Source organism: Elephas maximus, chromosome 1, assembly GCF_024166365.1.
Source record: "Elephas maximus indicus isolate mEleMax1 chromosome 1, mEleMax1 primary haplotype, whole genome shotgun sequence".
NCBI lineage: Eukaryota > Metazoa > Chordata > Mammalia > Proboscidea > Elephantidae > Elephas > Elephas maximus.
Genome location: NC_064819.1, coordinates 165386081 through 165962796, shown reverse-complemented (window position 1 = coordinate 165962796; position 576716 = coordinate 165386081). Strand labels below are relative to the sequence as shown.

Here is a 576716-nt window from a genome sequence, read left to right as displayed (position 1 = left end):
ATAGCTTCTACATGGGGTGATTAAATAGGTATGTCTGTCAAATAAGGACTATGCCATAAAACTTATTGCTCTGAAGAACGATGCAACTACTAAAGAAGGAAAGTGGGAGATTTTAAAAGATTTACTTCTCATTTATCCTGTATTGTGAACATTATTTGAATGAATTACAACAGACTTAATTAATTTTTCATACATAATTGTTACGTTTATTACATTTAATCTAGGTTATTAAATCTAACATTTAAATTAAAAAACCCAGTTACCCTAAATTAAATATCTGCCAATTTTATAGATATAAGCACATGCTAATCTTCATGCTAGAAGATGAGCCATGCAGATTGCAAGAAACTGAGCTATATTTAGCAGTACATTATTAGGGCTGGGTATTTAAATTTGAGCTGTGATAGATCTTGTAGGAAGTTCTTTTCATTTTGTAAAAAGTATGTTCAACAGTTCTTCTAATTGTGTAATTTAACTAGTGAGAAGCCTAGGTGACATTACCTATTTTTATGCAGACAATAGCAATGTTACATTTGTGGCTACTGACACACAAAATCGGCACTCAGGTTTTTCTGAATACATTTCCAGCTCTATGTGGCATGTCTGGTAATATCTGCTGTGCTTCCCAAGCAGCTCCCTGAGCTATTGATGACCAAGAGAGAAACAAATGGAAATGCATTCTAATTATTCTTCTCTCTGGTTTGAAAAGGATAGTACCATACATACATGTGAACACCTACTATATGCCAAGTGGTAGGCTGAGAACTTTATTTATACGCTTTATGCTCATTTTATCTTCATAATAACTTCACGAAATGGGCACTAGTAATACCCTCCTTTTACAGAGAGTTTACAGAACAGCTTATGTAACTTGTACGTGGCTAATGAGGTCATGTAGTTAGTAATGTCTGGAAACTCCACTGACACCTGTCCACCATGCGTGATATTGCTGGTATTTCAAATACCAGTGGCATAGCTTCCAGCATCACAACAACATGAGAGTCTTCACAGTATGACAAACTGATAAATGAGTAAGTACAACAAAAGAAGACAGACTAGGAATAACTTGATGATCTACTTCTGAAAAAATTGGCCAGCGAAAACCTTATGAAGAGCAGTAGAACTTTGATACAGTGTTAGAGATGAGCCCCTCAGCCCAGAAGGCATTCAAAGTGTGACTAGGGAAGAGCTGCCTCTTCAGAGTAGTTGACCTTAATAATGTGGATGGAGTTGAGCTTTCAGAACCTTCGTTTGCTGATGTGGCATGACTCAAAATGAGAACAAACAGCTACAAACATTCATTAATAATTGGAACATGGAATTATGAAATATGAATCTATGAAAATTGGAGGTTGTCAAAAATGAAATGGAACACTTGAAGATAGATGTGATGGTTAAGATTGTGTGTCAACTTGCCTGGGCCATGATTCTCAGTGGTTTGACAGTCATATGATGTTGTGATCACCCCCATGATGGGATCTGCTATGAGTGGCCAGTCAGTTGAAGGGGAGTTTCCTTGAGCGTGTGGCCTGCATCAAATATAGGTAGACATTCTGGCAAGGCTCGTGGTTTTGCTCACTGTGGCTCCAGTTCATGTGACCTCCGGTTCTTGAGACTTAAGCTAGCAGTTTACCTGTAGTCTTGCCTGCCAATCTTGAGATTCATTGATGTTCGTAGCCTGTGAGCAGCAGCCCTGGTCTCTGAACTGCCCGTTTTGGGTTCACCAGTCCCTGCGGCTACATGAATCAGGAGAAGCCTCCAGCCTGACCCACGGACTTAGGACCTTCCAGTCTCTACAGCTGTGGGAACCATTTCCTTAATATAAATATATTTATATGCTTTACTGGTTTCGCTTCTCTAGAGAACCCAGCCTAAGACAATAGATATCCTAGGCACTAATGAACTGAAATGAACTGGTACTAGCCATTTTGAATTAGACAATCACATTTTCTACTATGTTGGGAATGACAGATTAGAAAGGAATAGCATTGCATTCATTGTCAAAAAAACATTTCAAGATCTATCCGGAAGTATAACACTGTCAGTGATAGAATGACATCCATCTGCCTACAAGACACACCAGTTAGTATTATTATTCAAATTTATGCACCAGCCACTAATGCCAAAGATGAAGAAATTGAAGATTTTTACCAACTTCTGCAGTCTGAAATTGACCAAACATACAATCAAGATGCATTGATAATTACTGGTGATTTGAATGCAGAAGTTGGAAACAAAGAAAAGGGATCAGCAGTTGGGAAAAATGGTCTTGATGATAGAAACGACTTGAGAGATCATATGATAGAATTTTGCAAGACCAATGAATGACCCATTCATCGGAAATATCATTTTTTCACAACATAAATAGTGACATACTGATGGACCTTGCCATATGGAATATAGGAATCAAATTGACTACACATGTGGAAAGAGACAATGGAGAAGGCCAGTATCATCAGTCAGACCACTAATTCCTTACCTGCAAGTTCAAATTGAAGCTGAAAAAAATGAAAACAACTCCACAATAGCCGAAGTACCACTTCGAGTATATCCCACCTGAATTTAGAGATCATCTCAAGAATAGATCTGATGCATTGAACACCACTGAACAAAGACCAGACAAGTCATAGAATGACATCAAGGACATCTTAAATGAAGAAAGCAAAAGGCCATTAAAAAAAAAAAAAAAGACCAAAATGGATGTCAGAAGAGACTCTGAAACTAATAAAGCGAATGGAAAAAATGATGAGATAAAAGCTGAACAGAAGATTTCAAAGGGTAACTTGAGAAGACAAAGTAAAGTATTATAATGAAATGCACAAAGACCTGGAGTCAGAAAACGAAAAAGGAAAAACATACTCTGCATTGCTCAAGCTGAAAAAGCTGAAGAAAAATTCAAGCCTTGTGTTTCAATATTGAATGATTCTATAGACAAAATATTGAAAGATGCAGAAAGCATCAAAAGATGAAGGGAATCCACAGTCACTGTACCAAAAAGAATTGGTTAACGTTCAACCGTTCCAGGAGGTAGCATATGATCCAGAACAGATGCTATTTTTTCGTTTTTAATTACCCAGTTAAATTTTACTTGGTTATTCAGCTTTTTTTTTTTAATTGTGCTTCAGATGAAGGTTTACAGAGCAAATTATTTTCTCATTAAACAATTAATACAATACACATATTGCTTTGTGACATTGGTTGCCAATCCCACAACGTGTCAACACTTCCCACTTCTTGACCTTGGGTTCCCCATGACCAGTTTTCCTGCCCCCTCCTGCCTTCTAGTCCTTGCCCCTGGGCAGGCATACCCCTTTAGTCTCTTTTTGTTTTATGGGCCTGTCTCATCTGTTTTTTTTTTTTTTTTTAGCATTTTGCTAAATGTATTCATTCGTTCATTCTCTTTCTTTTTCCTCTCTCTCTCTGTGTTTAATCTAGGCAAAGGATATATAAACCCAAACCAAACCAAACCCACTGCCGTTGAGTCGATTTTGACTCATAGTGACCCTATTGAGACCCACAGGACAGAGTAGAACTGCCCGATAGAGTTTCCAAGGCTGTAATCTTTATGGAAACAGACTGCCACATTTTTCTTCTGAAGAGCAAATGGTGGATTCAAACCGCTGACCTTTTGGTTAGCAGCCGAGAGCTTAACCACTCCACCACCAGGGCTCCTTAAAGAATATATAGATGTTCATTAAACTTTTTTTTGTGTGTGTGTTTTAAGTGAAAGTTTACAGCTCAAGCTAGTTTCTCGTACAAAAATTTATACACACGTTGTTATGTGACCCTGGTTGCTAACCCTATAATGTGACAGCACACCCCTCCTTTCCACCCCAGATTCCCCACGTCCATTCAACCACCTCCTTTCAGCATTCTCATCTCACCTCCAGACAGGAGCTGCCCATTTAGTCTAGTGTATCTACTTGAACTAAGAAGAACACTCTTCATGAGTATCATTTTATGTCTTATAATCCGGTCTAATCTTTGTCTGAAGAGTTGGCTAAGGGAATGGTTTTAGTTCTGGGTTAACAGAGTGTCTGGGGCCATGCCATCTGGGGTTCCTCCAGTCTCAGTCAGGCCGTTAAATCTGGTCTTTTTACCAGAATTTGAGTTCTGCATCCCACATTTCTCATGCTCCGTCAAGAACTCTCTGTTGTGTTCCTGGTCAGGGCTGTCATTGGTGGTACCCAGGCATCATCTAGTTCTGGTGTCAGGCTGATGGAATCTCTGGTTTATGTGGCCCTTTTTGTCTCTTGGGCTCATATTTTCCTTGTATGTTTGGTGTTCATTCTCCTTTGCTCCAGGTGGGTTGGGGCCAATTGATGCATCTTGGGTGGCCACTGGCTAGCTTTTAGGACCCCAGACGCCACTCACCAAAGTGGGATGCAGAACATTTTCTTAACAAACTTTATTACGCCAATTGACCTAAATGTTCCCTGAAACCATGGTCAGCAGACCCCTGCCCCTGCTACTCTGTCCTTTGAGGTGTTTCGTTTTGTTCAGGAAACATCTTAGCTTTTGGTTTAGTGCAGTGGTGCTGACTTCTCCTGTATTGTGTGTTGTCCTTCACTTCACCTAAGATAATTTTTGTCTACTATCTGGTTTAGTGAATTCCCCTCTCCTTCCCTCCCTACCCTCATAACCATCAAAGAATGTTTTCTTCTGTGTTTAAACCTTTTCTTGAGTTCTTATAATAATGGTTTCATACTTGCACTTTTGCAACTAATTTCACTCAGCATAATGCCCTCCAGATTCATTCATGTTATGAGATATTTCATGGATTCATCATTGTTCTTTATCGTTGCATAGTATTCCATTGTGTGAATATACCATAATTTATTCATTCAATCTTCCTTTGATGGGCACCTAGGTTGTGTCCATATTTGTGCTATTATAAACAGTGTTGCAATGAACGTGGTGTGCATATATCTATTCGTGTAAGGGCTCTTATTTCTCTAGGATATATGCCAAGGAGTGAGATTCCTAGATCATATGGTAGTTCTATTTCTAGCATTTTAAGGAAGCACCAAATTGATTTCCAAAGGGGTTGTACCATTTTACATTCCCCCCAGCAGTGTTTAAGTGTTCCAGTCTCTCCACAAACCTCTCCAACATTTATTATTTTGTGTTTTTTTTTTTTTTTTTTTTGATTAATACTAGCCTTGGTGGGGTGAGATGGTACCTCATTGTTGTTTTGATAGGAATTTCTCTAATGGCTAATGATCGTAAGCATTTCCTCATGTATCTGTTAGCTGCCTGAATGTCTTCTTTGGTGACGTATCCGTTCATATTCTTTGCCCATTTTTTAATTGGGTTATTTGCCTTTTTGTTGTGGAAGTTTTGCAGTATCTTGTAGATTTTAGAGATTAGACCCTGATCAGATATATCGTAGCAAAAAATTTTTTCCAAGTCTGTAGGTTGTCTTTTTACTCTTTTGGTGAAGTCTTTGGATGAGCATAAGTGTTTGATTTTTAGGAGATCCCAGTTACCTAGTTTTTTTTCTGGTGTTTGTACATTGTTATTTATGTTTTGTATTCCGCTTGTGCTTTTATGTATTAGGGTTCCTCGGAAACTCTATGGGGCAGTTCTACTCTGTCCTATGGGGTCGCTATGAGTCGGAATTGACTCGATGGCACTGGGTTGGGTCTATTAGCATTGTCCCTATTTTTATTCCATGATCTTTATTGTTTTGGATTTTTTATTTCGGTCTTTGATCCACTTTGAGTTAGTTTTTGTGCATGGTGTGAAGTATGGGTCTTGTTTCATTTTTTTGCAAATGGATATTCAGTTATGCCAGCACCATTTGTTAAAGAGACTGTCATTTCCCCGTTTAACAGACTTTGTGCCTTTGTCAAATATCACCTGCTCATAGGTGGATGAATATACTACTGGATTCTCAATTGTGTTTCATTGGTCTATGTATCTGTTGTTGTAGCAGTACCACAGTGTTTTGACTATCGTGGTGGTATAATAGGTTTTAAAGTCAGGTAGTGTGAGGCCTCCCACTTTGTTCTTCTTCTTCTGTAAAGCTTTATTTATCTGGGCCTCTTCCCTTTCCATACCAAGTTGGTGATTTGTTTCTCCATCTCATTAGAAAATGTTATTGGAATTTGGATGGGAATTGCATTGTTTCTGTAGATTGTTTTGGGTAGAAGTAACATTTTCACAATGTTGAGTCTTCCTATCCATGAGCAAAGGTATGTTTTTCCACTTATGTAGGTCTCTTTTGGTTTCTTGCTGTAGTGTCTTATAGTTTTCTTTGTATAGGTCTTTTACATCTCTGGTTAGATTTATTACTAAGTATTTTATTTTCTTGGGGACTATTATAAATGGTATTGATTTGGTGATTTCCTCTTCGAAGTTCTCTTTTTTGGTGTAGAGGAATCCAACTGATTTTTTTATGTTTATCTTGTATCCTGATAGTCTGCTGAACTCTTCTATTAGTTCCAGTAGTTTTCTTGTGGATTCTTTGGGGTTTTCTGGGTATAAGATCATATCATCTGCAAATAGGAATACTTTTACTTCTTTCTTACTAATTTGGATGTCCTTTATTTCTTTTTCTAGTCTAATTTCTCTGGAGAGGACCTCCAGCACAATAGTGAATAAGAGTGGTGATAAAAGGCATCCTTGTCTGGTGCCTGTTCTCAAGGGGTATGCTTTCAGACTCTCTCCATTTAGGATGATGTTGGCTGTTGGCTTTGTATAAATGCCCTTTATTATGTTTGAGGAATTTTCCTTCTATTCCTATTTTCCTGAGAGTTTTTATCATGAATGGTGTTGGACTTTGTCAAATGCCTTTTCTTCATCAATTGATAAGATCATGTGGTTCTTGTCTTTTACTTTATTTATGTGATGGATTACATTGATTGTTTTTCTAATGTTGAACCACCCCACTTGGTCATGGTGAATCAATTTTTAATATGTTGTTGAATTCTATTGGCTAGAATTTTGTTGAGGATTTCTGTGTCTGTGTTCATGAGGGATATTGCTCTGTAATTTTCTTTTTTTGCATTGTGTTTACCTGGTTTCTGTATCAGGGTTATGCTGGCTTCATAGAATGAGTTTGGGAGTATTCCATCTTTATCTATACTCTAATACCTTTAGTAGTAGTGGTGGTAATTCCTTTCTGAAAGTTTGGTAGAATTCTCCAGTGAAGCCGTCAGGGCCAGGGCTTTTCTTTGTTGGGAGTTTTTAACTTACTCTTTCAATCTCTTTTGTTATAGGTTTATTTAGTTGTTCTAACTCTGTTTGTGTTAGTTTAATTAGGTAATGTATTTTAGAAACTTGTCCATTTCCTCTAGGTTTTCAAATTTGTTGGGGTACAGTTTTTTACAGTATTCTCTTACGATTCTTTTAATTTCATTTGGGTCTGCTGTGATATCACCCATCTCCTCTCTTATCTGGGTTATTTGCTTCCTCTCCTATTTTTCTTTTGTCAGTTTGGCCAAAGGTTTATTGATTTTGTTGATCTTGTCAAAGAACCAGCTTTTGGTCTTGTTAACCCTTTTAATTGTTTTTCTGTTCTCTATTTCATTTAATTGCTCTAATTTTTATTATTTGCTTTCTTCTGGTGCCTAAAGGATTCTTTTGCTGCTCTCTTTCTATTTGTTCCAGTTGTAGGGTTAATGTTTCGATTTTGGCCCTTTCTTCTTTTTGGATGTGTGCATTTGTTACAATAATTGACCTCTGAGCACTGCTTTTGCAGTGTCTGAAAGGTTCTGGTAGGAGGTGTTTTCATTTTCTTTTGATTCTGTGAATATCTTTATTCTGTCCTTAATTTCTTCTATAACACAGTCATTTTTGAGCAAGGTGGTGTTCAGTTTCCACGTATATGATCTTTTTTCCTTGCTTTTTCTGTTATTGATTTGTACTTTTATGGGTTTATGGTTAGAAAAGATGCTTTGTAATATTTCGATGCTTTGGGTTCGTGGCCTAACACGTGGTCTATTTGAGGAGAATGTTCCATGTGCACTGGAAAAGAAAGTATACTTGGCTGCTGTTGGGTGGAGTGTTCTGTATATGGCTATGAGATCAAGTTGTTCGATTGTGGCATTTAGATCTTCTGTGTCTTTATTGAGCTTCTTTCTGGATGTTCTGTCCTTCACTGAAAATGGTGTGTTAAAGCCTCCTACTGTTAATGTGGAACTGTATATCTCTCTTTTCAATGCTTGTTAGAATTTATTTTATGTATTTTGGAGCCCTGTCATTGGGTGCATAAATATTTATAATGGTTATGTCTTCCTGGTGTATTGACCCTTTAATCATTATTTAGTGTCCTTCCTTATCCTTTGTGGTGGATTTTGCTTTAGTCTATTTTTTCAGAAATTAATATTACCACTTCTGTTCTTTCTTGAGTGTTGTATGATTGATATATATTTTTTCCATCCTTTGAGTGCTAGTTTGTTTGTGTCTTTAAGTCTAAGGTGTGTCTCTTGTAGGCAGCATATAGTGGATGGTGTATATGAGGTATGTGAGCCCAGGAGTCCATTCACTTGTAGATGGGCACGTAGGTTGTTTCCATCTTTTTGCTATTGTGAATAATGCTACAATGAACATGGGTGTGAATATTCTATTCAAGTGCATGAGAGTTCCAATCTCCCCGCAGCCTCTCCAACATGTGTTATTTTCTGTTTCTTTTGAGTCATGCCAGTAATGTCAGAATGAAGTGGTATCTCATTGTGGTTTTGATCTGAATTTCTCTAATGGCTAGTGACAACAAGCATTTTCTTATGTGTCGTTAGTAACCTGAATGTCTTTTTTGGTGAAGTGTCTGTTCATATCCTTTGCCCGTTTTTTAAATGGATTATTTGTCTTTTTGTTGTAGAGATGTTAAACTCTCCTATAGATTTTAGAGATTACACCTTTGTTGGATTTGTCATAGCCAATTTTTTTTTTTCTCAGACTATAGGTTATTTTTTTTATACTTTTGGTGAAGGCTTTTGATGAGTATAATTGTTTAACTTTTAGGCGATCCCACTTACCTAACTTATCTTCTGGTGTTTTTGTATTGTTAGCTATGGTTCATATCCAATTTATGCCACGTTTAGGACTTCATTGACTCTATTTTTTCTTCCATGATCTTTATAGTTTTTGGTTTTATATTTAGGTCTTTGATCCATTTTGCATTAGTTTCTGTGTATGGCATGAGCTATGGGTCCTGTTTCATTTTTTTACAGGTAGACATGCAGTTTTGCCAGCATCATTTGTTAAAAAGACTGTCTTTACCCATTTAATGGACTTTAGGCCTTGGTCGAAGATCAGGTGGCCGTAGGTGGAAGGATTTACATCTGGGTTCTCAATTCTATTCTTTTGGTCAATGTGTCTGTCATTTTACCAGTACTAGGTTGTTTTGATTACCATAGTTGTAAAGCAGGTTGACGTCAAGTACTATGAGTTGTCCAATTTTATTCTTCTTCTTCAATAGTACTTTATTTCTCTGGGGCCTCTTTCCTTTCCATATAAAATTAATGGTTATTTTTTCCATCTCTTTAAAGAATGCTTTTGATATTTGGATTGGGATTGCATTGTGTTCATAGATGGCTTTGGATAGAATTGACATTTTCACAATGATGAGTCTACCTACCCATGAGCGTGGTATGTTTTCCATTTATGTGGTCTGGTTTGTTTCCTTGCAGTAGTGTTTTGTAGTTTTCTTTGTATAGGTCTTTTATATTCCTGGTTAGATTTATTCCTAAGTATTTTATTTTTTTAGGGGTTATTATAAATGATATTGCTTTTCTGATTTCCTTTTCAACATTCTATTTATTGGTGTATAGAAATCCAACTGGTTTTTGTACATTTATTTTGTTTGTATCCTGCTACTCTGCTGAATCTTTCTGTTAGTTCCAGTAGTTTTTTTGTGGAGTCCTTTTGGTTCTCTCTATATAATATCATATCATCCACAAATAGGGATAATTTTACTTCTTCTTTACCCTTTTGGACACTCTTTATTTCCTTTTCTTGCCTTATTGCTCTAGCTAAGACGTCCAACACAATATTAAATAGGAGTGGTGATAAAAGGCATACTTGTCTTTTCCTGTTCTCAGGGGAAATGTTTTCAGCTGCTCTCCATTAAAAATGATGTTGGCCATTGGTTTTGTATTGATGCCCTTTATTATGTTGGGGAATTTCCCTTCTATACCTATTTTGGTGAGGGTTTTTATTAGGAATGTGTGTTGGGCTTTATTGAACGCTATTTCTGCATCAGTCGAGATGACCGTGTTGTTCTTCTGTTTTATTTATGTGGTAGATTACTTTGATAGGTTTTCTAATGTTGAACCATCCTTGCGTACATGGTTTGGATCCTGCTTGGTCTTGGTGTATTTTTTTTTAATATGATGCGGAATTCTATTGGCTAGAATTTTATTGAGAATTTTTGCATCTATATTCATGAGAGATATTGGTTCTTAATTTTTTTGTGTGTGTGTGTGGTGTCTTTGCCTGGTTTTGTTATCATGGTTATCCTGGCTTCATAGAATGAATGCAGAAATATCCCTTCTTTTTCTGTGTTCTGAAATAGTGTGAGTAGTGCTGGTGCAAGCTCTTCTCAGAATATTTGATAGAATTCTCCAGTGAAGCCATCTGGGCCAGGGCTTTTTTGGTTGTTGGGAGATTTTTTTTTTTTTTTAATTACCTTTTCAATCTCTTCTCTTGTTATGGATATGTTCAGATTTTCAACTTCAGTTTGTGTTAGGTTAGGTAGATAGTGTGTTTCTAGAAATTTGTCCATTTCCTCTAGGTTTTCAAATTTGTTGGGGTATAGTTTTTCATAGTACTCTGTTATGATTCTTTTTATTTCAGTTGGGTCTGTTGTAATGTCCCCCATTTCATTTCTTATTTCGGTAATTGCATCTCTGTTTTTCTTTTGTCAGTTCGGCCAATAGCTTGTCAATTTTGTTGATCATTCAAGGAACCAACTTTTGGTTTTGTTGATTCTTTGTTTTTCTAGTCTCTATTTCATTTATTGCTACTGTGATCTTTATTATTTCCTTTCTTCTGGTGACTGTGGGCTTCTTCTGCTATTATCTTTCAACTTGTTTGAGTTGTATAGCTAATGTTTTGATTGTGCCCTTTCTTCTTCTTTGATGTGTGCATCTATTGCTATAAATTGACTTCTGAACACTGCCTTTTCTGTGTCCCAAATGTTTTGATATGATATGTTTTCATTCTCATTTGATTCTAGGGATTTGTTGATTCCATCTTTGATTTCTTCTATTACCCAGTGTTTTTTGAACAAAGTGTTATTCAGTTTTCATGTGTTTGATTTTTTTCCTTGCTCTTCCTGTTATTAATTTCTACTTTGATGGCATTGTCATCAGAGAAGATGCTTCATATTATCTCAGTGTTTTGAATGTTTTTAAGGGTTGTCTCATGGCCTAAGATGTGGTCTGTTCTGGAGAATGTTCCATGTGTATTGGGAAAGAATGTATACTTTGCTGCTGTTTAGTGTAGTGTTCTGTATGTGTCTATGAGGTCATGTTGGCTGATTTTGGTCTTCAGATCTTCTGTATCTTTGCTGAGTTTCTTCTAGATGTTTTGTCATTTACTGAGAGTGGGATGTTGAAGTCTCCTACTATTATTGTGGAACTGTCAATTTCTCTTGTCAGTGCTGTTAGGGTTTGTTTTATGTATTTGGGAGCTGTGTTATTTGGTGCATAGATATTTATTATGGCTATGCCATCATGGCTATGCCATCACGGCTATGCCATCACTCTCTGTCTCTATGGGTGCATTTAAGCCATTTATGCTTAGCGTGATTATTGATAGGTGTGAATTTACTGCTTTCATTCTGTAGTGCCTTTTTTTTTTTTTTTTTTGCCATGCTGATATTTTCTTTGTTCCTCTTACTCTCCTGTGCTGAATTCCTTTTTTTGGGATTTTTTAAAAATTTCTTTCGTTTTTTGGAGATTTTGTGTTTACTGAGACTTTACGGTTTTCTTCTTTATTTTGATGAGTAGGTTTGTTAACTTTGTGATTACCGTGAACTTTTCTCCTACCTTCCTAAGTTTAAACCAGTCTTTTATTACTTGATATCGCCATGGCTTCCTCTCCATTTGGAAATTCTATACCTACACCATTTATTCCCTCTTTTATTGTTATGACATTGTCATTTACAGATTGACATTTCTGGTTCCCTGTTGTAAATCTTTTAGTTTTGTTTTATCCTTGATAGTTCATTACCTAGGTTGCTATATGGCTGATGCTGTTCTGTGTTCCAGATTCAGGTCTTTGTCTGATATTTTTAGTTCTCTAACCAAAGAACTCATTTTAATAATTCTTGTAAGTTTGGTTTGGTTTTTACATATTCTCTTAATTTCCATTTATCTGGAAATATCCTAATTTAGCCATCATGTTTGAGAGAGAGTTTTGCAGGTTGTATTATTCTTGGTTAGCAATATTTTTCTTTCACTGTTTTATATATGTCATTCCATTGCCTTCTTGCCTGCATGTTTTATGCCAAGTAATCAGAGTTTAGCCTCGTTGTTTCTCCTCTGAATATGACTTTTCATTTTTCTCTAGCCACTCTTGGAATTCTTTCCTTGTCTTTGGTTTTAGTGAGTGTGATTAGGATAAGTCTTGGTGATTTTCTTTTGGGATCAATCCTATATGAGTTCATTGAGCTTCTTGGGTGATCGGTTTTTTGTCTTTCATGATATTAAGGAATTTTTCTGTCAGCAAATATTCAGTGATCCTCTCTGGGTTTTCCATTCTTTCCCCCTATTCTGGAACTCCAATCACAGACAAATTTTTACTTTTGACTGCATCTCATTTTTCTCAGGGCTTCTTCATTTTTCTTCATTCTTTTCTCTGATTTTTCCTCAAAGCAGTATCTAAGCATGTATCTTCAATTTTGCTGATTGTGTCTTCCATTGTTTCAAATTTGCTCTAAAACCTATTGCACTGGCCATTTCTGAAATCTTGTTGCTTATCTTTTGGATTTCTAATTCCCGTTTTTGTATGATGTCTAGTTGTTTGGGTATTTTGGCATTTTGTTCCTGTATTACTTTCCTGAATTCTTTCATTACATTGTCTGTGTTTTCCCTGATTTTGTTGTATTTTCCATGATTTTGTCTATTTTTTCCTTGTTTTTGTCTGTTTTTTCCTTCATCTCTTGGAGAGCCCTGAATATTAGAGTTCTGAATTTCCTATAAGGTTGTTCCAGTGTCTTTTCTTCTATTGGCCAGTCATCTGATGTTTTATTTTAATCATTTTCTAGAGCCATCTTTTCTATGTGTGTATATATATATATATATATATATATATATATATATATATAGTAGTTAAGTGCTACAGCTGCTAACCAAAGGGTTGGCAGTTCAAATCTGCCAGGTGCTCCTTGGAAACTCTATAGGGCAGTTCTTCTTTGTCCTATAGGGTCACTATGAGTCGGAATTGACTCGATGGCAATGAGTTTGGTTTTGGTTTATATATATATATATATATATATATATATATATATATATATATATATATTTATATTTATATTCTGTACAACCAGAATGCTCCTTAGAAGCAAGGATGGCAAGACTACATCTTATATACTTTGGACATGTTATCAGGAGGGATCAGTCCCTGGAGAAGGACATCATGCTTGGTAAAGTACAGGGTCAGCGAAGAAGAGGAAGACCTCAACAAGATGGATTGACACAGTGTCTGCAACAATTGGCTCAAGCATATCAACGATTGTGAGCATGGCACAGGACTGGGCAGTGTTTCCTTCTGTAGTACATAGGGTCACTATGAGTCGGAACCAACTCAACAGCATCTAACAGTAGCTAATTACAAAAACAACAATGTTTTGATATTGTTTCCTGTCCTCAGAACATTCAAGAATTATTTTCTTAATTTAGTGATGGTAGATTTGTTTGTTTTGTCTTGCTTTTTTGTTTTATTTGGTCATGTCTAGGCAGGTGGGATGGGCATGCTCTGTTGCTTGCTTCACTGTTAGCACAATACTTCTCACCACCTTGTCCAGGAGGGCAGGGCCAGTCGCTCAGCTATAGTACAGCAGGGCAGGTCTGGTGGGGGGGGGAGAAAGAGGGATGGGTCATTTGTACCACATACTGGGGCCAACGGGCTGGAGGTGGAGAGCAGTGGAGGGCAGAGTCTGGTGGTCCACACTGGTGCCACTCGGGTGTGCTGTGCTTGGTGCTCAATATAGATAGGCAGGAGGGAAAGGAGAGAATATAATGTGTGGAGCTATTATGTGAGAGGAAGAAGAGGGAGAAACAAAAGCACAAAAAGAAAAAATTAGAAAACAAAGAAGAAAAAAAGTAAATACAATAGCTGTGTAGTAGGATTCGGAGGGTGGGGTGGGGCAGACCCAGCAAGGCCATGGTTCTTTAGCTGAGCAGTACAGCTTGGCCTGTCAAGAAGGGGAGTGGATGGTACATGGGGATAGGAAGGCAGAAGAAAGGAAAGAAGGAAAAAGAGAGAAGAAAGAAACAAAAAAAAAGTAAAAACAACAACAACAAAATAAATAAATAAATATGGAGCTGGGGGAGCTGGCCATTGGGGGTAGGGCGGAATTGGGGTAGAAGCAAGCTGACGTCTCTCTCACCAGCCAGTGCGGCATGGTGCATTAGGAAGGGACAGAGGCAAGGCAGGGCCTAGGAGACAGGGAGAAGGACAAGTTAGAAGTGGAAAGATAAATAAAAATAAAAAATATGGCACAGAGGGAGCCAGTCTGTGGGGGTGGCACAGATCCTGGGAGGCCATGTGCCAGAGACTCTTTAGCTGAGCCGTGCAGCACAACCTGTTGGGGGGGGGGTAGTATACTGAGCTAGGTAGTGGGAGAAAGGAAAGGAATAAAGGAAGTGAGAGAGAAGAAACAAGAAAAAATAAACAGAAGACAAAAAAATGGTGCTGAGGGAGCCTGCCGGTGAGGGCAGCGAGGACCCAGGGAGGCCGTGTGCCACTGGCTCTCTAGCCAAGTGGTATGGCACAGCCCATCAAGAAGGGTCAGGATGGCACATGTAGCTGGCTTGGCAGGAGAAAGGAAAGAAAGGGAGGGACAGAGAGAGAAGAAACTGAAAAAAAAAATGGTGCTGAAGGAACCTGTCAGTGGAGGCAGCATGGACCTGCGAAGGCCATGTGCCATGGCTCTTTAGCTGAGCAGTGTGGCACAGCTTGTCAGGAAGGGGTAGAGACAGCACATGGGGCTTGGCGAGCAGGAGAAAAGAAAGGAAGGAAGGGAGAGACAGAAGAAAAGAAAAAAGAAAAAAATGGCACTGAGGGAGCCTTTGGTGGGGCTGCAGAAACAGGAGAAGTTGTGGACCAGTGGCTCTCTAGCAGAGCAGTGTGGCCCAGTCCATCAAGAAGAGGTAGGGATGGCACATGGGCCTAGCTGGGCCAGAGAAAGGAAAGGAAGGGAGAAACAAAGAAAAAACAAAAAAGAGCCCCCCCCCCCAAAAAAAACCCACACTGAAGGAGCTGGCCAGTGGGAGTGGGGTGGATCCAGGTTGCAGTGAGCTGGTGTCTCAAGAGCTGAGTGACCATGGCCCATTGGAAAGTGGCAGAGACTGTGTAGAGGGAAGAAAGGTGGGACATGGGAAAGCATGTATCCCTGACTTCTGGGTGCTTTGTCTCCTATTGCAAGCTCCGTAAAACTGCCTCCCCATAGTCCCTTTCTGTTATTCTTGTTGGCTGAGGTCCAAGATGGCAAATTCATGCTGTATTAGCTAGTAGGGGACCTCCACTTTGTAGCTGTCCTCGTTCTTTGTTCTCTGTCAGTTTCTTATGCCATTTGGTGCTTGATGGAGTTCTTTACCCCTTCATTTAACCCTTAGGGTTCCGGGATTGATGTTTGTATCTGTTTTACTTGGTTTTGGGTCTTTGCTATAGAGGGATGGCATGGTGCTTCTGTCTATAGTGACCCATTGGCTCTGCCTACACGAACTGATGGTATTGAAGGAAAAAGGCCAAGCTGCACTGAGGGCATTGGTGAAAAACAAGTCTCCAGGAATTAACAAAATATCAATTGAGATTTTTATACAAATGGATGCAATGTTGAAAGTGCTCACTAGTCTATGCCAAGAAATCTGGAAGACAGCCACCTAGACAACCAACTGGAAGAGAATCATATTCGTGCCTAATCCAAAGAAAGATGATCAACAGATCTCAGAATCATAAAACAATGCCATTAATTATCACATGTGAGTTAAATCTGCAGATTATTCAAAAGCAATTGCAGCAGTACATCTACAGGGAACTGCCAGTAATTCAAGCTGGATTCAGTAGGGGATGTGGAATGAGGGATATCATTGTTTAGGTCAGACAGATCTTGGCTGAAAGCAGAGAATACTGGAAAGGTGTTTACTTTTGTTGTATTGGCTATGCAAAGACATTCGACTGTGTGGATCATAACAAAATATAGATAACATTGCCAAGAAAGGGAATTCCAGAACACTTAATTGTGCTCATGAGGAATCTGTACATAGACCAAGAGGCAGTCATTCAAACAGAACAAGGTGATCCTGCATTGTTTAAAATCAGGAATGATGTGTGTTATGATTGTATCCTTTCATCACACTTATTCAATCTATATGCTGGGGAAATAATCTGAGAAGCTGGACTTTATGAAGAATGGAGCATCAGGATTGGATGAAGACTCATTAACCTGTGATATGCAGAAGACAACCTTGCTTTCTGAAAGTGATGAGTCTTGAAGCACTGATGAAGATCAATGATTACAGCCTTCAGTATTGATAACACCTCAACATAAAGAAAGCAAAATTATCACAACTGGATCAATAACCAACATCATGATAAACGGAGAAAAAGACTGAAGTTGTCAAGGATTTCATTTCATTTGCATCCACAATCAACATTCATAGAAGCAGTAGTCAAGAAATAAATCACATATTGCATTGGGTAAATCTGATGCAAAAGACCTCCTTAAGAGTGTTAAAAACCAAAGATGTCACTTTGAGGGCTAAGGTACACCTGACCCAAGCCATGGTATTTTCAATCACCTCATATGCATGAGAAGTTTGAACAATGAATAAGGAAGACTGAAGAAGAATTAATGACCTTGAATTATGGTGTTGGTGAGGAATATTGAATATTTCATTGACTGCCAGAAGAATGAACAAATTTATCTTGGACGAAGTACGGCCAGAATGGTTCGTCTCACATAGTTTGGACATGTTATCAGGAGGGATCAATCCCTGGAGAAGGACATCATGCTTGGTTAAGTAGCAGGTCAGCAAAAAAGAGGAAGACCTTCAACGAGATGGATTGACACAGTGGCTGCAACAATGGGCTCAAACATAGCCATGATTGTGAGGATGCTGTAGAACCAAGCAGTTTTTTGTTCAGTTGTACATAGGGTTGCTAATAGTTGGATAATTTCTTTGATGTCCTTGTTGCTGTTGTTAGGTGTCGTTGAGTCAGTTCCGACTCATAGTGCCCAGGCATGCACCATCTTCACAATCTTTGCTGTCTTAGAGCTCATTGCTGTGCCCACTGTTTCAATACTTCTCATTGAGGGTCTTCCTTTTTTTCACTGACCCTCTACCTTACTAAGCATGATGTCATTCTCCAGTAATTGATCCCTCCCACTGTCCTTAAATAGTAGTAAATGTACATTGTAGTAATAGACAGCACCAAAAACAACAAACTAGTAATGAGCTAATGAGAATTAAAAACCAGACAGCATAACTTGACAGCCAGTGTTCGGAACCTCTATGCTATACTACCTCCCAAGGGTTGAAGATTTTAGTCTTCTAAAATTGCTACACAAGGTACAGAGAAATTAATAAATGTTCCCTCAGGTCTTTAAAACCAACATGACTGGAGGTAATAGATTCATAAACTTCTATAAAATGCTGCCTATAAATATGCACCCAAGTATAGTTTAATATGAAGAATTTGAAGATCCCAAGACTTCTTTTCCTCTTATATGACGTGCAATTTATTGAGCCATAGATGAAATTTTTATCATCAAACTTTGATTTCCCAAATGGAACAATGACCATTGAATTATTTTCTACTTTAAAATTAAAAAGGTGACTACCAGAGCAACTGTCTAAAGATGGGAAATTATTTTTATTCTTTTTTTTTTTCCTTAAATGTCAGTTACTTTTGAAAAATAAGGTGGAAATTGTTTAATAGCCCATATATTCATGCCTGATGAGTGCTCTGTAGTAATGTCACAGTGATGCTGCTGAGACCTCTGGGTCCTATTCTCCCAAACTCACTAGCCAGTTTTCCTTTCCCTCACTCAGACAGGATTCATGATAGACTTTCAGGGCAATCATTTATGGAGACAAAATAATAGAAAACCACTACCATGTGCATTTACTATTATTTGTCAAAGAAATTATCCTCTTGAAGATTTGTTCTTATTTCAGGAGAACAAAATGTCCTAAAGAATTAAAACACTACCAAATGGTGATTGATAGCTCAAAAGCCTTGGCTCACTTACTCTAAAAGAGGAATTTTAAGCAAAATCTTTAGATTGCCTGTGTAAATTTTGTAGGAGATAGTAGGCCAGATGAGGTTAAGGACTAAACCACTCAAATACATCATGGATTAATTTTACCAAACAAAATACATAGAAATTTAGCATTATAAACTTCCAATCCATATCCTGTATAGTATTGGGAAACCACCATTAAACTCAACTGACCCTTCTTCCTTTCAAAGGACCCTAACATTCTTGGATTGAAGGCGTTGTTCCACAGCTGGAGATGATCACTCCTATTCCATCATGCCATTTAGTTCAACCCATGCTGGGCTCTTAAAACTTCCCACAAAGTACAAAATTGTTTGTTTCCTCTGTCCCTTTACAACTGATATGTTTTACTCAGTATTGATAAATGTTGGAGTTTAGTATTAACATGCTATCACAAATAAGAATAAAACCACTGGTGTTTTTATTTCTAATTTGTCAAGCAATTCATTTACATATTTCTTGGCTACCTAGTGCTGCCATAAACACACACACTCACAGACACACATACATATAAGTGAATGGCTTTAAAAAACAGAAACATAAATTTTCTCACCGCTCTAGAGGCTAGAAGTCTGAATTCAGGGCGTGGCTTTAGGGAGAGATCCTTCTTTGTCCATAGTCCTGGGAGTTCCTTGGATTTTATTGTCATTCTTTGGCATCTGTCTTCCCTTGTATATTTGTCACTGTGTCTATTCTGCTCTTTTTATGACTCAGAAGTGATTAGGTTTAAGATGAACACTACACTGGTGTGGCATCATTAACAAAACAGAAGAAAAACTCTATTTCCAAACAGAATCACATCCACAGGTACAATGGCCAAGATTTCAAAGCACATTTTGGAGGGACAAGGTTCAATACATGTGGTTGTTGTTATAGGGTCTCTATGGGTCAGAATCACTCGATGGCAGTAGGTTTGGTTTTGGGTTAGTTGTTGTTAGATGCCATTGAGTCATTTCCAACTCATAGTGACCATATGTGCAACAGAATGAAATGCAGCCTGTTCCTGTGCCATCCTCACAATCCTTGCTATACTTGAGCCCATTGCTGCAACTACTGTTTTAATCCATCTCATTTTCCCTCACACTTTGCTTTACCAAGCATGATGCCCTTCTCCAGGGACTGATCCCTCCTGATAACATCTCCAAAGTATGTGAGATGAAGTCTCCCCATACTCACTTGTAAGGAATATTCTGGCTGTATTTCTTCCAAAACAGATTTGTTTGTTGTTCTGGAAGTCCATGGTATATTCTTTTCTACCAACACCATAATTCAAAGGCATCAGCACTTCTGTCTTCCTTATTCATTATCCAGCTTTCACAAGTACATGAGGCCACTGAAACAATTATACTGCAGCAATACGTCGACAGGGAGCTGCCAGAAATTCAAGCCAGATTCAGATGAGGATGTGGAACAAACGATATCATTTTGGCTCTCATGTACTTGTTTTAACTTTCTTCAGATTCACTTTGAACTTGCATATGAGCAATTGATGGTCTGTTCTGCAGTTGGCACCTGGCCTTGTTCTGACTGAGGATATTGAGATTTTTATCGTCTCTTTCCACAAATGTAGTTGATTTGATTCCTGTGTTTTCCATCCAGCAAGGTTGAAAAGGTATTTGCAATGAATAACTCATTGGCCTTGTCAAATTCTATCATGTGACCTCAGGCATCATTTCTATCACCAAGGCCATATCTTCCATCTAGGGATCCTTCTTCTTTGTTTCCAACTTTCGCATTCCAATCACCGGTAATTATCGATGCATCTTGAGTGCATATTTGATCAGTTTCAGACTGCAGAAGTTGATAAAAATCTCCAATTTCCTTATCTTTGGCATTAGTGGTTAGTGCATAAATTTGAATAATTGTCATATTAGCTTGTCTTCCTTGTAGGGATATGGATATTATCCTATCACTGGTGGAATAGTACTTCAGGACATATCTTGAAATGCTCTTTTGGAATATGAATGCAACACCATTCCTCTTTAATTTGTTATTGCCTGCATAGTAGACCATACGATTGTGTGATTAAAATGGCCAATACCAGTCCATTTCAGCTCACTAATGCCTAGGATAGCGATGTTCATGTGTTCTATTTCATTTTTGATGACTTCCATTTTTCCTAGATTCATAGTTCATACATTCCACATTCTTATTATTAATGAATGTTTGCAGTTGTTTCTTCTCATTTGGAGTCACGCCACATCAGCAAATGAAGGTCTAGAAAGCTTGACTCCATCCACGTCATTAAGGCTGACTCTATTTTGAGGAGGCAGCTCTTCCCCAGTTGTATTTTGAGTGCCTTCCAACTTTAGGGACTCATCTGGCACTGTATCACACAATGTTCCACTGCTATTCATGAGGTTTCCACTGGCCAACTTTTTTCTGAGGGAGACTGCCAAGTCCTTCTTCCTAGTCTTAGTCTGGAAGCTCCACTGAAACCTGTCCACTGAGGGTGACCCTGGTGGTATATCCTGGCTGATACCGGTGGCAAAGCTTCCAGTATCACAGGAACACCTCAGCCGCCACAGTATGACAAATCGACAGACATAAGGGGGGCTTGCTTTAATGAGGTCTTTTGCAGCAGCTTTGCCCAATGCAATACGTTGTTTGCTTTCTTGTCTGCTGCTTCCATGGGTGTTGATGGTGAATCCAAGTAAAATGAAATCATTGTCAACTTCAATATTTTCTCTGATTATCATGATAAACATAACACATTAATACAAAACACATATTAAAAATAAAAAACTATTGAACAAGGTATGATTTTTTTTTTTTTTTAATGGAAAACAATAGGTGTTGGCAAGGACGTGGAGAAAATGGAACCCTCAAACATTGCTTGTGGGAAAGTAAAATGTACCACCTGTGTGGAAAACAATTTGGTGGTTCCTCAAAAAGTTGATAACAGAACTACCATATGGCCCAGCAATACCAATCCTAAGTATACACCCAGAAGAAGTGAATGCAGGAATGCAAACAGAAACCCATACGCTAATGTTCCTGGCAGCACTGTTCATAATAGCCAAAAGATAGAAACAACCAAAATGTTCATCATCAGATGAATGGATGAACAACATGTGGTATTATACATGCAATGGAGTATAATTCAGCCATAACAAAAAATTAAGTCATGACGTATGCCACAATATGAATTAATCTTGAAAACATTTGGTTGACTGAAATAAATCAATCACAAAAGGACAAATACTGTATGATCTAACATATGAAATAGAAACCAAAGACTATTACTTGCTATAAGGAACGGGAGAAGAGGAGTGAGGGGAGCACTGAGTTTATGTTAATGATGGTGGAATAATTTGAAAAAGTGATAATGTTGTACAACATGAAAAATGTGATCAATGTCACTGAATTATACGTGTAAAAATTGTTGGATTAGCAAATGTTTTGCTATGTACATTTTTGTTGCAATAAAAACAGGTAATAGGAAAAAAGGATTAATAAGACAGAGAAGTACGTTACTTTTAAACCTCTTAGTGAGTTAAACGCTTATTATGAGTGATCTGCAGTACCATAGAAAACCATATTATATACATAATTTGTGCAAATCCCTTTTATAGGTTCTACTAAGGGAGACCCATTGCCAAAAAAAAAAAATTAACAACCTACATTATGCAGATGAGACAACCTTGCTTGCTGAAAATGAAAAAGATTTGAAGCACTTACTGATGAAGAGCAAAGATCACAGCCTTCAGTGTAGATTACAAATCAAATTAAAGAAAACAAAAATCCTCACAAATGGACCAATAAGCAACATCATGACAAACGGGGAAAAGATTGATGTTGTCAAGGAGTTCATTTTGCTTGGATCCACAATCAACAGCCATGGAAGCAGCAGTCAAGAAATCAAAAGACGCATTGCATTGGGCAAATCTCCTGCAAAGGACCTCTCTAAAGTGTTGAAAAGCAAACGTCACCTTGAAGACTAAGATGTGCCTGACCCAAGCTACAGTATTTTCAATCACATCATATGCATGCGAAAGCTGGACAATGAATAGGGAAGACAGAAGAAGAATTGATGCCTTTGAATTGTGGTGTTGGTGAAGAATATTGAATATACCACGGAGTGCCAGAAGAATGAACAAATCTGTCTTGGAAGAAGTACAACCAGGATGTTCTTTAGAAGCAAGAATGGTGAGGCTATATCTTACATACTTTGGACATGTTGTCAAGAGGGATCAGTCCCTTGAGAAGGACACCGTGCTTGGTAAAGTACAGGGTCAGCAGAAAAGAGGATGACAGTCAACAAGATGGACTGAAACAGTGGCTGCAACAATGAGCTCAAGCATAACAATGATTTGTGAGCATGGCACAGGATTAGGCAATGTTTCATTCTGTGGTACATGGGGTCGCTATGAGTTGGAACCAACTGGAGGGCACCTAACAATAACAACTAAGGGAGACAATGAGTATAAGATTATATCTCATCTTTTGAAGACATTATAACCTACAGGTAAATCATTACTACCTTAGTTTCATAATAGTTACGTAGAAGAAAATTCTCTTTAAATGAAGCAGATAAGTTGTTTTGTTTAATTACTAACAATATTTTTTCTTTAGAATAGCTATTAATTTAAAATATAAATTCAAAAATAATATACTCTAATATAGTTAAATGACAAGGAAACATATATTAAGTTTTAAATCATAAAGTTATGCCTGTAATATGATAACACATTTTATTTTGAAGTAAAGTAAAAGTCTTTTTTTTCTGTAAAATATAATTTATGGATTGTTTTCCCATTCGGCTTAATATTTATACATTAAATGCAATTCTGGTATCTTTACTATTTACTGTTATATTAATCCTTATACAATCATTTTGCTGAACATACCTATATCATGAAGAAGTCTTACTTCTTCTGGTTCAATCGCCCACCCAGAAACCTAGGAAACAGCCCAGCAGGCAAGCCCAAGTCAGAATATAGCAAAATAAGAAAAAAAGAAAGTTTAACTACTAAAAAGTAAATGCAACAGATATTAAATGTTCCTTACTAAGCAGATAACTCAGGGATATGGAAGGTATAGTGTTTGTGAATTTGGCAATAGATGATAAGCCTGTGTTTGAAAAGAGCTCTTATTAACTTAGTAACCCATGAGCCTAACCTCTTTCCCATAAATGGAGCTAATACAATAACTCATTGTTTTGTTGTGAAATAATGCATGTCATACAGTGAATGGAAACAATTACATTTTTTGAAACAGTAACTGAAATAGTAGAGCTATTATTTGTTGAGCATCTGTATGTGAGACACTGTGTGAAATGTTTTCGTACATTAATATTATTCATTACAATGACCAAAGAAATTAAATACTATCTCCCTACTTCATAGATAAAGATACTGAGGTTCAGAGAAGTTAAAGAATTTGCTGAAGGATGCAGAGCCAGAGCATGGTAAAGCTAAATTTGAACGCGGGTCTGACTTCTCATTTATACCAGACTAATTACCAACCATATTCTACAATTCTCAAAGTCCCCCAAGGGATGGGGTGTGTATGTGTGTTTAGATTTTTTCTTGTCATTTATAGTCCCTGAAGGGAAAAATATTTTTCCATGTAAATAGATTCAGTTGGTAGAACCAAACTTCACTGATATGATTTGTCCACCAAATGGTTGATGTGTGGATGTGGTCATTTTGCTGCTATGTTGTCTGCTGGCTTAGTCTACTCACATGCTAATTGTATGGTCAACTCTGGAGCCCAAAACCTGCTTACTGATCTTATATCTGGTCCCAGGAAGCGTCGTCTGATCATTCAAGGGTCCTACCGGCCCTTCTGAGTACCTAGATATTACACTGGAAACCTAGGAAGATCTGATCTGACCAGTGATCAGAGCCCCTCCAGCTGCACAGGCAGTGCTGGCAATCATTGCCTTCTTATTGACACTTCTACATCCTATTTTAGAGTTTAACAACTTCTGCCTAAGAGTTAACCAGAAAAAGAATTTTCTGTTTTTCTTTCTGAGAGGCAAATACTTATCACCTTTGAGTTTTTTATCACTAAAAATTGTTCACTCACATTTCTACTCCCAGGGATTACTTGTCATTACCAAAGTGGCATACTCCTGCCCTGGTAGTTTATCTTTATTTATCCTGTTCTCCACAGCAGCATCACTGACTTACTATTGGGCCAGTCAGTTGACCTATGCCTCACCCAGCCCAGCCTAGAAAATGTTGGGGCATCTTTCCTGCAAATGGCCAAACCTATCTTTCCAGGCACCGCCAAACCAACTCAGCTCGTTCTTAGATCACTACTGTGAGTTACTGAGATTCATTATGTAACGGCTATCATAAAAATTTTTTTTTTATCATGTGCATGCATATATTCATGTTAGACTTCTTCTCATATTAAGGGGACACTATGTCTACAATGAAATAGCATGCTTTTTGTTATCTATGAGTATACTTTGTGTTATGAATGGATTAAATTGTGTCCCCAAAAATTTATGTTGAAGTCTTAACCCCTGGTACCTATGAATGTCACCTTGTTTGGAAATAGGGTCTTTGAATATGTTATTAGTTAAATTAATACGTAGTCATACCAGAGTAGGGCAAATCCTACTTTGGTGTCCTATAAAAGAGAAGAGACACAGAGAAGGGAGAGGGGACCATGTGTGTCCCAAGGTACGCTGCAGCTGCAAGCCAATGAACGCCTGGAGCTACCAGATGCCAGGAGAGACAAGAAAGGATCTTCCCCTAGAGGCTTTGGAAAGAACACAGTCCTGCTGACATGCTGAATTCACACTACTAATCTCCAGAACTAAGAGTCAATAAATTTGTTCCTATAAGTCATCCAACTTGTAGTACTTTGTTACAGCAGCCTTAGGAAACTAATTCACCTTGTTAGTCAGAAATGTGAAATTAAAAATTCCAGTGTTACAGCATTTATAAAAATAGGAAAAATAAAACAGCATCTGAGGTCCATGGGCTCCCTCAATAGTAGTTTCAGTCAGTATAGATCTTCATGGAGAGGCAGGAAAAAGAAAACTTAAGTACTCAGACAATAGGGTCTGGTGGGACTAATTTTGTGTCTTGTTTCTGCCACCCTCTAATTCTGTGACCTTGAGTAACTTATTTACCCTCTATAACCTCAAGTGTAAAAATAACCCCTAACACAAAGGCTTATGTTCATGTAAAGCTGTACTTCCCAAACTTTCACAGTGATAAAATGACCTGGAATCCTTATTAAAAGTATAGATTCCAAGACCCCTCCTCTGAAAAATCAGATTCAGAAGACCTAGGAATTGGGCTCACAGATCAATATTTTTAGTAAGGCTCCTAAATGATCATTATCATCAGGCAAGTTTAGGAGACCTTTTTTTTATGTATTACTCAGTGCCTGTCCCATAGTAAATATTCAGTAAATGTTAGTGTTATTTCCATTTTGTCCAGTTATTAAAATTCATTTTCCTAGAGACCCTGGGGATCCCTGGTGGCACAGTGGTTAAGAGCTCAGCGGCTAACCAAAAGGTTGGCAGTTTGAATCCACCAGCAGCTCCTTGGAAACCCTATGGGGCAATTCTGCTCTGTCCTACAGGGTCACCATGAGTCAGAATTGACTTGATAGCAATAGGTTTGGGTTTTTTCAGTTTGGAAAGATCCCACAGGTGGTGAGATGCTCACAAAGCCAGTTTCCCCTTAATACGGACACATTTAAACTACAATTCTCAGGCCTCTTTGCTTCATGATGAACCATGAGACCAGCTGTGTCAGTAGAAACAGTCTATCTTCTCCCTCTCTCTCCGGTCTAATGGCTGACAAAACCCTAAAGTGACCTTGAAGCCACAAATTAAAGACGGCAAAGCCATCTATTGTGCTAAGCCACTAATTTTTGGAATTGTTTCTGCAACTAGCACCACATATACTAACACATCCATATTACAACATCTGGGATTACTGAACCTGACCACCTCACTTCCTTCGCTCAGTCTTCCCATTTCCAGTCCAGCTCGCATACCACTACCTGACACTAATTTTCTCGAAGCCAAATTTTTATCACCTCACTTTCCTATACAAACATGTATTAATGACTTCTTTTACTTACCATATCAGGTCAAAATTCATCATTTTGGTTTTAAAAACCCTTGGTAATTCCACCCTAACTATGTAAACTTTATTTCCAGAGGGTGGAAAAAGAAAATACCAAAGAGAAGTATAAAGAAGTAAGAAGATATAAAGAACATCATTGTTTCTTCCTTGAAATTTTTTTTCCCTTGGGTCAGAGCCTCACAATATAGCACGCAATTGTTCTGTTATTTTTTTATTGGTTAGTTCTATCTCCTCCCTGGGATAGTAAGATGCCATTGAATGTGGGGATGCGTATTTCACACTACTTTTTATCAAGCACAGTTCCTGGCACCATGCTAAGTACACTGGAGGAGTTCAATAAAAGCTTTCTACTTGATTGTTGAGGCTGACTTCATAAGGATTGCATCTTCTTAATTATGAAATTGTTTATTTCTGAAATTTAGCATCTTACACAAAGTGCTGGGATACTGTTAAATGGGAACAACTAGAGAAAGTATCCTTCCGTCTAACGAGAGGTGACAGAGTGACTAAAAGCTGTGTAATGTTTCCTCAGTCTTACAAACATGTTGAGGGTGAGTATGCACGAGACACATTTCAGTTCTATGTGTTCTGGTAAGTAATTATTTGTTCTTAGTTCCTAGAAAAAGTTTTGATACAAGTAGAGACGTTACTGTAATGCTTAGATTTTTATAAACGTGTAATGTTTGGGAAGAAAAGAAGCATAAAGATTATCTAGTGTATCCCCTTCATTTTATAGATTGTAGAAACTGGTGTTGTATAAAAATGACTTGACCAAGAGTCAGGTGTACCATGTTCTGTGCTACATGTATGGTTTGTGCAAGCCACTCAGATTCCCTGGCCTTTAGTTCTCCATCGATCAATTAAAGGAGCAGGGTGATATTTAAGACCCCTTCAAGGTCTGGAATTCTAATAATTCTACGTGATTATTAAGTACTGTTTTTCAAATAAAGTTAACATTCATTTATTAACCCAATTAAATAACTATGATGTCTCTATTTACACAAGTCTGAAGAATTCATATGGCATACTGAGTTAATACGAGTACTATGATATCCTTTCTACTTAGCAACAATATTGCCAAGACTAAATTAATGAACTTTTACTCTAAATCAATATAAATAAATTATACCAAAACTAAAATTATGGACTGTTTTTTGGAGTCTCTTGTAACAGATTTGCCTGTGCTGCTTTTTTTTTTTTTTTAGTTCTACTTTTTAACATAAAATGAATGAGCTTTCCCCAGTGCCTAGGTTATGACATGGATATAAATTAGGCACATAAAGAAAATGAACTTTTGCAGCCATCACATTACTATTTAATGTACATATAAGTTTTCAAAAAATAATGCAGCTTTCCATAGTGACTTATTCCAATTGTGCTGCTGACAAATTATTTAGTTCTTTTTTTTAAATTATTTTTATTGTGCTTTAAGTGAAAGTTTACAAATCAAGTCAGTCTGTCACATAAAAGCTTATATATACCTTACTCCATACTCCCATTTAGTCTCCCCTCATGAGTCAGCCTGCTCCCTCCTTCCAGTCTCTCCTTTCGTGACCGTTTTGCCAGTTTCTAATCCTCTCTACCCTTCAATCTCCCCTCCAGACAGGAGATGCCAACACAGTCTCAAGTGTCCACCTGATACAAGTAGCTCACTCCTCATCAGCATCTCTCTCCAACCCGTTGTCCAGTCCTTTCCATGTCTGATGAGTTGTCTTTCTGAATGGTTCCTGTCCTGAGCCAACAGAAGGTTTGGGGACCATGACCGCTGGGATTCTTCTAGTCTCAGTCAGACCATTAAGTCTGGTCTTTTTATGAGACTTTGGGGCCTGCATCCCTCTGTTCTCCTGCTCCCTCAGGGGTTCTCTGCTGTGCTCCCTGTCAGGGCAGTCATCGGTTGTGGCCTGGCACCATCTAGTTCTTCTGGTCTCAGGATGATATGTCTCTAGTTCATGTGGCCCTTTCTGTCTCTTGGGCTCATAATTATCATGTGACCTTGGTGTTCTTCATTCTCCTTTGATCCAGGTGGGTTGAGACCAATTGATGCATCTTAGATGGCCGCTTGTTAGCATTTAAGACCCCAGACGCCACACTTCAAAGTGGGATGCAGAATGTTTTCATAACAGAATTTATTTTGCCAATTGACTTAGATGTCCCCTTAAGCCATAGTCCCCAAACCCCTGCCCTTGTTCCGCTGACCTTCGAAGCATTCAGTTTATCCTGGAAACTTCTTTACTTTTGGTCCAGTCCAGTTGAGCTGACCTTCCCGTATTGAGTATTGTCCTTCCCTTCACCTAAAGTAGTTCTTATCTACTAACCAATCAGTAAATAACCCTCCCCCACCCTCCCTCACCCCCCATAACCACAAAAGAATGTGTTCTTCTCAGTTTATACTATTTCTCAAGATATTATAATAGTGGTCTTATACAATATTTGTCCTTTTGCATCTGACTAATTTCACTCAGCATAATGCCTTTTAGGTTCCTCCATGTTATGAAATGTTTCACAGATTCGTCACTGTTCCTTATCGATGTGTAGTATTCCATTCTGTGAATATACCATAATTTATTTAACCATTCATCCGTTGATGGACACCGTGGTTGCTTCCAGCTTTCTGCTATTGTAAACAGTGCTGCAATAAACATGGGTGTGCATATATCTGTTCGTATAAAGGCTCTTATTTCTCTAGGGAATATTCCGAGGAGTGGGATTTCTGGGTTGTATGGTAGTTCTATTTCTAACTTTTTAAGAAAACGCCAGATAGATTTCCAAAGTGGTTGTACCATTTTACATTCCCACCAGCAATGTAAAAGAGTTCCAATCTCTCCGCAGCCTCTCCAACATTTATTATTTTGTGTTTTTTTTGGATTAATGCCAGCCTTGTTGGAATGAGATGGAATCTCATCGTAGTTTTAATTTGCAAATGATGGAGAGCATTTTCTCATGTATCTCTTAGCTGCCTGAATATCTTCTTTAGTGAAGTGCATGTTCATATCCTTTGTCCACTTTTTGATTGGGTTGTTTGTCTTTTTGTGGTTGAGTTTTAACAGAATTATATAGATTTTAGGGATCAGGCGCTGGTCAGAGATGTCATAGCTGAAAATTTTTTTCCGATCTGTAGGTGGTCTTTTTACTCTTTTGGTGAAGTCTTTAGATGAGCATAGGTGTTTGATTTTTAGGAGCTCCCAGTTATCTGGTTTCTCTTTCTCATTTTTAGGAATTTTTGTATTCTGTTTATGCCTCGTATTAGGGCTCCTAAGGTTGTCCCTATTTTTTCTTCCATGATGTTTATCGTTTTAGTCTTTATGTTTAGGTCTTTGATCCACTTGGAGTTAGTTTTTGTGCATGGTGTGAGGTATGGGTCCTGTTTCATTTTTTTGCAAATGGATATCCAGTTATGCCAGCACCATTTGTTAAAAAGACTGTCTTTTCATCAATTAACTGACACTGGGCCTTTGTCAAATATCAGCTGCTCAAATGTGGACGGATTTATATCTGGGTTTCAATTCTGTTCCATTCGTCTATGTGCCTATTGTACCAGTACCACACTGTTTTGACTGCTGTGGCTGTATAATATGTTCAAAAATCAGGTAGAGTGAGGCCTCCCACTTTCTTCTTTTTCAGTAATGCTTTACTTGTCCGGGGCTTCTTTCCCTTACATATGAAGTTGGTGATTTGTTTCTCCATCACATTAAAAAATGTCGTTGGAATTTGGATTGGAAGTGCATTGTATGTAAAGATGGTTTTTGGTAGAATAGACATTTTTACTATGTTAAGTCTTCCTATCCATGAGCAAGGTATGTTTTTCCACTTATGTAGGTCCCTTTTATTTTCTTGCACTAGTACTTTGTAGTTTTCTTTGTATAGGTCTTTTACATCTTTGGTAAGATTTATTCCTAAGTATTTAACCTTCTTGGGGGCTACTGTGAATGGTATTGATTTGGTGATTTCCACTTTGATATTCTTTTTGTTGATGTAGAGGAATCCAAGTGATTTTTGTATGTTTATCTTATAACCTGAGACTCTGCCAAACTCTTCTATTAGTTTCAGTAGTTTTCTGGAGGATTCCTTAGGGTTTTCTGTCATGTCATCTGCAAATAGAGATAATTTTACTTCTTCCTTGCCAATCCCAATGCCCTGTATTTCTTTGTCTGGCCTAATTGTTCTGGCTAGGACCTCCAGCACAATTTTGAATAAGAGTGGTGATAAAGGGCATCCTTGTCTGGTTCCCGTTGTCAAGGGAAATACTTTCAGGCTCTCTCCCTTTAGAATGATGTTGGGATGCCCTTTATTATGTTGAGGAATTACCCTTCAATTCCTATTTTGCTGAGAGTTTTTATCATGAATGGGTGTTGGACTTTGTCAAATGCCTTTTCTGCATCAATTGATAAGATCATGTGGTTTTTGTCTTTTGTTTTATTTATATGGTGGAGTACATTAATGGTTTTTCTAATATTAAACCAACCTTGCATACCTGGTATAAATCCCACTTGGTCATGGTGGATTATTTTTTTGATATGTTGTTGAACTCTATTGGCTAGAATTTTGTTGAGGATTTTTGCATCTATGTTCATGAGGGATATAGGTCTGTAATTTTCTTTTTTTGTGGTATCTTTACCTGGTTTTGGTATCAGGGATATGGCGGCTTCATAGAATGAGTTAGGTAGTATTCCATCATTTTCTATGCTTTGAAATACCTTTAGTAGTAGTGGTGTTAACTCTTCTCTGAAAGTTTGGTAGAACTCTGCAGTGAAGCCGTCCGGGCCAGGGCTTTTTTTTATTGGGAGTTTTTTGATTTCCTTTTCAATCTCTTTTTTTGTTATGGGTCTATTTAGTTGTTCTACTTCTGATTGTGTTAGCCTAGGTAGGTAGGGTTCTTCTAGGAATTCATCTATTTCTTCTAGGTTTGCAAATTTGTTAGAGTACAATTTTTTGTAATAATCTGATATGATTCTTTTAATTTCAGTTGGGTCTGTTGTGATATGGCCCATCTCATTTCATATTCAGGTTATCTGTTTCCTTTCCTGTATTTCTTTAGTCATTCTGGCCAATGGTTTATCAATTTTGTTAATTTTTTCAAAGAACCAGCTTTTGGCTTTGTTAATTCTTTCAATTGTTTTTCTGTTCTCAATTTTTTTTAATTCATTTAGTTCAGCTCTAATTTTTATTATTTGTTTTCTTCTGGTGCCTGATGGATTCTTTTGTTGCTTGCTTTTTATTTGTTCAAGTAGTAGGGACAGTTCTCTGATTTTGGCTCTTTCTTCTTTATGTATGTGTGCATTTATCGATATAAATTGACCTCTGAGCACTGCTTTTGCTGTGTCCCAGAGGTTTTGATAGGAAGTGTTTTCATTCTCATTGCATTCTATGAATTTCTTTATTCCCTCCTTAATGTCTTCTCTATCCCAGTCTTTTTTGAGCAAGGTATTGTTCAGTTTCCAAGTATTTGATTTCTTTTCTCTGATTTTTCTGTTATTGATTTCCACTTTTATGGCCTTGTGGTCTGAGAAGATGCTTTGTAATATTTCAGTGTTTTGGATTCTGCAAAGGTTTGTTTTATGACCTAATATGTGATCTATGCCAGAGAATGCTCCATGTGCACTGGAAAAAAAAAGTATACTTTGCAGCTGTTGGGTGGAGTGACCTGTATAAGTCTATGAGGTCAAGTTGGTTGATTGTAGCAATTAGGTCTTCCGTGTCTCTCTTGAACTTCTTACTGGAAGTCCTATCCTTCTCCGAAAGTGGTGTGTTGAAGACTCCTACTATATTGTGGAGCTATCTATCTCACTTTTCAGTTCTGTTAAAGTTTGTTTTATGTATCTTGCAGCCCTGTCATTGGGTGCATAAATATTTTAATATGATTATATTTTCCTGGTCAATTGTCCCTTTAATCATTATGTAGTGTCCTTCTTTATCCTTTGTGGTGGATTTAACTTTAAAGTCTATTTTGTCAGAAATTAATATTGGTATTCCTGCTCTTTTTTGCTTGTTGTTTGCTTGGTATATTTTTTTCCATCCTTTGAGTTTTAGTTTGTTTGTGTCTCTAAGTCTAAGGTGTGTCTCTTGTAGGCAGCATATAGACAGATCGTGTTTCTTTATCCAGCCTGAGACTCTCTGTCTCTTTATTGGTGCATTTAGTCCATTTACATTCAGTGTAATTATAGATAAGTATGTGTTTAGTGCTCTCATTTTAATGCCTTTTTATGTGTGTTGTTGACAATTTCATTTTTCCACTTGCTTTTTTGTGCTGAGACGTTTTTCTTTGTAAATTCTGTGTTCCTCATTTTCACTGGAGTCAAATTTATGTTTGCTGAGTCATTATGTTTTTCTTGGTTTTTATTTTGAGTTATGGAATTGTTTGACCTCTTTGTGGTCACCTTAATATTTACCCCAATTTTTCTAAGTAAAAAGCTAACTTGTATCATCCTATATCGCCTTGTTTTCTTCTCCATATGGCAGTTCTATGCCTCCTGTATTTAGTCCCTTTTTTTGATTATTGTGATCTTTTACATAATGACCTCAATGATTCCCTGTTTTGAGCATTTTTTTCTTTTTAAAATTAATCTTAATTTGTTTTTGTGATTTCCCTATTTGAGTTGATATCAGGATGTTCTGTTCTGTGACCTTGTGTTGTGTTGGTATCTGATATTATTGATTTTCTGACCAAACTATTTCCTTTAGTATTTCTTGTAGCTTTGGTTTGTTTTTTGCAAATTCTCTAAGCTTGTGTTTATCTGTAAATGTTTTAATTTCGCCTTCATATTTGAGAGAGAGTTTTGCTGGATATATGATCATTGGCTGGCAGTTTTTCTCCTTCAGTGCTCTATATATGTCATCCCATTTTCTTCTTGACTGCATGGTTTCTGCTGAGTAGTCTGAACGTATTCTTATTGATTCTCCTTTGTAGGAGACCTTTCTTTTATCCCTGGCTGGTTTTAAAATTTTCTCTTTATCTTTGGTTTTGGCAAGTCTGATGATAATATGTCTTGGTGATTTCCTTTTTGGATCAATCTTATATGAGGTTCGATGAGCATCTTGGACAGATTTCCTTTCATCTTTCATGATGTCAGGGAAGTGTTCTGCCAACAGATCTTCAACTATTCTCTCTGTATTTTCTGTTATCCCTCCCTGTTCTGGAGCTCCAGTCACATGCAGGTTATTCTTCTTGATAGAGTCCCACATGATTCTTACGGTTTCTTCATTTTTTTAAATTCTTTTATCTGATTTTTCTTCATCTATATTGGTGTCAGGTGCCTTATCCTCCATCTCCCCTACTCCGCATTCCAATTGCTCGATTCTGCTCCTCTGACTTCCTATTGAGTTGTCTAATTCTGTAATTTTACTGTTAATCTTTTGGATTTCTGAATGCTGTCTCTATGGATTCTCGCAGCTTATTAATTTTTCCACTATGTTCTTGAATAATCTTTTTGATTTCTTCAACTGCTTTAACAGTATGTTCCTTGGCTTTTTCTGTAGATTGCCTTATTTCATTTCTGAGGTCATCCCTGATGTCTTCAAGCATTCAGTAAATTAGTTTTTTATATTCTGCATCTGGCAATTTCAGGATTGTATCTTCATTTGGGGAAGATTTTGATTCTTTAATTTGGGGAGCTGTAGAAGCAATCATGGTCTGCTTCTTTATGTGGTTTGATATCTACTGCTGTCTCTGAGCCTTCTATAAGATATTGTAATGATTTATTTTATATTTGCTCACTGAGTCTTATCTTGTTTTGTTTTCTTTCAATATACGTAGATGGGCTACTAGATTGTGCTGTCTTGATTGTTGTAGCCTCTGAATCACTTATGTCCTATTACCAGCTGGTTTGGGCTGTTACCAGATAAATAAGCCGAAGAGTCCATTCACTATTCTTGAGTAGAATCTGATTTTGGGTCACCAAGTGTGTTGTGTAGACTTTTACTTATTCACTTAGAGAGTAGTGGTGATAGTTGTGTGCACCAGATTCTAGTAGCAGCAGGGGGCCACACTCTGGGGGGGTCAGAATGGTTACAGGCTTCCCCCAAGTGCCAGTGAGGTAGGTGTGTCTCTATTCCTAAAGCACTTTGGTGGGTGGGCTCTGCAGCTCTACCTTAGGCACCCAATGCATGTACTTCTACACATTGGTAGGTGTCACTATCCTCAGACCGCTATGGCAGGAGGCTAGGTGGTTTGGGTGGAGCTTCAGCCCTCAGTTCCCTGTTGTGGGTCAGTTAGGCCTCTGTTTAAGAGGTAGAGATATCAGACCTGGGAAACTTGTCTTTCCAGTAATCTGCTAAAACAATTACAGTCAGATCCCTATCAGAATTGCCTTTGCATTATAACAGCCACCTTGTTCCCTGTAGGGATGAAAGCCCAAGACTGTGGATCTCATATGCTTGGCTGGAGCTGGTTCTGTACTTTAAGACCAATTTCAGGAAGTCAGGGAAGGATTTTTGGTCCCTGGGTTTTCTGTAGCTGTATCTCTCAGGCCAGGAGAATGGGTTGGGAAAAGACAGGAAAAAAAAAAAAAAAAACGCAGAGGACTTCACTCTCTGGCCCAGGAAATTCCAATGTTAATGAAGCCACCTGGGAAGGGGAGGGGAGGGATCAGATAGATATGAGACAGTAGCACCCAGGAATATAGACAAAGTTACTTATCTTGCTTGGTGATGACTGTTTTATCTGAGATTCCCGAAGGGTGTTTACCCTGTGTGCATTGGCTGGGTCAAGACTGCCCCCAAGGGTCAGGCCCACGTCCTGTGCTTGTGCTGTCTCAGAAGCTGTGGTCAGTTCCTCCACTCCCAGTCCAAAGCCCAGTGCCAAGGTTCCCCGGCTGGGACGCCGTAAAGGTCAGGCTCCAAAACCAGTCGCTACCTCCCGGTGACTTCTCCTTCTGTTGCTGCGCCGCCTGCGTGCACTGGCTGGGCTTCCCCCAAGGTCACTTCTGGGGGCTAGGACTGTGTCCCGTGTTTGTGCCTTCTCAGGAAGCCATGCTCAGCTCCCCTGCACCCAGTCCAAAGCCCGGCGCCAAGGTTTTCTGACTGGAATGCTGGCTCCAGGCTCCGAAAACAGTCACTGCTTCCCCGTGTTTGCTCGTTCTCTCATTAGCCGCGTCAGTGCACAGCCTGCTTGCACTGGCTGAGTCTCTGTCACTCAGGTCAACTCTTTAGATTTGTGTTTGATGGTCAGGGTTCATAGATTGTCACATATGTGATCGATTCACTTGTTTTTCCGAGTCTTTGTTGCAAGAGGGATCTGAGGTAGCTTCTACCTGGTCAGCCATCTTGGCCCCCTCGCCTTATTTAGTTCTTATTAACTATGAACTATGTGTAACTATGTGTAACCCTGGTGGCATAGTGGTTTAGGCTATGGCTGCTACCGAAAGGGTCGGCAGTTCAAATCCGCCAAGCGCTCCTTGGAAACTCTATGGGGCAGTTCTACTCTGTCCTATAGGGTCACTATGAGTCGGAATCAACTCGATGGCACTGGGTTTTTTTTTTTTTTTTTATGTGTAACTTAGATGTCAACAGGAAATCCTCCACCCCTTGAGCTCTAAGTAAAATTGTTGCCACAATGCCCTCCCAATTATACAGCCTGTGTAAGCTTAAGGCCCTCTTTAGGTTTTCTCTGAGTTCATGCCTTCCTTTTATTCTCATAGGTGGTCTCTGTTTTGCTTCTTAGCAAACAAACTGTGACTTTCAACAGTCACTATTTCCACAAAAGCCACACCAAAACATTCATGAGAATATAACACCTTACTGAAGATCAGGGCTCATGAAAAAGAATTACACAGCAATTTTAAGATCCTTACTAAACATTTCTATTTCCAGGGGTCCTCAACCGCCACTGTTGCCAAGGAGTTCCTCTCTTGGCATTTCTACCGTGCAGCACTCTTCTATTGCCTTTCTTCTTACACCAGAGTGGCAAGAATGAACCCACATGTCTTCTCTTCTTGTGGAGAGCTGCTCTGCCTTCTTTTCTAGTACTTTCGTGCCAGTCAACACCCAAGACCTTGGGGTTTCACCTTCTGTCTCTAGGGCATATAAGGATAGTTTTTCAGTGTTTTCTCCCCAAAATGTCACAGTTTCTTTTCTTTCTTTCTTTCTTTTTTTTTTTTTTTTTTTTTGAGCAAGGGCCAGAAAGCAACAAACTAACTTCAGCAACAAAGGAAGATTTATTGGCTCATGTAACTGGGAAGTTTGGAGTGGATCCTAGGATTTCAACAGAGTCATCAACACTCTTTCACTGACTCTTGTGCCTCTCTCTGCGTATTGGCTCCTTTCTCTCAGACTAGCCCATGTTGTGGGGAACGTTGCAATTATCAGCTTTGGGATCATATTATTAGAGCTTACAATTCAAGTGAAATTAATACCTGTTTGGGACATTCTGTAGAAGCGTGATGAATCTCCATCTAAAATTTGGATTAGATTGCAAGCCTGATGACACCACACAGACACAAAAATTGTACGAAAAGTCTTATTACTTACATAATGAGGATTTCTGGGGAGAGCAGAGCAGGCTTCCCAAGCTGGTCAGAAGATGACTTGAGAGAGCAAGAAAAGGAGACTGGCTCGAGGTTTTTATTGTGGTTAGGGAGTGGAGCCAGGGTGAAGCTTCTCATGCACAGGCAGAGGCTTGGGTTTGAACTTCTTAATGGACTAAAGGAGAAAGCACCTGGACCTCTTTATCAGTTTTCCTAGATGTGGAGCAGCAGGAAAGGGAGAAGGGTGAAACTTAAAAGCTCTCAACAGTCAAATAGAATCAGAATCTTTACTACAATACCTCAGCTTAACCCATATATCCAACTCTCAGAATCACCATTGCTTCTAGGAGAATGTGACTTTATGATAGATTTTGTGCTCACTTCTGTGGACATGGGGTCAAGAGGCTAACACTTGCAGCCCAACAGATCAAATGTAATGCGTGGTGAGGACAGAGTAGATCCTCGAAGAAAAGAGGCTTTAATTGTTTTTTTTTGCCAGAATAAGGAGAGAAAGTATTCTGAGCAGAACAAAACGGACAAAAAAGATTAATACCATATGGCAATAAAGAGATTATGGAGTCAGTTGATATGATAAAAATGTCTCCACCTTGTTATCTGTGGTTGGAAGGATAGGTAATCAGCAGAGATGCATATAAGAAAAACCCTGAGATTTGGATTCAGAAAGAAATAGGTAGGAATAGAGGACCTTTCACTACTTGTACAGACTCAGGTAAAAGTAAGAGAATAAAAGGAAAAAGGAGAAAATGAAGATTTTTAGAGAGCACAGCCAGTTTCCTCTTACTAGGAAACGTCAAAACTGAACTAATTTTAACTGTTGTTAAAATTAATATTTGACCATACACAAATACCACTGTGGAATAAATTTCTGTGATGTAAGAATATACCTGAATTATTATTATAAAAGTTTAAAATTTTCTTGTGTGCTGTTTTACTAAGTGCCGACCAGCATGCTAAAAATCTTTACATGGGTTAACCCATTCAATCTCTCGTAATAACCCTATGATTTGATGCTGTTATAACCCCCACTTCATACATATGGAAACTCAAGTTTTCACAAGTTAAAATCTCCCAAATCTTACAGCTAGGAAGTTGTGGAGCCTGAATTCAACTCAAGTTCAAAGCCTACATGCTTTACCACCGTGACTTAACTTCTTTAACCCTCAGTTAACTAACCACTCTAACCACTGTAAACTAAAGATAATATTTACTTTATAGGTTTTTTGTGAAGAAATAAAGCATTCCATATAGCATCTGGTTCATTGTGAATACCCAGCAGCCATTAAGAAATTTCTCTCCTCCATCTCCAAATAAGGAGCCCTGGTGTTGCAACAGTTAAACTCTTAACTGCTAACTGCAAGGTTGGTGGTTCAAACACACCCAGTGGCTCCATGGGAGAAAAGACCTGGCAACCTTTTTGCATAAAGATTACAGCCTAGGAAACCCCACGGAGCTTTTCTACTTTGTCACATGGGGTCGCCCTACTCAACAGCACTTAACAACATCTCCAAATATATGTATATTTACATATTATCAAGATGAATTTTAACTAACTTTTTTAAAAATTTGCAGGTACAAATGGAAGTTATGGTTGAGAGACGCAGTATTTGCTAAGGTAAAGGTAAACTGGATTTATATTATGACTGGATGCTAAATAATCTCTTGTTAAAATTAATATTGGGCCAAAAACAAATACTACCATCATAGAATAAGTTTCTGTGATATGAGTATACCTGAAATATTATTATAAATTTTTAATTGTTACAAGTTTACTATTAAAAAATATAGCAGCCAAAATTTAAAACTTTGATATTTTGATATTCAAACAATAGTTGATTTCCAGATTGCTCCAGGGGTTACTATGCTATTATTTGTGATACTAACTTACGTTGGTGGAGGATAAATATATTTTGGGGATGCCTCGTTTTTCCTCTGAAACTTTCTTCTTTCCTTCATACTCATATTTTATATCTAAATAAAAAAATGATTATATTAATTAGTATAGGCTAGTTTATGCTACAGTAACGAATTAGCTCTGACATCTCTACTCTTCAACCAGTCCTCTCAACTACAACTCTGAATTCCTTTTTCCTATATTATGTAAAATGGATTCCGTGCCTTCTTCATCCTTACTGCCACCTTCAGTCTTGTTCTCAAAAAGTTCACCTTCATGCCCAAACACTAATCAAAGTATTTTTCAGAATAAGGTAGTTCTTTGAGTGGAATTTTTATACTTTATTAAGGTAATATAATTTTTCTTTCTCATAAAAAAATGCTCAAAAAAAAATAATGAGGTCATTACTGTCTCAGATCTGTACAGTGGGTTTATATCTTACTAGAAGGTCAAGGAAAAATTAGTTAAAGTCAAAACTGCCATTGAAAACCCATGAAAGCCCCCACCTGAGACCAACATACTGTCATTTAATAAGTACAACATAGCCAGATCTTTTTCCAGCACTGGGGAATACCACTCCTTTTGATGGAGACCCTTGGAATATTTGGCTGTGTTTAAGAAGTCAAGCATCAAAAAACATCTTTTTAAACACTAACATTTTATTTAACACAGCAAGACACACTATGAGAAATGTGAAGAAATTAGGTTCAGCTGTGATAACAGCAGATTCAAGGTGCCTTACAATAAACATGAAAAAGATATGATTATATTGGTATTTCATTCTTATTTCAATATGGAGAACAACTGAGAGAAAAGAGACAAGCAAGAAAATTGTTGTAGGAACCAAATTTAAAAATTACTGTGGTCCAGACTTAGGTAGTCACAGTGAAGGTGGAGGACAGGAACTTACTCAACTGTTCTTAAGGAGGTAGACTCAATACCAAACCCATTGCTGTCAAGTTGATTCCGACTCACAGCAACCTTATAAGACAGAGTAGAGCTGCCCCGTATGGTTTCCAAGGAGCACCTAGTGGATTTGAACTGCTGACCTTTTGGTTAGCAGCCATAGCTGTTAACTACTATGCCACCAGGGTTTGCAGACTCATAGAACTTAGTATTTAATTGGATGTAGAGGTTGAAGAAAAGAGTAAACGACAAAGACTGAATATTAAGATGATTTATGAATGATTCTACCAGCACAAAAAACAGTGAAACAATGACTTTTTATCACGTGGGTTACTGCCTTTCCATCAAAGCAGCATAAGATGATTCTCTTTCAATATATTAATCTTTTGACCAACTAAATCCCTCAGATATTTTTTACACAAACGTCTGCCAAGCTAATGTTTCTCGATTCTGTATTTTGTAGTAAAATTTTAACTCTCCATTTCAATTCGTGGCAATATTCCATTTTTATGCTTTCATTTGAAAATTTGTGAATTATGACTAAACATGAAATGCATGAATTTAAATATATGAGTAAATTTTAAAAATTTAGTTTTTTTTCTCTCTTTTACTATCTATAAATCCTTCTGTCATGTGGAAGAGGGAATAGAAATTACTATGTTACTCCAGAGAATATAAAGAAGATAACAGCAATTAACTACAGGAAGATAAATTTTAGTTCTGTATACAGAAAGCCTTGCTAGCATTTTCAGTTATACAAAAACAGAATGAGATAGTAAATGTCTTGTCTCTGATGATGTTTAAGAGGATTCAGGCATTACTGGAAGAATTTGTTCAGATGATCTTTAAGATATTTCAACAATAAAATAATAAACAATATTATAAACTAAACTTGCTGCTGAGTCGATTCCAATTCATAACGACCCTATAGGACAGAGTAGAACTGCCCCATAGGGTTTCCAAGAAGCAGCTGGTACATTCAAACTACCAATTTTTTGGTTCCCAGCCAAATACTTAACCACTGTGCCACCAGATATGCTATCATTCAGACATGTAAAACAGAAAAAGTCTTCATTCAATGTAATTGATCTTATCTTGCTCTAGAGCTCAGATTCCTACTGATAGCAATGGAGAACACAGTTTCTAACAGTTTACTAGAAATATCTTTTAGTTAGAATTCTCTGTCAGGTTCTTTATTCTTTTTCAAAAGGATTCACAATCTTCTTCACTCTCCCAAGGTGGTGTCTGGGGATATAGTTCAACATAAGAATACTCGGGGCAACAGGAGTAAGGTGTTTTTCTCTGTGCTGTCCTCACAATTGTCACTAGACTATACTAGGATGTCCCTAATGCTGTCTGGTCACCAAATATCCACAATAGCCATCTGCTGATGTGTGGGAAACCACATGGTTTGTGGGGCCATTGTTCTGAAATGTATGGCTGAAATCTGTGGTCCCTGTCGTATTTTCCTGTACTCTGTGATCTCTTTATTTTTGCCCCAATTCTCAAAACTTCTTATCTACTCTGGAACATACGGAAACTCTGAATCCTCCACATGTCACATACAAAGTGAGAACAACTTTAAGAGCAATCACAGGCCCATTTATCTGGCACCTCCTTCCACTAATGCTATACTGCTATTCCTGCACCGTGTGGATGCTGTACTACAGCAAGCAGATGACTTCTCTGGAAGGCTTGAAATCTTCCCAGGGTACACATGAGAATGTGAGGCACTGGTCTGAATAATTTTAAATTAACACAAATATACCTGGTGTTTCTACCTGCCTTTTCCCTCACCTCCTCCCCACCCCCGCAACCATTTCTCTCCTGAAGAAAAACATGGCCAAGACCTTCCTTCTTATTTCTTTCTCTTCTCTGTCATTCTCCTTGACTCTTTTTTTATGTTATCTATTGCCACGCTAATGCTGTGTAACAAGTCATTTCCAACATTACGTAGTTTAAAAGAACCATCGTTTATTCTCACTCATATATCTTCAGGCTGGGGGTTGGGAACTGGTGAACCGAGGCAGGCTTGACTGGCTTAGCTTTGAACTGACGGCTAGATACAAGTCAGCTTTTCCCGTTTCTCATCCTCCTTGGTCCATTGCTAGCCAGGACATGTTTTTCTCACGGTCATGGCAGAGTTGCAAGAAGCCAACAAACACATGATCATGTTTCAAGGTTGTGTATGTCACACCTGTTAGCCTCGCATTGACCAAAGTGCTTTCTACCTACGTTGAAGACAAAATCAAATTACATGACCAAATTCAGGGCGAATGAGGCAGTGATATATACTCCACCCACAGAGGTGAGGAAGAAACAGATGGACATATATGAACAATAGTCTAACAGACCATACTCCTTCTCCCAGCACAAGAAGGGTTCTTTATTTCCTTTCTGTCTGACAGTAAACTCTTTGCTTACTTTTTCTGTATATCTCTCCTAAATTCAAAATACCCCTTTCATGTCAATGCCAGGCATTGTTCTATGCTCTGGAATACAAAGGTGAACAAGAAAGACAAGATTTCTGCTTTGCAGAGCTTGTATTTTAGAAAAGAAATGTAGATAATGAACAATAAACAAATGAAAGATAGTTATATAATGGTGATAGTTGCTGTAAATTATGTAATGATGGCTGAGAAGAGAGTGGAGACTATAGATCGGGTATAAAGGAAAATCTTTCTATGGATAAATATCGATCAAGACAGCCAATATTCTGCTTTGGTAACAAACGAACCCCAAATCTCAGCAGGGTTGTCTGTGCCAAGTCAGAACAACTCTCCTGGATAGCCTATTTGTATGGTGACTCAGAAGCACATGCTGTTTGAGATATTACCCTTCCTTCAACTTCACCACCTGAAAGAGGCTTACTCCTCATCTGATGTGGCAAGGAAAGAAAAACTGGGAAGTAACACAATGGCTTTTCACGGTCACCCTCCTGCCTAAGCCAGTCACACCAGCTTGACCAACAGCAACCATTCATTCATTGGTTCTCTATGCACACTTTAACTTGGTACTAAAGGAGCACCTTGTCATGTTTGCTTCCCTGTTCATTTCCCCAACTCCTTCCCCTCTCAAAGTAAAATGAGTTGTGTTTATCTAGGTGTTTCTCTAGGTTAACCCCTACTTGTCTTTCATAATTCAAGGTACTTGTCATCTCCTCTGAGGAACGTTCTATGATTCTGCTAAGCTGGGTTAGTGTCCTCTTCTGTGTTCCCATACTACTCTACGTTGATTTCTGTACTTGCTGGTCTATTACTCATTTCTCTACCAGGCTCTCCGCTAGATTGCAATGTTCTGGAGAGCATAACTGTTTTTCTCATTATTGTAGCCCAACATAGTTTCGTAAAACTTGGGAGATAGTTGTCAAATATTTGTTGAAAGAAAAAAAATAGAAAGAAGAAGATAAACTAGGAGAAGGATGTTGGACATTTTCAATGTAGTTGCCTAATATTATGGTATCATTTACAAAAAAGAGGGAAATCATGAGGACAGGCTGGCGTGATGTAAAAAGAAATAACTGCCTATCATGTGTCAAGTCCTGAGCTAAAGTATTACCAGATATTCAATTCAGTTTGGGACATAATGAATTTGAGGTACTATGGAATAATCATATAAATATATCCAAAAGATAGCTGGAAATATTAGACTAAAGTTTAGTTGTCGTGGAAGAAGACACACAGATTTGAGATTCATCAACTCAGGTGATAAACAGCCCCTTACACTGGTTCCCTCCATCTTAAACTCTGCACAATACTTAATAGAAATTGAGTCAGGGGCAAGGCCAATTCAGCAGCCAGCAGCAGACAGTAGGTGACAGCAAAGGAAAAGCGTGTCTGACATCCTGAAACAAGACATATAGTAGGGAATTCTAAATGGCATTCTCTATGGAAAATATGAGCTAATGGAAAGAGAGGCTCAAACTAATTGCATTACCGTTTTTATTGGCATTGAGCTTGATTTTTGCTATTCTGACTACATCATTTTTACATGCCCTTCCCTCCGGCCCAATTCCATGATGCATTAAAGGTACCATTATTTTTGACAAATTAGAGTCAAAAAGATCTTTATGGTAAAGAAGGAAACAGCCATGAAGATTGAGAGAGAGAAGGGAGGATTAAAACAGAAGGAAGTAGAGGGCAGGAATGAAGACTGAGAATAGAATCTTAAGGGATAAATACATTCCAAAGCAAGAGAAAAATAGCTGAAAACCTAGAGAAGGAACAGTTACACAGATGTGAAGTATAATCATGGAGTATTTCTAGTTATTATTTCCAAATTCAATAAATATAGGAAGGAGCCAGAGGAATAGCAAGAAGAGAGAGGGAAAGCCAATAGGAATAAATGTAAATTGGTTATTACTTATGTAATGATGAAACAATTTACAATTAGCCACTGGGAATTCTCTGAAAATTGTTTTATTTACCAGCTGAAATGCTATTTCCATCTGCTTTTACTTCTCATGGAAACCCTGATGGCATAGTGGTTAAGTGCTATGGCTGCTAACCAAAAAGGTCAGCAGTTCGAATCCACCAGGTGCTCCTTGGAAGCTCTGTGGGGCAGTTCTACTCTGTCCTATAGGATCACTATAGGGTCACTATGAGTTGGAATCGACTCGACAGCACTGGGTTTGGTTTTGGCTTGGTTTACTTCTCGTGTCAGTCTTTTTTTGATGCAAGGACTAGTTAACTGTCAATACGAATCTATCAAATGCAAAATATTTGCTGGGCCCAACTGACTGCAAAAGAATCATTAGTGACTAAAGCAGTCAATTCCATGTATACTGCTTTAACTCATGACGACAGCCCCTTGTGATCATAAAACCTCCCTGTTTTATGCCATTTGTGGAACTATAAAGATTGCTGTACTAACCTGGAGGCAGATATCTTTTGTTTACATCAGCTGAATTCCAGTCAGGTAAGTATTGCTAGGAAACCCTGGTGGCATAGCAGTTAAGCGCTACGGCTGCTAACCAAACAGGTCAGCAGTTCGAATCCACCAGGCGCTCCTTGGAAACTCTATGGGCCAGTTCTACTCTGTCCTATAAGGTCACTGTGAGTCAGAACTGACTCAATGGCAGTGGGTTTGGGTTTTGGGGTTTAAGTATTGCTAGAATGAAGTTGCCCTTCAAGCCCCTTTGATTTTGATTTGACTCATCCAGAATTTGCGATACTCATTATGAAATGAAGTTTCTTTTTCCTAAAACCTGAAATCTCTCTGAGTTTCAGCTTCTAGAATGAATCTAACCAAATGACTTTTGAAGTGTATTCTACAGAACAAATATTGTCCGGGTTTTTAAAAAAGTGTTAAATTTAGGAATAAGCAAAGTCAAACTGTTTTATTTACTGTGGAATTTCTAAGATTTTTCAAATCGGTGAATGCACATTGTGATTCTCCCAAAAGAAGATATGCTATGAAATGTTTCTAAAATTTACTTGACCTTGGAACCCCTTTTTTATGCAGTGCATTTTGGGAAATGTTAATCTAGCTTAAAGCATGCCAGTGGAGATTATATTTATTTTGGGAGCATTTACTAAGTGAATGGCATTGTACTAGCATACTCTGGTGAAGCAGACTGAATTCCTTTCTGCATAAAACAGGTTAAATTATAATTAATCTAATAATTCCATGTGTGCAAATCACTGTGAAAGAAAAACACAGGGGAATCTAACATAGCCTTAGAGATGAAGGAAGGTTTCTCTGAAAAATGATGTTTAAGCTAAGACCTACAAGATGGTGTGATTTTTGTAGGTTAAAACAGGTACTTTAAGAGCATTCCCGGTAGAGGAAACAACAAATGCAAAGGCTCTGACGCAGAAAAAGCACGGCCAACCTGAATAATTGATAAAAATCCAATAGAGCTAAAGAACAGGAGAGCAGCCCTCGTGGAACATACTTTCTAGTTAGTGAGGAAGACAATTCTGTATTCTTAATTATAGAGCATGGGGAATCTCCTTTTCCAACTAATAATGATCTAGCTGTTCCAGGCTGATATACTCATAGAGAATAACCTGAAAAGCAGGAGTAAATATAAAAAATCATCTGTTTGAAGACATTGGAAAAATACCAAACCAATGATGACCTAAGGGAACACAATTCCAGGACAAAAAGTGAAGCCCAAAGAGGCAGGGAAAATATAGAGTGCCTCTTTTACTCTGGAGGCATGAGAAAGTTTGAAACTTCAGCTGAGAGGCTGAGAAGCTTAGCAGTACACTGAGCAGTTTCAAAGAATTTTACGACAAAAATTGATTTCCAGGGCCTGCTAAAGAGGAAGGATATAGGTTAAAATACTGAAGACCTTCAGCTGGGAAACCCAAAGCACTACAACCTATGAATAAATTGAGCACCCGAAAAAGGCTAAATCTTAGCTTCAAATCAGCTCAATCTATGGTTAGATTAAGTTGGGATGGGCTCAATGGCAACAACAAAAACACCCTGCCCTAACAGGTTAAAGAGATCTCCACTACCCTACCTGCACACAAAAGTAAATTCTCTCAGGAGGAGGAAATAATCAGAAGTCTGAGATTTCCTCTACAAATTGTAATTTACAAAGGAAGGCACTACGAGTCAGAAGAAAATATCCAAATTAAAGAACAGAAAAGAAAAAAGATGAAAAATACTAAAACATTGAAACTTGGTGACATATCTAACATAAAATAATGTGTAAAATGTCTCAGCATAAGAGGAGAGAGGAATGGAAAAAAAGCGACATTTTCAGAGCTAATAACAACAACAAACCCATTGTCCTCAAGTAGACTCTTACCCATAACAACGCTATAGGACAGAACAGAACTACCCCATAGGGATTCCAAGGCTGTAAATATTTACGGAAATAGACTGCCACATCTTTCTCCCATGGAACGGCTGGTGCACTGCCCTGTCCTGTGCCACCAACACAAGTGTTGCTATGTTTCAGCCCGCTGTTGCAGACATTGCGTCAATCCATCTTATTGAGGGTCTCCCTCTTTTTCACTGGCCCTCTACCTTAAAAAGCATGTTGTCCTTCTCCAAGGATTGGTCCCTCCTGATAACAAGTCCAAAGTACATGAGAGAAGTTTTGCCATCCTCAGTTCTAAGAAGCATTTTGGCTATACTTGTTTCAAAACAGATTCATTCCTTCCTCTGGCAGTCCATGGTATATCCAATACTCTTCGCCAACACCGTAATTCAAAAGCATCCTTTCTTCTTTAGTCTTCCTTATTCATTTTCCAGCTTTCACATGCATATGAAGAAACTGAAAAAACCATGGCTTGGGTCAGACACATCTTAGTCCTCAAAGTGCTTTTTAGCACTTTAAAGAGGTCTTTGCGGCAGATTTGCCCAATGCAATACGTCACTTGATTTCTTGACTGCTGCTTCCAAAGTCTTTAATTTTGGATTTAAGTAAAATGAAATCCTTCACTTCAATCTTTTCTCCGTTTAATATGATGTTGCTTATTGGTCCAGTTATGAGGATTTTTGCTTTCTTTATGTTGAGGCATAATCCATACTAAAAGGCTGTAGACTATGATCTTCATCAGTAAGTGCTTCAAGTCCTCTTCATTTTCAGCAAGCAAAGTTGTGTAACATGCATATCCCAAGCTGTGAAAGAGTCTCCCCTCAATTCTGATGCTCCATTCTTCTTCACATAGTCCAACTTCTTGGATTATTTGCTAGCATACAGATTGAGTAAGTATGGTGAAAGGATACAACCCTGACACACACCTTTCCTGATTTTAAACCACACGGTATCATCTTGTTCTGTTTGAAAACTGCCTCTTGTTCAGGAGCACATTAAGTGTTCTGGAATTCCTATTCTCCACAATGATATCCATAACTTATTATGATGCACACAGTCGAATGCGTTGGCATGGTCAATAAAACACAGGTAAATATCTTTCCAATATTCTTTACTTTCAGCCAGGATCCATCTGACATTAGCAATGATATTCCTGGTCCCCGGTCCTCTCCTGAATTTGGTTTGAATTTCTGGCAGTTCCCTGTCAATGTACTGCTGCAACCGTTTTTTAATTATTTTCAGCAAAATTTTACTTGTGTGCGATATAAATGATATCATTTTATAATTTACACATTGTGTTAGGGTACGTTTCTTTGGACTAGGCACTAATATGGATCTCTTTCAGCCAGTTGGCTAGGTAGCTATCTTCCAAATTTCCCAGCTTAGATGAGTGAGTGCTTTCAGCATGGCATCCATTTGATGAAACATCTTAACCGGTATTCCATTAATTCCTGAAGCCTTGTTTTTCACCAATACCTTGGGTGTAGCTTGGGCTTTTTCCTTCAGTACCATCTATTCTTGATTTTATTCTACCTCCTGAGTGGTTGACTGTTGACCAATTCTTTTCGGTACAGTGACTCTGTGCATTCCTTCCATCTCCTTTTGATGTTTCCTGCATCCTTCAAATTTTTGCCTATTGAACCCTTCAGTATTTCAACTCAAGGCTTGAATTTTTTCTTTAATTCTTTCATGTTGAGAAATAATGACTGTTTTCTCCCTTTTTGTTTTCTAAGTCCAGAACTTTGCACATTTCATTACAATGCTTTACATAGTCTTCTCCATGTGCCCTTTGAAATCTTCTGTTCAGCTCTTTTAATTCATTCTTTCTTTTGCTTTAGCTACTCTCCTTTCTAGAGCAAATTTCAGAGTTTCTTCAGACATCCATTTTGCTCCTTTCTTTTTTTCCAGTCTTTTTAATAACCTTTTATTTTCTCCATGTATGATGCCATCCCACAATTCGTCTGGTCTTTGGTCATTAGTGTTTAATGCGCCAAATTAATTTTTGTAATGGTTTCCAAATTCTGGTTCCTGTGTGGAGAAGCTCCTAGTCTCGGGGAAGATTGATGAGAAGGCCGACAGAGAGAGAAAGCCTTCCCCTGGAGCCGATGCCCTGAATTTGGACTTTTAGCCTACTTTACCGTGAAGAAATAAATTTCTCTTTGTTAAAACCATCCACTTGTGGTATTTCTGTTATAGCAGCACTAGGTGATTAAGACATGCATCAAATTAATTTTTGTGATGGTTTCCAAATTCTGGTGGGATATACCTAAGGTCATACTTTGGCTCTCGTGGACTTGTTTTACTTTTCTTCATCTTCAACTTGAACTTGCATACAAGCAATTGATAATCTGTTCCAAAGTCGGCCCCTGGCCTTGTTCTAACTGATGATATTGAGCTTTTTCATCGTCTCTTTACACAAATGTACTCAATTTGATTCCTGTGTTTTCCATCAAGTGAGGTACACTTGTATGTTGTTGTTATTATTAGGTGCCATCAAGTCAGTTGTGACTCATAGAGACCCCTTGTACAACAGAACAAAATGCTGCCCCGTCCTGCACCATCCTCACAATCCTTATTATGCTTGAGCCCATTGTTGCTGCCACTGTGTCAATCCATCTCATCAAGGGACTCTCTACTTTACCAAGCATGATGTCCTTCTCCAGGGACTGATCGTTCCTGATAACTTGTCAAAAGTATGTGAGACATAGTCTCACCCTTCTGGTTTTTAAGAAGCATTCTGGTTGTACTTATTCCAAGACAGATTTGTTCCTTGTTTTGGCAACCCATGGCATATTCAATATTCTTCACCAAAACCATAATTCAAAGGTGTCAATTCTTCTTCAGTCTTCTTTATTCATCATCTAGCTTTCACATGCATGTGAGGTGATTGAAAACACCATGGCTTGGGTCAGGTGTGCACACACACACACATACACATGCACACACCCACACATGCACACACACACATATACATATATAAATAGAAGGAGAGAGATTTATAACAAGGAAATGGCTCACATGATTGTTGAGGCTGGAAGTCCCAAGTCTGTGGGTCATGCATCAGGTTGGAGGCTTCTCCTAACTCATGTAGCTGCAGGAGCTGATGAACTGCAGTGGCCGACAAATTCAAGATCAGCAGTTAAGACAGCAGGCTGCTAGCTCAAGTCCCAAGAACTGGATGTTAGATGATGATGAGTGCAATGCAGGATCCAGCACAGAGAAAAAGTTAGAGAGCTTTGCCAGAAAGTCTATATATATTGGATATAGGCCACACCACCAAGGAAACTTTCTTTCAATTGATTGTGGGCTCATAGCAGATCTCATCATGGAAGTGATTATATTATATCAGATCTCATCAGGGAGGTGATTACATCATTACTTAACTGCCAAACTACGTAACTGCAAAACCACTGAGTATCATGGCCCAGCCAAGTTGACACACGACCATAACCATCACAGTCCACCCCTTATCAACTTGGCACATATACACATCTCCCTCCTTAAACCACATATAATCTTAAATGAAGATAATTATAAAGTCATACTTGCACCTATCATGATACAACTAATATGCATACAACTGAAAACGCACTAAGCCTATTTACATCTTATATTTTATAAGTGAAGAAAACAACAATATTTGAAGCACACATACAAGGAAGAAATACTCATAACAATTACAGTCCTCATTTCTGCAACTGGTCACATTGTCACAGCTGGTATTTAGAACTACCTTCATCCGTTGCCCAATCTGTATTCCCTTTACTCTTAGCAAGCACCTCAGCTTGCATTAGCCAAGGGTGACACAAACCTTCATTCCTGGAGGGTCTGGGCCATTAGTAGTCATGTTGGAATTGGGTTGCTGTAGTTTTCTATTGTCTTTAATCACAGGGCATGGTAGTACTAAGAGATGCCCTAAGGGATTTCCTGCATTCCAAACATACTCTTCTTTACCTCCATTATATAATATCAATCTTATTTCCTCTTAGTAATCAGGATCAATCACACCAGCTGATAAAATAACTCCTTTCTTTGCCTGGTAATCCAGAGGAGTAAGGAACTGAAGTGGCCAGGTGGCATTCTTAACTTCCAGTTCAATGGAATCAGTGATGTGTCTTCAGGTGGGAGCATTCTTTGGAATTAAGAACTCTAGACCTACAGAGCACAGAGTCGCGGGGACAGGAAGCAAAAATTTTGCAAGTGGATCACTATGGGTAATAGTGAGTGGTGCCACTCCCATTTTCACCCCTTGATTCCTGAACCCATGAATCATGGCTATGGGAGAAAACACCATACATTGAATGCTGGTTTAGAGCATATACAGCCTCTGAAGAACATTGCCCCAACCCTGCAAGGTATTGCCACCTATCTGGCACCATAATTGTGCCTTAGAAGGCTATTCATTGTTTTATCAAGCCAACTGCTTCAGGATGATGGGAGACATGGTAAGACCACTGAATTCCATGAGCACGGGCCCATTGCCAAACTTCATCTGTTGTGAAGTGAGTCCCTTGATCCGAGGCAATGCTGTGTGGGATATCATAATGATACATAAAGCATTCCGTAAGTCCACAGATGGTAGTTTTGGCAGAAGGACTGCATGCAGGGAAGGTAAATCCATATCCAGATTATGTGTCCATTCCAGTAAGAACAAAACTCTGCCCTTTCCATGATGGAAGCAGTCCAATGTAATCAACCTGCTACCAGGTTGCTGGCTGATCACCTTGAGAAATGATGCTATATTGGGGACCCAGTGTTGGTCTCTGCTGCTGGTAGATTGGGCATTCAACAGTGGCATTAGCCAAGTTGATCTTGATGAGTGGAAGTTCATGTCACTGAGCCCATGCATAACCTCCATCCCTGCCACCATGGCCACCTTTGTTCATCAGCCCATCGGGCAATGAAGGAAGTGGCTGGGGAAAGAGGACGACTGTTTCTACACCAAGGGTCATGCTATCCACTTGATTGTTAAAATCCTCCTCTGCCAAGGTCACCCTTTGGTGAGAATTCATGTGAGACACAAATATCTTCACTTCTTTGGCCCATTCAGAATGGTCTATCCACATACATCTTCCCCATATTTCCTTCCCTCTAATTTTCCAATCATGTTCCCTCCATGTCCCTGACCACCCAGCCAAACCATTGGCCACATTTCATGAATCAGTATATAACCACACATCTGGCCATTTCTCCTTCCAAGTAAAGTGAGCAAACAGGGTCCCTGCCCGAAGTTCTGCCCACTGGGGGGATTTCCCTTCACCACTGTCATTCAAGAAGGTCCCAGAAAGGGGCTGTAGCGCTGCTCCTGTCCACATTTGAATGATAGCTGCATATCGTGCAGAACCAACTGCAAACGAAGCATGTGTTTTCTCTTCCTCAGGCAACTAATCAGAAGGAATTCCCATGAGCCAATAGGTGCAGAGTGGAAAAGGGCAGGTAATGTGGCAGTAATAGAGACCCTGTGTATTTGGGCACTTCCTCATGCAAATTACTTGTGCCTGGAGATCTTGCTCAGGCCCAGTCTCACATATACCACTTCCATTTAATGATGAAGTACTGCTTTGCTTGTCTGACTTTATAGTTCTGTAGGTCAGACAACACCCAGTTCATGATGGGCAGCTCATGCCACATGGTGACTTGGTGGCCCATGATTAAATGTTCAGTGTCTACCAAGGCCCAGTAATAAGCCAAAAGCTGTTTCTCAAAAGGAGAGTAGTTACCTGCAGAGGCAGGGCTTTGCTCCAAACCCTGAGGGTCTGTGCTGTGATTTACTAACAGGGGCCTGCCAAAGGATCCAAACAGCATCTCTATCTGCCACCGATACTTCAAGCACCATTGGATCAGCTGGATTATGTGGCCCAAGTGACAAAGCCGCTTGCACAGCAGCCTAAACCTGTTGCAGAGCCTTTTCTTGTTCTTGGCCCCACCCAAAACTAGCAGCTTTTCGAGTCACTTGATAAATAGGCTGGAGAAGCACACCCAGATGAAGTATATATTGCCTCCAAAATCCAAAGAGGCCAACTCTGTGTTGTACCTCCTTTTTAGTTGTGGGACGGGTCCAATGCAGTAACTTATCCTTCACTTTATTTATTTAGTGTGCTTTAGGTGAAAGTTTACAGGTTAAGTTAATTTCTCATTCAAAAATTTACACACATATTGTTTTGTGACATTGGTTGCAATTCCCACAATGTGACAGCATACTCTCCATTTCCACCTCAGATTCCCAATGTCCATTCAACCAGTTCTTGCCCCTTCCTGCCTCCTCATCCTGCCTCTGGACAGGAACTGCCCATTTGGTGTCGTATATCTGCTTGAACAAAGAAACACATTTCTCACGTGTATTACTTTTTGTTCTGCAGTCCTGTCTAATCTGTCTGAAGAGTGGGCTTTGGGAGGGTTTCAGTTCTAGGATAACAGTGCATCTGGGGACCACAGTTTCAGCAGTTCCCCCAGTCTCTTTCAGACCTTTAAGTCTGGTCTTTTTACATGAATTTGAGTTCTGTTCTACGTTTTTCTCCTGCTCTGTCTGGGACTCTCTGTGTGTTCCCTGTTAGGGTGGTCACTGATGGTAGGTGGGCACCATTTAGTTCTTCTGGTCTCAGGCTGGTGGAGTCTCTGGTTCATTTGGTCCTTTAGCCCTTTGGGCTAGTTTTTTCCTTCTGTTTTTGGTTTTCTTCATTCTGCTTTGCTCTGGGTGGGATGGAACAAATTGATGTATCTTAGATGGCTGCTCACAAGCTCTTAAGACCCCAGATATCACTCACCAAAGTGGGATGTGGAATATTTTCTTAATAAACTATGTTATGCCTAGATGTCCCCCAAAACTATGGTTCCAAGGGCCCAGGCCCAGCTACTCTGTCCCTGAAAGTGTTTGGATGTGTCCAGGAAACTTCTTTGCTTTTGCTTTGGTCCAGTTATGCTGACTTCCCCTATACTGTGTGTTGTCCTTCTCTTCAAGAAGTTGATCCTTGTCTACTATCTAGTTAGAAATTTCCCTTCTCGCTCCCTTCCCACACTAATAATCATCAAAGAATGCTTTTTCTCTATGTTTAAATCTTTTCTTTTGTTCTTAGAATAGTGGTCTCATAAAATATTCATCCTTATATGGTTGACTTATTTCACACAGCATAATGCCTTCCAGATTCATCCATGTTGTGAGATGTTTGGAGGATTCTTCTTTGTTCTTTAACCTTGCATAGTATTCTGTTGTGTATATGTACCATAATTTTTTTTATCCATTCATCTGTTAATGGGCACTTACGTTATTTCTATCTTTTTGCTATTGTGAATAAAGCTTCAATGAACATGGATAAGCATATGTCTATTTGTGTGATGTTTCTTATTTCACTCGAGTGTATTCCTAGGAGTGGGATTGCTGGATCGTATGGTATTTCTATCTTTAACTTTTTTAGGAAGCAGCATATTGTTTTCCAAAGTGGTTGTACTATTTTACATCCCCACAAGCAGTGCATAAGAATTCCAGTCTCTTATGATCTGTCCAACATTTGTTATTTTGTGTTTTTTGGATTAGTGCCAGCCTTGTTGGGATAAGATGGTATCTCATTGTAGTTTTGACTTATATTTCTCTAATGGCTAGTGATCATGAGCATTTCTTCATGTGTCTCCTAGATGCCTGAATGTCTTCTTTGGTGAGGTGTTTGTTGATATCCTTTGCCCATTTTTGAATTGGATTATTTTTTTTTTGTTGTAGAGGTGTTGCAGTATCTTGTAGATTTTAAAAATTAGGCCCTTATTGGATATGTTTTAGCAAAAAAATTTTCCCGGTCTGTAGGTTGTCATTTTACTCTTTTGGTGAAGTCTTTTGATGAGTGTAAGTGTCTGATTTTGAGGAGCGCCCAGTTATCTAGTTTTTCTTCTGGTGCTTGTGCATTGTTAGTTGTGGTTTATATACTATTTATGCCATGTATTGGGACCCCTAGCATTGTCCCTATTTTTTCTTCCATATCTTTATCATTTTAGATTTTATATTTAGGTCTTTGATACATTGAGGGTTAGTTTTTGTGTATGGTGTGAGATATGGGTCCCAATTCATTTTTTTTGCAGATGGATATCCAACTACACCAAAACTGTTTGTTAAAGAGATTGTCTTTTCTGCATTTAATGGACTTGGGGCCTTCGTTAAATATCAGGTCCTCAGAGGTTGATGGATTTACGTCTGGTTTCTCAATTTTGTTCCATTGGACTATGTGTCTGTTCTTGTACCAGTACCAGGCTGTTTTGACTACCATGGTGGTATAATAGGTTCTAAAATCAGGTAGTATGGGACCTCCCACTTTGCTCTTCTTCAGTAATGCTTTACATATCCAGGGCTGCTTCCCTTTCTATATAAAATTGGTGATTTTTTTCTCCATCTCTTTAAAAATACCATTGGCACTGGCCAAATTGACAAAAGAAGAACAGGAGATGATGCAAATAACCCAAATAAGAAATGAAATGGAGGACATTACAACAGACCCAACTGAAATAAAAAGGATCATAACAGAGTATTATGAAAAACTATACTCCAACAAATTAAAAAACTTAGAGGAAATGGACAAATTTCTAGAAACACACTACTTACCCAAACTAACACAAACCTAAGTTGAAAATTTGAATAGACCCATAACAAGAGAAGAGACTGAAAAGGTTAACGCCCTCCCCCCACCCCCCCAAAAAACCCCGACCCATATGGCTTTACTGGAGAATTCTACCAAACATTCAGAGAAAAGCTTACACCAGTGCTACTCAAACTATTTCAGAACATAGAAAAGGAAGCGATACTTCTGAATTCATTCTATGAAGCCAGCATAACCAGGCAAAGACATCACACAAAAAAAGAAAACTACAGACCAATACCTCTCATGAATATAGGTGCAAAAATTCTCAACAAAATTCTACCCAATAGAATTCAGCATCACATCAAAAAAATAATACACATACCAGGCATGCAAGCATAGTTCAACATTAGAAAATAAATCAATGTAATCCACCACATAAATAAAAGGAAACAAAAGAATCACATGATCATCTCAATTGACACAGAAAAGGTATTTGACAAAGTCCAACATCCATTCCTGATAAAGGCTCTCAATAAAATAGAAGGGAAAGTTCTCAACATAATAAAGGACAACTGTGTAAAACCAACAGCCAACATCATTCTTAAGAGAGAGAGACCGAGAACATTCCCCCTGAGAACAGGAACAAGACAAGGATGCCCTTTACCACCACTCCTATTAAACATTGTAATGGAAGTCCTTAATAGAGCAATAAGGCAAGAAAAAGAAATAAAGTGTATCAGAATTGGTAGCTGTCTTATTCATCTAGTGCTGTTATAACAGAAATACCACAAGTGGATGGCTTTAACAAAGAGAAATTTATTTTCTCACAGTCTAGTAGGTTTCAAGTCCAGATTCTCCAGGGGAAAACTCTCTCTCTGTTGGCTCTAGAGGAATGCCTTTGTCCTCAATCTTCCCCTGGTCAAGGAGCTTCTCAGATGCAGGGACCCTGGTTCCAAAGGACGCACTCTTCTCTTGGTGCTGCTATCTTGGTGGTATGAGGTCCCCAACGCTCTGCTTGCTTCCCTTTCCTTCTATCTCTTGTAAGATAAAAGGTGGTGCAGGCCACAACCCAGGAAAACTCCCTTTACATTGGATCAGGGAGGTGACCTGAGCAAGAGTGTTACATCCCACTCTAATCCTTTGAACCACAGGCAGAGGTTGTGATTTATAACACATAGGAAAATCACAAGATGGAGGACAACCACACAAGGCCTAACCAAGTTAATACACACATTTTTGGGGGGACATAATTCAATCCATGATAGTAATAAAGAAGTTAAATTGTCCCTATTTGCAGATAATATGACACTATACACAGAAAACCCAAAAGACTTCATGAGAAAACTACTGGAACTAATAGATTCAACAGAGTAAAAGCATAAAAGATAAACATACAAAAATCAGTTGGATTCCTATACACCAATAAAGAGAATGATGAAAAGGAAATCAGAAAAACAATACCATTTATAATAGCCCCCCCAAAAATAAAATACTTGGGAATAAATCTAACCAAGAATGTCAAAGACCTATACAAAGAAAACTGCAAAACACTACTGCAAGACACCAAAAGAGATCCACGTAAAAGGAAAAACATACCATGCTCATGGATAGGTAGACGTAACATTGTGAAAACGACAATTCTACCCAAAGCGATTTAGAAATATAATGCAATGCTGATCCAAATACCAACAACATTCTTTAAAGAGTTGGAAAAACTTATCATTAACTTTATATGGAAAGGGAAGAAGCCCTAGATAAGTAAAACACTATTGAAGAAGAAGAAGAAAAGTAGGAGGACTCTCACTACCCAACCTCAGAACCTACTATACAGCTAAGGTAGTCAAAACAGCCTGGTACTGGTACAACCAACAACACACAAACTCCACAAGATAAGCTAGATAACTGGGATCCTCTAAAAATTAAACACTTATGCTTATTAAAAACTTAACCAAAAGAGTAAAAAGAGAACCTACAGACTGGGAAAATTTTTTCAGCTATTACAAATCAGACAAAGGTCTAATCTCTAAAATCTACAGGAAAATCTAACACCTCTACAACAAAAGACAAATAATCCAATTAAAACATGGTCAAAGGAAACGAACAGACACTTCACCAAAGAAGGTATTCAAGTGGCCAACAGACACATGAGGAAATGCTCGCTCCTACTAGTCATTAAAAAAAATGCAAATCAAAACCACAGTGAGATACCGTCTCACCCAGGTATTACTGGGACGAAACATACACACACACAAAAATGGAAATGACAAATGTTGGAGAGGCTGTGGGGAGATCAGAACTCTTATGCACTGCTGGTCGTAATGCAAAACGATACAACCATTTTGGAAAATGATACGGCACTTCTTTAGAAAGCTAGAAATAGAAATACCATATGATCCAGCAATTCTACTCCTGGGAATGTATCCTAGAGAAATAAGTGTCATCACATGAATAGACATATGCATACCCATGTTCATTGCAGCTTTGTTCACAATAGCAAAAAGATGGAAACAACCTATATGCAAGGCATGTTTTTCCACTTACGTACGTCTCTTTTGGTTTCTTGCAGTAGTGTTTTGTAGTTTTCTTTGTACAGGTCTTTTATGTCTCTGGTTAGATTCATTCCTAAGTAGTTTATCTTCTCTGGGGCTACTGTAAATGGTATCGATGTGGGGATTTCCTCTTCAAAGTTCTCTTTGTTGGTGTAGAGGAATCCAACTGATTTTTGTATGCTTATCTTGTATCCTGATACTTTGCTGAAATCTACTAGCTTCAGTAGTTTTCTTGTGGATTCTTTGGGGTTTTCTGTGTATAAGATCATATTATCCGCAAATAGGGATACTTCTACTTCTTCCTTACCAATTTGGATGCCCTTTATATCTTTTTCTTGCCTCATTGCTCTGGCTAGGACCTGCAACACAGTGTTGAATAAGAGTGGTGATAACTGAGAGCTCATTCTCATTTTCAAGGGGAATGCTTTTGGTCTCCCTCCATTTAGAAAGATGTTGGCTTGTTGGTTTTTTATAAATGCCCTTTATTATGTTAAGAATTTCCCTTCTATTCCTATTTTGCTGAGAGTTTTTATCAGGAATGGGGGTTGGAACTTGTCAAATGCCTTTTCTGCATTGATCGATAAGACCATGCAGTTCTTGTCTTTTGTTTTATTTATGTGATAGATTACATTGATCGATTTTCTAATGTTCACTGGTATGAATCCCTCTTGGTCATGATGAATTATTTTTTTGATATCCTGCTGAATTCTGGTTGCTAGAATTTTGCTGAGGATTTTTGTGTCTATGTTCATGAGGTATATTAGTCTGTAATTTTCTTTTTTTGCAGTATCTTTGTCTGGTTTTGACATCAGGGTTATGCTGGCTTCATAGAATGAGTTTGGGAGTATTCCGTCCTTTTCTATGCTCTGAAACGTCTTTAGTAGTACTGGTGTTAACTCTTCTTTGAAAGTTTGGTAGAATTTTCTAATGAAGCCATCAGAACCAGCGCTTTTTTTGTTGAGAGTTTTTTTTTTTTTTTTTTAATTACCTTTTCACTCTCATTTTTTGTTATAGATTTTTTTTGGTTTTTCTAATTTGGTTGGTGCTAGTTTAGGTTGGTAGTGTGTTTCTAGAAATCTGTCCATTTTCAAATTTGTTAGAATACAATTTTTCACAGTATTCAGTTGGGTCTGTTGTGATATCATCTATCTCGTTTTTATTCAGATTATTTGCTTCCTCACCTGTTTTTCTTTCTCTTTTTATTAGTTTTGCCATTGGTTTGTCAATTTTGTTGATCTTTTCAAAGGACCAACTTTTGGTCTTATTGACTCTTTCAGTTGTTTTTCTATTCTCTATTTCATTTATTTCTGCTCTAATCTTTATTATTTCCTTTCTTCTGGTGGCTGAGGGCTCCTTTGCTGCTCTCTTTCTTCTTGTTTGAGTTGTAGGTTAATGATTTGATTTTGACCCTTTCTTCTTTCTGGATGTATGCATCTATTGCTATAAATTGACCTTTAAGCACTGCTGTTGCTGTTTCCCCAAAAGTTTGGTAAAATGTGTTTTCATTCTCATTTGATCTTGTGAATTTCTTTATTCATCCTTGATTTCTTCTATAACCCACTAGTTTTTGAGAAAAGTGTTGTTCGGTTTCCATGTATTTGATTTTTTTTTCCTTGCTGTTTCTGTTATTGATTTCTACTTTTATGGCATTATAATCAGAAAAGATGCTTTGTAATATTTTGGTGTTTTGGATTCTGTTAAGGTTTGCTTTGTGGCCTAGAATGTGGTCTACTCTAGAGAATGTTCCATGTGCATTTCAAAAATGTATACATTGCTGTTGTTGGGTAGAGTGTTGTATATGTCTATGAGGTCAAGTTAATTGATTGTGGCATTTAGATCTTCCATATACTTATTGAGTTTCTTTCTAGATGTGCTATCCTTCACCTAAAGTGGTGTGTTAAAGTTTCCTACTGTTATTGTGGAGCTGTCTATATCTTTTTTTCAATGCTGTCAGAGTTTGTTTTGTATATTTTGGAGTCCTGTCATTGGGTACACATATATTTATTATGGTTATGTCCTCCTGGTGTACTGACACTTTATTCATTATATCATGTCCTTCCTTATCCTTTGAGGTGGATTTTGCTTTAATTTCTATTTTGTCAGAGATTAATATTGCCACTTCTACTCTTTTTTGGTTGCTGTTTGCTTAATATATCTTTTTTTCCATCTTTTGAGTTTTAATTTGTTTGTATCTTTGTATCTAAGGTGTGTGTTTTGTAGGTAGCATATAGATAGATCATGTTTTGGTATCCATCTTGCCACTTTCTGTCTCTTTATTGGTCCATTTAGGCCACTTAAATTCAGTGTAATTATTGATAGGTATGAGTTTACTGCTGATATTTTGATTTTTTTTTTTTGTGGTGTTGCCAATTTCTTTGTTCCACTTAATTTTCTGTGCTAAGTCCTGTTTCTTTATGTATTTTCTTTTCTTTTTTTTTTCATTATTGTTGATTTTGTGTTTGCTGAGTTTTTATGCTTTTCTTTTTTATTTTGATGGGTAGGTTTGTTAGATTCCTTTGTTGTTACCTTAAAATTTACCTTTATTTTTCTAAGTTTAAACCAATCCTTTATTTCTTGATATAGCCTTAATTTCCTCCCCAACTGGAAGTTCTGTAACTACATTGTTTATTCCCCATTTTTTGTTTTGATGTTGTCATCATTTACATATTGATACCTCTGGTTCCCTATTTTCAGTCTTTTGGCTTTGATTTGTTTTTACAAATTCCCTATCTGGGTTGATAACTGGTAGATCGGTCCTATGTTTTAGTCTTGGGTCACTGTCTGATATTGTTGATTCTCTAACCATAGGACTCCCTTTAATATTCCTTGTATTTTTGGTTTGGTTTTTACAAATTCCCTCAACTTCTGTTTGTCTGGAAATGACTTAATTTCATCTTTGTATTTGAGAGACAGTTTTGCTGGATATACAATTCTTGGTTCGCAATTTTTTTTTCCTCCAAGGTTTTATATATGTCATCCCATTGCCTTCTTGCCTACGTGGTTTCTGCTGAGTAGTCAGAGTTTTATCTCATTGATTCTCCTTTGTACGTGACTATTTTTTGTTTGTTTATCCCTAGCTCCTCTCAAGATTCTATATTTGTCTTTGGTTTTGGCAAGTCGATTATGATATGTCTTGGTGAATTTCTTTTGGGGTCTATCCTGTATGGGGTTTGTTGAGCTTCTTGGATAGATAGCTTCTCATCTTTCAGGGCATCAGGGAAGTTTTTTGCCAGCAAATCTTCAACAATTCTCTCTGTTTTTTCTGCCATTCCCCCTGTTCTGGTACTCTGATCACTCGTAGGTTTTTCCTCTTGATAGTGTCAACATAATTGTTAGGCGTTCTTCATTTTTTTAAATTCTTTCACCTGATTTTTCCTCAAATAAATTGGTGTCAAGTGCTCTACCTTCAGTCTCACTAATTCTGACTCCCATTACCTCAATTCTTCCCCTTATGACTTTCTATTGAGCTGTCTAATTCTGAAATTTTATTGTTAATCTTTTTAATTTGTAGTTGTTGTCTCTGTGTGGTTTCCATCAGCCTGCTAATTTTGTCATTTTGTTCCTGTATTGTTTTCCTGAATTCCTTTATTGCTATTTCTGTGTGTTCCTTGGCCCGGTCTGAGTTTTGCCTGATCTCCTTCCTGATCTCTTACAGAGCTCTATATATTAGTCTTTTGAATTCTTTCTCAGGTAGTTCAATTCCCTTAACTTCCTCTGGAAGGTTTTCTGGAGCCATCTTGACCTACTTTTTTATGTGATTTGATATTGACTGTTGTCTTTAAGGCATCGATGTTATATTTATTTTTTGTCTGTTTATTGTGCTCTTTTTGTTCTGTTTTGATATGCAAATAGGCTGGGCATGTGAGTTAGTTCATCGTTGGTGTCTTCGAAGCTCTCACGTCCTGTCTCCAGGTGGTCAGAACAGCTACTAAGTGTGTGAGCCTGGAAGTCTGTTCACTTTCCTTGTGCAGCTGCGGCACAGGTGTCTGGTCAAGAGCATGTGGTGCAGACTCTCACCTGCACTTCTGGATGGGCAGAGCTGTGTAGGGATGTTCAGAGCAGGCACAGGTATCTGTTTACAGTAGAGGGCTAGGTATGGAGCAAGGCAGGTTGGGTGGTGTGTCCCTATTCTTTAGAGTGTGTAGTGGGGGGTATTGCAGCTGGTCCTTGGGCAACCATTGCTATTGGCGGGTGGGACTGGGGGGCACCACTTATTCTCAGACCCCTGTCATGGGTGACTAGATGGAATGGATGGTACTGCCAGCCCTCAGGCCCCTGGTGTGGTGAGTGAGGCCCCTGCTTAGGTGGCAGGGTGGTGTCAGATATCACAAATCTGCAGCTCCCCCTTGGCTGTTGCAGTTGGACATGGGCTTCAGGTGTATGCACTGCTGTTTTATGCCAATGACAACATGCGATATTGAATTGGCCCACACAGGTCCAGGCAGGGGTGAAAGGCACTGCAAGTTCATGGATCCCTTATGCCAGTGGCTGGGCAAAATATCTGTGAGACTTGTGTGGGAGTAAGCCAAAACCAAACCCACTGCCATTGAGTCAATTCCGACTCATAGCGACCCTATAGGATAGAGTAGACCTGCCCCATAGAGTTTCCGAGAAGCGCATGGCGGATTTGAACTGCTGACCTCTTGGTTAGCAGCCATAGCACTTAACCACTATGCCACCAGGGTTTCCCTAAATTTCCGACTTAGGGGGCATGGCATTTTTTAATACTTCAGGGCTGGTGTCAGAGTGGAGCAGGGTGGGTGTTGGGTGAATGGGAGGAAGCACTTCTCTACTGTGAAACTCTGGGAGAGGGAGGGATTATTTTGCCCCCGTGCATTAGGTTAGAACCTTGCACTTAAGTCTTGCAGGTCTGGCACTCTTCTGCCCAGTTCTGGAGGTGTGTGCAGACTCACCACCACTTGGCCACACCCGATGTGGTGAGGCTTGTCCCCAAAGGCTACTACTCACCTCAGCCCACATGCACTGCACAGACCCAGCCAGCAGTGCATCAGCAACCTCTCAACTGGTAATTCTCTGTTGCTTTTGAATTGTCTCTCCTTCCCCCTGCGGCTCAGTCTGATTCTTCAGCTTTGTCTTTTGTGATTAGAGTTCCTAGATTGTCATATATAATTGATTCACTTGTTTTTGGGGTCTTTGTTGTAAGAGGGACAAGAGGAAGTGTCTGACTATTCCACTATCTTGGTCCCACCCTTATCCTTCACTTTAGAAGGAATATTTCAACGTGCCCCATACCACTGAGCCCCTAGAAGTTTCAGTGAGGTGGAAAGTGCCTGAGTTTTTGTTAGAATGATTTTCCAACCTCTAGCATGCAAACGTTTTACCAATAAGTCTAGAGTTATTGACATTTCTTCCTTACTAGGTACAATTTTAGGTACAATCAGCATAATGTCATCAATGTAGCAGACAAGTGTGATGTCTTGTAGAAGGGAAAGGCAATCAAGATCCTTGTGAACTAAATTATGACATAGAGCTGAACAGTGGAAATTTCCTAAGGCAGGATGGTGAAGGTGTATGCTGGCCTTGCCAGCTGAAGGCAGACCGCTTCTCGTGGTCCTTCAAAACAGGTATAGAGAAAAAGACATTTGACAGATCAACAGCAGCATACCAGGCACCTGGAAATGTATTAATTTGCTCGAGCAATGAAGCTACATCTGGAACAGCAGCTGCAATTGGAGTTACCACCTAGTTAAGTTTTCGATAATCCATTGTCATTCTCCAAGATCCATCTGTTTTTTGCACAGGCCCAATAAGAGAGTTGAATGAGGATGCTGTGGGACTTACCACCTCTGTGTTCCTCAAGTCCTTGATGGTGGCAGTAATTTCTAAAATCTCCTCAGGAATGTGGTATTGCTTTTGGTTTACTATTTTCCTAGCTAGGAGCAGTTTTAATGGCTTCCACTTGGCTTTTCCTACCATAATAGCCCTTACTCCACTTGTCAGTGATCAAACATGGACATTCTGCCAATTGCTGAGTATATCTATTCCAATTATACACTCTGGAACTAGGGAAATAGGATGGGTTCAGGGATCCACTGGACCCACTGTGAGACAAACTTGAACTAAGACTCCGTTAATAACCTAATCTCCATATACCCCCATTCTGACTGCTGGGCCACAGTGACACTTTGAGTCTTCTGGAATTAGTGTCATTTCAGAGCCAGTATCCAGTAATCCCTGAAAAGTGGGATTATTTCCTTTTCCCCAATGAATAGTCACTCTAGTAAAAGGCCATAGATCCCTTTGGGGAAGACTGGGAACAAGATTAACAGTATAAATTTTGGCAGTGTAGTGGGACCTTCCTTAAGAAGACTCAGCTTCCCCATCATTTAAGGGGTTGTGGGTCTATAAACTCGGTCAAATCTGGGAATTGATTGAGGGGCAGTGACTCTCTATTCCAGCAATTCGAGTTAGACCGAAGTTATTTGACCTAGGATTATTCCACTTGTACAGATCAAGTAAATATTCAGATTTTCCATCTATTTCATACCCTGAGAACCATGACTAGGTACCCAACACCATAAGGCATATGAATCAGACTATTCTGATAACTACTTTGACTCCACTGTCCATTAAAGTAACCATGCCCACCTTGTCTTTGTCGATTGAGTGCCACCACTTGGACCCTACAACTATGGAATCAAATCAGGCCCACTGTAGTTAAATGTCTTAATTCAGTTGGGGCAGTTCCCACTGTCCAATTTGACTTACAAAAAATAGCAATCACAGCAGTCTTCAAGGATCCTGGGTCTCCCTTCACAAATTTGTTCCTCGCCATTGTGCATTACCCAGGAAGTGATAAAATCATAAATTTATGCTAAACTTTAGAATTCAAGGATTCATGTTGTAAAATGTATGGCAACTGCTAAAAAAAAAGAAAGAAAAGAATTGCTAACTAACAATTTACAAGAAAATACTGAATTAAGTTTTAAAATTCTGAATGAAACATTTGCTTCTACCATGATAGATTTGGTAATGGACTTGTTCTTCTTCCATAAAGAACTGAAAAACTGGACAAATTATATCAAAGAATTGTTTCCTATATTGTACTAAAGTCAGCACAGGACTTTAGAAAAGGAAAATGAGGTAGGACAATTGCCCCAGTTTTCCATTTAGAGTCATTTTCAAGACTACACTACACAACAGATTTAACCAAACAGAGCATAAATGTCTTTCTGAATTGAGCAATTAGAAATCAGAGTTGAGGAAACCTAGGCAGCTGAAATTTGTGGGACAGAATACAATGAAGAAGGGCACTGTACAGAAAAGAGATCCAGAAATCTGCATAGGAATCTCTCGAGCCTGCTGCTAAACAGCAAGCTGTGAATTAATAGGGTAAAACTCCACAAGGATACTCAAAAAGCTGCCAATTTCCAGCTGAATGATTCTCAAAGCTAATGCAGGGCTGGAAGATAACCTAGTTCCAACCAGTGGAGAAGCTTATTTGAACACCCATGGCATTCAGTAAGATTCCAGAAGGACTATGCCTTAGGAGTACAAATAAACTAGCCCCAGAATAAAGGCTATTTTAGATCTTCTTTTTATAAAACAAAACAAAAAGATGAAAATAACAAATCTTGAAATAATCAACCTGACCCACAAAAGTGAAAGCATTAAAAAAAAAAAGACAATCAAATGCGGACATTTTACAATGCAACTTTTGTAATGTTCAGCATCCAAACAAAAATTACTAGAAATGTTAGTAAGTAAGAAAATATAGCACATAACCAGGAAAAAAATCAGTTAATAGACACAGATCCACTTGAGAGAGACAATAGAATTAGCAGACAAGGACTTTAAAATAGTTACAAACTTTTTCCAAAATATTAAAAGAAAAACAAATAATGTGGAGATGCATGGGAGATATATAAAAGAAGAAATGAGAAGTACAATGTCTAAAATTAAAAAAATATATAATGCTGAACTTAACAGTAAATTAGATACTGTAGGGGAAAAAAAAAAAACTAAACTGGAAACTGTAGCAAGAGAAACTATCCAAGCTCATCCACAGAAAGAAAAATAAAAAGGTTTAAAAAAAAAAAAAAAAAAGAACATAGCATCAGAAACTTATGTTTCAGTATCAAGCAGTCTAACATATGTGTAAGTGGAATCCCAAAAAGAGAGAGGAGCAGAAAATATATTTTCTGAGTTTGACTGCAACCCCTTGTGATCTTCCAGTGTTATTTTTTTTGGGCAATCCTGCTTGTCATACCATAGAATGATAATGTTAATTCCCAAAGTGTTTAATTAGTGTGTCTGTCTCCTGTTGTTAAAATAATGTAGCTCTTCCAAGGGCTTAATTAGACTATAAAATTACAAGGAGCGACTCACTGAGGAATGTTTCATCTTTCAGAGTCATTGACCTCCAGATGTCACAAAGGGAATCATACACAAACAGATACATATTATTTCCCTAAAGGATCAATCATATTTGATAAAGGCATGTTATTTATTGGAAAATAATCTATTATTCTACTATGTTGATAGTTGCTGTTGAGTCAGCTCCAACTCATGGAACCCTTATGTATGATAACTAAATGTTGCCTGGTTCTTTGCCATTTTCTACTATACCAAAAACCAAACCCACTGCCGTCAAGTCAATTCCGACTCATAGCGACTGTACAGGACAGAGTGGAACTGCCTCGTAGAGATTCCAAGGAGAGCCTGGCAGATTTGAACTGCTGACCTTTTGGTTAGAAGCCATAGCACTTAACCACTATGCCACCAGGGTTTACATTTTCTTCTATAGACAGTAGTAGAATAGTAATCTATCTAAGAACTGTAAATAGACAATAGAAGACCTAGCTCCTAGATGTGAAACTGCTTGTTGTGAAAATCCACTTGTTCCAAAGCAGAAGTTGACATATACATCTAGCTCTTATATACGTAGATATCATGTCACTTGTTTATGGTTCTAGATTTTTCATATGACATAAACTAGTATTCCCAGATATTCCACACAATGTCAAAACATTGTAATTCATGAATCTTAGTCACAGACAGGAGATAAATCTCCTCTGGTCTCTTAAATAGTAATTGGCCAAGTTTCAACTAAAAGCCACAAAACCTGGAACACTTAGAAGGCTTGTTTGAGATAACTAAGTACAAGGTGGATTTTTCCTAACTCAGGGATTATATAGATCCAGAAAGCCACATATAGCTAAGTCTCACCCAGTAAATGTGCTTATTGAGCCTCTGCATTTCTCCTTTCAATTTTGCATTCAGGCCCTCCTTAGTAATTTTCAGACTCCTTAAAATGCTTCCTCTATTTTAGGAGTGTGCAACAAAAACAACACAATTCTTTTAAATTGACATGTAAAACCTCTTCAGTGACTCTCACAGGACTCTTGCCAGCAACCAGGATTCTCAACTGAAATCTGTGGCAAATTCTCCTTTCTAAATGACCTTCCTACTGGAAAATTCATGCCTTTGAAAACTTGAGTACACATCTAGCATACCCCTAAATCAAACTGTGGAACTTTGAACTTTGGGGCTTGATAGCTGCACAACAATTTGTCTTGGCCACAGCAGACATTTACTACATCCTTTTAGACTAAATCTATTTAGGGAATTTTTGCAAGATTATTAATAACAATGGCAACAACAATAATAACAATGTTGGTATCCAATATGTACTGGGTGCTTATTATATGCAAAGCATTGAGCTTAGCATGTCACATGGTTTCCTAATCCAATTTATATAACAACTTTTAGGGAAGCGACCCTAATTTTTCTTTGACAGGATACCAGGAGAAAAACTTAGTTTGTCCAAACTTACCCAGGTAGTAATGATGGAACTGGAGTTTCAACCCAGGTGGTCTAATATCAGGTGGCATGCTGCTTCTTGCTATACATACTGACTTTCACTTGTAAAGGAGCTAACTTCCACTTATTCTTCAAGATCAATTCAGACTCCTCCAACAACCATCTCTGTACCCCATTCCAGACTCAAAAGTTTGCTAAGAGTCCTTCTTCTTAGCTCCCAGAGTAAATTTGAATACCTCATTCACCCTCCTTTTTTTTTTAATTTAAATTATCTGTTTATTCCTCAGATTTCAAGTTGCTTTGAGGTACTGGTTTTCAACTAGGGGTGATTTTGTGTTCCAACAGAGATATGGAGACACTTACAGTTGTTGCAACTGGAAGAGGGGTGCTACTGGCACCTAATGGGCAGAGGCCTATGATGCTGCTAAATGTTCTACAATGCACAGGACAGCCTTCCGCTAGAAAGAAATACCTGTCTCAAAATGTCAACTATGCTGAGGTTGAGAAACCCATATTTTTCATCTTTGTATTCAGCACCCAGTACAACAACAACAACAAAAAAATCTACTACAAAATAAGTACTCAATAGATGCTTGCTGAACAGGACTAAACTGATATTGTTGGTTAGAAATCATGCTCCATTTTCTATTCATTCTTAAGTGCCTTCTGTAAATTTCCCGTGTTGACTCCTCCATTCTCTGTAAGCTATCTTTCCCTTAAGTTGAAGCTAAAGACAAACTCTGCATTTACATGCCTGTTAGATAGCGACCTCCTATCTACCTTATGTATCATTGCACTTCAGTCCCTGCCTAAAAAGCTGTTTTTAAAGATAACTAAAAAAAAAAAACAAAAAAAACCTACATAAATACTTCTCATTATTAGATGGTTGGCATCTATCTCTTTGGGAATGAATGTACGGCTTCCCTTAGTAACAAATCCCATAGGGAACGTGAAGGCTAGCCCTGATGTACATTACTTTTTATCTATTATGTAAGCCTGTGTTTTTCCATTGCATATAAACTTTAACAGCTGGCTCCGATCAAATTTCTCTCAAATTTATATTGTTCCCATTTGAGGTTGTGATTTTATTTTTATCTGTCCCTCACGGGTCTAAAAAGCATGTCGCCAATGCTGGTGTCAAGACACTCCACAGTGGAGACTTTCCTGCTTTTGTTGCAGAGATTTAAGCAAACATTCTTCCAAGAACTTGCTACAGAAAAAGCTGTGATTTTTCTTGTTGAAATGGGGTAAAATAGGATCGGGGACCATAAATGGCAGCTCGTGTTTACTGTAGTGCAAGAAAATGAAAGTCTTTGTCAAAAAAAGTCATAGTAAAAAGTGTCTGTTAAATTTTATTGGGTCATTAACAACCTACTCTACTTCTTTTCATCCATGTTTATGCTTGACAGCAGCCTAAAATTCTAGCATTGGTATAATGGTAACCCTCATGGCCCTTCCTTAGTTTAATACCTTGGTCTTTCTTAGTCTGTCCAATACTTTTTCTTCATTTAAGAGTTAACTAAGTTGTTCCTCTGATGTTTTTTAAGCACTAGATTAATGACCATTAGTAATTAGATCATTTTTTATGTAGATTAGAAGAAAATGGTGTTACAACTTCCATTTTTAGCTATGGCAATGTACCTGTGAGCAGATCAAAACTTACACCAAGAACAACTAGAAAAACTGGAAAAAATTTTAAAAATCATTTTGAACTTATTGGAGACCTTCAAAAAAGCCAGGTCTTAAGGGACCAAGATCCTTGTTATGGATTGAATTGTGTTCTCCAAAAAGCTATGTTGAAGTCCTAAGCCCTGGTACCTGATTTTGTTTGGAAATATTGTTTTTTAAAGATATTATCAGCTAGGCTAACATGAGGTCATACTGGAGTAGGCAGAGTCCTAATCCTATATTACTGATGTCCTTATAAAAGAGAAGATACGAAGACAGGGAGACAGAAGAAGGACCACTTGTGACACTGAAGCTGCAGGCCAAGAACACCCGGGGCTACCGGAAACTAGGAGAGAGGTATGGACAAGATTCTCCTTCAAATTCTCAGAAAAGATCAACATGGCCAATAACCTGATTTGCATTTCTAGCCTCTAGAAAGGTGAGAGAATAAATTTCTGTTCTTTAAAGCCACACAGACTGTATTTTGTTAGACAGTCCTAGGAAGCTAGTACAATCCCAAAGGGAAGAGAAGCTTGTTAGAGTGAGCCTGACATCCTGTGTGCCAATTTTCTCCTTCAAGACATTTGCCAAATCTTTAGGCCTTTGGGGCAAGAATCCGACAGGCTAGTCAGTAAAACAAGCAAAAATCAGTAGGTTAGTAATGCTTTCAGTGGTCTCAAGGACCTGAGGAAATAAAACTTTGAGTTCAGGCCTGACCAGGACTTGAGGGAGCAAGAACCTAGAAAGAAGAGATACTCAAAGAAATGAGCTCAACATGCTACACTGTTCCTTTCTTCAAGATATTTGTCAAATCTTAAACTTTGCGAGGTGAGAGTCTAAAAATCTAAGCAGACACTTACGGAAAAGCAAAACAAAGCTTTTTGTAGGATGTGCCAAAAGAGAAGGACCAGCAAACATCACAGGCTTCAGTTGGAGGCCTCTGGAGGGCTATGTCGCAGAAGCCTACACAAACCAGAGATAGACAGAGTCTTACAAAGGCTGAAATCCATCTCAAGACACCCTGTTCACTTATTGGATTGAGGTGATTGGCTTATAACTATCTGCCTTCCAGAGGACAAGTTAAATCCTGTATGGAAGAGGAGAATATCACCCAAAACCTTCATAATTTTTCATGCTCGAAACCTATGAAACAATAAGACAAATCAAAAACAGGAACAAGAGAGAGGGTGAAGAATAGGGAAAAAAAAAAAAAAAAAGCTAGTAGAAAGAGATTCACGTGAGATTCAGATTTTGGAGTTACCAGAAATGGAATTTAAAATACTGTGATTTATATGCTCAAGAATATCAAGCATAAAGGTAGAATTTTGACAGAGAACAGGTGAAAATAACAAAAAACAAGAGAGTAGACATAAGCCAAAATGTATCAGTAGTTACATTAAATGTAAAAAGACTAAATAATTCAATTAAAAGATAAAAATAAATTAAAATAATACCCAACTCCATACTTCCTACAGAACCTGACAAGAATATCACAAAAAAGGCAAATTATAGTCTTATTACTTTCACGAATATAGGTGCAAAATTATTAACAAAATACTAGCAATTCTAATCCAGATTTTATACATATATATATATTTTAATATATATATATATATTAAAAGAAATTGGATTTATTCTCAGATTGCAAGTTTGGTTTAACACTGAAAATTCAATGTAATTCCCCACATTAAGAGGGATAAAAGAGAAAATTATATATAACTATCTCAGTAGATACTGTAAAAGCATTTGGTAAAATTCAAAACTCATGCATAATTTTTCAAAAAATTTTTCACAAGTCTGGTTATGTTTTTCTAATGAAACCTACAGAAAACATCATGCTCCACAATGAAATATTAAAAGCTATGAACATTTATATTCAGAATTGTTCTAGAGAGCCAAGTATGTTCAATAAGACAAGTAAAAAGGAAAAAAAAGAGAGAAATAGAATTATATTCACAGACGGCCTGATTATATACGTAAAAAATTAACTATATTTCATAGACTATTAAACCCATTGCCATCGAGTCAATCCCAACTCATAACAACCCTGTAAGACAGTAGAACTGTCCCATAGAGTTTCCAAGGAGCGCCTGGTGGATCCCAACTACAAAGACCTCAAAAGCATTTGGGGTCCCTGGGTGGTATAAACAGTTAACATGCTCGGCTGCTAACTGGCACATTGAAAGTTGAAGTCCACCCAGAGGTGCCTTGTAAAAATGGCCTGGCCATCTACTTCCAAAATATCAGCTATTGAAATCCCTTATGGAGCACAGTTCTATTCTGATGTACATGGGATTGTCGAGTTGACTCAACGGCAACTGGTTAATTAGTTCAAAAGCACTAACAGTATTTTTCAAAAGATACCTTTAAGAGAGTGAAAAGGTAGTCCACAAAGTAAGAGAAGACATTTTTCAATTTATTTATCCAACGAAGGACTTGGGGCCAGAACAAACCTGTAAGAAAAAGGATAGACAACCCAATAGAAAAAGGAATGAAAGGCTTGTACAAGCACTTCATAAAGGTAATATCCAAATGGTTAACAAACATTAATATGTGCCTATGATCATTACTCATCATGGAAATGCAAAGTAAAACTGCAATGACATGACATCAAGAAAGGCTAAAGTTAAAAAAAAAATGATAACGCAAAGTGTTTATGAGAATATGGAGCCTTTCAAACTCTCATATACTGTTTATGGAAGTGGTTGGTACCACCACTGTTTGGCAGTATCTACTAAAATTAAGTATATGCATAACCTATTACCAATAGTGTATATTCCTATTTATATATACTGCAGAAGTGAAAAATACTCTAATAAAAGACAATAAAAATATTTATTGCAACACTATTCATAATGGCTAAAAATTGGAAACAACACTTTTTAATGTCCATCAATGGTAGAATGAATCAATATAGTATATTGATACAATAGAAAATTAAACAGCAATAAGAATAAAATACTATCATATACAACAATATTGATAATCTCAATGAAGGAAAGAAGGCAGACACGTTATACCATTTCTCTTATTTAAAGTTCAAAAACAGAACTGATTGGTGGTAAAGAAGACAGCCTAGTAGTTGCCTTTGCGGAGGGGATTTTAGCGGCTGAAAAGGGCATGAGGGTAGATTCTGGGGTGCTAGTAATATTTTGTTGCTTGATCTAAATAGTGGTTATATTAGTGTGTACACTAGTGAAAAAAATCACTGAGCTGTAAAATTATGATTTGTGCACTCTTCCTATTTATGTTACATTTCAAAATAAAGTTCATGTTCTAAAAATTCCATCATAAATCATATGAGAAAACAATGTTCATGTCTTAGAAATAGCCCATAGACGTGTATTTGGTGGTCTTTCCAAGCTCAATATTTTGATTATAATATTCTTTTCTTTTTCCTATTACATGTTTTAGCCACTGGAGATTGCATTTTACACTTACGTACTTGTTTATTGCCTGTCTTCCCAAGTATTTATTTACTGCCTGTCTCCCTAACATGTTAACTATATGAAGGCAAAGTGTTTGTCTATTTTATTCACTGCTGTATACTAAGCACTTAAAACAGCGCCAGGTGCGCAGATAGCCCTTAATAAATATTGAATGAATGAAGCTAACTATGGCCATCAGTGGTCCTGGGTACATTTATTTAAATTCTGTTTGAATTCCACATACCTTGAACTTCAATAATTCCAAGTCTTCAGTAACCTGAATGAGATGGGCAATAAGTAACTATATATTAAAAAGTCCTTCTGTAATGTTGTTGTTATTAGGTGCCGTCGAGTCGGTTCCAACTTATATCGACCCTATGTACAACAGAATAAAACACTGCCCTGCCCTGTGCCATCCTCATGATCATTGTTATGTTTAAGCCCATTACTGCAGCCACCGTGTCAGTCCATTTTGTCAAGGATCTTTGTCTTTTCCCTGATCATTTACTTTACCAAGCATGGCATCCTTCTCCAGGGACTGATCCCTGAAAATGACAACATGTTCAAAGCACCTGAGACAAATTCTTGCCATCCTCACTTCTAAGAAGCATTCTGGCTGTACTTCTTCGAAGACGGATTTGTTCATTCTTCTGGCAGTCTATGGTATATTAAATATTCTTTGTCAACCATAACTTCTATAATATAACCACTTAATCCTGCTTCATAGTTGCAATCACAGTCACTATAGGGAGAAGACCAGAAAACATTATAAAGTGATCCTTTTGTTCTAGGGAGTTACTTGCCTATTAAATACTTCTCTATAAAATGTTTCATTTCCTGAGGAGAGAAAATAGTTCTTCCTGTAATTCAAAGAAGAAAAGGGAGGAAAATAAGGCTCTATCACCATAAGGCATTGTCAGTGACTAGGGAAGTTTCTAGACTGACAGTGACTATCTGTTGATTGGTTGCATCCCTACCTAAACCACAGGGGAGAGATGAGTTCTTACACCGTAGATAATTCAAATAAGAAAATGTTCTTTATGAAACAGGTGACGTGAGCCCTACCTTTAGGGACAAATAGCCCGGAGAATGTGAATTTCAGACGGCGATGAGCCAGAGAGCTCAGGGAAGGTCTGTGCAGCATGACAGATTGAAGGTGAGCCTGTGAAAACGGCCCTTGAAAGCACGAGCACAGAGAGAAGGAGTGGCAGGAGCCACAGCATTACAGGGGAACAGTGAGTTGTTTAATGCAAAAATGAATGAATACATGAATGAGAGAAAAATAGAAACAGAAAAGAGCAAGTTAACAATTAGAATGATTACAGGAGAAAGAGGAAATAAACACATGTCCATCTGTATCCAGGGAAGTAAAGCCCAGTGACATAACTGAGCATTGAGTAAAGACTGAGCTACTTCACATAAAAAGATGGTGGGAAGAGGAAGAGGAAAGGGAAGAACCAGCCATGAAGGGAACAGAATGAATGCTGAGGCTGCCACCCTCAACTAGGGAGCAAGCATCAGTCACTGGATAAAGGAAGATTGGTTATCAATGATAAATGTATGTTTGTACATTTATATTTATATTGTCATTAATTTAACTAATAAATTCAGTTAGTATTTTATATCCAAAGCTAATTAAAAAAAAAATTAGTAAAAGTCCCAGAAAAAAATCCTAAAAGACCATTAGGTTATTTATATATATATATATATATATATATATATATATATATATATATATATATTAATTATCAAATTCAGGAGGACTAGCAAAACTGTTCATGAAAGAGACAACCTGTATCCTCTCTATCCAACAGAGAGGAAATGTGAGTGGTACATGGCAAATACGCTAAATAAGGGTGATGAGAGGAGTGTCCGTGATCAACACATTATTTGAATGATATTCCTTCACAATAGAAGCAGAGTAAAGTTCAGTATATGAATCTGCTTCCTTTGCACTCGAGTCCATGCAGTTAGGGTTTGGCCTTTCTGTATAACATAAATATGGTTCAAACTAAGTACTGAAAATCTCAGTGGGTCAGTAGACACTACTAAGAACTCAAAATGAAAACTAATATTAGGATTCGTTAGAAGCTATTCTGTAAACAACAAAAAAAGGGGAGGCTCGCAGAAAACATACCCTAGATAGTTTATTAAAGGTCTAAACTAAAATAATTCTTTTTCCCATAGAAGTTAAAATGTTAATGAAATGTCATTACCGGGGGCAAGGGAAAGGAAGGGATTAAACAAACTACTGTTGTGTAACTCTAACTTAAGAGACAATATACATGGTGAACCTATTATCTCTTTTTCCAGGCAAGATATTTACTGAATCCACTCTTTAAACCAGCCAAAATTGCAAAATGCAATTCATTCTTAAAATAATTGGAAATCAGTGTTGTGAACAGATTTCGATTGCTAGAAAAGTGTTAGCTTTTTCTTATTAGCAAAGTGCAGCTGAAAATGAAGAAAGAAGACAAATAAAATATGGACTCTGGAAAAATAGATGAGGTTTTCTTAATTTATCATTGTCTATGGAATGAACTTTTACATCACAATGAAAAAGACAGCTCTGTCACAGCTCTGAAAAATAGGCAGGGAACACATAGAAATGGATATTGAATTTGGTCAGGTTTTTTCACCTAGAATTTTTTTAAAAGCCTTCTAAAAATACAAGACTAAATATTAACCACTTATTCAGATTTACTTTTTCTTATATTTGTTGAAGTCTTAAATATCCAGAAAATAGATAGGCTTATTGACTCCAAAGAGATGAACTTTCAATGTACGTAATTTGGTGGAAAGAGGAGTCTTAAATCTGGAAATAAATCAACCAGCATGGCTCTGCTCCAGAAGAGCCTTTAACTGTATGTACAGACTGAATCAGTCCCTTCTGAAAATTCATTTCCTCATTTGTAAAGTAGACTAAATAATACCTATCTCCCTTAGTTTCCTTGGGCTGCCATAACAAAACACCACAAAGTGGGTGCTTTAAAAAACAGAAATTTATTGTCTGGAGTCATGGAGGCTAGAAGTTCAAACCAGGATATCAGCCATGTCTATTCCTTCTGAGGGGTCTGAGAGAGGAACTGTCTATCCCATGCCCCTCTTATAGCTTCTAGTGGCTGGTGGCAATCCTTGGTGTATCTTTGCTGTTTGTAATTGTTATCTTCACGTGGCACTTTCTCCCAGTGTGTTACTCTGTTTTTGTATATGTTCTCCCCTTTTGCAAGACTCTAGTCAGAAGTGATTAGAATTAGGATCTACCTAGACTGGTAGGAGCTGTGGTGGTACAGTGGCTAAGAGCTTGCCTGCTAACCAAAAGGTCCACAGTTCAAATCCACCAGCTGCTCCTTGGAAATCCTGTGGGACAGTTCTACTCTGTCCTATAGGGTTGCTATGAGTTGAAATCGACTTGATGGCAATGGGTTTGGGTTTTGCTCTGGTATGACTTTGTTTAATTGGTAACAACAAAAAAACGTATTTCCAAACCACTAACCAATTGCCATCAAGTTGATTTTGATTCATGGCAAGAACCATGTGTGTCAGCATAGAATTGTGCTCTATAGGGTTTTCAGTGGCTAATTTTTCAAAAGTAGATCACCAGGACATTCTTTTGAGGCACCTATGGGTGGACTCAAACTTCTAACCTTTTAGTTAGCTGATAAATGCATTGACTGCACCAACAGGGGACCCTATTATTTCTGAACAAGGTCATATTCACAGGTATAGAGGTTTGGGCTTCAACATATCTTTTGGGGGGACATAATTCAATTACACCATCCAACAGATGTCAAGACTCATTGTGAAAATTAGATAACAGATGTTACAAGTTGTTGAAAATGGCTTTTCATTTTTCTCAGAATTTGGCTAAATTCCTCAAACCAAGAATATATAGAACAGATACAAAGGATCCAAACATGCCTTCTGAGCAGCAAAACAGTCCAGAGACTCATCCTCACCACCTCCAATCAATTTATAAATATGGAATTCTAGAAATTCCATAGAAACACAAAGATGGTCTCATCCCCACAAGGGAGTCAAAGGGATTGTTTACACCCACCAAAACCAAGTTGGGGAACACCTACAGAAACACTCAGGGATATGGGGAGACTGAAAGAAGGGGAGACCAGCATCTCATTCTCTGGCTGACACTCATTGAGCTACAGATGCTCAGAGGCCCACTATGGGCATGCCATTGTGCAGAGTGATGAGGCAATTATTGAAAAAACTTGGCAAGTGGTCCCCCCCAAAACTGAGACATCATTGAGAAAAGAGATCGGTGCTTGCTTCCTGCCCAGAGTACTGTGAATTCGAAAGGCTAACTGAGTACCCATAAAGTCCAGGCAAGGAGAGAAGCTGCAGTGGGCAGCTTCCCCTAAACCAAATGGATACCACAGAGGTGACCAGACTCAGCAGTAAAATGCTGTGAGTACTACCAAACGCAAGAGCTTGGGGGTGAAAAAAAAGCCACTTCACAAGTCAATGAGGGAGATCAGCATCAGCATCTGAATGCAAATGTGCCTTCGGACAACTACCAAAGAGTACAGAAAATGGGCAATATGAAAGTGCTCACATCTGAAGGCTTGCCACACAAAGGCCATCAAAGATCTGATTACAACAGAACAATGATTTAACAATTTTGATTCTTTTCCACTAACCTGCTCTCCTCTGAACCCAACCTGGGGGAGCAAAAGACGGAGGGAAAGGTGTTATGGATTAAATTGTGTGTCCCAAAATGTGTATCACCTTGGCTAGGCCATGATTCCTAGTATTGTGTGGTTGTCCACCATTTTGTGATTTGATATGATCAATCTATGTGTTGTAAATCCTAACCTCTATGATGTTAGTGAGGCAGAATTAGAGGCAGTTATGTTAATGAGGTAGGACTCAATCCACAGGATTAGGTTGTATCTCAAGTCAATCTCTTTTGAGATATAAAAGAGAGAAGTGGGCAGAGAGGAGACGGACCTCATACCAACTGCGTATTCCATCTGGTGAGGTCCATGTGTGTAGTTGCTGTTTAGGCTGTTGGAAGAAGGCATTTGCAATGAAGAAGTCCTTGGTCTTGCAAGATTCTATCATTTGAGCTCCAGTGTCGTTTCTATCACCAATGCCATATTTTTCAGCTACCAATCCTTGTTCTTTGTTTCCAACTTTCATATTCTAATTATCAGTATTATCAATGCATCTTGATTGTATATTTGATCAACTTCAGACTGCAGAAGTTGGTAAAAATCTTCAATTTCTTCATCTTTGGCATTCATGGTTGGTGCCTAAATTTGAATAATAGTCATATGAACTGGTCTTCCTTGTAGGCATATGGATATTATCCTATCACTGACACCATTGTACTTCAGGATAGATCCTGAGATGTTCTTTTTGACAATGAACAGACACCATTCCTCTTCAATTTGTTATTCCTTGCATAGTAGACCCTATGATTGATTCAAAACGGCTAATACCATTCCTTTTCAGCTTACTAATGCCTAGGATATCGATCTTTATGCATTCCATTTTTGCCAACTTCCCATTTTCCTAGATTCATACTTCATACATTCCATGTTCCAATTATTAATGGGTGTTGGCTGCTGTTTCTTCTCATTTTGAGTCAAGCCACACCAGTAAATGAAGGTCCCGAAAGCTTAACTCCATCCGTGTCATTAAGGTCAACTCTACTTTGAGAAGGCAGCTCTTTCCCAATCATTATTTTCAGTGTCTTCCAACCTTAGGGGCTCATCTTCAGACACTGTATCAGACAGTGTTCGCTGCTATTCATAAGGTTTTCACTAGCAATTTTTTCAGAAGTAGACTGCCAGGTCCTTCTTTCTAGTCTTTTCTAGTCTGGAAGCTCAGCTGAAATCTGTCCACCAAGGGTGATCCCGCTGGTATTTGAAATGCCGATGACAAAGCTTCCAGTATCATAGCAACACACAAGTCACCACAGTACCACAAACTTACAGACATGCGGTAGAAGGTCATAATAGTGATGATAAGAGCAGAGTCTTGAATTTGAGTAAAAACCTTTGTCATCGCAATCTGTAATCAGTGAAAAGGTATGTCATTCAAGCTTTAAAAATAAACTAATAGGCTGGGGCCTTAAAAGCTTGCAAGTGACCCTCTAAGATACAACTATTGGTCTCTTCCTGCCCGAAGCAAAGCACATTGAAGAAAACCAGACTCAGGGGAGCAATTAGTCCAAAGGACTAATGGACCACAAGAACCACAGCCTACATAACCCCAAGACCAGAAGAACTAATGGTGCCTGACTACAACTACCAACCACTCCAACTGGGACCACAACACAGGGTCCAGGACAGAGTGGGAGAAAAATGTAGAGCAAAAAATCAAATTTGCAAAAAACACCAGACTTACTGGTCTGACAGAGACTGGAAGAACTCTTGAGACTATGGCCCTAAGACACCTTCTGACCTGGAACTGAAGCCATTCCCAGAGACCACTGTCCAACCGAACAATTAGCAAGCCCATAAAATAAACAATAACACCCGAGAGGAACATACTCCTTAGAAAAATCAATTATACAAGAGCAAAAGAACCACATTTACCTAAAAGCAAAGATAAGAAGGCAGGAAGGGGTAGAAAATCTGGACAAAAGGAAACAGGGAACTGAGGGTGGAAATGCAGGAGTGCTGACACATTGTGGGGAATGCAACCAATGTCATGGAACACATAATGTACAAACTATCCAATGGGAAAGTAATTTCCTTTGTAAACTTTCACCTAAAGAACAATATAAATTAAAAATAAATAAACTGATTAGTTATTGCTTATTTGATATTCTGTTTTTTATTCTTACGTCGCTTTTGTTAAATTTTCAAGTGCATCTTCAAAACATATCTAACAAGTACTTTCTAGTCAATTTCTCTACCGTCTCATTCCTGTTCTAAGGAATGTGGGCCTCAAGCCCCTACTGAGAGGGAGTGTCATCAGATTCCTCCCTAGCCCAGCTAATTGGATTAAGGTGATTACTTTTACCTAAACTAGACAAATTAAATTTTCTCTCAAAAATCAGTTACAATAGCACAGGGCCTCTACTCAATCTCTGCTGGGCACTTGACTTGTTAGAGGATACAACACCAAGGTGGAAGAAGCTAGGTCAGGCTTACATGCAATGGAGCAAAAGAAGTCTATCTGTAAAAAAAGAGAATCATGAAGCCGACACACAGAGAGATGCTTAGTGAACAGCACTTGCAGTCTATGAAAGAGAGAGAGAGACGCATGCTGCCCTGATTCTGCGGCTTTCCAGCTCCCGCTTCCAGCCCTAATGATCAATAGTTGCATTTGTTCCTTTGGGCCTAAAAAGATACCCTTGCATACCTATAATAAGTTAGACATTTTACTTGAGTTAGCTTAAGTAACATATAACTAAGATCAATATTATTTCAATAAAGAACAAATAGGTTTTTCCACCTCTAATTTCTATATTTTTTTATCCATAAGGTTTCATTGGCTAATTTTTGGAAGTAGATCACCAGGCCTTTCTTCCTCGTCTGTCTTAGTCTGGAAGTTCTGCTGAAATCTGTCCACCATAAATGACCTTGCTGGTATTTGAAATACCAGTGGCATAGTTTCTGGCATTATAACATGCAAGCCACCATAGTACGACAAACTGGCAGACGGGTAGTGGGATCATTGAAGATGTCTCTTTGATGACTTTGATGATGAAGGTACACCTGATCCAAGCCATGGTATTTTGAATCGCCTCATATGCATGAAAAATCTGGACAATAAAAAAAGAAGACAGAAGAAGAATTTATGCATTTGAGTTTTGTTGGTGGCAAAAAATATTGAATAAGCCATGGATGCCAGAAGAATGGACAAACAGGTATTAGAAGAACAACAACAGAAATGCTACTTAGAATAGAGGATGGAGAGACTTCATCTTAATACAACCAATTGCTAGAAAAAGACATCATGTTTGGAAAGGTAGAGGGTTAGTGAAAACTAGGAAAACCCTCAAATAAGATAAATTGACACAATAGCCTGACAATGGGCTCAAACATATCAAATATGGATACAGGACAGGACCAGACTACACAAAGAATCACCATGAGTTGGAGCCAATGCCACTGCAACTAACAAGAACAAAAACAACAACTTCTGCAATTCTTTGATATTTTGAATGCAACCCACATGTAGACATGAAGTCAGGCCAAATTTTTACCCTCATACAAATCCTATGACACGGGTTTTGTTGTTATCATCCTTTTACAGATGAGAAAACTGAGGCACAGAGAATTTAGTAATTTGCCCAAAGCCTTCAAGTAGAATTCAAGACTATTCAGTTAGGATTCAAACACAAGCTGTGTGGCTTCAGGATTCACACTTTTAAGAACTATAATTTACAGCCCAGCACCCAGTGCCGTCGATTCCGACTCATAGCGACCCTATGGGACGGAGTAGAACTGCCCCATAGAGTTTCCAGTGAGCGCCTGACGGATTCGAACTGCCGACCGTTTGGTTAGCAGCTGTAGCACTTAACCACTACTCCACCAGGGTTTCCTAATTTACAGCATATCAATCATTTTCCTATGATTCAAAATAATCATATTTTAAAAAGGACTTATGGTAATTCATTTATTTAGAACTTACATTAATCAGAGTAAACAAAACAACACAGCCATTAACAAGGAGCACGACAAAACCATATGGAATTATGATTTATATTTTGTTGTGTGCCATTGAGTTCATTCCAACTCATAGCAACCCTATAGGGGAGAGTAGAACTGCCCTATACGGTTTCCAAGGAACGGCTGGTGGATTCAAACTGCCGAGTTTTTGGTTAGCCGCCTGAGCGCTTAACCTCTTTACCAGCTGGGCTCCATGATCTATATAGTGATTTTAAATCATAAAACCTTTAATCTTCTACTATCGAGTACCTCATTGCCCACACTTTCTCAGGGAAGTTGCAAAGAAGATTGACATATGATAAAATCATAATAAAAATTAGGGGATTTATTTAAATTTTCCAGTGAATAAGCAAACATCAACTAGAGAGTAATAATACTAAATATTTATTAATCACTCAAGAGAGCTTCAGTGATAGCTCTTGCATGGCTGAGAATTTCTTTCCAGGTTAAAATAATTTCTGTATGTAGCCTACATTCTACCATAACACATATTTACTTAGCATAAGACATAAGAAATTAAGACTAGAATATTGTATTTGAAATAAAAACCTTAAGGTTTTTCCTTTTTTTTTTTTTACTGAAATGAATACGATTTTAAGATTAAGCCAAGTATAATCTCTAAAAGTAAGTTTTAAAATGTTAATGACCAAGAACTCAACAATAATAAACAATGTTGTACTTTGGATCACTAAAAATTAAATAATAACATATTGTTTGTACTCTGAGCCCAACTCTGTGAGGCACAGGAGAAATAAAGAGCAAAACCTATGTCTCAAATAGTGTATAATCTGATTTGAAAGACAAAAGGAACCCACATGAAACAAGTGCAGAGAATACATAAGGGTGTGTTTCTGTGATGATCTATTTTATGTATCAGCTTGACTAAGCTATTGTACCCAGTTTTTCAGTCAAACACTAGTCTAGATGCTGCAGTGAAGTTTATTTACATGTGATTAACATTTACAATCAGTTAACTTTAAGCAGCTTAACTTCCTTAATGTGAGTGGGCCTCATCCATTCATCCAATGAAGGCCTTAAGAGCAAAACTCAAGGTTTTCCCAAGGGAGAAGAATTCTGCCTTAAGACTGTAATACAGATATCTTGCCAGAGTTTCCAGTCTGCTTGGCCTATGGACTTTGGACTTGCCAATCCTGACAACTGTGTGAGCCAATTTCTTTAAAAATATCTCTGTGTGTGTGTATATAACAAAATGGTATTAGTTAGAATTCTGTGTGTGAGTATGAGTGTGTTGGTTCTATTTCTCTGGAGAATTCTAATTCATTCTCCCATTAAAAAAGATCTCAACTTTAAGTTAACTTTAAATAGCAGAATATAATCTAGCTGTACATCGTGTGGTATAAAAATAAAAGTCTAACAGAGAAGGGAGCAAATGGGGTTGCAACAGCCAAGGAAACATTCTCATAGTAAGATGAGTCTTGACCTTATCCTTAAAAATTAAGAAGTATTTAAATAAGCAGAATAACACAGGGGTCAATATTTAAGCTCAAAAAACAGCTAAATACAAGGTTGGAAGCAGGCAGAAGCATATTGTGATTTTCCTCCCAACATCCATTTCTGCAACCATGTGGCTTAGGAGAGAATGGCTTCAGCTCCTGGAATGAGCTCTGCCGAACGAATGAACAAATCTGTCTTGGAAGATGTACAGCCAGAATGCCCCTTAGAAGCAAGGATGGCAAGGCTACATCTCACATACTTTGGACATGTTATCAGGAGGGATCAGTTCCTAGAGAAGGACATTGTTTAGTAGAGTGTTAGCAAAAAAGAGGAAGACCCTCAACGAGATGGATTGATACACTGGCTGTAACAATAGGCTCAAACAACGATTGAGGTGCAGGACCGGGCAGTGAGTGTTGTACATTATGTTGTACATAGGGTTCATATGAGTCAGAACTAACTCAGTGGCACCTAACAACAACAACAGGCACCAGACAATCAGGGTAATTCCATCCTTCTTGTTCCAGTGACTGGGCCAGTTTATCGAGGTCTAAACCAGTCAGCACATGGTGTTCTCCAGTCTCAGTTGCTAAAGGGTGGACTTTTGTTTTTGGTTGTGAAAAGGGATGTTTTCTTTCATAGTGATAGTAAATAAAGCAATATGTGGCCCTAATAGGGACTGGCAGCCATCGTATGGGTCTACTGGGTGGTAGAGAGAAAAAACAGTTGAAAAAAAGAAAGAAAAATCCTGGGTCTCTGATTATCAAGGGTGTGCTTAAGTACTGAAACATAAAATTATGATTCTTCATAACCAGGAGAAATAGAGATACTTTCTACTGAAGGAATATTTTCATCATATAACACCACTGATTTGTGATTCTGTTCGCAGTTTTTAAAATGTGGCATTGACAAAGAGGAGTTTTGTATTCTGGTTACATAATGCTCTCATTGGTAACATATATTAACAATGAAGAAATAGGTGGGATTTAGAACATATTTCTACTGTGTATAATGCTGTAAAATCTACTTGACGTCAATGATTATCACTTCATTAAAAGTGAAGCACAATGTTTTATCCTTCTATCTCACAGAGATATTTTGACAGTTTATAAAAAGCGTTTGTTCTGATGATGCACAATAAGCTTTTAGGAGGAATATAAAATGTAGGCATAATTGCACTAAAATAAAACTCATTGCTAAACCGGCTAATGACCAAATTTATATTACTTTTCAAGAAGTAAGTTTTATTAATGTGTTCGAGGTGCTAAAATTCACAGAATACTAGTCATAAAACTTTTTAAATTAAACCAGAATTCCCCTGAATTGTTTTCTTTTCCAGTGTAGTTGAAACATTTGAAATGACATGAAATAGACACAACCAAAATAAGAGTCACTTCATATAACGCCTGTTTCAACTAAGGATAAATGCAATCCAACTAATCCATATTTCCTTGTATTAAGGCCAGTTACAATATCACTTAGAATACTTAATTTCTTATTTTTCCCCTTGAAAGCTAAACAGTGCTTCCATTACTTCCAGTCAGTGGTTTTTAACTGAAATTTAGGTCACCCAACTATCCTCTTTTTTCTCCTATCCTACCTTCCAAATCTCTGAGTTTCATCATTTCACTTTCAGTCAGCACGATATATAAATACACAAAATCAATATTCAATTTGATAGATATAAGACTAATTTTTAGTGGCTTTTATCTCAATGAAACCTTATTCCAAATGTTATCTCTACTTTAAAAGTCCCGTATTGCTCAGTGTTTTAAAGTTCTTTTCATTTCACTCTCTACACATCTCACTCTTCACATTGTCAACAATAGCTTGTCCATACTTTAATTTTGGTTTGTATATCTTTTGTCATGGAATAAGCAACAGCAGTTGATTCTCTTTTCACTTTAATTAAAAGAAATTTTAAGGTATGGAAATAACTCCATGCCTATTGCAAAAGTTGCTAAGTAACCCCCACAGGCCAAGGTTCCAGTTTATAAGAATTCCATAATATGCTTGGTTTTTGAGAAAATCTTAAAAAGGAAAAACTAAAACAGTCAATAATAATTTATCTCAATCACAAAAAATAATATTGTTCTAAATACCTAAAGTAAACCCCTCAACAAAAATTTATGAAATTTATAAATTTTACAAGAAACATAAATTCTGTTGTTTTCAAAATGTATTTGTACAACCTTTTATTGAGCTCCTCAAAATATCACCTGACAATCAGTTAGTAAAACAAAACCAGGTTTATTTGGATCATTGCACTAATGAAAACACCATCCTGACAGAGTCTTAGCAGTGACTCAGGAAAGGTATGTCAGAAGTGAGATATCTTTATAGGACTTTGGAGTCTGAGCTCAAGTGGGTTAAGGTGGGTCTTTCAAAGCAGAGAACTGATTAAAATTGGATAAAATGTGTGATATAAATAGTCTAGGATTGGTACACACAGCAAAGTGAGAGTCTCGGAAACAAATCTTGAGAAGTAAACTGATAAGCGAGCAATTTTCCCAGGTGAACAGATTATTGTCTCTAATAAATTGATCTATAAGAATTTCCTGAAGTAAGCAGTGAAGTTATTAGTCTACAGTCTTATCTCTCAGGCAAAATTTTCTTGGAACAAACAATGAAGTCTAGTTGACTTTGTGGTCTAAAACTCTGTTGACACAGATGGCCTCCTTTCTCAGTCCTCCCTTATGGTCATTCTCCAGCCTGAGCTGGAGGACTGATGGTTATAATACAGGTGAATGATTACATAGCTTTTGTAGAGTCATCATTACATATCAAGTTCCCATCGCCAGTCACTGAAACCATTAAATGCATCAGGTTTTCCTTTTCTTTTTTTTTGGATTACCACTTGCTGGATGATTTGATAGAACAGTGGCTATGAAAGGCATTTAAATTTAAAAGTCTAGATATTACACATTTGAACACACTCAAATCCTAAGAATACTATGAATAGATTTTATAGTCCACATCTAAGCCAAGAGTGCCCAAATTAAACCAAGAAAACAGATTGAATCCCTAATCCAAAAAGCATAGTCAGTTCTTTAACTGAAGATAAACAATAATGTGGTTTCCTTTCTTTGGTAATGAAAGATTAGCAGGACTTAAAATATTACAATGATGAATAAAATGTGATGAAATAATAGTAAAATTTCACAGGCGGTAAGTCTGCTTTTTGAGAAATGCCATGTATTTTCAGTAAGTAATAATGATTACACACTGTGAGGAACCATCAAGTTTAAGGAAGATCTTAAAACCAAGTTAGTAGAAGCCTCTACCTGTTCAACTACTACTGATTAGAAAAGGAGGGTATGGGTCTAGAGAAAGGTTGAAATAAGCCATTGGACTCTGATGATGGCCATGGGTTTGCATCTGAACATGAAGGGATTATCCAGAACATTCATGTACAAATAAGTAGAAAGGTTTATAATAATTAAGAAGGCTCAGAGCATGAAGAGGTAATTTTAAATTACAGAATGCCTGTTTATATTTTGATTCCCAGTATAAAGTTTCAGTTACCAAGAATTTAGTAAATAAAGTAGAGATGTAACAATTTCAAAAATTTGGGAGCCCACTGCTTGCAGATGCCAGTTAAAACCCCCTCTCCCCCCAAAAAACTCTTAATTGTGTCTTAGTAATCTGTCTAGGAACGTTTTAAATGGCTTGTAAACTACCAAGGATCAATTTATCCCTCTTGACAAAATTGAAAGTTTTCTTTGGAATTAATATAACATTTCTGAATTAAAACAGTAAGTAAAAAAGCCCGTCTTCAAGCTCTTCAAGCTTACCTTACCTTTAGATAAGAAAAATTATTTAAATAAGAAAAATTCAAAGTCCTGGTTAAGAACCTCTGAAAAATAGGAGAGTGCCTCAGTAAACCCCCAAGGCATAATTGCCAAGGTAAATTATTGCCCTTCCCAGGAAAAAAAAAAAAAAGGAATTCATGGTTTTTATCTAAAGAAACCAGAACACAGGTTTATGACGGCATCATTGAAGACAAAGTAGTACTAGAATTTAGTATCACCGGGAAGCAGGAGATGATTCTTAATTATGGGATTAGGATCCTGAACAAATCTATAGCCTCACTCATTGATTTCCTTGACTAGGAGAATTGGAGTGTTATAAGGACAGTATATGAAGAAAACAAGAGGTCATTGAAAAGACAGGAAAGAAAGAAAAGACCAAGATGGATGTCAGAGGAGTCTCTAAAGCAAAAGGAAGAATTGATAAAGTAAAAGAACTGAACAGAAGCTTTCGAAGGACATCTCGAGAAGAGAAAGTAAAGTATTATAATGACATGTGCAAACAGCTGGAGATGGAAAACCAAAACAGAAGAACACGCTTGGCATTTCTCAAGCTGAAGGAACTGGAGAAAAAAATCAAGCCTCAAGTTGCAATAGTGAAGAATTCCATGGGGAAAATATTAAATGACCCAGGAACCATCAAAAGAAGATGGAAGGAATACACAGAGTCATTATACCAAAAAGAATTAGTCGATGTTCAACAATTTCAAGAGATGGCATATGATCAGGAACCGATGGTACTGAAGGAAGAAGTCCAAGCTGCTCTGAAGGTATTGGCAAAAAACAAGGCTCCAGGAATTGATGGAATATTAATTGAGATGTTTCAACAAACAGATGAGGCATCGGAGGTGCTCACTCGTCTATGCCAAGAAATATGGAAGACAGCTTCCTGGCCAACTGAGTGGAAGAGATCCATATTTATGCCTATTCCTAAGAAAGGTAATCCAACTGAAGGTAGAAATTATAGAACAATATCATTAAAATCACATGCAAGCAAAGTTTTGCTGAAGATCATTCAAAAATGGCTGCTGCAGTACATTGACAGGGAACTGCCAGAAATTCAGGGTGGTTTCAGAAGAGGACATGGAACCAGGGATATCATTGCCGATGTTAGATGGATCCTGGCTGAAAGCAGAGAATACCAGAAGGATGTTTACCTGTATTTTATGGACTATGCAAAGGCATTCGACTGTGTGGATCATAACAAATTATGGAAAACATTGTGAAGAATGGAAATTCAAGAACACTTAATTGTGCTCATGAGGAACCTTTACATAGATCAAGAGGCAGTTGTTTGGACAGAACAAGGGGATACTGATTGGTTTAAAGTCAGGAAAGGTGTGTGTCAGGGTTGTATTTTTTCACCATACCTATTTAATCGGTATGTTGAGCAAATAATCCGAGAAGCTGGACTATATGAAGAAGAATGGGGCATCAGGATTGGAGGAAGACTCATTAACAATCTGCGTTATGTAGATGACACAACCTTGCTTGCTGAAAGTGAAGAGGACTTGAAGCACTTACTAATGAAGATCAAAGACCATAGCCTTCAGTATGGGTTGCACCTCAACATAAAGAAAACAAAAATCCTCACAACTGGACCAATGAACAACATCATGATAAACAGAGAAAAGATTGAAGTTGTCAAGGATTTCATCTTACTTGGATCCACAATCAACAGACATGGAAGCAGCAGTAAAGAAATCAAAAGATGCATTGCATTGGGTAAATCTGCTGCAAAGGACCTCTTCAAAGTGTTGAAGAGCAAAGATGTCACCTTAAAGACTAAGGTGCTCCTGACCCAAGCCATGGTATTTTCAATCACATGATATGCTTTTGAAAGCCGGAAAATGAATGAATAAGGAAGATTGAAGAAGAATTGATGCCTTTGAATTGTGGTGTTGGTGAAGAATATTGAATATATCATGGACTGCCAAAAGAACGAACAAATCTGTCTTAGGAGAGGTACAACCAGAATGCTCCTTAGAAGCAAAGATGGTGAGACTGTGTCTTACATACTTTGGACTTGTTATCTGGAGGGATCAGTCCCTGGAGAAGGACATCATGCTTGGCAGAGTACAGGGTCAGTGGAAAAGAGGAAGACCCTCAACGAGGTGGATTGACATAGTGGCTGCAACAATGAGCTCAAGCATAATAATGACTGTAAAGATGGCTTAGGACTGGGCAGTGTTTCGTTCTGTTGTGCACGGGGTCTCTATGAGTCGGAACCGACTCAACGGCACCTAACAACAACAACAATAAGAACTGGTATAAGGTATGACTATTTTTCTTTTCCTATTTGTCTTTCAGTATTGACTTTATTTTAGCTTTCAGTTTTAGAGGATACTGTGAAAACATACATAAAGGTTTAGATGGATCTATCTAAAGCCTGATGAGCTTAGCCCCCAATAATTCTGCCAATATCAATTGAATTTTTTTTTTGTGTCCACTAAAAAAACTGGCACCTTGTGGTGATCTTCAATTTGGGCTTTATTTAGACACAAAAATGCTAGAGAATCAAAGCCCAATTTAGCTAGGAAGCTATAGTTTGAGTTCCTTGACCATAGGAAGATTGATGACTAGGCGCTTCCTCCACAGCCTGCAGAGAAAGAAAGCCTTCCCCTAGAGCTGATGCTCTGAGTTTGGACTTCTACCCTTCTAAACTGTGACAGAATAAATTTCTGTTTGTTAAAGTCATCCATAAGAAGCAGAAGTACCATAAATAGATAACTAATATAATCACCAAACAACTTGATGATAAAGAAAAATTTGGATTATTTGGCTCATTATAATAGAGAGAACAGCACCTTCACAAGATCTCAGCCGTGTCAAAAAAGGGAAGTCAGAAGTGATTTTGGGATTTAGTGGTTTAAGGCAAGTATTTTGAAGTACAGACTATTTTGAATTGAGCAAAGTTTGCGGTATGATGGTTCAGAATTTGTAGATCAGGTAAAATGAAGGTCTTGAAATGAGTCTTGGTACGTCATAAGCAAAATTGTTTTTCCAGGTGAGCAAACTGTTGCAGTATAATGAATTACTTAATATGGCCCTTATAGCCATTGTGACTTACACACAATGATTAAGTGGGACTATGCAAATAGGCTATATGGAATCTGTGATGGTTGGGGTTAGGTGTTGAGTTGGCTGGGCCATGATTCCCGGTACTGTGTGGTTGTCCTCCATTTTATGTGTTGTGGATCCTGACCTCTACATGTTGATAAGGCAGGATTGGTATAAGGTGCATCTTGGGTCAAAGCCTTGGAAAAGGGTATGACTGAAGCCCCATTCTTACTAAAGTTACACCTTTCCTTGGGGTGTGACCTGCATCTAAGATGTACATGTGTGTCTTGACCAAAGAGGAAAAAATAATAATAATAAAAGTATAAGATAATATTCTACCCAATAATATGTTATACATTGAAAATGTTAAATAAGTAATTATCTAGGAAGACTATAACTGTTGACACAAAATCAAGAATAATTAGAAAACTAAGAAGAAATTAAAAAATGTTATCAAATGTGTTTACCAGTAATGATTTTAAATTTTTTGAGGAATAACAAAAAGCCAGTTGTGAAGTTACTTTTTTCACATTTAGGCTATTTAAATCCTTCTTGGAATATTCTGCTGCAATACTATTAATATAATGTGAAATTCACATGAGAACAGACTGAAAGTTCTATAAAACAGTAGATAGAGAGAAACCCAGAATACAGAAAAATTTAGTGCATGGAAAAGAAGGATCACAAATGAATAAGGTCAGTGACATTATTCAATAGTCGGTACTAGAGAAAATGTCTGTTAAAAAAATAATTACATTACTCTGTTAACCATATATCAAACCTTTCCAGATAGATAAATGAGTTAAATATGAAAAATTAACGCATAAACTAGCAAGTGACTATGTGCTTAATCTTTAGATAGAAAAAAAATTTTTTTTTTTAAAAAAAAGATAGAAAAGGGTTTTCTAAATATGAAATTTGTGGTAAAAGTCACAAATCAAAAAATCATTACATTTTTCTACATAAAATTTAAATATCTGTATATCTAGTAGCAACGTAAATAGAATTAAAGGGAAAACAACAAATATAATAGGCTAAACTTAATATTTTTAAAATACATACAAAGTGCTTACACAGTTTGGTAAGAAAACCACTAAGACCTCAAAAGAAAAACTTTCAGCAAAGAACATGAACAGATAATTCATCAAGAAGAAAATAGTTAATAAACATATGAAAACTATAACCAAAAAATACAGAATACAAGTATAACTAAATAATAGTTTTCTGCATCAACAGGACAAATTACCTTTTGAAAGGATAGTGTTCGTTCCCAGCGAGAAAATGTGAGGGCAAGAACTCACACCCTTGTAGGAATGTAAAAGGGTAAAATTTTTCTGAAAGGAAATTTTGGCACTAACCATTCTAGAGCCTTAAATATGTTCAGACTTTTTGACCCATTGATTCCCTTTTGTGTATCTAAATGAAGGAGTCACACATGTAGCCAAAGACATATATTTGAAAACATTTTTACACCATTTTTATGACAGTAGAAAATGAAAATAAAGTAAAGGTTCAACATTAGAGAAATAGTTGTATAAAATACGGTACAGGGATACAATAGATACTTAGCAGTCGCCAAGAAAACTGTCTAACATAAGAAAATACTTAAGTTGTAATATTAATTGAAAAGAATATATGTTGGTACGTGTGTGTGTTTTAAGAGTATTATACAATCAATCTGTCACAGAATAGGACACCATCAAAATTGAAATGAAGAAAATGTTACCTCTTTTTATTACTAAAACATGGGATTCTGGGTAGTTCTTTTAGATTGTGGACACTTTTTATCTTTTTTGTACTTTATTTTGCAATGTTTTCTACAGTGAATATACATTTCTTTTATGTGGAAAAATATATTTGTTTTGTTCTGTTTATTTTAGGTAATAAAGCAATCATTTCAGTTGGTGTGTTTCAGGTACTGATTCATTGCAGTGTACAATGAGGTTTAAATGTAGACCCATCTTTGTATTAATCTTTTTAGAATACAGATTAAGAATAATACACTCAATCATCATAGTCTTCCAGAAAACTAAATCAAGTGATTCAATTTCCAAAGTTTTATGTGAACTCATTTCTAAATTAAGTTTGGCAATGGAGGGCAGGCAGGCAAAGTGAATCAATGATCTTTCCTTTGACATTCCAGGATGGATAGAAAACAAGTATGAGTAATGTGTAGTCTAATACATTTTTTTCATAAGAAATAAGCTTAGAGACATTATGACCCCATCTTTGCATTTTATAACTGGAGCATCTAAGACTTTATGACTATCCCAAAGTTTAAAAAATCTGTTCATTCCAGCTAATTAATATTTTCTTTCCCTAAATTGAAAACATCTACCACTACTCAGAATTTCATTGCGGCTTGGGACACCTAATAGGTTTCCTATTTGTTGTGGTGAAAAGGACAAATAGGGAAGTAAATGTAACCTTCAAGAAAATTAATGATGATCATAAATGTATCCCGAAATGTATTAGAACAAGCCTCTACTGGTTTCATTGCTGGAAACCAGCTACCTTTTAAATCATGCCTGAGTGATTTCTGATAACGTCCCAGGGTACTAACACCAATTTTCTCTCATGTTCTATCATTCAGACCAACACTACTGCCTTTGAGGCTGATGACCCTCCTAAGATTGTCTTACAGTTGATTATAATTGTCCTCATCCAGTGGCTCTCTCTGCTACCATTTGGCCTTGGTAGAAGGAATTCTGCCTCTCTGTTATCTGTTGTTGTTGTTGTTAGCTACCGTCTATTTGGCCCTGACTCATGGTGACCCCATGTAAAACTGAATGAAATACTGCCCAGTCCTGCCCTATCACCACAGTTGGTTACAGATCAGACTGTTATTATCCATAGGGTTTTTATTGGCTGAGTTTTGGTAGTAGATCCCAGTCCTTCCTTCCTAGTCTGCCTTAGTCTGGAAGCTCCACTGAAACCTGTTCAGCTTCATAGCAACACTTAAACCTCTACCAACAGACAGGTGGTAGCTGTGCATGAGGTGCACTGGCTGGGTGGGGATCGAACCTGGCATCCCACATGGAAGGTGGGAATTCTACCTTATCTACTTTATCCTAAATGTTGAAAGATATTTCTTTTTAATTCCCCATAGCACACCATCAACCCCATAGTTACATGGGAGACTGAAGTTTGTAACATGTCTTGACTGAAGGGTCAGGGATAACAGAAAGGAAACATAAGGGAACGTACAACCATTCATAACCATCATTTGAGCCTATCATACAAAGTAAAACCACTGGATTTTCACCATACACACAAAAAATCTGTTAATCATACAACTCTATTTCCCCTACACCAGTATACACTCTAATAAGCAAATAAGCCATGCTCTCTCCAAATGTTTAGACTTACTTTCTCCTGGATGCCTGTGTTCTTCTCAATAACTGATCTAAATCTTGCAACACTTTAGACTTCACTAAGGCTTACTATCTTGGCTCACCTTGCCATTTGCTTTTCTGAACTGTTAGAATATTTATACTTGCAACCCTGGAGTATAGGCATTATATTACAATTTCTTATCTTGTATTTGTTTCATTTGTCTAAGACCAATATCCACAGCTATATGGCTAACATCCCAAGGACAAGAACTACTACTTCTTTTTCTTTCCTTGTAATACTTTGCACTGTACTGGACACAAAGTTTAAATGAATTTGACTTATGGCACTAGGATAACTTGAGATTTGAGATATAAAGGTAATGATCTTCAAATGTTTATTTGGTGATTTAATCTAAATTCCTTGGCCCTACATACAACAGCAAAAATAAATCATTGTAAACACTATCAGGAAACAGTAAGATGAGAGAGGACATTTCATATATGTGCGATGTAGCTATTTGAATTTTCCAATCCTGTGCTATTTTTCTGCCTTTCTGTAACTTACTTAAGCTTTTTAATAACAAAAATAGTCTTTGAAAAATTCATTCTATTTTAATATCAGTCCAAGAAAACGCATGGATCAGTAGTATTCTAAGCACATTAGTCTACTGACTAGGGACTATCTTAAAAAACAACAATCTAACATTCATTCACTGGACCAAGGACAAATAAAATAGAAAAACTGTTTACCACCAGACTCAGGCAATTAGTTTTAAGTATGTCTAGATAAGTACTGCTACAAGAAATAAATGCACTGAATAGTAACTATGAAAAAAGATAAATTGAAAAGGGAGCCAAGGTAAAAGTAAATAACCTAATAGAAGGTACTTGAAAATAAGTCCCAGCTACTATGGTGAGAAGGTTTAAAATATAAAGATCTATTAAAGTTTACTTTTGAACTTCTATAACTGTCCCCATGGTAACAGTCCAGGACAATTCAGATGGAAAATTTAAACTAAGTTCCATAAGTGAGACAAAAAAGAGCAAATATCTACAAATCCCTCATCTAACTGAGCAGATGAATCTGGCATTCAATTTTTTAAAACAGTAATAAACCTTCTGTCATGATCAGGAGAAACAAATAATCTGAAGATCATCAGATAACATTTTTTTTAAGAATGTGAAAATGGAAATATAATATTACAAGTATTCTGATAATGTTGCCCTTTTTTCAGGATGGTGGATGCTTATTTCTAAATTTAAAAATCCCTTTATTTTATTCTTATCATAAGAGTAATAAATGCCCACAGGCACAAAAATTCAAAAAGTACAGAAGGGTTTAAAATAAATAGCAAGCTCCCACTCCCAGTTTCACTCCCTACAGACAATCCTTTTTTTTTTTTTTGCCATTTCTGGTTTTAGTTTTCCTGGAGGTTATCTTTATAATAATAAAGAATATGCCTAAATCTTTACACTTCTATTTCTTTTATCAGTTGTTCTCTCTACCAGAAAAGATGACAGATTAGCCGACTCCCTCTAACACCCTCTCCTCTCTATTTTCCAATTTTTTTTCACATTACGATTTTAGTTTATTTCCTTTATAACTGTAGTAACATGTTTATCTGTTTCTTTAACATTAACTAGTATTTCCTGACTTTTCACTTAATTATGAAGAAATTAGTATTTTTGTACCTCATTCGAGGAGCCCTGATAGCACAGTGGTTAAGACCTCAGCTGCTAACCAAAAGGTCGACAGTTCAAATCCAACAGCTGCTCCTTGGGAACCCTGTGGAACAGTTCTACTCTGTTTTATAGAGTTTCTATAAGTCAGAATTGACTCAACAGCAATGGATTTGGTTTGTTTTTTTGGTGCCTCATTCTACCTCTCCTTCCTCCTTTACCTCCCAACCACAGTCAGATATGCCATTATTTTACTGTCAAGGCTTATAGAATTTGCATTTAATTCTCTAACAATTATTTGTTCTTTCATTCACTGTCCATATGTTGATTCTGAAAACTGAAAGCCAATAGAAAGCACTTATATTATTATTCAATGCAGAATCATGTTGTATAATTGAATTTGGAGAGAAAAAAATAATCCTTTCAGATTGAACCTATTCTAACAGTATGGATCAAATAGATTCTCGCTGTTTACTTGGTCACTTCTCATTGCCTCAGAATAGAAGGAAATATTAGAAGAAATAATGGATATATTTTTCCAGAATTTTTTTAAAGAAGTAAAAGACTTCAGATTGAAAAAGGACCATAAAGTGCCAAAGAGGAGAAATACGGAAAACTCCACACTGAGAAATATTAGAGTGACATCTATGAATATGAAAGACAAAGAAAACATTTTTCGAAGCTTACAAAGAGAAAGAGAAGATCATACACAAAGGAATAAGAATTAGACTGATTTCATATTTTTCAATAGTAACACTGGGTACAAGAAGACAATGGGGAAAAGTCTCCAAAATATTAAAGAACAAAAACTTAGAATCTAGAATTTTCTATGTAACTATTAAAATGTGAAGGCATGATAAAATATCTTCAGATTTATAAAACCTCAGAATGTAAGCTCTGTGAGGTCAGGATTTCTCTTGAATCCTCAATTCTTAGCACAATGATTGCCACCAGGTTGCTGTTATTGTTGTTGTTAGTTGCCACAGAGTCAACTCCAATTCATGGCAGCCCCATATACAAGAGAACAAAACACTGTCCAGTCCTGTTCCATCTTCATGATCATTACTATGCTCAAGTCCATTGTTGCAGCCACTGTGTATTTTGATATCCTCCCAACCCTAGGATCTCATCTTCCAGCACTGTATCAGATAATATTCTGTTATAATCCATAGGGTTTTCATTAGCTAATTTTTGGAAGTAGATTACCAGGCCTTTCTTCCTAGGCTGGCTTAGTCTGGAAAGTCCACTTCGTATAAGCTCCTTTGTATAGTGGTAAATCATGCAGGAGACTAGGGCTCAATTCTCTGACAGGGAGCCAGAAGAGAGGCACTCAATAAATACATAAAAAAGAATGACAGAAGAGTTGAAGGAAGGAAGAAAGAAAATCCTAATCTCAGTAATGAGTTTCATGAAAACATAGAAACACAGTTTGATGTGTGGTTGAATAGTATTGCTGATAAAGATTGACATTAAAAACAATTTTGAATACTTAAACAGGAAAACAGACAAGTCCAAAAGGTATTTCAAGAGATATATGAAGTAAACAAATTTGGTAAAGTTTATTGCTGTCTTTTAAAAAATAGCTGAAATAGAGCCTTTGTCTGCAGTTACCTAGCAACATAGAATATCTGCCTTTCGAGTCCTTCTTAGGGAACATGCAGTAAAAAAAAAAACAAATTCCCACTACTTTTTCTCCTTTCTTTCAGTATTGTTTCCCCTTCTTCTATATTTTGAATTCTGTCACCAGGGGCCTAAATTAAGCCAATGAGACTGTCTTTCTTATATATATATATATTTCAACAGACCAAAAAAAAAAAAAATCATTGGTGTGGTGGTACACTGTGGAGGACGTCCATGAGCAGCTGATATTCTGGGGGCGCTTTAGGTATCTGGTGCTGCTATAACAGAAATACCACCAATGGATGGCTTTAACAAAGAGAAATTTATTCTCTCACAGTCTAGGAGGCTAGAACTCTGAATTCAAGGTGCCAGCTCCTGGGAAAAACTTTCTCTCTCTGTAGGTTCTGGAGTAAGGTCCTTGTCATCAATCTTCCCCTGGTCTAGGAGCTTCTCAGTGCAGGGACCCCAGGTCCAGAGGACATGCTCTGCTCCCAGTGCTTTTTTCTTGGTAGTATGATGTCCCTCTCCTCTCTGCTCACTTCTCTTTTTTATATCTCAAAAGAGATTGACTGGAGATACAACCTAATCCTGTAGACTGAATCCTGCCTCATTAACATAACTGCCTCTAATCCTGCCTCATTAACATCATAGAAGTTAGAATTTACAACACATAGGATTATCACATTAGATCATAAAATGGAAGACAACCACTTAATACAGGGAACAATGGCCTAGCCAAGTTGACACACATTTTTGGGGGGACACAATTATATCTGTAACAGGAGGGAAGCACAAAATATCTATCTGTCTATCATCTATCTACCTACCTATCTATCTATGTATCTATCATCTATCTAATCTATCTATCTATCTATCTATCTATCTATCTATCTATCTATCTATCTATCTATCTATCTATCTATCTATCTATCTATCTATCTATCATCTATCTGTCTATCTATCTACCTACCCTTGTGTCTACCTATTTATCTATTAAATAAAACAAGAAATTGTTGCTGTTGAATCAATTCCAACTTATAGCGACCCTATAGGACAGAGTAGAACTACCCTACAGGGTATCCAAGGCTGTAAGTCTTTATGGAAGCAGGCTGCCACATCTTTCTCCTGCTGAGTGGCTAGAGTGTTCCAATTATTGACCTTCAGTTAGCAGCCAAGCACTTTACCACTGTGCCACCATGCCCCTTTTCCTATTTATATTAAATTCAATGCCAAGAAGTAGTCAGTTCTATGGTGAGAACTAAATGAGGGCAAGGGAATACAGAGATGGAAGATGAAGGCCTATTCTAGGGAAGAAGATATTGAAATTTTGTTCATTGAATGTTTTTCTACAAAGACCCAAAGGAAAAAAATTCTAGTACCAGGAAAAATTTTATGCACTTTTATGAGCAATTGGTTCATTTTCACCATATTAAAACCATAGAAGTATTTAAGCATTAATCTTATAAAGCCTGTTTTATCTGATTATATGAGTAAAATATCATCATCACTATATACAGTACTAACCTATCATCAGAAGGATATGAATATTGAGGGTTTTTTTTTTTTTTTTTTTAAAAACAGAGGTGGAACACTAATACTACTCTACATTGCTTTCTTACTTGATTTTCCTTTTGCCTCTCCCATAACCCAATTGCAAGATGACTGTGTATGATTAAGTGTTTAAACTCAGCCATGGAATATTTTGACCCACAAAAAAGTCTGATTCATGACCTTGGCCTCATTAAAACAGTTTCACTAATCATCATTATCCAAATTTACTTTAAAAAAATTTCAATAGCAATTATTGTCTGCAGATTTCTTTTGGCAATTAATCATGCACTGCCTTGTGACAATCCTATTGTTCTCTTGAACTGTTACTTAACTATTTTTTATTTTTATGCTGCAGTCCATATTTCATATTATCACAAAATTATTTTTCTAAAGCACAGATATTATGCTCATGTCATTGCTGTGCTCAAAAATTATGAAAGACATATTCTAATAATCACTTCTGACTTCAAGTCCCTTGCTTCCACTGAATTAGTACATGTTAGAGATCACACTGTCCCATCTGCACTCTCTGCTCTTCCCCAAAAGGATCCTGTGGTAGACAGAATAATGCCCTCCCAGAGATGTCTGCAGCAGTTAGGAGCTTGGCTGCTAATCAAACTGTTGGCACTTCAAATCCACCTGCTGCTCCTTGGAAACCCTATGGGGCAGTTCTACTCTGTCCTGTAGGGTTGCTATCAGTTGGAATCGACTCAAGGGCAACAGGTTTGGTCGTTTTTTGTTTGTTTGTTTTTAGAGATATCCAAAGGAGCAGTGGTGGTGCAGTGGTTAAGGCACTCGACTAAAAACTGAAAATTACAGTTCAAAACCACCAGTGGCTCCGTGGGAGAAACATGTGGCAGTCTGCTTCCATAGAGATTTACAGCCTTAAAAATCCTAAGAGGTCACTATGAGTCAGAATCAACTCAATGACAGTGGATAGCAAAGATGTCCATGAACTAATCCTCAGAACCTGTGAATATATTGCCTTAGGTGCCAAAAGGGACTTGGCAGATGTGACAAAGGGTCTTGAGGCAGGAGATTATTCTGGATTATCCTTGTGAGTCCAGTGTAATCACAAGGGTCCTTAAAAGGGAATGAGGGAGGCAGGAGAGGTAGAGTCAGCGAAGGTGATGTGACATCAGAAGCAGAAGTCAGAGAATGATTTGAAGATATTACACTCTTGATTTTGAAGATGGAGAAAGGGACCACAAGCCAAGGGATGTGGGCAGCTGCTAGAAGCTGGAAAAGGCAAGAAATTCTCCTCTAGTGCCTCCAGAAGGAACCAGCCCTGCTGACACCTTCTTAGCCCTGTGAAACTCATTTTCAGACTCCTAACCTCCAAAACTATAATAAATTTTGTTGTTTTAAGATCTAAATTTATGATAATTTGTTTTACAGCAGCAATAGTAAACAAATATAAACCCATTTGTGGAAATCTGTTTCTTCCTTTAACTTCTCAAATAGGATTCCCAACACTTTACTAAGAATTTGAAGAGGTGGAGCAACAAATATACATTTCAGAAAAATGAGCATTAGACATCCCTACTTTTAAATAATACCCATCTATACTTCTCCCTCTCTTTGTTGTACTCTCTCCCCTCCCTCAAATTCTTGTTTATTTGCAATTAATAGAAGTTAAATTATTTCTTTTGTTTTTTTTTGACCCTAGGAAATCCATGCCCTTAGCAGCTCACTTTCTGTCGTAGGTGATTTTATCAAATCAAATCAAATCAAAGGAACTCTGATTCCAGGTGTTAACAGTTTTTTATACCTCACTGTGTAAAGTCCATGAAAACAGGTATCTTATCACATATATATATATATATTTTTTTCCTCTGCAGTTTCTCTCTCATGGTTCAGTATATATTTCTTTAAATTTACTTGATCTTGAAATGCTATTATGTGAATTCAGTATGTAAGCTTTAGCCATATATGTGGTTCTGTAACTTTTAAATTCTGCTTGTGTTGAAAGTTCCTGAGATTGCCTTTGAATTTCCTGTCAGAAAGAGGCTAATGGATCTAAATTTACTAGGGCATTACTTTGATTCGTAACATCACCAAATACTCTCTGTGACTGATGGTGTACATTTTCAAAATGTTTGCCCATATTTTTTTCCTCTATTTTCTTTGTTTTCCCTCACAACTTGGAATAAACAGAGGTCTCTGAATTAAAATTATTACCATAGTCTAGATTTTTAGAAGAAAGAGATATACCAGAGGCCAACAGATGGTACCAACCAATGGATCTGGAGATGTAAACAGCTCACAAGCCAGCAACGTGGAGAAAATCACAGCTAAGGTCCAGGGTAAAAAAGCCAAAGCAGGTGATCAAGTACCAAGCAGTAATATTGGCAAAGAAGTACAAGGAATACTCAAGGATACTATTACTAAATCAATTGTCTTAAGCTGGGTTCTCTAGAGTGGCAAAACCAGTTAAGGATATAGATATATATATATTAGAGAGAGAGAGAGAGAGATTTATCTCAAGGAAATGGCTCACACTGTTGTGGAAGCTGCCAAGTTCCAAAGTCAGTGGCTCAGGCATCAGCTGGAGGCTTCTCCTGATGCACATGGCTGCAGGGACCGATGAACCAAGAAATGGCAGGTCAGATGGCAGGTTGCTGGCTCACAGGACTGTGAAAGCTAATGAATCCCAGAGTCAGCAGATCAGGTGACAGGTTGCTGGCTTATGTCCCAAGAACTGGAGATCAGATGATGATGAACCAGAAACAGGATCCAGAGCAAGCAAGGGAGCTTTGCCAGAACATCCATATACATACAGGGTGCAGGCCACACCCCTGGGAAAACTACCTGTACAACTGATTGGCTGATTATATCAAATCACATCGTGGAGATGATTACATTATATCACAAAATGAAGGATAATTACATCAGATCACAAAATGGAGAATAATTATATAATACTGAGAATCATAGCCTAGCCAAGCTGACACACAACATTAAATATCACACCAACTTTGTGATCTTTTTTCCAAGCTTCTTAAAAAGCTAATAAGAAGATCATTTAATGTGATCTATCAGGTCTTTTTATCAGTCTATGGGACACTGCCTGGATTTTCTCTTTCCTTTTGTAATTAGAAGAAATATGGGGACTTGGCTTGACAGGAAAGAACCAAAAATGTGACATCAACTTCCCTATAAAGAAATTGATTTCATAAAAATCATGCTTCAACTCAAGGTAGGGAAGCTATGGCACATAAGCTAAAATCTGCATTTAATTTCATATTATCTAGTGGGAACACTCTATATTCATAGAAAAATATTTTCTGAAATTTGATGCTAGCATACCCCATTCAAACAAAATTTTATTTTTAAGATTTTAAAAGTTAGAAATATTGAAGCATGATTAATAGTGATTAATTAGCTAATCAAAATTTCAAAACACAGAGATAATATTTGATCATTTACTGAAAATCCCATTGGTTGTTGTTGTTATGCGCCACCATCTGGTCCTGCACCATTTTCAGAATCATTATGCTTGAGCCCATCATTGCAGCCACTGTACCAATCCATCTCATTTAGGATCTTCCTCTCTTTCACTGACCCTCTACTTTGCCAAGCATAATGTACTTCTCCAGGCACTGGTCTCTTCTGATAACATGATCAAGGTATATGAGATGAAATCTCACCATTCCCCCTTTTAAGGAGCATTCTGGCTGTACTTCTTCCAAGACAAATTTGTTCATTCTTCTAGCAGTCCATAGCTTAATAGCAGACTGTGACAAAAAGAAATTATTTACTCCCAACTCACTCCCACCACAGAGGGCTCAAATTACTTATAAAGGGCATCACTTTTTAAAGTCCTAAAAAACTGACAAAACTTCTCAATTCTAAAGCCTGGGAAATAGAGTGTCACCAGTGCCCCATATACAAGTTCAATGGGCATGATACAAAAACACGAGATTTTGTTTCTTTTTTAACTTTCCGTTTACTTCTCCCTGTAGCCCCTGGTAACCACTAATCTACTTTTTTCTCTGTTTATTTGCCTGTTCTAGATATTTCATATTGGTGGGATCACATAATATTTGTCCTTTTGCATCTGGCTATATATCACTTAGTATAATATTTTCAAGATTCATCCATGTATCAGCACTTTATTTATCTTTATGGCTGAATAATATATATTGTAAGTCAGGGACTACAGATATACATGTCAACCCGAAAACATACCCGTTGCCTGGGACTACATACATACACATACATACATACATACATACATACATACATATATGCATATATATATATGATACCCAAATCAAACCCATTGCTATCGAGTCAATTCTGACTCACAGCAACCCTATAGGACAGAGTAGAAATGCCCCATAGGGTTTCCAAGGAGCAGCTGCTGGATTCAAACTGCCACCCTTTTCATTAGCAGTCTAGCTCTTAACCACTATGCCACCAAACCCCCCTTCCCCCCCCAAAAAAAACCCAAACCTATTGCTATCGTGTTGATTCCTACTCACAGTGACCCTACAGGACAGAGCAGAACTGCCCCATATGGTTTCCAAGGAGCACCTGGTGGATTTGAACTACCGATGTTTTGGTTAGCAGCCAAACTCATAATCGCTATACCACCAGGGCTCCATATATATATGGAGATACTGATAATAAAAGGCAATAATAATGAAAAAAAAAAAAGAGGTATTTGACGTATGTCAGAATGAATTTATGAAGGAGTCATCAGAATGAAATCCCATTTGAAATGAGGGACTACCTGTACATAGTACTGATGATAAGATGGAGAAAAAACAAAACACAAGACAAAAACAGATGTTGTAGGGAAAGTTTGTCATAACCTGAATATGTCATAAGTTAGGTACAATATACATAGTCTGTTTTTGTTTTGCTTTCTCTTTTGTCCATCTTATCATTAGTACTATATACATGACCTCCACGTGTCTGTCAGTTTGTAGTACTGTGGTGGTTTGCATGTTGCTGCGATGCTGGAAGGTATGCCACTGGTATTCAGATACCAGCAGTGTCACCCATGGTGGACAGGTTTCAGCTGAGCTTCTAGACTAAGACAGACTAGGAAGAAGAACCAGGTGGTCTAATTCTGAAAAGCATCAGCCAGTGAAAACCTTATGAATAGCAGCAGAACACTGTCTGATAAAGTGCTGGAAGATGAGCCCCCCAGGTTGGAGAGAACTCAAAAGCTGCCTCCTCAAAGTAGAGTCGACCTTAATGATGTGGATGGAGTAAAGCTTTTGGGACCTTCATTTGCTGATACTGCACAACTCAAAATGAGAAGAAACAGCTGCAAACATCCACTAATAATTGGTACATAGTACGTACAAAGTATGAATCTGGGAAAATTGGAAATCATCAAAAATGAAATGGAATGCATAAACATCGATATCCTAGGCATTAGTGAGCTAAAATGGGCTGGTATTGGCTATTGTGAATCAGACAATCATATGGTCTACCATGCCAGGAATAACAACTTGAAGAGGAATGGCTTTGCGTTCATCATCAGAAAGAACATTTCAAGATCTATCCTGAAATACAATGCTGCCAGTGATAGGATAATATCCGTACGCCTACAAGGAACGCCAGTTAATATTACTATTATTCAAATTTATGCACCAATCACTAAGGCCAAAAATGAAGAAATTGAAGATTTTTACCAGCCTCTACAGTCTGAAATTGATAGAACATGCAATCAGGATGCATTGATAATTACTGGTGATTGGAATGCGAAAATTGGAAACAAAGAAGAAGGATCGGTAGCTGGAAAATATGGCCTTGGTGATAGAAACAATGTGGGAGATCACATGATAGAATGTTGCAAGACAACGACTTCTTCATTGCAAATATCTTTTTTCACCAACATAAACAGCGACTCTACACTTTTTTTTTTTTTATACACATGGACCTTGCCAGATGGAATCTACAGGAATCAAATCGACTGTATCTGTGGAAAGAAGCAATGGAAAAGCTCAATATCATCAGTCAGAAAAAGACCAGGGGCTGACTGTGGAACAGACCATCAATTGCTCATATGTAAGTTCAAGTTGAAAGTCTATGAAAGCCAAAGTACAACCTTGACTATATCCCACCTGAATCTCAAGAATAGGTTTGATTCATTGAACACCAATGACGGAAGACCAGACGAGTTGTGGAATGACATCAAGGACATCATACGTGAAGAAAGAGGTTGTTAAAAAGTCAGAAAAGAAAGAGAAGACCAAAATGGATGTCAGAAGAGACTCTGAAATTTGCTCTTGAACATCAAGCAGCTAAAGCAAAAGGAAGAAATGATGAAGTAAAAGACCTGAACAGAATATTTCAAAGGGCAGCTCAAGAAGATAAAGTATTATAATGACATGTGCAAAGAGCTGGAGAGAGAAAACCAAAAGGAAAGAACATGCTCAGCATTTCTCAAGCTGAAAGAACTGAAGAAAAAATTCAAGCCTCGAGTTGCAATAGTGAAGGATTCTATGGGGAAAATATTAACAATGCAGGAAGCATCAAAAGAAGATGGAAGGAATACACAGAGTCATTATAACAAAAAGAATTGGTTGACATTCAACCATTTCAAGAGGTAGCATATGATCAGGAACCAATGATACTGAAGGAAGAAATCCAAGGTGCACTGGCAGCATTAGTGAAAAATAAGGCTCTGAGAATTATTAGAATATCAATTGAGATGCTTCAGCAAATAGAAGCAGTGCTACAAGTGCTTACTCATCTATACCAAGAAATTTGGAAGACAGCTACCTGGTCAACAGACTGGAAGAGATCCATATTTATGTCTATTCCTAAGAAAGGTGATCCAACTGAATGCAGAAATTATCAAACAATATCATTAATATCACACGCAAGCAAAATTTTGCTGAAGACCAATCAAAAGCAGCTGCAGCAGTATAGCGAGAGAACTTCCAGAAATTCAGGCCAGATTCAGAAGAGGACGTGGAATCAGGGATATCATTCCTGATGTCAGATGCATCCTGGCTGAAAACAGAGAATACCAGAAAGGATGTTTACCTGTGTTTTATTGACTATGCAAGGCATTCCATAATTTGTTATGATCTACTGTGTGGGCCATAATAAATTATGGATAGCATTGTGAAGAATGGGAATTCCAGAACACTTAACTGTCCTCATGAGGAACATGTGCAGAGATCAAGAAGAGGCAGTTGTTTGGACAGAACAAGGGGCTACTATGTCGTTTAAAGCCAGGAAAGGTGTGCGCCAGGGTTGTATCCTTTCACCATACCTATTCAATCTGTATGCTGAGTAAATAATCCAAGAAGCAGACTATAAGAAGAAGAAGGGGGCATCAGGATTGGAGGAAGACTCATTAACAACCTGAGATATGTAGATGACAAAACCTTGCTTGCTGAAAATGAAGAGAACTTGAAGCTCTTGCTGGTGAAGATCAAACAGTACAGCCTTTGTATGGATTACACCTCAACATAAAGAAAGTAAAAATTCTCAAGACTGCACCAACAAGCAACATCATGATAAATGGAGAAAAGGTTGAAATTGTCAAGGATTTCATTTTACTTGAATCCACAATCAACACACATGGAAGCAGCAGTCAAGATGTCAAAAGACACTGCCCTGGGCAAATCTGCTGCAAAGGACCTCTTTAAAGCACTGAAAAGCAAAGATAACACCTTGAAGACTAAGGTGCACCTGACCCAAGCCATGGTATTTTCAATCAAATCATATGCATGCAAAAGCTGGACAATGAATAAGGAAGACCAAAGAAGAATTGATGCCTTTGAATTGCGACGTTGGCAAAGAACACTGACTACACCATGGACCGCCAAAAGAATGAACAAATCTGTCTTGGAAGAAGTACAACTAGAATGCTCCTTAGAAGCAAGGATAGTGAGACTGCGTCTTACATACTTTGGACATATTGTCAGGAGGGATCAGTTTCTGGAGAAGGACATCGTGCTTGGTAAAGTAGAGGGTCAGCGGAAAAGAGGAAGACCCTTGATAAGATGGATTGACACAGTGGCTGCAATGATGGGTTCAAGGTAACAATGATTGTAAGCGTGGTGCAGGATGGGGCAGTGTTTTATTGTGTTGTACATTGGGTTGCTATGAGTTGGAACTGACTCGACAGCACCTAACAACAACAACAACAAGAATAACATGTACATGTAGTCCCTGACTTACAATGGGATTTCATTGTGATGACTCCACCATAAATTGGTTGAAATCTTTTTTTTATTATTGCCATTTATTATCAGTATGTTTATAAATCTGATCTTTACTTTTTTTTGGGAGTTTGAAATATGACATACAAACTTACAGATATATTTTAATACACAATACATACATTAAAAAAATACACAAATCATAAAAATTTATTCTGAAAGACATTGGCATTTTGTCAGTTGCGGTTAATAACTCCACTTGGGGAAGTTCTGGATCATCTGGATTATCCCTGGGAATGGGGATGGTATTTCTAGTCAGAAAATTAGTGAGAGTTTTCCGTATGGTCCTTTTCTTTTTATCTTCATAGATTTTCATAGTAACATCTCACTGCTTCCAAAATCTGCCTATCGACTTTAGCAAGGCTCAGAGACTTTACTTTTCTGCTCTAGCCACTTCTGAAAAAGATACAATGCTGCACCAACAGGTATCCACAGTTCACAATAGCAACAGCACAAAAAATAAAATGTATGTCTAAGAATACCTTAACAAATATCAAGAAAATCCCTAAAGAAGAAAATTAAAGCTTTTATTTAAAAATATAACATATATTGGAATAACCATGTTCCTGAATTGGAAGACTGAATCTGGTAAAAATGCCACTTATCCAAAATCAATTTAGCAGTTTAAAACAATCCAGAAAATTTTACAATGGCGCTATTTTTTTTAAAAGTTCTATTGTGGGATAATGGACATGTAATAAACTTCACACATGTGATAGTCAAGGTGGTATGTAAACTTGGCTGGGCCATGATTTTCAGTGGTTTGGCAGTTTTGATATAGTTTGGCAGTCCTATGATGGTGTGATCACCTCCATGATGGGGTCTGCTATAAGTAGTCAATCAGCTGAAAAGGAGTTTCCTTGGGGGTGTGGCCTGCATCAAATATAAGTGGCCATTCTGGCAAGGTTTATGGGCTTTTGCTCACTCTGCATCCTGCAGGTTCTGACCTTGGGTTCTTGGGACTTGGCTTAGCAGCTTTCCTGTGGTCTTGCTTGCCGATCTTAGAATTCATCCATCTTCACAGCCTGTGAGCAAGAGCCCTGCTTTCTGACCTGATCTTGTGTTCACCAACCCCTGTGGCTACATGAATCAGGAGAAGCTTCCAGCCTGACCCACGGATTTGGGATGTTCCAGCCATTTCCTTTATACAAATCTCTATCTATAGATATTGAATGCTTTACTGGTTTTGCTTCTCTAAGAACCCAGCCTAACACAACATAAGTAAAGTGCACAGTGTGCTAAGTTTTAAAACATAAACATACATCCATGAAGCCATCACCACAATCAAGATAATGAATATATCCTTTACTCCCAAAAGCACCTTCATGCCCAGTCATAATCCTTCCCTCCTGCCTCAACTGCCCACATCTCTAGGCAATGACTGACCTGCTTTTTGTCAGCTTTTACTACTTTACATTTCCCAGAATTTTACATAATGTATAAATAGTATTACTTATTTTTGTCTGGCTTTTTTCACTAAGCGTAATTATTCTAAGATTAATTTATGTTGTAACATCCATCAATTGTTACTTTTTTTTATTGCAGAGAAATATTCAAGATTCAGCCACGTTGTGGCATGCCAAAGGCCATGTGAGTGAGCCATCCTGGAAGTGGAAACTTCAACCCCAGTCAAGTGTTCAGATGACTGTAACCCGGCTGACATCTTTCTCTTAACTGCAACTTCATGAAAGACCATGAGCTAGAATCACACAACTAAGCCAATCTTGAATTTATGACACACAGAAACTGAATGAAACAATAAATGTTTATTGTTTTAGGACACCAACTTTGTAGAAATTTGTTACATAGCAAGAGATAACTAATACAATGGTGTGCATTGCTTCCACTCATATTTCATTGGTGATAATTTAGTTACTTTGATTACATATGACTGAGAGTCTGAGAAATATAGTCCAGCCATTTATCCAGGAAGAAAAGGAGAATAGCTTTTTGGTAGACAGCTGGTATTCTCTGCAAAACACATTCTAATATCTGGACATTATCTGACATATGTCTGAGTTTCTCCAACTATATTATGCAAAGGGAAAACCAATTTTGGTGACAATTAGTCATTTATGCCACATCTGGCTTGTACTGAATGCCCACACTTGAACCAAAGAATTGAGGTCAGGACACGGTATGATGGCCATCATGATACACGTAGTTCTCAGAAGGTATGTGTAGGGGGTACTAGTCAGACAATTCCAGAAATGTTCACCACATGGCTCAATAAATATCTGTAAAATGAATAAATACATAAATTGGAATTCCTAACAAAAGAAATTCTACAATATGAACCTATTAATGGGCATGAGATAAATCTATATGTTATGGCATGAAAAGAATTCTGTCTTGTACTGTCAAGTGATAAAAGCAAATTATAAAATGGGCTGTATAAGATGACCTCACTTATAAAACAAGTGAATATTAATAAATATATATGCATAAAAGTCTTCAAAATAATGTACCCCAAATTGTTTCAACAATGGTTGTTTAAAGACATTCACTTAGTCTTTATACATTTTTGTATAAATGTATGAATCAATTTTTAACTGCCTATCTTATACACACTGTATTATTTAAATTGTTTATAATAAATATCTATTACTTTTATAGGGGTATGTAGTAATAAAAATAAATATATTCTTTGAGGGAAAAAAATCAAAACCTCTCTCTAAAACTCTTCACAAAGCTGTCTCTTTCCAATGCCACGCTACTTCCTTCTTTCAGTTCTTTGTCATTTACCACCTAGATCAGGATTCAGCAGTTTTCCTGTTAAGGGCTAGGTAGTAAATACTTTAGGCTTTCAGGCCATACGGCTTCTGTCGCAACAACTCAACTCAATAACTCAAAAGCAACTATAGACAGTACCTAAACTAATGGGCATGCCTATGTTCCAATAAAACTTTATTTACCAAAACAGACAGTAGGCCAGCCCATAGGCTGTAGCTTGCTGATCTCTCACTTAAACAAAAAAGTCCACTAAATTATCTCTCTGTGTCCAATTCCTTTCCCCTCCAATCTACTCTCCAAAATGCTACCAGATTATTTCTTTATAGAATAAAATGTGATTATGTTGCTTACTTAGTTTATAATTATTTCCCAGTGCCTAGAAGACAAAGTCCAGATTTTGTAAGGTCCTTTACAAACCTGACTCATATCACATTTCCAACCTTATTTCCTTTTACCCCCAGCTCTTCTTACCCTCTGTTGCTATTGTTGTTAGGTGCCTTGGAGTCTATTTCGACTCATAGTGACAGAGTAGAACTGCCCCATAGGGTTTTCTTGGCTTTAATCTTTACAGATGCAAATTGCCAGGTATTTCTCCCATGGAGCAACTGGGTGGGTTCAAACTGCCAACCTTCTGGTTAGCAGCTGAGTGCTTAACCATCCATGGTTTGCTACCAGAAAAAAAAAAAAAGGTTTGCTAGAAGAACAAAAAAATCTGTCCTGGAAGAAGTATAGCCAAAACACTCCTTAGAAGCAAGGATGGCAAGACCTCCTCTCACTTACTTTGGACACATCATCAGGAGAAACCACTCACTGGAGAAGGAAATCATGCTTGGTAGAGGGTCATCAAAAAGACAGAGACCCTCAATGAGATGGACTGATACAGTGGCTACAACAATGGGCTCACACCAGGGTGGATTATCCAACAGGCAAGGTAAGCACAGTGCTTACCTTGCTTACCAGATCATCTGTAATGAACAATTTCACATTTTTCACCACATCAAAGTTTCTTCTTATAGGTATGGTTGGCATCTGTTTCTCTCTCAACCCCACAGCACCTTCCTACAGAATCGAGGCCTTTTTTCAAATCTAAAATTCCTGACAGGAGTGGATGACCCAGCAAGCAAGGTAAGCACAGGCTTGCTTGTGCTTACTTACTAATCTAGTGAACAAGTTCATGTGTTTTTCACCATATCAAAGATTCAGCAATAGATGGGATCTCCAGTAGACTGTAGAGAACCAAAATCAAAATCAAATCTTACAGCGTTTACAGTTGACTTTCTGCTAAATCAAAGATGTAGTGAAACCCATGTGAAATTATTCACTACAGATTAGTAAGCACAAGTAAGCTCGTGCTTACCTTGTTTACTGGGTAATCTACCCCAGGCTCACACAGCAATGATTGTGAGGATAGTGCAGACCCAGGCACCATTTTGTTTTGTTATATATAAGGTCACTATGAGTCAGAGCTGATTCCACGGCACCAACAATAACTTACTCCTGTATCTTACACTGTTTCTACATATGCCACATAATTTCTTCACACACTATGTTTTTGCTTATGTTTCATCTGCCTGAAAAACCCTTAGATTTCTGGTGAGGTCATGATTGTTTTTCAAGACCCAGGATAAATATCATTTTCTTTGGGAAGGCTTAATGATTCCAATAAATAAAACTGACAGATCTCTCTTCGATGCTTCCACAGTCTTTGTATACATCTCAATTAGCACCCTGTATTGTAATTATTTCCACATATCCCTCACAATTAAATGCAGTATGCTGCAATGGCTGATACTATCCTTTTGAATTCCTGAAAACTAACACAAGACTGAGCAGAGAGTAGGCATTCAGAAATGTTTACTGAATGAATAAACAGAGAGATATATCCCTTTGGCCTCTTAGGCTTTCAAATTAGGTACAAGAAAAATCACTCTTCCCAGGAGTTCTATTTTACCCTTCATGATCAGAATAGTCAATAACTGGCAGCTTGGATCTTTCTTTCTTCCTTCCTTTTCATATTGCTTCATGATTTAAAACCCACATAAAATAAGATCACATAGCTAACATCAACTTTTTGAATCTCATTTGCCATCTGATCCAAAATAATACTCTATGCATTTACAAGTAACATTACTCAGGGGATGGCTCATCCTTGCTCTCAGTCCTATTTATAAGGATTTTTGCCCAACCCAAGTTCACTAGATGTGAACCACTTGACTATAGGGAGTAAATTTTTGAAAGGCTAAAAAATAATTAGTGCAAAAATAAATGCGTTCCTAGGGCTTGAATGTGCCCCAGATACGTTTGTGACTCTGCCACAGGGCTTGTACATAAGAGAAAGCTTATATACAACAAACTATCAAAAACCAGTTATTATGCATCCACTATATGTCTGATACCTTTCTTATATATTATATCATTTATTTAATCTTCCTTTGGCCCTTTTAGATGGTTATTATCACCAATTTGCTGTTGAGGAAACTGAGGCTCAGGGATGTTAAGTATTTTGTCCAGTGTCATGATGGACAAGAAAATAAGCTAGGTCTCAAACTTAATTCTTCAGATTGAAATCTGTGTTCTTCTCTCATATGAGGCTAAACTCATCTTCCCTGGGTTCTTACCATTTATATGAAAGGGATTTGCATATCATTTGCATTTTATTATTGAACTACCCTATCAAATCTTGGAGCTTTTGCAGTTAATTTTCTGCTTAATAAAATGGTTAATTATACAAATCATTGTTAAAAGGGTTCAAAAAGCTTGCCTGTTGAACATTTTATAAATACTTAGGACAATTAAAACTGTTTTAAGCACAATTATATACTTTGCTGAGTAATCCCTGGGTTTTGACTAGCGGTGAAATAGGCCAGACTATAGAGGATCTGTATCTGAAGACTGAATAAACATCCATCCATTGACAAGAAAGGTGAGTAGGCTAGACCTGAGCAACCCATATATTATCAGGGAAGGATAATGTCATTTATAATGTCAGGAAAATTCAACAACCGATGGGATCTCCAGTAGTCTGTAGAGGACCAAAACCCAAACCAAACCTGCTGCCATTGAGTCGATTCCAACTAATGGCAACCACATGTGTAACCGAGTAGAACTGCTCCACAGGGTTTTCTTGGCTATAATCCTTATGAAAGCAGATCACCTAAGATTACAACCAAGAAAACCTATGAAGCAGTTCTACTCAGTAACACATGGGGTCGCCGTGAGTCGAAATCGACTTAACATCAACGGGTTTGGCTTTTTGGTTAATCTTCACAGAAGCAGATTGCCAGTCCTTTCTTCCATGACATCACTTGATGGATTCAAACCAACAACCTTTCAGGTTAGTAGTTGAGTACAAACCATTTGCACCATCCAGAGGCCTTAGATAGACAGAATGTGATAACAAAAGAATCAAAGGTCTACTCAGCACGCAAATGGTCCTGGAGCTGATAATAGAAGTTCACTCATTGGGGCAGGACTGAAGTCTGTGAAAGAAACAAGAAAGACGCTCAGCTCTGTAGGAGGCAGCACAGCCTATCTCAGAAATGAGGCAGGGATTCAGCCAAAGGAGGGTGAGACAATACATCAGGAAGAAGAACTGGAGAGCAAGTTTCAAGTGACAGCAGCTGACTTGATGACTTAGGGCCTCTCACATTCCCTGTGTCCAAGGGCAGAAATGTTCCAAGGGATCATACAGGACTAAATCTATAGGTGATGGACATAATCCTCCAGTTGTGAAGAGAGGAAAAGCAAGCAGAGATTACAATACCCTTCTGTATCAATGTCTCTCTTCCAGCGTGCCTATTTCTTTTTATATTCATCTGTTTCCACTCTTCTCCTGACTGCCTCTCTTTCTACATTGTTCCTGGCTGTTTAAAGGCTTTAATACATAATCAAAGTAAAGTTTGGGAGTGTTTTTCTAAATTATTGAATAATGTTTATTTTTCTTGTTCTGAATTTTCATATTACACTATAAAATAATGTAATATTCAATTGATTTTCTTTCCCTTTGAATTAGTAGCACTCTGTAGAATTCCTAACCTTGTTTTAACAAACTCTTTCTACTCTTTTTTTTTTTCTACTCACTGGGCTGAATATTAAAAAGCCAGTTGCCATGGAGTTGACAACAACTCATGGTGGCCTCATGTGTGTCAAGAGTAGAACTGTGCTCCATAGGGTTTTCAATGGGTGATTTTTTGGAAGTAGATTGCCAGGCCTCTTTTCCAAGGCATCTCTGAGTGGATAGAACCTCCAACTTTTCCATTAGCAGCCAAGAGCATTAACTGTTTGCACCATCCAGGGACTCTGAACTGAATATGAAATACAATTAATCCAAACTGCATAGATTAGATTGATATTTGTAAAAATCCCTACACTACAAAAAGGTTAAGAGTATGCATGCTTCTTAAATATTCGCAAATGACAAAATGGTTAATTATTGTGCATTCACTTGATGCAATATGCACTGATTACAATGATATTTTAAAATGCTAAAAAGTCAGGTATACAAATGTATATGTTTAAAAAAAAACTCAGAATTCATGACTACAACTAGGTACATTTTTAATAATTATCCAGGCAAAAATGCCAAGGAAATATGGAAAAACAACAACAAAAATATAGTTCACAGAGAGGCAGAAAGAATGGTGAATGGTGAATTTTATTTTGGGGGGATTATAATGTTACTTGAGCAATTAATCACATTTCTTAAAATTAAACATATATCCCATATATACCTTATTTTACATATATATTTAGCTTTTAATTAACTGAGATGAGTATACAAGCTCACATAACATATACCGAATTTCAGTCACAATCTTAAAAATGCTCAGCTATTCTGCTGTGATACTTTTAAAGTTGTTTAAAAGAATCATTGGGAGAGGATGCTGTAACTCCATGTATCTTTTTTTTTTTTTTTTTAAAAAGCCCCTCTATGATAGACATGACAAAGAAAGGAGTACCACAAAATAGGTTGGAACAGAGTGAGTCCTGCGTCAATCTCTATGCTCTCTTAATCACCCTTATCTCCCTGCTCCACCCTTCCCCATCCTCCTGCAATAGCATTTGGGGTTTGAAATTTGCCTCTAGTTCTCAGGATTCCTACAGAGAACACCAGAAGACTAACTTTTTGCCCTTCCTCTGCTTTCTGATATGTCGTCTTTTGGTTTCTAATTTAAATGCATTTAAATCCTGCACAAAAGTGAATTCTGATTGTGCATTTACCTTTTATTCTCTAAAAGTAGTTTTCCTTCCCAAGTTTATAGTAGTAGGCTGATAAAGGCCCACTTACATGCACAATTTTATTAAATTAATACACATTCAATGGAAACAGTCAGATATAATTGTTACTATTCATAATATATAATTTGTTTCCTTTGAGAAAACGTTTATTCTTCCAACAAATACCTTCAATAAACTACAATAGCATAAGATAGAATACATGGATAGGCTCTTTTCATTATGAGGAAATATAAACCTTATTAAAAATATGGACTTCTCCCATAAGAACTTCTTAAACATCGTATCTAAAGAGATGCTGTAAAAGGCATTTTTATAATAGTATTAAAATTTGTGGCAGCTTAAACTAAAGTAAGATTCTGCTATGAAAGTGGCTAATTTTTATTGTTTACATGTTCAGATTCATTGCCAGTATATTGTTTGGGCTGCTAGCTATGACCCAGTTTTTATTTGTTTTTATGTTCTATTGTTTTTTGCTTTTTATCTAGTGGCAAAGTACAAAATGCTAAGAGTTTATTTTAAATAACATCAAAGATTTTTATATAAACCATACTAGAAAAACATTAGCTTTAATAAATTTGGAATGGTGACTTTGAGGCAGGATCATGCTTGCTGTTTTCAACAATAGCTGGGAGACAGTACAGCTGGAGCCACTTGAGTGAGGAAAGGGTCAAATATAGGGATTAAGGTCAGAGAGATAACCAGTGGCAAGATGTGGGACCGAAGAGGTCTTTGCGTTTTATTATACATGCACTGGGAAGCTGCTGGCGGTTTTGAGCAGGGAGTGACATTCTTATTTTTGTTTTTAAAGGCTTCACCCTGGCTGCTGTGTGACAAACAGAATGTAAAGTGGGCAAGAGTGGAGGCAGAGTAATAATAATGGTGGCCTGAGGTAGATTGTTTTGCACTGGGTGGTAAAGCGTAGTCAGATTCTAGAGATAAAGATACCTCCAGACATAGTCTTTGCCCAGGTGTACCTATTATTTCTATTAGCCCCCTTTGCTTTATCATTTTCTTCTTTCTCTTTGTGTATGTATATATACTTTTCTTCCTTCTGAACCATCTGAGGGTAAATTACATATAGCATACATCATGGCCCTTTACTTCTAAATTCTTCAGTGTGTGTTTCCTAAGAAGAGGAATTATCTCTTACATAACCACAGTAAAATTATGAACTTTAGTAAATTTAACTCTAATACAATACTTTCACCTAATTATTTATTCCAATCTTGTCAGTTGGTTCAATACTGTCCTTCATAGCATTGTTCCCCTCTAGTACAGGATGGAGTATCACTTAGTCGTTACATCTCTTTAGACTCCTTTCTACAACCTTTCTTTGTCTTTCATGAATATATTTTAAGATAGAGCCAAATGGTAGGATCAACCATTTATATAGATGGATTTGATGTAGACTTTGAGGGAGTCAAGGATGACTCCAAGATTTTTGACCTGAGAAACTGAATGGATATCATTTATTGTGATAACTAATACAGCAAAAGTGAGGGACAGGTTGGAGGGATAGAAACGGGACTTCTCATGCTCACCCATATCTGTTTCTCCTCTACTCGATGCACTGGAGAATTACATTTCCCCTCTACCTTACACCTACATGGAGCTACGTGATCAGCTCTGGCTAATGGATTGTGAGCTGACATGATGGTGTCACTTCCCATGTCAAGCATTCTCTTCTGCTGAGTCACTGACGAGGGAGGCTACAAGTTTTAGGTGGAGCAACTATAAGATGGCGGAGGCTATACCAGCCTGGATTGCAGAGTTTCTATATAAAGAACAGTTGTACTGGATAATTGTCCAGAACCACTACAAACTTTGTGTGAGCAAATAAATGCTTGTGTGTTAATCTACTACTAGCCTATCCTAAATCACCATTACCCATACAAGTGGAAAGGGTAAGTAAACATTTGGCTATAAGATCCTGTAGTACAATTTATCTTTTTTTTTTATCACTTGTATTTTATTGCCATATCTGAGAAATCACAAAGATTTTCCCCTATGTTTTCTTCTAAGAATTATATCATTTTTAGCTATTACATTTAGATCTGTGATCCATTTTCAGTTAATTTTTTATATGGTGTAAAAATCCAAAATCATCTTTTGCTTATGGATATTCAATTATCTTAGTACCATTTATTGGAAAGAATTTTTTTTTTTTTTGCCATTGACTTTTCTTCTCACCTTGGTAGAGAAAACTGAGTGACTTTATAAAAGCATTTGACACTGTCTGACAAGAAGTCCCTGAGCTATAAAAAAAAAGAGCAAACCATTGTGGGAAAAAAAAGGATGAGGTTAAAACAACGATAACAAGAAGAGTATAAGATGAAATGGGTAAAATAAGAAAGAAATGTAAGGGAATATAATAATGCAACAGAAATATTAACATGCACAGTGAAGAGCCAAGGAAGAGCAGGAGAAATACTGAATATCGAGGAGCCTATTCCAGGAATACATTGTTGTTGTTGTTAGATGTCATCAGGTAGGTTCCAACTCATAGCAACCTTATGCATAACAGAACAAAATGTTGCCTGATCCTGTGCCATCTTCATGATTGTTGGTATGTTTAAGTCCATTGTTTTGGCTATTATGCCAATCCATCTCATTGAGGGTTTCTCTTGTTTTCACTGATTCTCTACCAATCGTAAGTTCTTTTCTAGTGATTGGTCTTTCCTGATGACATGTTCAAAGTAAGTGAGCTGAAGTCTTGCCATCTGTCTTAGTTATAACAGAAATACCACAAGTGGATGGCTTTAACAAAGAGAAATTTATTCTCTCACAGTCTAGTAGGCTGCAAGTCCAAATTCAGGGCATCAGCTCCAAGAGAGGGCTTTCTCTTTCTGTTGGCTCTGGAAGAAGGTCCTTGTCATCAATCTTCCCCTGGACTAGAAGCTTCTCAGCACAGGGACCCTGGGTCCAGAGGACGTGCTCTTCTTCTGGTGCTACTTTCCTGATGGTATGAGGCCCCCTACTCTCTGCTCATTTCCCTTTCCTTTTATCTCTTGTAAGATAAAAGGTGATGCAGGCCACATCCCAGGGAAACTCCCTTTACACTGGATCAGGGATATAACCTGAGTAAGGGTGTTACATTCCACCCTAATCCGCTTTAACATAATCTAATCTTGCCTCATTAGCCACAGGCAGAGATTAGAATTTACAATATGCAGGAAAATTACATTAATCACAAAATGGAGCACAACCACACAATACTGGGAATCACGGCGTAACCAAATTTACACATATTTTGGGGGGACAAAATTCAGTCCATGACACCATCCTCACTTCTAAGGAGCATTCTAATTATATTTCTTCTAGGAATTATTTGTTTGTTCTTCTGGCAGTCTAGGCTTTATTCAATATTCTTTGCCAACACAATTTGAATGCATCAATTCTTCTGTCTTCCTTTTTCATTGTCCTGTTTTCGAATGTATATGAGGTGATTGAAAAGGCCATGGCTTAAGTCAGGTGCACCTTAATTATCCAAGTGACATCTTTGTTTTTAAAACTTTAAAGAGATCTTTTGCAGCAGATTTGCCCAATGCAATAAACAGTTTCCTTTCTTGATGGCTGCTTCCCACGGACATTGATTGTAGAATGAAACTGTTGACTTCAATTTCTTCTTCATTTATCATGATATTATTTAGTGTTCCAGCTGTGAAGATTTTTGTTTTCTTCATGTTGAGGCGTAATCCATACTGAAGGCTGTAGTCTTCGATCTTCATTAGTAAGTGTATCAAGTTGTCATTTCTTCTGTTTGCTTTAGCCACTCTGTGATTAAGAACAAGTTTCAGAGTGTCTTATGACATTTATTTTGGTCTTTTCCTTCTTTCCTGTCTGTTTAATGATTTTATGTTTTCTTCATGTGTGGGGTCTTTGATGTCCTCCCACAACTCCTTTGGTCTTTGGTCATAGTGTTCAGTGTATCAAATCTATTCTTGAGATGGTCTTTAAATCCAGATGGGATATATTTAAGGCGATACTTTGGCTCTCGTGAACTAGCTTTGATTATTTGCAGCTTAAACCTGAAACTGCACATGAGCAATTGACGGTCTGTTCTGCAATTAGCCCCTGGCTTTATCGTGACTGATGATATTGAGCTTCTCCTTCATTTCTTTACATAGACGTAGTCAATTTGATTCCTGTGTAATCCGACTGGTGAGATCCGTGTGTATAGGTGTCGATTTTGTCATTGGAAAAAAGTATTTCCAATGAATAAGTCATTGGTCTTGCAGAACTCCATCATATGATCTCTGGAGTTTTTTCTATCACCAAGGCCATATTTTCCACCTACTGGTCTTTGCTTCCAACTTTTGCTTTTCAAACACCAATAATGACCAATGTATCATGACTGCATGTTCAATTTTCAGACTAAAGTCATAAAAATCTTCATTCTATTCATCTGTGGCACTAGTTGGTGCATTTAAATAAAAGTCCTGTTACCTGGTTTTCCTCACAGGTATATGGATGTTAACCTATTACTGATCACACTGTACTTTAGGGTAGATCTTGAATGTTCTTTTTGATGATGAATGAAATGTTGTTCCTCTTCAGTTAGCTGTTCTCAGCATAGTAGATGTGATTGTTGGGTTCAAATTGGCCAATACCAGTCTGTTCCAGCTCACTGACACCTAGGATTGATCTTCAAGCATTCAATTCCATTTTTAATGATTTCCAATTTTCCTTGAATCCCTGGTGGCACAGTGCTTAAGAGATAGCGCTGCCAACTAAAAGGTTGGCAGTTGGAATCCACCAGCTGCTCCTTGGAAATCCTATGGGGCAGTTTTACTCTGTCCTATAGGGTCGCTATGAGTTGGAATCAACTTGTTGATTCATATTTCCACGTTCTGTTACAAAAGGATGTTTGCAGCTGTTACTTCTCATTTTGAGCCACGGCATGACTCAGCTATACACACACACACACATTTGTTGTCTGCCGCTGAGTTGATTTTTGACTCCTAGCGATATATTCTGACAGAGTAGAACTGCCCCATAGGGTTTGTTAAGCTGTACTCTTTACAGGAGTAAATCTCCAGATCTTTTTCCCAATGAGCCACTGGGTGGGTGTGAACCAGCAACATTTCGGCTAACAGTTGAGTGCTTAAATGTTGAGCCACTGTAAGGTAGAGATGCAATATAAGAATTTTAAATGCTTTTCAATAAGAAATTAGAATAATTTGACAAATAACTGATCAGACATAACTGAAAAAAATCATTAAGTAAGGAAAAGATCTGAGTAGATAAACGAGAAATGCTTAGAGCTTTCCCTGGCAAAATCAAAAGAAATTTATACACAGACTTACCATGGAAAAATGTATAAAGGAAAATTCCTATAGAAACATCAGGTGGAGAAAAATGCTTCCCATCAAAGGAATAATTAGACCACTTCAGACTTCTCTACTGAATAATAAATGTCAGTAGATGGTAGGAAAATCCAGAGTTTTAAAGAAATAACAGGTTTTGTTTACCAAAGGCTTTGAAACATGGGAAAGCTATTTTTAATTGGAAAGCTACAGAGAAAATCTTAGAAATACAAGGGTTCAGAAAATACACCACCCATGTACCCTGTCGGGAAAATTTACTTAGAGATTGAGTTCTAGCACTAAAAATGATGAAACAAAATGGTATATCATTGTATGGTGAGTCTTCCCATGTTCATTCTTAACACTAAACTAATAATAATAGATGATATGTTTTCAAGGTAGATTTTGCTCTTTTAGGGGAAGGGTTGTGGGAGTGTTAAGAGCTAGAACCTATTTGTGATGCTTCACTTAGCTTTGTTACTTCAGGTCCTTTCCCAAAGAAATACGTTGTATTTTGTGAGTTATGATCTGTATTCTAAAACTTAGAGGCCCCACACTGTCAATTTATTGCCAATTTTTCTCCTAGGGAGGTAGTAATTACTGAAAACTGTTGTTTCCTTATCCAGAGCCTATGGCCATAGATTTTCAGTACATCTATCTCCTATGAGTCGGAATTGATTCCACAGCAACAAGTTTGGTTTAATCCCTTTGAGGGTAATTTGCTAAAGGGAACAAATATGGGAAGAGAGGATGAATGGCCTTTGGATAGTTTCATTTGGATTTAGGGTCATTTAATAGACAAGTAGCACAGAGGTCTAAACTCTGAGGTTGACTAAAGATTCACTTAGATTTAATACAAATAACCTGTAAGTTTTCTGTTTTCTTTTATGATTCCTTCTAAATCTTACAAGTAAAACCACTTAATCTTCACTTAGATGTCTGCTCCTCACCTCAGATGCTAGAAGCAGTCCTCACTAAGAACTCCTAGGAAGAGTCCGAAGCCAATTTGGTTTAACTCAACAAACTTATTTTTCATACTTGGCAGTGTACAAGTCACTGATGACAACATAAACATTCACAAAGATAAACCACAGGCTTTACTCATGAAATGATTGTAGTCTAATGCAGTGGTACTTTAATGCAAATACATTTAACAATTACCAGGGTGGTTATTAAACATGTAAGACCTAGCCCCACTCACAAAGGTTCTGATCCATTCATTCTATTACGTGATCTTGAATGAGAGGTCTCTTTTTGGAAATAGTCATCTTGGAGCCAAGCACAGAACAGATATATTAATATAACATCAAAGTGCTGTGTTTGAATAATGGTTAAAATCACCCTCTGGCACCAGAAGACATAGATTTGAATCTACTACTACTGCTTACTACTTGTGTGGCATTGGATATGTTGTTTAATCTCTCTGTATCTCAATTTTATCAACAATAAAATCCTACCTCATATGATTGTTGTGATATTTAAAATAAGTGAGATAATTTAAAGTCTAAAGGAATGAACTAAAGCTCATTGTTTGACTAATTCTGTTTTAATAAGTAGGTATGGTACCAGAATGCCGCAATACGGTACCAGCCCATTACAATAAAAGGACTTAAGAACCAGTGTGGGAAAAGGGAAGGGTGGACAGAAGATCTAGAGCCTGCCTAGATGGAGAAAGAGATGTTGAAAGAGAGGAACAGATTTTTCTGCTGAAGAAGCTTACTTAAAATGTGCTCTGTTGTGTGCAAGGTAAGCTTCCTCAAGAAAACTTCATACTATTTATATTACTAACCAATATTTTGAAGTTGGACTTGCTTTTCCAGAGAATGCCGGGCAAAGTGTTGAGTCTATCTTCAAAGTGGGCTGGTTGCAAGAGAGGAGGCTACTCCAGGGTATAATCACATTTTTATTACATGAGTAAAAGGCTGGCACAGACACACACGGCACAGAAGCCCCCCAATAAAGAAGAGCTTTTGTTCTCATACCGTGGGCCCTAAAAAAGAGGTATGTAGTGGGCTAAATGGTGGCCTTCAAAAAGCTATGGCCACATCCTAATCCCCAGAACCTCTGACTATCGTTAAGACAAAAGAGGCGACTAAATTAAGGATCTTGAGAAGAGTGTCTTACCCTAAGTTATCTGGCTGGGCCCTAAATGCAATAGCATGGATTCTTACAAGACAGAGGCCAAGAGAGTTTTGAGACAGAATAGGAGGAGGCAATGTGACCAGAGAGGCAGAGACTGGAGTGATGCAGCCACAGGCCAGGGAACCCCTCCAGCCTCCAGAAGAACAGATTCTTCCTTAAAGCTTCCAGATGGCGCGCTGCCCTGCCAACACCTTGATTTCAGACTTCTGACCTCCATAACTGTGAGAAAATAAATTTCTGTTGTTTTAAATCACCCTATTTGTGGCCATTTATTCCAGCAGCCATATTGTTTGTACAAAAATACTTAGCCCACTTTGGGAATTTAGGGATTACTTTCTGGAGCTGAAGTAACCTTAAAGGGGGAGGAGAGACCCTAGTTACTGCTATATATAACATTTCAATTAAAAAAACAAATAAATAGAAAAGGACACCAGACATGAAACAGTGTGATTTGTCCTGTGAACTCCAATATGGTGTTACCAACATATAAACTGTAGATGTGCGGAAAGGTAAGAGATGAAATCAGAGATGTAGGCAAGTTCAAGTAGGTCTTTGAATGCCACACAGCTAAGGAGCCAAAACTGTTCCCTAAACCTTTGGTACTCAAAGTGTGATTCATGGAGCAGCATATCACCTCAGAAGTTTTTAGAAATGTAGAAATTCAGCCATATTTCAAAGCTACTGAATTAGAATCTGCATTTTTAAAAGATCCCTAGGTCATCTGTACGCACTTAAAAGTTTGAGAAATACTCCTGTAGGGCAAGGCTACCTTGAGATTTTCAAAGATTCAAAGCAGAGAAATGACAAGGTAATATTTGCATTTTAGATCAGTCCATCTGGTGGTATTACAGAGAACAGATTTAACTTGGGTAAAACCCAAATCAGAGACAAGTGACTATAATAATACTGGTTATGAAATTTTGAATAAATATGGTGGTTACAGAAATGGGAAAAAATGACTCAAATTTAAGAAACACTTAGACCCTGGTCTGAAATGTACTGATGCTTCTCACACATAGGTTCTACAATGTGTCTGTTTATTTGTGCTTCCATTTCTAATAGGATCTTAGAATGGGATTCTTCCTGTTTTAGTTTCTATTGACTCAACAGGAAATTGTAGGATACCAAAGTGAGTATGAGATGTAGTCTTCTCTCCATATACAGGTTTACAAAAGAAACAAATCCAAGAAGCTGTTACTTCATTCTTAAAGTGTTCAACCAAACCAAGGATATAGAAAAGTGTCAGAGGAAGAAGAGAAGTTTCTTTAGGGGATTACAACTGTGCTGTGAGTATCCCTCTAGGGAAAAGGTGTGGGTGGGTATTACCCTCTAACTTCAAGTCTAACAAGGGGAATTCCAAGGGAACCATAGGAAAGCTCTGAAATGAGCTGCAGCTGGAAGACCCAAATAATTAGTGTTAGACTGATGCCCCAGAAAGGCTTAAGTGAACTGTAAGTGGAGTCTGATTCCACCTAAGGAATTTAAAGGTTGAAAGAAGGACTGGCTGCTTGGTGGTGGAGCCAGGAGAGTGCTGTAGCTTTAAGACTGGCCTAGTACATCCCTAAATATTATCAGGACAAAAGATGTAAGCCAGCAGAAGACAGCTAGAGTGGGTCATCTTAGGTTCTGTTCAATAAAGCCATATGAAGGAGTCCTTCTCAGAAGATGTAGGTGCACAGTGGTCCTCCCAAGGCTGAAGCAGGAAAGATGTATAAGCCAGGGAATTGCAGGAGTTAGGAAGGTCTAGTTAGGAATCTTCAATGAGTGCTAAAAGTGTCCCCCAAGACAATCATCTTTAATCATTTACCACGAACTTCCAGGGGCCCCACCTTTAGACCCAGACAGGGAATCACTGGGCCTTGCAGACAAGTAAGAATTTCCCTTATCTCCTGAACTTCCCTCTATCCTTCACTTTCCAAGTGGGGATTGTGGCCTTGGAAATGATAGAGTGTGGTGGGTGGATGCTGTGATATGGAGAAAGTAGACAGCAGAAGACCTACCCCACTTCCTCAGTTCAGGCTTTCAGCCCCAAGTAGGCTTAAGCTTGAGTTAGGGAGAAGAATTAATATTAAATCTGGTTTTGTATTTTCATTATTACACTGTACCGAATAGTCTAATTACTCAATTGAGATAGTGTTTGTGACCTAAAATGGTTATGAGAAGTTATATTACTTAAAAGTAAACAATAGCAACAACAACCCCCCCCCCCCAAAAAAAAAGGCTAAAGATTACAGCAGAGTTCTCATCCAGGGGCAAGGAATCTCCACCAATCTACCACCCAATAAAATTTAAAGGAACTGTGAGAGAAAAAAATTTGGTTATATCAAAAGCTGTGCTTGCTCAATGTGCAGATTAAATTTAAAATTTTAGTAGATCTTGCTCTTTAACATGCAACCCTTTGAGCCTGTAATCATTGGGAAGTTTAGTTGGCTCATTTCTTTTCGGTCAGAAGATAGCTAAACAGAAAAGAAATGGAATTTTACGAGTGATGTCAATTGTGGGCATTAGTATTCCATATTCATGCCTAGGGGGAGGCAATCTCAACAAACAAGCTTGCTATTGCCAGGACATAGTTGTCTACATCCAGTTTCAGACTATGAGAGGATATTATACTCTTTCTGCTTTCATAAAAGGACACACTATAATTAGAGCTACATACATAATAACAAATTATTGCTTAATCTCGCTTTGCTTATATATGTACTTATAACTTCTGTGTTTTTGTGAGAGCTTAAAAGGAGAAATTCTCCCACAGAACACACATTTATTCTGTAAAAATTTATGTTAGTGGTTGTTAAATAACCAGGTGTGTTCATAGTTGTATAAATCTGAGACTTTATGTTCAGGAAAGAACAATATTTTCTCTTTGTTCATTAATTGTAACCAGGTTTTAAATTTTAACATAAGAACTTGGTGGAATGAACATTACATTCTTAAGGGAGAACTTATTTTTATGCAATTTGCATATGTTTTAAATACTAATATACTAAATTTTTTTTTTTTTGCTTTTTTTTTATACTTAAATTAGCTGTCCCCATTTTTCTTTCTCCTGAGCTGTGATAAAACAGATCATCTTTTCTACTGGTACAGAAAATACTAGGATCCTAGAGGACAAAGTTTGTCATCTGTCCAGAGGTCAAGTCCTTCTTTGTGAAACTCCACATGTGGCAAAAAGATGGCACCCTTGTATCCAGCACAGAAGCTGAAAGTGATGGAGAATGCAAATCTGTTGCCACTGAGTCAATTCTGACTCATAAGGATTTTTCCCCCCAGACCATAGGAATTCTGTCCATCACATATGGCAAGGGCCTTTTGCTAGCCAGAAAGTTCAGCCAAGAGGGTGGGCCAACTGTCCCTGAGACATTCTCTTCCAGCCAGATGGTCAACTTCTCAGGGACTCAATTTCCTTATCTGTGAAATCTAGATAATAAAAGTAAGAATAAAAAAGTCTCTAGAGTTCCTGGAAGAAGTGCTTGGCACAATTCCTGTCAAATAGCAGGTACCTGAGTAATGAATGCTAGCCATCAAGGCAAGTACAGCGTATCTTGGCTGCTACCGTTTCTGCTGACTCATAGTAAACCCCCCCCCCCAAAAAAAAAACCTGTTGCCATTGAGTTGACTGTGACTCATAGAGACCCTACAGGACAGAGAACTGCCCTATAGGGTTTCAATGGAGCAGCTGGTGGGTTCAAATAGCCAACCTTTTGATTAGCAGCCAAGTTCTCACAGTAGGTGATCAATATATTATCAATTGAAAGAACTGAATGAACATTCAAATCAACCTACAGAGGTTAAGTATAGCTTTCGGTCTGAGCCTCTTGAGACTGTGAAATCAAAATCTCCTGCCTGACTTGAACCTTGCCCTTTCTGCCCAAGTATTCTATAATAGCTGCCTGCTCTGACCTGTGATGTGCTTGACTTCAGCTGCCTGGGTCCTGCTAGGCTGGCACTTCAGTTCCAGCCTGGTTCATCGGACTTAAGTCCTGTATCTCTACTATGCATTAACAACAAGAAAACTGCAAACTACATCTAAACTGGGAAGAGTGCTAAACCTATCAAAATAAAAAAAAATAGTAAATGAAAATTATATATATATATACACACACACATATATATATATATCACCCACCACCCTGTTGCCATCTAGTCAATTCTGACTTACAGCGCCTTTATAGGACAGAGTAGAACTGCCCCATAGAGTTTCCAAGGAGCACCTGGTGGAATTGAACTGCTGACCTTTTGGTTAGCAGCCTTAGTTCTTAACCACTATGCCACCAGGTGCTGTTGAATCGATTCCTATTTACAGCAACTCTGCAGGACAGAGTAGAATTGCCCCATAGGGTTTCCAAGGAGCGGCTGGAGAATTCAAACTGCCAACCTTTTGCTCTTAACCACTGCACCACCTAGATTCCATAGAAAACAAAGTTGACATTAATAAGTGGCATCTTAACCTTTACATCTTTTAATTCATTTTAATTTATAATAGTATTAGTTCTTCAGTGACTGCTTCTCCTCAACAACTTAAAGAATTTTCAAAATTTAGGGGTACTTTTTGACAATTTTACTGTTCTTTGTGGAGATCTTTGAGATTTTACGAAGTCTTCTAATAGAGTCTTGTACACTTGCCCAATCCCCAAGCCTCAAAAATCCCTGAAATGTTGCTACTTAGCCTTTCTTTTCATTCATCCTTGGCTCTGGCATTACTGTCTACTGGGAAACTTTAAATATTATTTTGTAACTGTGGCCCTACTTTAAAAAGGACGCCATTGTGGGTCAGTTAACTTGGTAGAGTCTTATACTTGTTAAGCAATGAGGGGGAAATACGTTAGTACACCCAATCCAATTTTAATTTTCTGGTCAAATAAGGGGAGATGCTTCATAATCATTCAGGATTTTTTAAAATAAAAATTCTAATGAAATTAATTATTGAGAAAAAAAAAAAGTTTGAAGAAACAATTTAATTGCTGGGTTTGGAAGAAAAGAATTCTCCAGATAGGGAAGGGAAAATTTAGGGGGTTTCCCAGTTTGAGTCTCAGTAAACTAACTTTACTATAATTTTATAAGTATCAAGCTATACTATAGTGGGGCAAGATGGAGGTATGCTAACTTTGAGTACCCATGTAGTAATTACCACCTGTCTTTGAAGTTTAAAGATCAATGACATTTTAAAAGTGTATTATTATATAATAAAAATACTTTCCACATTTAACATGAAATTTTCCCATAGGAAAAGACTTTTAAAATAAAAAAAAAGTGGAAAATATCTCCTTCAAGTGTCAACAGGCCTCATAAATTAAGTCCAGGGTAGAAACAAATGACAATGTTGAGTGACATACAATATAATTTCATTTATATTAAGTTCAAAACCAGCAATACTAATCTATGCTGACAGAAGTCAGAACAGTGGCTACTTTGGGATGCCCGGCATGAGGATGAGGGGGATTTGGATAGTGACTGGAAGGGGCTGTAAGGGAGTCCTATGGAGTGTTAGAAATGTTCTGTATCCTGATTTGGGTGCTGGTTACATGAGATGGTATACAACACCGTACACTTAATATTTGTGTACTCTGGTGCACCTCTATTTTTTACAAAAGTTACACATTAATTACAAAAAAAGTTCTGGGTCACATAAAAAAAAAAAACACTAAGTGTAAAAAGGAAATTGTATTTATTCAGTATTTACTTCGTATCTACTATGTGTCAGGCATTCTGCTAGTACTTCAGAGTATGTTGTTGCTGTTAGCTGCAGTCAGATTTGGCCTCCAACTCATGGTGACCCCTGACTGTTGTGCCACTGGGTCCATAGGGTTTTCACTGGCTGATTTTTTGGAAGCAGATCACCAGGCCTTTCTTCCTTGTCTGCTTGTCTAGAAGCTCCACTGAACCTGTACACCATCACAGTAACATGAAGGCCTCCACTGATAGATGGGCTCTGACTGAGCATCAGTGCATTGGCCAGGAATCAAATCTGGGTCTCCCACATGAAAGATGAGAATTCTACCATGAACCACTACTGCACATAGAGCAAAAAACAGAAACAACTGTTCATAGACTACAAACTTTTTCATCCATTTTTAGCCATTAAGCTACCATGAGCAACAGCTTAGAATTTAAAAATGCAACATGTGTTTATTCTCTAGAGTCAATACTACAAATAAAGCTTTTGTGACTTTGCAGAGGAAAAGTTTTATAAATAAATTTTACCTATTTTCACATGCTCAATTTCCACAAAGGCTTCTAGTCTCCTGCAGCCAACAGTGACCTATCTTTAATTGGATTCTTTTTATAATCATTAAAAAAAAAAAAATTATCACACAATCCAGGACGTCATTGTTCTCCAATAGTCTTGTGAATATTAAATTTGTTCCCTATCCAAACTTTAAGTTCCTCTAATTTCCTAATGAGAATGGAGATCATATTTTCTTTGGAAAGTGTCAAAATGCTTAGCAAAACGTAGGCTGATACGTGCTTAATTATTATTTGTGGGTAGAGTGAATAAAGACTTGACTTGAACCATATTAAGCATGGTAAGAATAGTTTAAACTTTAGGAAAAAGCAATTCTTAAAATAATTGGTATCCAGCATTTTCTTTTGCTATTTTCCACTAACTCACTTTTGATGTATTTGAAAAATACAAAAGCTATTTTTGCCATTTTATTCTGTTGCAGTTTTGATGAGAAGTGAAGAGAGACTTTCCTTATCTGTTTAATGCTAGTATATTTGCTTTAACTGAGAAAGAGCACAATGGATGTAACATTTGTCTACAACTGTCTCTTTATCCCTCATGGTAATAGAATCTCTGCTTTTTAACTCAGTTTATAGTTACTCTCAGGGTCCTTGGGTGGTGAAAACAGTCTTGTGCTGGACTACTAACCCAAAACTTGGTGGTTCAAACCCACCCAGAGGCACTGCAAAGGAAAAGGGCTGACAATCTGCATCCATAAAGATCACAGCCAAGGTAGCCTCATGAAGCAGTTTTACTCTGTAACACATGGAGTTGCCATTGAGTTGGAGCTACTTGACAGTAATGAGTTTGGCATATACCTATTTCCGCTGAGCCAATTCTGACTCAGCTACTCTTAGACAGGAAGATAAAATAAATACTGCATTTTCAATTTTCCCTTACAACTAGGTGTGGCCATGTGACTGAAGTCTAATAAATAGAATGTGACTGGAAGTGACAGGTGAACTTTCACCTGATATTCTCTTTTCCTTTGGATTGTTACTTAGCACATGGCCGTGACTGTGACTCAGCTTGGATTATCGGATTAATACACCACCATAGAAATGGCACAGTGATAAGAGAGAAGCTGCTTGGGTGCCTGGATGACTAATTTGAAAAAGCAACTACACCATTCCAGGACCATTAAACATAAGCCTGTTATATCAGAGGGAAACTATTGTTTAAGACACTGTACTTTTGGGTCCTTTTACATGAAGCCTAATCAATATTTTAACTTAGCCATTGGGGAAATTATAGAATGGCAACAATTAACAAGGAATAATTCTTCCCTCCCTACACATAGATTTAAAGAATAAATGTATTTCAGCTTCAAACTTTGGGTAAATTACTGCTTGTGTAAGAAAATCAAACCTAGCTTCTGATGCCAAAAGGGTTCCAGTCATTAGTTTTGAAGCTAACTATATCCCCCATCTTCTTTCCTCCAAGAGCCATTCACACACACAAACACATATTCACATGCATTACCACCCCCTCACCCCCCAACGGAGTCTCATCTGGCATGTGAGCAACTAATTGGATACCAAGTTAAACTAGGCAATGAAAACTGTGTGACTTATAAGTTTCATTATTATCTTTCAAATGTTTGAGTGGTGTTGTTTTTTAACTCTAATGTGTCTCTGCATCCTTGAAAATAGGATTTTGTCTATATTTTGTAGTATTTTATGAAAATCTAATGTATTTTACTATCTTGCATCCACCACTTGTCTGTCATTCATCTGCAGGCACTGGTGAAATGCAAGGCTCCAGGAATTGACAGAATACTAATAGAAATGTTTCAAAAAAGGGATGCATTACTGGAGGTGCTCACTCATCTATGCCAAGAAATTCGGAAGACAGTTACCTGGCCAATCCACTGGAAAAGATCTACATTTATGCCTATTCCAAAGAAAAGTGATCCAACAGAACGTAGAAATTATTGAACAATATCATTAATATAACACGTGAGTAAAATTTTGCTGAAGATAATTCAAAAATGGTTGCAGCAGTTTATCGACAGGGGGCTGCCAGACATTCAAGCCAGATTCAGAACAGGATACATGTAGCATGAGGGATAATATTGCTGATATCAGGGGAATCTGGACTGAAAGCAGAGAATACCAGAAAGATGTTTACCTGTGTTTTATTAACTATGCAGAGGCATTCGACTGTGTGGATCATAACAAATTATGGATAACATTGCGAAGAATGGGAATTCCAGAACAGTTAATTATGCTCATGAGGAACCTGTACATAGACCAAGAGGCAGTCGTTCAAACAGAACAAGTGGATACTATATGGTTAAAAATCAGAGAAGGTGTGTGTCAGGGTTGTATCCTTTCATCATACTTATTCAATCTGTATGCTGACGGATAATCCGAGTAGCTGGCCTACATGAAGAAGAATGGGACATCAAGATTGGAGGAAGGCTCATTAACAACCTATAATATGCACATAACACAACCTTGCCTGCTGAAAGGGAAAGAGACTTGAAGCACTTGCTGATGAAGATCAAAGACCACAGCCTTCAGTATGGACTATACCTCAACATAAACCAAAACCAAATCCAGTGCCCTCGAGTCGATTCCGACTCACGGTGACCCTACAGGACAGAGTAGAACTGCCCCACAGAGTTTCCAAGAAGCGCCTGGCAGATTCGAACTGCCGACCCTTTGGTTAGCAGCCATAACACTTAACCGCTACGCCACCAGGGTTTCCTCAACATACAGACAACAAAAATCCTCACAACTGAACCAATATGCAACATCATGATAAATGGAGAAAAAAATGAAGTTCACAAGAATTTCATTTTACTTGGGTTCAAAATGAACACACATGGAAACAGCAGCCAAGAAATCAAAAGCTGTATTTCACTGGGCAAATCTGCCACAAAAGACGTCTTTTAAGTATTAAAAAGCAAAGATGTCGTTTTGAGGACTAAGGTGTGCACGACCGAAGCTGTGGCATTTTCAATCCCTTCACCTGCGTGGGAAAGTTGGATGATGAATAAAGAAGACCAAAGAAGAATTGACACCTTTGACTTATGGTGTTGGTGAAGAATATCGTATATACCATTCAATCTCTCTCAGAAAAATGAACAAGTCTGTCTTGGAAGAAGTACAGCCAGAGTGGTCCTTAGGAGCACGGATTGTGAAACTTCCTCTTAAGTACTTTGAACATGTTTTATTCAGGAGGGACCAGTTTCTGTAGAAAGATATCATCCTTGGTAAAGTAGATGATCTTCGAAAAAGAGGAAGACTGTCAAAAACATGGACTGACACAGTGGCTGCAATGATGGGCTCAAACATTGTAATGATTGTGAGCATAGCGCAGGACCAGGCAGCATTTTTTTCTGTTGTACATGATGTTGCTTTGAGTCCGAACCTGCTTGAGGGTACCTAACAACAAAGAGAACAAAGTGACAGCAAACTGCACCACCCAGCAACCTGTTCCTACAGCACTAAATTCCTTCAATTCAAAACTGAGGCTCCTTAGATGAGTTTTTTTTTTTTTTTACAATTTAAAACTTATTGTCGTTACCTTCCACTAAGTTACTCATATCATATCTGCAGTCATGTTTTCGTCATATATTCTCTTTCTGAATAGTCCGCCTCTTCTCATTAAAAAAAACAAAAATTAGGAGTCTTTATTTTATTCTCTTTCTAGGAACATTTGGGAAAGCTCCCAGGACTACTAAGAGGACTAAATTCAGTGAAGTATATTTTATTCTAGGCCAGGATTGTCTAAAAGAGATATAATGCAATCCACGTAGGTAATTTTAGATTTTCTTGTAGCCCCTTTAACAAACAGGTGAAATTGATTTTAATATTTTATGACTCAAGATATCCCAAATATTATTTCAAGAGGCAATCACCATAAGAATTAAGATATTTTACATTTGCTTTTTTATACTAAGTCTTTGAAATCTTGTATGTATTTTGTACATATTGTACACCTCAATTTGGATTAGCCACATTTTAACTGTCAATAGCCACATTTCACTAGTGGCGGACCTACTGGACATGACATTTCTAGGCACAGTATATTTTCAAGTTCTTCCTTCTCTCTTTAGCCTCCAGAATTGTGATCTGAACAATCTGTTTCACTTACTGTTAGCACCCCTCATCATGTGGCCTCCTGTATTATTTTTTGAGGCACCTGTCTCAAGCTAACTTGTAAACTCTTTGAAGGCAGGTACTAAGGACTCATTGAATCATAGGGTTGGAAATGGCTTTAACAAAATCATCAACTAATTCTTCTCTGGATGCATGACTTTTATGCACCAAGTGTCTTTTAAGTGATCTTTCAGAGTCTAAGACGCTAGTTTCTGTTGAGTCAGTTCCAGCTCATGGCAACTCCATGTGTTTCATAGAACTGTGCATTGGGTTTTCAATGGCTATGATCTTTTGGAGGTAGATCACCAAGCCTTTCTTCCAAGGCACCTTTGGGTGGATTTCAACTGCCATCCTTTCAGTTAGTAGCAGCATGGACTCTATTCAGAGTCTACCTGAAGTCAAATCCAGTGCTTGAAGTATCCACACATCATCATCATGTGGCAAACTTCTTGGCTAGTGCTAGAATGGAATTCTTCTTAGGATCTGAAAGCTGTCTCCCTGAAATTTCAATCTTTTGGGCCACATGGAATGAATCTACTTTACATGATGGCTCTTTATATATTTCAAGACAGCCCCAGTAGCTTTCTCTCTTCTAGGCTAATCCTTGCAAGGTCTATCAATACCTCACTAGTCATGGTTATGTATGATCTTCATCATTTTGCTCTTCTCTGAAATAATTCCAACTTGTACGAGGTCTTCTTAAAGTGACTGATCTAGAACTAAACACAGCACTTCAGATGTGGTCTGGCCAATGAACAGTATAACTGGCCCACTACTGGCTGCCTCTCTATAAAAAGACAGTTAAAAAAAAAAAAATTTTTTTTTTTTTTTTTTTTACTAGGCCTCAGGCTACATTACCTTAGGTGGAAGGAGAAAGGAAGAGGAGAGCCACAACACGTATTAAGCCTTTCCATCTTTGCATGCCTGGCTTTTAGTTCAGAGCTCTATGCCGCACAGCCCTTCAGGTGGGTTAAATTTTCCTAATGTCATCTCCATGTCTTGTCAGCTGCCAGGGAATCTTCAGGCTCTTTGTGTTTAAGTGGGGGTCCTTTGACCATGGGGCCAACTGGTAGAAATGCCTTTAGGAGAACTGTATTGAGAATACAGAAAGGTCAAGGGACAAGGGGCTTAAGACCAGACAACCCTGTAACGTGTACAGGAGCCGAAGGGCTCTACTGGTGATAAAATGGCGATCACCTGGTTTTTCCTAGGGTACCTTCACTGATACTCACTATTCTGCTCTCCTTTACCTTTGATAGGAATTATTTCCTCAGTGTCTTCACCTCTAGAAGAAGGGTTGGAAAAAGAAGCAGGTGGCTCAGGTAACCGCAGGGAAGGACTTCTGCATAACGAGCGGGAGGCGGAACGCTTAGTCCAGTGACTGCCTCCATCACACCACTAACGCCTCGGGAGTGCGCGCACGCGCGCTTGCGCTCTCCCGCTCGTCCTGGGCAGGCGGGAGGCACAGCAGCGGCGCGTGCGCACCGGCCAGGGACGGAGGGAGGAAGCCGACGTATCGACGTTAGCGCCGCCGGCCGGCGTCGTGCAGTCCCGCTCCCGCCCCGCCCCGCCCCGCCCGGTCCTATTTCTCCCAGCCGGGGCTGTGGGTCTGTCCGGGGGTCGGGTGGTGTTTTCGGGTGGTTCGCTGCGACTGGAAGCGATCTGCGCAGGCCTCGCGCGGGTAAGACGAGGGCGCTTGGGTGCGGCTGCCTACTGGCATCTTCGGCCTTACCCTCCGCTCTCCACTGAGCGTGAAAAGCAAAAATAAAACCGAAAGGGAGGGTGGCGCGGAGGCTGGAGCGGACGGAGTGATGGAAGTGCGTGAGCTGGGACCGAGAGGTGAAGAGGTGGAGGTGGGAAGAGGAGGAAGGGATCCCGAGGCCCCCGGGAAGCGGGCGGGAGCTGCGGGGCCGGCTCCGGGGCCCGGGGAGCCCCTCCGGCGATTTTTGTTCAGCCATAGAGGCAGAGCCCCGAGCTGTCATCACTCTCGGGGCCCGAGGACGTGTCCGGGGTCTCTCACTAGTCCCGTCCCACTAGAGGATTTCGTAGGTGGGGGTGGGGAGAAAAAAGTGAACACGAGTCACATATTGCCCAGGTGTTAGGCCACAACGTGACCAGATGGGTGATTTTTTTTTTTTTTTTTTTTGCAGGTGCGTGGGTAATTTGTTTTCATTAGTTTGTTTCGCTGCAAAGGCATGGTAACTTTTTCTTCACGTAAATTTTGGGAGCGAAATCTGCTTCCTTGTATTGCCCCCCCCCCCCCCCCCCGCACACTGTAAAGTAAATAGACTGAGTAGGGAGTTGACTGCAGTGGATTGTGGGTGAATTTAGCAGTCGAGGAATCTGTAACGTCATTTTGAAATAAATGTATGTGTGTGTGCTAGGGAGATGGTGAGGGAATGTGGAAAGCTGTTTTTGATTTATCATAAACTTTTAATTTATCAAAAATTAACTTACTCATGGAATGCAATGTGTTCGTGTATTTTACCACTTTTCATCTTAAATGAAGCACAATCTCAGTGGCAGTTAAAAGTTTGATATGAATGGTATCATACGTGTAATTCAAACTAGTAATCATATCTTCTATGTTTCCTTCCCAAAGGTTAGATTGAATAGTTGATATTTCCATCACTAGATTTCATGTTTCATAGAGTGAAATCATTTTTCTGACTTTCAAAGTGTTGTCAGAAGTTGAGACTTCAGGTTTTGATTTTATTCTGGTTCGTCCTTCTGTTCGGGTTGTAGCTTTTATTTCTAATGATAGTTATAATTGTCTTGCATGAGAAAAATGCCTTTTTTGTGCCTATTTATTACGTAAGTGTAGGCTTAAACCAAAACCAAACCCAGTGCTGTCGAGTTGATTCCGACTCATAGCGACCCTATAGGACGGAGTAGAACTGTCGCATAGAGTTTCCAAGGAGTGCCTGGTGGATTCGAACTGCCAGCCTTTTGGTTAGCAGCTGTAGCACTTAACCACTGGGCCACCAGCGTTTCCAAGTGTAGGCTACATAACCGTATTTGTGTGAGTAAATTAATTTTTTATGATTTAGCCTTCCTGTACCCTGTGAACTGTTTTCTTTTGTCATCCATCCATCCATCCATCTATCCCTTCCTTCATACCTGCCAGGCACTGTTCTGGGCATAGGGAATCATGAGAGATACAGTCCCAGTCTTCACTGAACTTTCTATATACAGTCCAGTGGTACCTTTTAAGAGAATTTTGGTTAGGATTTCTCTTCATGCTGTAGTTCTCTCTAGTTGACCAAAACAAGGCATTTTACCAGATCATTTCCTATGTTTATATGTAACTGGCATTGAAGGAGGAGCAGCTCATCTTATTTGAACAGCATGAAATGATTTTGCCTTTGATAAAAAGATAGTATCATGCCAGTGGTTTGCCAGTTAAGAAGAGTAAGTTTTCTTTTTGCAAAATTGGTTAAATATAATTTCACAATTGGAAATCATTTTTACCTCAAAAGGGGCTTTATTTTTCCAGTCATATACATTCGCCTGGTTGATCACTTAGGTGTTAATGACTTGTAACTCTTAAGAATGCTATTCACAGAGCATATTCATCAAGAACATGTATGATACTTTTTGACTGAAGTAAATACATTACCCCATAATACCTTAGGACCTTTCAGTTAGCGTAAGCCCTTTCAGTACAAAAATGTCTTGATATAAGGTGACACAGTTTTCAACTTTGATAATATCTACCTGAAATTGATATTTTAGCAAATGCAGACATTTATGGTAAAAAAAAAAAAAAAAGCACATAATTACCAAGGGGAAGAGAGTGAAGTAATATATACTTAGCAACAATCAGGAAGCAGGCATTATGTGTCTTATCTCCTACTTATATTGTAAAGTTATTGAAAGTAGGCACTAGACCTGATTTAACTCTAGCCTAGCATAATATCCAGCACATAGAAGACAGGCGCAAGTCAGGCTCTTTCTAAATTCAACATGTACCGTCTTATATTAGTCCTCTATTTTGCATGTAGATGAAAAAATGAGTATGAGGAATCTACTGTTTGTTCAGTTTCATTTTTCTGCTTTTTGCAGTGATAATCTGTTTTACAACTCTTGGTAATTTGTTTCAGTTTATTTCCCTCTGTCTCTAACCCCGTGATTCAGAGTTTATGCTGTTTAATTCATGTTTCCAGTACCTGATTTAATCATATTTTTGAATCTGAAAGGGGCATTAGGAATAATTTTATAAAACCTTTTCATTTTATTGATGAGAAAACTGATACTCAAAGAAGTTAGCTGATATTTTACCATCAAACACATGAACTCAGTTCTTTCTCTTCCCTACTCTTTCTACTGCTATATTTTTCTGCCTCTTGCTATTTTTATTTGAATAGAATGCATTAACTCTTGGTATCATTTTTATATCAAGGTAGGTTTCCATTGATTTTCCTGGTTTAGGTAAGTGTTGGACAGTCTTCCTCCACTTCTGTTTTTCAGTATTCATAGTAATTGCATTCACTGCCAAAGGTTTGTGCTGATGTGCAAGATTAGAGTGAAATTTGGAGAAAAGTATAATTTAAAAACCTAGTAATATGTAAGAAATTTATAATTAATAGTAAACATTTTAAGGATATACGTTAACAAGATAATTGCCAAGAAATATTTATATTTGAGGAAGAGATAGTTCACTTCTGGTTATTTAATGATTAAACCAAAGGTTGTTAAACTGCTGAAGCAGAGTGTCTGGTAGTAATGTCTGGAAATGTGTATTTTAAAGAAGTTCCCAAATTGATTCCAATGCAATCAATTCATATTGTTGAGGAACCTCTACTTTTAACCATATGAATTAAAGATTATCTTAATTTTGGGTAATATCTGCTCTGTTAAACCAAACGTTCAAAAGAAGGAAAGTAATTTATCTCAGGATTATTGAGTAGTCTGGGAAGTGGGTGATAATGTTCTCTAGCATTTCCAAAGACTTCTAGGTCATTTTGAAATCTTCAGGTATTATTGTTAGTATTAAGCGAATGACTAAGAGAGTGAAGAAATATTTGCAAATATATTAACACTGCTTGGATTCTTGGTGGCGTAGTGGTTAAGTGCTACAGCTGCTAACCAAAAGGCTGGCAGTTCAAGTCCACCAGGCACTCCTTGGAAACTGTATGGGGCAGTTCTACTCTGTCCTATAGGATTGCTATGAGTCGGAATCGACTCGACGGCAATGGGTTTTTTTTCGGAGGCGGGGAGGGCTTGAATTCTGGTGCCCTGGTGGCGAAGTGATTGAGAGCTGTGCTGCTAAGCAAAACGGTCAGCAATATAAATCCACCAGCCACTTCTTGGAAACCTTATGGGGCAGTTCTGCCCTGTCCTATAGGGTCACTATGAGTTGGAATCAACTTGATGGCAATGGGTTTACTTGGGCTCTCGAAATTCAGGTGGTAAGTAATAGCCTAAAATCATTTCTGAGCAGCTTAACAGATTTATGCTCTGAGTGCACATCATTGAACAAATATTTTTTGAACTCCTTGACACAGGCCCAAAACCATGCCAGGTGCTGGGGAAAAACAAGGCATAAACTACTCTGTACCCTTGGATGGTGTAGTTGAGATGTTGGCTTCGTCAGAGCATTCAGAGTATCAACTTTAGGCAAGGAAAAATAATGCCTGGCCAGTGAATGTTTCCCTGGTCAGCCTGAATTTAGCAAAGTAGAGGTTTTGTCACTGATTAAAAAAAGTAAAAATGTTAGTATCCGAAGTCACTGATTTTGACCTTTTTTTTTCAGCTTGGATAAAAATGAATTATTAGGAAGTTTGAAGAGTGGCTTTTTTGTGTGTTTATTAAAAGCAAAACACAGGAAGAACATTGCTAAAATGCTAAATCTAATGGATATTTTACCACACTGTCTCAACTTGACTGCACTGGGTTGGTTTTTTGGGTGGGTCTTGATTACTATAGCTTTTTGTAATAAGTCTTGAAGTTGGGTCATGTCAGTCCTCCAACTTTGTTTTTCTCTTTCAATATTGTATTGGCTATTCTTGGTCTTTTGCCTTTCCATATAAACTTCAGAATCAGTTTTTCAATATCCATGAGATAACTTGTTTGGATTTTGATTGGGATTGTATTGAATCTGTAGGTCAATTTGGGAAAAACTGACATCTTAACAGTGTTGAGCCTTCCTATCTGTGGACATGAAATATCTCTCCATTTATTTAGATCTTTTTTGATTTCTTTCATCAGAGTTTTGTAGTTTTTCTCATAGAGATACTGCACATGTTTGTTAGATTTATGCCTAAGTTTTTCTTCCTTTTTTGGTATTAATGTAAATGATGTTGCATTTTTAATTTCAAATTCCAGTTGTTCACTGCTGGTATACAGAAAAGCAATTGACTTTTATGCATTAGCCTGGTATCCTGGGGCCTTGCTATAATCACTTTCTATTTTTTTTATTTCCCTGAGGGGTTTTTTTTTTTGGTCAAAACGTTGAGATTTTCAACATAAGACAATCATGTCATCTACGTGCAAAGTCAATTTTATTTCTTTTTTTCCAGTATTTATACCTTTTATTTCCTTTTCCCATCTTATTGCATTAGCTAGTATTTCTAGTATGATGTGGAATAGGAGTGGTAAGAGAGGGAACATCCTTGCCTTGTTCCTGATCTTAGGGGAAAGCATCTAGTTTCTCACCATTAAGCGTGATGTTAGCTCTAGGTTTATTTTGGTACATGTTCTTTATTAAGTTGAGGAAATTCCCCTCTATTCGTAGTTTGTCGAGAGTTTTTATCATGAATGAGCGTTGGATTTTGTCAAATACTTTTTTGGTATCTATTGATGATGATTATGCGATTTTTATTCCTTAGTCTGTTGTTGTGATGAATTACATTAATTGATTTTCATATGTTGAACCAGACTTGTGTACTTAAGATAAAACCCATTTGGTTTTGTGTCTAATTCTTATATATTGTTGCATTCGATTTGCTAACATTTGTTGAGGATTTTTTCATCTATATTCATGAGAGATAGTGGTCTATAGTTTTTCTTGTAATGTCTTTGCCACGTTTTGGTATTACAGTAATGCTGGCTTCCTAGAATGAGTTAGTGTTCTCTCTGGTTCTGTTTTCTGAAAGACATTGTAGAGAATCGGTATTGTTTCTTCTTAAGTGTTTGGTGCAATTTACCAGTGAAACCATCTGAACCTGGTGCTTCTGACTCAACCTCTTTAATAGCTATAGTTCTATTCAAGTTATCTATTTCTCCTTGTGTAAATTTTGGTAGATTGTGTCTTTCAAGGAAGTGGTTGATTTTATCCAAATTATCAAATTTGTAAGCGTAGAGTTGTTCATAATATTCTTTTATTATCCTTTAATGTACATGGGATCAGTAGTGATGGCTTCTATTTTACTTCTGTTGTTAGTGATTTGTCTTCTCTCTTTTTTTTTTTTTTTTCCCTTGATTAGCCTGGCTAGAGGTTTATCGATTTTATTAATCTATTCAAAGAACAAAGTTTTGGTTGATTCTCTCTTTTTTTTCCAATTTCATTGATTCCTACTCTAGTATTTGCTTGATTGCTGTTTAGCAATCTAATCTGTCAGTCTTTTGATTGCCAAATTTAATTCATTTACATTTATTGTAATTATCGATATATTTGGACTTGTTCTTATTTGCCCTGCTTAATCAATACTTTGTCTGTCTTTGATAATATACTGAGTTATTCTTTAGATCTCTTCCAGGTTGCTGCATCTCTCTTTAGCTGTGTCTAATCTTTTGTTAAATCTACCCATTGATTGTTATTAAATTCAATAGTTTAATATTTTTATTTCTAAAAGTTATATTTTCAAATTTGCCTGGTCCTGCTTTATTTCTTTTTTTCGTTTTTCATTATTTTTTAATTGTATTTTTTGCTAAACATTTCACACAGTTATTTCATGTCTAATTATTCTAATGTGTGAATCAGAGATTTTTCTAAGTATTAAACTTTACAATTTCAAAGATACAAGCAACCAACATGACGAGCAGTAGTAGCAGGGAGGGGCCTGGGATATTCCTTATGGCCCCCTAGTTCTTTCCTTCCTGCATCACACACATACTCTTTGGCCAAAATAATCAGTGAGGTCTCTTGATTAAGATGAGTTGTTTAACATTGTGAGAAGTCTAGGTTGTAAAATGTCTGTGTTTTATACTTTAGAGTGGGTTTTTTTAATCTTGGCACTGTTAACATTTTGAGTTGGATATTTCTTTGTCATGGGAGACTGTCCTGTGCATTGTAAGATGTATAGCAGCATCCCTGCTATCTACTCCCACATGCCAGTAGCCCACTCCTCCTCTGAGACGTGACAACCACAATACCTCCAGGTTTTACCCAGTGGCCCCTTGGGGCAAAATCATCCCTAGGTGAGAACCACTGCTGTAAAGACTTGTATAGTTTATGTAACATTGTCTACAAACCACATTTTTTAAACCTGTATAGACTATAACCAAAAAAAAAAAAAAAAGGTTAAGTTGATTCTGACTCATAGCGATCATATAGGATGGAGTAGAACTGCCCCATAGAGTTTCCAGGGAGCGCCTGGTGGATTCAAACTGCCAACCTTTTGGTTAGCAGTTATAGCTCTTAACCGCAATGCCACCAGGGTTTCTGTTATAGACTGTAGATTTGTTTTAATAAGCAATCTTCAACTAAGAGCAACACTTTATGAGTATTTCATAGATAAGGATGCTCCTCATAGTAAATATTATTAATCTGTTTGCTTGGAGGCTAGTCGTTTAGCTGTTAGCACATTAACAAGAAGATTAGATAGGTCACCTACTTTCTCTCCCCTTCCCCCAGTTCCTTTAATTCTTTCCTTGCCTGTTGCACAGTTTCCCTGTTACCGTTATCTCCTTTTCTCCATTTTTCTTCCTTTTATTTATTTAACAAATAATTATTGAGTATCTAAGATAATCTCAGTGCTGATCTGTTTGCTAGGGGAGAGCAATGAATACAGGTCTTTTTTAATCATGAAGCTGACTTTTTGTGGGGTAAAACAACACATAAAAACTAAACAAGAAAATGTTAAATTTTAGTTAGTCCTATAAACAAAATTAACGTTTTGTGGTTTGATTGGCAGTGACTGTGAAGCTACCCTGTCTTAGATTAGGTGGTCAGGAAAGGTCTCTCTCAGGAGGTGTCTTTTAAGCTCAGACCTACATGTCAAGGAGCCAGTTATCTGAACATCATGGGGAAGAGCATTACAAATAGGGGGAACCACTACTGCAGATGCATTTAGGTGGAAATGTATGGCGCTTCAAGAAAAGAGTTATGACTCTGATAACAGTGGGGAAAGTTGTATGAGGTGAGATCTGTAAGCATAAAACAAAAATGGAGCAAAGATTGGCAAATGCTTTCACCTTTCCATGTTTTCTACAGTAATAGTATAGTATTTGAGGCCTGTACTTGGGAATCTATAGAATTCATTTTGAGGGAATGTTATAGTAATACTCTAGAAACAAATGGTTTATGTTTGTTTCTTTTTTTTTCTATAACCAGATGCATTATAAAAAAAAAAAAAATACAACAAAAACAAAAATTCTTCAGAGGTAATGAATGTGTCAGGAAAATTTTTCAACATTGGTAGCCATTTTTAACTAATTGGATTTTTTTTCTCTTGTATAGGTCAATTGTTTAATTACTTTGCTTTTTCCTCCCTCCCCCGCAACAGCTAAATATCATCTTGTTTTGTTTTATTTTCAGGTTTCTCATTGTATGGATCACTGATTGAATAATATATGGCTTTACCTCGTCTTACAGGAGCCTTGCGCTCCTTTTCAAATGTCACCAAACAAGATAATTACAGGGGAGAAGTGGCTGACATAAAGGTAAGTTTTTTCAGATGAAGACCAGTATAAGCACAGAGTATTAACAAATATTTGACATTATTTTTCTCAGTTCTGTGCACTTAAAATGGAAGCTTTATGTAATTTGCTATTAGAATAAGAAGGGGAGTAGGTGTCCTGATGCTTCTTAGAAGAATGCTTACCTTTAGCATCTATGACTCTATTGTTCAAGGCAGTAAGCAAAGCTATGGTAATGAATTGTAGATTATTCATTTTTTGTAGTTTTTGCTGAGGTCCCCGCTGTATTTAATTTTGTAATTGGATCTAATAATTTACCTCTGGATCCTGTGAGCAAGTTTTAGGTCTCTGGTGATTTTCTTATCAAATGAGTAGAAGCAGTGTCTAATATAACATGGAAAATAGTAGTATGAATGTTAATCTCTTAGATTTATGTGGTCTCATAATTGGCTTCTGTCCTGCCCTTATTATTGGTAAGAAGGCATTTAAGTTTTAAATACTGGTCCTTTAAATAGTCACTTTATGACTAAAATTTCAGAAACAGGTTTTAGTGAAAAAGAAAAGTGCATAAACTTTAGACTCTCTTGGCTTTTATATAAAAACTGACTCCTACTTTAGTATTAATTAAGGTGTAGAAAAGGTTTCTGCGCATGAGCCAATTTTAATAATAAATAATACTAATATGACGCCTACAAACGTAGTTGGATCCTACTAGGTCAAAATGATGATCATTTTGAAATAAGAGAATTTGCCTTTTGAAGGAGTATCTTTAGTCTGTTTCCTGCATAAGCTCAATGACTGTATTTTTTGAACCACAAATTAGGACGTATGATTTGATAAGGAGCTCTGATAGGTATATTTATCTATATAAATCTTACAAAGCTAGAAAATAATATTTAGTTATATCTTAACACCATTATAGAAGAAATAATATTATATGATATCAAGATTTCAGAAAATTCTGGATATGTGGTTATAGCATATTTAGAGGACAGATCCTTAGGAATATCTTAGATACATGGATTCTGATCATTTGGTAAATGTGAGAATGTTTTCATTTCTATGATGAACTTTTTTTTTTTATCTTTAAGATACTGTAGCTTATTCTTGAGTGCAGTTTTACAGTTTGTACAGCTACTAATTCAAAAGGCAGAAGAGACAAAAGAAAAACAGGTGCCATTCATATCATTTTTAAGTATTTTTGATAATTTTGAGATTATCTTTAAATTGCCGTAATTTCTAAAAATAAATTGAAACTTAAATAGCAGAATTCATGTTATAGAGACATTTAAAGACAGACAGTTACTTGACATTTCATAAGGAAGGTGTAAACATTTTAGACGCCCAGCCATAATGTTGTGAACTTTATAGGCTTGAAGTTATATGAATTGTACATGTGAAGCAGTTGCCCAGATGCTCTTTGAAAACAAAACAAAAAATATGCATTTAATTGTAGGCTCCTTATTTCACTCTTGTAGAATTATAACATCATTTCCCAGTAGGTTGGAGTTTTATTGAATAAAGTTCTTATATGCAGTTTTAAAATCAAATAACTTCACTTAAAGATTGACACTAGGAAGAAAAGATTTGTAACAGTCTTTAGATGAGAAAAAATTTCCTCCCAGAAGTGATACACAATTCTGTTAGACAAGAGACACAGTTAACCTTCTTTACAATGGCAGCTATTTTTCATTTTTCACAGCAATTAAAATAAGAATATATTCTGTATAGTTAAATAATATTGCCGTCTTAAACTTGAACCGTTTCCACATCCGCAAAGGTCCATTGCAAGTTATTTCGTGTTAAGGATACTACAGGATATGTTACGTTTTGAAAGTGTATAAAGGTTACATGCATATCCTGTGTAGTTTCACTTATTCTTGTAGACTTTTAAGCATTTTTTCTAGGGAAGGAAAGTGGCAAATATAATTAGCCTCATTTTATTTTAACTTTTTATCTTGGAAAATGTCCAACATACACAAGAAGGAAAAGTAAGATGAAATGTTATATGCCTTTTACCCCATTGTAACACTTTAACAACTCATGGCCCATCTTATTTCATCTCTACCTTTTCCCATTCTCCTCCTGTACCCAGATTAATTAGCCCTGTTTTAAGTTAGAAAACTGAGGCAGCGAAGTAATGGTGAATTACGCAATGTCATTAGTACAACCAGGGATAAAATTAGTTTTCTACTTGATCTATGGAAGTCTCATGGATCTTTTTTGAGACTCGAGCATGGAAAGATTTATAGAAAGGAGTGTTCATAGTTGTTAAAAATTTCCTGTGTGGCTAATTTGTTCTAGAATCATTCGTGTGAAAGTAATATATTGAATATATTGAACCCGTCATGGGAATCTAATTTTCTTTAAATGCCTGTTTAAAAAAAAAAAAAACTTGATACAAAGCTTGAAAGTTTAATATAATCTGAGCTATGTTAAAAACAAGCAGTTAGAAAAATGGAAATGGGCATGCGGGATGTTATGTTGCTGTTAACTGGATGTTGGACTTTTTGCTTTTTATTTTGCTGTGTGAAAATTTCATAATGAGTATATGTTGTGATCAAAACTTTAAAAAAAAAAGAGAACCTTTTATTAAACACTTTTTTAAACAAATGATATTCTGTTAAATCACATTTAAATAAAATACTACTGGGAGCCATACATTTGGGTGTGAATAGATAGACTTTTGAATTCTTATGGGTAATGCCAACTTGTATACCATAATGCAAAAAATACATGTGTTAAATGGTGGATTTGAGAAAAACTTTAACCTGTAATTCTCTATATTATGTAATCTTTTTCAGATGAAACGATCCAAACTTCATGAAAAAAATTTAGATTTGGGCCTGACATGGACGAAGATAGTAAAATTTTTGAATGAAAATCTGGATAAGAATGAAGTACAAAGTGTAAATGAAGACTTAAAAGATATATTACAGGCTGCAAAACAAATAGGTATAGTTTTTTTTGTTTTGTTTTTTAAAGAACTACTAAGGTTCAAAAATAGACCCTTTTAAGTTATATAATAAAAGACTAAAATTTTCGGCAAGTATGCATAATTACGAAAAACAGTCTTATCTATCAAGGAGCTTCTGATAGAGTAGGAGAGCCAGAAGTAAACTATTATAATACATCAACATAAGGGGTTCACAGGAATTATCTGGGGTTTGAAAACCACCGTCATGATTGAAATAAATATGGGGTAAATTAAACATGGAATGTAGCTTGAAGGAACCTTAAAAACCTGTATTTCTGTCTCTTCTTATCATAGATGCCCACCTAGTATACAGTGAGTGGCAGCAACTGAAACTGAACTTTGACTTCTGCACTTCTCATACCACACTAACATTCTCACTGATTGATTACATTTGAAGAAAATTATAATTTGAGGATTTAATACTGCGTACTTAACTAAGATTACCTTCCCAAGGTTATAAACAAAAGAAAACAAGTGATTCTTTGGTAACAAACACCTGAGTTTGTGCCTTGGAATTTTTCGTATCATTCCAGACACTGATGGCTAAAAAGCATATTTAAAGCTACTATATATCTATAGTGTCCAGTTTGAGCAGGTTTGTGCTCAGAAAAAGTCTAAACTCGTACTCTGGCCCTGTGTGATCTGGCATCCACCTTTCTCTCTGACCTTGTATCATTTTTGTCCTCATCACCTATCTTTCGGACACAATGGCCTGTCAATTTCTAAAACCCACCAAACGGCTTTTTGGGGGATCTTTACACATGTTCCTTCCTTTGTTGGGAATTCTTCATTCTTAATCTTAGCATAATAGGTCGTTTCTTGTCGTTGTGAACTCAGCTCAAAAATTATTTCCTCAGGGAAGCTTTCACTGACCATCCAAACTCAAGTTGACATGTAGCCACTCTTTATCTTATAATCCTCCATAGCATTTTTTATCATCTGATATTTTGCTTGTTTATTGATTACCTGTGTTTTGTTATTAGAATGTAAATTTCGTGAGGATAGGGATCTTATTTTTCTTTTTCGACATACCATTCCCAGTACTTAGAATAGTACCTAACATATTTTAGGATCTTAATGAAGATTCGCTGGATAAATAAAAAGGTGTTCTCAGTTAATTACTTGGTAGAGAGAAAATTTAGATCCCTATTTCATCACATCATCTGTTAATTGACAGTTTCGTTCCCTGTGCCAACTTGGAAGGGTGTTTCTGTTATATCCCATAGACTTGAAGACTTCTTATTTATAATGGTCAAATATTTAAATTTTTTCTTCAGATATTTTGACTTTTTTGGATATTTTATTTAACTGTCTTGGTCTGTAATTTGGAAACCCTGGTGGCTTAGTGGTTAAGTGCTATGGCTGCTAACCAAAAGGTCTGCAGTTTGAGTCCATCAGGTGCTCCTTGGAAACTCTATGGGGCAGTTCTACTTTGTCCTATAGGGTTGCTATGAGATGGAATCGACTTGCTAGCAATGGGTTTGGTTTTTGGTTTGGTCTGTAATCTAATATGATATTGAACTTAATGTCCTCATAGTTTTGTTTTAAGTTGTGAAAGTACAAAATAAATGTCATACTTGTTTTTACGGTGAGATTATCTTCTGAAATTCAAGGACTTTAGTCAGAAATTGAGTATGCTTAAACCAAAGGGAAATACAGCACACTGGATGAGATTTATGATAACATTTGGCATGAAATCACACCAAATATTTTAAGAATATAGAAGCAATAAGGTTCATTGGAAAATGATAAAAATGCGAAGACTGTGGTCCACCTATGTCACCTTGACTATGACCTTAACCTTTGTGGACCTCAGTGTCTGGCTGTGATGAATACTTTTCAAACACTGTACAGTCTATCCTTCCTCTTCCTCAGTTCCATTATAAAAATGCCCCAGATGATTTAGTGAAAACAGTACTAAAATACCAAGCCTTTTCAGTATCATAACTAGATTATAAGTAATGGTAGAGATTAAGAATTTTTAAAAAGTTACCTTTTAGATTACATTCCCGAATATCTCTGGCCACAAATCAAGAACCATTTCTTTAAGTACCAGCCATTAAATGTAATCTTATGGGTTTTGCCTGTTGGGAAAACATCTGATTCATACTCAAGGACTGATGTGCTCTCAGGCATTGCTTGTTTTTAGATGCAATATCTCAAAAGAGTATTTCCAGTGACAGGTAAAGTCTTTGTGTTGGATTTAGGCAAATGATCTGTTACACCTGCTTTTTAATGCTGTGCTAAACTTGGATATCTCTTAGCTCTGAGTGAAACTAATAGCTGAATTGAAGTTAGCTCCTCTTTACAAATGAAAATTCTGCCGGCACTGGAAATGTAGTTATAACCAGCAGCTTTGAAAAGATTAGTTTCATGAGAACAATGTCTTTGTGATTTCTCTTACATCTCTTTTAGAACAGGTAATGTTGGTGTAATTATGTTAAAAAGGTAGCATGAGAAGATTAAGGAAAATAGCAATAACTTATATTTAATTGTTTTTAGTATAATAAAATAGTATGAAACACTTGTTTAAGACTCTCTGTATTGATTAACCAGAGTTTTAGATGCTTTAAGCTGGAGGGGACATCAGAGAACATCTTGCCCAATTCCTTCATTTTGTATATAAAGAAATAGGGCCAATGAAGGTTAAGTGCATCCCATGGAGGTTAAGTGAATCCCATGATTCATAGTGAAGGGAGGCTTAGAATCAAAGTTCTAAGAGATAGAAATAGAAGCATGATAAAAATCCTAGATACTTAAACCTTTTGTTTTCTTATATTGAAGGGTCATGTTCTCTATACTTCTCAACTATTCTTAAATTTACTCGCATTACATGTTTAACATTGCCCTAATTCAGGCTTTTACTATCTCATGCCTGAACTACTACAATAAACTACTGTTTCAGCCTTCCTTTCTACTGTAACTTCCACACTCACTAGACTGATCTTTGTTAAAGGCCAAGCAGATTGTTATTCCCAACTTATTTTTTGTACCAGATTCCTTAGGATGGTACATGGGAAAGGCTCTTTTAAGAATTGGCACAGTTTACCTTTTCATCTCATCTGCCATCCTCCACATGCAGCCTTTACTCCAGTATATGCAAACTTTGCTGTTAATTTTCTGAATAGCACATACTGTTTTTTCTCTTTATCTTTCATGTGTTAAAATAACTTTCTCCATTGGGTTCACCTGGGGAAAAGCTCATCTCTGAAGAAATGGCTTAGGTTCCATTTATGTCATCATGAGTCCTCTCTGATCTTCAGTAGACGATATTCCATTAGTCTAGCACCTATCCTGTACATTTTTAAAGTGCTTTTCTCATTGTTTGTTGTTTACCTCTGTCTCCTCCGTGATGGACCATGAACCCCTTCACAGTACGGGGACTTCAGTCTCTGTACTCTAGTGCCCAGTACTGTGCAGGGGATACAGTAGATGTTTTATATATAAATGAAGTATTGAGAATTTAACTAACAGCTTTTTATGTCTTCACTGCCTGTGATGCTGATGATGCCTTAAAAATTGTAACTTTTCTCTCTTTTGTTATTTTTAAGTATTTTCCCCCTCACATTTACATGTAACACATTCTTGTACCTTTTTACAATTTGATTGTTCCCTCAAGATTATTTTAACAATAATACTTAGCTTTTTTTTTTAGGGAGAAAATATTATAAGCTACTTTAAAAGTAGTTTGCTTGGTCCTTAATCTTCATGTATCCCAATATTCATTGCAGGCATAGCCATCTTCTTTTTTATCTATACATTTTGGGGGGTAAGCACCATCATATTAACCTATGTCCTCTTGGTAGTGAAACATTGTCAATATATTTTACATGCTCAAAGTAAAAAGTTTTTGAAAATAAAGACGTTAAGTTTAAGAGTTGCAGTCAACGAAATGCATTGTGTCTTAGCCATGTATATTTATTACTTGGAATTTTAAATCATCATTTCATGAGACTCGTAAGACATGTACAGTTAGAGCAGAAACGGATAAGGATGTTGAATGGTAGATAGGTCAGTAGAAAGACCCCGCAGTTGCCCCATCAGCTTTGTAACTGAATATCTCTTCCAGATCCAGAACAGAATCTTTGAATTTACTCCTCAATGCACTGATCTAGTGATTTTACTTTAGATGCGATATAAACCAAGACCCAGCCAAAACTGAACTAGTTTCTTTCAGTAATCAAATTATTTTGTGACACAAAAATTACATTGTCTCTATAACTCCTGATTTATTTAGGTTCTGACATTGTTTTGCACCTTACCTTCAATATCTTTGTCTTTAAGAAAGTATGAATCAAAAGGTAGGTTGCATGTCTGTACAGAAGTATTTTACAAGGTGTGGTTTAGGAATTTTGGAACTCCATTATGGTTCTTGAGTTGTCAAGGAAAGATAATTTTTACTATTAAAAAGTGAGGAACCTGAACCTAGGGTGGAGAGCAGTTTATAAAGTAATGATTAGAAAAGACAGTATAAAAAGATACTAGCAGGATCAGGCAATTCTGTCTGTGGAAATAAGGATAGACATTTAAAATAATAAAGACCCGTTGTTTATGGGATGTGGCAGGAGGTTATTCAGGAATATTTGTGAAAAATAGCTATTTTGAAAATCACAGATTCCAAAAACTATTCAAAGACTTTCACTTCCCATGAAATGGCAGATAAGGTAATTTGGAACAACCGTCTGCTGAGAATAACTAGAAAAACTCTAAAGTATAAAATTTGTTTGGAGGTATTAGAGAGCTCCCAAAGCAATGAATAATTGTGGGGCCAAAATCTGGAAGCAGAAGTAAACCCAGAAATATTTTTCTGGCATTTGGGCCACTTTCCCCTAGAGATGAGTGCCTATTCCAGAAGAGAAGGCTAGGGGACAAGAAGTTGAGCAGAACTCTTGGCAGATCAAAGGACTAGGAGGACAAAAATAGCTAATATGAACAAAGAGAGAAAACAAAAAATTAGAAAATCTGAATAGCATTTAGCTATTAAAGAAATTAGATCCATCATTAAAAATCTTCACACCAAGAAATCTATATGCCTTGATGGCTTTAGGAACTTGGGAATGTGATATAATGCCATTAAAAACAGTATGCGGATACTATTGTAGATGAAAAGAGATTAAAGGCATACAATATCAAATGTACTGTATTACTCTTGGTTGAATCCTGAATCAGAAAAAATAAAATTATAAAAGATACAATTTTTAGAGGATATATGGGTGGTCATTTTTCTTTCACTTTTCCTTTGGAACTTTTCAAAATAAATAGGGAAAAATAGTGTGATTCATGGCAAAGCAATAAAGGTTTGAAAGTCACATGATTATTCAGTAAAAGAAGACAAAGCATTTTTTAGAAACCTAACACCCAGTTTTGATGAAAGTTCTTAGCAAACCAGGAATAGAAGATGACTTTTTTAATCTGATAAAGGGTATCCATATAAAACCTGGAGCAAACTTCACATGTAATGGTTCAATGTTGAAACCTTCTACTCTGGTGGAATTAGAAAGGAATACTTGCTATCACCACTTCTGTTTCTCACTTTACTGAAGAAGACCTTTATTAATGTAATAAGACCAAAAAAAAAAAAAAAAGAAGGAAAAGGTATAAGATTAAGGGGGGGAAACTTGCCACTATTCGTGTGACTTTATTTGTAGAAAGTAAATTTAATAAGGTGAGTATGAAAATTTTATTTCTACTTAGCAGCAAATTAAAAAAAATACCATTTACAAAAGTGTGAAAAAACATCAAATAACAGGAGTAAATTTAACAGAAGCTAAGGAAGACTTCCTCAGCTTGAGGAAATTATTCTTGAGAGAAATTAAAGAAAATCTTAAAAAAAAAGGATATACCAAGAACTGGAAGACTCACTATTATAAAGAAATCATTTTCACCCATATTTATCTGTAGATTCAATGTGATCCAAATCAAAATCTCAGCAGATTTGTGTTTGAGGGTATGTACTTGTGTATGTGGAAATTGACTTTAAAAGTTACCTGGAAATTCAAAGACAAAGAACTGCCAAACAACCTTGAAAATTAAAGTCAGAGAACTTACTCTACCAGATATTAAGACTTTCTTTAAAGCTCATTAATTTTGACAGTGTGGCTTTAGTACAAGGATAAACACACAAACCAGTGAGAATGGAATGGAGTCCAGAGACTCACCCACATATCGTAGGACACGTGATTTATTACAAAGACCATTGAGTAGTGAGATAGGACGGCTTTTTGGGTCAACTGGATATACATATGAAAAAAATCTGCCTATAAAAATAATTCCAAGTGCCTTATGGAACTAAACATGAAGCTTAAAACAATAAATCTCCTAAAAGATAATATAGAAGAACATCTTCATGATCTTGTTATATGGAAAAAGTTACTAAACAGAAAAACAGCGCTTCTTAATTGGTAAGTTGAACTACGATTTTATAATTTTTATTCATCAAGAGTAAATAGGCAAGCCATGTAGTGTGGGAAGTATAGTTGTCACATATATAGCCAAAAAGAGAGCTTGTATTCCAGATTACATCAGAACTCATACAAATTGGTAAGAAAAGGACGTATCATCCTGTTTAAAAATGAGCAAGAGCCTTGAACAAGCACTTCACAGAAGGTAATCTGAATGGTCAATAAGTGGTACTCCACCTCACTGGTAATCAGAGAAATGAGATGTCACTATATGTCCATTAGAATGGTTAACACTGAAAAGACTGACATACAATTTTTGATCAGGCTCAAGGATGTGAAACAACAGGAATTCTCATCCACTATCGGTAGAGTTTAACTGTTTTGTAGCATCTGCTGTGATTGGGTAAATGAAATTCTAAATCTTGGTACATAAATATCCAATAAAAATGCCTGTGCATATATGTGTGTCCATGGTAATGTTTTTGTAGTAGCCTTGAACTGGAAACAACCTGATTCACTGAAGTAGTGGCATAGGTAAATAAATTGTGGTGTATAGACTATTACATAACAATAATGAATTACAGCTATATGTAACATTGTGAATGAAAATCTCATAATGTTGAGTGAAAGAAGCCAGACACAAAAAGAATACCTATGGCTCCATCTACATAAAATTGAAAACTGGGTATGACTAATCTATGGTTATCAGAAGTGAGGATAGAGTTTACTTTTGGGGAAAGAGATAATGACTGGGAGTGGGTGTAAGAGAGCTGATAATCTGTTTCTGGAAGAATTACTCAGATTATAGAGGTATGTTCATTTTGTGATAATTCTTTGAGTTGTATATGTACTGTATATGTTGTTATTTTCAATAAAAAGTAAAAATGAGTCTAAAGTTATACTTTTTCATATCAAAGTTTTTAATGAAATATTTTAGATAATAAGATTTTTAAAAAATATAACAAATACTTGTGTATTCACCATTCAGCTTAACACTTGTTTGTGTTCAGATTTTCTTTTTTAAGAAATAAAATCTTACCAATATGGTCAGGATTCCTGTGCATCCTGCTCAGTCCTTGGTAACCAGTATCATAAATGTAATAAATAAATTGGTATTTATCATCTTCATGCCTATTTTATGTTTTATTAGGCTTTTACATATCCATAGACTATGTACATGAGGAATGTATTCAGCTCAAATATAACCTACTGCAGTGACAAAGAGACCGAGAGTGTTTGTTTTATCCATCACAAACTCCCTAGATTCAGCAGCCTGATAATATTAGCGTCCAAGTCTCTGCTAATCACATGGCTTTTTCTTCACATTTGTTGTCTTTTCTTTATCAGATGTGTGCTTCAGTTCCAGGAATCATATCTCTGTACTTAGAAATTTCTCCTTTAATTTTTTTGAGAGTAGATTATATTGCTAGATTTCCTGATAATTGAACTACCTTTGTATTTCTGGAATGAACTCTTATTTCCTTATAGTCTATTTTAGGTATATTGGTGGATTCAGTAAGCTAATGCTTTGTTTAAAATACCACAACTATATCTTTGGTACCATCATTACTGGTTTTTGGTTTTAAGTTTTCGTGAAGTTAGTTTCCAATGGCCTGCAACAATTTCAACAATGCTAGAATTATTTGGTCTTTAAAGATTAAAATAAAACTCAACTCTGCATCCACCTGGCCCTAATACTTTTTGCAGTGACATTTGTTTACTGTCTTTATATATTGTGATTGATTGCTTTAAGCTATTCTATTTTTCTTCAGTTAATTTTTAAATTTTCCTTGCTAGAAAGTGGTTGATTTTATTTTTGGTTTTCAAATTGTCACAGAGTTGGTTCTAGTAGTCTCTTAAAATTCTTTAAATTTCCCGTTTTTCTTGCCTACTTTTAACTTAATCAGACTTCCAGGATTTATTATTTCTCTATCTTGTGAAAGTACTAGCTTTTAGATTTGTCCTGTCTACTTTGATGATCTTTCATTGTTATTTTTTCTCATTTCCACACTCCTTCCTCATTTTTTGTTTCTTTTGTCATTCCATGCCTACTCTATACAAGACCAGTGGAGAAGGAATAAGACATTCTACTTGCCCTCAAGAGACTTATACAGCTAGTTGGAGAGATATTTCAAGTTTCAGTTAATATATGTATGTACAAATTCAGTTCTGTCATTTATTAGTGGGTAACTACTAACTAGTATCACTAACCCTGGTTTCTCATCTATAATGTAATGATGGTAATTCTTACCTTGTATAGTTGTTGTGAGGTGAAGCAATACTACAAAGTGCCCCGAGTAGCACCTAGTAAATATGGCTGTCAGTGAATAATTTTATTATACCCTAGATGCACCACGGAAACCAAGTGGTACAATGGTTAAGAGCTTGGCTGCTAACCAAAAGGTGGGCAGTTCGAATCCACAGCCACTCCTTGGAAACCCAGTGGAGCAGTTCTGCTCTGTCTTATTGGATTGCTATCAGTTGGAATCGACTTGATGGCAAGTTTGGTTTTGGTTTTTTAGATGTACCACTACTAGCCATCGGTAAACAGTTTTTGTACATGGATGAAATGTTACGGTAGATGTATGTGCCCAGTGAGGTCATGGCACAAAGGGCAGTGAACCCTCTTTGGTTAAGTCAGGAGACCATTTATAGAACAATGCTTTGGATGGAATTAGATTGTGTTTTGAATTTTGTTATATCTGTTTCATAAGAGAAATTATAAAACAGCTGAATAACTTAATGAAAACTAGATGACTGCAGATGTATCAGATTACTTGGGGTTATAGCAAAACAGTTATAAATTGAATTGATATTGTGTCATTTACAGAGTAGGACATAGGATCAAGGTTTTCTGACAGTTTGCTTTAGTTTATGTACATTTACAGAGTTGAACATAGGATGGTTTTCCGACAGTTTGCTTTCATTTATTCAATAGATTATATGCACATTAATTATGATTCCTTAAGCATAAGAAAATTTACAGTACATTCTTTTGTACAGTTTTAAGTTTGCATTTAATTTTTTTAATAGTATTATCTAGTGTTACTAAACATCTGCTATATGAATACAGCACTGATGAAGCATGTACTTTAAATCATCTTCTTTTTCATGTTTTTCCTGGCACTTTAAAAAAACTAAAATGGCAGTTAAATCTCAGTGAGCTTTGTCATTTGTTTAATGTGTATTTGTTTCCTTAGTGATGCTTAAAATAAGGGGTTTATTATAGAAAGCTTTTATGTATAAATCTAATTGAGACTTTTATGTTAGCCATTTGGTTTCTTGGGAAGACAAGTTGTAATTTGATGCAGAATTTTATAGTACTAGAAATGGTAATATAGTGGCTGGTTGCTGACTTAAACATTTACACTGTAAGATAAGTATTCACATATTACAATGAATATACATAAAATTAAATGGCTGGCTTTAAAATATAGAGAGGTGTCTTGGACTATTTTAAATCCCTGTTTCTCTTTTTGTTTTCTTTTAATTATTTGCTCAGCCTGAATCCAATAATTTCTTTGTAAGTGTAGGAATAACCTTAACATTTAAGCAGCTCCTTCAGATAATTACATTGAATATTTCTTGAGCACTTTTCTTACATAATACTGTTGGAGGTGCTTTGATGCACAGTGAGAGTAATACTTTAAAATAAATGTGGCTCATTAAATTGTATGACTTAGGAAATTTTAAATTTCTATCACAAATTGTTTAAAAAGCCAGATGGTAAATGCTTATTATTAAATAAGTTTTTGTGATAATTTGTTACCATATGCAAGATGGTGATCATTTGAAAGACAATATAATGCAAAAAAGAAAAAAAAGAACCTGGTTTTTGTAGGCTCAAGTTTGTTATTTAATCTCTCTATATAAATTTCTCTGTAAAAAGGAAAATATTTGGAAGATTCTTACAGGAATTTTAGATACCATACCATAAACCAAAAAAACCAAACACGTTGCTGTCGAGTTGATTCCGACTCATAGCAACCCTGTAGGACATAGTATAACTGCCTTATAGAGTTTCCAAGGAGTGCCTGGTAGACTTGAACTAGTGACCTTTTGGTTAGCAGCCATAGCACTTAACCACTACACCACCAGGTTTCCGATACCGTAAAGGTAGGTGTTAACAACAACAACAACTAAAAAAACAGGTACTGGAGGAGAAAATATAGAGGGAAAAAAATGGTATAGTATATAATTTAAGTTGAATCATTATTTTTGTACTTTAATACTGTTCTAGGAAAACTGTTAGTACAGATATTTTGTATAAAGTAAAACCTGCAAAAGCCAGAACCTGTGTAAGGCAAAAACCTGTCAAGAGTAGGAAAATTCAGATATTTATTTCCCACTAATCTTTTCCCTGTCTCTATGGCTTTTCCATCATAGTTATTCAACTTTCAGTTACAATTTCCTATTCATCTTTTTTTAGTAATTTCCTCAATTAGTAAGGTAGGCTATTAAAAAGTTACTGCTTACAACTATTACTATTTTGCAGGCAAAGGAAGATACAGAAATAAATTGTGCTGAGGCTGATTTAAGATTGTAGCCATCATTTATAACTCTGATTAAAAAATTTCATAATAATCTTACAGTAATAACTCATAAATAACTAATTGTATCTCTTTGTATGTTAAGGCTCTAAGGATTAGTTTTGTAAAGGTTTTGAGATGACTGATATAATGAAAGAGCACCAGGCAGCTAGCCAGATGGGTTCTACTCCTTGCACTGATGCTTGAAAATGTGATTTTTGGCAAGTCTTTTTCACTTTTGATTCACTTCACTTATGATTCCTTAAGCATAAGAAAATTTACAGTATATTTTGCAGAAACAGTTTGAAGTTTGCAGTTAATTTTCTTTATAGTATTATGAAGTATTACTAAGCATCTGCTATATGAATGCGGCACTGATGAAGTACATACTTTAAATCATTTTTTTAATGTTTTTCTGAGCATTCAGAAAAATGCTTTACAGTTTACCGTGCATTTCACTACATCTTTTTTGCTCCATAACTGTGAAGTAGAGAAAGTATAATTAATTAAAAAAAAAGTATTCTAGTGACCTTTTAAGTTATTTAAGTATGTGGCAGTTGATGTGCCAGGTGTGTAGAGCCATATTTTTGGTTTACAGCCTGTCTTGTTGAGTATTTTATGGATAAAAAATTAGATACCCAGATGGTTAGGTATCTAGGCTAGCATCCTTAAAGATTTGGTGTTCTGAAGTTTAATTCAAACTTAAATCAATTATTAAGCATATGTTTTATTCTTTACTAAGACTCTATCTTGAGGACAAAATAAGTCTTTTAAAATCCCTGTTCCTTTCACAGAGAGTAGCACAGTCAGTGATGTGAAGGCAATAGAAAAAGCTTGAAGAATTGAGAGTAAATGTTAACTGACCAAAGCACTTCAGCCTAATAAATCATTAAAAGATTAGGCCGTACTTAATTTTATGTAAAATATAAAGGGAAATGTATAAAAAAGGTTATCTGGGAACAAGATTTGCACAGTTAATTAAGCATTCAATTTTGGATGTGGTTAAGAGCAGGACTGCTTATTACAAATTCCTTCTGTAGAAGCATGCTGCATTATTCCGAGGCTGCACGGATTCTTCCAATGTTGACAGTTATTTGTGAGGTGGTTCGGCAGCTGATAGAGAAGCACGCCTAAGTTTCCCTTATAATTCTACCTATGTTGAGGGGAGATAGAGCTTGCCAAAGCTTTGATAAGTTAGACAACTGATAGCATGTATTCATTCTCCGGGTATTTTCTGTAGTTTTACAAACACTTTCAATGCATTTGGCTTCGTAGGTGGGCTGTATTAATAAATTGGAGTGATTCCTTTGTAGCTACCCGGCCTGAGGCCAAAGTTCTGTTGCAGTCCCGCCGTTTTAGAAACTGACGTGTCAGTAGGACGTGCTGCTGATAGCCAGTCCCCTGCAATGACCTACGTCATCACATGCGGACCGAGCGCTGCAACGCAGGTCTCAGCCGCCGGCGACGTAGACACGCTTAGCGTGTGGCTCAGCCGCCGGCGACGTAGACACGCTTAGCGTGTGGCTCAGCCGCCGGCGACGTAGACACGCTTAGCGTGTGGCTCAGCCGCCGGCGACGTAGACACGCTTAGCGTGTGGCTCAGCCGCCGGCGACGTAGACACGCTTAGCGTGTGGCTCAGCCGCCGGCGACGTAGACACGCTTAGCGTGTGGCTCAGCCGCCGGCGACCTAGACACGCTTAGCGTGTGGCTCAGCCGCCGGCGACCTAGACACGCTTAGCGTGTGGCTCAGCCGCCGGCGACCTAGACACGCTTAGCGTGTGGCTCAGCCGCCGGCGACCTAGACACGCTTAGCGTGTGGCTCAGCCGCCGGCGACCTAGACACGCTTAGCGTGTGGCTCAGCCGCCGGCGACCTAGACACGCTTAGCGTGTGGCTCAGCCGCCGGCGACCTAGACACGCTTAGCGTGTGGCTCAGCCGCCGGCGACCTAGACACGCTTAGCGTGTGGCTCAGCCGCCGGCGACCTAGACACGCTTAGCGTGTGGCTCAGCCGCCGGCGACCTAGACACGCTTAGCGTGTGGCTCAGCCGCCGGCGACCTAGACACGCTTAGCGTGTGGCTCAGCCGCCGGCGACCTAGACACGCTTAGCGTGTGGCTCAGCCGCCGGCGACCTAGACACGCTTAGCGTGTGGCTCAGCCGCCGGCGACCTAGACACGCTTAGCGTGTGGCTCAGCCGCCGGCGACCTAGACAAACGCCTAGCGTGTGTGGTTGGGGGAAGGGCGGCGTGGTTGAGAGTCGTCATCTCGTGATGAGAGTCATCTCGTGTTACAAATTCCCGAAAAAGTTAATTTGTTTTCAGAGTGCAGGAGTTGGTTCTCTTTGCTTGTTGGATAGCCAAGCGAGGTGACCAACTGTGTTTCCTAGTTCTCAAAAACGGAACTCCTAGACCCTGAGAGTAGCACTGTAGATAGAGATTAGCTTTTGAGAAACTTGATGTACATGGCGTGAACACATGTTCATACTTACAAGCCCAACTCAAAGAAACAGTGAATTAGGCGTCTATTCTTGTAAGCTCAATTCAAAGAAACAGTGAAGTAGGCTGTGTAGGAGAGTTAAGGAATTGGGTTAAGGGTTTTTCTGAAAAATCAACCATTGAAAACCCCGTGCGCAGCAGCGTTCTACTCTGACACAAACGAAATTGCAATGAACTGTAGTTTTTTTTTTTTTTTAATTGACATTTATAAAGAAGCATCACTGCTCAACTAAGTTTAAAATCTTTTAAGTATTTGTTACTTTTGAAAAATTACAGACAAGTTAATACTCATAAATTTTTTTTTAACTTTTATTGAGCTTCAAGTAAACGTTTACAAATCAAGTCAGTCTGTCACATATGAGTTTATATACACCTTACCCCATACTCCCACTTGCTCTCCCCCTAATGAGTCAGCCCTTCCAGTCTCTGCTTTCGTGACAATTTTGCCAGCTTCCAACTCTCTCTATTCTCCCATCCCCCCTCCAGACAGGAGATGCCAACACAGTCTCAAGTGTCCGCCTGATACAAATAGCTCACTCTTCATCAGCATCTCTCTCCTACCCACTGTCCAGTCCCTTCCATGTCTGATGAGTTGTCTTCGGGAATGGTTCTTGTCCTGGGCCAACAGAAGGTTTGGGGACCCTGACCGCCAGGATTCCTCTAGTCTCAGACCATTAAGTATGGTCTTTTTGTGAGAATTTGGGGTCTGCATCCCACTGATCTACTGCTCCCTCAGGGGTTCTCTGTTTTGCTCCCGTCAGGGCAGTCATCGGTTGTGGCCGAGCACCAACTAGTTCTTCTGGTCTCAGGATGATGTAGGTCTCTGGTTCATGTGGCCCTTTCTGTCTCTTGGGCTCTTAGTTATCGTGTGACCTTGGTGTTCTTCATCTCCTTTGATCCAGGTGGGCTGAGACCAATTGATGCATCTTAGATGGCCGTTTGTTAGCATTTAAGACCCCAGACGCCACATTTCAAAGTGGGATGCAGAATGTTTTCATAATGGAATTATTTTGCCAATTGACATAGAAGTCCCCTTAAACCAATATACTCATAAAATTTTGAAGCTCCAAAGTTTTTATCTTCGTAGATGTTTGAGTCTACAATTGTTTTCTCCTTATTAAAGAATAGACTCATAACTTACTTTTCTCCTGTTTAATATGTCATAGATGTTATTTTATGGCAAGATATATGGGTCCACTGGGTCGCTATGAGTCGGAATCGACTCGACGGCAGTGGGTTAGTGGGGTATTATAGTTAATGAGTGCATTATATGGACTAGCATAATTTAATAATGTATTGGTGGGTATATGTTTATTTCACTTGTAGTAATATAACTAAAAATATCCTATTTATTGCTTTACTTCCTATGATGATTCATTTTTTTTAAGTAAACAAGTATTAGAGGTAAATATATTTTCTAGGAATTTATAGCAAATCAGTATGGTGTAGTGGAAAGAAGTTTGTTTAGGAGTTAGAAGACTAACGTGAATCATCATTAATCCTTTGATAGCTGTTTGATCTCTCCCATGTTGTTTAAACTCAACTCTCCATTTTATCAACTATAAACTGGAAGTAATAGTTTTGTTAAGACCAAGTGAGATAATGTGAGAATACTTAGTCAATTGTTTTAAAAGAAAATTCCAAGATGCAAGATGATGGTAATACAGTTTTTAACAAAAGAGTACATGTTAGATATAGAATGAGTTTGTAAATGTAAACCCTATTTTTCTTTAGAATTTTATCAGTGGTTCCAACCCTGAGTTATCTATAAAATTATCACAATATGTTACCCAAAACTAATTTCCCCAAGCATTATGTGTAGGCTGAATAAAGATATACACAAGTGTTATTTAATTAATTAAATCAAAAGCATTTAACTTATAGAAGCATTTTTCACATGTTTTCCCTAATACTGAAAGAATAATTATATATCAGATGGTGTTCTATAAATTCTTTATACAGTGAAACCTGTGAAAGCTGGAAACTGTAAAGAGGAAACCTGTCAGAGAAGGAAAACAAATATTTTCCACTAACAGAAGAGTAGCAAGAGTGCCCCCTCTCAAAGATGGAAAACTTGTGAGACGTGGAAAAACAAGGCAGTGCTTTTGAGTTCTGGCTCTTACAGGTTTCATGGTAATAGTAAAAGTAGACTTCATACTTGAAGAAATTGAGGAATAGATAAACATTGTAAAATTCTTATTACCACTCATATAAAATGTTAGTCTTCTGCACACATATGTAAACATCAAAGATAATAAAAAGTTACTGAAGCTATGTAGTGTAGTGAAAAAGCAGTCTGATGGCAGGGAGGCCATGGTTCAGTTTAATTGAATAAATTTCTGCTGAGTCACCAGTTTTGGGGGCAGATATGGTGAGAGAATGGAACAGTGGACACCACATTGTACTCGCTTTGGAAAAGGAGTTGAACTGGATTCTGAAACATGGGTGGGATTTGAACAATCAGATGTGTGGAGGAAGGATAAACAGAAGCATGAAATAGGGATAAAATAGGTCAGGACCTGTTTTTTTTTTTTTTAGGGGGAATATTAAATCCTTGTTGGCTGGAGCAGGAAATGTATAGCCCACTGCCATTGAGTCAATTCTGACTTATAGTGACCCCATAGGACAGAGTAGAACTGCCCCATAGAATGTAAATCTTTACGAAAGCAGACTGCCATATCTTTCTCGCATGGAGCGGCTGGTGGGTTTAAACCACTGACCCTTGGGTTAGCAACCAAGCATTTTAACCACTGTACCACTAGGGCTTCTCTAGAAAATGTACACTAACGGAATAAAACAAGGGAAAAGCGTGAGACTGACTCCCAGAGTTCCTTGAAAATGAAGTGTAGAAGGTTCAATTTCATTCCTGGGTTATAGTAAGCTATTCAAGAGTTACGATTAATGATATGATTGGAGCTGTGCTTTCAGGAAGATACTAAAAAAAAAAACAAAACAAACAAAAACCCACTGCTGTGGAGTCGATTCCAACTCAGTGATCCTAGGAGACAGAGATTTCCACGGCTGTAAGTCCTTACCAAAGCAGACTGCCATCTCTTTCTCCCATGGTGCGGCTGGTAGATTTGAACTGCCAACCTTATAGTTAGCAGCCAAGTGTTTTAACCACCATGTCACCAGGGGTCCTGTAGCAAGATACTAGTGTTACATTTTTAACTTTAGCAGTATTACTTTAGGTAGATCACATTGACTTTGGGGGGCCTTGAAGATTTAAATACTTTTTTTGTGCTCTAAGAATGTTCTTTGAAGTCTATGGCACAAATGCAGGTTCTTCTTTTATTTGAGAAAATTATATGTGAGAAATTAATGACTCAAATGAATAAATTAGGGACTTATCCTAAACCTCATCTTATTTTGGTAAAGATTACTTCTGGCTTCTTGTAAACAGCAAAATTATGTTCTGTAATATGGCGAAGTTTTTTTTGAAAGATTCTATTTATATGCAGCTTTGATGGTACTAATTTTTTTTTTAATGAGAACTATATAAATCAATTTCTTGCCATCTCAGGTTTATAGAGCAAATTGGAAAGTTATAGATCTCTGAAGTTTCCTTCCAGTTCTAAATTTTACATATATATATATTTTTTTAATGAACTTTTTTTGTTTTAATTAACTAGTTCCTCAAATGAAATTTTACAAATTTGGTTTTAAATAAGTTTTTGGTAATGTTTCATGTTTTTTTTAGAAAGGTAAAGTGTTGTTATTATATAGTTTCTGTACTTAGAGATAGAATAATTACTGAAAGTGATTTATTTAATTTTTTGAATTTGGGAATGAATGTAAAGTGATATTTACTGATCCTAAACGGTTGCCTTTATTAGTATGTTTTGACTGTAATATTCCCTAAGAAAAATATTTGTAGTAGTCTTTTGAATATATTTGAACATGGTAACCTGAATCATGATTCAATTGAGCTAATACTATTTGTATTGTCTTTGAATAGTTGGAATGGATAATGGACAAGAAGCAATTGAAAGTGGGGCCGCATTTCTCTTCAAGACATTTTGCTTGAAGAACTTCCTTGGTGACAACGAGATAAAGGAAATCAAACTGATGTTTGGTCCCTTTCCATTATCATCTGCCACTGCAGCTTGTAAAGCCACTGGTCGAATTACTGCTCATTTTAGTGAAGACCGTCTTACTGCTCTCGTCCAGAAGACAGAAAAGGAAAATGAGGAAAGAGTTATATTTGGTAAAAATATAGCATTTTCATTTGATATGCATGATTTGGACCACTTGGATGAACTGCCAGTCAATGGTGATGATCAGAAAACAATAAGCCTAGATTACCAGAAGTTTCTGAATGAACGTTTTCAGGAGACGTGTACCCCAAAAGTCAAGTCCGTGGAAAAAACAGATGGTTCCTTTTTGTGGTGTGAAGTTGAGAAGTACTTAAATGCAACTTTAAGAGGAACGACTGAAACACCAAGAATAGAAGATCTTTGCTGCACTTTATATCATATGCTTGCTTCTGTTAAAAGTAGTGATGAACTTCAGAATGAGGTATAGTTGAAGATGAAGTTTTATATTAATGTGAATAGTCTTAATGAAATAATCTTTATAATGTGGGTGGTTAGCAAAGTACTCTTAATATTGTTCTACAGTAGTCATATATGGTTTTATAGTAGCTAAATGGTTTTACATAAGCAGGCATGATTGTACTTTTACTCTGGGTAATTATAAGAGGACCGTGAGTGTAATGAGTAGAAAAGTAGGAGGAAATTGAGTGTCTGTGTGTCTTGGTTTACTGGAATAGTCTTGGTTTAAATCTACGCTTTTGTAATAATTAATAGTACTCCTTCTACTCTTAAGAAAAACTGTCCTGGCTTGAATGGTAAGTTATATAATCACCCTTGTAGTAACTATTAACATCTGTAAAGCATTTTGTATTTCTAAGAGTTCTTTGATGAAAATATAATAAACTCCAAAATATTAGAAAATTCGTTTTACTTGTGAATATATATGCATTTAAATATATTTAGAAAAATAACTTATTTGTATTTGAAATAATAAGCACTGAAAAACAGATTGACCTAGAGATAATTGAACTACTTGGTATTTTAGATCACTTGTTCAATAAAGAAAAACATTATTTTTATTATTTTCTATGGCAGCATTTAGTTATATGGCTACTCAAAGTGATGAAATTAAGTTCACTGCCACCCGAAAAGTTTATCTTGAGGGTTTTAGTTTTGCCTTCAATCTGGCATCGTATTCCTTTCCTAATAGACATTTAAAATGATGTCAACCCAATTTAATACTGGACAGAGTTGTTGAGTAACGTATTTAATGAAGGATTAAGAGAGGTGGCATACTGTGTGGAAAGAACAGAGATATTGAAATGAGAGCATCTTTTCCTTGTCCCTTACTGGAGTGTGACTTTAAATAAGTGAATCACCCAGATGCTCAGTTTTCTTTATGGGAATATCTCAAGGAGCTATAAATACGAAGACCATAGAATTGATATAAGCATTTAATGAGATATCATGTGTGAAATAGTAAATAGCACAGGATGAACAATCACTGCATTGGTAGCTGTAAATATTTTTGTTACTCTTATTATTGTAGGAATTAAGAATTTTTAAATCACACAGAATATAAGGAATAAAAAAAGTTAGGTTTTTAAAAAAATTTTTTAGAAAGACATTAGGGAACGGGTTAAATAGGTATTGTAAGACTAAATCATGGTAAAAACCCATTGCCGTCGAGTTGATTCTGACTCATAGCAACCCTACAGGACAGAGTAGAACTGCCCCATAGGGTTTCCAAGGAGTGGCTGGTGGATTCAAACTGCCGACCTTTTGATTAGCAGCCATAGCTCTTAACCACTGTGCCACGAGGGCTCATGGTAGTGACAGCTATTATACTGATTAGTTTGGAATTAAGGTACCATCTTGTTCTATGATCAGTCTCATTTACCTTGAGTGTTTTATACTTGTTTTAATGTATATCAGAACTGCTATATTCTTAAATGGGTTTCTCTAACATTATGAAAATAATATTATTTAAAAATTTGTGATTATAAAGAAAATCTTACTGATACTTGCTTATAGTTGAGTGCATAGCATTTACCTATTTTGATTATAGTAAACTGAGACTTATAAATATTGAATTAATGGAAATTTTATTTTCTGAATGAGCCATAAAACTATTCTTTTTACTTTTGAACATTTTGGAGGGAAGTTTGCATTTCTTAGTTCTTCACCACGTTCTTTAAGTGTGTAACTGAATCTGATTGTTGGAGGAAGAGTGTTTTCTAGTTCTCATGATTTTTTCATAGTCTGTTTCATTGCAAGGTCATACTGACTTAATGCGTTGGTCCATTTATCAAATATTTATTATATACTTACTATATACTAGGTGTTGGACATAAAATGATGAATAAGATAAACTTGTACCTAGGGGATTAATTGTTTATTAGCAGGAAGTCATGTCAACAAGTAACTGTACCCAAATACCATATGTATTATGATACTATGTAGAGTGAATACGGAGGCGTAAAAGCAAATCATAGATTCTGTAGAGGAGTTAATATGTAGGAAAAGTATTCATAGAGGAGGTTTACCTCGAGTCACATCTTGAAATATGACTAGATTTAACTTCTTTAAGAAAGGTATACCACGTGCTTGTTGCTGTCAAGTTGATTCAGACTCATACTGACCCTATAAGGTTTCCGAGGCTGTATCTTTAGGGAAGCAGACTGCTGCATCTTTCACAGAGGCGCAGGTGGGTTCGAACTACCAACCTTTGAGTTAGCAGCCAAGAGCTTAACTACTGTGTCACCAGAGCTTCAAGAAAGGTGGGGAGAAAATTTCAGTCATGAGAAAGAGCATGTATATTAGAGAGAGCTGCATTTACGTACAGGAAGTGTTCAGTGTGCAAAGAGGTATGATGAGGGAAAACGATGGCCACCTAGGCAAGGGCCAAATCATGCCAGGCCTTGTACATGTAAATCCACTCTGCAGCCTGTAGATAGACCCTGTGTGGTCTGGCTCAATGGTGTTTCAATAAGGGTTTATTGGACGGTTTAACACATGTAAGGTGAATGTTTCACATTCTGCAAGTGGCTTGAATAGTAGAGTTTTAAATGGTTCATCACCTTTATGTTTTTTGGTTTTCTTATTTGTGAATGAAAATGAATAATCGTTATGACAAGTTTTTGGTCTACAGTATAGGTTATTCATGTTTTATATATTAGACCTGCTTCTGTGCAATTATATTGTGTTAAAACAAATTTTCTGTGTAATTTTGGAGTACTGAAATATATGAATATAATGGACTGTATAAATTCATGTGGACTAATAATCAGCATCAGAGCCCTGGTGGTGCAGTGGTTAAGAGCTTGGCTGCTAACCAAAAGGTCAGCAGTTCAAATCCACCAGCCTCTCCTTGGAAACCCTATGGGGCAGTTCTACTCTGTCCTGTAGGGTTGCTATGAGTCAGAACCAACTTGATGGCACATAATGACAACAACAATAATCAGCATCAGTACAAAGCTGGCTCCTATGAGGTGGAGATCAAGTATATCTCTGCCTTCCCACTTCATTATTTCTGACAGCATCCACTCCCCCCACAGCACTCTCTACTTCTCTGCAGGGTTCGATAATTAATTGCAATGACCACGCAGAACTCACAGACCATACTTATAATGATGAGGTTTATTATGGAAATAACAGGCTGTAACTCGAGATCAGGACTGGGAAACACATGAGCAAGGTCTGGAAGGATCCCTGAAGTGGAGACCACATTGCTTTCTTCTTCAGTACAGGGCAGCTTCCAACCAGGGCAATTCTTAGAGCAAAAAGGCCCAAGGAACAGATGAGCTCTCCACTGAAACAGCTCTAAAATTGTTCTGCATGGTGGCTGCCTTCTCTTCCAGAAGGGTGCCCTGACACAGCGTCACTGCCAGACAACTGCCTTCTCTGCTGGGCTGGCCTCTCCACCATTGGGCTCTGCAGTTGGCCTCTCTGCTGTAGCAGCTTTCAACTGCTGCTCTCTGAGCAGCAGCACTCAGCTGCTGGGCTTCACCTGTTGTCAGCCCTCTCTGCCATCTAGCTATGTGCTGTCTGCTCATCTCCATTGTGTTCTGCCACTAACTGGCCCATCTCATAGCCAGTGAAGCAGCTCGCTTAGCTATCTCAGCTGCTGCTCCCCTAGCAGCAGCTTGCCATCATCAGGCCTCTCTGCTGTTGGGCTTCTCCAGCACCAGGCTCTCTGCCATCAACTAATTGACCCAGTTCATTGCCAGTGTAGCAGCTTTGGGACCACTCTGCTCCCACATGGCCAGCTTCTCTGCCAATCCAGCTCTCTCTGCCAATCCAGCTCTCTCTACTACAGCTTTTTCAGCTAACTGGCCCAGCTCTTAGCCAGCACCTCTCTCAGCTGTAGTTTTTTTTTTTTTTTTTAACCAGGCCTAGGTGGGTTTTAAGCACAGGGCTCAGTGTCCAAAGGACATGCTCCCCTCTCAGCTCCTGAAACTTCTGGGTTTCAGCCCTTTATATAGTCAGTTTCAAGGTAGGGTCTCCCTCACCAGACCAGAGCTCAGCCAATCCTGTGAGATGTCATTCAACTCAGGTATTGTACAAAAGTAACATTTTCTGCTGGCGCAGACAGCTCCTCCATGGGCAAAGCCCTTGGGGTAGAAAGCAACCTGGGAGGTCACTCAAATTATTTCTCAAAAAAACTAGGACAAAGATAACAACTCCTCGGGGTTTAGGGGAAAAAAATCTCCCAAGCTGTTTTTCCAAAGAACCAAGGCAAAAGACCACGTAAATAAACTCATTGTACCACAATTATTTATAGCAAATTTTATGTGTAATTTTGAAGTGATGCTTCAATAGCAAAATCTTCTAATAGAAGTTCTCTTGACCATTGTGATTTTCATTTAAGTTGTGCTGTAACTTTTGTGTATCTTTGTTTCAGAAATTTAGGAGAACCATGGGAATATATTTTTACATAAAAGATAAAAGAAGCACATAATGCCTTGAAGTAGGCAGTGCTGGATTAAAGACCACTGGAAACACTAAACACTGAAATGATTTTGCTCTGAAACACTTCTCTCCTGTCAGATATAATTATAAATAAAAACAATAGCATTTTAAAGCAAAATAAGAGAGTCTAACAAAATTTCACATTTTACCGTAATCACTAATTTGATGTCTTTTTCAAACATCAAGTTAGTTTTAAAAAGTTTTTCTTATTTTTGGTACCTTTGCTGATTTCTTAATGTGCCTTCATCAGCCTCATTGCTTACACTGGAGGTAGGTATTTTATAGATTAGCAAAATGAGTTTTAGAGATGTTGGGAAATTTGCTCTAGGCTACTGGATAAGTAGTGGAATCAGAATTTAAATTCAGACAGTCTGACTCCTGTGTGTTCTAACAAAACACCAGACTTATATTCTGCTAGAAATAAGAATAAAAAGTTTTATTGAAGGATAAAAAATCTCCCATAGCTGGGAGATATACAAGTATCCAGGGAGGATACTGCAGTGCTCCAAGTTTTAGGAAGAACAGTAAAATTTTTATCAGGTGGCGCAAACAAAGACTTATTGCTTGCAGGTACTGGGGATTCAAGAAAGGAAGGAAATGAAGGTCCCGAAAGCTTGACTCCATCCACGTCTTTAAGGTCGACTGTACTTTGAGGAGGCAGCACCTCCCTAGTCGTCTTCCCCAGTCCTTTTTGAGTGCCTTCCAACCTGAGGGGCCCATCTTCCGGCACTGTATCAGACAGTGTTCTGCTGCTATTCATAAGGCTTTCAGTGGCTAATTCTTTTCAGGAGTAGACCCCCAGGTCTTTCTTCCTGGTCTGTCTTAGTCTGGAGGGTCAGCTAAAACCTGTCTGTCACAGGTGACCCTGCTGGTATTTGAATACCTGAGACATAGCTTCCAGCATCACAGCAACACACAAGCCCCCCCTCCACAGTATGACAAACTGACAGACGCGTGGGGGACAATCACTATTTTAACATTTATGTCTAGTTTCTTGGAATATGTTTGATCAAGACCTTCTTTTGAACATCAGCAAGTCTTGTAGTTAACATCCCGGGAACAACTGAGTCAGCTTTCTACATGTTTGCTTTTTTCTCTTTTCTTAAAGAAACAAGCTATACTTCTACCTTAATTAAAGATTTTACAAAAAGTAAGTAGAAACAGGGTAAAGGTCTTAGTGAGTGAATAAAGTCTGGTTTTAGAAACTAAATTAGATTAAGACTTGGCTTTTACTTCATTTTGGTTACTTAACAGATCACTATTTTCTAAGCTTATGTTGGGCGAAGTATTTTTTCCCTAGGTCAAGCTGTGTAAACATTCTTGACAAACACCTTTTAGCAACAACTTTTAGTATAAGCTAAAAAAGAAGTTGTGACTCTTACTTGTTTTGTGTTACGAGCAGTTAAACAAGAAGCTGAACTGCCTCCGGAGAGCAGTATGGGCAGAGATTTCAGTCAGGCCCAAAATTAACCATTTTAGTTATGCCAAGCACCTTATATTTTGGAGTGCCTTACACAGAGTTCATCTGTACGTTTTCTGTATTTGGTGCTTTAAAACATCTTAAACATGTTGAGGAAATCTTTGGCATTCTTTCTTAATTCACAGCTTCTTAGAAAACAATGCCTTTTTAGAGTCTTCTAAATACTAGTATAAGGACCTATAGTATACTAGTGTAAGGAACTGGCTGAGACAAGAGAAAGGATGAAACCCTTAAACCCTAATAAAGATGAGTTTTAGTATTTGTTGAGGGAATTAGTTATATTAAAAGTACTTCTATGTTCTTCTGAGAATTGAACTAGTAAAATAGCCCATTTCTTAGCTTTTCCCAATACCATTCTCTTTTCCTTCTCTGCCTTGAGCGTCTAAGTTACTCTCTCCTAAGGGCTTTTTTTCTTTGGACCTCTGAGTCCTAGTAATTTCTCTATTAAGGCTGTAATCATTATGACTAAGCCTTATAGTTTGATTGGGCTAGAAAATCTTTAAGGTTCTTTATGCTCTTGAGATCTATTTACTTTTAAAAATATTTATTAAAATGTTAACTCCCAGGAGCAAATAAGACATGAACATTTCATTTTTATTTTCTGAATCAAGATCTGGCCATTGGTGCAGACATCTTCCTGCTGCTGCTGTTCCATAACCAGAATTGTAGCAATATGTTTAGTCTTAATGGAACTGTATAGTTAATGGACTTTTAATGAAAGCTTTTTGCCTAGAAAGTAGTAGCATTAGTAACAGTAAAACTATCATAGTATGTGTTCGGAAACCCAGGTGGCGTAGTGGTTAAGTGCTACGGTTGCTAACTAAAGGGTCGGCAGTTCAAATCCACCACCTGCTCCTTGGAAACCCTATGGGACAGTTCTGCCCTGTCATGTAGGGTCACTAGGAGTCAGAATTGATTCAACAGCAACAGGTTTGGTTTTTTATAGATTAGTAAATGCATTTTTAATGTATACCTTATTATATGTGGATATTTCAAGTAATTAATAAAATGATTGTTAGAGCTAGATCCTAATTTGGAAAATAATTCTTATAACTATTTTTGCTTATACTATTTTGCTTTTTTTTATTAACTTTTATTAAGCTTCAAGTGAACATTTACAAATCCAATCAGTCTGTCACATATAAGTTTACATACATCTTACTCTGTACTCCCACTTGCTCTCCCCCTATTGAGTCAGCCCTTTCAGTCTCTCCTTTCGTGACAATTTTGCCAGCTTCCCTCTCTCTCTATCCTCCCATCCCCCCTCCAGACAAGAGTTGCCAACACATTCTCAAGTGTCCACCTGATATAATTAGCTCACTCTTCATCAGCATCTCTGTCCCACCCGCTGACCAGTCCCTTTCATGTCTGATGAGTTGTCTTCGGGGATGGTTCCTGTCCTGTGCCAACAGAAGGTCTGGGGAGCATGGCCGCCGGGATTCCTCTAACCTCAGTCAGACCATTAAGTATGGTCTTTTTATGAGAATTTGGGTTCTGCATCCCACTGATCTCCCGCTCCCTCAGGAGTTCTCTGTTGTGCTCCCTGTCAGGGCAGTCATCGATTGTGGCCGGGCACCAACTAGTTCTTCTGGTCTCAGGATGATGTAGGTCTCTGGTTCATGTGGCCCTTTCTGTCTCTTGGGCTCTTAGTTATCGTGTGACCTTGGTGTTCTTCATTTTCCTTTGCTCCAGGTGGGTTGAGACCAATTGATGCATCTTAGATGGCCGCTTGTTAGCATTTAAGACCCCAGACGCCACATTTCAAAGTGGGATGCAGAATGTTTTCATACTAGAATTATTTTGCCAATTGACTTAGAAGTCCCCTCAAACCATGTTCCCCAGACCCCCGGCCCTGCTCCGCTGACCTTTGAAGCATTCATTTTATCCTGGAAACTTCTTTGCTTTTGGTCCAGTCCAATTGAGCTGACCTTCCATGTATTGAGTGTTGTCTTTCCCTTCACCCAAAGCAGTTCTTACCTACTGATTAATCAATAAAAAACCGTCTCCCTCCTTCCCTCCCCCCTTCGTAACCAGAAAAGTATGTGTTCTTCTCAGTTTTTACTATTTCTCAAGATCTTATAATAGTGGTCTTATACAATATTTGTCCTTTTGCCTCTGACTAATTTCGCTCAGCATAATGCCTTCCAGGTTCCTCCATGTTATGAAATGTTTCAGAGATTCGTCACTGTTCTTTATCGATGCGTAGTATTCCATTGTGTGAATATACCACAATTTATTTACCCATTCATCCGTTGATGGACACCTTGGTTGCTTCCAGCTTTTTGCTACTGTAAACAGAGCTACAATAAACATGGGTGTGCATATATCTGTTTGTGTGAAGGCTCTTGTATCTCCAGGGTATATTCCGAGGAGTGGGATTTCTGGGTTGTATGGTAGTTCTATTTCTAACTGTTTAAGATAACGCCAGATAGATTTCCAAAGTGGTTGTACCATTTTACATTCCCACCAGCAGTGTATAAGAGTTCCAATCTCTCCGCAGCCTCTCCAACATTTATTATTTTGTGTTTTTTGGATTAACGCCAGCCTTGTTGGAGTGAGATGGAATCTCATTGTACTTTTAATTTGCATTTCTCTAATGGCTAATGATCGAGAGCATTTTCTCATGTATCTGTTGGCTGCCTGAATATCTTCTTTGGTGAAATGTGTGTTCATATCCTTTGCCCACTTCTTGATTGGGTTGTTTGTCTTTTTGTGGTTGAGTTTTGACAGAATCATGTAGATTTTAGAGATCAGGCGCTGGTCTGAGATGTCATAGCTGAAAATTCTTTCCCAGTCTGTAGGTGGTCTTTTTACTCTTTTGGTGAAGTCTTTAGATGAGCATACGTGTTTGATTTTTAGGAGCTCCCAGTTATCTGGTTTCTCTTTGTCATTTCTGGTAATGTTTTGTATTCTGTTTATGCCTTGTATTAGGGCTCCTAGGGTTGTCCCTATTTTTTCTTCCATGATCTTTATCGTTTTAGTCTTTATGTTTAGGTCTTTGATCCACTTGGAGTTAGTTTTTGTGCATGGTGTGAGGTATGGGTCCTGTTTCATTCTTTTGCAAATGGATATCCAGTTATGCCAGCACCATTTGTTAAAAAGACTATCTTTTCCCCAATTAACTGACACTGGGCCTTTGTCAAATATCAGCTGCTCATACGTGGATGGATTTATATCTGGGTTCTCAATTCTGTTCCATTGGTCTATGTGCCTGTTGTTGTACCAGTACCAGGCTGTTGTGACTACTGTAGCTGTATAATAGCTTCTGAAATCAGGTAGAATGAGGCCTCCCACTTTCTTCTTCTTTTTCAGTAATGCTTTGCTTATCCAGGGGTTCTTTCCCTTCCATATGAAATTGGTGATTTGTTTCTCTATCCCCTTAAAATATGACATTGGAATTTGGATCGGAAGTGCGTTATATGTATAGATGGCTTTTGGTAGAATAGACATTTTTACTATGTTAAGTCTTCCTATCCATGAACAAGGTATGTTTTTCCACTTAAGTATGTCCTTTTGAATTTCTTGTAGCAGAGTTTTATAGTTTTCTTTGTATAGGTCTTTTACATCCTTGGTAAGATTTATTCCTAAGTATTTTATCTTCTTGGGGGCTACTGTGAATGATATTGATTTGGTTATTTCCTCTTCGGTGTTCTTTTTGTTGATGTAGAGGAATCCAAGTGATTTTTGTATGTTTATTTTATAACCTGAGACTCTGCCAAACTCTTCTATTAGTTTCAGTAGTTTTCTGGAGGATTCCTTAGGGTTTTCTGTGTATAAGATCATGTCATCTGCAAATAGTGATAACTTTACTTCTTCCTTGCCAATCCGGATACCCTTTATTTCTTTGTCTAGCCTAATTGCCCTGGCTAGGACTTCAAGTACGATGTTGAATAAGAGCAGTGATAAAGGGCATCCTTGTCTGGTTCCCCTTCTCAAGGGAAATGCTTTCAGGTTCTCTCCATTTAGAGTGATATTGGCTGTTGGCTTTGCATAGATGCCCTTTATTATGTTGAGGAATTTTCCTTCAATTCCTATTTTGGTAAGAGTTTTTATCATAAATGGGTGTTGAACTTTGTCAAATGCCTTTTCTGCATCAATTGATAAGATCATGTGGTTTTTATCTTTTGTTTTATTTATGTGATGGATTACATTAATGGTTTTTCTGATATTAAACCAGCCTTGCATACCTGGTATAAACCCCACTTGATCATGGTGAATTATTTTTTTGATGTGCTGTTGGATTCTATTGGCTAGAATTTTGTTGAGGATTTTTGTATCTATGTTCATGAGGGGTATAGGTCTATAATTTTCTTTTTTTGTAATATCTTTACCTGGTTTTGGTATCAGGGACATGGTAGCTTTATAGAATGAGTTGGGTAGTATTCCGTCTTTTTCTATGCTTTGAAATACCTTCAGTAGTAGTGGTGTTAAGTCTTCTCTGAAGGTTTGGTAGAACTCTGCAGTGAAGCCGTCCGGGCCAGGGCTTTTTTTTGTTCGAAGTTTTTTGATTACAGTTTCAATCTCTTTTTTTGTTATGGGTTTATTTAGTTGTTCTACTTCTGAATGTGTTAGTTTAGGTAGGTAGTGTTTTTCCAAGAATTCATCCGTTTCTTCTAGGTTTTCAAATTTGTTAGAGTACAATTTTTCGTAGTAATCTGAAATGATTCTTTTAATTTCATTTGGTTCTGTTGTGATGTGGTCCTTCTCGTTTCTTATTCGGGTTATTTGTTTCCTTTCCTGTATTTCTTTAGTCAGTCTAGCCAATGGTTTATCAATTTTGTTAATTTTTTTAAAGAACCAGCTTTTGGCTTTGTTAATTCTTTCAATTGTTTTTCTGTTCTCTAATTCATTTAGTTCAGCTCTAATTTTTATTATTTGTTTTCTTCTGGTGCCTGATGGGTTCTTTTGTTGCTCACTTTCTATTTGTTCAAGTTGTCGGGACATTTCTCTGATTTTGGCTCTTTCTTCTTTTTGTATGTGTGCATTTATCGATATAAATTGGCCTCTGAGCACTGCTTTTGCTGTGTCCCAGAGGTTTTGATAGGAAGTATTTTCATTCTCGTTGCATTCTATGAATTTTCTTATTCCCTCCTTGATGTCTTCTATAACCCAGTCTTTTTTCAGGAGGGTATTGTTCATTTTCCAAGTATTTGATTTCTTTTCCCTAGTTTTTCTGTTATGGATTTCTAGCTTTATTGCCTTGTGGTCTGAGAAGATGCTTTGTAATATTTCGATGTTTTGGACTCTGCAAAGGTTTGTTTTATGACCTAATACGTGGTCTATTCTAGAGAATGTTCCATGTGCGCTAGAAAAAAAAGTATACTTTGCAGCAGTTGGGTGGAGAGTTCTGTATGTCAATGAGGTCAAGTTGGTTGATTGTTGTGAGTAGGTCTTCCGTGTCTCTATTGAGCTTCTTTACTGGATGTCCTGTCCTTCTCCGAAAGTGGTGTGTTGAAGTCTCCTACTATAATTGTGGAGGTGTCTATCTCACTTTTCAATTCTGTTAAAATTTGATTTATGTATCTTGCAGCCCTGTCATTGGGTGCATAAATATTTAATATGGTTATGTCTTCCTGATCAATTGTCCCTTTTATCATTATATAGTGTCCTTCTTTACCCTTTGTGGTGGATTTAAGTCTAAAGTCTATTTTGTCAGAAATTAACATTGCTACTCCTCTTCTTTTTTGCTTATTATTTGCTTGATATATTTTTTTCCATCCTTTGAGTTTTAGTTTGTGTCTCTAAGTCTAAGGTGTGTCTCTTGTAGGTAGCATATAGATGGATCGTGTTTCTTTATCCAGTCTGTGACGCTCTGTGTCTTTATTGGTGCATTTAGTCCATTTACATTCAGCGTAATTATAGATAAATAAGTCTTTAGTGCTGTCATTTTGATGCCTTTTCATGTGTGTTGTTGGCAATTTCGTTTTTCCACATACTTTTTTGTGCTGAGATGTTTTTCTTAGTAAATTGTGAGAGCCTCATTTTCATAGTGTTTGACTTTATGTTGAGTCGTTACGTTTTTCTTGGCTTTTATCTTGAGTTATGGAGGTGTTATATCTTTTTGTGGTTACCTTATTATTTACCCCTATTTTTCTAAGTAAAAACCTAACTTGTATCGTTCTATATCGCCTTGTATCACTCTCCATCTGGCAGTTCAATGCCTCCTGTATTTAGTCCCTCTTTTTGATTATTGTGATCTTTTACCTATTGACTTCCATGATTCCCTGTTATGTGTATTATTATTTATTTATTTTTAATTAATCTTAATTTGTTTGTTTTTGTGCTTTCCCTATTTGAGTTGCGTTGATACCAGGACGTTCTGTTTTGTGACCTTGTATTGTGCTGGTACCTGATATTATTGGTCATCAGGCCAAACAATCTCCTTTAGCATTTCTTGCAGTCTTGGTGTAGTTTTTGCAAATACTCTAAACTTGTGTTTATCTGTAAATATCTTAATTTCGCCTTCATATTTCAGAGAGAGTTTTGCTGGATATATGATCCTTGGTTGGCAGTTTTTCTCCTTCAGTGCTCTCTATACGTCGTCCCATTCCCTTCTTGCCTGCATGGTTTCTGCTGAGTAGTCTGAACTTATTCTTATTGATTCTCCCTTGAAGGAAACCTTTCTTTTCTCCCTGGCTGCTTTTAAAATTTTCTGTTTATCTTTGGTTTTGGCAAGTTTGATGATAATATGTCTTGGTGTTTTTCTTTTTGGATCAATCTTAAATGGGGTTCGATGAGCATCTTGGATGGATATCCTTTTGTCTTTCATGATGTCAGGGAAGTTTTGTGTCAGGAGTTCTTCAACTATTTTCTTTGTGTTTTCTGTCCCCCCTCCCTGTTCTGGGACTCCAATCACCCGCAAGTTATCCTTCTTGATAGAGTCCCACATGATCCTTAGGGTTTCTTCATTTTTTTAAATTCTTTTATCTGATTTTTTTTCAGCTATGTTGGTGTTGATTCCCTGGTCCTCCAGATGTCCCAGTCTACATTCTAATTGCTCAAGTCTGCTCCTCTGACTTCCTATTGTGTTGTCTAATTCTGTAATTTTGTTGTTAATCTTTTGGATTTCTACATGCTGTCTCTCTATGGATTCTTGCAACTTATTAATTTTTCCACTATGTTCTTGAATAATCTTTTTGAGTTCTTCAGCAGTTTTATCAGTGTGTTCCTTGGCTTTTTCTGCAGTTTGCCTTATTTCGTTTGTGATGTCTTGAAGCATTCTGTAAATTAGTTTTTTATATTCTGTATCTGATAATTCCAGGATTGTATCTTCATTTGGGAAAGATTTTGATTCTTTTGTTTGGGGGGTTGGAGGAGCTGTCATGGTCTGCTTCTTTATGTGGTTTGATATGGACTGCTGTCTCCAAGTCATCACTGGGAAACTAGGTTTTCCTAAAAATCCGCTAAGAAAAAAAAATGCAGTCAGATCCCTATCAGAGTTCTCCTTCTGGCTCAGGCTATTCGGATGTTAATGAAGCCACCTGGGGAGGGTGGGGGAGGGATCAGAGAGATAGGATAGTAGCACCTCAGAATATAGCCAGAGTTGCTTGTCTTGATTGGAATGACCATCATATCTGAGATTTCCACGGGGTGCGTCGCCTATGTGTGCTGGCTGTGTGGAGATTGCCCCCGGGGGGTCTGGCCCACTGGAGTCACGGTCAGATCCTCCGCTGCCAGCCCCACGCCCAACGTCAAGGTTGCCCTACTGGGACGGTGCACTCCTGACTCCAAAATCAGTCGCTGCCTCCCGGGGACTCCCCGTCCCGCCAGCCACGTCACTGCGCCGCCTCCGCGAACTGGCTGGGCCCACTCCGGTCAGCTCAGGCGAGTGGAGCAGCTCCCCGCGCCTGCGCCGCGACCGCGCCTCTCGGCTGGGACGCTGCTCTCCCCGCTCCAAGACCAGTCGCTGCCCCCGGGGGACCTCCCCCACCGGCCGTGTCGCCACGCCGCCCACGCGAACTGGCTGGGCCCCCCCCAGGGGTAGTTCAGGGGGGTGAAGCAGCTCTCCGCGCCTATGCCGTGTCTGCGCTCAGTCAAAATTCTGGCGGGACAGTACCCCGACTGGGACGCCGCTCTCCCCGCTCCAAGCCCCGTCACTGTCTCCCGGGGACTTCTCCCACCAGCTGCGTCGCCACGCCGCCCGCGCGAACTGGCTGGGCCCCCCCCCCCGGGGTCAGTTCAGGGGGCTGGAGCTGCTCCCTGTGCTTATGCCGTGCCCGTGGCCTGCCAAAATCCCGGCAGGACGGCTCCCCAGCTGGGACGCTGCTCTCCCCGCTCCAAGACCAGTCACTGCCTCCCGTGGACTTCTCCCACCAGCTGCGCCACCACGCCGCCCACGCGAACCGGCTGGGACCCCTCCCGGAATGAGTTCGGGGGCCAGAGCTGGGCCCCTTGTTTGTGCCGTCTGCCCCCCCGGGCTCTGCCCCAAATCGGGTGCCGAAGGTCACCTGACTGGTACGCTGTCTCCAGGCTCTGAAAACAATCGCTGCCTCCCCGTATTTGTTCGTTCTCCGTCTCTAAATCTGTGTTTGTTGTTCAGGGTTCGTAGATTGTTATGTATGTGATCGATTCACTTGTTTTTCCGAGTCTTTGTTGCAAGAGGGATCCGCGGTAGCATCCACCTAGTCTGCCATCTTGGCCCCGCCTCTTCACTATTTTGCTTCTTTATCAGTATTCTAAAGTAAATCTATTCAAGTTTTGAAGTGAGTCTTGTTTTTAACAGTCCTTTGTGAAACAGAAAAAACGTTCATAGAAAAATACTTGAGAAATATATAAAGCAGAATGTGAAAGACTGATGGAGATATAAGTACACAGGTCTCTTAGTATTCTTTCAATTTTAAGTGTTATTTTCAGAGCTATTGATGCTGATGTAAATATTGATGGAGTTACTGTGTAATCAATTCTTAGAGAAGTTGAATTGAATTTCATTGTTAACGATCTAGTTTACTCTTGTGCAAATGGGGCTCATTCTTTATAGCATCTGTGATTTGACATTTGCTCTTAGCATTAACTCTTGACTCTGTGCAGATGGCGTTACTTGACCCATGCAAGTTCATTCTTGAACCTAACCCTGTTCCAGATATGTGCCTCATCCCAAGGAATGGGAGTTATTTGATTAGTTTGTCTTCTGAGAAAAAACTATTGTATTAGTACTTATTTTTATCACAAATGACTCCAGCATCCTTTGAAATTTTGGTGTAGAATAATTACCATTGTTCAATACAGTTATTTTTGAACTTTTTATTCTCAGGACCCCTTTTCACTCTTAAAAGTTATTGTGGACTCTGTACAGCTTTTGTTTATGTTGTTTCGTTCTATTGACATTTATTGTGTTAGAAATTAAAACTGAGAAATTTAAAAAATATTAAATGATTTAGTAAGTTTTTATTAAATTATTTAAAATAATACCAAATCGTTACATTTATTTAAATAACATTTTGATGAAAAGATCTGTTTTCTAAAACCAAAAAAAGTATATAGTATCAAGAGTGGCATTGTATTACATTTTTGCAAATCATTTTCAACATTTGGCTTAATAGAAAGCTAGATTCTTATACCTGCTTTAGTATTCAATCTGTTGCAATATGACATATCACTTACTCTGCAAAACTCTCCTCACTTATTACTCCTGAAGGAATATGAATGAAAAAGGCAAATAATATTTTAGCATTGTTATGAAAACCATTTTGACCTCAGAGTCCACTTGAAAGGGTTTTGGCAGTCTCTGGATCACACTTTGAGAACCACTAATTTAATGTATGTGCTGTAGTTTGATAGGGGAGTGTAGTGCTGTTTTGGATACAAATAGGGTATATAAAATATTTCTGGATTACTGTGTTGAAAATTAACATTAATGCTTTGCAGAAAGATTCTCCATCTATTAGGTACAACACACTCTTTTTGGTAGTTTTAGCACTGCTAAGCAATAAGGACACTACCAGGTTGGACTTAAGTGCCTTTTCAGCTATGAGGACCAAATATGTGTTGCTTTTTCTCTGGTCTTTCTACCAAGTAATTAGAATAGCCTTGCCCCACCACCACCCTCCCACCCCGCAGACTAAGCAGGAAACTGCCATTGAATAAAATTAAAACTTAGAAGAAGGGTTAGTTTAAAACTTACAGGATTTTTAAAATTATAAAATTTGCTCACCCAATGTAATATTTGTGTCTCTAGCATTCCATCCAAATGGTGATCCCCATCATAATTAAGTCTACTTATTCTAATTAAAAGCCTCTTATTTTCTAATGAAAACTCATTCCATCCTTTTTTGAGTAGTTCCTTTGCAAATTATTTGTTTTGTTGAGTTGATACTATTGCAGTTATTTCTACCATTTAGTCCCATATCTGTGTAGTGGGAAAACAAAGTATGAGTATACTGTGTTCCATTGACTATGTTTTAGACATAGGTTGGTAGTCGTATTTTTCCTTCCTTAGTCTTTTTTTTTCTAAACAAAACAATGCGTCAAACTTCTTCAGTTTTCCTCTACATTGATATTAACCCCTTATCAACACAATTTGGATGCAGTTGTTCATTGCACCATGGATCTGCCTAACAGCACCGACATATAGAACCCTATTGGTCATATTGTCTTCAAAGATTTCAAACTTCCAGTTACTTTGCCAATTTAAGAACTCGATGGCACTGGGTTTGGGAACCTAATAACCTCGTAGGAAAGAGAATTGTTTTGTCCTGACTTTACCTGGTGAATCTCATTGCCTGTTCTGTTACACTGTCAGGTGTTGATGTTAAGATTATAATTTAGCATTTTTTATAATCTATAGTTATTTCTTTTTAAAGTTGGGTTTTTTGCCTTCTTCTAGTGCTTTAGTTTTTCTTCATTTCTCAGAGAAAGCAGTGATTCTGAGATTAAATAGGTAAGTGGTTTCTACACCTTGAGATATGATATATCATGGCATGAATACCTGAACTTATTTAAAGAGGCTTGATGATTTCTTAATGCTTCCTCCTTTACCATAGAATGCATTTGATATTTATGGTATTTGATCCCTCTTTCCTGTTTTCAGTTAATATTTTCTGTAAGAGAATTTTCAAGCAAAGTGAGAATTGATTGCTTCACTCATCTTCACCAAGGAGAGAACATGTCCTGATATTATTTTCTTCCTTCAGACATAAGATAGAAGGACTCATTTTGTTATTTCTGTCATTTTTATGTGCCTAGATTACTTATAAACTTAACCTTACATGTTGTTATAAGCAAAAAAAAACCAATCCCATTGCCATTGAGTCTGTTCCAACTTGTGGTTACCCCATGTGTTACAGTGTAGAACTGAGATCCATAGGTTTTTCTTGGCTGTAGTCTTTATGGAAGCAGATTGCCAGTCGTTTCTTCCACAGTGGTGCTAGGTGGGTAGGTTTGAACTGTCAGCTTTTTAGTTAGTAGCCAAGCATTTACCCATTTGTACCACTCAGGAACTCTAGTCTTATACATGAGTGATGGTAATTATGTTCATTTTGTTTTCTGCAGACTTTACCTTGCCACCAAACTTCAGGAAAGATACAATCTTAAAAAAAACATACTAGTAGCCATCAGATTGACTCTGACTCATGGCAACCTCATGTATGTCAGAGTAGAACTGTGATTTATGAAGTTTTCAATGGTTGATTTTTCAGAAGTAGATCACCAAGCCTTTCTTCTGAGGTACCTCTAGGTAGACTCAAACCTCCAACCTTTGAGTTTGCAGTTGAGTGCCATGCAGGGCATCCAATACTGGAAGTATATAGAGGAATGTGATCAAATGATTGAAGAAAGTGGAAACCATGTCTTATGATCAACACTGTGAAATAACTGCAATTGGTTATCCTTTTGAAGAGAAAGCTAGAGTGGGATAGGAGGATGGGCATAATAGAAGAGCTGTATGTAGAAGAAGGGTTATAACTAGGACCTCTGGTATATGTGGACAGATTTCAACTTGGGCAAATCTTAATTTTTAGACTCCTTTAAATGTAATGAGCTGTTTTGATGAGTAATGAGATCACTGTTATTGGAGACGTGTAAGCATATGGGTTTGTTTTTTTTTTTTAAGCATATGCTGAATGATCACTTTGTTTGGATTTGTAGAAGGTTGGACTTTGTTGACTTTTAAGATACCTTTCTATCCCAGAGCCTTTGAGGTCATATATTGTCTTGTTACAAGAGAAAATATATTAATGTATTAACTGAAACTCAAAATGAGGACATTTCGAATTTGTGGCAATAACGGAATTCAAATTCTATTGCTCTTAATTGGAATGATTACTTTTCTCTGTTTAATGCTGTTTGTTCATACATTCATTTGTTCTCTACGGTGTGCTCAGTATTTCGTAGGTTTTGAGAAATATAAAGATAATGTAACAAAACTTAATTTAACCCACTTCCATTATCTTGCTTCCTTAAGTCGCCTCCTCTTGAAAAGTTCATACGTTTATTTAAAAGGAGAATGGCCAGGAAAATTTTGTTTAGTGTAATGAATGTTGTTTGACTGATTTTGGAGAAACACATTGAGAAATGCAGGCAATATATTGATAATAGGAAAGAAAAGAATATATTAGTAAAATGAAGGATAAAGTTTTGTTAATAGTTATTTGAGGTGAATAAAAAACATTCTGGATAATGTTTCAATTATCAGTTTGTAAATATACATAAGGATGATTATTAGCTATAGAAATTGCTGTAAGCATCATTTAAATATCTAAAATTGAATACATTAATTTTGTTGACATATACACACACACATTAATTACTAAGTTTGTTTTCTTCTAAGGCAATTAAAATTAGCATATATTCTTTATAAGAATCAAAGAAGCTATCAATGTACCATATACATGAAAATGTAAAGTAAGCTTTTAAATATACAGTGGTACCTAGCTTTAACCTTACTTATTACACATTTAATTAATTACAGTATATAGGGAATAGTGTTCACATTCCAAGTTGTCTTAATTAAGTTGTAAATGACCTTGGTTTTAGCTTTCTTAAATTGTATGTTAGATTAAATACTTGTAAATCATGAGGATTAGTTATTCTGAAAATACAATTTATCTAATTCTCTGCAATGCAACAATTAGGTAGCATATTTTTCTTAAGAGAAAAATAAATGCTGTCCTAATTTTCACATTCATTTTCTTATATTATTTAAGAATTTGTTTTGCAAAGATGAATATTTAATAATTTTCTGTGCTGCAAACCAAACTAAGAATAATTTACAAAGTTATAAATAATATCATGTACTTCATGTTTTTTTTCATGTAATTATTCCAAAATTCAGTCCACATGGATTGTCAATTTAAAATTTTTTTACTCAGTTTTAACATTTTCTTCTTTATATTTTATTCTCAGTTTTTAACATGCACATCTTTTCATTTCACATGCAAACATAAAACTGCTTATTATCCTAAAGAAAGACATTTCCTAAACTGAATGCAGTTTTTCTTTGGATACTATTCTTACTGTAACGTATGCTGTTTATTACTTTAATGTATAGATAAAACTGTAGTTTTTAAAATTGATTATCTCTGTGTAATTAAGAAAGTAAAGGCATGAGTTTAGTTTAAGGGAAACATGTTGTCTCTTCTTTTTCACTTGAGGCCTTGTTGAGTAGGTATTGGAGCATTATATAGCTTTTAGATCCTTTTACTATGCTTAGAACCCTAGCCTGAATAGAGAATTTGTAAATCATCCTGTTTTAATATCAGAGTTATTCCAGTTTTATGAAATAAGCTTCTGGAGCTTTCTTAACCTTTTCTTTTTTTTTTTTTTTTAAGTTTATGTAAGTTAGAAATTATCTGTTCCATGAACGTTTGATCCTAGTATGCCTCTAAAAGTCTGGCTGGGTGTCTTTTTTGAGTCCAACTTTGATTACCAATTCAGTTTCTCTAGTACTTGTGGGTTTATTAATATTTTCTATTTGTCTTGAAATCAAGTTTGCCAGATTATGTTATTCTAGGAAATTAACCATTTTATCTGAGTTTTCAGACTTTTTGCTATAAATACGGTTATTATAATGTCCTCTCATTATTTGTTTCTTGATTTCTGTGCTAGCTTTAGTTATGTTGCCCTTTCTTTATTGGCTTTTTTCTCTTTTTTTCATTTTTTCTGGACAAGTTTGTGTTTTTGTTTTCAGAAAATGAGCTCTTGGTTTTGTTGCTCTTCTCATTTATATTTATACTTTTATGCTTACATCTATATTTGTGGAAATAAACACTAAATTCTGCTATGAGTCGGAAACGACTCCACGGCACCTAACAACAGCAACAACAAACATCCCCCACGTGTCTGTCAGTTTGCCGTACTGTGGGGGCTTGTGTGTTGCTGTGATGCTGGAAACTATGCCGTCGGTATTCAGATACCAGCAGGGTCACCCATGGAGGACAGGTTTCAGCTGAGCTTCCAGACTAAGACAGACTAGGAAGAAGGACCCGGCAGTCTACTTCTGAAAAGCATTAGCCAGTGAAAACCTTATGAATAGCACCAGAACATTGTCTGATACAGTGCTGGAAGATGAGCCTCCCAGGTTGGAAGGCACTCAAAAGATGACTGGGGAAGAGCTGCCTCCTCAAATTAGAGTCGATCTTAATGACGTGGATGGAGTCAAGCTTTCGGGACCTTCATTTGCTGATGTGGCACGACTCAAAATGAGAAGAAACAGCTGCAAACATCCATTAATAATCGGAAACTGGAATGTATGAAGTATGAATCTAGGAAAACTGGAAATCATAAAAAATGAAATGGAACCTGTAAACATCGATATCCTAGGCATTAGTGAGCTGAAATGGACTGGTATTGGCCATTTTGAATCAGACAATCGTATAGTCTACTATGCTGGGGATGACAACTTGAAGAGGAATGGTGTTGCATTCATCATCAAAAAGAACGTTTCAAGATCTATTCTGAAGTACAATGCTGTCAGTGATAGAATAATATCCATACGCCTACAAGGAAGACCAGTTAATACGACTATTATTCAAATTTACGCACCAACCACTAGGGCCAAAGATGAAGAAATAGAAGATTTTTATCAGCTGCTGCAGTCTGAAATTGATCGAACATGCAATCAAGATGCATCGATAATTACTGGCGATTAGAATCCTCACAACTGGGCCAATGAGCAATATCATGATAAATGGAGAAAAGATTGAAGTTGTCAAGGATTTCATTTTACTTGAATCCACAATCAACAGCCATGGAAGCAGTAGTCAAGAAATCAAAAGACGCATTGCATTGGGCAAATCTGCTGCAATGGACCTCTTCAAAGTGTTGAAGAGCAAAGATGTCACCCTGAAGACTAAGGTGGACCTGACCCAAGCCATGGTATTTTCAGTTGAATCATATGCATGTGAAAGCTGGACAATGAATAAGGAAGACCGAAGAAGAGTTGATGCCTTTGAATTGTGATGTTGGCGAAGAATGTTGAATATACCACGGACTGCCAAAAGAACGAACAAATCTGTCTTAGAAGTAGTACAACCAGAATGCACCTTAGGAGCAAGGATGGCAAGACTGCATATTACATGCTTTGGACATGTCTGGAGGGATCAGTCCCTGGAGAAGGACATCATGCTTGGTAGAGTACAGGGTCAGCAGAAAAGAGGAAGACCCTGAACAAGGTGGATTTACACAGTGGCTGCAACAATGAGCTCAAGCATAACAACTATTCTAAGGATGGCACAGGACCGGGCAGTGTTTTGTTCTGTTGTGCATAGGGTCGCTATGAGTCGGAACCAACTCGACGGCACCTAACAAGAACAACAACAAACACTAAATTCTCCTCTTTATTCTTTCTGCTTTCTTTACTGAGTTCCATTTCTATGTGAACATTTCCCTCATTTTTTCCACTCTTTTTAAAATTTCTGCCTTTAAGTAGTGCTTTAGCTGTATTTGATTTTTGGTGAGCATCTTTTAGTTTCCCTGTCCTTCTCTTCCGTCTTCTCTTGAACTGATAAGGTTTTTGTATTTCCTTTTACTCTTTTGGTTTGGTAGTTATAGACTGAATTTCACTTTTAGTAGTTAACTTTTTTTTTTATTATTTTTTGTTTTGTTGGGAATATACACAGCAAACATACACAAAGTCAGCAGTTTCTACATGTAAAATTCAGTAACATTGACTATATTCTTCAAGTTATGCGACCATTTTCACCCTCCTTTTCTAAAATGTTTACTCTTGTTTGTTTTAAATATAAATGGGTAACTTTATATGCTTCTTTTACCCACTAACTTCTCCTCACCCATTTTATTATTGTTCTGAATTTTAGTTTTTTTAAGATAAAATATTATTTATTTTAGAGTCCATAATTAATTTACTGTCATATTTTATGAGTGTGCTTACTGTTGTTTCTTATCTTTATTCCATGACTCTCATATGGATTCATTCTTACTGCAGTACTTCCGTAAAAATTCTTTAAGTGAGGTCTAGTGGGTGAAAGAGGTTAGTGGGTGTAATCTTAGTGTCTGTATGTCTGAAAATGTTTTCATGTTGTCCTCATTCTTGAATAATAGCTTAGTTGAAGATTAAATTCTAGGTTGACCGTCATTCCCTCGGCTCTTGAATTTAATATTCCCCTGCCTTCCAGAGTCTTTTGTGGTTGATGATAGACTTGCTGCGGTCTAATTTGTTATTTCTTTACAAGTAATTTGCCTTTTCTCTCTGGTAGATTTTTAGATTTAAAAAAAAAAGGATATTCTGAAGATGGGGATTTATGTGTACATAACCTATTTACTGCTCAGAATATATTTTAATCTGAATATTTATGCCTTTCTCCAATATTTGAAAATTCTAGGCTATAATCTTTTCAAATATTACCTTTTTGTTACTTTCCCTAGTCTTCATCTTTTTGAAATCCTATTAGGTAAATATTGGAACCTTTCACTATACATCCTCGTGTCTCTTCATTGCTTTAAAAATATATTTTATGTGTTGCATTCTGGGTGAATTCTTTAGAACTTTGTTAAAGTTCCGCAACTTTTTTTTTTCTTTAGTGTCGTAGAGCAAAAATGGCGGAGTCTAGTTGATAATAAAAGTAAAGAGTTTTTATTAAGAGGCAAGGCAGTTTGCAAATTGGGAATCACAAAGTCCAGAGAATTCTGAACTAAGTGATCCAAGGAGGAGACAGTTCAGAGAGTTTTTATAATACAAGAACGTCAGTAAAAATTCAGTGATTAGTTGACACTTAGATAATGGTTACAAGTTATATGACTAAAGGTAAGGAACTGATATTTGTTTATCTGAAAAATAAGAACTTATGAGTGAAGTATGCCTGGTACATTTCTCAGCCTTATCTTCTAGTGCTTAAAGGGCTGTCCTAAGAAAATGCTGTTAAGATCATTCTCTGTAACCCCAGACAGCACAGTTGAAGTGATATGTTGTTTTAGTTTAACAGTTTGTGATATTTTGAGGTTCTTGTTCTATATTCAGTTCATTGTTTCATCTTAAGAATGATGAAGTTTTTCTTAAGAAGCTTAAGTTTTCTTAAGACAAACTTTGGGTAATTTTTGGCAATGGGTAGACGGGAGGTAGCATACATTGATCAGATGTGTACATCATAAAAATTCCTCAGGTAGCAGCAATATAGAGAATGGACTGAAGGATGTTTTGGATGGATGTAAGAAGCCATTTAAGAAGCTCTTTGAATGGTTTAGGCAACAAGTGTTTGGGAGCTTAAAATTCATAAGAAGAAAGACTTGAAAATCAAGAAGACTTGATGATGGATTGAATGGCAGGAGTGGGGATAGGCACAGTTGGGTAAGGAGGTGTTAAGGATGACTTTAAGCTTTTGAGTTGTGACAGTGCCATTCATGGAAATAGAGAGCACTTTAGAAGAGGGTGGAAACTCATGAGATAGTTTTGGACCTGTAGAATTGTGAGAGGCCTTGAGATGTCCAAGTGGAGTTGATAACTGGGCAATTAGATATATGGAGCTCAGAGTGGAATTCTGGGAAGGACATATAAATTTATGAGTTATTGGTATATGATTGCCTCTGGACAGGAGCTGCCCACATAGTCTCGTGTCTACTTGAGCCAAGAAGCTCACTCCTCGCCAGTATCATTTTCTGTCTTACAGTTCAGTCCAATCCCTGTCTGAAGAGTTGGCTTTGGGAATGGTTCTAGTCTTGGGCTAACAGAAGGTCTGGAGACCATGACCTCCATGGTCCCCCTCAGTCAGACCATTAAGTCTGGTCCTTTTAGGAGAATTTGAAGTCTACATCCCACTGTTCTCCTGTTCCATCAGGGATTCTTTGTTGTGCTCCCTGTCAGGGCAGTCATCAGTTGTAGCTGGGCACCATCTAGTTCTTCCGGTCTCAGGCTGATATAGTCTCTGGTTTATGTGGCCCCTTCTGTCTCTTGGGCTCATATTTACCTTGAGTCTTTGGTGTTCTTCATTTTCTTTTGCTCCAGGTGGGTTGAGACCAATTGATGCATTTTAGATGGCTGTTTCCTAGCATTTAAGACCTCAGACACCACTCAGCAAAGTGATATTTTTGGAATGTTTTTTTAATGCATTTTGTTATGCCAATTGACCTAGATGTCTCCTGAAACCATGGTCCCCAGACCCCCATCCCTGCTACTCTGGCCTTCGAAGCATTTGATTGTGTTCAAGAAGTGCCTTTGCTTTTGGTTTAGTCCAGTTGTGCTGACCTCTCCTGTATTGTGTTTTGTCTTTCCTTTCACCTAAAATAGTTCTTGTTTACTATCTAAATAGTGAATACCCCTCTCCCTCCCTCCCCACCCTCGTAACCATCAAGGAATATTTTCTTCTGTGTTTAAACTGTTTCTTGAGTTTTTATAATAGTAGTCTCGTACAATATTTGTCCTCTTGCAACTGACTAATTTAACTCAGCATAATGCCTTCCAGATTTCCTCCATGTTAGGAGATGTTTCACGGTTTTCATCATTGTTCTTAATTGTTGCATTGTATTCCATTATGTGAATATTCCATAATTTATTTATCCACTCATCCATTGATGGGCACCTTGGTTGCTTCCATTTTTTTGCTGTTGTATTTTTTTAAACAGTGCCACAGTGAACATGGGTGTGCATATATCTCTTTGTGTGAAGGCTCTTATTTCTCTAGGATATAGAAAATAAGCATTTTTGATGCTTTTTATAAGCATCATCTTGAATGTACATAGTATTCCATCAAGTTATCTAGCAGTTTCCTTAATTTACGTTAGTTTTAAAGGTAAACACATATGCCTTGAAGTGTGTATGTGTGTGTCTATGTGTGTGTTTGTAAATAGTGATAAATACTTACCAAGTTGCCTTTTACAGAACCTGTTTATAGATTTTAGGTTCCTAGCATATAAAGTAAGATGTTTTAAGATTTATAAAATTCAAATTTATTCAAAATTATTATTTTCCAGTTCCTCTTATCTACTAATATTAACCATTATTTGGCCTTAACCCATGACATAACCCAAATAGTGCTGCCTGTCAAGCACTAAGTCAGCAGAAAGCGCCTCTCAAAGTTAGGTCCAGAACGTTGCAAAATAGCAAGACAAATAAAAAGAAAGGCCCTAGCACTCACTGTCCTTAAAATCTCATTGGAAAAGTTTAGTGAGTAACAAGAATTAGTTTAAAAAAAAAAAATCAATGCAATCAAAGTGAAGGACTGGAAACTGTTTTCAGAAAAGAAGGGTATTAGTGTATATGGGGAACTTGACATGACGGTAAAGGACTGACAATTGACTGGGAAACTCATAAAATAGTTAAAATTTGCTCAGAGATTAGGCAGGAAGGAGGGAATTCAAAACAGTTCGAAGGATGCTCAGAGACACAAATGCATATGGTTGGCATGTGTGGAATGAATCAAAGAAACCAGCCTGCAGGGAAATTGATTGTTGGAGAGAAGTGAGAAAAAAGTTGCTTTGAGTTGACGAGGAGCTTGAAGTCAAGTAGAGAATTTTGAACTTAATTTTTGTTGATCAGTACGGTGATATAACTGTACAGATAAACTACACTGACATACTCTGTCTTGATCTCATCAGGGCATTTTACCGGAGTCTCAAACTATCTCCTAGACCAGTGCTGTCTTTTGTGGTGATGGAAATGTTCTGTGTTTCCTCTCCAACATGGGAACCACTAGCCACATGAGGCTGTTGATTTCTTAAAATGTGACTGGTGTGACTGAGCAATTGCATTTGGTGACAATATTAGATAGGATAGTATCTAAATTGGACAAGTAAGATAGAGAAATGTCGACTGGTGATTAATGCAGGTAGATGGAATTGTAGTTGATTAAAAAATGTTACCCTAAATAGTGGTTCATTGCCAATTTGGGGGAAGGTCTTCATTCTTTATCCTGCAATTTTTTACTTTGTTCCTGTTCTCTTCAGCACTTTAATCAGTGATTTGCATAAAGGTATGGCTATCAAATTTGTGAAGGTTGGATTGAACAGTATTGTGATTGCTGATGTGATAGATGCCAAAATCTAGTTTAGAAAGGTCTCAGTAAACTAAAATGAAGAAACGGTAAGAAAATGAACTTTATAAGGGATCTATTTGGAGTCCTGGGTTTAAAAAAATATTTTATAAACTACAGGGTATGGGAGAGTTGGCCGAACAGTAATTCATGTGAAAAACACTAAAACTAAAGATTTTTATTTGGCCACTTGTTCAATTTAACATTGTATTAACATTCTTAAACTTGATTTAATACGTCCTCTAAATATCATCAATAAGGTGGTTCAATCTGACAGATCCTCGAACAACTTCAGTGACGAATCTTGACATTGAGATTAATCCCTTTGTTGTCTCAAAGGATGCCTAGCTGAGATAAAGATATTTTGCCTAGTGTATAATTGCTATTTTTCCAGAATGCTCATTGACTATTTAATATGGGGAAGAGTTGGTCTTTTTAAAGAAGTCTTTTTTGGAACCCTGGAAGACTTATTTTTGACTTTTAATGAATTCTTTGCTATTGACTAAGTGGAAGCAGATTGGAACTGACATTTTGTAAATATTGAAATTTTATTTACTTTAAAGCCTATCTTAGCAATTACTTATTTTTTCAACATTTTTTTTTACTAGCCTGAGAAGCAGTGTTCAAACAGGACAATAACATGACCGGAATTGTATTTTATCTCTAAATTTTGAATAAATTCATAACCCAAGTAGGTTTATCGTATCTGTTCTGTGCATTTCACATACCCTCAGCATATCTTGGCATATTCCAGTTTGAGAACAGATGTATAGTTCTTATTTAGACCCATTACATCTCTTTTTACCAATTTTCGTAGGACTTATACTTTAATTTTCCACAATATATTTTTTAAAAACTATATACTTATGTTTTGTTTCTATGGTGGTGATTCATTTGATACTGTGTTGGGAATATAGTATACACTCTATCATTGTTTCCACTGGAATGCAGTGATCTAATTCAGTATATGGTGAAAAGTGGGGATTACCTTTCCTGAGGGATTCACAAGCTACACTCATTTGTTGAAAGTGTTATATTTTCAAGAAATAGGGAAGTATGCTGTTTTCAAGTTGTTGTGAAATAAAAATCTCAGGAACTTAGGTTGCTGGCTAAATTTTTACTATTTTCTTTTATTACTTAATATTTAATGACAAAGGATTTATGATAACAAGAATTTTTAAGAACCTTTGTCTATTAAAAACTACCATAACAGGTAATGATGGCTCTAACAGCATCCACCAGGAAAAGAATGTTACTCCTCAATACCTCTTGTGTCTTCCTTAAATCTTTTATTCTTTTTTTTTATAATTTATTTTTATTGTTTTTGAGAATATACACAGCAGAACATATACCAGTTCAACAATACCTACATGTACAATTCTTAATCTATAGCCAAGATAGTGAAACTTGCCTTTTCATTGTTTGAGAGCTACATTTTTTTTTTTTTTTTTAAATCTTTGTAGCAGATATCTGCTTCTCTACCTAGGGCTAACTTCTCTCTCCCTCTTTTAGTAGTACTTCAGCAGAATCTGGAATTTGTATCAGTGTACAGAGCAGTGATCCAGACAGCTATACCTATACAAACAGTCACTCACTGTGCCAAATTAGTTTGTAGTACAAATCTTGAAAGACAACTGCATCTGCTCTCAATGTTGGTGGAAATGGCAAACGTTATGGGAAACATAATTTTGGGATTTCTTTTAATCTGGTGGCAGCTGATCTCAGAATTCTGCTGGGAATTCTTCATCTTTGAATTACGGAAGTCTTGCTATTGAGAGCAAAATTGCCTTGTCTCTTTTGCTAGGTCTATAGTCCGTTATTTAAAAAAGAAAAAAAATGTATATATGTAAATGTGTATGTACTCTGATCCTATGCTTGGAACACTGCATTAGAAGTTGCCCTGAAAAATACTGATTTCTTAAGATTATGTTTTGGGCTAAAAGTTTCTAACTAGAATCTCTATCATGTATGAACATTGCACTTTGGGTTAAGTAATATTGGGTAGCTAGAGTATGTGTAATGGTATCTCAGCCATGGTAAGTTTTTTTCTAATGGGAGAATTAGTCTCAGTTAAAAAAAAATAACATTCTTTGCAAATTGATAGATGTAAAGGACATTTCATATTGCATGTATAAAACATTTGGTTTGCTTGAGGAGTGGGGGAGCAGTAACTCTGTAGGTATACATTGCTATTATCTTTTTTTGAATGTGTATGTTCTTTAATATCACCCTTAACCTTAAGCACAGTGACCGAGGGGGCATTACTACTGCCCTTACAGAAATAAAAAGCATTATAAAGGGATACTGTGAACAATTGTATGCCAATAAATTGGATAACTTAAATGAAATGGACCAATTCCCAGAAAGACACAAACTACCAAAATTCAGTTAAAAATGAACGGACAATCTGAGTAGACCTATAGCAAATGAAGAAATTGAGCTTGTAGTTAAAAAAAAAAAAAAAATACAAAGAAAACCTCAGGAACATATGGCTTCACTGTTGACTTCTACCAAACATTTAAAGATGAAATAATACCAATTCATCATAGCTCTTAAAATGGAACGATGATAATCAAGACAGTGTGGTACCAGCATAACACAGACATATAGATCAGTGGAACAGAATTGACAGCCTCGAAGTACAGTCTATGGTCAGTTGATTTTTGACAAGAGTGCCAATACTATTCAATACGGAAAGAAAAGTCTTTTATCCAGTCTGACAATCCCTGCCTTTTGGTTGGATTATTTTAATCCATTCACAGTTAATGTTATTATTTATATACATGGATTTACATCAGCTATTTCACTTTTTGTTTTCTATGTGTTTCATGTCTTTTTTATTCTGTTCCTCCCTTACTGCTTTTTTTTTTTTTTTTTTTGCTTTTAGTGAGTATTTTACAATGAAACATTTACATTTCTTAATGATTTTTTTTTCCCTTTTTATGGAGTTTTTTTTTTTTTTTTTAGCGTTTGCTCTAACCCACTGCTGTAGTCAGTTCTGACTCACGGCAACCCTATAGGACGGAGTGGAACTGCCCCATAGGATTTCCAAGGAGTGCCTGGTGGATTTGAACTGCTGAACTTTTGGTTAGCAGCTGAATGCTTAACCACTATACCACCAGGGTTTCCAGTGTTTGCTCTAGGGCTTACCATATACATCTTAACTTATCAGCTTCAGATATGTACTAGCTTAATTCCAGTAGGGTATAGAAATGTTACTGTGATATATCTCTATTCTCTTTCCTTCCTCTTTTTGGTATTGTTTTATACATATTACATTTATTGATGTTAAAAACTCAACAATAAGTTGTTATAATTATTATTTTACCATCTGTAGTCGTTTAGTTAGCCCTATACAACTTTGCTCCCACCTACTGTTTTTGTGCTGTATTTTTTATTTGTAGACATATATTCATTTTATATATTTTACAGATACATTTTATTGGCAAATATATTACCAATATATTTTATTTTTACATGGTATAAACCCTGCAACACGTTATATACATATTATTTGATACAATTGCTTTTTAAATTATTTAAGAGGAAAAAAATATGCATTTTTGTTTTTTATGATTATGTAATCACCTATACTGGTACCCTTTGTTTTTTGTGTGTGAGTTTGACTTACCATCTGGGGTCACTTGCTTTCAGCCTGAAGAACTTCCTTCAGTATTTCTTATTAGGCAGGTCTGCTAGCAACAAATTCTCTTAATTTTTGTTTATCTGGGAATGTCCTTATTTAACCTCCATTTTTGAAAAATAGCTTTGCTAGTATAGGATTTTTGGTTGACAGTTTTGCATTCTTTGAGCACTTTGAATATATTCTTCTACTGCCTCTGGTTTCCATTATTTCTGCTGAAAAGTCAGCTGTTAGCATTATTTGGTTCCTCTTTTAAGTGATGAGTCATTAATTGAGATTTTGAGTCTGTGATATTTGAACCAAGACTGTTCCCTCACTCCTTACAGTTCATGGAAGCAGAAATGCCACTCCAGACTGTTGCATATAAGAACATAAGGCCTTTGAGATTTTCTTCTTGTCTTGGATTTTCAGCATTTTTATTGTGATATTTGTGATTGCAGATCTATTTGCGTTTATCACACTTGGAGTTCTTTGAGCATCCTGGATATGTAGGTTAATGTTGTTCAATAAATTTGGAAAGCTTTTAGCAATTATTTCTTTGAATATTTTTTCTGCTCCTTTTTCTTCTTTCAGCATTACCATTACGTGTATGTTAGTACGCTTAGTGTCTCATATTTCTCTGATGCTTTGTTGATTTTTCATCATTTTTTCTTTTTTTCTGTTCTTCAGGTGCATAATCTCTATCAATCTGTCTTCCAGCTCACTTAACTCTTTCTTCTGCCAGTTCAAATATACTTTTGAGCCCGTCTTAGGAATTTTTTATTTCAGTTTTGTGCTTTTCAACTGCAGTATTTCCATTTGGCTCTTAAAAAAAAAAAAAAACTGTTTATTGATATTCCTTATTTTAATTATCATACCTCTATTTCTTTAATCATGACTTCTAGTTCTTTGAAATATTTGTAATGGCTGCTTTGACATCTTTTTCCATTAAACCCAACATTTGATCACTCTCACAGGTACACAGGCAGTTTCTGTTGCCTGCCTTTTTTCCAGTGTATGGGTCATTCTTTCCTGTTTTTGCATGCTTCATAATTTTTTATTGGAAACTGGACATTTTAGATAATATTTTGTAGCAACTCAGAGTAATGAATTCTTCCTGCCCCCGGCTCATTTTTTGTTACCTGTTTATTTGACTAGCTGGATTATTTTACAGAAGATAATCTCCCATCCCCCCAACATTTGGGCCTTTGATGTTGCTCCTCAAGAAGGGGCAATCTAGGGTATGCCTGTAGTCACTCTGCATTCTGGAATGACAGTGGTATTGGTGGAGCTTTCTTCTCTTTCCCTGACCACATTCAGTTGTTAAACTTTACTAATTGCTAGTGATTGCTCTACTGTTTTCAACAATTCTCTAGGGGATGGGAAAGGGTTGGTATACTTCTCCCTGAGTAATATTCCTGCTTTAGGAGTTGAGCACTGGGTAGAAGAGAAGGAGACAGTAGCTTGTGGTCTTTTCAGCTTGCCTGTCCTGTTGTTAATAAGGTCGCTATGAGTCAGAATCAACTTGATAGCATTGAGTTTTTTGTTTTTTTGTTTTTTTTTCCATCCTGACGTGGGGAGCTCTGGTGGCTTAGTGCCTAAGAGTTTGACTGGGAACAAAAGATTGACAATTCAAATCCACCAGCAGCTCCTTGGAGACTCTATGGGATAGTTCTACTCTATCATATAGGATCGCTATGAGTTGGAACCGACTCGATGGCACCTAACAACAACAGCAACATCCTGACATGGACCTACCACCTTAAGAGCCATGGCAAGGATGTGTGGGCCCCAGTATTTTCTGTGGTGTTAAATCCAAAAATAGTCTCTGATCCACGAGTGTGGCTGGATGGAAGGAGGGAACCCTCCTCATGACTGCGCTCACCCAGAACTCTGCCAAAGTAGCAGGTAGCTGGGAGCGGCATGAGAAATACTGACATCCTGCTCCTTCTAGGAAGAAAACCATCTGTTAGGAAGACGAAGGAAGAAAGAGGCCTGTGCACTTAACTGCAGCAGTCTGGAGTGGCCTTTCTGCCTTGCTGAGCTGAGAACAGGAAGTTGGTGGCCTTAGTTCAAATACCAAGACCCTCACTTTTCTTACTGAATTTTCTTGAATAGTTGTTTCTTTATTTGCTGTATGTCTTTAGGACCATTTCAAGAGGCTTTCGGTGGTTGTTTTATTGTAATTTTTACCAGCTTCACTGGAGAGCAGGTTAGTTCTTCATGCTGTCATGCTAGAAGTCAATCTCCTATAAGTTTTTTTAAAGGGTGAAAATTAAATTAAGTTTTAGATGTAACCTAAAGCTAAATGATTTGAGAAGAGAAGGGTAAAATGTACCTTAAATATTCAGTTCAATTTGCTTTTGCCATTTGAGCTGAATGGTAACTCAGAAGCACTAGATCTTTTCATATCAGAACTTAAGGAGTATTCTCATTCTGTTTTATGGATCAGTAATATTTTGTGGATCAAAAGATATATGTATTTGTAATTTTCTTAGATATTGCTAGGTTGCCTCTCTCTGGGGGGTATTTATGGAGTTCCTGGGTGGCGCAGATGGTTAAGTGCTTGACTACTAACCAAAAGCTTGGTGGATCAAACCTACCCAGAGGTGCCTAAGAAGACAGATATGGTGATCTCCTTCTGAAAGGTCACAGCCTTGAAAAAACTGTGGAGCAGTTCTTGTTTGCATAAATGGGGTCGGCGTGAGTCGGAATCGACTCTACGGCAACTAACAGCAACAACAACAGGGAGTATTCTTGTTTACACTCTCTCCAGCAGTGTATAAGAATGCCTTCTTCCCCACAGCCTTGCTAACGAAGGGTATTAGTGAAATTTTGGATTTTTGGTAATCTAATAGATTTTAAAAATCTGTAATTACTTTATAACAAGTGCTGCTGAGTGTCTTTGAATGTCTTTTGCTATATCTAAGGACTATTTGTAATTTCATTCTATAAACTGTCCTATTGTATATTTTTTTAATTTTTCTGCTTTTCTGATATTTTGAGGGACGAATCACTTGTAGTATGGTTTAATATTAAATATAGCTAGAAGAAAGACTAACTCTTGATCAGAAGATTTTGAACTTGAATTTTACTGAGGGATTGATGTATCATTAACAGAATTGAAGATGTTGGGAGAAAGAGCCGATTTGAAGAAGGAGGTGATGACTTTGGTTGTGGATATTTTGTTCATATTTAACCTTATTTGACCTTAGTATAAAATTATAGTGTGAACATTTATGAAAATTAATATTATATGAAACTCAGAATATCTTATTTTAAAGTAGAACTTGTGGAAGGGCAGGGCTATGCATTACAAAGTATGGAAAAACTGGAGTGGATGAACGGGTTCTAGATTGATTTCCGTTATGGTCATCGCTAATGTGACTTCAATTCAATTCTGGAACTATTTACTGTGTCAGTCATGGTTTCCGGGTTATTTTTGATATGGCAGAGGATAAGCAGACAAAAATCACCATGCTGCAAGAGCTTACATTCTGGCATGTGGTGGTGGGGGTAAGGAGTGTGGGACAGACAATAAAAAAAGAAAAGTAATATGTCATGTAGTAATAGTGTAAGGGGAAACCCTGGTGGTGTAGTGGTTAAGTGCTATGGCTGCTAACCAAAGGGTCAGCAGTTTGAATCTGCCAGGCGCTCCTTGGAAAACTCTATGGGGCAGTTCTACTCTGTCCTACAGGGTCGCTATGAGTCGGAATCGACACAACGGCAGTGGGTTTGGTTTTTGGGGGTTTTTTAATAGTGTAAGATTGCTTAGAAAAGGCCTCTTGATAAGGAGACAATTGCCGTAAGGAAGTAAGGGAGCAATTCATATAAATGTCTAGGGAAAGGACATTTTAATTATAAGAAACAGCAAGTACAAAGATCATACGTGGGGATACCCTTAAGGAATAGTAAAAGGGACAGTGCCTAGAGCAATGGACATGAAGGACAGAGCAGTTTAAGAGATGAAATCAGAGGGAAGCAAGTATGAACGAGGTTGCTCAGATTAAATAGGGCCTTCTATGTCATATTTAAGGACTTTGGGTTTTTCTGTGAGATTGGAAGCCAATGGGGGGCTTTAAACTGAGGAAAGACATGACATATTTTAAAAGGATCACTCTGGTTTGAACCGCAAACCTTTTGGCGCTTAACTATTTGTCATAGTGACAGTAATAATAACTAACAAATGTTGATCACTTTTAAGCACTTTAAATAACTCATGCTGAGAAAAGCTGTTCCATGGTTTATTTCCATGGATGCCATTCACGCTGTAGTCTGTATGCTTAGTACCCTGGAGTTGTGCAGTGCACAGCCTTTGTGACTGTACTAAGTGACCCGGCACCTGAGAATGGATGTTTTTTTTTTTTTTTTGGAGGGGGGTACAATAGAATGAAGGATTGTACCCTGAATCATGGATGAAGCTCAGAAAAATAGAAGCAAGAAGGATGAGAAATGAGAGAGAATAGTGATCAGGGAGAGTTTAGAAATTAATGTAGTAATTACCATGGCAAAAACTGGATAGTTTTTCAATTAGTACTGAACCAAAACCAAACCAAACCCAGTGCTGTTGAGTCTATTCCGACTCATAGCGACCCTATAGGACAGGGTAGAACTGCCCCATAGAGTTTCCAAGGAGCACCTGGTGGATTTGAGCTGCCGACCCTTTGGTTAGTAGCTGTAGCACTTAACCACTATGCCACCAGAGTTTCCAATTAGTACTGAGGAGGGAGAAAAACAAAAAACAAGTACTGGATTTGGCAAGAAGATCATTGATGACCTTTGCTTCCAGTGGACACAATGATTCAGAAAGCATTAGGAAGTTGGGATTTTCCATTTATTGCTCAAAAGACAAATTAATAAATACTCTTTTTCTTTGAGCTATGGGCTGTAAACCAAAAGGTCAGCAGTTCGAATCCTCCAGCTGCTCCTCGGAAACCCTGTGGGGCAAGTCTGCTCTGTCACTATTAGTTGGAATTGACTCAGTGGCAACAGTATTTGAAACTCAGAGCTATCTTACTGAAAAGCAGTCTTGTTAATGCCTGTCTTACAATGTTGTTTATGATCAGTATGGATATTACCTTATTGTATGAATATCCTGCACTAAGATGAATGCTTAACACTCTCAAGATAAACATAAAAGTTCCTGTTTATGTGTAACTTTTCAGGGCTTTTTTTTTTTTAACATTATGTATTTTATTCCTTACAGTATAAATAATCTAGTAAATTGATAATTTATCGCTATTTTCTTTTTTTTTTAACTTTTTACAGGTGTATGACTTATTGATAGCAATTACTATAATTGGCTATGCAACCCTACTATTAATCAGTGTGATATTTCTGTCACCGTTAACCCCCTTATTCGCCTTGCTCTTGCCCCTCGTAACTTTGTTCTCTACACATTTGCCTTTTTTTGTCTTTTTATATAAAGGAGGTCATACAATATTTGTCCTTCTATGGTTGATTTATTTCACTCACCATAATGTCTTCCAGCTCCATCCATATTGTAGTATGTATCAAGATTTCATTTTTCCTACTGGCTGAGTAGTATTCCAATGTATGTACCACATTTTGCTTATCCATTTATCTGTTGATGGTCATTTAGATTGTTTCCACCTTTTGGCTATTGTGAATAGTGCTGCAGTGATCATTGGTGTACAAGTCTCAGTTTGAGTCTCCGCTTTCAAGTCTTTTGGGTATACTTAGGAGTGGAATTGCTGGGTCATATGATAGTTCTAAAGGAGCTCTGATGGTGTAGTGGTTAAGCACTCAACTGCTAACTGCAAGGTCAGTAGCTCAAATCCACCAGCTGCTCCATGGGAGAAAGATGTGGCAGTTTGCTTCTGTAAAGATTCATAGCCTTGGAAATGTTATTCTGTCCAATAGGGTCACTATGTGTCAGAATTGACTCAACAGCAATGGATATGGTAGTTCCATTTTTAGTTTTCGAGGAACTGCCACACTGTTTTCTACAAGGGCTCTACCATTTTGTCTTCCCACTAGCAATGGAAAGGGTTCTAATTTCCCCACACTAACATTAATTATTTTCTTTTTTTTTTTTTAAATCTTAGCCATCCTAGTGGGAATGAAATGGTATCTCATTGTGGTTTTGATTTGCAGCTCTCTGCTGGCTAATGACGTGGAACATCTTTTCATGTGTTTGGTGGTTGTTTGATTGTCCTCTTTGTTGAAATGTCTATTCAAGCCCTTTGCCCATTTTATGATTGGATTATTTGTCTTTTTGTTAAGTTTCGAAGTTTTATATATATATTTGGTTATTAGATTATGTTTGCTATATGGTTTGCGAAGATATTCTCCCAGTCGGAAGCTTATCTTTTCACTTTTTTGGTAAAGTCTTTTAATGAACAAAAGTTTTTAATTTTTATGAGTTCCCATTTATCTATTTTGTCTTTTGCTATTTGTTCTAGAAGTTTTCTTATGTACTTTTTGAGATTTTCTGTATATAGGATCATACCATCCACAAACAGAGATATTTTTACTACTTCTTTTCTAATCTGAATACCTTTTATTTATTTTTTCTTGTCTTGTTGCTCTGGCTAGGACTTCTAATACAATATTGAAGAGAAACTGTGAGAGTGGGGACCCTTGTCCTGTTCCCAATTTAAACGGGGGAAGCTCTCAGTCTTTCTCCTGTTAAGAATAATGTTGGCTGGTGGTCTTTCATGAATGCCCTGGATCATATTGAGGAATTTTCTTTCTATTTTAATTTTCTCAAGGGTTTTCATCAAGAAAGAACATTGGATTTTATCAAAAGCTTTTCTGCATCCATAGAGATGATCATGTGGTTCCCTTCCTTTGTTCTATTGATGTGATGTTTTGCATCGATTGATTTTCTAATGTTGAACCATCCCTGCATTCCTGGAATAAATCTCACTTGGTCATGAGTGGCCATGGTTGTATATAGACGGAGGTTTGTTTTCTGCTGATTCCTAACACTTGCCAGTTGGCATCTTTATTAATATGACCCTAGCATCTGTTACAGTGCCTGGTTATGAAATGATTATAACAAATAAGATATTTTAAAAGTATTTCATTTATGTTCCTGGTAGTTCATTCTCTCTGCAGAGGTTTTTCTACATTATTTCTCCTTTGATATGATCCTGGGTGGTTAGTTCTAAAACTCTCTGAACGCTCTGAGAAATTCGACCTCAAAATATGTGATAGACACAACATAATTTCTGTGATATTACTTCCAAATGCATAACCTCAGTCTCATAAAGAAGTATTGTTATTGTTAGCTAGTGTATGACTCTTTTAATCTGCTGCTGAATTCTGTTTGCTAGTACTTTATTGAGGATTTTTGCATATATATTCAAAAGAAGAAAACCCTGATGGCATAGTGGTTAAGAGTTCTGCTGCTAACCAAAAAGTCAGCAGTTCAAATTCACCAGGTGCTTCTCGGAAACCCCCTGGGACAGTTCTACTCTGTCTTGTAGGGTCACTATGAGTTGGAATCGACTTGACGGCAGTGGGTTTTTTTTTTTTTTTTTGTAAGAGATACTGGCCTGTAGTTTTCTTTTGGTGTCTTTGTCTGGTTTTGGTATCGTGGTTATGTTTGCTTTGTAGAATGAATTAAGGAGTATTCAACTTCTCTATCTTTTGGAAGAGCTTGAACAGTATTGGTGTCAATTTTTCTCTAAATGGTAGAACTTCCCAATGAATCCATCTGGTCTAATACTTTGTTGTTGTTGTTGAGAGCTTTTTGATCACTGATTCAATCTCATCACTTGTTGAGTCTGTTGAAACTATTTTCTCTGAGTCAGTTTGAGTATGTTGTGTGCTTATAAGAATTTGTCCATTTCACCTTGGTTATACAGTTTGTTGCCACGTAGTTGTTCATAATCTGTCATAATTCTTTTTATTTCTATCAGGTTAGTTATAAAGTCCTCTTTTTCATGTTTTATTTAGATTATTTGCATATTTTCTCTTCTTTGTCAGTCTAGCTAAAGGTTGTCAACTTCATTGATTTTTTTCAAAGAACCAACTTCTGGTTTTATTTATCCTCTATTTTTTTTTTTTAATTTCTGCTCAAATCTTTGTTATTTCTTTTCTTCTGGTAGGTTTAGACTTAGTTTGCTCTTCTTTTTCTAGTTCCTAGAGTTGCTGTGTTAGGCTGTTGATTTGAGATCTTTCTTCTTTCTTCATTTAGGTATTTATTGCTCTAAGTTTCTCAGTATTGCCTTCACTGTATCTCATCAGTTTTAATATGTTGTGCTTTCATTTTCATTTAACTCTAGGAAATTTGTGATTTATCTCTTGATTTCTTCCTTGACCCATTGGTTGTTTAATAGTGTGATGTTTAATTTCCATATGTTTGTGTATTTTCCAGGTTTTTTTTTTTTTTAATTGATTTTTAGCTTCAATCCATTGTGGTCAGAGAAAATACTTTGTATGATTTCAATCATTTTAAATTTGTCAAGACTTTGTGACTTAACACGTGGTCTATCCTGGAGAATGATTCACGTGCACTGGAATAGAATGCGTATTGTGCTGTTTTGGGCTGGGAGTGGTCTACATATGTCTGTTAAGTCTAGTTGGTTTATAGTGTCATTCAAGTCCTCTGTTTCCTTGTTGCTTTTCTTTCTAGATGTTCTTCCCAGTGTTGAAAGTGATGTATTGAAGTCTCCAACTATTATTGTAGTATTATCAATTCTATCATGCTTGCTTTATTTATTTAGGTGTCCCGATGTTGGGTGCGTATATATTTATGATTGTGATATCTTCACGTTTGGCCCCTTTATGACTATATAACGTCCATCTTTATATCCTCTAACAGATTTTGTCTTAAAAGCCTGCTTTGTCTTATATTAAGATTGTCACCCCAACTCTCTTTTGGTTTTTGTTCACATGGACTGTTTTTTTCTGTCTTTTCATCTTGAACCTATTTGTGCCCCTGGGTTTAAGGTATGTCTCTTGTAAACAGCATATAGTTGTATCATGTATTTTGCCTTTTGGTTGGAGCATTTGGTCCATTTACATTGACTGTAATTACTGATACGAAGTGACTTAATTTTGCCATTTCATTATTCGTGTTTGGTGTTTTTAGCCCTCTTTGTCTTTGCCCTTTACTACTGCTTGCTTTTGTGTTTTGTTGGTTTATTGTAGTAAGACTTTTAAGTTCCCTTCTCCTTTCCTTTTGTGTGTTTTTTATATATTTCCTTAGTGGTCACCATGAATATTACATTTAACAGATTGTATTTTTAACATTCTAGGGTGAGTTGGTACCAACTTAACTTCAGTAACATACAAAAAATTCTACATCTGTACCATTCTTCTGCCCTCCCGCCTTTTGTTGTTGTTATCACTAATTACATCTTTATATTTCATGTGCCCTGTAACCATTTTATCCTTGCTTTTGATATATTTGTTATTCAAAAACGTGAAGGATGAAGCAATTGAAATTATCAAGTGTAAATACCTTGTTACTAGCCCGAATACTTGTTCATGCATTTCCCTGGTAGATATGAACGCTTTCAGCATCCGTTTGTCTGGGGATGTTTTAATTTCACTCTTTTTCTTGAAGAATTGTTTCACTGGGTATAGTATTCTTGGTTGACAGTTTTTTCCAGCACTTTAAATATATCATTCCATTGCCTTCTGGCCTCCAGTGTTTCTGAGGAGAAGTTGGTAATTATTGGGGATCATTAGTGTGTGAGGAAACCCTGGTGGTGTAGTGGTTAAGAGCTATGGCTGCTAATCAAAAGGTTGGCAGTTCGAATCCACCAGGTGCTCCTTGGAAACCCTATGGGGCCGTTCTACTCTGTCCTTTAGGGTCACCCTGAGTCGGAATTGACTCGATGGCAGCGGATTTGATTTTTTTGGTTTCTAGTATGTGACTGCTTCTTTCTCACTGCTTTTAGATTCTCTATCTTTACTTTTTGAGAGCTTAGGTATGATATATCTTGGTGTATATCCCTTTGAGTTCATCATGCTAGCGTTCTTTGAGCTTCTTGGATTTGTAGATTCATGTCCTTTGTTAGATTGGAGAAATTTTCTGTCGTTATTTCTTCAAATATTCTTTCTGTCTCCTATCTTTTGGAATTCCCATGATGAGTGGGGTCTCCGATTATTGTCCCATAATTCCATTAAACTTTGCTCAGCCTTCTTGAGCCTTCGTTGTCGCTTTTCAGTGTCAGTAATTTTAACTGTCTTACTCTCTAATTTGCTGATTGTTTCTTCTGCCTGATTAAATCTGTTGGTTAGTCCTTCTGTTGCATTTCTCATTTCACTTATCGCCCCTTTCAGTTGTAGTGTATCTTTTTTAAGATCCTCATTTTGTTCTTATATTGTTTCCTTATTTCTTTTAGCTCTTTGTCCATTTTCCTTTAGTTTTTTAATTATATTTAATGTTATTGTATTATGTTCTTCCATTTTTTTCATTATTTGGTCATAGGTAGATGCACTTTCACTCCCTTTGTCATGTTTATTTGGATGGGCCATTGTTCCTATGTTCTTTGCGTGAATATTTTTCTGTTGTCTATTTGTTGCTTCCTCTGCTATTTCCCTTTGCAAAAATTACTTAACCTTAATTGATAAGTTTTATATTACCTCATTTGGAATACTTTATGCACAATATATTCCATGTTTATTTCAGTGTCACACCATAATTTTTGGGAAAACATTCATAGATGTTAGCATAGTACAGTGGAAAATCCTGTAGTTTTGAATTTAGATAGCTGTTGATTCAAAACTCAATGATATTACTAGTAAGTTGTGTAACTTTGGGCAATTTATTTAGATTTTCTAAAGCTTTATTAAGTTCAAAAATAATAATCGTACTTTAATTTGAAAAGGTTGTTAGGAATATTTAGTTAGATAATATCAGTAAAGTGCTTATTGTGGTACCTGGTATATACTAAGTATTTAATTACTGGCTGGTATATCTAGAACAGATAGGACAGGATCATTTTCAGTAATATATATGCATGTATGTGTGAGGAAATATACATGCATATATATGTGAGGAAATCCAAAGGCTTTTTGGTACAGCTATTTCTTATGTGATTTAAAGTCTCTTAATGGTGAAACTAGTTCTCTGAATCTGGACTTGACTTAATTTTTGACATTTAATGGAGATGGAAATTTTTTATAAAGTTTCATAAAGCATTTGTAGCACTGTGTTTTAGATTTCAGAAAGCATTTAAAATACATAGAAGGATTTTGGCATGTAGGCATGATTCATTACAACATAATAAAGATTGTTTAAGATAAAATGACACCTTTTATATAGCAAGTGGTAGGAAAAATAGTATTCTGGACTCAATTTGGGAAAACCAGAATAGTACATAGAAAAACAAATTAATTTTAGAATTTCACGTACCCAGAAAAACTAAGTATAAGGATTTGCTACTTTTTAACTTAGAGTTTTGTATATAAATAATAATAATTATAGAAATTAAACCATGATCTTTAAATATTTAATTGTAGATTACCTTTATAAAGTTGAAAGTTCCTTAGCAATGTGAAGCGTTTTCTTTCTTTCCTAAATTTTCTTTTGGTTTCACCTGCTGATTACAGTATGAGTAACATGAAAAAGGGTAATTTTGAAGTAACTTTTTTTTTTTTTTTGTCTTTCTCCATCTCTCATAAGCTATTTGAACTGTTGGGACCTGAAGGACTTGAACTTATTGAGAAGCTCCTCCAGAACAGAATTATGATTGTGGATAGATTTCTTAGTTCTTCAAATGATCATAAATTTCAGGCTCTTCAAGGTAAGAAAGCAAACAGTGGTGATTCTAATTTAAAGGAAAGATTTATTTGTTAGTGAATTCTTTTAAAAATAATTACACTTTATATATCCTTTCGTATATTTAATTTACTGATACCGTCCTTTTAAATGTCATGGTATTGGCCAGCTATAAACCATAAACTACCTGAATAGGGAGGAGCTATGGCAGTGATTGTATTCATGTTTGGGTGTGGCAGTTTTTCTTTTCTTTTTTTAAAGATAAAACCACTTTGAATAGACAATTTTTTTTAATGTGAATACATAGAGTGCTTACTATGAGCCAAGCAAGTAGTGTTTTAAGTTTTTATAAATGCGTGTATGTGTATGTATATATACCCATTGCAGTTGAGTCGATTCAACTCATTGCAAACCTATAGAACAGAGTAGAACTGCCCCACAGGGTTTCCAAGGCTATAATCTTTATAGGAACAGATTGTCACATCTTTCTCCTGCATATTGGCTAGTGGATTCGAACACCAACCTTTCAGTTAGCAGCTGAAGTGCTTAACCACTCTGCCACCCAAGCCCCTTATACATGTATGTGTATATATATATATATATATGTGTATATATATATATATGGATATATATATATACACACATATATATACACACACGCACACACACACATAAGTATGTTCTCCAAATTTTTTTTTTAAACTTTTAAATCTGTAGTAAAGGTGCCAGCATAATACAACGAACACTTACACGGCCTTCACATAGGTTCCCCATTTGTTAACGTTTTGCTTCTTCCCTCTTTCTCTATACACATACACACCACTGCACGCTTATATACATACATTTAAAATTTTTGCTGAACAGTGACAGAAAGCTGTAGCACTTTAAAACTGCCATTCCATTGTCATCGGGCTTGAATATTGTCATTTGAGAAATTAGCTGTTATTTTTGCTACTGTAAAGGAAAGTTTTTTGTTTTTTTTTTCCCCTCTGACTCCTCTAAGATTATAATTTTGTCTGGGTTTTTAGCAGTTTGACTGTACTGCATCTAGGTGTGTGTTAAGATTGACCAAAAGAGTACTGTAGGTTTTTTGAATGGTCTGTTAGGTGTGACACAAGAAAATAAGACTCATGCAGGAAGACCAGAAAACAAATAGAGTTTATTACTCACAGATCCCAGGGAGGAAACTGCAGCATCTGGGGATGTACCCAGGGATAAGGTAACAATGAGTTGGGATTATAGCAGAGAGCTTACTATGGGAAGTAGAGAGGAGTCTCAGGGCTGGTATGCATTCAGATGTCTTATTGGTCAGTTTAAAAGTTTCCATTGCAATAACAGAGGAAAAGGGAGATATTCTCATTACAGGAAGCCACCTGGAGCATGGCTGGTAGGGGCAAAGAGTAACAACCTTTGAAAGACTGGGTGAAAAGATAGGAAAGTCTATGTCAGAAACTGGGCAAAAGGACAACTTTCACCGAATGAAAGGAATTAATGGATGCCAGGGCAGCAAACTAAGTAGACTGTAAATTGGCCTTATGACTGTGTGTGTGCTTTTTCTTTACTTTTGGGTTTGTCGAGCTTGATTTGTCAGTTGATATTTTTTATCAGTTTTGGAAAATTGAATGTATTAATTGCAATTATATTCACTGTTCTTGTCTGCTAAGGTATTTGGATGAGCTATGGGGGTCTAGTTTTGTCATTTTTTCCTCTTTTTTTTTAGTCCTATGGTTCTGTCTCTTGACATGCCTAATACTTTTTCATTGAATGCCAGACATGGTATATTAAAAATCATAGTTGCTCCAGATGATGTTTTTTGTTTTTAGTGAGTCAGAGTATGGGCTGATTACTATAAGCCAGTCATACACTGTGCTATATGGGCAATGGGTTGCATGTTTGATAAGGCTCAATCTACTTGTGGTTGATCCTTGTTCTTAGGCTATAGTACCTTAGGATCTTCAACTGAAGTACTGATGACTGTCACCAGGACCCCTCCTTCTCATCTTTGCTTCTTGTGTACTGTGATACTGTGAAGCTATTAACTTTTCTTCTTCTATTTTTCAGGTTTTGTTCCCCTACCCTTTCCCTCCCTCCCCCACCCTTTTTTTTTTTTTTTTAAAGTTTCAGTGTTTTAGCTTGCAGCTTTATAATTTAACAGGTGTCTTACAGGGAATTTCAGCCATGTATTTGAAACCCTTCCCCAATTTTTGTCACTCCAGTCCTGAGCTGGAATGACAGCAGGAGCCCTTTACTGTAGGTAATCCTTGGCTTTTCAAATTCTGCTCATGGGGAGAAGGTGGCTGTAGATCACCAGCTCACCTCTCTGTGGCTGTCCCCCTCTCTAGCATATTATCCCCTTCTATCCCTATGGCTTTCGTACTCTCTGATGCCTTTAAACATATAATTTTTAAATTCATTTGGCTTTTATATTTTTTTCTTGTAGTAATGTTTGTCTGCTGCAAGCTACTTCATTCTATCTGGTAGAGAAAAACTATGAACATTCTCTCTTAAAATTGATAAATGTGTGGAAAATGACAGAACCTGGTAAAAAGAACAAGTATAGTGGCTTAGTCCTTAATTACCACAAATAACTTGATATTGTTACTAGACAGTATTTATGAGACAAATTCTAGGGAGATTTTAACTTTCAAGGTTAAGGAGAAAAATGTATTGTAGTTATGAATTAGGGAGAGAAGGCTAGGAAGCCAAAATTATTAAAAATCCTGACTTAACAATGACGTAGCTAATGCCAAACTCAGATTTTAGGTGATAAGCTGGAAAACTGAATTTCTTAACCTTACACAAATGTTCCTTTCCAGCCTTACAAATAGTTTAGGATTTTTAAAAAAGTGCTTTGGAATAAGAAATTCTTTTAATTCTCAACATCTGTGCTGCTTCTGTGTGAAGTTATGTCATCTCTTACATTTATGATTATGGCAGTAAAAGTAAATGATAAAAACAGCCTCAGTTTAAATAAAAATTCCTTAGGGATTATCTTTATCATATACTTTGATTACTGATAAATGTTTTCACAAGCTTGGAGTTACTTTGAGATTTTTAGAAACTAGGAGGGATGGAGTTTAGGGACTTTGTCTTTCTGTAAGCGTCTTGGTTCTTATGTGCTTTGAACACATATAAACTACCTTGCTTGGGCTCCCACTCATTGAACATTACTTAATCAGATGCAGTGTTGTAAGCCAACAGCGTTTAAGAGCATATAAATGGGTATTTGTCAGAAGAAAAGGAATGAGTTTAAACAAATAGTCCTGCAATGTTATAAATTCTAAGAATTTGGTGTTTTATTTTGTTAGTCCCCTGTGTTAATGTAGAAATTTTTACTGATTCCGTCTTCTAATATTGCTGACAGAGTACTCGTCTGGCAGTTTGTCATATTGTGGTGGCTTACGTGTTGCTGTGATGCAGGAAGCTATGCCACTGGTATGGATCACTCATGTTAGACAGTTTCAGTGGAGCTTCCAGTCTAAGACAGACTAGGAAGAAGGACCTGGTGATCAATAGCTAAAAAAAAATTGGCCTGTGAAAACCTTATGAATAGAAATGGAACATTGTCTGATATAGTGCTGGAAGTGAGCCCCTCAGGTTGGAAGACACTCAAAATATAACTGGGGAAGAGCTTTCTCCTTAAAGTATAGTTGACCATAATGATGTGGGTGGAGTAAAGCTTTTGGAGTGGTCATATGCTTGCCAAAATGATAAGAAACAGCTTCAAACATCCATTAATGATCAGAATGTGAAATGTAGGAAGGATGAATTTAGGAAAATTGGAAGTCATCAGAAATGAAATGGAACACATTGGTATCCTAGGCATTAGTGAGCTGAAATGGACTGGCATTGGCCATTTTGAATCAGATAGTCGTATGGTCTACTATGCTGGGAATGACAAGTAGAAGAGTAATGGTGTCACATTCATCATTAAATGGAACATTTCTCGATCTGTCGTGAAGTACAATCCTGTTAGTGATAGAATAATATCCATATGCTTATAAGGAATACCAGTTAATCTGAATATTATTCAGATTTACTCACCAACCACCAAGGCCAAAGAAAAAGAAATTGAAGATTTTTACCAACTTCTGCAGTCTGAAGCTGATCACACATGTAGTCAACACGCATTGATAATTACTGGTGATTCGAATGCAAAAGTTGGAAAAAAAGAAGGATCAGTAGTTGGAAAATATGGCCTTAGTGATAGAAATAATGCCAGAGATCACATGGTGGAATTTTTCAAAACGAATGACCTATTCATTGCAAATACCTTTTTTCAACAACATGAATGGCGACTGTACACATGGACCTCGCCAGATGAAATACACAGTAATTAAATTTTTATGGAAAGAGGTGATGGAGAAACTCAATATTATCAGGCACAACAAGGCCAGAGGCCAACTATGGAACGGACCATCAATTGCACCTATGCAAATTCAACTTGAAGGTGAAAAAAATTAAAACAAGTCCACAAGAGCCAAAGTACAACCTAATTATATCCCACCTGAATTTAGAAACCATCTCAAAAATAGATTTAACATATTGAATAGTGTTGACCAAAAACCAGACAGGCTGTGGGATGACATCAAGGACATCATACATTAAGAAAAGAAGAGATCATTAAAAAGACAGGAAAGAGGAGGCGGGGCCAAGATGGCGGACTAGGTGGATGCTACCGCGGATCCCTCTTGCAACAAGACTCGGAAAAACAAGTGAATCAATCACATACATAACAATCTACGAACTCTGAACAACAAACACAGACTTAGAGACGGAGAACGGACAAATACGGGTAGACAGTGATCGTTTTCAGAACCAGGAGCCAGCGTACCAGGCAGGTGACCTTCGGAGCCCGATCTGGGGTAGAGCCCAGGGGGGCAGATGGCACGTACAAGGGGCCCAGCCCTACCCCCCGAACTCATCCCGGGAGGGAGCCTGGCTGGTTGGCGCGGGCGGCGTAGTGGCGCAGCCGGTGGGAGAAGCACCCGGGAGGCAGTGACTGATCTTGGAGGGGGGAGAGCAGCGTCCCAGCCGGGGAGCTCTCCCGCCAGGAGTTTGGCGGCAAGCGGGCGTGGCACGAGCATGGGGATCAGCTATATTTCCCTAAAGCGACCCAGGGAGGGGGCCCAGACGTTCGTGCGGGTGACGCCCACCCAGTTCGCGAGTGCGGCGTGGCGAACCGGAGGGAGAAGTCCCTGGGAGGAAGTGCCTGGTCTTGGAGCGGGGAGAGCGGAGTCCCAGCCGGGGAGCCGTCCTGCCGGGATTTTGGTGGGCGCGGGCGGAGCGTGAACGTGGGGATCAGCTCTATATTCTGAGGTGCTACACTCCTAGCTCTCTGATCCCTCCCCCACCCTCCCCAGGCGGCTCCATTAACATCCGAATACCCTGAGCCAGAGGGAGAATTCAGATAGGGATCTGACTGCATTTTTTTTTTAGCTGATTACCTGGAAAAACTAGTTTCCCAGTGATGACTCGGAGACAGCAGTCCATATCAAACCACATAAAGAAACAGACCATGACAGCTTCTCCAACCCCCCAAACAAAAGAATCAAAATCTTTCCCAAATGAAGATACAATCCTGGAATTATCAGATACAGAATATAAAAAGCTAATTTACAGAATGCTTAAAGATATCACAAATGAAATTAGGCTAACTGCAGAAAAAGCCAAGGAACACACTGATAAAAGTGTTGAAGAACTCAAAAAGATTATTCAAGAACATAGTGGAAAAATTAATAAGTTGCAAGAATCCATAGAGAGACAGCATGTAGAAATCCAAAAGATTAACAACAAAATTACAGAATTAGACAACGCAATAGGAAGTCAGAGGAGCAGACTCGAGCAATTAGAAGGTAGACTGGGACTTCTGGAGGACCAGGGAATCAACACCAACATAGCTGAAAAAACATCAGATAAAAGAATTTAAAAAAATGAAGAAACCCTAAGAATCATGTGGGACTCTATCAAGAAGGATAACTTGCGGGTGATTGGAGTCCCAGAACAGGGAGGGGGGACAGAAAACACAGAGAAAATAGGTGAAGAACTCCTGACACAAAACTTCCCTGACATCATGAAAGACAAAAGGATATCTATCCAAGATGCTCATCGAACCCCATTTAAGATTGATCCAAAAAGAAAAACACCAAGACATATTATCATCAAACTCGCCAAAACCAAAGATAAACAGAAAATTTTAAAAGCAGCCAGGGAGAAAAGAAAGGTTTCCTTCAAGGGAGAATCAATAAGAATAAGTTCAGACTACTCAGCAGAAACCATGCAGGCAAGAAGGGAATGGGACGACGTATAGAGAGCACTGAAGGAGAAAAACTGCCAACCAAGGATCATATATCCAGCAAAACTCTCTCTGAAATATGAAGGCGAAATTAAGATATTTACAGATAAACACAAGTTTAGAGTATTTGCAAAAACTACACCAAGACTGCAAGAAATGCTAAAGGAGATTGTTTGGCCTGATGACCAATAATATCAGGTACCAGCACAATACAAGGTCACAAAACAGAACGCCCTGGTATCAACGCAACTCAAATAGGGAAAGCACAAAAACAAACAAATTAAGATTAATTCTAAAAAACAAATAAATAAACAAAATAATACACATAACAGGGAATCATGGAAATCAATAGATAAACGATCACAATAATCAAAAAGAGGGACTAAATATAGGAGGCATTGAACTGCCAGATGGAGAGTGATACAAGGCGATATAGAACGATACAAGTTAGGTTTTTACTTAGAAAAATAGGGGTAAATAATAAGGTAACCACAAAAAGGAATATCAATTCCATAACTCAAGAAAAAAGCCAAGAAAACGTAACGACTCAAATAACATAAAGTTAAACATTATGAAAATGAGGATCTCACAATCTACTAAGAAAAACGTCTCAGCACAAAAAAGTATGTGGAAAAATGAAATGGCCAACAACTCACATGAAAAGGCATCAAAATGACAGCACTAAAAACTTATTTATCTATAATTACGCTGAATGTAAATGGACTAAATGCACCAATAAAGACACAGAGCGTAACGGACTGGATAAAGAAACACGATCCATCTATGTGCTGCCTACAAGAGACACACCTTAGACTTAGAGACACAAACAAACTAAAACTCAAAGGATGGGAAAAAATATATCAAGCAACTAATAAGCAAAAAAGAAGAGGAGTAGCAATATTAATTTCTGACAAAATAGACTTTAGACTTAAATCCGCCACAAAGGATAAAGAAGGACACTATATAATGATAAAAGGGACAATTGATCAGGAAGACATAACCATATTAAATATTTATGCACCCAATGACAGGGCTGCAAGATACATAAATCAAATTTTAACAGAATTGAAAAGTGAGATAGACACCTCCACAATTATAGTAGGAGACTTCAACACACCACTTTCGGAGAAGGACAGGACATCCAGTAAGAAGCTCAATAGAGACATGGAAGACCTACTTACAACAATCAACCAACTTGACCTCATTGACTTATACAGAACTCTCCACCCAACTGCTGCAAACTATACTTTTTTTTCTAGTGCACAAGGAACATTCTCTAGAATAGACCACATATTAGGTCATAAAACAAATCTTTGCAGAATCCAAAACATCGAAATATTACAAAGCATCTTCTTAGACCACAAGGCAATGAAGCTAGAAATCCATAACAGAAAAACTAGGGAAAAGATATCAAATACTTGGAAAATGAACAACACCCTCCTGAAAAAAGACTGGGTTATAGAAGACATCAAGGAGGGAATAAGGAAATTCTTAGAAAGCAACGAGAATGAAAATACTTCCTATCAAAACCTCTGGGACACAGCAAAAGCAGTGCTCAGAGGCCAATTTATATCGATAAATGCACACATACAAAAAGAAGAAAGAGCCAAAATCAGAGAACTGGCCCGACAACTTGAACAAATAGAAAGTGAGCAACAAAAGAACCCATCAGGCACCAGAAGAAAACAAATAATAAAAATTAGAGCTGAACTAAATGAATTAGAGAACAGAAAAACAATTGAAAGAATTAACAAAGCCAAAAGCTGGTTCTTTGAAAAAATTAACAAAATTGATAAACCATTGGCTAGACTGACTAAAGAAAAACAGAAAAGGAAACAAATAACCCGAATAAGAAACGAGAAGGACCACATCACAACAGAGCCAAATGAAATTAAAAGAAACATTTCAGATTACTATGAAAAATTATACTCTAACAAATTTGAAAACCTAGAAGAAATGGATAAATTCTTGGAAAAATGCTACCTACCTAAACTAACACATTCAGAAGTAGAACAACTAAATAGACCCATAACAAAAAAAGAGATTGAAACGGTAATCAAAAAACTTCCAACAAAAAAAAGTCCTGGCCCAGACGGCTTCACTGCAGAGTTCTACCAAACCTTCAGAGAAGACTTAACACCACTACTACTGAAGGTATTTCAAAGCATAGAAAAAGACGGAATACTACCCAACTCATTCTATGAAGCTACCATCTCCCTGATACCAAAACCAGGTAAAGACATTACAAAAAAAGAAAATTATAGACCTATATCCCTCATGAACATAGGTGCAAAAATCCTCAAAAAAATTCTAGCCAATAGAATCCAACAACACATCAAAAAAAATAATTCACCCTGATCAAGTGGGATTTATACCAGGTATGCAAGGCTGGTTTAATATCAGAAAAACTATTAATGTAATCCATCACATAAATAAAACAGAAGATAAAAACCACATGATCTTATCAATCGATGCAGAAAAGGTATTTGACAAAGTTCAACACCCATTTATGATAAAAACTCTTACAAAGTAGGAATTGAAGGAAAATTCCTCAACATAATAAAGGGCATCTATGCAAAGCCAACAGCCAATATCACTCTAAATGGAGAGAACCTGAAAGCATTTCCCTTGAGAACGGGAACCAGACAAGGATGCCCTTTATCACCGCTCTTATTCAACATCGTACTTGAAGTCCTAGCCAGGGCAATTAGGCTAGACAAAGAAATAAAGGGTATCCAGATTGGCAAGGAGGAAGTAAAGCTATCACTATTTGCAGATGACATGATCGTATACATGGAAAACCCTAAGGAATCCTCCAGAAAACTACTGAAACTAATAGAAGAGTTTGGCAGAGTCTCAGGTTATAAAATAAACATACAAAAATCACTTGGATTCCTCTACATCAACAAAAAGAACACCGAAGAGGAAATAACCAAATCAATACCATTCACGGTAGCCCCCAAGAAGATAAAATACTTAGGAATAAATCTTACCAAGGATGTAAAAGACCTATACAAAGAAAACTATAAAACTCTGCTACAAGAAATTCAAAAGGACATACTTAAGTGGAAAAATATACCTTGCTCATGGATAGGAAGACTTAACATAGTAAAAATGTCTGTTCTACCAAAAGCCATCTATACATATAACGCACTTCCAATCCAAATACCAATGTCATATTTTAAGGGGATAGAGAAACAAATCACCAATTTCATATGGAAGGGAAAGAACCCCTGGATAAGCAAAGCATTACTGAAAAAGAAGAAGAAAGTGGGAGGCCTCACTCTACCTGATTTCAGAACCTATTATACAGCTACAGTAGTCAAAACAGCCTGGTACTGGTACAACAACAGGCACATAGACCAATGGAACAGAATTGAGAACCCAGATATAAATCCATCCATGTATGAGCAGCTGATATTTGACAAAGGACCAGTGTCAGTCAATTGGGGAAAAGATAGTCTTTTTAAGAAATGGTGCTGGGATAACTGGATATCCATTTGCAAAAGAATGAAACAGGACCCATACCTCACACCATGCACAAAAACTAACTCCAAGTGGATCAAAGACCTAAACATAAAGACAAACGATAAAGGTCATGGAGGAAAAAATGGGGACAACCTTAGGAGCCCTAATACAGGGCATAAACCGAATACAAAACATTACCAAAAATGATGAAGAGAAACCAGATAACTGGGAGCTCCTAAAAATCAAACACCTATGCTCATCTAAAGACTTCACCAAAAGAGTAAAAAGACCACCTACAGACTGGGAAAGAACTTTCAGCTATGACATCTCAGACCAGCGCCTGATCTCTAAAATCTACAGGATTCTGTCAAAACTCAACCACAAAAAGACAAACAACCCAATCAAGAAGTGGGCAAAGGATATGAACACACATTTCACTAAAGAAGATTTTCAGGCAGCCAACAGACACATGAGAAAATGCTCCCGATCATTAGCAATTAGAGAAATGCAAATTAAAACTACGATGAGATTCCATCTCACACCAGACTGGCATTAATCCAAAAAACACAAAATAATAAATGTTGGAGAGGCTGCGGAGAGATTGGAACTCTCATACACTGCTGGTGGGAATGTAAAATGGTACAACCACTTTGGAAATCCATCTGGCGTTATCTTAAACAGTTAGAAATAGAACTACCATACAACCCAGAAATCCCACTCCTCGGAATATACCCTGGAGATACAAGAGCCTTCACACAAACAGATATATGCACACCCATGTTTATTGCAGCTCTGTTTACAATAGCAAAAAGCTGGAAGCAACCAAGATGTCCATCAAAGGATGAATGGGTAAGTAAATTGTGGTATATTCACACAATGGGATACTACGCATCGATAAAGAACAGTGACGAATCTCTGAAACATTTCATAACATGGAGGAATCTAGAAGGCATTATGCTGAGCGAAATGAGTCAGAGGCAAAAGGACAAATATTGTATAAGACCACTATTATAAGATCTTGAGAAATAGAAAAAAAGGAGAACACATACTTTTGTGGTTACAAAGGGGGGAGGGAGGGAGGGAGGGAGAGGGTTTTTTATTGATCAATCAGTAGATAAGAACTGCTTTGGGTGAAGGGAAAGAGAACACTCAATACAAGGAAGGTCAGCCTAATTGGACTGGACTAAAAGCAAAGAGGTTTCCAGGATAAAATGAAAGCTTCAAAGGTCAGCGGAGCAGGGGCTGGGGTCTGGGGAACAGGGTTTGAGGGGACTTCTAAGTCAATTGGCAAAATAATTCTATTATGAAAACATTCTGCATCCCACTTTGACATGTGGCGTCTGGGGCCCGAAATGGCAGCAAGCGGCCATCTAAGAGACATCAATTGGTCTCAACCCACCTGGAGCAAAGGCAAAGGAAGAACACCAAGATCACACGACAACTAAGAACCCAAGAGACAGAAAGGGCCACATGAACCAGAGACCTACATTATCCTGAGATCAGAAGAACTAGTTGGTGCCTGGCCACAATCGATGTCTGCCCTGTCACGGAGCACAGCAAACAACTCCTGAGGGAGCAGGAGGCCAATGGGATACAGACCCCAAATTCTCATAAAAAGACCATACTTAGTGGTATGCCTGCGACTAGAGGAATCCCGGAGGCAATGCTCCCCAGACCTTCTGATGACACAGGACAGGAACCATCCCCGAAGACAACTCATCAGGCATGAAAAGGACTGGTCAGCAGGGGGGAGAGAGATGCTGATGAAGAGTGAGCTAATTAAATCAGGTGGACACTGGAGAGTGTGTTGGCAACTCTTGACTGGGGGGGGATGGGAAGATAGAGAGAGAGGGAAGATGGCAAAATTGGTACGAAAGGAGAGACTGAAAGGGCTGACTCAATAGGGGGAGGGCAAGTGGGAGAAGGGAGTAAGATGTATGTAAACTTACATGTGACAGACTGTTTGGAATGGTAAATGTTCACTTGAAGCTTAATAAAAATTAATTAAAAAAAAAACAGGAAAGAAAAGACAAAAATGGAAGTCTAAAGAGATTCTGAAACTTACTCTTGAATATGGAGTAGCTAAAGCGAATGGAAGACTTGATGATGTAAAGAGCTAAACAGAAAACAAAGTACAGCTTGAGAAAACAAAGTAAAGTATTATGATGAAATGTGCAAAGACCTGGAGTTAGAAAACTGAAGTGGAAGAACATGTTTGGCATGTCTAAAACTGGAAGAACTGAAGAAAAATTTTAAGCCTCAAGTTGGAATATTGAAGGATTCTACAGGCAAGATACTGAACAATGCAGGAGGCATCAAGGGAAGATAGAAAGAACACCCAGAGTCACTATACCAAAAAAAATTGGTCAACATTCAACCATTTCAAGAAGGAGCATAAGATCAAGAAGCAATGGTACTGAAGGAAGAATTCCAAGTTGCACTGAAGGCACTGGCGAAAAACAAGGCTCTAGGAATTAACCGAAAACCAATTGAGATGTTTAAACAAACAGATGCAGTGCTGGAAATGCTCACTTGTCTATACCAATAAATTTGGAAGACAGCTACCAGGCTAACACTGGAAGAGATCCATGTTTTTGTCCATTCCAAAGAAAGATGATCCAACAGAATACAGAAATTATAGAACAATATTACTATCACATGTAAGTAAAATTTTGCTGAAGATAATTCCAAAATGGTCACAGCAGTACATTGTCAAGGAACTGCCAGAAAAGTCAAGCTGGATTTAGAAGACTACATGGAATGAGGGTTATCATTGCCTGATTCAGAAGAGGACGTTGAACAAGGGACACCCTTGCTGATGTCAGACTGATCTTGGCTGAAAGCAGGAAATACCAGAAAGATGTTTTTCTATGTTTTATTGACTATGCAAAGGCATTTGACTGTGTGGCTCATAACAAATTATGGATAACATTGCAAAGAAGGGGAATTTCAGAGCACTTCATTGTGCTCATATAGAACTTGTACATAGACCAAGAGACAGTCATTCAAAGAGAACAAGGAGATACTATGTGGTTTAAAGTCAGGAAAGATGTGTGTCAGGGCTGTAACCTTTCTCCATACTTATTCAGTCTGTATGCCGAGCACATAATCTGAGAAGCTGTAGTATACGCAGAACAGTGGGGCATCAGGATTGAAGGAAGACTTATTAACCACCTGGGATATGCTTATGACACAACCTGCTTGCTGAAAGTGAAAAGGGCACAGATACTTACTGATGAAGATCAAACACCACAGCATTCAGTAGGGATTATACCTCAACATAAAGAAAACAAAAGTTATTACAACTAGACCAGTAAGGAACATCATGATAAATGGAGAAAATACTGAAGTTGGCAAAGATTTCATTTTACTTGTATCCATAATCAATGCCTGTGGAAGCAGCAGTCCAGAAATCAGATGATCTATTACATTGGGCAAATCTGGTACAAAAACTTCTTTAAAGTGTTAAAAAGGCCAAGATGTCACTTTAAAGACTAAGATGTGCGCCTGACCCAAGCCATGGTATTTTCAGTCACCTCATATACATGTGAAAAGTGGACGATGAATAAGGAAGACTGAAGGAGAATTGATGCCTTTGAATTACGGTGTTGGCGAAAAGTAGTGAATGTATCATGGAGTGCCAAAAGAACGAAGGAATCTGTCTTGGAAGAAGTACAGCCAGAATGCTCCTTATGAAGCAAGGGTGGCGAAACTTGGTCTCACATACTTATGTTAGTAGGTTGGACCAGTCCCTGGAGAAGGACATCATGCTTGGTAAAGTAGAGGGTTAGTGAAAAAAAGGAAGACCCTCAACAAGATTGTTTGACACAGTAGCTGCAACAATGGCCTCAAATGTAGCAATGATTGTGAGGATGGCACAGGACTGGGTAGTGTTTCATTGTGTTATACATGGTCACTATGAGTCAGAAATGACTGGACAGCACCTAACAACAACAATTTATATTTTAAAAAAGTTCAAGATGAGTCATTTCACATATTTCTTTGGGAAGCTGTTGATGATGAGTTAGTATTATCTAGCAGAATTTGTATTACCAAATATATATATATATATCTGTGTTTGTATGTTTTTTTGTCTGTGTGTATATATGTATACATATATATGTTTGATCCATAAGCCTGTTCTGAAATGTTTTCTACTCTTTCCATGCATGTTTACAATTTTATACCATGCTTTATAACATTGTCCATTTTGATAAAACAAAAACAAAACCAATCCCATTGCCGTCAAGTTGCTTCCAACTCATAGCAATGCTATAAGATGGAGTAGAACTGCCCTATAGGGTTTCTGGGTTATAGGGTTTCCAAGGAGTACCTAGTGGATTCGAACTGCTGACCTCTTGGTTAGCAGCCAAACTCTTACCCACTACGCCACCAGGGTTTCCATCCATTCTGGTAGTATCTAATAATAATAATAATACTCTTAAGTTTTAGGGGATTTTTTAATAATAATAATAATACTCTTAAGTTTTAGGGGATTTAAACGAATAGATTTTTAACTTTTTATAAGGATTGCGATAAAGAAGCTGAAAGCCAGCATAGTTTAATAGGTTTTTTTTTAAGTAGTTTTTTTGAATACATGCATTGAAAATTATTTTCCTTAAATTTCTTTGGAGGGAAGGAAATACTCTTGAAGAAAGTAATCTTCAGAATCCTGTTACTTTATCACTGTTCTCATTCACATCTATTTTTTGATATAAATTTTATGGTTAGAAAATAGTGATCCCATAAAATCCTCTTAAAGCTACCAAATTGTATTTGTGTTCTTTATCAAGCTACCTTCGTATGACAGGTTATTAACCACGTGCTATCCTTTTTTTATTCTCTCTTAGAAGCAGTGGTTTCTTGCTGTTTAGCATTTTCTAGCTTTTAAGCTGATTATCTTTCACTTTTGTTTAATCTGGATGTATATATTCACCATCCTCTTACCTCCATTTATATAACTAGAAAATATAAGGTAGGTGAAAAGTGAGTGGATATAGTGTACTGACCTTTTAGTTGTGGGTGGTTGTGAATTAGTTTCTATTTTCAGGGCTGATTTGGAGAATGTTTAGTAAAGGTTGTGTCAGAAGATCAAAATAGCATCAGCTCATGATGTCAAGTGACTGTGTTTTAAGTAGTTATATAAGACTCTTTTTTTCAGTCATAATCACGCTCTAAAAGAATATAAGCTTCTACATTGTTCTTCAGTGAAATTTAAGAGTGCTGTTAAGGTTATTCATTTCATTTCTACTTGTTCATCCCTATAGTTAGCCAGGTCCATCAAGAAGGAACTATATATTTAAGCATTTGTTGCTTTATAACTTGATTTTTAAAAATTACCTATTATGTTCAGACTTACAGGATTCCAGCATAGTCTGATTGAGGCCGGACAAAATTATCAGCGAGATACATTTATTTTCCCCTTTCGTTTTTAATTTCCTTATTGGAATGATTGCAAATGTATATAATGGTATTTTATTACTATCACGTTTGCTTAAAATTTTAATGACATTAGCATAACATTTAGTACTCCACTCAAAGTATTTAAAATTTCTTTCTTGAAATATTTAACATACATTTCTGATAGTAAGTATATGTCACTCATATTTTCAGAAATTCTGCTTCATGTCTGTTTTGCTGATTGTATGTCTTCAGAGCCAATTTAACTTTTCTTTTAGTTTAGAATTTAAGTGCAAATTGTTGGAATCCTGTATTCTTTTTTTTAACACTGAAAGCTAGTTAATTATAAATTCAATCATTATAACCTATAATAGGTGTGTAAGATTTATGTAGGAAAATACTTTTCAGAACTATAAAATGTATTCCTAATATAGATGGTACTGTATCTTATTTCATAATTTTGAGGTATAATAGATCTTTATTTGTCACTTTTCATTTTTAAGGCTGATGAAGTCATTTTACGGGGCTTTATTTCTTGTGATTGAGAGTTAAATGACTTATTCAGATCATGTAATGAAGCAATGACAAAAGTCTGGGAATTGTAAAGGTCTGACAGTGAAGTAGAAAGCTTAATTTTTCCATCTTGATGCTGTGCATAATTCTTTCCCCGTTCTATATTTATAAGATCTTGTAATTTGATAATAAACTTGCACTGTGCTTCTTCAGAGTGGGGACCAAGTCTCTTTCTTCATTCTCATTCTTCCTAACCTGGCAGCAGTACCTAGAAACTAGTTAGTCCTCAATATAATCAGTGTTTATTGACTTAGATTGCTCCCAACAACATTCATTTAGTTCCTTTAGGACTGCAATGATAAGTCCCTGGGTGGCGCAGTTGGTTAAGTGCTAGACTACTAACCAGAAAGCTGGCAGTTCAAACCTACCCGTAGGTACCTCAGAAGTAAGGCCTGGTGATCAAGCTCACTGTCTTGAAAATCCTGTAGAGCAGTTTTTCTTCTCTGCACACACGGGGTCACCATGAGTCAAAATTTACCTGATGGCATCTAACAAAAACAACAGCAACAGGGCTGCAGTGAGCCACGATACTACTACTTGGAAAGATTTAATTAAACTCAGAAGGTAATCTTGTTGGAAGAAAGATTTTCCTGAATATTGAGTTAACCAAATCACAGGCCTGAGTTGTACCTTGTAAATCTTGAGTTTTGAGTGATCTGGCTTCCATTAGTGGTTCTTGTCTTCTATTTTTTTTTTTTTAACTGTAAATCTGTTAAAAAGTAGACCATACTCTTTCTCTGTTTGCCTTAGTCATCTTCTAAATAGGTTCTGAGCTATCATTAATAAATTTTATTTCATTTATAAATAAATAGTAATGTATATATTCAACTTAATATAGTAAAACCTAGAGATAGGGAAATACTTTGTGTAAAATGTAAAGAAGGAGCCCTGGTGGTTCAAAGGTTAAGTGTTCAGCTGGTAATTGAAAGATTGGTGATTTGAACCCATCCAGCGGCAACTTGGGAGAAAGACCTGGCTCTCTGCTCCAGTAAAGAGCATAGCCTAGAAAACCCTATGGGACAGTTATATGCAGTCACATGGGGTCACTATGAGTCAAAAATCGATTAAAAAATCTACTCAGCACCTAACAGCAACAACTACAGTATGTGAAGAGTATTTTTATTCTGTTATTGTATTAACAGTAAATGCTAATTGAATAACTATTATGCTTATTGAAGTTGTATAGATAAGTTATTTCAAAGTTATAAAATTGAATTTTTTTATTTCTTAAGTTTTATGTAAGAATTTATAGTGTTAGTAACAAACTCTTTAGTCTGTAGGAAAAGAACAAGTGGAGGCTTTTCTTAAACCTCATGTAATATCATTTAGACATTGTTTTGAAGAGAAAAGCCCTCCTTCAAACATGTAACTGAGTATATCAGTTTTAAACAATGAATTGGTAGATTATTGTGCTATTTTATGTTTTGGTGGTAGGGGAAATGTTTTTCATATAAGTTAAATTGGGTCTGAGATTTGTAAAAATTAAGTTTCTTAAATTTGCTTTGTAGAAAATTGCAAAAGAATTTTAGGAGAAAATGCTAGACCTAGTTATGGTTGCCAAGTCACTATTCATTCTGAACAAGAAAAGCAGTTAATGAAACAATATCGCCGTGAAGAAAAACGAATTGCCAGACGAGAAAAAAAGTTTGGAGAAGATGGAGAAGTTTCAGGAGAAGCAATAATGTACTTTGATCCTAAGGAAATGCGGATACAAAGGTAATAAATGCCAGAAGCTGATAAATGCTTGTGCTGGAATTGGTACTTTTACATATAATTATCATTTTTTAGTTCAGTTTTAGCAATTTAGTTAATTCTTCTAGTCGTGTTTTCTTACAAGAATAGAATTTTGTTGCACAAAAACCTTATTTTCTGGGATAAGAAAGCAGGGATCTGCTTAATTAGAATATTCTTGGTTGCATTCACATTGGTGAGAGATTTAGATTATAGAAGTAAGCTATATTTAGATCTTACGTACACACCACTGGGTTAAGATTTATGAAATCTACGTAAATTTATTGGGACTCTTTTTTTTTTTTTCCTTTTCTATCTCAGTGAATAAAAAATACCATGTTGTTATTCTGAAGTAGAAAAGGAAAAATGAAATAAAGACATTACCACCCTCAGTTCTTTAAACATCGAAACTCATTTAAAATACCTTGTTAAACATCTTTGGATTGTGGAAGACAAAATCAGCAAGACCATTAAGTCAAATTTGTCAGTTTATCTAAAATAGTATCTAAAAATGTGAAAAACTCTCTTTGGTTGCCCAGAAGATTTCAGGATTGCTAATATCCTCCTTTTAGTTTAATTTCTTCTTTTTTAGAATGTAAGGCTACCTGTAATAATTATTATAGTGACCTTGTTTTATGCTTTCCAAGACAAAAAAAATGCAAATTTGGCCTATTATTTTTGTGTTTATAGAGAACAGGCACTTCTGAATGCTAGAAGCTTTCCAATCCTGAGCAGGCCGAGAGAGACAGGTGTTGGGAAAATACGTTATCCCCACGTTTATGATTCCCAGGCTGAAGCCATGACAACATCAGCATTCATTGCTGGTGCAAAGGTATGCCATTGGTATATGACCCCTTTTGGGTAATATGTCTATTATGAGAAAATAACACAGATTTTCTTAATTTCCATTGTGACTCTAGTACTAGTTGAGTATACTTTATTAAATTGTACTTAAAAATATTGAGGAAAATGAGGTAATGGAGTGTATGGAAAGTTCCTGACACGTAGTAGGTACTTAGAAAATATTTGTTCTCTTACCTTTCATTGTTTATGCAACTTGTATTTTTGAGGTTTATAGTTGAATCACTGTTTTGAGTAAACTTTTCTGCTGTAATATTACACATTTTTTTGTAAGTTATATGAATACTTCTGTCTTCAGAAATACATTTGGCTCATGTGTTACATGAGAAAGGAGCCCCAGTGGTGCAGTGGGTAAGCATTTGGCTGCTAACCAAAAGGTCCGTGGTTCAAACCTACCAGAGGCTCCTTGGGAGAAAGATGTGGCAGTCTTCTTACATTAAGATTATGACCTAGAAAAGCCTGTTGGGCAGTTCTACTCTGTTCTGTGGGGCTGGTATGAATTAAAATCAACTTCATGGCAACAGGTTTGGTTTTGGATTATATGAGATACCCAATACATGAATGCTTTGTGTGTATGTGGTTGTTTGGTTTGGTTTAGGCCAGCTTTCCTTTAAATTAACTATATTTACCAGTGTAATGTCATAAAACCCTGTAGTGTTCCTTATCTTTCTCTCTAAGAATTTTTGTCAGAACAATTGTTGTATTTTTAATTATTATTGTATTTTAATGTGTGATGCTTATAGCTGATTTTACCAGAAGGAATCCAAAGAGATAATAACAGGATCTATGAAGAAGTAAAGATTCCCTACAGTCAACCAATGCCAGTTGGCCTTGAGGAAAAGCCAGTTTATATCCAAGACTTAGATGAGGTGAGATGAATGTTTTATAGAGCTGATATTTTTTGATGCCTGGTATGTATAATGAATGGATGTGTCTTAGAATATCCATTAAAAAAATTAATATTTGGCTAATACAGTACAGAGACATATGCTGCTGATGACTATAAGAGCAACAATAGAATGGGACTTTATATTTTCAAAAATGCATATACACGTACTTTCATTCACATATAAATATATTTATGTGTATATATGCTGGTAGTGTAGTGGTTAAGAGCTACAGCTGCTAACCAAAAGGTTGTCAGTTCGAATCCACCAGGTGCTCCTTGGAAACCCTGTGGGGCAGTTCTGCTTTGTCCTCTAAAGTTAATATGAGTTGGAATTGACTCCATAGCAACAGATTTGTTTTTTTGGGGGGGAGGGGGGGAGTGTACATACTTCTATATCTACATGTTTATGTTGGTAATTTCAGCTAGTCTTTGATTTAAAGGACCCCTAGTGGTGCAGTGGTTAAGTGATTGGTTGCTAACAGAAAGGTCAGTAGTGTGAACCCACCAGCGGCTCTGTGGGAGGAAGATGTGGCAGTTTGCTTTGGTGAAGATTACGCCTTGGAAACCCTATTGGGTAGTTCTGCTTTGTCCTATAGAGTTGCTATGAGCCTGAATCAACTCTATAGCAACAGGCTTGGTTTTTTGGTAAGGTAACTTACGTAAAATATTTTAAGGGATTCATATGTTGATACATCAAATGGTCAAACTGCGATAAAACAAAATACTTTCTTGGGTGGGGGGAGTGGCTAAATTCTAAAGTGTTTTCTTTATTGTCTTCAACTTTTGAATTTTGAACAATTTCAAACCTGTAGAAAAGTTGTGTGAGTAATAACATCCCTTCACCTATATTCACCGTTTGTTAAAATTTTGCCACATTTGCTTGATCACAAAATAAATATTTTTAATATAGTTTAAAATATACATACTATTTAAAGTTAATCTTTTCCATCACCAAAATGAAGTTGCTGAGTTTTTTCACATGTAAGGCGTATATAGTCGTTCAGAAATATCAGCAAAAATACAGGTGAGCAAAAAGAACAACGTGAATACTCACACGTCCACCTACCTATAAAAACCTACCTATAAAAAAAAAATAGTCAACCATAATTAATACCTCTCTGTACATATTTTTTTTTTGTATTTTGCTTTACAAAAATGGAATTATGTCATATATACTGTTGCGTATGTGTAGCTATTTATATATTTATATTTAATGTTTATATATTTATATATAGATATATATACCCACACGGTACATATATCTTTTTATGTTAATAGATATATTTTTGAAGCATCATTTTTAATGACCCCACAGTATTCCATTTGATGGCTTTATTATTTTTTACACTATTTCCTTATTGTTTAAAAAATATTTAGGTTCTCTATAACAAGTTTTTATAGTAGAATAAAATTGTAATTATATTTTATGTCAGTGCTTTTCATCCTATGCATCAGAATTTCCTGTAGAAATTTTTAAAACTACAAATGCCTTGGTATCGATTAATTCACAGTCTCTTGGAATGGGTTCAGATACCTGTATTTTCAAGATGATTTTGAAGTGTTACAGGTGACTCTAATGTAGCCCGGGCTAACAGCCTTTCTACTGAAACAGTTATTGTAAGATTTTTTAAAAAAAATTTTACCAATCATTATAAGCATTATTACTTATAATATTTATTTAGTTTTATATTAAGTTATATCTTTAAGTTTTCATTTAAAAACATCATTAACATTCATTGTCTGTAATAATGAATCAGTCTTATATTTCTACCATACCCTTTGAGCCAAACCCATTGCTGTCGAGTCAGTTCTGACTCATAGAGATCTAGAGGACAGAGTAGAACTATCCCATAGGGTTTCCAAGGCTGTAAATCTTTATGGAAGCAGATTGCCCCATCTTTCTCCTGTGGAGCAGATGACGGGTTCAAACCACTGACCTTTTGGTTAGCAGTTGAATGCTTAATCACTGTGCCACATGGGCTCCTCATTTAAAAAATTTTTCATTTAGATTATAGGAGTAAAAATGTTTTTCTGAATGGATTAAGTATATATATTTTACTTGATTCTCTGGATATAAATCATATTTTATAAAAAGTAAATCCTTTTGTTTTTTAATTTTTTTTTCTAGATTTGAGGCAACAATGGCAGTAGAAATAAGTACAACATAAAATAAGTGTAGTATACACATAAGTCTTTTGCCTTGTGTAATGTTTGAATCATATTTATTTCTTTAGTCTACAGCTAAAATTATTCTGTTTTCCCCTGAACTTTCGGTATTTTTAATATAGCATAATATATACAGTAATACTGCAATTAATGCAGTAAAGTGGAAGTCATATTCTTTAACTTCCCCCAACCCTCTTTTCTTTTGCTTCTTGATTTCTTCAATTTTGAAAAAGAAATTCAAGAGCTCATGTGGCTCATCCAGTAACTGCAGAGAATAGCAGCAACAACAGCTCTAAAACACAAAGCCTTACTAGTTCGTAAGATAGAGTGTGATTAATTCAGTTTTTTTGGTAAGAAATGATGGGAGAGTTTACTGCATCTTGTTTATTTTCCTCTTAGTTTTTTCTGGAAGAGGGCTGCCTATGATCAGAGGAGTTAGCTAAGGAGATGACTATGCTTAGGCCATCAGGGTGTAAGGGTCATTATGACACTTTCAATCCCACAGGTCTCCTTTTATAGTTAAAACAAGTGACCAAATTAAGTGGGAAAATTAAGCTAGTGAGGATTTTCGAATCTGTCGTATATTTTGTCATCACACACACACACCCACACTAACAAACTTCGAGATTTTGGATAGCTTAAATTTTTTAAAAATAACAGCTTTATTGAGATATAATTCACGTAACATAAAGTTCACCGTTTTGAAGTGTACAATTCAGTAGTGCATGGTAAAGATCAGCATGAGTCTAATCTCTGGGTAAAACTAGGTCCTTTACCCCACAAGTAGTTTTTAGTATGTTTACAAAGTTATGCGTTGATCACAACTATCTAATTTCCTGAACATTTCATCACCACCCCCCACCAAAACAAAACGAAAAATCTCATACCCATTAGCAATCACTCCCCATTTGTCCTTTGGCCCAATCCCTGACAAATACTAATCTATTTTCTGTCTCTATGGATTTGCCTATTTTGGATACTTTATGTAAATGAAATCATAGAATATATAGCCTTTTGTATCTGTCTTTTTTCATTTAACATAATGTTTTCAAGTTTCATTTCATGTTGTGGCATGAATTGCTACCTGTTTTTATGGCTGAATAATAGTCCATTGTTTTGATATATCATGTTTTATTTATCCATTCATCAGGTGATGGACATTTTTTTCCCCCACTTTTTGGCTATTATAAATAATGCTGCAGTGAATATTCTTGTATGTTTTTGTTTGAACATATGTTTTCAGTTCTTTGGATGTGTACCTAGGAATTGAATTGCTGGGTGGTATGGTAAATCCACATTTAACTTTTTGAGAAACTGCTGAATTATTTTTCATTGTGGTTGCACAATTTTACATTTCCAAGAACAATGTATGAAGATTTGTTTATTCACATCCTCACCAAAACTTGTTATTTTCTTTTTTTTTTGATTGTAGCAGTATTAGTGTGTGCTTTGAGTTGCATTTCCTCAATGACAGTGATGTTGAGCATCTTTATAGGTGCTTGATGGCCAAGTGTATATCTTCTTTGGAGTAATGTCTATCCAGATCTGCTTCCCACTTTTTATTTGGGTTATTTGCCTTTTTATTGTTGGGTTGTAAAAGTTATGTATTTTAGATACTAGACCTTTAACAGATAATGATTTGCAAATATTGTCTTCCATTTCATGGGTTGTGTTTTCATTTTCCTAGTAGTGTCTTCTTACTGACCTCCCACATTCCTTGGTCCATGGTTCTCTTCCTCTGTCTTCAAAGTCAACAGCATAGACCCAAGTTATCTGATAGTGCCATGGCTCTGGCTCGCTCTCTTCTGCTTCCTCTTCTACTTCTCAGGACTCTTGGGATTACATTGGGCCGACCTGGATAGTCCAGCATAATCTTTGCATCTCAGGGACAGTTTAATTAATTCCATCTGAAACCTTCATTTCCCTTTGCCATGTAAAATAGCATATTCACAGTTTCTGTGGATTAGGACATGGACATCCTTGGCAGGGGCAGGGGGTGCTACTATTCTGCCTACCACATGATATGGGTGACCACAGTTTAACCATTCACCCATTGAAAGGTTGTTTAAAGTTTTTAGTAGTATAAGTAAAATGGCTATAGACATTGGTGTACAGGGTTTTGTGTGAAGATGTTTTGATTTCTTTGGGATAAATGCCCAGGTATACACTTGTTGAGTTGAACCATATAATACTTGCATGTTTAACTTTTCAAGAAAGTATGAAACTGTTTTCTAGAGTGGCTGTATCATTTTACATTCCCTTTAGCAATGTATGCATGATTTAGTTTGTCCACATTCTTTCCAGCATTTAGTGTTGTCACTATTTTTTATGTTAACCATTTGATAGGTATGTAGTGATTTCTCACTGTGGTTTTAATTTGTACTTACATCGTGGCTAATAAATGGGAACAATACATTCAAATGCAGTGTGTGTACGAAAGCAGCATAATCTCAGTAAGTGAACTGTTTGGTGCTATATCATTTTAGGTAATTATCCTGCCAGATGTCATAACCTTGAGTAGTAAATACAGACCTCAGGAGAAAATATATCTGTTAACACAGTGCCAGATAGTTTAGTAGATGCTTCTATTGACTTGGATCTTTTTCATACCAGGTAGGACCTTTTATATATTAGGGAAAGTGCTATTAAAGATCTTATTTTCCTTTTTCCATGAGATCATAATCATATACCATTACTAACAGCCCTAAGGAACTATAGATAAAATGTTTTCATGTCCTCTTCCTGTCTGAATGTCATATTGTATAATTTTGTCCTATCTTCTTAAATTACTTCTGTGATTTGATTTAAAAGATAAGGAGAATTTTAAAATTCTAAAATGATGTGCAAAAATGCTCTTAATGTCATTAAATGGATTTTTTGGAAAGGGAATAATCTAAAAAATTTAGATGGACTTCTGTATGAGCCAGGACTCACTCAGTTGGAAGTTATAGAAATCAAAGTCAAAGCTAGCTTTAGCAAAGAAGACAATTTAATAGCTTTTCTAACTGGAGTGCCCAGGGGCAGAGTTGCCTATGTGCCCAACTACATATACAGGTTTAAATGATATTATCAGATCTTTCCCTCTGTCTTTATCTCTTTCTCCTTTCATGTATCTACTTCTCTCTTTATTGCTTTCTCTTCCCCACTATACCCTCTCTTTCTCTCTATTTCCCTGATTTTTTTCATCTCTTGACTGCCAGAAAGGCTTTCTCCTCATGACTAGGGTAAAATGTATGAGAGCAGTTCCAAACATGTCTGCTTCCTGTACCCTAACCCCAAAGCAAGAGCATTTTCCCCACAAGCTCTAGCAGGAAAAAAAATTACTGGGATGAACTCTTATTGGCATGACTTAGGTCACTTGTTCATTTCTGAAGCAATTACTTTCTCTGCGGTAGTAGCACAGGGTTCTTACTGGCCATGCCTGGGGATGTGCCCGCTCTTGCATCCTGATTTGCCAAACCCATATGGAGCCATAGAGAGTCAAGGGGGAGTTTTCCACAGGAAAGAAGGTGGGGAAGATGCCAAGCAGACAGAACTAGGTCTTTGATATTTTGGGTGAGTGACTCAGGTTTGCTTTTTAAATGCATTGACTTCTATTTGCACAATTGACAGTTATATTACTAAATAGTGTTGTATCCTTTCACCAACTCAGTGGCACCTAATAACGACAACAGCAAATAGTCAGTAGAATGTTATTCAGCAAAAATGGATTACTTACCTATGTGTAAGGAAAACAATATAAAAGACACATAATGTTTCATTTGAGAAGTTAAGTCATACAAAATCTGATTGTAAAGAATTTGAGATTAGTGATGCCAGCTTAAAATGATAAATATAATGATAAAAACTGACACCATGACATCATTCAGAAAGAGTGGATTAAAAAAAAAAAAAAAAACCTTGGGGTTAAGGATGGAACCTTGAGCAAAATATAAATATATTTCTAAATAGTGTTGTATTCTTTCACCATACCTATTCAGTCTGTATGCTGAGCAAATAATTCGAGAAGCTGGACTGTATGAAGAAGAATGGGGCATCAGGATTAGAGGAAGACTCATTAACAACCTGCGTTGTGCAGATGGCACAACCTTGCTTGCTGAACGTGAAGAGGACTTGAAGCACTCACTGATGAAGATCAAAGATCACAGCCTTGGGTATGGATTGCACCTCAACATAAAGAAAACAAAAATCCTCACAGCTGGACCCGTAAGCAACATCACGATAAACGGAGGAAAGATTGAAGTTGTCAAGGATTTCATTTTACTTGGATGCACAATCAATAGCCATGGAAGCAGCAGTCAAGAAATCAAAAGATGCATTGCACTGGGCAAATCTGCTGCAAAAGACCTCTTTAACATGTTGAAAAGCAAAGATGTCACCTTGAAGACTAAGGTGCGCCTGACCTAAGCCATGGTGTTTTTAACTGCCTCATGTGCATGCAAAAACTGGATGATAAATAAGGAAGACCGAGGAAGAATTGACGCCTTTGAATTGTGGTGTTGGCAAAGAGTATTGACTATACCATGAACTGCCAGAACAAACAAATCTGTCTTGGAAGAAGTACAACCACAATGCTCCTTAGAAGCCAGGATGGTGAGACTATGTCTCACATACTTTGGACATTATTAGGAGGGATCAGTTCCTGGAGAAGGACATCATTAGAGGTCAGTGAAAAAGAGGAAGAGCCTCAACGAGATGAATTGACACAGTGGGTACAACAATGGATTCAAACATAACAATGACTGTGAGGATTCACAGGACTGGGCAGTGTTTTGTTCTTTTGTTACGTGGGGTCACTGTGAGTCGGAACCAACTCGATGCACCTAACAACAACAACAACAGCAAATAGTCAGTAGAATGTTATTCAGCAAAAATGGATTATTGACCCATAAAAAAATAAATAAATAAAAATGACCCATATGTAAAGAAAAAGGCAATGTAAAAGACACATAATGTTTCGTTTGAGAAGTTAAGCCATATAAAATCTGATTGTAGAGAATTTCAGATTTAGTGACGCCAGCTTAAAATGATAAATATAATGATAAAAACTGACACCATGACATCGTTCAGAAAGAGTGGGTTAAAAAACAAACAGACAAACCAACCGACCAACCAACCTTGGGGCTAAGGATGGAACCTTGAGCAAAATATAAAGGATTAGGACACAGAAGAGTCATCATAGAGGCTAGGATAAGTGTGGCTGAGTATACCACAGACTGGGTGGCTTATAAGAACAAAATTTTATTGTCTCATGATTCTGGAGGCTAAACGTTCGAAAACAGGGTGTAAGGCATGTTAATTTCTTCTGAGGACTCTGAGGGACAGTCTGTTCCATGTCTTTCTCCTAGCTTCTGGTGATAACCAGTTATACTTGGCATTCCTTGGCTTGTAGGTGCATCAGTTCTGTCTATGCCTCTGTCTTCATATGCCTCTGTTTGTCCTTCTATATCTCTTCTCTTTGGTAAGGATCCCACTCAGATTGGATTAGGATCCACCCTACTCCAGTATGACCTCATGTTAACTGATAACATCCTCAAAGATCCTGTTTCCAAACAAGATGATGTTCAAAGGTACCAGAAGTTAGGACTTTACATATCTTTTTGGGAAACAGTTCAATCTGTATCAGTTCAGCCATTCATCTCAGTTTTATCTTGTTTTAGTTTTCAACCAGTTATTATTATTATTTAAAGTCAGTAGTTATTTGGATTTACCCATGTATCTTGCTTGTCATTTTTTAATCCCATCATGTTCTGTCACTTTCCATTGCCGGGATATAGCTTAGTGAGAATCTTGTGGTGGCAAAATTGTCTTAATTCTTATTGGTCTTAAATGCCTTTATTTTACCATTATTCTATATTTCCTCTTGTAATAGAATTCTTCATTGGCAGTTTTGTTCTGTTAGCACATTGAAGTATTATTCCATTGTCTTCTGCTTTTCATTTTTTTTCTTGTGACTAACCTGTAATCAATCTAATTGTGATTTGTTTTAATTAAGATTTTCTCTTTGATTGCTTTTAGGATCTTCTCTTTGTCACTTTAATTTTGTAATACCAGAATGTTTCTGGATATAGCTTTCTTTTTACGTATTGTTCATTTTCTCATTCTATTATCTGCCTACCATCAGCAGCCAAAGAAGTAAGGAAGACAAAAAGACTTTACATTTTTCATGCACGTATAACCTGGCAGACATTATCAGGTGATATACAATATAGAAGAAAAAACAAATATAAGGTGCTTCATCTAACTTTAGTGAGCTTGCAGCACAGATATTTGGGACATAAGAAGTGTAGGCATCTGCTGAGTATTTACCTAACAGTATTCTTTGGAGTGCATTAAGTACAAAATCAGCAGTTGTAATTCAGTCTAACCTCATATAGTAGCAGTGAGATCATTGCAGCCTATTGGTATTAATAAAGATTTGGAGAACATGAGACTTGAATTGATTCTTGACCCCTGTGGTCTGGGGATTTAGGCTTTATCTAAAATAGTGACAATGAACTTAAGAATTGCTTAGTATAATACAGCTAGCATAGGGTGTACAGAGGAATGAATAATGCTTTCATGTTGAAAATGCTATGTGGATCTGGTATAAAAAATTGGAGGTCATGTCTCACCCATGTTACTTTTTATGTAGAATCTTCAAATTGATGATTTTTGTTATTAAAATTAGTTTGCTGTCAGGAGAGCCATTGTTTTGTGTATTGAGTATTATTTAACACATTATTATGGATAACATAAGGAAAAACTTTAGAAGTTCTCACCTTATCCTCCAAAGTCGTTAGGAACATTTGAAGCATTTAGTCTGTTATGTGCGAAAAGCATGCTTTTGAAAATAATTAGCTTCTATTTTTTTTTTATTTGGGAGGTCAATAAATGTTTAATATTATAAATTTTCGAATCATTGGATAAGCTTTCTTATCAAGTTATATATAAGGAATTTTTATTTATCTGTGACTCCCAGAAATTATTTCTAATTTTATGATTAAAAAGTATTGTTAACTTGTTATGAAAACATGGTGCAATTCAAATATGTGAAATGCCTAAGTATCACTTGAGGGGAAATACTATCTGTTTTCCCTTCTAAATAAGAATTAATTTTGCCTGTATGTTCTAAAACTTTTCAAAATTGCAATACCATAAAATCTGCTGGGTACAGCTAACTAGGAAAAGGGCACCAGCTGCTGGAACAATACCTGCTAAACTACAAAGAAGTTATAACATCTGCCTCTAGCTAGGACTAATCTAACAAAACTTCCTTTGCAACCTCTGCTTTATAGGTTATATAGAAGGAAATTAGAGTAGAGAAGATAAAAAGCTTAGAAGCATATTGAACTGTCCCAGAATGATAATTTTGGAAGTGAAACAAATTCAGAGGCCTGAAAAATTAGGTTTTACTTACAGTGTGGAACTTCAAATTACTTTAGAAATGGACTTAATGCATATCTTACAACATATCTCTGTGTTGTGGTCACACAGACCTATAATAAACAGATATATTCGGTATGGTTGTGTTGTTATGTATGGGTTTCCTTCTTTTGACTATGAAAATATGTATGGACTGGTTATCAGCAATCATTTCTTGAGACCACGATTGATGCAAGGCATTATGCTAGGAAGTGTGTTGGGTACAAAGAGGTTTAGAACTGTGATCCTGCCTTTAAGCAACTTGCTATCCAGTTAAGCAGATAGAAAACAAACAAACAGACAAAAAAAAACGAACTCGTTACTGTTGAGTTGATTCCAGCTCATAGCGACCTTACAGGACAGAGTAGAACTGCCCCATAAGGCTTCCAGGGAGTGGCTGGTGGATTTGAACTGCTGACCTTTGGTTAGCAGCCGTAGCTCCCTGTAGCTTTTAACCACTGTGCCACCAGAGCTCCAAGCAGGTGGAACTGATGTTGAATTCTCTGCATCACCTCTGGCACATTTTGTGGCATGGGTTAGGTACCATAACTCCTCTGAAGTTCAAATCACAAGATTTGTTTTGAAGGTTCCATGAGGTAACACATAGAAAATGTGTAGCAGTGTCTGTGGTGATACTTTTTAGTTGATTAGTGAATTTGGAGCCCAAGTGATGCTTATATAAACTGTTCCTTTGGTTAATTTCTCACTTTGATAACTGAGTTTTACCGTTTAATGCTTTGAATCTTCCTCTTAAGAATTCTTGGTAGTTGAAAATTATTTTGGTATAAATAACTTTTAAACCCTAAAGTGGATAAAGAAATAATGAAGTAGAAAACTTTAAATTAATAAAAATGAAGCAAAAGAAACTTGTATTTCCTTAGTTAATATTATACATTTTACTTCATTAGCTGCATTATATTGCATTATTTAATTTAATCCCCAGATATAAACCCTAAAAGCTAAGAAGTTTTAGAGAGGGCAAGTTTAAATTTGATGCAGTGGTGCAAATATCAGAATGCCTTGTTTTTTACATTCTCAATAAACTCTTACATTCTTGATGAAGTTCAGAGTTGTATGAAAATAATAGATAATTTTGGATAATTTTATATGCATTAGAAGAAAGAAGTATATAAAGGAATCTCAATGAATTCTTAAACAACCTGATAGTATCATGCTTTATTACATAACTTCATGATTTCTTCCTTTAAATGCTTTGCCATCCTTTCAAATCTATATATTATACAAAAAGTTAAAGCAAAATGTTTTTCTTACAGGCTCTGTCCCCTACCAAATGCTCCCTAATTTGATACATATTTTTAAACAGCCGTTTTCATGAGTAAAATGTTCTTTGTTCTTTCTGGAGTAGATCGTGCTAGGTTATTAAAAAACAAACAAATGAAAACACCTAATCATTGTTTTGGGGAGTGGGTAGGGAAAGTTGAGCACTGGTGGCGCAGTGGTTAAACATTTGGCTGCTAACCAAAAGGTCAGTAGTTCGAAACCACGAGTAATTCCATGTGAGAAAGATGTGGCAGTCTGCTTCCATGATGATTTGTAGCCTTAGAGACCCTGTGCAGCAGTTCTGTTCTGCCCTCCTGGGTCTCTGTGAGTCGGAATTTGACTTGTCAGCAATGGTTTTGATTTGGATTTAGGGAATGTTAGGATAACAGTTGCCAGTATTGCCTGTATTTAAGAATCTCTTAGAAGCTGTTAAAGAATGTATGAAATACTATTCCCCACCCTAGGCAAATGCAGAAGACTCTGAGGGACTGAGTCCTAGAAATACATCGTTTTAAAAAGCACCCAGACCCCCTACTCTGAGTATGTGCAACCTGTTGTCAAAAGCGCTGGCCTCTTCAGCACATTCTCAGCTGTGCCCCTCTTAGCAAAATCTTTGAGTCATTCTCCTACTGTTCTTAGTTAGGGGTTCAGTGTATTTGGAACTCTACCATTGTGAGCATCAGACCTCATGTGGGGAAACAAGCAGTAGCTGGATTTAGAAATTGTTCTGTAAATTTAGAGGTAAGATAATTAGAAATATAAGTGACCTCACACATGCACTCTCTCTAGTTTTGATTGTTTGCCCTTATTTTTTTGGTTGATATGTTTCTTTTTTAAAGTCATGTTTATTGAAGTATACTGTCTTTTGGTGGTACAGTACATGGGTTTTTACATTACATAATCATCTAAATATCAACATAATCAAGAAATAGGACATTTGCATTACCCCAAAAAGTTTCTTCCTGTCTCTTTGTAGTCAACCGCTTGTTCTGCCCCCAGTCCCTAGAAACCACTGATCTGTTTTCTTTCCCTCTGGATTTGCCTGTTGCAAAATGTCATGTAAATATCTTGGCTCTGTCGCTTAGCGTAATACATTTGAGATTTATCTGTATTGTTGCATGTTCATTTTTATTAATTTTATATAAATATTTATAAACTTAAAAATTTGAGTTTAAACATTTTGTCCATTTTTTATTTAGGTGGTGAATGTTCTTTATATATTGGGAATAAAAGTGTCTTTTAGATATATATTTGCAATATTTTCTCCCATCTGTGGCTTGTCTTTTCATTATCTAAAAAGTGTTTTTAACAGAGCAAACATTCTTAGTGTTGTTGAAGTCCATTTGATCAACTTTTTTTTTATGGATTATGTGTTTCTTTTGTGTATGTCATATCTAAGGAATCTTTGCTTTATCCAGAGTCATCAAGATCTCCTCCTTTGTTTACTTCCAGAAGTTTTAACTCTTACATTTAGCTCTATGATCCATTTTCAGTCAGTTTTTATATATGGTGATTGACATGTGTTGAGGTTCCTCTTTTTTTTTATATATATAAATGTCCAATTGTTAAGGCACCATTCATTGAAAAGACTATCCTTTCTCCACTGAATTGCTTTTGCACCTTTGTTAAAAATCAACTGACCATGTATGTGTGAATCTATTTTTGATTCCCTCCATGTCTGTCATTTTGCCACACAGCCTTGATTACTGCAGCTTTTATAATAAGTCTTGAAAACGGGTATTGGCTATCCTCCAACTTTCTTTTTTTACAAAATAATTTTGGCTAGTCTAGCTCCTTTGCTTTTTCATATAAATTTTTAGAAAGTTTGTTTTCTGTAAAATTTCTGCTCTGATTTTAATCAGGTTTCCTCCGAATCTATTGATCATTTTGGGGAAGTTTGAAACTTAACAATATAAAATCTTCTAAACCATAAAGATAATATATCTGTACATTTATCTAGGTCTTCTTTGATTTTCTTATGATTAATTTATAATTTTTAGCATATGTTTTTCACATGTTCTGTTAGATTTATACCTAAGTTTTTCATGTTTTCTGATCCTGTTATACATGGTACTTTTTAAAAATTTTCAATTTCCAATTGTTATTGCTTATGTAGAAAAATATGAAAGATTACATGCTGTCAGAAGGCAAATCCTACAAGACAGAACCTTATATAGTGTAGCGTAATCACAAGAGTGACATCCCATCACCTTTGCTTTATTCCTTTGGTTAGAACCAAGTCACAGATTCCACCCATACTCAAAGGCAAGTAAACCAGCGCGTGAACACCAGAAGGTAGAGATTGTGGATTATTTGCGGTCACCTTAGAGTCTGTCCACCACTTAAAGTCTTCCTTTTGACACTTAAGTTTTGAAACCATCTGAAAATGATGCATAAGTATGATGTGAAGTAAAGATCCAAATTCATTTCTTCCCATGTATATAACCAGTTTTCCTAATACCATGTATTGAACTATTTTTCAATGAATTTCAGTGTCATCTCTGTCAGAAATCAAGTTTCTATAAATGTGGTTCTCTCTTCTGCTCCTTCCTGTGCCAATACCATATACCAAAAAAACCAAACGCGTTGTCATTGAGTTGATTTCGACTCATAGCCACCTTACAGGACGCGTAGAACTGCTCCATAGGGTTTCCAAGACTGTAATGTTTACAGAAGCAGACTGCTCCATCCTTCTCCTGTGGAGCATCTGGTGGGTTCAAATTACTGCCCTTTTGATTAGCAGCCAAGCATGTAACCACTCCACCACGAGGGCTCCTTCTAATGCCATATATATTGTCTTAATTACCACATTTTTATAATAAATCTTGAAATCTGCTAGGTCCAGTCCTTTCCATATCCCCCAATCACCAACAAATTGTTTTTCTCAATCTTGGACCTCATTCTTGTATATAAATCTTAGAAATACCTTGTAAATTTCTCTAAAAACCTTTTTGGTATTTTGGATTAAAAATGGATTGAATCTTATAGATTTATATGGGAGGTGTTTATATCTGTGTTATTGAAATATCTTAGTGTTATGAAAAATGTTTTATTTAGGTCTTATTTAATGTTTTTCAGTAAACTAACATTTTCTCATAAAGGTTATACATTTTTTTGTTAGATTTTTCCAAGGTATTATATATTTTCTGGTTACTAATTTAAGTAATTTTAAAATTATATATTCAGTTTTTGGCTGGTACATAAAGTACATTTTTTGGTATGTTAATGTTATATCCAACTACTTTGCTAAACATTTCTATTACTGCTAGTAAATCTGCTTGAAGATTCTTTTCAGTTTTCTTTATAGACAATTGTATCATCTCTGAATAAAGGCTTTCCAACTCTAATATTTTTTTATTTTTATCTGTATTGACCAAAACCTCTGCAGTGTTGAATAGAAGTGATAAACCTTTTAACAAATTTTTTTTTTCAAATTTTGACTATAGTAAGGTTCCAAAAATTGCTTCCATCTACCATCCTATCTTTTATGGACCATACATGATGTTGTTGTTAGGTGCTGTTGAGTTGGTTCTGACTCTATATAATGTGCATTTTGGTGATCGTAGTTTCCCTTTCTATGTAATGTATACTATACACATTTTGATGTTTTTCTCTTTCCTCTTGTTGATTATTTGACCCTACCTAAAAAAAGAAAAAAAAATAGACTATATTAGATTACTCTTTTAAAATCTGAGACTCTGTGATTTAAAGAATTACCGTGCCTCCCTCTATAGAATAAAAAATATAGATAGATAGCTGCCATCGAGGCTACTTTGACTCATGGTCTCCTCATGTGTGTAAGACTAGAGCTGACCCCATTGGGTCTTCAATGGCAGAGTTTTGGGAAGCAGATCAACAGGTCTTTCTTCCAAGGCTCTGGGTGAACTCAAACTTCCAACCTTTTGGTTAGTAGCTAAGCATATTAACCGTTTGCACAACATGGTTATTTCTAAATTTCTGTGCTTGAGGAAATTAATGCCATGTACTTTGCTAATCTTTGCAATACATACACATACACTTAACATTTCTTTGCAATACATACACATACACTTAACATTTGTATTTTGAACTAACTAAATCAACCATTAATATGTTCATTTATATGTCACATGCTTTTGCTGTGTTATTATTTATGTTAAATACATCTTGCACTTGAAATCATAATAAATTACTCAGATGTTGTTAGAGTAAACACTAGTAGAAAGTGTCTGTTTTTCTTTCAAAACAACTGTATTGAGGATTCTTTTAATGATGAACTATTCTTTAAGAAGATGTATATTTAAAGTGATAGCCTTGTTTTATTTAATTAGCTTTGGAAAGTTTAAAGTCATATATACTGTAAAAAAAATTTTTGAATTAAGAATTTACCCATAGTTTAACTGCCTATAATATTTCATGGGCTTGACCACAGAAGTGCCCAAATGCTTTACCCTCTTTAAAGATTTCAAGCAAGCTAGTGGAAGTAATTTAAAAGTTAAAATCAGAGCTGAAACCAATTATTACCATAAATGCCAGCCAAGAAGCTGAAAATGACATTTTCTTTGTGGGATTCAACAGAATTTGACAGAGACTCTTTTGCTTCTATTTTATTACCATGATTATAAGTGCAGCTGTTTATCAGAAGGCAGATCCTACAATCTGGGCCAACAGGACTGTTCGTAATACCAATTAAATAATGGTGTCTTACACTTTTAAGCTACAGCACTTCAAATGACATCCTGGAGGAATACTTGAGTTCATCTATGAAGTTCCTATTTTCTGTGAAGTTTAAAGTAAAATATTAACTTCATAGAAAATAGTAGGTTCTTAGCCTCCAATTTCACTTCCGTTTTAAGTCTCTGAATTTTGTATGCTTAATTAAAGCACTGGTTTGGTGAAACCAGCTCTCGTTTATTGTAGTGGTTCTGTCTAAAGGCAAGCAAACGAAATCTAGCCAAACCAAACCTGTAACTGAGTTCAGCTGTCTTCTCATTGACTGCGAATGTGACTATGGGCATAGTACCTTGGTAAAGGTGTTTTAGAGTGACACTTGACATGTTGAATTATTCCTAGAGTGTGGTGGTGAAAATGCAGATCTGGATGGTTTGTCAGTGGAGCTTGTTATAATTGTGCTGTCCAGGTTTTGTTTGTCTTTTTAAAATCCCCTCTTGAGAACTTTATTTTTCTTCGTTTTTCCTCAACATTCAAGCCTGAGTTCAAGCCATACCTCTCCTGGAAGTAAAGAGGGCATGTTACCCACCCAAGAACAGATTAGTGCTTCCCTCTGAATCCCATCATACCTTAAGTTCTTGTTAATGGTGGTTTTACGATTGTTTATGGTTTTCTTTCCTTGTATTTTTGTCTTCAAGGCTGGTAATGGTTTCTTATTAATGATTTTATCCTCAGTAGGTGAAGTATTTTTAAAAGGGCTTTCTATTAGCGGGGCATTAGAAAAAAATTTTTTTTGTGTGCTTCTTAGTGGGACTTTTCAATATGAGAAAGTTTTTAGGAATTTCAGTTTATTGGTGTATTGAGTATTTTTGGTTTCTGTTTTAAATGGTGTAAAAGCATTCAGTTAAGTAATATGAATGGATTATGAATTATGCATTGTGATTTCTAATTATTTTAGTTGGGATTTCTTATTGCTTTTTTCATATGTAATAAAATTTTGACTTAGTTTCATTTTAGAAAATAACTTTCTTGATTTTGACAAAATCTTGCAGTCGTACTTCCTTCAGAGATTTAATAGAAGATTACTCTCCTGAGGTCTTTTGTTGTTAAAACTTAATTTCCGCTGAACAGATCTTCTGGCTCAAAATGAAATATTATCATGAAACATTCGAAGGCGTGACTTTTCAGTAAAGAGAAACTAACAGTGGCTATGCTCTGTCTTTCATGTCTCTTACTTAACAGTATTCAGTAATTTTTCTGTGCATTTTAAAAGAGAGTACAAATTAAAATTTTTATGTTTTCTAAAGATTTTGGAATCTTTGTATAATGAGAGGGTGAATCAGTTTTTACTTTGTATTACTATAGATGCGTTATATATTTATGTCTAGAAAGAAAGAAAATACTGTTGTTGTGAATACAGCAAGACAATACAGATTCTTTCCCCTTTTATTTGGGCATTTTTAAGATAAATATTTTTATCTAAAAAGAAAAGCATTTTTGCATGACTGATTTTAAAACTTCTTCATTTCAAAAAAAGTAAGAGGTATGTAAAATGTAATAACTAAACTTACGGAATGTAAAATTTCCTTTATAATCCCAGCTCAAAGCGAACAGTTTGGTCTAAACCTTTCCAGAATGTTTGATGTATTAATAAATTATAGGTAATTAGTTATGTTACTGTTCTGTGACATTTATTCACTTACTAGACATATGCTCTTATAATCTCATATCTCTTTCCTACTCTATTTACTGTAATTCCTGAAGAATGGATCAGGAATTACTTATCACAATCCTTATTTGTGGACATGCAGCTTGTTATTTGTTTTTTCTTGTTATAAATGATGTTATAGCAAATATATTTGTGTTTATGTCTCTGACATTCTTGTTCATTTACCTCATTTGAATTAACTTTTTGGTGGAATTTTAAGCTAAACACTGTGCATATTTATGATGTTAGTCATGTACAGGTGACGTATATGAACGTATAAACATTACCAAGAGTAATAAATTTTTAAAAATCTTCAATACTTGGATTAATAAAAAAATATTTTTATAATTCTGTATTTGATAATGGCTATTTTTTTTCTTTATGCTTATTATTATAAAATTAAATCATTCAGTAAAAAAAAAAAACAGGATTAGGAATAAAAGTATAAAGTAATAAAATCAGTAATCTTTGCAAGCTTTTAACCTGGACTTTTAACTTGGACTTCAATGTTGGATACCTGAGTTCCAATCCTTGCTGTGACTCTCACTGGCCATTTATCTTTGGGCAAGTTCTTTAAACTCTCTGTGCTCCCCTTTCCTATCCTTAAAATTAAGATAATAATAAACAGACCTGCCTCGTGGGTATTCTTTGAGTATTAAATGACCTAATCTGCTTAAAGAATATAAGCCACAGCCTAAAATGTAGTAAGTGTTCAATAAAAATGTTAGTAAATTGCTACTATTATCATTAAATAGATTAGTAAAAATTTTACTTGGTGACAAATAATAAGGAATATGTTATAGCGGGAGGGTGCATTTTGGCTAATAGCAGGATACATTTTAGGCTTGCATTTTTTTTTTTTGGTTGTAGATGTGGGCCTCAGATGAAGCTATAGAAGCTTGAATGAAGCCATAGGTCTAATGTCTCAAGTATTGGAGGTAGAAAGAGAACCTGTTGCTTTCTTCCAGGTCTAAACGTTTAATTGAGAAATACTTGTGTAACTAAAAATGTTAAAACCAAAAAAGAGAATGTTGGAGAGGAGGATGAGGGGGATGTATGATTGATATTTAAAACAATTTTAAGGACCATCAAAAGTTTACCCCCACCCCCCCAGGATAGAACTCTGGCAATAAGGAGGAGAACTTTTTAATATGAAATATTTTTCTAATACTTAAGAGCTTATTTAGGTTTCTGTGCTTAATCAGACATTTCTTTAGTTTTTCCTTTTTTTTTTAAGCAGTTAATTTCATTTCTTTGTGTGTCTCTTTTTCTTTTAGCATTGGTATTACTGTCACGTTTCAAAAACCAGAAACCTTTATATAGTGAAATGTCTCTTATTTATCCATCTGCCCAGGAGGTCACCATCCTTTCCCATTGATAACCATTGTATTTAGATTTCATGTATTCTTTGGAGTTTCTACAATCAAATATAAGTATTTTTTTATTATCTGTTCTCCTCCCAACTTTGGACAAAAAAATATCATAACACTATTCTGCGTTTTACTTTTTTCACATAACAAGATCTTTTCATCTCAGTAAATAGAAAACTTTCTCATTTTTTTTATGCCTATGTGGATGTGTTGTAGTACATTTTAGCCATATTTGTTTGATGGCATTTGGACTGTTTCCAGTTTTCGATATCACAAATAATTTTGCAGTGAATAATCTTATCCATACACAATTTTGCACACGTGCAAGTATGTTTCTGAATAAATTTAAAAAATGAAATTGCTAGGCTAAAGGTTATATGCATTTGTGAGAGAAAGGTTTTTTTCTTCTTTTTTATCTTAGACCTGCCTTTGGGAAAGAAGTGTTCACAAAATGAAATAGATTCTATTTTGCAAGAGTGAATTTGTGTTCACTGGAAAGTGTTCATCTGTATCAATGGGTTTCAAACTTTTTTGAGAACAACCCACATCAAAAGTTATTTTACATTGTGATTCAGTACATTCAAACAGTTAAAACAAATATGAGGCATTCCAATATTTTCTATTGCTGGTCACAGTGCACGAACGTGATTTCACAACCCACTAACAGAGTATGACCTCCTGTATGAAATACACTGATTTAGAGTTTAGTTGACTAACTCTGCTACATGTTTTAGCAGGGAATCCCTGGTTGGGCTATATGTTGTTGTTGTTAGGTGCCGCTGAGTTGGTTCCGACTCATAGTGACATAACCAAACACTGCTTGGTCCTGCACCATCCTCACAGTTGTGGTTGTTGTAGCCACTGTGTCTTCCCATCTTGTTGAGGGTCTTCATCTTTGTCACTGACCCTCTACTCTACCAAGCATGATGTTCTTCTCCAGGAACTAGTCCCTCCTGATAACATGTCCAAAGTATGTGAGATGAAGTCTGTCCATCCTTGTTTCTAATGAACATTCTGGCTATAGTCCTTCCAAGTCAGATTTGTTCATTCTTCTGGCAGTGCATGGTATATTCAATATTCTTTGCAACACTAAATTTTAAAGGCATCAATTCTTTGGTTTTGCTTATTCATTGTCCAGCTTTCACAGGTATTGAAAACACTGTGGTTTGAGTCAAGGGCACCTTAGTCCTTAAAGTGATATCTTTTTTTTTTTTTAATACTTTAAAGCGATCTTTTGCAGCAGATTTACCCAGTGCAATACCTTTTTTGATTTCTTGACCTCTGCTTTGATGAGTATTGATTGTGGAACCAAATAAAATGAAATTCGTGAGAACTTCACTCTTTTTTCCATTTATGATGATGTTGCTTATTGGTCCAGTTATGTGAGGATTTTTGTTTTCTTTATGTTGAGGTGTAATCTGTACTGAAGGCTGTGGTCATTGATCTTCATCAGTAAGTGCTTCAATTCCTCTTTTCTCTCAGCAAAAAAGGTTGTGTTACCTGTATGTCACAGATTGTTAATGAGTCTTTCTCCAATCCTGATACACATTCTTCTTCATATAGTTCAGCTTCTCAGATTATTTGCTCAGAATATAGATTGAATAACTGTGGTGAAAGGATACAACCCTGACACACACTTTTCCTTAAGCCATGCAGTATCCCCTTGTTCTGTTTGAACAACTGCCTCTTGTTCTAAGTATAGGTTCCTCATAAGCACAATTAAGTATTCTGGTGTTCCCATTCTTCACAATGTTGTCCATAACTTGTTATGGTCCACACAGTCGAACACCTCTGCAGAGTCAAAAAAACACAGGTAGACATCTTTCTGGTAGTCTCTGCTTTCAGCCATGATCCATCTGGCATCAGCAATGTTACCCCCTGTTCCATGTCCTCTTCTGTATCCAGCTTGAATTTCCTGCAATTCCCTGTTGATGTATTGCTGCAACTGCTTTTGAATGATCTTCAGGAAAATTTTACTTGTGTGCGCTATTAATCGTTGTTTGATAATTTCCGTATTCTGTTGCATCACTTTTCTTTGGAATGGGTGCAGACATGAATCTCTTCCAATCAGTTGGCCAGGTAGCTGTTTTCCAGATTTCTTGGCCTAGACTAGTGAGCACTTCCAGCGCTGCATCCGTTTGTTGAAACATCTCAAGTGGTATTCCGTCAATTCCTGGAGCCTTGTTTTTTGCCAGTGCCTTCTGTGCTGCTTGGACCTCTTTCTTCAGTACCATCTGTTCTCAATCATATGCTATCTCCTGAAATGGTTGAGTGTTGACCAATTCCTTTTAGTACAGTGACTCTCCGTATTACTTCCATCTTCTTGATGCTTTCTGTGTCATTTAGTATTTCCCTTGTAGAATCCTTCAGTATTGCAACCTGAGGCTTGAATATTTTCTTCAGTTCTTTCAGCTTGAGAAATGCTGAGCATGTTCTTCCATTTTGTTTTTCTCTCTACAGGTCATTTCACATGTCATTATAATACTTTGTCTTCTCGAGCCACCCTTTGAAATCTTCTGTTCAGCTCTTTTACTTCATTAATTTTTCCTATCACTTTAGCTACTCAATGTTCAAGAGCAAGTTTCAGAGTCTCTTCTGACATCCATCTTGGTCTTTTCTTTCTTTCCTGTCTTTTTAATGACCTCTTGTTTTCTTCATGCATGATGTGTTTGGTGCCATTACACTACTCATCCTATCTTCAGTTATTAGTGTTCAGTTCAGTGCAACAAACCTATTCTTCAGATGGTCTCTAAGTTCAGATGGGATATACTCAAGGGCATATGTTGGCTCTCATGGACTTGTTCTAATTTTCTTCAATTTCGATTTAGACTATGTAGTCTCCAAAGAATTCCTCACGGTTCTCCTGCAGCTAAAACAAGCAAAAAATAAGCATGGTTTTTGTTAATTTTTCGAAAGTCTCACTGAAGTGATTTTTTATTACTTTTGGATTAAGGAGTTTGTGATATTTTAAAAATAATAGTACATGCTAGCATAATATCTATATTGTTGTTGTTAGTTGACATCAAGTCGATGCTAATCCTATGTATGCAGAGTTGAACTACTCCATAGGTTTTCAAGGCTGTGACCTTTTGGAAGCAGATCACCAGGCCTTACTTCCAAGGTGCCTCTGGGTGTGTTCCAACTGCGAACCTTTTGGCTAGTAGTCGAGTGATTAGCCATTTGTACCACCCATGGACTCCAATATTTGTATAAAAAAACCAAACCAAACCCATTGCTATTTAGTCGATTCCAACTCATAGCAACCCTCTAGGACAGAGTAGAACTGCCTCATAGGCTTTCCAAGGAGTGCCTGATGGATTTGAACTGCCGACCTTTTGGTTAGCAGCTGAACTTTTAACCACCATGCCACCATGGTTTCCAGTATCTATTTAGGAGAGAGATATAGAAAAGTAATTTAAATTTGGATTTGTTACAGAGAAGTCAAGTAATTTCTTAAGGATAAACAGAGAAGATGGACTGTTAAGTATCTCTTACCATAATTTTTATGTAGTCTTCATAATGTGATAAGTTCTATGATATGGTAAATGTTTAATTTTCTTTAGGGTTTCTTTTGCTACCTTAGTGTTAGGAAGATTTTTTAAAATATTAAAAAAAAATGTTTTGCAACTTTTTCAATTTACCTTTTTTACCTTGGGGGTTGGGGGGAGGTTATCAAAGCAAATGTGGCAGTTGCTAATGCAATCCAAGCTAACTTCAAAAAAAAAAAAAGAAACTACAGTGAGTGAATGTGGAAAAAGATAATTTGGCTCGTATCTGTGATACCAGATGGAAAACATTTGTCAAATTTAATAAATAACATGAAAAGAAAAATTTATATCAAGCTTCTGTTCTGGAGATGGAGAGTCATTGTGCTTGACATGGAGTGTTTTAAGTATTTAATTTATGACAATTTATCAACTGTGCAGCTCACAGATGATAATTATGATTTAATCAGAATGACTCAGCTGAAGCAAGTACTGAAAAAACATCATAATTGAGCAGTTGCTTTGTGCCAGGTACTATGCTAGGCATTAGGGGAGCAGATGAAAAACATAATCCGCAGTCCTTAGTAATCTCATATTCTAGAGGGAAGTAACTCCGTATATGTATTATCACTTTAGAGAATATAAGTGATTTCATTTGATCAAATGAAGTAGTTGTCAATCTTTAATAAAGGTGAAAAATGTGGCTTATTTTGAGACTATTTTATGTTCCAGAATTTAATATGAGGTGGATTCTTAGCCCGATCTGTTTTAGATATTGGTTTGGAATATAGAAATAAGTATGAGTGATTTAGTCAATTTTATTCTTTAACACATTAGATAAATGATTGTATTCCTGTTTCAATGCATACTAAGGATAACTTTATAGAGAATAAGAGGCGAGAAAAAACTAATTTCCTTTCTCTTCCTCAAAGTATCTTCAAAGATAAAAGATTTCAGTCTGAATTCGGTGACCTCCATATTATGGCAGGGCTTTTCAGACCACGTTAAGTATTTTGGATGTTGCCCTAAAAGCCTTCCTTATAATACAATCTGCAATGTTATGACAGTATATTCATAAATTAAAAAAAAATTTTTTATGTGTAAGCTGGACATACTCTGGAACTGCAGTGTTCATTACAGCTGCCACTAATCACGTGTGGCTACTTAACAATTCAAACGTGATTAGTCTAGATTAGTGTGAGTGTAAAATATATTAATTTCTCAGATTTAGTGTAAAAAAAGGAAAATAAAACATCTCATTGATTTTTTTATTACATGTAAAAATTATGTTTTGGATATATTTGGTTAAATAAAATGTGTTATAAAAATTTGACTTTTTTTTTTAGCTTGTTAATGTAACTACTAGAAAATTTAAAAAACTTATATCACTCCCATTATATTGCTACTGGACTGTGGTAATCTAAAGAAAGGGGTGTTTTAAAAAAAAAACAAAAAACTGTCTTTGGATTGCTAATTTTTTGTTATGTGATGTTCTGTCTTCTATTATTCATGGCAGAATGTGAGAGGATAAGGTCTGAAAATTGACTTCTGAGTTGTTTATTCGCAAGGCAAATTCATTTTTCTGTATAAACATACTAGGCCAGATAAAGATACCTGCCCTAGTATGTTTTCATAATTTACCTGAAATTATATTAATATAGTCATAAACCTGTCTATCCCAAGGTCGCTTTGGCTTAGACCAAAGTCCTGAACTTGTCTTTCTAAAGCCATTACTGAGATTTCCTGAGCTTTAAGGAGGGTGAGAATTAGAAGGCAAAAGGTGATTGCCAGTGATTACCCTTGTAAAATATCAAGCAATTTCTGTTACCTGTAAACTTTTCCAGAAATATTTTGAGAAAGGATTTATTCTCAGTGAGATGAGAAGGGAGAGTCAGCATAGGAAAACAGTTCCTGTCCTTATTAAAGTATTCCGTTCCAGTTTTTAATGTGTCTTTTTTTAAAACATGGTTGTAATCGTAGTATAGATAAAATTTTGTATTGAACTTTTTTCACATAAGGTTTTTCTCATGTTCCTTCGTATTTCTCCTTGCTTATCATTTTTTTATCATTTTAATGGATGCATAATACTACTTTGAATAGTTATGTCATAATTTACTTCGTTATCCCTCTAATTTGAGAAATCACTTGGTAGTTAGGAAAACTGAAAGTTTATCATAGGTGTATGACCTGTAATTTTAATTTTCATGTTAACCTTCAGTAATTATCTTTTAAAATTTTTATCTGCATAATGATTATATTATATATCTGTATTAAAATGGTAAAATGTGTAGGATTCTTTAGCTTATGTAATCATATGAATTGCTGAAGTTAAATAATTGTACTACATTAAATTTATCTTTTAGTTAAATTGCATGTTTGCTGAATAGAGAAAACATTCCTCAAATATGTGAGATCTTTGACATATTAGATTAGATATGGTTTACCTTATAAACAAGTCTTTAATAATCTGTGGAAAACCAAGAATTATTATTCAGTTTTTAGAGGCAGCTGCGAAATTTGATTTAAAAAAAAAAAAAACCTACATTGCCTTAATATATACCAGATGTCCCTTTAGTAATGAAATTTATATCATGTGTAGTACATTGTATTTAACCATAAAAAAGTTCTTTTTTAGTTAGATGATTCAAATTTAGTCTGGTGAGTAATTATGACAGCACTTACCTAGTCTAGCATACTGTGTAACGACATTTCATTAATCATAAATGCAGTTGAGAAACAGAAAACAGCAAAGACTTCTGTGCAACCAAATTAGAGGTCAAAGTTTTTATGTAAAAGCTTGTATGCTTTATTCCTACAAAAATTCTAGACTTTTACCTGGCATCTACTAATTTCTTGTTTGAGACAGAATTTGAAAAGATTACTGGGCCAGAAACTTACAAATTTTGGGTCCGCTACTATTTGGTGACCTTGGGAAAATCACTGTATTTATCTGGAAATGAGTTTTTTTTTTTTTTTTTTTTTTTTTTCTTCAATCCATGACCTTTCCACTGACCTCCAAATTAAAATTCAGTTACCTATTTGAATTTTCTCCTTGGCTATCTAATAGGCCCTTCAGGTAGAGTGTTTGGTCTTCTCTCCCAGTCCGTCCTTCTAACCCTCCTCATATCATCAGTAGAACTGCCTCCATCTACACAAGGAAAAAAAAAATCTTTGATTTATCCTCATTTCATCCTCTCACATTTAAGTCATCATCAAATCCTACTGGCAATTTCTCAGACATGTAGTTTGTATCCTACTGCCTCTCCCCGTTTCCACTGTTGTCACTGTAACGTAAACCTGTATTATCCCTCACCTGTATTACACCACAGTCTTCCACCACTCCCCAGACTTCTCCACATGGCAGCCAGGTCTTCAAGAGATGTGAATCATATCATGCCATTCTTCTACTTAAAATCCTACAGAGACTTTCCGTTGTATTGAGAATAAAAATTGAAGCTTCTTACCTTGCGTGCAAGACCCCATGATATGACTCCTTTCTGCCTTTCCTATCACTTGTGTGACCACTTATCACTCAACCACACTGATCTCTTTGTAGCTCCGTGAACATTTCACCTTATTCTTGATTTAGTGGTCTAGCCCTAGGTCTTCATTCTGCCTAGAATCCTCGAATGCACTGTACTTCCAGATTTACTCATGTTGGCCTGCTTTTTGTCATTTTAATCTCAACTCAGGTTACCTCCCTAGAGGCACCTTCCCAGAAAACCAAATCAAAAGAACTCTTATGTCCTACTCTTGTCTATTATACTAGTTATTAATTTTTTTTCATACCATTTATTAGTATTTAAAATAATCTGTTTATTCATTAGTGAACATGTTGATTTTTCTATCTCCCACCCATCATTAGAACGTAAGCTGCATGACAGCAGAGACTTGGTCTACATTTTTGGCCATTTGAGCAGTGACTGGCACTAAAAGGAGGTGCGCAAATATTTGTCAAATGAATGAGTGGAAGATGACCCCGGCCACGAAGGAAAGATGAATTTTTTTGTTCGTATATCCTGTTAAGAAAGCCCAAAGTCATCTATTTTAAAATACTTACTGAAAATTGTTTTATATGTACATATGTATACATATATATGTGTGTATATATAATACATATACATATATATGTATATAAAGCAGGGAGTGGTATTTAAAGACCTTTAAAATAAAAAACTACCTAATTATCTAAAAGAAAATTATCTAATTATCTGATGAGTACTCAAGGATATTAGATGAGGTGTTCATGTAAATTGTTTTATTGTGAATCCATGGCTGTTAAGTAGAGTGTGATATGCAGCATGATTTCTGAGGAATATTCCAGTGGTAGAATTCCAGCATGTAGAGCTTGGACTGAGTGTGTTGGATTGCCGTCATCTCTGTAATTCTGAAAGTTTGAGTTTAACACATACGCTATCTAGCTATAGAAAACTTAAACTGTGAAAATTATACACTTTGCTTTTTAATACTTTAAATCGATCTTACACAGTAGATTTGCTCAATGTAGCACATTGTTTGATTTCTTGACTGCTGCTTCCATGGGCCATGATTGTGGATTCAAGTAAAATGAAATTCTTGACATCTTCAGTCTTTTCTCCATTTATCATGATGTTGCTTATTGGTCCAGTTGTTAGGATTTTTGTTTTCTTTATATTGAGGTGTAATCCATACCAAAGGCTGTGGTTTTTGTTCTTCATCAGTAAGTGCTTCAAATCCTCTTCACATTCAGCAAGCAAGGTTGTGTCATCTGCATAATGCAGGTTGTTAATAAGTCTTCCTCCAATCTTTTTTCATATAGTCCAGTTTCTCAGATTATTTGCCCAGCATATAGATTGAATGAATCTTGTGAAAGGATACAACCCTGATATATACCTTTCTTGTCTTTAAACCATGCAATATCCCCTTGTTCTGTTCGAATGACTGCCTCTTGTTCTAAGTATAGGTTCCTCATGAGTAAAATTATAAGTGTTCTGAAATTCCCATTCTTCTCAATCTTATCCATAATTTGTTATGATCCACACAGATGAATGCCTTTGCATAGTCAATAAGACACAGGTAAACATCTTTCTGGTATTCTCTGCTTTCAGCCATGATCCATCTGATATCAGCAGTGATATCCCTTGTTTCACACCCTCTTCCGAATCTGGCTTAAATTTCTGGTAGTACCTTGTCAAAATACTGCTGCAACTGCTTTTGAATGATATTGCATGTAATATTAATGATATTGTTCAACAATTTCTGCATTCTGTTGGATCACCTTTCTTTGGAATGGATACAAGTATAAACCTCTTCCAGTCGGTTGTCCAGGTAGCTGACTTCCAAATTTCTTTTCATAGATGAATGAGTTCTTCCAGTGCTGCATCCATTTGTTGAAACATCTCATCTGGTCTTCCATCAATTCCTGGAGCCTTGTTTTTCACCAGTGCCTTCTGTTCAGCTTGGACCTTTTCCTTCAGTACCATTGGTTCTTGATCATATGCTACCTCCTGAAACGGTTGAGTGTCAAGCAGTTCTTTTTGGTACAGTGACTCTGTGTATTCCTTCCATCTTCTTTTGATGCTTCCTGCATTGTTCAGTAGCTTCTGCATAGAATCCTTCGAAATTGTAATCCAAGACTTAAATTTTTTTTTCAGTTCTTTCAGCTTGAGAAATGCCCAGTGTGTTCTTCCCTTTCAGTTTTCTAACTCCAGATCTATGCACATGTCAATAAAATACTTCACTTTGTCTTCTCGAGCCATCCTTTGAAATCTTCTGTTCAGCTCTTTTACTTCATCATGTTTCTTTTTGCTTTAGTGACTTGACTTGCAAGAGCGAGTTTCAAAGTCTCTTCTGACATCCATTTTGGTCTTTTCTTTCTTTCCTGTCATTTTAATGACCTCTTGCTTTCTTAATGTATGATGTCCTTGATGTCATTGCACAAGTTGTCTGGTCTTCAGTCATTAGTGTTCAGTGTGTCAAATCTATTCTTGAATTGGTCTATAAATTCAGGTGGCATATACTCAGTACCGTATTTTGGCTCTCATGGACTTGTTCTAATTTTCTTCATCTTCAACTGAAGCAATGTCTGTCTGCTGCTAGAATATTTTAAACTTAAGCTTATTTTATGTACACTATCTTGGAATGGACAACATAAGTCTGTTGTCTTAGCCCCTGCCTCAAGACCCCATGCACAGTGGATCTGAATGCTGCCCGCTCCTGCACCATTAGCATAGTTGGTTGTGGGTTGAATTGTTGTAATCCATAGAGTTTTCATTGACTGATTTTCAGAAGTAGATTACCAGGCCTTTCTTACTAGTCTGTCTTAATCGTGAAGATCCACTGACACCTGTTCAGCATCATAGCAACACACAAGCCTCCATTGACAGATGGGTGGTGGCTGTGCATGAGGTGCATTGGCCAGGTATTGAACCTGGGTTCCCCACGTGGAAGCCAAGAATTTTTCAACCCAATGCATGCATCTTAATTACTTAATGCTTTAAATATTTGGAAAATAAATATGTATATATGATTATTTTAAACAGTTAATGTGGTGTATTTAATATAAAAAAAAATATATACATATATTTTCTAGTGAAATATATCACCCAGATTATTTAATAAAAACTAAACTGTGCATTCGAGAGCAGCCTGTGAAGTCAGTATTGGTAAGAGATATTCAAAGCATTTGCATTTTCTGTAGAATGACATAGATAAGTCATATTATTTCTCTAAGGTTAATAGCCTGATGAATCTAAACTATTCCCAGTCAAGTAGATTTAGGATAAAGCTTGTAACATTTAAAATATTTCTTATCTGCTGATTATGATATGTTTTGAATGGCTTAGTAGTTCAAAACCAATTGAAAGGAAAAATTTATTTAGAATGACTAGGCTATACATTAAACACAATAAATGAGCTATGAAATACTCAGTTTTCTGTTTAAAAGCAAATGCTAACATACTAATAAAAATAATTTGTTTTTCTTAATGCATTTGTAACATATAAAGTCAATACATTTGTTTCTTTTAATTTAGAAGAATAGCAAATATTCAGAAGCAGAGATTGTTAGTGTCTTTTTATTAGACATTTATGTATGTATGAGGAGCCCCAGTGGCATAGTGGTTAAGAGCTATGGCTGCCAACCAACCAAAAGGTCAGCATTTAAACCACCAACTGCTCCTTGGAAACCAGATGGTGCAGTTCTACTTTGTCTTATAGTGTCACTATGAATCAGAATTGACTCGATGGCAATGGGTTTTAATGTATGTATGAAATTAAATAAAACAATGAATAGTATTACTACATAGTTCTAAATGTGAGAAAAATATGAATTTGACTATACACTTTCTTCCTCTTTAATTTTTGTTTTCTTAAGGCATTTATGAATATAATTTGACTATCATTCAAATATAAGAAATCTCTATGCATAATGAACCTTAATTGTCCTATGTTCCAGTAATTTACAAACATAATCTGATACATGAGCCCTCTAGTGATTTAATGCATAGAGTTACCGTTGCTATCTGCACTTTTCTTTATTTTTACCCAGTTTATTGGTGAAAATTTCTCGTCTAAATTTCAAAGTGGAAACATAAGAAACTTGAGAAGCAGACCACAAAGTCATTTATAAAATTTTGGAGGGATATTTTTTTTTTACTTGCTGTTTCTATTGAGCATGCTTTGTTGATGGTAACGCAGATATATGCAGCTATATATGTATCTATAGGTCGCTGTGAGTCGGAATCGACTTGACAGCAGTGGATTTGGTTTTGTTTTTTTGGTATTTTCGAGCTTACTGGTTCATTTGAAATGAATTTAGAGACTCATTGACTGACAAAATAAATCTTCATTATTTTAAACAGCCAGTGTGGTGGTAATTTGTATTTGGGGCTAGGATAAACTCAGTTCAGGTCTCATCTCTGCCACAGTTTACTAGAGTTGTGAATTTAGGTGACTTATTTAACTTAATGTTTCAGTTTTCTCTGCAAGTAAGCCTTTCAAAGTAAAAACTTTCCAGAAGTTTCTAGAGTAATTTCTAAAATATTATTTCTTAAGTATGTCATTTGTCCAAATGAAACCATAGGTAAGTGTATATAATAGGCAGATAAATCTATATTACATTTTATATTATTTTTTATTTTTTAAAAAAACAGCTTTAATACCAGTTGCCATCAAGTTGAGTGAAACTCATGGCAATCCCAGGTATGTCAGAGTAGAACTATGCTCCATCATGGGATTTTCAGAGGCTGATTTTTTTGGAAGTAGATCCACCAGACCTTTCTTTCGAGGCACCTCTGGGTGGACTCTAAGCTTTTGGTTAGCAGTGAACCACATTAACAGTTCGCAGAATTGCATACAATGAACTGCATATATTTAAAGTAAAAATTTGGTAAGTTTTACCTGTGTAAACAAAGGTGAAACCATCAACACAGTCAAGACCATGAATGTAATTGTCACTTCCAGAAGGTGCCTGTGGCCCCATACTTTCTTATTCTCCCCTTCCTCCCCATCCCCAAGCATCAAATGATCTGTTTTCTGTCACTGTGGATTAGTTTGTATTTTCTAGAATTTTTTATGCAGATGGAACCATACAGTGAGTACTCTCTTTGGCTGACTTTTTCACTCAACATAATTATTTTTAAATTCATCCATGTTGTTGCTTGTCTTAAGAACCTATTCCTTTTTGATATGAGATAGTATTCCATTGTATGGACATACCAGGTTTTGTTTAGGTATTATCTGGTTGGACATTTGAGTTGTTTCTGATTTTAAGCTATTACAAATAAAGCTGCTTTATACATCCACTTACTAGTTTGTGTGTGTCTGTGTGTGTATGTATGTATATATTTACACTTCTATCTCTTTGTGTAAAACCTAGAAGTAGATGGCTGAATCATATATAGGTGTATTATGTTCAAGTTCTTAGGAAATTGCCAAACTCTTCTAAAGCGATTGTATCATTTTACATATCTACTAAAATGATAATTGAGTTCTAGTTCCTCCACATCCTCAATAACACTTGCAATGGTCAGGCTTTTTAATTCTAGCCCTTTTAATAGGTGTGTAATGTTATCTTATTGTGATTGTAACTTTGATCTCACTAATGACTAATGATGTTGAACATCTTTTCAGGTGTTTATTTGCCATCTTTGGTGAAATGACTTCAAATCTTTTGCCCATTTTTATAATTGGGTTGTTTTGTTATTATTGAGTTTTGAGAGTCCATTATATATTCTGCATACAAGTCCTTTATCAGATACGTTTTGCAAAGATTTTTTCCCACCACTGTGGCTTGTGTTTTCATTACATAGATTTTCATTTTAAGTCCAGTTTCTCCTATTTTTGTTTATGGATTATTGTGTTGCATCTAAGGAAATCTTTACCCAGAATATAGTGCACCTTGGTAAATACTTCATGCACACTTGAGGTCAATTTATATCCTACCGTTGTTGGATGGGAACCCTGGTGGCATGGTGGTTAAGTGTTATGGCTGCTAACCAAAAGGTTGACAGTTTGAATCCACCAGCTGTTCCTTGGAAACTCTATGGGGCAGTTCCACACTGTCCTATAGGGTCTCCATGAGTCGAAATCAACTCGATGGTAGTGGGTTTGGTTTTGTTGGTGGTGGTTGGATGAATAAATGTCAGTCAGGTTAAGTTGGTTAACAGTGCTATTCAAGTCTACTATATCCTTGCTGATTTTCATGCTTGCTTGTTATATCAGTTATTGAGAGAGGGTATTGAAATCTCCAACTGTAATTGTGGATTTGCCTATTTCCCTTTATATTTCTATCAGTATGTATTTTGAAGATCTGTTATTAGGTGCAGAAGCATTTAGAACTATGTCCTTTTGATAAATTGATCTCCTAGTTATGAAATCACCTTAATATACTTTGAAACTATTTTACCTGACAATACAGCCACTCCAGTTTTTTCCCATAAATCCCATCCTAGTATAGTGGGTTTGTCTTCTTTGCTTTTGTTTCTACTATTCCTGCTGCCTTTTAAAAATGTTTTTTAAAAATTGAAAATATCAAAACAGAATTTCCTACTGATTATATCTTCAGAAAGTCTTATTTGCTCTTTCTTTAATCATATCAGTCTAAAACTAGAACATCGTCATGAAATTTGTAAGTGAATATAACTGTAAACAAAACTGTATTGAATTGTGTTTTCTTACATTATCAATTTATCATTGTTTTGGGCCTGAGCAAAGATGTGTATAAAGATGAAAACATAGTCTCATTATCCTATCTTTAAAATGTAATGAACTGCAATTCCCAAATGCATTAGGATTGTACCGTAGTTGTGAATTGTTCTTAACTGCACTCACTTTAGTTTAAACAGAAACCATTGAGAGACTAAACAAATTAGTAGAGTTTTGTTTTTTCTTTTTTTTAACCAAAGAATGTAAATATTTACATTTCATGTTTTGTATGGGTCCTTCGTATTACCACCGTTTATGTGTCCTTTCTTTAGATTGGGCAGCTGGCTTTTAAAGGAATGAAGAGACTCAATAGAATCCAGTCAATAGTGTTTCAGACTGCCTACAACACCAATGAGAACATGCTGATTTGTGCCCCAACTGGAGCTGGGAAGACCAACATTGCGATGCTTACAATATTGCATGAAATTCGCCAACATTTTCAACAAGGTGTTATCAAAAAGAATGAATTTAAGGTAGGAAGCTAACAAGCCAAACAGAAACCTTTTCAATGGTGAAATAAAAATGATGTCTCAGTTGAACATGTTATATGAAATCTGGAAGTTTTAAAGAATATTGTATTTGAAGTCACGTAAAGAATGCTGCTTGATTTACTTTATCACTATCAAGGCAGTCCCTATTTGCGTTATGAAAATCCTATTAGCTCTGTGAAAAGCTATGAAAATATATTTAGCTTTGAAGCAGAACCAATTTTCAAAGTGATGAGGCTGTATAAACAAATTTCATTGTCCTTTAAAGAGCTGCAGTTATCCAACAAAGATAAGTACTTTTCATATATCACTATCAAGATTTTTCACTTGAAGTAGCTAGAATCATATTTCACAATAAATTGTGACTTGTATTGGCTACTGTGAAACAAATGACATTGTAGTTTTGCTCATTCATCAAGCTAGTGTTTCTTTCATACAGATTGTGTATGTTGCTCCAATGAAAGCCTTGGCAGCTGAAATGACAAATTACTTCAGCAGACGTCTAGAGGCACTGGGCATCATTGTGAAAGAATTGACTGGTGATATGCAGTTGTCAAAATCTGAAATTCTACGCACTCAGGTATGTTGCTTGCCTGGATCTTTTCTTTAGTATAATTCTTTTTATCAGGTAATTCATCAGATGATTGTTAGCAACTATAACTTGAATGATACATAGTACAAATGTAATCAAATTATTTTATTTTTAATTACTTCTTACCTCTGCAGTACAAAAATGATTTTTGCTGGTACTTTGTTCTATGATCTTCTAACTTCTGTGATTATTGATGTATCTTGAATATTGTTAGATTTTATTTGTAAATTTTAAGTCCACGTGACAGTAAGTGTTGTTCTCTTGAAACAGTAGGAAATGAGGCTGTGGATGAGACCAGAATTAAATTTTAAGAGTATCTCACTAGTTTTCTAAGCAGTTAGTAAGGATGGTTTAATGTATAATAAAAGTTTTTAGTCATCTTTATTTCATCAAATGGGAAGTTACTAAGTCATGTACTGTACATAGCACTATTATTAGCTGAAATGAATAACAGTAGATGTTTAAGATACAGGTCCTGCATTTAAGGTACACTTGCTGAGTAGGCAAAAAATATGTCAACGCTACACCTAGATCATTATTACTGGAAGCAACATGTAAGTAAGGTGATGTTCATAGTGTTTCTAAAAATAAAATAATGGATGATCAGATATTACTGGGTTAGTTCAGGGGAGTTTGATGGTAAATAGATGATAAATCTTTTGAAACAAGGAATGGACATTGATTTAAAATGTGATTGGAGGATGTTTTAGTTTCCTGGGGATGCTGTAACAAATTACCACAAACTAGATGGTTTAAAACAAAAGAAATGTGTTCTCTTACAATTCTGTAGGCCTCAAGTTCAAAATGAAGGTTTAGGCAGGTTTGATTCCTAGAGGAGAATCTGTTCCATGCCTTTCTCATAGCTACTGGTGTCTGCTGGCAATCCTTGGCATTTCTTGGTTTGTAGATTATCACTCCAGTCTCTGCCTCCATCTTCACACTGCCTTCTCCTCTGTGTGCACTTTCCCCTTTTCTTCTGGTCCTTGGATTTAGGGCCCACCCTAATCCAGTATGATATCATCTCAAAATCTTTACCTTATTTACATCTGCAAAGACCCTTTTATCAAATGAGGTCACATACACAGGTTCTAGATGGACATATCATTTGGCGGCACTAGAGAAAGTATGCTGAGTATACCAAACCAAATGACAAAGATGAAAAATTAGATTTCAGTAAAATGTGTTTTGGGACTGGTAAGGATAATGTACATTATAATTCACATTTTTTGTCAATTTTATCCATTATTCCTAAGCTTGCCTATCGTAGCCACTCTTGAAAAAAAACCAAATCTTAAGATTTCTGTGTGGGTGTATCCACTATATATTTTTTTTAATATAACAAACAAATATTAGGAAGAAACTAAATATCTATTAATAGAACACTGGTTAAACAATATAGTTATCCTACAGTTGGCCTTGCTGTTGTTATTAGCTCTGTCGAGTTGGCCCTTGACTCATGGTGACCCCATGCACAATGAAATGAAACATTGCCTGGTCCTGTACCATCCCCATGATCGGTTGTGGATCGAACTGTTATGATCCATAGGGTTTTCATTGGCTGATTTTTGGAGGTAGATTTCCAAGGCTTTCTTTGTCTTAGTCTGTAAGCACCACTGAAACATATTCAGCATCTTAGCAACACCAAGCCTCCACTGACAGATGGGATGAGGTTCATTGGCTGGAATTGATCCCCGGTTCCCTTCTTGGAAGGCAAAAATTCAATCACTTAATCACCAGTGCTCCCGAATATGTAATTACAGAGATTATATTTCAAAATCACACATTAGAACACATAGACCAGCATAATTTTTCAGTGTCATTTTACTTTCATAATGTTTTAAAAAGACAGACATATTAAATAAAAATTGATATTATACAACTTTTATTCAAAATAAAATTTCCTGAAATTGGAACCATTCTAGAGCATCTGAGATCATACTTGTAATATATCTTACCTGAAGAACTGAGGTTTGGGTCCTGATGGGTACAGTGAAGTTTAAGGAAGATGAAATGCTTAAGACAGTTTATTCCCCTTTTATTACGAAGTATTCTCTAAAAGGTAAGTTTGGCTTTGGCAGTTTTGTCTCACTGCTTCCCCAAATTCAGGACTTTTATTGCCTTATCTTTCTGCTTTAGTCTTTCTGTATACCATTAACAGACTTATTTAAAAAGAAACAAAACAAAAAACCCTGCATTGATTTGGTCATTCCTCATTGGTACAGAGTGACAGCTCTCAAAATGTGGTCCCTGGTCCCCTGGGGTCCCTAAGACCATTTCAGGGGATCTACAAGGTTAAAATACTCTTTATAAAAATTTCATGACCTTTTTTTACTCTCATAAGTATACAGTAGAGTCTCCTACAAGTTACCTAACATGTGTTACAAAGGTTTCTCAGTTTCAGTTTCTAAAGTAGGAATATTGATACAAATAAGCCACAAGAGGAAAAAGTCTTTGGGGCCTCAATAATATTTAAGTGTGTAAAGGAATAGTCTTAAGAGTAATAAATTTGGGAACTGCTAGTATCAGGGAAAGTTCCTTATATCTGACATTGAATTCCCTTCACAGTCTACATCTGCCTGGTTCTCAACGTTATCTCCCAACTACTCCACAGTATAACCTCTAGCCAGGCCATTTTTGATTTTTCTCAAATATACTAATTTGCTATTTAGTAAATTTCCCCAGGTATTTTCTCCATTTTTATAATGTCTTCCTTGATCCATTAAAATTTGTCCGAATCTTATCCATTCCTCACTACCCAGTTCAAACTCCATGAATACTTTATTTCCTTTTGCTTGAGCTCTGAATTTCATTTATGTTCATAAAATAATACCTAGTACACGAAGTCCGTACTTTTTCTAAGATGTGATCTTAGAAACCTGGATCACTCTCAAATAAAATTTTGATTGTTCTTGTACTGTATCCAACTGAGTTAAACATTAATGAAAGAATGTTTGTGGAAAGAGAAGTAACATTTGATATCAAAATATAAGTGGATCACTGTGCTGGGTGCATATATGCACCCTCATTCAGTCTTCGTAAGAACTCCATTGAGTAGTGTCTCTATAAATAAAAAAATTAAAACTCAAAGAACTTTATGTAGGTTCATATTTTTTTTTAAAGTTTATGCACATGTTTTTCCCTATTTATCTGTATCCTTCAATATTTAAGTCTGAAAGGGCAGGGAACGTGTGCTTGGCCTTGGTAGTAGTTTATGCATTGAACCTTATGTCTCACGCAGATCTTTATTCTCCTCCAAGGTAGCCCTACTACCAGTGATACTCATTTCTCTAGACCTGAAACGATATAGTTACTAACCTCGTCACCCTGTGCTGCCTGTTCTCACAGTTTTGCACAGATTAAGCCTGTGCTGCCGTCACTGCCTTTAGAGAGAACAAAGCAGAGAATGATGCAGAGGATATGGAAGTACATACTATAGTTTCATTTTTGAAGTTTTAATTTTCTGCTTTCTCCACATTTTTTACTTTTGTGTTTTTAATAGCTTTTTAGTGATTTCTACTGTGTATTTTTTTGGGAAATAAGTTTCTCAATAAGCAAAATTGATTGTATTAAGTATATCTTAAATCTTCCTAATCATTTTTAAAATGTTCTCAGTATTCCTAATTTATCATTTAAAAAAATATATGGGAAAACAAATTAATCTTATTGGCAAATTCTCTGTTATACTGTTCTAATCATATTATTTATTCCCTTGCTTATAAACCTTCATAGGTTTTTTTTTGCTTATTGAATTAAGTCCAACTACCTAGCTTGTTAAGAATCCTATATAAATTAAGTATAAAGTAAGATGTGGTCTATTTTGTGGTCCACTGAGGACTGTCAGATATAGCAGCAGTTACAATTTTATTGAGGTTGGAATGTAAAATTTACTTTTACAAGACAGAATTATTTATTTCTAGGATTTATTGTTCAGGAGAGACAGTCTGTGTAGAGAAACACATACCGTTTTTGTGTTCAACCAAAAAGTAATTTTGTGCAATTTGAACAACTCAGTAAATTTGTCATCAGTGAGAACACCAATCTAATATTCTAGCCTTATTTTCCATTATTCTATGTTTACCATTAATTTTATACCTGTCCCACTAAGTGTACCCCAAGAGTTAATATTTTCAAATATTCACTGCACTTTTCAGTGCTTCCTTTGAGCAGTTGTGCTTTTCCTTAACCCTGGTCTTTCTTCATCTCAGATTATTCCTTCTGCCTTCCCAATATCATAGATGGAGCATTCCTTTGAACCTTAGTGAAAATGGTGGTCAGAAATTTTAGAAAAAATTTCTTCTGTCCTGGTAGTAATCCTTTGTCAAAACAAAGCATTTTTTCTCAGTTCAAAATTGTTTCCCTAGTATTATACTTGTTCACATGTCCTTATAGTAGAAGCCGAATATCTGTATAGCTTTGGGAGTTATTTCAGGAGGTTTTTTTGTTTGTTTCTATTTTGGTTGGGGATGGAGGTGGAGAGTCTATAAAATCAAATATCTTGGACCTAGGAAGCAATGAAGAGAAACTTGAATACCTTTTATATTATTTTGCTAGATCTGAGTTGTAACAATCTTGGTTGGGAAGGGTGTGTGTGGTGCGTATGTTCACACGTTCACGTCACACTCAGTGTTTGTGTTTTCGTGGATAATTTCTTGGATAAGAGTTAGCATGAATCCAATCCCCCAAATTTGGAGATTGCTCCAATCTCCACTTTCTCAATCATCTCTGACACCAGCCGCCCACATGGCACCTTCTTTCTGAACGTGGCCTCACAGAGCTAGATCTCACAAGTTACAAGGACACCATCCTCCACACTGTCAAATAGGCAGATGGCAGACACAAGTTTGCAGAATCCATACGACACCCCAAACCTCTGACCTACTAGCTCCCCCTTCTTTGTGTTTGATAATTCGCTGGAACAATTCACAGAACTCATGGAATGTACTAATAGATTTATTATAGCAAAAGGATATAAATCAGGACCATCATTAGGAAGAGATGGATGGGCAGGGCCTGGGAGGGCTCCCAACAAGGGGCTTTCATAGCACAAAAAGGACATGTCACCCTCTACCTTTCAGAGTCTTTTGATGTATTTTGTCGAGGCTTTTTAGGTGTAATAAACAGGAGGAGTAAGGAGAAAAATGACTAATCCATGGAGTCCAACCATGCAGACTTAAAATTATTATGTAATCAAATTTATCAGTTTCCTTTGTGATTTGTGCCTTTTTGGTGATGGTGGGTTTTTTTTTTGGAAATCCTAGTTTATCCCAAGTTATGAAGTCCTTCCCCTGTAATTTTCTTCTAATAGTTTTAAACTTTTGTTTTTCCATTTACGTCTTGAATCCACCTAAATTTTTGTTATTAGTTTGGTGAGGGCAGTGTTCTAATTTTGTTGTTTTTCCTAGGGAAAGCCACCTGTTTCAGCATTAGTTCTCTATTCTTTCCTAATGATTTGTAATGCCATCTTTATCATATTTGATATTCTACTATTGTCTTGTAGCTGTTACTGAGATTCTGTTGTTACATTGATATATACGTCTGGCCTTGCCTCAGAACTACACTGTTTTAATCACTGTTGTTTTAGACTAAGCTTGAGTGCGAGGACAGTCCCATCTCTTTATTTCATTCTAATTTTTCAGAATGGCTGTAGCTATTCTTAAACCTTTACTTGAGCATTTTAATTTTTAAATGGGACTATTTCATAACATCAAAAATTTTGTTAGTATTTCATTAGAATTGCATTGAAGTTATGGAATACTTTGAGGAGAGTTGACACTTTTATTACATCATCTGCCCATTGATGAGCATGACATATTTTCCATTTTTAAGGTTTTCTTATGCCCTTGGATGTTTTACAATTTTCATAATAGGCCTTATACATCTATTTTTACACTTATTTTCAGGAATCTTATATTTATTGGTATCCTTTTAAGTTTTCATTATATCATGTAATGGTTATTGGTGGAATGTAAGAACACTTGATTTTTATATCTTGATATTATATCCTACATCCCTGCTAAATGCTCTTTGTGGAACATCTGTTTTTTATTACTGAATTACTTTATTAAATTCAAAGTTGAAGCAAAAAACCATGCATGTTATCTCTGAGGTGGGAAAATTCATAAATAGAAATGTAAAGGTAGCATAAACTTTAGAAGTATAAAAGCATTCAACCTTTGTTTTTTACTTGTAAAAAAAGCTTTATTTTTATTTTGATATCTCATTTGTCAAAACAAGATTTGGGTAATTGAAAATAAACATTCTCTCACAAAGGAAGTTTTAAATCATTAGCAATTCTTTGATTAGTGAGAAAAAAAAACCCAAACCCATTGCCATCGAGTCAATTCTGACTCATAGCAACTGTCTAGGATAGAATAGAACTGCCTCATAGGGTTTCCAAGGAGTGCCTGATGGATTCAAACTGCTGTCCTTTTGGTTAACAGTTGCAAATCTCATATAAAGAAAAATAATTCATGATAAATTACTCTTTTATTCCAAGAGAAAAGGTTCTTTAAATATATAAATCAAAATGATTCATATCTAATCTATACTAACGACATCCATAACCCTAAAATATTTTATTCTGGACCCTTTTCTTGTAGATCATAACTCAAGTTTATGATTTTCACAAATAGGTTTCCTTGTTATTTCTGTAGAATATGGGAGTTGTTCTTTTAGAGTAAATTTGAATTTTGATATTGTGAAAGGTGCTATGTAAAGGTTTCTTGACTCATGTAGTTTGCCACACTTTTCATGTATCTTTCTTTTTTTTTTTAAATAAATACAGCATTCAATATAGACTTAATTTTAGGAACTCCTCCTTCATGTCTAAAAAACTTGAGTTTGTTCTATTTATAATAAAAATCAGTTTAACCATTTTGATTGTATAAGCCAGATCAATTTATAAAATTATCAGTAGATCCATTACTGGTATATAGAACATACAGAATGTTTTACAAAGGAAACCTAGAATTGATTCTTGTAGCAACAAGGGCTGATGTTTTAGGGCACATTTGAGGAACGCGACATGCCATCGTTGAATGCCTACTTGTTGAATTATGAACTTGTGTCTTTAAACATGTCTCCTAATCCTAGGGGGTTGTGACACATTAACAGTTGGGATCAGTTTATTGTATTTTTAACTGATATGAAATGAGTCTGGTCTGTGTAGAGAATGGAAGAGAATAACTCTGTATGGACTGTCACAGTGGAGGCAAGGTGCAGTGAAGGTGTTCTTTGCCTGAGGACAGACACTAAGAGTAGGGACAATCATCTTGCAATTTTGTATGTGATAAGGTAAATTTTGCTGCACACGTTTTTGGCATTAGGTAGTTAGTGTAATGTTTTTGTTAACTTATTTAACATTATAATTTTAGAAGTTCTTTCTTTTATTATTTTTCCTTAGTGCGTGAAGATGAAAATGACAGAAACAATTTAAAATTTAAACTTTATTGCACTGTGCAATAGGTTGTCCCGGTATGTGTGTTGTCTCAGTATGTCCCCAACAATATTTTGGCAAGCTGCTGCCTGGGTGAAAGGATTCTTTGGTCAGATGGCCAGATAGTTTGATCTCTGGGAGAGATTTATAATCTACATTAGTATAATAAAGATTAAGGAGCCTTGCAGTAATGTTAACTTATTTAACATTGTTTAAGCATTTCTAAACTTGTTTGAACACAGAACCCTTCCTTGATAGAACAATTATTACTAGAACTTATTTTGAGAAATGCTGCTCTAGAACATTCTCACTGAATTACTGAAGTTATCTTCCAGTGGGGAAGAGGTAATCCAATTTTTGATAGTTTTAAGAAATCAACAGCAGGTAAATATTTTATGTTGCAGTGACTTTTAATTCAAAGCCTATGGTTCTGGCCAATCCGGATATTTTAAAGGATGTTTGTCTTAAGCTAAAATTTTTCAACTCTTGGAATTTTTAAAAATATTTTGTGAATAATTATACCTTTTTAGCTTTATAGTGTTAACATTTTTAGTCAAGAAAATTGTGTCCATTACTGGTAGTAGCCTGCGAGAATCTATTTTCTTAAAACAAATAGCCCAGACACATTAAATATAAAAGAAGTTTGGCTTTTTAACACTATTACTGAATAGTTAAATATTTGGAATTTAATCATGTTCTAAAAGAATGATGAACTCTTTTGGTCTTCCCTAGATTATTAAGACATTGCAGTGTCAAACAGTGAATAGATTTGTAATTAATATCTAATATTTTACAAAGAGTAAAGTATTTTTGTTTGGTATATATATATTTTTTTTTATATATATTACATTAGGCCTAAAGATTCTGTTTTTCTCTACGTTATTATCCTGTGCCAAAATAATATCTCCAAAACAGATGTCCCTTTTAACATAGTGTCCTCTACATTGGAGGTCAGATTTCTCTTTTAGAAATTTCAAGACATTCTTTGATCACTTTCATTACTGTGCGTTACTATCGCTTTCTCCTTTAGCTAGAAGGTGTCTTAGTTCTCTAGAGGAGCAAAACTGGTGAAGCATATATAAATATAGAGAGAGAGAATTGTACTTCAAGGTAATGACTCACAGTTGTGAGGAAAATGACTCATGCAGTTACGGGGGCTGACAAGTCCCAAATCAGTTGGTCAGGGAACAGGCTGGAGGCCTCCGCTGGCTCATGAGGTTGCAGGGCTTGGCAAATCTAAAATCTTTAGGTCGGGTGGCAGGGTAGAGACTTCTGCAGGCTTACGTCCCAAGAACTGGAGGTGTGGTGACGAGAAGAGTGTAGGGTTGATAAAGAGAGTAAGCTTTGCTAGAATATCCATTTATGAACTGAAGGCGGGCCACACCCCTAAGGAAGGCCCCTTTTCAACTGATTGGCTGCTCACATCATATCACAAAATAGAAGGTGATTATATAGTGTCTACCAAACTACTGCGAATCATAGTCTAGACATATTTGCACATAACATTAACCATCACTGAACACATTTCTTTTTTATATGTCTATTTTTTTCATCCCCTTTTGTTGATGGAAAAAAATTGAGTTTCCTTTGTTTTTGCTGATATTTAGATCATAGACCAGTGAAAATATGATGAAAATAATGTACCCTCTGCCTTGGGGATTAGATTGGGGGAGCATATAAGCACAAATATATAAAGTTCCTCACGTTATTACTGGTTCACGCCTCTCAGATTAAGAGAACCCATCCCCAAAGTGGCCATTTTTATATAAAGCAGAGGGTATTTTGATTTGGGAATTATAATTCTAGAGTGCCTTTGATGGACAGATCATCCTTCGGTGTCTGTACACACTTAAATTGTCTTTAGTTCTAGTAGGACCCTACAGATGTTAGGTGCTTCGTGGTTGCAGTCAGTAGATGACTGAGAATGTATATGTATGTTGAGAATGACATGTTTTTAGTTAAGGATGATGAAGTATATATTGTAGCTTTTCAACAGTATCATTATGTTGTTAACTATAATGTAAATGCAACTGAAAAGATTTTGTCAACTTTAACACTCTAAAAAGTATACAGTAATAAAGAGAGATGTGGTCAGTGAGATTCCTATTTTATACAAGTCAGAATGGTATTTGGGAATTCTGGGTTGCATATATTTCATTAGTCCTGTGTTAAAGCTGGCATTTTTCACAGATACTGATATTTAGCCAGAAATTCCATGGTAGTTCCAGGGAACTGGTATTATCTTGGTGAACATAATTTACTCTTTGAGCAATCATTTCCTCTAAAAACTGAGCTATATTGATAGGGCGTGGACTTCTGAATTCAGACACATCTTCGGATTTCTTCTCCACAGAAACATAAGGACATTCTCGTCAGTATCAGTGATATTTCCTGAAAGTATGCATTTGTTCTCATCACATGCCAGTGAGATTTTTAAAAATTTATGTTTAAAGGGTCTGCTGAATTAAAACATTCAGTGTTAACCCGAATACTTGCAGTTTCTTGAATAATAATCAAATGCTTCAGAAATTTCTAGTTTGATGTGATATTTTGTCCTATTAATAAGAAAGTACAGTCTTTAGAGATTCTGAGAGCTTGTCTTTACATTAGGACAGTTTTTTGTTTTTGGTCTTTGTTTTTTTTAAGTTTCAGGTTGTTCTTGATTTGAAAGCAAGCTTTCTATTGTTTGGGGGCAGTTATTTCAGTCAGTTTGCCCAGACAGTTTTTGTCACTTATCTCACCAACTGCAACAGAACCCGAGTCTTGCTGTGAATCTAAAATACAAGTCCTAAGCTGGTTAATTCTAGGAATTGGTGGGAGCAAATGTTTTTGTTAATTTTTCTGACTGATCTAAATAGTTTCTCTAGAATTTATATTCTTCACATGCCTGTAAAAATATTTTTATGTATCAAAGCCAGAAATGTATGCAACTGTATTTTTGCAGAGCTTTGTGCCATTATAGTCATAATTTTCATAAAGAAAATTAATTGTACTTGGAGTCGTCATTGATTTGAACCTATTAAATTCATTGCATTGAAATATTTACAGCCTGTTGTTTTCAGATAATCAAAAAGTCAGTGTAACATTAGGAGGCATGCCTATATTGTAATAATGTTAGATCATATATTTTAAACCATATTGTATCCTGAAAGTCATTTCCCATGTGTTTTTTTACATAGTTTTACATTTCTAACTGGGCCTTTGTGGCACTTTTTAAAATTAATGTGAATTAAAAGCCATTTATCTTAGAGAATTCCCATACCGCACATCTTTTTCTGATTCTAAAAGGACAACATGCTCGTTGTAGAAAAGTTTTAAAATGCAGAAAGTTACCAAGAAGTTTAGTAATTGTATCTAACAGTCTTTTTTAGGTAAAACATACCGGTCAGTCTTTTTTTTTCCTAAGCAAATATGTACAGTTTTTAAGAAAGAAAGTTGATTGTAATTGTTTTGTTACATTCTTTTCCAGTAAATATTGTTTACATGTTATTACATATTAGTCCATATTGCATGACATTTACTGACTGTACAATATCTCCTTAATTGGATGCACTAAGTTAACTGTGCACCTCCGATGACTTTTACTTGTTAAGAATAACATTATTTTACTCAGTCATTCATTCACTCACTTGGTTACTTGCAGACTAAGCACTGAGAGGAAAACGTACAGTAGAATATCTTAGAAACTAAAGTGAAATGGGAGAAGACAAACTTTTCCATTCTGGTTTTTGAGTTGATTCTTCACGAACCTCTGGAAAAGGCATTCCCTTGCATTCATGTTCATCATTCGCTTTACCATGCATGCCTCGTCCTTCTTCCTTCTTAGCCATGAGCATAGAGCTAAATTTCTTTAAGCCCAGAGATTCATTGGGTCTAGTTCCCTTAAGAGGGTTCTTTGTCTTTTCTCCAGATGTGTGATGGGCATGTATACAATATATTCCCCTTCACTTACTCAAACGGTGGGCTATGAGTTAACCAGTTTTTGGCGCTCCAAAACAATGATTGTTTTCAAATGTGGTACTTTAATTCTCACTATTATGCAGTTAATATACTCTACATGTTTCTATTCTTGTTTTTTTCAAGAAATATTTACTAAGTACCTTAATACATGTATGCAGAGCATAGTGCTTACTGTTGGGGATAAAATGGTGTGTAAGGCAGGTCCATGTCTTGAAAGCTAGTAATCTAAAATATTATCTGTCCTCTCCAGTCTTTCCTATTTGCCTTAAAAACATTTACATTTCCTACTTATGGTTAGTGCCTCATTCCCTCAAGTTATAAAAAAAAAATAGAAGACTAAAATATTTCAAAATGTTCTATTGTTGTGGATCACAATGGTATAGTGACCCATGTAGTGCTGAAAGATAAGCCCTCTAGGTTGAAAGGTACTACAATGGACTCAAAAACACTAGTGATCATGGAGATGACCCAGGACTGGGCAAAATTTTGTTCTGTTATACATAAGGTCACCATGAGTCAGAGCTGACTCAACGGCAACTAACAACATTGACAGATGATATCTTTTTGTTTGCCTTTTAGGCATTTGCACATGTTCTTTAATGTGTCTTTTCAAATCTTTTGCCTTGTTCAAAGTAATTTAATTGGGTGGTTTGTCATATTTTTCAATTGTTAGACTTGTACGTACAGTCATGCATTGCTTAATGTCCATGATATATTTGTGAAATAGGATGTTATGTGATTTGGACGCTGTGCGAATGCCATATTATATACTTAGCAAAGCTATATGGGATACTGTAGGGTACTTGTATTGACCAAACAGTGAAGGTATTGTACACCTACAGTGCTGTATTTCAGCTAATGTGTCTGGCAAGGTAATATGTGGGTTAAGTAGGTCACATCTTTGGTCACATCATCCCGGGCTCAATCGCTTTGTATACAAGAGACGTGAGATACATGTGTTGCGTGTGGGAAGCCGTTTCTTTGGCTACGTCCAGTTATATCAGCTATGTCCCATTCTCCAATAGGGATTTCTGAACTCTGTTATAACCTTATGGGACCACAGACATATATATGATTGGACATTGCCCGAATGGATGTTACGCAGAGCATGAATGTACTCTAAATGCAGGTCTTTTGTTGGATATGTGTTTTGGGAAAATAATTTCTTCCAACTAATAGGCTTGCCTTTTTATGTTTATAACAGTGCCTGTTGAAGAGCAAAGATGTTTAATTTTTATAAAGTTCAGTTTATTGACTTTTTGTTTTATACCTTAAGCTTTTTGTTTCCTGTTTAAAAAATATTTGCCAAACCTAAGGTAAGATTTTCTCCTGTTGTCTTCTAGAAATTTTGTGATTTTAGCTTTTAGTTTTAAGCTGTGATCCATTTTGAGTTGAATTTTGTGTAAGGTAGAGGTAAGGGTTGAGATTCATTTATTTTGGATGTGAATGCCAATTTTTCCTGCACAGTTTGTCGAAAAGATTATCTTTTCCCTTTTGCATTGCTTTGGCACCTTTGTTGAGATCTAATTGACCATATATGTGTGGGTCTATTTCTGGGCTCTATTCTTAACGGTTTATATGTCTGTCTTTATGCCAATACCACACTGTCTTGATTACTGTAGCTACATGATAAGCCTGGAAAACAGGTAGTATAAGTCCTCCAACTTTGTTCTTTTTCAAAGTTGTTTTGATTATTCTAGGACTTTGCATTTTCATTTAAATTTCATATATTTGGTTAGTTTTTGATAACATTTATCCATATAATACTATACAGTTTTATCTAGTAAGCATAGAGCAGAGAACGAGTTATGAAAGCATGAATTAGATGAGGGATTATAGCTGTTTATTTTAACTCATTTGCAAAACTTAAAACTCCTGAAAATGTTACTTTAATGGCAATGCAAGTATAAAGACTGAAAAGGGATTAGAAATGTTTGGAAAAATTACCCACAACCGGGCGGACTAGGTGGACGCTACCGCGGATCCCTCTTGCAACAAAGACTCGGAAAAACAAGTGAATCGATCACATACATAACAATCTACGAACCCTGAACAACAAACACAGATTTAGAGACGGAGAACGAACAAATACGGGGAGGCAGCGATTGTTTTCAGAGCCTGGAGCCAGCGTACCAGTCAGGTGACCTTCGGCGCCCGATTTGGGGCAGAGCCCAGGGGGGCAGACGGCACAAACAAGGGGCCCAGCCCTGGCCCCCAAACTCATTCCGGGAGGGGGCCCAGCCGGTTCGCGTGGGCGGCGTGGTGGTGCAGCCGGTGGGAAAAGTCCCCGGGAGGAAGTGACTGGTCTTGGAGCGGGGAGAGCAGCGTCCCAGCCGGGGAGCCGTCCCGCCGGGATTTTTGCGGGGCACAGACACGGCATAGGCGCGGCGAGCTGCTCCATCCCCCTGAACTAACCCTGGGAGGGGGCCCAGATGGTTCGCGCGGGCGGAGTGGCGACGCAGCCGGCGGGAGAAGCCCCCGGGAGGCAGTGACTGGTCTTGGAGCGGGGAGAGCAGCATCCCAACCGGGGAGCCGTCCGGCCAGGATTTTGGCAGACTGCGGGCACGGCATAGGCGCAGCGAGCTGCTCCACCCCCCTGAACTAGCCCTGGGGGGGGACCAACCGGTTCGCGCGAGCGGCGTGGCGACACGGCCGGTGGGGGAGGTCCCCGGGGGGCAGCGACTGGTCTTGGAGTGGGGAGAGCGGTGTCCCAGCCGGGACGCACGGTCGTGGCGCAGGTGCAGGGAGCTGCTCCGCTTGCCTGAGCTGACCCCGGGGGGGGGAGCCCAGCCGATTTTCGGGGGCGGCGCGGCGACTCGGCTGGCGGGACGGGGAGTCCCCGGGAGGCAGTGACTGATTTTGGAGTCGGGAGTGCACCGTCCCAGTAGGGGAACCTTGACACTGGACGTGGGGCTGGCAGCGGAGGATCTGACCGTGACTCCAGCGGGCCAGACCCCCCGGGGGCAATCTCCACACAGCCAGTACACATAGGCGACGCGCCCCTCGGAAATCTCAGATATAATAGTCATTCCAAGCAAGACAAGCAACTCTGGCTATATTCTGAGGTGCTACTATCCTATCTCTCTGATCCCTCCCCCACCCTCCCCAGGCGGCTTCATTAACATCCGAATAGCCTGAGCCAGAGGGAGAACTCTGTTAGGGATCGGACTGCATTTTTTTTTTTAGCGGATTTTCTGGAAAAACTAGTTTCCCAGTGATGGCTCGGAGACAGCAGTCCATATCAAACCACATAAAGAAGCAGACCATGACAGCTCCTCCAACCCCCCAAACAAAAGAATCAAAATCTTTCCCAAATGAAGATACAATCCTGGAATTATCAGATACAGAATATGAAAAACTAATTTACAGAATGCTTCAAGACATTACAAATGAAATAAGGCAAACTGCAGAAAAAGCCAAGGAACACACTGATAAAAGTGTTGAAGAACTCAAAAAGATTATTCAAGAACATAGTGGAAAAATTAATAAGTTGCAAGAATCCATAGAGAGACAGCATGTAGAAATCCAAAAGATTAACAATAAAATTACAGAATTAGACAACACAATAGGAAGTCAGAGGAGCAGACTTGAGCAATTAGAATGTAGACTGGGACATCTGGAGGACCAGGGAATCAACACCAACATAGCTGAAAAAAAATCAGATAAAAGAATTTAAAAAAATGAAGAAACCCTAAGGATCATGTGGGACTCTATCAAGAAGGATAACTTGCGGGTGATTGGAGTCCCAGAACAGGGAGGGGGGACAGAAAACACAGAGAAAATAGTTGAAGAACTCCTGACACAAAACTTCCCTGACATCATGAAAGACAAAAGGATATCCATCCAAGATGCTCATCGAACCCCATTTAAGATTGATCCAAAAAGAAAAACACCAAGACATATTATCATCAAACTTGCCAAAACCAAAGATAAACAGAAAATTTTAAAAGCAGCCAGGGAGAAAAGAAAGGTTTCCTTCAAGGGAGAATCAATAAGAATAAGTTCAGACTACTCAGCAGAAACCATGCAGGCAAGAAGGGAATGGGACGACGTATAGAGAGCACTGAAGGAGAAAAACTGCCAACCAAGGATCATATATCCAGCAAAACTCTCTCTGAAATATGAAGGCGAAATTAAGATATTTACAGATAAACACAAGTTTAGAGTATTTGCAAAAACTACACCAAGACTGCAAGAAATGCTAAAGGAGATTGTTTGGCCTGATGACCAATAATATAAGGTACCAGCACAATACAAGGTCACAAAACAGAACGTCCTGGTATCAACGCAACTCAAATAGGGAAAGCACAAAAACAAACAAATTAAGATTAATTAAAAATAAATAAATAATAATACACATAACAGGGAATCATGGAAGTCAATAGGTAAAAGATCACAATAATCAAAAAGAGGGACTAAATACAGGAGGCATTGAACTGCCAGATGGAGAGTGATACAAGGCGATATAGAACGATACAAGTTAGGTTTTTACTTAGAAAAATAGGGGTAAATAATAAGGTAACCACAAAAAGGTATAACAACTCCATAACTCAAGATAAAAGCCAAGAAAAACGTAATGACTCAACTAACATAAAGTCAAACACTATGAAAATGAGGATCTCACAATTTACTAAGAAAAACATCTCAGCACATAAAAGTATGTGGAAAAACGAAATTGCCAACAACACACATGAAAAGGCATCAAAATGACAGCACTAAAAACTTATTTATCTATAATTACGCTGAATGTAAATGGACTAAATGCACCAATAAAGGGACAGAGAGTCATGGACTGGATAAAGAAACACGATCCATCTATATGCTACCTACAAGAGACACACCTTAGACTTAGAGACACAAACTAAAACTCAAAGGATGGAAAAAAATATATCAAGCAAACAATAAGCAAAAAAGAAGAGGAGAAGCAATATTAATTTCTGACAAAATAGACTTTAGACTTAAATCCACCACAAAGGGTAAAGAAGGACACTACATAATGATAAAAGGGACAATTGATCAGGAAGACATAACCATATTAAATATTTATGCACCCAATGACAGGGCTGCAAGATACATAAATCAAATTTTAACAGAATTGAAAAGTGAGATAGACACCTCCACAATTATAGTAGGAGACTTCAACACACCACTTTCGGAGAAGGACAGGACATCCAGTAAGAAGCTCAATAGAGACACGGAAGACCTACTTACAACAATCAACCAACTTGACCTCATTGACTTATACAGAACTCTCCACCCAACTGCTGCAAAGTATACTTTTTTTTCTAGCGCACATGGAACATTCTCTAGAACAGACTACATATTAGGTCATAAAACAAACCTTTGCAGAATCCAAAACATGGAAATATTACAAAGCATCTTCTCAGACCACAAGGCAATAAAACTAGAAATCCATAACAGAAAAACTAGGGAAAAGAAATCAAATACTTGGAAAATGAACAATACCCTCCTGAAAAAAGACTGGGTTATAGAAGACATCAAGGAGGGAATTAGGAAATTCATAGAATGCAACGAGAATGAAAATACTTCCTATCAAAACCTCTGGGACACAGCAAAAGCAGTGCTCAGAGGCCAATTTATATCGATAAATGCACACATACAAAAAGAAAGAGCCAAAATCAGAGAACTGTCCCAACAACTTGAACAAATAGAAAGTGAGCAACAAAAGAACCCATCAGGCACCAGAAGAAAACAAATAATAAAAATTAGAGCTGAACTAAATGAATTAGAGAACAGAAAAACAATTGAAAGAATTAACAAAGCCAAAAGCTGGTTTTTTGAAAAAATTAACAAAATTGATAAACCATTGGCTAGACTGACTAAAGAAATACAGGAAAGGAAACAAATAACCCGAATAAGAAACAAGAAGGACCACATCACAGCAGAACCAAATGAAATCAAAAGAATCATTTCAGATTACTACGAAAAATTGTACTCTAACAAATTTGAAAACCTAGAAGAAATGGATGAATTCTTGGAAAAACACTACCTACCTAAACTAACACATTCAGAAGTAGAACAACTAAATAGACCCATAACAGAAAAAGAGATTGAAACGGTAATCAAAAAACTTCCAACAAAAAAAAGCCCTGGCCTGGACGGCTTCACTGCAGAGTTCTACCAAACTTTCAGAGAAGACTTAACACCACTGCTACTGAAGGTATTTCAAAGCATAGAAAATGACTGAATACTACCCAACTCATTCTATGAAGCCACCATCTCCCTGATACCAAAACCAGGTAAAGACATTACAAAAAAAGAAAATTATAGACCTGTGTCCCTCATGAACATAGATGCAAAAATCCTCAACAAAATTCTAGCCAATAGAATCCAACAATACATCAAAAAAATAATTCACCATGATCAACTGGGATTTATACCAGGTATGCAAGGCTGGTTTAATATTAGAAAAACCATTAATGTAATCCATCACATAAATAAAACAAAAGATAAAAACCACATGATCTTATCAATAGATGCAGAAAAGGCATTTGACAAAGTCCAACACCCATTTATGATAAAAACTCTTACCAAAATAGGAATTCAAGGAAAATTCCTCAACATAATAAAGGGCATCTATGCAAAGCCAACAGCCAATGTCACTCTAAATGGAGAGAACCTGAAAGCATTTCCCTTGAGAACGGGAACCAGACAAGGATGCCCTTTATCACCGCTCTTATTCAACATCGTACTTGAAGTCCTAGCCAGGGCAATTAGGCTAGACAAAGAAATAAAGGGTATCCGGATTGGCAAGGAGAAAGTAAACCTATCACTATTTGCAGATGACATGGTCTTATACATAGAAAACCCTGAGTAATCCTCCAGAAAACTACTGAAACTAATGGAAGAGTTTGGCAGAGTCTCAGGTTATAAAATAAACATGCAAAAATCACTTGGATTCCTCTACATCAACAAAAAGAACACCGAAGAGGAAATAACCAAATCAATACCATTCATTGTAGCCCCCAAGAAGATAAAATACTTAGGAATAAATCTTACCAAGGATGTAAAAGACCTATACAAAGAAAAGTACAAAGCTCTACTACAAGAAATTCAAAAGGACATACTTAAGTGGAAAAACATACCTTGCTCATGGATAGGAAGACTTAACATAGTAAAAATGTCTATTCTACCAAAAGCCATCTATACATATAACGCACTTCCGATCCAAATTCCAATGTTATGCTTTAAGGGGATAGAGAAACAAATCACCAATTTCATATGGAAGGGAAAGAAGCCCTGGATAAGCAAAGCATTACTGAAAAAGAAGAAGAAAGTGGGAGGCCTCACTCTACCTGATTTCAGAACCTATTATACAGCCACAGTAGTCAAAACAGCCTGGTACTGGTACAACAACAGGCACATAGACCAATGGAACAGAATTGAGAACCCAGATATAAATCCATCCACGTATGAGCAGTTGATATTTGACAGAGGACCAGTGTCAGTTAATTGGGGAAAAGATAGTCTTTTTAAGAAATGGTGCTGGCATAACTGGATATCCATTTGCAAAAGAATGAAACAGGACCCATACCTCACACCATGCACAAAAACTAACTCCAAGTGGATCAAAGACCTAAACATAAAGACTAAAACGATAAAGATCATGGAAGAAAAAATAGGGACAACCCTAGGAGCCCTAATACAAGGCATAAACAGAAAACAAAACATTACCAAAAATGATGAAGAGAAACCAGATAACTGGGAGCTCCTAAAAATCAAACATCTATGCTCATCTAAAGACTTCACCAAAAGAGTAAAAAGACCACCTACAGACTGGGAAAGAATTTTCAGCTATGACATCTCAGACCAGTGCCTGATCTCTAAAATCTACATGATTCTGTCAAAACTCAACCACAAAAAGACAAACAACCCAATCAAGAAGTGGGCAAAGGATATGAACACACATTTCACTAAAGAAGATATTCAGGCAGCCAACAGATACATGAGAAAATGCTCTCGATCATTAGCCATTAGAGAAATGCAAATTAAAACTACGATGAGATTCCATCTCACACCAACAAGGCTGGTGTTAATCCAAAAAACACAAAATAATAAATGTTGGAGAGGCTGCGGAGAGATTGGAACTCTTGTACACTGCTGGTGGGAATGTAAAATGGTACAACCACTTTGGAAATCTATCTGGCGTTATCTTAAACAGTTAGAAATAGAACTACCATACAACCCAGAAATCCCACTCCTGGGAATATACCCTAGAGATACAAGAGCCTTCACACAAACAGATATTATGCACACCCATGTTTATTGCAGCTCTGTTTACAATAGCAAAAAGCTGGAAGCAACCAAGGTGTCCATCAATGGATGAATGGGAAAATAAATTGTGGTATATTCACACAATGGGATACTACGCATCGATAAAGAACAGTGACGAATCTCTGAAACATTTCATAACATGGAGGAACCTGGAAGGCATTATGCTGAGCGAAATTAGTCAGAGGCAAAAGGACAAATATTGTATAAGACCACTATTATAAGAACTTGAGAAATAGTAAAAACTGAGAAGAACACATACTTTTGTGGTTACGAAGCGGGGAGGGAGGGAGGGAGGGAGGGAGAGGGTTTTTTATTGATTAATCAGTAGGTAACTGCTTTGGGTGAAGGGAAAGACAACACTCAATACATGGAAGGTCAGCTCAATTGGACTGGACCAAAAGCAAAGAAGTTTCCAGGATAAAATGAATGCTTCAAAGGTCAGCAGAGCAGGGGCGGGGGTCTGGGGAACGTGGTTTGAGGGGACTTCTAAGTCAATTGGCAAAATAATTCTAGTATGAAAACATTCTGCATCCCACTTTGAAATGTGGCGTCTGGGGTCTTAAATGCTAACAAGCGGCCATCTAAGATGCATCAATTGGTCTCAACCCACCTGGAGCAAAGGAAAATGAAGAACACCAAGATCAGACGACAACTAAGAGCCCAAGAGACAGAAGGGGCCACATGAACCAGAGACCTACATCATCCCGAGACCAGAAGAACTAGTTGGTGCCCGGCCACAATCGATGACTGCCCTGACAGGGAGCACAACAGAGAACTCCTGAGGGAACAGGAGATCAGTGGGATGCAGACCCCAAATTCTCATAAAAAGACCATACTTAATGGTCTGACTGAGACTGGAGGAATCCCGGCGGCAATGCTCCCCAGACCTTCTGTCGGCACAGGACGGGAACCATCCCCGAAGACAACTCATCAGACATGAAAGGGACTGGTCAGCGGGTGGGAGAGAGATGCTGATGAAGAGTGAGCTAATTATATCAGGTGGACACTTGAGAGTGTGTTGGCAACTCTTGTCTGGAGGGGGGATGGGAGGATAGAGAGAGAGGGAAGCTGGCCAAATTGTCACGAAAGGAGAGACTGGAAGGGCTGACTCAATAGGGGAAGAGCAATTGGGAGTACGGAGAAAGATGTATGTAAACTTATATGTGACAGACTGATTGGATTTGTAAACGTTCACTTGAAGCTTAATTAAAGTTAATAAAAAAAAAAAAATCCCCACAACCCCCTAGAATTTTTTATCAGTTTTTATTATTTCATTTATTTTTAGTACTTTTTTTAATTGTTTTTGTCATCATTTGAATGCATATTCTTTTATTACAGAAAAATTGAGATACACAAACAAAAATAACACAATAAATTCAATTACAAGTTATTAGAATTACATAAAGTACTTTCCATTTCTTTTTCTGTGCTAAGTTATATTGTATTCATATATTTCATGAGATAGGCAATATCATATAGTGGTTGAGAGCATAGTTTCTGGAGTCAGTTGTCTGGCTTGTAATCTTGGCTCAGCCACGTGTCTTTGGTGACGTTACTGAAACTCTATGTGCCTTAATTTCTTTATTTAAAAAATTGTTCTTTTAAAAATTAGGCTGTCAATTTTACCTGGAAATAACTGATTTGTTATTGTTGTTGTTAGGTGCTGCCGAGTTGGTTCTGACTCGTAACTACCCTGTGTACAGCAGAACAAAACACTGCTCAGTCCTGCGCCACCTTTACAGTCGTTGTCATGTTTGAGGCCATCGTTGTAGCCACTGTGTCAATTCATCTCATTGAGGGTCTTTTTCCATGTATTAATTGATTTAATACATGTAAAGTATTTAGAACAGTGCTTAGCACATAATAAGTCCTCAGTAATCATTAGCTACCTTTTAATAAAGCCATACAAATAAGTTGTTTTATGTCCTGCTCTTTTTTATTATTTAACCGCTATACTGTGAACAGCTATCCACATCAATAGATATATGTCTACAAAAATTTAAGGGTTGCATTAGACTAACATTACAAAGTGCGTTACTGATTGGTGGAAAAAGACAGTATGTGCAAACGTGCCACCTATCCCTCATTTATTAAACTAGCAGTATAGAACAGTGCTATTCAGTATAGTAGCCACTAGCTATATGTGACTACTTAAGTTAAAAATAATATTAAAATAATAAATTATTTTTCTAACTTATATTAGCCTCATTTCAAGTGTTCAGTTTCTACCAGTGGCTACTGCATTGGATAGCATAGATAAAGAACATTTCCATTCTCTCAGAAATTTCTATTGGACAGTGCTGATATAGTGCATAAAGAAAGCAAGGTGGCAGTACAGAACACAAAGAAAAGGTAGCGTGCATGCACACATATCCGTGTTCCTTTGTTATGAGGGACATATGGTTGCCAGTAACAGAGGATTGTATCATAGTTGAGAAAAAAGCTAGTTCTTGCTAAACCATTCCCTTTTGTAGAGCTTATGCTCACAGTTTATGGGCTTCAGTTTAAGAAAATGTTTACAAACGGTGAACCTCCTGGTTCTTTAATGAATTTTGGCATGATTCTCTCAGTCGTACAGTTGAGAATTTTCCAGGTCCTGCAGAGTGCAGTTTTGCAGAATGCACCTTATAAAACATTTTTGGATGTTTTGTAATTTATTTAACTCTTGTTTAGATGCTCCTTTACAATGTTTCCAAAATTTTCCAATTAGAAGAATCAAAGAATGGACATGATTGGCTATATAGGCATACAAATTTTTTTTTTTTTTATAAAATAGGATGTAAAAAACCTAAAAGTTTTGAAAAATGGGCATAAATGCTTAGTAAAGCATTGAAGATTGCAAAAGGACCCTTAGGGCAGCAACATTTTAATACACTCACGTTAGTTACTGGAAGTAGCATTTCATCAATTTGTCATTTCATGATTTATCATTGCAAAATTAATTTTGATCTTATCTTTTTTATCAAGTTATCTATAGTCATTTATAGCAGTTCAAAAACCAGCTTTTTTGATTTTCAGTCCATGTCTCTTTATATTATATATTTAGGCATTGCAGTTGCTAAATTGGTATGTTGATTATATTTTATTCTGGAAAATATAGTATAATTTTACAGCTTGTTTATAATTTAATCAGTGACCACCCCAATCCCACCCCAGGGTTTTATTAGGTATGAAGAGCTAAAAAGGAAAAAACATAAATCTAAATTACTTGATGAAATACAGAAAACCAAGAGTAAGTGAAAGATGTTGCACAACATAGACTTTGTTATCACAAAAGGATTTGTTTAAACTTCTAGATTTTGTGAAGATACAAAATTCTGCTGTGTATAACTAAGGACATTGAGAATAAAATAATTTATCTAGCTCATTACAGTGCTGTATACCCCTTCATAAAACAGTTAAATATTCTAATCATTTCAAATCACTGTTCGCTAAACTACTTAAGCATACAGTTTTTAAACCAGTTAGAAAATGTAGCATCTTAGCGATGGTAGTACTAAATGATCTGAGTTATCGAATAGGTTTAGAAACTAGTATTTAGTTTTATTTATAATCCTACTTGCCTACATTTGTTTTCTTTAGAATTTTTTTTATGGTACTTATTTCTGCACAGGAAACCTTGGTGGCGTAGTGGTTAAGTGCTATGGCTGCTAACCAAAGGGTCAGCAGTTTGAATCCGCCAGGCGCTCTTTGGAAACTCTACAGGGCAGTTCTACTGTATCCTATAGGGTCGCTATGAGTCGGAATCGACTTGACAGCACTGGGTTTGGTTTTTGGTTTTGGTATTTCTGCACAGAATAAAAGACAGAAATATTTTGTATTCTGAAGGTGACTCTTGGCTATTTAAGCTGAATTATTCAAGTGACTGCACAAACATAATTAATGTGTTTTGGGTCGCAGTACTGCCTTCTCAATCCTTTGTTAATCTAAACATTTTGCTTTTTTTTTTTTTTAATTTGTATTTCCAACTTTAAGTAATTAACCAAGTAATTACCAAAATGAAATCTTTAAGCCTCTTTTTATTAAGGAAGATATCTAAAATATTGCTAACAGAACCTAAAATACAAAAGTTTTGATCCCTAAGAAGACTGAATAGTTTAAAAAGGCTTAAGCATATGCATGTGAAATTAGAAGGTGTCTTAGTTACCTAGTGCTACCATAACAGAAATACTTCAAGTGAGCTTTAAAGAACAGAAATTTATTTTTTCTCAGTATTCAGAAGGTTAGATGTCCAAATTCAGGTGTGTGGCTCTAGGGGGAGGTTCTTCTTTGTCTGTTTCAGCTTCTAATAGCTGCCAGCAATCTTTGCAGTTCTTGAGTTTGTAGATACATCTGCTATGTGTATCTATGTTCATATGACATCTTCTCCCTATATGTGTCTCTGTGACTGTTCTGTTCCTTTTACACTCAGGAGTGATTAGGTTTAGGACCCACCCTACTGTACTATGACTTCGTTACCATGACAAAGAAATCCCCTAGTAGTTCCCCCTTACCTTTGGTTTCATTTTCCAAAAATGTTAAATGACTAGCATGATAAAATCTTGAGTCATCCCAATGGCTCCACCTGCCCTGGATGTGAATCATTCTTTTGTCCAGTGTATCCATGATGTATATCCTACCCACCCATTAGTCACTTAGTAGCCATCTTGGTTATTAGATTGACTGTTGCACATTGCAGTGCTTTTGATCAAGTAACCCTTATTTTAATTAATAATGGCCCCAAAGTACAAGAGTAGTGATGCTGGCAGTTTGAATATGCCAAAGAGAAGCTGTAAAGTGCTTACTTTAAGTGAAAAGGTGAAAGTTCTCAACTTAATAAGGAGAGAGATACCACATTCACATAAATTTTATTATAGTATATTGTTATACTTGTTCTGTTTTATTATTAGTTATTGCTGTGAATCTCTTACTGTGCCAAATTTATAAATTAAACTTTATCATAGGTATGTATGTATAGGAAAAAACATAGTATATATAAGACGCGCGTGGTTTCAGGAATTCACTGGGGATCTTGGAATGTATCCCCGGAGCATAAGGGGAGACGACTTAATCTTAGTCATCTAGTGCTGCTGTAACAGAAATACCCACAAGTGGATGGCTTTAGCAAAGATAAATTTATTCTTTCACAGTCTAGTAGGCTACAAGTCCAAATTCGGAGCATCACCTCCAGAGGAAGGCTCTCTCTGTCGGCTCTGGAGGAAGGTCCTTGTCATCAATCTTCCTCTGATCAAGGAGCTCCTAAAGCACAGGCACCCCGGTCCAAAGGACGTGCTCGGCTCCTGGTGCTGCTTTCTTGGTGGTGTGAGGTCCCCTGTCGCTTTTTGCTTCCCTTTTCTTTTATCTCTTGAGATATAAAAGGTAGTGCAGGCCACACTCCAGAGAAACTCCCTTTACATTGGTTAGGAATGTGACCTGGGTAAGGGTGTTACAATCCCACCCTAATCCTCTTTAACATAAAATTACAATCACAAAATGGGGACAACCACACAATACTAGGAATCATGGCCTAACCAAGTTGACACATAATTTTTGGGACATCATTCAATCCATGACACTACTGTCTTTCCAAATAGGGTCATATTTACAGGCACAAAGGTTAGAATCTCAACACATGTTTGGAGGATGCAATTCAGCCTGTAATAGAAGGCTACCACTTCTCATATCTCCTGATGAAATGCAGATATTATTTGCCAGGGTAAATTTATGGCATGCATTTATGGCATGCCATTAGGAAATAATGAGAGTTCTATTTTGAAGAATGTCTCATTGCTTTTAAGTGAGCTATAAATTACTTGGAAGCACCATGATATTCCTAGTGTTACTTACTGATTATTTTTACTTTTGCAAGTTTTAATAGCTACTCATAAAATACATTAAAATGCTTTGAGTAAAGAAGTCTATCCCTGTTCATAAACTACTGTTGAACTATTTTGTTCTTCTTAGAATTTGGGGGTTGGAGGAGGGAGTGGGAGAACTATAATTTTTGGTACTTAAAATCCTGTGTAGTGAATATGTGTTATGTATTATGTGAGACCCTTTTCTCAGAGTATAATTTAAAGGCACTCAGGAATCTAGTTATCTTTGACATTGCTGAAAAAAATTTTAGAGTAACATCTTTGCCTATCACATGAGTATTCCTTTGAAGGAATGTAGCTTATTTCATAAGATTCAGGGAGTGAAACGGGATCGAGTGGGTCATATCCTGTTAATGGTTTCTTTTTTTTCTTTTGTTTTGTTTTATGTCATCGTTTGTTACTTTTTTTTAATATGTGATTGTTTCATATTTTTATGGTCATTAACTAAGTAAAAATAGCAAAGTGATTCAAAATTTATTTTTAAGTTCAAGAGTCCTGCTTGCATAGCTTCATTACATTAATTTATTGAATTATAGGCCAAACGCCAATAAAAAACAAAACAAAACCCGTTGTCATCAAGTCAATCCCGATTTATAGTGACCCTATAGGAACAGAGTAGAACTGCCCCATGGAGTTTCCAAGGAGTGCCTGGTAGATACGAACTGCTGACCTTTTGGTTAGCCGCTGTAGCATTTAACCACTGCACCACTAGGGTTTCCCAAAGCGCCAATAGAAGGTTTAGTTTTTTTCCGTATAAATTTAAAAAAAACCACATGCCTCCTATTAAAAATAATAATATAATAAATACATAAGCATGATTTAGAGCAGTCTAGTTTCCCTATAAACAAGGAAGAGGAAAAAAAGTAAATGTTAAATATGTATTATGCTCATTCTAAATCTTCTAGTTACTTATCAATTTTTAGAAAAATCCTGCCTCCAGTAAGTTGTAAGATGGAAACTCACCGCAAATATTAGTATCATTTTGAAAAATTACTTATCTTCCCAAGAAACATTATATGTATTAAAAAGTAAAGAGTAGATTATTTCTGTGGTCTTTTATAATTGCACAGCCCTTAAATTGAGTGCAGTTTCTCTTTAGTTTCCATAAAAGGCTGCCTAATGAAATCTGCAAAATATTTTAAAGTTTTGAGAAGCTAGTTTTTCTTGCTGCATAATAGGTCTTAGTTTCTCATTTTCCTTTACATCTGTTTTTTACCTGTTAAATGACCTACAGCCACTGAGGTTAAACCTGGAGGAAGGAGCTTGGGATATAAGTAAAAGTATTGGCAGTTAATGATCTAGAAAGGTGAATTTTAATTCTCTTCCATTATGTTACCAACTCAAGCTATAAGATTTTTGTCAGAGGGTAACTTGTACCTGTATTATTTCTTAATGTTTCATTCATGATTATCTCATCATGAACAAGGAGGTTAGTAAGGATGAGTAAAAGTATCTGACACATGGGAAATTTTCTGCAGAATATTTTTTTAAATTACCTCCCCATGGAGAAAGTGATTTTTGATGATAGTTAGCTGAAGTATTCTCAATTCAACGCCAAGTCTTACTGATTTTATTTCCTAAATATTTTCCAGATTGGTCCATGTCCTCTCCATTTTCACTAACACATCCTCCTATAATCTCAGCCTCTACCATCTTTCATTAATTTCATTTTCTCCTAACTAGAGTACCAATACCTAGTTGTTGTTATGTGCCGTCAATTCCGACTCGTAACGACCGTATATGATACAGTAGAACTGCCCCATAGGTTTTCCTAGGCTCTGATCTTTTCAGGAACAGATCTCCAGGTCTTTTCTCCCTCAGACCTGCTGGTGGGTTCGAATCACTGATCTTTTGGTTAGCAGCCCAACACTTAACCATTGTGCCATCTAAGCCCATTAGTATACAGTTAAAACGAAAAAAATCCATTGCCAACAAGTCTGTAGGCAAACCTACAGTGTAACTTCAATTCCCATCCATTGCTGATAGGGTTGTAAAACCCTTTTGGAGAGTGATTTTCCTAAATGAAATCTGGAGAGTGTGGTGAGAAGCAAACAGTTTAGTAAACAGAAAAGAAAGTTTAAGTTTGAAATGGCCAAGGTCACACCAGTAGTAAGTAGTGTAGCAGGTACTTAAACCCCTTAGTCTGAGTCCGTAATCCATATTGTAATAACTACAACATACTGCAACAGATGATTTAAAAATACTTCAAGTTCTGTGCTTGAGAGTTTCTGTTTAAATGTCTGATATTCATCCCTTGTCAAAAACTCTCTTCTTGTTTGTATTTATATTTAAAGAAGATAATGCATAGTGTCTAAATCTCAGTCAGTGATATTTTAATTGTGCTTCAAGTAATGAGAACCTCCTTCCATAATATCACATGGTAGTATCAACCTAAGGGGCCCTGGTGGTACTGCTCCGTGGGAGAAGGATGTGGCAGTCTGCTTCCATAAAGATTTACAGCTTTGGAAATGTTATGGGGCAGTTCTACTCTGTTCTTTAGGGTCCCTGTAAGTCAGGATTGACTCGATGGCAGTGGGTTAGTAGCAACCTTTCCTCCCCATCGTAGATTCTCTGTTTCACTTAATGAGCAGTTGCAAAGGCTTTATTACCCATCCCTTCACCTCCCAATAAAAAAGAAAAAAAGGAGGATAATTACTCAGGGTATACTAATTTTGTATCAAATTGGATAACTCCTTTTGACACATCATTGTAGCTTCTACAAGAACCACTATCAAAGATAGAACACACTGTACTTATGTGAGCACATATACACACACAGAGTTTTTTTCTTTGCTCTTTTTTGGAAAATTATATAATAACTGATTATTTTATGAATAATTGGAAGAACAAGAATGATTAGAGAAGGCTCATTTTACATTTTTCTATGTGATCTGAATGCTGTAAGGTCATGCTTTTTTTTTATTTTAAAATATTAACAAAATTGCTTTGAAAACTTGAGTTTTGATGTTGTGTGTTCTGCTTCTATCTAAAGGAGCTATAAGCAATTGACACATGAGATTGCTGCTGCATTTGTTCTGAAAGTATTGTTGAAGATGTTGTCTATTGTTGCTGTCACTTGGTCTTTAAAATACAGTCCTATGGAAGAGACTGCAATAACACTATGTACCGAGAATCTCTTTCGTCTCTATTTTGAGCCATGTGCCATTTCCTTCTTTGACTGTGCAGAAAGCTTAGAGCCAGGTTTTATACTTAATCACAAATACTGCATTAGTTGATCCTTAGGGTTTATTTGCAATTCTTCTGCTTTATCATTTTCGACTTTTAGTGTGTGTGAGTTTCTTTTAAGCCACGTCAAAACCAGTTAAAAAAAAATGTTGTTTGATCTCTTTTTCAGTGTTTTTCAATTTGTTAGATTGCAGAAAATGAATAAAATACAAGAAATGTGTCATTTCATCTGTGGCTCTACACCATAGTCATTATTGGTGCTTCAGGAGTAGTTTCAACCCTGGGGATGAGGGCAGAGCCAGTGACCATTGCATCTCATTAACATTGTGTGAAAGTTGGGACCACGTTTTCCACTTTGCCTTGCTGTGTTTTCACCTTAAAGTATAAGCTCCTAGTTTTTGTTACCTTTGTATTCGTACCTGTAGACACATGTCTGAGGACACTGAGCAAGTCGCAAACTTTTGTTGAATTGTTCTTGAACAAGCACAAGCCATTGATATTGAATGTCTGGAATTAGATTGAAGAGATGAAAATAGTATTACTTGGAATCGTTTTGCTAAGAGCCATAGAATACATTTTTTAGCTCATTACATTTGGAGTTTTATTATAATATGACATTTTAAAGTAATTCACACTAGTTAGAGAGCTATCCTAAAATTTGGCTTTGCAAATGTAGCAGAGGAGGGTGTTGACTGAACATATTTTCAAAGTACTATGAAAGTTTTTTTGTTTGTTGTTTGTTTTTATGCTTTCAAAGAAGCACACATCAATCAGATTTGAGAAACACTACAAAAAAAACAAGGAAACCTGTTCATTATGAGTTATATGCCTTACAGAATAGGACTCAGCACAGGACAAGTTGTTTCCATGAATTAGTCACATGTGAAGAACCTGTCTTTATAATTGAAAGGAAGAGGAATCATTGGAAAGCGTATCAGACCCTTGCTCATCAAGACTCTAAGTCCTGTGGTCTTGCAGACAAGCAGTAAGAATGATGACAGCAGGATCTTAATGGTTTGTACACACAGAAATATTAAAAAAAAAAAAAAATTCAGTATTGCGTGTAATTAGTTAAGTGACAGGATAATGAAGCACTGTGTCCTTTATTTGCTTATGCTAATAAGGCTACGTATGCTTCTGTGTGTATATGTTTCTGTGTGTATATTCTGAGGTTGTTCTGAAGTGTTTCTAATCAACAAAAATAATGGCAAAGATAATTCTACTCCAGCTGTAAACATATGCAGCCTAGAAAGTATTTTCTTAAATATTCGATTTTTAATTATAAATTTGGCCTTCAAAAGTTTTAGATTTTCTTATTAAATTATATTTGGTTTTCTTATTTAGAAAATGTTACCTATGCAGTTTTAGCTAATAATAATATCATAGAGTTTTGTTTTTTTTTTTTCTAGCATGAAAATCCCAGGGACGTTTCAGATGACATTCATTATGCTTCAGATTGACCATATCTGTACTTGTCAACAAACAGTATGCAGGAAGAATACTTTTGTACTTGAAGATTTTCCAATTAATTTTTTATATTCTCATTTTATAATTGAAAGCTGCCATCCTTGAGATAAACATAACTAGATCATATTTTAGAGGGTTTTGTCCTTTATATTTATGAGTACACACTCATGCATGTGAATTGCTGGGAGAGAAGGAAACATAGAATTGTAGAAAAGGAAGTAGTTGGAACTAACTGATTTGTTGTAGTATCCCAGGGGGCAGGTATAATCTGCAAGCTGTCAGATTCCATTATGGGGATGTTGGCATCAATCAGAGCTGACATTTGTATATCAGAGGTTAGCGTCACTGTAATTATATGCAGGATGTTTTAGATTAATCTTTAAATTAAAACATTTATATAATTTATAAGCTTACTAGTTGAGCAGGTATGTGATTATGTATTTTAAAAAAGAAGGTAGAAGTCAAATTCTGCAAGCTGCTGCCTGGTCTACAACTGTACTGTTCTAATGCAATTTGCAGCAACTCCAGACTGTTTTCACCACAGAAGGCATATTGAGCAAGTATTATTGGGTATTCACTTTACCTTAATTACTAGATCCCTAACACATGGGATTGCCATGAGTCAACACCAACTTGATGGCAATGAATATTTATGACTGAAGGTACCCTATTTCATCAATTTTGAGAAACATTTTAAAATTCATTTGTTAGTGTTTTTTTTACTTTCTTAGTGGCACATAAATTAATGGCATAGCTTATGATCAATGACTCCTGAGATTTGATGAAATACAGTAATATATTCTTGAATTTTAATAACTATATTGGTATTTAACCATTCTGGTTTTCTTTCTTTTTTAATTTTTATTGTGCTTTAAGTGAAAGTTTACAAATCAAGTCACCCTCTCATACAAAAATTTATATACACCTTGCTATATACTCCTAGTTGCTCTCCCCCTAATGAGACAGCACACTCCTTCTTTCCACTATTTTCGTGTCGATTTGGCCAGCTTCTGGGCCCCTCTACCCTCTCATCTCCCATCCAGACAGGAGCTGCCCACAGTCGCATGTGTCTACTTAATCCAAGAAGCTTGTTCCTCACCAGTATCATTTTCTATCCCATACTCCAGTCCAATCCCTGTCTGAAGATTTGGCTTTGGGAATGGTTCCTGTCTTGGGCTAATAGTAGGTCTGGGGACCATGACCTCCAGGGCCCTTCTACTCTAAGTCACACCATTAAGTCTGGTCTTTTTTAGAAGAATTTGAGGTCTGCATCCCACTGCTCTCCTGTGTTCCTGTCAGGGCAGTTATTAGTTGTACCCAGGCACCATCTAGTTCTTCTGGTTTCAGGCTGATGTAGTCTGTGGTTTATGTGGCCCTTTCTGTCTCTTAGACTCATAATTATCTTGTATCTTTGGTGTTCTTCATTCTCCTTTGCTCCAGGTGGGTTGAAACTAATTGATGCATCTTAGATGGCTGCGTGCTAGCGTTTAAGACCTCAGACGCCACTCTCCAAAGTGGGATGCAGAATGTTCTCTTAATAGATTTTATTATGCCAGTTGACCTAGATGTCCTCTGAAACCATGGTCCCCAAACCCCAACTCCTGCTTCCTGGCCATCGAAGCATTCAGTTTGCTCAGGAAGCTTCTTTGCTTTTGGTTTAATCCAGTTATGCTGACCTCTCCTGTATGGTGTGTTGTCTTTCCCTTCACCTAAAATACTTCTTGTCTACTAATTAGTGAATACCCCTCTCCCTCCATCCTTCTCTCCCTCCCCAACTCTCCTAACCATCAAAGAATATTTTCTTCTCTGTATAAACTATTTCTCGAGTTCTTATAATAGTGGTCTCATACAATATTTGTCCTTTTGCAGCTGACTAATTTCACTCAGCTTAATGCCTTCCAGATTCCTCCATGTTATGAAATATTTCACGGATTCATCATTATTCTTTATCGATGTGTAGTATTCCATTGTGTGAATATACCATAATTTATCCATTCTTCTGTTGATGGGCACCTTGGTTGCTTCCGTCTTTTTGCTATTGTCAACAGTGCTGCAATGAACGTGGATGTGCATATATCTGTTCGTGTAAAGGCTCTTATTTCTCTAGGATATATTCCAAGGAGTGGGATTGCTGGATCATATGGTAGTTCTATTTCTAGCTTTCTAAGGAAGCACCAAATCTATTTCCAAAGTGATTGTACCATTTTACATTCCCACTAGCAGTGTATAAGTGTTCCACTCTTTCCACAACCTCTCCAACACTTGTTGTTTTGTGTGTTTTGGATTAATGCCAGCCTTGTTGGAGTGAGATGAAATTTCATTGTAGTTTTGATTTTCATTTCTTTAGTGGCTAATGATCTTGAGCATTTCCTCATTTATCTGTTAGCTACCTGAATGTTCTCTAGTGAAGTGCCTGTTCATATCGTTTGCCTATTTTTTAATTGGGTTATTTGTCTTTTTGTAGTTGAGTTTTTGGAGTATCACGTAGGTTTTAGAGATCAGACGCTGATAGGAAGTATCATAGCTAAAAACTTTTTCCCGGTCTGTAGGTGATGTTTTTACTCTTTTGTTGAAGTCTTCGGGTGAGCATAGGTGTTTGATTTTTAGGAGCTCCCAGTTATCTAGTTTCTCTTCTGGTGTTTGTGAGTTCTTAGTAATATTTCATATGCTGTTTATGCCATGTGTTAGGGCTCCTAGTGTTGTCCCTGTTTTTTCTTCCATAATCTTTATCGTTTTACATTTTGTATTTAGGTCTTTGATCCATTTTGAGTTAGTTTTTATGTGTGGTGTGAGGTATGTGTCTTGTTTCATTTTTTTGCAGATGGATATCCAATTATGCCAGTACCAGTTGTTAAAGAAATTGCCTCTTCCCCACTTAACTGACTTCGGGCCTTTGTCAAGTATCAGCTGCTCATATGTGGATGGATTTGTGTCTGGATTCTCAATTCTGTTCCACTGGTCCATGTATCTGTTGTTGTACCAGTACCAGGCTGTTCTGACTACTGTGGCAGTATAATAGTTTCTAAAATCAGGTAGAGTGAGGCCTTCCACTTTGTTCTTCTTCTTCAGTAATGCTTGACTTATCTGGGGCCTCTTTCCCTTCCATATGAAGTTGGTGACTTGTTTCTCCATCTCGTTAAAAAATGTCATTGGAATTTGGATCAGAATTGCATTGTATCTATAGATGGCTTCTGGTAGAATAGACATTTTTACAATGTTAAGTCTTCCTATCCATGAGCAAGGTATGTTTTTCCACTTATGTAGGTCTCTTTTGGTTTCTTGCAGTAGTTTTTTGTAGTTTTCTTTGTATAGGTCTTTTATGTCTCCGGTAAGATTTATTCCTAAGTATTTTATCTTCTTGGGGGCTACTGTAAATGGTATTGATTTGGTTTCCTCTTTGATGTTCTTTTTGTTGGTGTAGAAGAATCCAGCTGATTTTTTTATGGTTATCTTGTATCCCGATACTCTGCTGAACTCTTCTATTAGTTTCAGTAGTTTTCTTGAGGATTCTTTAGGGTTTTTTGTGTATAAGATCATGTCATCTGCAAATAGAGATATTTGACTTCTTCCTTACCAATCTGGATACCTTTATTTCTTTATCTAGCCTAATTGCTCTGGCAAGGACTTCCAGCACAATGTTGAATTAGAGTGGTGATAAAGGGCATCCTTGTCTGGTTCTGGATCTCAAGCAGAATGCTTTCAGTCTGTCTCCATTTAGGATGATGCTGGCTGTTGGCTTTGTATAAAAGCCCTTTATTGTGTTGAGGAATTTTCCTTCTATTCCTATTTTGCTGAGAGTTTTTATCATGAATGGGTATTGGGTTTGTCAGATGCCTTTTCTGCATCAATTGATAAGATCATGTGGTTCTTGTCTTTTATTTACATGATGGGTTACATTAATTGTTTTTCTAATGTTGAACCATTCCTGCATACCTGGTATGAATCCCACTTGGTCATGGTGAATTTTTCTTTTTTTTTTGATGTTGAATTTTATTGGCTAGAATGTTGTTGAGGATTTTTGCATTTAAGTTCATGAGGGATATAGGTCTGTAATATTCTTTTTTTGTGGTGTCTTTACTTGGTTTTGGTGTCAGGGATATGGTGGCTTCATAGAATGAGGTTAGGAGTATTCCATCCTTTTCTATGCTCTGAAATACCTTTAGTAGTAGTAGTGTTAATTCTTCTCTGAAAGTTTGGTAGAACTCTGTACTGAACCCATCGGGGCTAGAGCTTTTTTTTTTTGTTGGGAATTTTTGATTACCTTTTCAATCTCTTCTTTTGTTACGGGTTTATTTAGTTGTTCTACCTCTGTTTGTGTTAGTTTTAGTAGGTAGTGTGTTTCTAGGAATTCATCCATTTCTCCTAGGTTTTCAGATTTGTTAGAGTACAATTTTTCATAGTAATCTGATACGATCTTTTAATTTCAGTTGATTCTGTTGTGATATCGCCCATCTCATTTCTTACTCAGGTTATTTACTTCCTCTCCTGTTTTTCTTTTGTCAGTTTGGCCAACAGTTTATCACGTTTGTTTATTTTTTCAAAGAACCAGCGTTTGGTCTTGTTAACTCTTTCAATTGTTTTTCTGTTTTCTATTTCATTTAATTCTGCTCTAATTTTTATTTGCTTTCTTCTGGTGCCTAAGGGTTTCTTTTGTTGCTGTCTTTCTATTTGCTCAAGTTGTTTGAATAATGCTTTGATTTTGGCCTTTCTTCTTTTTGTATGTGCGTATTTATTGATATAAATTAACCTCTGAGCACTGCTTTAGCTATGTCCCAAAGGTTCTGATAGAAAGTGTTTTCATTCTCATTGGATTCTATGAATTTCTTTATTCCATCCTTAATGTTTTCTGTAATGCAGTCGTTTCAGTTTCCAAGTGTTTGATTTCCTTTTCCTGCATTTTCTTTTATTGATTTCTACTTTTATGGCCTTATGGTCAGAGAAGATGCTTTTCAATATTTGGATGTTTTGGATTCTGCTAAGGCTTCTTTTATGACCTAATATATGGTCTAGTCTAGAAAATGTTCCATGTGCATTGGAAAAGAAAGTATACTTGGCTGCTTTTGGGTGGAGTGTTCTATATATGTCTATAAGGTCAAGTTGGTTTATTGTGGCATTTAGATCTTCTGTGTCTTTTTTGAACTTCTTTCTGGATGTTCTGTCCTTCACCCAAAGTGGTGTGTCGAAGTCTCCTACTATAAATGTGGTGCTGTCTATCTCACTTTTCAATGCTGATAGAGTTTGTTTTATGTATCTTGTAGCCCTGTCATTGGGTGCACAAATATTCAATATGGTTATATCCTCCTCGTGTATTTGCCCATTTATTCATTATATAGTGTCCTTCCTTATCCTTTGTGGTGGATTTAACTTTAAAGTCTATTTTGTCAGAAATTAATATTGCCATTTCTGCTCTTTTTTGATTGTTGTTTACTTGATATATTTTTTTCCATCCTTTGAGTTTTAGTTTGTGTCTCTGAGGTGTGTCTCTTGTAGGCAGCTATAGACGGATAGTTTTTTTAATCCATTCCTCCACTTTCTGTCTCTTTGTCGGTGCATTTAGTCCATTTACATTCAGTGTAAAAATTTTTTTTTTTATGAATTTAGTGCTGTCATTTTGATGTCTTTTTTTGTGTGTTGTTGATAGTTTCTTTTTCCCACTTAATTGTGCTGAGTAGTTTATATATTTTCTTTTCCTCTTCTTCATTGTTATTGATTTTATTTTTGCTGAGTCTATTGTTTTTCTTGTATTTTATTTTGATGAGTAGGATTGCCTGTCTCCTTAATGTTTACCCCATTTTTTTAAGTTTAAACCCAACTTTTATGTCTTTATATTGCTTTGTCTTCCTCTCCATATAAAAGATCTATGTCTACATTTCTTAGTCCCTCTTTATTTTTTTAATGTTGTCTTCTTTTAGATGACGACATTGCTGTTTCCTTATTTTGAGCATTTTTTTGTCTTGATTTATTTTTGTGATTTCCCTATCTGGGTTGACATCTGGTTGCACTGTCCTGTGTTCCAGTCTTGGGTTTATATCTGATATTATTGTTTTTCTAATCAGAGAACTCCCTTTAGTATTTCTTGTAGTTTTGGTTTGGTTTTTACGAATTACCTAAACCTCTGTGTATCTGGAAATGTCCTAATTTCCACTTCATATTTAGGAGGCAGTTTTGTTGGATATATGATTGTTGGCTGGCAATTTATTTCCTTCAGGGCTCTATGTAAGTCATCGCATTGCCTTCCTGTCTGCATGGTTTCTGCCGAGTAGTCCAAGTGTATTCTTATTGACTCTCCTTTGTAGGTGACTTTTCATTTATCCCTAGCTGCCCTTAAAATTTTTTCTTTATCTTTGTTTTTTGCAGGTTTGGTTATAATATGTCTTGGTGAGTTCCTCTTAAGGTCTACCTTATGTGGAGTTCAGTGTGCATCTTCGATAGATATCTTCTCATCTTTCTTGATGTCAGGGAAATTTTTTGCCAACAAATTTTCAGCAATTCTTTGTGTATTTTCTGTTAACCCTCCCTGTTCTGGTATTCCAGTCACTTGTAGGTTATGTGTCTTGATAGAGTCCCTCATGATTGTTAAGGTTTCTTCATTTTTTTTTTTTTAATTTTTTTATCTGATTTTTCTTTAAGTATGTTGGTGCCAAGTATCTTACCTTCAATCTCACCAGTTCTGGCTTCCACTTCCACAATTCTGCTCCTGTGACTTTCTGTTGAGTTGTCTAATTCTGTAATTTTATTTTTAATCTTCTGACTTTCTGATTGCTGTCTCTCTATGGATTATTGCAGCTTGTTAAATTTTTCATTATATTCTTGAATAACCTTTTTAATTTCTTCAACTGCTTTATCTGAGTATTCCTTGGGTTTTTCTGCGTATTGCCTGATCTCCTTCCTGATCTCATTTCTGATGCCTTGAAGAGTTCTGTATATTAATTTTTTGTATTCTGCATCTGATAATTCCAGGAAGGCACCTTCATCCAGAAGATCCCTGGGTTTTTTGTTTTAAGAGCTTGTTGAAGCGATCCTGGTCTGCTTCTTTATGTGTTTTTATATTGACTGGTGTCTCCAAACCATCTATAAGTCATTGTATTAGTTTCTTTTATGTTTGCTTACTGTATCCTAGCTTCTTGCTTTGTTTTGTTTTGATATGCCCAGATAGATTGCTTGTGTGAGCTAGCTTGATTATTTTTGCCTTTGAAGCTCTAACCTCCTGTCACCTTGATTATTTTTGCCTTTGAAGCTCTAATGTCCTATCACCACATGGCTAAAGCTGTTATTAGGTATATGAGCCTAGGAGTCCATTCACTTTTCTTGTATGGTTTCAGCTCAGGTTTCCTGTTAGTTGGTCATCAAGCGTGTGCCACAGGCTCTGCCCTACAGTCTTAGAGGGGCAGCAGTGATTGGTGTAGGTACCAGTATCTGGTTGCAGCAGGGGGTCATGCTCTGAACAAGGCAGGGGGCTGACAACCGCCCCCTGAGTGTCTGTGAGGAAAGCACATCCTGTTCCCTAGAGCACAGGTTGGTGCATTCTGCACACAGACCATGGGCACCCAAATCTTTTGGTTGTAAGGACTGGGAGGTACCAGTTATCCTCGGACCCCTGTCATGGGTGGCTGGGTGATGTGAGTGGAGCCACCAGTCCTTAGGCCCCTGATATGGGTAGGTGAGGACCCTGTTTAATAGGCAAAGTGGTGTCAAACATAAGACACCCACTTCTGCACTGCACAGCTGAAACAGTTGCAATCTGCCAATAGGGGCCTATTCCCCTGAAAAGGGCCCACACGTGTCCATGTAGCGGGAAATGTATTCAAAGTCCATGGACCATTTATGCCTGGACAGGAACTGTTTCTGTCCTGAGCTCCCTGTCTTAGTGTAGCTGGCAGATTATCTTTTCCCCCAGTTGTGAATTTATTACTTCACCAGGACTGGGAGAATGGCTTAGGGCACTCACCAGGACCTATCTCAGGCCCAGGGAAATTGACAGCCACTGAAGCTGGCTTGGGTGCTGGGGTGTGGTAAAATATGCGGAATTTTTTAGCTTTTGCTGAGAGCACCGTTCTTCTCTGGTTCCGGAGGTGTGATTTGGCTGTTTGGCTGGCTGTTTCTCCCTGAGGAAACTGCGGTCGAACACTACACCAGCCTGCTGCAGTCGCTCCTGGGAATGGTGCCTGCGGTTCCTGGCGATTGAGGCCCGGCAACTCCTCTCCACCTCTGAACTGTCTCTCCCTCCCCATGCCACTCAGTCCATTTTCTAACTTTGCCTTTGATGTTCAGGGCTTTCAGCTTGTCATAAATATTTTCATTCCACTGGTTTTTTCAGGTCCTCATTGTAAGAGGGATCACCAGAAGTGCCTCACCACTCCGCCATCTTGGCTCTGCCACCATTTGAGTTTTTAAAAAAGTAATTCATGTGATTTGAACTTTTTCTTTTTGCAATTGTGAACAGATGCATATATATTCTATATTACCCTATTACTGCCTAATTTGGAATAAGTACCAGAAATTTTAAAATTAATTTTGTTCAGTAAATTTTATAAAGGCAAGAAAGTATAAATTTTAAAATTTATTATATTCCTTTCGATTTTATGTTTTAAATCTAGTTTTAGTTTATGCCATTTGCCTCAAGGCAAATGTTAAAATTATTTGTACAAAAATAAAAAAAATTAAAATTCATTACGACATCAACCTGATTTATGTAACTACAATAGATTTAACAAGATTAATTAAACATATGACAGACTACTTTTAGGCAACAGAAACACTTGTTTGTGACTTGAATTGGCTATGTATTGCTGATAGTGAAATAATTTCAGGACTATATTTTCTATATAATGAAGTAATTTATTGAAATCAGAAGATTTTAAGGATTGGGGTTCTATTGTTGATGGGCTATTTGCTCTCTACTACAGAAAATTAGGAACGTAGCTTTTGACACACATTTACCTATTTCCACTGATTGTGACTCATAGCGACCCTGTAGGGCAGAGTAGAACTGCCCCATATAGTTTCCAAGGAACAGCTGGCATATTCGAGCTGCCAGCCTTTTGGGTACCAGCTGAGCTGTTAACCACTTGAACACACATTTCATTTGTCAAAATTTTAAGACTCTGTTCAAGAGGTTTAAATTCTTTCTATAAAATACCTTTTTCCTCCACACACACACACACACACACACACACACACACATTCTCTTTCCCTTCCTCCCTTTCCGTTCCTGTCTTCCTATTTCTCTCCCTCTCTCTCATTCCCCCTCACTCATCAGGTTATTATTCTAAAATAATACCTGTTATTTTTATTGATTTATTTTTTGCTCTTGGTTTTTTTAAGTAGTATCTTTGAGTAAGGTTGTTCAGAAATCTCATAATTATCTCATCAGCCAGCCCTAATTTAATCATAAAGATATCAGGAGGACTTCTGTCAAAGTCTTACTGAAAACTATATATACTGTCTCTACTGTTTACTCCTCATCTACCTTCTAGTTCACTAATTGAAATAAAAATGAGATAAATTGACATGATTTTTTCTTATACATTCATATTACCACCTGTGCTGTATCTTCCTTAAACACTAACGTATGCTTTATAAACATAGTGTGTTTGGTTGATCATAGGCTGTCCCTTCTTTGCCTCAGGCTTCGAATACCTTTGTATGTTGCACCCTTGAAAAAGACTGCTGGGTGAAGGAAAATGCAGGAAAGGAGAGGGTTAAAAAGTAGGAAATGGATGAAGAGACGGGTCCTTACTGAATGGTTTAATACCAGGTAACTTGTGACCTCAACTGTTTTTTCCCCCTCTCTCTCATTTTTATTTGGGAAAGGTGGGGAAAGGGGAGAACAGGTCTTTTGGGCAGTGTAAATGCAGAGACAGATCGTATCCTAATTCTTCTACTAATTAATTTGAAGATTATCAATAAAATAAGATTTTTGGACTAGACCTGGAAGGTCCACCTTTCCCTTGAAGTTCAGTCTTTTTCTGTTTATATGTTCATAATAGCCAATCAACAGAAAGTAATCAACAGAAAGAAAAACTTAGCTCCTGGAATATTGTGCCTCTAAAGTGATTTAGGAGCCCTGGTGGTGCAGTGGTTAAGAGCTATGGCTGCTAACCAAAAAGGTCAGCAGTTCAAATCCACCAGCCGCTCCTTGGAAACCCTATGGGGCAGTTCTACTCTGTCCTGTAAGGTTGCTGTGAGTTGGGATTGACTCGATAGCAATGAGTTTGGTTTGGGGTTTTGGAAAGTGATACAGAATATATATATATATATATAAAATATTAAAAGATAATGAACAAATTATTTTTTATGGAGAGCAATAGGAAGAGCATTAAGGAAAAATGAAGATTATAGAGTCTGAAATATAGGTGACTTATTTCTATTCCTGATTCAAAGATTTCCAATAAAATATATTGAACTTTCCTATCTTTTTTACTTTTGGTGCTTATGGGGTCCCTTTGAGGGAAATATTGATAAGTGTACAGGAAATAGGCCTAAATTTACTAGCTGACATTTCTATTTAAAAAAAAAAAGAAAATATTTTCAGTTAATTGGCTGAAGAACATGGACTTACATTTAAAATTCCAAATTTGATCCTTGTTCTCAAGATGCTTATGATATACTTAGAAAGGCATATTTACACATACAGTCACATAAGAAATATGTGAATAATGAATATTAGAAGCACAAATAACATTTTTGCTTATTATTTTCTTCCTGCCTGGGATATCCTTTCTTTCTTTCTTTGTCTGGCAAGCTTTTATTCACCTTTCAGTTGTTCCATTCACAGGTGTCCCCTCCTGCCATTTAAATGTTTTTTCTTTTTAATAAACTTATTTCTCGAAGTAAAACATAAATGCAGAAAAATGCAAACATCGTGAGTAGCTCAGTGAATTTTCTTAAAGTTAATATACCTGTGTAACCACCACCAAGCTCAAGATACAGAATGTTACCAGCATCTTAGAATCTCTCTTCATGCTTCTTTCAGTCCCCAGCCCCTTCTTTTTCCCCAGAGGTAATTATTTTCCTAACTTCTAACACTTTACACTGTTTTCTTTATTTTTTTAGAACTTTATATAAATGGAATCGTATATGCTTGGATTTCTTCACTTAACATTAAGTTTGTGAGATTTCTCGATTTTGTTGTATATATCAGTAGTTTACTCATAGTCATTATTGTATGGTATTCCATTGTATAAATGTATTACAGATTATTTATTCATTTTATTGTTCATGAACATTTGGTTTGTTTCCAGTTTTGGAGTATTACAAGTAGTACAGCTATGAAATTCTTATACATATCTTTGGGTACACATATGTATGCATCCCTAGAGTCCTGATGGCACAGTGGTTAAGCGTTTGGCTGTTAACCAAAAGGTTGGCAGTTCAAACCCACCAGCCACTCCATGGGAGAAATATGTGTCAGTCTACTTCCATAAAAATTACAGCCTTGGAAACCTTGTGGGGCAGTTCTACTCTGTCCTGTCGGGTAGCCATAAGTTGGACTCAACTCTACAGCAACGAATTTGGTTTGGTATATATTACATAAGGAATGGAATTGTTAGGTCACAAGGCATGTATGTGTTCAGCTTTATTAGATATCACCAAGCAGCTTTACAGAGTGATTGTGTCAGTTTATGTTCCCACTAGTGTTTGAGAGTTCCGGTTGCTCTATATCTGCAAACATGTGATATTTTCTCACTTATAACCTTTCTGGCGGTTATGTAGTTGTATCATTTTTTTTTCTTTCTTTTTTTTGGGGGGAGGGTGTATTGTAAGCATGGAAAATGTACTTATGATTTTCAGTTAATTTCTTGTCTCATGGGTTTAGTCAATATTACATACTACAGCATAGTTGTATATCCTTATAATAGCATTTATGCACACAGTTTATTGTGTAGTTTCAAACTCACATGTTGCATTTTTAAATTTATAAATACATAGGTAATTTGGCTGTTACTTTTGACTCATGCAGAGAATAAAGTGTTGTAGTTGCAGATATATGTATCTTGAGTGAGGAAAAATATATTTTTAGACTTATCGTGAGTTCAGAAAAATCAGAAATCCCATCTCCTCATGTATTTTCACATAATTCATATTCCTGGAGTTAAGAGGAATCACTTATAGGTTTTATCTTAACAACAATTTATTGAAGTTGTGAGACTGGACAAAGAAGTGTTACTGTGGCTCACAAAGGACGTAAGGAGACGAGGTTCCTTACTTGACACAGCATTATCAAAGGTCACGTCACATGGTGTTGCACCAGAACACTGGTTCTCAACCTTGCCTGCACATTAGAATCACCTGGACAGCTTTTAAAAATCCTGAGGCCCAGCCTGCACCCACGCTACTCATATCATAATCTCTGGTGGCACACACAACACATCAGGTTTTCTTTTTTTCCCCCGAGGTTCCCCAGGTGATTCCAAAGTGTAGCCATGGTTAAGCTCTTGGCTCTAGAAAGTGTCAGTGGAATGCTAGGATTAAGCAAGTTGGTACCAGCTGAAGCTGGAGTACCCATGGATATCAGCATTCATCCAGGGCTGACCAGAATTCCCCAGAGTATTTTCCTTAGGTATTGGTTTTATTACTAGAGAACTTCCCAGGACCTATAGTAATTTCTTTACTTGTGACTCTCCAGGGTGAGACCATATTACTTGCAGAAATTCCAGAAGATAGCCCTTATTTATGTAGCAGCTGAGTAAATATTGGCAATTTGTATTTTGCAAAAAGGCTGGGTTAGATAATTGCCTCTTTAGTGCAATTCTTCTTAAAACAAACAAAGACAGTAGAAATAAAACTGAATTTTTTTCAAGGAATATTGATTAATGTATTTGAAGATGGGTTTTTACCAAGTTGAGTTTGTTTTAAAGAAAAGAGTTTGGGCTAATTTTAGGTTGCTACAGAATAACCATCGCAGCATATCTTTGCTCAATTCAACAAATATTACTTGGGCATTTGTTCTCAGCAAGGCCCTGGACCAGGCTCTGCGGGGGTAAAAAGTGGGAAAGGACATGGTGTCCCTGCTGTTGGAGAGCTTGTAGGAAATAAGGTATGTTCACCAGTAACCAGAATGTTAGAAAGAAGAATCCTGATACCCTAATATCAAGGTAAATGTTATGGGAGGACAGAAAAGAAATGGATTTCTTCTCGTTGATATAGTTTAAAATTTATTTATTGATAAGAATGTGGCTATTTGATTTGGACTTGAAATGGTGAAGTGGAATTATTTTTTTATTGTTGTAAAAATATAGATAACACATTTGCCAGTTCAACACTTTTCGTGTGTAATTCTGTGACACCAGTTGTATCAACTATGTTGTAGAACCATAACCAGTATCCATTGCCAAATTTTCTAGAATTTTTGTTTGTAAAGAGAACCATACGCTAATAACATGGAAACAAGGTCATGTAAATTGGAAGGTGAGGGACCTGTATGGGGAATGTTGACAGGCCTAGAATGCATTTGAGAGTAGAGGGAAAGATTTGGAGACAAAATACACCCTGAAGAGTTGATATTTTTTAGTAGGAAGACTTTGAATGCTTTGAGCAAGATTCTCACATGTTAAATTTAGATTAAGGGATTTATTTCATGGTACCCAGGAGGATGGCTTGGGGTATGGATACGGAAAGATAATCAGTGACAGTGGAAATGAGATTGTGAATTTGAGAGACAGTTCAGTAGTGTCATTAGAGCTTGAAAATCTGTGTGTGTGTGTGTGTGTGTGTGTGTGTGTGTGTGAAACCTGAGGTTTGGAACCCACCAGCCTGGGAAAGTGGAGATACAAATTATAAATTACATCCTCAGCATTTAAAATAAGTAAATCAATGAAGGAATAATTAAGTTATATAAATATATTTTAAAAGTTACAGTTCTAAACATGAGTATTTGCTTCTGATATTGTGGGTTGGCAATATAGCTTTCCCCCCTACTTTAAACAAGAAGTATATTATTTTTAACTAAATACTCATTTTTTAGTTTTATAATTTTTTGAAAATTTCATTTATAAATAGAAGTGTATCTCTAAAAGATAAAAATCTTTTTGGAAAAAGATGCATCTAAGTACTATTATCACACTAAAAATTTTTACAGATGTTCTCTTAATATCAATTTTTTTTTCCCCAGTTGCCTTTCTCTCTCTCTCTGTGTGTGTTTGTAAATAGCTATTTGATTGAATTGGGATCCAAACAATGTGTTTGATTGATTTATCCCTCAGAGCTTTATTTATTTACTTTTTACATTTTTTAGAAATCAGAGTCCAATTTATATAGAGTGAAATGCACACTCTAAAGTGTTTAGTTCGGCAGGTTTTGACAAATCCACATACTTGTATAATCCATACTCCTAACTGGGCACAGGAAAATTCTGTCACCCCCGAATGATCTCTGCTGCCCCTTCTATGTCTGCCCCTACTCCGCCAAACCACTATTTATCATTGTGGCTCAGTTCTTTATCAATCCATTCAAGTAACACTAGTCACTTTTTGATCTTTGTCTTTCCAATAACTATTAGAATAAAAATATAATTAAGAACAATGCAGTTTTTTCTTTACTCAACTCAGAAAGCCCAGATTCATGTTCTGAGGTCTTACCCTGGAGGTGATTTATCTGCCTGCATTTGTTATCTGGCTGAAACAGTAACAGTTCTATGTCTTGAATCTTTACATCTTCTGAGGGTTATTAGAAATCATATGCAAAACAAAAGAACAAGAGATAAAATGCACACTCAAGCCCATTCCTCTCACGTAATTCTGTTTGGCAAGAGGCTTTGTAATCTCTGTATTTGTTCTTAGTGCAGAATTAAAAAAAAAAAATCTATTTGGGACAAACATGTATACCTGGATTCAGGCAGGCATTCTTCATTCAGTGAAACACTAGCTCCCTGGTATATTTTGATAAAGGGTTTGTGATAGTGTCCAATTAATGGATTATGTATATAATTACAGAAATTTTTATTCATCTGTATTTCTCTTCTGTTTCCCTCCCAAAGGAGAATATATTTCACCTAGGGAAATGAGTAATCATGAAATAATCATGGGGAACTAAGTATTGTAATTTTACTGTATATAGATGCAGGCAAAGTTTTTAATAATATTTAAGTGAGTGACTACATGTTTTGATGCTGGAGGGTCTTAGACCTTTTGGCTTTGACATTAAATTGACTGACTTTTAACAATTGAATACACCAAATTTCTGGCTCAATTGTGGTATATAAACGTTTCAGCTGCACCATTTTTCCAGGGTACAGGCCAAAGCTGGAACACTTTTGAATATAGGCAGTCCCTGGATTATGAATGAGTCCTGTTCCTATGTCTGTCTTTAAGCTGAATTTGTACCTAAGTCAGAACAGTTTGGTATAGTTCTTATATAACATCAGTTAGTCAGATGTTTGTCTTAATATCTAGTATACCTTTCTATACATTAAAAAATTAAATTTTTCCAGATACACTAAAATATCTTTAATGTAATAGTACAGTAATAATAATAACAATGTTTCAATGCATGTGGCAATGTAGCACCCATCTGTTATTACGAACCATTGTGTGTACTTCGAATTTTTAATATAGCAGACTTTACGGAGGTTGGTTCATAATTACAGATTGTATATTAAGTGTATGTTCGTAAACTGGGGACTGCCTGTAATGATTTTTATACTGCTGAGGGAGTAAATACATGGACTGAAAGAAATTCAAGTTGACATTAAAAATATTGACAGTTAACCCATGGCCTAATATAAGAGCAGATGGAAATGTCTTGCATGAGTTCCAATTCATTAAGCAAATGTGACACTTTATTTTCTAGCCATTTTAGTTCAGGGAACTGAAGCGGTGAATAGTGATATAAATGAAGCCACTTCTGACTCTGCTGAAAGTGAAGTATAGAAAACAAATGCTGGAAAGAGTTTTAAAGATCTGGTGGCATAGCTTTTTTATGTCTGAAAAAATTGATTTTACAATTTAAATGTTGCCACATTATTATCTCTGATATTTAATGGTAAGAAAGTGTTGCACAGGATTCTTAGTTCATGGGGAGATAGGTAGCCAAGCTTTGCATTTATTACTATACTTTAATTGTGTATTATCTAGCTTTCTGACATTTTTCTAACATTTGCTAATAATAAGCTTACTTCCTTGTATTTTAATATGAATATTACATATTTGCCTTTAATTGCAGTTTAGAAGGCTTGCTTTTTTTGAAAACAGATGGGCATCTTTTTCACAGACTTTTAATGACAGTCAGTGTAATAATAAAAAAGATAGGCATTGCTTGAAAAGGGTTGTTAACAAGTGATCTCTGGGTATATTTATGATAATATATCAGGTTATTTTAAACTTGTAGAAGAAGTTCTGTTTAGATTTATTGTAATATTATAAAAGAAAGGTGTTAATATACAGAGAATGTTTCAACCCATTTTAAATTTCAGAATTGATCATACTTCTGTTTATATTTAACTTCACTAGCATATCTTTTTCATAAATATTGATGTGATCTCAACATTGCCATTTTACCGTTAGCAAATTAGCTAAGTAGCTTAGATTTATAGTATTACTACACACCTTAGATATACATTACTTAATCTATTTCATTAGTTTGCTAATTAATGTTTTATAAAAGTACAGCTGCTAAATTTTGTAGTTGAAATAGTACATTTCAAAATGATAGCAGTGATACCTGTAATAATGCAGATCATATTGATAAATTAGGTTCGTGCATTTGTTAAAAATTTATCCGTTATTTGTGATGTAAAAAAATAAAATTAATATTGTCCTCATAAATGATTTCAAAACAGACATGAAATATAAAAATGGTGAAAGAATAATCTGACCCCCATCTCAGTTAACCCTTTCATAGCACAGCTGAGTTGTGAATCATCAGTATCAACTGAGTATAATACAGACATACTGGCTAAGAGAAGCTTTGGTTTCAGTTTGTTGTCACCTTTGAATTATCCATGATTAGGCTTATTTCCTAATATAATGTTACTACAGGAGAAGGTATTACTAAACTTATCATCTTTTTCTTCACCACAGTATGCTTTTAGAGGATCTAAACAACTCGTTATGTAAAAAGCAAATAGATTTGTAATCAATTTCATGCCAAAAGGTCCATTTTTATGATGTTCTCATAAGTACCCTGAGCCTGATACCCTCATGCTCCAATGCCCCAGGTCTCCAATGAGTCACTACTTGGTTACTGTTATGTGCCATTCATGCTTTAGGAAGTGTGTTAGTTTTGTTGTTTTTTGGAGCCTTGGTGGCACAACAGTTAAGCACTCAGCTGCTAACCAAAGGGCTGGTGGTTTGAATCCACCCAGTTGCTTCTCCAGAGAAGGACCTGCTGATCTGTTCCCATCAGCTAGGTGACTCTATGGCACCTAACAACAAGAGCAACATTAGTTTTTCCTGTAAAGTACTGCATATACTAGTTGATATTAAAGGACAATTATTCAGAACCATGTATCTTTAGTAAATTTTGTCTTTTTCCTCAAAACTTGAATAGATATAACACTAGTGACCATTCTAGGATGGATTCTTTGTTTCTCTTTTCATTTCCTTTGAACTCTTTCATCTCTTCTTAGCCTCTTTTCAAATAAGGTCATTATCAGTATTTGCTAGTCTAAAAGATAATTTTTTTTTTTTTTACTATTGTAATAAGCTTTTCTAAAAAGTTACTGACAAACTACCTTCAGTAAGCTTTAAGTAACTGCTTAATATCAGGGCTGAAAGAAAGGCTTTCTTGAAGTGATCATTGTCAACAGTGAGTTAGATATCATTCCAAAATATTTTAAAATGTGTCACCTTATTCAGTCTATATAGAGGTAGCCAATAATATTTCCTTTTGAACAACAAAAGTGAAATTTAAAATATATGTGACTTTTTTTCCTCTATAACTTGGTTCTTTTTCTTCTCTTCTAGATGCTTGTGACCACACCAGAAAAATGGGATGTAATGACAAGAAAGAGTGTTGGGGATGTAGCTCTCTCTCAAATTGTCAGGCTCCTTATTCTTGATGAAGTCCATTTGCTGCATGAAGATAGAGGACCAGTGTTAGAAAGCATAGTTGCACGTACTTTACGACAGGTAAGAGAAGTTATTTGTAAGCTTATTTTGGAGGGATGAGTACATTTTTAAGCTTAAAATGTAGCATTTAAAGGCAATATTAATATGCATTTTTCATGTTTACGAAGGTAATTTTAGTGTGGAAAAATCTTTAGTATTTCATTTTCATATTAAAAATACACTTTCTTTTTTTTTTTTTCCAAATCTTGTTTCTCCTGAAATCTTTTTAAATTAACTAAAATAAATACAGGAAAACTTTTCATTCTATACCTGTGTTATAAAGCCAAATCTAATATTACCGTTGTTGTTAGGTGCCGTCAAGTTGATTCCAAATCATAGTGACCCCTACGTACAACAAAATGAAACACTGCCCAGTCCTGCACCATCCTTACAATTGTTGTTATGCTTGAGCCCATTGTTGTAGCCACTGTGTTAGTCCATCTCATTGAGGGTCTTCCTCTTTTTTACTGACCCACTACTTTACCAAGTATGATGTCCTTCTCCAGGGACTGAACCTTCTTGATAACATGTCCAAAGTATATGTGAGATGAAGTCTTGCCATCTGTGTTTCTAAGGAATATTCTGGCTGTACTTCTTTCAACACAGATTTGTTCATTCTTTTGGCAGTCCATGGTATATTCAGTGTTCTTTGCCAATGCAATTCAAAGGCGTCTATTATTCTTTGGTCTTCCTTATTCATCATCCAGCTTTCACATGCATGTGAGGTGATTGAAAATACCATGGCTTGGGTCAGGTGCACCTTAGTCTTCAAGGTGACATCTTTGCTTTCCAACACTTTAAAGAAGTCTTTTGCAGCAGATTGGCCCAGTACAATGTGTTGTTTGATTTATTGACTGTTGCTTCCACGGGTATTGATTGTGGATCCCAGTAAAATGGAATCCTTGACAACTTCAGTCTTTCTCCTTTTATCATGATGCTGCTTATTTGTTCAGTTGTAAGGATTTTCGTTTTCTTTATGTTGAGGTGTAATTCATACTGAAGGCTGTGGTCTTTACTCTTCATCAGTAAGCGCTTCAAGTCCTCTTCACTTTCAGCAAGTAAGGCTGTGTCATTTGTATAACACAGATTGTTAATGAGTCTTCCTCCATTCCTGATGCCTCATTCTTCATATTGTCTGGCTTCTCACATTATTTGCTCAGCATGCAGATTGAATAGGTACGATGAAATGATACAACTCTGACGAACACCCTCCCTAACTTTAAACCATGCAGTATCCCCCTGTTCTGTTCGAGCGACTGCCTCTTGATCTATGTACAGGTTCCTCATGAGCACAATTAAGCCTTCTGGAATTCCCATTCTTAGCACCGCAGAATTAAAATATAATGGGACCTTGGAGAATATTATTGATTTAAATCAGTTCTCTCCTCCCCGTGTTTAACTCTTCCCCCCAAAAAAATATTAGAACATGATTTATAGTTTTTCTGATATACAAGGCAAAATAAAATGTGATTGCGTAATATACGAGGCCAGGGGCCGACTGCAGAACAGACCATCAGTTGCTCATATGCAAGTTGAAGGTGAAGATGGAGAAAATTAGAATAAGTCCACAAGAGCCAAAGTATGAACTTGAGTTTATCCCACCTGAATTTAGAGACCATCTCAAGGATAGATTTGATGAGCTGAACGCTAATGACTGAAGACCAGACAAGTTGTGGGATGTCATTGAGGACATTATATATACATGAAGAAAGCAAGAGGTTATTAAAAAGACAGGAAAGAAAGAAAAGACCAAAAGGGATGTCAGAAGAGACTATGAAACTTGCTCTTGAATGTAGAGTAACTAAAGCAAAAGGAAGAAATGATGAAGTAAAAGAACCTAACAGAAGATTTCAAAGGGCAGCTTGAGAAGACAAAGTATTATAATGACATGTGCAAAAGTATTATAATGACATGTCCCAAAAGGGAACAACATGCTCAGCATTTCTCAAGCAAAAAGAACTGAAGAAAAAATTCAAACCTTGGATTACAATGTTGAATGATTCTACGGGGAAAATGTTAAACGACACAGGAAACCTCAAAAGAAGATGGAAGGAATACACAGTCATTATACCAAAAAAAAATTGGTCAACGTTCAACCATTTCAGGAGGTAGCATATGATCAGGAACTTATGGTACTGAAGGAAGAGGTCCAAGCTGCACTGAAGGCACTGGTGAAAAACAAGGCTCCAGGAATTGATGGAATACCAATTAAGATGTTTCAGCAAATGTATGCAGGGCTGGTAGTGCACACTCATCTGTGCCAATAAATTTGGAAGACACCTACCTGGCTAACCGACTGGAAAAGATCCGTATTTATACCTATTCAAAAGAAAGGTGATCCAACAGAATGCAGAAATTACCAAACAATGTCAGTACCACATGCAAGTAAAATTTTGCTAAAGAGCATTAAAAAGCATCTGCAGCAGCACATCGACACGGAGCTGCTAGAAATTCAAGCTGGATTCAGAAAAGAACATTGAACTCGGGATATCACTGCTGATGTCAGGTCAATCCTGGATGAAAACAGAGACTACCAGAAAGATGTTTATCTGCGTTTTATTTTCTACAACAAGGCATTCCACTGTGTGGATCATAACATATCGTGGATAACATCGCAAAGAATGGGAATTCTGGAACACTTAACTGTGCTCATGAGGAACCTGTACGTAGATCAAGAGGTAGTCGTTAGAACAGAACAAGGGAATACTGAGTGGTTTAAAGTCAGGAAAGGTGTGTGTCGGGGTTGAATCCTTTCACCATACGTACTCAGTCTGTATGCTGTACAGATCCAAGAAGCTGGACTATATGAAGAAGAGCAAGGCATCAGGATTGGAGGAAGATTCATTAACAAACTGCATTATGCAGATGACACTACCTTGCTTGCTGAAAGTGAAGAGGACTTGAAGCAGTTACTGATATAGATCAAGGACCACAGCCTTCAGTGTGGATTACACCTCAATTTAAAGAAAACAAAAATCCACACAACCGGGCCAATAAACAGTATCATGGTAAATAGAGAAAAGATTGAAGTTGTCAAGGATTTCATTTTACTTGGATCCACAATCACACCCATGGAAGCAGCAGTCAAGAAATCAAAAGACACCTTGCATTGGGTAAATCTGCTGCAAAATAAGTCTTTAAATTGCTGAAAAGCAAAGATGCCACCTTGAAGACTAAGGTGCTCCTGACCCAAGCCATGGTATTTTCAATTGCCTCATATGCATGCAAAAGCTGGACGATGAATAAGAAAGACTGAAGAATTGATGCCTTTGAATTGTGGTGTTGGCAGGGAATATTGAATATACTATGGACTTGCAAAAGAACAACCAAATCTGTGTTGGACGAAGTACAGCCAGAATGTTCCTCAGAAGCAAGGATGGTGAGACTACATCTCACATACCTTGAACATGTTATCAGGAGAGATCAGTCCCTGGAGAAGGACATCATGCTTGGTAAAGTACAATGAGATGGGTTGACACAGTGACTGCAACAGTGGGTTCAAGTATAACAAGGATTGTGAGGATGGCACAGGACCATGCAGTGTTTCGTTCTGTTGTACATAGGGTCGTTACGAGTTGGAACCAACTTTACAGCACCTAACAACAACAACAACAGAGTACATAATCTTAATCAGTATTTTTTAAAAGGATCATGTACATGGTGTCTCTGGTTTTGGACTTTTGTGGTTATTCATAAATAGCTTCACCAGACGCCTCTGCCACTCTACCCTATCCTATCATGCCTCCTTTTTGTAAGACAATATATTTTACTAACAAGAAATAGAGTTCTTCATGCTTGAGCACCTTCAATATTCTTCCCTCTCCTTCACCTGCAGAACAAACTCCAAACCCCTCACCATATCCATACTGAACCCTTTTCTTAAAGGCCCCTTCTCCCTTGTCTTGGACCCCAATCCTCTCACTCTGTAAATTACCTCTTATCTTTCTCCTGTGTCTTTAACTTCTCCCTCTCAGTGGACACTGTCTCTTTTACTTAAAAGAATTGCAGATTACCCCCATCTTTACCATAAAACCACCCTCAAACCTCTCCCTTTCCAATAACTTCTACTTTAATAGATATGACTTCACTTCTGGGAATGTTAGTCTGCGTGCACTGTTTCCCTTTTCACTTGTGAAACTGCTGCAGTCTGGCTACTGCTGCAACAGATAAAATGCTCTCCCGAGATTTCCAGTTACCAAATCTAAAAGAAAATAGTTTTCAATCCTTTGTTTTTTTTGACCTTTTTGGTACTACTCGTCTTAATTACATAGTGCTACAATAACAGCTATACCACAAGTGGTAGTTTTAAAACAGAAATTTATTTTCTCACAGTATTGGAAGCTTAAAGTCCAGTTCACCACCTTGGCTGTAGTGATTTTTTCTATGGCCTTTCTCCCTGCTTTTTGGTGTCTGCCAGCAATACTTGTCATTCCTTTGCTTGTAGATGGGTTCACACATAGTGTCTGTCTTCCTTCTGTGTGTGTCTCTGTGTCCGTTCCGCTCTTTTCATAACTCAGAAGTGATTAGGTTTAGAACCTGTCTTATTCAGATATGACCTCATTAACATAAAAAACCCTGACCCATAGCTGTGGAGTTGATTCCCACTCATAGTAACATAAAAAAAGGAAACCCCTATTTCCAAACAAGATCATATTTAAAGTTAAGGGGATTAGCATGCCAACAAGTTTTTGGGGGAAACACAATTCAATTCATAACAATTCGCCCTTTGACTCCCCCACCCAAAATTTATATCCTTCCCATGTGCAAAACCCCATTCACCCTCTCACATCATCCCCAAAAGTCTAAACTCGTTCCACATCAACTCCATCAAATCCAAAATCTTTCCTTCTCAATCATCTAAATCAAGAATGGGTGAGACTCAGTGTGTTCCATCCTGGGGCAAAATTGTTTTCCATCGGTGGGCCTATGATACCTAGAATATAAGTCATCTGCTTCCGGAGTAAAACAGTGAACCAGTCATGAAGTAGAAATTCCCATTTCGAATGAGAGAAACCAGAGGGAAAGAAGAGGTCACATTTTGTTGTTGTTAGTTGCCATCAAGTCATTTCCAACTCATGACAGCTTCATATGTGCAGAGTAGAACTACTCCATAGGGTTTTGAAGGCTGTGATGTTTCGGAAGCAGATCTCACAAGGCACCTCTGGATGGTTTCAAACTGCCAACCTTTCAGCTAGTAGTTGAGCACTTAACTGTTTGTGCCACCAAAGGATTCTGTATTTATATATATTTAATATATTCATATAAATATTTTTTTAAACTAGAGAAAGATATCTCTTTCCATCCCTTTAGACTTATTACTTCCTTGTCATTATCTTGGAAACCCTAGTGGCATACTGGTTAAGTACTATGGCTGCTAACCAAGAGGTTGGCAGTTCGAATTTACCAGGTGCTCCTTGGAGACTCTATGGGGCAGTTCTACCCTGTCCTATAGGGTTGCTATGAGTCATAATCGACTCGATAGCAGTGGGTTTGGGTTTGGTTTTGTCATTATCGTAGATCAAGCTCATGACATCTCCCATTTGGCCTATAGCAGCCTCCTCTAAACTCATTTTTCTGCTTGTTGTCTTCTGATCTGTTCTTCAGTGTAGCAGAGTAATCCTTCAAAATGCAAACTAATTATAATCTAAAGAATTGATCATTCTGTCTATCAAAACTCATGTTGAATTGATGATCAAGTCTTCTGAGTTATATCTTTGCAATGTGTCTTTTACTAGTTCTCTTCTTTCTATTTCTTTTGACATTATCCTGATTCATGCCTTCATCCTCTTTTTCCTAAGCTATTGTAAAATTTCCCTAATTGGTCTCATCGCTTTTGACTTTTGAATTAATTCCTTCTTCACATTGGCATCTCCATATTACCAGGTTATAATTATATAGTTTCTCACTAGTATGTTCATAAACCTTCAATGACTTGCTGTTTGTTATGTTAGAAATGTTAGAATTTCTTAGGACATTAAAGGCTATTGAAGGCTTGATCTATCCAATTGTAACTTCTACATATCCTTCAGCTACCACAGATTCTGGAAACCCTGGTGGTATAGTGGTTAAATGCTAAGGCTGCTAACCAAAAGGTTGGCAGTTTGAATCCACCAGGTGCTCCTTGGAAACTCTATGGGGCAGTTCTACTCAGTCCTAGAGGGTCACTATGAGTAGGAATCAACTTGAAGGCAGTGTCTTTTTTTTTTTTTTTTTTACCATAGAGTCTGGTTAGTCTGGCTACACAGAACTATTTATTTTCTTACTTCCTTTCAGTGTGCCTGAAGGCAAACTATTGCCCCTCTTTCAGAATTGAAACTCATTTATTTAAGGCAGAGTGTGTCCTTTTTTATGAGATTAAATGTTAGAAATGCCAAATTATAATGTCTGGAGTCTTAAAACACTAGCAAGTGGCCATCTAAGATGCATGAATTGGTCTCAACCCACCTGGAGCAAAGGAGAATGAAGAACACCAAAGACACAAGATAAACATAAGCCCAGGAGACAGAAATTGCCACATAATCCAGAGACTACATCAGCCTGAGACCAGAAGAACTAGATGTTGCCTGGCTACAACCATTGACTGCCCTTACAGGGAACACAACGGAGAATCCCTGATGGAGCAGGATAGCAGTGGGTTGCAGACCTCAAATTCTCCTAAAATAGACCAGACTTAATGGTCAAACTGAGACTAGAGGGACCCCGGTGATTCATGATCCCCGGACCTTCTGTTAGCCCAAGACTGAAACTGTTCCCGAAGCCAACTCTTCAGACAGGGATTGGACTGGACTACAAGACAGAAAATGAAACTGGTGAGGAGCGAGCTTTTTGGCTCAAATGGACACAGACTATGTGGGCAGCTCCTGTCTGGAGGTGAGATGAGAAGGCAGAGGGGGACAGAAGCTGGCTGAATGGACGCAGGGAATACAGGGTGGAGAGGAGGAGTGTGCTGTCCCATTAGGAGGAGAGCAACTAGGAGTACATAGCAAGGTGTATATAAGTTTTTGTATGAGAGACTGACTTGATTTGTAAACTTTCACTTAAAGCACAGTAAATAATAATAAAAAAAAAAGCCAAATTATATAATGTGCATCTCTTGAAAACTTATCGTTCTCTTGAATCATACCAAAAACTAGTTTTCCCATGCAGTCATTCCTAGCTCCCCAATCAAAATGAATCATCTTTTTCAGTGTTCCGTTTATACTCCCTTTCTTTGCGTATTTTTATTTATCACACTCCTTATAATTTTACAACATTGTGTAGTTTATTGTATTGGTACCTTCCACTAAAGTTTAATCTCCTTGATGAAAGGGTCTATCTGATTCTTCTTGTATTTCCAGAGTATTAGCACAGTGCTATTTAACTATTTTTACTAAAAAAGCAAACTTCCTGGTTTTATTCCTTGTGATTGCCTCATGTTCCCAGTAGATGGCAGTGTTTCACACAGCACGTCACCATTTATAGCTAATGTAGACACATAGGAAGCTCTTCCAATGCAGTGTAGATCCTGTTCAGGAGCAGAAATTGCATGGTGACATTAGGGACTAAATACACAACACACTTGGCATGATTGAAGAAATTTGAAAAAATATGAAAGTGTACGGAAGCCCAAATCTGTTGTATTTAACAACATTGAACTACAAATAGTGTGCCTGCATAGATAATGAGCCTTCACATATAACACAGGTAGCGCTCCTGGGAAAATAATCCACAAGAGAGTTGCACAGTTGGCAAAAAATGTATAACGCACTCATTATTTATGTAAAAATACAGTAGTTGTCTTTTTAACTAAGTTTATTTTCAGAGAGTAGCAAAACTTTGTCAAAACTTATATTTTGTGTGAGAAAGTCATAAATATTTTACTGTCTGATATTTGGGATAATTATAAAAAGGGAGCTATAAAATATTAATTTTTTCAGTTTCCAACTAGTCATACTTTTAAGGTGAATATAGTGTATTGAGCTTTGAATTTTGGCTTAGGACATAAATTCCAAATTATTACTATTGAAAAATAAAGCATTTCTCATACAGCCTTAACTATAGTGAGAATGATAAGATTATGCTTTTAGATTTAAACAATTAAAATTATTTTAAGTTGTAGAATAATTTTGGCAGAAAAATGACCCTGGTATTTGTTTGTATCCTGTACTTAACATCAAAACGGAAACCAAACCAAACCAGTTGCAGTTTCGTTGATTTGATTCATGGCAACCCCTGTGTGTCAGAGTAGAACTGCACCCCATACAGTTTTCAAGACTGTTACTTTTGTCTTCCCAGGTGCCTCTGAGTGGATTCAAACCACCAACCCCACTTAACCTCTCTAACTTTTCAGCTAGTATTCCAGGACTTAACTGTTGGCGCCACCAGGAACTCCTTGTGTTTAACATTAAAAAACTTTAAAATACGTTCAGTAGCTTTTATGTTTTAAATAATAATTATTAAAAGAAAAGGTCATTTTTATTTCCTTTTGAATCATCATCTGTACTAAGTACGAAGTTCTTAAATGATAATTATGATTGTCTTTCCTGTTATTTAGAGTTCTTTGCTTTTGATGGGGTTTGGTTGGGATTTTTGCTGATATCCGTTAAGATTTCTTTTGTGAAAGCAAATTTATGATAAGATGCTGTCTGTGTATTTGTACTTTAATTTTCATTCCTCTCTATCATTTCTGAACCTCTTTCTTTATGCTACTACAACTAGTTTCTGTATGCATGGATCTGTCTTACTACTGTATCCCCATTGCCTGAAGATTAGACCCTAACCCAGCGTTGATGGACGGGTGATTCTGAAAGTATTAATTTTACTCACATTATATTAATTTGCTCATACCCATTGAATCTCCTAGACTGAGCAAACTTATCAACAGCTTACACAGAAAACGGCTATGAAGTTAATAGCAGCCTCATGGGATCATTAGAATATATCTTAACTGCCAAGTGAATAGAAGTTTTTGGCCACCCCTTAGCTGTATCCTTCTGTGCACATTACAATGTAATCAGAGCATGTAGCCTATAAGATTCTTAGTTTTTGAAGTTTACTGAGTTGTGGCCTAATACATTTAAAGGTTATAAAGGTCTCATAGCTATTCAATGTAAATCCCCATGTGTATTTTTAATTGTTGTGGGTACAGAGTTCTATGTATCTATTGAGTCAAGATTGTGAATTATGGCCTACAGAGCCTTACATGATAGGAAGCCCGCTTAACCTCTTTAAACAATCATCTCCTCCAATCTCCCCCCTCATTCATCTTTTTTCTGCCTAGCTTGTTCCAATCTTGCAGCCTTTAAACTTGCTTTTTCTTCTGTTTCACAGTTTTTATTCCCTCATAACTTCTCAAATGATCCTTCTTTAGCAAGGCTTATCCTACCTATGGGAGGTACCCTTCCCATGTTGTCCTCTATTCTATTACTCTATTTTATTTTACTTATGGCACCTATTGACATTGACATCTGAAAACCTGATTTATCTGTTTATGTGTTTATAGTTGTCTCCATCTGCTAAAATATGAGCTTGAGTGTAAAGACACTATTTTATTTACGACTGTATCCTGGTTCCCAGAAAAATGCATTTAGGCACAGGATATCTGTTGACCAACTAAGGAAATTATTGACAAAATCCTCTGTGATTTCACTAAAAAAGAAAAGAATATTCATCAAATTTTTATAAAAATTTCCAGTTCCTCCATTTATTTCTACTAGTTTTGTTTGAATGTTTCAATGCTATTTTGTTCAGTATTTAAAGGTTTATGATGGCTTAAGCTTTTTTCTAAATCTAATCTAAAAATAAGCTTTGCTCCTTTCTTCTTGTTCCTTTTATCTTTTTTTTTTCCAGTTGTGTCTTTTGTCTGTCTCTTTATTTTCCAACTTTTTGTTACTGGGTCTCTTGTATTTCAGCCAATGGTTTCCTTCCTTTAATAAAGGAATTTAAAATAATACCAATTATTGTGATAATTGATATCTTACATGGTTTTCACTTGATTTTTCATTCTTTTTTTTTAGTGTCTAGCAGTTAGAGGTTATACATTCCATTTCTGTCCTTCCACTTACACTTAATATTTTAACAACTAATATTTTTCTATCAGTGTTAAAATTTAATCAGTATTAATAACATCCCCTTTTCTCTAACAAGACATATTTAACGTACTTTCACTTCTGCCATTTCTTATTTTGTTGAACTCACCTGTCATTAATATTTCAAGTAGTTTTTTTTAAATTTTTTATTGTGCTTTAAGTGAAAGTTACAAATTGAGTCAGCTTCTCATACAAAAATTTATATACACCTTGCTATATACTCCTAGTTGCTCACCCCCTAATGAGACAGCACACTCCTTCTTTCCACTCTCTATTTTTGAAAGCAGGTTTATAAAGTACTTACTAAAAGATAGCAAATTGGTAATAAATTCACAAAATGTGCTTTCAGGGGCAAAGCCTTATTAATTGTTTTCTATATAATATCACCTAAATGTAAAACTTTTCTGTTAAATGCACAGGCATGTTTGGAAAGTTCATTTATTTATTTCCTTACTTTATTTTTGTTTTCTCATTTTTTTTTTGTATATTTAGCTAATTTATATACCACTTCATGATGGAGTCTACTTAATTTTTAAATTTTGTCAGCAAATATATCTGTTTCTTTTAATTGGGTCTGTAACTTTACTGGATAAATGTTTATGTTGATTCAGAACATGATAATCTACTTATATGGAGTTTTTATAGATCTGTACAAATACCTTGAACTTGGAAAGGGGAATTAATTTACCTCAAGTTGTAGTTCTCAATCTGTTAAACAGGAGTAAGAATCATCTGTCTAAAGAGTTATATATATTTCATAGTTAGTGTTTTATTTAGTCTTCAAATTTGCCCAGATAGAAACCCAAAGAGATGAGTAAATAGACTCATTTCTGTCCTACTTATTGAATGAGTTTGTATGTTACCAGTACCAATTGCCATGAAGTAAATTCCAAATCATGACAGTCCCATGTGTGCCAGAGTAGAACTGTGTTCCATAAGATTCTTAATGGCTGATTTTTCAGAATTAGATCTCCAGGCCTTTCTTCTGAGGTACTTCGGGGTGGACTTAAACGTCCACTGTTTTGGTTAGCAGGCAAGCATGTTTACTGTTCGCACTACATTTTCCATTAATGCCTATAAGCAACATTTGGGTGAGGTAGTGTGTATACCCAAGCACTTGGGCTTTCCTGAAGTATATGTGTACTGTATCTTAGTGCCCAAGGAGAAATCCAGTGTTAGAGAACTGCTAGTTTAGGTACAATAACTTCAGGATACCAGCATGATGCAAGCAAGTTTTGACTAAAATTAGATATAAATAAGAGGACAATAAAAAATGAAGAAATAATTGAAAATGTTTTGTGTACGTGCCTTTATGCGGATCCCCTTATTTCACTTAGGATAGCAAGAAGGTGAGAAGATATAAACATTCCTAGATTTTAAGAAAATAATAATATTGTACAGTCTTTTATAAAATATTAGAGATCTTTTTATATGCACTTTCCCATAAAGGAATTTGTTAATTAACTTGGCAAATTCACACAGCCTGTAAAATTATAATGCATGTTATTTAAATCATGGTTACTTTTTATTACATTAGAGGTTTTAAAACTTTTTCCCAGGTTAGGAACCCTTTTTTCAATCAAACTTTTCAAATAAAGCCTATTATATGGTAATATAAAGGCAGATGTGCTATACGGAAACACAGAATGGATATTGTAGGATTATAATGCATTGCTGTCAAGTCTATTCTGACTCATAGCGAACCTATAGGACAAAGTAGAACTGCCCCATAGGGTTTCCAAGGAGCAACTGGTGGATTTGAACTGCTGACCTTTTGGTTAGCAGCCTGAGTTCTTAACCACTGCACCACCAGGGCTCTTACAGGGTTATAGGACTACAGAATGCCACCCATAGTCAACCCGAAAGGCCTTCCTGTAAGATGTGCCTGAGGCAAATCTGCAGAATCCTTAGGGCTCAGGTGTGAATTGTCCTGGACTGGGTCATGCTGGTCATATAAAATTATTCCACTTAACAACAGTTTCATCATAATTTAAAATGGGAAGTTTGTATGTAGTTTAAATAGTACTCATCTTTTGGTAAATACAACTTTTTAAATTGCTAATGTGGAGTCAGAAACCCTGGTGGTGTAGTGGTTAAGTGCTACAGCTGCTAACCAAAGGGTCAGCAGTTCAAATCCGCCAGGTGCTCCTTGGGAACTCCATGGTGCAGTTCTACTCTGTCCTATAGGGTCGCTATGAGTCAGAATTGACTCGATGTCACTGGGTTTGGGTTTGATTTTTTGAGTTTTAATGTGGAGTCCCTGGGGATGCAAATGGTTAATACACTCTCTGCTAATCAAAAGGTTGATTCAAGTCCATAGAGGCACTTTGGAAGAAAGGCCTAGCAATCTACTTCTGAAAAAGCAGCCATTGAAAACCCTGTGGAGCACAGTTCTTCCTGACTGACACACATGGGGTCACCCTGAGTCAGAATTGACTTCATGGCAATTGGTTTAGCTTGGTTTTGGTATCACTAATATAGAGAATTTGAATAAAATAATGTGGTAGAGTGGTCAAGCATACAGAATTATATACCCTACAAATAGCAAAATCATGTTCGTTTTGGTCTCCATGGGACATTTTCTCAGAAATTGGATAGCTCATACAGAATACAATAGAAACGTAGAGATAAATTCTGTAATATAAAATGAAGTTATACATATATATGTGTATATACGTATATATACTTATGTATACATACTATTGTATATGCTAAAATAAAAAATATAAAACTCAACCACTTAAAAAGTAGTCTTCTGCCACATAGAGGTCACTCAGGGGCCACAGAGTGAAGGAAGGAAGGGAAGAGGGAGGGAGGGAGGCTAAAGGCAAATCAAGTTTTTGACAACACTGTTTAGAAAATAATGAAAGAAAGAAAATCATGTACCAGAGATTTTCAGATACAGCCAGAGGTATAATTCAGTGTAAGAATTACACTCTAAAGTGAGACAGGAATGGAAAGAACATAAATAAGCTATGAATTAAAATTTAAATGTTAGATGTATTTTAAGCAGAATGTTCCAAAGAAAGTAGATGGAAAAAATAAAGTTGAAATCAAAATTAAATATAAAATGGTATAACAGTAGAATTAGTAATATTTCTAAAAACTAGTTTCTTTTTAAAAAAATCTTATTAAGTAATGGAATCTGTAACAATTCTAGTCACAAATAAGTAGAAAACTTCTGAGTACACAAAATTAGAAATGGTAAGGAACTTATTACAAAAATGTATAGAAACTTAAAAACATAAACTATCATCATTGAATTAATCAGAAATAGAAAACATGAAAACAGGATTGAAGGAAAATTGGATACTGTTGAGTGCTCATTAGCAGTAAAATGAATCAACTCCCTGACATGCTGTGTCTGTCACCATCTGGCCTCAGCTTCATTTTCTAACCACATCTTCTCTCACCTCTCTTCCCCAACTCAAACCACTGGTCCTGCTAAATGTATTACCCCAGACACCATTCTTTCTTCCTTGTCTCCCAGCCTTTTAGTCTGCTCTTCTCTCAGTTTAGAATATCAGTAACCACTACCCCAAAATGCCTTCCCTGACTTTCCCAAGTTTAAAAGTCATGCTTTCTCTTCATTGTTTTCAATTTTTAGAAGGTGCTACTATTCGTAGAACACATCACATTATTTTTTGTGATTATTTACAAATAGACTTTGAGCCCCGTCTCTACTGGCACTATGCCTGATGTTAAGAGCTTAACAAATGATTAGTGAACAGGTTAATTACTGTTATTAGTAGTGTTTCAAACAAAATTAGGTTAGTACACTACACCAGTGAGCACAAATGGCTTCATACATTTTTGGGTAGTTTGTAATTTTTTCCCAAGTTTTGGTTATTGTTACATACAACCAGACTTCCTTCTATGTGGCTGTTATAAAATATGAAATTATTTGTATCTAAAGTGATAAATAAATGATGATTTGGAAAAAGTGTTTTTGATGATGGAATAATTAATTGCATTTTAGTAAAAAAAAATAGTACTCAGGAATTAATCTATTTTACTGAATTATGATATTCTTTACTATATGTTACTATGATACAGTAAACAGTATACAATGCTACAGGTAAAGAATTATAGGTTAGGCAAGCAATGTATAATAAGGGAAGGAAAATCCTGGTATCATAAATGGATTAAGAATTTTTAAAAAATTTAGTTACCTTGGAAATAAGTTTTCATTAGATATGTGTATAAAGACAAAAACCAAATCCGTTGCCATCAAGTCAATTCTGACTCAGGAAGACCCAATAGGACAGAGTGGCACTGCCCCATAGGGTTTCTAAAGAGCAGCTAGTACATTTGAACTGCTGATCTTTTGGTTAGCAGCCAAGCTCTTAACCACTTCACCACCAGGGCTCCTAAATGTATGTAGCTGCAAATATTTAAGTGTTAGGCGACTGCCATCACCTTAAATTTAAAGTTGTAAAACAGAGAAGTCTAGAGTTTTTATATTTAAAATGAATTTGAAGTTACTGAACTTCAGAATAAATAGCAGGTATTTTTAACTCCTGAAATTATAAATTGATGAAATTTACATTAAAATCTAATCTGTCATTTATCCTGACATTTTTTAGGGAAAATAGAAGAAAACATTTAATTAATAGGATTTTTCAGATTAAGAAACCTACTGAAATTACATTCATAATCATTTTATATCATCTTAGATGCCTAGTTTAGGCCGGTTTTCATATTAGCAGCCCCCTTTTAGACTCTGTGCTATTATTCCGTATTTCTTTGTTGATCTTATTTTGAATGTTCATAATTTTGTATTTACTAAAACTTTGTATTTACTAAAACGTATTTTAAACTTGATAAAAATCCATATGGGTAGAATCTCCCTCATACTTTGATTAAAATAACCCTTACAGGTCGAATCTACACAGAGTATGATAAGGATACTTGGACTCTCTGCAACTTTACCCAACTACCTCGATGTCGCTATGTTTTTACATGTTAATCCCCACATTGGACTTTTCTACTTTGATGGCCGTTTTCGACCAGTACCTCTTGGACAGACATTTTTGGGGGTTAAGAGTGCAAATAAGGTAAATATTCATTTTAGTAAATATCCTTTCTTGTTTTCTAAAAATGTTTTTGTTGGAGTATTGTTGAATACTTTTTATGGATTTTAGCCTCCAAAAGAAAAGACCATCCTAGATAGTATCAATCACACTTTCTCAACTTTGTGTAATAAATTAACTTCTCCAGAAGGTTGCTTTCGATAGTTTACATTGCTATTTTCAATGTATATTTTGCAATCTTAGCCATTATAAGTTTCAAAACATTACTTTGGTATGATTGAAGGCAAGTTTGAGATAATAAGAGATTCTAACTGAAGCAGTATGTATCTTTTGATATATACATATTTTTAAATGAATGTGCCTCTTATGCAGTTAAAAAACAATTTTCATAGTAGTAACTATTAGGAAGGTCCTCTAAGTTACGCTATTTTATAATTCTCATATAAATTATATATACAAATGACATTTCTAAAATTCTATATGGTGCTTTAAAAGTTTATTAAATTTATTATGTGGTATTACTATGAACCATTTGCACTATTAGCGTGCCTGTTTTAGACTTTTATAATATTATGAAGGGATACTTTCCTTAAAACTTAAACATTTATCATTCTATTTAACAGCCCATTTTTTTTTTCTGTAGAAGAAATAGGTTTAGAAGATTCATGTGCCATTTGACCTCTTTACTAAAAGAAATCCAGATGGAATCATGTGTTACTATGTCAACCTTGCTCTTTAAAGCATTACACTATTTCTCTTTTAAAAACAATTTCATTAGTAAAATCGGGCTATTTCTGCCCTACACTATTATAAATAAAACGTTCATCTAAAAAATACCAGAAATAACTATCAGTATATCAGTTAATACACTGTATCTTCAGAATTGTAGGGAGCCATTTCAGATTTATGTAGCAAAGGATAGTTTACAATATGGTAGTGGTTACGATGTATGTAATTTAACCTTTCTTAATCATTTCAAGTACTTTCCAGATTTTTTGTCATGTCATAATATATATTTGACTACTTAATTCATATTAATGTATCATTAGAATAGATTTAGAGCTGTTTCTTTATCATTTTAGAGTGATCTTTGATCTTTTACATGAAATGATACCACATGGTTATCGCAGAAAGATAAGGAAAAGAAAAATTGTTCCAGGGGTTTGTCAGTCAATTCTTAAACTTTATTTTTTAAAGATTTCCAGGGAAAGCAGAAAGAAGAACTTTAAAATTACTCTGACATTACCTATAACCAAATATTATTCTTAAAGATATTATCTTTTAAAAACTTGTCACTTTTAGGAAGTTAATACTCAGAAAGTATTGTATGAAATATTTTACATGTATTTTTTAATTGCATTGTGTTTGTTTCTGTGGGTTGGTATGAGTTAGATATTTATATTGTATTTATTGTTTCAACATTCTACTTTGAAGGAAAAAAGATACATTATAGTTGGCAAAGTTTTATATTTAGTTGGAAAGTTTATAGCTCCTTCATTTGATAATTTTCATGTTTTAAAAACTTTAAGGCACAGCAGTTGAATAACATGGATGAAGCATGTTATGAAAGTGTTTTGAAGCAAGTGAAGGCTGGACATCAGGTATACTTAATATTCTTTATCTTATTTCTAGAGAAGGCTTAAAGATAAAAATATTAATATTTAGACTATTCATTTAAGAAGCTTTTTCTTGATTTATGTGACAATAACTCAGAGATTTTGTTTCTTAATAATTTTTAGCCCATTGGGTGGCTATATAAGTCACAAAAATTTTCATAGATTATGTTATCCCATGTAATAACTTGTATTATTTTGTTCACCATTTTATTAAATAGATGAGATTTCATCCTTTACATTTGTTTCTTTTTATCTTTTAAAAAAAGAACCTTTTCTCACACTTCAAAAATTTTAATATGTAAATGTCTTACATAAATGTAATATTTTAAATATATTATTCTTACTCCTACTGTTTTTATCAAGTATTATCAATTGAAATGTATGTAATAATTCTGTGATTTTTAATATGATGTTTGGAAATTAAGCAGTATTATTTTTAAACTCTCCATTCCAAAATCATCCAATCAGGATTGTTAATGAATGTGTGAAATAATAATTGCTCATATTAAACTTGATTATTGCCCAATTGTTTTTGGTGTTTTGGATAACTATATTTATTATTACACTTTTTTCTACATTGATACCTTTTTATGACTTGTATAAAATGAAAATTTGTTCTGGTTCTTTGGATTTTTGTTATTTTTTAATTTAAAAAAATACGTATTTTTTTTAATTCCCTATTCTCCCTTTCACCCAGTCCTTGGTAACCACAGGCCTTTTGTGTTGAGGGATTTACTACTCTAGATATTTCATACAAGTGGGAACATACACTCTTTGTCCTTTTGTGCCTGACTGTTTCACTTAGTACACTGTTTTCAAGGTACATCCATGTCATGGTGGCATGTATCAGAAATTTATTTTTCTTTATGGCTGAATAATACTCCATTGTATGTATGTATGTGTGTGTATATATATATATGTATATATCTTTTTATATATATATATACACATACAGCACATTTGTGTATCCATTCATCTGTTGATGGACCCTTGGGGTTTTTTTTACCTGTTGGCGATTTGAATAATGTCACAGTGAGTATTGGTGTATATATACGTGTGTCTGTATGAGTCACTGCCTTCAGTTTTGGGGGGTATATATACCTAGAAGTGGAATTATTGGGTTATACAAGAACGTTTAACTTTTTGAGGAACCGCCAAACTGTTTGCCAGAATGGCTGTACCATTTCACATTCCCACCAACAATGCACAAGTGTTCCCAGGTGGTAGCGAGGTCCATATCACTGGTTCCTGTTTAGGAAAGACAGGCTTGGATGGGATACCCCAGGGAAGGCTTCAGGTGACCAGAGGCTGGCAGCTCTAGGGCATGAGGAGCATAGGAATGGAGAATGCATGCAGCTAAGGCAGAAGTTGGAGACAAGCATCATCTCCCTACCTTTTGTGTGTGTGTCCTGACTTCCATGATTACCACCCTTACAAGGTGCTGTCTCTTTCTCATATACTCTTCTTGGGCTAAAACTGCACTCTGGGTGATTGTGTACTGTGATTATAATTTGAGAACCTACTGACATACTTGGAATCCAAGGCCTGGTCCAGATCTGTGCTCAAGTCCCTCTCTCCACACAAGAATTAGCACAGGATAACATGACCCTTCTTTAGGCTGTATGCCCTGAGACCATAGATTTAGGCTGCAGGTGTCACAGTTTCTCTTTTAGAATGATTAGTGATGATGTTTATTTTCCCTAATAGTGGTACTTTCTTAACTTTTGTAAAAATACTGCCATATCTCCTTTATATTTTTTAAATATAAAAATAGTATTAACATTTTTCATTAGTCCACTATTTTACCATTTTAATATTATTACTATAATTTTTATACATTTTCCTCTAGTCTTTTATCCTTTCATACATGTGGCTTTTAATTTTGTTCACTCAAATTTAATTTTAATTATTAGTTATGATTCATTACTTATATTTATACTGTATATTCAGTTTTATACTTTTTTTAATGAATAATAAATATTTTTAAATGTTTCTACATGATCTTCATAATTTCAGTGTCTGCCAGAGAAAAACAGGAGTCTTTATTCAGGTTCTATGATTCAGACACCTATTAATCTCCCAATACTCTGCCATAAGCATTATTGTCTCCTTTTGTTAAGAGAGGAAATGAGCCTAAAACATGCTAAACAGCTTCCCAAGGTCATATAGGATTTAAATCAGGTGTTTATGCCATCCACACACCCTCAGCTTTGCACACTGCCCCTTTGCTGTTAAACTTACGTTGGCAATTCCTTTATATTGGTTATTACCACATTATCGAGTACTTCGTTTGAAATTTTTTATTCTTAAAAACAGTGTTGCTACAGTGATCGTCTTTTGGCCTGTTGTTATTTTTTCTGTTGAAAGATTTCCCTGAAAAAAAAAAAAACTCGCTGCCGTTCAGTCGATTCTGACTCCTAATGACCCTATAGGACAGAATAGAACTGCCCCCATGGAGCCCTGGTGGTGCAGTGGTTAAGAGCTTGGCTGTTAACCAAAAGGTCAGCAGTTTTGTTTTTTGTTTTTTTCAGTTTTAAGGCATGTAGAACATAGTGGTGTCATACCAGTGATTTTTTTTTTTAATTGGGAAGTATTACCTCTAAATCATGATTATGAAAATGCATGTGGTAGGTTCCATATTGTCCAGGCTTTAGTTTAGCTGTGCACTTACTGTTAATTAGAAAAACCTCTTCTTCCCTGCATATTTGCTTCATATTGTGACTATGTGGTCTTTTGGCCTCTGTTTAAACTCTTTTTTTTTACTCAGTCTGTTTTTTAGTAATTTTATTTTAAATCAGATCTTAAAAATACAATTACAAACTTAGCCCTTGGGCACACCAAAATTCAAAAATCAGGGGAAAAAATATCACTGCTAATTTTACTACTAAATGATAACTTCTGTTAATATGTTCTTCCAATTGTTTTAAAGGATTTTTTCAAAGGATTTTTTCCTCCTCATTTCTTCTCTTTTGTTTTCAGTTATTCCTGTTTTTCTTTTATAATTTCCTCATCTGAAATATGACAGAACCATAAATAAGCATAATAGCATCAAAATATAAATAAATGCTTTGATTAAAGATATCATATTTAAAAATTTTAATCAGCGTGTTTCATGCAATGTCCTTTTAAATTTTGTGTTTTAGTAGGACAGGTCCTGCTAAGTATGATTGGGCTATAAGGAAACATTGTTGGTTTAGTTCCCAGTGTAGTGTCATGTGCATGGGGGCTCTGTGGTAAATATGATTTGATTGTGATGAATGCCTCATCTTCAAAGATTTATGGAAAGGAAATATGAAATGTATCAAGATGATGGCCCAGTGGTTGAAATTTGCTTCTAGTATTGCTGATACTAAAATGCCCAGGCCAGTGCCTTTATCAGTACTGAGGTGCTAAAGCAATGCCTTAGTCTTTTGCATTAATTCAGTCACCGCAAATTAGCAGCTCTTTTGCAACATAATTCAAGAACAAAGCTCTTTTTCATTTCTCTAAATTACCTACATTGAGTGTGTAATTTTGAAGATGTAGCCTAAAACTTAAGTCTTTCTCTGTATCAGTCTTTTCAAAGGGATCCCTCTGTCATCTATTTGCAAGTTAGCTGTCAAGTACTGTTTGGCCTATAAAATCATTTAGCTTGGTAAGTGGCAGCTTCTGCTGAATGCCTTTGTAATATATCCATAACTGAAGCAACGTGGATACTTAGAAAGCATGTTTGTTAATACATTTTGATTTTGGAAGCTAAGGTAGATACCTTTTTCAACAAGGCTGGCAATCCTTGATTTAATCCATCATATAAGAATTGCTAGTTCACAGTAGTCTTTGATTACTGAGGATCATGTGGAGGTTCATTTTCAGGGGGTTCAGAACCCCTCACTGGATTATTTTTCCCTTTTTTAAATCTCCTTAAAGAAATGCCTTTACTAAGCTGTGGTGTTATGTCCTTTGCTTTTATTAGAAGGTCAACAAAGAACTTCCCAGTAGAATATTGTTTCCGAGTTGTGTATTTTCTCCTCATAACTGAGGTTGAAGATAATGTTATGCCAGTCACTGGCTGCCTTTATATAAGGTTCCAAATGGTAATTTTCAACTATTGACTTTGCATGTATCCATCTGTCAGAAAATGAAAAATATAGAATTCAACAACCTTTTCACCTTATTGGAGACCTGGTGGCGCAGTGGTTAAGAGCTCAGCTGCTAACCAAAAGGTTGGCAATTCGAATCTACCAGCTGCTCTTTGGAAACCATATGGGGCAATTCTCCTCTGTCCTATAGGGTTGCTATGAGTTGGAAGTGATTTGATGACAATAGGTTTGGTTTTTTTGGCTTCACCTGATTATCTAAAAACCTAACAGTCAAATTAACTCTTCAATTATGTTACTCTCCCCAGCTCTGATGATCGAAGGGTCTAACTAATATGTGCTTCATTCTAAGAGATTCTTTTCTATTTTGCTGTACATTAAGTACAGTAAAAAATGATGAAGTGGAAGAGCTGAACAGAAGATTTCAAAGGGCCACTCGAGAAGACAAAGTAAAGTATTATGATGACATGTGCAAAGACCTGGAGATAGAAAACCAAAAGGGAAGAACACACTTAACATTTCTCAAGCTGAAAGAGCCGAAGAAAAAATTCAAGCCTCAAGTTGTAATACTGATGAATTCTACAGGGGAAATATTAAGTGATGCAGGAAACATCAAAAGAAGATGGAAGGAAAACACAGAGTTACTATACCAAGAGGGATCGGTCAACGATCAACCATTTCAGGAGGTAACACATGATCAGGAACCTATGGTACTGAAGTAAACAATTCAAGTTGCACTGAAGGCATTGGCGAAAAATAAGGCTCCAGGGATTGACAGAATACCAGTTGAGATATTTCAACAAACGGATGCAGCACTGAAAATACTCACTTGTCTATGCCAAGAAATTTGGAAGATAGCTACCTGGCTAACCGACTGGAAGACATCTGTATTTATGCCAATTCCCAAGAAAGGTGATCCAACCATGTAGGCAGAATTTGCTGAAGATCATTCAAAAGTGACTGCAGCAGTGTTTCGACAGAATTTTGCTGAAGATCATTCAAAAGTGACTGCAGCAGTGTTTTGACAGGGAACTGCCAGAAATTCAAGCCAGATTTAGAAGTGGATGTAGAACCAGGGATATCATTGCTGATGTCAGATGGATCTTGGCTGAAAGCAGAGGATACCAGAAAGATGTTTACCTGTGTTTTATTGAATATGCTAAGGCATTCAACTGTTTGAATCATAACAAATTATGGATAACATTGCAGTAATGGGAATTCCAGAACAGTTAATTGTTCTCATGAGGAATCTGTACATGGATCGAGGGGCAGATGTTCGAACACAATAGGGGAATACTGCGTGGTTTAAGGTCAGGAAAGGTGTGTGTCAGGGCTGTATCCTTTCACCATACCTATTCAATCTGTATACTGAGCAAATAATCCAAGAAGCTGGACTACATGAAGAAGAACAGGACATCAGGATTGGAGGAAGGCTCATTAACAGTCTGTGCTATGCAGATGACACACCTTGATTGCTGAAAGCGAAGAGGACTTGAAGCACTTACTGATGAAGATGAAAGACCACAGCCTTCAGTATGAATTACACCTCAACATAAAGAAAACAAAAATCCTCACAACTGGACCAATAAGCAATATTATGATAAATGGAGAAAAGATTGAGGTTGTCAAGGATTTCCTTTTACTTGTATCCACAGTCAACACCCATGGAAGCAGCAGTGAGGAAATCAAAAGATGCGTTGCATTGGGCAGATCTGCTGCAAAAGGCCTTTTTAAAGTATTGAAAAGCAAAGATATCACCGTGAGAACTAAGGAGCGCCTGACCCAAGCCATGGTGTTTTCAATCACCTCATATTCATGGCAAAGCTGAACAATGAATAAGGAAGACTGAAGAAGAACTGATCCCTTTGAACTGTGATATTGGTGAAGAATATTGAATATACCATGGACTGCCAAAAGAACAAACAAATCTGTCTTGGAAGAAGTACAACTGGAATGCTCCTTAGAAGCAAGGATGGTGAGACTGTGTGTCACATACTTTGGACATGTTACCAGGAGGGATTAGTCCCTGGAGAAGGACATGAGGCTTGGTAGAGTCAGCGAAAGAGAGGAAGACCCTCAACGAGACGGACTGACGCCGTGGCCGCGACAGTGGGCTCAAGCATGGCAGCAATTGTGAGGATGGCACAGGACCAGGAATTGTTTTGTTCTGTTGTACATAAGGTTGCTCTGAGTTGGAATGGACTCAACGGCACCTAACAACAACAAGTACAGTAAATTATGTGTCTGTGTATGTGTATGTGTTGTATACCCCACACACGGGCACACAGAGAGAAAGAGATTGAGATTGAGATTTGCTTTTGGAACTCAATTATAATTACAACTAACTACACAATAGTAGAGCTTTGTAGCCAACTACCTATTCCATGAATGTGCTTTCCTTTGGTATCAAGGCACCATCAACATTTGTTTCTTGGGCTGTGTACGTATCAAACTTTAACTTTATTTTGCTGCCTTTTAAATATATGTTAGCAATTAGTGTATAGTAGTAAGAAATATATAAATCAATCTGTTGTAGTCATTTTAAACGAATGAAATTGTCCATGCTATGACCTCATGTTCGTTATCTTCCCATCCCACCCAATCAGTTAAAAATCCTTCTGGTTTGTTCATTTTCTTGTCTTTGAGTTGGTTCGCATTTTGGATTTTCTCCCCTGGTTTGGTTGTCCTACTTCGGTTTTATCAGAGCAGCTACTTTTTAGACCATTATTAAGAAGACTGAAATATGTGCTCATTTTAAAAATATGCATGTACAAAAATAGAACTTTCAGATTCAAACTTTTTATGCTAAAAATTAGTAATTTCTTCTTAAATATACAAAGAATTTTATTATGCTTCTCCCAACTTAGATCAAAGTAGAATAGAGCAAATTTCATGTTCAAAAGCCGTGATGATATTTTCTGATCATACTATTCCATAGGTTTCAGCATACCAATCATCTAAATTTGTGTGCTCATGTACTTAATAGATTTTATGTGCAGCTTTGCCTTAAAAGTATTAAAAACAGTAGGAGGCAATTGTGTTCCACTCAGGCATGTGTGATAACAGATGGAGAAAGTCTTTTCATGTTGACTTTTCAACAGTCATACTCTGCAAGACCTCAAACTTTTCTTGGCTATTGGGAAATTAAAAGTTGGCGATTCAGCCTTTAATTTTGATCCATCTGCTCAAATTAATGAGACGTCTCGTTTGTAAGCTTCTCTTTGCATTACCAAATGCAAGTACAGCTTTATCATTCTTGTTAATAATTCCCCTCCTCCTGTGGAACTTGCAGAATGAGAAAATGATGCCTTAACTGTATTGAGATTTTTCTTGTTGTACAAACTTTTTTGCAGTGATAGAGAAATTAGAAACTGCCTCAGAGGCATTCAGTAAGTTAACTTGTTCAGTTTTCACATTACAAAAAAAGTTTAAGATCTTTGTTTCATAGCTTTTTACTCAAAATCTACCTGCAGTTTGAGCAAATGAAAGGCTTTCCCATATCAGGGAAAGAAGTCTTCCTCAGTCTCGGATTAATGCTAAACTTCAGCATTTCATTGTTCAGATGTACGTCTTGATTTCTTTCTTCATTGTTTATGTGGTTTTTGTAGATGTTTCTAATAGGAAACTGCATTTAAAAAGAGACTAATAATTATGGGTTACTGGATTTATTACTAGATGAAAAGAGTTATTTTTATTTCTTTACGTTGTTTCTTAGTTTGTATATATACCATCCTAACTTTGGAATTGTTCATTGACCCTTTTGCCTAAAGGAAATTGCTTCCTCCGGATATAAGCATCCCTGATTCTTGGTTCTTTTCCCATCAAATTTGTGTGATATGACTTTCATTTGTAAATTATTTGCTGCTTTCTTTTCTGCCCTTTTTTTTTTTTTTCCTCCTATTGAGACATAATCCAAAAGGAATAAAAACCAAGATTCTTGTCTTAGTTTCCTAGTGCTGCTATAATACAGATAGCACAAGTGAGTGGCTTTGAAGAACAGAAATGTCTTTTCTCACAGTTCTGAAAGCTGAAAGTCCAAAGTCTTGGCCATGTTGATCCCTTCTGTGAGCCTTTCTCTTAGTTTCTGTGTCTTCCAACAATCCTTGGCAATCCTTTGCTTGTGACAGTCATCAGATGTTACCTGTCTTCCCCTGTGTGTCTCTCCGTCTGTTTTGTTTTTTTTTTTAATGAAGTATAAGTGATTAGCTTTGGGATCTACCCTACACTGATATGACCTCATTAATATAACAAAAGAAGACCAATCCTGTTTCCAAACAGGATGACAGAGGCCAGGAATTCCACACATATTTTGGGGGACACAATTCAATTCATAACAATTCTCAAGGAGAAGTTACTTTAACAGTTATGAGTACAAGAATTACAAATCGCTGTCCATCTTTACCGTTAAAAATAGTACTACTATTTTTTAAATATTTCAGGTGTTTGTTAACAACAAGAAAATTTAAAGGAAGTATGCTCCAAGCCTCTACTTTTGAAAACTACCCCCCCCAAAAAGCTTTGATAAGTCTTCTGTCAAACTGAAATTTTCTTACCCATTCATATACCACAGGCAAAAAAACCAGTGTTTGCTACTGCTGAATCTCTATTTTACTTTTTAAACAGTATTATTAGTGTTTGCTTAGAACCTTTTATCTTCACTATGTATAAAATAAGATTAAAATTTCATTACTATATCTGTGTACAAGTAATGCATTATATAAAAATAGTAGTTGGTACTTTCTTTTATGTATTTTTTTTCTTAACCAGTGCTTTTTTTTTTTTTTTTTTTTTTGGAGTGAGGAGGATAAGACATTGAGGTTATTCATTTATCTATTTATTTATTCCTGTCTTAATGCAACAGTGTTTTATTATAGACATTGGACGTGTGGATGTGTGAGGTACTTGGAAAAAAGAGTTGAATTGCATTCAATTCCTATTTTGGTCAAATGCTGGGTGATTCAAAGTTAACATCAACGTTCAGTTAAAGTGAAGGCCATAGGAGAGTATCACCATCATGAAGGGATTTTCTGGTATGATATAATGAAAATGTATCAAAGATAATTATAATTATAAATTTAATAGTTAGGCTTGAAAAGTTGGGCACAGAAAACTGTCAGCTGTTCTATTGATTCTGCAGTCCCTGTACTGTATGTTTGTGATAATAATAAATGCTTATTATCAGCTGAAGACAGTGGAAGAGCAAGACTTTTTTAAGCTAAATCTGCTTATATAGAGTACTGTATTGTCACTAAATTATTAAACCTTCCATTCTTTCCTGATAGTAAGTTACTTAGGTAAAGATTTATCTCTTTTTCTCTCCTAAATTTGAAGATTTGGTTATTAATAAGTGATGCGCTTTCATTTAAGTAAACCCACAAACTGAACCTTTGTGCAGTGCCTAAAGAGTGAAGATTAATGTTCTCACATATATGTTTTATTTCTAATGGTTTTGCATTTACTTTTTTGTTCTATATAATCGTTTTAAAAGTAGTTGGTCTTAAACATTTGATCTATAGTTAATAATGGAGAATGTAATTGGTTTCCTAGATTACAAAATCATTTGTCATATTTATTAAAATATCTAAATGGCATACCTTGTTAATATTGCTTATGCTGTTAGACTGATCAAAAAGTATGGGAACCTATACTATGACATGATCATCTGTTATGCCTAATACAGAAACGTGAGAAGGGCATTCTCCTTTTACCTTTGCACAAGGCAAAGCCAAAGATGATTTTAATCAAATATCAAGGAAGATGGGCGGAGCCAAGATGGCAGAATATACAGACGCTTCCTTTGAGCCCTCTTTACAGTAAAGACCCGAAAAAACAAGTGAAACGAGTATATTTGTGACAAGCTGGGAGCCCTGAGCGTCAAAGGCAAGCTTAGACAACGAACTGAGGGGTAGGGGGAGGAAGAGGCCATTCAGAAGTGGAGAGGAGTTACCAGACCTGAATCGCGGGGAGCCCTCAGGCACCATTCCCGGAGCGGCGATAGCGGCAGCAGCGGGCTGGTCCTAGCGTTCAGCCGCACTTTCCTTAGGGAGAAACAGCCAGCCACACAGCCCACTCACACCTCTGGAACCTGAGGAGAACGGCGCTTTCGGCAAAAGCTAAATACTTGTGTATATTTTACCACCCCCAAGCCGGCTTCAGTAGCTGAATCCCTGGGCCTGAGATAGACCCTGGTGAGCACCTAGAGCCATCCTCCCGGCCTTGGGGAAGGAAAAAATTTGCAACTGGGGGAAAAGATAATTTGCTGGCTCCATTAACCAGGGGAGCTCAGGACAGAAGCGGCTCCTGTCCAGGCATAAAACATCCGTGGACCTTGAGCACCTTACCCTTCTGCATGGACCTGTGTGGGCCAATTTCGGGAGAATAGGCCCTTGTTAGCAAACTTCAACCATTTCAGCTGTGCAGTGGAGAGTTGGGTGTTTGATGTTTGACATTGCTTTGCCTATTAAACAAGGTCCTCATCTACCCACATCAGAGACCTAAGGACTGGTAGCTCCACTCAGGTCACCCAGCCACCCGTGACAAGGGTCCAAAGGTAATTGGTATCTCCCAGTCCTTACAACCAAAAACTTTGGGTGCCCCTGGCCTCTCTGCAGACCCCACCCACCAGCACGCTCTAGGGAACAGAGACGCGTTTTCCTCAGAGACACTTGGGGGTCGGTTCTCAGCCCCCTGCCTTGTTCAGAGCATAACCCCCTGCTGCAATCAGATACTGGTATATACGCCAATTACCCCTGCCCCTCTAAGACTGTACGACAGAGCCTGTACCACATACTTGATGTCAGCTACCTGGAAACCTGAGCTGAATTCATAAAAGAAGACTGAATAGTCTCCTAGATTGATATACCTAATAACAGCTCTAGCCAGCTGAGGACAGGACACCAGAGCTCCAAAGGCGAAAGTAATCAAGCTAGCTCACTCAAGCAGCCCATAGGGATATACCAAAACAAAACAAAGCAAGCAGCTACGACACAGTAAGCAAGCATAAACTAATGCAATAACTTATAGATGGCTCGGAGACAACAGTCAATATCAAGTCACATAAAGAAACAGACCATGATCACCTCAACAAGCTCTCAAAACAAAGAATCCAGGGATCTTCTAGATGAAAGTGCATTCCTGGAATTACCAGATGCAGAATACAAAAGTTTAATATACAGAACCCTTCAAGACATCAGGAAGGAAATGAGGCAATATGCAGAACAAGCGAAGGAACATACAGATAAAGCAACTGAAGAAATAAAGATTATTCAGGAACATAATGGAAAGTTTAATAAGCTGGAAAAATCCATAGACAGACATCAATCAGAAATTCAGAAGATTAACAAAAAAATTACAGAATTAGATAACTCAATAGAAAGTCAGAGGAGCAGAATTGAGCAAGTAGAAGCTAGAATTTCTGAACTCGAAGATAAATCACTTGGCACTAATATATCTGAAGAAAAATCAGGTAAAAGAATTAAAAAAAAATGAAGAAATCTTAAGAATCATGTGGGACTCTATCAAGAGAAATAACCTACGAGCGATTGAGGTACCAGAACAGGGAGGGATAACAGAAAATACAGAAAAAATTGTTAAAGATTTGTTGGCAGAAGACTTCCCTGCTATCGTGAAAGATGAGAAGGTATCCATCCAAGATGCTCATCAAACTCTACATAAGGTAGATCTTAAAAGAAAGTCACCAAGACATATTATAATCAAGTTTGCCAAAACCAAAGATAAAGAGAGATTATAAGAGCAGCGAGGGATAAACGAAAAGTCACCTACAAAGGAAAGCCAATAAGAGTAAGCTTGGACTACTTGGCAGAAACCATGCAGGCAAGAAGGCAATGGGATGGCATATTTTAAAAATTGAAGGAAAAAAATTTCCTGCCAAGAATCATATATCCATCAAAACTGTCTCTTAAATACCCTCCCAGTGCCATCAAGTCCATTCTGACTCATAGCAACCCTATAGGACAGAGTAGAACCGCGTCTCTTAAATATGAAGGTGAAATTAAGACATTTCCAGATAAACACAAGTTGAGGGAATTCGTAAAAACCAAACCAAAACCACAAGAAATACTAAAGGGAGTTCTTTGGTTAGAAAATCAATAATATCAGGTAACAACCAAGACTAGAACATGGGCAGAGCAACCAGAAGTCAACCCAGACAGGGAAATCCAAAAAAACAAAGCAAGATTATTAAAAAAAAAAAAAAGCCCAGAACAGGGTAACAGCGATGTTATTATATAAAAGAAGACAACATTTAAATAATAAAGAGGGACTAAGAAATGTAATCATAGATCTTCCATATGGAGAGGAAGATACGGCGATACAAAGAAATAAAAGTTAGTTTTAAATTTAGAAAAATAGGGGTAAATAATAAGGTAACCACAAAGGAGACAAGCTATCCTACTCATCAAAATAAAATACAAGGGAAAAATACAGACTCAGCAGAAACAAAATCAACAACAACAAATATGAGGAAAGGACAATATATAAAGAAAATCTACTCAGCACATAAAATCAAGTGGGAAAAAGAAACTGTCAACACACAAAAAAAGAGATCAAAATGATAGCACTAAATTCATACCTATGCATAGTTACCCTGAATGTAAATAGACTAAATGCACCAATAAAGAGACAGAGAGAGGCAAAATGGATTCAGAAACAAGATCCATCTATATGCTGCCTACAAGAGACCCACCTTAGACTTAGAGACATAAACAAACTAAAACTCAAAGGATGGAAAAAAATATATCAAGCAAACAACAATCAAAAAAAGTAGGAGTGACAATATTAATTTCTGAACAAAATAGACTTTAAAGTTAAATCCGTTGTAAAGGATAAGGAAGGACAATATAAAGTGATTAAAGGGACAATACATCAAGAAGATATAACCATATTAAATATTTATGCACCCAGTGACAGGGCTGCAAGATACATAAAACAAACTCTATCAGCATTGAAAAGTGAGATAGACAGCTCCACAATAATAGTAGGAGACTTCAATACACCACTTTTGGTGAAGGACAGGACATCCAGAAAGAAGTTCAATAAAGACACGGAAGATCTAAATGCCACAGTCAACCAGCTTGACCTTGTAGACATATACAGAACACTCCACCCAACAGCAACCAAGTATACTTTTCTAGTGCACATGGAACATTCTCTAGATTAGACCACATATTACGTCATAAAGCAAGCCTTAACAGAATCCAAAATGTTGAAATATTACTAAGCACTTTCTCTGACCATAAGGCAATAAAAGTGGAAATCAATAACAGGAAAAGCAGGGAAAAGAAATGAAACACTTGGAAACTGAACAATACGCTGCTCAAAAAAGACTGCATTATAGAAGATATTAAGGATGGAATAAAGAAATTCAGAGAATCCAATGAGAATGAAAACACTTCTTCCTTTCAGAACCTTTGGGACATAGCAAAAGTGGTGCTCAGAGGCCAATTTATATCAATAAATTGCACACATCCAAAAAGAAGAAAGGGCCCAAACCAAAGAATTGTGCCTACAACTTAAACAAATAGAGAGCAACAAAAGAAACCCACAGGCACCAGAAGAAAACAAATAATAAAAATTAGAGCTAAACTAAATGAAATAGAAAACAGAAAAACAATTGAAAGAATTAACAAGACGAAAAGTTGGCTTTTTGAAAAACTCAACAAAATTGATAAACCACTGGCCAAATTGACAAAAGAAACACAGGAGAGGAAGCAAATAACGTGAATAAGAAATGAGATGGGTGATATCACAACAGACCCAACTGAAATTAAAAGAATCATATCAGCTTACTATGAAAAACTAAAACGAATTTGAAAACCTAGAAGAAATGGATGAATTCCTAGAAACACACTACCTACCTAAACTAACACAAACAGAGTTAGAACAACTAAATAGACCCATAACAAAAAAAAAAAAGATTGAAAAGGTAATCGGAAAATCTCCAAGAAATAAAACCCTGGTCGGGACGGCTTCACTGCAGAGTTCTACCAATCCTTCAGAGAAGAGTTAACACCACTACTACTAAAGGTATTTCAGAGCATAGAAAAGGATGGAATACTGCCAGACTCATTCTATGAAGCTGCCATATCTCTGATACCAAACCGGGTAAAGACACCACAGGAAAAGAAAATTATAGACCTATATCCCTCATGAATGTAGATGCAAAAATCCTCAACAAAATTCTAGCCAGTAGAATGCAACAACATATCAAAAAAATAATTCACCATGACCAAGTGGGATTCATACCAGGTATGCAGGGATGGTTCAACATTAGAAAAACTATTAATGTAATCTACCACATAAATAAAACAAAAGACAAGAATCACATGATTTTACCAATTGATCTAGAAAAGGCATTTGACAAAGTTCAACATTCATTCATGATAAAAACTCTCAGCAAAATAGTAATAGAATGAAAATTCCTCAGTATAATAGAGGGCATTTATACAAAGCCAACAGCCAACATCACCCTAAATGGAGAGAGCCTGAAAACATTCCCACTGAGATCGGGAACCTGACAAGGATGCCCTTTATCACCACTGTTATTCCACATTGTGCTAGAAGTCCTGGCCAGAACAGTTAGGCTAGATAAAGAAATAAAGGGCATCCAGATTGGCAAGGAAGAAGTGAAAGTATCTCTATTTGCAGATGACGTGATCTTATACACAAAAAACCCTATGGAATCCTCCAGAAAACTATGAAACTAATAGAAGAGTTCAGCAGAGTATCGGGATACAAGATAAACATACAAAAATCAGTTGGATTCCTCTACACCAACAAAAAGAACATCGAAGAGGAAATCACCAAATCAATGCCATTTACAGTAGCCCCAGAGAAGATAAATACTTAGGAATAAATCTTACCAGAGATGTAAAAGACTTATACAAAGAAAACTACAAAACACTTCTGCAAGAAATCAAAAGAGACTTACATAAGTGGAAGAACATACCTTGCTCGTAGATAGGAAGACTTAACATTATAAAAATGTCTACTCTACCAAAAGCCATCTATACATTTGATGCAATTCTGATCCAGATCCCAATGACATTCTTTATAAGATAGAGAAACAAATCACCAACTTCATATGGAAGGGAAAGAGGCCCCGGATAAATAAGGCATTACAGAAAAAGAACAAAGTGGGAGGCCTTACTTTACCTGATTTTAGAGCCTATTATACCGCCACATTAGTCATAACAGCCTGGTACTGGTACAACAACAGATACATGGACCAATGGAACAGAATTGATAATCCAGACGTAAATCCATTCACATATGAGCAGTTGATATTTGACAAAGGCCTCAAAACAGTTAAATGGGGGAAAAGACACTCTCTTTAACAAATGGTGCTGGCTTAACTGGATTTCCATCTGCAAAAAAATGAAACAAGACCCATACCTCACTCCATGCACAAAAGCTAACTCAAAATGGATCAAAGACCTAAAATGATAAAGATCATGGAAGAAAAGATTGGAACAATGTTAGCAGCCCTAATATATGGCATAAACAGTATACAAAACATTATAAAGAATGTAAAAGAAAATCTAGATAACTGGGAGCTCCTAAAAATCAAACACCTATGCTCATGCAAAGACTTCCCCAAAAGAGTAAAAAGACTACCTACAGACTGGGAAAAAGTTTTTAGCTATGACATTTCTGATCAGTGCCTGATCTCTAAGATCTACATGATACTGCAAAAGTTCAACTGCAAAAAGACAAATAACCCAATTAAGAAATGGGCAATAGACATGAATAGACACTTCACTAAAAAAGACATTCAGGTAGCTAACAGATATATGAGGAAATGTTCACAATCATTAGCCATTAGAGAAATGCAGATCAAAACTACAATGAGCTTTCATCTCACTCCAACAAGGCTGGCATTAATCCAAAAAACACAAAATAATAAATGTTGGAGAGGCTGTGGAAAGATTAGAACACTTATACACTGCTGGTGGGAATGTAAAATGGTACAACCACTTTGGAAATCAATTTGGCGCTTCCTTAGAAAGCTAGAAATAGAACTACCATATGATCCAGCAATCCCACTCCTTGGAATATATCCTAGAGACATAAGAGCCTTTACACGAACAGGTATATGCACACCCATGTTTATTGCAGCACTGTTTGTAATAGCAAAAAGATGGAAGCAACCATAGTACCCATCAACGGATGAATGGATAAATAAATTATGGTATATTCACACAATGGAATACTACGCATCGATAAAGAACAGTGAGGAATCTGAAACATTTCATAAGATGGAGGAACCTGGAAGGCATTATGCTGAGTGAAATTAGTTGCAAAAGGAAAAATATTGTATGAGACCACTATTATAAGAACTTGAGAAATTTTTTAAACTGAGAAGAAAACATTCTTTTGTGGTTATGATGGGGGGAGGGAGGGAGAATGGGAGACGGGCATGCACTAATTAGTTGGTAGGTAAGAACTACTTTGGGTGAAGGGAAAGATAGCACACAGTACAGGGGAGGTCAGCAGAATTGGACTAAACCAAAAGCAAAGCAGTTTCCTGAATAAACTGAATGCTTCAAAGGCCAGTTAGCAGGGGCAGGGGTCTGGGGATCATGATTTCAGGGGACATCTAAGTCAATTGGCATAATAAAATCTATTAAGAAAACATTTTGCATCCCACTTTGAAGTGTGGCGTCTAGGGTCTTAAACGGTAGCAAGCAGCCATCTAAGATGCATCAGTTGGTCTCAACCCACCTGGATCAAAGGAGAATGAAGAACACCAAGGACACAAGACGATTACGAGCCGAAGAGACAGAAAGGGTCACATGAACCAGAGACTACATCATCCTGAGAGTAGAAGAACTAGATGGTGCCCGGCTACAACTGATGACTGCCCTGACAGGGAACACAACAGAGAACCCCTGAGGAAGCAGGAGAGCAGTGGGATGCAGACCCCAAATTCTCACAAGACCAGACTTAATGGCCTGAGTGAGACTGGGAGGACCCTGGTGATCATGGCCCCCAGACCTTCTGTTGACCCAGCACAGGAACCATTCCCGAAGCCAACTCTTCAGACATGGATTGGACTAGACAGTGGGTTGGAGAGGGATGCTGGTAAGGAGTGAGCTTCTTGGATCAGGTAGACACTTGAGACTATGTTGGCATCTCCTGCCTGGAGGAGTGATGAGAGGGTGGAGGGAGTTAGAAGCTGACGAAATGGACACGAAAAGAGAGAGAGTGGAGGGAGAGAGCGGGCTGTCTCATTAAAAAAAAAAATTTTTTTTTGTGTGGGGTTGTAATTGGCAGTGTGTAGCAAGGTGTATATGGGTTTTTGTGTGAGAGACTGACTTGATTTGTAAACTTTGACTTAAAGCACGGTAAAAATTGTTTTAAAAAAAATCAAAGAAAAGCCAAACTTAATGCATCCTTAATTGAAAGACTTTTTAAAAGGCAAAATTCCTAATGACGGGAGCTTATAGTTGATAATAAAATCATAAAGTGAGATTGCAGCAGTGGAAGTAGGTGCATAATGCTGATTTGATAGTCCATTCTTTTAATAAAATTCTTGCTAGTACTCTAAACTTTGAACCAATTTTTTTTAGCTTTTGTGATACAAAATTCTCCAGGGTTTTCTATATTTTCTAATCTCTCTGACCATTCTTTTTCTTTCTTGTTTTTCCTTCTCTACATGACTTGGTCCTAAGTCTTTTGTAAATTTAGCACTCTGTGGTTTCATCCCATCCCAATTACGATCTTCATGGAGATAACTAATACCTCTATATCCCCAACCCAGTCCCCTTGTCTGAGCTCTGTTGTTGTTGTGGTTAGGTGCCGTCAAGTTGGTTCCAACTCATGGCGACCCTGTGTACGACAGAATGAAACGCAGCCACTGTGTCAGTCCATCTCATTGAGGGTCTTCCTCTTTTTCACTGACCCTCTGCTTAGCAAGCATGAAGTGCTTCTCCTGGGACTTGTCCCTCCTAATAACATGTCCAAAGTACATGAGAGAAAATCTTACCATCCTTGCTTCTAAGGAACATTCTGGCTGTACTTCCAAGACAGATTTGTTCTTCTGGCAGTCCATCTCTGAGCTCTAGACCCATATTATCCTTTCTGGGATTCTCCCCTTGGGTATCCCAAAGGGCAAATGCCCAAACCAAATTAATAATTTTCTCCCTAATAAGTATTACATTATTCCTTGGTTCATTGAAGTAGCATGACTATAAATTTAGTTCCATAAAGCAGAAACCTAAAACCATCTTTGTCAACCTTCTCCCACTTTTTCTCATTTCTAATCCCTCACCCACCAAGGCCTATCTATTTTATCTTCTAAATATCTTCCAGATATGCCCACTTCTCTCCTTTTCCTCTTCCGCCTAAACCATCACTACTACCATCTGATCCAAACATCCATCACGTTTACCCTGGACTGTTCCAGCCGCATCCTAATTTCTCTATCTGCATCTATCCTGACCTTCTCCTAGCTGTTCTACACGCTAAAGCTAGCTAGAATAATTTTTCAAAACATAGCTTGCTGCTTGAATGTTTAAACCTCTTTGGAGTCTTCTAGTTTTCCTTCAGAAAAAAGCAAAACTCTTTAAAAAGGGCGCCTCCAAAAAATCCGTTGCTGTTGAGTGGATTCTGACTCAAAGCAAGGGCTCAAGGGTTCCTACATTGTTTGGCCTTACCTTACATACTTCCTTCCCTCTTCATCACAGACCTCTCTCTTACTTCCCACCTCCTGCCTCCTTGGCCTTCTTTAAGTTCTTCATCATGTTTATGTTCTTTCACTTATCTCTGGGCCTTTGCACAACTTGTTCCCTCTGCCTGGCACATTCTTCCTTATTCTTTATCCTTTAGATTTTATCTTTCTTAGAGAAACCTTCTTTTACCTCCCTAACTCTTTTCCTTCTCTGTTATATAACACCGAATATGTCTTCTTCATATTTCTATAATTTTACCTTTTTTTCTGGCTGTTTTTGATTAATGTCGCTCTTGTATTCTCATGCCTTCACCAGTGCCTGGCACACAGTTAGCACTCAAATAGTATTTGATGAATAAATGAATGGGTGGTGAAATAATCTTCATAAAGGGAATGACATCTGAACTTATTCTTAAAGGATTAGAATGTAAAACAGCTTCAAAGAAAGTCAAGAAAATGATCATTAGTCCCATGGTAAGTTGAAAGTTGAGGCTAAGGTAGAAGAACTTGAAGATGTGGAATAAGACCAAAGAGCTTTGATTACCTTTTTAAGGAAATCATTTTCCCCTGTAGGTTGTAAAGATCTGAAAGAATGTTGGTATTTTTCTTTAAAATGTTTTATTATATAAATTAACCCTTATTATTATTTTATCTAACTATTGTCCTCTCAAAAAAAATAAAAACATTGCTGTTGAGTTGATTCCAACTCATAGCGACCCTATAGGACAGAGTAGAATTGCTCCATAGGGTTTACAAGGAGCGACTGGTGGATTTGAGTTGCTGGCCTTTTGGTTAGCAGTCAAATGCTTAACCACTTTGCCACCAGGGCCCCATAGTCCTCTCTATTAGAATGTTAAATTATCTCGTTTTCTCCTCGTTTGACATAACCATCTGACTTAGCTATTTGTCATAATATAGACTTATCATTTGTGCCACCAGTTGTTTTAAGTTAATATATTATTCCTTTTTTTTTTAATTTCTATTCATTAAGTCTGTGAGGAGTAACTTTTGAGCCCTTTTAAAAATGTACATTTTTTAAGACAGCAGAGAAATTTTTCTAAAATATAACCCATTATAAGAGTACCCACAGAGGCCTGGTGGTGAAGCGGTTAAGAACTCAGGCTGCTAGCCAAAAGGCTGGCAGTTCGAATCCACCACCCACTGCTTGGAAGCCCTATGGGGAAGTTCTGTTCTGTCCTATAGGGTCGCCATGAGTCGGAATCGACTTGGCGGCATACAACACACACAAAATACACATAAGAGCACTCAATTATATTCTTGAAATTTTATATACAACAGTTTCTTTATTAACCTGGTGATGTTCTTCTCAGCCTATTCAAAGGGAATACTCTTAAATGTAGGATATTGGAATTCTATTTCTCCATTACTACTATTAACATTTTTTTTCTAAGTCTTTGATGATTTCCAAATAATCAGCTAATAATAATAACATATACACCTACTCCTCACTCACTGACTACCTCATCCAACATTTTGCATTTACGACAATAGTAAAAAATCTTATCTGGCTATTTTGCATATTAACGATATGCATCTGGCAGTAATAAATGCCAAGGTGTGAGGCAAGAGTAACACTGGTTTTGATGGTTAAGGTTATGTGTCAGTTTGGCTGAGCCATGAATCTCAGTGGTTTGGCACTTATGTGATGATGTAGTTTGATAGTCGTGTAATGATGTAATAATCCTCTGTTTTGTGATCTGATGTGGTCATCCTACATTTTCACATAACGCTGATTTCGCGTAATGATCTCATCTTTGAAAGCTAACCATGTCGATAAGTGAAGACATGGTATATAAAGAAGCATTGAGTCTAGTTTCTGATATTTCCTATGTCAAATACTTCGTATTGTCAATATTTTCATTTATTCTGGTGCCAATAAAACCTAATCTGCATACATTTTTTTTTATACTTGGTGTTATTTGAGTTATTTATATTGCTATTTAAATAACAGTGATAATATAAACTTGAGCAATACTAAAACAATGTTTTGTAATCATTGCAATATACCCTCTTATAAAACCACAGAAAAATCTCTAGGTAGCTATTTAGAATATTTTACATTAAATTGTCAGAATTGAATGTGACAGTGAAAAAAAAAAAATTTTTTTTCTATTTTTTTAATTTCATTCTAGAGAATGATATATTGAATCTCCTTATTAGCAGGTTTCTAGCTGATACTTGGACTTGAAAACATTAGATATATTTAGTAAGTTGAGTTACCACCACAAGCCACTGTTGACCACATTTTTATAGCCATCTTTTGATAAAATTGAACAAACAATATGTTCATTAAAGGTGAGTATAAATTTTTTTGACACAAGGAAATCTAATACAGTTATTCATGTATTTGTTCAAAATGCAAAAATGGGAACTGACTTTTCAAATGCAATTATTGCAGGCTTTTACTATATTTGTCTATAGCTGGAGTTTTTATTAAATTTTTGTTGTTTTCATAGTAGCATAGTAAGAAGAGGTGGTAAGGAAGAAGTTATGTTTCTGTAATTAATATTGTAAAATAGTGGTCTGTCTTTAAGAGGACACCAGTAGTCTCAGATCTCATCTTTTTTTTTTTTTTTTTGGTTTTATGAATGAGTAGATAAGTAAGCTATAACTACATTATGGCAAATTAAGTGGGCATATCTAATTTTTACAACATACATCAAGTTAGTGGCTACTTCAGAAATATAGCCAGAAACCTGTTTAGTCCTAAACTGTGAAGGGTTTGAAGTATTACCCCATCTGCAAACCCGAAGTTGTCTGCAACAGTATAATTCTTTAATATATTTTATACATTATACAATTTTTTTATACACACACACACACACACACACACACACACAAGACCCCTGGACTAGGGAACAGACTTCATATTTCTTCACATAGCTTCTTGTATCTGTTGGCCCTCCCTAGCTCCCCATGGAGCAGCATGGTGAGAGCTATCTACCTGCAAGTGCATGGGGTTGTACCACAGAAAAGCAGCTCCAAAATAATGAAGCTTGGAGCTTATACAGGAGCTACTAGCACACATGCCCATCTTCCCTTTTGAAGAGAGAGAGGGGTCTACCTACTGACCCTCCCAGGACCTTATCTTTTATCCTAGAATGTAAACAAAATCCTCTCTTGGGGAAAGAGGGCAGGGTCTGAACCCTGAAATGTAGGCATTTGAACCCCTGGGCTATAAGAAAGCAGTCTCTAGACTTCATTATCCTTAGAATGGGAGAAAACGGCTTTGGAGACGTAGAAACATTCTCTGTCTTTATAGAGCTTCAGTGTCCATTGCTTAGAAGGCCCTGACCATGCTAAAGCATCTAGAAATTCAAGGAAGATTGTCTTCTGACGAGATGTAAAGGCATCTGCAAAGGACATGTAAGCCAAACCAAACCAAACCCAGTGCCGTTGAGTCGATTCCGACTCCTAGCGACCCTATAGGACAGAGTAGAACTGCCCCAGAGAGCTTCCAAGGAGCGCCTGGCGGATTTGAACTGCCGATCCTTTGGTTAGCAGCCATAGCACTTAACCATTATGCCACCAGGGTTCCTGAAAGAACATGTAGGCACTAATAAAACTATATCAGTAAGATAGTAAACTACTTTTTAAAAATATTCTAGGAAAAAAAAATAAGAGCTACCATGGGAGAAAGATGTAGCAGTCTGCTTCCGTAAAGATTATAGCCTTGAAAACCCTATAGGGCAATTCTGCTCGGTCCTATAGCTTCACTATGAGTCTCAATTGACTTCACAGCATTTTTGTTTGTTTGTTTTGTTTTAACCTTCCCTACATTGCATAACATGGAAGTTATCAAACAGTATCATTAATATCACACGCAAGTAAAATTTTGCTGGAGAGGATTCAAAAGTGGCCACAGCAGTATATCAACAGGGAACTTACAGAAATTCAAGCCGGTTCAGAAGAGGATGTGAAACCAGGGATATCATTGCTGATGTCAGATGGATCCTAGCTTAAGGCAGAGACTACCAGAGAGATGTTTGCCTCTGTTTTATTGACTATGCAAAGGCATTTGACTGTATGGATCATAATAAATTATGGGTAACGTTATAAAAAATGGGAATCCCAGAACACTTAATTGTGCTCATTAGGAACCTGTACAGACATCAAGAGGCAGTTGTTCAAACTGAACAAGAGGATACTGTGTGGTTTAACGTTAGGAAAGTGTGTGTCAGGATTGCTTCCAGTCACCATATTTATTCAATTTGTATGTTGAGCAAATAATCTGAGAAGCTGAACTATATGAAGAAGAATGGGGCATCAGGATTGGAGGAAGAATCATTAGCAACCTGTGTTATGCAGATGACACAACGTTGCTTGCTGAAAGTGAAGAGGACTTGAAGTACTTATATGAAGGTCAAAGACTACAGCCTTCAGTATGGGTTACACCTCAACATCTTTAAAACAAAAATCCTCACAACTGGACTAATAAGGAACATCATGATAAACAGAGAAAAGATTGAAGTTATCAAGGATTTCATTTTACTTGGATCTACAATCAACACCCACGGAAGCAGCAGTCAAAAAATCAAAAGATGCATTGCATTGGGCAACTCTGCTGCAAAGGACCTCTTTAAAGTGTTGAAAAGCAAAGATATCACCTTGAAGACTAAGGTGCTCCTGACCCAAGCCATGGTGTTTTCAGTCACCTCATATGCAGGTGAAAGCTGGACAATGAATAAGGAAGACTGAAGAAGAATTAACGCCTATGAATTCTGGTGTTGGTGAAGAATATTGAATATACTATGGACTGCCAAAAGAACAATCAAATCTACCTTGGAAGAAGTACAGCCAGAATGCTCCTTAGAAGCAAGGATGGCAAGACAATGTGTCATATACTTTGGACATGCTATCAGGAGAGATCAGTCCCTGGAGAAGAACATCATACTTGGTAAAGTAGAGGGTTAGTGAAAAAGATTAAGACCCTCAATGAGATGGATTGTCTCAGTGGCTGCAACAAGGGGCTGAAGCATAACAACTGTTGTGGGGATGGTGCAGGACCGGGCACTGTTTCATTCTATTGTACATAGGGTTGCTATGAGTTGGGGCTGAGATGATGGCACCTAACAACAACAACACATTGCATGCTAATTCTCTCCATTATTTCTTTTGTCCTATTCTTCATGGACCCAGATCTCACTTTTTTGACTATGACCTTCATTTACTCTGCCTTGTAGGTATATTTTTGAAATTGTATGGAGAAAAGGCCAAATAAATTTAAATGGATTAATGGATGATTAAATGGTAATATGCCCTTTTTTGAAGTGTGACATAGCTATTCCAACTATAACCCATTGTCTTCAAGTTGATTCCAACTCATAGCTACCCTTGGGACAGAATAGAACTGCCCCATAGGGTTTCCAGGGCTGTAATCTTTATGGAAGCAGACTGCTATGTCTTTTTCCATCAGATCTGCTGGGTGGGTTCGAACCGCTGACGTTTCAGTAAGCAACCGAGCTTACCACTATGCAAGCAGGCCTCTTTATTTCAAGTATAGGTTTGTAGAATAACAGTCATTTTTTCCTCACTTTTCTTTCTTTTTTTAAATGAAAAAGTTGAATGGAAAGTACAGTACAGATTTGTGGAGAATTGAGGTACTTGTCATTTGTGTTGATGAAAAAAAAAAAAACTATAGAAGACACGTAAGACCCAATCTATGAAGAATTATAATTTCGTGATTTCCCTTTATAATAGTGCAATCTTAACTTAGTCTAGCTGCTAAATTTGATTTCAAATATACGATCTTAGTAGGATTTCTTTTGCACAAGTAAGTTTTGAAAACGTGAAGTGTATTTCTCTAGAAAGAAGCTCTTCAAGTATGTCAACTTGAGAATATTAAGTGCACAGTTGGATATTAAGGAATTATAAATGGTGATTATTGTCTAAGAAAAGAAAGGAAAAATACCGATAGAAGTCTTCACAATACATTTTTATGTTCTTGTTTTTCTGAAGTTAGATTCAGTCCAGAACATCTTATAATGTTGAATAATAATAGGCCTTCAACTCCTGTGGCATCTGTAAAATGAAATTGTTAGCTCACTAATGAATTTTATTTGCATAGTAATAGACTAGCTGGTCTTGCTTAATTTGCTCTACAGAATAGATGTTACTATTTTGGGGTTGTCAGTAACAAATATCAATGCAATTTGGACTGTCTTAGAGGTCAGTAAAATATTTTTCTTGGTCTGATACGGTACAGTGAAGGAGGATTCTTCTGTCTCATCAGCCTTCATTAGATTGAAACCGGCTCAGTAATAAATTAAGTGGATCCATGTCTTAACTATGGGGACTAACTGGGAGCAGTCACAATAGTTTGAGTCACATCATTTAGATTTTAGTCATATTTGAGAACATATTTGACACAACATAGTGTGCCTGGGTGGTTCAAATCATTAACCTTTCTGCTGCTAACCAAAAGGTTGGTGGTTCAGGTTCACCCAGTGGTGCCTCAGAAGATAAGTCTGACTTCCAGAAAGTCAGCCATTGAAAACCCTAAATAGTTATGCTGACACGCATGGGCTGCTGTGTGTTGGAGTTGACTCAATGGCAACTGGTTCAGTTTGGTTTTTGGTTGACACAGCAAGAGTTCAGGTGCCTAGTCTTTTAGCATTGCTGTGCCTTCATGATTAAATTGGTCTTTATTTCAATATATGTTTTTTAAGATTTTCCCTTAGATGTATGTGTGTTTATATGAATTTTTTAAGTTATTAATGCAGATGTGAACTTAAAAAATGAAATGAGTTTTTGGCATATAGACTTCTACAGTGCTAAGAATGGCTTATGATTTGAGATCTCTTTCTATAGTCTTTTTGCCTTGTTAGGGTAAGAGCTGGAATATGCCCTTATCCTAACGCTATTCCTCTGTCAAGGACAGAAGAAAGTCATTTGTTGCCTTTAACAAGTGATGGTTTTTGTTGAAAACCCAGAGTATGCACTCACTAGAATCTTATTCCTGTTGGTCAGGGTCTGGCAGCTTTCCCAGAAGGGACCACCAGAATTCTGTTTGGTGGGCCAACATGAGGACTAGATGACTGAGGACTTGAAATAGAAATAGGGGCTTGAAGACATCTCTAAGTGTTTCTGTCACAGGCTAATCTTATCACAACTAGTTTAACCAGATAATCCTGATTTTCCTCCTAACAGGCAGATCAGTATCTTTGAGGCAGATCAGTAGTTTTGGGAACATAATACTTGGAACTGAGAAGTATGGCAGAGGCAAGAAATAATTTCTGGGCAATTGATATTAAAGCCTGCCTGAGATCTCCAGGGGAGCACAGTGTGTATGTTGTGGGGGAAGAAAAGGGAACTGAGGCTGCCAAATATAGCCTTTCCTACTTTCCCTTTTGGCATGTAAACTATATATGGGTCATCAGTCTTAATGCTAAGTACTGAACAAAATGGAGATACTTTTTAAGATTAAATTAAAGCGATACTGGCAATTTTCAGCAGATATTTATTGAATAACTAGCGTATGCCAGGGACTGTGCTGAAAAGAGCAGGAATAGACTCCCAGTATTAGTGTCGTTTATACTCTGATGAGAGAGGCAAAGGTTAATGAAATAATTATGCATAAGATGTAAATTTACAGCTTTGATAAATAAGCCTTACGGTGGAGAAGTATGTGGAAGTAGAAAAACACGTAACAGAACGGTGAAGGTTTTACTGTTCCTTTGGCTTTATAGAAAATTTGTACTCCTTGTTCTCAATTTTCCGTAATAAAATTTTGTTTCTAATCAATTGGAAGAATCTGAAAAATGTTGATATACCAAGCAGTTGATCTTTCAAGGTTTCAGGTATTTAAAATAGTTATATACCAAACTGTTGCCCTCCAGTTGATTTCGACTCATAACAACCCATAGGACAGAGTAGAACTGCCCCACAGGGTTTCCGAGGAGGAGCTGGTGGATTTGAATTGCTGACCTTTTGATTAACAGCCTGAACTCTAAACCACTGTGCCACCAGGGCTCTAGTCATATACCATAACATTTTAAATTGGACTCCCTACTGTAAAGCTGTCCATAGCCCTCTTTCCTCCATACAATGTACCATTTTAATACTCTATATTTTACATATTTATGTATTTATCGCCTATCTCTTTCCTCTAGAATGACGGCAGAGTTTTTTTTCTTTCTTTTTTAACTTGTACTTTAGATGAAGATTTACAGAACAAATTAGTTTTTCATTAAACAATTAATACACGTATCATTTTATGACATTAGTTGCCAAGCTCACAATATGTCAACACTGTCTTCTTCTTGACCTTGAGTTCCTCATTATCAGCTTTCCTGTCCCCTCCTACCTTTTTGTCCTTGCCCCTGGGCTGGTGTGCCCATTTAATCTCATTTTATTTTATGGGCCTTTCTAATCATTGGCTGAAGGGTGAACCTCAGGAGTGACTTCAGTACTGAATTAAAAGCGTGTCCAGGGCCATACTCTTGAGGTTTTTCCAGTTTCTGTCAGAGCAGCAAGCCTGGCCTTTTCTTGTGAGTTAGAATTTTGTTCTACATTTTTCTCCAGCTCTGTCCAGAACCCCCAATTGTGATCCCTGTCAGAGCAGCCAGTGGTGGTAGCCAGGCACCATGTAGTTGTGCTGGACTCAGTCTGGTGAGTTCAAACTGCCAACCTTTAGGCTAGCGGCTGAGCGCTTAACCACTGCATCACCAGGGTTCCTTTTTGAAGAGTACAGATTAGTTATTTTTATAGAAAGGCCCTCAGTTTGGGTTTGTCTGAAGTTTCTTTACGATTAATTTCAGATTATACATTTTTTACAGTCATACCACATTAATTATGTTCTTTCCTTCTCAGTACATCATATCAGGAGGCATATGATATCTTGTTTGTCCAGTATTGCAGATGTTCACTTTGATCTCTTGGTTAAGGTTATTTCCACCAGGTTTCCACTGTTTTCCCCTTCGTAACTAATAAGTGGGGTGATAAACTTTCGTGACAAAGTAAATAACATGTCCCTCGTAAAATATTCACCTACTCTTTGTAGCATCTGTTGATGATTTTCTAACTCCATCATTGCTTCCATTCCACTGTATGCAAGAAGGAGCTCCACCCTGCCACCATTTTTTTATGTATGTCTCCATGGACTCAGGTTCTTATTTTATTCAAGTTGTAGTCTATTACTATATTTTTTGTTTTGATGATCATATAGTCCCAGATTTGGCTAGCTGGAGTTCCTTCAGGCTGGCTTCTTTTTCATTTTGACATACCCCATCATTCTTTGAACAATTCCTCATTTTTTGGCACAGTGCAATCTTCTGGGCTCATCTTATACTTTCCCTGTTGGTTCTTTGTTTTCTTTTTTCTTAAACGAATATTTTCACTGATTTCCTTCCCAGAATTATTATCCAGAAGAATGAAGAAGATAATAGAACTTTAGAATTTTCCACCCATTAATCAAAAGGAAATAGAATTTTGAGCAGTCCTTTCCAGTAGAAGAGCTCATCCTACAGCTATTAGTTTCAGACTGCTCCAAAGTGTTTTAAGGAACCCCAGGACTTGCTGCCATCAGATTGGGAATGGGGAAAGGTGTTCTGACTGGGAGGGAGAAAAGAGATTTGGATCTCCCAGGCCTACTTCAATTGCTTTAATTTCTTTTTCGTATATTGAACTTCTGCAAAAGAGTTTATTGGAAGAAAGAATTTCACAGCCAAAAATGTTTTTAAACCACTGCGTACAGCATTAGTTTTTTATCACTTATGTAAGGATTAGTAATTTCTGTTCTTGTGATGATACTGAGTAGACTGAACTTGCACGTATGGAATATCAATTTAGTTTTTCTTATCAAGATGGGATTTGGTCTTCCACTTTGTCATGTATGTGTTGGACCAAGCAAACTAGCAGTTTTTCCTTACGGGCCCAGAATACCAACTTGAATACTAACTGGATGCACTGGGTGAATGCAGTAGCCTAGAAGTTTTCAAACATAATAGTTTTCATTCACAAGGTAACTGTGACTCCTCTAGTCCCTAACTCTGATATAAAATCAATTAGTTATATAAATGACAAGACAGGCCTATAACTGAAAATACCACACCAACTCTACACACTAGGCCTAAACCAGAAAGGAAAGGAGAAGGGTGTACCTTTCCACAGCCCAGTATGTGCTATGGGTCTTCCTCATTAATGGTGAGCCTTTGCACACAGAGACTTACATAGCTCACGCTGTCCTGACTCCACTGACCAAAACTTAGAGCCTTCAGTGTGTTGATTTGGGTAAAAAAAAAAAAAAAAAATTTAACATAAATAACGGTTACGGATATGGCATAAAATTTTAACATCAAATATGACCAGTCTCTGGAGAAGGACATCATGCTTGGTAGAGAGTCAGCAAAAGAGAGGAAGACACTCAATGAGATGGATTCACACAGTGGCTGCAACTATGGGCTCTAGCTTAACAACAATTGTGAGGATGGTGCAGGACAGTCAGTGTTTTGTTCTGTTGTACCTAGGGTCGCTATCAGTCAAAACTGACTTAACAGCACCTAACAACAAATTGCCAGGCCTTCCTTCCTACTGTTTTAATCTGAAAATTCCACTGAAATCTGTTCGGCATTGTGGCAACACAAAAGCCTCTACTGAGAGACAAGGTGGTGGCTCACTTGAGGTACATTAGCTAGGAATCGAACCCAGGTCTCTAGCATGGAAGGGGAGAATTCTACTAGTGAACTACAGTTAATCTGTAGCATATGCCATGCTGTTAAACTTATTTATGTTTATAAATAAAGTAAATAAATTCCCCAAACTAATTCAGATCCCAATAGTATTTTTAAAAATTAGTTGAATGCATAAATGTATATTCTTGTTATTGTGTGCCGTGGAGTCATTTCTGACTCGTAGCAACCCCATGTGACAGAGTAGAACTGTCCCATAGCATTTTCTTTGTTGTAATCTCTAGGGAAGCAAATTGGCAGGTGTTTCTCCTGTGGAGCTGCTGGTTGGGTTCAAACTACCAACCTTTTGGTTAGCAGCCGAGTGTTTAACTCTTATGCCACCAGACCTCCTTATAAATGTATGTATACCCATTCCACACTTATCAACATGGTTAGGTTCCAAAGACCAGGTTGTTATGTGAAAATCAGCATTATTCAGAAGTTTGGGCCGAGCCCTGTCTTCAGTGCTTGTGCCCCCTTCTCCCTGTTGCTTACTGCCTGTTAGGCGCCTGACCCCACCATGTGTCTTGGGATGTGCATGGTGCTGTGGGCCACCCTCCTCCACCAAACCTTCACCACCACCACGGAGCCCATGCTGGGGGTGGGGAGAGGTTGGAGGGGTGGTGGTGGAGATCGGGGGTTGCCCACGGCCTCCGGAGCAGCAGGGGCCCACCATCACCTGGCCATAGTCCAAGTCCCAGCACAGACACCTGTATCTCACCTCACCACATTCCTGCTCTGCTGGCCCCAGAGATGGGCTACTGTGGGGGCGGCTCCTGGGTCTGTGAGTAGGTGAAGCCCAGCCACCTGGGTCTGGTGAGGCTGTGGAGGTGGCAGAGAAGCTTCTTTGGAAGAAGAGTCTTCAGAGCCTCCCGCCTAACTGAGATTCCCACCACCTTCTTGCAGCCCAGCTGCCTGCCCCGCTCTTCTGCCCGACCCTGGTAATATGAACCAGAACCACCGGAGGCCCTCATGGCTTCACTGCTTCTTACAAACCTCACCCTCCTTTTCATCCTTCCTCTCTCGCCTCAGCTCCTAGTTAATGGAAAAAAAGCGGGATAGATTTTTTTACTGTGTTTCATAATGAGATAGCTGTTAATTGAGGAGGAGGTGTAGTGTATTTATAAAGTAGGATCTGAGTTAAGAATTTATAGAATATTATGCAAGTATCAGTTGGATGATGTAAATTATAATAATTGTGCTATAAGACTGTGTGGCCTTTGAAAGGCATACGTATACTTAGGAAAACATTATTTTCATTTAAGTTAAGGAAAAGGTTTATAGTAAAGGGAAAATGCACTCGATATTTCTCATTTTAAAATTATATTGGAAAAAACTACTTTTTGCTCTATTTTTGTGAGGTCTTAATATTTCAGAAATTATGCTGAAATATAACTGTGTCATGTTTGTTAGTATATTGTATATAGTGGCCTGTTATATGGTGAATTGTAAGATGGTGTTTTTTATAGTGGACTTAGCCAGCTATATGATGATATGTATTTCGGCTATCATGGTATATAACGTACACTAAGTCCTCCGGGAGTTTTTTTTTTTAAACTACGCTTACTGATAACAAGTATCCTTTAGGTTTTACAATGTGTAATATACTGTGGATTTCTTTTAACCAAATAAAGCAGTTTCAGCTCCCACAAAACCTGAATGTACAAACTGATAAATATTAAAACAATTCCTTTAGAGAAATTGGCAGGGAATATGTTTCACATTCAGAGTAGGGCCCTAAATATAATTCAGTAATGCTAACCTGAATCTATTTATCACTTAAAAGCTTAGGTTTCTTGAGAAGAACGGCAGATTCTCAGCGTGAGAGTCCAAAGCTGGCTCTGAACTGCCGAGTGTAGATCTAATTACACGGCTGGGAGCTGCAGAACTACTTCTCTCTACTCCAGATTACTGTCCTTGGCTTATTTGCATAATTTAATGCATGAAGACTAGTCAGTGAATTATACAGTTTTCCAAGATAGCTAGGACAGACTAAATTAACCCTATTTGAAGTAGTTTGTATTTTCATGGTATATCTGATAAATGTTTACTCAAATTTTTAAGGAAAAAGAAATATACTTTTGTAATTTTGTTGATTGCCAGGAATGCCTGCTAATAAATGTTCCCTGTTAAATGCTAATTGTTGCACTCATGATTAATAAAATAGAGAATTTTTAAAATTCATCCTTCTTAACCCTGTTTTTAATAATAATATTTTTATTGATGTAATCCAAGTGTAACAGTTTCAAATTTTCTATTAAAAATGTAACAATACTTTGTTTATTGATACCCATCAGTAGTACAATATTTTGGTTAATAAGTTTGATTAATTTGATGCATTGTAAATATATGTAGTTTTGATCTAGAAACTATCTTTGAATTCTAAAGTCCAGACTTTAAAAAAAAAAACCTGTCAGAATAATTCATTTTATAAGCCGTTCCTTTTGTAAATCACGAAAATTGAACCTGACAATGGCATTGACATACACCCACACCCACACATCTTACGTACATAACACTAATAATACTAACATAATACTAAGAGTTCCTGGCTGACACAAACTGTTAGACACTCAACTACTAACCAAAAAGTTGGCTGTTCGAACCCACCCAGAGATGCCTCAGAAGAAAGGCTTGGTAGTCTGCTCCTTGAAAACCCTATAATGCAGTTTTGTTCTGCACACATGGGGTCACCATGAATCAGAGTCAACTAGATGGCAACTGTTTACTAGTTAACATAATATTAATATTCAAAAGTCTAATCAGCGGCTATTTTAGTTTATTAAATATCTGTGGACAGTTTGTTAATAAATTTAAATAAAACTAAGAAAAACTAGTTATCTAATTGATTAATTGGAGGTTAGCTTTGTACTCCATGTTGTAAAAAAGATGTCAGTGAAAAGTATTAACTCAGCCTACATCTCATTATAATTTATAAGCATTTATTTTCATATCTCTTATTGTCTTATTATCAAAAATAAATGTTTTTGGTGAAACCCACCTTTAACATTAGAATTTCAGCAATCATTTATTGAGTGCCCATTGAGTGATAACAAAAAGAGTAGGTTAGGGGATGACAAGGGAACCCTAGAGACCCTGGTGGTGTAGTGTTTAAGAGTTCAGCTGCTAACCAAAAATGTCGACAATTCAAATCCACCAGCTGCTCCTTGGAAACCCTATGGAGCAGTTCTACTCTGTCCTATAGGGTCACTATGAGTTGGAATCGACTTGACGGCAACAAGTTTTTTGTTTTGTTTTTTTAGTTTAAGCCTGTCCTCAGTACACAAGGAGCAAATATAGCTTGATGGAAAGAGAGCAGGCTTTAGAATGTCAAGTCTAAGGCTAATTCTGACCAAAAAGTTATTTAAACTCTCTGAGCGTCACTTTTTCATCTGTAAAACTATAATAAAATTACCTGCCTCATGCTGTAAGTAGTTAAGAGAGCTGACATAAGTTGGGTATCTGGTATTGGGCTTAACACTTAGTAAGCACTCAATAAATGGTGGCTTTTATTATTATTCCTAGCAGTTATTAATAAAAATGGAGAGACCTGTGTACGTCTTCTGATCACACAAGGCAGAAATGTGAGCAAAGTTTTATAAGAGTGATTAAGTGTATCTGCAGAGATTGGAGAAGGAAGGTTTGTAGAGTTTCCACAGATGGAGTTGGTGGAAGGACTAAGTGTATACTTAGAAGCATACAAATGCATAGAGGTTTTGAACAACTGGAAGAGAGATTTAGATAGATGACACCAAAAGGACCAATAATGTAGACATTGGACTATCATGATCTAGTTGACTTCGTAAGGACCCTAATTAATTTCTGTAGATTTCTATGCATTTGTTGTTGTTGTTACTTCCTAAAGTTGTTCATTTAATGAATGGCAGTTTTGTGGACTCCAGTCCTGCACGATAGTGACTAGATATAACACAGGACCAGTGTCAGGCTTGCCGACTACTATGCCCAAATGCCTTTCGTTGATTTTTCATGATCGCATGCTAGCAGAGGAGATAAGTACAGAAGGACTAAAAATAAAAGGTAGGCAGTGATACATGCTTAAGAGAGGTATATATGAATTCTTTCGATATGCGTAACCAAGAATGAAGCACTGCTTATGTCTGTAGGCATCAGGGAAAGCTTTATTATTTGAATTTAACCATAACAGTAACATCCATCTTCCCTATGTGGGTGTGAGGGTTAGTTTTCTTTGTTTTGTTCTAATGAAGTTTTATGAACTGTACAGAGTTTTCAGGTGGTTTAGTGACCTAGAAAGCTGTATTTTAAAATGCATAAATCAAAGATCCTCAGGCATAACTCTCTAAGAACTTTCTTGATCTTCACTCTTCTTAAAAGAACGCAGAGCTTTTTTTTTTTTTTTTTTTTTTAATCTTTTTACTAACTCCTCTGTCTTTAAGTTGTCCTACTCTTTCGGAGTCTTATCAATTTATAATTCCAAAATCATCTTTGAATTTTTTATATATTTTGTCTCCCTTTTTCCTTATGTTCACTTCCTCAAAGTGTGTCATCGTATAATTGTATATTCCTTTATAAAAATCTATGTTTTCTTCACGATGGTGGCCCTCTCTATATACTATTCAGGATATTTCTCTCACATAAAAATAATTTTTCCAATATTGCTTTTCTGAGCCTTGAAATTATTTTTTTTTCTTAGTACATATTTATTTTATCATGAGGTTATATTTTGCCTTTCCAGATGTTACTATTCTTTTGTCCTTATGTTCATTTCTGCCATAAGTCTCTAATCAATACCATATGGATTTGCTTTCGATACCCTTGAACCTCTGTATACTTTCCCTTGAAATGCTGTTTATTTTCTTCAACTAGACCATGTCGCTCTTTACTTCTTAAAACACTTCCAGGTAAACTAAAACAAGATACATTTGCCATTTAGACCAAAAGTAGCATCATTTCCCTAATAAATGTATTGTTGAATGAGTTCCTTAGAGTTTCTTTCACTTTGACACCATAAATTCCTTAGCAACAAAATAATTATAAGAAGTATGCTATTATAATAATATCGGTCTTGGAGGAAGTTCAGCCAGAATGCTCATTAGAAGCAAGGATGGCAAGATTTTGTCTCGCCCATTGTGGACACATCATCAGGCAGTCATTCCCTGGAGAGGGACGTCATGCTTGGTAAACTAGAGGGTCCATGAGAAAGAGCAGTGAGATGGATTGACACAGTGGCTGCAAAATATATCAACGATTTTAAGGATTGCACAGAACTGGGCATGTTTCACTCTGTTATACCTAAGGTTGCTATGAGTCTGAGCCAACTCAACGGCACCTAATAACAATTATAATAGTATATTTCAAATATACTAGTATAACCTATTGTTGTATTGACGATTTTTTCTGTTCAATGCAATTTATATATTATAAAACTATTAGGTTTGTTTTGATGGGTAAGGCAACACAGGTATACGAAGAAAAAGTTATCTTTGCATCTCTTACCCTCCCCACCCTGTCCCATTTTATTCCCTGAGATGGCTAATTTGGTGGGTATTCGTCCATATCTCTATATTTAATTTCACATACACACACACACACACAAATTAAAAAAGACACTCAGGATATTGTTCTCAGCAAATTGTTCTTTTATTTGTTATTTTTTCACTTAGCAGTATATTGTGGATCTTTTCAAGTTTGTATATGTATCTACGTGTCTGTGATAGCAGGATCTATCTCTGGGCCTACCGTTGGATTTCTAGCGCCACTCAGTGCTAGTGATATTAATCATCTTTTTTATGTTTGTGACTAATATCACTTCCTTGTTTATGAAGTGCCCAGAAGTCATAGAGAAAAATGCTGACATATTTAAATACATAAAAATTAGCTATTTTTGTACTAAATAAGATCTCATAAAGTCAGGAGATAAAGCATAAATTAAAACAAAATATTTGCAATACAAAAAAGACAATGAATACTATCTTTTATATACAGTTAGTCTCTGACTTATTACAATATATTTGAGTTACAATGAAATGTACATTTTTTTATTTTATTTTTTGTAATATGTACTATATACAGTGTTGCAGTACCTAATTTGCTGCTACCATTCTCAGAAGTTCACTCACAGATGTTCAGCTTTTTGATTTACTGTTTCAAACCCTGCCATATAGCCAGCTGGAACATTGCATCTTCCTGGGAGGAAGTTATGAAAAGGCATTCAGGGAATATGGAAAAACTACTGAGTTATACAAACATGCTGCAAGCATTTGATCAGGATAATACGATAGAAGAGATCAGTGGAAAAATCATCCATATGGCAAGAACACTGAATTTAGAACTTGATATCACCACTGTGGAACAGCTCATAGATCACAAAGAAGGGAAATTGACAGATCAGGACTTATTGGATTTTGAAGAGGAAAGAAATGCTGAAGAAAAAATAAATAGTGAGGAAGAGGGAGACAAATTGTCAAAAAATTGTATAGTTAAAGGATTAGTTGGAGTTTTTCTAAACTAAGTCAAGGGCTTCAGTTACTTAAAAACATGGACCCAAAAGCTGATGGCTTTACTAAAGTCAGTAGGCATGTTCTGGAAGCAGTGAGATATGACTGCGAAATATATGAAGGAAAAAGAAAAAAGGATCATACAGACAGATCTCACTAATTTACTGACTGGAAACACATCCCTATTCCCAGGGATAATCTGGATGCTCCAAAACCTTCCACAAGTGGAGTTATTACCGCAACTGATAAAATGCCAGTGTTGTCCAACTCCTCTTCATCATCAGAGTAAATTTTTATGATTTGTGTATTTTTTATATATGTGTATTAAAATACATTTTAAAATTTATATACAATATTTCCAACTCCCAAAGACAAAGATTAGATTTATAAAGATACTGATAATAAAAGTCAATAATAATAACAACTAAAAAAAAAAAGAGGTATTCAACTCATGTCAGAACCAACTTATAGTGGAGTCGTCGGAACGGAACGCTGTCAAAAGTTGGGGAATACCAGTACAAACAGAACCAACAAGTTTGGTATGAAAAAAAATAAAACCCAATAAGGAAACAGACAAAAGGTTCAGAATAGGGATATAGTTCAATAAGAAGTCATATACACTTGAACCAACAATTCCTTTTCTCTGAATTTATCCTACAAATACGTTCACAAGCAGGTAAAATAACGTACAATATATGTTACAGCATTCCTTTTAATAAAAAAGATTGGAAACAATAGAAATGTCCATCATAGAGGGACTGGTTAAATAAATTATGGTACTTCCAGGAGATGAAATATTATTCAGTGGTAAAAATTAATGAGGAAACTGTATTGATGTGGAAAGATCTTCAAGATACCAGATTTAGTGAAAAAAGCAAAGAACAGAACAGTGTGTATAGTGTGCTACCATATGGTAAAAGAGGGATTAAAATTATATAAAGTGTGTGTTTGCCAATATACATATATATATAGGCACACATACATATATATACACACACACGTATAAACTGTGAAACGATACACAAGAAACAGTGATTATTGGAGTGGTTGGCAGGTGGCAAGGAGTCTGTTCACTGTGTAAATGTTTGCACTTTCTGATTTTTAAGCCATGTGAATATGCCATCTAGTTAAAAATGAATTGAGTTTAAACAGGAGTAGAATTGCATTCAAATAACTGCTAACATTTACTGATCACTTACTACGTGCCAGGCACTATTCTAAGTGCTTTTTTTATATTGTCTCATTTAATTCTCACAACAACTCTATGAGAATGATTACACAATTTTCTCAAATCAGTCAAGGATTGTACTTAACAGAATCATTCTAAATGCATAGAAGAGAACCTTTTTTTTTTTTTTTTACATTCAGTGGATGCCTTAAGACAGGATTCTCAAACTAACATGCCTCAGAATCACCTGGAGAGCTTGATAAACCAGATTGCTAGGCCCCACCCTCAGAGTTGCTGACTCAGTGGGGGGCCGATAATTAGTAGTTCTAACAAGTTCCCAGGTGATGCTGATGCTGCTGGTCCTTGCGCCACAGACTTAGAATCGCTACTTTGTTTAGGTTACTGCCAGTTCATTCTCTGGAGGAAGCTGGGTTAAGAAAGATGAGAAGAATGATGGCAAGACAGTAAATGACTATTCTTATTAAAGTGAAAATGTAACTCTTTGGGGTAAGCTCCCCAACCCAAAACTGTATTCTTTAACCCCTCCTAGAGCCCGTGTCATAAAAAATATACCTGAGCATTATTTTTCTGTGGGACATCTATCTGCTGTCTTCTGTCTTTTTCAGATGTATTTTCATTCTCAATCTTTCTTCTTAGCAGAAATTTGTAGGAAAGAACTTTTGATTCAAGAGTTTATATTTAACCTTTTGCCTCCTCCATCTTGTCTTCAAATAATTGCAAGCCTAAAATTCTTATTGTTCTTTTTGGTTCTCAGTTCATCTTTACAAAGTTGTTAAAGGGTAAGTTTTAAATTATTTTGTGTGATGTCAGTGTGTTTACTGATCTAACCATTTAGTCTTTTAAGCCAAATTTGTTTTTTTATGTTTACCGTTATAATAATGGTGCATATACTTCTATGAAATACTGCATGACAAGGGTTCTCAAAGTTCCTAGAAAATCTTAACATCTCCTTGGTACTTGGTAGTTGCTATAGACTCAGTTCCCATGTATGTGGAATAGAACTGCTCCATAGGATTTTCAAGGCTCTGACCTTTTAGAAACAGATTGCCTGGCCTGTTTTCTGAGGTGCTTCTGGGTGGGTTCGAACTGACAACTTTTCAGTTAGTGGTTAAGTGCTTAATCATTTGCACCACCCAGGGACTCCTGGAACTAGTTAGAAATTCACATCCTTGTCTTGCCCCAGACCTAAAGAGTCAGAAACTGGGAAGAGCAGCAATTTGTATCTTCAACAAGCTCTCTAGGTGATTTTGATGCATTGTAAATTTGAGAACCATTACTTTACTAAATGCAGGGTTTTTACTTTCAGTGTTTATCACCTTCAGTCTTGTGAGGGAGTAACTCTTTATCTGTTTTCTGGAGGAAATGAGAATCAAAGAGATTAAATAATTTGTTCTAAATTACACTGCTATTTCAAAGTAGATTTTCTGGTCATTTTCAAATTAGCTGTCCTTCTTTTAAATATACCCTAAAAAAATATCACTTAAGCATTTCAGTTTTTTGAAGGATTATTATCTGAGTTTTAGTCTTTCATTAATCTTAATAGCATCCTATATAAAGTACACTTTCTTTGCCAAGTAAAATAACAGGGGCGTACTCAAATTTAGGTACTTCGTTTCCTGGTCCAGGACTGATTCTAGCAAACATTTAAAAACTAAATGGCTTGTAAAGTAAAAATGGCTACAGAAAATATTTTTAAATACTTACATAAATCTTCAGTCTAAAGAATTATTTAACCTAACAAACCTTAAGGAAAAGTACAAACAGCTTTGTAAAACAATTAAAATTTACTGACATCAGTGACTTGAATCTACTCTCCTAATCTTGTTTTAATGACACATGTCCATTTAACTGCTGTTCAGTTACCCAGCAGTATTTGTAAGATTAATCTGGAGATACTTCTGCCAAATGAAGCAGTGCTATCCTCTCTGCTAGTTATAATTTTTGTATGAGTCTATTTAAATTAATTAACCAAATTAACAAACCATAAAATCAAGTATGTTTATAGAGACCCAAAACCTTGTAATAACTTCTTATTGGAGTCTCTAGACAGAAAATTTTTAATAAGATAGAGTTTATTTTATTGAACAGGACATGATAGATCCTTTAATAAAAAGAAATTGCTACTTTAATTTGTAACTAATATTTCTTTTGTCTGCAGTAGAAAATAATTTTCAAAATGATAACATAATTTAAATACCACATTATGTAAATCCTATTTAAGTAACATATGGAGAACTTAAGAAAAAAAATGGCTCTAAATCTTCATTAATTATTTCAATATGATTTGTTCATATCACTTCTCCCTATACAGTATTTTGCCTATATGTTTGATAAATATTTACCAAGTAAGAAATATTTTGTGTTTATTTGATCTGTCATAGTAGATGGAGCGGGGGCTTATTTCTTTTTCAGAGCTGTTTTCTCAGGGCTTGGAAGTGCTTGCATGCTCAGAAACGTTTGAATTAATGAATAAATAATATAATTTCATTATAATGCAGATTTCCTTCAAGTTTAATGTTGGGGTTAATGAAGTTTTGCATATGACAAAAGTTATTTTTATGTAAGAGGAAAAATTTTGCCTTGTCCATTAAAGAGAAACGCACAATTGAAATATCCATACTTTTTGCATGAGACAGTATGGTAAAAATTTTTTTATTGTGCTTTAGATGAAGGTTTACAGAGCCAATTAGTTTCTTATTAAACAATTAATACACATTGTTTTGTGACATTGGTTGCCAACCCCATAACTTGTCAACACTCTCCCCTTCTCAACCTTGGGTTCCCTGTTACCAGGTTTCCTGTCCCCTTCTGCCTTCTCATCCTTGTCCCTGGGCTGGTGTGCCCATTGAATCTTGTTTTGTCATATGGAACTGTCTAATGTCTGACTCAAGGGTGAACCTCAGGCGTGACTTTAGTACTGAGCTAAAAGGGGCCATACTCTCAAGGTTTCTCCAGTCTCTGTCAGACCAGTAAGCCTGGTCTTTTTTTGTGAGTTAGAATTTTGTTCTATGTTTTTTTTCAACTCTGTCCAGGACCCTCAGTTATGATCCCTGTCAGGGCAGTTGGTGGTGGTAGCTGGGCACCGTCTAGTTGTGCTGGACTCCGTCCGGTGGAGGCTGTGGTAGTTGTGGTCCATTAGTACTTTGGACTAATCTTTCCGTTATGTCTTTGGTTTTCTTCATTCTCCCTTGCCCCAGACAGGGTGGGACCAGTGGAGTATCTTAGATGGCCGCTCACAGGGTTGTAACCCCAGATGCCACTCACCAAACTAGGATGTAGACCATTTTCTTTATAAATTATGTTATGCCAATTTAGCTAGATGTCTCCTGAGACCATGGTCCCCAACCCTCAGCCCAGTAATTCTGTCCCTTAGGAAGTTTGGATGTGTCTATGAAGTACGGTAAAATTTGAGAAATTCTGAACTGGTGAAGCTTCAGCAGAACATTGTGGTTCACAAATTTTCTATATAACTTAATATTAAATAGCTTATTCTGTAATTTTGAAAATATCATGATGAGCCTAAATGGCAGTCTCCTGATGTCCTATAGGTAAAGATGTTTCCACATAAAAGCTAGAGAGCCTATCAAAGTCATAGTTGTTTTCTTTATTTTAAAATAAGAAAAATGGGAATTATCCAAGTACTTTTGAGAGATTCTATAATAAATTCTATTACTGTACCCTTGAAAATATTTATATGATTGTATTTCTTTCAAAACACATTAGTATCAACAAATAACTTAGAGTTCTGACAAGGTGTGAAATCTCAAGCTTTATGCCCTTGATGGCTGTGATTAACTTATGTTAACTTTCTCCAGATGAGTTGCAATGCTTTTTTTTTTTTTTTACCGTTCCTCTGTTAGAAATTTTTTGTGAAGGAACAGAAATTCTAGGCTTTTCCAGTTTATCTGTTCCCTTCACTTGGAGTACACTTTAAAAGAAGGAGTTACTTAATCATTCCAGTTTCTTGAATGATTGTTATCTAAGATTTTATTGTATTGTGGATTTTAATCAGCATTCCACATATGAAACATTTTCTTTGACAAGTATACAGATATAAGATTACTGAGTAGAAATGATTGCTTACATATTCTCCTAAATGTTTAGCCATCAAACAACACCAAAGTTATACCTCCCAGAAAAACATAATTAAGACGAGTATGGGGAATTATTGAGAAGAGGGCCTAGCATTAAGCCATGGTAACCCCAGAGAGATTTACAGGTGTCAGTTATGTCGGAAGCTGGAGTTAGGGGCACTTGTCTCTAAATTATCCATAGCAAGCAAACTAATTGTCCTTAGATTATGTTTTAGATTGATAGAAAAATGGCAAAGTTGTCTAACGATGCTTTTATTCACACCATATAAAAATTGAAAAAAAAAATCAGTTGTTCGTATGAAAGAATAAATTTTTTTTCATGGTAATGGCTCTTTAAGGAAGTGGTTAAGTGCTCTCCTGCTATCCAAAAGGTCGATTGTTCGAAACCACCAGCCGCTCCTGGGGAGAAAGATGTGGCAGTCTACTTTCCTGAAGATTACAGCCTTGGAAGCCCTTTAGGGCAGTTCTAGCCTGTCCTATAGGGTCACTATGAGTCAGAATAGACTCCAAGCAAGGGGTTTGGAATGGCTCTTTGGGAAGGCAGGGGTTGAGGTGACTAGGGAAGGGGAGGGGAAGACTGCAGCCAAAGAAGAAACACACAGAGGAGAGATTGCAGGCATTAATGGGCAGCAAATGCAGACTGCTAACCATCCCATAATTTTATTCTCTTACATTGCATTTGCATTCTGCCTGGTGACAGTTCCAGAAAGCACTTTTTTCCACTTCTCCTTGAGAAAGCATCCAGACAACGGACTTTCCCATAATTCAGATTTCCACAGTCACTTTGTGAATAATTCCACAGGAAGGTCTACTACAACAAAAATAATTCCAAATACCTCTCAGAAAGCATTTCATCTCCAGCAATCCTCAAAACACTTTATTATAAATCCTTGTTCTTAGACATTATTTTGTCCAAAGAAGAGTGTTCTTTATGTTTTAGATTTCTTTAACAGCTTTATGATACTGGAAATTTCATTGAATATGTAATCTTCCAAGGAGAAATAAGACTCTTATATTTATTTATATTTTGTCCTTATAATGAGTATGCTAATGAGCCATGTCTTTAAAAGAGAAACACACAAATTTAACTCCAAATTTTACAGAATTCATTAATTTGAGTTCTAACCTTTACGAATTTATTTTAGATTAAAAAATCAAATATTGCCATCAGGTTAACTCGACTCATAGTGACCCTGTAGGACAGAGTAGAACTACCCCATAGGTTTCCAAGGAGTGGCTGGTGGATTTGAACTTCTTGAACTGCTAACCTTTCAGTTAGCAGCCATAGCTCTTAACCACTGTGCCACCAGGGCTCCTTTTTAGAAGATAGGCTAATAATAAATAAAGCCACATTATTGAATTTTATTTAACTTATGTTTATACTATGTACACTTTGTTCTAAAATAAGGAAAAGTTGGAGAACTCATAAAGGAGGAGCTTTGTTTTAAACAACTAATACTTGTTTATATATGGTGATTTCCAGACTAGTATTAAATTGTCATTTAATTAATTTGAATATTAGGTAACCTGCTTTTCTTTCTTTTAGGTGATGGTGTTTGTACATGCTCGAAATGCCACTGTAAGAACAGCAATGTCTCTAATAGAAAGAGCAAAAAATAATGGCCAGATACCCTTCTTTTTGCCTACCCAAGGACCTGAATATGGACACGCAGAAAGACAAGTAAGGAACAAATGGCAGCAAGATATAAGGATAAATCACATAGTGTGTCAAATGCATCAGGCACTTTGTATATGGAAGATCTATGATCTCCAGTTCCCAAGGATGTTATAATCTTGACTTTATTTTGTTTTAATGATCTTTTAACGGGTCCCTGTTATGGATTGAATTGTGTCTCACAAAAATATATGTTGAATTCCTGGCCTTTGTACCATGTGACATGGACTGTAAGACCCAAAGTATGGAATATTTATTATCTAGCCCTTTACAGAGAATGTTTGCTGGCCCAAGATTAAAAGCTATGAAAGTAAGTTTTCAAATTAAAAAAAAAAAATCTTTGGGCGTAAAATGACCATAACTCCAAAATATTTTATATGTGTTACGTAAGATTTAACTGATATTTGCTGAACACTTGCTAGCTGCCAGTGTGCATATGCACTTTCACATTTGTTATCTTACCAAAATATATTTAATCTTCATAATTATACTGTAAATTTTACCACCTTATGTTGATATTTTAAATTCTGAATATGGTAAGCTGATACCACTTGTTTTGAATGTCAGATCACTTTCAGTTTAGAATTCTAAAATGTATTCATTGTCTTCATTTTATAAAAATTTCTTTTACCTAACATTTGGTATACAGCTTCATATTCTCCTAGCTGTTTACTAATTGTGAATTCATGAGAGTATTTGAAAGCTAAGTTGGTTTTCATAAGTCAGTTTCGTGCCTTTGGAAATACAAAGCAACTCTATTGTGTTTAAAAGCCAAGCCTTGAGAGCCATCTTGTGGATTTCTGGCTACTTTACACCTCTAAATTCTGAGAGTCATTGCTATTTTAAATAATGCAGGTTTATTACTTCTTGTTTTTGTTTTAATTGTTACAGTAGTAATGCTTAACATTTATGGAGTGCTTACCAGTTACAGGCACTGTTTTACATTCAGTCCTTGTAACAACACTATGAAATAGATTTGTACTATAATTATTCCTTGATACGGCATGTGCAAGTCATTCAAATATAGCATGAAATATTCTAAAGCATATAGAAATAATTCATATGAAGACTTTTTTATTGTGGGAAATGTAAATATATGTATATATATGACAAATATTTGTCATTTCAGCATTTTAAAAACATTTTAAAGTGATGTTTATTTTAGGTAACATCACCAAACACAGGTTCACAGATCACTATGCTGAAAAAGAAATAACATGGGAAAATAAAAAGTTTTAATACATTTGGGTAGACTTGAAATCCCTAGTCATTTTTATTAAACTTTTTTTATATCTTTATTATACTTGATTTTTGTCCTGATATAATTATTATATATCTTTTTTGTTGTTGTTTTTAACAAGGATGAATTCAGTAAACATTTATTAAGCACAGATTTTCGAGGAACATTGTCTGTCCTGTTCACCATTATATCCCCAGCTCCTCATATGGCTGTTAGTAGGTACCCTGAAATTTTTTTTTTCCTGTGTTCCTCTGAGACAGACATTATAATTGTCAACAGGACAACTATTCTCCCCTTTAAAGATTCTTATTCCCATTTTACAGATAAAAACCAAAAACCGTTGCAGTCAAGTCAGGTCCAACTCACAGTGACCCCACAGGACAAAACAGAAGTGCCCATATATTTCCAAGGAGTGCCTGTTGGATTTGAACTGCCAACATTTTCGTTGGCAGCCATGGCACTTAACCACTACACCACTAGGGTTTCCATTTTACAGATAAGGAAACTGAAATTCGGAGTAAATAATTTTCCCAGAGAATCCCAGGTAATAAGTAGTGGGGTCATGATTTGACCAAGGGTCTGACTCCAAACTCCAGCTCATCTGTTCAAAAGCAAACAGGCTAAATTCCCATTCTGGGATTTTTCTGAAGCTTTTAGGGCATTGAGTCTTTTTTTTTTTTTTTTTTTTTAATGGAAGAACACTTCTTCAGCCCAACTGTCTTCCTTATTCCTCATTAAGAGAGACTTTAAAAAAAGTGAACCTCTCTCCCTAGTGGAAATTATTTTGTAACAAAAGAGAATCTTTCTGAAGTTTCTCTCGAAATTGCAGAATTTAAGATTATTTGTCTAGTGTTGGTCATATATACTTTTTCTTACTTCTTGAAATTATTTACCAACTTGAACATTATTAACATTTTAGCAGTCCTGAGGAAGCTATTACGATGACATTAAGAGATTTTTCCTCCTGTGTTTTTGAAAACTGGGAAATTAAATAACTCAAAACATTAAAATAAAATTAGAAGGTAAATGTGCTATCTAGTACATAGAAATTTAGCCTCATGACTCCTGTTAATTGAAATACAGCTAAATCCCTACTGTGCCACAGTGATACTTTACCCTAAGTGTTTAATGTAACCATCTAAATTCTTGACTTACCAAACAAATACAGTTTTTAAAGCATTTGGTCACAGTTTTACTAATAAGCACAATATAACTTTATTTATATAACTAGTAAGTAAAACTCCATTAAGGAAATGCTTCTTTTCTCTCTTTTTCTCTCTCTGTGTTTGCATGTGGGGGGTCATGGGCAAGCGTGTAATAAGGATATTTCTGTACCTTTGCCACAATTCAGAATAATTTCTTTCTCCTCGATGAGTAACAATTATACTTCACAACTCCTTTAACCATCCCCACATTTAATATCAAAGTCACCCTCAACTGAATAAACCATCTATATTTCCAAACTATCCACTAAAACAGTAAGTTAGGCAATGGAAAGAAAGTACTCCAGCAGTAGCTTAAGCTATAGACATGGAGCCCAGGGTTCTCCCCAGAGAAGGGGGGCATCTCAGAAATTCCAAATGATGCCCAAAGCAAGAGTGTACATTAACAAAAAGCTCTGGTTGTAACTCCTTCTGCAGAAGTTACTTAAATGTTTCTGAATCTTAATTTCTGTTCTGTCAAATAGAATATAATGGAGTAAATAATACCTATTCTAGTGGGTTACTGTGAAGAACAAATGGAATAATGTGTCATTATTTTGGAAACTGGCTGAACAATGATAAGACTGTACATAGCATATCATAGAAATCTATTTTTAGAAAATATATACCAATAACTAAATTTGAAAATAATGAAAGGTTAATGAATAATGTTGATAAATTCGCTAATTTACCTTGCGTATTATTTCCTTGTTCCCTCCCCTCCACTGTGTTCGGTAATATAGAACATACTTCAGGGAATAATAACCAAAACCAAACCTGTTGCCGTCGAGTTGATTCCAACTCATAACACCCCTATAGGACAGAGTATAACTACCCCATAGGGTTTCCAGGGAGCCTTTGGTGGATTTGAACCTGCTGACCTTTTGGTTAACAGACAAATGCTTAACCACTACACCACCAGGGCCCCTGAGGGAATAGCAGCCTATATTACTATATTTATAAAACTACAAAAAAAAAAAACCAGTGCCGTCAAGTCAATTCTGACTCTCAGTGACTCTATAGGACAGAACAGAATTGCCCCATAAGATCTCCATGGCTGTAAATCTTTACGGAAGCAGACTGCCACATTTTTCTCCACATCTATTTAGAGAAGTAAATATATCATTTAGAATGCAGATGTTTTTATTATTAAGCCATTGTTTTCTATTATGAATATAATTTTAAGTTAAATGAATGTTTATTTCTATATTAGAGTCTTCAAATTCTGTTCACTCAAGATCTCAGTCAAATAGATTATTTTAGGGCCAAATTTTTATACAGGCTTAAAATATTCTAGTACTGGGATGGCTATTCCCTCCCACACTATTGCAGTATTTCTCTGATGTATGGGTGCTGATGTAGACTCAGTTTTTAACATATAAAGTAGTAGTCAGTTTTTCTGTTAGTAGAAATGGCTTGTACAATAAGGCTCATGAATTTGGCTGTTGGAAATTTGGCTGTTGGAACCCTGGGAAAAATCCAATAATACTGTGTACCCTCGAGCTACTTTAAAGTATCACTTTATGATTTTTTTATTATCTAGATCTACCAACCATCTCCTTTTTGTTTTTATAGATCCAGCTTTAGCCTTTGTTTAAGTCAGTAGAAGCTGGCTTTGATACAAGTAACCTGATACTTAATATTGACAGCTTCGTATTACAGGCAGTCTCCAGGTTACAAACGCCTGACTTCTGGACAACTCATTCTTGCCTCTTAATGTCAGTGTAAATTTGCCCTCACTTTGAAACAATTGAACCAACCCCTACTCATAACAAATCCTTCATCACAATCACCTTCACTTGCTGCACATGGAGCTTTTAAATCATTGAAAAGGCTTCAAGCCTTTTCTTGCACTAAACCCACCCACTGCCGTCTAGTTGATCCCGATTCACAGCAGTCCCACCGGGTTTCCAAGGCTGTAAAACTCTGCCGAAGCAAACTGCCACATGTTCCTCCTGTGGTGCCACTGGTGGTTTCAAACCACAGACCTTTCAGTTAGCAGTCGATCACTTTAACCCTTGTGCCACCAGGGCTCCTTTCCTTGCACTAAAGTAAAGCTAAATAAGAACTGTATGCACCTTTTGTGAATTACCTACAAATTCGACTTAAAGGCACACTTAGGAACAATTTGAAATGGATCTCATTCATAATTTGGGAAACTCCCTGTTTCTGCTTCAGCAGCTTTGCAGTATCATCATGTCCAGTTAAAATTAGAATCTTCCTTGCTGGCATAGATGATATCTGTTAACTAAAGACAGTAGCAGGGGTGCCTAATATCATCCTTTCTCTTAGTTTTTAAATTTAGGCAAAATATTGTCTTCTCAGCATTTATTCTTTCTTCAGACATACGTTATCGACCTGTTTTTCTTTGAAGGCTAATATAATAATTCTAATAGCAATTCTGTTGCAACCACAAGAAAAGGATGTCAAAAGTTTTTTGTTGTTGTTAGGTACGTTTGAGTAGGTTCTGACTCAGCAGCCCCATGCACAACAAAATGAAACACTGACCAGTCCTGTGCCATCTTCACAATTGTTATATTTGAGCTCATTGTTGCAGTCCCTGTGCCAGTTGATCTTGTTGAAGGTCTTCCTTTCTTTCACTGACCCACTACTATTCCAAGCATGATGACCTTCTCTAGGGACTGGTGCCTCTTTATACCATGTCCAAAGTACATGAAACGAAGCCTTGCCATCCTTGCTTTTTTAAGGAGCATTCTGGCTGTACTTCTTCCAAGACAGATTTGTTTATTCTTCTGACAGTCCATGGTAGATTCAGTATTCTTCACCGACACCATAATTCGAAGGCATCAGTTCTTCAGTCTTCTTTATTCATTGTCCAGTATATGAAGCAATTGAAAAAACTGTGGCTTGAGTCAGGTGCGTCTTAGTCCTCAAAGTGGCACCTTTTCTTTTTAACACTTTAAAGAGGTCTTTTGCAGCAGATTTGCTCAATGCAATCTGTTGTTTCATTTCTTGACTGCTGCTTCCATGTGTGTTGATTGTTGGTCCAAGTAAAATGAAATCCTTGAAAACTTTAATATTTTTTCCATTTATTCCAGTGTTGCTTATTGGTCCAGTTATGAGGATTTTTGTTTTCTTTATGTTAAGGTATAATCCATACAGAAGGCTGTTTATTAGTACTTTTAAAATAAAAGCAAAGAAACTTAGTAAAAAATAAAATTGAGTATTCAACTGGATATTTGGAAGTATGACTTTTTTCTTTTCAAGGGGAGCAGCCGCCTGTAGAATAAAGCTCTGGACCCAGGCAAACCTGGGTTTTAATCTTGACATAAACACTCTAACATGTCCTTTTTAACAATTTTGAGCCACAGTTTCATCACCTATAAAGTGGAAATGATACCTGTGTGTTAAGGTTGTTGTAATAAATGAGGTTACATATACCATCCCTGACAAATAACAGAAATTATGTAAATGGTTATGTATGTGCTTTGAAGGGAAAGAAGATGGCAGCTTTAAAGAATGATAGATGCAACAACACTCAAATTTAAAACTTTGGAACAATTTTAAAAAATGGAATTTTAAATAGCAGGAGACAGGTTAGGAGAAATGTTAGAATAAGGCAGAACAGACAAATATTTATATCTTTATATGTGCACTTTTTAAGATTAATAAGTAAAACAAAGTTTCCAGTAAGAAAATGAGCAAAAAAGAAATAAAATAGGTAAACAAGCTTTGGAAGAAAATGTATTGTTGTTAAATAAAACTGTTAATTAACAGACCCAGTGTATCATCAATAACTAACAATGATAACGTCCACTTCTGAAGATGATTTGAGGATTTGGTGTACTCATATATATCCTGTGGCAATGATCAATTTAATTCTTTTAAAAATCTTTTGGTAATACATTTTAAGAGCCAAACTTTTTCAGACCCTTTAACCTGGAAATCCTAAACCTAGGACTCTTTCCAAGGAAAGATTAAAAGAAAAAGTTAATATATACCAAGATTTTTATTGTAACACAGTACTTATAATGAAGAACATTACAGAGAATATAAATATCTAACAGTAGGGGAATTTTCAAGTGTGAACAATAATTCAATTAAATATTATATACCTATTATGAATAATTATTTTAGGCTATTAACAAGACATCTAATTCTAAAAACTACATGGCAATTTTAATTCAATTGGTCACATGCCTGAGTGCCACTGTATATGATAAGTATCTAAACCAAGCAAAGTCTCTGCCTTTTAAGACACAGGCAGTCTCATAGAGGATTTAGAATTATATTTATAAGTAAAGCAAAAGGTGGTAAATGATGTAAGAGAAGAACATATAGTTCAATGAGAACCCAAAAGAGAACTAGATTAATTAGAGCCAGTGATCTTGGATAGAGTGTTAATAGGCAACAATAAGATTGAAGGGCATTAAAAGGAGTGAACAAAGAGAATATGGGCAAAGAAAAGCGCTGGCTATATTTGGACAATGAATTATTCTCTTTTGACTGGAACGTAGGGTACATGTGGGGCTAGACATGTAGGTTCTGGTCAGAATATGAAAAACCTTAAATTCCATGCTTAGGTTTTTGGACTTCATAAGCAGCGGGGAGCTATTGAAGGTTGTTGAAGAGCCAAGTTTGTGACCAGAATTCACGTGTTGAAAGTAAGATTAATTCTCCTCCAAGCAAGGGAAATTCCCATGGCCCCGGGGGGTTTATCTTAATGTTGTTTAACATGTGGATCACTTTGAATAAGGAGCATGATAGCACTGGGATTTTATCCATATTTCTTTTGTTATTACTTTTTGAAAAAATAAATTTCTTACAGCAAATGTATGCATCTTGTTGAGAAATGATGCTGATTTGGAAAAGTATGCTAATTAAAATATTTTTGCTCTCTGAAAATACTTTGATGGGGGAAGCACTCTATAGATTTACAGACTGAATAAGCAAGGCTTTAAATCCCTTGGGGTACAGAGATTTATACTGATAAAATTCAATGATTAAAATCACATTGTACTGTGTGATTTAAAAAAAAAAAATTGTGCTTTAGGTGAAAGTTTACAAATTAGTAGCTCATTAAACAATTAATACACAAATGTTTGGTGACATTGGTTACCAACTTCATGATGTCAACACTCTTCCCTTCTCCGCCCTGGGTTCCCTGTTTCCATTCATCCAGTTTTCTTGTCCTTTCCTGCCTTCTCATCTTTGCTTTTGGCCTGGTGTGCCCATTGAGCCTCGTATATATGATTGAGCTAGAAGCATGTTCCTCATGTGTGTTATTGTTTACCCTATAAACCTTTCTTATCTTTGGCTGAAGGGCGAACCTCGGGAGTGACTTCAGTACTGAGTTAGAAAGATAAAAAAAAAAAATTATTTAAACATTCATGTAATGTTGGCAAAATGAATGAAAGGAATACAATTTTAGATGAGATTTATTTACAAACCAGGGTGCTCTGTCTGGAATGTTAACATGTTTCTGTCTATTTGTGCTGTAGTAATAATCAGGGCAGCCCGTGTGGGAACCAAAACCATCTTTCAAGGCATATAACATGAAACAGAGCACATGGTACTTCCGTTCTCTCAGGATAAAGTAAATAATCAGCACTTTCAAAATGACATATGGAAACTGGTTATGGGGATTAGGTTAGTCTGGGTTGTGAGTTGGTTGAATATACATGAGCCTTAAACTTTTTTTTTTTAAGCAGTGGACACTCAGCAAATATTTACTAAGTTTAAGTGAGTTATCAGTCAATGTGATGGATCAATAGGTAACAAAGATAAATAAACTCTGCCGTCGACCTCCTTAGAATGGATTGAGGAAGACATGTGTTATATCAGTCAGGGTTCAGTAAAGGAAACAGAAACCACTTTAGGTATGTTTTAAATATAAAATGATTTGTACAAAAAATTAAGTGCTTATTAGAATTTTGGAAATACTGAAGGAGCAGAAGTCAGGGGGCTACTACTGCTGAATTTAAGAGGCTACCACCAGGATGGTGACCCAGCAGTTACGAAGCCACAGATGCCACTGAGGTTGCCTTTAAACGTTTATGTTGTTGTCGTTAAGAGCTATTGAGTTGGTTCTTACTCATAGCAACCTTATGAGCAACAGAACTAAACACTGCGCATTCCAGCACCATCCACACAATCGTTGCTATGTTTGAACCCATTGGTGCAGCCACTGTATCCGTCCATCTCATTGAAGATTTTTGTCTTTTTCGCTGACCCTCTACTTTATCCAGTATGCTGTCCTTTTCCAGGGACCGGCCCCTCCTGATAACTTGCCCAAAGTACATGACATGAAGTCTCACTGTCCTTGATTCTAAGCAGCGTTCTGGCTGTACTTCTTCCAGGATAGATATGTTGGTTTTTCTGGCAGTCCATGGTATATTCAGTATTCTTCTCCAACACCATAAATGAAAGGCATCGATTCTTCTGCAGTCTTCCTTATTCATTGTCCAGCTTTTGCATGCATATGTGGGATTGAAAATACCATGGCTTAGGTCAGGCATACCTTAGTCCTCAAGCTGACGTCTTTGTTTTTTAACACTTTAAAGTGATCTTCTGCAGCTGATTTTCACAATACAATACCAGTCATTTGATTTCTTGTTAACTGGTGCTTCCATGGGCATTGATTGTGGATCAAGTAAAACAAAATCTTTGACAACTTCAATGTTTTCTTCATTTATCATGATATTGCTTATTGGTCCAGTTGTGAGGATTTTTGTTTTCTTTACAATAAAGTATAGAAACACTTTATCCAATGAGCATAGTATCCGATCTGGAATAGCTTCCTTGGAGAATCCCTGCTCTGTTCAGAGACTGGATTAAATTATATCTCTGCAGCTATTGAGAAGATAGCAAAGCCAGGACCCGAGGTAGAGCTCAATCTGGAGAACCAGGTAGAAAAAAGTAGTGATTGTTCTGATACTTCAGAAGTGGCAGGCATCTTATAATAAGCAAGTTTAGCTCCATAGTGTATGTTCTTTATCTCTTCTCCATTCATCTTTCTATATGAAATTCCTGTCAAACAGCTGTTACATGTATATTTCTTTCAAGGAAAGATTTTGTGTAACTACATTTATGTGTGTTTGCATGTGTGCATGTGTGTGTTTTAGTGTGAACAAATTGGATTGTATATACACACTTTTATGTCTTTTGCTTGTTTCCTTTAATAATAAACCAAGATCTTTCAGATCAGCACATAAAGATGTTTCATTCTTTTGAACAACTTCCTAGTATGCCACAATGTTGATATTACCATAATTCATTTTCCACATCCCTTATCGATGGATGTGTTTGTTTCCAGTTATTTTTTATTGTGTACTATTAAGTGCTGCAGTGAACATTCTTGCAATTGCAGCCATATCCATTGGAAAAATTTCTAGCAGTGAATTTATCTGTCACACAGTACATGCATTTAAAATTTTGTTGGAATTGTCCACCAGGGAGATTGTTCCAATTTATACTTCCTCTAACAATCACTCTCTCCTGCATAACTTTGTCGGCACTCGGTAGTATCAAACTTTTGAATAGAAAAAAATGATACTTTGTTATTATTTTGAGTGATATTTCTTAAATTATGAATAAAACTGAGCATTTTTCTTATGTTTATTGGCCGTTCGTATTTCTTTTCTATAAATTGTTCATAGCCATGATCCATTTTGTATTAAATTGCAGGAACTCCTATCATATGTCTTGCAGACATCTTCCTAGCTAACTTCATTTTTATCTTTTTGATTATGAGTATTTTTTCCATGTGGAAATGTTCATTATTCTATTTATGGTCTCTAGGTTGTATGTCATGCTTATATAGCCTACACATACTTCATCCATGATTTCTTCCAGCCCTTTTTTCTTTTTAAATCATTGATAAGTCTGGAACTTCTTCCAGAGAGTAGTGGGCCCATCATCTCTTTCTGAATAATTCCTGTTTTTTATGTTGATTTAAAAATTTAATCTAACATACAGAATTCTCATATTTACCTGAGTTAGCTTCTGGATTTTCACTTATCTTACACTGACGTTGCTTTTTTTTTTTTTTTCCTAGTATCACACTTTTACTTATTCTATTTTTATAATATTCTTAATATCTGGTAGGGATGGGCATCAATCACACCTACTCCCTACTCCTCACTTACTATCTCATTATGCAATGTTTCGCATTTAGGTTAATAGTAAAAAAATCTACCATCTGACTATTTTTCTTATTTAGAACCCCAGAGACCAGCACACTCTCACAACGCAGAACTCATCCAGGGCACATGGAGGGAGGAGCGGTGCCACCCCCAGGGTATTTAATCCCAGTCTGGAACCCACAGTGCATGCAACACTCTGGTTCCTACTGGCTCCTGCCTCCCCTCTCTCCTGCGCCTGTGCCACCTGGCTCCCCACCCTGATGCCACTGATGCCAGACGGCTGAGGATGCCTGGCCAGCAGCCCATAGTATGGATTCGGATTCTGGCTAGCAGAGCAAGGGCTAGCCCGTGACCACTGCAAGTACAGAGGAGCAGCGGCCACTCAGCTAGGAGGACTGGAGCAAGGGAGGAGGGCAGGCTGGGGCAAGAAATTGCATTTCGCATAACACCAGTTTTCGGATAACAACCTGGTCTTTGGAAACTAACCAGGCCAATAAGTGAGGAGTAGGTGTATCCTTCAATTGTAGAGTTTTTCTGGTTAAACTTAAAGATTTACTTTTCTGTGTAATTTTAGTATCACCTCCAAGAAATCATGTTCAACTTTTAGTTATTCCATTGATTTTACAGATTAAGTTAGTGAGAAATGGTGTTTTTACCAAATTGAATCTTCACATCTCAAGAGTAAAACATATCATTACATTTCTTGAATATCCTTCACCCGTATCCTAAAGCTTTCTTCATATTGGCGCTACCTATTTCTTGTTCATTTTGGTTTTAATGGCTGTTTTAAATGTGATATTTTCAGAGAAATTACTGTTTATATGTAGGAAAGCTTTCAAAAATATTAATTTTCTAACCTGCCATCTTTTTTAATTCTCTTTATTATTTTAATGAGTAGTTTTAAAATCAGTTCTCAGTTGTGTAAACAAATATCCCTCTGCCACTGAAAATTACTGTGACCTCTTTCTTTCCAGTATTTATATCTTTTATTATTTTCTCATGTCTAATTCCATTGTCTAAAATATGAGTAGGCTGATAGGGACATCCTTTTCTTGTTCCCGACTTTAATGGATGTACTCCTAGTATTTTACTATTCAACATGGTTTACGATAGAAATTGGCATCTCTTCTCACCAGGACTGAATGGAGCCTTTTGTCAGATATCAGTACCTGAGGATGATCTCATGTTTTTTCTCCTTTGAGCTTTACTACCAACCTGCCCTTGCGTTTTGGGTTGAATTTTTTCTTAGTCGTGTTGTATTGTTTTAAGGTATCAGTGAATTCTGTTTTTTAAAGTTTTTTACTATTTGGATTTATATTCGTAAGAGAGATTTCTCTATTATATTCTATTCCATACTTTATCAGGTTTTAATAGCAGTGCTGTTAACAGCCTCTGCAAAATTGATTTATGAGGCTTCTGTTGTTGTGTGCCACTGAATTTATTCTGACTCATAGCAACCCTTTGTGACAGAGCAGAACAACAACATACGGTTTCTTAGGCTGTAGTCTTTACAGGAGCAAATCACCAGCTCTCTTCTCCTGCAGAACGGGTAGTGGGTTTGAACTATCAACTTTGTGGTTAGCAGCTGAGCTCTTTGCCATTTCGCCACCAGATCTCCTTTTCTATAGGGCCTCTTAATAGTGTTAGAATTAATTTGCCTTTAAAAGTTTGAAAGCTCAGCTATTAGATAACTTTTGACTTTTCTTCCACTGTTTTTATTATTTTGCAATTTTCTATTGTTTCTAGAATAAATGATAGTAACATGTTTTCCTAGAAAATCATCCATTCCAGTTTTTAAAATGGAATTCATAGAATTGTGCAAAGTACCCTTTTCTGATTTTTTAAAATTGTTTTATATTCCTAGACATTTGATTTTTCATATTACTAGTTTTGGATTCCTTTGCTTGTTCTACTGTGCGTATGTACAGCTCTCTATCTCCTTTTCCTAAAAAGGGCCAGGTAGTAAATATGTTAAGCTTGTGGGCATATGATCAATTTCACATCTACTCAGCACTACTGTTTTGCTCAAAAGCAACCATAGATAATATGTAAACAAATGAATGTGGCTGCCTTCCAATAAAGCTTTATAAAAACAGGCAGTCGTTCCATAGTTTGTCAACTTCTGCAGTAGCCAATACTTTGCCTGTTTTTATTTAATTTTATCTCTTTAAAATAAGAGGCTTTAGATTCATTTGTCAGCTTTCCAGTTTTTAAATTATCAGATTCTATTTTAACTTCACTAATGCATTCCTTCTTCCCTTGGGCCTATTATATTTTAGTTTTTTTCAACTTCTTGATTTAAATACTTAACTCACTTATTTATCAAATTATTATTTTATAATTACATAAGTATTTCAGCTAAACATTTTCTCAGAGCACAACTTTACTCTGTCCTATAAGTTGGACATGTCGTTTATTCATTAATTTTTGGACTTATGCAATTCTCGCTTGCTCCTTTGATTCTTAATGTTTAAGAAACCAAATATAAAAGAGATACATATATAGAGTTTTATATATGTGTTTGTAGTTCACACTTATTATTTTCTTCATATTTTGTATGCCTGGTCCAATCCACCATCACTTCTCACCTGGAGTATTGCAATATACTTGTCTGACCGGTCTCCTGTTTAAAACCTTCAGAGGCTTCCCATTTTACTCAGAGTGAAAGCAGAAGTTTTTATAATGAATGTCTTCAAACTCATCATTCCCAAAACGGAATCTACTTTCCACCTTCCTACTGCCTAGCCTGAGACACAAGCATTAGCTTTTTCCTCTCGCTTTTTCTGTCACATATTCAAAGCACCCAAGGTGAGGATAATCTTGAAACAATCAAACTCCTTCTTTCCCTTCCTGTCGTGCTCCCCCACCCCCTGCCCCGCACACCCCATGCTAGGCAGTCACCCAGTCTTAGTCAGTTTATAGACAACTTTCACCTTGACTCCATGTGATTATTTCCCCTGCCTGCATCTTTCACCTGGATTGTTGCAGTAATGCCATACCAGTTCATCTAGTTTCTGGTCTTAGCCCAGCTAAGAAGTAACCTCTCTAAACAATAAATCTGTACTGTTTAAAAACTTTAATTGACTCTCTTTTCACCTAAATTGGGACTATATAAAGCCTGACCCCAATCCTCCTTTCTAGCTTAATTTTCTTCCATTTGCCCCACACCTCTTGAATGTAATGCCCTCCAGGCACTCTGTACTCTTTCACTATTCCAGGCCTTTATACTTGTTATTCTGCTGCTAAGAATAACTTCCGCCTTTTGGCAATGTATTACTTGTCCTTTGAGATTCACATTTCACATTTTATGTAAAGGTTTCTTTTATACAACTAGCTGATCATTGATTCATTCATGCAGGAAATGCGTATTAAGTACTAGCTGTGTAGAAGGCAGAAACCCTGGTGGTGTAGTGGTTAAGTGCTACGGCTGCTAACCAACAAGTCAGCAGTTTGAATCCACCAGGCAGGCACTCCTTGGAAACTCTGTGGGGCAGTTCTACTCTGTCCTGTAGGGTTGCTGTGAGTCGGAATCAACTCGACGGCAACAGGTTTGATCTTTTTCGTTTATGTAGAAGGCACTCTGCCAGGTGCTAGCAATACAAACACAAATAAACTGTAATTCCACTCTGTCTTTCTGCTCACTTTTAGCTTTGTCCACATGGCTGTATTAATAAACACATCATATTTTCTAGAAATCATTTTTGTATGGGCCTATCTTCCTCCAATAACCAACCAAACCTAGTGCCGTCAAGTCAATTCCGACTCATAGCGACTCTATAGGGTGGAATGGAACTGCCCCATAGAGTTTCCAAGGAGCGCCGGCTGGATTCAAACTGCTGACCTTTTGGTTAGCAGCCGTAGCACTTAACCAGTACGCCACCAGGGCTTCCCTATCTACCTCATCAGTCTGCAAATTACCCAGCTCCGATCTTGTCTTAAATTTCTTTATATTCCTAGGGTCTTGCATATGATAAATTGTTCATTATCTAAGTGACCTTTGTTTGATTTATGGTACTTCTTGTTTTGTTGTTGTTGTTGGGTTTATAGTACTTTGTTGTTTTTGTCAGTTCCTTGTACTTTGTAAATTTCTTAAAAGGTACTTAAGGGATGCAAACCATTTATTACAATAATGAATATGAGGTTGCTTAGCACTCAGGAGTCTCATCAGCTCAAATTACACAGCTATACCATGAATTTGCCAGTATCTTTCTCTAAGGAGCTGTGGTTCTTAAACTTTAGTGTACCTCAGAATAACCTGAGGAGCTGATTACAACTATACATCCAAGCACACAAAAAAAGATGTTTAACATCATTAGCCAAAAGAAAAATGAGATTAAAACAACAATGAGATGCCACCACATACCTAACAGAATAGCTAAAATAGAAAATAATGACAATACCATGTGCTGACAAGCCTGGGAAGTAACTGGAACTCATACACATTCCTGATTGGGGATGCAAAATGGTACATCCACTCTGAAAAGTGGTTTGACAGTTTTTATAAACTGACATCTACTCTACAGAAATGAAAACTTATATTCACACAAAATACTATGCATGAATGTTCATAGAGGCTCTATTCATAATTACCAAAAACTTGAACAACTCAATGTCTTTTATGGGTGAATGGTAAACTGTAATATAGTCATCCATACCATGGAATACAACTTAACAATAAAAAGGAATGAACTATTATACATGCAGAAACTTGGATGAATCTCAAAGGGATCATACTGAATAAAGGAAACAAGTCCCAAAAGTTTATATACTGATACAACTTGTGTAACATTCTTGAAGTGGCAAGACTGTAGGGATGAAAAACAGATCAATGGTATTGGAAGGTTGTGGGTGAGGAGAGTTTAACTAAGAGCATGAGAGAGTTTTTAGAGGCAAAGAAGTGTTCTGTATCCTGATTATGATTGTGTTGCACAAACCTATACATGTGTTAAAATTCATAGGAGTATACACCAAAAGGGGAAGAATAGTCAAATTTACTATTTGATAATTAAAAAAAAAAAATTTAGAGGCACACATCAGGCCTCATCCACGGGGCTTCAAGTTCATTTGTACTGTGAGCTAGGTCAGACCACAAATGGTTCATTCACATTCAAAGATAGTGAAGAAAAAACCAATCTAAACTTACTTTAAGATTGTTGTCACTCCAGGTACCTAGTGAACCAATAAAAAAGCAGCACGAAGGTTATGAGCAGAAATAGAAGCAAGAGAGAAGAAGTGACTGTCAGTGCCTCCTACTTCCTCACAGAGACCAGAAGGATGCACCAAGTTGGTGGTCACTGCAGCTGTGTGAACTGGTCAAAGTGGGAGGTGCTATGTCAGCACTCTAGAATCTACTTTATAAGAAAATAGCACAGTTACATATTTCCTGTGTTCTACTTCTTTCTGTGTCATTGGTGCCACAGCAGGGCTAACCAAATCTTACCTCAACTGGGCTTTCACTAATAAATCTAGACTTAGAACAGGCACACCAGGATAATCCAGTATAGGGGTCCATGGACATCAGACTTTACATGAAATAAACAGCAGTCCAGCAATATGAGTTGTATGGAATATCTCCTCCAAACAATAATTTCTAGTTTTCTCCGTTAACTCTGAGTCTCCACTCTTTAATATTAGAGAAGAAATGGAGTAGGTGAAATGTTTTTCCTCTTCTTACCCTTGCCTCTGAAGGAGCTCTAATGTATCTTAGCAAATACTCTACAATGGGCTTTACCCCAAAGTAATTCCCTGAATGACCTGTGTTTGTGGGAAGCACATATAACGTATGATTTTGTACTAAATATATGATCAAAGTGTTAAGACATCACAAAGTAAAGAAATTTAGTCTTAAATTGAGGAAGCATAAAGAAGCTTTATGCTCTGTAACATGATGAGGGATCCAAGCTTCCCAGAAACCTTGAATAAAATTTGGGCTTCTATCCTATTCTCCCTTAGAGAAAATACAGCTAGTGCCTAACATATCTTAGTGTTTGTCGAATAGAATTGTTTCACTAGTATATTGCATGCTTTTAATATTTATGTGTTTGACTCTGCACCTAACACAAAGCACTTAACAGTGATAAAATATAAAATGGTCCAGGTAAGAACAACTAAATTGATGATAGGGTTAAAAAAAGCTGCTTTAAGAAGATTGACAGAGGGAGGTATTCACCAACTAGATAGTAGACAAGAATTATTTTAGGTGAAGGGAAGGACGACACACAATATAGGGGAAATCAGTACAACTGAACTAAACCAAAAGCTAAGAAGTTTCCTGAATACAACCAAACACTTCAGGGGTCAGTAGCAGGGGCAGGGGTCTGGGGACCATGGTTTCAGGTGACATCTAGGTAAATTGGCATAACAAAGTATTAAGAAAACGTTTTGCATCCCACTTTGGTGAGTGGCATCTAGGGTCTTAAAAGCTAGCAAGCGGCCATCTAAGATGCATCAATTGGTCTCAACCCACATGGAGCAAAGGAGAATGAAGAACACCAAAGATACAAGGAAAATATAAGCCCAAGAGACAGAAAGGGCCACATAAACAGAGACTCTTGTCAGCCTGAGACTGGAAAAACTAGATGGTGCTGAGCTACCACTAATGACTGCCCTGACAGGGAACACAACGGAGAATCCCGGATGGTGCAGGAGAGTAGTGAGATGCAGATCTCAAATTCTAGTAAAAAGACCAGATTTAATGGTCTGACTGAGACTGGAGGGACCCCAGAAGACTTGGCCCCTGCACTCTCTGTTAGCCTAAAACGAAAACCATTCCTGGAGCCAAGTCTTCAGACAAAGATTAGACTGGACTATAAGACATAAAATGATACTGGTGAGGAGTGTGCTTCTTAGCTCAAGTAGTCACATGAGATTTTGTGGGCAGTTTTTTCTTGTCTGGAGGGGAGATGAGAAGGCAGAAGAGGACAGGAGCTGGTTGAATGGACATGGGAAATACAGGGGTGGAGAGAAGGAGTATACTGTCACATTGTAGGGAGAGCAACTAGGGTCAATAACAATGTGTGTATAAGTTTTTGTATGAGAAAGTGACTTGAGTTGTAAACTTTCACTTAAAGCACAATGAAAAAAAGATTGACAGTAAAAATAGCTCGTCTGAAAAACAAAAAATGAGGCAATATGACTGAGAATGTAGGATGATTTCTGACAGGCCAACCATACTGCACAAAGGTAGGATAACAATATTATCCCCACACACACTTAAAACTTGAAGAAGGCAGTCTTTTTCATCTATACTGCTTGTGTTCTGCTTGGGACACTAAAAGGCTCAGGATATGTAAACTGCTATTTACCTGGCTGGCCACTAGATGGTGGGGTTTGTTAATGTATTAAACCATTTTATACTTGAAGCAGGTTTCATGCAGTACTGTTTTCTTAGATCAACTTTTAATTATTAGAAGTTTACATTTTTAAGGGACCTTATAATCAATATGACAATGTCTGGACTAGAACCCCAATCTCTTAAAACCCCACTCCCTGCCAATGTTGTTCTCTTTATGTAAGAACTGGAAAACTTTCCAGAAGAAACTATTAAAATGTTGGTAGTGAAATTGGGTTTCTGGGAGTGAAATTTTTAGAGCATTAGCAAATAAACACATGTTGTGATGCCCAGACAGATGCTTTGACTATATAAACACTACTTTTGTATTGATCTAAAGTCTAATTTTGCAGAAAACTTCCCCCCATTTTATAGTATATTGTCCGTGACTTTTGTAAGTTCCTCTGCTCTAGCACCTTTACAAATTGTAGATAAGTGGTCTGAGCTCAGACCAGGCCAAAGAACAGACACCAAAAGTGAAGTTAGTATATTCAGGCCAGGTATAAAGTTGAGGAGCTAAGACAGGTGTTCCATGGCTTCCCATCAAAGTCCACCAGGAGGACACCTGTAGGTGAACAAAGTTGGGCTTATTGACTCATTGCATGAGGGTGAGTTCCCACTATGGGGAGCCATGGGGAATCCCAGTAAGAGGGCATTAGAAAGAACTTATTATGGGATTGGGGCTTGAATTATGTAATTTTTGGTACAGGGTTTAGAGAAACAAGGCTTTACTCTAGTTAGGATGTTGTCAGGAAGTGGAAATTATTTTATGATTGTGTATCTTAATAATTCTTATCTACAGAGTGAGGTGAAAGCTGTGATTGGTAAAGAAGAAATTCACTCATGTTAGCAAGGATGGGGGATGTTTGGTCATTTTATGGCTTGGACAATGTTCATGTTTTATCTGTGTTCATACATGATTACAAAGTAGTCTTGTTTTTTTCTTGCTGCATCATGGTCACAGAGGGCCGTGTCTGATGATAGTGTCTTGTGCAATGATTTATACTTGACAGGAGAACACTAAGGTGGAGCTGTGAGTGCTAGACCAGCTCCTAGCAACACCAGGGCATAGCTGATAGTTCAGACAAGCTCCTGGCTGTCAGGGGCTGCTGTCTCTTTTTCACAGGAAAAGTGAAACGTTCAGGCTATACAGTGTGATGCCAGGCTTGTGATCCTAAAGGACTGGCACTGGTTGCAGTGAGGATACTCTATTAGGCACCTAGTTTGTTAAATGAAGAGTTGAATGGATGGATGAAAAAGACTATCATACACCCAGTCAGGGTATCTAACATGTTACCTTACAGTGATTGGTTTTAAAAATAAGTCTATAAGAAAACACTGCATACTGAAACAGACAAAAACAACTTGTATTTATGTAAAGCACATATGAAAGTAGAATATAACGTGATCTTGTACCAAATGCATGATCAAAATAGTAAGCCATCACAAAGTAAAGGAATTTGGTCTTAAACTGAGGAAGCATAAAGAAGCTGATGAATATGGATTAATAAATAAGAAAAAGGACATTCTAAGTAGAAGGATCAGTCAGGACGCGGAAGGCAGAAGGAGAAAGCATGCCACAAGTTCACTGAGATATGGTTTGGTGGATGCCCTACTGAAAAGTGACGAGAAATAAATATTTCAGAATATTTAAAGAATAAAAGTTACATGTTAATGGCTCATCTTAAAGTATCCAGTTTTTACTTGCTTATTCAGTTTTTCTTCTGTCTGTATCCTGTAACTGACTTTCTGCGTATCTTTGTTTCCTTCTTTCAAGATCCATCATTGTAACATTATATTCACTGCCTTGCCTAGGCCTTCATCTCCCTTACCCCTTTCTACTTTGTCACACTCTCCTGACAAAAACCCAGCAGATTAAGGACAACCCTCTGCCTACACCACACCTGCACCTGAGCAGCTCAGTATCAGCAGAGGAAAATACTACCCTGCTAATCTTTAATTTGTAATCACAACCTGTGAGTTGGCTTAAGAAGAAATGGAGAGAGAGAGAGAGAGAGTGTGTGTGTGTGTGTGTGTGTGTGTGTGTTTGCGGGGGAGAGGATGATAAAAAAAGACGCCTAATAAACTGACAGTTCAGCAAAAACACGAGGAGGTAAGAGCATGAACCATGTGGATATGAGGGGGGCAGTCTTCCGGGCAGTGAGTCTGGAACAGAATTCATAAAGACCCTGAGATAAGTGTAGATTTGGCAGTAAAGGGACATAGAAAAAAGCAGACCATTTGTGGCTGGTGTGCGTAAGTGAGATTAGGGGATGAGATTGATTTTTGTTGGGTTTTGCATTGTAAGGACTCTGACCTTTACTCTGAATGAGTTGAGAACCACAGAGCTAAATGCTTATTTTTAATACTTTTGGAAGGATGAGAGAGAGGCAGTACCGATTGCTACACTGATTGCTTGTAAGATGGAGACACCTGGGTGGAAGAGAAACTTGCTTTTTGCTTTATTCTATTTGCATTTTGTGTCATGTTCAAGTAATTACCTATTTTTTAAGATAGATAAAATATAATTTTAAATTTTTTTATGAAGCGTAATATACTTAGTTTTAGTAATCCCTTAAGATGCTTAAAAATGATTTCGTTCTTTGATAACTCACTCAACAGCAGTGCTAAATAACAATTGATTTTAATGCTAAGTAATAATTATTCTTTAATGTTTTATTAATAACCTATTCTAGGTGCAAAGGTCCAGAAATAAGCAAGTACGAGAATTATTCGCAGATGGTTTTAGTATTCATCATGCAGGAATGCTTCGGCAGGACAGAAATTTGGTTGAAAATTTGTTTTCTAATGGGCATATCAAAGTCCTAGTCTGTACCGCTACCTTAGCCTGGGGTGTCAATCTTCCCGCTCATGCTGTTGTTATTAAGGTAAGAGCTTACCTTCCTTTGCACATGGATTTGTGTGTGTGTCTTAAAACAAACCCGCGGATTGATTTAGTCAGAAAAATGTTGTGATTCGGCTGTTTCATTGACTTTGAATGTTATTTATGTAAGGTCAGAATTATTTTCTCCGATAAGAATCTAGTTCGTATTGGGCACATTTAACTACATCACAGATGATGAAAGGATTAGTTAGAGTATACTTTTGAAATCTTGCCTTATTTGCCCAATTTCAGTATTTGGCTCATCAGGATTATATTTGTGTGTGTTTATGTTAATTTATGTTAACTTTTCCTCACCTAGGGAACACAAGTATATGCTGCAAAAAGAGGCTCCTATGTTGACCTTGGAATTTTAGATGTCATGCAGATATTTGGTCGAGCAGGAAGACCACAATTTGACAAATTTGGGGAAGGAATCATCATAACAACGCATGATAAACTCAGCCATTACCTCACTCTGCTCACTCAACAAAACCCGATCGAGAGTCAGTTTCTAGAAAGCCTCGCAGATAACTTAAATGCAGAGGTAAGAGCTAATGAGTAAAAGGTTGAATAGAATCATCAGCTATGCAAGAGTGACCCAGTAAAATAAGGATTAAGTTGATTGCTATTTTGTAGTATTTAGTAATACAGCTTATACCGTACACAGTCATAACACAGAACATGCTGAGGAGTAATATTGTTTAATTCAAAGAAGTGAAAAATGCAGGTGATAACTGGTAAGAGCATTATCAAGAGAGTGCACTTTTAAACTATGAGGTTTTGTTATGGGACAGAATTCTAACAAAAGAACTCTATACAAAGTAAAAAACAAAACAAACTTTTTGTACAACGGAAATAGCAATAACAACAGTTAGCACTTGTGTTGCGCTTTATAAAGATTTTTAAAATGAAGTATCGTATGAAGATTTTTATATGGTTTATAAAGCACTTTTATCTTTATTAGGCCATTTGGTTAACTTTATTATACAAAATATGATTGTTTAAATTGAGGTAGAGTATGATAATTTATTATATGTATGTATACTTTATGTTGAGACTTAATACCAGACTCTGGAAGCCTGCTTAACTGTTAGTCTTAATTGGAAACGAGGTTGAATGCTCTTATAATTTACAGTGTACATGTCAAACATTCAGATGAGGTTTCACTATGATATGTTTAATTATTGTTCTGGTACTCAACATTTTCCTGCTTAGTGTCCTTTCTTGCTTCTATGCTTGACTCAAATGATTTTTTTTTTGGTGGTAACAAAATATTTTCCACTTCAACATTCTTCATCTGTACAATGCAATGACATTCATTGTGGTCATGTTAAATATTAAGCAAATAAATGAAATCAATGAAATATTATTTATTGCATACACGTCCTATATCAGGTACTTCTTAAACAGCTTATAGAAGTTTCACTTACATTCTAAAATGGGCATTTATATTATTTACAAGTCTTTTTGGAGGGTGAGAAACACACTCACACAGTCCCCTATGTTAAGTAGCATGTAGTTCACAGGGGGAGAAAAAGGCACCAAAACATGGTACAATAATGTTAGAAAGAAAGTGATAAGTTCTATAGAAGGCACCCAAATAAAGGACTGCTAGAATTCAGAGGAAGGAGAAAATACTTTTGGCAGCAGACTATCAGAAAAGGCTTCACTCATGAAGGAGGTAAAATTTGGTCTAGGTTCTGAAGGATAGATAAGTTTTGGAAGGTATGGTTAGAAGTTAGAAAAAAGGCATGAGAGACACTGAATTCTGTTAGGAAAATTACAAGAAAATTAAAAAGATTAGAAAATAAGTGTTGACTCCAAAGAAAATATTATAGTTCAATTTCAGTCCTCATTGCCTACTCTTATTTAATAGCTTAAATAATTAGGTCTTGGGGTTCCTTAAAAAATTAAATGCAGAATTACCACATAATACAGCAATTCCATTTCTAGGTATATACCTGAAAGAATTGAAAACAGGAACGCAAAGAAGTATTTTTCCACCAGTGTTCATAGAAGCATTATTCTCAGTAGTCAACAGGTGGAAGCAACTCAGTATTCATCAACAGATAAATAGATAAACAAAATGGAATATATACGTACAATGGAATATTATTCAGCCATAAAAAGGAATGAGTATTAAACAGCCATTAAGGAGCATGTCTGATACATGATACAGCATGGATGAATCTTGAAAACATTATGCTAGTGAAATAATTCAGACATAAAAGGGCAAATATTGTGTGATCCCACTTCTATGAAATATCCTAGAATAAAAAAATTCATAGAGACAGAAAGTAGATTAGAGGTTACCAGAGGCCAGGGGGAAAGGGAATTGGGGGGTTATTGCTTAATGGGTACAGAGTTTTTATTTGAGGTGATGAAAGGATTTTAGAAAAAGGCAGTGCTGATTATTGCACAACATTGTGAATATAATTAATGCTACTGAATTGTACACTTAAAAATGGTTAAAATGTCATTTTATGTTAATATATATTTTACCACAATTTAAAAAATAATTAGGCCTTGAGTCTTGGATCAACAGTATCAATAACGGAATAAAATTTATCACTAAAAAGTAATAATGGACTCAGTTCTTTATAAATGCCTGAGACTGTGCTGCGTACTTCATGTACATTCTCTCATTCTCTCAGTGTTTGCTAAGTAGATAATTGTTATCCTCAGAGAGATAGGTAACTTACCCAAGATCACTCTGCTGTTAGTTTTTAGACTTTGTATCAGTCTTCCTGCTCTGCTGTTATTTCAATCCTCATTGCCTACTCTTATTGCATAGCTTTATGCAATATAGTATTTAAACTCAGGTCTATTTAACTCCAAACCTATTCTTTTCGTTATAGCTTAATTCCTGTTAACCTTATATAAAATGTACTAAGTTACAAATGAATATATTTCCCTACATTAATACTTAGCATATGCCTTCATCTAATACCAGGACCAAATCAGACGAGATGAAGGCATGTTCAGGGTGATATGGCTGTAGACAATACCAGGACCAAATCAGTGTCTACCATGGTAGAAATAATTTTTCTGACTTAACAGTGAAAAACAAGGTTTTTGTATGCAGTTTTTCAAGTAAACCCAGAATTAATGTCTTTGACAGCTTTTTGTAAGTGGTAAGGTAAACGTAAGATGGTGATATTATTATGCAGAATACACAAAGTGAGTAAAATACCACCTCAGGAAACTTTGTCTTACCTGTTGCCGTGGAGTCGACTCTGATTCACAGTGAAGCTATGGACTCTTTTTTTTAGGGACTATAAAATATCCTCATTGAAACGTTTTGATCAAGCCTGAGAAATTAAAAATAAATTGTGGTCCACAGGTTCATTTCATATTCATTAAGAGCTTATTAGTTTTGTCATTTTCAGAAATGTCAAGCAACTATAAGCATATCCAAATTCTGTTTAGTGACATAAATGGCATTCCTATAATGAAACATATACCTTGCAATTTTTAGCTAATATAGTGAAGTACAGCCATTGCTAAAATTTCTGTCTCATATTTTGGGCTACTGGAATAGTCACCTTTAAAAGTAAAAAATTTTTAAGAAAACCAACTCCCTTAAATTATAAAAAAAAAAAAAAAAAAATTATAGATGATATGAAATTAAATTTGGCAATTTGTGGAAATCAAGTGTGAAATTAGTTTATAAAATGAATGTATGTTGTGTTCTCAAGGTAATGGGTTTTTAGGTCTTTAGACTCCCCAACACTTTGCACGACTGTACATTGGCAGTGATTGGTATAAAGGTAATGTTAGATTAGAAGTGTTGGCCTCCTTTAATGTTTTTCATAGCATGAATATCAATTCTGGCTAGTAGTTTAGAAGCAGAGAAATGATTATAGTAAGCAATCATTTTAATGCAAACATTTTATGAGGCCTCTTTGCAAAAAAAAAAAAAAAAATTTTTTTTTTCTTTGCAAATAGATACCTAATGGGACTGACTTTTTCGTGATGCTAACGCTGAAAGGATACAAGTTCTATCCCTATTTAAAAAAAAAAAAAAGTTGTCATTGAGGCAATTCTGATTCATGGCCACCCCATGTGTTTCAGAGTAGAACTGCTTTTCAATGGCTGTGATCTTTTGAAAGTAGATTACCAGGGCTTTCTTTTGACGCACCTCTGGGTGGATTTGAACCACCAACCTTTCAGTTAGTAGCCAAGCACTTAACAATTTGCACTACCCAGGGACTCCCTATATAAAGACATTTAAGTTTGCACTGCAATAAACCCTACAGCATGTTTGAAGCTTACATTAAAATCTATTCAGCAGACATTAGTGTCAGTCCCCCAGTAGTTCGTACTTTAAAATTATATTATTCTTTCTATAATCTTATATGCATTTTTTATATGGAGTTCCTCCAACATAGTCCAAACCCTTTGTCCTTAGATTTAAGGCCTCTTCAGTCTGACCAATCTTTCCTGTTTTTGCTCTGGTTATCCTCCAGTACAAGTCTTCTGCCCAAGAGAGGCTATTACTGTACTCACTTCACCTGTAAAATCCCAATTTCCCATTTATGAAATAGGGATAATCTCACTGAATTGTTAAAAAATTAACAAACGTCTATGCCAAGTTAGTAGTCTTACTGTTACCTGATAGTCTCTTTTTTTATAAGGTTTCAACCAGTTTAAAACAGGCAATGAAGATAACCTTAAAGATTAAATTTTAAATAAATAAATTAGATATGAGGTGATACTTTGAGTCTTATTTCTAAATTACCAAATTTGGCAGTTTCTCCCTCCCTCCTTTGTTTAACAGAGCACAAAGTTGTATATACTAATACTGCTTTTATTAGTTTTACAAGTTAGATGTTTTTCTTTAAAAGCATTTTTGAATACTTACATGTTAGGCACTGTGGGCAGTGGTTTCACATCTGTCATCTTAATTAGTTACATGTGTCTACATGTGTTCCCCTTCATTGGATAGAGAACCACAGGCTATGCTCTATTTGTCACTATGTCCACTGTGCTTTACATAGTACAGTCTTGCTACTGATTTAGTATATGAGTATTGAGGTGAATGAATAAATTTTAAAGAGATACTATGGAAAATATTTGCTCCATAAAAGGTACCTGTACTATGTGGCTGCTAAATCAAACCAAACCCATTGGTATTGAGTCAATTCTGACTCGCAGCGACCCTATAGGACAGAGTAGAACTGCCCCATAGAGTTTCCAAGGAGCACTTGGTGGATCTGAACTGCCAAACCTTTTGGTTAGCAGCCGTAGCTCTTAACTACTATGCCACCAGGGTTTCCACTGAGCCACTAGGTGAAAAAGGGTGATGGCAAATATTTACAAGTAAATTTTTATTTTTGTCACTAGGTGGCATTCAAGGGCCATCTTCTAAATATGATATAACATCATAAATTTACACTTTTTTTTTGAGTAGTCTCTTCCTTTTTAATGAATGTTTAGAAAACTTGCATTACTTTATTCTATCTTCCTCCTTTCCCTTTCTTTTAATCTTATTAATAATAAAAAAAAAAACCATTGCCGTCAAGTCGATTCCAACTCATAGCAACCCTATAGACAGAGTAGAACTGCCCCATAGAGTTTCCAAGGATTGTAATTATTAATGTTAATTTACTGAGTCTTGTTTTGAAAAAGATAGTAGCAAGCTTATGTTGTCCTTTATTAAATTCTCTACTCTTAGGAGTTGTGTGATATTTTAAAATACAGGTCATAGAGTTAACACAATTTTGGCTGTTAAATAGTAGAATCATAAATGGGAGAGACTATCAGTTTTTTAACAATTTCATCAAAGCAGTGTCCTTTACCTAAGCACTCTAGAAAATGTTTAACTGTCCTACTTGTAAATATTTAAGAATTGTTGCACAGCTCTCTTATTTACTCAGTTTCAGTTCTTGCTGCTTTCATTTTATGAAAAGCCTTACCTATGTCGTGGGTGGTTTAGTATTTGCAAATAAGTTAGTATAAATTTAAAAGTAGAATCTGCCCCATCATATTCTCCCTTTTGATCATTTCTCTGTTTAATGACAAATAGTATAATATAGTAGTATAATAAAAATTATATATTTCTATATCTCATCTTCAAGGAAGGACAGCTAACTATCCATATATTTATTTCACAGGGTCAGTTATACAGAATTAAAAATTATAGGAATTAAAGCAAAACATGAAGGTTTTTATTTTCTTTAATATTCAGTACTAAGATGAGAGGTCTTTTTTTTTCCCTTCTCTTAAAATTTAGTAATTTAGGTAGGGATCATTTCATCTCCTTTAATTATTAAGAGGTTAAAGTTTTTTTCATGTAAAGGCTCAGGAAAAAAATATATAACTATGAAGTTTTACAACTTGGATGAATTTTTTTAATTAAATGAACACTTTAAGTAAATGAAAAATGACTTACAGATTCATTAGCTAAGGAAATATATAAGCCAAAGTCTTTCATTGAAATTGTGTGTTAAAATCATTGTCTAGTAATTCCTTTCTCTTTATTACACAGCTCTTATGTTTTTAAATTAACATTTGATTTCATTAAATTAACATATTGCAAAGTTACCTTAAAAATGCTATATTAAAATCTTATTCCTTTTCAGACTATAAACTAAAGAATAATCCTGTGCTTATTATGATTAAAATGTATAAATATCTATTTTTTAATGGGTTATTTTACATTTACCAGTTAAAAATAAAAACCAACCCCTGTTCTTGTCATATTTTTTTAGAAGTATATGTATGATTAATATGTATAAGTTCCAATAAAATCTACTTCATTTTCATGTATTAATTATTGAATTCTCCATTACATTCATATTGTATGTTTAGGCTAGCAATCCTGCAAATTGGTATCTTTAGAAGTAAAAGTTAACGTTTTGTCCTCTGTGGTTTTGGTGGTAACAGTGCACAGAACCAAGATAAAGAAGGATATAATTAGCAATATTATGTTGTTTTGATTTGGTGTACTTACATTTATAATTTTCAGTATTGTGTTCAAGTAACAGGAAACCCAACAAAATGGAAACACAAAAGGAAAAAAAAATACCAAAATGAATACCAAAAATGTCCTTAGTACTATGTAGAATTAAACTCCATTTGTGGAGACATCGTCAAGTGAAGGTAAATTCACTGGCATAGTTGAGTAAGTTCAGTTTTAGAAGATGGCATTTCTAATGTGCTGTTCTCAACTGCATGAGGCAGGGCTGATTTTTAATTAATTGGAAAAGTGTCCAGTAATCATGCTTACCTTCTTTTAAATACAGTATAATGATGTATTTTTATAACTTCTGACAAAACCATCTTCGATGTCATGTTTGTGTTCAACTTTAATGCATTACTTTAATTTTTGTTGTATTCTTGTTTTGCAGATTGCTCTGGGAACAGTTACTAATGTGGAAGAAGCAGTGAAGTGGATAAGTTATACTTATCTTTATGTACGGATGAGAGCAAATCCATTATTATATGGCATCAGTTACAAGGGTTATCAGGTAGAAAACTCATTTATTTAAAAAACAAAACAGAAAAGCCCAAACCTTCTTTTTAGTCCCGTAATCCTTCCATGATATGAGGGGTAAATACTTCTTACTCCTTCCACATCCGAAAAGAGTTATGTACCTGGAAATAAAAATAAAGAGCTTTAATCTTTTCAAAAAATACTATAGGAGAATTAAATTTGCCCTCTGTAAATTATCTTGTTTTATTTAAATCTCTTTTCCCACTGATACTAATAGTAAATCTTTATACTATTATTACCAATTTGTTATTCAGGTATATTTTTACTTAATATTTTCCTGTGATTTTTTTAGACTCTGATAAATTTAGTTTATAGAAAAATTAGACATGAGGAAACTAAAAGACACCTGTTAGTAATAGGTTTCTTTTATATACGATGTGCTCCTCTTATCAAGCCTGTCCTAGATGCTATCCATAAATAAAAAGGTAGCATTAGTGAATTATTGCCTTTACCATGCTGCTGGCAGGGATCAGTTCCACAAGTTAGCGTGTGCATAGACTAACAATCAGATGCACGTGGTGGCACTTCTGCCCGTGAACTTCAGAGTTGTGTGGTCCACATGGCTTACAGATCCTGAGATCTTGTCTTTTCTTTAGAACTCTGCTTAATACACCATAAGTGCTTCCTAATTACAGATAAAATTTAGTTGTTGTCTAATGAAAACATTATTTCACCATTGTCATATAGATATTCACTAGTGTTAAGTCAAAGTAAGCAAAATTTAGTTAACTTAGAATTAGAGTTCTCCCCCTTTACTGGTAATTTAGTTTTTATATATATCACAGTCTTTATTTGTTTTTGTTTTTTCCTTTTCCTATGCAGTAGATTTGACCATGGGAATATCGAAGCTTAAGACTTGGGTGGCTGAAGGTGGGGAGGAAAGAAAAAAAAAAAGAAAAGCAGCAGCAGGAACTAGTTTTCAAGCTGTTAATCTGAAATCATTAGGTTTTTATACTTAGATTTGCTCTAGATGGGATTCAGCTTTCTTTCTTCTTCTCATTGATACATCTGCTAAGTCTTCCAATGGATTTCTTCCTTTACTGTAGCAGCCAAATTATTTTCAGTTATAAAATGTTGATGCATTCTAACCTGTAACCTCACACATTTTAAAGAGCATAGCACTAGCTATTCTCATTTCAAATATGAGCTTTGTGACAACAATCAATGACACTATGAAAATACTCTGAAGACGTAAAGAAAAACAAAATAAAACATATTTTCATAGGTTATTTCATCTCAAATCTTGGAACAAGATAAACACACGAATTGATTTCAAAGTACTAAGATAAGGTAGAGATTCAGCAAAAAAGAGGAAGACCCTCGATGAGATGGATTGACAGTGGCTGCAACAGTGTGCTCAAACAGCAATGATTGTGAGGGTGGTGCAGGACCAGGCATTGTTTTGTTCTGTTGTACATAGGATTGTTTGAGTCAGAACCAACTTGATGGCACCTAACAACAACAACAGCAACCAAATTAATATCAGCAGTCATTTTTGTATAATTTTCCAGTATAAAGAGTTTTTTTTTCTTTGAAGATACATAGTTCTTTACAGTTCAGAGAATCTTAATTTTTTTTTTAACTTCCGTTGTTTTCATTTTTTCATGAAATACTTATAGCCACAAAACTCATGTCAACTAACACAGATCAAGTATTTTAACATATTTTTATGGCTTAATAATATGTAATTAGTAAAATATTTTCAGAAGATGAGCTTGGTGTATATAGTATATCACCTCTAACAAATATTTAGCACTTTTTTTATTTGCTGATATAACTTTTGAGTCCATATTACTTTCCTACAGTTGATTTCTCTTTGCCTCGTTTTTTTGATTTTTTAATTTACTCTAACAATATTTATATATTAATAAGCTGTCTTAAAAATCTAAGTTGGGGTAAACAGTGGGAGTACTAATTAATTGGTTCTTAAAATACTTTTAAACTCTCCCCTTTTTTTAAGCTCATATGTCACTTTCTTATTCATGATCGGAGATTGGCCTTCAAGACTTGGCGTATGTGCATACAGAAGTGTACATACAGACAGATAGATAGGTATAGATACAGATGTATACACACATACACACACGTATATCACAGTAACAGAAATATCTGTTAATATATTATGTCAAATGTCATAATTTCTACTTAGAAAACGGCTATGTAATGTAACCTCAAAACTGTTCAAAATTCATTGTTGATTTCATTTTATTCTTTGCCTGTATTTTAATGGGCAAAATGGGTTTCCCATCAGCAGTTATAAAAACTGATAGAATACTAGAACCATAATTTTGAAAGGGTAAGTTTGCATTTATTTTTGTATATCTTAACTCTGAAAGGAGAGGCATCCCAGCTATCATTTTTCCAAATTACTGATGAAGTAGGGATATGATTTGATATTTATGAATCCGTCTATTTTAGTGTGCGAGAGTAAAGACTATGATTTTTTTTCTTGTATTTGATTTCTGAATGTCTTAAAAATTGTAAGACCATATAAAGATTTTAGATTTTAAAATCTTATTGACATCTGAAGATAATATGCAAATTGATATTTTTAATTTTAAAGCTTCCCTTATTTAATGAAATAAATTTTTTTTTAGTTATTTCCTAAATTTGTAAGAATGTACTTCTTTAAATATTGTAATTAAGAACTAGCCTATTCTGACTAAAGCATCAACAGAAATTTTAATTTCCATAAATGTTTATATGTTTGCAAATGATGACTCTCTAAAGAAAATATTTAAGTGTTTATATTTTATTCCTGTAGATGGACCCAACATTAGAAAAACATCGAGAACAACTGGTCATTGAAGTTGGACGAAAGCTAGACGAAGCTCGGATGATTCGTTTTGAGGAGCGAACTGGGTATTTTTTCTCCACTGATCTGGGTAGAACCGCCAGTCACTACTATATTAAATATAACACCATTGAGGTATTGTACTGAATTGAACAAATGCTTTGTTACTAGATGCAAATGCTTTCTAGACTTCAGCATACATTATTAATGCAAAATTTTTAAAAAAACAACTCAGAGAAAAAAATGCATTTAACTTAAATGATTCAACAATACACACTCAGTAAAAGCAAAAAAAAAAAAAAAAAGAGTTTAAATAGTAAGAACCCTCTTGAATAGTAGTTAAGTGCTACGGCTGCTAACCAAAAGCTCGGCAGTTCAAATCCACCAGGTGCTCCTTGAAAACTCTATGGGGCAGTCCTGCTCTGTCCTGTAGGGCCCCTAGGAGTTGGAATCGACTCAACGGCAATGGGTTTTGTTTTGGTTCTTGCCACACTGCTCAATAAGTATATCACAAGCATCAGGTACACCCAGCCCTAAAACAATCAGAGCATGTTGATGAGAATGAGTACCTGAATGATTTTAAGTGGGACTTGATGGTTAAATGATGTCCTTGAATAAAAAGTTGAAGAATTAATTTCAGGCTATGGAGAAACACTGGCTAAACAAGAGTTAGAAGGATGAATAAAATCATCAAGTCAACCTGGTTGTAATATATCGGCAATTTAAGAAATTTTCAAGGACAATCTGACTACATAATTTTAGCTTTGTCTGTTGCCTTTAAATGCAGCCCTTTGTAAGATGGAATGCAACTAAGAATATTTACATTTTTAAAAGTACATGCATGTATTCACACACACATAAGTTCCTACATATGTCGATATATAGGAAAACTTAAGAATGATTTCCTGTGAAGACAAGACTTAAATTTGAAGAGTAGGTAAGGTAGAAGATTAGTTAATGTGGATTTTAACCTTTTATTATTTTATAGGGAGAAAATGTGATTTTTGCCTTAAAATTATTTTTAAATGAAAAAAAGTAATAGAAATTATTAAAATGAGATTTCTTCAAAGAGATGTATCCCCATACCACTATACTTTATGAGATCTAGGTTTTGTACTCATTTATCATGTACTTTAGGTCCTTAGGGAAACCCTGGTGGCATAGTAGTTAAGAGCAATGACTGCTAACCAAAAGGTTGGCAGTTCAGATCCACCACGCACTCCTTGGAAACTCTAAGGGGCAGTTCTACTCTGTCCTTTAGGGTCGCTCTGAGTCAGAGAACATGTGCTAGACCATGGGTGTATATGCGGTGGGACATTGCCCCAACAGCCGTTATATGGTGCATGACTGTACAAATACAAGGCTTATTTGGGAAAAGGAAGGGAAAAGCTAATAAGCACAGGAAGGTGTTTTCCAAAATGTGTTATATGTATAAGCACATGCTGTTGTTAGTTGCCATTGGGTTGATGCCAACTCGCAGCAGCCATGTGTTAAAGAGTAAAAGTGCTCCATAGGGCTTTCTTGGCTGTAACCTTAATGGAAGCAGATTGCCAGGCCTTTTCTTCCTCGGTACCTCTGTCTGGGTTTCAACCACCAACCTTTAGGTTAGCTGTTGAGTGCAAACTGTTTGTGCCATCTAAAGACCTAACCAAAACCAAAAAACCCATTGCCAAGAAAGCCCTATGGAGCACTTCTACTCTTTAACACATGCCCACTGGGGGATGCTCACAGCCTGACTTGGCAGGGAGCTTGCCCCACTGCCCCCTCCACTTGTGGGAACAGGTGCCCCTGCTACTGGGAGGAGTGGTTGCCCAATCCTGCTCTTGAGCATCCAGTGTTGGCAGGCCTTTCAGGGCCCAGCCAGGGCAGGGTGCCGTATCATTGAGACTGCTCCCCTGCTGCCCTGGCCTGCACTTGGAACTGCCACGCTGTGAGGTTCACAGAGCTGTGGGGCTGCACACCGGGCAGGACCCATCTGAGCACTCACCTGAGGCATCTGCAGCAGATGCTGCCCCGGCCGTGCACCGCATGGCAGCCTCTGGGTCCAGGAGCCCACGCCCCACCAACCCAAGTGTTTGCACAATCCCCAAATCACATAGCATCCTGTTTCACAGAGCGTATTGTGGATGTTAAGCAACACTTGACTGTATAGTGCTCTGGATTTTTTCAAAGCCTTTTAACGTGTTTTATCTAACAACTCCTATGAGGTGGTTCCTCAGCCCCCACACGTTTTCCCTAACCCTCCACTGCTTCCATTACTTACTAACATCTATTCATTTTGTCCACTAATTAACCTTTCTCATTTGTCCACTAGGTACTGTGTTGCTGCCAAACTATCTTTGTCTAGTTTTCGGCCAACTTCAAACTATATTCAGAACTCTAGCCTTTCTTTGGCTTTGTCTTTCTTCTGTATTTTGTTGTTGTTTATTTGTTTGTTTTTCATACCCAATTCTCTGATTTTCTGTATGCCTTTGCTAGTAATATTGTGATGTATTTGCCAGGATCCTCAGATTACATATTTTTAGTTTTGCCTTTCTGATTTTTATATGATGTGTGAATAGCCTAAACCAGTAAAAGCAGTTGTGGTAGAATTGATTCCAACTTACGGCAACCTCATGTATGTCAGAGTAAAACTATGCTCCCTAGGATTTTCAATGCCTGATTTTTTTGGAAGTATATCGCTAGGCCTTTCTTCCAAGGCACCTTGAGGTAGACTAAAGCCTCCAACCTTTAGCTTAGTAGCCAAGCAGATTAACCATTTGTACCACCCGGGGACTCCATGACCAGCTTAGAGTTGGTGAGTGGTGCAGATTCCCATACTGGAATTAAGCAAAGACCAGAATGTTATGGTGACCATTTTTATATATCTAATGTTGGTTTTACTAACTGATCTTATTGATATTTTTGCTTCTAAAGGTCTTTTCTAGCTAATTATGTTTTATGGATGTTTTTCAGTCTTACTTTGATAAATTTGATTATGTTTATGAAGCAACAGCTTGGAATAATATGCCACAGATATTATAACTCCATTGTCTAGGGCTCAAATGTTCTTTAAGAACATATGATTTATAGTCATGTTTTTAATTTACAATATTTTATTGAACCTTTTTAATCAAATACAACACTTACTTGTAGACTTTTAATGAACTCTTTGATGCTCACAAAACAGAAGGTGATATCTTTGCCATAGTCTCCAAAGCTGAAGAATTTGATCAGATCAAGGTAAGATTATTTGAAGCTTGAATCAAATGCATGTAACACATAGGCATTCATTTGTGTATAAAAGTTCGTAATTAAGTGTTATTCCTGATAACGGTATGAGGTGCATGGTACCTTACCTTTGAGTATCAGCAGTGTTCTCCATTTATCAACAATATCTGCTATCCTAGATTATGATATTGTGTCATATCTGACATCATACTTTGCCCCAAGTCAAATATTATGTAAATGGATCTTACAGTAATGAGACTATTGGGGAATATAGTTTGCACATTTTGGTTTATTTGCAAAATGAGGTTCACTGAAGAAAATATAAAGAACATGCATGATTCAAACTTAGATGTGAATATTTCTGCACCAATATTATAATTTAATCTTATTAACAGTAAAAACTTTAATACTTTGAATCACAGTACTTCACAGCATTAAGCTATGAATGTGTTATACCATATAAAAATATATGACTGTAATGAATGCATATGAAGATAATTCAAGTTTTCCCTAATCCATTTGGGCAGAGGTTTACTCTGGTCAAATAAAAAATGAAATCTCATCAGTTGAAGGATGTTGAGGTCAGGGATTTAATTTTTGTGGCATATCAAATTTTTGTATGTCAATGGCAACTTTAATGTTGGTGATGAATAATAAAATGTGATTGTATCAGCCTCAAGATAGTTTCATACTGTATTTTATTAGCTACATGTGGAAAACTGCTATTATTTAGCTACATAAAAGGAAAATGTTGAGTTATAACAAATAAAAACTTTCAAAAACTTGGAGTATTCTTTAATGTCTATATGAAACATTTTCATAGATCTGCCCAAATATTTCTATAAAAACATTGATTCTTTCAGGTCAGAGATGAAGAAATAGAGGAGTTAGATGCTTTGTTGAACAATTTCTGTGTACTCTCAGCTCCTGGGGGTGTAGAGAACAGTTATGGAAAGATAAATATCCTGCTTCAAACTTATATCAGCCGAGGAGAACTGGACAGTTTCTCTCTTATATCAGATTCTGCATATGTTGCACAGGTATGAATCTTACTTGTTTCCTATTTTCTATCCCTTGTTTATTTCCAGGGACTTAAGGAATTAGCTCATACTGTGTGGCTTAGTAGTTAAGCATTCAGCTGCTGAACAAAAGGTTGGCAGTTCCAATCTGCCAGCTGCTCCTTGGTAGCCCTGTGCAGCAGCTCTACTCTGTCCTGTAGGGTTGCTGCGAGTCAAAATCGACTCAGCGGCAAAGGTTTAGGTATTTTTTGTTTTTAATCTGCATGTATACTGCAATTGTGACATGCTACCAACTACTTATTTATCTTATAACTGGGTTTGCTTAATTTGCACATCTTTCGTACAACCTCTGATATTAAATCAGGCTTGGGAGTGAGAGTTGGTGATTGTTTTGACTATTTTTTGATGTCGCTATTTTCATTTTAGAGTTTTAAAATATCAAGTATTTTTAAATTCCTCTTGCTTAAGGACAAAATATCTGAATTTTTTTTAATGACGAAGTTAATTTCTTGTGCTTAAAAAGGGCAGTGATGGAAGAATATTTCAAGCAAAAAGAAAATATCATGGAACCTTTGTAGCTTCCTCCAAATTGTTGGAAATATAAACAAATCTTTTTCCCATTAAATAAAGCCTAATAAATATATTTCATACCATATATTCAGGTTTATTTGGCTCTGATGAAAAAGTAACCATTTTCCCCTGTTGTTAATCTTTTACAATTCAGGACTGAAAGAAAAGTGTTTCTTAAACCACAGCTCATTAAATCTATCACTTCTAAAAAATATCATGATATAAAATGCTTTGATATTTATATCCAAGTCCTCATGTGAAGTAGTGCATCATTTTCTGCCCTATTTACCATTCAAATGAAAGGTTTCCCTTCCAGGCATGCTTTTAAAAAATACATTCATTACCTCTTAAGAATATATTTTTATTGTTTTTCATTAAGTAATACCTCCTTTAACCTGAGAAATTAAGGCTTAATTTTATTTGAAAAATGGGAGCTATTCCACTATGTATTTTATGTTTGCAATTTTGTTCAAGGAGTTAATATGAAAAAAGTATGTTTACATTAAATAATTATTAATAGCCTTGATTACTCAGGAGTTTTGAAATAACTGTCAGTATTTTTTTATAACATATTTACAACCATGAACCAAGATGTATAAGTAAACAATTTGAATTAATGCAGTAATTAATCATATAACCAAGAAACCAGGTGATGATTTCGTATGTTATATAATATGAATGTAGTGAAAAACCATCTTTTGTAAATTGGAACATGTGTGTTACTGGCATAGAAAGAGAAATATTGCTTTGCAATATAAAAACTTATGGTTTCTTTGTGATGGGTGCCCAGGGAGTCAACCTCAGAAGATTAAGGATGTACCTCAGAGCATCCCAAATTTTTCTTAAATAGGTTTTATAGATTTATGATCCTTGAATGCGTTAGATAAATTATTCCTGAGTTTTTTTATATTTTAGATTTGAACTATCAGTAGTTCCATAGGCACTTCCTCAGCTCTGGAAAATGACACGCTTCCTTCTATATTTCTCCAACTTTCTTCTGTCAGCCCCCAAAGTAAACCCTTAGCTCAGGTAGCCTAGCATTTTGTAAACAAGCCCATGTTTAGCCTCTCTAACCTGTAAGTGTTAGAGACTTTGATCATTATCCTCACCTAACTATTATCATTCAGGATTAAAATGTTCTATGTTTGTATCTTATCATGCGGGATCTCTTTTTCCATTTCTTTTAGCTGTGAAGAAGTAGGTTCTGAAATATAAAAGTAACATATACTTAAAGACAGTTTGGAAATTAGCCTGGCAGTTTTTATAAACACAGGTGGGAATTATGTGGATAGGTTTAATAATCAAAATGTTCGTTTTGTTTATCATTCGTTAGTCCTTAATAAGACTCGACCTGTCATTCTTAATGGATTTCAGACTGTCCTTCAGATTACTAAGTATAATTTTTGTTCTTAACTTTCTAATACTGAAACAAAATAGTCTAAATTTTCCAAAGACAAACATTTGATAAAAAATGTTAACCAAAGCTCTTGATCCTTAGGTTCATTTTTGACCTCATCATTTTAGGTGGATTTTCAGTTTGTCATTTGAAATCTTTACTGTTTGTCATCTTTTTTTATAATTTGACCAGATTTAACATTGTTCACCTTCAAATACAGATATTATTAGATATTGGAAGGAATCTTTAAGTTGAACCCTGCTGGTGCAGTGGCTAAAGTGCTCAACTGATAGCCAGAAGGTCCATGGTTTGAACCCAACAGCCACTCCATGGGAGGAAGATGTGGCAGTCTGTTTCTATAAAGATTTACAGCCTTGGAAATCTTAAGGGGTAGTTCTACTCTGTCCTATAGCGTTTCTATGAGTTGGAATCTGCTCTACAGCAGTAGTTTCGTTTGGTCTTTAAGTTAATGATTTAACAAAAAAAATCTTCACTAAAACAATCTACAAAATTAATGATAGAGGGAAGGAACCAAAACAAATGGGAACTAACTGTAGAAATGTGAAAAAAAGACTTCATTCATTGTGACTTTCTATATGTTGATTATGTACACTGTTATTAGGGTCTTAGTGTTGAATTCGGAGTCGTTTAGACCTGGCTTTGAATTAATTAATACTCTGATACCAACTACCAAATTATTTACTACTCCATGCTCTAGTATCTTCATCTATAAAATCATGATATCAATACCAATCAGATTTGGTGGGAGCCATTAATATGGGTAGCTGCACTCGTCAGCACTTCCTTTATCATCCTTCTCTTACTAATTTTTCTCCCTGACTAGGTCCCAAAATCTTCCCTATTTGCCCTCTAAATAGCTAAATTTAATCATTACACTCTGTCCCCAGCGCCATCCTCTGCTCTTAACAGCCTTCTAAATATTTTGTGTGCATGCCTCCTGCCTTCCTACTTCATTCCTTTTTAGGGAGTATAAGAGTAGGGTTTCCTAAGAACCTGGAAATAAGGCTACCCTCCCTAAGTTAAATAGGTAATATCCACGAATAAAGGGTGTGATTATTCTTACATAGAAGTAATAATAATTAGGTTCTTGTGAGAATATGTTACCCCAAAATTAAAGGATGAAGCTTGCCTTACACTTCTTTTGAAACTGAGTCTGAATAATAAAATTATCAACAAATTTAAAAGCACATCGAGCCTAACCACCATTTCCCCCTTCTTATTCTTCAGAATGCAGGTAGAATTTTCCGTGCTCTTTTTGAGATTGCTCTGAGGAAACGTTGGCCTGCCATGACCTACAGGCTCCTGAATCTTAGTAAAGTCATCGACAAGAGGCTTTGGTGTTGGGCCAGCCCTTTGAGACAATTTTCAATCTTACCACCACACATTCTTACAAGATTAGAAGAAAAAAATCTTAGTGTGGATAAGCTGAAAGACATGAGGAAAGATGAAATAGGTAAGAAGGAAGCAAAATTATTTGAATGTATTGCTCTGTGCAAATAGATATTTCACTGGATATTAAAGTATTGTGAATTTTCATATTACTAGGGATACATTTCTAACATTTTAAATTAAATTTCTTTTTTATTTATCTGAACTCAAGCAGAGGTCCCTCCAAATTTTATGAAGTTACTTGAGTTAGCAATTAAAATGGAGTTTAGGTTGTCTACCCTTTGAGTATTTTACAGATACATAGAGTTAAATATAAATGAGGAATTATTTAATGAGTTTTATTCTCTATTTTTTAATATTTAATTCATTTCAAAATCTTTTATTATGTATATCAGCAGTATTACAGCAAAAAATAGTGAACATTAAACTCTGCGTATGTGCAGTTTCTAAATGAGCTTCATCGTTGCACAAATATGTATCTTTACATAACATTTGATATTCTGCTTTTTTCACAGAATATTAATAAGTTAATCCTACAGACATTCCCATATATCTTAACATTTTATTAGCTAAATATACAATCCATTAGATAGGTAATATGTCAGCTATGAATAGGATAGACATTAGACATGAAAGGAGTCAGCCTGAAGAGAAATGAGAGAGGAGAATCCTGCTGGCAAAAGGTCCAAAGATGTGAAGAGAGGCTGAGGTAGTTTTTACCCTTGTAGAGGAGGACAAATACCTTTTTTTTTTTTTTTCCTTAAGACAGAATGGAAGAAAGGAAGTATTACTAAAGATAGAGAAATTGGGAGTATTAGCAAGGGAAATTGAGGGTACTCACATTGGGTGACGTGTAAGTATTTTATCAAAATAAGAGAGGCAACTTTAGTTTCAAATATGATTAACATAAGACATAGATTTTTTTACTCTTTAAAAAATTCTATTTTGAAGAACTAAAACATACAGGAACTCTTGGTGCTATGAGATACAATCTATTTTCACTCAGTTGCTCTTCCTAAAGTAGAAAAATGTTTATAGTTAGTCACACTTTTTTGTGCTTTGCTCCTTGGAACTCCCATGTATATCTATATTCAAGAATCTGATCATTTATTAAAATATATATAAGTGGTTAATTTTGTGCCAGACTGACCATATTTTATATTTACATTTTTGGGAAATGGGGATGAATGGTTGAGTTGCATTTGATTACTGAAGCATTTTCCACATGGTTATAGAATTCTTAAATAATGGCTGTTTTCACAAAATACTAAAAATTTCTTTACAGTGTTACAAACTAACCGAAAGAAAAGTATATCTGTTTATAGTAGTTTAAACACTATCAAATCTCAGTAATTTGAGGAACCTTAGTAATAGCCAAAGAAACCTTGCTACTTTTTTTCAGAGCTATGACTTGCTAATTCAAGTTAACTATTGCAAAATATTCAAACATGCCAGGTCAAGAATGTCAGCTATTCTACATAGCAAATCAGAAAACAAGCAATAAAATCACCTTCTCCGAAATCCAATCCCATTTACAAGTCAGATTGTATTGCTTTTCTTCTGTCTGGACACATTTCTTCTATGTGATATTTTTCTTGCAGGTCACATATTGCATCACGTGAATATTGGACTGAAGGTCAAACAGTGCGTTCATCAGATTCCTTCAGTTACGATGGAAGCATCCATTCAGCCCATCACACGGACTGTCCTCCGGGTGACACTCAGCATCTGTCCTGATTTCATGTGGAATGATCAGGTAGAAGTGGAAAATACCTATATATGTATGTTATACAAAAATGTCTGTTCTACAGGTTCAGCAAGGCATCCTCTAAAAAGAATATATATAGCTTTCAGAAGATTTATTAAAAAACATCGTAGCAATACTTACTGTCATCCTCAAGAAAAACATGTAGTATAATGTAGTAATACATGACAACGAATGATACCTTCAGAGCATTTAAGAAATCTGAAATTTCAATAGAGAAAATTGCTTAGTGGATTCAATTCCATAGGGACTTTGCCATAGTAGTGCTATCTTCTTTCATGTCCCTATGTTACCTTCATTTTTGCTCTCTCCTGACTCTGTCATCTTAGCCTACCAAAAATTCAAGGTTCTCCATGCTAAAAGAGCCTTTTTTAAATCCTGATGCCTCTCAAACTATTATCTCTCCTTTTCTATACTAGACATATAGAAAGATTATGCTACATTTCCCTCCACTTCCTAGTCACCTGTTTCTTTACTGTTAAGACTATTTTCTCAGTGATCACAAAAGACTGCCTGGTTGCCATACTAAATGGCTTTTTCTCGTTATTTTCCTTCTCTGAACATTCAGTAGTGTTGTGAACATAGTCCCTCTTTAAATGTCCTTTCTGGGCTCCCAACAAATTTCTATTGCCATGTTTACTCTTTCTGTCCCTCCTTCAGTATCTTAGATGTGTGTCTGTGTCTACTCAGTTCTGGCATTCAAGAAACTGTTGGGGGAAGACAAGAAAATCAGTTAATTGTAATATAGCAATGCTTAGTTTACACAGTTATTTTAAAGGTCTAGTTAAATGTATGTAAATACCTTCATCGTTTTTGGGTTTTTTTTTAGTACATCTTTAATAAAAGTGGATTTTTTTCAACAATATGCCCTAAAATTACTTCTAAACCAATTCTACCGTTAGTGTTAAAACAGTAAATCACTTAACCTTTCCTTCTTTCAGTTCTCATCTGCAAATGTATCTAATAATAATAATTGTCTTTCTCGCAGAATTTCTTTGAGGACTAGATGATAAAAATTATATTTAATATTTCTATAAATAGAAAATTTACATAAAATATAAAATAATAGTTACCCATAAACTCATATTTCAAGTTGTATATTTAACTATTTATGAAATGTATAAAAGTTTCATCTTTTTTTTTCACGGTTTTCTTCTATTAGTATCCACAGTAAATCTCCAGTGGTTTGGTTTAATTCATTAGTAAGATGGAGTACTTAATTTTAACTATCAGAATGCTATTAGCTGTAAGAGTAGAAATAGAAGACTTGATTCAAATTGGCTTACCCAAAAACCAAACCCACTGCCGTCGAGTCGATTCCGACTCATAGCAACCCTATAGGACAGAGTAGAACTGCCCCATAGAGTTTCCAAGGAGCGCCTGGCGGATTCGAACTATCAACCTTTTGGTTAGCAGCCTTAGCACTTAACCACTATGCCACCAGCGTTTCCAAACTGACTTAAGCAATAAGGAAATACATTATCTCACACAATAAAAGGTACACAGGTAGAACAAGCCCAAAGAATGATTAAGTCTTCTGTTTAAGAATGTCATCCAGGGCACAAGATCCCTCCATCTCTTTGCTCTGCCGGCACTGTGGACGGTTGCCCAAATATTTTCATGTTTCCATGCTCGTATTTAACAGAGAAGGGAACACACACCCACCTCCTCACCCCAAAGCACGAACTCTAAGACCAAAGTATTGGCCATGTGCCTATCTCTGACCACAAGCTGTTGTCACAGGAATGCCAGGAACTGATTGCCTTATGCTAATCAAGGTTATCCCAAGAGAATAAGTCACTTTCTTCTAAGTCACACGAGGGAGAGATGGATACTGAGCAAGATGGCACAAGAAAGAGAAAGAAATGGATAAACAAAATATAGTATATCCAATAGAATTTTATTTGACAATAAAAAGAAAGTATTAATGCATGCTGCAACATGGGTGAACATTGAAAACATCACAATAATTGAAAGAAGCCACACTCAGAAGACCACATATTTTATGATTCCATGTTTATATGAAATGCCTAGAATAAGCATATCTGTAGAGAAAAGTAGATTTGTCCTTCAGGGCTTAGTAGAAAGGAAGAAGTACTGGTAGTAGGAGATAGGAAGTGACTGCTAATAGGTATAAGGTTTCTTTTGGGGGTGATGAAAATACTGTAAAATTAGCTTATGGTGATAGTTGCACAACTCCATAAATAATGCAGTAAGATCAACTGAACTGTATACTCTGAATGATTTTTATGTTACGTAAATTATATATTCGAAACCCTGGTGGCGTAGTGGTTAAGTGCTATGGTTGCTAACCAAAGGGTCGGCAGTTCAAATCCGCCGGGCGCTCCTTGGAAACTCTATGGGGCAGTTCTGTTCTGTCCTATAGGGTTGCTATGAGTCGGAATCAACTCGACGGCACTGGGTTTGGTTCGTTGGTTTTTAAATTATATATTGATAAAACTGTGTGAGAGAGAGAAATGGGTGCTGGGTATGCGAACAAGTTTCTGTTACGTGAGTTTTTATATACATAGTATTAGGATACTATTCTTTTCTTCTAGGTGCATGGGACAGTAGGAGAACCCTGGTGGATTTGGGTAGAAGATCCTACAAATGATCATATTTATCATTCAGAGTATTTTTTAATTCTAAAAAAACAGGTATCTGTGGATATATTCTTATGTTGCTACCATAATAAAATGTAAACTAAATAACAATTCCTGTTTTTACCTTATTTCTCCATAATTTCATAGTGCCATTAAAGCTTTATTTATAAATTTTTGTGTTTCTGTTTGGATTTAAAAAAAACAGTAGTTAAATTTTTAATATTGATACATTCAGTGTGATCTTAGTTTGAGATTCAGTTGTGATCTTTTCCATAGTTTCTGGCATGGCTTCCAAAGGTGTGAAATATGTACAACAGGTAAAATAAGTAATAATTTTAGGTGTTACGTGCACACAGTGCTAAAGAGTATTTAATCACATAGAGAAATGTCATTCCCTTTTTAATTCTCTGTAAGTCCCAAGAGAAAGATTCAGTTTGGTGCTAGCTTGACTTTAATGCTTCATTCATAATTTTTCTTTTACCAGAAAGAAAGCAAGCTCTAGGCTGAGAACCTTAGGTAGACAGCAGGAGAATTTCATAGCAATGTTTTGTTTTCATTACATTTGTCTTCACCATAACCTATTTATGCCAAGTGATTCTTTTATTCCACTTAAGGTGGTGATAGAATTTAAAGAAAAAACTCTAAGTAAATACATAGTGATTGGATATGGTGAAATCATTAAGTAATTAAATGAATGATGTTTGGGAAAGTCTGATGATGAGTCGAATTAGTACCCTGTTAATACATAATGATATTCATATGTAAATAATATAAAATAAATACAAATTTTACTTACTGTTAGATCTCTTCAGGATGTAGCCACACCCAAGTTTCTGAAGTACCTGAATATATCAGCTGTTAGAAATCTAAGATAATTTTTTTTGTTTGTTTTTAGTACCTCCTGCTATAGGATGCCATTGTATTAACAATAAAAAAAGACTAATAAAAACCTTTATGATACTAGAACATCCCTATTCATTTTCATCTTTATTTCACATTAGGTCATTCGTAAAGAAGCTCAAATACTGGTATTTACAATCCCTATTTTCGAGCCTCTGCCTTCCCAATACTACATCCGAGCATTGTCTGATAGGTGGCTGGGAGCTGAGGCTGTGTGTATTATCAACTTCCAACATCTAATTCTACCAGAGAGACATCCTCCTCATACAGGTAACATACTAGATAGTAACTTGAATCAATGAGTTCCTAAAATTGTTGTTTTAATGAATGCTGAAAATGTCCAGATGTCATCAAAGTTATTTGAATATGAGTCAAAATTCAACTTTCTTGTCAATGTATTTTGAAAAGAGACTTGTCAAAATTAGAAATCTATAGCCCTGGTGCCACAGTGGTTAAGAGCTATGGCTGCTAACCAAAAAGGTCAGCAGTTTGAATCCACCAGCCACTCCTTGGAAACACTATGGGGCAGTTCAACTCTGTTTTATAGGGTTGCTATGAGTTGTAATCCACTCCACGGCAATGGGTCTGGTTTGGTTTTTGTATATATGTTTATATTGTAGAGCTTAATGATGGGCCTTAACTTTTGCTAGAGTTCTAAAAACATTAAACTAAACCTAGTCCAATTCTAATAGTTCTGCCAAACATGAGACTCGCTGTGTCTGTTCTATGTGCCATAGTCTCTATTTTTACATAAAATTACTATAGTTTCACCATATCTTTTCCTTTTCTATCACAAATGTCATTTAATCTGTGCTTATCTATAAAACTTTAGAGATACTCATTTTTTCCTTATACTTATTACAATTTATTTTAGTATGTTAATTTAAGTGAGTTATTTATTTTTTTACCCACCTGATGTGCTTCTACAGCAAAAAAGTCCTGATACCAAGGAGTCATGTTATTATGTCACTCCAGAATGGATTCAGGTATACATTAAGTCAGCTCATGTCCTGCCAACTACATGTACCCTTTATACTAGTGCTACTCCTCCACACTGACATTATAAAAGGACATATGGTAATATGCATCATCTTATAACAGTTTTTCATTGTTGTAACTGACAAAAATCAATTTCAGATTCATAACATGAGCAAATGCCTTTCTATTTTGACTTGTTAAAGAAACAAAAGTTCGTGAATAAATGTTTACAATATTGTCATTGTGTCCTGTGAAATTTCCTATTTCAGAAATTTCCTGAAACTGATCTGTTAGTGTATTGTTTATTTTGTCCCATTGAAAATTCACAACTTGTGAGTATTGATTTCAGCAGGCCCTTAACTATAGAAAAATAGACATCCTTTCCATATAACTCTTCCATAGACAAACTCCGAATCCCAATTCAGAATAAAAATTTCCAGTTCTATTTTTAAAGGAACATATTATTTGTTAGTCTTTTTGGTAATGAAGAAAAGCCTTGATAAAACTTTAAACTTTCCCATTTTTGTCAGATTTGTCCTGTTTTCATTATCTTAGCGTATCTTAAGGAGAGATATTCATATTACAGCTTAATGCTACTTTCATACCTTGACAGAACAGAAAAGATTTGTCAACACAAAAATGAGACTGTAGTATCTACCAGTTTTCTTATTAAAGAGAACATTGTTTTGTAGTCTTTTTTTTTTTTTTTTAACTAAGTATGCTTCTATGTGAAATCTGTTGTTGTTGTTGTTAGGTGTTGTCAAGTCGGTTCTGACTCATAACAACCCTGTGTACACCAGAAAGAAACATTGCCCAGTCCTGCGCCATCCTCACAATCCATGCTCAACTTGAACCCGTTGTTGCAGCCACTGTGTCAATCCATTTTGTTGAGGGCCTTCCTCTTTCTCCCTAACCCTCTGCTCTACCAAGCATGATGTCCTTTTCCAGCGAACAGTTCCTCCTGATAACACATCCAAAGTATATGACATGAAATCTCACCATCCTTGCTTCAAACGAACGTGCTGGCTCTACATCTTCCAAGACAGACTTGTTCCTTCTTCTGGAAGTCCATAGTATATTCAATATTCTTTGCCAACACCATGATTCAAGGGCATCAGTTCTTCTTTGGTCTTCCTTATTCAATGTCCAGCTTTCGCATGCATATGAGGCAACTGAAAATACCATGGCTTGGGCCAGGGGCACCTTAGTCCTTGAAGTGACATCTTTGCTTTTTAACACTTTAAAGAGATCTTTTGCAACAGATTTGCTCAGTGCTGTACATCATTTAATTTCTTGTCTGCTGCTTCCATGGGTGTTGATTGTGAATCTAAGTAAACAAAATTCTTGACAACTTCATAATCTTTTCTCTGTTTATCATGGTGTTGCTTACTGGTCCAGTTTTGAGGATTTTTGTTTTCTTTATGTTGAGCTGTAATCCATACTGAAAGCTGTGGTCTTTGATCTTCATCAATAAGTGCTTCAATTCCTCTTCACTTTCAGCAAGCAAGGTTGTGTCATCTGCGTAATGCAGCTTGTTAATGATACTTCCTCCAATCCTGATGCTGCATTCTTCTTCATATAGTCCAGCTTTTCAAATTATTTGCTCAGCATACAGATTGAATAAGTATTGTGAAAGGATACAACCCTGATGCACACCTTTCCTGGCTTTAAACCACGCAGTATCCCCTTGTTCTGTTCCAACAACTGCCTCTTGGTCTATGTACAGGCGCCTCTTGGTCTATGTACAGGCGCCTCATGAGCACAATTAAGTATTCTGGAATTCCCATTCTTTGCAGTGTTATCCATAATTTTTTATGATCCACACAGTCGAATGCCTTAGCATAGTCAAAAACAAAACATAAGTAAACATCTTTCTGTTATTCTTTGCTTTCAGCCATGATCCATTGACATCAGCAATGATATTTCTTGTTCCACGTCCTCTTCTGAATCTGGCATGAATTTCTGACAGTTCCCTGTTGATGTGCTGTTGCAACTGCTTTTGAATGATCTTCAGCAAAATTTTATTTGCATGTGATGTTAATGATATTGTTCGAAAATTTCCACATTCTGTTGGATCACCTTTCTTTGGAATGGGTACAAATATGAATCTCTTCCAGGCGGTTGGCCAGGTAGCTGTCTTCCAAATTTCTTGGCATAGACAGGTAGCACTTCCAGCACTCCATTCATTTGTTGAAACATCTCAATTGGTATCCTGTCTATTCCTGGAGCCTTGTTTTCCACCAGTGCTTTCAGTGTAGCTTGGACTTCTTCCTTTAGTACCATTTGTTCTTGATCGTATGCTACCTACTGAAATGGTTGAACGATGACCAATTATTTTTGGTACAGTGACTCTGTATAGTCCTTCCATCTTCTTTTGATGCTTCGTGCATCGTTTAGTATTTTCCCCGTAGAATCCTTCAGTGTTGCAACTCGAGGCTTGAATTTTTTTTCTTTGGTTCTTTCACCTTGAGAAATGCCAGGCCTGTTCTTCCTTTTGGCTTTCTATCTCCAGGTCTTTGCACATTGCATTATAATACTTTACTTTGTCTTCTTTAGCGACCCTTTGAAATTTTCTCTTCAAACTGACAGACGCATGGGGGACCTGAAATCTTGAAACTAAAAATAAAATATATAAAATGTTTCATGCTTTAATTTAAAATATGTTCTATCAGCATCACTCCCAGGTCTCTGACTGAAGCACTTTATTTTAACATGTGTTAATGTTATATTTTAGTGCTTGTTTAATCACTTCTTTGCTGAATGACCGAGCACTATTTATATAATTAACTGATTTGTAACTACATTTTAAAAAGCGATGAATGGACCACCATGACATCTCAATTGCTATCAGAAATGTAAAATGTAACCCCAATGATTCCATGGTCTATTTGGCTCATAATATATAGAGCCATCCCTTTGAGCCCAAATCAGCCTAGAAAAATCTTCATCTATTATAAAGTAAAGCATCTTAATTTAGAATAGTCAAGAAATATGCAAAATGTTTATAATCTCTATTAAGAATAAACCTGTGTTTTTGATTAACACTTAATTTTATAGTGACCCCTCTTCTCCCATCTTGATTTTCAGTGCTACAGAAAATTAATGTCTTTATTTATTTCAGTTTTATTTGCACTTCTTTTATAATTCTGTCTTATAGTAGGAACTTTCTCTAAACTTTGTGAAGTTTAAGGATAGAAATTGACTCTGTAGTCATTTTTCTTCATAGATTGGAAAGAATTCTGTTTCATTTTCAATTGGCTAGAACACCTCACTCAACCACTCTGACTTGGTCAGTTGTGCCCAGATCAAAAGTAATTTGTTGTTAGTAACCATTCCAGAAATGAAGTTTACAGATGATATTCATTTTTCTTGAAATTAGAGTAGATTTACATTTGTTCTATAATATGCGTATTTTCACACACTTATTCAATTTGCTTTCCTAATTGGAAGAGAAAGACATAGCATCATAATTGGATTGTAGGGAACTCCCACTGAAGGGGGTCTAGTATGTCAGTATTACAAATGTGGTGACGGGGGAAAAAAAGATCCGTAACGGATACGCAAGCATTTGTTCTTAAGCTTTTTTCCCCCTCTAAAGTATTAAAGACTGGGTACTGGGTTGAAAGTATTAAAAATCGTTGTAATTTTTCTCTCTAAAATATCATATTTAGTATTGTGCAAATTTTTCAGTTATTGTATAACAGTACCTGTTGCTTTTTTTAGAATTACTGGATCTTCAGCCTTTACCAGTCACAGCTTTGGGATGTGGAGAATATGAAGCCCTGTATAACTTTACCCACTTTAACCCTGTGCAGACACAAATATTTCACACGCTGTATCACACAGACTGTAATGTCCTACTTGGAGCACCCACAGGATCAGGGAAGACTGTTGCGGCTGAATTAGCCATTTTCAGAGTCTTCAACAAGTACCCCAATTCAAAGGTTTGTCTGAAAGAATCACATGCTTACATTCAGTTAGAAAAGGTGGTTCATAATCTCTGAAGTAGCCAGTTCCAAATATACTGGCAGATCTCAGTGAGTAGATGTATCCATCCCTCAGTGAATTTTTCAGGAGGGGGAGGATACTGCATCATGTTAGAAAAATTGGCCCAAAGAAAATTTACCTCAAACTTGGTTGCGCTCTAGATGGATTTGTAATGTACATAGTGGTGCTCTCAGGTCCTTTCTTTATTGTAGGATGGCTACAGTTCTTAGCAGTTTCATTGTAAGATACCTAATTCAGAGCCATATTTATAAGATATGTAATAAGTCATAATCAAATTCTTTGCCTATGAAAGAAGTACTGATACTTTAGTAAACACAGTGTGATTATACATAGGAAATATAGAAATGGTTTTAATTCTGTATTTCTCTAAATAGCCATGATATCATTAATATGAGGCACTGTTATAAATGAAATAAGCATTGATTTTAAACTTCTTGAAAAATAAAGTTTTTAAATTATAAAAGCACATCACATTTTATGACAGAGATATTTTAGAGGTGTTATTGGAATATATGCTATTTTCCTCTTCATTTATGATTTCAGAAATGTTTTAATTTCATTTTTCAGTGATTTCCAATTAGTGGCACTTCTTCCCTGCTTAGTGTTAAGTTTCTGCTTCTCAGTCTCTTTCTTATATAGTATTGATCCATAAGAAGACATATTAATGCAACAATAGAACTCTGCTCTAAATTTGAAACCTTTTATATAGGGAAGAATTTTTTTCTTCAGTGGATAATCAATATATAGGTTTAGATTATTAAAGATCAGGTAAAAAAAAAAAAAGTTGAACACCTAAAATGTGTGATTGGACTTCCATAAAATCTGCGTTAAAATTTAGAACGAATAACTTATTTGTCTTCAAAACATCAAAATTAGTAACTTCCTTCATGAAAGAGTTACACAGAACTCAGATAAGTCTTGGTCATAATACTAGGAAAATGTTTATTTTTATTAGAACCTTAATTTTCTCTATGTAATATATTATCTCATAATTGTTTTATTTGTTCACATTATGATAGGAGATAATTTCATTATAAAATACCCAGAGAAAATTCTTCTGGTACTTTCTAGAAAATATTTAAAACTTGTCCATATCAGTATTTTTATGATGGAAAATATTATCATGTATTATATTTCTATCTCACTTTGGATAAATGTAGTTTGAGTAAGCTAATGACTTTTCCCCATAAATTAGAAACTTAAGTATTTCAGTATTAAAACATACATTTTAAAACTACACTGCCATATTTTGACAGATTTCATAGAGTCTACTTTTGTTTTAAAATGCTGTCACTATTTTCATGAGCACCTTTTTTGCCCCCCCCCCAATTTTTAGGCTGTATATATTGCACCCCTAAAGGCCCTTGTACGTGAAAGAATGGATGACTGGAAAGTTAGAATAGAAGAAAAACTTGGAAAAAAGTAAGTTTTAACTTTTACTCAAAATATATTCTTTGAATAGTCTAAAAGGACCAACAAATAAAAGAGTTGAATTATTGAATATTTTACAGTGATTTTCATAATCTTTTATTTGAAGGTATGTTACTACTATTAAAATTTTATTAATATTTTCATAATCTCTGAACTAGGTGGTTCTAAGTATATTGGCAGAATTATTTTAAGATTGAGAAATTAAATCCCTTTAATTACTTCATATGAGCACTTTTATTTGGTAAGATAATTTTTCTCAAAATATTTTTAAGCTAAACAAATGCAAAATAAGTTATCTCTTTATTTTTCTTTCATATCATTCAGAGTAATTTCCAAAACAACTTAAAAGGCATTTAAATGTGAATATTTTAGGAAAAAGAGGGAATTATTTGAAAAGCATGATGCCTTATTTTTTCTATTAATATAAAAGGTTATGCATTGCAATATCGTTTTTAATAGCAAAAGACTGCAGGTAACCTAAATGTTCGATACCACTGACTTGATTCCGACTCATAGCAACCTTATAGGACAGAGTAGAACTGCCCCATAGGGTTTCCAAGGAGTAGCTGTTGACTTCAAACTCCCAACCTTCCACCACGGGTCCAAATGATCGATAGGGCAACATTAAGAAAGTTATAGTACTTTTGTACAACAAAAAATATTGCATAACTGTATAAAAGAATGAACTCTTTATGTACTAAGGAATAATCTCCACAGAGAATATAAAAAAATGAATTTTTTTTTTTTTTTTTTTAAGATGGAGAATCTGAATATGTGATTGTTTCAGGGGATGAGAACTAGGAGGCTGGATGATAGGGTTGTTATGGAGACTATTCACTACATATTCTTCGAACTGTTTGAATGTATTAAATATATAAATAATAAATAACATGAAAATAAAATAATGTAAATAAAAATAAGTAAACTTTTCAGAACACTATAGTTGGAGGAACTAGTCTTGCCGTTTTCTGTTTCACAAGTGTTAACACCAGTTGTAGGAATTATTTGATGCTTACGTAAAATTTGGAATGAGCCTCCAGATTTTCCTATCCATTATCTAATTCTTTTAGATTTGCATAGGTTTTAAAAACTGTATCTCTTATTTTTTCATCTTATCCTCCATAAACTGAGGTCTGTTCAAAATGAGGTGGCACATATTTGCTCTGGCTTGTCTTTCTTTTTTCTCTCTTTTTCCTGTCTTGTCTTTTTATATGTCTGAATTAGCCTATAATATCTATGGAAGAATTTAATCTAAGAAATTAGTTTACACATAATCATACTCCTAATAAATATCTCTCTATGTCTTAATAAGTTAACACTTTCCCTCATTAGAAGGATGTTTATCCTGCCGTATGAAGAAGGATGTGTAAGTTCAACTGTATAAAACCACATAGGTTACACACATATGTAAACATAATGATATCAACATTTGATACCTTTGCATACTGAAACTTGGTATAGATATATGTGGTCATCCAAGTTCCAAAGAGGGGAATATGTGACCCCAAACATGCTGGGGAGTATTCGGGGTCACAATACCTACATAAAATTTAAGAGGTTATCTGTGTCAGTGATTTAAATTTATGCATCCGTTATTTTGTGGGAAGAAACATGTATTTTGGACTCAGTGCACAGAAAATTTCAGAAATAAAAGGGAGATAGTTGTAAGCATTATAAAAATTTCATTTTGAAAGAGACAGATATATTTTTGCCTTTCCAAGGTCATGCGTTACCTGAAAAGTTAAAGGGATCATTTTTTATTCCTCTCCAGAGTTGTTGAACTAACAGGGGATGTGACTCCTGATATGAAATCCATTGCCAAGGCTGACCTTATTGTCACTACACCAGAGAAATGGGATGGAGTCAGCAGAAGCTGGCAAAATAGGAACTATGTTCAGCAAGTCACTATTCTCATCATAGATGAGATCCATCTGCTTGGTGGGTACCACTGTATCTAAAGCCAATTTACAAACTCTGTCTCCCATACCTGAAGCAGCTAGCATCAGGGCTTGTTAATGATTAATGTGCATTTTTCCTATTTCCTAGGGGATGAAAGAGGTCCAGTTCTAGAGGTCATTGTATCTCGAACAAATTTCATCTCATCGCACACAGAAAAGCCTGTTAGAATAGTTGGTCTGTCCACTGCATTAGCTAATGCTAGAGACCTTGCTGACTGGCTCAATATTAAGGAGGTATGTGGAAGATTGATAAACCAGGAATTTAACAATGTGGTATAGGTGGCCACATTAAAACAGGCACTATAATCTCATAAACTTAAATATAAAAACTGAAAATGATTTTACTCATATTTATTCTAGATGGGCTTGTTCAACTTCCGACCATCTGTACGCCCAGTTCCACTGGAAGTTCACATTCAAGGCTTCCCAGGTCAACATTACTGTCCTCGTATGGCTAGTATGAATAAACCTACATTTCAGGGTAAGCTTCAGGTTCTTGGAACAAAATAGTAACCATTTTACATGGTAGCAAGTAAGTGAATTCTAAACAGTGTGGGCTTCTTTGAAGGGGTAATACTGCTTCAACTGCTACAAATAACTAAAGCTATATTTCTCAACTGTTAAGGATTGCAAATATATGTGGATGTAACTATTTAAAATTATAGATTTCATAAATGATAATGTCTTTGTAGTAGGAAAAAGTAAAAGTAAATTTTTAAGAAGTAATCAAATCACTCTTAATATTATCTATTAAGGTGTTTTCTTATGGTAGTTAGCTTTAGCAGATGATAAAGAGTAGTTGAAGTTAATCAAATATCATGTAAAAATAATTTTTACCAAAAACCATTAAACTTAGAATTTTCAGTGCTTTTTTATAATGTTTCCTTTTTTTGTGTTTTGTTTTTCCTGTCCTAAAAACTAGGCAAAAAACCCGTTGCCTTTGAGTCGATTCCGGCAACCTAGGCAAGCAAGACAGATTTAAGAATAACACTCCTATTTTATTAAAACAAGTTTTGTTTAGGCCACATAAGGAATATTTATTATATCAATTAAAAATAACCACCAAAATAAATTCTCTAATGTGAACTGCTGTTGATTGTAAGGTGACAGTTGTGAGGTGACTTTTTAGCTGCTGTAATTAGAGTTATGACAGAAGCAAAGTATTGATTGTGAGCTGGAGACCGATCTTGGCAGTTCAGATTATTTACAGCTCCACAGAAGCATTGTACAAAATCACTAATGAACAATAAATCTACTGTGAGCTGTTCAGCCACACCTGTTCTTGCAGCAGCAAAAACCCATTAAATGTTGAGGTTTTCAAAAGGGATAGAGATCCATTCATGATTATATGTACAAATGATGCCAGTATTGTACTAATATGTGTCTTTTATACATTATATGTGTAATACGATTTATCTAGGCATTGCCATTTTCATTCTGTAATCTGATAAACTGGCAAAGAGTGAGAAGTAAGATAAATGAGTTTATTTTTCATAATTTGTATTGTTGGGCTTCCTTATATCTGTATCTGTTTAAGGGATGGCTGATTGCATACCAGTGATTGAAGTGACATTTTGTGTTACGTAAATCAATAATAAATAACTGAAAGACTTACACTTCTTTAGATATGGTATCAGCACAACAGCTATCTTAATCAACTATTTATTATACCCATGGTGGATTACTATATTCGTTGAGTTTAAAAATGTGACGTTATGATAGGGAATAGATATAGTCAAGGTCATGTCAACATTTCCTTTATAAACCTTGTTTCTTAGCCCATAAAAAGAAATTCTGAAGCTCACATTTCAAACAAAAAATTACAAAGCAGTTGAGCTCTTTTATGTAAGATTTTTAAATGCCTGACTGTTTTAAGAATGCTATATAGAAAAAAATAGAAATTCTGCTTGTGACCTTTTATCAGCATTTTGAAGCCTATATATAGCAAAGAAAACTCATTTCCAGTTAGGCCAAATGATTTATGCACCTTGTTAAGTAATTTTATTTTTTAAGATTTGATCTATAAAATTTCACTTTTCTTACTATTCAAGTTATCAAAGTACTCTTTTTTATATTGACTGCCATTTAGACATGGTTTTCTTCTCACCCTCTTCTACATTCTCTTCCCTCTTGAAACCTCACACATAGGTTTTTAGAAAAACAGAGGGAAAACATTGTTCTACTTATGTTTTACCAGTTTATTATTATAAATCCTCTTAATTTTTCCATCTACTTACAATAGGGCAAATATAAAAGGAACTTTTCATGACCTTTCTTAGAGATTTTTCATCACCCTTTTTTGTATGACTGGAGCCCTAGTGGCTCAGTGGTGAAGAGCTAGAGCTACTAACCAAAAGATGAGCAGTTCAAATCCACCAGCCACACCTTGGAAACCCTATGGGGCAGTTCTACCCTGTCCTATAGGGTCGCTATGAGTCGGAAGTGACTCAGCGACAGATTGTTTTGTTTTGTTATTTTTTTGTGTGTGACTGGATTGTCTAGGACTGATTAACCCTGTAATATCATGGATTAGGCAAGCAGAAATATCTCAGAATCACAACTCAGAAATAGAAAACTCAACCCAAGATTTAGTGTCCATGGATAGCTATTAATGGAGAGGCTCAGGCTTTAAGTGTCTCTTTGCGGCTCAGAACAGAACTCAGACCAGACATAGTTAGATCTTCCTTGTCCTAGACAATATGCTCCCTAAGTAGAGTCATTATTCTGTCCTTTCCTCTTGTTTGTCCAGCATGCTGTGTGACCCGTGTAGTACCTGGAATAGTGCTAAATTTCGTACCAAATTAAGAATTCACGTAAATCATTTATAACATTAGTTTTTATGTGTCCTTATCTTAATGGAATTCAGATTTTGGTGTGAGTGACTTACCATTTTATTTTCCTCAATTTTTAAACAGCAATTAGAAGCCATTCCCCAGCCAAACCTGTTTTGATATTTGTCTCTTCAAGACGTCAAACTCGTCTTACTGCTTTAGAATTGATAGCCTTTCTGGCTACTGAAGAAGATCCAAAGCAATGGTTGAACATGGATGAAAGAGAGGTAAGCAATGTATTTTATCTTCTACTTCTTATACATATCATTATTGTATTATAATGGAAATGACATATTTAACTATATTTAGTTTTATTTGATATTAAAAATATAGAATAACATTATAGACATTTGGGAAAAAATAAACAGGAAATACATAATATTGCCATCTTAACACAACCCTAACATTTTGGTATATTTTCTTCCAATATTTTCCTCCTAAAAATTTATTTTATATACTTACATTTATAATTTTTTTACCATAGCATCATCATGTATGTTTTTTTTTATGTTCAGCTAAGTTTATGTAATCTTTGACTGTTCCCTACCCTTATGGAACTTTTACAAAATTAACTTTTAAAAACATATGTAACACATACTCCATTTTTTGGTTTAGAATATACTGAAAAGTATGTAAAAATAAAAATCCTGTTGTTATGCTGTCACTCAATAATAACCAGCATTAAAATTTTAAATAATTATAATTTTTTATGTCTACACAATTATATTCCATTATATGGCTATTTCATAGTGTTCTCCTATAATTTAATAAGTATACATCTTTATTATTAAAGGTTTTTCTTTAGAATTATTTCATAAGTATAAGAAAAAAATAAGTATAGAGTTCTAAAAATAAAATCAGTGGGCTAAATAATGTGAACATTTTTACAGCTTTTCATACATGCTGCTGATTACTTTCCTAAAGGATTATACCAATTGATGTAATCACCATTAATGTATTCCATTATACATGTAAAGTAATCCAATAGCAATTTCCATTATGAGCAGTATATGAGAGTAAGTTTTACTACATCCTCATTTGTTTTAATTCATTGATATAGATAAAATGTATATAACATATAGATAAAATTCATAGAGATAAAAAAATATTTTCCTAGGTGATGCCATTGTTTTAATGTATGCTGTGATTTTTGTGCAGTTGAATATTTTTTCATGTATTTTTTTACTAGTTGTCTTTTTTGTCTTTTTATTTCTTTTGGCCTTTTATCTATTTCAATACAACATTTTTCTTACAGATTTCTGTGAGGGCCTTACCAAATTAAAAAGAAATAATACACACATATAAAACTATATTATATTAGTTTTTCTTTATATATTTGTATTAATATATACACAGACATGTTAATCTTTCATCTACTATGTTAATTTTTATAGCTTATTTTGTGCCTTTTTATTTTGGTATCTTTTTACTAATAGAAGTTTTTACATTTTATATGATACAAGCATTAATATAGTTATTTGTGGTTCCTTCTTCTACTTCCAAATGTAGATATTTCCTCTCCCCTGTATAAATTTAATATATAATGCTAATCCTCTCTTACTCTTCTCAGTTTTTGAAATATATTTTTATATGGGCTTAAGATGGGAAAAAATCTACATCGGTAACAGGATTGTTACATTATCATTTTCTATGCCTGGACCCTCTAATACTACATTCTACCTTTAAAACCACTTTATCATCGATTATATATATATATAATGATTATTGATTAATTTTATATATATATATATATAAATGGCTTTCAGGAAGTTATCCTCCATTCTGTATTGAGGATGATAGTACAGAACTATGGTGGAGATGGAATATTTGGAATGATTTCTCCCTTCTTACTAAAAGGACTGCCTTTATTAAAAGATCCATGGTATAATCCCATATTTTTAGGCCATTAATCATCATAAATTGGCATCCTCTTCATTAAGGAAATGAAAGCACCTCCACTCCCCAATAATAACTCTCTTCTATGATTGCAAGATTTAGGATGGATATTGCCATGCCTACTAACTCAGAATCAGACTATTCCCAGGTTACAAATTTGGCAGATAAAGGAAAATGTCTCATGTGGTTTCAATGGACATATTCTTATTTTTTCATTGCAAAGAAGAGAAGATATTTTTCTAGGTGATGCCAAAATTACTTTCTAGGGTCAAGTGAAAATTCTGATGCTAACTCCCTAGGAGCTGTGCTTTTACATTTTCTGATCGGTGTGTATTACTTCCTTCCCCTTGTCCCTTCCATCCTCCATATTCTCCCCTGAGGGGGAAGAACAGTGTTGTTCAGGATAAATAAAAATGTCCCCAGACTACTAGTATCCAGGCTTAAGAGTTTTCATAATTAGTTCTCCCACACCACTCCTCGTTACTCTTTTAGGGTTAGTAGACTGGTTGGACAGTTTTATCTGTCTATCTATCTAATCTATCTATCTATATAAAACAGTAATATGTAACGGTTAAATAATATTCCAAAATGTTCTCACTTAGGCCCCTGAATAACCTTAAAAACTAGTAAGTAACAGACCTAAATCTTAGCTTCGTGTAAGGGTTATCACATGATTACTTGAAGTAGAGAGGGAAAGTATTATTTTATCTTTCAAGTTTCGGCATTACTTTTTTAATGTTACTGGTATGTTGTATTCCAAATATCTATTCAAGGTAATAATTTTAGGTCAAAACAATTAATAATTTTGTCAAAGTAATTTTGTCCTTGCGTGATTTAATTGGTATACCCAAATAATCACCCTGTTAATGTCTAAACTAGTATCTTAACTTAGGTGGCAAATGTTGAAAAACATGTCTATGGAATATTGACAGTGGATTTTATGTGCAGCATCTATTTAGGCTTAATTTTTTTCTCTTGTGTCTTCTTCCTAAGACTTCTCTTTGCGGTCAGGATACAAATTGTATAACTCTTAAACACATATTGGGGTATTTGCTGAAAGTACGCAGACGCTGTGAATTTAGCACGTGTGACTCGCATTAACATCAAATGTAAACCTCGTGCTTTTCCAGCTTTACTGCAACTAAACTTTTTTTCATTTTTATTTTAACATATCAGACCTAAGGAACTGTGGATCACTCAGCCATTTTGTAGAGTTACTTCTCTAGTTTTTATTTTTTTATAAGCACAAAATTTTATCACCGAGGCTAATTGGAAATCATAGAATTTATTTGCATGATTTCTGCTATTTTTATATATTTTTATTGCTAAAATAGAACTGCTGGAAATTATGTCATTTCCAGACATTTTGTTACAACAATTCCATCTCAAGAATCAGGAAACCCAAGCTGTGTTTTATAACTGTCTCTAAAAGCAATCCCCTTTAAAATCAATATTTCAGAGAGTTGGCAACTGACTACTATATAAATTCTATTTGATTATATCAGAACAAACTATAAGGTAGACGTTTCAGTTGTTGAACTGTTAAATAATTAACTCAAAATAGGAAGACTTTTTTCACACTTTTATCTTTATATGGGTTACATTCCAAAATGTTCTGGGCTAGAAGTTTAGTGACTACTCCTGTTGCTGCTTCTGCTTACACAGTGCCAGATTGGTGTTCTGTGACAGGACATGGGTACTCTGGTTCAGACTCTTGTGTTGACAGCTAGAGCATTTGAAGGAGGCTGAGTAGACACAGCAGAAGTTATCCTGGCAGCTATGAAGGAGGGTGATTGTGTCACAGAGCAATATCCAGATCATTCTGGAATTGACTGATCTTAAGACAGGAACTGTCTGTTAGATATGGAGAGAGAGGGAGGGAGAAACAGGAACTGTCTGTTAGATATGGAGAGAGAGGGAGGGAGAGGAGCGGAGAAAACTAAGGCAAATCAGAAGAAAATGGAGAGAGAATATGACAAGAGTGAATATATGTGCTCTGTTTTATGTTTTTTTTCTTGGCAAAGGCGAAATGAATTATCAATCTACCTTCTTAACCAAATATGGTCAAAAGATAAAGTATAAAGAAACACAAATTCCTTCAAGAGTAGTATTGTTATGAATTTATACTGTATCAGCATAACCCTATCTCAGTATTCTCTAGCCAGTTAGCTGATGATACTGCCTTTCTTGTTCACCATTACGAAGCCTTCTTGCTTTGATTTCAAAAGTTCTTGGGCGTATGCTACCATGTCAATGGATTCTCAATTCTATACTTACCCATGAATTTCAAACTATCACTCTGTCTTTCAGTCATTTTTTCAAACAGCGTTGACTCCAGTCAGCACTAAGTCCTGGATCTCTTGATTATTCTGTTATTCTCCACTTGTTTTGAAATGCTTCTTTTGAAATCCCATCTCAATATTCTCTAGCCAGTTGACTAAATTATAAAGTTACCCTCTGCCTACTCATACTATATTCAGTAGTGGAGAATACAAAGCAGAAAGAGAAAGGACATTAGTGCATATGAGACAGCAAGGAAGAAAATATGGGTAGGGACCACAGTACTTACTTCTGCAGCTGATCATAGGGCCAAACAGATATTTATGATTTATTTTCTCCATTATCTGTCACCCGTACCATTTTTCTTTAAGTGGCACCCACGGTAATCAAGATTCTTTATCCACTGGGGTGACTTAAACCCACATTCCTGAGAGATTGGAAATTGGAATTTAACATATTCTTAGTATATGTTATAGCTGTTAGTTGCAGAAGTCAGCTCCAACTAGTGGTAACCCATTGTACAACAGAATGAAACATTGCGTTGTCCTGTGCCATCTTCAGGGTTGTTGGTGTTACTCTTGTTGCAGCTGCTTTTTATTTTGAGGGCCTTCGAACCCTAAAGGGCTCATCTTCCAGCACTATATCAGACAATATTCTATTGTTATTTATAAAGGTTTCCATTGGCTAATTTTTGGAAGTAGATCACCAGGCCTTTCTTCAGCTTCTAGGTAAATTGATGTATCCCTTGGCTTTCAAAGCCTCCAATCCAGCAGAGGTAAAGTTATAGGGAAAGGAAACAAAAATTTTGCACTATTAGCTATTATCACAAAAGACACCAACACACCTTGACTTTTTGTATTCTAGAATTGTGTATTCTGGCAGAGGGAGAAATTTAATGATCCATTAGTTGAGAGCATACAGTTCATCCTACGGGATACTACCCTAACCTTGCCAAGGTATTATCTCCCAGATGTGCCTCTGAGACTTTAATAGACCAGTTTTTCATTCTGTAAGGCCAGCTGTTTCTGCATGAGGAGAAACATAAGACCAGCACATCCCATGATGTCAGCGCATTGTCTTACTTCTTTTTATCTCTAAAGTGAGTTACTCAGTCAGGAACAATATTGTAAAAGACGTCATGATACTGTATAACGTATTCAGTAATTCTACCATTGAGGCTATTGGCAGAACCATGATGGGCAGAAAAAGAGAATCCAAATCCAAAGTACATGTCTTTGATAGTGGAGATGAATAGCTGTCCACTCCATGATAGAAGGCGTCCAGTATAACTTCCTTACCATCAGATAGCTGTCTAGTCCCATGGCTATGGTACTTTATAATGCACCTAGGTTGTTTGCATCTGGTAACTATTAGGTACTGTGCAGTGGCAATAGCTAGGTCTGCCTTAAAAAAGGAAAATCCACGTTTAGCTCGTGGATTATCTTTCATCTCCTCCACGTTGGCCATTTAGTGTATGTTCCCGTTGAACAAAACACCAGGGCCTGGGAAGGAGGCTGCCTGATATCTTTAAAACAAAAACAAACCCATTGCCATCTAGTTGATTCTGACTCATTTTGCCCACTTAACATTTTCTACAATGCTATTAACTTTTTCATACATATCCTCATGGGATACACTTAGTCTTTTATTCTGGGACCATTCTAGGAGTTCATCCACATAAAATTTGTCCTGCCTTCCTTACCATCTGTCCTCTAATACCATCCTTGCCAAGCTTTTTACCATCTGACAAATTAATTAGCTGCAGGGCAAAATGGTTCATCACCTCACATAATCTCTGCTTTGAAATAAAGTGACAAATATTTGACACTCTGCTTCTACCCTTTTCTTTAGAGTCATCCCTGAAAGGAACCATAACATTGTGGCACTATGCTTCATATGGTCCAGCCATATTGTCAAAGCCATTTGTAAAATAGAGTTGGAATTATTTTTTCCTCAGTTAACTTGACATAAGAAATACCCTATGGGGCCTAGGTGGGTTGAAGTAGGGATAGCATGGCAGGACTAGGCATATAGAGTGTGCACGAATTACTTTTCCACAACATTCTGTTTCATCCTTTAACTTCTACTGATGATGGACTGTTGCTAGACACAGCCAAATTTATAGCTAACTAGATCTGATAACATCCAGTTCATGATCAGCAGGTTTGATTTCTTTGTCACTTAATATCACACAATCAGGCATTCAGTCTCCCCCCCACCCCCCAAAAAAAAAGAAATCCATAAAAATAATAATCCTCTACCTCAATAGGTAACTCTTAATAGAATTTGTATTCATTCATTTAGCATATATTTATTGAATGCCCACAAGTTACCAAGCACTGTGCTAACCAACTGATCACGGTTGACAAAGAGCTTAAGTGAAGAAGACATTTAAAATAATAATAATAATATTAAGTAAATAAAATAATTATAAATTATTGTTGGTGAAGGAAACCAACAAAAAGTAAGATAGAATAAGAGGATGGGAGGCTACTTTAAAGCAGAATAGTAAGGGAGATTTCTCTAAGGAGATGACATTCCAGCTGAGGTCCAAAGAATGACAAGGAGCTAGGTATGTTGAGATGAACTATGAGTGTTTCAGGCAAAGGGAACAACAGCATGTTAAAGGAACTGAGAGATCATTATGGCTGGAACAGAATAAGCTAGGAGGAGACTTGTTGTTCGTTGTTAGGTACCATCGAGTCAGTTCCAACTCATAGCGACCCTGTGTACAACAGAACAAAACACAAGTTCAAAGAACCTGCGCCATCCTCATGATTGTTGTTATGCTTGAACCCATTGTTTATTTGTCAGTCCATGTCATTGAGGGTCGTCCTCTTTTTCGCTGACTCTCTACCAAGCATCATGTCCTTCTCCAGAGACTGATCCCTCCTGGTAACATGTCCAAAGTACATGATACTAAGCCTCACCATCCTTACTTCTAATGAGCATTCTGACTGTACTTCTTCCGAGACAGATTTGTTTGTTCTTTTGTCAGTCCATGGTATATTCGTGGTATATTCAATATTCTTCATCGACACCATAATTCAAAGGCGTCAATTCTCCTTCTGTCTTCCTCATTCATTACCCAGCTGTCACATGCATATGAGGCGATTGAAGACACCATGGCTTGGGTCAGGTGCACCTTAGTCCTTAAAGTGACATCTTTGCTTTTTAACACTTTCAAGAGGTCTTTTGCAGCAGATTTGCCCAATGCAATATGTCCTTTGATTTCTTACTGCTGCTTCCATGGGTGTTGATGTGAATCCAAGTAAAATGAAATCCTTGACAATTCAATCTTTTCTCCATTTGTCATGATGTTGTTTGTTGGTCCAGTTGTGAGGATTTTTCTTTTCTTTATGTTGAGGTGTAATCCACACTGAAGGCTGTAGACTTTGATCTTCATCAGTAAATATTTCAAGTGTTCTTCACTTTCAGCAAGCAAGGTTGTGTCATCTGTGTATCATAGGTTATTAGTTAGTATTCCTCCAATCCTGACGGCACATTCTTCTTCATATAGTCCAGCTTTTTGTATCATTTGCTCAGCATACAGATTGGATAAGTATTGTGGAAGGATACAGCCCTGATGCACACCTTTGCTAACTTTAAACCACACTGTATCCCCTTGTTCTGTCCGAGCTACTGCCTCTTCATCTATGTACAGATTCCTCATGAGCACAATTAAGTGTTCTGGAATTCCCATTCTTTGCAACGTTATCCATAATTTGTTGTGATCCACACAGCCGAATGCCTTTTCATGGTCAATAAAACATAGTAAACGTCTTTCTAGTATTCTTTTATTTCAGCCAGGATCCATCTGACATCAGCAATGATATCCCTTATTCCACATCCTCCTCTGAATCCGGCTTGAATTTCTGGCAGTTCCCTGTTGATGTGCTGCTGCTGCAACTGCTTTTGAATAATCTTCAGCAGAATTTTACTTGCGTGTGATATGGTATTGTTTGATAGTTTCTGCATTCTGTTTGAATGCCTTTCTTTGGAATAGGCATAAATATGGATCTCTTCCAGTTGGTTGGCCAGGAAGCTGCCTTCAAAATTTCCTGGCATAGACGAGTGAACACTTCCAATGCTGCATCTGTTTGTTGAAACATCTCAATTGGTATTCCTTCAATCCTAGAGCCTTGTTTTTCACCAGTTTGAACTTTTTCCTTCAATACTATTGGTTCTTGATCATATGCTACCTCCTGAAAATGTTGAACGACGACCAATTCTTTTGGTACAGTGACTATGCATAGTCTTTCCGTCTTCTTTTGATGCTTCCTGCATCGTTCAGTATTTTGCCCATAGAATCCTTCAATGTTGCAATTCAAGGTTTGAATGTTTTCTTCAGTTCTTTCAGCTTAAGAAGTGCTGAGCGTGTTCATCCCTTTTGGTTTTCTATCCTCAGGTCTCTGCAGATCTCGTCATAATGCTTTATTTTGTCTTCTTGAGCCACCCTTTGAAATCTTCTGTTCAGCTGTTTTACTTCATCATCTCTTCTGTTTGCTTTAGCTACTTGACATTCAAGGGCAACTTTCAGAGTCTCCTCTGACATCTATTTTAGTCTTTTCTTTCTTTCCTGTTTTTATAATGACCTCTTACTTTTTTCATGTATGATGTCCTTGATGTCATTCCACAACTCATCTGGTCTTCGGTCATTAGCGTTTAAGGAGTCAAATCGAGAGATGGTCTCTAAATTCAGGTGGGATAGACTCAAGATCGTACTTTGGCTCTCATGGACTTATTTTCTTCAGCTTCAACTGGAACTTGCATATGAACAAATGATAGTCTGGTCCACAGTCAGGCCCTGGCCTTGTTCTGATTGATGATATTGAGCTTTTCTGTCATCTCTTTCCACAGATGTAGTCGATTTGATTCCTGTATATTCTACCTGACAAGGTCCATGTGTATAGTCGCCGTTTACGTTGTTGCAAAAAGGTATTTGCAATGAAGAAGTCTGTAGTCTTGCAGAACTCTTTCCTGCAATCTCTGGCATCATTTCTGTCACCAAGGCCATATTTTCCAACTACCAATCCTTCTTCTTCTTTCCAACATTTGCATTCCAGTCACCAGTAATTATCAATGCATCCTGATTGCAAATTTGATCAATTTCAGACTGTAGAAGTTGGTAAAACACCTTCAGTTTCTTCATCTTGGGCCTTAGTGGTTGATGCGTAAATTTCAAATAGTCATATTAACTGGTTTTCATTGTAGACGTATGGATATCATCCTATCAATGACAGCCATTGTACTTCAGGATAGATCTTGAAATGTTCTTTTTGATGATGAATGCAATGCCATTCCTCTTCACTTTGTCATTCCCAGTATAGTAGACCATATGATTATCTACTATGACTAGGAAGAAGGACCAGGCGATCTACTTCTGAAAACACTTAGCCAATGAAAACCTTATGAAAAGCAGCAGAAGGTTGTCTGATATAGTGCTGGAAGATGAACCCCTCAGGTTGTAAAGTACTCAGAAGACAACTGGGGAAGAGCTGCTTCCTCAAAGTGGAATCAATTTAATGATGTGGATGGAGTCAAGCTTTTAGGACCTTCATTTGCTGATGTGGCATGACTCAAAATGAAAATAAACAGTTACAGACATCCATCAATAGTCCGAACCTGGAATGTACAAAGTGTGAATTTTGGAAAATTGGAAATTGTCAAAACTGAAATGAGACATGTAAACATCACTATTCTAGGCATTAGTGAGCTGAAGCAGACTGGTACTGGCCATCTTAAATTGGACAATCATATGGTCTACTATGCCAGGAAAGACAAAGAGGAAGAGTGTACCACAAATTAAGATTGGAAGATAGGCAGAAGCCGGTTCACGCAGGCCTTAAAATCATAGTTAAGGAGTTTGGATTTTATTCTAAAGACTATGGGATGGCAGTCATTTATTCATACATTAAACAAGACTTTTTTTTTTTTTTAGCTCTTTCTGTGTGTCAGGTACTTTTCTAGAAGCTGAGGTCACAGCAATGAATAAATTAAAGTTCCTGCCCTTGTGGAATCAACATTCTAGTGAGGGTAATAGACAATAAACAAATAAACTGCTATGGGGAAAAAAGCAAAAAGGGAATATGGAGTGCCGAGCATGGTAGTGGAGTGTTACGTACTAATATAAATGGAGAAGGCCTCTCTGATGAGATATTCTTTGAACAGAGACCTGAAGGAAGCAAGTCAAGCTAGCATCAAGGGGGGGAGTGTTCCAGGGCATCGAAAGATTTTGAGTTAGGCAAATTACATGCCCCAATTTACATTTAAAGGCCTCTTTTGCTCCTTAGTGAAAAATGAATTGAAGTGGAGGCAAGAGTGGAATTGATGATGGTAGCCTAGGGGGTACCTAGAGGTGGTGGCAGTGGAAATGGAGAGACATGTTTTAGACCACAATCAAAAGGACTTTCAGATAGATAGGAATGGGAATCAAGAAAGAGTCAAGAATGACTCTTCAGTTAAAAATGAAATATTTGGGTAAATAATGGTGCCATTTGTTGATATGGGGAAGGCTGAGAGTAGAAGATGGAGGGAAGAAGGAGACAGATTTGAGCTAAAAAAAAAAAAAAGTTATATTTTAGACACATTAGTTTGTATGTCTAAGACTTTGAAGTGAAGATTTCAAGGCAAGTGGAAATAGGCATGTAAAAACCAAGGAGGGTGTCAGAGAGATGAACTTAGTAGCATAGAGGTGGCCTTTAAACCCAAGTGAGCACGTAAGACCCACAGGCAGAGAATTTGGAGAAATAAGGCAGGCCTTGAGGAACTCCTGCATTGTGAGCTTAGATGGAAGATGAAGAGCTAGCAAATGGCACAGACAATTGTGGTGCTGATAAGGTAAGATGGTGTCCTAAAACTTCATAGAATAGAGGGTTTCATGAAGGAAGGAGTACTTGACCACATCAGATGCTGATGGGAGGTTAAAAATGGGCTGAGGACAGAGAGACACCCAGGGGATTTAGCCCATAGAAGTCCTAGACAGACTTAACAAGCAGTTTTAGTGACATGTTGTAAACAGAAGCCAGCTTAGAATGGGTTTAAGAGTAAATGTGGTGGGGGGCGGGAGGGTGGAAGCAAATAGGATACATAACTCCTTCTAGAAGCTTTCCACTATACTTTAACTAATGTTATAATTTAGCATCTAGCAAGTATGGTCTGTCAGCTCCTGTCAGATATTCTGCAGTCTGGTCCCACATGCAAGAGTTAAAGGTGCTAGGATCTGAATAGTTGCCAGCCCACACTAAAAGATAAAAAAGCAGAGGGAAGATCCTTTCTTCTGAATAATTATTACTAGTCAAAGCTGAGAATACGACCCCCGTTTCATCATGCACACTTTGAATGAGATGTCATACCTGAGGTGGGAAAGATGATCTCTGTGTGAAGATTAGACTTTATTCTCCCCCTCAACTCCTCCGTGAATCTTGCCAGTCAGCACCAGAACTGCCCCTTTGTTCCTCTAATGCTGTCAGATAAGTCCAGGTAGCTAAAAAGGAGTACATCAAAAAGCACTAACCATTTTGTTTTTACAAGTGGGAATGAATTAGAATTCTGCAAGCCTTTCTGCCCTGAAGAGCTTGATCCAAAATGTTTGTGTTCTAAAATCTGCAATGCTGCCAGAAGGTAGATGGGGGAAAGGATGTGAAGCAGGAAAGGGAATAGCTTTCTGTCTGGAGCAAGATACGGCAGGAATCCATATGGAAAAAATATGGAGGTAACATGAAAATCAGAGGTGTATGGAAGATGATAAGAGTTCCTTGGAACAACAGTATAGTTAAACCTTACAAATTCGTACTAATTGGCTTGAAGGCTCATCTAAATTAAACAACATTATTAAAGAAATCTTTAATTTTACACAGTGCTTGAAAATGATTCATGAAAAACTAATGTAGGTGTACAGGTGTAGCACTTTCATGAACAAGATTGAAAGTGCTACACCTGTACACCTACATTAGTTTTTCATGAATCATTTTCAAGCACTGTGTAAAATTAAAGAATATCCTTCAGGTACTTAAGGTTGTGAAAAATATTTTCACAACCTTAAGTACCTGAAGGATATTCTTAAATACCTGAAAAGTTTATTATCCTAAGGTAAACATAACTCATCCAATCTTGTTATAAGTAAAGCCACATAGACTTACAAAGATGAATTATATTCTAGCTTTACTCAAAATTATCACAAGGTCATATCTGGTGGGATTTCTGCTAATGATATTTTACAATTTTTTTCTTTGATTCGTTTGCCTATTCAATCAGCATATACATATTGGCCTCTTATGGGTGAGAACTTAGTAACAGGCTTTGAAAACAGACTTTGAGATTGTTGAAAATCAGAAATTAAGTTGAGTTTAATGCAGAGGTAACCATATCATTTTCAATTTGAAAGGACCTGTTTGTTGTTGTTTTTCTTTTTATAATATCAAACTAAACTAAATTGAGTTCATGATATAGAACTCCCACCCCAAGTGCTTTCTGCCTTATCAGCCTCAGACTTCTTAACAACTGACCAGTAAAGAAACTATTGGTGCCCGGCCACAATCGATGACTGCCCTGACAGGGAGCACAACAGAGAACCCCTGAGGGAGCAGGAGATCAGTGGGATGCAGACCCCAAATTCTCACAAAAAGACCATACTTAATGGTCTGACTGAGACTAGAGGAATCCCGGCGGTCATGGTCCCCAAACCTTCTCTTGCCCCAGGACGGGAACCATTCCCGAAGACAGCTCATCAGACATGAAAGGGACTGGACAGTAGGTAGGAGAGAGATGCTGATGAAGAGTGAGCTAATTATATCAGGTGGACACTTGAGACTGTGTTGGCATCTCCTGTCTGGAGGGGGGATGGGAGGATAGAGAGAGTTGGAAGCTGGCAAAATTATCACGAAAGGAGAGACTGGAAGGGCTGACTCATTAGGGGGAGAGCAAGTGGGAGTACGGAGTAAGGTGTATATAAACTTATATGTGACAGTCTGACTTGATTTGTAAACGTTCATTTGAAGCTCAATAAAAGTTAATTAAAAAAAAAGAAACTATTAGGCTGAGGAGATTAAGTGTCAAAATAGACATTATCTAGAAATTTGCTGATCATTGGACATTTGAACTCAGCTGAAGTTCATGGAATGTTTGAGTAATTGGGAACAGCCAAATAATATTCTTGAACTACTCGATAGTGAGACTATTCTATTTTATCTTGCCTTAGTTGGTATCATGCCTATCCTATTGTAGAAAGAAGCGAAGCTCTTGGTAATAATTGATATATTTATGGAGTACTTTTTAGTTCACGAAGGGTTTATATTAATCATGACTTCTATGAGGGGAGTTCTTGTTATACCAATTTTATGGGTGCATAAGTTGAAATTAAAAGAATTACTAAGCGATTTGCCCAATAGCACAAAACTAATAAGTGGCAGCTTCAACACTCAAAACCAGGATGGCTGACTCAGAGCCTATGTTTTTTTTTTTACTCTCCCGCACAGTAAATGGACGACATACTGACTGGAAGAAATGGAAACGTCAAAGGGGTGGGGAAGGTGGATTTGACAGGGACAGAGGTGCAGAAAAGATAGAGAAAACTTAGTAGCTAAAATATCAAACACAAGCAACCAAACAAAAGCTGTGCCATTGTTAATCACGAGTAAGATGAAGAATATTACAGTTTAGGAAAAAAAGATAATTTTAGATATCTTCATTTCTAGGCATAGGAGTGGAAATACTCAAAGAATATATGGATTTGTAAAACATCTGCATAGAGTTCTCCAGCTGTGAGCCTAATACATTACTCATTATCACAAATCATACCTATTTTCTGTGTACAGTCTAAAATAGTGGGACCCAATCATAAGCCAAATGAATAATATCATTATGTTAAATAGTTCTTAAAGTATCCTTCTCATCCATGTGGTGATGAGAGGGTATGATTGTGGTTGAGAGTATGGACTAGAACCACGCTTCTTGGGCTCAGTGTTGACAGCCCATTACAAGCTATGTGACATTGGTGGGTTGTTTAACCTTTAGCCCCATCACTTCATCTATAAAAACCAAACTGGTTGCCATGGAGTCGATTTTGTGTGTCAGAGTAAAACTGTGCTTCATAGGGCTTTCAATGGCTAATTCTTTTTGGAAGTAAATCACCAGACCTTTCTTCTGAGGCACCTCTGGATGAACTTAAACCTCCCACCTGCAGCTAACAGCTAAGAACTTTAATAGTTTGCACCACCCAGGGACTCCTCATCTATAAGAGAATAATAATAATCACATTCTCACAGGATTTTTTTGAGGATTACATGTGTTAATACATGTAAGGTACTGGAACAGTTAAATGTTCGATAAATGTTAATAGTTATTACTATTATGTTAGAGATTATATTATAGCACCGTTGAGTAATACTTCCTACACAGATAGGTTGTTTTTGCTGAAAGCTGTGTGGTAAAATTTGATCTTCTTTTTATAAACTTTAGCTTGTGATCCTTCACAAACTTAATTCGTATTAATGCAGTGTTTGTTCATTTAAAAGTATGCTACATTAGAAAGTTAATTCTATAATGTCCATTTGATCAGCTTCATCTGTATTTTAAAAGCCTTTTAATATATGGAAATGCTCTCTATGTAGCATGTGCTGCAATCTCAACTCTCCAAAAACAAAAATAAGCATAAAATGTATATTCAAAGCTATATATGAAGCACGTACACTGGGATTTCCCACCAACAGCATGGTGAATTAAATTAGAAATGTGTATAAGGAAAATCTTTAATATGTCACCCTACAAGCCAGCTTTGATATTGCTTTCAAGATTCAAAACCAACTACACCTGTTGCTGTCCAGTCAATTCTGACTCATAGCGACCCTATAGGGCAGGGTAGAACTGCCCTGCCGTACAGGGTTTCCGGGAAGCGGCTGGCATCAAGATAAAAAGCAAACATTCAGAATAGTTTTGTATTTATTAAGCAGACATAGCAAAGATTTACATGCTATTTTTTAGATTTTATTTATATACTTTACTTAAAATTGTGTATTTAATTACATAAGTATATTTATATATTAACAGTGTGGTAAATCATTTTCCAGGTGGTTTTTGGGCTTCAGAGGGAACAGCAAAGGAGGAGACGTTATGAGGAGTTTTGGGAAAGTGTGAAACTTCTTTTATTTCAATGTTAATTTTTCAACCTTCACTCTATGGGGTTTATCACACAGAAGTGTATTATAAGAAATTAACATTTAGTAATTATAAAGAACTCTTTTAACTTTATCTAACATCTGTACCAGATGTGATATATTTAACTATTTTTGTAAAATAGAAGAGTCTTCATAACTTTCATAATTCCTTTGCATGGTGCATCGTTCTTTTATTGAGCATTTTAAACAATTGATAAGTATTATTCAGTGGCATATGGTCTGAGTCTGACGTGCTTTGAAAAGAGTACAGAGTTCTGATAATGAGGATTCTGTGAAAATGGGAAAACCAGCACAACAGATATGCTTTGAAAAAGGATGGGTTTTTAGCATCTTGAAACAATATATCACACTCAAAGGGACAGAATTGGGCTGCACAATCTGTTAGCTCATTCTTGTCCAATCTGGCCTCCTCCTTTCTTTTGGAGCCAGCATTGTCATCGACTCACTGAATTATATTCTGACTGGAATGTATTTCAGGCATAGAGTAATGTATCTACTTAAATGGAATCCTATCTTTCTATAAAAGCTTTCTGAGTATAATAAATTTAAAATATAAAAAAAAAATTCTATTAAGTTAAAGTAAATGGTTCAACCATTTACATATGTGCCTTCTCCACCACCACTCAAAAAAAAAAAAAAAAAACCCACACTACTTAGAGGTACATAGATCCGTTACAATATTGAATAATTTTTGTATTTACCTATCAGGTATCAGATATATTATCAAAGGCTATTTATTGGAAAGATTACATATAAATTATAACAAATGTTAGTTGAACAGAAAAGAACTGTGGAATTAAAACTGCCTCTATCAGTGTAATAACTATTATGGTTATCCTTTTTAAAACTCTGTAACAGCCTCTCTTAACAAGATTAAGCCTTAACGCATGTCCTAAGGCATCCACTGCGTGTAATGAATGAACTCGTCTCCCGTGCGTATAGACTGGTACTAGCTATCCTCGGGAGAATTGAGAAAATGGTGACTCAAATATTTTTTGTAGGGTTTAATTCTTTCACAGAACTAAAAAGAAACTAGGGTTGAAAAAAGCTGCTCTGTAGTATTCAAGGTCACTGAAGTTTCTAATTTGAAAACTATCGTGCTGTGTAAGCGAATTGGGTGTTATATTAAAACTATATTACTTTATATAAAAGATTAATTGTGATCATCTTTATAAAGTGCTAAATACACCTGACATAGTGAGCATTCAACAAATAAAACTTATTGTCATGTTTTAAGCCTTCGTTATCCTAAGATTGCTTGTATTTTGGTCAAGATAAAATTCATTTTTATTTTAATGACAGTAATAAAGATGAATATATTTTAATCAAAAATTTATATTTTCAAATTTAAATAGGCTGTCCATCAGCTATAAATTTTGCTTTTTTATAATGTTCAAATAATTCAGAATTCATCTACAGAAACTATGTAATAAATAAAGTTGTGTGTGTGTGCACTCGCGTGTGCATGAGTGTGAATGCTCTCATAAGGATTTTGGGTCTTTGCCAGTTCAGATAGGCAAATAGTTTTCTTTCATGCTTTGATTATGTGAAATTGGAGTGGGGGAGGTGGTCAGTGAGAAACAGCATTTCCTGATGCTAAATGGTAGAATATTAATGCCTCAGCAGACTCCTACCAAAGAATTTTTTAGCTCTCCTTTGGTAAATGGTATGTTACTTTTTGGGTATGACCAACACTGCCATGTTGTTGTTGTGTGTCATCCAGTCCATCCTGACTCATAGTGACTTTATAGGATAGAGTAGAATTGCCCCACAGGGTGTCCGAGGCAGTAAATCTTTACCGAAGCAGATTGCCCTATCTTTCTTCCACAGAGTGGCTGGTGGGTTCAAATGGCCAATGTTTTGGTTAGCAGCCGAGCTCTTAACCACCACCCTACTAGGACTCCTAACATTGCCACAGGATACCACAAATTATACAAATTATGAAAATACACTGTGATTTATGTTATAAAAATGGAAAGAAGAAAGAAAGAAAAAAAAAAAAAAAACTCCCTGAAACTAACCATCAGAGCAAGAACATCAGTGCATTAATTTTTGATAGTGTAATTTTAAGATTTTTTTTTTGCTGTGAACTGTGGAACAAGAAATAGGTAGCGGGCTGTCACTTGATAATGACTGACATAATTTATGAGCCAAGACAAGCACCTTTCTCTATAGCATGCATTTGTAGTCAGCTTATTTATTCTGTGCTAATTTTAAAGGAAAGGTAGATTTATGTTAATACATTTCTGTATTCCTGCTTAATAGCTTATAAATCATTCAGTAATATCATGTGAACAGTAGTAAACATGAAACAAAATGAACTGACCTATACCTTACGTTCAGTTCAGTGAAAATTAGTAAATAACATTCTGATTTGTATGTCATTAAAGTATTGCCTAATCTGTGTGATGCTTTTTATACATTAATAATTACTTATAAAGCCAAACTTCATTTTCCTATTTTATGAGTTATTAGTGTGAGACAATTTGCTCCCACATAAGAAGACTTGAAATGTTCTATGTCTATTCAAAATGAAAGTAATAAAGAAGAAAGCAGTTGGAATGTTTCATTATATGGCTGTGTTTGACCTTATGCATTTTTACTAAATTACAACACCCAGCTTAAGATTCACTAGCTGGGGATTTGATGCAGTACTTATAGGTTTATGCACAACCTGAAGAGTAAATGGACTGCAAGTATACTTGTAATGTTACAGGTGCTGATAGTAGAAGAAGAAAAAGAAATGAGATTTCAAACCAGCATTACAGCCATTTTAATAGTTTTTATTCATTAAGGGGTAGTCCATTATAACACAAATTTTTTTCCTTGATGTGTAGAAGTAATATGAATAATACTTAAGCTTTAGTTCATTTATAATATGCATTCTTACCAAGCAGATATTCTTCTCAATTAATTATACTTTAATCCCAACTGTAAATGGGCTAATATTTTTATAGTATCATAAAAAGCAAAAGCAAAAGAAATCAATCAAATGTGCTCTTGCTATGAAAATATTAAAGCTAATGCACCTACATCTTGTAATTGTAGAGTGTTTTTTTTTTTTTTCAGATGGAGAGCATCATTGGAACACTAAGAGATTCCAACCTGAAGCTGACACTTGCTTTCGGAATAGGAATGCATCATGCTGGACTACATGAGAGGGATCGAAAAACAGTAGAGGAACTGTTTGTGAACTGTAAAGTTCAGGTATTTTTTTCTGTTAAAAGGTAATTAAAGATAACGTCAAAGTTATATTTTAGTCACATATAAGATAGTATCTTTTATCTTTTAGGTTCTTATTGCTACAAGCACATTAGCCTGGGGTGTAAACTTTCCAGCTCATTTAGTAATTATTAAGGGAACAGAATATTATGATGGAAAAACAAGACGTTATGTGGATTTTCCCATTACAGGTAAATTTTAAAAATTTCCAGAGTTATATTAATCTTGTCATTTTAGCCTTGGCAAGCCGAATTTCCATGAATTAAATATTAGAGAATTGGTCACATTTAAATGTATGAAGAACAAGTTGTCAATTTTTTGTTAATGCAAATCCTATACAAAGTATTGAGCTGTTTTATTAACTTTTATGTACCCAATTTGTTAATGAATATCAAGAACATAACTGATGGTTTCAGATTCATAAATAGATAAAAGTACTGATTGATAGATATTGGTGATTTAATAAATTATGATTAAACATTACCTATGTTTAATTTTAAATATATTTCACTAGAAATGATACTTACATGAAACTTCTAGAACCAAAGTGTTGCTACAGTTTGTGTATCAACAGCCCATTAAGATATATTTAAAACCTTGATAGAAGCATTTTCAGTGGGTTCCAAAGAGAGATATGTATTCATTTATTTCCCTCAATGAACATATGTAAAAACTGTACCTTTATCTCATAGATTCATGTAGTATAAAAGAAAGAAGTTTTATAAGATGGGGGTAAGGTTTAAACAGACCCATTATTCATGGGGAAAAATAATCAAATGGCTCTTTCAAAGAGGTTTTTCTATGTAAGTCTGACTTTATTTTCTTTTTTATTGAAATATTAATGTATCTTTAGCAGCATTTTAAGCATATAACTAAAGAAAACTTCTCCTATCTTACTTTTATAAACAGTAAGAGAGGCCCTTTTGGGAACCCACTTTTCCATCATAGTGAAATGCTTATTTAAATATAAATTTTCTGAGGAAATAATATTGATCTAAGGAACTCAAAAGTAGATACCAGAGATACATTACATGCTCTTAAATATTATCTTTGTTATTGTGTGTTAGAGAAGTGTGCCAGAATCAGTAAATACACCTTGTGCTATGTGCGACTTTGCAAAATCTCCCTCATCCTCTCTTTTTACAGACGTGCTCCAGATGATGGGGCGTGCTGGGAGGCCTCAGTTTGATGACCAAGGCAAAGCTGTAATTCTGGTCCATGACATAAAGAAAGACTTCTACAAAAAATTTCTTTATGAGCCTTTCCCAGTAGAATCAAGGTAAATTTTGCTTTAAACCTATTTAAATGGAATCATTTTATAGCAATTCGATATTTTTCTCATTATGTTTTATTATATAAAAAAGTCAGTCAAGCTTCTAGTTCAGAAGTACTACTCGAAGTGAAACTGAATGTAATTATCACTATAAGACATCATTCAATTATAATTTTTATTTAAAAAAACAAATTTATTTAAAGAAGTATGGTACAGTATGCAGTCACACTGGCTCGGGATCCAGCCAGCCTGGAATCAAATTGGAGTTCCACCACTTATTAGCTACATGATCTTGAGCGAGTTATTTAACCCCTTGGTGCCTTAGTTCACCGATCTGTAAAAACAGAATCATCGCAATAGTATCTATCTCATAGAGTGCTTGAAATGATAAAATGTAAAGTGCTGGAACATGTCTATCACATAGTAAGCACTTAATAAATTTTTATTTTGGTTTGAGCTTTTGGAGTGTAGTTAACTAAATAACCAAAATAAAGGGACTTAAAATGAATAATTTAGGCTGATGATCTATTTTAGAATTATCCCATACAATGTTATGGACCTGGTAACTGCAACCCCTTCATAACTTCTTCCTTCATTTTCTCATGTGAAAATAATCTTTTCTCCCTGAGATTCTTCCATTTTTTACTTAAGACATATATTATTTCTACCTTTCATTGTATTCTTTTTTGTGCATGTTATCTCCTTTACTAAAATCTGTGTCGAGAACAAAACATGTTTCTGACTTATACTGTAAATATTTATTGGGTGTTTTATTGTAAGTGCTAATGTTCATTTTTTTTTTTCATTTGGAAAATATAAAAACATTAAATATTGTGGGACACAGCTAACGTTGTGCTAAGAGAAAATTTATGATTATAAGTGTATATATTAGAAAAGAAGAAAAGCTGAAAAGTCAATGATTTAAATAACCATCTCAAGAATTTGTAAAGAGAGTAGCAAGTTGAACTCAAAGAAAAGAAGATAAGAAAGATAAGGCAAGAATTAAGGAATTGAAAACAAACACACATTAGAAAAAAATGCACAAAGCCAAAAGTTGGCTTTTTGAAAAGGTGAATAAAATTGATAAACCTTTAAGATTAATCAAGAAAAAAAAGAGAAAGAGAACAAAATAACAATATCAGCAATGAAATGATCCCACAGACATTAAAAAGATATGAGCAACTTTAAGCAAATAATTTTTAAAATTTATATCAAGTGGTAATATTCCTCAAAATAGAAACAGAGTTTACATAAGCTGACATAAAAAGAAAATATGGATAGTCCCTTGTCTATCAAAACAATTGAATCTGAAATTCAGAATCTTTCAACAAAGAAATATCCTGACCCAGATGCTTCACCAGCGAAACCTTGCTAACATTTAAGGAAGAAATAACATCCGTCTTGAATGAACACTTTTAATAGGAGAAGACACAGGAATGTTTCCCAACTGGTTTTATACAGTCAGGATAAACTTGGTATCAAAACCTAATAAGAAATTTACGAGTAAGTAACAAGCCATTGTCACTCATGAACGTAAATGCAGAAATCCTAAATAAAACATTGGTAAATAAAATCCAGGAATGTATAAAAAGAATAATATATTACAACCAAGTGATTTATTCCATAAATGCAAAGATGATTTATTAAAAAAAGCGTAATTCATCACATTAACTGAAAAAAATGAGAAAATCTTACCGTATCATAGATGTAGAAAAAAGCATTTGATAAAATTTTCTATCCATAATAAAAACTCATAGAAATCCATAGAAAGGAATGTCCTTAATCTGATAAAGAATATCTACAAAAATTCTATTGCAGATATCATAGTTAATGGTGAAATATTGAAAGCTTTCTCTCTGATATAAGTGATAAGGGAGGGATGTTGCTCTCACCATTTCTAGTAAGCAAGAGGCCTAAGGAAGGCATTAGTGACTAGAGTCAAGGATAGTGACTAGAAAAGCATAAGAAGAGGGCTTCTGGGGTACTGGTAATTCTTTATATCTTGTTCTTGGTAGTGTTTACACAGGTGTGTTGACATTATGAAAATGTATTGAGTTGTACACTATAATTTATATAATTTTTCTATCCTTCAGTAAAAACTTAAGTAAAATTTTTTGAACATTGAGTAAAATTAATGTTACCCCTAGATATAAGTATTATTAGTATTTTATTTACTACATAGTATTCCATAGTTTATATATTCGTTTCTCTATTAATGTACATTGAGAGTTTCCAGTTTCTCCTGTCATGTATAATGTTTCAGTGAAGTATTTTGCTTGCCTGTCCTCAAATGTGAATGTTTATCTAGCAGCTGGTAGTTAGAAAGTAAAATTGCTGGGTCATACTAATTGTTCGAGTAGATATTGTGAAATTGCCCTCCAAATTGACTACCTACCAATTTATACTCTGCCATAGCAACTTGTTTTTTTAATTCAGCTTATTTCCATTTTCTCATGTCCTTGAAACATCTTTTGTAAAAGTTATTTTTAATAGCTGCATGTTATTCCAAATACTGTATTTTATTTAGTATTTTCTTGTTTGACATTTCTTCCCTTTTTTGCATTTTACGTAAGAAACTAAAAGAAATGTTTTGTTGTACTTCCCTTTCAACACATCTGGTCATCTTTGTATACTCCACAGAACCAGTACAACTTGTCTTATATGTACTAAAAAAAAAACTCATAGCAACGCTGTAGAACAGAGTAGAACTGCCACATAGGATTTCCAAGGAGCGGCTGGTGGATTCGATCGGCTGACCTGTTGGTTAGCAGCCTGAACTCCTAAGAATTATGGCAAGCTATGTTTTTTTTTATGGCTGCTAACCAAAAAAAAGTCAGTGATTCAAATCCACCAGCTGCTCCTTGGAAACCCTATGGGGCAGTTCTTCTGTTCTGTAGGGTTGCTATGAACCGGAATCAACTCAGCTGCAATGGTTTTATCTGTACTGAAAAAAAAAAAAAAAAAACCTGTTGCCTTCCAGTCTGTTTCGACTCACAGCAACCCTATAGGACAAAGTGTAACTGCCCCATAGAATTTCAAAGAAATGACTGGTGGATTTGAACTGCCAACCTTTTGGTTAGCAGCCAAGCTCTTAACCACTGCCCATTTACTAGGCACGTGATATTCACTGAGTGAATGAAGAGAATGTCAACTCATGGTGACCCCATGTGTTACAGAATAGAACTGCTCCATAGGATTTCCTTGGCTATAATCTTTATGGAAGCAGTATACCAGGCCTTTTTCTGAGGAGCCTCTGGGTGGATTTGAACCACCAACGTTTAGGTTAACAGCCAGTTGCAAACTACTTGTGCCACCCAGGCTCCTTTTATACTTATTCCAATACCTCATAAATATGCTCTTCCGTACTCCCCAGGATATCTCTTCTATGGCCTGATCTTACCCTACTCCTCTTGGCTCTCAGCCTCTCATACTGAAAGCATGTGTTTCTTTTTCATATATCAATTCATTTCCCAAAATGATTGACGGCAATAAGATACCACCTATTGAGTACCTAAGGAGCCCTAGTGGTGCACTGGTTAAGTGCTCATCTGCTAACAAAAACACTGGTGTTCTAACCCACCCACTGGGCTCCACAAAGGATAAGACCTGGCAATCTACTCTCGTAAATATTACAGCCTAGAAAACCCAATAGGGCAGTTCTGCTCTGACACTTGGAGTCACTATGAGTTGAAATTGACTTGATGGCACCTAACAACAACACTGAGTACCTACCATATGACAAGTACTAGTGGCTGCTTTCAACAAATGATTATTAATATTAACTTATTCTGAAAAAATAATTAATTTAATTTATAGTATTTTTGTTAAATTTTTCTGACTAAGTCCACTTTTTATTCATGCTCTAACAAAAACTATAAGTTTTTAAAGATTGTAAGAACATAAATATATATGTACTGGTTAAGAAAATAGTTTCTTTAGTTCATGATACTAAATGATTTGTAGTATCGTGGTGAAAGAATATTGAAACAAAATTCCCACTAAAATAATTTAGGAGGAATATACACACTTGGTTTACATCTTAGAACATAAAATCTGGGTTTGGGCTAAGTGATAAATTTAAGTGTATTTCATTTAATGTTCATGTATGTTTCCCATATCTTATTCACCATATAGCTTATTAGAAGTGCTCTCTGACCATTTAAATGCAGAGATTGCTGGTGGCACAATAACATCTAAGCAGGATGCAATGGATTATATCACCTGGACTTACTTTTTCCGTCGTCTTATCATGAACCCCAGGTAAGTGGAGGGCTTCTTTGAAGCGCAGCTATTTACCCTTGTCTTTTTTTTTGCACTGAATAAAGATACGTTTCAAAGTAATAAATTCTAAATTCACGTACATACAAAAAAGTTAGAATTTTGGATGTTTTAGGTATATAAATTTGCCCAGAAAGTCGGATGATGTCTTCAATATGATCACAATATATTATGATCTATTAGAAGACAAACACTTTTGTGTGTTTATTACTTAAAACCCCGCCACCTTCAAGTCAATTCCAACTCATAGTGACCCTGTAGGACAGAGTAGAACTGCCCCATAGAGTTTCCAAGGAGCACCTGGTGGATTCGAACTGCCGTCGTTTTGGTTAGCAGCCATAGCTCTTAACCACTATGCTACCAGGATTCACTTAGCTTATTTTAACTATTTTAGGATATCTTCAAGGAGCTTGCTCTGCTGTTGGGTCTCGAGACAAAACATCTGAAGTGTTAAGAAATATGCTAATCTGTGTGGTAGTGATTGACTGGAGTGCAGTAGGAATTCAGAGGAGTGAGGTTTGTGAAGTTGTAGTGGGAAGAGTTTGTGAGGCTTTATAAAGGTTAATAAGAACACTGCAAGCGGAAATAACATTGGTGAGTGGTGGAGTGTCTTTCGTTTCAGGCTGGATAGTTTAGATCTTCAGTCAGCACCTACTGTTATTCAGGTGTTACGCTACGCAGGGGCATAAAGATGAGTACATCAATCCCTGTCTTCAAAGTCTTCAAGGGCTGATCTTTTAAAAGTATGGAAGAGAGATATACAAATCATTACAATGTAAATCATAAGGGCTGTAATAGAACTGCATAGAAGTCTATGAGAGTGAAGGCTGCACAGAAGAGGTAATACTTGAATCAGATCTTGAATAAGGAACAGGAGTAGAAAAGGTAGAAGGCATTTCAAACAGAAAAATATTATATGTGCAAAGACCTTCAGGACTGGAAAGAGTCATAAGTGTTTGGAGAATGCCAAGAAGTTTGACATAGTGAAATCTTAATGAGTAAGAGGACAAGAAGATTGGAACCTGAAAGTAGGCCAAATGCCAGAGTGAAGGGCCTGCATGCTTTGCTAAGGACTGTGTATCCAATCCTGCTGACTGTGATGAGCCACTGGAGACTCTTAAACACAAATCGACATCACCAAATTAGGTTTTGTTTAGTTTAAATACTTATTGTAGTATGGTAAGGAATGAGTTGATATGGGGAAATATTTACAGCAGGAAGAACAGTTAGGAAGCTGTTTAATAATAGGGGAAGGTGCAGAGGGAATGAAATGAGGAGCCAAATTTGAGGGACATTCTTGATATAAATAGAAGGAAATATTCAACCATTATAAGGTCTTAGAGGGATCATGATGAAAATGTTATCACTACTAAATCTTACCTGTTGGTACCTTAAAGACCTTGTTTTCACATCCTTGATTTTTACTTATACAGATGGGAGTTTGAGAATATGGTGATGTTTTGCTCAGAATTATTTGATTGTTAAGGGTCTTTAAATTAGGGACAAATATTCTTGCACGATGTGGCCGCGTTATCAATGAGATAGCCACTCAGCACCGCACATTTGCACAGTTTGGAGGATTAGGATCATGAAATCTTCTACTGGGAGAGACTTTACATGAACTCTAATCCAACCTTATTGTTTGATATTGAAGAAATGTAGAGGGTAGGAAACCTAAAGTGACTAGTTTGTGATAAAGCCAGGAATTAAAAACCTAAGTCTTCTGACTAATAATTCAGAACCCCCACCCCCCTTTTTTTTTTCTTTCTCTTTAGCTTGGCATATAACTGTATATTACTACAGATATGTTCCTTATTTTTATATCTTAAGGATAGAGGCCATTCATGTGGTGGAAAGAGCTTTGAGCTTGGAATCAGAACACTGATTTCCTTGTCTCAGCACTACTCTTACTGTTTAACCTTGAGTCATTTCACCTCTCTGAGCTTCACTTTCTTCATCTGGAAAGTGAGTAGTAGCCTACCTCCCTCACAGGGTCGTGTTAAGAATCAAACAAAGAAGTTAAAGTCTTTCTAAAATTGTATTAACTATGAAGAACATGGTAAACGCCAGTTAGTGAGCTGTTAACTCTGTATCCCCTTCCAGTTACTTTACGAGTATATACCATCTTAAAAAGTCTACTTTAGAGATAAAGAACCTTCATTTCAGTCAGTTTATCTGTTTGGTACACAAAGGAACAATTACCTAAGGCAAGTTGAGTGTTTTGGCAAATTATAGTGCCTTACCGAATCTGCAGAAACCCTGGTGGTATAGTGGTTAAGTGCTATGGCTGCTAACCAAAAGGCCGGCGGTTCGAATCCAGCAGGTGCTCCTTGGAAACTGTATGGGGCAGTTCTACCCTGTCCTATAGGGTTGCTATGAGTCAGAATCAACTCATCGGCAATGGGTTTTGTTTTTTTTTTTTTGGTACTGAATCTGCAAGTATACTGTATTTTGTGTGTGCTTCCTTTTTTTAATTGTTTTTATTTTTAAACTTTGCATTTTGAAATAGTTTGAGGCTTACCAAAAACAGTGCAAAGAATACCTGAATAAGGGCACATGATGTATAAAATTATAAGTGATAACAAAATTAATGGCAGGGGAGACATTTTAGGTATACAGTTTTGCATGTTAATTGAAGTTAAGTTGGTATCAATTTAGACCAGGTTATAATACAATTTTTTTATTGTAAGTATAAGATGTTAAATGTAGTCATTGTGGCAATCATAAAGAAAATATGCTAAAAAAAATACCCACAAAAGGAAAAGAGAAGGGAATCAAAATTGTCCACTACAAAAAAAACAAATCACAAAAGTTGGCAGTATTAAGAGAAATGAAAGACAAAGAAGGTATAAGGTACACAGAAACCAACAAAATAGCAGAAGTAAAAAAACCCAGTGCCGTCGAGTCGATTCCGACTCATAGCGACCCTATAGGACAGAGTAGAACTGCCCCATGGAGTTTCCAAGGAGTGCGAAGTAAATCCATCCTTATTGGTAATTACTGTGGATGTAAATGGACTAAATGTTCCAATCAAAAAAACAGAAAGTGGCAGAATGGATTAAAAAAAAACAAGATCCAACTATATGCTGTCTACAAGAGACGCATCTTAGACCCAAGGACACAAATATGTTGAAAGTGGAAGGATGAAAAAAATTCCATGTAAATAGTAACCAAAGGAGAGTTGGGGTAGCAATTTTAATAAGATATAAGAAATAAGGTAGACTTAAATCAAAATCTATTATAAGATACAAAGGTGGACATTACATAAGATAGAAGGGTCAATTCATTGAGAATATATAACAATTATAAATATATATCCACCTAACATCAGAGCCCTAAAATATATAAAACACAGAATTTAATGGAAAAATAGATAGTGCAGCAATAATAGTTGGAGACTTCTTAGGCTGGGTTCTCTAGAAAGCAAAACTGGTAAAGCATATAAATATATAGAGAGAGATATCAAGGGAACAGCTCACGCGATTGTAGAGGTTGGAACGTCCCAAGGCCTTGGATCAGGATAGAAGCCTTTCTCAATTCATGGAGCCACGTAAGCTGGTGAACCCAAGATGAGCAGGTCAGAGAGCAGGGCTTCCACTCACAGGCTGTGAAGGTTGAGGAACCCCCAAGGTTGTCAGGCAAGACCACAAGGTTTCTCTTGATTCACGTAGCTGCAGGGCCTAGCGAACCCAAGGGAGCTCTTACTTGCAAGCTGGGAAGATCAATGAATCCCAAGATGGACAGATAAGAGCCAGAGGTCAGACAAGGGACCGCTGCTGGATTCAAAACAACCCAACAACCTTGGCAAGGTGAGCAGGAAGGAAGTAGGCAGCAGAAGGCGGAGAGATGAAGGCTGAGGGAGCAGTGAGCTACCACAGGCCCCACCCCCACTGGTACCACTCACCAGATTCCATTATGGGGGTGACCACATATCAGATTTCAACAGAGAAGTGATCACAACATTATACAACTACCAATACACTGAGAATCATGGCCCAGCCAAGTTGCCACACAATCTTAACTGTCACAGACACTTTGATACGCCACTTTCAATAATGGACAGAACATCTAGAAAGATCAGTAAAAGAGGACCTGAATGACACTTATAAACCAACTAGACCTAATTGATACATATAGAACATTCCACCCAACAACGACGCAATATACATCCTTCCACAGCACAATGTATGTTCTTCTCCAGTGCACATGGATCATTCTCAAGGAGAGACCATATGTTAGGTCACATTGCAAGGCTCAATAAATAAAACATATTTTCTAACCACATGGAGTGAAATAAGAAATTTACTAACAAAGGGAAAACTGGAAAATACACAAATGTATAGAAATTAAACACCACACTAGAAACCACTGGGTAGAGGAAGAAATAAAGGGAGAAATCAGAAAATATTTAGAGTTGAATGAAAATGAAAGCACAACATACCAAAACTTATGGAGTATAGTGAAGGCATTGCTCACAGAGAAATTTGTAACAGTAAATGCCTACATTTAAAAAAAAAGAATAAAAATCTAAAATCAGTAATCTAACTCTACAACTTGAGGAACTGAAGAAAAAGGAGCAAAACAATCCCAAAGCTACCAGAAGGAAGGAAATAACAAAGATCAAAGCAAAGATAAATAAAATAGAAAAACAGTAGAGAGAATCAATGAAACCAGAAGTTGGTTTTTTGAAAGGATCAAAAAAATTGACAAAGCTCTAGCTAGATTGACAAAGAAAAAAAAAAGAGAGAAGATGTAAGTATCTAAAAAATGAAATAAAAGTGTAGACATTACAACCAACCCTCAGAAATGAAAAGGATATAAGAGAATCTTTGAATAATTGTACGCCAGCAAATAAGACAACCCAGATGAAATGGACAAATTCCTAGAAACGTGTAAACTTCCTGCAATGACTCAAGAAGAAGTAGATCTTAACAAACCATAACAAGTGAAGAGGTTGAATCAGTAATTAAAAACTTCCCAAAAACAAAAGGTGCTGGACCAGATGATTTCATTGAGGATTTCTACTAAACATTTATAAAAGTGACTCCAATCCTTCCGAAACTCTTCCAGAAAATAGGAGGGAACACTTACTCGTTCTGTGAGACTAGGATGACTTTAATACCGAAGTCAAAGACACCACAAGAGAAGACAACTGCAGACCAATATCCCATATGAATATATAGATGCAGAAATCCTCAACAAAATACTAGCCAACCAAATCAAAAAGCATATTAAAAGGATTATATACCATGATCAAGTGGGATTTATCCTCAGCCTTTGTTTGTCTGTCATAACCTTGACTCTTGTGAAAAGTACTGACCAGTTATTTTGTAGAATGTCTTTCAATTTGGTTTTGTCTGAAGTTTCATCATTGCTAAATTTGTGTTATGCATTTTTGGCAAGAATACTGCAGAAGTGATGTTTTGTCCTTCTCGGTACATAATATTTAAAAATCTTTTCTAGAGATCCTTTATATTTCTCAACTGTGTGAAAGACCCCAAAAGTACATTACTCCAATCTGATCTCTCTACCAAATTATAGTCTTATTTCTCCACCAGACTTCTGAATGTTGCCTCATGTATTTCTCACCATAATTTCAAACTCAGCATGTCTAGAACTGAATTAATCATATAACTATCAAAATCTTCCTCTAATCTATCTTCCTTACTTTTGTTAATGATATTACTCTGCATCTGTTTACCTTGACTTCAAACCTCAAATTTGCTTTTTAATATTTCTTCTCCTTTGCATCCATAGTTCTTCAGTTGCTTAACCTACTTGTGTTCTATCCCCAATCTAGCCTGGTTTGCAAGCTGACAGGCAATATTGATCAGAAATTAAATGTATTGTATTGGAGGTGGGAACTAGATAAGGCTTAGAGACAAGACGATAAGTAGGAAACTATCCAGTGTTTACGTTGTTCAGCCCTGAGAGTGAGATGAGCCAAGAGTACAGTTGGAGACCCCATTCAGAGTAGAACCGCACTAAGAGAAACTGGAGTAGGTATCACTGCCTGTTGCTCCAATTACAAACTGCTTTGTGTGTTAGTAATATTACGGTGTGAAAATTCTCATGTGATTGTAATAAACGATTAGGGACAGAACAAGAAGCTTGGAATGCTTAGCAGGGTGGACAAAGGGTGAAATTCTGAGGGGATGTACTTGGGTTATAAATTAAATTATACTGAGCCTGTGAGCCAGGGGACTTCTTGAGTACTGACAGCTTAGGGCCTGTCCTCCTCACAAGGCTATGTTGTTGTGTGCCACTGAGTCAATTCCAACTTAGAGCAACCCTAAGAAAAAATGAAACTGCCCCATAGGGTTTCTTAGGCTATAATCTTTATGGGAGCACATCTCCAGGTCTTTTCCTGGTCAGTACAATATACTAGTATTCCTTAGTTCCCATTGCCTCTGTTACTTTGATGGTTACCTTTCCCTCAGAGGAAATTCTGGGAGTCAGAAGAGCTCATTGTCTTGGTGCAGTGATTCTGATGAATTGGCTTAGGACATACAGTAGTTGTAGCTGCTGCTTTTCCTGCCCCCTTGCTTCCCCAGAGGAGAATTGGGTTCCTCACTACCAGAGGGGCTAGGGTAGATTAAAGGAGACATCAACCCACACTACTGCTAGGTAAGAGATTCCTCTCACTTTCTTGCTTTTGATATCACTGTTTTCCTGCCTGCAATACCCTTATATCCAGCCAAATTCTAGCAGCCTTAAACATCCAGTCACGTATTGATTAATGCAGCTTCAATTGATTTTCAGGAGCTGGTAGATTATCCACTCTCAACCATACATACTGAGTGACCTTTAGTAGCTACCTATACATATTTCAAGACATCTGACTAGGTTAAGACTTGAGACCATCATGATTCTGAAGTAGGAGCCTGTGCCCAAGCCCCTGCCATGTAAGTTAGCCAGTCCAGAATAGATATGGTAATAAAGATTAAAAAGAGCATGCTGTGATTTGTAACTGTATTAGGTTCTATTGGAAGGTAGTAGAAACCTAAGTAATGATTTCCTGTCTCAAGAATCATGTAGTCTCCTAAAAGAATAAGGTATAAGCATTTAAAATTTAAATTTATTTTTTTAATTCAGTAAACATTTACTGAGCACCTAACTATATGCCAGGTACAGAATAAGGCATTTTGAACTAAATTAGTAAACAGACAAAAATCACTGCTCTTGTGGAGCTTACATTCTTGCAGCACAGCCAGTAGATTTAGAAGTATGTTACAAGGTGGTAAGTGCTTTGGAAAAAAGTAGAACACGGTAAGGAAGAGTGGGAGAACCAGGGAGTAGGGCAGGGAGATTACAGTATTAAGTAGGGAGGCAGGATGGGCTTCATTAAAGTGCTAACATTTGAGCAAAGACTTGAAAGAGGTGAGAAGGTTAAGCACATGAATATCTGGGTGAAGAGCGTTTCAGGCTGAGGGAAGGGGAGAGGTTCTAAGGCAGGCATGTCTGGTGTATTTATGGAACAACGAGAATGTGCAGCTGGAGTGAAATAAATGAGGGGGAGAGTAGCAAGAGCAGCAGTTAAGGAAGTTGGGCACAGGTGGTAGTACAGGTCATGTGGGGCATTATAAACCCTGGTAAGGACTTTGACTTTCATTCTGGGTGAAATGGAAGACATCATGGGGTTTTGAGGAGAAGAGTGACATAATCTCCTCATGTCATCAGTCAGTTCAACTATAGTAACAAATGTTATAAATGAAAGACAAATTCTCAGATTGAGGTTTTTTTTTTTTTTTTCCTTAATCTAGCTAAGCAAGCAACATCTTAAATCAAAGTGACGTAGGAAGGTTGAAAATTAAGGATTGAGAAAGATGTTAAGAAAAATAATAAAATGAAAGCAATAGTTGTAGAATTAAAATGAGATTCTAGACAAAAAAGGATTAAATGGGACAAAAGAATGATTCGTATTGGTAACAGTCACAATCGCTAAGAAGTTATAGAGGTTATAGATTTTTAAATAACTTGAAATAACATCAAAATATATAAAGCAAAAAATGAAAGAGATCCAAGAAATGAACTAAGTTGCAGTTGTGTTGGGAGACTTTAACACATCTCTCAAAAAAAAAAAAAAAAAAAAGGTATGTCAAGGAGATAAAAAGGTACTTCATAAAATAGGGAATTTGAATAACAGTATTCTTGAATGTGGTTATATATAGATAAAAATATGACCAAATTCCCCAACCTCCTTCATTTAATCATAGTACTGTAAAGTACCGCCCACCACTTCCTCCCCAAAACGTATATTGATGAAGATGTCAGCCCACTATTCCTGGAAAATGCTCTATTATATACATTTATATTCTTGCATGTTTTTTTTATTTGCATAAAATGATGTGTATTTATTAAATATATATTGATGTGTGTATATAGAGACACATACGTACATTAGCTTGGCCAAATGTATATAAGCACATGTACCGGTGCTTTCATAAAACACATTCCAAATTGAATTCTGGATTCAATTTGTATGTTCAATTTTACTGTTTTTCCCTGAGAAAGCTTTTAAATATTTCTAGAACAAAAAGGTTGTGGTTGTTTCAGCTGTCCCTGAAACCACTTTCATTATTTGTGTCATTATTACTGCTGCATAATCTGAACATAAAAAAACATGGTGCTGTAATAAACAACTTCCCAGTACTGACAGCTATAGCAGCAGCAGTTCAAGACTGATGAAAAATTTCCCAGCGAGATCTCTGGCCAGGTTTACGTAAAGCAAACAGGAAATGACTGCTTCTGTTCACATTAAATCCAAACTGTTCGGTGTAACTTTATCTGTGTTTTACATTACTGTAAAATCTATTTTGTCCTCAACTGGTGAAATTTCATCCTTATTAAGATTTGAAAAAGATAACTTGAGGTTTCGTGTGTGGTGTTCTTGCTCATCCTTTGATAAGATCTTGTAAAGATAATTTCTTAAAAGTGGCTTCAGTTTTTGACTGTTTAAATTTTATGAACTTTGTAAATTTTTATGATAGGGAGAGATTTGTTATGACTTTTTCCCAATGGACTGCTAATAGAAGTTAGCTTGTCTAGCCCAGGTGCTGAATGCTGTCAGTATCAAACTGCCTTTGACTTTCACACCTCTCAGGGGACTAGTAATTGTTGTGTTCAAACAGCCTGTAATTGTGATCCCGCTGGCTTTCTCAGTATGCTTGTGGCTATTAGAATCATTAAACAACTCAGCACCTGTTAACAGCATTGTAAATATTCAACCCTGCTTGTGTGCAGGTTGAGTCCAATATAGAGAAATCTTACAGAGCTCAGCCTCATAAATTAGAGCTTCTGACAAGTCAATTATTGTAAAACTGGGTTTTGCTGTGAAATAAATGAAATAGCATGCTGACAAAAAGATAGGCTATGTGTTTATGGCAAAAAGAAGATAATGACTTGATGATTCAATGCAGTGAACATGAAACTACATTGTATCCATTATCTGTAATTAAACAGTTGTGTAATATGTCTGTTTAAAATAAGCAGTAAATTATAAATTTTGTACCGTGGAGAGTACAACATGAAAACAGACCTTTATCCTTAGCTCTTGCATGCTTTTTAAATTGCTAAAGTAATTATTGAATTTAATGATATGTAATCTTTTAAACTAAATGCTTATATTTGTTTAGGCTCGAACTTGCACTGTGACAGAAGTTCACTTGATAGAAGCACAAATCATATTATGCTAATGATAAATATATGAATCTAAATTCTATCCTTTATTCATCAAAGTGTCAGAATACATATCTCTCAAAACTTTATATGACCTAAAAGATAGTTCCAAAGAAATGCGGTAATTTTTAGCAAGTTAGATTACTTGTCATAGTCAGATAATTTGTTTTAGCCTCAGAAATAAGATTTTAGTTGATTTTTTTTTCTTTTCAACAACTTGTTTTAAATGTTTAAGAAATGTCTACCCTGACTGTACTTTATCTGGATGAAAGTCACATATTAGTTCAAAAAATTTACCAATAGACTTAAATAAAGAAACTTTGGAAGGAATATTAGCTCATCAAAATGTATCTTCTAAATACATAAAACAATGAATAAAATAAATATAAAAAAGAAACTATAATTTTTGAAGGAAAGTTGTTGTCACTTATGGTTTTAAGTATTATTTGTGTATTAATTCACTAAAGCATAAAATTGTGATGTTTGCATTCCAGTTATATTTATAGGATAATGGCTTGTGATCAGTAGCAGCATCAGTGGAATTTTTCTTTCAAATGATCTAATAAATTCATAGATTAAAAATGAAATTTTAACTTTGTATTTCACAATAACATTATTTTCCAAATGTCTTCCTTCTGTAATGTTAATTGCATAGAGAATAGCTTGATTCTTGTCCTACAAATGATACTACTTATGTAGTGTCCTAAGGAGCCCTGGCACACAGTGGTTAAGCACTCGGCTGCTAGCTGTCAGGTTGGCAGTTCGAATTCACCAGCATCTCCAAAGGAGAATGATGTGGCAGTCTTTTTCAACAGGAGAAAGATTTACAGCCTTGGAAAACCTACGGGGAAGCTTTACTCTGTAATCAACTAATGGCAATGGGCTCAGTTTTACTGTGTCCTAGGCACATTTTCACTAGTGTTTTCAATTTAGAAATAACTTTATCAATCATATATTAATAAAGTTATTTCTTTGAATAACTGAAATAGCTGAAAATAGTGTTGGAAAATTTATAGGTTTAGCAAGCCAAAGAATGTGAAATAAAAAGTAAGCACTTATGCTGCAAAAAGTTTAGCTGATGAATTTTATTTCATAGAAAAAAAATGAAAGAGAAAGTATATTTTTAGTAATTTAGAATGGCTTGGGGAATCTGTCTCCTATGGGGCTTTGGATGTCCAGAATTTTTATTATCACTTCTAAAGCAGAAGTTATTCTAATTGAATATTCTTTTTTAGTCATTTTCCAGAATAAAGGGAATATTTTCTAATGCATTGTAATGCTGGTTTTTCATTTCCTTATATGCCTGATTACTTGTAAATTTGTATCCATTACCCATTGCCGTCAAGTCGATTCAGGCTCATAGCAACCCCACAGGACAGAGTACAAGTGCCCCATAGGGTTTCCAAGGCTGTAATATTTACAGAATCAGACTACCACATCTTTCTCCCGCGTAGCAGCTGGTAAATGCAAACTGCTGACCTTTCAGTTAGCAGCCGAGCTGCTGTGACTACTGCATCACTGATACATTTGGTATAAGTTAACTCCAGCTCTAGGTTTAATACTTATTTACCTGCTCCTTGATAAATATTGCTTTATTTTGGTTCATGACAAGAACTTTTCCAGGAAAGAATAATTTCTCTATGGACTAAAAGGTAACTACCGTATCTTACACAAATAATGTGTGCCTTCTGCATTCGTTTGCTGGCTACCCGGCCAGGTATTTTCATAAGCACACCATGCTATGCATGACGGCACTTGTGAGAGTGCCTTGGGCGGAGTGGGGGGCGGGGAGTGGCCAGCAAACAGACACAGAAAGTGTATGCTATTTGTATAAAATGCAGTATTACTTTTCTTTGAAAATGCAAATCCTTAGCATATAATTATGATTTATATTTCCTAAATTATTCCAGTGGTTTCTTATTAATCATTACTTAGTGGAGAGTCTCATATTTGGGTATAGGTAGCCATTTGTGCTAACTTCTCTTTCTAATGAAGATATATCCTGCCGTGATTGAAGTCCTCCTTTGCATATTTAAAAAAAAAAATTATAGTTTACTGGCCCCAAGTCTTTCCTTTTGAAGAAAGAAAAAAAAAAATCATAAAAATCTCCATATTGGACAATGTTTCCCCATCCTTCTCAGTTTGTGGTATCCTTTAGGCCTGACTGTCCCATTTTAGATTGTAAACACTCTTTTCCTAGGCTGTGAAGGTCCTTTTCCTATTTCTGTACACATGCAGGGTTTTCATTGATGAGAGCCTGTTATCTGAGGTCACTTTCCACTCTTTTTTCTTGATTTGAGTAGGGGGAGGAAAGGTAGGCCATATAAATTCTCCATGCTGACACGGGTAGAGGTTTCACCTAACAGGAATATAGAGAACTGCCGTGACTATAAATGCAGTCCCTTGCCCTTTGATCTGTTCCCAGGCACAGAGTCCTAGTAATCATAGAGATTTTCCAAGAACGTTCCAGAGTTGCAGGGAGGAGCATTCAACTGAATTGCATGTCCTTAGTGTTTTTTCTTGGAAAACATACAGAGCTAGACCCATGTGTTTTCTGTATATCGAAGCTTAGTTGGAATGTTTGTTTTTCAGCCTGATGACGTTCCTTGCAGTCATTATTGTTATTGTTAGGTGCCACTGAGTTGGTTCCAACTCACAGCAACCCTATGTACAACAGAACAAAACACTGCCCAGCCTTGTGCCATCCTCACAATCGTTGCTATGCTTGAGCCCTTCATTGCGGCCACAGTGTCAGTCCATCTTGTTGAGGGTCTTCCTGTCTTTTGCTGACCCTCTACTTTGCCAAGCAAGACGTCCTTCTCATTAGGATGACATTTATTCCTTTGGCACTAAGGGAGCAAAAATTGACTAAATTTCCTAAAAGAACTCATCTACCTTGCAAATCAGTGCTTCTTTGAGCATTTCGAAGTTACTGGGGATGGGTTTTAAGGAGCCCTGGTGGTACAGTGGTTAAGCACTTGGCTGCTAACCAAAAGGTCAGTGGTTCAAACCTACCATCCACTCCACAGGAGAAAGATGTGGCGATCTGCTTCGGTAAAGACTTATAGCCTTTAAAACCGTATGGGACAGTCTGCCTTGTCTTATAGGGTCACTATGAGTCAGAATCAACTCAACATCAGTGGGTTTGATATTTTGATTTGTGGATGGGTTTTATACATAAAAGGAAAATTCTGTATATCAAAGAATTTCTAAATTCAGTGTGTAATTTTAGTGTAGATGTGTAAATTTAAGTAATGCCAGTTTTAACACTGGAGTTAGTATTTTTTTGAGGTGATGCAGAATTTTATCTGCTTATCTTACATATTTTTAATAAATTATCATTGTCCATCAGTGTGAACTTACCTTCATATGGGGCTTTTGATATGTAAAATAGAAATGGTAATTGCAGTTGCTTCATTTCTTTGATTTGCTGTAAATGTAATGTTTTTGAAATTCTGAAAAGGACAATATGAAACTGAGGTGATAGTTTTAAGAGAAAATGTCTTAAAACAAATAATAACCTTGCTTTTTTTTAGCTACTACAGTTTGGGTGATGTGAGCCATGATTCTGTGAACAAATTTCTATCTAATCTGGTTGAAAAGTCCCTGGTTGAGTTGGAACATTCCTACTGTATTAAAATTGGAGAGGTAAGATTCAGCATATATATTCCAGTTGTAAAGATTGCCTAGCTTTTTAACAGTAAGGTTTTTGCTTCTAATGATAACTAAAATCATTATCAAAGTTGTTGCAATAATAATCTGCAGTATGGATTATTCATTTTATTAATTTACATACTTCTGTTGTATTTTTATTTATGTCATTTTATCTTTCTTTTGAAATAGGATAATCGGAGCATTGAAACTCGGACATATGGCCGAATTGCCTCCTATTACTATTTGAAGCACCAAACAGTTAAAATGTTCAAGGAGCATTTGAAACCAGAATGCAGTGTTGAAGAATTGCTTTCCATCCTGAGTGTGAGTTCTGGGATGTTACTGGGTTGCAATTATAATGTAATCGCTAGACATTGTTTTTCTTAACTGAGAAGTGTTTTTGAATATTTTTTGTGACCACGCCACAGACTCCTAAATGACCCACAGAGCCTTGGTTTCTTCCCTTCTCTCACTTCCAGAAACACATATTAAGCTTCTCGTGATTTTGAGATGAGGAGAAAAAAGCAGTCATATTGGGGCTACAGGGTGCAGGATGAGCTATAGGGAGCAGTGCAGAGCAAAGAAAAGCATTGGGGATAGCATTTGTGTTTCAGAGACCTATTTCTATTATCATTATTTTTTGCTACTATAATACCTAATAAAATTCATTATGTTTTTTAGCAATTTAGTATAGTATCAAAACTTTATCCACTATCAGCATCTTCTTTTACTAAGATGTCTCATTGATGTTTCTGAAGTCATTTTAAACTTTTTTTTTTTAAATTTCCGGAAATGTTTAGTATTCTGAGAAGATCACGACTGAAAAGCTTCTCTTCTCTTGAGTATTGATTTGAACTCACTATAATATTTTCATAAATTTAATTTTGGCAGCACATGAAATTTTTTTTCATAATTTCTTATTTCATTATTTTAGTATTCTACATATTTGTCTTTAGTTTTTGTTTTCTTGGGTATTAATGTTAGTGTAGAAATTGTGTTCATAGTTTTCTTTTAGACTCTCAGAATATATTGCAAGGTGATTATTGTTGGCACAGAGAAAATAAACTAGTAGGCAACCAGAGAGTAAGAAAATATTAAAACATTGATTAACTTTCACCAAACATTTAAAAATATATAAACTTATTATTTCTCTCCAATTAACATCAAAACATGTTATCAAGTGATTATCTCTTGATCATATATATTCATAACTGATGATTGTTACCTTCTTTTAGACCTGCCTTCTTTGAGAGAAAGTGTGTATCTGGAATTTCAATCTTAGCTGTAGGGTTTTGTTTTTGTTTTCCTTTTATTTAAGTGAACTGGAATTCTTACCCTTTATCTAAGCATTTTCCATATTACTGTCAACTTTTCTGAAGTTAGAATGAGAGATTCTTTTTAAACAGGGATATACAATTTTATTTCCTTTGTGATATTTACAAGAAAAGACCTTTTCTTTAGCATGTAAAAGAGAAAATATTTAATCAGGCCACCTCTTCATATGCTTTCTTTGATAGTGTTTTTTGCCACTATAAGCTGCTGCTTCCCTCAGTATTTCCTAGCAGAAGGTTGTCAGGTCTGGTAAAAATTCCATATGTTAGGCCCATTTATGCCCAATTTTCTAAATTCTAGCCTTTTTCTTCTTCTGTCTGTAGGATGGCTAGGGTCAGCCTGGTAGTTTGCAGAATAGTATTATATTGACAGTGTCACCCTTTTGACTGGAGGTTGGAGACAACAGGAAATTTCTGGTGTACAGATGAAACTAAACTCTTCCAAATAGTAAGGAGCTAAGCTAAATTAAATTGTCTAAAGAAATATCTTAAGGGTATACTGAAGTGTGTATAACTTAGAGCTTTTATCTTTAATGTTTTACCCTACATTTGTCCATTTTAAGTTCCATCTGTCACCTTTCTACTCACAGTCGTATATTGATTCACCCAAAAATATTTATTGTGTGCCTACAATATATAAGTCATTTTCTAGGTACAGGAGGTAGAACAGTGAACAAAAATGAGAAACTTCTTATATATGTATACATATACTATATGTGTATATATTTGTGTATGTGCATTGATAGTATATATAAACTATGCTCATGGTAATAAACCATGGAAAAGACTTGGATGTTTCCACTGTTGGAGGACATCAGCTCAGCATACTCCACGAATGGCAGCAGAATGTTGCCCATCATCAAAAAAGTGTATCTAAAAACAAAACAGGAAATAATATTTTGTCCTTCATGTTAATCTTCCTCATGGGGGAGATTTGCAATATACATTTCTGGTGGCCCTGTATCAAAAGGACGTCATGGAGAAAGTCTAAATAGGCCCAAAGTAAGCTACTCAGACGATAGAAGACTTACAATTAGGGCATTTCAGAAAGGCAAAGGCTTTGACCGGTGAGCTGAAATTAAAATCAAGGAGTATGAATGGAAGCATTCTTTGGATCTTGAACACAGTACGTTTTCAGTTAGTAGGAAGTTCCATCTGGTCCTGCAAGCAATAAACTCAGAGGATTTATTACTTCAGGTGATAGAATATAGGCCAAAAAAATATGTAAATTCAAAAAGGACTGGAGTGGATTTGTTAGTGATGAAACTACTACATAATTAAAGGAGAAGGTGGACATGTTCTCATATTTGGTGTGATGATCATTGAGTTAGGCACCAAGGAACAGGGATTAGGACTGGACCCGTGTGGCATTTGCACTAGTTGTTCTGTTGGCTGTCTAAAATATTTAGGAACATTTTTTATCATTCAGAATATTGGGGGTTTTTATTGTTTTTAATTTGGCAAACTGTTGTACTTTCAGGTACAAATTTCTGTTGATATTATTCCATAATATAAGAACCTTTATTCCAATCAACTCTGAAAAAATAAAACACACTTCAATTAACGTTTGTTTGTTTTTTCTCTCATGGTACCTCTTTTGAGAAGTCTGTATGTACTTACTCTTTATTGTTAAAAAGTTAAACTGTGCCTGACTTACATTTTTAGATTTCATTGTCTTTAAATGACAGTGAAATAGACCAAAGATTATTGAAACTCTCCATTAATTTTATTCTGAAATAGTAATCCCGTTATATAAACCTTGTCTTTCCAATACATCAACTTTTTATTACATTAAAAAATAGTACTAACAGCCTTTTATTGAGCACTGACTACATCCCAGGCATTTTATATGCATTATTTATAATCCTCTAACATGTTTCATGGTAAATGTTAATACCGAAAAAACAAAACCAAACCCAGTGCCGTCAAGTCGATTCCTACCCATAGCGACCCTACAGGACAGAGTAGAACTACCCCGTAGAGTTTCCAAGGACCGCCTGGCGGATTCGACCTGCCGACCCTTTGTTTGGCAGCCGTAGCACTTTAACCACTATGCCACCAGGGTTTCCACACAGATAACAAAATTGAAGTTTAAGGAGGTTAAATTGTACCAGGTCCAACAGAAAATAAGTGTTCAGATCTCTTTGCCCTATACCTTACTTCCTCTCCTAGACATATTCTATCTGTAACCTGAGGTTTAATTCCAGATATAAAAAATTTTAAAGCACTGATATGTACAGCTATATCCATATAAAAATCAAATTAAAAAACTTTTAAAATTCTATGTGACCTTGAAACCTAGAATTATAGGTACTTAAATGCAGATGTTAATTACTAACAAATAATTATTTCAGGATTCCTCGTTGAAGACATATATTTTAAGTTTTAAACACACTGATGCTATTTTGAAAAAGTTAGGTATTTTATAAGAACTTTTGCCAAGTTTTTTTTTTAACACCATGAATTAATAAGCTTCATAATTAAGGCAGCTGCTTCACACCTCTATTATTAACCAGTGACATTACATCTGTCTTGCTCTATTGATGCCCTCCTCCTATTGAAGCATTTAGCAGTTTTGGCAACAGGGATTACATGGCATGGAGTAAGTAGTCTAATTAGATATAAGTGAAAATCCTGAGGGAAAATGACATTTGAAACATAATTTGAAGAATCCCTTAATGATGTTGGCACTGAAAGCTCAAGTCTAGAGTAGAAAATGCCTGTCGTCATGCAAACCAGAATCATGCTTTGATATGTTCAGTGGGCTTGTAGAAGTTAGCCTATTTTAAAACAGTAATAGAAATGAAAAGCTTTTGTAGTTAGGGCAAATTTATTTCCTTAAAAAGATCTTTGAAATATGCTTTCTGGAATATTAATAGCTTTGAAAGAAAGCAAAATATGCCCCAAATGTGTTCTGTCTCTAGCACTTTCAGTAAATTTTTTAATATACTGAGTTGTTATGGTTCTTGTGACTACACAGAAATGTATTTATATATCAAATATCCAATTTGAAGAGTTGTGAGATTCTTATTTTTCTACAAAACTGTAGATATTGACTATAAGTATGGGTTTCACATGTCAATGTAAAATAGAACTGTTCCAAATTTAGAAAAGTACTAGAGCAGTAATATTTTTATATATTAGTAAGTTTCCAGGTTTGGCAGATCTCTGTACTGCTTTCTTTAAAAGCACGCTTATTCTTTGCCCATATACAGAAATTTGCAGTACTACGGTATTTTTAATGCATTAATTTTGTTCAGTTTGGGGCACAACTACAAATCTTTTGGTAGAAAATTACAAAAGTACCTTTCTCAAACATATGAGGTTGGAAAAATAAGCAAAGACTTTAAAAGAGAGAGAGAAAAATTGAAAACTGAATAAATAAAAAAGACAAGCCAGATATGAATAGTATTGGTAGAGAACTCAGCATGTAAAATTAGAGAGTTCGTTAAAAGAAAAATGAAGGGAAGGAAAGGTTAACTGAGTTAACAGTGAACACCACCAACCTCATGGCCTTCCATTTCCAAATAACCTCCTGCCAGTCACAGGATCCCATCTGCTACTCTTTATTATCTTCCTAGTGGGGAAACCTAATGGGATATCTTCCAGGGTTTGTGAGAAGAGCTTCCCCAACCCATAGGCTGGGGAGCTGCCTGGCATCTTTTTGAGAGGCACAGATGGCAAATGTCTTAAAAAAAAATCTTTCTATTTCTCTTAGTCTCTTTCCCTTGAGACTTTCCCTGTTCTCCGTAATTTCTTAGCCTCTCCTAACTTTCTATACTTATAAGCTTTCCTCAGTATAGGGAAAAATGAAATATTTTCCTGGTATAGGGCCTCAATCTCAAATATGCCTGTTGTCATTTAGTAGATCACCCTAAAGGTTTTTAACCTGATTGTGTTCCCATGAGGATAAAATGTATTTGCAATATTGCCTGGAACTTGTCCCTTTTAAATTTTCTTTTTTTATAATTACCTTTAGTTCCCTAAACTGTCTCATAAAATAAGTACTATCAATTCTAAAGGTTGGTAATTCTAAAAGTTGGTAATTAAATTGGGTTCTTAATTAAGAAATGAGTTTAGATACCAAAGTATGAATAGACAATATTTTTTCCATTACCACCTACTTTAATTTTCTCGTTAAAAATTTTTTTTCTTAAAACTAGCTTTTCTCAGGAGAACACAATTAGTGTGGAAATATAAAGCTGAGGTCCCACCAGGAAAGAGGCAGAATTGGAATTAGATCTTTCGTGTCCCAGTGGCCTTTTAAATGTCCTTTCCCTCTTCCCTTTGCTAATTCCTATTTTTCTTTTTCTCTTTTTGCATCTTATTTTGCCTTTTTATTTAAATTTACAAACCAAGGTACATAAAAGGATGCACGTTTAACCTTCCTGGCCTAAGCGATCTGTAAAAAAATACTTTGGCTTGTCAACATTTATTAAGGCTTGCTGAATGTTATGTGGTAATACACAGTGCACTTGGGAGAATACCAAAGAAGTGTAAGACAGAACCGTATTTTTTTAAAGAGATTTGTACTAGAGCTGAAAGAGCCTAATGGAAACAAAGGACGAAGCTGGTGCTGAATATACCTGTCTCTATCTGCTGTTGCTGTTTAGAATAGCTTTACCTACGTATGGGAGGAAACCTTGGTGGCGTAGTTGTTAAAAGCTACAACTGCTAACCAAAAGTTTGGCAGTTCAAATCCACTAGGCATTCCCTGGAAACCCTATGGGGCAGTTCTATTCTGTCCTTTAGGGTCACTATGAGTTGGAACCAACTTGACAGCAATGGGTTTGATTTGGTTTTTTGGTATGTATGGGAGGTGTTTATTCCTTATAGCATTCAAGGCAAAAGACTTGCTGACATCATCCTCCCCAAAAGTCAGAGTTACCAGCCTGGTCCATGGGCAGAATTAGATCACCAAGCTCCTGGGGGTTGAAATAGAAGTATTTGTAAAGGGAGATTCCATTTAATTTTTTTTTTTTTTGGCAGATATAATCTTCGTATAAATTAAGTCATATTTCTAAAACTCCAGGGTCGTTTGCTTTCTGGGAATCCTATCATGAATCATATGGGAAAGTAAAGCATTATTCATTTTTGAAAATATTTTATCATTAGTAGCAACTCTCTAACGTAATGATGCCGTAACTGTTTAGAATTGTCAATACACATACAATTATGTTGGGAAAAACAATAATGATTTTGTAATGAAAATAATATTTAAAATTATTACCTTGCTAGAAAGAAAATTTCTTCCCTGAATTCTAACCATTTTGTTGCTCTGCTTTGAATAAATAGAACATTGTTTAGATTTTAAAAAGAAATGGAAATTTTAATATTGGGCAAAACATTTTTAAATATAATTTTAATATACTAGAAATTGATTGCTGCTTAAAATGTTTCTGGTTTTATCCCAATAGTTAAGTACTCTAAAATTATTGTTAAGTTTTCATTGATCCAACAGGTGCATCAATTCAGAAATCAATTTTAGCTCCTTCCTCCATTAATAATTGTAAGCAGAACTGTTTCAAAGGGTTCATGGTTCCTGCCGTAAAAATGTTCCCAATACAGATAATGCCAAAACAATGTTTATACTAAAAAACACACCAACCTGCCTTTTATCCTCACAAAACAGAGAAGATAAGAGAATGTAATCATTTCCAATATTTGAGGCCAGCCGAATGTTCTTCAGTATCATTTTTGTGTAGCAGAGCAAAAGAAAAACTTAACAGCCTAGCATCCTCCCTAACCTCTACTTGAATAAGCAGAGTTCTACAATATTACATTAGTTTAAAACATGGAATTTTAAAAGGAAAGAACAATCAAAGAAATGCCCTTTAGTGCTGAGAGACAAACAGCCTTTTATGTTCACTAACATGCCAGGCCTTTTCTTTATTTAACAACATAGAGAAATACTGTGTACTAAGAAAAGAAAAGAAAAGAAAAAACTGTCCACAGTTTTGGATAAATTTTTCTAAAGTTAAAAGCAAGTCATTATGTTTAGCCATCCCTTTGGTTTACTGAATCTCATTTTGTTACCTTTATAAGCTTTTTTTTTTTTTTTTAATGAAAACAGTACAATGACCTTCCCTTAATTTGTTATTATGGGATATGTTTCTTTATACTTCATTAAATAATTGCTCTCTCATCTCATTAGTTGTTATCAGATGACCAGTCATCCCCATACCTTAGCCATTATGTAGTCCATATACAGATTTAGATCCAGATCCTTCTCTCATAAGTCAATTTCTCATCATTTAATTTGTCTAATTACTTATTTTTATAGTCTTTCTATTTTAAAGACAAGAGCCTGTATTCTAGGTGCAAAATAATTCCAGAACTATGACTTTTGTGATAGCACCACCAAGTGTGCATAGCCTCACATTTCATTAGCTTTTCATTTGAGCTATATTACATTATAAAGAGTTTCTTTCTTTGAGTGACGACTAGCTTTAACCAGTTCTCATATTCCATAGGATTACAAAGGACCAAGCCATCTGAAGTGAAGGAAATTTTGCATATTGAGCATATCTATAAATTCAGTGAAATCAGTTCACTCAGGATATAATAATTGTTTTTCTGCTCATGTAGATTTAGTGGTTATGAGCTCTAGAATCAAAATGTAGAGGTTCAAATCCCAACTCTGCCACTTTCTAACTATGTGACCTTGGACAAGTTACTTAACCTCTGAGCCTCGGTTTCCTCATGTATTTAATTGAGGTAATAATAATAACAATTACCTCATAGGATTGTTAGGAAGATCAAATTAGTTCATACAGGTAAAGAACTTAGAACAGTCCTGTGTTCATGATAAATCCTCAGTAAATACTAGCAATTATTATATTTAATAATATTTATTGGGCACATGCCATGTTTCAGGCTTGGAAGATACAGCAGTGAACTAAGCTGAGGAAGTCCAGCACTTATGAACCTTGTATTCTCATAATTTACTCACAGTTGGTATGTTTAAGCCCATTGTTGCAGCTATAGGCTCTAACATACCAACAACTGTGAAGATGGTATAGAACCAGGCAGTGTTTCATTCTGCTGTACATGAGGTGGCTGTGTCAGAACCGATTCAACAGCAACTAACAACAGCAACAAATAAATGACAGATAAATGCAATGTATAATCCCAGAATGGATCCCAGACAAGAAAAAAATATATATAAAATACGTTATTTTTTTTTTTTTTTTTTAACATTATTGGAACAATTGAAAAAATATGTGAGTATTGACCAGAGATGTGAAGATTGAGCTCTGGGAGCTCTAGCATGTAGAGGCTGGAGAGAGGAGGAGGAGGGCCAGCAAAGGAAACCAAAAGTGAGACTCAGCAAGCTAGAAAGAACACCAGCAGAGTGCATTGCCCCAGAAGTCAACAGGAGGAAAATATCTCAAGGAAGGGATGGTGATCAACTAAGTTAAAGGCTGATAAAATATGGAGTTAGGTGAAAGCTGAGATTAATGTTTCTACTTTATGAGATGGAGATCCTTGGTATCTTTAATGAGTAATTTCAGTAGGAATGGTAGAGACAAAAGTGAACTCGAGAGAAAGAATTTTGAGGAAATGGCAACAGCAAATTCAGCTAATTCTTGTATGGAGCTCAGAGAGGTGATATGAGGTCAGAGTTTGTTTTCTTTTTTAAGATGTTACAGCATATTTGTATGCTAATTAAAATGATCCTATAAAGAAGGAAAAATTGATACAGCAGAGAGCAAACACTTGAAGAAAGCAAAAGGGAAATGGGAATCAATGCATAAGTAAAAGAATTGGCCTTAGGTAGAAGTGGAGATAGTTAACCATCATAACATGAGAAAAGACAAAGTATTTGGGGTACAGGTAAAAGGACATTAGTACTAGGTGGTAGATATGAGGAAATTCTCTTCTGTTTGCTTTAATTTTTTTTTCATAAAGAAGCAAGGTCATCAGCTGAAACTGAAGAGGTAGGAAGGACCCTACTGAGGAGGTGGAAAAGACCTGTAAATATAGACAGGTGTCGTCATCAACAGACTGAAGCAGCCATGGTGTGGTGGAATGAATAATATTAGCATTTAGGAGATGGTCTGAAATCTCAGGGTGGCCATTTGAACTTCTTGTGTGTAAGTGGTAAGTCATGTATCTTATCTAAACGTCAGTTTACTCATTCATAAAAAAGGTATAATGATACCTGCCCTATTTACCTTTACAGGGTTAGTCAGAGGATCTGATAATTAGATAATTAGTATGTAAATGCTTGCCAGTTATATGAATTTAAGGGATATATGTTAGAACATATCTATCTGATCTTGCTCTAGCTAAGTTTTTTGTTGTTTTAAATTTCGTTGTTTTTTTTTTTTTCCTTTTGTCTTTCCTTCATACGTGCCTTACTCTAGACAGCCTTTACATTTTTGAGGGTTCTGAGCATTCAGTCCCTCTATGACTGTCAGAAGGGCTAGCCTTACTGGACTCACTGGGAAGCTTTGTGTTTCTTTATTGATTGTTGGGAGGAATAAACAAGAGCACAGGGTCTTGCTTCCATTGTGGTTACAAATTTCCTTATCTTAGCATGTGTCCTTGGTGAGTTTTGTTGCTGCGTTTTTAAACAAGAACATGTGGCAGCTTTTTTTGAGAAATCTCGGTATCCTTGATGCCAATAGCATTTTTTTGAGTTTGCTCTCTTAGGTAATTCTGCCCCTACTCTATTGTTCCATTTTGCCCTTCTCCCATTCTTCACATGTTAACATTTTACTAGAATCTGTGGCTCTGGGTTTTAGAGTACCACAGGGGAGTGACAAAGTCTATAAAAGTAATTCCCCACTGCCACGTCATCCTACATTCAAATAAACACACACTAAGATTCTTTAATGAGACCTTACCCTGGCTTCCAGACCAGCGTCTGCTCCTGAGAGTGCTCCTCTATTTATGTTGGTTAAAAACCACTTAGTGATTCCTAAAGTAATTATGATTAGTAATAGTGATTATGGCTGAATGATTACTCCTTCACTAAGATGCTTTGCAAATGGATTAGCACTTCTTTGAATTAGAAATTTGGGCTTGACAAAGCTGTGTTAGTGAGAAAAACGTTCTTTCTTTTGGGACTAAGCAGTAAACTGTAAAACAACTAGACAGCCATTGGGTTGAGAGAAAATTCAGACAAGTCAAATTGGCTGTTTTACTGGGAGTATATGTAAAAATGGCATGGTGGGGGCATCTGACCTACTCTAACTTGGAGGAGGGAATCAACATCAGCCCAAGGCTGATTCCTGTGAGGCAGAGGTCAGACATGCCTCCTTTCTCCAATCTTTTTACCAATTTTGACACCAACTGTCACTCCTACAGCATTCTCTACTTCTTTGCTGTGTTCGATAATTCATTGTAGTGGCCACACAGAACCCACAGACTATACTCAGAGTTATTGGGTTTATTAGTGAAATAACAGGTTGCAACTCAGGATTAGAAACGACTCAGTATACAGTTTTTATATACAGCCATATCTGCAGGCAGGCCTGTCTTTGGCCCTCGGCCCCTTGGCCCAGCCTCTGCCCTGCCCAGGCAAGTGTTACAAAGCCCTTTAGCTCTGCCAGTAAGCACCCAGAGATACCCCATTCTGCCAGTGGCCCTCAACCCGAAGGTGCTTAGCTCTCTGTGGGTCAGCAAGCCTTTTTCTGCCAACAAGTGCCTGGAGGCACCCCACTCCACTAGGGTGTTTCCTGCCCAAAGGTGCTCAGCTCTCTTGCTCTGTGGATCAGCATACCCACTGTAACTGTCTTACTCTGTGAGCAGGGATGCCCACTGTGCTGTCCCGTGCCAGTCTTCTGGTTCTGCTGCCATCATTTCTCTGCCACTGCTTCGTACTGTCTTGTGCCACCTCTGGTGTTACAGCTTTCTCTGTCTCCTGAGTCTAGGAGGTTCTCAGTGCATGGATCCTGGGTCCAAAGGATGCACTCTGTTCCCATCTCTTCTTGGTAGTAGTGAGGTCCCCCTTCTGCTCTGGAATTGGTTCTCTTTTAAGCCTAGTGGGATAGTAAAACTGACCAATCCCCTTGTTAGGGTCCCATATACCTTATTTGCATGGCCCCACCCCCACAAGGATGCCATATACCTTTACGCATTGTTAGCAAGCTAGCCAATCCCCTTGGTGGGCCACAATCATCTCATTTGCATAATCCCACCAGTTATTTGGTGGGAGTTAAAATACCATGGCAAGAAAGGCCCTATAAAAATGATTCGTTGTGCCACAACATTCATCTGGAAAAATTCTCTTCTTTCAATTGCAGTTAAAGCTCTAGTCAGTTTAATATAGTCCTGTAGTAATGCCAACTCCAAGTTGGGCTGTGATAGTAGAGTCTCTTTCAGGAATAATTAGGTGAATATTACATTATTTAATATGATACTGGGGGGAAGAAACCATATTTAAATTCTAGGTATTTGCAAAATATAGGTTTTCAAAAATAAACAATTTTGACAAACTTTACCTCATTTTAATTTTTATTTGAGAAGTAAATGTCCATTCTTTCTCTTGTACTATCCTTTATAATGCCTTCCTTTCTCGTACATGCTCTACAGCAATTCCTTCTCTGCCTCCTTTACTGCTTGCATTTTCTCTTGCTTGTCTTCAATATTCTCTTATTTAGAAGCTTATCTGTTGTATACTTATTTCTGTTGATAATTCTTAAACACATACCTTCAACAGTCAAGCAGGTATCTATTTAGTACCTAGTAACTATGCTATGCTAGGTGCAAGAAGACAATGATAATTAAGACATGGCCCCTGCTTTTAAGAAGGGAACAACCCTGTGTCTATACTAAGAAGTAATTATATTTGCTTTTTAACACTTTAAAGAGATCTTTTGCAGCAGATTTGCCCAATGCAATACGTTTCTTGACTGCTGCTTCCATGGGTGTTGATTGTGGATCCAAGTAAAATGAAATCCTTAATAACTTCAGTCTTTATGATTACCACTCATATCTGTTATTGTTAGTTTTCATTAATAATGATATTTTGATATTGATAACAGGAGCCCCTGAATGGCACAAATGGTTCAGCGCTCGACTACTGGCTGAAAGGTTGGCAACTCAAACCCATTCAGAGGCTCCTCAAAAATACAGATCTGTTTCTGAAAAGACACTCCCTTGAAAACCTCATGGAGCAGTTGTACTATGCAAATATGGGGTCGCCATGAGTCAGAATCGACTCAACAGCAACAACAACTATATTGATTGCAAATTCTAGTAGTTGATATATAATTTATATGAATCATTATCTACATAGGACAAATATCATTATTCTCTTCTATTCAAAAAAACTCTGCATGATAAAGTCAGGTTCCTTAGCATGCCCTTTGAGACTGTGCCAAGCCTGGCTCCAGTGTAAGTTGCAGTAAGAATAGTCTATCTCCAACTGCTTCTTTTCCTTTTGCTCCCCTGTGACGCTCATGCTATTCGTATGCCAGGAATGCCTTCTTCCCCACCTCAACCACGACAATTTCTATACATTGATCCAGACCCATCTCACTTATCACTTATCAGTTATCTCACTTATCATCTCTGTGAATCAAATAAAAGGGAAATATCATTAATTATTGATTTATTCAACAAATTTTGGGGGGTAAATTGTATAACTTTTTGAAAAAGTACCCGACTTAGATTCTAATTTCATAGCATATACCAAAATAAATTTCAATCTGATTGAGAATTAAAGCCAACTGTAATGTTCAGGTTTTTAAAGTGGGGGAGGGGTGGGAAAGACACAAAAATCCTTATAGAAATTGAAGAAATCACAAAAGGAAAGGAGTAGATTTGCCTACATAAAAATACATGCTTGTCTTTCTATGTAAAATTTTAAAAGCAAACCAACTAGGTTTTCATATTTGTCGCAATTATGATAGACTGAAGAATAATAAAATTATTCTTAAAAATCATAAAATTGAAAACTCCAGTTTTAAAATGAAAAAAGGGCAATTAAACAATAACTCACAGAGGGAGAAATACATTTGTTAACAAATATGGGGGAAAAAACTCAACCTTCTCAGTGATTAAAGCAATGTGAATTGAAACATAAAATAGCAATCTTTTAGCCTATTAAGTTATCAGAAATTAAAAAAAGGCTAATTCTCATTACTGGTGAGAGTGCTGTGGATTGGACATTCTAAAACACTGCTAAACAGTATCTGTCAAAAAGGAAAAAGGACTTTAAAAAATTCTTGCTCCTTGGTGATGTAATTCCATTCCTAGGAACCGGTCATGAGGAAATAAGTGTGTTGTCTAGATGTATTTCACAGGTGTTCATCACTGCATTATTTATAATAGCAAAAAAATATGGCAGACTTTTCTAAAAAGAGCACCATCTCTTTCAGAATAAATTATTTCAAAATAAATAATTTGTAATCACTTACCCAGAAGTTTTATTTTTAGAAAGGGAATCAGAGGAGAGTGTTGGGGCTTTTTTGTCTCTTATTATTTGCTTTTGAGTAGCCATTGTGCACTCTAGTGTTGACATCTATGCTTACCTTGTCGGACAAAAGAGGATCATTTACTAATAACTGAAATTTTTTAAAAGTTCTTACAAGAAAAGTATTGAACTAGTGATGAGTAATTCTTAGCAAACTGTAGTCTTCCCACTGTGAGGACTAAAAAAAAAAAAAAAAAAAAAAACTTTTTTTATGCTGAGCCATTACAGATTATGGCAGAAGCATAATGGGATTTCTTCTCCAGCAATGAATTTTAAGCCTAATAACATTTTGATTTCTAAACCCAAAGAAACTGATGTTCCCCCTTCCCAAGCTTAGATGTATTCTGAAAAATTTTCTTGTTACTAACAGATAAAGCACGTTGATATGGTCTTTACTACAATAGTATTGTTCATGCCATCCACATTTTATTTTAACATTACCATCTCCTGAAAAAGGATTCCACTTATTTTCCAATGTTTTCCAGCTGACAGTCTCATAGAGTATAAGCATGTGACAGAAATTTGATTATGTCAGAAAGTTAAAACTGACAACTTTAAAAAAAAAAAAAAGGGAGAAGGGATTTAAAAAAAAAATTCTCAGATACATGAAATTCTACACTTTCTTATGTTCTAGTCATTATTATGTCTATAATTCAGAAGAAAAAGACAGTTTGGTAAAAGTGCTATAATCTTTGTTTTATACTATTTCCATTGGCATCAAGGAATTCTCTTACACATATTTCCCTTCAACATATTGGATTCCAGTTCCCCATATCATCTTTGTAGGTATTTTCTGTTATTTATTAAAGTTTCAGCAAATCTGTACGATAAATGCCAGACAGGTGTCATCTTCTACTGACAGATGAATAAATAAATTGTCTTGTCGAACCCCAGCGACTGAGCTGGCAGTGCCTTGCTCTGCTGGATTAAATCACAGAAAGGGTTGTGACCTTGAACTACTTTTACTTTTTTATTCAGCAAAGGAGGGAGAAAAGAGAGAGAGGAAATAATCAATAAGACATTGAAATAATCAATGAATGCAACTAAAATACAGAGAAAAAAGGAAAGGTGAATAAATTGCCAATTGGGACCCACACCAAAGTGACCTGGATCTACCAAATTGGAACTTAAAAGCAGCTTGGTTTTGGTCATGGTCTGAAAATATGGTGTGATGGTTATTTAAAATAATTTTATTGATAAAGCTTTTACATATGCATCACATATGAATTTCAAAATTCAAAGAATTTTAATACATGAATCATATTTTGCTTTAGAACTGTGCTGGAAAAAATACATATTTTTTAATGATTCAGAAGACCCTTAAAAATCTTTGAAACTCCTGAGCCTGTCATTATAAACGGCAGTTACCATTACATTATGGGTATATTAAAGTGCTAGAGAGTGCATTAATAAGGAGCTAACACTGTCCCAGTAAACTCAGTTTTAATATTTGTTGACCAAAAGCAATGGTTCTTTTCTTTTTTTGGAGAAGATAAAAGTCCACAGATATCCACTGTATCAATGTCTCCAGTAAAATAAAGCCAAATGAAATTAAAGGCCACAATTTCTCTGTTTAACATTTGGTCAGAAACCAATATACAGTTTTACTTTTCTAAACAATAAACTGGTTCCTACATTTGAGAATCTCAAAGTGTATATATGCCTGGTATTCTCATATTGCATTCTAGAACTTTACTTTTGGATTACTCAACACTGTACTTAAGCACTGTACTTTATATACCCTGAACATGTCTTTTGCTTTCCAATGTGTTTAAAGCACAAAAGAAATGTAAACTACATTGAGGAATTGAGTTAATTTGCCTTTTATTGAATATGAATATATATACATACATATATATGTGTATGTTGTTAGATGCCATCAAGTCGGTTCCAACTCATAGTGACCCCACGTACAACAGAACAAAACACTGCGAGGTCATGCGCCATTCTTACAATCATTGCTATGTTTGAGCCCATTGTTGCAGCCACTATGTCGGTCCGTCTTGTTGAGGATCTTCCTCTTTTTCACTGACCCTGTACTTTACCAAGCATGATGTCCTTCTCCAGGGACTGGTCCCTCCTGATAACATGCCCAAAGTACGTTAGACAAAGTCTTGCCATCCTCGCTTCTAAAGAGCGTTCTGGCTGTACTTCTTCCAAGACAGATTTCTTCATACTTCTGGCAGTCCGTGCTATATTCAGTATTCTTCCCCAACACCATAATTCAAAGACACCAGTTCTTCTTCAATCTTCTTTATTCGCTGTCCAGCTTTTGCGTGCATATGAGGCAATTGAAAATACCATGCCTTGGGTCAGGCACACCTTGGTCCTCAAAGTGACTTTTTTGCTTTTCAACACTTCAAAGAGGTTTTTTGTAGCAGATTTGCCCAGTGCAATACATTGTTTGATTTCTTGACGGCTGCTTCCATGAGCATTGATTGTGGATCCAAGTAAAATGAAATCCTTGACAACTTCAAAGTTTTCTCTGTTTATCTTGATATTGTTTATTGGTCCAGTTGTCAGGATTTTTATTTTATGTTGAGGTGCAGTCCATACTGAAGGCTGTAGTCTTTGATCTTCATCAGTAAGTGCTTCAAGTCCTCTTTACTGTCAGCAAGCAAGGTTGTGTCAGCAAGCAAGGTTGCATCATCTGTATATTGCAGGTTGTTAATGAGTCTTCCTTCAATCCTGTTGCTGCATTCTTCTTCATATAGTTCCACTTTTTGGATTATTTGCTCAGCATGCGATTGAATAAGTATGGTGAAAATATACAAACATGATGCACACCTTTTCTGATTTTAGACCAGTCAGTATCTCCTTGTTCTATTCAAATGACTGCTTCTTGATCTATGTACAGGTTCTGCATGAGCACAATTAAGTGTTCTGGAATTCCCATTTTTTGAAATGTTATCCATAATTTGTTATGATCTAATAACAGTCGAATGCCTGTATTTATGCATATAATATATATATACACACACATATGTTGAATGTGTATCTATGTATGTATGTATATATGTGTATGTGTGTGTGTATATATATATACATATATATGTTGAATGTGCATGTGTGTGTATATATATTTCTCTAAGATATTATGAGGTTTGAATATGACTTTAGCCATGTTTGCTTTCTCTTGATTCACACAGAGCAGATGGATGCTTGACTGCATGCTAATCCACAGCTGGAAGGGTTTCAGCAGTCTCCACGTTGCCGGGTTAGAGTGGCTTTTCTAGTGGACTGAGAGGGCAGCAAAAGAAGGATATCATTATTCATCAGTATCCCAGTGGGAGTGCTGCCAGCAGAGATTAATTTTTTCTGTTATGCTTGTAAAACAAGCTCAGGTGGAGTCTCTAATCCTCAGGGCACGGGTGGCAGATCAAGGAAGATGCTACAAAGCTAGTTAATTTTCTGATTCTGGGGGAAACAGAAGCTCTGTTAGATGTATAAATACATGATTGCAAATTTAAGTAGCTCAAATCCAAATGGGATCTTCACAGACATCTGGTACTCAAAATCTCTATTACTCTTTGTTGTCTTTAAATATAACTTCTTAAAAGTTTACCCTGGAGCCAAAATATTGATAACTCTGAATATTAGGAAGTATTAATTTTACGAGTTAGTAGCTTAACGTATTGAATTTTTGTGAACAAGAGCAAAAGCTGCAACTTTCTGCCTAAACAAACTCAAAGTTAGATGCCCAAAGTCCTCACTTGGTATATTATCTCAGAAAGACGTGCATTAGCTATGTAATTGGCAGGGATTTTGTTATTGCTGTTTCCATATAAATGTATTTCCGTTTCTTATATCTTATGGCATGTTGTTCTTTTTGAACAAACATACGGGTTTCAAAATAAAGTAAGATAACTTTTTTTAACAAATGTAACAGACTTCATGTATCCAGTGAGTATTGTCTTCTTAAGATTATTCATCTTTAAAAGCCAAAAGTCCTGATAGTACCAAAAATATTAACTTCTTCTAAGCCTATAGCACATTCTTTTGAGGACTTTGGGAACCAAATGTGATGCATTAATGTTGTTTTTTGTTCTTTGTTTGTTTTTGTTTTAAGAGAAAATAATAGAAGTCATTTGAAGCCAAGCCTAGTGGATAAGTTGGTGATTAAGCCAGGCAATTTAATTTTTGGTTGTAAAATTGATACGACTACAAGATAATTCATAGTTCCTAAAGTCATTCTGATGCAGTGCCCAAAGAGGAGTCTCGAAATGTTTTACGTAAAAGCTATTAAAATGAATTTATAACCTTTCAAGGTACTTATTTTGAATAACATGACATACGTGTGTTCTGGGGTGTTTGTTTAAAACCAGCCCCTTACGTAATCCTCCCTGACATAATGAAGTAAAACCTTTCTTTTGGTTAAGTTTTGGATTTTTGTTATTAATCCAAATCTACTTGTTTTACCAAGAGTACTTTGTAGTCCAAAATACATTTTTAAAAGCACTACGTAGAATTCAAAAATTAGCACTTTATAGAAGAGGCTCCTACAAAAATGCAGGGTTGTTGAGAGCAAGGAATGCTTTTCAGTCATGAGGAAAAAACCAGAAGACATAGTATGTCTGAGAGACTGAGAAAATTAACTGAGGGGTTACCAGGAAGCCTAGAACAGTTTGTTAAATAATTAAAAAGTAGTAACAATTATTAATAAATTTAAGTAGTCGTTTCCCAGCCTGTACTAAGTAAGCCAGCTCTTATTGTCAGTTATCTGCTCCACACAGAAGAAACTATAGTAAGTTTAGGTAGTGTATCTAGCATAAATAATCTTCAATAGTTTATTTTGTATGTATCCACCATAAGTTGTCTCCTTACAAATCATGTGGTTTATTTTGTAGCATGATTTGACCTTATATCTTCCTGAGGAGTATTGTTTCAAGAGAGAATAGAAATCAGTTGTTGAATCAATCCTTAATTTTAAGCAATACATTTCAATATCAAACTAGAGAATTGGAATATTTATCAGAATTTTTAAAGAAATTTTGAGAATATCTACATTTTTCTTTCTAATCAAAGCAGACTTAGCACTACTTCTTAATGTAATAAATCTTATATGTACTCACACATGCAAGCTACCATTCTATTACTTTCCTCTGAGAACCTGAATTTTTGCATTTCAAATAAATCAGAAGTTCCTTTAGAATATTTAAATCAATTTGAGAAAAGAACTTTCTATTCAGTGAGAGAAAGCAATAAAATCTAATACATTTGAGAAAATTTGTAATTTGTTTTATTTCTTCATCTCTGTTGTTGACCAACTCATGGTAACACAAAGCTGCGCATAAGAAAATACCCTTAGCTATTTCTTCAGTTCCAGGAAGAGCCAGCCGCTCAACACAGTTAACTTTCAATTGCTCTGAGTGCTTTGGCACAGGCCTCTCATTTTTTCAAGACCTCCTTTTGACCTTTGTTTGTTGTTAGATATCTAGGAAGAGAATTTCTGAAATTTATGAGTCTTTAGGTGAACCCTGGCCTATCTTACCAGTTTTACTGTTTTCTGTTATATATTTTCTTTATGGTTTTTAATTTATTGATATTGACAAGTTATCCTAAGGGATAACCATTTATATAAAGTAAAGCTTAGATTTGTGTTAATAAATGTAATACTATAGATAGAATTCTGAGATACATTTGAAAGTATTCACTATATTCAATAATATGTAGGTTATTTTTATACCCCATTGTAGAAGCAAATATCTGTAAGATTGAAATACAGGTTTTAACAATGATGTCATATTCTCGCTCTTGGAATACTGTATTATGACTCTCAGGTCATTGAAACAGAGATTTTTAACTTATCATTTTAGCAGATATATTGAATCATTCACTTGTTTGTGAATTGAGAGCTTTTTAAATGACTATATTTTTAAATCACAGAATTTATATCACATTCATAATCTAACTAATTGGAATTTTTCTTATTTTGTTGTACTAAATAAGATTGAAAGAGTTAAAGAAAAGGCAGTACTGGAGGACTGAGGATTCTGGACCCTGGAAAAAGTCACTTAAATGGAGTCTATTTAAAAGAGAGGCGAATGTTTTATCCTAAATGAGGGGAAGAAAGAGGAGAGTTTTATTAAAGGCTTAATCTTAAATGAAACTAAAGATTGTGGGGGAAAGTTCATTTATTTTTATATTCACCAAAATTTAGATTTATATCTCAACTTTTTTTTGCTAACTTCGAACAAAGCCTGAATAAAACTGACATTGCTTGGGGTTTTTTTTTTATCTTTTTTTTTTTTTGAGGGGAAATAATTTTTTTAATGTGAGGGTACAATACTTTTGACTTAACTTTTAGCCCACTATCATGAAGATCATTTTTTTACAAAAAAAAAAAAAAAAAACTAAGGACATTATAAAGATTTCCAGTAACCTCTCTTAATACTTTTGTTCTCAAATTATTTTCTTTCAAGCACTTATAATATCATTCTTACACATTTTTCTTCTTCAGTTGTCAATCAGCTTAGCCTTGCCCAAATCTCATTTGCCAGTGCCTTTTCATATAATTCAAACAGTTCTCTAACATCAGTTTCATTGATTTCATGAAATACTGAATCTTTCCCCAGATTTTTAGTTTTGCTTTGCAATCATTTTTTATAGGTTTGCATTATGTTATTGAATTGATTTCATACAATTAGTTATTGACTGATAGCTGGAGATAGATGATAATATTAAATTAGAGGGAATGCTTGATGACTAGTTTTTAAATGTTGGCATCTTTAAAAATAATAGTGTTATGACTCTTGTTTTCTTATACAACCTTGTAGCTACAGAACTTAGATAATGAATATTCAGATGACAAAGAGCCTCTCATAATAGGAAACTCCGACTTATTACAACTACACAACCACCATCATGGTCACTGTCTTATTCTCTCTGAGTTGGTTCCTGCATCAGTAAAATAGAAAATGATGAAAACTATCTTGCTTCATGGAGGTGTTTTTGTTTGTTTGTTTCTCTAATATAGAATAATATTGATGAAAGCTCTTGACAAACTACTAAGCACTATTTAAGCATTGTTGTTTTGCCAAGTTGAAGGGAAGCAATCTACTTTTAAAATGATCAAGAAAAAGAAAATGATCCCTTTGATATATAGAAAAAATGAAATGGAATTTTTTATTTAACACTAGTTCTCTTATTCTTTGACTCATTTTTAACTAAAAAAAGAACCTTTCTCTGTAGTCTGTTTATTCAGCAAATTTTTATAAATCATCTTCTCACTGTACAGAACTGTGCTGGGAACTAAAAGAAGGCCCTTTTTCATTACCACATCATCTGCTCTAACTCACCAGAAATAGCCTTAACTCCAGATGGTAAGCAGCACCTATTTTCACTGAGAACAAAAATCCCTACAATCTGCCAGATACTGTGCTCTACGTTTCTTATCTCATTTTCTTCTCAGAATGTAACAGAACCCTCTGGAGTAAGCATTACTTATTTTATAGATGAGAAAACTGAGACTCCAAAAGTTTAAGAAAATCTTCAAGAGTAGACTGTTGGTAAATATTAGAACTAGCATTCAACACAGCTGTCTGTCTCCAAAATTGGAGACTTTCAAGTATACATTATTGTCTCTGCAGTCAACAAAGTGGGAAGAATTACTAAATAATTCCTCCCTCCTTTCAAAAAAAAGAAAAAGAAGAATCCTTGGCAAGCACGCTCTATATTTTGGGTTATGTTAGTAATGTAAAAACCTACTGAAGAGATCAACTTCCAGAATGGACGTGTGAGGAGCACGGAAGACCCTCTTCACAGGAAAACAACCATTTTATTGGTAGACAGTTTAAAAAAAAAATTTTTTTAAGTCTCTGAAAGTTTTCCCAAGGGCATACAGGAAATAAAAAAACACCTATTAAAAGTGTTGGTAAGAACAGGGAAGGTCTGTGGAACTGAGTCACAGCCCACTCACTTCCCCACCCCCAGCTCAATATGATGGAAGCTTTACTCTAGACATCTGTAGCCAAGAAGACTGGGTTACCTCTCCACATTGACTGCAGTGTGGGCCTATAGTGAAACTGTAGTGGGCATGGGCACCCAGTCTGCTTCTCTCATCTCTCCCATCTCTGTATGGCAGCTCTATTGTAGGCAGTCGCTGCTAAGAGGACCATACTCCCTTCTCCCACTCAACCCCCACTCATGGGGTAGAAGCTTTACTCCAGAAGCAACAGACCAAAAACACTAGGACCCAATCACCCCTTCCCCAGCTTATAGAGTGGAGGGTCCACTCTGGGAGAGGCAAGCTGAGAAGACCAGGGACTACTGTTTCAGCCCAGAGGCCCACTCATAGAGCAGAATTATCACTCTTCAAGAAGAGCTCCACAGATCCTCCTATTTGGAATAAGTTCTGGGGAAATTCATACTAAGCGTTATAGAAAATAATGGAGATCTTTGTAGTGAACAGATAAGAGTAGGTTGGTAGCTCCACACGACTCATAGCAACAAGCAAAATGATAGACCAGCTAGAAGTTTAATAGAGCCAAAGAAAGAAAAGCTGGGAAGAGACCTAGCTAAGAGACCTAGAATCAGAGCAGCCTCAAAGACTGGTAATACCCTGCTCTTGCAGAAGGTCCCTACTTCAATCATATCACACTATGTAACATTTTATGCCCCAGAGTGAGGTCAAAAATAATAGAGCAGTAAACTAATAATTAGTGGAGGCTATATTTTTTATATATATATATATTTTATATATATATATATATATATATATAGCAGCTGGTAGTGCTATCAATCAGAGAGACTGTGCACATGCCCAATGCATACTACTGGGGAAAGCAGACGTCACTGAGCTAGTCCACCTAAATCACTGAACAATCAAGCAAACAACAAGCCCCAGTGGAAGAGGGGAATCAGTATCCAGAGTTGCTACCAAAATAAGTTCCCGTCGAGTCAATTCCACCTCAAAGTGACCCTATAAGACAGAAAAGAACTGCCCCATAGAGTTTCCAAGGAGTGCCTGGTAGATTCAGATGACTGACCTTTTGGTTAGCAGCCATAGCCCTTAACCACTACGCCACCAGAGTTGCTACAATATCTCTAAAACTGGATAGTTTTTTAAAAAAAAGATTATAAGACATGCAAAGAAACAGGAAAATATGATCTGTACACAGGAGAAAAAAACAGGCAATAGAAACTGCCAGTGAGGGGAACCAGATGGTAGATTTTGCAGACATATACTTCAAAACATCAGTAATAAATAAGCTAAGAGAAACTCTGTCTAAAGAGTTAATGGAAGGCATTGATGACAATGTTTCAACAAATAGAGAATAACAAGAAGATTAAAAATTATGAAGAGAACCAAATATAAATTCTGGAGTTGAAAAGTACAATAACTAAAATGAAAAATTATCTAGAGGTGCTCAGCAGTAGATTTGACCGGGGACCAGAAAGAATCAGTGAACTTGAAGATAGATCAAAAGAGATCATGTAATCCGAAGATGGAGGAAAAAAGAAAAATGAACAAAGCCTTAGAGAAATATGGAACACCATTAAATGAATGAACATATATGCACTGGGAGTACCATGAGGAGAAAAGAAAGGAGCAGAAAAAATATTGGAAGAAATAATGGCTGAAAATTTTCCAAATTTGAAGAAAAATTCTACACATCCAAGAATCTCCACAAACTCCATGTAGGATAGATGTAAAGAGATCCACATAAAGATATATCATTGTCAAAATTTTGGAAGCTAAAGACAAAGAGAAAATCTTGAAACCAGCAAGAGGTAAACGATTCATCATGGTAAGATTTACAGCTGACTTCTCATTGGAAACAGTGGAAACCAAAAGACAATGAGATTACATATTCAGAGTGCTGAAGGGGAAAAAAACAAAAAGGAGAAAAAGAAAAAACTGTCAACCAAGAATCTTGTATTCATAAAAACTATCTTTTAAAAACAAAAGCAAAGTAAAGACATTTCCAGAAATCAAAAGTGGAGAATTAATTGCAAGCAGACCTACCTTACAAGAAACACTAACGGAAGTTCTTCATTTAAAACAAGTGACACCAGACTATAATTCAAATACACACACAAGAAAACAAGAGCTCCAGTAACAGTAAATATGTAGGTAATTATAAAAGACTGTATAACTGAATATTTCTCCTACTTTCATCTTGTAACTCATTTAAAAAGCAATGGCATAGAATAATAGGTATGCAATATGTTATTGGGGCTCTAAGATATAGAAATGTAATGTATTTCACAATTACTGCACAAAGGAGCATGGAACAAAATGGTGTAGGAGTAAGAAAATGACACCAAATGGTAACTCAAATCCATAGGAAGAAATGAAGAGAACTAGAAATAGAAAAAGAAAAGGTTAATATAGCAAACTATGTAAATTTATACTTGCTGTTCTTTCTTCTGTAAAACACAAAAATATAAAAATTATTGTTTACAATGGCTTATTTTTGAGTTTGTAACATTAGCCACAGTACGTGTAACAATATTAGCAATAAAAAGGGAAAAGGAAGGAATAGAACGACATAGGAATAATGTTTATTTACTGAAATTAACTTAATATAAATGTTGAATAGATTTCGATGAGTTAAGATGTACATTATATGCCCTAGAGCAACCACTAAGAAAATAATTAAAACATATTAAGTGAAAAAAAAATATTAAAGGAATAAGAATGTTACACTAGAATATATTCATTTAATAGAAGGCAGGAAAGGAGGAACAGAGAACAGAAAAGACACAAGACATAATAACAAAAAAGAAAAATGGAAGACATAATCCAACGATGTGATTCATAACATTAAATGTGATATGGATTAACCAATACAAACAAAAGGCAGAGATTCTCAAATTGGAGAAAATAACAAGACCCAACTATATACTGTCTATAAACCCAAAACCAAACCTAGTGCTGTCGAGTCGATTCCGACTCATAGCGACCCCATAGGACAGAGTAGAACTGCCCTATAGAGTTTCCAAGGAGCGCCTGGTGGATTTAAACTGCTGACCCTTTGGTTAGCAGCTGTAGCACTTAACCACTACACCACCAGGGTTTCCATACTGTCTATAGGAGACACAATTTAGATTCAAAGATAGAAATAAGTTGAAGGTAAACAGATGGAAAAAGCTATACCATGCAAACAGCACCCATAAAAGTGCTGGAGTGGCTATACTAATATCAGACAAAATAGACTTTGAAACAAAAAAATGTCACTAGAGATAAAGAGAGACATTTTATAAAAATAAAGGGATCAATCCATCAAGAAGATATAACAATTACAAGCATCTACATACCTAAAAACAGTCCCAAATGCCTGTAGCAAAAACTGACAGAAGTGAAGGGAGAAATGGAAAAATAGTTGAAGATTCAGTAACCCACTTTCAGTAAAGGGTAGCACAACTACACAGAAGACTAACAAGGATAAGAAACACTTGATTATAAACCGCAAAACCAAACAGGTATCTATGAAGCATTCCATTTAACAATAGCAGAATACACATTTTTCTCTGGTACACTTGTAACATTCTCCGGGAGAGACCATGTAGTAGGCCATAAAACAATAAATTTAAACATTTAGTAAAATTTAAAAAGTTGAAATCTTATAAAGCATGTTCTTTGACCACAATGGAATTGAGTTAAAAATAATTTGGAAATTTTACAGTTTCTGTTTGTAAAAATTAAACAACCAATGGGTCAAAGAAGAAATCACAAGGGAAATTATAAAGTACTCTGAGATTAATGAAAACAGCAACACGACCTACCAATATTTATGAGATACAATTAAAACAATACTTAGAGGGAAATTTATAGCTATGATGTCTATATTAACAACAAAGAATGATCCCAAATCAGTAAGCTAACCTTCTATCTTAAGAAACTGAATAAAGAAGAGCAAGCAGAAAGAAGAATATAATAAAGATTAGAGCTAAAATATATTAAATAGAGGATAAAAGATAGTAGAGAAAGTAATACCAAAAGTTGGTTCTTCAAAAAAATCAACAAAATTGACAAATCTTTAACTAGACTAATCAAGAAAATAAGAAAAGATTCCAGTTACTGAAATCAATAATGATTTAGGGAACATCACAATCTCACAGAAGTAAAAATTATTATAAAGAAATATTATGAACTTACATAACTTAGCTGAAATGGACGAATTCCTAAAAAAGATTAAACTACCAAAACTGACTCAAGAAAAAATAGAATGTCTGACTAGACCCATAACAAATAAAGAGATTAAATTAGTTATTTTAAAACTTCCATACTAAAAAGGCTTAGGCCCATATGGCTCATTGGTGAATTCTACCAAACATTCAAAGAATTAATACCAAGCCTATAAAAATTCTTCCCCAAAATAGAAGAGAGGGAACACTTCCCAACACATTGTATGAGTTTACTCTGATACCAAAACCACACAAGAATACCACAAGAAAACTACAGACCAATGTCCTTTATGAATGTAGGCAAAAATCCTCAATAAAATAATAGAAAACCAAATTCAGCAGCATAATAAAGTATTACAAACCATGACCAATCGGGATTTATCCCAGGAATGTTGTTGTTACTTGCCACCAAGTTGATTCCAATTCATGGCAACCCTGTGTGTGCAGATTAGAACTGCTCCACGGGGTTTTCAAGACTGTGACCTTTTGGAAGCAGATTGCCAGGCCTGTCTCCTGAGGTGCCAACTGGTAGGTTTGATCCACCAACCTTTCGGCTAGTAATCAAGCACTTAACCATTTGCACCGCTCAGGACTCCTTTCCAGGAATGTAAGGTTTGTTTAACATCCAAAAAACAATTAGTGTGTCATACACCATATTAATGGAATAAAGAACAAAACAACAGGGTCATTTCAATAGATACAGAAAAAAATCATTTGACAAAATCCAACAACCCTTCATGATAAAAATCACTGAACAAAATAGGAATAGAAGGGCATTTCCTAAAGTTGATAAAGAGCATACATGAAAAACCCACAGCTAACATCACACTTAAGGATGAAAGGGTGGATTCTTTCCTCCTAAGAACAGGAAAAGTACAAGGATATATCATTTTTGACATCATACTGGAAGCCCTAGCTAGGGCAACTAGGCAAAAAATAAAAAGATATTAAAAGTCATCCAGTTAAATAAATTTCCATTTGTAGCTGACATGATCTTGGATGTAGGAAATTCTAAGGAATCCAGTAAATACTATTAGAACTAATAAGTTCAGCAAGGTTGCAAGATACATGATCAATATACAACAATATGTTGTATCGCTGTTCACTGGCAATGAAAAACCTGAAAAGGAAATTAAGAAAACAATTTCATTTACAACTTTAAAAGGAATAAAATATTTAGGAATAAATTTAACCAAGGAAGTGCAAGACCTGTGGAGTGAAAACTACAAAACATTATTGAAGGATATTAAAGAAGATTTTAATTAACGGGAAGACCCATCTACACATTCAACACAATCCCTATCAAAATTCCAGCTGGCTGTTTTGCAGAAATTGAGACGCTGTTACTAAAATTCATATGGAAATGCAAGGGACTCAGAATAGCTAAAACTGCCTTGAAAAAGAACAAAATTGAAGGACTCACTCTTTCTGATTTCAAAACTTACTACAAAGTTAACATAATCAAAACTGTGTGATGGTAGCATAAGGATAGACTTATAGATCAATGGAATAGAACTGGGAGTTCAGAAATAAACTGTTGGATTTATTGCCAATTGATTTGCAGCACAGACACTAGGGTAACAAAATGGAGAGAGACTAGTCTTTCAACAAATAGTGGCTGGAGCAACTGGATAAAAATATCTACATGCAAAAGAGTAAAGTTGAACTCCTTCCTCACACAATACACAAAAATTCAGCCTAAGTGGACCATAGACCTAAATGCAAGAGTTAAAATTATAAAACCCCTAGAAGAAAGTATAGGTATAAATCTTCATGACCTTAGCTTAGGCAATGGCTTTTTAGACATAATACCAAAAACAGAAGCTACGAAAGAAAAAATAAACTGGATTTTATCAAAATTAAAACCTCTTGCACTATAAACTGTATCATCAAGAAAGTAAAAAGATAGCCCACAGAAGGGGAGAAGATATTTGCAAATCATATATATAGTGAGAGTCTTGTATCCAGGATACATAAAGAAATTTTATATCTCAATAATTAAAAGATAAGTAAACCAATTTAAAAATGAACGAAAGACCTGAATAGGCGTTTCTCCAAAGAAGATATACAAATGACTAATAAGCACATGAGAAGATGCCCAAACACCATAATTCACTAGTTGTTGTTGTTAGGTGTCCTCGAGTCCGTTCCTACTCATACCGACCCTATGCACAATAGAATGGAACACTGCCCGGTCCTGCGCCATCCTTACAATCATTATGCTTGAGCTCATTGTTGCAGCCACTGTGTCAATCCACCTCGGTGAGGGTCTCCCTCTTTTCCGCTGACCCTGTACTCTGCCAAGCATGATGTCCTTCTCCAGGGACCGATCCCTCCTGACAACATGTCCAAAGTATGTAAGATGCAGTCTCGCCATCCTTGCTTCTAAGGAGCGTTCTGGTTATACTTCTAAGACAGATTTGTTCGTTCTTTTGGTAGTCCATGGTATATTCAATATTCTTCACCAACACCACAGTTCAAAGGCATCAGTTCTTCGGTCTTCCTTATTCATTGTCCAGATTTCACATGCATATGATGTGATTGAAAATACCATGGCTTGGGTCAGGCAGACCTTAGTCTTCAGGGTGACATCTTTGCTCTTCAACACTTTGAAGAGGTCCTTTGCAGCAGATTTGCCCAATGCAATACGTCTTTTGATTTCTTGACTGCTGCTTCCATGGGTGTTGATTGTGGATCCAAGTAAAATGAAATCCTTGACAACTTCAGTTTTTTCTCCGTTTATCATGATGACGCTTATTGGTCCAGTTGTGAGGATTTTTGTTTTCTTTATGTTGAGGTGTAATCCATACTGAAGGCTGTGGTCTTTGATCTTCATTAGTAAGTGCTTCAAGTCCTCTTCACTTGCAGCAAGCAAGGTTGTGTTATCTGCATAACGCACGTTGTTAATGAGTCTTCCTCCAATCTTGATGCCCCGTTCTTCTTTGTATAGTCCAGCTTCTCATATTATTTGTTCAGCATACAGATTAAATAGGTATGGTGAAAGAATACAACCCTGCCACACACCTTTCCTGACTTTAAACCAATCAGTTTCCCCTTGTTCTGTCCGAACAACTGCCTCTTCCTGATCGATGTAAAGGTTCCTCATGAGCACAATTAAGTGTTCTGGAATTCCCATTCTTCTCAGTGTTATCCATAGTTTGTTATGATCCACACAGTCAAATAAATGCCTTTGCATAATCAATAAAACACAGGTAAACATCCTTCTGGTATTCTCTGCTTTCAGCCAGGATCCATCTGACATCAGCAATGATATCCCTGGTTGCACGTCCTCTTCTGAAACCAGCCTGAATTTCTGGCAGTTCCCTGTCGATACACTGCTGCAGCCGTTTTTGAATGATCTTCAGCAGAATTTTTGCTTGTGTGTGATATTAATGATATTGTTCTATAATTTCCACATTCGGTTGGATCACCTTTCTTGAGAATAGGCATAAATATGGATCTCTTCCAATCAGTTGGCCAGAAAGCTGTCTTCCATATTTCTTGGCATAGACGAGTGAGCACCTCCAGCGCTGCATCTGTTTGTTGAAACATCTCAATTGATGTTCCATCAATTCCTGGAGGCTTGTTTTTTGCCAGTGCCTTCAGAGCAGCTTGGACTTCTTCCTTCAGTACTATCGGTTCCTGATCATATGCCACCTCTTGAAATGGTTGAATATCAACTAATTCATTTTGGTATAATGACTCTGTGTATTCCTTCCCTCTTCTTTGGTGCTTCCTGCATCATTTAATATTTCCCCCATGGAATCCTTCACTACTGCAACTCGAGGCTTGAATTTTTTCTTCAGTTCTTTCAGCTTGAGAAATGCCAAGCGTGTTCTTCCCTTTTGGTTTTCCATCTCCAGCTCTTTGCACATGTCATTACAATACTTTATTTTGTCTTTTCGAGGCACCCTTTGAAATCTTCTGTTCAGTTCTTTTACTTCATGAATTCTTCCTTTTGCTTTATCTGCTTGACGCTCAAGAGCGAGTTTCAGAGTCTCCTCTGACATCCACCTTGGCCTTTTCTTTCTTTCCTGTCTTTTCGTTGACCTCTTGCTTTCTTCATGGATAATGTCCTTGATGTCATTCCACAACTCGTCTGGTCTTCAATCACTAGTGTTCAATGCATCAAATCTGTTCTTCAGATGGTCTCTAAATTCAGGTGGATTATACTCAAGGTCATATTTTGGCTCTCGTGGACTTGCTCTGATTTTCTTCAGTTTCAGCTTGAACTTGCATATGAGCAATTGGTCTGTTTCACGGTCAGCCCCTGGCCTTGTTCTGACTGATGATATTGAGCTTTGCCATTGTCTCTTTCCACAGATGTAGCCAATTTGATTTCTGTGTGTTCCGTCTGGTGAGGTCCATGTGTATAGTCGCCGTTTATGTTGGTGAAAGAAGGTATTTGCAATGAAGAATTCGTTGGTCTTGCAAAATTCTATCATTCGATCTCCGGCATTGTTTCTATCACCAAGGCCATATTTTCCAACTACTGATCCTTCTTCTTTGTTTCTAACTTTCGCATTCCAATCGCCAGTAATTATCAATGCATCTTAACTGTATGTTCAGTCAATTTCAGACTGCAGCAGCTGATAAAAATCTTCTATTTCTTCATCTTTGGCCCTAGTGGTTGGTATGTAAATTTGAATAATAGTCGTATTAACTGGTCTTCCTTGTAAGGGTATAGGTATTATCCTATCACTGACAGCATTGTACTTCAGGACAGATCCTGAAATGTTCTTTTTGACGATGGATGCAACACTGTTCCTCTTTGAGTTGTCATTGCCAGCATAGTAGACTATGTGATTGTCCGATTCAAAATGGCCAATACCAGTCCATTTCAGCTCACTAATGCCTAGGATATCGATGTTTATGCATTCCATTTCATTTTTGACGATTTCCAATTTTCCTAGATTCATACTTCCTACATTCCAGGTTCCGATTATTAATGGATGTTTGCGGCTGTTTCTTCTCATTTTGAGTCATGCCACATCAGCAAATGAAGGTCCCAAAAGCTTTACTCCATCCACGTCATTAAGGTCGACTCTACTTTGAGGAGGCAGCTCTTCCCCAGTCTTCTTTTGAGTGCTTTCCAACCTGGGGGGCTTATCTTGCAGCACTATATCAGACAATGTTCTACTGCTACTCCTAAGATTTTCACTGGCTAATTCTTTTCAGAATTAGACTGCTGGGTCCTTTTTCCTAGTCTGTAAGCTCAGCTGAAACCTGTCCTCCATGGGTGACCCTGCTGGTATCTGAATACCGGTGGCATAGCTTCCAGCATCACAGCAACACACAAACCCCACAGTTTGACAAACTGACAGACACGTGGGGGATAAGTCACTAGGGAAACAGATAAAACCACAATGAGCTGCCACTTCACACACCCTGGGATGGTTATAACAAAAAAGACAGATAATAACAAGCGTTGGCCTGGGTGTGGAAAAATCGGAACCCTCATACATTGCTGCTGGGAATGTTTAGTAGTTGCTCAGAATGTTAAATGTGAGGGTATCATATGACCCAGGAACCCTACTCCTAGGGATACGCCCAAGAGAAATGGAAACATACAAAAACGTACACACGAATGCTTATAGCATCAATATTCATTATAGCCATAAAGTTGAAAAAGTCCAAATGACCATCAATTGATGGATAAATGGATAAATAAAATGTACAATGGAATATTATTCAGCAGTAAAAAAGAAAAATTTCTTATACATGTTGGATGAACCTTGAAATCATGTCAAGTAAAAAATCCAGACACAAAAGGCCACATATTATATTGACTTCACTTATGTGAAATGTCTAGAATAGGCAAATCCATAGAGACAGAAAGCAGCAGATTAATGGTTGCCAGGGGCTGCTGGGTCAGGGAGGGCAGATACAGGAATTGAGAGTGGTGGCTAAATGTTACAGGGTTTCTTTTTGAAATAAGGAAAATGTTCTAAAATTAGATTGTAGTGGAGGTTTCAAAACTGAATATATTAAAGGATTTCATTTTACTTGGATCCACAATCAATGCCCATGGAAGCAGCAGTCAAGAAATCAAATGATGCATTGCATCGGGCAAATCTGCTGCAAAAGACCTGTGTAAAGTGTTAAAAAGCAAAGATGTCACTTTAAGGACTAAGATCCTCCTGACTTGAGCCGTGGTGTTTTCACCTCATATGCATGTGAAAGTTGAACAAAGAATAAGGAAGACTGAAGAAGAATTGATGCAGTTGAATTACGGTGTTGGTGAGGAATATTGACTATACCATGGACTGGCAGAAGAACAAACAAATCTATGTTGGAAGAAGTACAGTCAGAATGTTCCTTAGATGCAAGGATGGCAAGACTTCGTCTCACATACTTTGGACATGTTGTTAGGAAGAACCAGTCACTGGAAAAGGACATCTTGCTTGGTAAAGTAGAAGGTCAGTGAAAAGGAGGAAGTCTCTCAACAAGGTGGATTGACACAGTGGCTGCAACAGTGGGCCCAAGCATAACAATAATTGTGATTATGGTGCAGGACCGGACAGTGTTTCATTCTGTTGTACGTAGGGTCGCTATGAGTCAGTACCAACTCAATGGCAGCTAACAACAACCACCACAACTCTTTAAATGAGTGAATTGCATGGTATATAAATTATATTTCAATAGGCTGGTTTTTTTTTAAAAAAAAAAAGCTACGTAGTTCATTGCAGGTGAAATTGTTTTAAAAAATGGTGCTCTTATGTTTCTGTATCACTTAGGATAGAGGAAGTTATGTGGTATAACAGCCTTGAACTAAGAATGACCCAAGCTGACTAGAGGCTTTAACTCATTGCAGCAATTGGAAGGGAAATTGGCCAATCACAACTTCGAATTGCAAATTGGTTCTTAAAGCTTTCCTCAGAAGTACTCATATTTCACTGACCAAAGCTAGTTACATGGCTGTGCTACCTTCAAAGAAGGTGGTGAAGTATAATCTCACATGTGTCTGGAAGGAATATTTGGTTAACACTATTGAGTGACTACCATAGCTTCCATCCTTCAAAACATGTTTTAACTGTTGTCTTTCATTCATCTTGATGCACAGTGCCTTGTGAGTGTGTATGTGAAAGACATAGATCTACTTTTTTGAGTTTACATTCTGTTGAAATGGTAGGTGAGGGGAAGAAACTAACACATATGACATACAAATATCTGAAGAACAATTAATAACATCATAGCCTTGCTAATTATTGCAAAGGAAAGGATCTCTTTTAGATTGTTTTACTGTTGTAATTTTCTTTGCCAACATGTTTAGTACTAATATGTGCCAGCTACTGGGGTTACAAAAGTGAGTACGAATCTCTGGCTTCTCAAATTCAACTGGTAGGGAAATGGTCTAGGTAAATAAATAATTATTAAACATTGTGATTTGTATCTAAATGAAATAATTACATAGTAATTTGGGAAGATTAGAAATAGCTTCACAGAAGAGGAAGTTATATTCGAGCTAAGTTTCAAAGTGAGAATGAAGGACTGTGAAGTAGAAAGAAAGTCATATGGTACTTCAATGTTTAACTTTTTGAGAAACTACCAAAATGTTTTCTGCAGCAGCCGTACCACTTTACAATCCCATCAGCAATGAATGAGGGCTCTAATTCCTCCACATCCTAGCCAACATCTGTTGTTCTCTGGGTCTTTTGTTTGTTTGTTTAATCATAGCCATCTTAGTGGGTATAAAGTGATATCTGATTGTGGTTTTGATTTACAGTTCACTAATGACGTCTTTTCATGTGCCTGTGGGCCATTTGTATATCTTCTTTGTAAAATGTCTGTTCAAGCCCTTTGCCCATTTTTTGATTGGGTTGTTTTTTGTCGTTGTTGTTGTTAAGTTGTAGGAATTCTGTATATATTCTGAATATTAAACCTTTGTCAGATATATCTTTCCCCAGAATTTTCTCCCAGGCTATAGGTTGTCTCTTTACTTTGTTGGTAAATCCTTTTGATGAACAAAAGTTTTTGATTTTTATGAAGTTCCATGTATCTATTTTTGTCTTTTGTTTCTCATGCTTTCTAAGAATATGTTGTTTAAAATTAGGCCGTGAAGCATAGTCTTTGATCTTTTTATAGCATTTGACCACATTGGGTATCTTCTTAATGCTTTCTTGATCCTTAAAAATGCACTTTCACATCTTATTCCAGTTCATTTTTCTTATGCTTTTCCATTGGCTTCTCTTTCTGTGCCTAGATGTTTCCCAAACCTTGTTTCTTGATTATCTGCTTTCCTATGTACTCACTTTCTCATATCACCCCACAATTTTTTATATTTTAAATATATTACCTTTAAATAGGTGAATCTCATGGCATAGTCACCAGTCTTGGCCTCTCTTTTGTATTACAGCTCCACACTTCTGCTTGCTCGGTGGCATTTCCACTTCATTATCCATCTGTGACCCATACTTACAGTGTCTAAAGTCTTGCCTGTCTTCGTCATCCCCAGAAGACTGAGGATTCCTGTCATTTTGTTTGTCATTTGTATTTACATTCTTTCATACCCCCAAGATTAATTCCTTCAGTTAACCTTTGGGTTCTCCTTCTCTCCTCCTCATTTCTACAAATTAGACCTGTTATCAAGTCCATTCAGTCCTTCCTTTGTAATTTTTTCTCAGGTCTCTCCCTTTAAAAAAAAAAAAATTCACTCTTTAGCTCCTTTCTGGGTTCTCATCACTTCATTCCTGAACAGTTGTGCTAAACAGTCTCATGAGTGATCTTGCTGCTTTGGTTCCTCTTTCCTCTTTAATTCATCCAATTCACCCTTGTAACTTAGTCTGTTTTAAAAGACCATTTGCATCATTTCTCCCCTCGAAAAATATAAAGTTACGTACATAATAAAACATGATTTTCCTTCATCATTCTTCCTCTTTTACCTACACTTTCCATTCCAAACCAAACTCGTTGCCAAGTCAATTCCAACTTTTAGCAATGCTACAGGACAGAGTAGAGCTACCCCACAGGGTTTCCAAGGCTGTAATCCTTACAGAAGCACATTGCCACATCTTTCTCCAGTAAAGCGGCTGGTGGGTTCGAACTGCTGACCTTTTAGCAGCCAAGCGCATAACCAGTGTGCCACCAGTGCTCCTTATGTGTTCCATTAGACTTACTGATTTCCTCCCCTTCCCCCTGGTTGACCTTCTTACTCTCACCTTTAAATGTACTGTGCACATTCTTAACTTTACACCTTTGCTCATGATTCCCACCTGACCACATGTCCATTTGAATTCTATGCGTTCACCTTGGCTCAGCTCCCACTTGAAATAATTCCCTAAGTAATTCAGCCTCAGTGGTTCCTGTCTTTCTAAATTCATGATACCAGTGTTTGTTCCATTCATTTGGCAATGGCTCCAGTACTATCTTGTGATATTTCTTGTATATTGGCCTGTTGTGATATTTCACTTTTAGATTTTTATTTCACTTTCTGTTTACTTATTTCTTAACTCCTAGAACAAAAATATTCAGTAAATGTCTACTAAGTAGATGAGAATGTTTTAGTGGTATGCCTTAATCTTTTCAACTTCCCAATATTGGGTTTTATTTTGGGGGGAGGGCTTTTTGTTTGTATGCTTTACGTTTGCTCTAATCTCATAACATATAGAAATGCGAATTATAAAGTCGCCTCTAAAAAAAATGTGAAGTTTTTAAAGCAGAAGCAAGGTGCTAAGAAAAAAAGGTTGTTTAGCTTTTAAAGTTAGATTGCAGAGTGTGACATTTAACCTTACACAATTATTATATACTGCTGCTAACCTCAGTATTCCCTTTTAGGATTCAAATCTGATAGCCTCAAGATTTTTATTTCTTAAAAAGAAATATCTAAACATTGTTAAGCTATAAGGTATTTTTATTATATCCTTGAAGACTGAGGAATTTTTTTCAAGTTTCATCAAAGAACAGTTTTTTAAGGATTTAGCTATGAACCCTGGGAAATAGAAGTTACTGGTGGAATTCGTACCGCCAAAATTATTTTAAGTACAACACACCTGCTGGTACACACTATTGTTAAAAATCCCTTAAAATTCACCTGTCAACCAGGTGGTCCTTCTTGCAATAGGGTATTATTTCTTGTTCGTATGTATTTTTGCCAAATTATTGTGTTCTTGCCTTAATTGGTTGAAGGCCAAACATATGTCTATATGTTTAAAACATTGACGTAAATCAGACACATGTGCCCATACTCACATAAGCCTGAAAAGGAAACACACATATGAGAAAAAATATATCCATCAGTATTTAAATTCTTGCCATCTGAACATAATAAAATTGTATTGACACTTTATTTTAGTGAAACAAATTATGAGCATATTGGAAAAAATAATTATTGTTTAATTAACTAGAATTTGGTTTTATCATTTTCCAATGACTGTTTTAAAACTTAGGACTTTTTTTTTCTTTTTTTTAAACATAGAATGTTACTAAATTCATTCTTATTTTACCTTATGCTGAATTTTAAGGTCGTTATAAATATCATGTAAATCCAGTTTATAACAGTCTTTTATTTTAGAGGCTTATTTTATTTGAAATGACAGTATGTGGTTTATTCAGTTTGAATTAATAACTTTAAAGTACAAATCATAATTGTTAGAAACAATACAAATCATAATGGATTTGTATTTTTTTTTAAGTTATATAGCACTTGGTTTTTAGGTAGATTAATGATTGAATAAAAGGCAATCTGAAGTAATAAGCAAAGATAAAAATATAAGATCTATTTGTTTATCCCTTGAGTGTTTTTTCACACTTTTAATATATCTGGACCTAGCTTGGCAAATGCCAAGTTATTTTTCAAATATTATTATATGTAATATCCCATTAATTTAATACTTTGGAAAGGTACAGATATTAAACAGATTTTCTATTAGGGAAATTTACTGAAATGCTTTTTCTAAAGCTCCAGTAGCCAAAAGACAGCACTGGAATGTGAGAAACTAATTTTAGTTTGTTTTAATGCCTTAGAATGTTACAAATTAATCAAGTGCTACTTAAAGTCTAGAACTTATTAACTTTATAAGTTTTGCTTTTCCCATGACAGAAATTAAGCTATAGTATAAAGCTTCTTTAGTCTGTCCCATTGATCAGGCTACCAGCCCCACTGTACAAGTACTCTATTATCTGCTGTTTAGTGAGTACAGTGCAGGCAGCAATGTGTGCAGGGACATAAAAGTGCTCGTTTACTGTTATGTCATGCTTACGGGAGACCAAGCATGAACCCATTCTGACTCTTCTTTCCTCACAGTAATTTGCTCAAGTAAAACAGGCTTTTATATAGTTACTGTATCTGGAAGAAAGAAAGGATATGTATAAACTCGCACCCACACACATATTCAAACATTAATTTGTTCAAACACTTTCACTAAATAAAAGGCTGAATTAGATTGTAATTATTTCATGTTTCTTATTTTAACAAACCTGAAAGGTAAATTACACAGTTGCCATATTTAAGGGCCACTGGAAGTGTAAGATCTACATATGGAATAAAGCTCCTAGAGCTTAACTGAACCCATGTGCCAGCTAAACACTGAAAAACATATCTCAGCAGTACAGATTTGCCAGATTGTTCTTAGTAAAGCAAGCAAGTAAGCTGTGTGACACAATGGTGCGAATAAACCATTATTTAAGAGTATATATCCCCGATAAACCAGAAGTCAGTGTAATTAACAAAATGTGATAGCATATATGCGTATGTATATACTTTTTTTTTTTTTTTTTTTAGTTTCCATGGGGCAGCAGAGTTTATGGCATTTGTAGAACAGATTGAGGTTTGTAATGAAAAGGGAAACAAAATGAAAAGTATTGAGTGAACAGCAGGACCTATTTGATGTGATTTTGAAAGATGTTTCTTTATTCTGTTTTTCTTTTGCAATCTAAAAACAGTAGCAGGGGGTTACAAGCAGAGTTCATCATAGGTTGTCAATCACTGTCATTTAACATTTGCAGTGGAAGATGTCTTTATTCAAGGACAGCTGGGCAAATCAGAGACACAGATTTGCAGTTAGTAGTCTGTCCAGCCTACACTAAATAAACAGGGACCGGGCAGACAAAACAGCCTCTCACATAAAAATATAATGAACTCCACTGACCTCGCTGCCCTCCATTCAGCCTCAATCCCAGTTGCATAAAAGCTTCAGTCCCCACTTTCAATTTCCTTTAATTACCTACATGATGTAGATAAGAAAATGAACCTCACTTACAGTCAGTGATCACACAGGAAATTAACTAGACAAGTTATTTAAAATTAGAGAAGTAATTTGGGGGTAAATAGAAGTATCCTACTGAGATACAAGTGGCTAGAAAGAGGTTTTGTTTGCTTGTTTGTTTGTCTTAACCAGGGATTTTGGGGATCCTTGGATTGCTGCTTTTATGTGCAATCTAAACTAAGCAAAAGAAAATCTCCTTTGTAAGGATTCTGAAACATCCAGAATAAAATACTTGATGGATATAAGAGCTAAGCAAAGTGGTGAAGCAAACATGCAGCATTCTAAATAACTTAGAAAAATTGTGAGCTGAAATTCCAGAGATAAATGACCATGATTTTCACAGGAAGGTCTGGCAGGGCAGTTGAGGATTAAACAGCAGTTGTCTTCAGTCTTCACTTTAAAATCTGCTTAGGTCCATCATCAAACCACAAAATATGCAGATAATTGTTATTTCTTCTAATTGATCTAAAATACGTATTTTCTGTTTCATTCTTGTGGTTCAAGGACTTGAGTTTTAATTACAAAACACTATAGAGTTGCATTATAATATCACTGTCCATGATACTTTTCTATCAAAAGTTGCACTAGGTGTGTAATGTAAGTGGTTCATTCTTTTGCCCTGTCTTTCACAATGTTTTGTGGTAGTTCCACTGAGGTACACTGAAGAGAGTGTATTTCCTTATCACACTCTGATGTACTTGTGAGCATTTAACTCATATGGATTTAAAAGAAACCTAATTGAAGATTGGAGGCTAAAGCCCACAGTATCAAATCTGTAGTTCGAGAGGATACAAAACCCTGAGTATTTTTCTTTAACTTGACTGTCTCTATTGGACCCACAACTTTAAATTCGTTTTTATGGGAACATTGTCTTTCAAAGAACCAATATGTTCAGTAACGGAATTATATGAAAATTGTATGATTACCTGGTTAAGATGAATGGACAACACTAGTAATGCATAAGTAAAAACAAAGATCTTGTTTCCTTAAGTATTTTAAGAATTATGATATTAAAAAGTAGATTAAACTTTATTTCAGGCAGTGAAGTATAATTGTAAGCATAGATTTATGACTGAAAACTGTAGAACAACGCTCCAGTAATTGAATCTTAAAACTCAGTTTTAAGACACATGAGGTCACCGTTAGTTGGGAGCTGACTCAACAGCAGCTAAAAACAATAACATGGTATCAGACGTGGGAATTATTATTATAGTAATAATGCCTAACATACCAGGTTTTGTAATTTTTAAGTGTTTCATAAACACTATCACATTGAATCCTCATACCAAGTCCCAACTTAAGGTAAGGAACTTGGGACTTTGAGAGGTACAGTTACTCTCAGAAGGTCACGTAACTTGTAAATGGCAGAGCTGGAAATCCATCTATCATATCAATCCTCAGCTCTAGTGCTCTCTTCACCACCTTACCACACAATACCACTGTAGTAATCTATAATAAGTGGTACCTAATTCTAAGGGTGTGATGACTTACCACATCCTTTGGATTCCCCTTAGACTAGAAAGACTGTTCCGTGTGCTGAGAAGAACAAAAAAAAAACAAGAGGCAACGCTAAATTTTTTAATTAAAATTTTTACTAAGGTTACTGTCCTTGGGTAATCTATGTTAAAGGTCTGGCGGTCCCCTTATAGACTTAGATCTGTTTACTACATTCCAACCTAAAATGTACTGAACTATTAGCAGACTCATGTGATACTGATACTGCTGGCAGTGAGCAAATTCACAATCCTAGTGAAGAAGGGGATTAAAGCAATACATTGGGTAACTCAAGCAGATTTAGCATACTTTGGAGAACAGTAGGGTCACATCTTACCTGGAGGTTAGGTTCTAAATTAAGCAAATACAACAAAAAGCACATTTGATAGAATTTACCTGAAAATAACCCCAGAGTCTAATAAGCGTGTAGTCAGCTCTGTTCAAATATGCTGCTTCTCAGTGAGTTCAGCACCATTAGTTTTTCCTCTAGCATTGGAGCAGATCTTTGTTTCTTTAGTTTACCACCAAATGAAATAGTTAGCATGCATTTACAAGTCACGCTTTATGAAAAATCTACATCTTTGAATATTGGAATCACACTCAGCTCAGAAAGATATTCACTCTTTAAGAGGCACCTGAAAACTAGGACTGGGAAACGTTCAGTTTATATTATTGTCTTCTCTCTTTTTGTCTCTCGTATATAATTAAATTTGAACAAGATAAGTATATCTAAAATTGTACTCATATATTTTACTGCACTGGAGGAAGACTCATTAACAACCTTCAATATGCAGATGACACAACCTTGCTTGCAGAAAATGAAGAAGACTTGAAGCACTTATTGATGAAGATCAAAGACTACAGACTTCAGTGTGGATTACACCTCCACATAAAGAAAATAAAAATACTCACAACTGGACCAATAAGCAGCATCACGATAAACGGAGAAAATATTGAAGTTGTCAAGGATTCCATTTTACTTGGATCCACAATCAATGCCCATGGAAGCAGCAGTCAAGAAGTCAGATGACATAATGTATCAGGAAAATCTGCTGCAAAAGACCTCTTTAAAGTATTAAAAAACAAAGATAGCACTTTGAGGACTAAGGTGCTCCTGACCCAAACCATGGTATTTTCAATTTCCTCGTATGCATACGAAAGCTAGACCATGAATAAGGAAACCTAAAGAAGAATTGATACCTTTGAATTATGTTATTGGTGAAGAATATTGAATATACTATGGACTGTTAGAACAAACAAATCTGCCTTGGAAGAAGTACAGTCAAAATGCTCCTGAGAAGCAAGGATGGTGAGACTTTGGCTCACGTACTTTGGACCTGTCATCAGGAAGGACCACTACCTGGAAGAGGACATCATGCTTGGTAAAGCAGAGGGTCAGTGATAAAGAGGAAGACCCTCAATGAGATGGATTGACACAGTGGCTGCAACAGTGGACTCAAACATAGCAATGACTGTGAGGATGGCAAAGGACCGGTCAGTGTTGCATTCTGTTGTTCATAGATAGGGTCGCTATAAGTCAGATACAACAGCATCTAACAGCAACGTATTTTACTGAGGGAACTGGATTACTTAGAAAATAATGTTAATTAGTAATTTCAGTCAAACTCTTACTTTCCACATAATTTTTATTTTAATTGAACTTTGCATATAATTTTAAGTCTGGTCCTATTTCCTATATATCTGAGACCTAGAGAGCCAATTCAGTTTGCAGTATTCAAATACCTATTGAATTTTCTTCTGGAGAAAGATCCGAGGAGTTATATTTATGAACAGTAGAAAGAAATTTAAAATATCAAGAAGTTTTTAGAGTGTGTAACAGATTTAAAGCTGATGTCTTTTCCTACCAGCACCTCCACCCAACTATCTGGCCCTCTCTTTAAATGTGTTTTGCATGCTTCTCTGCTATTAATAGCATCATCATTCTCCTCATCCCTGAGGCTTAAACCTTAGACCTTTTCTTATCTGTTTTTATGAATCTGCTCATACTGTTTTCTCTGCCTGGTATGCAAGGAATCTTCTCCCACTCTCCTCTTCTACAGATTGTTCTAAGCCTTGAACAAATTCTGCCTCTTCTGGAAAACATTCCAACACATCCAATTCACTTTATTACACTTCTCTGAATAAATTGTTTTATTTTGTACTTAAAGTAACTGTTTATATAAACTATTTCCCCCAATATAATTTTAATTTCCTTGAAGGGAAAGATTGTTTTAGGTTTCTCTCCTATCTCTTACTTAACCTGCTGTTCAGTTTCTCTTAAACCACTTGGTAAGGTTGGGAAGATAGGTGGATGGTTTCTGATGGGGATTTGGATGCAGTCTGAACGCTACATTGGAGGTGGATCAGCCAGCAGATGACAATGCTTCAGTCCTGAAATGTAAAAACAATAGCACTTGTCATATATAGCTGGTCCCTCTATTTTTGCAGACTACTTGAAAAAAAAAGGAAAGACCTGAAATGGCAAGGGAAAAGAAAATCAAGATGACACATGGGGCAAAACTGCTAATGTGTTGGCGTACACTTCTTACATAAAGCAGTCCAAAATGGGCAAAGATTGTTCAAAACAGTTTAGAGTAGCTGTGTTTTTGTTTGTTTGTTTGTTGACTATTCCAAAACAAAGTAAGACGAGACATAATAAATATTTGCCCAGTTCAATTAAATAGAGTGTTAACAAATAATACTTATTTAAGACACTTTCCAGCATCCTGTATTAAATCAACTGAAATTGTATTTAAGCAATTTCTTTCAATCTCTTGGTCTCACCTGTTTCCCTTCTATTATAAGGCCCTTATAGCCACAACAATGGACTCAAACATACCAACAATCACAAGGGTGGCATGAATGGGCAACATTTTCTTCTGTTATACATAAGGCCGCCACATGGCGGAGCCTACTTGATGGCAACTAACAACAACAATGTCAGTAGGGGCTTCACTTCTGCCTTCACCTAGTTAATATCTGCTTATTCTCTGAATTTTAGCTTAAATTGCCTTTTCCTTCAGGAAGCCTACCCAACCTTCCTAACTTGGTCAGATTTCTTTGCTAAGCTCTCTAATGTTTTTGTTTCTCTCTTTTTCATAGCACTTATCATTATGTCAAGCTTAGGTTTATTTATGTGATTAATGGAACAATGTCTGTCTTCCCTACTAGGGAGCTTGTCTATGCCCAAAGCCTGGAATAGCAAATGGTGGCATTCCGTAAATATTTAAATGAATTTATTCCATTCAAAGCTTTGAAACAGGAATTTGTCTATTCATGTAGTCTGTATTTTTTATAATGATATAACACTATCAATATTGCCCTTTGTTATTTAGTATTATAGTATATACTTGACATCCAAGAAAAGCACAGGTTTCTGAAATTGTACATTAAGCCTGAAAAGTTAAAGACATACTATCCACAGATAGAATAAAATGCCCTGATTTTTTCATAATGTTGAATTCCAAATCATGATATTTCTAAAGCATTTCCAACATATAATCTTATTTCATCTGCAAAAATCCATGGGTACCAATCAGAAGTCATCTTGTGCCCCTTTGTAAGCCTTGACTCCCTTCCCTACCTGTCTTCTCTGTCAATCACCAATATGCTTTGCCACTATAGATTAGTTTTCATTTTCCAAAATATCATATAAATGAAATCCTAGAGTATGCACTTGTATTTTGTCTGGCTTCTTTCACTCAGCATAATTATTTTGAGATTCGTCCATGTCGTGACATGCATCAATAGTTTGTTTTTTTATTACTTGCTGAATAGCATTCCATTGTGTGCATATAATTTGTTTATCCATTTTCCACTTTATGGACACTTAGATTTTTTTCTTTTTGACCATTGCAAGTAAAACTGCAATCAAATTCAGTGTACAAGTATTTGTATACACATAGACTTTTTCTTTTGGGTGAATCCCTAGGAGTAGAATGGCTAGATCATATGGTAGCTGTATGTTTAACTTTTTAAGAAAATGTGAAACTGTTTTTCAAAGCAGGTAGACCAGCTGTGTATGAGAGTTCCAGTTCCTCCATATCCTTGCCAACACTTGGTATATCAGTCATTTTAATTTTAGCTGTTCTTAATTTGCATTTTCCTAATGACTAGGTGAGACATCGCTAATCTCAGATGGATCTTCGCTAAAAGCGGAGAATACCAGAAAGTTGTTTACTTGTGTTTTTGTTAGCTGTGCAAAAGCATCCAACTGTGTGGATCATAACAAATTATGGATGGCATTGTAAAGAATGGGAATTCTGGAACACTTAGTCATGCTCACCCAGAACCTTTACATGGACCAAGAAGCAGTCAATCGAACAGAACAAAGGGATACTGTGTGTTATTTTCCTTCAGGAAGCCATCCCAAACTTCTTAACTTGGTCAAATTTCTTTGCTAAACTCTTAATGTTTTCATTTATCTCCTCTTCATAGCATTTGTCACCATGTCAAGTTTGCATATGGCATGTGGTTTAAAATCAGGAAGGGTGTTCGCCACAGTTGTATCCTTGCACCATGTTGTTGTTGTTGTTAGGTGCCGTCGAGTCAGTTCCGACTCATAGTGACCCCATGCACAACAGAACAAAACACTGCCCAATCCTGAGCCATCCTTACAATCGTTGTTATGCTTGAGCTCATTGTTGCAGCCACTGTGTCAGTCCACCTCGTTGAGGGTCTTCCTTTTTTCCACTGACCCTGTACTCTGCTAAGCATGATGTCCTTCTCCAGGGACTGATCCCTCCTGACAACATGTCCAAAGTATGTAAGACGCAGTATCGCCATCCTTGCTTCTGAGGAACATTCTGGTTGGACCTCTTCTAAGACAGATTTGTTCTTTTGGCAGTCCATGGTATATTCAATAGTCTTCACCAAGACCACAATTCAAAGGCGTTAGTTCTTCTTCCGTCTTCCTTATTCATTGTCCAGCTTTCACATGCATATGATGCGATTGAAAATACCATGGCTCGGGTCAGGCACACCTTAGTCTTCAAGGTGACACCTTTGCTCTTCAACACTTTGAAGAGGTCCTTTGCAGCAGATTTACCCAATGCAGTGTGTCTTTTGATTTCTTGACTGCTGCTTCCGTGACTGTTAATTGTGGATCCAAGTAAAATGAAATCCTTGACAACTTCAGTCTTTTCTCCGTTTATCATGATGTTGCTCATTGGTCCAGTTGTAAGAATTTTTGTTTTCTTTATGTTGATGTGCAATCCATACTAAAGGCTGTGGTCTTTGATCTTCATTAGTAAGTGCTTCAAGTCCTTTTCACTTTCAGCAAATATTCAACGATTTTGAGAATGGCACAAGACCAGGCAGTTTTTTGTTCTGTTGTACATAGGGTTGCCATGAGTTTATTCAATCTGTATACTGAGCAAATAATCCAAGAAGCTGGACTATATGAAGAAGAATGCAGCATCAGGATTCGAGGAAGACTCATTAACAACTAGCAATATGCAGATGACACAACTTTGCTTGCCGAAAGCTAAGAGGACCTGAGGTACTTACTGATGAAGATCAAAGACTTCAGCCTTCAGTGTGGATTACACCTCAACATAAAGAAAACAAAAATCCTCACAACTGGACCAGTAAGCAATATTATGGTAAATGGAGAAAGGATTGAAGTTGTCAAAGATTTCATTTTACTTGAATCCACGACCAATGCCCATGGAAGCATCAATCAAGAAATTAAACTATGGATTGCATTGGACAAATCTGCTGCAAAAGACCTCTTTTAAGGGTCGAAAAGCAAAGATATGACTTTGAGGTCTAAGGTGTGCCTGACCCAAGCCATGATATTTTCATTTACCTCATGTGCATACAAAAGCTGGACAATGAATAAGGAAGACTGAAGAAGAATTGATGCATTTGAATTATGATGTTAGTGAAGAATATTGAATACACCAGGGACTGCCAGAAGAATGAACAAATCTGTCTTGGTAGAAGTACAGCTCCTTAGAAGCAAGGATGGCAAGACTTTGTCTCACATACTTTGGACATGCTGTCAGGAGGGAGCAAACCCTGGAAAAGAACATCACGCTTGATGAAGTAGAGAGTTAGTGAAAAAGAGGAAGACCCTCAACAAGATGGAGTGACACAGTGACTGCAACAATGGGCTTAAACATAGCAACGATTTTGAGAATGCCACAGGACCAGGCAGTTCTTTGTTCTGTTGTACATAGGGTTACTATGAATTGGAACTGAGTCATGGCACCTAACAACAACAACGACTAATGATACTGCTCATCATTACATAAAGTATCTATAAAAATGTTTTGCCCATTTTTTTACTAGACTGTTTTCTGACTTGAATTTTGAGAGTTCATTGTAATATATGTATTCTGGATACAAGTCCTTTATCAAGTATATGCTTTGCAAATTATTTGAGTCTTTAACTTATATTTTCATTCTCTTAATAGTATCTTTTTAGAAGCAGAAGTTTTTAGTTTTGATGGAGCTCAATTTATTAATTTGTTCTTTTATGTATCGTACTTTAGGTTTCCTATCAAAGAAATCCTTGCCTAACCTTAGATCACAAAGATGTTCTCCTATATTTTCTTCTGGAGGTATTTTTTTTTTTTTTTGTGCTTTAAGTCAAAGTTTACAAATCAAGTCAGTCATATGAAAATTTATATACACCTTGCTAGGAAAAAAAAAAAATTTTTTTTTTTTTTTTTATATACTCCTAGTTGCTCTCCTCCTAATGAGACAGCACACTCCTTCTCTCCACTATTTTCGTGTCCATTCAGCCAGGTTCAGACCCCCTCTGCCCTCTCATCTCCCCTCCAGACAGGAGCTCCCCACATAGTCTCATGTGTCTACTTGATCCAAGAAGCTCACTCCTTACCAGTATCATTTTCTATCCCGTAGTCCAGTCCAATCCCTGTCTGAAGAGTTGGCTTTGGGAATGGTTCCTGTCTTGGGCTAACAGAAGATCTGGGGACCATGACCTCTGGGATCGTTCTAGTCTCGGTCAGACCATTAAGTCTGGTCTTTTTAGGAGAACTTGAGGTCTGCATCCCACTGCTCTCCTGCTCCCTCAGGGGTTCTCTGTTGTGTTCCCTGTCAGAGCAGTCATCAGTTATAGCCGGGCGCCATCTAATTCTTCTGGTCTCAGGCTGATATAGTCTCTGGTTTATGTGGCCCTTTCTATCTCTTGGGCTCATAATTATCTTGTGTCTTCGGTGTTCTTCATTCTCCTTTGCTCCAGGTGGTTTGAGACCAATCGATGCATCTTAGATGGCTGCTTGCTAGCATTTAAGAACCCAGACGCCACTCTCTTCTGGAGGTTTTATAGTTTTAGATTTTTACATTTAGGTCTGTGATCCATTTTGAGTAAATTTTTGTATATGATGCAAGGCTGGGTTCAAAGTTCTTTTTTTTTTTTTTCCGTGTACCATTTCTTATTCTAGTACCATTTATTTAAAAATTACTCTTTTTCCACTGCTTTATCTTTGAGGCTTTGTCAAAAAATCAGTTGTCCGTATATGTATGGGTATATTTCTAGACCCTGCATTCTATTCCAGTACAACTCTTTTTTGATCAGTGTAGGTTAATAATAAGCCTTGAAATTGGTAGTCTTATTGATTTCTAATTCAGTTTTATATTATGGTCTGAAATACGCTTTATAAGCCCCATCTGTTCTTCATTTTCTTTTTGTTCTTTTTCTGCCACCTTTTTAAGTATTCTTTGTGAAACTATTTTATCTCCTTTGTTGTCTTATTAGCTCTAGCTTTTGTGTTTTTCTATTTTAATGGTTGATTTAGGATTTCTTGAATACATTTTTAACTTAGTATAATCTGTCTTCAAGTGATATATACCACTTCATGTATTGTAAAAGGACCTCACAGTAGTGTTTTTCCCTTTCTCCCCTCCCAGACTTGCTGCTTTTGTCATACGTTTTACTTTGGCATGTTACAAACCATGTAATGCATTCTTTATTATATTTGTGTAAACAATCATTATCTTTTTATAAGAACAAATTCTTATGTGTGTATGCATGTAGTTACCATTTCCAGTGCCCTTCGTTACTTTGCATAGATCCATATGTTCATCTGGTGTTATTTGTTTTCTGTCTGAACAATGTGCTTTAACATTTCTTGCAATGCAGGTCCTGCTGAGTTCTGTCAACTTTTGTATGCCTGAAGAGCCTTAATTTTTTTTTTATTGTGCTTTAAGTGAAAGTTTACAGCTCAAGTTAGTTTCTCGTACAAAAATTTATACACACGTTGCTATGTGACCCTAGTTGCTATCCCTGTAATATGTCAGCGCACTCCACCTTTCCACCCCAGATTTCCTGTGTCCATTCAAGCAGCTCCTGTCCCTTTCTGCCTTCTCATCTGGCCTCCAGATAGGAGCTGCCCATTTAGTCTCATGTATCTACTTGAACTAAGAAGCACATTCTTCACAAGTGTCATTTTATGTCTTATAATGTAGTCTAATCTTTGTCTGAAGAGTTGGCTTTGGGGATAGATTTAGCTCTGGATTAACAGAGAGTCCGGAGGCCATGCCTTCTGGGGTTCCTCCAGTCTCAGTCAGACCATTAAGTCTGATCTTTTTGCTAGAATATGAGTTCTGCACCCCTACTTTTTTCTTGTTCCATCAGGGACTCTCTGTTGTGTTTCCTGTCAGGGCAGTCAGTGGTGGTAGCTGGGCACCATCTCGTTCTTCTGGTCTCAGGTTGATGGGGTCTCTGGTTTATGTGGCCCTTTTTGTCCCTTGTAAAGCCTTCGTTTTTGAAAGATTATCAATGGATATAGAACCCTAGGCTGACACTTTTTTTCCTTCAGTATTTTAAAGAAGTTGTGCCACAGTCTTCTCACTTGAGTTGTTTCTAATGAGAAATCTGCTGTCTTCCTTATCTTTGTTCCTCTTACATAATGTGTTTCCTCCTATGGCTGCTTTTCAGATTTTCTCTTTATCAATGATTTTCAGCAATTTGATTATGATATACTATAGTGCATTCTACTTCATTTTTTGTTGTGCTTTGGGGTTCATTGAACTTCTTGAATCTGTAGATTTATAGTTTACAAAAATTTAGAAAATTTTTAGCCATAATTTTTTTTTCCCCCCTGCACTTCTTACCCCAGGGACTCCAATCACAGGTGCATTAGGCCACTTGAAATTGTCTCAGAGCTCAGTAATGCTGTGTTCACTTTTTTCTCTCTTGTTTATTTTGGATAGCTTCTATCAATGTCTTTAAATTTGCTAACCTTTTCCTCTGCAATGTGTACTTTTCCATTAATACCATCTAGTGTATTTTCATTTCAGACATTGTAGTTTTTATCTCTACAGGCTTGAGTTGGGTGGTTATCTCCTATTTTTTGAACTTATGAAATACAAGTATAATAACATTAATGTCTTGGCTGCTAATTTTAATTAGCGGTTGGTTCTGTGTCAGTTCTGGGTCATTTTCCATTGATTGATTATTCTTTTCATCATGGATCATGTTTTCCCACCTTTTTTGGATGTCTGGTAATCTTTGATTAGATGCCAGACGTTGTTAATTGTTTCTTCTTTAATCGTCTTTATTTTTGTATTCTTATAAATCTTGAGTTTTTGTTGTAGAATGTAATTAAGCTACTTGGAAACAATTTGATCCTTATAGGTCTTGCTTTTATGATTTGTTAGGCAGCTTCGTAGAAATATTCATTCTAAGGGCTAATTATTCTTCCCTACTGAGGCAACACCTTCCTTCTCTATCCTATACATTGTGAACTACAAGTTTCTCTAGTCTTCAGGGTGGGAACAGGCACTATTCCTGGCCCTCTGCTGGACAGTTCCTTCTAATCCTGTTGGATGGTTCTTTTCCTGACCTTGAGTAGTTTCTGCACATGCATATGTTGATTCAGTACTCTGCTGAAAACTCAGGGGGGATCTTCTGCAGATCTCTCTCTCTCTGTTTATGTACAACTCTCTACTAGGTTCTGCAAACTCTAGCGGCCTTCATCTCCCTGGACTCTCAGATTCCCCCTCCTGCACCTGTCTGGAAACTCTCTCTATGCAGTAAGCTGGGGCAATCATAGGACTCACTTAGTTTGTTTCTCATATCTCAGGAATCACTCTTTTTCGTTGCCTTGTGTTTACTAGCTTGAAAACCATCGTTCCATATGTTTTGTCTTTTTGTTGTTGTTGTCATTGTTGTTGTTGCCGCGAGGCAAGCCCTGCCCCTATTTCTCTATCAAACTATATCAAAAAATGTTTGAATATTAACCTATTCAATTAATGTTATGAGTGAAGTGTAGGACATTCATATTAGCAACAATGGGTTGAATCCCAAATAACGACATATTTGGAAAAATAATATTTTTCTTCATAACTAGCACTAATAAGTAGATCAGTTTGTCTTTTTAATGGAATGGTCTCATTCCATCCAGTAGGTTTCAAAGGTACTTATTGACTTATATCACGGAGGCTACCTTTTACTACTGGACTCTACTAGACATAAGATTAAAAATCAAAACATTCTTTTATATTCCATGTATAGATTGAATTGTGTCTCCAAAATGATGTGTTGAAATTTTAAACTCTGATACCTGTGAATGTGGCATTGTTTGGAAATAAGGTCTTTGAAGATGTTGTCAGTTACATTAATATGAAGAAGGACGGGGCATCAGGATTGGGAGAGAACTTATTTAACAGCGTGCAATATGCAGATGACATAAATTTGCTTGCTGAAAGTAAAGAGGACTTGAAGCACTTGCTGATGAAGATCAAAGACCGCAGCCTTCAGTATGGATGACACCTCAACATAAAGAAAACAAAAATCCTCACAACTGGATCAATAAGCAACATCATGGTAAATGGAGAAAAGATTGAAGTTGTCAAGGGTTTCATTTTACTTAGATCCATAGTCACCACCCATGGAAGCAGCAGTCAAAAAATCGGAAAACACATTGCATTGGGCAAATCTGCTGCCAAATATCTCTTTAAAGTGTTGAAAAGTAAAGATGTCACCTTGAAGACTAAGGTACGCCTGACCCGAGCAATATTTTCAGTTGCGTCGTACGCCTGCAAAAGCAGGACAATGAATAAGGAAGACCGAAGAAGAATTGACGCCTTTGAATTGTGGTGTTGGTGAAGAATGTTGACTATACCGTGGACTGCCAAAAGAATGAACAGATCTCTCTTGGAAGAACTATAGCCAGAATGCTCCTTAGAAGCAGAATGATGAGACTGCGTCTTGCATACTTTGGACATGTTGTCAGGAGGGATCAGCCCCTGGAGAAGGGCATCTTGCTTGGTAAAGTATAGGGTCAGTGGGAAAGAGGAAGACCCTCAATGAGATGAATTGACACAGTGGCTGCAACAGTGATCTCAAGCATAACAACGATTGTCAGCATGGTGCAGGACTGAGCAGTGTTTCGTTCTGTGGTACGTAGGGTCACTATGAGTCAGAACCGACTCAGTGGCACCTAACAGCAACAACAACATGGTGGGTCCTAATCCAAACTGAGCTACTCCTTCTAAAAGAGGAGGAGAGATAGAGGGAAGACAGCCAGGTGACAATGGAATTATGCTGCATCTGTAAGGCAAGGAATGCTTAGGGCTACTAGAAGCGAGGAAAGACAAGAAAGGCTCTTCCCCTAGACCCTTCAGAGACAACATGGCCCTACCAACACCCTAACGTCAAACTACTAGTCTTGAAAAACTCTTGATTTCTGGTTCACTGCTGTGGCCCCAATGTTGAATGGAGTGTGTGGTGCCTAGTAGGTCCTCTATTACTTGTAGTACTATATTGATAAGAAGAACAGTCATGAATTTTAGGTATAGTGTACATTACTATCTTTTGGTTATATAGTAGTAACAGTATTGAACAAAGCAAAATTCCAAGGGATATGGCTATCTTATAGTTTTTCTATACTGTGTTTTAAATGTCAACAATTTAAGCTAAGAGGTATGTTAATTTCGGTTTTGATCCAGTAGATTAATGCATAATTTTGTGTGTTTGTTTATTTCAGGATGCAGAAGAATACACAGATTTGCCAGTAAGACACAATGAAGATCATATGAATAGTGAACTGGCAAAATGTCTTCCCATTCAACTAAATCCTCATTCATTTGACAGCCCCCACACCAAAGCACATCTCCTGCTACAGGCACATCTCAGCCGAGCCATGCTGCCCTGCCCAGATTATGACACTGATACCAAAACTGTCTTGGACCAATCTCTCAGAGTATGCCAGGTATGAAAGTTGTTTCTAATACCTACATTTTCTCCTATCATTTCTGCCTTTTTTTCTCTCATTTTGGGATAAAATATACTTGAATTTAAAAATTTTTTATAGTAGCAATTGAGAACAACCAGGTAAATCAGGTCAAGAATTTGCAAAGGAAAAGCAAAATACACTCAGTAAGATAATAGATTCAGTCATCCATTCAACCAAAATATATTGAAGGCAAACTAAGTGCCAGGCACTGTTCTAGGCACAAAGCATACAGCAGGGAACAAAACAGAAGAGTCCCTACAGGTTTTCACTCAAGATAGGGAGAATAGGCATTATAAGCCAAGATGTGATGATGTTGTTGTTAGGTACCATCAAGTTGATTTTGACTCATCGTGACCCTATATGAGAGTAGTACTGCCTCGTAGGGTTTTCTTGGCTGTAATCTTTACAGGAGCACATCAGCAGATCTTTCTCCTGTGGAGCTGCTGGGTGGGTTCAAACTGCCAACCTTCAGTTAGCAGTTGAGCACTTAACCGTTGAGCCCCCAGGGCTGCTTTGAAAGGTGATGAATGGTGTAAAAATAATAATAAATCACAGTAAAGAGAATAGAGAGAGATGGAAGGCACTGTTTTGCCATAGTTTCATGTGTTCAGGGACTATCTTGTTGATGAGGTGATGTTTAAGAAAGAATTGAAGAGAGGAAGAGAGCCATAGGGTTATCTGGGGAAGTTTATTCCAAACACTAAGGAAAGCAAGTGCGAAGACTCTCATGTAGCAACTTACTTGCTATATTCAAGGAAAATCAAAGAGGCCACTGTAAGAGACAGGGGAAAGGAAGTATTAGAAATGAAGTCAGAGAGGGCCAGGACTGGAGGTTGGAGAGAGAAATGAGTCAAACCATGTGATGGTAATGATTTTGGATTTGACTCTGAATAAGAGGAAAACCATTACAGCAGTGATTCACTAATGTTTACGTTGGTTATATCTATCAATATTTACCATATTAGCACTGCGAAAATTTTCAAATATTTATTAATTCACTTAAAATAGCATTAATAAATCTATTAGATGTTAACATATAACATGATTTTTCATGAAAAATAACTATATTTTCTAAAACAATGACAATGCTAGTGAGAAGTGTATAGCATTGTTTGATGTGTTTGCAAATCTCTTTAATGTCTAGTTTAATAGAGGTGGATAGATTTGTGTATCTCCTTTTGCAATCAGGCTGTTACAACACAATGTTGTAGTTGAAGTATATAAAGAAAATCCAGCCTCATATAGATATGTAGTTGAAAAAGGGAAAAATATCTTAATAGCCTTTTTGGATACTGTAGATATTCTTTTTTGATACTACACAAGACTTGACAAGTGGTATTTCTTGTAGGTTAGTTGCAGTGTGGAATCAGAAACCATATCAATGAGCTTTTTATACCTTGAACACTCTAGGGCTAAGCAAGAAATGATGGTGGCTGGAGCAAGTTAATACGGATGAGATTGCTGAGACTTGATTGGATCCTGTTTATATTTTTAAGGAGAGTGAACCGAAACTGCTAGTGGAGTAGATGAGGGTTTTTAGAGTAAGAAAGGAGCCAAAAATGATTCCAAGACTTTTTTCCAGAGGAACTGGAAGGATAGAGTTGCCATTTCCTGAGATATGATTGTCAGCAGGTTTTGATGGGAAAGTACACTTAAGAGGTTGAGATTATGAGGGATTTTTATTTTCTACATCACAGTATACCTTTTTTGGACATTTATGTAATAAAAAGATAATTTTTAAAACTCTCAAAAGACAGTTTTTTAAAAGTACAGTAAGTCTGTGAAGATATGTATACTACAACGATGTATGTTATGGGGTTGTATACAAAATTAAAGGTTTGGAAATAAACTAAATATCTTTCAAGTTATAAAACAGTTAATTCTATATACAAATAATACAATTCTATTTATGAATTCTATATGTCTACTTTATTTATGAATTCTATGTGTCTACATCTGTGTGTGAACCTATACCTAACGAGATGATCCAGGACAGACTTCACCAAACTGTTAACAGTAGCCATCTCTGGGTAGCAGGATTTGAGATTGTTTTTAATTTCTTCTTTATGTTGTTCTAGAATATTTTAATGTTTTAAAATGAGCCTCCAATATTTTTATTATCAAAACCCCCCACAATTTTATTATTTTAAAAAATAGGGATTTTGTATAAAATAGAGTGAACACAAGCTTATCAGGAGTAAGAAGGGAAGTAAGGTTATACTAAACACATAAATATTTTTGACACCCTTTTGTAACTAACACATGGTTTACTTCTCTAGGAAGATGATTTGCCACTCCTTATTAGTCACACTTCACAAATGAAGGTTAAAGTTCCTCAAGTTTTAGCTGTGGCCTTGTATACCCATTTGTATTTGCTATAACTTTTTTCCCCACAAACACTGACCTTTTAATGAACCCTAGACTCAGAAAAGGTTGGAGAGAAGTTGCAGGAGGAATTAAACTTTTAGATATAGCACCAGCCCTGTTATATTTGCAGATATAGTTGTAAGTATATATATCATATGTAAAAATGATAATGCACGATCAACTTATTGACACTTTCTTTTCCAGCACTCAGTAATGATTCAGAAACTATATAATAATAGAAATAAGCAGTTTACAAATTAATCTGTTTATAAATGTACTAGAATGGAAAGGATTCAGTCAGGTACTTTTAGTCTCTATTTTAGATTTTTTTTAAGTACAGTTTCTTGGGATTATGTATATATTGTTTGAATATTTTTTATCCTTCTGAATATCATCTGAGATTTTTCTCTTCAATTATAAAAGTAACACACTTCATTTTAGAAAATTTGGAAAGGGAACATATTAAAATTAAAGTCACTAATAGTAATTGAATCTTCGTTGCCCTGAATATGAAGCTCTTTTCTTGTGCTGCCTTTGCTTTACTTGGGTATCTGTTCTCATGCAATGGGTTAGGAGGTGTTCCTTCCTCTTCTAATTTTTGGAAAAGTTTAAAAGTGATTGGACTCACTTCTATAAATATTTGGTAGAATTCCCCAGTGAAGCCATTTAGATCAGGGCTTTGCTCAGAGGTTTTTGATTACTGATTCAATCTCTTCCCTTATTGTGGGTCTATTGAAATCTTCTGTCTCTTCTTAAGTCATTGTAGGAACTTTATGTGTTTCTAGGAATTTGTCCAGTTCATCTAGACTGTCTAATTTATTGGCATACAATTATTTATAGTATTCTCTTAACCTTTTTATTTCTGTAGGGTCGGCCTTTTCTTAACGAATTTTAAATTTAGTTTTTAATTTTCACTTTGATAATACTTTCAGTATTATAAAAATTTGTTAAAATAGTACAGTAAACTTGCCATACACCCTTCACACAGTGTTCCCTAATGTTAATATCGTACATAACCTCTGTATTGATTCAATTCTATCAACAACTGATCTACAGATGTTATTCAAATTTCATCAATTTGAATTTTATCCCACTTATGTCCTTTCTCTAAACCAGGACCTAATCAGGATCCCACATTACATTTAGTTGTCATGTTTCCTTAGTCTCCTTATCTTTCATAACCTTGACACTTTTATAGATCGTCCCTCATTTTGAGTTCGTCTGATGTTTCCTCATGATTACATTCAGGTTAAAAAATTTGACAGGAATACCACAGAAGTGATATTATACCCTCCTCAGTGTATCATACATGTCATAATGTAGATGTGTCTCATGACTGGTGATGTTAACTTTGTACCCTTGAGGTGGTGTCTGCCAGGCTTCTCCTCAATTACATTTTTTTCTTTTGTAATTTATAAGTATCTTTTGAGAGATAATTTGAGATTTGTTTCTGTTCATACTTTCCTTCACTTTTTTTTTGGCATCCTCTGGTGAGCTTTGCCTGAAACAGTTATTACTATCGTGATTTTTTATTTCCCTCATTCCTCCTGTATTTATTAATTTGAAATTCTACTGTAAGGAAACACTTTCCCTTATCCTATTTATTCATTTGTTTGTTCACTCATTTAATCGTTTATTTAATTCAGGTATTTGTTTCAACTATTTATATCAGAATAGACTCACGGATGTTTGTTTTCTTCTATAAGGTAAAATCCATTACTATCACTATTTATTTTGCCATTCATATTGTCCCATTTTTAGCTATTGGGACCCTCTCAAGTTGGCTCCTGTACCCTTTTGCCTTCCCGCATTATTTCTAAACACTTCTTACTTTCTGGTATCATGTGCTTTCTCTGCCTCAGCCCTGAAATCAGCCATTTTTCCAAGGATCCCTGGTTCATTTTATTAGAGAATGGTTTCAAAAACTAAAATCTGGACTCTAGCTGCAGTCTAGAGTGTTCTTGGTTTCATTGCTTTTACACCATCTTAGTGGACAAAGCTAGGAAATACAAGTATGTACACATACCTGTATCTATTTATATATCCACTTATCTGTGTATATATGTCTATATATGTGTATATGTATGACTTTATGAGAAATATATATAAATCCATGAGTTCGTTTTAATATCTCCAATTCTAATTCAATACCAAAGCGTTCATTTTAGCCTTAAACCCCCCCCTCCTTTTTTTTAATACAACTCCTTTCTCCATCTGTAAGGAACCTGGCTTTCATTAACCACAATATATTATTTCTTCAGTCCTAGAATACATAGGAGTAGTTTTAGAATTACTAACCGTTACCCTGAAAAAACAAATTCACTAACTAGAGTATAATAGTTGTATACAGTTTTATGGTTTTTGTTTTGTTTTGTTTTGTCTTATAGGCCCTTTTTCTTTGACTTTTGCACAAACACACACACACTTGCTCTCTCACTTTGTTTTACAAATTGTATATTATATTATTTTATAGCCTCTTTTTTAATGTAAGAATTTATAACAGTAAGTGTTCTTCTTGGCCTCATTTTATCTGTTCATATGAATAAATCATGGCTTATTTAATGAGTCCCCTATTTTTAGACACTTCTGTGTGCAATTTTTTTCTATTATAATTTATAAGCGTTAGTTTTGATCATCTTAAATGTTTGACTTTAGCTTTCCAGAAGCCATCTGGAAAGAAACTTAGTTGTGAAGAGATGTCAGCTTTTATCCTAAGTCCTTGTAAGAATGTGATAAAAGTAAGCAGGTCAGGAAGAGGAAAGAATATTAAGATTGCTGATGGAAAATGGGGAGAAAATCAAAAGTTGATAAAATTTTCCATGACTGATTCACAATTTCAATCATTGTACCCTGTTCTAATTTGATACCTTTAGAAAGCATTGGTTCAATCAGTTTTCCAAACTGCAGCTCTGCTGACTAATGGAAAATTATACCACCACCCTCATGGGACATCAGCATGACCTTGTGGTCTGTGGACGAGACTCAGGGCCACAGGCTCTGACTATAAATACAGCTCTGTTGCTGTTTTACTATAAGGCCTTGGGCAACTCACTTAACCCCTGGAGTCTCTGAGTAAAAAACACACCTTAGAAGAGTAACATTAGTTAATGTTTATAAAGTAAACAACAATTTGAGGAAGCAAGGAAATAGGTCTGTCTTAGTATCCACATTCTTAATAGTACTTTTATTTCCTTGCTTTATAATACCCATTTAATTCTAAAGGTTATTTTTAATTCCTTTATCATATAGAAACATACCTTTTATAGGAATCATCATTCAGATTATGAAAACTCTGTAGTGTTGACTATCTGTGTTCTGGAGTCTCTTTCACAAAAGAGAAAGATATTTGCAGTAGAATTCCTTCTGACTTGAAGTCAGAACATACAGTATAGTCTGCCTTTGCTTCTCTTATTCCGTGTCAAATTATGTATCGGGCATCTGCATCATTTTTTGGTTTGAGGTTTTTTGTCATGATTCCTTTTAATATTTTACTGTGACTACCATTTTTTAATTCCATCCCCCCCAAAAAAAAACAAAAATAAAAATTATTGTATTTATTCCAGTTTTTAAAATCTGCTTAAAATGCTCTAATTTGTAAACTGAATAATTACGTAATTGATTATTCTTACCCTTCACCTTTGAAATCCTCTTCTTGATCGTGTTAACTGTAAAATGTATCTTTAAAATGTAGAAAATGATGTGACATCTTTTCTATGTTGGGCGCACCAAAGAAAAGTGCTATGTTATGTTAGCCTGCGTCAGAAAATGACATATAGAAAGAATTAAAAATTAAAGTGACTTGCCTAAATTTTCTATATTTGATGACAAAACTAGGAACTGGTGATAAATTTATGGTGTGTTGATTTTCTGTCTTCCTCACACAGTTTTTATCAAGGAATAAAGAAATTGGCTTTCAGAGAAGTTAATAACTGTTAAAGGTGGTTTGTTGAGGCAGTCAGTGCTGAAACCAAATGGAGATTAAAAAAAAAAACAAAAACCAAACCTGTTGCCGTCGAGTCAATTCCAACTCATAGTGACCCTATAGGACAGAGTAGAACTGCCCCATACAGTTTCGAAGGAGCACCTGGTGGATTCGAACTGCCAACCTTTTGAATAGCAGCCATAGCTCTTAACCACTATACCACCAGGGTTTCCAAAAACCAAACCTGTTGCCGTCGATTGTTACCAGGACTTTAATTCCTGCTGCAATATCTCTTATCCTTTCTGAGAAGTGCCATGCATCTTTAAGTTAAAATCATCTTCACTTAAATGAAAAAGATTGAAACACAATACCAAGCCAGAGAGTATGAGGAAAAATGTTTATTATATGTTAGTCCCTGCTACTATCTTGTAATGGTGTTTATATCAGAACTTCCCACTAACTGAGCTTTCAAATGTTTGGTGTAAAAAGAAAAACCACGTTCATGGAGCTGACTCAAGTGAGCTGAGAACCAAAGGGCTGTGTGATTCAAATTTTAATTGTGCTGTCAATTTGCTGGGTTAATTTTGGACTATTTTTTTTTTCAGAAGTAGCAGAGGCCAGATTTACCCTTCATCTAATTTTATCTAGCCTATTTTATGGCCTAAGTTTTAATAAAACAAAACATTTGCATGCATTTAAGATTTATTTTAAAGGACTTCAAACAGCAATACCCTTAAGGACTACAAGATAAGTATTACTTTAGGAGAAAACACACACAAAGAAATGTAACAGTACACATTTTCTAAATCAGGAATTTACAAGATTTTCCCCACCAATTAGAAAGATCTCTAGAAACATATGGCTTCCAAATTTAAATTGAGTTGATGCATGTTAAATACCAAATTTTACCAGAATATTTGGGTAACTACATGCCATTCCTGTCCTGTCCAATGCCCACCACCCCCAACAACAACAACAACAACAAAATCACTATTTAATGATGGCCCATAAGGCAGACCTTCCTAACAGAGGTGGTGGTGAACACTTATGGAGGGTTTTCCTTTTGCTAGGTTCTGTTCTCATTGCTCTACCTTGTATTGATGTATTTGTCACGATAGTACAATGAAGCAGTGCAATTATTATCATCATTTTACAAAAGAAGACTAATGTAACTCTCCCAAGATCACATCAAAAACCAAAAATAGCCTTCAGCACAGGATGGAAACAAAAGTTTGTTTCATTGGATAATCTTTCCTCTATAACGATTGATTTAAAATTTGTATTCATGTAATACTGAAAATTTGTTTTAAAATGTGAGAACTTCACAAGAATTTTTTACTTCTTTTTAACCAAGAATTCCCATTAGAGCTTGAATAATACTTTTTAATTAATCCCTTCTTTTAAAAGTATACTCAAATCACCTCTCTTTTATTACTCTGGTTCCCTTTTCAACAGTATACCCATAGTTATTTTAACCAGTTTTAAGAGAAATGTGTTAATATGCTTGAATATATGTAACTTTTTTGTTACATCACTCTGCAGTGTCCAGTTGGCATGCTTTTTGCCTTTTTGTATCAACTGCTTATGGCCCTTCTCAAGATTCTGTATTATGGTATGTAGACCAATGAATTAATCATTTGCTTCTCCACATTTTCTCCCAAAGCTACAATAATTGTACATAATGGGGAGAGATAAAGGAGAATGTCATAATTAGAAGATAACCCTATAATAAATAGTATATTCACTCTAGAACAACTTCTGCATAGGTTGCATAGGTTTACTATTAAAGCACACACACATATTTTATGGTCTTCTCTTATTCTTTAAGATTTGCCTTCTCTACTTAGGTTAGGTCTGTTTTGGCTTCTTTCACTTGCTAATCACGACCGTTAATGGGGTTCTTTAAAGGAAGCTTTTTTGTCCCTCCAACTGGTCCTTTTTGACAAGCTTCTAACTTCAGGTTGCTATAGGCAGTCTCAGAGATTCCTTGTCCCAAGATACTGAACTACCAAATTCCTAAGAGATAGCATACACCCCCTCCTAACTGTTAAGGAAATGAATAAAGATCTGTATTCCACATAAAAAAAACATATTGCTATGGACTGGATGCATTTCCATTTGTTGTTTTTAGGTGCCGTCGAGTTGGCCCCTATTCATATCTGTTTATGTACAACAGAATGAAACGCTGCCTGGTCCTGCGCCATCCTTGCAGTCATTGCTGTGTTTGATTCCATTGCTGCAGTCACTGTGTCAATCCATCTCATTCAGAGTCTTCCTCTTTTTTGCTGACTCTCTACCAAGCATGATAGCCTTCTCCAGGCTGATTTCTCTTGGTAACATATCCAAAGTACATGAGAGGAAGTCTCACCATCCTCACTTCTAAGGAGCACTCTGGCTGTACTTTTTCCAAGGCAGTTTTCTTCACTCTTCTGGCAGTCCGTTGTATATTCAGTATTCTTTACAAACACCATAATTCAAATGCATCAATTCTTTGATCATCCTTATTCATTATCCAGCTTCGCATGCATATGAGGCAATTGAAAATACCTTGGCTTGGTGCACCTTAATCCTCAAAGTGACATCTTTGCTTTTCAACACTTTAAAGAAGTCTCTTGCAGCAGATTTGCCCAATTCAACGTGTCGTTTGGTTTCTTTACTCCTGCTTCCACGGGCATTGGCTATGGATCCAAGTAAAATGAAATCCTTGATAACTTTAATATTTTCTCCATTTATCATGCTGTTACTTACTGATCCATTTGTAAGGATTTTTGTTTTCTTTATGATGAAGTGTAGTCCCTACTGAAGACTGTAGTCTTCGATCTTCATTAGTAAGTGCTTCAAGTCCTCTTTGCTTTCAGCAAGCAAGGTTGTGTCATCTGTTTATCACAGGTTGTTAATGAGTCTTTCTCCAAACCTGATACCACAATCTTCTTCATATAATCCAGCTTCTCTGATTATTTGCTCAACATATGGATTGAATAAATATGGTGAAAGAATACAACCCTGATGCACACCTTTCCTGGTTTTAAACCATGCAGCATCCCTTTGTTCTGTTTGAACAACTGCCTCTTGGTCTATGTACTGGTTCCTCATAGGTACGATTAAGTGTTCTGGAATTCTCATTTTACACAATGTTATCCATAATTTGTTATGATCCACGCAGTCAAATGCTTTCGCATAGTCAATAAAACACAGATAAACATCTTCCTGATATTCTCTGCCTTCAGCCAGGATCCATCTGACATTGGCAATGATATCCCTCATTCTATGTCCTCTTCTGAATCTGCTTGAATTTCTGGCTGTTCCTTGTCAATATACTGCTGTAACCATCTCTTATTATCTTCAGCAAAATTTTACTTGTGCACGATACTTTACTTGTGCACGATATTAATATCAGTCAATAATTTCTGCATTCTGTCTGATCACCTTTCTTTGGAATAGGCATGTATATGGATCTCTACCAGTCAGTTGTCCGTAGATGAGTGGTTTCTTCCAAAGTTGCATCTATTTGTTGAAACATCTTAATTGGTATTCTGTCAATTCCTGGAGACATGTTTTTCACCAGTGCAGCTTGGACTTCTTCCTTCACTACCATTGGTTCTTGATTATATGCTACCTCCTGAATTGGTTGAACATCGGCTAATTCTTTTTGGTACAGTGACTGTATTCCTTCCATCTTCTTTTGGTGCCTCCTACATTGCTCAGTATTTTGCCCATAGAATCCTTCAGAATTGCAGCTTGAGCCTTGAATTTTTTCTTCAGTTCTTTCAGCTTGTTTTTCCTTTTTTTTTTTTTTTTTCTTTTCTAACTCCAGGTCTTTGCACATTTCATTTTGCATTGTCCTACTGGAAATGGTCAAAGGTAAATCAAGGCAGTGACCTTGAAAATATGCCAAGTGATTCAGCCCCTGAAAGGAAGAATTTTAAGAAGCTATGTTCTGGTGGGAAACCCTGCTGGCATAGTGGTTAAATGCTGCAGCTGCTAACCAAAATGTCGGCAGCTCAAATCCACCAGGTGCTCCTTGGAAACTCTGTGAGGCAGTTCTACTCTGTCCTATAGGGTTGCTATGAGTTGGAATCAACTCAATGGCAACAGGATGTTCTGGTGGCTGTGTTTCCATTGTTTCATTAAGCTATGGCTAACTTTAATATAGGAGCTTACCACTTTTTATTATTTTTCTTAATGTCCAAGTTTTTCTGACCTACTAAGTTTCCAGCCTTTCTTCTTTTTAACATGTGAGATAATATGTAGCTCATATACCACTCAATGTTAAAATATTCTAATAGGCTTTGTCATAAATGGTGTCTTATAACAATTAAATAATAAGCTGCATAACAAAATTTTTTAAAAAGGGAATAAAAAATAATTCCATATATCCTGTAATGTATGAACTGGACTGATATACCCTACTCCATTCAGAAAACCATCTTAAATTTGCAGAAACAAATCCGTAACAGTTTATTGGTGAGGCTGTTTTTTAGCTCAAATTTGAAAACAATAACTTGACTCTTTGTCTTTTGCAACAACTGCTAATAAACTAAAAGTGTACTATATTCAGATAACACCAACCAGTATTATATTTTCCTACAACATGCAGCTATTCTGAAAACACATTTTGCCTTCTATCTATTTTTTAAAAGTATGTTAATTGATACGTGTGTGTGTATGTGCACACGTACATATTAGGTAAGAATAGGAAAGAATAGGATAAGGGAAGCAAAAGAAGATATACTGACATGGGTATTTTTCATTGACCTTATTCTTTTTCTTGAGATACACTGTGACTAGTTGTTGTTAGTTGCCCTCAAGTTGATTTGAAATTGTGGCAACCCTGTGTATACAGAGTATAACTATGTTCCATAAGGTTTTCAATCCTGTGCCCTTTTGGAAGCAGATCACCAAGGCTGTCTGCTGAAATCCCTTTGTGTGAGTTCAGATGCCAGCCTTTCAGTTGATAGCCTAATGCATAACCGTTTGTGCCACCCAAGAACTCCTAATATGACTATAGTTGGGTCTGTATTTCTAATAACCAACCGTTCACATTTGTAGCAGATAAAAAGCATAGAATATTTGATGCCAGGAGCCATGGAGCCAGGCTAACTAACGTAGCCTTTGAGGAGTATTTACCTATGGATGCACTAACCACAGGCTTAGTGGGCAGTCATTGTATTGAAGAATGTCAGTGTCAATTAAATGACTGAGTTTTAGAAATTGACCTGTCTGTCTTCTGCAACTACTTCTGAAAAACTAGAAGTATATTATATTCAAATAACACCAACCAGTATTATATTTTCCTGTAACATACATGGATCCATGGAGGCACAGTCGTTAAGAGGTCAGCTGCTAACCAAAAGGTTGGTAGTTCAAACCTATAAGGCAGTTCTGCTCTGTCCTAGAGGGTTGCTATCAGTAGGAATCGACTTGACAGCATCAGATTTGGTTTTCTTTTATGTTAACGTGCATACTCATAGCAGTGAAAATAGTTCAGGTGTCACAGAGCTTAGCAAAAGAAGTACTTGGTCAAATCCTTAATCAATTAGTTGTAGTAAATGTTTTGATGTGGCAAATGGTAGCTAAAATTTTTCTGTATATTCTTAGTAGAATCCTTTCAAGTTCTTATTATAATTAAACCAAATGAAAAGATTATCTTCAAAGTACACAGTAAGGTTTCAAAAAGTTTCTTCACATCATTTTGAGAAAAAGATGGGCACATTATCAGTGAATAAATTTTTACACTTCCAAAATTGGATTATACATATATTTAGCAATCTGAAATTTAAACAGTTAATTCCTACTACCCAAGTGTTTAAATTGTCATAAAATGAAAATTAGATCATTAAATATATGTTTTATGAGTATGTTTTAGGAATATTTTTACTATGAACATACATTTGGAAGATTCTGTATCACCCAAGGTATGTTGGCTATTTGTCAAAAGCTATCTATAACATCGTAATGAGCCCTGGTGGCACAGTTGTTAAAACACTTGGCTGCTAACCAAAAGGTGGGCAGTTCAAACGCACCAGTGGGGAAGAAAGATGTGACACTCTGCTCCCTAAAGATTACAGGCTTGGAAACCCAGGGGGGCAATTCTACTCTGTCCTATAGGGTAACGTGAGTCAGAATTGACTCAAAAGCAACAGGTTTGGGTTTTCGTTTGTATATGGTGACTTGAGCACAAGGCTTGGCACACACAGTAGATCTCAGTATATCACGACTAGAGAAAATGAATAAATACTTCACTTCTCTTTTCTAGTTCTTTCACAGGAAAAGTCTTTAAAAAGGAGGATTTGTTATGTGTGGAGCCCTGGTGGTGCAATGGTTAAGAGCTTGGCTGCTAACCAAAAAGTTGTCCGTTCAAATCCACCAGCTGCCGTTCTACTCTACTCTGTCCTTTTGGGTCATTATGAGTTGGAATCGTCTCAATAGCAATGGGTTTGGCTTGGTTTTCTGTTGTTGTTGTTATGTGTGGATTCTCACAAGTTTTTTAAGATTTTCTGCCAAGTCTGAATTTTCTACCATCATGTAATCTATTTTTCATAAACATCAGTGTGACCTCATCAAATTCACATAGACCAGGATGACGTCTAATTTGGGCTGCTTTGCCGGCCAAACTAGCAGAAGTTCATATCTTGCTATAGAAGCCTGATGAAGTTTTATTAACGAATGACTATTAAAAAGCAAATATTTCTAATTGAACTTAATTCTGAGTATTTATTTTTTCAAATGCAAAGATCCACACTATGGTGCAGAATCATTCTCCCAGTTGGTAGTTATTTTATCCTGTATCAAGGCTACGTTTCATCTCCACTGTAGAACACTCAAAACACCACTGAAAGTAAAGTGCCATTCCCGCTACTGAAACAATACAGAACTGATGTATTTAGCATTTCCAAAACTAACACAAATGTGTGGATTTTGAGGTCTTAAACACCTTTACTTACTCTTGTGGATTTACAGGCAATCTGCCTTCAAGGACTATAATATAATTTGGAAGGCTAGTTCCCCCTGGGTGACTTTACCTGTAAGCTTTTGTATGACAATTTGGTGATGGTTTATTGATGGTATGATGCTATTATGAAAGATCCTTTTACTCCCAGCTCCTCTCCTCATACCCACATAACAACTCTTTTCCCGATTGGGACTGTCGGAAATGAGTAATGCTTAACCCATTTGTGTGATCAATTCACTTAAGCAGCTACTGTGAAATGTTAATCACAACTTTAATTTGTACTGCATTAGCATTTTGATTAACTTGTAGGCTTGCTAGCACACTTGAACTGCTTTTACTCATAGTTACAGCTCGGAAATGACTTTTTGATTAATTAAGTTTGTTAGACAGCAGCTGAGCTTCCTGAATGCTAACCTTCTAGGGGTAAAAGTTCAGGAGAAAGTTCCTTCGAACAACTGTTGCTATTGGAAAAGATTTTTATAAATGTACTTAGAGCATTTTAATTATCAACAAAATATCGTGTCATTGCTTACAAACTGACCTGAACCTTTAAAGGAGTGTGCCTTTCTGTCAAGAAAGCTTTTTTCAGGTTTTCCAGTCATTGTAAAACTTCTGGGAGCTCTTGAACTAAACTGTGTATTTTCTAACAGTTGGCTAATAGCTAATGTTTTAACAAGCTGCCTAGGATGAATTTCCATAGGTTTTTTTGTTTTTGTTTTTTAATAAAGTTTTAATTTTAGAGTAGTTTGATTTATAGAAAAGTTCCAAAAGTAGTACAGAGAGTTGCCATCTACCCAGTTTTCTCTATTATTAACATCTTACATATGGTACATTTGTCACAATTAATGAACCTATATTGGTACATTGTTATTAGTCTGTACTTATTCAGAATCTGTTAATTTTTACCTAAGGAACTTTTTTCCATTCAAGGATCCCACTCAGGATACCATATTACATTTAGCTATCATGTTTCCTTAGACTTTTAGCCGTGACGGTTTCTCAGACTTTCCTTGTTTTTGATGACTTTTCCATAGCGTTTTGCATTCTCATGACATTCCATAAATAACAACTTGATTTGTATAAATTAACAAAAATCTTTTTACTCATTCTGGACTAAGTAAATCTCTTTCTCTTAATCTCTGACAATTTATTGCCTTTATGTCATTGAATTTGAACAGTAGTAGCAGCATTGTCTAGTCATTTCAACCTTTGTCATCCTATTTGCATGTAGTTATTCTAGTCCCTACGCTATCACTGACACATCAGGATGACTATTTGGAAACAATTGGAAAAGGAAGAAAATTTTCACAGAGGAGGAAAAAGTATAAAGGGAGTTAAAAGAAAGGGTGCAAGTCTACAGGATGTCAAGAGGTGGGTAGAAAGACCAGTGCTGAACATCACCTGTCCAACTGCATGTATACACCCGACAGCCGCAGAATCGTGAAGACGCTATAAGAACTAAATTCACAGACTTCTTAAACTGAAGTTTAGATTTTAGAGAAAAAATTTTAATACTGAACCTTAGAGCTAGAGCTTGTTATCTCCCTGTTAATATGCCTCTTTATGTATACTGAATGATGTGATTTTTCTTTTAAACATGGCCTACATTAATGTTTCTATTTCCTTGCAACGAAGTTTGCTTGACTAGGTCACGGTGCTCAGTGTTCTGTTTTACCATTGGATCATTGAAATCCTGAATTTAGTTGTGCTTCAAAAGATATTTAATGCCTGTATCTCTAATATTACAAGGAGACCTGGTGGTGCAGCAGTTAAAGCACTTAGCTGCTAACCTAAAGGTCAGGAGTTTGAGCCCACCAGCTGTTCTGTGGGAGAAAGATGTGGCAGTCTGCTGCGGTAAAGATTTACAGCTTTGGAAACTGTATAGGGCAGTTCTACTCTGTCCTATAGTGTTTCTGTGAGTCGGAATCGACTCGACAGCAGTGGGTTGGTTAGTTGGTTGGTTGGTTGGTATATCCAATACTAAAATCTAATATCTCACTACATGCTAGATTAAAATTAAGTATTTTCGTTTTTCAGAAATTGCATTGACGTGAAAGAAATCTCCCCTGTTTTCTATCTTTTCAGGAACACCCTCACCAGTGCTTGACCCTAAGTGAAATCTGGCTGTCCTAGAGTACTCATTTTCCTTCTTGCATGAAAAATCCCCCCTTTATTTTATCATTCTCACAAGCTATGAAAATTCTGCAACTGTATTTCAACAAATGTTTTACTTTGGATATCCATAGATTTCTTTATCTGCTATCCTCTAAACTCTAGATCTCTTTTCCTACTTTCCTCAAACACCAGATTCATAGTCTTCAGCTCCACCATAGTGGCTTCAACAGGTGTCCTTTATAACCTAATCATGTGCATCCTAAACACCTCTACTCAAATGACTATTATATCCATCCCACTTGAGCCACCACTTCCCTGATATCATCCTCTAAGTCTCCTCTCTGACCACAGCATCTTTATCAGTCAGCTTAACTGAACATTTCTGTTACTCATTATGACCTTGAATCTCTTATCCTCTTCCTGGTCCCTCAGTTTAGTCCTCAGTCCCCTTATGACTTCACTTGCTGCCATAAGCAGGATTGGCCCCTGAGTTGGTCATTTCAACAGTGATGTCACTAGTACTCTAAAATCTCTCACCTCCCTGAATAATCATCAGCATCTGAATTTTCAGCTTTCACACCCATTGCTAATTATTGTTGGAAATAATCGTAAAACATTGTTAACCATTTCTACTACAAAGTCATGCTGTTGAAACTGACTACTGCTCCAGTTTTAGTCACATCATTAATTTACCCTAGTACTTATCCTAAACCCTTTTTTCTCTCTTCTCCCAGCAAGAGACATCATCTCCTATTTACAAAAATGATTGAGACACTCTAATGTAAGGGTCTGTCAGTTCGTCATACTGTGCTGGCTTACATGGTACTATGGAAGTTATGCCACCAGTATGTCAAATACCAGGAGGGTAGCCCATGGTGGAAAGGTTTTAGTGGAGCTTCCAGACTAAGACAGACTAGAAAGAAAGACATGATGGTCTACTTCTGAAAAAACTGGCCAGTGAAAACCTTATGGACAGCAGTGGAACACTGATACAGTGCCAGAAAATGAGCTCTTCAGGTTGGAAAGCACTCAAAATATAACTGGGGAAGAGCTGCCTCCTCAAAGTAGAGTCGACCTTAATGACATGGATGTAGTAAAGCTTTCAGGAGCTTCATTTGCTAATGTGGCATGACTCCAAATAAGAAGAAACAACTGTAAACATACATTAATAATCAGAACATGGAATGTATGAAGTATGAATGAAAGAAAATTAGAAGTCAAAAATGAAATGGAATTCTTGAGATCAATATCCAAGGCATTAGTGAGCTGAAATGGTCTGGTATTGGCCATTTCGAAATGGACAATCATGTAGTCTACTATGCCAGAAATGACAAATTGAAGAGGGATCACCTCATGTTCATCATCAAAAAGAACATTTCAAGATCTATCCTGAAATATAAAGCTATCAGTGATAGGATGATATCTATATGCCTACAAGGAAGACCAATTAATACGACCGTTATTCAAATTTACGCACCAGCCACTCATGCCAAAGATGAAGAAATTGAACATTTTACAAACTTATGCAGTCTGAAATTGACCAAACATACAATCAAGATGCATTGATAATTACTTGTGATTAGAATGTAAAAGTTAGAAACGAGAAGGATCAGTAGTTGGAAAATATGGCCTTGGCGATAGAAATGATACAGGAGATCACTTAAAAGAATTTTGCAAGACCAATGACCTGTTCATTGGAAGTACCTTTTTCAATCACGTAAATTGCAGATATACACATGGACATTACCATGTGGAATATACGGGAATCAAATTAACTACATCTGTGGAAAGAGGCAATGGAGAAGCTTGATACCATCAGTCAGAACAAGGCTGGGAGCTGACTGTGAAACAGACTATCAGTTGCTCATATGCAAGTTCAAGTTCAAGCTGAAGAAAACTGAAAAAAGCCCATGAGAGCCAACGAACGACCTTGAGTATACCCCACCTTAATTTAGAGACCATCTCAAGAATAGATATGATGCACTGAACGCTAATGATCAAAGACAAGACCATTTGTGGAACGACATCAAAGATAAAGAAAGCAAAAGGTCATGAAAAAGAGACAAAAGGAAAAAAGGCTAAAATGAATGTCAGAAGAGACTGTGAAACTTCCTCTTGAACATACAGTAGCTAAAGCAAAAGGAGACATGAGTAAAAGGGCTGAACAGAAGATTTCAAATGGCGATTCAATATGACAAAGTAAAATATTATAATGAAACTTGCAAAGACCTGGAATTAGAAAACCAAAAGAGAAGAACACACTAGGCATTTCTCAAGCTGAAAGAGCTGAAGGAAAAATTCAGGCTCGAGTTGCAATATTGAAGGATTCTATGGATAAAATATTGAACAATGCAGGAAGCATCAAAAGAAAGTGGAAGAATTACACAGAGTCATCATACCAAAAAGAATTGGTCGATGTTCAACCAATTGAGGAGGTAGTATGTGACGAAAAACCGATGGTACTGAAGGAATTAGTCCAAGCTGCACTGAAGGAACTGGCTAAAAATAAGGCTTCAGGGATTGACATAATACCAATTGAGATTTTCAGCAAATGGATGCGACTCTGGAAGTGCCCACTCATCTATGCCAAGAAATTTGGAAGATAGTTACCTGGACAGTTGACTGGAAGAGGTCCATATCCATGCCCGTTCCAAATAAAGGTGATCCAGTGGAATGCAGAAATTATCGAACAATAGCATTAACATCAATGCAAGTAGAATCTCGCTCAAGATAATTTAAAAACAGTTGCAGTGCAGTACATTTACCAGGAACTGTCAGAAATTCAAGACAGATTCAGAAGAGGACATGGAACGAGGGATATCATTGCTGATGTCAGATGGGTATTGGCTGAAAGCAAAGAATACCAGAAGGGTGTTTACCTGTGTTTTATTGACTATGCAAAGGCATTTGGCTCTGTGGATCATAGCAAATTATAGATAACACTATGAAGAATGGGAATTCTGTAACACTTAATTGCGCTCATGCAGAACCTGTACATAGATCAAGAGGCAGTTATTCCAACAGACAAGTGGATACTGCATGTTTTAAAATCAGGAAAGGTGTGCATCAGGGCTGTATACTTTCACCATATTTACTCAGTCTGTACGTTAAGCAAATAATCCAAGAAGCTGAACTATATGGAGAAGAACATGGCATCAGGATTGAAGCAACACTCATTAACAACCTGCAATATGCAGACGACACAGTCTTGCTTCCTGAAAGTGAAGAGGACTTGAAGGACTTAAAATGAAAATCAAAGACCACAGCCTTCAGTTTGGATTACATCTCAACATAAAGAAAACAAAAATCTTTGCAAATGGGCCAGTAAATAATGTCATGATAAATGGAGAAAATATTGAAGTTGTCAAGGATTTCATTTTACTTGGATCCACAATCAATGCCCATGGAAACAGCAGTCAAGAAAATCACATGACGTATTGAATTGGGCAAATCTGCTACAAAAGACCTCTTTAAAGTGTTCAAAAGCAAAGATGTCACTTTTAGAACTAAGGTGCACCTGACCCAAGCTATGGTATTTTCAGTTGCCTCATATGCATGCAAAAGCTGGACCATGAATAAGGAAGACCAAAGAAGAATTGATACCTTTGAATTATGGTGTTGGTGAAGAATATTGAACATTTGAATTATGGTATTGGTGAAGAATTATGGTGTTGGTGAATACCATGGAAGTTCAGGAGAACGAACAGGTCTGTCTTGGAATAAGTACAGCCCAAACGCTCCTTAGAAGCAAGGATGGCGAACTTTGTCTTACATACTTTGGACATGTAATGGGGGAGGGACTGGTCCCTGGAAAAGAAGATCATGCTTGGTAAAATAGAGGTTCAGCAAAAAAGAAGAACTTCATCGAGATGAACTGACACAGTGTCTGAAACAGTGGGCTCGAACATAGCATCAATTGTGAGGGTTACACAGGACTGAGCAGTGTTTTGTTCTGTTGTACATGGGGTGGATATGAGTCTGAACTGACTCGAGCGTGCCTAACAACAACAATATGAGCACTCTCAGTTACCCTCTCTGCACCTCCAAGCTTCTCTTTCTTTAGTGACTGTGCGTGTGAGATCTTTGGTGACCAGCTGCAGCGCTTCTTTTTACCCCAGCAGCAGAAATTTAATTTATTCCATGCTTAGTATATGCTGCCCTCTATTTTGATTTATGCTTTCCAGCCCCTAACCTCAAGAATATTACAGTCCACCTGGAAAGATAGAAAGTGAACTTTCTGATAATAAGATAATATGGTATTAGTGTGTTAGCAACTGGTTAAAGCTTTCGGAAGATAGACACAAGCCTTAGAAAGCCCTTTATCTAATTTCTGAATTTTTCAGATGAGGAAAACAAGTACCAGTGGTTAAGTGATTTGTCCAAGGTCTTACAATTAATTTATAGGCACAAGTCTCTAAACCGTCAGGCCAAGTGTCTTTCTAGTATATCACACCACCTTCAAACCAGTATCAAGTGTTCGTGAATTATATTTTTGTTTACACTTCATCCAAACTTAGGGTTTGCTTTAAACATTCTGTCTTTCTGTCTTGTAAGGAAATCTTTGGGTAGTCCCATTCTACCTAGTAATCACGTTCCTTATAGAATCTCCCAATCTAATTCAGGACCCCATTCAAATCCCATTTACTTTCCTCCTCATCCTGAATTTTAAAGACAGTATACTTATACTGGTTAAAAGCAGGCCCTTTGGAGTCAGTCTCCTCAAAATCAGAATTCTATCTATAACCATTTACCAGAGCTATTTGGCCTGAGGCATGCTTCTTTACCTCCAGAGCCACGAGTAAAATGGATTTAAATTCAATAACTTGTATAAAATGGTTAGCAGAGTATTTGATAAATAGTACCCACTTAACAAACATCTTTTTTTTTTTTTAACAAACATCTACTATAATCACAATTATTTCAATAATGCCCTTGACCGTTCCTTAGATACCCTCACCTTTTTGTCCTTTCTAGGTCTCATCTACAGATAATCCCCACCCTCCTGTTCCTGCATCCACACTAAGGCTGCTCATTTAAACTAAAGGAGGTCAGCTACAACAATTGGGCCATCTACAAATCCCTGCTTGTCTGAGCTTAGCTGCACTCTCAGAGCTGGCTGTTTTTACTTCAGCCTTTGTTGGCTCTCATAGAAATTCTTCACAATGGATGGTTATGTTAGGTGTAGTTGAGTTGAATTGGCTCTAACTCATAGCAACCCTGTATACAACAGAAGGAAACAATGCCTGGTCCTGTGCCATTCTCACAGTCATTGCTATGCCTGAGCCCATTGTTGCAGCTACTGTGTCAGTGAGGGTTTTCTTCTTTCCTCCCTCTATCTTACCAAGCATGATGTCCTTCTCCAGGGACTAGACCCTCCTAATAACATGTCCAAAGTATGTGAGACAAAGTCCCGCCATCCTTGCTCCCGAGGAGCACTCTAGCTTGTGTTTCTTCCAAAACAGACTTGTCCATTCTTCCAGCAGTCCCTGGTACATTCAGTATTCTTCGCCAACACCGTAATTCAAAGGCATCAATTCTTCTTCGGTCTTCCTTATTCATGGTCCGGCTTTCCCATGCATATGAGGCAATGGAAAATACATGGCTTGGGTCAGGTACACCTTAGTCCTCAAAGTGACATCTTTGGTTTTCAACACTTTAAAGAGGTCTTTTGCAGCAGATTTGTCCAATGCAATATATCGTTTGATTTGACTGCTGCTTCCTATGAGTTGGAATCGACTCGATGGCAACAGGTTTGGTTTTTTGGGGGTTCCATGGACATTGATTATGGATCCAAGTAAAATGAAATCCTTGACAGCTTCAGTGTTTTCTCTGTTTATCATGATGTTGCTTATTGGTCCAGTTGGGAGGATTTTTGTTTTCTTTACGTTGAGGTATAATCCATACTGAAGGCTGTAACCTTTGGTCTTCATGAGTAAGTGCTTGAAGTCTTCTTCACTTTCAGCAAGCAAGCTTGTGTAATATGCGTATTGCAGGTTGTTAACGAGTGTTCCTCCAATCCTGATGTCACGTTCTTCTTCATATAGTCCAGCTTCTCAGATTATTTGCTCAGCATACAGATTGAATAAGTTTGGTGAAAGAATACAGCCCTGATGCACACTTTTCCTGATTTTAAACCAGGCGGTATCCCCTTGTTCTGTTCAAATGACTGCCTCTTAGCCTATATTCAGGTACCACATGAGCACAATTAAGTGTTCTGGAATTCCCATTCTTCACAATGTTATCCATAATTTGTTGTGACCCACGCAGTTGAATGTGTCAATAAATCACAAGTAAACATCTTTCTGGTATCCTCTGCTTTCAGTCACGATCCATCTGACATCAACAACGATATCCTTCATTCCACATCCTCTTCTGAATTTAGCTTGAATTGCTGGCAGTTCCCTGTTGATGTGCTGCCGCAACTGTTTTTGAATTATCTTCAGCAAAATTTTACTTCTGTATGATATTATTCAATAATTTCTGAGTCCTGTTGGATCATCTTTCTTTGGAATGGGCACACATATGGATCTCTTCCAGTCAGTTGGCCAGGTAGCTGTCTTACAAATTTCTTTGCATAGACAAGTGAACACCTCCAGCACTGCATCCGTTTGTTGAAACATCTCAGTTGGTATTCCGTTAATTCCTGGAGGCTTGTTTTTCTGCCAGTGCCATCTCAGTGCAGCTTGGACCACTTCCTTCAGTACCATCAGTTCTTGGTCATATGCTACCTCCTGAAATTGTTGAATGATGACCAATTCTTTTTGATACAGTTACTCTGTGTATTTCTTCCACCTCCTTTTGATGCTTCCTGGGTCATTCAATATTTTGCCCCTAGAAACCCTTCAGAATTGCAACTGGAGGCTTGGATTTTTTTCTTCAGTTCTTTCAGTTTGAAAAATGCTGGCCATGCTTTTTTCTTTTGGTTTTCTAACTCCAAGTCTTTGTACATTTCATTATAATACTTTACTTTGTCTTCTCGAGCCACCCTTTGAAATCTCCTTTTACTTCATCATTTCTTCCATTCACTTTAGCTGCTCTGTGTTCAAGAGCAAGTTTCAGAGTCTATTCTGAAATCCATTTTGGTCTCTTCTTTCTTTCTTGTCTTTTTAATGACCTTTTGCTTTCTTCATGTATGATGTCCTTGATGTCATTCCACAACTCGTCTGGTCTCTGTTCATATCTATTCTTGAGATGGTCTCTGAATTGAGGTGGGATATACTCAAGGTTGTATTTTGATTCTCTTATCTATCCCAAATTCCCTATTCCCCTACCAGGTCTTCCCTGTGTGTGGATGACCTTACCTTCCACACTACTGACATCAACAACATTCAGCACTGTCCATTCAGTTTTCCTCTTTTCCACTTCAGAATGCTTATACCATCATCGCATCTCTTTCTTGACTCACATCTGACATAGATATGTTCATCTTCCTGTCCAAAGTTGTGTCCAAGCTTTATAGCCATTCTATTTCTCTTCTGTCTTTTTTGGGTTGTTCTTCTATCTTCCAGCAAGCTACATCTCATCTGTTGACTCGGCTAACCCCTCAGACCTCTCTATTTTCTACTTCCCTTCATTGCTAAACCTCCTAAAAGAACCATCTGTGCCTGCTGCCCCTGTTTCTTCCTGCCCACTCCACCATTCCTGGACTGATATGTAATATCCCAGGAAATAAATATTTATTGAATGATGAATTAATTGAGGCTATGCCCCATTATTCTACTAAATATACTCTCCTGAAGGCCAAAAACTCCTAATCATAAATCTAAGTAATTTATCACAGTCCTTATCTTCTTTTCCCTCTCCTGTGGGGAACTCTCTCCTGGCCTCTAGAGCTGCATTCCTAACTCACCTGATGTCAGACAGCAACCTCTCCATCTCCTTCCATGGCTCTTTTCTTCTCTAGATTCTATTTTATCTTATTCATTCAATAATCATTTTCTCCATACCCTGGGATCACATTCTCCTCCAGTTTTTGCCACCTGCTTTGTGCCCAGGATTTCTAAGTTCACAACCCAAGCTCTATCTGGAGCTTGCTTCTACCGAAACTTCTCATCTGGTTATATACTGTCATCTCAGTTAAAATAATGTCTAAGACCAAACTCATCACCTGCTCTCCATCCCACCTCTCCTCAATAAATTAAAGCCCCACCATTTCTGTTAATTGTAATAAAATTTTAGTTATAGTATACTTTTATAAATGAATACAGTGCTGGAAATCACATTTCCATTCTGCCATGGCTGGAGATGAGACACAGAATTAGGAATCAGCAACCAATTGAAATTGATTCCAACTTAGTAGAAGAAAATCTCATGCACAGAGTCAGCCCCCACCCATTTTCACCTTCACTCAGAATCATCATAGCTTTGGCTGGTAGGCACCTTGCCAAGTGGAACAGTTAAAAGGTTAGAAAGGTTAAATATTTGCTTAATGTTGATGCTAAGCTGCTATAGAACGTCCAGGCTTATTTGTCCTCAGTTTACCAAAACAATTTTTTGTTGTTGAGTATCAGAACTCTGTAAAGGACACCGAGATGACTTGGAGAACTCATCCATGATTTCCAGCTCTTACCAAACTCATCCCCGCTCTGAGGAGGAACATATGCCTATTGATTCTTATCTATCAGGAAGACTGCTGTAAAAGATTGTAACACACACAGGGAGCCCATTCTGTGGTTAGTCTTACACTAATGTGTCAGTGCAAGCTACCAGGATCCTCAAGCTCATTCACCTGGATTGGATATCCCTGGGACTTAGTCCCTGTCAGATATGGACCTCTGAACAGTAACGTGGGCTTGCCAACTTGAACTAAGAAACGTGCCCACGTCCTCCAGTTTGGGCAGAGCTGCAGGGTCTGTCTTTGGTATTGTCCCCTGGCTTTCTTTTAATGACACACCCCTCCTGATGAACGAGTCTGTCTATCCCATACATCTGCTCTCAACCTTCATGCCCTCCTCCTCGAAGCCCTATAATACCCAGTGCTGAAATAGACAGCAAGAGGGCCAAAGAAAATTCCTGTTTGAAAGGATAGGTTGTTTTGGGGTGTTCTTTTCATCTGATCATAGAAAAACTTTAAAGTAGGCATCTGTTTGTTGAGTACCTACTGTTTTCCGGCCAGTAAAATTAGGTACTTTACATAGTATACTGTCTCATTTTACCTTTATAGCTCTCTTCTAAGGTGGGTATAAATGAGCAACCTTTCTATAAATGAGAAGCCAAGGCTCAGTTAAGTAATTTCCCCAAATTTACATGTAGTAAGTGAGTCAAAATTAGGATTCAAACTTACATCTACCTGACATCAAAGCTTGTGTTTTCTGTCCTGCCCATACTGCCTTTGGTAGATGTGCACTAACTTAGGCAGAATGTTGTTATAATCATTGTAATTAGATTTTTACCAGTACTCCTTCTTCAGTGCGCTATGCTAAGGTTGGAGTTGTAAAGAATGATTTCATATTCTTGTGGTCGAGGAGCTTAGAGTTTAATTGGACAGATGTATAAACAAAGAATCACAATAGGATAATGATGGCATGTGGCAAGAGCAGCAGGAGCATGGGAAAAGAAGTACCTACATCCATGTAGAAGAATCAGGGAGTCTTCACGGAAGTAGCATTAACACTAGACTTGAAAGATGAATAGGAATTTTCCAAGTGGACAAGGTAAAGGCAACAGTATTTATAAAAAGAAAACCTTTGAGAGCACGGGTAAACGTGGGAAAATACCAGTAATTTAGTGTCACTACAGTGGCGCAGTGGTTAAGAGCTCAGCTGCTAACCAAAAGGTGGGCAGTTTGAATCCACCAGCCACTCCTTGGAAACCCCATTGGGCAGTTCTACTCAGTCCTGTAGGGTCACTATGAGTAGGAATCGACTTGATGGCAATGGGTTTGGGGTCTTTTTGTATACTTAAAGTACACAGGGGAAGATGACCAGAAAGATAAGCAAGAGCCAGATAGAGCATAGCGTTTTGACTGTCATGCAGAAAAGTTTTAGCTTTTATCTTCTGAAAGTTAAAAGCTAAAAGTGTAAAGCCATTGAAGAAATTTAAGCAGAAGAATGACATGGTCCATTTTACCTTTTTTTAAATGTACTTTAGCAAAAACATAAAGTATAGACTGAAGAAAAGTGAGATGAGAATAAGTCTAAAGAGGGTAATTACAGTGTTCCAGGTGGGAGGCTGTGCGGGCCTGCAGTAAGGCAGTAGCAGTGGAGGCAGAGAGAATGGGACTGAAGAGGGAGTGACTGAGCAGAGAGACGTGGGGCAACATTTGGTTCACCACATTTGGGCAGTCCCAAAACTTTTTACCATCCCAGACTCTTTTTTCAGTATTAAAAAACAAAATAAATAATCATTTTCAGTTTATGACATGGCTTTGTATTTACTTCATGCAAGTAGTTACGTGCATGATTTTTTACATTTTCACATCTGGACAAAACAATAAAAAATGTGAAAAAAATTAGGCTAACTCTCATAAATTGTATGAAATCTTTCAACTTCATCATGAAAACTTCAAAGTTGAAACATATGGTTCATCCATCCTGCTCTTCTCCTATGCGAGCTTTTGATCTGGGATTTATTTTCAATCAATTTGTAATGTAAAATCACGAGTAAAGCCTCTGTAATTAGTCCACGTTACGAGTTCTGACATCACCATGCTGCTGCATCAGGTGAGTGATTCACTTCTCATTTCCTTCATTTCCCTTAGCAGGGCTTAAGAGTTTTGACTTGTCCACTAATATTTTTTTATTTTTAAATCTGTGAGTCATGTTCATCATGACATGCTTGTCTCATATACTCCAAAGAAAGGCAAAGTGTGCTGATCAGCTCTGCAGGGAAACAGGAAGAATATAAGTGGGTTTTCCCTAAATGTATAAACATGCACATGTGTACATCTGTACATATCCATATACACAGATACACAGACACATACATAAACTATATCTATTATGGAGCCCTGGAGGCGTGGTGGCTAAGGGATTGGCTGTTAACCAAAAGGTCGGCAGTTGGAATCTACCAGCCACTCCTTGGATACCCTATATGGCAGTTCTACTCTGTCCTGTAGGGTTGCTGTAAGTCACGATGTCGCAGTGGTGATTTTCTATTATACAAACAGTCAGGCTTTATGATGTATGAGTAGCAGACCCATGGATGCTAAAGACCAATTTGACCATTCCATCATATTAATCATGATCCATCTCTCTGTTGTATATATAAAGATACCTTAAACTAGTTTGGGCAGTGTTTAAAATTTTTAAAACAATTTGACTGTTTGTAAATTAAAGAACACAGAATATAGGAAATGCAGAAATTGGAAGGTAAACGCATCTGCCTCAATACTATTAAGAAGTATAGCAAATTGATTTTACTAAACAATATACCTTAAACATTATTTCTGAAAATATACTAAGAGATTTTGGACTTTAGAAATATTTTAGTGTCAGTGAGATCTTTATTATTAAGGTATCATTTTAAGCTTTTACTGGGTATACCTAATCTCTCTTAGCATCATCTTTTCATTTCCTGAAACAAGAGAGTACACTCCTAAAACTGTGTAAAGTAGCTGCCTAAGTATCTTGATATTAACTTATGTGTCTTTAAATCAGCATTCTCACAAAATCTGTCTAATTTAATTGAAATAGCTTTGCCTGTGTAAACTTGTCCTTTGTTTAAACAAGATTTCACTGTTTAGTTTTGCCTTAAGCAAATGCAGCCTTTTGTTTGTCCATAAAACATTTGATTAAATGTATAGACTAATATGAATAGCTTCTCGTAATTCCACACATATCACTGGCAGTTGTCCTATTGCTAGTGTGTGGTATGTTGTTTGCATTGAAAACCAGGGCTCTGTCTTTAGCCTACTCTTTGGGGAAAATAAATTTTTGGCAGGAAAATCATCTGTCTTCTTACTATTATTGACTTTAAATTTGCAAAAGGCTATGTGAGCCTTACTCTTTAAATGCAGCTGCTAATGCTCTGAATTACCTAAGTATTTGCTCTCAGAGAATGCTGAGTTTTTCCCTTTATTTCTGAATACCATTATAATCTGGCCGTCTTTGCTGCCCTGAAGAAAGCTTGGTATCCAGCCCTTTCGAGGAAGTAATGTGCAGTGAATGACACTCAAACGGTAGTTTATTTTCTAGCTTCTGTTTTGACTGATAATTGTTTAGAAATACGCTTGGTTTTATTCATTTTTTGTTAAGGCTAGCATCAGATTCCTAATGGAGAGGGCAAATGCCATAGTATTCTTGTAACATATGTATTTTTGCTGTTCAGGCAATGCTGGATGTGGCTGCCAACCAGGGCTGGCTGGTGACTGCCCTGAATATCACCAATCTGGTTCAGATGGTCGTCCAGGGTCGGTGGTTAAAAGACTCTTCTCTTCTTACACTACCAAACATAGAGCAGCACCATCTTCACCTTTTCAGGTAAGCGTTTTAACGTAGAATGTAATTGGTTTGTCATTTCAAAAAATCTTTTTTTTATTTGTGCAGTCACTTGAATTTCATGTTGTGTCCTAGAATGTTGATTCTTTACAGTGAAAATACCTGTTTCGCAGAGGGAGACATGGCCTAGTGACATCATATTCTTTCCTGGAATTTCATCATCTCTTCCAAGCTGAACCACGATTCATTTTAACCTCCTCCTCGCTAAATTCCTTTCCATTAGTAACTTCAGATGAGTTTCTGTTTTAACCATGTTCTTTCCTTTATAATATCAGCCTTCATTTAAGGAGATGTTATTAAAGTGCTTTGTGGTCTAAAGCAAAATAAATTGGGGGGATTTGAAATCCATCGTCAAAATAAATTGTGCCTATGCAAAATGTCCAAAACAGGGTAGTTAAATATACCAGCATCTCACAAGATAACCTGTGCTGAAAAGAAGAGTTTATGTTAGCATCAAATCATGTAACCCTTAGGTCCCATAGACATGGCTGCAAATAATTTGGCAAGGAAAAGAATAGTACATAATACGAGCCAGGTTAGCAGTGTTTAAATGAAAATGTTTCTTTCACACTAGTGTTTCACACCAATTGAGAGATGTTTTGCAGCCAAAATGTTGATTTACAGTCATATAAACAAGCAAAACAGTCGGGCTGCAGCTTGCCATCATGCGGCCTCTACCTCTTGTCAGCTGGAGGAGGAATGGCAACCATCTGAGACATAGAGGTACAGGCTCCAACAAGAACTGCAGGCACACATGAGGTCTCCTCAGGAAAACCCCTCGCCCTGCCTCAAGTGTACTAGGTACCAGGACATTTGTTGTCATGGTGCTTAAGTCCCCACCATAGTATGCCCCTGAAAACTAAAAGGCACATTCAGAGAGTGAGTCACATGAGCAGCAGGTGACATGGGGGAAAAGACAGATACCTCATGTGTTTCTGCAGCTCAGTTTCAAAAATCCTTCCAAAATGAACTAAAAGTTATGGGAGTTGGGTTTCAGCAGTAAAGCAGACTCATATGGATACTATCCCACACGGCACGCAGTTCTGTTATGGAAGCTGCTTGAGGCCTGTGAGGCTTCATCCAGTTCTTTGCTGTCACCTTTAATAGTAGTATGTCAGTTATAATTTCAGCTATATTTTTTTCTTGCTACATAAGCAAGAAGTAGAGAGTAAGATTTAGATGACCTACTTCTGACACTACTTGTGCCAAAAGTCTCAAAGATTCCCAAAATGTACTTTTAATTTTATGTTCTCAAGAGTCTATAATTAGAACTTTACTCAAGTAATCATATTGGACCCATTTGCCTGAGTACTTTATCCATGTGGAAGGATTAGTGCACATTAGTGCCTTCCTATAGACATCCACTGTCAGTGAACCCTAAGTAAATACTGAGCTCACACATGAGTTACACATTTTATGTAGTGATAGCAGTACTGCCTTGGGTTAATGTCTTAGACAATGCTGGCAGATTTTAAAAATGTACAATAATGGCCTTTAAAAGGTTATGTAGTAACCTTAATTTAAAAAAAAAAAATCTATATATAGTTCCAATTATATAAACCCTCATTGTCAGAAAATCTCATTTGTAGTGTGAAAGAAGTATTTATATTGATATTAATGTTATTTCTTAGGAAATGGAAGCCAGTTATTAAGGGCCCACGTGCTGGTTACCGTGGCCCCATTGAGTGCCTTCCCGAACTGATCCACGCCTGTGAAGGGAAAGACCGTGTATTCAGCTCCATTGTTCAAAGTGAGCTACAGCCAGCAAAAGTGAAGCAGGTAAGACCATCTCTTCCATGTTTTCAAGACTCCACTGGTCTGTCTGGATATTATCCCAAGAGTTTTCTAATTTAGAGCATGGGTCTTAGAGTCAGCCTTACCAGTGTTTGAATTCCATGTCTGCCATTTACTAACCATGATTATGAACATGAAAACATAATACCTGCCTCGTGGAGTTCTTGTGAAAAGTAACCAAGATATTATTATGTAAACTGCTTTATATGGTTCATGACATAGAATAAGAGCTCAATAAATGGTATTAAAAATAATGACAGTAATAATAATTAGTAGCAGTATCAGCATTATTGGAAGTTGTTTTTGAATAATGCTATTAAGCCTTTTTTTTTTTTTTTTTTTTTTAAACCAGCTGAGAAGGGCCTCATGAGCCTATCCAGCACAAGGCTGTATTACCAGAGCACTTTTAATCCCTCTCTTCAGAGTACTTTTCCTTTTTTTTATGCTTAGGTGTATCTCATTGCAGTTCCCTTAATTACTTCTTTTGTCCCCCCGCCACCTGCTTTATTAATTGCTTCCCTGTTCTTAGATTCTATTCTTTCAAATGAATTCTTTGTCTACCGTATGACTCATATACCAAAAAAACAAAACCATTGCCATTGAGTCAATTCCGATTTGTAGTGACCCTATAAAACAGAGTAGAACTCTCCCATAGGGTTTCCAAGGAGCAACTGGAGGATTTGAACTGTCAACCTTTTGTTTATTAGTCAATCTCTTTAACCACTGTGCCACCAGGGCTCCATGACTTACATAACCAAAAAAAATAAACTCGTTGCCGTCGAGTCGATTCCGACTCATAGTGACCCTATAGGACAGAGTAGAACTGCCCCATACAGTTTCCAGGGAGTGCCTGGTAGATTCAAACTGCCAACCTTTTGGTTAGCAGCCATAATTCTTAACCACTATGCTACCAGAGTTTCCATGACTTATATAGGAAGCTAAATTTATGTTGTGAAAACAACATGGGTCATTTCTCTAAGCCATCTTTGGGAAAGCCAAAAATATGAATGAACAATGCCAGAAATATTTGGCATATCTAGACTTTAGGTCTTAAGCAATTTTACCCTAACCATGTCAGAGTAAATGCTCTGGATTTATAGCATAATTAACATACTTATTTGCAAATGCAGGTATTAAAATAGACTTCTAAATCATGTCTTTTTTTTCTAGTGGAACTTATTTTTGAGTGAGACTCGAAAAAAGTGTAACAGGCATTCAAGTCTGATTGTTCAGTTTCTGTTGAACTCAAAGTTGGCACAAAAAGCTACTTAAATATTCATAATAAATACCTACGTTTCTAACTAAATTACCATCAAAATTGTGAATAAAAACAATATATTTAAATCAAAACAAAGCTTCCACTAGCAACAACAGATTTCTAACATAACATACATTGATTTCAAGCCAAGTTTTAGATATGATAAAAAATTAGAACATTGTTATAATTAGTTCAGAGAGAACTCAGAAGTAAACTTACTTAATTTATTTGCATAAATTGCCATTCTGTTATCTTTAAAAGCAAATGCAAATTGGCTCTGTCTGATATGATGATGGTTATTTGGCTCAAAAGTGCTTCAATTTGCAGAGCAATCTGGTGTCGGCTCTGCAGTGAGGCGATCCCAGGTAACATACAAATCCTAAATTATTCCAGAAATTAGTATGTTTAAAGCATCAATTTAAGTGCTAATTGCAGTAGTAATGAGAAAAAGCAGTACGACTGTGAGATTTGCATCTTCTACCCCATCAGTATGCCTGGAACGGCGGCTGACTGGCAGAGGATTTGGCTGCTAATTAAATAATTGTATGCATGGCGGTGCTCTCGCCTGATTCAATAGATGAAGATTAATCCTCAGATAAATATGTTTGGCTGGCATTGAAATGTCTTAGCAGTTTCTTTAGAAATAGCTCATGTTTTATGTACATAAATATATATATACACCCAACAAATATATGTGTATACATTATAGGTTGAGAAATAATAATAAGTGCTACAAAAAGGTTACATATATACAAAAGCCAGATCTGACTTTCAGGGGCATTGTAGAGTAAAATCCCAAGGAGACACTAATAACAGAAAATATTATGTTGGTTCCTAATTTAGTAGTATGGTAGAGTTAAAGAAACATGTGAACTCCTGCATCTTGTGGAGAATGTTACTGTACTGTCTCACAAAATCAAATGCTTTACAGAAATTGTATATTTAAGTATCCTCTCGATCACTTTTGCACTCTGGCCGGTTTTAGAAGAACATTCAGTGGTTTGACTTCTACACTGGTGACTGTTGGTTCTCAACAGGAAATAGGCTATCATTGTTACCTTGAAGCACAGAGTAGGCCACTCTGTGGCTTGAACATTTCAAGATCTAGTTCCAGACATAATTTCAGATTCTCAAGACAAGTTATAGGATTGGAGTTGGATTGAAAATTTGCGTTGGAGTCACTTTTTTTTATTCTTAAGGGGTAGTTTGGTTTATCAGGGCTACTCCCCTTCAGTCAGGTGTACTTAGCAGCACTAAAGTCTTAGCAAACAAGAAGTCAAAGCTTATAAGGAAACCTATGACATATATTTTTTAAAAAAAAAAAAAGAAAGAAAAACCAAAAATAAAGTATTTTTAAAACTTTTTAAAACTAACTTAGACAATTGATAAAATAGCCAACTTATTGAAAATTTTTTTTACCTGATAGCTATTTGCCATACAATTCTAAATCTTAGAAAAGGATAACAATTATTTATCGTAGAACATTGAGTTTACTTTGTTACTCGTTACTTTTCACAGACTTTAGCATTTATTCATTCAACAATGATGAGCACTTAGTATTTGCATACTGATTTCTCACGTATCTTTCAACTTAAAGAGCAAGAATAGAGTTGGTAAAATGTTTTTCACTTCTTTAATATGTGTCATTTTAATTGGTATTCTCAGCACAATAATGCCAAAAATACATTTTTTTCTAGAAGGAACATATATAGGATTCCTTATGACATACAGACATACGGGGTTATGGACATACAGACTTACAGGGTTCCTGGTGACATAAAGACATATAGAAATGTTTTTTCTTTCAGAATGATGGAATAAGTTTTGAGTATGGACTGAAAAAATAGCATTTTGTACAATAAGTGGTCATGAATGGTATTTGATTGACATCAACAATTACATCACAATTTTTTTTTAATTGCCTTTATATACCAAAGCAATGCTCTCTGGCTTAGAAGTTACATAAATGGTAAAATAAATGCTGCTCTGAAACAAACCAGCTCAGCAACAAATATTTTTAAACTTGGTATAAGTTTAGGATAGTATAGTGTGTTGTCGTTGTTGTTAGTTACCATCGTGACAGTTCCTACTCATGGTGGCCCCATGTGCGCAAGATAGAACTAATTCTTAGAGTTTTTGAGGCTGTGGCCTTTCAGAAACAGGTTGCCAGACCGGTCTCTCAAGGCACCTCTGGGTGGGTTCGAACTATCAGTGTTTTGGCTAGTTGAGTGCTTAACTGTTTGCACCACCCAGGGGTACACGCCCAAGTGCGTTGCTAGCAAGTGGAGTCCAACTCATAGCGACCCTATGGGACAGAGTAGAATTACCCCATAGGGTTTTCAAGGAGCTGCTGGTGAATTGGAACTGCTGACCTTTTGGCTTGTAGCCAAGATGTTAACTACTGTGCTACTAGGCCTCCAGGGATACATAGTCAATTAAAAAAAAAAAAACTAAACCCATTGCTGTCAAGTGAACTCTGACTCATGGCATCCCAATGTGTTACCGGGTAGAACTGCTTTATAAGGTTTTCTTGGCTGTAATCTTTAGGAAAACAGATTGCTAAGCCTTTCTTCTGAAGTACCATTGGGTGGGTTTGAACTGCCACCTTTATATTAGTACTCAAGTGCAAACCATTCATGCCACCCAGGGACCTGTATAGTATAGTCAATAGCCACTCAATATCTAGAAGGGATTTGCAATAAAGGGATCATACATTTAGATAGAATAAATCTTTTTAAGTTATTTTTCAAAGGACTTTAAACTAAAAAATTAGAAGCACATTATCTCTACACACACACACACACACACTCACAAATGAATACAACTGGGAAAATCCAAACAAGACCAGTGAATTTTATCAATGTCATTATATACTAGTTGTGATATTGTACTGTAGTTTTTCAAATGCTACCGTTGGAGGAAATTGGAAGAATGGTGCATAGGATCTCTCTGTATTATTTCTTACAACTTTGTATGAATATAGAATTATCTCAAAATTTAAAAGTTCATTTTTTTAAAAGGTACACTTTCTTAATTGGTCATTGCATTTCACACTAAACATCCCTCTATTACTTTTCCTTTCTTTTTTTTTATTCAGGCATGGAATTTCTTATCTCGCTTGCCAGTGATAGATGTCAGCTTGAGTATTAAAGGCTGGTGGAATGACTCAGATGAAGGACAGAATGAAATATCTATCCCAACTCTGGTTTCAGACAAACGAGATGACAACAAATGGATCAGATTGCATGCTGACCAAGAGTATGTGCTTCAAGTCAGTTTGCAGAAAGTCCACATTGGGTTCCACAAGGTAGAGTGTTTGGTTTCCATTCTCACATACTTCACACCAGATACCAGCATGCGCCACCACACATATCTTTTATATTACTCATGTGTCCGTGTCATTCATGAATCCTGCTTTCTCAACTGGCCTTAAGCAGCAAAAGTCAGTCTTTTGACATTAGTCAGTTCTCCTCATGTGCCATTTGTCCACCCCAAAATCTCCAACTCACATAATAAAATATCACTTCAAGTACTGTTCTCAAAGTCTGATCTACAGACTCAGTGCAGCAGAATTTCCTGGAGTGCCTTTTAAAGTACAGATCCCTTGGCCCCACTCCAGACTGCCTAGATCAGAATCTCAGGGAGAGGGATCTCAAAAGCTGTACTTTTATCCAGCACCCAAAATCATTTTTAAGGACATTTAAGTTTGAGAAGCACTGCCCTAGAGGCTACACTGGGCTAGATTTAGATGAGATCGAAGCATTAGCACTTTGTCAGTTTTATGAATTTGAATAAGTCGCTAAGCTTTTCTGAGCCTCAGTTGCCACATCTGCCTGCTTCTGTCATAATGCATCTGAAAGAGCTCTGTCAATGTTGCTGCAGGCCAAAAATGTACAGTATTTGTATTTTAGATTACTGTGGCCTTTTCTGTTGCCTCTGACACTAAAATTTATTATTTGATCCTCTAAGAACATGAGTACACAGCATGTGGCAGATTGGTGTTTTGGCACTATGGCAATTGAAATAAGAAAATCTGTCTTCTTTTTTGCCCACCAAATTCGAGAGCTTTTCCATATCTAGAATAAACCCTTATACTGAGGTTGTAGTTCATTTGTATTGTTCCCTCTGTTTTCACACACAAAATGGTTAGCAACTCTATTACCATGATGTCCTTTCAGAACTGTTTCTCCAGGCCCCAGTTCATTTGATTTCTACTTATAGCCTTTAATATAAACATTTTTAGGTGACTTAAACTTAATATATTACAGGAGCCCTGGTGGCACAGTGGTTAAGAGCTCGGCTGCTAACCAAAAGGTCAGCAGTTCAAATCTACCAGCCACTCCTTAGAAACCCTGTAGAGAAGTTGTCCTCCATCCTGTAGGGCCACTATGAGCCAGAATCCACTGGACAGCAGTGAGTTTGGTTTTTAATGTATTACAACTTAACAAAAAAAAATAATGAAAATCATAAAGACAAAACCATGGGGAAGAATTTTTTTTTTAACCTTAATATTACTACTTAAAAATTAGGTTTAATTATACTAAAAAAAAACTCCAGATTTTGTTTCTGAATGCTATAAGAAGACATTGTTCTCTGACCTCTCTTTTAACATACCTTAAGTGAAAACTCTCCTTCTAGAATATTGAGTGAAGGGTAATTAAAAGCATGTCATCATTAGTACATTTTATTCCACAAAGTTATTGTCTTAAAGAATCACTAGAATAATCTTGGATTGTGGTGATTAATATATTTTACAATTGCTTGGCTTACATTTTCTATTCCTCAGAGAAAGGATTTTTTAATATAGCATACTGGGATTTTTTTTTTTTACTATCTTTTATTCTTGGGGGGGGGAGGTATTTATATGATGTAGCATGCATTATTCTCTCAGGTCAGGAATCCCTGGGTGGTGCAAACAATTAAGCTCTCAACTACTAGTCAAAAGGTTTAGCTGTTTGAACCCACCCAGAGGTGCCTCAGGAGACAGGGCTGGCAGTCTGCTTTCAAAAGGTCACAGCCTTGAAAACCCTACAGAGCAGTTCTACTCTGTACACATGGGGTCACCATGAGTCAGAATCAACTTGATGGCAACTAACAACAATAACATCTGAAGTCCACAGTCTAGTCTTGATTGGCTTTTTTCCCCTAAGCATGACTTCCTTGTGAATAAGGCTTTGGAAAATTTGGTTAATATTCTTGTATCTTAATTTATTCATCTACAAATGGGATATCATTTATAAGAATAGCATAAAAATTTCCTAATTTAGATGTCAAGATTCAGGACTTTCTAATCTTACTGAGCGAAGTATTCTGGGGGTTATAGCCATAAAAGTAGCATCTATAATGTGATTTAAGAGTCTTGAAGAAAGGCAGATAATATCATATCAAAGACATCAAACCAGAAGGCAAGCAAATTAAAAACATCCCAAATAGAGATGCTGAACCCTATAGATTTATGGCCTTCAAGTAAGATAAGGTATACAACCAAGTGGTCTAGATAGTACTGATGCTTTTTTTTTTTTAATCTGGTTTACAGGGAAAGCAAGAAAGCTCTGCAGTTACCCCTCGATTTCCCAAATTAAAAGATGAAGGATGGTTTTTGATATTAGGAGAAGTGGATAAGAGAGAACTTATTGCTTTGAAAAGAGCAGGATACGTTCGAAATCATCATGTTACTTCCATTTCTTTTTATGCCCCTGAATTACCTGGAAGGTAAGCAGAATCTCATCACCAAAGTTTGGAAAAAAATTAAACATGACTATGATTAGAAAGGTGGCATTTCATTTTTGTTTTTATATTTTAGGTATATCTACACACTGTATCTCATGAGTGACTGCTACCTTGGCCTGGACCAGCAGTATGACATTTATCTCAATATCGTACCAGCAAGCATTTCCACACAGGTCAACACAGAGGTCTCCGATGCCTTGACTGAGCTGGCAGTAAAGTAACCTGCCCTGAACAATCCATTTGAAAGACATGGTTATGAAGTCTGACTGTTCAGTCATCTAGACAAAGTCGAATTACTTGATGTTTGCCTTGTGGAATCAACTTCTAACCTCAAGACACCCAGGAAATTGACAGCAGCTACAGTATTGACACCAGCAACACAAAGTTAGCTGCAATGGCCTGATAGCAGATGTTGCCTTTTATAAGGCCATTTTCATGGGTTTCTTGAGCATGTAAAATGAATAAGCATGTAGGGGAATCATTTGATGCATTTCTGAGAAAATATTTAGGAATTATTCAGTATTTCACATCTTATAATGTACTGTTTACATGACTACTGGTTTCTTTTATTCTAAAGAAACTACATTGAGGCATGACAGTTTTAGGATTTGTTCTAACAAATTTCTAACTCTGCAGCAAAAATATATAGGATAAATCTATACAGTGACACAGTATGACTTGCTAGCAAAATGTATATTTTGATCTGTTTGCACATTGAAGCAGTTTCAAGAATTTCTTATGGTCATAAATGTTAATAAAATGTGATGTAAAATTATAGAGCCCAATGATGATAAAAAGAAAACAGAATATACTGATCTTAGAAAATGTAGATACTGTAACTGGTGGAAATAAAATGTTTAGGATGCCACTTTGAGACGAGTAGACCCAATTATTTATTCTGCTTCTTTCCATTCCATCCCCTCTCACTCTTCTATTCCTTTTTTCTCTCCCTTCTCCTCCAAGACCTCACTTCCACTGCCTTTCTGGTATATTTACACAGGAGGAATTTGCATTCTAATTCATGTTATAATATGTTTAAACCACCTGGGACACTTCTTTGTCTTTATGCTGTCCAGGATGGGTCTGAGACAAACAGAAAATTTTCTACACCTACAAGTAGGTTTTTACCTGTGATAAAGGAAATTCTCACTGTTCAAACAATTTCCATCTTGGAAAATACTTTTTTTCTAACCTAAAAATTCGTTAAAATTTAATGTCCATATGATATATATACCTACTGTTGGAATGAAATTCTGTCTCTGCAATGTAATTTGAGACATTCCTGGCCCTGAGGTCAATTATGCATTGATAATTACTGGTGATTGGAAATGCGAAAGTTGGAAACAAAGAAGAAGGATCAGTAGTTGGAAAATATGGCTTTGGTGATAGAAACAGTGCTGGAGATCGAATGATAGAATTTTGCAAGACCAACGAATTCTTCATTGCAAATACCTTCTTTCATCAACATAAACGGCGACTATACACGTGGACCTCGCCAGATGGAACACACAGAAATCAAATTGACTACCTCTGTGGAAAAAGACGATGGAAAGCTAAACATCATCAGTCAGAACAAGGCCAGGGGCCGACTGTGGAACAGACCATCAATTGCTCATATGCAAGTTCAAACTGAAACTGAAGAAAATCAGAACAAGTCCACAAGAGCCAAAATATGACCTTGAGTATGTCCCACCTGAATTCAGAGACCATCTGAAGAATAGATTTGACACATTGAACACTAGTGATTGAAGACCAGACAAATTGTGGAATGACATCAAGGACATCATCCATGAAGAAAGCAAGAGGTCAATGAAAAGACAGGAAAGAAAGAAAAGACCAAGATGGATGTCAGAGGAGACTCTGAAACTTGCTCTTGAGCATTGAGCAGCTAAAGCAAAAGGAAGAATTCATGAAGTAAAAGAACTGAACAGAAGATTTCAAAGGGCGTCTTGAGAAGACAAAGTAAAGTATTATAATGACATGTGCAAAGAGCTGGAGATGGACAACCAAAAGGGAAGAACACGCTTGGCGTTTCTCAAGCTGAAAGAACTGAGGAAAAAATTCAAGCCTCGAGTTGCAATAGTGAAGGATTCCATGGGGAAAATATTAATCAATGCAGGAACCATCAAAAGGAGATGGAAGGAATACACTGAGTCATTATACTAAAAAGAATTAGTCGATATTCAACCATTTCAAGAGGTGGCACATGATCAGGAACCAATGGTACTGAAGGAAGAAGTCCAAGCTGCTCTGAAGGCATTGGCGAAAAACAAGCCTCCAGGAATTGATGGAACATCAATTGAGATGTTTCAACAAACAGATGCAGCACTGGAGGTGCTCACTCGTCTATGCCAAGAAATATGGAAGACAGCTTTCTGGCCAACTGACTGGAAGAGATCCATATTTATGCCTATTCCCAAGAAAGGTGATCCAACTGAATGTGGAAATTATAAAACAATATCATTAATATCACACGCAAGCAAAATTCTGCTGAAGATCATTCAAAAACGGCTGCAGCAGTATATCGACAGGCAACTGCCAGAAATTCAGGCTGGTTTCAGAAGAGGACGTGGAACGGGGAATATCATTGCTGATGTCAGAAGGATCCTGGCTGAAAGCAGAGAATACCAGAAGGATGTTTACCTGTGTTTTATTGATTATGCAAAGGCATTTGACTGTGTGGATCATAACAAACTATGGATAACACTGCGAAGAATGGGAATTCCAGAACACTTAATTGTGCTCATGAGGAACCTTTACATAGATCAGGAGGCAGTTGTTCGGACAGAACAAGGGGAAACTGGTTGGTTTAAAGTCAGGAAAGGTGTGTGTCAGGGTTGTATTCTTTCACCATACCTATTCAATCTGTATGCTGAACAAATAATACAAGAAGCTGGACTATATGAAGAAGAACGGGGCATCAAGATTGGAGGAAGATTCATTAACAACCTGCGTTAGGCAGATGACACAACCTTGCTTGCTGAAAGTGAAGAGGACTTGAAGCACTTACTAATGAAGATCAAAGACCACAGCCTTCAGTATGGATTGCACCTCAACATAAAGAAAACAAAAATCCTCACAACTGGACCAATGAGCAACATCATGATCAATGGAGAAAAGATTGAAGTTGTCAAGGATTTCATTTTACTTGGATCCACAATCAACAGCCATGGAAGCAGCAGTCAAGAAATCAAAAGACGCATTGCATTGGGCAAATCTGCTGCAAAGGACCTCTTCAAAGTGTTGAAGAGCAAAGATGTCACCCTGAAGACCAAGGTGTGCCTGTCCCAAGCCATGGTATTTTCAATCGCATCATATGCATGTGAAAGCTGGACAATGAATAAGGAAGACCGAAGAAGAGTTGATGCCTTTGAATTGTGGTGTTGGCGAAGAATATTGAATATACCTTGGACTGCCAAAAGAACAAACAAATCTGTCTTAGAAGAAGTACAACCAGAATGCTCCTTAGAAGCAAGGATGGCGAGACTGCATCTTACATACTTTTGGACATGTTGTCAGGAGGGATGAGTCCCTGGAGAAGGACATCATGCTGGCAGAGTACAGGGTCAGCAGAAAAGAAGAAGACCCTCAACGAGGTGGATTGACACAGTGGCTGCAACAATGAGCTCAAGCATAAGAATGATTGTAAGGATGGCACAGGACGGCAGTGTTTCGTTCAGTTGCGCATAGGGTCGCTGAGTCGGAACCGACTCGACGGCACCTAACAACAACAACACCAAGGGTCCAGTTGGTCTGCATTTTCAGTCATGAAAGGAATCGTAGAAGAGAAGGGTGGGAAAGTCTGACCTTGAATTGGAGGGTAATGACTGCAAATCTTACATATGTGCAGTGGAATTCCTTGGCGAGTCACCAGTGGTCAGGGATTGGCTTTGTGGTAACTTTCTTTAGGAAAATTCACCTGGCATTGATGTATAGATGAAATGACCTAGCAAGGAAGCAACCAATGGAAAAAGGAGACAGCTGGGAGCCAGGAGGGCTTGAATCCATCCTGTGTTGGGTAATCAGTTATCTCCATAGGTTTTCAATGGTTGATTTATCTGAAGTAGATCACCGGGCCCTTCTTCTGAGGCAACTCTGGGTGAAGTCGAAGCTCCAACCTTTTTGTTAGCAGCAGAGTATGTTAACCGTTTGCGCTACCCAGGAACTCCCCTATGGTGGGTAATGGGCACCAAATATTGACAAGAGGTCAAGGGATGAGAACTAAGTTAAGTAAGGTCCTGGCTTTGGCAGTACTGGGCCATTAGTGATTGTTAAGAAAGTGATTTCAGCAAATTAAAAAGGAAGGAAGCTTAGCTTGCAGGAGATAAGGACCTGAGTAGGCAATGAGAAAGGACAGGCAGTGAATGAAAAAAGTAATTATGTAGGCTTCACTAGAAAGCCTCTGTTTCCTTCCAGTTTTTTCCCTGGCTGCTCCCATATCAGTACACACAGAAAAAATTTTATATATCTTCCCCCACTACCACCATTATCAAAAAAAAGTCCTGGTAATGCAGTGGTTAAGTGGTCAGCTGCTAACCACAAGGTTGGCGCTTTGAACCCACCAGTGGCTCCATGGGAGAAAAGACCTGGCGATCTGCTCCCACAAAGATTATAGCCTAGGAAACCCTATGGGGTAATTCTACTCTCTCATATAGGGTTACTATGAGTCAGAATCGACTCAATAGCCCACAACATTACCACCGCTGAGCTAAAAACTAAAACTACTCATACATCTCCTCAAATACTTGTGTTGTTTCTCAATCTTACCCGTCATCTCGCTTAGATCAAGGTAGATTTCATTCCCCTTACAAATAGGTCCTCCTGTTTCTTGTTACCTTTAAGACCAACTGGAATCCAACTGTCAGAAACAATCTTCACATCCCTGTGATCCCTAACACAAGAGCATAGGAAACTAAGTATGGAAACTTTCAGCCTCAATAATAATAGTTGCAGCATTTAAAGGGGAACATACCCATATCTTTGACATGGCTATGGAGTTCTTTTCTTTCTGTATATCCCAAACGCCATTGATGGCTTTGATGGGTAGAGGATACAGCAACATGGGCCTCCTAATTTCTGGTGACTGCCAGTAATCCTTGGCATTCCTGTGTTGCTTATAAATAGATGCAGCTGCCTCCATGGTCACATGGCATCTCTCACTGTGTGTCTCTTTCTGTTTGCCCTTTATTAGGTGCCACTCAGAAGAGATTAGGTTTAGGGCCCATCCCACTCTGGTATGGCCTCATTAACACAACAACAAAAAACCTATTTCCAAACAGGATCATATTTATAGGTACAGGGCTTAGGACTTCAACGTATCATATTGGGGGACACAATTCAATCCATAATGACTCCCCTTTTTCTCCCAATTCATGTCTAATCTATCAGTAGATTCTTTCAGCTCTACCTTTAAAATCTATCCAGAATTCAACCACCTCCACCAAGCCACCTCCTGACTAGGTCCCCTGCTGCTACTCTTGCTCCTTTAGTCTTTTCCCTACAGGACAATCGCCCTTTTGAAACTGAAGTCTGATCATGCGCTTATTCTGCACAAATAACTTCCAGTGCCTTTTCAGCTCAGAATAAAAAGCCAAAATCCTTACAATGCCTATAAGGTCCTGCAGGGCCTGTGGCCTCCTCCCCTCACCACCTCTCTGACCTAATCCTTTTTCCACTTGCTCTCTCCACACCAGCCACGCTGGTCACCTGGCTACTGGTTTAACAAGGCTTTTGCCCTTGCTGCTCCCTCAGTCTGGAATGCTCTTTTTCTTAGATACCTGTGTATCTAACCATCTTACTTTAAATGGTAACCCTACCCAAGCCCAACAGTTCTCCCTGTCCTGTTTTCCTGTTTTGTTGTTCTCATCACCACTATAAAAATATTTGTTTATTATTAGTCTCTCCTGACAAACCTCCACAGGGGCAGGGATTTTTGTTACTTTTTTTCACTGCTCCATTACCAGGACCTACCAGGCTTGGCAGGTGTAACTGCTCGATAAATATTTGTTTAGTAACTAAATGAACACGTAGACTTGGCTTCTAAAATACCAAACACCCATTTCAGCTGACATCTACTCTTCTGAAGATCACAACTACTCTCACAAACTAACCAAGAGTAAAGTACTTACCTAATCCTTATGTCATGTGTCAGCAGAGGAAAGATATACTTAAGTTAATCGGTAGTTTATAGCTACTATTATTTATGGAAAAGGAGAACGGAAAATTTTCACATACCAATGAATCTTAGGTGTGATAGGTATTTTAAAACTTCAAATTATTGTAAAGCCTTTTAGCCTAAGGTTTTAGTTCAGTCTTATCTCAGGAGACCTCTCCCTTCCCTGTATCTCTGCTGCTAGCTATTGACAGTTAAAGAACCCCCAAGGAGGAACTCATATTGTTCAAAGAATATGGTTTGTTAAGAAATTTGGGCCTCTGTCCTTCTGAAACAATCCAAAGTGAGTAGGCAAGAATTATTTCATGATCTGTCTTCTTAAAGAAAAAACTCAGATTAAGTTTTATATCTTCAGTTGAGTATTACTGAATATAAAAGAATTTAGCTTCAGAGATGTGTGTTGAGCCCTCAGATTAGCTTTCTTTTTCTGTTTTCAGAAATCTAAATTCTAAACCTAAACCATATAAGAAGATAAAAAATTTAAGTTTAATATGTTCTTGTTATATTATTTCCAGGTCCTCAAAAATGCTGAGAGTGGTACTTGATTCTGAGTTGTCCTGGAAGCCTGTTTTTAAGGAATGGAAGATAGCTATCATGATTTCTAGAAAGATTTATTTTCACAGTTTCAGCCCTCGTTCTTCCACTTTTCATCATGGAGCATTCTGTACTATTTGTGAAAAATAAATTTCTTCGAAGTTGAGGCCTTTAAATGAGATTTTATGGATTCTACTTGGCTTGAACCTTTTCCCCAAGGCATTTGCATGCCAATTTGAGAAAAATCTTGGGGTGTCTATTGAGATGTAGGTTTCAAGCTGATGCTGGAACAACAGGTCAAGTTTTGGGCCCAGACAGCCACATCTGAATGGATACTCATTTTCATTGTTACTCTTCAATTAGTCTGCAATTTAAAGGCTGTGCTAAAATTCCCTTGATTATTGTTTCACGAATAATATTATATCTAAAATAGATATTAACCGTTTCATTATGGAAACTTTCTGGAGTACACAATGGATTTTAGATTAACCCATGTTTGGTTGAACAGAATCACAGCACCTTCTAATTAGATAAAGCTCTTTGAATCCCACAAATAATGTTTCCCTACTTATTTTTACTTTTGTGTTTCCTTGATTTTATTTGGACTTGCTGAACTACCTATATGCTACTGCTGTCCGTTGAAAACAAGTATAGTCACCTTGAATGATTTCACCCTTTGATTTCAAGTTATATTGGAAGCGTTTTTTAACGATTTGAGGAGCACAAGGCAGATCCAAGATGAATTTTATTCCTGAAGCTTCAGCCTAAGTACAGCTGACTCTTGGCATCAGAACACTGCACTTCCCAGAATGTGGAGAATTGCTCTAATCCATTTTGGAACTTTCCAGAGCCCGGGGCCCATTCTTCCAAATGATCTCCAAGGTGCTAATTATTATTCTTTTGATGGGATAATGGAGCTTCTGAAATAAATAATTCCTGAAAATTAGGGGGGAAATAAAATTCAGTAATGGTGACTGCCATAAAAATGAAACCACTTTTCTTATTACTTATAAATTGACACCAAAGACAATTCGAAAAGAGAGGTTTCAAAAATGTTCATGGCAACAATAAAGATTGGTGCATAACCTCCAAAAGTAACAACCTAAAATAACAAAGTTTATTTGAATGTGTAAATTCTAGTTTTGTGACTGCTTTTAATCAGTTTCATTATTTTTTAGTCAAATTGCATGCAAGGATTATTATTTTAAAAAACACTAACCAAATTGGATCTGCAAATAATAAAAAGGGTTTAAATTACAGAAGAGAAAGTTTTGATTGGAATGAGAAAAAGAAGCTTCACAACATGATTATAAAATAATTAGCAGGGATATGTGGAATTTGGGCCTTTGAAGAACATTAAAATAACAAAATTTACCATCTGCTGTGGATGATTTCATCTGCTTGAAAGCAACAGATCTTGACCTTTTCTTATGACTCCTCCTAACTCTATGAAATTTCTTCTCACGTGATAGGAAAATATCAACTGGTGTATTTCATAGATGTAGGTTCTGATCTCTTCATTGAGTAAACATCATTAGCCTTAACATCATAGCTATCTCTCACCACCAAACTCCAGGCCACACTGGAAACCAATCATTGCACACTTATTTAAATATCTGAAACTGATATTACATAAAAGTGTCTAATAGCCATTCCAATAAAGAATGCCAGTAATGTTCAATTGCACTTTCAAATTATTTTGGGCAGTGGCGCAGTGTATCTTCTCCAGTTGTTACTTTAGCTGAGTATATTATCAGAAACCATGCTCTTTTGGCCACTATAGCGCAGTTTCACTAGGTATCTCTAAGGAGTAGGTATAGACTAGAAAAAGTTAGCCAGACTTGCTGTATCAGGTAACAGAAGCAATCTTTTGGGAGGGTTTTTTTGGAGGATTTTTCATTTTTGTTTTGTTTTTTATGAACTCCTATAATGCTATTCCACCAGGCGCTCCTTGGAAACCCTGTGGGACAGTTCTACTCTGTCCAATAGGGTTACTATGAGTCAGAACCGGGTTTTTTTTTTTTTTTTTGTAATGCTATTCATCCCTGTGTTATATTTGGTGACCACCCACCTATTAGATGATTTAAGACAATATATCTGACGAAGTGCCTTCTTTTCCCATTTCCTCGCCTATATAGAACAGATGTAATATCTGCCCAGGCTTCCTCTCAGAGTGGCTGGCTCTGTCATAAGAAGGGCAGTGAACTCCATTGCTGCATGCACAGTGCATAGGACAGACCCAAAAACCAAGCCCAGTGCTGTCGAATCGATTCTGACTCACAGCGACCCTATAGGACAGAGTAGAACTGCCCCATAGAGTTTCCAAGGAGCGCCTGGCAGATTCGAACTGCTGACCCTTTGGTTAGCAGCCATAGTACTTAACCACTACACCACCACAGTTTCCGCCTAGGCCAGAGCAAGTGTTTAATCAATTTTGTTGAATGAATCATTTATGTGAAAATGCTTAGAAAATGATAAAAAGCTATAAAGTATAAATAAAATCTAAATGAAAGTTTAAGGTGATAAATCATAAATAAACTCATTCTCAGAATTGGTGTTATATGTCAGTGGTGCATTAGGCCAAGAGCCCACCCCACCATCCCTATCCCCACAAAAAAAAAAAAAATGCTTGTGCCCAGAGAGGAATGCATTTGTGTTCTGTTCTTGGTGTTCCAGGATTACCACCTCTTAAAATGCAAATGCATTTACCCTTTCGGTTGGAGCTCACACACATGATGGGAATGTGAATTACTTCACTGGAACCTTTCTGAGAATGCTGCCTGGGAACATGCTTCGATGGGATAGTGAAGAACATACAGTGGCACTGGACAGTGCAGGCAAGGTCTGATGGCCTCTTTCCCATCCCTTCTGGGTTCTGAGAACAAACTTCACCACTTCACAGTCTTGCCAGTGGCTATTCCTGATGCCCAAATCAGCAGAAACTGGAACCACTCTGGAAGCAGAACAGCTTATGAGAGCAACAGCATGGGGCACCTCATACTTTGACTAAGTGTTTGGATCACAAGGTAACTTGTACCTAGAAAGCAATGACATTTTTAAGCAAGTTTTAAAATTTTCTTTAAAAGCATTTGTGTACCTCCCTTAAGATTGTTAGCAATACCTACACTGGGAGTTGAGTTTCCCCATGCTTGTATAAGCATGAAAATCAATTTAAGTACATTCAGTAAAACCCTAAACCCTTTCCTTTTAAAAGCAAAGAGTTTTTTTTTCTTCAAAATCACCTATTTTACACCATTTTATCCAGGTTCTGAAACCTCATTCTAAACCAAAAATAAAGAGAGAAAAATCACAACACTGACTTTTAATATAATGCTGTTTCTAGTGGAAACAATGAGACTAATACAGACATCTTAGTAAAACCTTAATCTTATTTTCCAATACTTTAGAAAAATGGATTCCTCTAAAAACACATTACCCTACAAGTGGCCTTTGGAGAAACTGAAAACATTGAAGAAATCCTTGGATTGCAGCAAAGAACATTCTCCATGGACAATTCCAATCAATTACAGAAATCTAACTGTACCCAGATCATGTAGTATGCCCCAGTGATGATCCTGGCTCCTGTCCATCTTGTCAAATGCTACAACTCATAAGCATCTGTCCTGCTGCTGTTTGCAGCTCTCTAACCCAGAAAGATTTACTCTCGATTGTTACTTTTCATGCTGCAAATGATTGTATATCTGCATCTTCTATTTCAGTTGTTTCATTTTGTTAGCTTTGCTTACTATGTAAATTATTTTTGGATGCTTCATCCTATCCCCAAACAATATATTTGAAACACTCATGAGGATGCATTGCATAAATACTGAATGTGTTAAAGACACAGTCTGAGGTAATTCAGAATGAATTTAACTAAATTGGTTGGAATCAGCTTTTATTTAGGAAATCTTCTAGGGACAATTCTCATATATTTAAAAGAACTAACTGTTCACAGAGATGCAACCTGCATGTGTGTCCAGACAAACCCATGAATCAGCAATTAGAACAGAAATGCATTCCTTAAATATGCTGGAAAACAGCTAAAAGAGAACCACAAAGAAGTTACCAATTACAGTAATAATATATCTGGGAAAATTCTTCTGAACAAAAATACTTTCATAAAATCAGATGAAAATAATGTAACAATAATGAGGTGTTAAAATGAAAAAGGGAAATGTAAAGTACACCCAGGCTGTAATTACATACATTTTATGGGTTCAGTAGACAGAAAAACGAGATCTGTTCCACGCTAGTGAACAGTGAGAGAAAGAAAAGCAGCAACTGTAATTAAGAATCAAATATATTGGATCAAAGATGAAGAATTACAAGAAAAACAAATTTACCTGAAATTTTTATTAGACGAGTCAGGACAATACACTAAGCAGGTCAGAATACTATATAAGCAAAAGTAAGCATTCTAAATATGAATACTTTACTAGACCATTTCACCAATTTATTCCGTTGAAATATATTTCAATAACCTGTTAAGTCCTGAATCTATAAGCCATTGTTTCTAGAAATTAAAAGAGGGGAGAGGGATTGGTCTCTATCAATGCATCCTGCCCTACTCCTTTTCCTGCCACAATCCACACCCCAGAATTAAGCCAGAGTCAGTTCTTCTCAGAGTGAGAGGATGAGGGAGCAGCTATGGAGGCAGCTTTCAAGGTGACCTCCAATCACCTCCACCTTCTTGTATTTACACCCTTATGTAATTCCCTCCCCTTGAGTATGGGCTGGACTTATGGACTTACTTATAATGAATAGAATATGACAGAAGTGATGGAAATGTCACTTCCAAAATTAGGTTATAAAAAAGCTGTAACTTCGATCTCTGGTGGTTTCTTTCTTGCTCTCTCTTGGATCACCCACTTATGGGGAAAGCCAGCTATGTCATGCTATGTATGTCGAGGCAGCCTTGTGGAGAGGCTCACAAGGGGAAATTTGGAAGTGGGTCTACTGAGGCCTGCCAGCAGCCATGTGAAGAGCTTAGAAACAGCCTTATGAGAGACCCTGAACAAGAGTAACCCAACTAAACTGCTCCCAGATTCACGACTCACAGAAACTATGATAATAAGTGTTTATTGTTTTAAGATGATAGTTTGGGGGTATTTTGTCACCCAGTAGTAGATTACTGGTACAACAGTATCTAGCATGCATTCAAACTTTTTCACTCTAAATTGTTGATATATGTAGTTTTAATTTATTTCATTGTATGAGTATACCATATTTGAATTTGATGCATTTGAATTATAGTATTGATGAATATTAAATATACCAGGCACTGCCAGAAAAACAAGCAAATCTGTCTTGGAAGAAGTACAGCCAGAATGCTCCTTAGAAGTAAGGATGGCGAACTTCATCTTGCTTAATTTGGACATGTTATTAGAAGGCACCAGTCCCTGGAGAAGGACATCATGCTTGGTGAAGTAGAGGGTCGGTGAAAAAGAGGAAGACCCTCAATGAGGTGGGTTGACACAGTGCCCAAAACAATGGGCTCAAACATAGCATCGATTGTGAGAATGGTGCAGGACCAGGCAGCATTTCATTCTGTTGTACGTAGGGTCGCTATGAGTCAGAAGCAACTCAATGGCACCTAACAACAATACCATGAATATACCACAATTTATTTATCCTTTTTAAAATTGATGGGCATTTAGATTCGTTCGTTTCCAATGTGTGCTACTACAAATAGTTGCTACAATAAATACCTTACCCACTGCTTATTTAATTATTTTTAATTCCATAAAATTATACATAGCTAAATAATGTCCAGGAGCCCTGGTGGCACAGGGGTTAAGAGCTCGGCTACTAACCAAAAGGTCAGCAGTTCAAACCCACCAGCCACTCCTTGGAAACTATGGGGCAGTTCTACTCTGCCCTTTAAAGTCGCTATGAATCAGGATCGACTCGACAGCGATGGGAAATAATGTTCAGATTTTAGCTCAGGAATCAAAAAGAAATTAGGCATAAGGTGTTTATGATTTGCCTAGACCAGTATGACATGTTTAGAGCAATATTTAATCTAACCAAAGTGAAGCTGTAGATTTCTCCATAGAAACACATCTAAGTAGGTGATGTTGAAATTGTAGAATGAAGGCAACTATAGAACCACATTCTAGACCAAGGCTGAGGCTCATGATTTCCTGATTATGTACAAATGGAGCTAGTTAGCATGCTTCTTCCTTTTCTGCTGTTCTTCTAAGCTTAGCTTTAACTACAAAATTTCATGACAGATGGTTCTTTTGTGACTCAGTGGGAGATTTCCTCTCAGGTGGATCCTCTAGAAGTCACCTGAAGTAAAGTCAAGCAGCAAAGGCCCTCTACTCACTGCTCTGCTGAGCCAGAATACAGCAGATGTAGACTTGGGGCTGCGCCATGGCACTGCTGGCCTGCCAGTTGCTCTTCCCTCACCACAGAAGTTGAGCTAAAGTTGAAAACCTCCTTGGAAATGGGACTATGCCCTACCATTATCTCTCCTGGCAAAATAGGACTACTTAAAATGTCATCATGAATTAACAAGCATGCCTGCATGCTCTGTGGTATGACAAAGGTCTTAAAATGATCTCTTCTATTTTTGATTTACAGACTTTTGAGGTTGACATTAAAAATTATTCTTCCCAGTGTATTTGGTAAAATGGTATCATTTTGGAAGGGCGGGCTTGGTTGTTTGTATTAAATGCATTTCTTAATGTTTCTATGTTTCTTATCACATTTTTGATAGGAAAGAAGAATGTAGGGAGCTATCCCTCCCAAGTTTTAACCGACACAGTAGCAAACCCCCAACACCAGCACCACCTCCATTAAGGCATGAAGTGCTAAATAAAGAAAAGCTGGCTTTGACCAGAGAAGTAAATATAATAACACCCCATGATGAACCACCTTGAATGGCTGGTACAGACCCTAAAGGGTGATCTATTTAAAGGGATGTCAGACTTTTCAAAGCACCTCAGTAGTCATTTCACAGCAATTTAAGATTTATTCAAGCAAAAAAAAAATGATGTGTAAAATTTCTTCATTATTTGAATCATTTCCAGAGGCAATTCAAATCTCTCTCAGATTATATATATTTTATCCCATGTCTATATGCAGATGTGTATCAATGTAAGAAATACATACTAATCACAACCTTCAACCAAAATTGGGCTATGCAGATGCTTCAAAACTGAAGAGTCAACACAAATCGGCATGAGATCTCAACAAGGACCGGCCCCAATCCTTTGGTCCTGCATTGCATCCACCGAGTCTTGAATGCTGCCTTCTCCCCTGAGCCTGCACTGCTTTTGAACCCCAGAGCATGTGCTTATCACAGGACGTGAGTTCTTTATCCTCATCTGCATAGCACACAGTCTTAGATGACATAAGAGGCGCTTGGGAAATATCTGTGGAACAAATGAAAGTTTTAAATAATAGCTTTAAGAATTAAAATGGGGCAATCAAGCAAGCAAAGGAAAATGTACTTAATAAAGATTTCTGGAGCACCCACCATGCTCATTGTTCATCTTCTCTTAAAAGTATTAGCTGAGGTGTCTCCGGTGAAGGTCAACAGAACAAAGCGAGGTTACTGAATATCCTTCCTGCTTGCAGGTCATTAGGCAGACAAATGCCTTCCTGTGCAGGGAAGATAATATGAAGGAGGGCAAACTCAGAACAGAATCTAGGAAATTAAAGGTGTTTTTCCAGCAATAGGTTCAGTGGTAAGATGTGAGTTGGGCCCTGACTCCTGATAGACCCTGCTGGAGAATATTTTACAGCTTCTACCACAGACTGCTATTTACTTAACAACATGTTCCTTACTAAATGTGTATTGTCTAAAGAACTCAGTGCTCTCCATGGAATAATTCTGGAAGGCTATACAAGAAATTTATGAGCAGTGGCTTCTGAAGAGGGGACTGGAGGGCGAGAATTAATGTTTAATGGTTTGCACCATTTGATTTTTTTTTTACCTTGTACTTATACAGTATTTTTCCATTGAAAATAGTTGGTTTAAAGTGTTTGGTTAAAGAAACAACTCTCAAAATCACAACCTGCTTCAAATAAACAAAAGATTACACTTTGTGTTTTCTTTACAAATGAGTTCACTAGTTGTACATCTGAGGGGACAAGAATCCATGGAGGGTTAAGGAGAAAGCTTTAATTTCCTGCCAAAGACAACTTTAGGGAAAAGAGTGATTTCCCATTATGAGGGATCTTCCTCAGAGTAGGCACAGTTTCTCTGAAGTGTTTACAGTGTGTGGGAATGGCAGTGCCAGTGCCCAAACCTCTCAAGTCTCCTACAGAACACCAAGTACCTGAGTGGATGGACACTGGGGATAATTTGGTATTAAAGGCAGGTTGAAACAAGGGCATGTTCAGTGTTGTCCTTAAGGATAAAAAAATGAAGATTCTCTGGAGAAGGGGTTTTATTGTTGTGCTTTTTGTACTTCAGAAAAGCTCAAGGTGGTTTTCCTTCTTTCAACCTTCTCTGTATTTTCTGGGACTCACAGTTCCTCTGTGACCTCCATCAAGTCTTAGTACCTGCACCCTTTTGCCTCAGATTTGATGCTTCGTGTTTTGCCTCACTGCTTTTCATTCCTTCATGCTGCCCACACCCTGTGCCTTGACTCGGTGGGTCTCTGTGCTTGGAAGACCCTAAGCCCCTTCTTAGCTGTGGACCTCTTAGTCCTTTTCAAGTCCCAGCCCAGGGGCATCTCCTTGGACTGGCCAAGCACCCACTCCCTGCTCTCCCCTTGTCCCTGCCCATACCTGCATTGCTTTACCTGCCCTTGATGCTGAAAGTGTCTGTCTGTGGATTTGTCTGATTCATTGGATAGTAACCCTCTCTACAGCAGGTGGAGTCCCTGGATGGCATAAACGGTTAAACTCTCAGCTACTAACCAAAGGTTGGCGGTTCAAATCCTCCCAGAGGCACCTTGTAAGATATGCCCGGAAAAATACTTCAGAAAGATCACAGCCATTGAAAACCCTATGGAGCACAATTCTGCTTTGAAACACATGGGGTCACCATGATTCAGAATTGACTCAATGGCAACTGGTTTACTATGGCAGGTTCCACTTCCTCTTCATCGTTTACCTCCAAGGCCTACCACAGTGCCTGGCACACAGGTGCTCAATCAATGTTTCCTGAGCTGAACTGCCCTCTTAGTACTGTGGGGAGAACACCATCAATGAGATGCAGGTCATTTCTAGCTACTTCGAAATTAAGAGCCAAGGCCCAGAATCTAAGCAGCCATGTGGGGTGGACAGAGACATCAGGACAAAGAGCATTTGGGGCATCTGGTCTGTTCCTTGCACTTCTATAACCATCGCTTCTCCTTACTCTGAAGCCCTGTGAGATAAAAGAGCCCAAAGCAAGAAATGAGGCCCAGCAGTGGCATCAGGCCTGGGATGTAAATCTGTACTGTCTGGGGTGTTTTTATCCCATTATCTCTCACTTGTCTACATGTGCATCTGTCTTGATGATGTTTGACAGTAAGTTTCTTTGGGGCTGTAACCTCCACCTCAGAGAGCGTCCCCTGGGAACTGAATAAATAATAACTGAATTAAAACAGCAAAGCCACTGAGACTGAACAAATGGGTAGATGTGAAAGAAAGCTCTGGAAGAAGTAGGTGGTCTCATTCTCCACTCCTTTATTATGAAACCAAAAGAAAATGTTTAAAGAACTAATGATTTTGAGGGAATAAAAAAAAAGTGGGAAATAAAAGCCCTATTTTCTAACAAAAGAAAATTTTCTCTTGATCAACCACAAATTATAAAATTACATATATTAGCATGCTATTTCATTAACAAGTTACAGTCCATTCTCTACAGTGAAGAAATAAAGAAAAAGTTCATCTAATAGAAGAGGTTAGCTCCTAATTAGGATCAGGCAGAATTTGCTGGGTGTAATTTTCCACTGCAAATTGTTCTCAGGTTGACCTTGGCTGGTATTAAGGACATGGGTTTGAAAACACATCTTTCCTTTGCTAGCACGTTCCCACAAAACACCACTGCCTTCAACAACCATTACGGAGTCTGTCTCCATCCCCCAGCCGCTGGCTCCAATACTACTAGCTTCAAGGAACCTTCCTAAAGAGAAAACATTTACTGAGTACAGTGGGGTAGCAGAAAAGATGCAGGATTTAGAGTCAGACAGGCCTAGATGTGAACAATATCTCCACAACTTACTACTACCTGTGTGAACACAGCCAAGTGGCCTAGCCCTCTGTGTCTCAGTGTCTCTGCTGTGTGATGAAATTGTCACACCCATGCTCAGAGTTGTCACAGAAGTCAAATGTGAGGGTGCTGTGTTTGTATTAAGCAGATGCTTACACAAGTTATTTCCCGTCCACTTGGAGTCCAGTGACTCTATGAGGCTAGCATTCTGCCCCATTCTGCAGCTAAGATATGCAGAAAAGCTAAGTAACTAATATATGGTAAGGGAAGAACTTGAAGCTCTGACCCGAAAGTGTTCAACTCTGCCACACTTTCGGCCCCAGCAGCTGCTTCAAACTCACAAGTAGAATAAAGACCCCAAAAATGGTGGGCACTAAGCATAAACCCTGGTAGCGTAGTGATTAAGAGTTATGGCTGCTAACCAAAAGGTCAGCAGTTTGAATCCACCAGGCGTACCTCGGAAATCCTCTGGGGGCAGTTCTACTCTGTCCTATAGGGTCACTATGAGTCAGGAATCTACTTGACGGCAGTGGGTTTTTTGGTGGGTAAACATAGTGCATGCCCCTGTCTTCCTCCCTTTTGGACTCAAACGAGTCTGGAGTGGACCATAAGCCACTGAGGCAGCTCTGGGCAGGGACCACGCCCTGCCTTGGACCCCGCTCCTCCTCACCACACCGTCACAGAGAATTGCCGTACTTGCCCACTACTCCAGCGGCTTCTGAAGAAATTGGGTAGAAGCCTTGAGAGATGAATGCTCTTTATTCCAAGAAACCACTACCACTTTCCCTCCCACCCCATCCCACCTCCTCCCCTAAAAAAACCTGTGAGGTCCCAGGTGTGCTTGATCTGTGCATAGCTGAGATGGTGATTCCATAATGAGAAAGGGATCGGGGCTTTATACAATCGCTTCATCCACATTGATTGCTTTACCACCTGAACAGAAAACCCATGGAAAAGTTCTATAAACGGACACCAAACCATCCAACTTCCTAAGTCAGCACTTTGGAAAAGTTTGGAGCTTTGAAAATTTTCCATTGATTCCAGAAATGTCAATGTGACTTTCACGGACGGGAAAATCAGGGGCAAAAAAGAATGATGTACAGCTGAGGCCAATTATGCTTACATATTACTACAATTGATAGATGTTTGGTCAATTTTTTAAATATTTTACTGTATTTTTAGTGAAGGTTTACACAGCAGTTTAGGTTCCCATTCAACAATTTCTACACAGATTGGTCAGTGACATTGGTTACGTTCTTCACAATGTATGAACCTTCTCATTATTTCCATTCTGGTTGTTATGTTTCCATTAATCTAGTTTCCCTGCCCCCTTATATTCTCATCTTTGTTCTGAAGTAATGGTTAATTGTTTGGTCTCATATAGGTGAGTTTTTAAAGCAGCACAGTACTTATTAATGATGTTCATTATTTTGTGAGCCAATCTGGTAATTAGCTACAAGGTTACCTGAGTGGTTAGTTTTGGTTCAAGATTTAAAGAGTATCTCAGGGCAATGGTCTCGGGGAGTCCCCCAGTCTCAACCAATCCAGTAAGTCTGGTTTGTTTTTGTTTTGTTTTTTAGGAATTTGAGGTTTTGTCTGTTGCACATTTTTCTCTCATTCTCTTAGGGTCGGTCTACTGTGGCCCTGATTAGTAGAGTTGTCAGTGGTAGCCAGGCAGCATATAGTTCTTCTGTCTCAGGATAGATGAAGCTGTGGTTCGTGGAAACTATTTGTCCTATAGACTAGTATCATCTTTTTTTTTTTTTTAATTGTACTTTAGATGAAGTATTACAGAACAAACTAGTTTCTCATCAGTTAGTACACACATTGTTCTATGACATTGGTTAACAACCCCACGACATGTCAACACTCTCCCTTCTCGACCTTGGGTTCCTTATTGCGTGTTTTCCTGTTCCTTCCTGCCTTCCAGTCCCTGCCCCAGGGCTGGTGCACCCCTTTAGTCTCGTTTTGTTCGATGGGCCTGTTTTATCTTTGGCTGAAGGGTGTACATCAGGAGTGACCTCATTACTGAGCTAAAAAGGTGTTGGAGGCCATTAGACTAGTATCTTCTGATATTTGGACAATTTTATTTAAAAAGATATTGAATTACTTAAAACTTAGCATAGATGTGATAGACTCTCACAGAACCTCAGACGTTCCTTGCTTCCTTTTAGAGTTTGTTATCTCTATTTAAGAAGACTTGGTGGTACAGTGGCTAAACTCTTGGCTACTAACCAAAAGGTCGCAGTTCAAACCCTGCAGAAGAAGGATGTGGCAGTCTGCTCCCATAAAGACTACAGCCTTGGAAACCCTATGGGGCAGTTTTACCCTGACCTACAGGGTCACTATGAGTCGGAATTGACTTGATGGCAATAGTTTTGGTAGTGGCACAAAAAGGGGCCCTGGTGGCGCAGTGGTTAAGCACTCAGCTGCTAACCAAAAGGCCGGCAGTTCAAACACACCAGCCGTTCTGAGGGAGAAAGATGTGATAGTCTGCTTCTGTAAAGATTACAGCCTTGGAAACCCTATGGAATAGTTCTATTCTGTCCTACAGGGTCGCATGCTTGTTTCAGTGATGTAGTTATTGCCTACAAGCTTTTGAAACCCACTTTCAGATTTTCCTTCAGAGCCTGAGGTATGTTTCTCCTCAGTGGTGGCAAACATTTATTCTTTGAGAGAGAATTTAATTTTTGGAAATGGCCTAATGTCAACACAATCAGGCTAGGTAAAAAAAAAAAACTTTGGTCTAAAACAAGATGAGACTGAGATTCTGGAGTAATTTTGAAAACAGCTCCCAAAGAGGAGTTAGAAAATGTGCTTTGCACAGTGTTGGCCCTGTTGGCATAAGAGTTTGCCTTCCCAAAATGGACGGCATTCACTTTGCTATATGAAAAGTCATTCTCTTCTCTTTTTGAATCTAAATTGAAGTATTCAGTTTCTGCTAGCTGATTTTCACAAAGTTTTAATTAGATATTTAAGACTTAGTGATTCTATTTCCCCTTTCACCTGGGACCAGTAATTTTTTTTTTTCTTTTTTAATGTAGAAAATTAGTTCTCTTAGAGCCCACAGAACTACTTAGCTAGTAGAGGCCACTGTGGGTTTGCCCAATATACTTATTCTTTAGTTTACAATATTCTCTGATATTTATAAGCTGTTAAAATTAGTGTTAAGTTTTATTTTTACCATGTTTCTGATGCCAAAAGCATGAGACTAGCCAGGCCTCCTCTCCTCTCTAATTTAGGAGCTTATTAGAAGACATTTACTTAACTTCAAAAGTGCAGACTATCAAGGTTATCAAATGTTAATCTCTGCCATTGCAAGGGCCGAGAAACAAAATCTTTCTATACCTACCCATACACATTGACTTCGAGTCAATTCCAACTCATAGCAACCCCATGTGTGCAGAGCAGAACTGCCCAGTAGAATTTCCAAGGCTGTAATCTTTATGGGAACAAACTTCCACATCTTTCTCCCGTCAACCTTTCAGTTAACATCTGAGCACTTACTCACTGCACCACCAGGGCTCCTTGCTATACCAAAGTGTTTATAAATGCTTTTGGCTCAGTTCCTATGGAGACTTCTCCATGGTTTGTGGAGACTTCTTCATGTTCTGGGAAAAGAGAAAAGTTGGTGGATATGGAAAGAAAAAAGATAAAGATGTTTCTGCATGATGTTCTCCCTAGACTCGTCTCAGGCATCTGTGCACCTCCCTGAGGTCCAAGCCAGCCCCTTTTACTCAACCCACAAGATAGCATGTGCGCATCTTCTCTGCTCCACCAACACTGAGGCTCCAGCCACAGAAGGCTGAAACGGGATCCTGGCCGAGTGTTTGGGAACATAGTGGAGTCACACAGGCTACTTCTGTTCCACAGAGGTCAGCTGTCACAAGCCCATCTGAAATTGGCATCAGGCTGAAGCAGGGTGTGTGTTTCCATGGGCCATATCAGGGTAGAACGTTTGGAGGAGGAGCCTTGAGCATCCTAGAAAACTCCAAGAGACACAGGGTCCTGTCTGCACAGAGCCTTTCAGATGGAAGCTCCTAACGGACCCAACCAGATATTTTGACACTGAGGGTCAAGGTTTTCCACCACAAGACAAGAAGGACAATGAAGGACTCCACGATGGCCTAGTGTTAATGTGAGTGTTTACCTTTGTCACTGATGTTTCCTGGAGGTTTTGATTTGATTTGTGTGATTCAATTATTAATGTTGTATATGTAAGTTGAGCTTAGATGTATATATTCTATTTATATAATCAGAGCTTTGTTCCTCTAAGTCAGAAAACTGTGTCGCACTTACGCCTTTTCAATGGTTATTGGAAATTACTAAATACCCAGGACAGTTTACCAAAATGGAAAGTGAAGACAGACTATTCTTCTAGACTCGTATCCAGTGAATTACTTGCTCAAGAAGTTGAAAAATGTAAAGTTAGATTCTGAATTGAATCTCCAAATTCTCAGTAATATTCCTATACGGTATATTCTACTGACAAATTTGCTGCAACTTTGAAACACAATAGAATCTTCTTTAGAAACTGGGTTTTGTCTGGAGTCACTATTTTCCTGTGTAATACGTGGCTTGTTTCATGTAGGAAATTTTATTGAAAGAAATCTGCTTGCAAAACCCCTCTCCTCCCACTCTGTCCACACATCAAAATACTCTGGTTTTGATATGTTTAAGTGTGGCTTTGATAAGGGAATAAAACATAGAATTACCAAGGATTCCTGTATCATCCACCTTCCATTGCTTCCCGAGTCTCTCTCTCTTCATTTTTTATTTTTGAGTTTGCTGGTTTGTTACGGAGCAGAAGGGGTGGGTGGGTCTTAAGTGGGGACAGTTGTGATGAAAAGCTGTAACTCCTGAATGACACAAGTCAGATTTCTTTGTGTGCTGGCAAAGAACCACACCGTTACTGCCAAAACCACAGAGTAAAGTCCTCTAAAAATCCCCTCAGACAGCGATGTTTTAGAGTTAAGCCTTTTCATTTATATTTGGACAACCACCTGTTGACTTCTACTGGAGCTTGTCAAGGGCAGATAGATGGCGGGAACCTGGAGCAGAATTAGCCCATTCAAAGGGCTTGATATTCCCCTTTGAACAGGCTGCCATTGTCTTTAATTGAGCTGAGTCAAGGCTCATAAGATCAAAACATGAAAACAAAAAGGAAAGAGTTTGCTTGGGACAGGGTCTCACTCTCCTCTTGTGATTATCACAGCATTCTCAGACCATCCCTTTTAATCCAGGAATCAATTAGGACAGCCTTTACAATACCTTTCCTAGTCCTAAAACACAGCGGGTGAGAGCCAGGGGAAAAGGCAAGGGAGAAAATCAGTGCTGGATGCGAGGGCTCGAAGGTAGTCCTACCCCACAGGTCCTGCTCTGGCTGTACATTTTCCAGGGCAGGCTCTGCTTCTGCCACAGAGAGAGAGAGTGAGATGAAAGCCAAGTGAAGCTGGAGGAAAGAGAACAGAGAGCTAAGTATATGTCTGATTTAAACCAACTCTCAAGTTTGTGCTGGGAAAGTTACCCAGGGTAGAGTGGCATCTTTGGGAAATGCAAACAGTTCTGAGCAGTGATGGAGTTACTCAGTTCTCTGACCTTCTGGTCAAGTTGTTCCACCTACATCTCAGACCTTATAATGAGTTCCCATGACTTGGGTGAAATAGATGCCAGGCTTAGGTGCTTGTAAGGGCAAATAAAAATACAGATAATCTATCAGGGTGAGGTGTGAAGAGAAGGAGAAGGAGAAGTCTAAGAAACTGATTTAGCAACAAGAAATGCAAGTATTTAGTGAGTTCCTACTACACGTTTCTTTTTGTTGTTGTTGTACTATGTGCTCTATCAAAGATTACTCTATCATGGATCTTGCCCAAATGAAAGTGTGTATTGCCAATTATTCTAAAAAAAGCAAGAAGAGAAAACTTGAAACTCTATAGCTATTTTTCCAGAATAAAATATTCTAAAGCCCCTCATTTGCAAACCATGTTTTAGTCAGTTCAACAGCATGAACAGTGCTGTTATGTTTATCAGTATGACATTTGTTGTGCACCTCTGCAGAGCCAGAATAATACTAAGGACTAAGAGGCATAGGGGCAGCTTGAGTGAGAAAGCCAGTCTTCCCTTCCTCCTCTTACCCCACAGTCAGACAGCACATTGCACAGTTGGACACTTGGGGCCAGGATGAACTGTATACTGTGAGTTCTTGCTATGGGTGAGGTCCCAGCTCCACCAGGTTTCTCCAGCAGCTCATCTTCCCCTCCTCCATGCCTCTCACTTCAAAGCCGTTTCTGCCCCACCTGCCATGAACATGAGCTCTGACACAGCTAGGAACTCATTACCCTTCATTCTCATCTACACCAGTCCCAGTCAGCCCCCAACCTAGACATCCAACTACGTTTCTACAGTGCTGGGGTAGGGTAAGTAGGCTCTGTGGGACTAGGGAACCAAAACTCCTCTAAGGAGAGTGAAGTGCTCAATATATGTCAGATGTAGATGGATCATAAAACATTAGTGGACTCAATCACTTGCTTATTTTGGAGGTGTCCAAACAGCAATAAGGTCAACATTTTTGTTTGATTCAAATTAGCCCAGCAGTTTGGGCTAGCTTGTTATTCCCAAAACAGCACTCCAAAATAGTAGTGGCAGCTTTATTGGAATATAGGTAGACTACCAAAAGGACTATATGAAAAAGGACAACATTTATTTGGGTATATATTACTGTGGCTAAAGGCACAGTGCACTCCAGAGTCAGATTGTCTGCATTTGAATTCTGCCCCAGCACTTCCTTCTTTGTAATTCTGGGCAAGTTACTTAATCTCTCTAGCCTCAGCTTCGTTACCTGTAATAGCGGTGTGTGATCGGCTGCTAACCAAAAGTTTGGTGGTTCAACCCCACCCCGCAGCTCTGGAGAAGAAAGGCCTAGCAATCTGCTTCTGTAAAGATTACAGCCAAGAAAACCCTAAGGAGCAGGTGTACTCTGTAACACCTGGGGTCACATGAGTTGGGGGCTGACTTGATGGCAGCTTACAACAACAACAAATAGTGGTACCTACTTCATAGTTTTGTCAAGCAGATCAAATGAGACAGTGTAGTAAAGTGCTTAGCCCAGGGCCTGACAGGTAGTAAGGCCTTAAGAAATATTAGACATCATTGTTATTACAATTACTTTTTTTAGCCCATAGAGTCTAGCTTATCAGAGCTAGAAAGAACTACACAGAAAATCTAGTCCAGTCACTTTGTTTGTAGGTGAGGAAATGGAGATTTAGAGCCACGATCAGGTGGAAGCCAAGTACCCTAAAGCAAGGCCTATGTTCTTTCCTCCACTGTCCAGCATTACTCAAGAGTATGTATGATGGTTTATGCCTGCACAGATTCATGCTTTCACTTGTATCATAAGCAGGAGGCAGAGTGATCTAGATTTTTTTATTTTTATTTCTGAAGGAATAGAACATTTATACTGTAAAATCCAAACTGTCTTGATCAAATAGGAAAAATGCAGTGAAACATTTAAGATGAATTTTCATAAAGCAAAAATTTATATTAGTTTGTTGTCCCAAAAATCATTCTGGTGATCCTAATTAATACTAAGGCCGATGAGAATAACAACAGCAAATATGTGGAGAGTGAGGCTGGGATAGAAGTCATGGGGGTGTTTTGTGTATGACAGTGTTTAATTTTAGACCACCATCTGGGACACACGAAAACACTTGTAATGAATATGTCCACCTATAGATGGCAAACTTTTACTGCTGGCATTCTAATCCTTCAGTGCCCTTGCAAACAAATGTCACTTGGGATGGAGATGAAAGTGAAATTTGGAGAAAGAAGACAAGAAACCTAAATGGATCCAGAAATAACATTCTCGTGCAAGCTTAAAGTGAAAAAAAATTCACAAAATAATTATTCTGATTTATCTGCAATAATTACACCCAATGCATTCATTCAAAGTATATTTACCGAGTACCTGTAACACAGCACACACTGGTTTGGTGTGGGAAAGACACACACCCCTGTCTTGAGAGCCCTGACAGTTCGGGGGCTCCCACACACAAAGCACTTCCAGCAACAGTTCTCATTTGACCACAGCTGTTGACCTTGATTTCAGATAAGGACATAGAAACTGAGAGACACTGGGGGAGTGGCCACTGAGAATGGAGCCCAGCTTTTTGGACTCCAAGTTCTGTCTCTGTCTGCTAGTCCATGCTGCCTGCAACATAAGGAGAAAGGATTTGGGGAAAGACTAATTCTGTTGGGGTCTACCACTCATGGAGGAGCCCCTGCTGCTTCTTCCTGACCAGAGCAGCCTCAGCTGCATCAGACTTGCTACCTAAGCACGGGATGGCGTTTCTGAGAGTGCAGGTCAGGACCTTCTGGGAGCTAAGGAAAGTAGGAAAGAACTTAACTAATTAACAAGAAAAAAATCCCTCTATCCTACTTAAAAAAAAAAAAAAAATTGGGTATCATTCAATCTTCTAAGGTGTGTTTGATTAGAATAGTAATAACTGCCTGTTTAGACACCTAGAGAGGGTAAAAACGAACATCTGTTTTCATCCACTTGCTCCTTTCAAGAGTTTCCTCTGTATCATTTCAGACCTCTTCCTACGTGTTTCCATACACGGCGGTACATAAGTGCGCACGTATGGAGAGTTTTTCAGCCATTTCAGGTTATTCTGCAACTTGCTTTTTCTCTTAACAATGCACCTTGGAGAGCTAACCAAGTACATATATGGCACTTGGTGTAACGTGGCATGGTAATTTATAGTTTGAATGTGCCACATTGTATAAACCATTCCCCTACTGAGGGATATTTAGGTCGTTTCTGTTTTTCAGTACTACGAACAGGAGCATAGTGAAATCTTTGCATATATAACCGTACATCTATATGTGAAAAATACATTCCTAAAAAGGAAAAACTGCACATATACACATTTTAATTTGTAATAAATACCCTTAAATTGCCCTCCCCAAAAGTTGAAGTGCCTTTTTATTGAACTTTTTTTCCATCTTTCCCTCTTTCATTAACTTTCTATTCTCAATCTATACTCCGGACCATTTTAATCCTATGTTTTAACCTCAGCCTTGAAGTCTCCTTTCTCCCTCTTTCTCTCATCTCACATCCAATTAATCAGAAAATCCTGTTGGATTTGCCTTCAGATAAAATCAGAATCCAACCAATTTTTACCACTTCCACTGCTATCACCTGGTCTAAGTCACGTCCTCTATTACCAGCATCCCTGTCGTAGTCTCATACATACCTCCCTGCTTCTGTCTTTGCCCCTTCTAGCTGTTCTCAGCACAGCAGCCACAGTAACCCTGTTAAAACCAAGTCAGATAGTACCACCTCTGCTCAACACACTGCAATGGCTCCCTATGTCCCTTCCTATTTCCTGACAGTGGCCTCCAAGGCCCCATGTAATCTGCCCCCTTACCTCTCAAAAATCAAAAGACACATTGCATTGGGCAAATATGCTGCAAAGGATCTCTTTAAAGTGTTGAAAAGCAAACACGTCACCTTGAAAACTAAGGTGCGCCTGACCCAAGCCATGGTATTTTCAATCACATCATATGCATGTGAAAGCTGGACAATGAATAAGGAAGACTAAAGAAGAACTGATGCCTTTGAATTGTGGTGTTGGAGAAGAATATTGAATATACCATGGATTGACAAAAGAACGAACAAATCTGTTGTGGAAGAAGTACAACCAGAGCACTCCTTAGAAGCAAGGATGGCGAGACTGCGTCTTACATACTTTGGACATGTTGTCAGAAGGGATCAGTCCCTGGAGAAGGACATCATGCTTGGTAAAGTCCAGGGTCAGCGGAAAAGAGGAATACCCCGCAACGAGGTGGATTGACACAGTGGCTGCAACAATGGGCTCAAGCATAACAACGATTGTAAAGATGGCGCAGGACCAGGCAGTGTTTCATTCTGTGGAATATAGTGTTGCTATAAGTTGGAACCGACTTGACAGAACCTAACAACAACAACACCTCTAACCCCCTCTTCTGTATTTTCCTTCTCCTCACCTTCACTCTCCTCCATTCTGACCTTTTTGCTATTCCACAAATGCTCCAGGCACCTACCCACTTGAGGGTGTTTGCTGCAGCAGTCCCATCTACCTGTAAAGCTCTCCATCCAGATACCTGTTTGACTAACCCTTCACGTTCTTCAAGTTGGCTCATGCAAATTAACACCACAATGATATATCACCTATCAGAACAGCTAAAATTAAAATATGTATATATTGTGATAATACCAAATGCTGACAAGAATGTGGATAAACTGAATCACTCATGTATTATTGGTGGGAATGGTAAATGCTACTGTCACTCTGGAAAAAAGTTTGGCAGTTTCTTTTAAAACTAAAAGTAACTTTCCATACATCCTTACAATTGCACTTTTGGGCATCCACCCCAGGAAAGTGAAAACTTATGTCCACATGGAAACTTGTACATACTGTTCATAGCAACTTTATTTGTAATAGCCAAAACCTGGAAACCAGGGAAATGCCCTTCAGGGAATGGTTAAACAAGCTGTGGTACACCAATAATGGAATAAATACTATAAAGTAATAAAAAGGAACAAACTTCTGATACACGCAAGAGTTTGGATGAACCTCAAAGGGATTACGCTGGTGAAAGCACCAATCACAAAAGGTTACATGTTGTATGATTCCATTTATATAACATTTTTTAAAATAACAAACCTATAGAGATGAAAAACAGTTTGTTCATTGCCAGCGATGTTGTTAAGGATGGGGTAGGGGAAAGGGGCAGGTGTGGTTATAAAGGGTTAGAATGAGGGAGCCTTGTGGTGACAGTACAGTTCTGTATCTTAACTGTGGTGATGGATACACTAAGCTACACATTTGATAAAATTGCATAGAACTATGCACACACACACAGACTAGTGCAGGTATAACTGGAGAAATCTGAATAAGCTCTGTGGGTTGTACCTATGTCAATTTCCTGATATTGATATAACTATCCTGGTTTCCCAGTTGTTAAGAGCTTGGTTGCTAACCAAAAAAAGGTTGGCAGTTCAAATCCACCAGTAACTCCTTGGAAACCCTACGGGGCTGTTCTGCTCTGACCTTTAGGGTCGCTCTGAGTCAGAATCAACTCTACGGCAACAGGTTTGGTTTTTTTGGTATAGTTATGCAAGATGTTAACAACGGAGCAGGCCGGGGGAAGGGTACACAAGATTTCCCTGTACATTTCTTTGCAGCTTCCTGTAATCTATAGTTATTTCAAAATAAAAAAGCTTGAAAAAATAAGCTTCAATAAGAAATCCAGGCTGGCAGATAAGCTCCTCTTTTTTCAGCCCAGAGATGCTCCTGCTTCCTTGATTTCAATTGGGGTGTTTCTTCCTTGGGTTACGTTATTTTCAGTACATGCAAGTTCCTTTGACTTGGTCTTTTTCTCAAGAATTCCAACCACTTTTCAAGGGAGAGTCTGGGAGCACTTGACCAGGTGAACATTATTCCTGTGTGGTCCTGGGAAGCCACTCAAGCATCCTGTTCTCCAGCCTTTCCTTTGTAAACCTGGAGAAATGTCGTCTGTCCCCTTCCTCACAGAAATGTTGAGGAATACAAAATTCACAGGAGTTTCAGTTGGCTGCTTCTCATTCTGAAAATCATAGAGCAGGTGGGAATGGACGCAGGCACTCCCATCCACTGAGCGCTCACCATGTTCTGGTCACTGCACAGGCATTTTAAACACACTGTCTCACCAGTCAGTTCTCAGCTCATTCTAAAAAGATGTGGAGGTCCTGTGTAAGCTACAATATTGCTGGCCATTGAATAACTGATAGCTGATAATCTCATTGAATATTGAATTTTTTTTTATATAGTGGGTTTATACCCCTCCTCAAATTTCCAGTTAGTCAAAGCAAATGTGATTTTTTTAAAGTTACTTTTAAGAAATGTGTAAACTAATTGCTTAATATAATTTTAAAAATAAACATATTCAGCTATTTTAAAAGCTTTTTTTTTTTTTTCCTGAATTTGGCCAATTTAAAACCATCTGGCCTGAATTTCAGACCATTTTGTGGATGTTGATGACAATCTTTTTGTAAAGCTCTCCGCTCCATGCTTCTCATCTCCACGTTTCTTTTTTTCTTCATCACAATTACATCCCTTTTCCATTCTCCCAGTTTCTCTGAAACAAGCCCTCACTAAGCAAATTTTGCTGCATCATGTCTATTCTTAAACTTCCCTGGAATAAATCCTTATTTGCTGGTCACTCGTTAACCAATGAAACCCCTGCATGATTATTTCTAATGCATCACAGTAAACATTCCTTGACATGCGTCACACAAGCCTTGAATCAATGAGGAAGATGGCATTGACAAGGCTAGACCACATAGTGCATTGGTGCAAACTGATAGTTTGCTGCACCCTGTCTGGGTGGGGACACAGGTCTAAGCCAGAACTGAATTTCAGCCTTCATCTGCTATCTTAGCTAGTGCTTCTATAACAGAAATACCACAAGTGGGTGGTTTTAGAGAACAGAAATATATTTTCTCATAATTTAAGAGGCTTGAAATCTGAATGCGGGGCACTGGCTCTTAGGGAAGGCTCCCTCTCTGTCATCTCTGGGAGGGAGGTCACTTTCACTTTCTACAGATTCAGTATTCCTTGATTCGTTGGTGTCTCCCCATGGCATCTATCTTCCCTCCCAGCTTATGTGCTTGCACCCCTGTGCCTAATTTGCTCCTTTCATTCTCAAAAGTGGTTAGGTTTCGACATACTCTGCACCGATATAACCTTACTAACATAAAAAGGAAAGCCCTATTCTGAAATGGGATTGCATCCCTGGGTATAGGGGTTAGGATTTACAACACAAATTTTAGGGGGACAGAACGCAATCTATAACATCTGCCCTGGTGTGGCACAATCTCCCCAACCAGACAAGAAGCTCTGGAACAACAAGCTCAGGGTCACAAAATCAGCTCATTCTCACCTTTGCACTCAGCTCCTTTATTGATTTGCAGTGTTTCCAAGAGAGATCACTTGACCTTTTGTGATAAAATTTTTTCCTGGGTCAGAGTAAAGAATTATAAAATACTTGGACCTGAGGTTTTACAAACCCATGCTGTTACTATCACCATGACAGTGGTGCCAATACTCACTGGGAGACCACCAGATCAGTCAGCTCTAGGACAAATTTAGAAAGTTTGGGTTTCCTTTAGTAAGGCAGGGAGAACACTGACTATTTTGTCCTTGTTTAATTTTTCTCTTCCAGTGCAGTGGTCTGTGATTTGAAGCCCAACATTCACTCTCTGCCATTGGGGGCCCGATGCATGCATTCTCTTGGGTTGAATGAGAGAGGCTGACCCTCTCTGTCAATTTGTAATGGAATGCACCTCCCAGATTTTCTACACTATGTGATACCAGTTCGGGGCATTTCTCATTCAGTGTTTATCTCTGTCAGCTAGTTGGAAAATTGGAACTAGAAACACTTGACAAATCACAGCCCACATCATGGCTTCAGGTGGTGACATATTGCTGCTGCTTCTTATTCATGAAACTGGAGGTTAAGACACCGTTTCTGTGATGTAAACTAGGGAAAACCCCATATACAGCACCAGCATTGAGCAGAATATCACACAGACAATTTCCAACTGAAACGCTGATTATTAGAAGTCATGTAGAGTCAGGAGTTGCCATGGAGTCCATTTGCTTCTAAACCAGCTCCTCCTGCTGGAATAGTTTCTCATTATCATGTCTTTCTTTATAGGAAAGACAGAGAAAGAGAGACTGAGAGTGATCCATCTGATGTAGGAACTGTGTTAAAATTCCAAAACACTCACACCCTAAAGTGAATAAGAAATTTTAAGAAGGGTTTATATCAGCTTTATCACACATTTATATTGCTATTAGATTTGGAGTAAAAGAATCACATTGCTGTCATGGCTTCTTTTCTGAGACTTCTGATTATTCAAGGAGAAAACACAATGGTTTATGGTATGATATTTACCTTCACAAACAAGTTATCAGATCTTCAGGAGTGAAAATAAATATCACAGCAGATCTAAATCACGATAGGCTGCATATTTGCAGTGCATATCCTCTGTGCTCTCCTACATACCATTTTTATTTAGATTCTTAAACAGCTCTTCCTCCTGTGAAACTGCTGCCAGTATGAGTCCATCTCCTTGTGTCTTCCAAGTTATTTGTCCGAATCATGAGAAATGATTGGCTGGTACTTGTTAATGGTTGAGTCCCCATGTGTTTGAAGGTAAAAGACAAAGCAGATTGATGAAATATCGACTTGGGACAACTGAATTTCAAAACATTCAGAATCCATAAATTAACCACTATTTTAACATATGTACAATATAATCGATTATAATTAGTCAGAAGATCTACTGGATGATGACACATTAAAATTATATTTGCATATT

The 576716-nt window shown here is 36.6% G+C and overlaps 1 protein-coding gene across 4 annotated transcripts; it reads left to right on the top strand.

Moving 5' to 3' along the window:
• The first annotated feature begins 133156 nt into the window (after positions 1-133156).
• ASCC3 (activating signal cointegrator 1 complex subunit 3) lies at positions 133157-546321 on the top strand. 4 transcript variants are annotated; one of them, XM_049897945.1, is made up of 42 exons: positions 133157-133350; positions 141370-141494; positions 144275-144425; positions 161832-162391; positions 204003-204123; positions 221343-221550; positions 222256-222397; positions 223170-223295; positions 255837-256037; positions 256492-256632; positions 304746-304910; positions 319837-320013; positions 321519-321590; positions 364364-364498; positions 385066-385257; positions 385573-385797; positions 392606-392725; positions 395516-395680; positions 398681-398767; positions 399619-399795; positions 402989-403214; positions 404752-404906; positions 407474-407572; positions 408520-408688; positions 413120-413340; positions 414741-414826; positions 416607-416773; positions 416882-417027; positions 417154-417274; positions 419709-419851; positions 438044-438181; positions 438267-438387; positions 439343-439475; positions 443604-443729; positions 456962-457073; positions 457269-457403; positions 508627-508851; positions 536499-536650; positions 538300-538447; positions 542818-543027; positions 545257-545432; positions 545524-546319. In XM_049897945.1, exons 2-42 carry the CDS (start codon positions 141405-141407, stop codon positions 545669-545671), a joined length of 6612 nt encoding a protein of 2203 aa, XP_049753902.1. In that variant the 5' UTR covers positions 133157-133350; positions 141370-141404; the 3' UTR covers positions 545672-546319. The 4 variants fall into 4 exon arrangements, with proteins under 4 accessions (XP_049753902.1, XP_049753918.1, XP_049753911.1 ...); XM_049897954.1 differs by lacking the exon at positions 133157-133350 and adding an exon at positions 133357-133508 and having other exon boundaries at positions 545524-546320; XM_049897961.1 differs by lacking the exon at positions 223170-223295 and having other exon boundaries at positions 545524-546320.
• The last annotated feature ends 30395 nt before the right edge of the window (positions 546322-576716 follow it).

Bases quoted from the DNA above. Each gene is read 5' to 3' on its own strand.
- ASCC3 (XM_049897954.1), top strand. From the start codon at position 141,405: ATGGCTTTACCTCGTCTTACAGGAGCCTTGCGCTCCTTTTCAAATGTC. The intron at 438,182-438,266 runs GTATTTTTTTCT...TTTATCTTTTAG, and splicing joins TTGTGAACTGTAAAGTTCAG to GTTCTTATTGCTACAAGCAC. The intron at 536,651-538,299 runs GTAAGCGTTTTA...GTTATTTCTTAG, and splicing joins CACCATCTTCACCTTTTCAG to GAAATGGAAGCCAGTTATTA.